Source organism: Pinus tabuliformis, chromosome 4_2, assembly GCF_031772625.1.
Source record: "Pinus tabuliformis cultivar Carrire ecotype Pingquan chromosome 4_2, CPIR1, whole genome shotgun sequence".
Classification (NCBI taxonomy): Eukaryota; Viridiplantae; Streptophyta; class Pinopsida; order Pinales; family Pinaceae; genus Pinus; species Pinus tabuliformis.
The window spans coordinates 268,446,624-269,023,339 of record NC_142304.1 but is presented as its reverse complement, the minus strand read 5'-3'; the positions used below and the strand labels follow the sequence as shown (position 1 = coordinate 269,023,339).

The window sequence follows — 576,716 nt, the reverse complement described above, 5'->3', positions numbered from 1 at the left end:
TTGTTGCCTTGAACCAACGATATTTATCAGTCGCCATTAATCCTGAGACCAACTCCTCTGCATGATCGTGGTCCTTGCTGTCAACTCATCCATCTACCTATACCTTTGTACTATCATATCAAAGACACAACATATCATAACTCATACAAGAGGGATGTTACGATATCACTTAGTTCTGATATCCTCAGCCCCTTGGTGCTTAGCTCCCTGAGCGTTTACTATCTCATATGACCAGGAACTTGACCATCGACTTAATGCCATATCAGAGTCCCCCTTTATATCGTAACTTTTGTGAAGTTCCGATTGTGTCTTAGCTCCTTCTGCTTAACCATCACCGCATTTCTCATCATAGGACCGCTGCCTATGACCGCTAGTGTAGCACATAGGTGGCAAGCTTTCAAACTCCTTCTGAGGGCCAATATTCTTTTGCTTCTACTATCTGCCCTTATTTCTTTTGGATTCACATGACCAAGTTCTGACCCAATATCGAAAGTCCCCTTTATCAGATCTTTTCCAAACTCCAAAGTTACGAGATATTCATCCTCCAAAATGTCGACATATGATATTACATAAGCACTCCACATGGCGAATCCTTAGTGGTGACACATGTCACTCGGTTCTAGCCCATTAGACTACCCAATAAGGTTGAATATGCCTACCAAATTTCATGTCATACTGTCACATAATGCTGATGTTAGTGCCACTATAGCTTATCATATCCAATCTCATGCTACCATGTGTCCCGCTAGAGGAGAGAGAAGAGGGTCTGTCAACCTTTAGTTTTGCAACAAACTCCTTTGTTAATTTTCTCTAGCATTCCTTGGCGCTTTTAGCACTGTCAGCACTATCGAATATCTTAACTTCTAAAGGTTCCTCTCTTAAGAAGTTCTGATATTTCGATACTTGATATGCCCTGCTTCGAGGTCCTGATATTCTCCAATCTCTGATATTCTGATATGACCTGCTCTGAGATACTGATATGTTGATATGCTTCTGATATCCTGATGTCTGATATGTTTCTTGCTCTGTCATCTCATATGCTCTGACCTCTGATGTTTCGATGCACTAATATGCTGACCTCCAACATTCCTATCCTCGATGTTCTGGTATCCAGATATCTGATATGCCAATGCACCAATACGCTGACCTTTGATATAGCCTGCTCAAGAGTTTCTATATCGGGTCCTGACATGCTCAGACCTCTGATATAGTGATGAGCTGATATGCTGACCTCCAATATTCCAATGCACCGATCTGATGACCTCTGACATTTTGATCTTTAATCCTCGTCAAGGCATCAAGTCCCTTGATTTCGACAGACCATATCTTTTGATCCAGGAGTCCATTTTTGGACTTCCACACACTGTTGGAAATCTCTTTCAGAGCACTTTCCAATGAAAAGGGCCCGATATAGGATTTAAGCCCAATATGCCACCTACAAAATTGCTGCAAAATCTCTACCACTATTTTTCTCCTTGACTCTCTTTCATGTGCCTGAAATCCTGAACTCCCATTCACCAAAGTCAATTCTCCAATAAGCCTACTACTATGATGAGTCTTGACATGAAGCCTGCAGCTCCCATGGGATTCCATTTAGACCATTACTATAGTCATAATTTTATGGCTTCTTCAGTAAGCCTTCTACTGTGATGATTTTCTACAAAGCACTTCAACAACCATGGGGTTCCATCCTGACCAACACAGTAGTCATCATTTTATGGATTTTCCAATAAGCTTGATGTTATGATGATTCTCTACATGAAGCCTGCAGCTATCATGGGATTCCATCATGACCATCATTGCCAACATCTTCTATGACAAGTATCCATGCTAGTCTGGTTGACATCAATGCCAACGCTCCTGCCAACAGTTAGGCAATGCCAATTGCCCAAAACATCTTTGCAAAATGACTGTTGACATCAATGCCAATGCACTTGCATATATCTTCACCAGGCCACTAACCATCCAAACAATGCTAATTGTCCAACAATCTGTTGTGATTTGTTTTAACCATGAACTTGCCCCCTACCAAGTACTAGTTGACTTTCATCAAGTCATGCATAATGGGAAGCATCTAGTTTTCCAATATGGAGTAGAGTCTTTCCTAATCCTTTAGTTTTGGACTTTTGAACACAATCAAATTTCTATTCTACATCATTACAACTCCTATCCCTTCACCTGAAGGCTTGAAGCATTGCACTCCAATACAAAGGGTTGGCTGAAGTTGGGAAGGGCCAATACCAGGCATGAGCTCATCACCTCCTTGAACTTATTAAATTCTTTATCTTTATCCACTTGAATGCCCCCTTCTTGAGTCAAATTAGATAGTGGTGTGCCTAATTAAGATAATCTATTGACAAAAAATATGAAATAGTTGCAAATCCCAAATAATCCTTCTAACATTCTCAAGTTCTGAGGTGTGGGCCAATCCAGTATCACCTAAGCATTCTCGTGATGCACTTGTACTCCTTACACACTTATTATATGTCCCAAATAAATAATCTCTTTCATCCCAAATTCACACTTTGATTCATTGGCATAAAGTGATTGATCCTTCATAATGCTTAAAATCTCATCCAAATGTCCCAAGTGTTCCCTCCATGTTTTGTTGTATATGATAAGATCATCGAAGAACACTAGTAAGAATTTCCTCAACTGTTTGTTGAATATGTGGTTCATACAGGACTGGAAAGTGGCTAGTGCATCAACTATTCCAAATGGCATGATCAAGAATTCAAAATGCCCATAGTGGCGCCTTTAATTTTTCTTATGCACATCCTTCTCTCAGACACGAATTTAATGATATCTTGACTGTAGATCAATCTTTGAGAAATATACCACTCCATGCAATTCGCCAAATAGTTCATCAATCTAGAGAATAGGGTACCTTTTCTTGATAGTGTTTTTGTTAAGTGCTCGATAGTCAATGCACATCCTCCATGTGCCATCCTTCTTCTTCACCAAAACAACTGATGAAGCAAATGGGCTTGAGCTGGGCATAATGTGGCCCATAACTAGAATTTCTTTGATGGCCTTTTCTATCTTGTACTTAAACTTCTTTGGGTGCCTGTAAGGTGTGGTGATTATAGGTTTGGCCCCTTCTTCAAGCCCTATGGTGTGCCCAAAACCTTTGTTAGGAGGTCTCCTAGGGGAATCTCGCCACACTTGGTCATGCCTATTTAATAATAGCTGAATGTATGCCTGGAACTGCTGGCTACTATCTGACATCTTCTGGATTGTAATCATACATTCTATCACATACACTACATCTCCATGCCTAAATATGACCTCCATCCTTTTATCTGAGATGGTTCGAGGGAAACAATTAGACTTACCTCTCAATACTACTTTGCTATCATTCAATACCTTGAATTCCATCTCCATTTCCTAATAGTTTATTGAGAACCTCCCCAATGAGCGCAGGCACTAAACCCCCAACACAACATTGGCATTTGCGAGTTCCATCACTTAAAATAATTGGTGAATATGTAGTTACCTAGTGTTACACTCAAACATGGGATCACCTTCATGGAAGCTAGGCTATACCCATCATCTACCATCATGTCAAAGCCTTTGAATTTATCTACGAGAATACCCCTTCTTGCTACCAAAGATGCATCGATGAAATCGTGCATAACTCCACCATTAACCATAGTCATGATTCGTTGTCCCTTTATGACACCTTTGAAGTCTAAAGGTGTAATATTTGGGGGTTCTTGAAAAAGTAGCGATAATACCACCCTTGATTTTTGGATGGGGCTTGCCATCTTCTTTAGCCTCCTTAAGGGGCTACTCTTATTTAGAGCTACTAAGCTCATTGCTTGGTTCTAGTGTTGGACCTTCTTCATCGTTGTTGTCAGACACTACTTCAATATAGTGGATTTTCCCTTTTCCCAAGCATCAATGATCATGCTCCCATGGTTTTTCATAGGTGAAACACATATTCCTTCTCATTTTTCTTCGAGTTTCATCATTTAACTTTTCCTTTTTGGTCTAATCTTTCTAAAATGGCTTCTTATTTTTTTCCTTCAAAGGGATTAGTGTTTTGGATGGGAATTTTACCTTTGGTGTTGGATCATTCATATCTCGTGTCTCAGTGATAGTGTCATGTAACATAGTAGGCATGAAAGCCTTGACCCAATCATGTAGTGGTTCAACTACACCTTCTATAAAGAGCATGACCAACCTCAGCTCATAAATGTCTATTACCATGGCCACTAAATGTTGGAATTCTAAAATGTAGGACTTTGGTGTCTTGGTTTGCTTGAGTTATGCTATCTCTCTAAAGTGTATATCAATATCCTTTCGGTCGAAATGATCTATTAGTATTTGAATGAATTCCACGTAAGAGGTTATGCTAGAGCTCCTCAAGGCGACCAATCCATGGTACCAACATTCATGTGCTTCCCCTTCCAAATGCAACATGGAAAATTTGATAGAATCCACTTCTAGCATGGGATTAAGTTGGAAGTAGGTGTCTAGATTTTGTAGCCAAATCCTTATTGAGCACTTGGATGATCAATTGAAAGAGGGAATGGATGGCTTCCCCACCTTGCACATTAGATCATGATTTCGTTGTGCCTTTGGCTTGATTATGTACTTGATGCTACTAAATTCATGGAAAGTCATGGTTGCTCACACATCTTCCCCTAGCATTGCATACTCCCAAAAATATTATGTAAAGTTTTCATTCTACTTTATTTCTCCTTAGGTCGTTGCTCCCTCGACCATCTAGATATTAGGGAAGTATAGGTCTATGGTTCCTTCAATTGGTTTCCCTTGAGGTAGCTTGATTAAAGATATTGAATGAGAGAGGATTATGGGTATTTCTCCCCTCTAAAAAATTGTTGTTACCCACATTAGGTCCATTAGCAACATTATTACCTGTGATGTTTAGCTTTCCCATGACTTGGGCAAAGAACTAAGCCATTTGTTGTTGTCCTTGGGTTATCTGTTGCTACCCTTCTGCTATAGTTGGGCAATTCGCTGCTCTTCTTGGACTATCTTCTCTTGTCCCCTCTTTAGTTCATTCATGATGCCAAAGGGGTTTTCTTGTTCTTCCCTGTCCTCCATGGTGGAATCATGGGTAACCCTTTTCCTCCTAATTTTAATGTTTTCTCTATCTTCTAGAAATAAAAAATGCTCATATGCTCATAGGTTGGCTTGATTCACAAATCTGATACCACCGTAATATCGTTAAAGAATTTTTTCCCATAGGGTTATAATAACACAAGATAATTTACACTGATTTCACAATATTTCTTTTAATTTCAGACATAGATGATAAATAATACACAATAATGTAATCAAACAATAGATTTCACAATGTGCTAATAGCTCACATCATTTTTCAATTTTACAACTTCTCCTAGTTCTATTACACCAACATACCTGGTTGTATAACATCCATACTAGTGGCAGTTCCTCTACTATAATCACTTGAAATTTATATATGATTACAACCACAGTCAAGCATTCCTAGCAACCAATCTGACTCATTAACCAACTTAAAAAATTGTTTGTATCCTCGTTGTCTTAGGAGACAACTTGACAATAACCTTTACTATGAATTTTGTTGCCCTATCAATGTCATCACAGACCCTCCTGTGGTCTATGGATGCCTTGGTAGATGTGTAGGGCCCTTTGCTGCAAGTTTATGTTGTTACTTGGCACTACCCAACATTACCTAGGTCTCTGCTGCCTCCAAGTCCCCACTCTAATGCACCTCATTTCAAAGGAAACATTTGAGCAGACCTTTGCTAACCTCGCTATACAAGATTGGTCTCTTCACTAGCCTAAAGGTATTGTTCGGGCCTTAAAAGAATGCCACTATCACACTTTCCATAAAAGTTTTGTGTAGCCACAAATCAATGTTAGAAGGGGGCCATTGTCTCAATAGGACCTTGGGATATGAGAAAATACTTCAATATATACTCAGGAATTAGAGCACAACCCTAATTTGGACCTCAAGAATTGTTTTGCTGCCACAATTAAATCTTCAAAACCCAACGTTGACATAAACAAACCCTAGAGGGATCCTTGCTACTCCAAAAATTGCCTTAGATATTAGTCACATAAATCAGATAATGTCTTTTCAAGCCAGTGACCCACATAATTCTCCCTTGCTTGCAAAAAACTAGATGAAAAATGCCTCAAAAAATTATGCCAAATAGTTGAGAAAAAAAGATAAGGGATTGACTAGGGTGGAATCTTTCACCATCGAAACCAATCAAAAGAAAAAAAAGATCTTAAAACCCTCAGAACCTCCACTCACAAAATAGAAATATCCAATCAACCATAATGAAAATAATGATTCTCCTCTCTCTTATTTATAGACTCCCAAGACCTTTGAAGATTTGTCTCTATCCATTTCGAGCCCCAGTGAAGATGGGTAACAATCCTTTGCTAGCAGCATAACAAAAACCTTCAATTCTAGTTCATGCGTGCTTGAGGAAAGCACTAAACCAATCACCCATTCATAGCATGATGAAAGTGAGGGTAACACATCGAGGTCTGTATTGAGTAGGGATTGTGATAAAAAATTCCCGTCTTCGCATCCAATAGATGGTGATAAGCCCGTCAAGCAATATCGTTACTCAAAGCTGAGACCATATGCTAAAGCCTCAGTTTTGCCTTCCACTCATTTACCCTCGCTATGGAGAAATCACGAGTGTAGGGTAGAACCATGGAAACCCTCAGCACGATAAGTCATTTATCGAACCTTAACTGGCACGTACCATGAATTCATGTTGGTAACTCCGCAAATTGAGGATTCAATACGTATAATCAAGCAATAATGTCGGTCGTGGGCCATATGTATTACAATTCTCTGGTGAGTATAGTGTTCTTCGCTTGGAAATTGGGAGGGTATTCTCTGAATTTCCTATAGTTGAGCCACTCACGTCCAATATGACATCAAATGCAAAGCACGCAAGTGAAATCTTGGAAACTTTTTGGTCACTTTGGAAGGATTTTGATACCAAGGAAATACATAGCAATTTGGGTTCTAAAGAAATGATAACAAGTTTTCTAGCAGAGTTAGGGCAATCCTCAAACAATATATTAAGTGGGTATGATGTTGAAAATATGACTTTAGAGCAAGTTAGAACTCCGCGGCAGGGTTGGTGCATATGTAGGCTAAAAAAAACAATGAAAAGTAAAAAATAGGTATATTTCATAGTACTCATAGTACATAGCAAAAACAAGTTTTAATTATTTTTTTGGACTTTTTGGTTGTATATATAGTTTGAGTGGGCTTAATGGTTAAGAGCATGTGTTTCCTCCTAACAGGTCACATGTTCAAAACCAGAGGGGGTAGAGTATGTATGCCTTCATAGACTTAGCAGTGAAATCACTGCGTGGAGGTGGGTCCCTTGTCCGACAAACAAGGGGGTCTCATACACCAATTTGTTGTTTGGCTTGGCCATGACCTTAAAATTGGATAATAATAATAATAATTGTAGAAAAAATGATAACAATGTTTATGGCGCAAGAGAGAAATATCATAAACAAGAAACACCTTAGGGAAAAAACAATGGATCATCCTCTCCTCGATTCCAGCACAGTCCACAAACCACAATTAAGTTAACATGATGTTGCAGGGGTCCTGAAGAGGTTTATGTTATAATAATTATATCAGTCCCATTAGCTCATGGATAGGCATATCTTGTTGAGGTCCGGATCATTGTCTGAATGTCCAAAATAATTCCATGGTCAACCCTGTCATCACTCAATATATTATGAAAGTGTAAAGCTCCAAGCACCTAGGTTGCTATAATTGTAAGTTAATAGAGTGTAAAGGTAATTTAGAAAGTAGATTCCAACAAAATAGATTTAAAAGTTGAAAGGGAAATGAAAGGATGGTTGGCTAGATATTAATGTCTAGTCAAATGGAGAATGGAGTCACAACAATGGCACAAGTGAAAGAAAGAGGTAATATGGCATGAGAAGTCCAAGCCAACATTACTCTTTCCTCGCTGCACTGTATTGCAGAAATAAACATATTTTTTGCATTTGTAGAAGACATTTAATATTGAAGAACATTATAATTACTAGGAGTTAGGAGTTATATATGTATGTATTCAGTCCAAAGTAGAAACAAAAACTCAATAGTTGCAAAATTTCAATAGTAGTCTAACATAAAAGGAAAAAGTATACCTGATGAGGCTGATCAATAGGTATATTATAAGGGTCATGATGCCATCATCCAACTTTACAACTATCTCTTTCTCACATTTATTTATCATTTTTGTTATATTATGCTTAGTGAGAAGGGTGAAAGATCTTTGTTATATCATGTGGCCTAATATGGTTTAATTGTAGGAAATAGAGCATTTTTTAGACGATCTTTGATCAGGTGCTCAGTATTTAGCTCAAAAATAAAAGTTCTAATATTGGCTTGAAAACTATACAACTGCGTCCGTCTCGTCAAGAAGATTATAACGCAATTCGTTTCACTATAAACGGAGTCCGGACAACGAAGAAAAGACCTGTTGTTCGTTTTCCTAAACAATTAAAAACATTGCAGAATATGACAGAATGATGACATGGCAGTCCAGTCAGCAAGGGGAATATTCTTCAATTTTCGCCCAATGGGGTTGTGACAAGTGTCACCTCCGGATTCGCCAATTTGGTTATGTGACTATGAAATTGCTTAATTATCCTAAGTTGGAATTTGAATTTGTTTTTATTTAAATATTATTATATATTATATATCATTATTATTTATATTATATAGCTTTTGACCATATATATATATATTAAACATTACAAAGTTTGCATATACATAAATGGTTCATTTAAATGTTTTATCATATTGTCCAAAGTCCAATGGCGCGAACATATGGTGGGCAAAATATATATGGGATGGGCAGAGGTGGGTTTGAATTTGTGACCTCCCACTCCCAAACTCCATGCCATACCAACGCAACACCGGTGGCTACATTGAAAACCAATGCCATGATTTTGTATTTAATGCATACAACACCGACGATAGGGGAAGGAGGGGAGCCAGCCATGCAGGACAGCGCCCACCACATCCAACCACGCGCCCGAACCAAGGGCTAGGGCCAGCGCTAAGCGCGCCCTTAATCTCACTTAATGAATAATTAGACTTGTTTCACATTAATTAACTGGAGATTAATTTGGCAGCGATTTCGGTGGAGCACCAAATTCGACGGAACTGCCAATTTTGGCAGTGCTAATTGGAGTCTCCTCCAGATTTAGCGGGTTTCCTAGGGAAAAATTAAATGAAGCATATCTTGCTCAATTTTCGACCAATTTTGGAAAATGAATAGTCAATTTTGGATGATTTCGACCTTCTGAAGACATTGGTACATGTTTCAGAGGCAATAGAAGACTTCTATAGGTGATTTTTCCACAGGGAAGTTTAGGGAAGCCTAGAGCCACTAGGGAAGGGGGTCATACCCAGAGCAGCCAGAGTCAGTTTTCAGAGATCCAATAGTCATTTTTTCCTAATTTGGAAATTTTGAACACATTGGTAGGTATCAGGAGCCATAGATCTTTGTAAATAACATTTTTGCCACATTGAGCTAATATAGAGGCCCAAGCCATGGAAGCTGGACTAAGGAGATGTAGCCCAAGAGGGGTGAACTCCTTCATCAAAACACTGTGTTAATGTGTCTCTTAGATGGTTTGCTGCACTGTACATGTTTTTTGTTCACTATTAGTTTTTGAAGCTATTTTTCTCATGAATGTTATGTTTAACTTAAGGAAATTTACCTATTTGTAAGCACGAACAATTAAGGAAACCTCAGCATAAAAAGCAAGAAGCAAGCACATGTTTATAAATCTGTAATTGTTATTAGCACAACAAAACTAATCATACAAAAACAGATCAAGTTGGTATCAAATCACAAGGTTGAACTTCTTGATTTCTTGAGTTTGTGCAATTAGGTTTTTAATGGTTGCAAAATTGTGATGCTTACAAAATTAAAGTTGCGGAAAGGAGAAGGGAAGCTATTAGTTGCAACTCCTAAGGTAATGCCCAGAAGAAGGAGAGCCACAAGGCCACAATCTCCACCACCCAAAGTTCCAATTCCAGCTGCACTTGAAACTCCTCAAGTTTTTTCTTCAACTAAGATTGAAGAGGTACAATCAATACAAATTTCTGAGCCTGAATCCATAGCCATTATGTCTGGAAAAAGAGAGCCTGAAGGTCCCTCTTCAGAAGAGGAACATTTCAAAAAAGATTTCTATACTTTGACTGAAATGGTTAAAGTCCTCTATGAAGAGAGGAACACTAGAATGGTTGGAGAGAGTTCTACACCTCCACATGGAGAAGGAAGCTTAGAGGACAAAAAAGATGAGAAGAAGGATTCCAAAAGGAATGGTGGAAATCCACCTCCATCTCCACCATCCTCATCATCTCCATCATCTCACACAACATCATATTCCACTACCACCACTAAAACTTCCCATACTCATTCAAAAACCCCAAAAGGAAAAACTCCATTACTGAAATTGGACATAAAATTCAAACTTCCTATGTACAATGGAGAGGTGAATGTAGAAAAGTTGGATAACTAGATTCGACAGTTGGAGGTATACTGTAGAATTCAGAACCTTCAAGAAGACACCATAAAGATCCAGTTGGCTTCATTGAGGCTAGAAGGTGCTGCACTAGTTTGGTGGGAAGCAAAGACTCAAGAGGAAATGAGAATCCATGGTAAGATATCTATCACTTAGGTTGAATTTTTTTCTACAATTAAAAGACAATTTTATCCTTTAGCCATTATGCAAAAAGCCATTATGAGTTGGCGAAATTTTAGGCAGCTTAAAGGACAAACAACCCAAGATTATACACAAGAGTTTAGGAAAAGGGCTTTGTTATTAGGAGTGAATTTGAATTCCCAAGATACACTGCTGAAATATATTGGGGGTTTACATTCCTATCTTAAACACACTATTCTTATGTTCAATCCAACTAATTTGGATGAAGTATGTGTGCAAGCCATGCATCTTGAATCTAGAGGAAAGAACACTTATGAAGAGAGTAGTAATAAAAAACCACCTAAGGGTAAGGAGAAAAAGAAAGAAGGGAAATGGAAGGGAAAGGAGAATGCAAATGTGAAGAAAGAAGGGGAGAAAATCACATGCAAACACTGTTCCAAAGAGGGGCATGATGAAGCCCACTATTAGAAATTGCATCCAAAAATGAGACCAAATAAGTTCAATAATAAAGGGAAACAGAAAACCACTACTATCAATTAAGAAGGTTTCGTTTCTGAATTAGGGGATGAAAATAAATCACTGTCATGGGAATCAAAGGAAAACAAGATATTGCAAGCACTAGTTCACAAAACTGTAACACTACTACTACTCTAGATGAAAAGAGACAAATTGAGTTATTTCATGTTAGGGTCATATCTAAACACACCAAGATTGACACACTCTTCGATAGTGAGTCACAAGCGAATCTAATCTCTGAAGACTTAGTCAACAAATTGAATCTTGAAACTGTAGCTCACCATAAACCATACCCTTTTGGATGGATAACAAGAGGCACCAGTTTACAGGTTACAAGAAAATGTTTGTTTAAGTTTGCAATCACTGCAAATTTTGTTGACGAAGTAGAGTTATATGTGGTACCGCTTGATATTTCAGGTGTGGTGTTGGGGAGTCCATATTTATATGACCGGAAAGCAGTCTTCTACCGCCATGAAAACAAGTATCACTTGTTCAAGCATGGTGTGGAGTATATAGTGAGAGCCCATCGTAAAAAGCTGATCATTTTTTTCGTTAATGCAGGGGAGGCAAAAAGACTAGTGAATTCAAGTAAAAGTTTAGTACTTCTCATGTTCAAGCCAAATGATGATGTTGTTTATGAAAATGCTGTTGCATGTAATGCAAGTTTCAATTCTGATTTGGTTGTTTCAGTTCATTAGAGTGATGAAGTATTTCAGGTTGTGAAAGAATCATCTTTCAAGGAGAAAGAAACTTCACATGAAATATATTTGCAGTAAGACGTTTCTCTTTGTGATGTTAGCATGCAAGGGTTGACAAAATTGCAAAGTGTGGAGACACCAATGCAATGCAAAAATTTGTTGAATAATGGGCTCATTCAATCATCCTTACACCATATTGTGCACCGATGGTTTTGGTGCCAAAGAGGAATGGTAAGTATTTCAAGAATGAAGACAAAAAGAGTAGTTTTCGCCAAAGCAAAGTTGTAAAAATAGGTTAGTGCAAGAATATACATAACACCAAACAAGAATGGTTTGTATGGCTTTTAATGTTGTATGTTCTTTGCAACACTTCTATCACATACATATATTTGAATTATGGCAAAAAAAAGTCATTTCTTGAAGAAATTGTCCACTTGGGTGACATAAACATGTTTAGAAAGTTTTCTTGTGCACATGTCATCTATGAAGGAAATTTGTTTGATGTTTTGAATATATCAAAGTACAAGTTGGGTTTCACTTCTTTAATGCATTTGGGACTTGATATTGGAGGAGGTAAATTGAAGGCAAGCCTCTCCAAGTTGGATGCCATTGTTTATTGGTTAACACCCAAGATTTTCATTTTGATAGGAGGTTTGTTGGGAGCAGCCCAATGTTGGAGGAGAGTTGTTGTTGACATTTCTTCTTTGAAGCTCCTTGGCATGCATTGTCATGTGTGTGAAAATTCTTCCAGTGAGGAGGCAAACAACAAGAGGCATGTGTTTCTTCAAACCAAAAGATTAGTTCAATTCTTTTTTATGCTCTTTCAAACTTGAAAGGTTCATTTGAGTTTCAGGTTTATGCAAGCAAATTCACCATCTTATTTCATTCACAAGATTTCAATGGTGTAAAGATTAAGTTGTAGCAATCCATGCACTTTCATTGGATGGATACTTTTCAAAAATTTCACTTGGTTCGAAGGTACAAAAGAGGTATAAGCAGCAAGTTCATTGTTATGCCTTTTAGGCCTATTGGTTATGTAACTATTGTATTCAAGCATCATTATGTTTTACATGAAAGTTATGTTCATAAAATTTCATACTTTCAAGATGTACAATCAGGCTTGAGTCAAGAAAACCAAGTAGTGAAATTTGTCATCCATTTGCATTATATTTTTTTATGTCATCTTGGTAAGAAGGATGTTGCTTTTGATGGTGACATGGACAAAAACCATGAGTTTCTATGAACGATTGAAAATGGTGCAACAAACAGTGCAAGATCAGCTTGAAAAGGGAAAAGACAAGTACATGTATTATGTCAATCATAGGTTTCAAGTCGATGGTGCAAGCTGGTGTCAATTTTGCAAAAAGAGGCTTCAAGTTGTTGAACAAGGAGATAATGTTCAAATTTCACATTCTGAATGCATTCCTATAGAATTTCAGAACCAGTGTCAACAAGACGCCATCTGTGATAGAAGAACAGGGTCTTCAAGGCAAGTGAATGTTGATTTCCTTAGAGAGGAGCTCAATGAAACAAATTCATCAAACTCCAATTGGGTCGAGCTTGGAAAGGTGAGGGGACTATACCCTCATCTACTTGTCATATAATAGTATCTTTTGGGGTCCAAAAGGCTTCTAGTGGGGAGGAATGATCAAGTGCTCAGTGTTTAAATCAAAAATTAAAGTTCTCAGATTGGCTCAGAAACTATCAAATGCGTTCGTCTCGTCAAGACGATCGCAACACAATTTGTTTCACTGAAAACAAAGTCTGGATGAAGGAGAAAAGGCCTACTGTTCATTTTCCTAAACAACTAAAAAAATTGCAGAATAGGATAGAATGATGACATGGTAGTCTAGTCAGCAAGGGGAAACTTCATCAGTTTTTCCTAATGGGGTTGTGATTAATTGATTCATTTAAATGTTTTATTGTATAGTCCAAAGTCCAATGGCATGAACATATGGTGGGCAAAATATATATGGGATGGGCGAAGGTGGGTTTGAACTCGTGACCTCCCCATCCCAAACTCCATGCCATACCAATGGACCACCGACGGCTACGTTGAAAACCAATGCCACGATTTTGTATTTAATGCATACAGCGCCGACAGCGGGGGAAGGAGGGGAGCCAGCCCTGCAAGCCATCCCCCACCCCATGCAACCATGCGCCTGAACCAAGGGTTCGGGCCAGCACTAAGCGCACCCTTAATCCCGCTTAACGAATAATTAAACCCATTTTACATTAATTAAATGGAAATTAAGTTGGTGACGATTTCGGCGGGGCACCAAATTCGTCGGAATTGCCAGTCTTGGCATTGCTAACTGGAGTCTCCTCCAGATTTAGCGGGGTTTCGTAGGGAAAACTTAAATGAAGCATATCTTGCTCAATTTTTGACCAATTTTGGAAAATGAATAGTCAATTTTGGATGATTTCAACCTTATGAAGACATTGGTACATGTTTTAGAGGAAATAGAAGACTTCTACATGTGATTTTTCCACAGGGAAGTTTAGGGAAGCCTAGAGCCACTAGGGAAGGGGGTCATACCCAGAGAAACCAAAGTCAGTTTTAAGAGATCCAATAGTAATTTTTGGCTAATTTGGACATTTTGAACACATTGGTGCAGGTATCAGGAGCCATAGAGCTTTGTAAACATCATTTTTTCCACATTGAGCTAATATAGAGGCCCAAGCCATGGAAGCTGGACCAAGGAGATGTAGCCCAGGAGGGGTGAACTCCTTCATCAAAACATTGTGTTAATGTGTCTCTTTGATGGTTTGCTGCACTATACATGTTTTCTATTCATTATTAGTTTTTGAAGCTATTTTTCTCATGAATGTCTTGTTTAACTTAAGGAAATTTACCTGTTTGTAAGCATCAACAACTAAGGAAACCTCAACACAAAAAGCAAGAAGCAAGCACATGTTTATAAATCTGTAATTATTATTAGCACAACAAAACTAATCATACAAAAACATATCAATTTCTATTCAGGGGCTCGGAGTAGACGACAAGGAGAGATTCTAGGGGGTTTTCCACCTCTTTAACTCCTTCAATCAACCCAAGATCACAACACTCTCTCTCATCAGCTCGAGGTCATTGGCATCCAAGCAAGTGCAGTTAATGAGGAACAAGATCCACCATTCTTAGGTTGTGGGAGACAAATATTCCTATTTTCTAGGGAGCTTCTAGTAGCTACCCTCTTGTATAAATAAACATGTAAAAGAGCTCATTAGGATTCAAGTTTTGTTTTCATCTAGGTAGCTATTGAGCTCAAGTACTTGGCACAATTAATTTTGACTGTTATGTGATGTATTGGACATTGATGGAATGATAATGAGAAGTTGTTTATTGGTTCATTACTGAGTTAGTTCCAGAGAGTTGAGGCTCTTGGGTTTGGGCCCAACCCCAATGGCTTAGGTCCCTCTTCTAAATTTGCATCTCTTTTTAGTTCAGAGTGCTTATTAGTTTCTTGCATTTCATTAGAGAATAATCCATTAAAAATCTGTGATTGCAACCTCTACCTCATGTCTCTCATGGGAGCATGAATAGAAGGATTTACAACCACAATCCAAAAAAAATATGTTTATGATTTCATAGAAGAAGATTGATGTTGGTTACCTTGTTTTCATGTGCTTGATGTAGCTTATGAGTTGATTTATTGATTGGATCAGAGTTTTTCCATAGATTAGATAGCATTTAAATTCAACTGATCTTTTCCACTATTAGTTGTTTCATTTTGTCAATGATAAATGGGTACATGCATGTGATGATTGCAGGGTTGTTTGGATCTGTAGGAAAGGGCACCTTCATCACCTCCATCTTGGAATTCCTCACCTTCTCTTATGAATCCCAAATTCTATCTTAAACATTCTGTTCATGAGATCATTTTCCTAGACCACTGTGAGCATCTCTCTTAATGCAAAACATGCCCTCAAAATGTTATGAGATTGGTTAGGGGCTTTGGTCACCATTCACTTATTTACCTCAAATTCCATCCACCTTTCCATACCATGAATCCATCATTTCCACCTCCTAAACCTTCTCGGCAGCCTTCCTATAGCAATACAGGGCACTTGTAGTAGTCTCTTGTAGCACACCTATGGCAGCCAGTTTCTTCACCACTTTTTACCTTTTCTACAATTTGGACTTAATTTAGAAGGATATTGACCCCCAGCTATGACTCCATGATCAAGGGCAGTTCCTAGGCCACTCCAAACCCTTATTTTTATTTACTGCAAAATAAAATAGTGATAGTTCCCTTATCACAGATTTGGTACAAATAGAAAATTGATTGATATGAAAGTGGGAGCTAGATAGATGATACATAAAATCTTGAGCTATGAGTTGATAAGTTATCTTCTTGTTTGCAAGTAGATTTGATCCCTAGATGATTGATTTCAAGATAATGTAGTTTCCTTTATGTAAGTAGTGTAACTCTTGTCTTTTCATTAATTGATTCAATAACATTTTCAAGTTGAAGTTAATAGGATTTACCTTTCCATTGTTAGAGGTAGCTACTAAATTTCACCTTCATTAGCTAGTTTTCATTCCAATTCAATAGGAGGAATGGTCTTGGAGCACTATTGATCAAATGTCCTAGTTGAGGGTGGCATGAGTGGAATCCCATATAATGTGCATAAATCACTATCACCTTGAAGTTTGTATGAACTCTAGGTTGATAAATAGAGTTGAGGAGCCCTTGGGAGTTGCAACACTCTTGGTGCAATACCAGGGATCGCCACTTTTTGGCGCCATTGACAGGGAGGAGTCTAGGTAGATGTTATTTTTTCTTAAGCATTGTTTTCTATTTTTCATACAGATTGGAAAAAATAACATAAAAGAAAAAGAGAAAAAAATTATTTCATGCCTCGTAGGAGTAGAGATACTCAAGGAAAATTCTTACCAAACACCCCCACACCCTCAGGCAGTCAACCTTAACTCTTCTTCGGTGATTGTCAGCTTCCTTCTCTAACTACAGGGGAGTTAAAAGACCCTCTAGGTGAGCAACCTGAAATATTTGAAGAACCTATTGGGGAAGAAGAAGAATCCACTTCACCTACCCAACCTATGGCTGAAAACAAGAACAATGAGGTTTTCCCTATAAGAGAGACTAATGGAGAGGTTAAAATGAAGAATATAAGCCTTACTTCCCTTACACACTTTCATGGATTAACCTTTGAGGATCCTAATACCTTCATGTTTGAGTTTATTGTTGTCTATAGGACCTATGACTATGCCTCTAATGACCAAAAGCTAAATTTATTCCACTCTACTCTTAAGGATGCAGCCTTGTGCTAGTTTATGTGTCTTTCTAGGGTTAGCATCACTACTTGGCCTTAAATGCAACAAGGATTTAATGACAATTACATGGACTACTGTAGGTCCAAATAAACCAAGGAATAAATATTTAGAATGACTCTTGGACTTGATGAATCCCTAGAAGACTATGAGGAGATATTTCAACTCAGTTATAGGAGGGCCAGATGCACCCTTGATCTTGAATCACTCAAACTAGTTCTTCTCTGAGGGATCAGGGAAGACATGTTGGAGACCCTCAACATGTTGTTTGGGGGATATATTTATCAGTTATCCTATGATGACATTAAAACTGTGTTCAAGAATCACTTTAAGGATGTTAGAAAGAAGGGTAGGGCTAGTCAAGGCTTGGCCAATTCCTCTCCTTCTACAACATCCATCAAGAATGAGATTGGGAACATGTTGGAGGACTTTAAAAGTGAAATGTTGCATACCTTTTATTTGAAAATGGATACCATGTAGATCAAGAGGAAATAAGAGGAAGAACAGAGAGGCCTAGCTATTTTCTTCCCTAAATGCACTAGAAGGCACCCCAAAAATGAATGCCCATTAAATATCATAGAGTTCTTCTCAGTTTGTGAGGAAAACCATGCCATAGATAAATGCCCTTCTTTGCCTAGGTTAAAAGTTGTATACCAAGGGGCAGAAGGTGGGGCTGAGTAGCTCTGCTTTATAAATCAAAGGAGGCCTCAAGGACTGCAGCCATACCAACAGGGCATGCAAGGTGTATCTTACCCTTATTACCATCCCAACCAGAATGCACCCTTGCCACCCTGGTACTCTTCCACTCATCCATCATGGTCCACACCTCCTTCTTAGCCATATGCTCCTCAGCCTCCTCAATGGAACAACCCATCACAAGGGTGGAGGACTTAAATCAACCAACCTCCTACTTTACTGCCTCCACCTCAACCTCAACCACAACTCACTCATCTTGCTCCACCCAAGCAACCTCAAATGTCTGCTCAACCCAATCCAAACCTGAATAAAAGGTAAACACAACATGTCTACAATGGAGATACACCTTACTCTGCCTATGCTATGTAGATCCAAGAGATCAACCTTAGGTCTAGAATATTGCTTCCAGATAACCATCCACCATCTCCACCTGAAGAACTTGAAGAGGAAAAGGAAGAGAATACCCCTCAAGTAAATGCACCTTGTTTTCCTGAGAGATTGATCCACCCTAGCCAGCACACCCCATAAGAGATTGAACTTTTGGGAGAATTGAAGAATCTGTGTGTTAAAATACCCCTTCTCCAGGCTATTAAGGGTGTTCCCATCTATAATAATATTATGAAGGAGAATTTTCTCAAAATCTCTAGGAGAAGAAAAAGAGACACCCCCACCATCAATGTTATTGGTTAATTATCTGATTTGATGTTGGGGCGAGTGATTTGTCCAAAATATTTATACCCTGGAAGTCCAGTATAGATGTGCACATCGACAACATCATTGTACCTCATACCTTGATTGATCTTGGGGCTGCCATCAATGTGATGGCTAAAGAAACCATGATAAAGCTAAACCTCCAAGGAGCTTTGATAAAGACCACTACAGTGCTGAAACTTGCAAATATATCTACAATAGATCCCAAGGGAGTTGTTGAGGATGTCATGGTATCCATTGAATCTTGGGAGTATCCTACTGACTTCTTAGTTCTCCAACCCAAAACCAAGTTCAATGGTTATCCTCTCATCTTGGGAAGGCCATGGTTAGCCACTGTTGATGCTTACATTAGTTGCAGGGCTAGGAACATGACCATTAAGAATGGACATTTGTCTAAACAATTGGTATTGTATACTCCTGCTCAACCATCCATTGAGCATGACTTACCCTTGTGGCTAGAAGAGGAGGAGGAAGATGAAGTGTATCATACAACATCCTACCTAATCTATACCCTAGATTTTTTTATAGGAGGGGGGAAACCAGATGAATATGACCTCATTGACAAGATCATTTATATACAACCTCCCATTACCATGCCTCTTGATGAGCTAGTGAAAGAATTTGAGAGTAGTCTTTGGACTAAATTATGCTCAGTTGACCCAAGTCCTACCCATGCCAAAGTTGTAGAATTTGACCCATCTAGGACCTTGAAGATTAACCCCTTTCTCAGTGAACCAAGAAGAGAAATTGTGCAAGATGTTGAGATAGCACTTAGATGCCTTTGCTTGGAACTATAAAAAAATGAAAGGGGTTTATCCCTTAGTTTTTACTCATCACATCTACATCAAGGAGGGATGTAAACCTGTGCACCAACCTCAAAGGAGAATGAACCCAGCCCTTGAGGACATAGTAAAGGAAGAGTTACAAAAGTTGTTGGATGCAGGGTTCATATACCCCATCTCAGATAGTAAGTGGGGGTCCCCTATAGTATTAATCCAAAATAAGAATGGGAAGTGGAGTATCTGTGTGGATTACAGAGAATTTAACAAGCCCACAAAGAAATACCATTTCCCTTTGCCTTTCATTGATCAAGTTTTATATGGTCTTGCAGGGAAGAAGTTCTTCTCTTTCCTGGATGGATTCAGTGGTTACAATCAGATCTAGATCAGCCCTGAGGATCAAGGCAAGACTACATTCATGTCTTTGGGGTAAATTTTCTTATAGGGTCCTCCCATTCAGTCTATGCAATGCCCCTACTACTTTTCAAAGGGTAGTTCTGAGCATATTTGTTGAGCTTGTCCATGACTCTGTGGAGATATACATGGATGATTTCACTCCCTATGGGTGTGACTTCCTGGAGGCTCTCTCCAATCTGGGTAAAGTCTTGAGAAAATTCATTTAAATTAACCTCTCGCTTAGTCCTGAGAAATGTGAATTATTAATAAATGCAGGGACTATTCTCGGCCATTTAATATCTCAGGATGGGACACAAGTGGACCCAAACAATATTGTCATCATAAAAAGGGTCCCTACTCCTCAAAAGCAGAGGGATGCTAGCAGTTTCTTGGGCTTAGCTGGCTATTATAAGATATTTATCAAGGATTTTAGTAAAGTGGCTTCACCATTGCTTGGATTGTTGGCCAAGGACTCATAATTCTATTGGATAAGTAGCTGCCAAGAGGCCCTTGAGATATTAAAAGAGAAATTGACCACTTCACCCATACTTAGGGGTACCAATTGGGCTTTGCCTTTCCATAACCATACTGATGCATCAAACAAAGCTGTGGGGGCAGCCTTGGGGAAAATAGATGATAAGTTACCCTATGCCATTTATTTCATTAGTAAAAATCCATCTAAGGTTGAATTGAACTACACTGCCACTGAAAAAGATCTCTTAGCTATTGTACACTCAAACAAATTTAGGCACTGCATCACTGGATACCAAACTTTTGTGTATACTGATCATGCATCTATTAAATATTTGATGAATAAGACAGATGTGAATGCTAGAATCATTAGATGGTTGTTATTGTTACAACAATTTGATTTGACTATCATGGAAAAACGAGGAAAATAAAATGTAGTTGCAAATTTTTTGTCTAGACTTACTTTTCCTGCAGGTGATGAAGGGATGGTCGATGATCAACTTCCAGATGAGCACCTATTTTCTATCTCAATGCTCTCTCCCTAGTTTGTTGACATAGCCAACTACCTAGTTACTGGGAGATTTCCTCCAAATCTATCATCCAAGGAGAAGAGTAGAATTGTAAGGAAAAGTGCCCCTTTCACTTGGATTGGGGGAAATATTTTCAAGTTGGGACCATATCATATTTTAAGGAGATGTATCAAGGAAGAGGAATTCTTTGACATCCTCTCAGCCTACCATGATGGGCCCTGTGGGGGTCATTTTTCTTCCAAGAGAAAAACTTTCAAAGCTTTACAAGCTGGCTACTATTGGCCCACTCTCCACCAAGATGCAAGAAGGTATACCAATAGATGTGATTAGTGCCAAAGGATGGGGAAACCCATACACAAGGATGAAATGCCTCTACAACTTCAAGTGGCCTTAGAGCCATTTGACAAGTGGGGCATGGATTTCATTGGGCCAATTGATGCACCATAAGGGTAGAGAAAGTATATCATTGCATGCACTAATTACTTGACAAAGTGGGTTGAGACAAAGGATGTCAAAGAAACAACAAAGGAGAAAGTGGATGAGTTCTTAAGGGAAAACATTTTCTACAAATTTGGGTACCCAAGGGAGATAGTCACCGATTAGGGAGTTCAATTCACATCACATCTGATTGAGAATCTCCTAAGGCAACATAATATCAAACACATAACATCTATTGCCTATCACTCTTAGGAAAATGGGAAAGTATAGGTTACAAATAAGTAATTGGAGAGTATCCTCACCAAGGTTGTAAGCAACAACAAGAGAGATTGGGCAGACATATTAGTGGAGGCCACTTTGGTCTATAACACCACTTGGAAGACAACTAATGGGTTCACTCCATATGATCTAGTTTATGGGAAGAAAGCTCTGCTTTCTATTGAGTTTGAGTATAATACTTTGAGAATGACAACCCAATTAGACTTATATGTCACCAAATCACAACAAGAGAGGTTTCTCCAATTGAATGGCTTGGATGAGTTCAGAATGCAAGCCCTCCTCCACACTGAAGTTATACAATTGAAAAGGAAGGTCTGGCATGATAATAATATCAAGGAAAATGTTTTTCAAGAAGGGGATTAGGCATTATTATATGATTCTAGGTTCAAAATTTTTAAAGGAAAACCGATGAAAAGATGGTTAGGCCCATACCTAATAGAAAAATGTCATGACAATGAATTTGTTCAAATCAAGACCATTGATGAGGAAGGGATCCCCTTGCTTATCAATGGTTACAGGCTAAAGTTATACAAGAAACCTATGTCTAAGGCAAAATTCATTAGTACAATCAGTAGAAAAGCCAATGTGATTGGGAGTGTCATAGCTCCCAGTCTACAACACTCTTAGATATTTTTTGTTAAAAAGAAAAAAAAAGGAAAAGGGCTTGGATGAAAACCTTTATGAGGCATTTGAGGCCAACTCTTGGGTTGAAAACCTCTTTGAGGCAACCCATGAGCAGAAAAAAAGAGAAAAAATAATAAAGATCCCTAGGTGAAAACCTATCTTGAGGCACCTAGGGCAGACATACAAGTTGAAAACCTCCTCTAAGGTAGCCTGTGTGTCTCAAGAAAAAAGAGAGAAAAAAAAAGAGACACAAGAAAATGATTTTTACCATGTCTGTTGACCTTTTTGTCATTTTGCAGGATTATATACAAGGGAAAATTCCATGGCTACAGGGCCAAAAGTCTCAATATTTCTTTCATTATTCCATCCATACACTTCCTATCCATCATCTCCACTCATGTGATCACCTCTCTCCACCATCCCATTAGCCCAAAAATTCAAGTTTCACCCCCTCTTTAGATTGTTATAGGAAGGACCTGTAATTGCTATAGGAAGGTCCTGTAGTGCTACAAGAGGGTTCTGAAAAGATACAGGAGGGAGATCCAAGGACAAGGACAACCCAATAGGGACCCTATGACCTTGAAAATGATAAATAAGGTTACCCCATCATGGTCCATCATCCATCTATCACTCATCCACCTCATTTCATAAAAAAAACCACTCAATTCCTCCACTCTGTCTTACCCCTGTTAAAGTTTTTGAAAACACACAGAAGCCATTATCTTCATTTCTACAAGTCTACTCCTCCCTCATGGTCCTAGAATTTTCCCCAAGACTTGTTACAACTTCTCTCATCACCTCCATGAATATTGGAGACCCCAAAGGAAAAGGAAAGGACTGCCAAGGAGAAAACCTCCTCATGTAGTAGCCTATGCACACATCACAAAAAACAATGAACTTGGTTTCTCTCATAAGTAGGGGGTGATGGAAAATTATGAGACCACTCTGCAATAGTCATAACACTACCAGGAGGACTCTCCACCAACAGTAGCAATTTGAACATCAACAAGGTACCTACACACACAAAAAACACAACAATCAAGTATCATGAGGAGATATGAAGAAATACATAGGAAATAAGCCAATAATCCAACTCCCTTGATGGTAGTGATATGGTCCAGCTCCAGCATGCAAATACCTGCAACAGTTCGATCATGAGGTAGGCACAGGTATGGAAAATCTTACCTCCTCCATATGTGTGAATAACAAAAATGTCGAGAGGGGATGTTTCAATAAGCTGGATGTGGCCAGATAACTTGGCCACCCTAGGCTAGTAAACTGAAAGTGATGGTAAGCACTCATGCAATGTGGAAATGTCACATCAACCAAGTTGGGTTCACAAATAGTGGGTGGTGATTACGAGAAAAGAAAAATAATTACTCAGAGTGGGGACAACGGTCCAAAAGAGGAAACCTCGTGTGACTTCTAGGTCACCACAACGCTCCAAGCCTAAACCAAAAATGGCATATTATGTACTTGGGATCGAGTTATTTTGTATAATCGATAATTTCAAAAAAATTTAGGGAGAGGACAAGCTCAGGGCGCCATCAAGGAGTTTTAAAACCCCGTTCTGCAATTGCTATAGGAAGGAGCTATAAGCAAGCCTGCAATTGCTATAGGAGGGTCGAGAGACTGCTACAGGAAGGTTGAGAATGTGGAGGAAAGCCACAGAGGTTCGAATTGATCTCTGAATTACCACAATCATCCCATACTACTTGAAAAAAGGTAAGTGCCACCATCTCTTTCATCCATCCATTAGGTTGCATACAAATTTCACTTCAAATTCTACAAGTAGTGGCAGTCTAATTATGAAATTAAAATGTCTTTTTGAGTAGTAGAGTAATGGGAATGTAGGCAGTTGTCATTAACAAGGATTTTTTAACTCAGTGCTGCCACTAAATTACACACTAAAGCTATAGAATAAGTGTATCTCTCTCACTTAATTAAGAACATAGAGAATAGATCTGGGGAGGGTTTAACAAAAGGGAGCCCTTAGATACCAAGATAATCCACCTAGACCTTCCTGTGGTAGACATTTTAGAAGACACCAGTGGTTAGGATTCTTCGAGTTATTGAAAGGGTGTGATGATGACCTTGCCTTTTAATTTTCCATGGCTTCGAATTCACAAACATAGGACTGTGCCACCACTGTGGTGAGGGGGTTGGCTATCTCTCTTAATACTGAAATAATTAGCAGATTAACAACCCTACCTCTAGGAGTCAAGTGGAGCAAAGATGTTAAAATTGGAAACTAGGGACAAACTTCATGTGGGTCATCTTATTCATGGCTGATAATATTTTTATTAGATTCCTCTGGTTGAGAGGTGTAGGATTGATCTAAATATCATCCGATTTTGATAGGTATTTATGGAGATATGAATTTATTTTGATTATGGAATTATTATCAAGCTGACCTACACTCATGTAGGCTTAGAAGCCCAACAGTCGCATCTATTCAAACATCAACAATTGTGTATAAATACAAGAGTATTTTTCCTCATTTTCACTCACTCATCTCATCACATCTCTCTCTCTCTCCTGCACAGAAAAGAGACTCTTCTCTACTGTGCAGAAAAGAGACTCTCTCACACATGTTGAAGGAAGCTGCTGAAACTGAAGTTGCAACTGTAGATCCAAGATTTGACCAACATGGAACATCAAACCTCCTCTTCTGAACTATGATGTAGGTTCATTTGGACCTCCTTTGAAGGCCGCAAATTTTGGTGGTGGAATCAAGTCGATCTGACGGTTGGTTTGTGAGATATCGACTGCCCTAGTTTGAAGGAAGCTGCTGAAACTGAAGCTGCAACTGCAGATCCAAAATTTGACTAGCATGGACCATCAACCCTCTTCTTCTGAACTGTGTTTTAGGTTCATCTATACCTCCTCTAAAGGCCTCAACTTTTGGTGGTGGAATCAAGCCGATATGACAGTTGGTTTGTGAGATATCGATTGCCCTAGTTTTGATGATGAAACCGCTAATGCTGATGTTGTTGATCTAGGGTTTGCTACTGCTGATATAAATAAGATTTATTGTACTATTTATATCTTCTAAATTATTGAGGATAAAAGAATATTTGATCAAAGGGTTTCCCCACACATTGTGGGGTTTGTCCCTAGCTAGCCGCCACATCTTGTGTCTCTTGTCTTGGCTTGTTTTTTGTTGATCGTTTAATGTTCTATCTGCACTTTACTTATGCACATGTGATTGCTAATCTATGAATAATAATAAGTAAGAAAAGTAAATTTCTCTAAGCATAGAACATACCATAACTTGACATGGTATCAGAGCTGAGGTGAAGACAAAGCCCGAGCAAGAGCAAGAGCAATCACCGAATAGAAGATTGGCAAGGCTATCCTAAAAGAACTATGGGGTCCTCATCAATCTTTCCTGCAGAGGACAAGCTCCATGAGAAAGCTGACTATCACAGATGGAAGATGTATATTTATCTAACCTTAGAAGATCAAGGAGTGTTGGACCATGTGAGGGGCAATATTGTTGAGCCTCCATCAAATGCATCCATTGCTACCAGGAACAAATGGAAAATCAGAGAAGTCAACGCAAAGAAGATCATCCGAGACTCTATTGACAAGTGCTTGGTGGCCTACATCTGGACACCTCCAAGGAAATCTACGATAGACTGGTGAGTTTATTTAAAGTTAATGATGCAAATCAAGTCTTGTTTCTTAGAAATAAGCTGAAGGAAATTAAGAAGGGAAAAGATGAGAGTATGCAAGCATACTTCTTTAGAATCACCGAGATCAGGAATGGTCTCCTATCTATTGGGGAGACTATTTTTGATAGGGAAAGGGCACTCATGACTCTTGGAGGATTACCATCTGAATGGTACGTGTTTAGGACTACTCTTCTAAATAATAATGTAATCCCTAGTTTTGAGGAATTAATGGCTAGATGCATTTAAGAAGGAAAGGACAATGTTACATTTGTGATAAAGTAGGTCACTATGTAAGGGAGAGCCCTGATAGAAAGGACTCACACCAGGACGATGATCAAAATCCCTCTCATGGTATTCAAAGGAATGGCAAATCTAATAGCAGAGGTAAAAGGAGTGTTGGAAATCAAGGAAGAGGACAACCATTCAAGAAGGCTAGAAATTAGGATGTATTATATGTAGAGGCTTGCTTTAAGAGGGAGACTACTATACTCCTAAACAGAATGGCATAGAAAAAGTTTCTGATGACCCATCTAAACATAATTTTATTGGGAAGTTTGGATCTAAGGGTGGAAGGAAAGGCGGATGCCTTGGTTACAATAAGTTCAGCCATTATGAGAATGAGTGTCCAAATGGCAGGGACACATCACTTGATGATCATTCCTGGGACATATTCAAAAGAATGACAGGTAATTTAGTTCATTAAGGAAAATTGGTCGACTCTTCAAAGAAAAAAAGGAACCCCAAGTATGAAGAATCAAATATTGTTTCTGATAAGATAAAGAAGTGTTATCTTGTAGAATCTAGCATATTGATTGTAGTGCTTTAAGGCACTTCATCGGATAGAAGGGTGCACTCTCTAAATTGGTAGAGATGGAAACAATCGTGGATTTACTTGGAGCCGATGCCACCTATCTCGAAAAGGGAATGGAAGTCAAAGGTTTTATGGTGGCATTCGTCAATGGAAAGGTACGTGTTTGAAAATTGAATTTTCGAAGATATTTTTGAGTTTAGGGTTGTAGGAAGTCCACTGGGGACCATGTCCATTAACACATAACATTGGAGGTCTATGAGTCAGATGGTGACAAGGAAGCCTGAATTCAAAAGGAGCATGAAAGTACATGTCTGAAATGTACCGAAGGAAAATCTTAGAAGGGGACCATTTCCCTCAGGTAGCAAGGCCACAGGTTTGGAACAACCCGTGGAGTTTGAGATTCATGAACAAGAATCCCATGTATACAGGTGGAAGAAAGCCCCTTATGGCTTGAAGCAAAACACCCTTGGCATAGTATGAGAGGATTGATAGCTATTTGATGAAGCTAAGATTCACTAGGAGTGAAACCGATCCAAACCATTACCCGAAGGTTGTGGATGATAGACCTCTCATACCGGCACCTTATGTGGGCGAACTATTTTTGACAAGTGCAAACCCTCTCATTTTCAGAAGTAAGAGGGAGTTGGATTCCAGACATATGTTTTATAGTTAGCATGGTGAGATCATATTTGGTTGAGTCTCACTGGATTGGTGCCAAGAATCTTCTGAGATATATTTGGGGCACAATCTATCATGGATTGAGATACACTACCAGAAATATAAAAATTGCATGATTATTCGAATGCTGACTGGGCAGGCAGTGTGAAGGATCACTAGAGAACTTCTTAGTGATGGTTCTCTTTAGATTCTTCTTCGATATCATGGGTGAGTAGGAAGCATAAATCAGTTGTTATAAGTAACACAGAGACCGAATACATAACTACGAGTATGACCTCGTATGAAGTTGCCTGGTTGTGGAAACTCTTCAATGAGCACACATGATGAATACCACTGTGATTCTCTGTGACAACCAGAGATGGGATTCGAGTATTAAGGAATCCCGTATTCAATGATTGCTGCAGCAGATAGACATCAGATACTACCTTATATGGGATATGGTAAGTCGATGAGCAAGGAGGCTCCATCGCACTGAGATGATATACAGGTCGCTACACTTTGTCAGAGCCCCGAGGAAAGATCATATTTGTGATTTTCTTGAACGACTTGGAGTCGTTGAGAGACTCTTGTAAAAGGGTCCTGCATGTTGCATACATTAAGCTCTGGGAGCTCTGGGGGCTTGCAGTTCTTACTAGAGCAACATACGACCACAGGGTGACTCACCCTCCCCTAGTGGTGCATACTGTGGACAGGATGATTCGCTCTCCTGTGGACAAGATGATTCACTCTCTTGTGGGACAAGATAATTCACTCTCTTGTGAGACAGGATGATTCGCTCTCCTGTGGACAGGATGATTCACTCTCCTGTGGACAAGATGCTTCGCTCTCTTGTGGGACAAGATGACTCACTCTCTTGTGAGGAAGGATGATTTGCTCTCTTGTGGACAGGATGATTCACTCTCCTGTGGACAAGATGATTCACTCTCTTGCGGGACAAGATGATTCACTCTCTTGTGAGACAGGATGATTCGCTCTCCTATGGACAGGATGATTTGCTCTCCTATGGACAAGATGATTCGCTCTCTTGTGGGACAAGATGATTTGCTCTCTTGTGGGACACGATGATTTTCTCTCCTATGTAGTAGGATGATTGGTTCTCCTATGAGGTCTGGATGATGTGTTCTCCATGACGATTATGTAGCAGGATGATTAGTTCTCCTGTGAGGTCTGGATGATGTTTTCTCCATGACGATTATGTAGCAGGATGATTAGTTCTCTTGTGAGGTCTGGTTGATGTGTTCTCCATGACGATTATGTAGTAGGATGATTAGTTCTCCTATGAGGCCTGGATGATGTGTTCTCCATGGCGATTGTGTAGCAGCATGATTAGTTCTCCTGTGAGGATGGGATTGATTAAGTTCTTCTGTCAAGGCATCCTATCCATGCAGTCAGGGACTCATGGGAAGTACCTCTGATCTGATCAATGAGCAGGGAAATGAAGTTAGGGACCATAGTAGTATCGATGGACGCATCACTGTATCTACTGTACTCCCTACACTAGGATGACCTTCATTGATATGTGATCAATGATACTGGTCTGGGACCAGTGGTAGGAGTGGTACCTACTATGACGCTGACTTCGAGTCGGTTAAGACTGGTCTGGGACCAGTGGTACGCACTCTAAGAATGACTTTGAATCAGTGCAGTACTGGTTTGGGACCAGTGAGAGTGATACATATTGTTAGCGCTTGGAATTCACCTAGGCTGAGATAGACAAACTCTCAAGGCTACATCAAACCATTTCACCTCGTAGCTAGCCCTACGAGGTATGAGAAGGCTCTCTCGGGTCAGATTTGATAGATCTTTCAATAGGATTAGGCTGACCAATTAAGAATAAAGATTTTAGGCTAGTAAATTGATAAGGGGTTTGATTTGATGATTTGTGGGGGTTTGGTGGCAATTGGTGGAAGTGCAATTCAAAGTGCGGGGATTGAGCACAGTTTTCACAGGGGGATCTAAGGGGCAAGGTAGGAATGAGTGCTGATGTCTTAATCTGAGATGGATGATCAGAGATGATAGAGGAGAAGCTAAAGAGGGAAAACACACAATTCAAATCCTCTCTAGACAGTAGAAAACATTAAAATTGAACAAACTAAAAAGCTGAGCATGTCAAAACATGAGTTCAAACTTTACCACTTCATCTGTCCAATTTAGAAGCATAAGAGAGATGTGAAACACATAAACAAACTTACAAGAACATGTAGAGAACACACCATCAACAATCAGATCCACAAGAATCCTCAAAGATGTCTGTAAAACCCTGGCTTTCCTTGCCTTCAATTGCAGAAATAGATGCACAATATACAATAAAGCTTCCTTACACAAGAGTCCAACCATGAAAATGAGAAGGAGAGAGCATAATATAGACCATCTAGACCATCTAACTCCTTTCCCCACCTCTAGGGGTCGATCTCAGCTTCCTAGGAGCAGTTTGAACTAATTCTAAACTAAGAACTAGAAAATAGGCAGCCAAACAACTTGCCTCTATTACTTAGCTAACTCATCCATGCATTAATTTTTCACTTTTTACATCATGGAAGCTTCTAGAAGGGTAAAGAGAGATAAAATCTATCAAAGTGCCATGAAAATATTACATTTATCCATCATCTACAAGTAAAAATAGTCAACCATAGTCAAAACAGTGTTTTTTGACCAAAAATGTGAATTCTGGCAAATCTGGAAGTTCTGGTCGCGCCCCTTCACAGCTGTTTTTGAGTGGGTTTCACTGGTCCAAATCAGGTGCAAGATGGCTCATTGGAAAGCTTGGCCTGTCTACTTTCCATCCCAAGTGGAATTTCTGAATTTAGTGTTGATTTGACCCCTAAAAAACCATTTCTCCCAAGGTCACTTTCTGCAACTCAAAAAGTGGGCAGAAAGTCATTTTTTTGATGTATTTTGAGCTTTTGGAGGCTCAAAACTCAAAACCAGGCTTCTCCCAAGCATTGGTAATTTTTATTTTTGCATGCCCTTTCCAAAAATGCCAAGTTTTCAAAATTCCGAGCAGTCCTCCAAAATGGTCTCACCCGGGGTGAGACCAAACCGTGGGCAAAACCTGTAATTTTACCAAAAATTTGCAAAATGCTCCAAAATTCTCAAAATTTTCAGATTTTGATGCTAGATCAAGGCTAATGAGTACCATGATGAGTGAGGGATGCCTCAGCCAAGATACGGGGATTTGTCCTTTTCTTTTTCCTCATGAGAGCCTCGTTCAACCGCCGTTGAAGGATCTTCAACCCAATAATGTGTTTTCATGTTGCGTAGCAGCTCTTTGTCATGATTTGCCTTCTCTAAAAGCCTCTGCTGTGTCTCAACCTCCGTGGAAGAAGACCGGTCATCACTTGCTCATTAGTCTCATTGGTTGACCTGATGTTATTGAGCAAGGTGGAATCAACAAGTCAAAATGACCGCTGCCCTGCCTGCAAAATGCTGTGAAGTATGTTGTTTTCAAGGGGAAACATCATGAGGGACATGTTAGGGGAGGGAATTTACATATAGGAAAGGGAAAAATATATATAAGCAGGGAATTTTGAAGGAAAACATCACATAATGCTAAACATGTCATTCCATCTCTCACCATTTGCAAATCAATACTTTATTTAGGGAAACTGTGTTATGATCACCAAGGGAAAGGACAATATAAATTTTCATGATGGAGGGAATGAGAGCATTGATCATAGGGATATAAGGGAACATCAATAATGAACAATCAATAGGCTGCTCTTTTAATTTTGTCTTTGAATGTACTTTACTCTGTTTTTCCAACATTTTAAAATGACTTTGGATGCTAAGGGAAAAAGAGGTTTTGCTTGTATTGATCATAGGGGAGGGGAAGGGTTTATATGACAGATTTTGAAAGGGAAAAGAGATGAATGGCATGAAAGGGATTTAGGGAGATAGATGGAGAAAGGAAATTAGATTTTGGGACTAGGAAATACATTAACAATCCTTTGCCAACCATACTCTATAACAGCAGGTCTTTAAACAATACTTGCAGCTTCATGAATGCTTTTTGTCATAGGGGAAATAAAGCTTCATTTACATGTTGACAAAAGGGAAGAGGGATTTCAATTGCACTGGGATTTTTAGGGAAAGGATAAGCAATTGAATTAGGGTTTTAATGAAGGGAAGGGTAGGAAAACAGAGTTTGAGGTTAGGGAAATATACCATGTTCTTATGCAAACCTTACCACAGCAAAATGTTCATTTTGACAACATGTACAGCTGTATATTGTTAACTTTGTCATGACAGCCACCTAGTTACCTTGCCTCTGATTTTTACACAGCAATATGTCTCTTTTTCTCTTGTCTTGTCTAGGCTATGCATAGTGATATTACTCTGTTTTTTGTGATATTCATATGCGTGCATTTGCCATCATATTCCTTTTTCATTTTGTTGTGTTTTCTATACATAAATTTGCTGTGTGACAAAGTGTTAGGGTTTGAGTAGGATGCATGGGAGAAATTAGGATTTGAAATAGGGTTTAGGAGGGGTTAGGGTTTTTAGGAAATTGGGATGGGGTCTAGCATTAATTTGCAAATGAGATCAATGAAAATGACACTCTAACACATGTGAATTTATAATGGGAAACTAATGGAAGGGAATAAAGGAAAAATTACCTTGAAAAACAAACAATACAACCTAACATAAGCTTGCAAAGACATCAAGTCACTTAACCTATTTTTCATTAATTTCTTGCATGATAAAATGACCATAACCCTCCTTATTCATCCATGGCATGATTATAAACATCATAAGGGAAGCATACCTTGAAGAAATCCGAGCAAATTTGAAAGAAAATTGAAGTTTGGGTGAGTTTTTGTGAAGGCAGACCAAATGGTCGCGCACCACCCTGGAATGGTCGCGCACCATTGGAATGGTCGCGCCCGTGTATTTTAACACAGCGCACTGCCCTCCGTTTGGTCGCGCACCACCCAGGTGGTCGCGCACCTCCCCAGAATGGTCGCGCACCACTCCAAGCCCTGAAACTGCAGAAACGTTGCTAAAATCGCCTTTCAATCTCTCTTACTCGTATTCTCTTGCCTTTAAATGCATTATGATGACCTCCAAGGAGGGAATTTACCTTTATAAGCTCATATTTAAACAAATTTAACTCAAAAACTCACTTTATAATGTCTTGACTTTTGCATTTCTCTTTAACACTGTTTTAGAGTCTTTTTGTCCTGAAATGAGCCTTTTGACGCGTTTGACTCCGTTCTTTTTGCAGGTTGACCATCTGATGGACTGTGGCGAAGGAACCAGGGCTGTTGCCGGCACTTTTGCAAACTTTTGAAAATTTCTTTATTTTTACAAATTTGACATGACCTTGGACTTAAAAAATTTTAAATCCAAGGCATAAAATGAGCTGTAGCTGATGAAAATAATAATGAAACATATGTACATACCTCCTTCTGGCTTGCTGGGCACTCACTGAACTTGAACTCATGACCTTGCAGTGATTTTGACTCAGAATCCTAGACCTAAGACCTGGGACCTCAAGACAAAAATAAAAACAAACATGACTCAATTTCATTGTGGTATGACCTGATCCAGCAAAGCCAAGAAGGGAACAAAGACCAGCTCCTCCATTCAGTGTTATGGCATGCCTAGCGGGATGCAAGACTGACACCGATGAGACACCTATAAATGCATATGCAAAGAGTTATTGATCACTGATGGAGGGCTCAAGACCGACACTAACATTGGCTCCAATGGGGATGGCAGCTCCTTGGAGGTGCCAAGAACCTCAGACCTCTTGGGAGAGCAGACCAGTGCTTTATTCATTGGGCAATGGAGTCATAAACTCAAGCTGAAATGCATGACTGAAAACTGACACAAACTAACTTAACAACAAGACTAAAAATTGACTCATAAAGGACTCATGACTCAACTAAAAACTGACTCGATACTTAAACACAATCGACAAACTGAAAATGATGCTCAAAGTGGAGCTTATTCAACACAACCTACCCTAACAGCTTCATTCATCAGCGGATCAAGTGAAATGAAACAACCAGTGCAACCAAGTAAGTATCTCGTCTGCTGTTTGAAACCTCCACACATGTTTGTTTATGAGCAACAAGAGAGAACTACTGAAAGGCAACTCTGATGGCAACTGAGAAACAGATCCGTTGAATGATATGAACTCTCTATCCGCCTCCAAAAACACTGCATAAGGATCTTGAAATTCAAGCTCACTGGAACTTAGCTCATCCAATGGATTACTTCTCTTTTCCTCATACCATGCATGCAAACTTTGATCTGAGCCTTGTGACAAGACCCCTGCTGAAAATGACGAAGAAACTGGCTGCCGGATCAAATTCATATCAGCACATTTTTCAAGCTCACACATAGTAAATGGAGAAAGACTTTGACTGCAAAACTCATCCAAAACATCAGCTATTGGATCATGAAAAACTTGAAAAGACTGCTGCAACCCATTTTCTATTGGTTCCAATGTGACTACCTGATTTCCTACATGCTGCTCATTCTGTTCTTTAGGGACAATATGAAAATTCTGCCTTATAAACTGAAATGCTTCGAAACAAAAGGGTAAAGAATCTTCCTGCATCATCACATCATGTATTTCATCTTCCACAACTTCATCTATAATCTGACCTTCATCCTCAACATTAAGACTGAGTGACTGTTGATTTGTTATAGGCTTTTCATTTGAAGATGTACTATGCAATCGATCCTTCAAAAACTGAAATGATTCAAAACAGAATGGCACGGAGTCACCTTGAATCATTAAATCATCTGCAATTTGACAATCAATGGCTTTCGGGGGTTGCAAATCTGAATATGAGAAGTCTTGAACAAAGTTTTCATCGCGCTCAAGAGGATCCAAATCAAGACTGGTCAACAACGGATTTGTGATTGCATGGAAGTTGTCTCTGATGAACTGACATGAATCAAAACAAAAAGGCAAAGATCCTTCACTTACTTCAAAATTTGCTGCACTTTCCTCGTCACTGTCATAGCTGATATATGATGGCTGATCATTGTATTCGAGCTGCTGAAAATGAACTTCTTCCTCCCACAAACGAGCTGTTGATTTGTCTGCAAGATTAGCTTCTGTTTGGAGAACATAATCATCATCATACTGATCATACTGAGGCAAATCATCGGTATAAAACACGTCATCAAGCATACATGTCATATCAACAGTTCTTTCTTCTCCAAGATGATCTACAAAACAATCACTATAAGTGCTATGACAACTAGGATGGGAAACAAAATGTTTTGGATCAGCAACTTGTTCTTCTTCAATCAGCGAGCCATGAAAATTATAATCATTCCTTGTGTTGATTCTTTGCATCATCTCCTCCACTGCACTTACCAAAACGTCAAGCTTTACCTCTAGAGATTCGGCTGGATCTATGCTTTTCATCTCTTCTTCTTTCATCCTTGCCCGTCGGATCAGCAGATGCGCTTCTACACTTACTGCACAATTTTGCATCTCGTGAAGTGTTGCAATATCCTTTTCCCTCAGCTGAAACTCCATCTTCGGATCAAAGGCACCCGGATAGTGCAAGAGAGTAGATCTAGGAGTAGGCCTTATATCAGCTGGCATTGAATAATAAACTTGATTAAATCTGGCCGAAAACTGTTGTACTGTCTCCCCTGGCAATCTTTTGAGCTGGTTATACTCTTCTACAATCAAGAAAAGGTTTCGCCCAATCATCCACCTATCGAGAAAAACTTTGACGAACTGCTGGAAATCTGAGATGCTTGCATCAGGCAGGGTTTTGAACCAACTCTTAACTTCAGCTTGCAAAGAAAGAGCAAAAAGCCTCATACTAACATCTTCATCATCAACTTCAAAAAGGTCAAGAAATAACTCAAAATTCTGCACATGTTGCTCAGCGTTGACATTCTTACATTCATCGTCAAACCTCGGCAAGTATAGATCATAATTTTTGGGGAAAGGATGAAGAAAAGAAGGTAAAACAAGAGGCTTATACCGATCTGGAATTCTACAAGGTATAGGGGTATTTACAGCAGATATAAAATCGATCTTGGTCTCTTGGGGCTCATCAATTTGAAGATGATCATTACAAAATTCGGAAAAAGGATCTTGATCAAGCTCAAAGGTATGCAAATCTTTAGTATTCACAATCTTCGAAGGAAAAGAATTAACTGTAGGTCGAGGATCTCTTCTCAAATACAATATACTTTGCAAAGCCTTCTTGACATTCGTGGGAAAAGAGAAGAAATAATTTATGACAAAGAACAAAATGTCTTGGATGAAATTCCAACTTGAGTACCTGATCTTGCCATATTCTCCTTTCATGTTTCTGCTGGTCGGGATCATCCTCCAGTGGAGTCTTTGGATCTGATCTCGAAAATATTTTAGAGTCGCCAAGTGAATGATTTCAGCCTTTCAAGTGTCTGATCGTTGTTCACCATCAACAATCAGATCTGAACTTGATACATGTACTGGGGTAAAGTGTCAATGAAGCGCTATGTTCACAAATCCCACGGAGATAGACTGAAGCAGCGTTTATCTACTTGCGCTGATGTAAAACAAGAGCGTTTTCGAAGGCTCCTGGCGTAACTTCAGGCTCCGTCTAAGACTTATGAAATAACACGACAATGAGCAAACGATTAATATGTTCTCCCCAGTATGGTCGCCAATATGTTAGCGCTTGGAATTCACCTAGGCTGAGATAGACAAACTCTCAAGGCTACATCAAACCATTTCACCTCGTAGCTAGCCCTACAAGGTATGAGAAGGCTCTCTCGGGTCAGATTTGATAGATCTTTCAATAGGATTAGGCTGACCAATTAAGAATAAAGATTTTAGGCTAGTAAATTGATAAGGGGTTTGATTTGATGATTTGTGGGGGTTTTGGTGGCAATTGGTGGAAGTGCAATTCAAAGTGCGGGGATTGAGCACAGTTTTCACAGGGGGATCTAAGGGGCAAGGTAGGAATGAGTGCTGATGTCTTAATCTGAGATGGATGATCAGAGATGATAGAGGAGAAGCTAAAGAGGGCAAACACACAATTCGAATCCTCTCTAGACAGTAGAAAACATTAAAATTGAACAAACTAAAAAGCTGAGCATGTCAAAACATGAGTTCAAACTTTACCACTTCATCTGTCCAATTTAGAAGCATAAGAGAGATGTGAAACACATAAACAAACTTACAAGAACATGTAGAGAACACACCATCAACAATCAGATCCACAAGAATCCTCAAAGATGTCTGTAAAACCCTGGCTTTCCTTGCCTTCAATTGCAGAAATAGATGCACAATATACAATAAAGCTTCCTTACACAAGAGTCCAACCATGAAAATGAGAAGGAGAGAGCATAATATAGACCATCTAGACCATCTAACTCCTTTCCCCACCTCTAGGGGTCGAGCTCAGCTTCCTAGGAGCAGTTTGAACTAATTCTAAACTAAGAACTAGAAAATAGGCAGCCAAACAACTTGCCTCTATTACTTAGCTAACTCATCCATGCATTAATTTTTCACTTTTTACATCATGGAAGCTTCTAGAAGGGTAAAGAGAGATAAAATCTATCAAAGTGCCATGAAAATATTACATTTATCCATCATCTACAAGTAAAAATAGTCAACCATAGTCAAAACAGTGTTTTTTGACCAAAAATGTGAATTCTGGCAAATCTGGAAGTTCTGGTCGCGCCCCTGGAAGTTCTGGTCGCGCCCCTTCACAGCTGTTTTTGAGTGGGTTCCACTGGTCCAAATCAGGTGCAAGATGGTTCATTGGAAAGCTTGGCCTGTCTACTTTCCATCCCAAGTGGAATTTCTGAATTTGGTGTTGATTTGACCCCTAAAAAACCATTTCTCCCAAGGTCACTTTCTGCAACTCAAAAAGTGGGCAGAAAGTCATTTTTTTGATGTATTTTGAGCTTTTGGAGGCTCAAAACTCAAAACCAGGCTTCTCCCAAGCATTGATAATTTTTATTTTTGCATGCCCTTTCCAAAAATGCCAAGTTTTCAAAATTCCGAGCAGTCCTCCAAAATGGTCTCACCCGGGGTGAGACCAAACCGTGGGCAAAACCTGTAATTTTACCAAAAATTTGCAAAATGCTCCAAAATTCTCAAAATTTTCAGATTTTGATGCTAGATCAAGGCTAATGAGTACCATGATGAGTGAGGGATGCCTCAGCCAAGATACGGGGATTTGTCCTTTTCTTTTTCCTCATGAGAGCCTCGTTCAACCGCCGTTGAAGGATCTTCAACCCAATAATGTGTTTTCATGTTGCGTAGCAGCTCTTTGTCATGATTTGCCTTCTCTAAAAGCCTCTGCTGTGTCTCAACCTCCGTGGAAGAAGACCGGTCATCACTTGCTCATTAGTCTCATTGGTTGACCTGATGTTATTGAGCAAGGTGGAATCAACAAGTCAAAATGACCGCTGCCCTGCCTGCAAAATGCTGTGAAGTATGTTGTTTTCAAGGGGAAACATCATGAGGGACATGTTAGGGGAGGGAATTTACATATAGGAAAGGGAAAAATATATATAAGCAGGGAATTTTGAAGGAAAACATCACATAATGCTAAACATGTCATTCCATCTCTCACCATTTGCAAATCAATACTTTATTTAGGGAAACTGTGTTATGATCACCAAGGGAAAGGACAATATAAATTTTCATGATGGAGGGAATGAGAGCATTGATCATAGGGATATAAGGGAACATCAATAATGAACAATCAATAGGCTGCTCTTTTAATTTTGTCTTTGAATGTACTTTACTCTGTTTTTCCAACATTTTAAAATGACTTTGGATGCTAAGGGAAAAAGAGGTTTTGCTTGTATTGATCATAGGGGAGGGGAAGGGTTTATATGACAGATTTTGAAAGGGAAAAGAGATGAATGGCATGAAAGGAATTTAGGGAGATAGATGGAGAAAGGAAATTAGATTTTGGGACTAGGAAATACATTTACAATCCTTTGCCAACCATACTCTATAACAGCAGGTCTTTAAACAATACTTGCAGCTTCATGAATGCTTTTTGTCATAGGGGAAATAAAGCTTCATTTACATGTTGACAAAAGGGAAGAGGGATTTCAATTGCACTGGGATTTTTAGGGAAAGGATAAGCAATTGAATTAGGGTTTTAATGAAGGGAAGGGTAGGAAAACAGAGTTTGAGGTTAGGGAAATATACCATGTTCTTATGCAAACCTTACCACAGCAAAATGTTCATTTTGACAACATGTACAGCTGTATATTGTTAACTTTGTCATGACAGCCACCTAGTTACCTTGCCTCTGATTTTTACACAGCAATATGTCTCTTTTTCTCTTGTCTTGTCTAGGCTATGCATAGTGATATTACTCTGTTTTTTGTGATATTCATATGCGTGCATTTGCCATCATATTCCTTTTTCATTTTGTTGTGTTTTCTATACATAAATTTGTTGTGTGACAAAGTGTTAGGGTTTGAGTAGGATGCATGGGAGAAATTAGGATTTGAAATAGGGTTTAGGAGGGGTTAGGGTTTTTAGGAAATTGGGATGGGGTCTAGCATTAATTTGCAAATGAGATCAATGAAAATGACACTCTAACACATGTGAATTTATAATGGGAAACTAATGGAAGGGAATAAAGGAAAAATTACCTTGAAAAACAAACAATACAACCTAACATAAGCTTGCAAAGACATCAAGTCACTTAACCTATTTTTCATTAATTTCTTGCATGATAAAATGACCATAACCCTCCTTATTCATCCATGGCATGATTATAAACATCATAAGGGAAGCATACCTTGAAGAAATCCGAGCAAATTTGAAAGAAAATTGAAGTTTGGGTGAGTTTTTGTGAAGGCAGACCAAATGGTCGCGCACCACCCTGGAATGGTCGCGCACCATTGGAATGGTCGCGCCCGTGTATTTTAACACAGCGCACTGCCCTCCGTTTGGTCGCGCACCACCCAGGTGGTCGCGCACCTCCCCAGAATGGTCGCGCACCACTCCAAGCCCTGAAACTGCAGAAACGTTGCTAAAATCGCCTTTCAATCTCTCTTACTCGTATTCTCTTGCCTTTAAATGCATTATGATGACCTCCAAGGAGGGAATTTACCTTTATAAGCTCATATTTAAACAAATTTAACTCAAAAACTCACTTTATAATGTCTTGACTTTTGCATTTCTCTTTAACACTGTTTTAGAGTCTTTTTGTCCTGAAATGAGCCTTTTGACGCGTTTGACTCCGTTCTTTTTGCAGGTTGACCATCTGATGGACTGTGGCGAAGGAACCAGGGCTGTTGCCGGCACTTTTGCAAACTTTTGAAAATTTCTTTATTTTTACAAATTTGACATGACCTTGGACTTAAAAAATTTTAAATCCAAGGCATAAAATGAGCTGTAGCTGATGAAAATAATAATGAAACATATGTACATACCTCCTTCTGGCTTGCTGGGCACTCACTGAACTTGAACTCATGACCTTGCAGTGATTTTGACTCAGAATCCTAGACCTAAGACCTGGGACCTCAAGACAAAAATAAAAACAAACATGACTCAATTTCATTGTGGTATGACCTGATCCAGCAAAGCCAAGAAGGGAACAAAGACCAGCTCCTCCATTCAGTGTTATGGCATGCCTAGCGGGATGCAAGACTGACACCGATGAGACACCTATAAATGCATATGCAAAGAGTTATTGATCACTGATGGAGGGCTCAAGACCGACACTAACATTGGCTCCAATGGGGATGGCAGCTCCTTGGAGGTGCCAAGAACCTCAGACCTCTTGGGAGAGCAGACCAGTGCTTTATTCATTGGGCAATGGAGTCATAAACTCAAGCTGAAATGCATGACTGAAAACTGACACAAACTAACTTAACAACAAGACTAAAAATTGACTCATAAAGGACTCATGACTCAACTAAAAACTGACTCGATACTTAAACACAATCGACAAACTGAAAATGATGCTCAAAGTGGAGCTTATTCAACACAACCTACCCTAACAGCTTCATTCATCAGCGGATCAAGTGAAATGAAACAACCAGTGCAACCAAGTAAGTATCTCGTCTGCTGTTTGAAACCTCCACACATGTTTGTTTATGAGCAACAAGAGAGAACTACTGAAAGGCAACTCTGATGGCAACTGAGAAACAGATCCGTTGAATGATATGAACTCTCTATCCGCCTCCAAAAACACTGCATAAGGATCTTGAAATTCAAGCTCACTGGAACTTAGCTCATCCAATGGATTACTTCTCTTTTCCTCATACCATGCATGCAAACTTTGATCTGAGCCTTGTGACAAGACCCCTGCTGAAAATGACGAAGAAACTGGCTGCTGGATCAAATTCATATCAGCACATTTTTCAAGCTCACACATAGTAAATGGAGAAAGACTTTGACTGCAAAACTCATCCAAAACATCAGCTATTGGATCATGAAAAACTTGAAAAGACTGCTGCAACCCATTTTCTATTGGTTCCAATGTGACTACCTGATTTCCTACATGCTGCTCATTCTGTTCTTTAGGGACAATATGAAAATTCTGCCTTATAAACTGAAATGCTTCGAAACAAAAGGGTAAAGAATCTTCCTGCATCATCACATCATGTATTTCATCTTCCACAACTTCATCTATAATCTGACCTTCATCCTCAACATTAAGACTGAGTGACTGTTGATTTGTTATAGGCTTTTCATTTGAAGATGTACTATGCAATCGATCCTTCAAAAACTGAAATGATTCAAAACAGAATGGCACGGAGTCACCTTGAATCATTAAATCATCTGCAATTTGACAATCAATGGCTTTCGGGGGTTGCAAATCTGAATATGAGAAGTCTTGAACAAAGTTTTCATCGCGCTCAAGAGGATCCAAATCAAGACTGGTCAACAACGGATTTGTGATTGCATGGAAGTTGTCTCTGATGAACTGACATGAATCAAAACAAAAAGGCAAAGATCCTTCACTTACTTCAAAATTTGCTGCACTTTCCTCGTCACTGTCATAGCTGATATATGATGGCTGATCATTGTATTCGAGCTGCTGAAAATGAACTTCTTCCTCCCACAAACGAGCTGCTGATTTGTCTGCAAGATTAGCTTCTGTTTGGAGAACATAATCATCATCATACTGATCATACTGAGGCAAATCATCGGTATAAAACACGTCATCAAGCATACATGTCATATCAACAGTTCTTTCTTCTCCAAGATGATCTACAAAACAATCACTATAAGTGCTATGACAACTAGGATGGGAAACAAAATGTTTTGGATCAGCAACTTGTTCTTCTTCAATCAGCGAGCCATGAAAATTATAATCATTCCTTGTGTTGATTCTTTGCATCATCTCCTCCACTGCACTTACCAAAACGTCAAGCTTTACCTCTAGAGATTCGGCTGGATCTATGCTTTTCATCTCTTCTTCTTTCATCCTTGCCCGTCGGATCAGCAGATGCGCTTCTACACTTACTGCACAATTTTGCATCTCGTGAAGTGTTGCAATATCCTTTTCCCTCAGCTGAAACTCCATCTTCGGATCAAAGGCACCCGGATAGTGCAAGAGAGTAGATCTAGGAGTAGGCCTTATATCAGCTGGCATTGAATAATAAACTTGATTAAATCTGGCCGAAAACTGTTGTACTGTCTCCCCTGGCAATCTTTTGAGCTGGTTATACTCTTCTACAATCAAGAAAAGGTTTCGCCCAATCATCCACCTATCGAGAAAAACTTTGACGAACTGCTGGAAATCTGAGATGCTTGCATCAGGCAGGGTTTTGAACCAACTCTTAACTTCAGCTTGCAAAGAAAGAGCAAAAAGCCTCATACTAACATCTTCATCATCAACTTCAAAAAGGTCAAGAAATAACTCAAAATTCTGCACATGTTGCTCAGCGTTGACATTCTTACATTCATCGTCAAACCTCGGCAAGTATAGATCATAATTTTTGGGGAAAGGATGAAGAAAAGAAGGTAAAACAAGAGGCTTATACCGATCTGGAATTCTACAAGGTATAGGGGTATTTACAGCAGATATAAAATCGATCTTGGTCTCTTGGGGCTCATCAATTTGAAGATGATCATTACAAAATTCGGAAAAAGGATCTTGATCAAGCTCAAAGGTATGCAAATCTTTAGTATTCACAATCTTCGAAGGAAAAGAATTAACTGTAGGTCGAGGATCTCTTCTCAAATACATTATACTTTGCAAAGCCTTCTTGACATTCGTGGGAAAAGAGAAGAAATAATTTATGACAAAGAACAAAATGTCTTGGATGAAATTCCAACTTGAGTACCTGATCTTGCCATATTCTCCTTTCATGTTTCTGCTGGTCGGGATCATCCTCCAGTGGAGTCTTTGGATCTGATCTCGAAAATATTTTAGAGTCGCCAAGTGAATGATTTCAGCCTTTCAAGTGTCTGATCGTTGTTCACCATCAACAATCAGATCTGAACTTGATACATGTACTGGGGTAAAGTGTCAATGAAGCGCTATGTTCACAAATCCCACGGAGATAGACTGAAGCAGCGTTTATCTACTTGCGCTGATGTAAAACAAGAGCGTTTTCGAAGGCTCCTAGCGTAACTTCAGGCTCCGTCTAAGACTTATGAAATAACACGACAATGAGCAAACGATTAATATGTTCTCCCCAGTATGGTCGCCAATATGTTAGCGCTTGGAATTCACCTAGGCTGAGATAGACAAACTCTCAAGGCTACATCAAACCATTTCACCTCGTAGCTAGCCCTACGAGGTATGAGAAGGCTCTCTCGGGTCAGATTTGATAGATCTTTCAATAGGATTAGGCTGACCAATTAAGAATAAAGATTTTAGGCTAGTAAATTGATAAGGGGTTTGATTTGATGATTTGTGGGGGTTTTGGTGGCAATTGGTGGAAGTGCAATTCAAAGTGCGGGGATTGAGCACAGTTTTCACAGGGGGATCTAAGGGGCAAGGTAGGAATGAGTGCTGATGTCTTAATCTGAGATGGATGATCAGAGATGATAGAGGAGAAGCTAAAGAGGGCAAACACACAATTCGAATCCTCTCTAGACAGTAGAAAACATTAAAATTGAACAAACTAAAAAGCTGAGCATGTCAAAACATGAGTTCAAACTTTACCACTTCATCTGTCCAATTTAGAAGCATAAGAGAGATGTGAAACACATAAACAAACTTACAAGAACATGTAGAGAACACACCATCAACAATCAGATCCACAAGAATCCTCAAAGATGTCTGTAAAACCCTGGCTTTCCTTGCCTTCAATTGCAGAAATAGATGCACAATATACAATAAAGCTTCCTTACACAAGAGTCCAACCATGAAAATGAGAAGGAGAGAGCATAATATAGACCATCTAGACCATCTAACTCCTTTCCCCACCTCTAGGGGTCGAGCTCAGCTTCCTAGGAGCAGTTTGAACTAATTCTAAACTAAGAACTAGAAAATAGGCAGCCAAACAACTTGCCTCTATTACTTAGCTAACTCATCCATGCATTAATTTTTCACTTTTTACATCATGGAAGCTTCTAGAAGGGTAAAGAGAGATAAAATCTATCAAAGTGCCATGAAAATATTACATTTATCCATCATCTACAAGTAAAAATAGTCAACCATAGTCAAAACAGTGTTTTTTGACCAAAAATGTGAATTCTGGCAAATCTGGAAGTTCTGGTCGCGCCCCTGGAAGTTCTGGTCGCGCCCCTTCACAGCTGTTTTTGAGTGGGTTCCACTGGTCCAAATCAGGTGCAAGATGGCTCATTGGAAAGCTTGGCCTGTCTACTTTCCATCCCAAGTGGAATTTCTGAATTTGGTGTTGATTTGACCCCTAAAAAACCATTTCTCCCAAGGTCACTTTCTGCAACTCAAAAAGTGGGCAGAAAGTCATTTTTTTGATGTATTTTGAGCTTTTGGAGGCTCAAAACTCAAAACCAGGCTTCTCCCAAGCATTGATAATTTTTATTTTTGCATGCCCTTTCCAAAAATGCCAAGTTTTCAAAATTCCGAGCAGTCCTCCAAAATGGTCTCACCCGGGGTGAGACCAAACCGTGGGCAAAACCTGTAATTTTACCAAAAATTTGCAAAATGCTCCAAAATTCTCAAAATTTTCAGATTTTGATGCTAGATCAAGGCTAATGAGTACCATGATGAGTGAGGGATGCCTCAGCCAAGATACGGGGATTTGTCCTTTTCTTTTTCCTCATGAGAGCCTCGTTCAACCGCCGTTGAAGGATCTTCAACCCAATAATGTGTTTTCATGTTGCGTAGCAGCTCTTTGTCATGATTTGCCTTCTCTAAAAGCCTCTGCTGTGTCTCAACCTCCGTGGAAGAAGACCGGTCATCACTTGCTCATTAGTCTCATTGGTTGACCTGATGTTATTGAGCAAGGTGGAATCAACAAGTCAAAATGACCGCTGCCCTGCCTGCAAAATGCTGTGAAGTATGTTGTTTTCAAGGGGAAACATCATGAGGGACATGTTAGGGGAGGGAATTTACATATAGGAAAGGGAAAAATATATATAAGCAGGTAATTTTGAAGGAAAACATCACATAATGCTAAACATGTCATTCCATCTCTCACCATTTGCAAATCAATACTTTATTTAGGGAAACTGTGTTATGATCACCAAGGGAAAGGACAATATAAATTTTCATGATGGAGGGAATGAGAGCATTGATCATAGGGATATAAGGGAACATCAATAATGAACAATCAATAGGCTGCTCTTTTAATTTTGTCTTTGAATGTACTTTACTCTGTTTTTCCAACATTTTAAAATGACTTTGGATGCTAAGGGAAAAAGAGGTTTTGCTTGTATTGATCATAGGGGAGGGGAAGGGTTTATATGACAGATTTTGAAAGGGAAAAGAGATGAATGGCATGAAAGGGATTTAGGGAGATAGATGGAGAAAGGAAATTAGATTTTGGGACTAGGAAATACATTAACAATCCTTTGCCAACCATACTCTATAACAGCAGGTCTTTAAACAATACTTGCAGCTTCATGAATGCTTTTTGTCATAGGGGAAATAAAGCTTCATTTACATGTTGACAAAAGGGAAGAGGGATTTCAATTGCACTGGGATTTTTAGGGAAAGGATAAGCAATTGAATTAGGGTTTTAATGAAGGGAAGGGTAGGAAAACAGAGTTTGAGGTTAGGGAAATATACCATGTTCTTATGCAAACCTTACCACAACAAAATGTTCATTTTGACAACATGTACAGCTGTATATTGTTAACTTTGTCATGACAGCCACCTAGTTACCTTGCCTCTGATTTTTACACAGCAATATGTCTCTTTTTCTCTTGTCTTGTCTAGGCTATGCATAGTGATATTACTCTGTTTTTTGTGATATTCATATGCGTGCATTTGCCATCATATTCCTTTTTCATTTTGTTGTGTTTTCTATACATAAATTTGCTGTGTGACAAAGTGTTAGGGTTTGAGTAGGATGCATGGGAGAAATTAGGATTTGAAATAGGGTTTAGGAGGGGTTAGGGTTTTTAGGAAATTGGGATGGGGTCTAGCATTAATTTGCAAATGAGATCAATGAAAATGACACTCTAACACATGTGAATTTATAATGGGAAACTAATGGAAGGGAATAAAGGAAAAATTACCTTGAAAAACAAACAATACAACCTAACATAAGCTTGCAAAGACATCAAGTCACTTAACCTATTTTTCATTAATTTCTTGCATGATAAAATGACCATAACCCTCCTTATTCATCCATGGCATGATTATAAACATCATAAGGGAAGCATACCTTGAAGAAATCCGAGCAAATTTGAAAGAAAATTGAAGTTTGGGTGAGTTTTTGTGAAGGCAGACCAAATGGTCGCGCACCACCCTGGAATGGTCGCGCACCATTGGAATGGTCACGCCCGTGTATTTTAACACAGCGCACTGCCCTCCGTTTGGTCGCGCACCACCCAGGTGGTCGCGCACCTCCCCAGAATGGTCGCGCACCACTCCAAGCCCTGAAACTGCAGAAACGTTGCTAAAATCGCCTTTCAATCTCTCTTACTCGTATTCTCTTGCCTTTAAATGCATTATGATGACCTCCAAGGAGGGAATTTACCTTTATAAGCTCATATTTAAACAAATTTAACTCAAAAACTCACTTTATAATGTCTTGACTTTTGCATTTCTCTTTAACACTGTTTTAGAGTCTTTTTGTCCTGAAATGAGCCTTTTGACGCGTTTGACTCCGTTCTTTTTGCAGGTTGACCATCTGATGGACTGTGGCGAAGGAACCAGGGCTGTTGCCGGCACTTTTGCAAACTTTTGAAAATTTCTTTATTTTTACAAATTTGACATGACCTTGGACTTAAAAAATTTTAAATCCAAGGCATAAAATGAGCTGTAGCTGATGAAAATAATAATGAAACATATGTACATACCTCCTTCTGGCTTGCTGGGCACTCACTGAACTTGAACTCATGACCTTGCAGTGATTTTGACTCAGAATCCTAGACCTAAGACCTGGGACCTCAAGACAAAAATAAAAACAAACATGACTCAATTTCATTGTGGTATGACCTGATCCAGCAAAGCCAAGAAGGGAACAAAGACCAGCTCCTCCATTCAGTGTTATGGCATGCCTAGCGGGATGCAAGACTGACACCGATGAGACACCTATAAATGCATATGCAAAGAGTTATTGATCACTGATGGAGGGCTCAAGACCGACACTAACATTGGCTCCAATGGGGATGGCAGCTCCTTGGAGGTGCCAAGAACCTCAGACCTCTTGGGAGAGCAGACCAGTGCTTTATTCATTGGGCAATGGAGTCATAAACTCAAGCTGAAATGCATGACTGAAAACTGACACAAACTAACTTAACAACAAGACTAAAAATTGACTCATAAAGGACTCATGACTCAACTAAAAACTGACTCGATACTTAAACACAATCGACAAACTGAAAATGATGCTCAAAGTGGAGCTTATTCAACACAACCTACCCTAACAGCTTCATTCATCAGCGGATCAAGTGAAATGAAACAACCAGTGCAACCAAGTAAGTATCTCGTCTGCTGTTTGAAACCTCCACACATGTTTGTTTATGAGCAACAAGAGAGAACTACTGAAAGGCAACTCTGATGGCAACTGAGAAACAGATCCGTTGAATGATATGAACTCTCTATCCGCCTCCAAAAACACTGCATAAGGATCTTGAAATTCAAGCTCACTGGAACTTAGCTCATCCAATGGATTACTTCTCTTTTCCTCATACCATGCATGCAAACTTTGATCTGAGCCTTGTGACAAGACCCCTGCTGAAAATGACGAAGAAACTGGCTGCCGGATCAAATTCATATCAGCACATTTTTCAAGCTCACACATAGTAAATGGAGAAAGACTTTGACTGCAAAACTCATCCAAAACATCAGCTATTGGATCATGAAAAACTTGAAAAGACTGCTGCAACCCATTTTCTATTGGTTCCAATGTGACTACCTGATTTCCTACATGCTGCTCATTCTGTTCTTTAGGGACAATATGAAAATTCTGCCTTATAAACTGAAATGCTTCGAAACAAAAGGGTAAAGAATCTTCCTGCATCATCACATCATGTATTTCATCTTCCACAACTTCATCTATAATCTGACCTTCATCCTCAACATTAAGACTGAGTGACTGTTGATTTGTTATAGGCTTTTCATTTGAAGATGTACTATGCAATCGATCCTTCAAAAACTGAAATGATTCAAAACAGAATGGCACGGAGTCACCTTGAATCATTAAATCATCTGCAATTTGACAATCAATGGCTTTCGGGGGTTGCAAATCTGAATATGAGAAGTCTTGAACAAAGTTTTCATCGCGCTCAAGAGGATCCAAATCAAGACTGGTCAACAACGGATTTGTGATTGCATGGAAGTTGTCTCTGATGAACTGACATGAATCAAAACAAAAAGGCAAAGATCCTTCACTTACTTCAAAATTTGCTGCACTTTCCTCGTCACTGTCATAGCTGATATATGATGGCTGATCATTGTATTCGAGCTACTGAAAATGAACTTCTTCCTCCCACAAACGAGCTGCTGATTTGTCTGCAAGATTAGCTTCTGTTTGGAGAACATAATCATCATCATACTGATCATACTGAGGCAAATCATCGGTATAAAACACGTCATCAAGCATACATGTCATATCAACAGTTCTTTCTTCTCCAAGATGATCTACAAAACAATCACTATAAGTGCTATGACAACTAGGATGGGAAACAAAATGTTTTGGATCAGCAACTTGTTCTTCTTCAATCAGCGAGCCATGAAAATTATAATCATTCCTTGTGTTGATTCTTTGCATCATCTCCTCCACTGCACTTACCAAAACGTCAAGCTTTACCTCTAGAGATTCGGCTGGATCTATGCTTTTCATCTCTTCTTCTTTCATCCTTGCCCGTCGGATCAGCAGATGCGCTTCTACACTTACTGCACAATTTTGCATCTCGTGAAGTGTTGCAATATCCTTTTCCCTCAGCTGAAACTCCATCTTCGGATCAAAGGCACCCGGATAGTGCAAGAGAGTAGATCTAGGAGTAGGCCTTATATCAGCTGGCATTGAATAATCAACTTGATTAAATTTGGCCGAAAACTGTTGTACTGTCTCCCCTGGCAATCTTTTGAGCTGGTTATACTCTTCTACAATCAAGAAAAGGTTTCGCCCAATCATCCACCTATCGAGAAAAACTTTGACGAACTGCTGGAAATCTGAGATGCTTGCATCAGGCAGGGTTTTGAACCAACTCTTAACTTCAGCTTGCAAAGAAAGAGCAAAAAGCCTCATACTAACATCTTCATCATCAACTTCAAAAAGGTCAAGAAATAACTCAAAATTCTGCACATGTTGCTCAGCGTTGACATTCTTACATTCATCGTCAAACCTCGGCAAGTATAGATCATAATTTTTGGGGAAAGGATGAAGAAAAGAAGGTAAAACAAGAGGCTTATACCGATCTGGAATTCTACAAGGTATAGGGGTATTTACAGCAGATATAAAATCGATCTTGGTCTCTTGGGGCTCATCAATTTGAAGATGATCATTACAAAATTCGGAAAAAGGATCTTGATCAAGCTCAAAGGTATGCAAATCTTTAGTATTCACAATCTTCGAAGGAAAAGAATTAACTGTAGGTCGAGGATCTCTTCTCAAATACATTATACTTTGCAAAGCCTTCTTGACATTCGTGGGAAAAGAGAAGAAATAATTTATGACAAAGAACAAAATGTCTTGGATGAAATTCCAACTTGAGTACCTGATCTTGCCATATTCTCCTTTCATGTTTCTGCTGGTCGGGATCATCCTCCAGTGGAGTCTTTGGATCTGATCTCGAAAATATTTTAGAGTCGCCAAGTGAATGATTTCAGCCTTTCAAGTGTCTGATCGTTGTTCACCATCAACAATCAGATCTGAACTTGATACATGTACTGGGGTAAAGTGTCAATGAAGCGCTATGTTCACAAATCCCACGGAGATAGACTGAAGCAGCGTTTATCTACTTGCGCTGATGTAAAACAAGAGCGTTTTCGAAGGCTCCTGGCGTAACTTCAGGCTCCGTCTAAGACTTATGAAATAACACGACAATGAGCAAACGATTAATATGTTCTCCCCAGTATGGTCGCCAATATGTTAGCGCTTGGAATTCACCTAGGCTGAGATAGACAAACTCTCAAGGCTACATCAAACCATTTCACCTCGTAGCTAGCCCTACGAGGTATGAGAAGGCTCTCTCGGGTCAGATTTGATAGATCTTTCAATAGGATTAGGCTGACCAATTAAGAATAAAGATTTTAGGCTAGTAAATTGATAAGGGGTTTGATTTGATGATTTGTGGGGGTTTTGGTGGCAATTGGTGGAAGTGCAATTCAAAGTGCGGGGATTGAGCACAGTTTTCACAGGGGGATCTAAGGGGCAAGGTAGGAATGAGTGCTGATGTCTTAATCTGAGATGGATGATCAGAGATGATAGAGGAGAAGCTAAAGAGGGCAAACACACAATTCGAATCCTCTCTAGACAGTAGAAAACATTAAAATTGAACAAACTAAAAAGCTGAGCATGTCAAAACATGAGTTCAAACTTTACCACTTCATCTGTCCAATTTAGAAGCATAAGAGAGATGTGAAACACATAAACAAACTTACAAGAACATGTAGAGAACACACCATCAACAATCAGATCCACAAGAATCCTCAAAGATGTCTGTAAAACCCTGGCTTTCCTTGCCTTCAATTGCAGAAATAGATGCACAATATACAATAAAGCTTCCTTACACAAGAGTCCAACCATGAAAATGAGAAGGAGAGAGCATAATATAGACCATCTAGACCATCTAACTCCTTTCCCCACCTCTAGGGGTCGAGCTCAGCTTCCTAGGAGCAGTTTGAACTAATTCTAAACTAAGAACTAGAAAATAGGCAGCCAAACAACTTGCCTCTATTACTTAGCTAACTCATCCATGCATTAATTTTTCACTTTTTACATCATGGAAGCTTCTAGAAGGGTAAAGAGAGATAAAATCTATCAAAGTGCCATGAAAATATTACATTTATCCATCATCTACAAGTAAAAATAGTCAACCATAGTCAAAACAGTGTTTTTTGACCAAAAATGTGAATTCTGGCAAATCTGGAAGTTCTGGTCGCGCCCCTGGAAGTTCTGGTCGCGCCCCTTCACAGCTGTTTTTGAGTGGGTTCCACTGGTCCAAATCAGGTGCAAGATGGCTCATTGGAAAGCTTGGCCTGTCTACTTTCCATCCCAAGTGGAATTTCTGAATTTGGTGTTGATTTGACCCCTAAAAAACCATTTCTCCCAAGGTCACTTTCTGCAACTCAAAAAGTGGGCAGAAAGTCATTTTTTTGATGTATTTTGAGCTTTTGGAGGCTCAAAACTCAAAACCAGGCTTCTCCCAAGCATTGATAATTTTTATTTTTGCATGCCCTTTCCAAAAATGCCAAGTTTTCAAAATTCCGAGCAGTCCTCCAAAATGGTCTCACCCGGGGTGAGACCAAACCGTGGGCAAAACCTGTAATTTTACCAAAAATTTGCAAAATGCTCCAAAATTCTCAAAATTTTCAGATTTTGATGCTAGATCAAGGCTAATGAGTACCATGATGAGTGAGGGATGCCTCAGCCAAGATACGGGGATTTGTCCTTTTCTTTTTCCTCATGAGAGCCTCGTTCAACCGCCGTTGAAGGATCTTCAACCCAATAATGTGTTTTCATGTTGCGTAGCAGCTCTTTGTCATGATTTGCCTTCTCTAAAAGCCTCTGCTGTGTCTCAACCTCCGTGGAAGAAGACCGGTCATCACCTTGCTCATTAGTCTCATTGGTTGACCTGATGTTATTGAGCAAGGTGGAATCAACACGTCAAAATGACCGCTGCCCTGCCTGCAAAATGCTGTGAAGTATGTTGTTTTCAAGGGGAAACATCATGAGGGACATGTTAGGGGAGGGAATTTACATATAGGAAAGGGAAAAATATATATAAGCAAGGAATTTTGAAGGAAAACATCACATAATGCTAAACATGTCATTCCATCTCTCACCATTTGCAAATCAATACTTTATTTAGGGAAACTGTGTTATGATCACCAAGGGAAAGGACAATATAAATTTTCATGATGGAGGGAATGAGAGCATTGATCATAGGGATATAAGGGAACATCAATAATGAACAATCAACAGGCTGCTCTTTTATTTTTGTCTTTGAATGTACTTTACTCTGTTTTTCCAACATTTTAAAATGACTTTGGATGCTAAGGGAAAAAGAGGTTTTGCTTGTATTGATCATAGGGGAGGGGAAGGGTTTATATGACAGATTTTGAAAGGGAAAAGAGATGAATGGCATGAAAGGGATTTAGGGAGATAGATGGAGAAAGGAAATTAGATTTTGGGACTAGGAAATACATTAACAATCCTTTGCCAACCATACTCTATAACAGTAGGTCTTTAAACAATACTTGCAGCTTCATGAATGCTTTTTGTCATAGGGGAAATAAAGCTTCATTTACATGTTGACAAAAGGGAAGAGGGATTTCAATTGCACTGGGATTTTTAGGGAAAGGATAAGCAATTGAATTAGGGTTTTAATGAGAGGAAGGGTAGGAAAACAGAGTTTGAGGTTAGGGAAATATACCATGTTCTTATGCAAACCTTACCACAACAAAATGTTCATTTTGACAACATGTACAGCTGTATATTGTTAACTTTGTCATGACAGCCACCTAGTTACCTTGCCTCTGATTTTTACACAGCAATATGTCTCTTTTGCTCTTGTCTTGTCTAGGCTATGCATAGTGATATTACTCTGTTTTTTGTGATATTCATATGCGTGCATTTGCCATCATATTCCTTTTTCATTTTGCTGTGTTTTCTATACATAAATTTGCTGTGTGACAAAGTGTTAGGGTTTGAGTAGGATGCATGGGAGAAATTAGGATTTGAAATAGGGTTTAGGAGGGGTTAGGGTTTTTAGGAAATTGGGATGGGGTCTAGCATTAATTTGCAAATGAGATCAATGAAAATGACACTCTAACACATGTGAATTTATAATGGGAAACTAATGGAAGGGAATAAAGGAAAAATTACCTTGAAAAACAAACAATACAACCTAACATAAGCTTGCAAAGACATCAAGTCACTTAACCTATTTTTCATTAATTTCTTGCATGATAAAATGACCATAACCCTCCTTATTCATCCATGGCATGATTATAAACATCATAAGGGAAGCATACCTTGAAGAAATCCGAGCAAATTTGAAAGAAAATTGAAGTTTGGGTGAGTTTTTGTGAAGGCAGACCAAATGGTCGCGCACCACCCTGGAATGGTCGCGCACCATTGGAATGGTCGCACCCGTGTATTTTAACATAGCGCACTGCCCTCCGTTTGGTCGCGCACCACCCAGGTGGTCGCGCACCTCCCCAGAATGGTCGCACACCACTCCAAGCCCTGAAACTGCAGAAATTTTGCTAAAATCGCCTTTCAATCTCTCTTACTCGTATTCTCTTGCCTTTAAATGCATTATGATGACCTCCAAGGAGGGAATTTACCTTTATAAGCTCATATTTAAACAAATTTAACTCAAAAACTCACTTTATAATGTCTTGACTTTTGCATTTCTCTTTAACACTGTTTTAGAGTCTTTTTGTCCTGAAATGAGCCTTTTGACGCGTTTGACTCCGTTCTTTTTGCAGGTTGACCATCTGATGGACTGTGGCGAAGGAACCAAGGCTGTTGCCGGCACTTTTGCAAACTTTTGAAAATTTCTTTATTTTTACAAATTTGACATGACCTTGGACTTAAAATTTTTTAAATCCAAGGCATAAAATGAGCTGTAGCTGATGAAAATAATAATGAAACATATGTACATACCTCCTTCTGGCTTGCTGGGCACTCACTGAACTTGAACTCATGACCTTGCAGTGATTTTGACTCAGAATCCTAGACCTAAGACCTGGGACCTCAAGACAAAAATAAAAACAAACATGACTCAATTTCATTGTGGTATGACCTGATCCAGCAAAGCCAAGAAGGGAACAAAGACCAGCTCCTCCATTCAGTGTTATGGCATGCCTAGCGGGATGCAAGACTGACACTGATGAGACACCTATAAATGCATATGCAAAGAGTTATTGATCACTGATGGAGGGCTCAAGACCGACACTAACACATACTATGACGCTGACTTCGGGTCGGTTGAGACTGGTCTGGGACCAGTGGTACACTCTCTGAGACTATGATACTGGTTTGGGACCAGTGGTATGAGTGGTACCTACTATGACGCTGACTTTGGGTCGGTTGAGACTGGTCTGGGACCAGTGGTACGCATTCTGAGACTGACTTTGAGTTAGTGGAGGATGATACTGGTCTAGGACCAGTGGTAGGAGTTGTACTCACTATGACGCTGACTTCGAGTCAGTTGAGACTGGTCTGGGACCAGTGGTACATACTCTGAGACTGACTTTGAGTCAATATGCTACATCCTTGATCATTTCTTCTTCTTCATAATTCGGACAAAAGTAGAGCAGAACAGCACAAAGTAGAGTAGAGCAATATAGATCAATTCAGGGCACAACAAGACAAAGAAAAATAGGTAGAATAAAGCAGAGCAGGGCAAGGGTCAGGCTATACAGGGCAGTGCATTTGATGGATGAATAGTAGCGACCGACAGACAGATTGCAAATGAAGTTCTCCGTAGTTGAGAGGGAGTGTTAAAATTGGAAACTAGGGCCAAACTTCATGTGGTTCATCTTATTCATGGCTAATAATATTTTTATTAGATTCCTCTCATCGAGAGGTGTAGAATTGATCTAAATATCATCCGATTTCGATAACTATTTATGGAGATATGAATTTATTTTGATTATGGAATTATTATCAAGCCGACCTACACTCATGTAGGCTTAGAAGCCCAACAGTTACATCTATTCAAACATCAACAGTTGTGTATAAATACAGGAGGATTTTTCCTCATTTGCACTCAATTATCTCATCACATCTCTCTCTCTCTCCTACGCAGAAAAGAGGCTCTTCTCTACTGCGCAGAAAAGAGACTCTCTCTCACACATGTTGAAGGAAGCTGCTGAAACTGAAGCTGCAACTGCAGATCCAAACTTTGACCAGCATGGACCATCAAACCTCCTCTTCTGAACTGCGCTATAGGTTCATCTGGACCTCCTCTGAATGCTGCAACTTTTGGTGGTGGAATCAAGTCGATCCAACGGTCAGTTTGCGAGATATCGACTGCCCTAGTTTGAAGGAAGCTGCTGAAACTGAAGCTGCAACTGCAGATCCAAACTTTGACCAGCGTGGACCATCAAACCTCCTCTTCTAAACTATGTTGTAGGTTCATCTGGACCTCCTCTGAAGGCTGCAACTTTTGGTGGTGGAATCAAGCCGATCCGATGGTCGGTTTGCGAGATATTGACTGCCCTAGTTTTGATGATGAAGTCGCTAATGCTAATGCTGTTGATCTAGGGTTTGCTACTACTGATATAAATCAGATTTATTGTACTATTTCTCTCTGCTGAATTATTTTAAAAGAATATTTGATCAAAGGGTTTCCCCACACATTGTAGGGTTTGTCCCTGGTTAGCCGCCACATCTTGTGTCCCTTGTCTTGGCTTGTTTTCTGTTGATCGTTTACTGTTCTATTTGAACTTTACTTATGCACATGTGATTGCTAATCTATGAATAATAATAAGTAAGAAAAGTAAATTTCTCTAAGCATAGAACATACCATGATTTAACAAAAGAAGACAAAGCCACTAGTGTCATTGCTAAAAAGAATTTCTTCACTGCCAATGAAAATCCTATTGAGGAAAAGAATGGAGTTAGGAGGGAAATCCTACCTTATCCTTGGGATGAGGTGGCCTACCATTTTCTGAAATACATATCTTGTGAGAAAAAATGAGTGTGGTATATGCTTACAACTTTAGATTACTTCATGAGCTTAAGTTCTAGGCAAAATTTCCTCTTGCTCAAAGACTTAGTGTGTCATACTTCCTCCTGCAGTCCATCAGGGACATGATTCAAAAAGTGAGAGAGGGAAAACACCAAAACCTAGGCCATCATGGCCTCATTAAACGGATAGTGGCGGATGCCTCGAGAAATTTGAGAATCCCTGTCTTGTGGTCCAAATTCATAGACATGGATAGAGAAATATTCATTGAGACACAAACCCTCACACCAGGTGAGACCCAGGCCTCTAGTGATGGGGGTAGAGAGGGAAAAATAGAGGAAGAAGAAGAAGGGGCAAGGACAGAAGAGGAATTAGCAACAAGGTCAGAATAAAAGGAAAGAGAAACATAAGCAGAAAGGATAGTAGAAGAAGCAAAGATGAAAACAGAGGAGGAAGAAGAACCAAAGGTAGAGGTAGGAGGAGAACAAGATCAAAAACAAGAGAAGGGGAAACAAGAAAAATAGATTCCTAAGAAGACTACTGAGCGTATATTAACAGAGATACCCTCAAAACAAACAAGTTTGTGTCCAGGAGCCACTGAACAGGAGGTAGCTACAACTTTAGCTACCTTAAGCACCCCAACCAAACCTAAAAAGAAGAGACAAAGGAAATCCTCCCTATATTTTAATACCAGGAAAAGCACCAATATCAAGCAAGGTAGGCCACAAAATCCCACAAAGGTCCCCATCACAGTTGAGGAGTCCCCAAGAAAGAAAGAGGAGGTAGGGCCAATTAAAGAAAAAATCGAAGAGGTCACCTCTCCAAAACCCACAACAAAGACTCTTATAGCATATTTAAGGAGGCCCACCACCAGATCAACCTCATTCAAACAACCCAAGACAACAAAAACCATCCAACAAGAAGAAAAAGGGAAGATAAAGGAGGGGTATGGAATGCTACAGGAGGAACAAAATGTTCTACAGGAGGGGCAGAATGAGCTACAAGAGGGGAAGAATGTGCTACTAGTGGGGAAAAATGTGACACAATAGCTACAGGAGCTAGCAGCCACCCCAAACACATTTGAGAAGGAATTCCCAAAGCTTTAGGAGCTTAGTCCACAACCTATCCTAAGATCCTACTACAAATTCATTGAAGGAGGGAGGATTATTCCCCAAAAATTTGTAGTTCCACTTTTCTATGAACTAGAAAAAAAAATAGGAAGAACCCACAGGTGGATGCAAATTGTTAAGTCTAAGAAGGTGTTGACACGACGAATGTTTCTTGTGCCAACAAAGGGAACCAACTCGATCGCAGACCCCAATTAGATCCGCTTTTGTTTGGAGTGGCTAGTTCCAATGAGTTTTAAAGGATCTCGTAAACTGTTATAGGTGTTGAAAGATTGCTTCTTGGAGGAAGACTTCAATTAAATCAACAAAAGAAACAACTAACCTATATGTATCAAGTCCTATCTACATTCATTCTACCTACTTATTCTAGTTCTAACTATTCTAATCTATCCTGCAGGAGCATAACAAAAAAGAGATTAGACATCATATATATATTCCAAGTCCAAATGAATCAATTATTGGTTCACAGATGAACAAGGCTGTATTAAATCTTAATTGCAATCTAATTACTCATACAAGAATACACATTCCTTTCCATACAAATAAAACTTGCAACTGGTGTTTGACAAGATTTCAAATCAGCAACCACTCATGAATTAACCATGGTAACAAATTATATTTGAATAATCAAGACTAGTCACGAACTGTTTGTTCTCACTGTGCACAAAAACAAAACATATATATCCTCATGCTAGTCACAATGCTTTGATTCCAAACATAAAAGAAAAGGGAAAATGAATCTGAAAAAAAGGCTTCTTCTTGAATGAAACAATCTTCTTTATTAGCACAATAAAATTGACCCCTCTTCTACCAAAAAAAAGTCCTCCTCCCATCTCTAGAGGTAATATTTATGCAGAAAAGACTGACCCTCCATCTTCCCCCCAACTTTCCACCTTCCTCCCCTTTTCAATATACAAATCAAAATATACAGACGTAGAACGGTCGGTGAAACCACTGACACGTCGAGGTCACATTTGCTGGAGCATTCTATTTCCTGGGGGGAATGAATGGATGCCGATGGAAAAGAGAATGACTACGTATCACCTCTTCATGATGAAATTCGGGACAACATCACTTTAAAAATACACAGGTAACGCATGGAAACCTGACCGTGAATGCCTAAGGCCAGATCTTAAATAGAGTACACCTGCATATATATATTCTTCAGATCCACTCATGCATCTTTTACCCGGAGCCATTCTTGAGGCTTACACATCCGCTCTTCAACCTCGCTTGCCTTCTCTTGGTCCTCGCCTGTAGAAATAATCAACATCATCTATGCTTATGAAAATATGATATAAATGCCTAAAAACACTAATCTTGCCCTCAATAAAGCTTTTATAAAATCAAGAGGAACAAGTGTGAAAGAATCAGCCCCTGGTTCAGCCAAGGTTGCGATGCGATCAAGTCACAATCACACATCGCAGTGGGCAGTCACATGCAACATCACCCCTGGTCCCACCGATTGCGATTTGCGATTGGGGAGTGAACAAGCAATTGCGATAAGAGATGTAATGGCGGACCCGAAAGGAAATGGATGTGGTTAATTGCATTTGAAGTCCGGAAAGTCATCGCTTATCGGATGCAAAAGAGGAATGCATAGTGTAACTGCGGAAATTGAGAGATTGCGATAGCGATAAAGGCAAGCATCGAGAAATGTATAAAGACTGGAAAAGCGCGGAGAAGGTAAGTTAAATATGCTTGCAAAGTATTTCTATTACAAAAGCATTATAATAGAAATAAAGGTGCGATAGAAGGTTTATGAGGATTGAAAAAGTCTCGATGAAAGATATGAATGAAGGGCTAGACTGGGTTATAAATGAATCATGCCACAGAGATTTATTTAGGGGGGGTCTTAACCATTAAGAGTTGAAGATTTGACTCAGCAGAGAGTTAAAATCCCTGGGACAAAAATAGATCATTCGAAGAGTTATCATTCAGAGAAATGAAAGATCAAACTTCTAGGGGACCCATTCAAATTTGCCACCAGAGCAGGTTTTAATAGGGTGGTGGTTGTGGCCGCAACAAACTCTAAAAGTGTTGTTCCCTGGAGGGAACAACAGCTGTTCCCTGGAGGGAACAGGAAAAAACACTCTAAAAAGGTGATGTTCCCTTTAGGGAACAACAACTGTTCCTTGGAGGGAACAACAGCTGTTCCATGGAGGGAACAACAGTTGTTCCCTTCAGGGAACAGCAAAAACACTCGGAAAAATGGATAGTGGTTGTGGCCACAACAAAACGGTGAACTGCTGGGTGAACCAATTATCTCTGTTACCAAATAAACTTTGATCCGTAGAACATCAGGGTGTTAAGGTAAACTCGAAATGTAAACTGCATAAATGGACAGGCATGGGTTACACTTTAGCATTAATCGCTTTAGGTGGGATAAAGACAAATAGCTTCTACTTACTGATAGGGTTTGACAGGCATTCTCCAATGGTCATATTATGGGATTTATTGACCATCCTTTACCTGTTTTCTACTTTCAAAATCCTTTCGGGGCCATCACTGGTTCATCAATACCTATTTAGGTGTGTACCTCAGCTCTTTATCACGCATCAAGCTTGATGAATATATGTAGATATGGTCATCCGCACTTTATGTAAAAAATTTGTAGTGCTATACTTTCGTATGATCGAATGGGGCGCAGTCATGGAACATGGCATATTTTTAAACCGCTTAAGCAAGGTTGGGCTTGCTGTGTCAACTGGTACTCTGAGTCCAACAACAGTCGCTACTCCAACCAACTTCTCAAACAATCTGTCCTTCCAGATTGGCACAAGGAATCGACATTTCATTTTCTTTTAAATAAGTCCTTCCAGTTTCGGGCACAAGGACTAGAGCACAATTAAATTTGCCACAGGATATACGATAACGAGCTTAGCCCATGAAAGGAGGTTTACTTGTAGATGATAGATATTGGAAATTTTAGTGTGGTGGGCAGAACCAATGGAGAATAACTGCAAACCTTGTAGGCAAGTATAGGCTAGGTCTGGGTGGGATTTTAAAAATGTAGCGTTCCGCCATGCCAGTCCAATCGTGGTTACACATTTTTTCATTTTATAAGGATGTCCCTGCATGCTTCGGGTGTCCAGGTTATCAACAGAGCCTACCTAGTTCCCAACAAGTGCCAATGAGTGGCTTCAATTAGAATTTTACCCTTGATTTTTCCAGTTCTCAGAGGCTCTTCAAAGGTTCGTTTGTCTTTCAAAGTAATAATGAATTTAGGATCTACAGACTCATCAACAGGCTAGTGAGGGAAGCAAAATGTTGAAGATGATGAATGAGGGCAATCAGAAGAGAGTTATAAAAGGTGAAAACGAAATCGAAAGACCAAAATCAAATGGCTGAAAGAGACTGAAGTTCAAAACAAAAGGAAGATAAAACTTTTGCGTAAAACAAAATGGAAAAAGGAAAGAAAAATATAACTAAGCTAACAAAAAATAAAATAAATCCTAACCTACTCAGGAGGTAACCACCATGTGGTGGCTACTGGAAGTATCTCTTAAGATGTTGGCCATTAACAGGGAGTTTTTCGGTTTCTCCCTGTAAAGTTTTTAATCTGTAGGTTCCTTGGGGGTAATAGTTTGATGCATATCTTATGCAAATTGATTTATCGATAGCAAATTCAGTCAATTTTAGTGATGAAAAATAAGAAGCATTATCAAATATGAGAGCGTCAGGGATGCCAAACTTGTTGATAATAAATTTCTCAATAAAAGATATTACCTCGTCTTCGTTAACCTTCCGAAGCGGGATGGCTTTGGTCCATCTAGTGAAGTAGTCGGTTGCCGTGAGTATATACTTATGCTGCTGTGAAGAGTTCAGAGTGATCTCACCTATGACATCTAGGCCCCATTGCTAGAACAGGCGATAAATCATAACGGGCCTGAGGGGAACGACTGGCTTTCTTTCTTGCCATGCGGCAATTTGACACACCTTGCACTTCCAAGCATAGGCATGCAAGTCTCTAAACACTGTAGGCTAATAATACCCAGTTCTTAATATTTTGTGAGCAGTGGTCTCACCGCCATATTGACTACCTGCTGGGCCGTCGTGCATTTCTTTCAAGACATGATCAATGTCATCCTCGCTCCCATTCATAAGCTTGTCATGCTCTTTTTTATCAATGAATGCATTTTTGAATGTCTTTTCGCAATGCAGGAACTCAAGGATTTGCTCATCACCTTCGAACACCTGCCAATTTGAGATGTTATCAGGTACAGATGGTCTGAGAATCAATTCAACATAATATTTATTATTGTTTAATCTAAGATCAGGCAAAAGTTTTGCAGCCATACCAGCCATCAGATCAGCATCTTGGTTTTTCCATCAAGGTATGTGTGTGATATTAAAAGAATCAAAACTGTCAATTAAGCTCCATACCTCATGTTAGTATCTTACCAGGTGTGGTGAATTGCAATGTATCCTTTTCCTTACCTGGTCCACAATTATCTGTGAGTCACCAAAAACTTTAAGATTTCTCACCTTCATATCAATGGCTTTCTTCAAGCCCTGTAGCAAGCCTTCGTATTCTGCCGTGTTGTTGGTGCACATGAACTCCAACCGTCTAGCCATCAAATGCTGGTTACCCTGCAGGTCAATGAGAATGCTCCCAGCACCTGCACCTTCTAGGCAGTTAGATCCATCAAAATAGAGTGTCCAAAACATAGAATCTGATGTTACATCAAATGAACTGCCTTCTACAAAATTGGCCCCATCATCTACCATATTACAGGGTAGCTCATCAGTCGGACTACGGGGAAGAGCTTCCAATCATGTGTTTATTGCAGTTTCTTCAACTGTCTCTGCATGGAATTCTCCAAAACAAGTTTCCATGGCATAGACGTCGAAACTATAATTTCCAAGGATAGAGTTGGTAAACATTACAGGTTCATTGGGGTTGTTTAGTTCTGTCACTACATACTTCATGTATCTTTCTCGATCAACTCTCAGCATATCACCTTTTCCCTTCTGAGGCAATAAGAGATGGAACCAATCAGTTGAGAAATACCCATTCAGATTTACTAACCTGTCCCTACTAAGAAGCATTCCATATGCCTCGGGTATGTCGACTACCACTATGTCAATGACTTGTGTGTACTGTGGTTTGGCAGCCATCCGAATCAACACATCTTTCAATTCTCCAATTACTTTCACATTCATTCTATCCAATTGCATAATTCAAGTTCCAGTTTTCTCGGGCATTGCATGAAGTCTTTTAGCAATAGCATAAGGCATAACAGTGGATAAGGCACTAGAATCTACCAGGAAATTGTGTACGTTCATGTTGAAGATTTCAAATGTGATAAGGAAAGGTGGAGTCATGGATTTTGATTTCCTTCCTATCATGGCTACACTGACATCTTGAGGCATTCGATTCATTTTTGATAGAGTGGCTTCCATGGCTGATGGCGTTTGGGATGTACTAGAGGTACTAATGGGTCTAGACACTGAAGTTTTGGTTTGACTACTTGGATTGGTGGGAGATTTACAATTCTGTTCATTCATAGATTTCAAAGTCAAATCTCTCTACTGCGTTAACTTTAACAAATCGAAGTATGTGATATTAGCTCGAGATTTCTTAAGATTGTCTACAATATTGTAATCAATGTTATAAACAAGGTAGGGTAGAGTAAACATACTGGTTTTGCCGTTCTTAGGTGGGAGTTTACCATTTTGAGTCACCTTCGTTGCATTATCTTTCTTTGGATAGTTCATGACTGGAATGCCCTTGGAATCACCACTAGGTTTATTCTTCTCAATAGGAAACTTGGGAGCAGATGCCTTCGAAGGGCGAACATCTTTCTTTGTCTGGTCTACAGGCTTCATCTCGTCCGCAAGTGGCCCTTTACTTCCTATGTGGATTTCATTAAGGTGGATTTCTGCTGTACTATCTTCTTCATCGTCATCATTCCCATTTGTATAGAAATCCCATAGTACATTGATTTGATATTCCTCGTCCAAGGGCTCTTCTACTTGGTACTCTTCCTCATCTTCTTGTTCTGGCTACAGCTCTACTATAGGTTCTTCTTTGGTAAGAAGCGATCTGATAAGAGCCAGCTCTTCCATATTTAAATTCCCTTCATTGGGTGGAGCAGGAAACACAAGTTGACCATGACCACCTTCTGTCTTCTTCCAATAGAAAGGTTTGAATGGTTTTCTATTGTTATAATCTCCTTCATTCCCACTTGTACTCTCTCTAGAATTCCTTTTCATATCGATGAATTTGTTTGTCAATTTCTTAATGATCCGATGCAAACCTTGAACATTTGTGGTGTCCTTTTCTTTGATCTCAGCCACTTTGTTATCACTCCCATTATTCTTCTTGGATGATTGAGAGGCTTTCTTTCCTTCGGTCATATGATGACATGTTGTGAGATTGATAATTTCATTCTTGACTTTTACTGCTTCATCGATAGCACCCTGTAAGGTTTTTGCTTTACTCCTTTTGACCCACATCATAGTAGGGACAGGGAGAGTAGTGATGTAGAATTCCATGAGCACCTCCTCAACAGGTCTAGCTTTAGTCGAGATTTTGTTGCACAAAGTGTTGAACCGAATGTTAAAATCCTTGACCTTTTCTTTGGTTTTCATTTTTAAACGAGATAGTTCTAAAACTAAGGCCGTAGGTGTTTTGTCATCGCTAAACATTTCTAAGAAGGCCTTCTGAAAGGCACCCCATGAGGTGATCGATCTTATTCTCAAGCTGAAGTACCATGTGGAAGTCGTACCAATCAGAGTAAAAGAGTAAAAGGGAACAAGCGACATACCACATCTTCATCAACTATCCCCAACATGCGCATGGCTAGGAAGAAAGAGTGAGTATGGTTATCAACAGTGTCTCCCCACTCAGGGTCGAATTTAGGAAATACTCTTTCTGCGTTCTTAGGTAAGGCATGTTGCTGTCCAGTTACCACTACGGCATCCTGTGCAAGCTAGGGAGGGAGTGCTCCCAGAGGAGGTGGGGGTTGATTCCCACCTGGAGGAGGTAGTAGGGGCAGATTCCCACTTGGAGAGGGCGGTGGAGGTGGATTCCCACCTGGAGGGGGAACGTTAGCCATATTATGGATAGGGAGGTTCTGGTTGAAGGTTTATTTGAGGCATTTTTTGTTAGGATTTTCCAAATCAGGCCAAGGATTACGTTTAGAGGGGGGATCCTTAGGAATTTCCTCCCAAGGAGTGTCGATACTTTGCAAAGACTCTAGCACAATATCTTCAAGAGAAGGGGCTGCAGATGTCTCTTCGCTTATGGGAAAGACCCTTGGCTTTCTTTTAGTTGTCAGAGGTAAAGAGTGAAAGATGGGGAGCTGAGAGAGGGAACGGGCGTAAGCACGAGTAAGTACTCTGACTGGTTGTTCCTGAGTGACAGGATACTCCCACAGTCTCTCTTCCTTGGGTGACCCAAACACGGGACTTAGAGAGACCTCTGCTTCTTCGAAATGAGGCTCTTCCAAATGGGCGAAATGATCTTTTTAACCTTTATGATCCTTACATTAACATTTTCGAATCCATGTGTGACATTTATAGATGAAATCATGAAAAGCTGTGGACGGCGGTTTAGGCCCTCCTTCTAGTGCCAATTTGTTGACACAACGAATGTTCGTTGTGCCAACAAAGGGAACCAACCCAATCGCAGACCCCAATTAGATCCTCTTTCATTTGGAGTGGCTAGTTCCAACGGGTTTTAAAGGATCCCGTAAACTGTTATAGGTGTTGAAAGGTTGCTTCTTGGAGGAAGACTTCAATGAAATCAACAAAAGAAACAACTAACCTATATGTATCAAGTCCTATCTACACTAATTCTACCTACTTATGCTAGTTCTAACTATTCTAATCTATCCTGCAGGAGCATACCAAAAAAGAGATTAAACATCATATATATATTCCAAGTCCAAATGAATCAATTACTGGTTCATAGATGAACAAGGCTGTATTAAATCTTAATTAAAATCTAATTACTCATACAAGAATACACATTCCTTTCCATACAAATAAACTTGCAACTGATGTTTAACAAGGTTTCAAATCAACAACTGCTCATGAATTAACCATGGTAACAAATTATATTTAAATAACCAAGACTAGTCACAAAATGTATGTTCTCACTGTGCACAAAAGCAAAACATATATATCCTCATCCCAGTCACAACACCCTGATTCCAAACATAAAAGAAAAGGGAAAATGAATCTGAAAAAAGGCTTCTTCTTGACCGAAATAGTCTTCTTTATTAGCACAATAAAATCGACCCCTCTTCTGCCAAAAAAAATTCCTCCTCCCATCTCTAGAGGTAATATTTATGCAGAAAAGACTAAACCTCCGTCTTCCCCCCGAATTTCCACCACATTTGCCTTTTCAATATACAAATCAAAATATACAGATGTAGAATGGTCGGTGAAACCGCTGACACATCGAGGTCACATTTTCTAGATAATTCTATTTCCTGGGGGGAATGAATGGATGCCAATGGAAAGGAGAATGACTACGTGTCACCTCTTCATGATGAAACCTCAGAAAACATCACTTTCGGAATACACAGGTAACACATGGAAACCCAACCATGAATGCCTAAGGCCGGATCTTAAATAGAGTACACCTGCATATATATATTATTTGGATCCGCTCATGCATCTTTTACTTGGAGCCATTCTTGAGGCTTACGCATCCGCTCTTCGACCTCGCTTGCCTTCTCTTGGTCCTCGCCTGTAGAAATAATCAACATCAGCTATGCTTATGAAAATATGATAGAAATGCCTAAAAACACAAATCTTGCCCTCAATAAAGCTTTTATAAAATCAAGAGGAACAAGTGTGAAAGAATCGGCCCATGGTTCAGCCAAGGTTGCGATGCGATCAAGTTGCAATCACACATCGTAGTGAGCAGTCACATGCAACATCACCCCTGGTCCCGCCGATTGCGATTTGCGATTGGAGAGTGGACAAGCGATTGCGATAAGCGATGTAACGGCGGAACCGAAAGGATATGGACGTGGTTAATTGCATTGGAAGTCTGGAAGTTCATCGCTTATCAGATGCAAAAGAGGAATGTGCACTGTAACCACAGAAATTGAGAGATTGCGATAGCGATAAAGGCAAGCATCGAGAAATGTATAAAGACTGAAAAAACATGGAGAAGGCAAGTTAAATACACTTGCAAAGTATTTCTATTACAAAAGCCTTATAATAGAAATAAAGGCGTGATAGAAGGTTTATGAGGATTGAAAAATTCCTGATGAAAGATATGAATGAAGGGCTAGATTGGGTTATAAATGAATCACGCCACAAAGATTTATTCAAGGGGGGTCTTAACCATTAAGAGTTGAAGATTTGACTTGGCAGAGAGTTAAAATACCTGGGATAAAAATAGATCATTCGGAGAGTTATCATTCGGAGAAATGAAAGATCAAACGTCTAGGGGACCCATTCAAATTTGCCACTAGAGCAGGTTTTAATAGGGTGGTGGTTGTGGCCGCAACAAACTCTAAAAGTGTTGTTCCCTATAGGGAACAGCCAAAAACACTCCAAAAAGGTGTTGTTCCCTTGAGGGAACAACAACTATTCCTTTTAGGGAACAGTAACTGTTCCCTAAAGGGAACAACAACTGTTCCCTTTAGGGAACACTAGCTGTTCCCTGGAGGGAACAACAAAAACACTCACAAAAATGGATAGTGGTTATGGCCACAACAGAAGGGAGAGGATGTGGGCCTCATGGAAGAGAAGGTCCTTGAAATGAGAAAATAATTAAGTGAGCTAAGAATGAGGGAGTCCACAATGAAGGAGCAACTACAGGAAGAAAATATGTGGTTGAAATAGAAGTTTCAGGAGAAATAAACCCAACTTGCCACCATGGAAAGCCTCTCGATGGAGGAATTACAATGTAGAAAACCACCCAAGTCGTATGCACTCTTTCTCAAGGAACAATGGCTGTAATTCCAAATCAAAACCTTAGCACAACATGGATCTACGCCCTTTCAGGATTACAAATAGTTAATTGAATTATGCAACCAAGCTAGCATGGAGGACAAAGAAAAATTGGTTGTGTTTTACATACACAACCTCACTTTGGCTAACATGAATATTTGGGATCCCAATGCAAGATTGGGTGATACACAGTTGATGGCCTTAGCATCCTGGATGACTCATGAGGAGGAAATAGTTGAGGAAGTGAAGAGAGACACAACAATGGAGGAAAATGAACCATTATATATCAAGGTGAAGTTAGTGAGCCCAATGGTTGCCATTAGCAATCATATCATTATCTCTAATGATGTTTACTTAGAACCTAAATACCTTGCCAACCAGGAACAAGCCATCTTAGATTTTGAAGACACATTCAGGTTGTTGCAAACAGAAAGCCTGCAAGCCTGTAAGTCTGCCAAAGGAGATGGCATGCCTTATCCCATAGCCTCTAGATCAGGGAATATCACTTTCTTGAAAGGCTAAGGAATGCCTTGGATATGACACCCTTGTACAAGAGGATCATGCAAAGATTAAAAGTTAAGTGGATATGACTCAAGCTCAGTCCACCCTTTCTATTAGGCCTATAAGAAGGAAGAGATGAAGCATAAGAGAAGAAGGAGTGGACAGAAATAGAAAAGAATGCAAGTTTCTATCCCCAAGAAGGAAAACCATCTAAGGAACCATGGGATCTTAGGGAGGCCAACAAGGCCATGAAAGAGATGCACATAGATGAATGAGTTTCTCAGAGGATGAGCAACAATTTCAGTAAGGGGTGATGATGAGGCTCATCAATAGGTATATTATAAGGGTCATGATGCCATCCTCCAACTTTAGAACTATCTCTTTCTCACATTTATTTACAATTTTTGTTATATTATGCTTAGAGAGAAGAGTAAAAGATGTTTTCTATGTCATGTGGCCTAATATGGTTTAATTACAGGAAATGGAGCATTTTTTAGATGATTTCTATGTAGGGGCTCAGAGTAGACAACAAGGAGAGATTCTAGGGGGTTGTCCACCTCTTTAACTCCTTCAATCAACCCAAGATCACAACACTCTCTCTCATCAACTCGAGGTAATTGGCAACCAAGGAAGACGAGGTCATTGGCAGCTAAGGAAGTGCAGTTAATGAGGAACAAGATCCACCATTATCGAGTTGTGGAAGACAAATATTCCTATTTTCTAGGGAGATGCTAGTAGCTACCCTCTTGTATAAATAAACATGTAAAAGAGCTCATTAGGATTCAAGTTTTGTTTTCAACTAGGTAGCTATTGAGCTCAAGTACTTGGCACTATTATTTTTTACTGCTATTTGATGTATTAGACATTGATGTAATGATAATGAGAAGTTTCTTATTGGTTCATTACTGAGTTAGTTCCAGAGGGTTGAGGCTCTTGGGTTTGGGCCCAACCCTAGTGGCTTAGGTCCCTCTTGTGTATTTGTATCTCTTTTTAGTTCAAAGTGCTTATTAGTTTCTTGCATTTCATTAGAGAATAATCCATCAAGAATCAGTGACTGCTCCTCTCTCTCATGGGAGCATGAATAGAAGGATTTACAACCACAGTCTAGAATTATTATGTTTATGATTTATTGGAAGAATATTGATGGTGGTTACCTTGTTTGCATGTGCTTGTTGTAGCTTAGGAGTTGATTTTTTTATTAGATCATAGTTTTGGCATAGATTAGATAACATTTAAATTCAACTCATCTTTTCGACTATTAGTTGCTTCATTTTCTTAATGATAAATGGATACATGCATGTGATGGTTGTAGGGTAGTTTGGATCTGCAGGTAAGGGCACCTTCACCACCTTCATCTTGGACTTCCTCACTATCTCTTATGAATCCCAAACTCTGTCCTAAAAGTTTTGTTCATGAGATCACTTTCCTAGACGACCATGAGCATCTCTCTTAGTGCAAAACAAGCCTTCAAAAGGTTTTGAGCTTGGCTAGGGACTTTGGTCACCTTCATTCATTTACTTCAACCTCCATCCACCTTTCCATACCCTAAATCCATCATTTCCACCTACTAAACCTTCTCAGTAGCCTTCCTGTAGCATTACAAGCCCTCCTGTAGCTATACAAGGCACCTGTAGTGTTGAAAATAGCAACAAAAAATGTTAAAAATAGCATCAAGAAAAAATTTAATTTAATTTGTAATTTTGTTCTCATAGTAGCTTGTAGCAGTTAACTAAGTTAAGTTGACTTAGTTGGTTCAGTAAATTCGAGTTGGAAGTCTATCTAGAGACATGTAGAGTGATCCCTAAATTTTAGGGGCCCAGGTTGAGTTATTATTGAGTTGTAATTACTTAATTCAGTTTAACTGAGTTAAATTCAGTTAAACTAGTTCTAATTGTTGGAGGAACTAGTGAGTGGTCAAGTGAATTAAATTGGATTTAATTAACATGTAGTGATAAATCAGATAACTAATAAATCACTCAAAATAGCTCATGCATATCAGTTCATATGAAGACCCAGTTGAGATTAGAGTTTAGGGACAATGTACTATCAGTTGTAAATTCATCTAAATTAAACAGGTGATGCATGCAATCAGTAGAAGGCCTATGGATGGATTGCGTAGTTATGAGTGAGGAATTTCCCAATTAAATATGGGCTAATTCCCTTGGAAACTACACAAGGAAGTAGGAGCTTGGCAGGCAACATATTTGGCTAAGTATTGGCTTGAGATGGTTTGTGAAGTAGTGAGTGAGATTGTACTTGTGCAGAGATTGTTCGGGTTGAACAAAAATTGTATTTTCTTCTCATATCTTTTGGTTAATGCAATATACAGATAGTGGTTTTTAGCTGAGGCTCTCCCCATAAAATTATTGTGTTATGTGCAATTGAAATTCTTCCTTTTCTGCTTTATGGTTTCATCAATCAATTTTTGTTTCCGCTGATGAGTAGATTAGATTCATGTCTTTTGTTTTAGCATATGATATAAGCAATTTGAATCTACCTAGTATTGAAGCTGAAGGATAATGTGAGTTTGTTGTTCAGGTGAAATTGAATTTGTAGTTTCATACTTCAAAGTCAGCAGGATGTTGTTCTACGGTTTGAGACTTAAGTATGCCTTGGAGGACAGTTCGAATTACATAACTTGGAAGGATAGGATGGAGGCAATGTTGGAAGACAACGACCTGAAGGAGTTCATAGAGCATGATATCCCAAAGCCTCCAAAATTTGATGCTAAAGATATGGCTGAATGGAGAAAGTGTGTGGCAAAGGCGAGAAGGATTATCCTAGAAGGAGTTTGAGATCATATTGTCTCGAATCTCCATGGTAAGGAAACTCCATTTTCAATGTGGAAGGCATTGACAGACCTGTTTCAAAATATCAGTGACCATAAGAAGTTGGCACTGAAGGAAAAGCTCAAAAAGATCAAGATGGAGAAGGGTGACTCAATTTCGAAGTACTTGACCAAGTTCACCCAATGTCGGGATGAGCTTGGAAGTGTTGGTGTTACTATTGCAGAATACAATTTGGTGAGCCTAGAATTTCTAGGACTTCCCAAGCGCTGGCATAGCTATAGGGACTAAGTTAATGGGAGGGGGAAGCTACCAAAGTGGGATCGATTGTGGTCTGACTTGGTGCAAGAAGAGATTTGGTGGAACACCAGAGATGGGACCTCATCCAAAGAAATGGAAGAGGAATTTCCATTAGTCAGCAAATAAAAGAAATCCAAGGGAAAAAAGGTCTCAAGGCAAGGAGGGCGACAAGAATAAGGACTTGTCGAACATTAAGTGTTTTCACTATCACAAGTTCGAGCACTATGCCACAAAATACCCACAGAAGAAAGCAAGTAAGAAGGAGCCTGCAGTAGCAGCAGTGGGTGAAGCTCTAGCTTCACAATTTGAACTTGATTTCACTCTCATTGCATGCATGGAAAACACCATAATGGGAAGCATGTGGTAGCTTGACAGCGGTGCCTCATTCCATATGACGGGGAATAGAGATCTCTTCAGTGACTTGGAGGAGAAAGACCTCAAACAAAACATAGAGTCTAGAGATGATGGGAGGTACAACGCAATCGACGTCGGTACAGTTACATTTTAGAGGGATTCTGGCTCCCCTCTTAGACTCACAAATGTGATATATGTTCCAGGACTAAAGAAGAATCTTGTTTCTATTGCGGTATTGGAAGACCGTGGCTATGATGTGATTTTTAATAAAGGAAAGGATTTCCTTAGACACATCGCCATAGGACAAGTGAAACAGATCGGTGTACGAGTCAAGAACCTATATGCACTTGAGGTAAAAGATGCATGCAAAGCCTTGAGGAGTAAGGGAAAATTTAGAGACTTGGTGGTTGAGAGGGAGCACAAATTACCTCTCAACATGCAACCTCAAAAGAAACTTCACTAAGTTGTGGAGAAACCACAATTGGAGAAGTAGAGAGGAGATTGAGTGGAGACATCCACTCAAGTATAGACCTCCAGTAGGGGAAAATTTCGAGCCAAGTGGGCATAAGGAGCACATGCAACCATATCTCTGGGTGAGAGGAGGGCAATGTGAAGCAATAGTCCCAAGAGTTTCAAAAATTGGGCAGGATCCATTGAGGTGTGTTTGTCTCATGGATCATTACCTTCATAGAAAATTTTAGGGGCGAATGTTCGCCCTTTGGCGAAATTAAGGAGTTTTAAATTTTTAGTGGGTGAATATTTTGTATCATAGTACATTTTTACAAATCACCTCAAATAGCCCATCTTATTTTAAGGGAGAGGGTAAAAAAGGTAAATTTAGCCCTTGAAATTACGAGTTACAACCTTCCATTCGCCCATTTTCAAGAATAGGTTTTATTTAAGTGAATCCTATGGGCCAAAGGCCCAAATACCATATTTATAAAAGAGGTATGGTAAATTAATAAAAATATAAATAAATGAGAGGTATGGTAAATAAATAAAACATTTTTTATATTTACTCCATAAGTCACCTTATATACATGCAAGGGTGTAAACAAATAAAAATATAAGTAAAGCGGAGGTATGGTAAATAAATAAAACGTCTTTTTATACTTACTCAAAAGGTATGGTAAATAAATAAAAATATAAATAAACTAGATGCATGCTAAATAAATAAAACCTCTTTTTATATTTAGTCCATAACCTTCGTTCTATTTATGAAGGCTCAAGAAAGAGGTTTTATTTAAGTAAATAATATGGGCCAAATACCATATTTGTAAAAGAGGTATGGTAAATTAATAAAAATATAAATAAACGAGAGGTATGGTAAACATATAAAACATTTTTTATATTTACTCCATAAGTCACCTTATATTTACGAACACTCAAAAAATGCGTTATATTTCGCTGAAACCTATGGGCAAAATACTATGGGACAAATACCATGGACTAGATTGTTATTAATACCATGCAAAAAAACATTATTAACCCTAATATTAGTATTAATAAAAATAAAAATGGCACATGGTATTGACCCATGGTATTCACCTGGAATGTAGCCTATTTAAATGGGGGAATTAAACCAGCATAGATCCATCTTTACTCTGGATCTACTAACCCTCGAGAGGTATCAAATATCGTGATATGAAAACTAGCATAGAGTGAAAAAATATTTGATCCGATCAAGAGTAAAAATGGATGTTGTAATTTAATGTATGTTAAACATTTTAGCTTGGTTAAAATAAAAATCAACTATTAATTTTATTAATTTTTATAAATTACTAATAGTAATTTTTAAGCTCCAGGTTTATGATAACCCATGGTATTGACCCATGGTAATACCATGGTATTCATGTGAGCATAGACTATTTAAAGGGGAAATTCTATCATCTTAGATCCATCTTAATTCTGGGTCTACCAAGTGCTCAGAGGGATAAATAGATTTCATCCCCCTAAGAGTGGTAGATGTGGAGTTAAGATGGATATAGGTTGGTTTTTATGATAACGAAGATATTAAATAGACTTAGGAATTATATTGTAAAAACATCTTAAGGTGAATGGTTAAAGCATAGATGTTGGACAAGTATATTTGTATACTTTTAAACTGAAACAAATCCAAGGCTAAAAGGAATGGATTGATTGCACTAGTCATCCTTCTATAACTTTCCAACATATACTGGAGTAAACAGATTGTAATTTGGGTAATTTTTCTAATTGCAAACAGGAACATACTTGTGTATTGGCAGGGTGGTTACCAGATTGTAATTTGGGTAATTTTTCTAATTGCAAACAGGAACATACTTGTGTATTGGCGGGGTGGTTACCAGGTCCCTAGAAGTGATGAATTTGAATTTTTCTTGGTTTTATATATAGTATTAGGTATTTTCTCATGCTTTCTGTGAATGGCACAGGTGAATTTTATCCTACACCCACTAGGTTATCGATATGTAATTTTGGTAATTTTGATTTCAAAAGATATTTTAAAGAAATTCAGTGATTTCATTTGTGTATTCAATAAACACAAGATTTTATAATTGAGTAAAATATTTGCCATGCCTAGTGAGAGATTCGCCAAAAAATTATATATACATATCATATTATTGATAAAATCGCCTTCCATTTTTCCTATATACCATGGAGATTCGCCCATTTATTATACATGTAAATTTAGGGGGGGTTCTTAAAATTTTCCCTGATTACCTTACTACAGGGGCCCACAATATTCAGTAGCAAGAGGATTAGTGTCAGTTAGAAACTGAGTGCAAAGAAGAGTTGACAATAGAGCGGGAGGCTCAGGAGCAGAGTCAGCAACAACACAATTTTCCCCAGAACCAAAGAGGGTGCACTGGGCAGTGGCCAAGCATGTTCTAAGATATATACGAGGAACAGTCGAGCATGGAATGATGTACACCCAAGGCAATGACATTAGGTTGAGTGGGTTCACTGATGCAGATTGGGCTAGAAGTTCAGTAGATCGAAAAAGTACCACTGGGTACTATTTCAAAATTGGATCGGGAATGACCTCCTGGTGTAGTAGGAAACATAAATCCGTAGCTATGAGCTCAACTGAAGATGAACATATGGCAGCTAGCACAATTTCGTGTGAAGCCATATGGCTTAGGAAACTGCTTGTGAATATATTTAAGAGAAGGATGGAAGCGACCAATATTTTGTGTGATAATTAGAGTTGCATCAAGCTCTCTGAGAATCCAGTTTTTCATGATTGGTCAAAGCACATTTACATCAGGTGTCACTTTATCAAAGACTGTGTCCAATGAGGGGTAGTACAATTGAGGTACACCTTGACAGGAGAACAAGTGGCGGAAATTCTCACCAAGGCTCTAGGAAGAACAAAGTTTTTTTATTTCAAGGAGAAGATGAGGATGGTTAAGAATCCGTTTTAGTAGCAAAAGTGGATAGTATAGGGAGTTGCAATGCAGCAGTTAGCAGTGGCAGTGCTATGGGCAACATGATGCAACATATTCAGAGGGAGCTACAGTACAGATGTAGCAGTGTCATGGGCAGAAGTATAGGTTGTAGCAACACAGTAGATGAGGGGCAACAGGCCAAGCATTAGTAGCACAAAGTACTAATGACGTGGATCAATGTGATGCTTCTATTGGGAAGCATTGTTAGAGGACATTCCTTGCTAAGAGAGAGTGTTGATTTTGGGTAGCATCGGATGTGATCTAGATCTGAAATTTTGTGGAGGGGATAGAATACATGAGATCTCCAAGACCCAGAAATAGTTTGGAGAAATTCCACCCGGATAATGAGTTATTAAAATAATTAATATTTTTAATGGGATCCTAAGTCTAAACTTAGGAGAATAAAAATATTAATGGGTATTAACAAAGGTATGGGTGAGAATCTTCTAAGAGACAGGGATCAAGTCTGTTTTAATCTTAGCTTTTGATTAGGGACTTAATCTCGGTCGTTGATTCATCAACAGGAAAAGCATAAGAGAAGACTTGAGAGTCATTTGGAGACACACCAGGAAAATACTCAGTAACTTGAGGGAAATCGATTCTTAAGGAGAAGAAGTTTGATTTCAGAGGGAGAGTTGGCAGGTGAAGGAAGAGGAGAGAATCAACATTAGTCAGAGACTAAAGAGGAGGTGACGTAGAGCATCATAGAGACAACGCAAAGGGAAGATCAGAGAGACAGCGCAGCTGGAGACGCAGTCCTCACGCAGGCCTCACACATAAGTGACGCAAAGAAGGACAAAGGTTCTCCGAGGTGTCAGAACTTCTCCAAGTAGAGGAGGAAAATTGTCTCAGGGGTTTCTCTCAAAAGTGTCTCAATATTCTGTAGAATCGTTCGTTGTAAAGATATTGTTGTTGAAAATTAATAAATAAACCCTCATTTGTTGCATCATTTTTCTCGCATTGGGTTTTTCTGGGGACAATTCTCCAAAAATAAATGTGTTGATGTGATTGATTCTTGTGTTTTTATATCACTATTATTTTCTCTATGCTATTATGTGATAACTACAGTAGAATTTATTTTAATGTTTACTGGAGGGTTTTGTAAATAACTTATTGTGGAAGATAAGTAGGAGAAATAAATCAATTACTGCAGTAGAATTTTGTGGTAGAAATTTTCACATGGTATTAGATCTGAGATCGGGCAACAGGATTAGAGAATCTGCTATGAATCAAGAGAATAATGACAGGGTAGCAACTCAAAAGGACTCACGCAATTCTCCAAGGAAAGAGGAAAGCATGAAGAACATGGATCACGACTATTTTATGTTAGCTTCCAGACTGGAAGAAGAAGTCGCTTGCTTAGTAAAATTTGCCTCCTCTAAGGTTTGGTATATTTGTAGTGGAGCTTCTGTGCACATGACAAGAATACAAGAATGTTTTTCGAATTATTCCGAAGAACAGATGAACTTCCAAATCACCATGGGAAATAAGTCAAAATGTACCCCCATAGGAAGAGACATTGTAGTCTTTCAAATAAAAGCAGGGGATCGGCTTCGAGCAACCAATGTGCAGCCTGTGCCAGGATTGGGGATGAAATTACTCTTTGTATCTCAACTACAAAACAAGGGCTATGATTTTTCTTCATTGGGAATAAGGTATATGTCAAACACCCGAGTTGGAAAAAGAAGGCTCAAATTGGAATCAGAAGTAACAGGTTGTATAAGTTACAGCTAGAATCTCCAATGGCACTGATAGGCAGGAATGGGGAAAAATATTTGAATGAATTATGGCACAGGAGGATGAGACACTTACAACATGGGGCTCTAAGAATTCTCAAAAGAAACATCACAGTTGTTCCAAAGTTAAGTACCAAACGAGACGTGTATGCCGAGGGTGTGCATTGGGCAAGTACGCAAAAGCGGCTTATTCTAGAAGTAACAATAGGGCTAAGAGTGTTCTAGGATTGATACACTCAGATATCTACAGACCCATGTCCACAAAAGCTCTTAATGGCGTCGAATACTTCGTCACCTTCATTGATGACCATTCCAGAAAGGCTTAGATCTACTTTCTAAAAACCAAGGATGAGGTTTTTGGTCTATTCAAAGAGTTCAAGGCTCTAGTTTAGAATCTGACAGGAAAGAGGATAAAAGTATTGCGCTCAAACAATGGTGGAGAATACATTGACAAATACTTCACTGATTTTTGCGCAAAAGGAAGGCATCATAAGAGAATGGACAACTCCCTATAATCCAGAGCATAATGGAGTAGAAAGAAAGAATAACAGGACTATTGTTGACGCAACGAAGGCGATGTTGTATGATCAGGATATGCCCAAATTCCTATGGGTAGAAGCATGCAGCATGAAAATTTGTGTCTAGAATAGGAATCCTCACAGGGCATTAGGTAAGATTACTCTGGAGAGTGTCTTCACCGGTAAGAAGCATGAGGTGAGTCATTTTAGGATATTTGGGATTTTGGCATACTGCCATATACCTGAAGAAAAGAGGAAGAAATTGGATCAAGCTGCAGAAAAAGGATATCTTGTGGGATATAGTGAGAATGCTAAGGCATATAAAGTCTATATTACAGGGAATAGGAAGATTGTAATTTGACGGGATGTAAAGTTCATGGAGGACAAAGCTTTCAGGAAATCCTGAGAAATGCCTTCTGAAGAGAAATCAAAGGATGATCCATTGGTCTAGCCACTTCGACCAACAAAAACGAGCACCAATATTTCTCCTAAAGACAAAACTCCAGAGGTACCACAATAGGTGGAGTCTTAGGAAGAGGAGGAGTAGATATATCTACCCACTACCAGTGGAAGAACGAGCTGGGAACTTCGACATATACTACGAGATGCAGAGGATTTCGTTGGTGCACCTAAGAATGAGAAGAGGGAGTGTAGACAACCAAATACATACCAAGCCTTGGTGGCTCAGGTTGGAGAACCCTCTAGTTTTCAGGAGGTCGTTCAACATCAAGTATGGGTAGATGCTATGGTAGAGGAATACAATTCCATAATTGTCAATGATGTCTGGGAAGTGGTACCTAGGCCTCGAGACACGTCAATTGTAGGTTTGAGATGGGTCTACAAATTCAAATATGTTGCAGATGGTAGTGTGGAAAAATACAAAGCCAGGCTTGTGGCTAAGGGGTATGCTCAGAAGGAAGGGATAAACTACAAAGAAATCTTTGCCCCAGTAGCCAGGTATACTTCTATTAGATCCATGATATTCCTTGCAACACATATGGGCTAGGAGATTCACCAGATGGATGTCAAGACTGAGTTCTTGAACGAGGTGTAGAAGAAGAAGTATACATTGAACAACTAGAGGGTTTTGAGACACATGAGAAGAAATCTCATGTATGCAGGTTGAAGAAAGCCTTGTACGGGCTTAAACAGGCGCCTAGAGCATGGTACAGTCGAATCGATGGTTACTTGAAGAAGATGGGATTCGTCAGGAGTGATGCAGATCCTAACCTCTACTATTTGGTTATAGAAAATGAGCCTCTAATCCCAGTGTTATATGTGGATGATGTTTTTCTGACAAGCTCATTCAGGCTCATCAAAGATTGCAAGGAAAACCTTGCTACAGAATTCGACATGAAGGATTTGGGACAAATGCATTATTTCCTAGGGTTGGAAGTTTGGCAGCAAAAGGGTGGGATTTTCCTTGGACAAGGGAGACACGCTATAGAGATTTTGAAAAGGTTTAGAATGTAGGACTGTAGATCTATGGATACTCCAATGATTACCAACTGGAAGAATATTGATGCATTTGAAGATAAAGAAGTCGATCCCACCTTGTACAAGCAGCTCATAAGGCCCCTGATGTATCTAGTCAATATCAAGCCAGACATTTGTTACGCTGTCAACACCCTCAGTCAGTTCATGGTGGAACCAAAGAGGTCACACTGGGCAGCAACCAGGCACGTTCTTAGATATATACAAGGAACACTTGAGCATGGACTAATGTACACCCAAGGCAATGACATCAGGATGAGTGGGTTCATTGATGCAAATTGGGCTGGAAGTTCAGTAGATCGGAAAACTAACACCAGGTATTGTTTCAACATTGGATCGATAATGACCTCACGGTGTAGTTGGAAACAAAAATCTGTAGCTCTGAGCTCAGCTGAAGCTAAATATATGGCAGCTAGCACAGCTTCATGTGAAACCATATGGCTTAGGAAATTGCTTGTGAATCTATTCAGGAGAAGGATGGAAGTGACCAATATTTTGTGTGATAATCAAAGTTGCAACAAGCTCTTTGAGAATCCAGTTTTTCATGGTCAGTCAAAGCACATTGACATCAGGTGTCACTTTATCATAGACTGTGTTCAATGAGGGGAAGTACAGTTGAGGTACACCACGATAGTATAACATGTGGTAGACATTCTCACCGAGGCTCTAGGAAGAACAAAGTTTATTTATTTAAGGGAGAAGATGGGGATGGTTAAGAATCCATTTCAGTAGAAGAAGTGGATAATATAGGGAATTGTAGTGCAATAGTTAGCACTGGTAGTGCTATGGGAAGCATGATGCAACATATTCAGAGGGAGTTGCAATACAGATGTAGTAGTGACAATTGCAGTGTCATGGGAAACAGTACAAGTTGCAATAGCGGAGTAGATGAGGGAAGTAGGCCAAGCATCAACAACGCAGAGGACCAATGTCATGGATCAGTGTGATGCTTCTACTGGGAAGCATTGTTAGAGCACATTCCTCGCTAAGGGGGAGTGTTGATTTTGGGTAGCATCAGATATGATCTAGCTTAGAAAGTTTGTGGAGTGTCTAGAATACATGATATCTCCAAAACCCAGAAATCGTTTGGAGACATTCCACTCGGACAATGAGTTATTAAAATAATTAATATTTTTAATGGGGTTCCTAAGTTTAAACTTAAGAAAATAAAAATATTAATGGGTATTAATAAATATATGGGTGCGAAGCTTCTAAGAGATGAGGAACGAGTCTATTTTAATCTTAGCCACTAATTAGGGACTTAATCTCGACCGTTGATTCATTAACAAGAAAAGTATAAGAGAAGACTTGAGAGTCATTTCGAGACACACCACGAAAATACTCAGTAACTTGAGGGAAATCGATTCTCAAGGAGAAGAAGTTGGATTTCAAAGGGAGAGTTGCAGGGTGAAGGAAGAGGAGAGAATCAACATCAGTCAGATATTGATGAGGAGGTGACGCAAAGCATCCTAGAGACAACACAGAGGGAAGATCAGAGAGACAACATAGCTGGAGACGCAGTCCTCATGCAGAAGTGATGCAGAGAAGGACAGAGGGTCTTTGGGGTGTCAGAACTTCTCTAGGTAGAGGAGGAAAATTGTCTCAAGTGTCTCTCAGAAGTGTCTCAATATTCCGTAGAATCTTTCCTTGTAAAGAGATTGTTATTGAAGATTAATAAATTAACCCTCATCTGCTGCACCGATTTTCCCACATTGGGTTTTTCTAGGGACAATTGTCCAAAAATCACTGTGTTGGTGCGATTGATTCTTGTTCTTGTATATCACTGTTATTTTCTCTATTCTATTATGTGATAACTACAATAGAATTTATTTTAATGTTTACTGAAGGGTTTTGTAAATAACTTATTGTGGAAGATAAGTAGGATAAATAAATTAGTTACTGCAGGAGAATTTCGTGTTAGAAATTTTCACAGTTACTACATTTGTCCTCCAAACACTCTACTACATCATCTGACACTAATTCCATCTCTCTACTCCTGAATCTTGGGCTCCCGTAGCAAGGAATTGATCCAAGAGGTGGACTCCTCAAGGATCCTGCCCACATGTAGTCCTCTTGACTACAAGTTAATATTGCCCCATCTCCCTCCTGGAGATACATGGGCACTTAAGGAAACATCATCCTTGTCAATCTTTGCTGAAGTAGCCTTAGGATCATGTTTCTCATCCTTGTCCTTTTTCTTCAAAGGACTCTGGGATGCATAGTGGCCCATCTCACCACAACTGAAACATTTCACCTTTGAAATTTCCTTCTTTTGCTTCGGCTTTTGTTGTCCCTTTGATGCTAGAGCTGCATTATCCTCCTCCTCTTTCGTCTTTGTGCCACTCCCACTACTGCCATTGAGGTTTACCTTCACTAGGTCCCTCCTTAACTCTTCATGTTGAAGAGCTGCCCACATCTCCTCCCATGAAGGTAGTTTTTCTTTTCCCAATATGCTTTGGACGAAAACTTGCCATTCAACTGAGACTCCATTCTGGGCTATCTTCACCATCGCGGTTGGCTGAGGAGTGGACCCCACTGTAGCAAGCTGGTCTCTAGTGTCTTGAAGACACTGAAGATAGAGGTTCACCCCTTCTTCTTTCTTCATCAAAGTCACTGCAACTTCTGCTTCAAATACATCTTCCGCTATTTGGAAGAGCCTCCATACAGAGAAGACAAGGCTTCCCACATATCTCGGGATGTATCCTTCCTTGAAAGTGTGAGATCACATGATCTTGAACTCCATCAAGAATGAGCTTCTTTGCCTTCCCCTGCTTGGCTTTGTACTTCTTCTTTTGATCGTTGTCAGTAGGAAAAACTACAACACTTTTGACGTAGGCCTCTAGATCACATTCCTATAAAACAACTAAGATTCTAGTCTTCCATATGACATAGTTGGAAGCTCCTTCCAACCTTTCCTAATCTTTGAACCCGTGTGATGCCATCTCACCCAACTATTGAACTGAATCCTCTAGTCACTACTTAGCATTGCTTAGCAAGTGAGAAATTCGAACTTTCTAGCGGAAATTTCTCTGAGGAGAAAATTCCCCTTCTACGTGTCTTCATTATATTCTAGCAGATTTCAACCCCGGCAGAAACTGCGCCCTTCAAACACTGCATTGAGGCTCTATGTCACTCCCTCTGCCTCTGCAAATTCATGAACTGGAAATCATACCTCTCTGTCGTCTCACTCAGAGAGAGATTTCCTTGGATATACTTCCGGGCAAGGACTGCACAATCCCTTCAAGGGGATTTGAATTGCTACCAAGTGCAGCTTTTGACCTCACTGCTCAGTACTTGATCTGATCTTCCTGTTTCAAAATCAATACTCTGATACCATGTGAAAATTCCTAGACTCTGGGAACCCCTACTGCAACAAATCTGAATCTACTTCACCTACTTGATTTTTAATATACATTTACCAAGTTATTCTTCTGAATACTGAAGCAAATTACTTCTGCAGCCTACACTAATTAAATATTTGATCTCATGAAATAGAAAACAGAGCAAAGAACAAGATACATAGGACAAACTTATTTTTGGACACAATAGTCCACAGAAAAACCCAATGCGGGAAAACTGGTGCAACAATTCTGAGGGTTTATTATTATGCAGGAGAAATATCTGAATACAAATCTGGGATGCTCATCTAACAATCCTTTACAAAGAAAATACTAGCAAAAATATGAGTGAGTTTTACCTCACTTCACCAGGTAGAATTTTAGCTGATCCGACACAACACTGGCTAACCTAACTATTTCTGTTTTGGCTCTGTGTCAGTCTTGTGTCACCTTCTTTGTCCTTTGCATCAACTCTCCTAGCTGTTCTAGTAGTTCTGGCAGTTCCCAACAGTTTTGTCTGTCCTGACAGTTCTGGATTCTGCGTGACAGGGATCTTTTCTGCGTTAGCTTTCCTGGCTACTGCGTTTCCTCTACGTCAGCTCTCCCAGCTATTTCGATAATTCCTGACAGTTCTGACAGTTTTGGATTTTGCGTGACAAGCAACTTTTCTGCGTCAGCTCTCCCGGCTTCTGCACTGCATCTCTGCAAGCTCTCTCAGCCTCTCTATCAGTATTCTCTGGAAAGTCCTTTCGGATTCTCATTTCTCCTCAGCTACAAGATCCCCCCAATCGATTTTCCTCCTAAGAACTTCTCACCTCAGAAAATCGATTTCCTCAATCTCTCTGTGTGTGTTTCCAAATGAACCCCAAGCCTCCATTTTATACTTTTCCTATTGAGTCTTCAACGACCTAGATCAAGTCTCTAATCAATGGCTAAGATTAAAACATGACTTGGTCTACCTTTTAGATCATTCTCACCATATTTTGATTAATACCCATTAGTATTTTAATTTCCCTAAGTTTAGACTTAGGAACTCCATTAAAAATATTAATTATTTTAATAAAATACAATCCAAGTGGAATTTCACCAAACAATTTTTGGGTTCTTTAGAACTCATGTGCCTTAGCCTCTCCACTAATTTTCAATAATAGATCACTTCCGATGCTACCAAAAACTAACACTGGTAAGGAGAGTGGGCCCAATTCCTTGATCAGGTCTGTGGCAAGATCGAGATCTATAAAATACTCAAAAAACAAGCAATTGTATTAATCAAAATATCATTACAGAGGTCTACTGTTGCAGCTCAAAAATATCATATATCTCCTAGTGGTGGATTTCCCAGCCCCGTAATCACCACTTATACATTTCATTAATCAACTGACAATGCCTAAGATTACGGCAGTTGTCTACCTGCAAATACATAGAAATTTCTTGAGATACAACAAACGTCAAAGATAGCACTTATGTTGGTTGATAGGTTGATCCACCATTGCAGTTCATATCCAAAGATAGTGTTGCTAGCTCAATAGCCATGATACGCTGAATCATGCCTTTAATCAACATTCCTCCAAATCTGCACGAAAACTTAAGTTAGCAAGTTTCTTTAAGCAATAATCCCCTATGACTATGCTTCAATGATTAACAATTCACAAATACATGATAGCAGGTGTACCCTCATTGTTAGAATGAAAATCGACCAACAAGGGCATGAAATGAGTACAGGAAAGGGATAAAAAGGTGGGTAAAAAGTGGGCAAAATTAGCAACCAACATCTCCCCCCAACTAGCCTTTTTGCATGTCCTCATGCAGCTCATCTCCTGCGCAGATCTGTGTTAGAGCCACTGTGGTCAGCATGGAGCTATGCAAGGTCATACTTCGTAGCCATTTCTATTCTGGGAACCTTGTATCCATCTATGTGAAGGACTTCCTTCCACCAATCCTTGTGTACCATGTAAGCTGGTGTGTACTGCTCAAATGGAAACCAAACAATGGGAAAATAAAATCACAAACCCATCCATCGATTCCCATAGGTTTGAATACATGTGATATATCGTTGTATTATGTCCAAATCCTGAACAAAATTAGGGGCCCAAAAATATTTGTGTATCCTCGTTGCAGTTGCCGACAACACCCATCGTTTTTGACATCCGACCCAGGCCTCCTCCTGACAAGTAAAAATTTACTTTGTACACATGTCAAAACACTACTTATGCGTTGCCAACATCTAACCCTTCCGTCCTTCTATTCCCAAGAAGGCACGATGTTTGTTAAAAATATTCACAACCTGAGAATTCTCTGCCTAGACTACAAGTGGTCTATTCACTTGGTTCTTTTTAAACGTGTCGAAGGCTTTCTTCCACTTAACCCTATTAAGCGTGAAGGAGGTGAAGGCTCTCAACTGAATATCCCCCACATATGGCACTGGATTGAATGATTGATCGGTCCCCATAAAATAATCATGCATGTAGAGTTCGCACATCAAGTGTTGGTTTAGAATATTGTGACCCTTCAGATCCGTAGAAACTGTATCAGATCTTCGATTTCGTGACTTATCTCCTGATGGATGCTCTCCAAATAGAAGAACATGTATTGTTCATGGAGGAACAGAGCATAACTATGAGCAGGAGGTTGACATGCCATTACCTGCTGTGCTAGAGCGAACATTTCATCTTTGTGAACCTTCAGTAGCTGCACTTGTTCTTCTAGTTCCTCAATTATTTTCTTCTGTTTTTCCTGTTGCTTCTTTGCTTTATCCATTTGAGTCATGTAATCAGTCACTACTCTCACATCTTGTTCTCGAATTCCTCTCACTCCTTCCCGGTGGGATTCCAAAGAGATAGACCCTCGTTGAAGGCGAGATGCAGTAGCCTGCCATTTCTGAATTTCAGTGGTGAATAAAAATTCCCACGACTCAAACAGATGCGACAATGGTTCAGTTTGTACTACTGCTGAAGTGGTTTCGGCTCCAAGATTCGCAACAACCCGACCGACATTCTTCTTATGCTTCTTCACCTATCTTCATAAGTGTAACACCTGCTTCCTTAACTTAATAATCTCCAATTTTAATTGCATATTTTCTTTAATTTGTGATCGATACCTTTCTTGGATGGGGCCCTTCTTTTTGTGCAATGTTCAATAAATTATTTCTTGATAACGACCTCCTCCACTGGTCTCACGGTTGTGTTAGATTTAGTGGGTTAATGTTAGGAAACTCATCCACCGGTTCCATGTTTCACCCTTATTTCCTCTCTTTTCCCCTCAACTCGGGGGGCGGCTCCAACATCTTCCTCTGCATGTCTTGAAACCTCTGCATTTTCCCTGAATGACTCTGGAGCCACTGTAGGCCCTTTCGGAGCAGTATTTTCAACTCCTTTTCCCTATGGCTTCTCTAGCTACTTTGTTGCTCGGTTATCCTTCTCCATTTTCTAACAAATTGGTTATGTTCCTTGCAGGTTGATAGCAACAACAACATTTTCTTCTAACAACTCTATGTGGATAGCAACAGCCACAATTTCTTCAATTTTCCCCTCGGTCGACACTATTTCTTGTGTAACAGTGTCAACCACCAGTCCTTCGATTTGTCCAATTTGCCCACTAGTCAATATTGGTTCTTGTGTGACAGTGTCGACAATGGTGCCTCTAGATGTCCCTACAAATTTTAGTATCGGGAGAGAGATATTTTCTTTTACCGAGCTTCTAGGGGTGCAAAAATTCCTTGCCCCTCTTGGCAGGGAGGCATAAATTAGAGAACGAGGGATATCCTCCTTGATTTCCATCCTTTCTGCACCTGCTGATTTTTTTCCTTCTCCTTCCCTTGGCTTTTCTGCACTTTCCTTCTCCTTTTCCTGTGCTAACTGCTTTTCTGTTTCGGTCACTTACTCGGCAAGCGATGCTAGTTCTTGTGTAACAACATCAACCCCAGCTTCCACTTCTTCCACTAGTTTCTCCATCAATTTGGCAGGCGATGCTGGTTCTTATGTAACCACATCACCTGCAATTTCTTCTACAGTTGGCAATTCTTCCGTTAGCTTAGTGGTTGACGATGGTTCTTATGCAAAAACATCGACTGCACTTCCTTCCACTTCCATTGCTCCTATTTCCAATTTGGTAGTCGACGCTAGTTCCTGTGTAGCAACGTCGTCTGCACCCCCTTCTACCTTCATTTCTTCTTCTTCCAGGTTAGTAGTTTATGCTTGTTCTTGTGTAACAGTATCGTCTACGACCCCTTTCTCTATTGGCGATTGTGTTGTAGCCTGCTCTGTCGCCAATGCTTCCAATTTCTCAGCAATTGACGTTGGTTCTTTTGTAACAGCGTCATCTACGGCTTCTTTTTCTGCCACTAATCCCTCTTCCTCTCTTGTCGGCATCATGGCTGCAAGTTCCTCTTCTGCCAATTTAGTGAATTGTGGCCAAGCCATGGAAGTTTGTGATAGGGCATGCATCACTAGCAGCCTGACAAGCTCGTGGTTTGTGAGGATTGTCAAAGGTTTCTGTTACCGACGAGCAGACCATGCCATTAACTGAAGATATTCCATAAGAAATGTGGCATATCCAGAGAATGCACACGACGGAACTGAAGGCATGCAAGAAGTTTGAAATGGTATTTGAACAGGGTAGCAAGCCACCCTTCACAAGTGATGTATCGCACCACAAAATACATGACCTCGGCCCATGGATGTGGCAAAGACTTTTGATTGTATCCCCTTCCCTTTTGAACCACGGTCTCTCCTGCCTGCAAGAATAATTCCGAAAATTATGGTAGAGGCGATTTCTAGGCGAACCATTTTCTCCCACCTTACGGCAATCCGCTAACAGTCGAAATAACTTCCTTTGTGATAAGAATGTCCAACCCATGAACTCTGGAATAGTTCCTGTCCAAGTTCAAAGTGAATTCGACTATAATGACTTCATCGAATCCCTGCAACCTCTCAAAATAAGTATTCCACCTCGCATTTTGAAAAACCTACCATACGTTAGGGTGACGTCAGACCTGTGATGTGTCTTCAGGTTCATGCCTAATAGCTTGCCCACCCATTTTTCAAATTGCGGAGTAGAAGCACTCAGAGTAGTAGCAAAACCATTGAGGAGATTGTTAGCTAGTAAAGTTCCGATGACAGGGATTGTGGTTGCAAGGGATGCAGTGAAAGGGAAATCTGGGCAAATATTATGGAAAAATCCATTGTGGATTATGGTAAATAATGGAAATTATTACAATGCGTTGGAAATGACCATAATTCAATACAATCATACATAGTTCAAGTTCCAATGCATATGGATAATTGCACAAGGTATGGTGGGTGTTGGCCCTCAATTTTAGTCATTTTTGCCTATCCTAAATCCATTCATTTACGACCATATTCCATCTTATTTCACTTACATATGCTTCATTTTAGTCCTATTTTGCATATTTAGGTAACTAAATTAAGTTTTTCAATTTTTTGAACTTTTTTGTAAAATTGGGTTTTAAGAGTAAATTTTGACTGCATTAAAAATTCTCGTAATAGCTCCATTAAAGTCATATGTGCATGACACCTAGGGAGATCTGAGCGCATATATGGAAATCTTGGGAACCACGAATGAAGGAACACCTGTTGGTTCGGTCAAACTGAAAAAACACAGGCCCGGTCAATGCTAATCAAACTTGACCTGTCATTCAGAAATCCGTAGTAAAAAGGGGCATATTTCTTATTTTGTGGTATTTTCCTAATTTTGTGAACCAAACTTGATGAGTTCGACCTATATGGATGGATTAGGGTAGATAAGGATGTTATAGCAAATTTTGTTTATGATTTGCCTATTTAAACACAATTTATGAACCATTCAATGTGTGTAATTTTGTATTGAGACAATTGGAGACTTTTGAGATAATTTAGAGAATCAGTTCTATTGTTATATTGTTGTTCATGCTATGAGTGTTTTATCAAGTTAGTTGTAGTTGAAGAGTTCTTTAGGTGTACAAGACAAGGTTGGAGGGCCCCCATACCAAGCTAAGTACACTTTGGTTAAATTTTGTATAAATTAGCATAGTTTTGATTCAATACTTCTTGTTTCAGTTTTATGATTCAGTTGCTTTGATTTATGTATGATTTCTGGATGATTTTGGTTTAAGATCTATTTTTCATACGAAAGGACAACCAAGAATTTAAGTTAAATTCTCTTTCTATTAAATTATGAATCACAACTAAAAATCATCCTTTTGCATTTCTTGAATTGTTTTTTGAATTCCAGTTTATGATTTGATGCAATGGTGATGTTGTTGGAGTAGAACTGTGAGGAAGGATAACCAAGACCTCCTAAGTTAGGAGCCTCTTCTCTTGCTATCTACACATCACAAACTGTTGCTGTTTAGTTTTTCTTCTTGGGGACAGTACTGTGAGGAAGGACAATCAGGACCTTGTAAGTTAGGAGCCTCTTCTTTTGCTTACTGCATCTTGAATCAGAGACTTTTTAGTTTCTTTAAACTTATAAATTATTTGTAATATTCGTTTCCTTTAACTTTTGTGTCTTTTCTTTTGAAACTGATTTTACCTGAAATCCATATATTTTGAACATGCTTCCAAGTCTACAAACCCGGAGTGACAAGTAAAACACCTGTGTTAGTTTTTTTAGTAAATTGACTTGACATTTTTGGTGTCATTGTTGGGGAAACATATTCAGATTTAATAAAAATAGGAAGATCATTTAGAAAACATGAAAAAGAACATAAAAGGGACATTAAAAAATTAATTAGGATTTTTCGTTATAGTCATTTATGCCTAGACAACGAGATGAAAAGGATAGATACACAAAACAAGACCCCCCAACTACTAAACCATTGGTAGAAGCAAGACTACCTCCATTTGAATTAACTACACCAATTGTTGGAAAACCAATTTTGGAAGAGTTAAAGACAAACAACGTTCAGGACAAATGTTAACTATTGTTGAAATACAAACTTTGTTAGCTTATGATGTGAAGAGAAAACAAAAACAAATAGGAACATCTTCCATAGGAAAGCAAAGGGAGACAAGAAAACCAATTGATCAGCCTATTCTTGAACAATTAGATCAACTTATCCTTGAACAACTGGATCAACCTATTTTTGAAACTATTTATGAACAAACAAAACAAGTTGAATCTCAATTTGTTACTAAAACATTTGAAACTGCTGAAAAAGATATGGCAGAAGAAGGGAAAGGATCTAACATCCCAATACTCACTCCAAAACAAAGGGTACAATATGAAAAACAACAAAAAGAATGGCAAAGAGGAAGGGAAGAAGAAACAAGAAGAGAAGCAGAAAGGAAAAGAGAAGAAGATGCCGAAAGAGAATATGATCATAAAAGAAGACAAGATGTAGAAATAGAGAAAGATGAAGAAGCTACTTTTGGATTCCCAATTCTAGATACTAGGGCAATTCTTGGAGAAGAGGTAAAAATGAAGAATATTCCACCTTCAGTTTTACTAAATTTTTATGAAATGTCTTCTGAAAATCCTGATTCATTCATGTTTGAATTTGACATCTTATGTCGTACTTATGGTTATACTGATGATAAACATAAGATTCATCTTTTTCCTGCTACTCTTAAAGCAATTGCATTAAAATGGTTTATGGGATTAGGAAAACACACTATAACTTCTTGGGAAGACATGAGGAAATTTTTTCTTAAGAAATATCAACCCTATTGTAGGCCTAGAGATTCAAAAGAAGATATTTTTAGGATGTCTCAACAAGAAGATGAGAGTTTGGAAGAATACTTAGAACGATTTCTTTACAATTTACAAAAATCCAAACAACATTCTCTAAAACCTGATACCATTAGAACAATTTTTCTCAAAGGAATACAAGATGAGAAACTTGATATTCTCAATGTGTTGGGTAAAGGAGATATTTCATACTTACCATTCGCTGAAATTGTTGAATTATGTCAAAAGTATTCTAGAGGTAGAGCCAAAACAAGAAAAATAAATATAACTTCAAGAGCTTCTAAATCAACAATAGGAGAAGTAACAAGAGCATAAATATGGAGTTTGTTAGAAAACTTTAAAACTGATCTTTTGAGCACCTTAGGAACACAGGTTGATGTATTGAAAGCAATGAAGAAACAATAAGAAGAAGAACAAATACATATACAGCTTGAGTGGGCCTAATGGTTAAGAGCATGAGTTTCCTCCTAATAGTTTACAGGTTCAAAACCAGAGGGGGGTAGAGTATGTATGCCTTCGTAGATTTAGTAGTCAAATCGTTGCGCGGAGGTGGGTCGCTTGTCCCACAAACAAGGGGGTCTCATACACCAATTTGGTGTTTGGCTTGGTTATGACCTTAAAAATGGATATTATTATTATTATTATTACCAATCTTTTGTCCTAAGTATAGGAAGACGCATCCTTTACTAGAATTTCCTTTGGATAATATACATGTTTGTGGACTTTATACAAAAAATCATGTTACAGAAGATTGTCCAACATTAAAAGAGTTTCAAGCAGCCCAATTAGAATAAACTCAAGTATTTTATTATATGGCACCAAGAAGAGCTTGGCAACCGCGTTTTGTAGGTAAATATCAACATTTTCCTCATCAAATTCCCCAGAATTTTCAGTGTCAAAATTCATGGAACACTCCTATTCCATGGTAGGTTTGGCCTCCTTAGTGAAACCAAAATCAACCTTCACAAAGTTGGCGAGGATATTCTTATAGAGCCTAACCTCCCCAATAATTTTACCCTAAATAGCCATATCAACAACAATATCAACAACCATATCCTCAACAATCATTTCCATATCAGCAATTCCAATAATCCCCTCAATCAAATCCATTTACACAATAATCAGTGCCTGCACTAACTCAACCTCAGCAGCTTCATCGGCCTTCTAACCAACCACCACCCAGACCAACTCAATTACCAGCTCAGCCAGTAGAAAATCCGAGTAATAGAGTGGAAAGGCTAGCCTATAATGTGGAAGAAACAACATTATTTCCTACATATTCTATTCTTCCTATTCAAGATATCCACTTGAGGTTTGGGAAAGTTCTACATAAAAATTCTCCACCAATTATAGAAGAACAAATTGAAGACGAAGAACAATTTGAAAAATCTAATCCAAGGAGTCAAATTCAGAAAAGTAAAACTATTATGACTTAAACACCACCTTTTCCAGAAAGGTTAGTGGATTGGAAAACTTCAATTTCTCTGCATGAATTTGATATTATAGATGAATTAAAGAATTCTTATGTCAAAAATCATTTTTTGCAAGCTATCAAAGACATTTCAATCTATTAAAAAACAATAAAGGAATTATGTATTAAGAAAACTGGTATAAAGAAAAGAGATCCACCCACAATCCAAGTCATTGGAAAATTAACTAGTTTCATGTCTGCAAAAACAACAATTGAAAAGTATATTGATCCTAGGATACCTATGGTTGCCATTTCAATTAATAAATTTTCAGTTCCTAAAACTTTAATTGATCTAGGCGCTGCTATAAATGTCATGACAACAAGAAACTATGAAGTATTTAAAATTGCCAAATATCTGACCTACTACTACAATTTTAGAACTAGTAGATAGATCTAAAGTTGTATCGTAAGGAATAATTGAAGACATCATTCCTTGGATTCATGGGAGTACCTTGTAGACTTTCTGATCTTGCAACCAAAAACAAATCTAGCAGACCATTCTTTAATTCTTGGTGGACCATGGTTAGCCACAACAGATGCCTTCATTGGATGTAGATCAGGAAGTATGATCATAGCACATGGAGATGAAAGGAAACATATCACACTTTATCCTCTTACTCAATCTCCTTCTTTACTATCATGGCCTGATGACCAACAGGAAGAAACTCTACCTGTTTTAAGCATTAATCAAGTCTCTAATTTTAGAGAAGAAGAAGAAAATGAGGATTTAATAGACCTTTTTATCTCAACACCTAATATTTCTGAGCAGCTATGAATAACACAATATGAAGTTGCAAATCATATTCTAGATCAATGTTTTTAGGAAAATTGTATTATTCAATCATTGCAGAATTCATTTGATTTTTTTTTCCTATCAACTCAATTACCAATTCTCAAAGCAAAATCATTGAAATCAATTTTGGAAAGAATTTAAATATTGCTAATAATCTAATCATTACAAGAACAACATGTAATTGCATTGTTACAGAAATATTCAAAAGATTTTGTCTGAGACTATACACATATGCAAAGAATCCATCCAAAAACATGTATCCATCACATTTACACAAATGAAACAATTAAACCAGTAAGACAACCACAAAAAAGAATGAATTTAATGATGAAGGAGATAGTGAAAGAAGAATTGCATAAACTATTACAGGTAGGATTTATCTACCCTATCTCTAATAGTCAATGGGTTTCTCCCCTAGTTGTGGTACCAAAGAAAAATGGCAAATGAAAAATATGTGTAGACTATAGGGAAATGAATAAGACAACATTGAAAGATCATTTCCCACTACCATTAATTGATCAAGTACTAGACTCATTAGCAGGGAAAAAGTTCTTTTCTTTTTTTGATGGATTTAGTGGTTATAACCAGATCAAAATAGCATTGGAGGATCAGGATAAAACTACATTTACTTTTCCATGGGGTACATATGCTTACAATGTTTTACCTTTTTTATTATGAAATACACTTGCTACAATTCAAAGAGCATTCCTAGCTATCTTCGTATATCTTATACATGAATGTGTTGAAGTCTACATGGATGATTTTACTGTTTATGAAAGTACATTTGATTATTATTTAAACAACCTTGAAAAAGTTCTAAAGAGATGCATAGAGACAAACTTATCCCTCAGCCATGAGAAATGTTTTATGATGTTAACTGAGGGGATATTATTGGGACACCACATTTCCTCTTCTGGAATTAAGGTAGATCCAACAAAGATACAAGTCATTGTAAACTTAATGCCACCAAAAACATAGAAAGAAATAATAAGTTTCTTGGGATATGAAGGCTACTACAGAAGATTCATTGAAAACTTTATTAAATAGGTTTACCCTTGTTCAAATTACTTGCAAAAAACATTGAGTTTTAATGGACTACAAATTGTCAAAATGCATTTGAAAAACTGAAAGAAAGATTGTTTATAGTATCCATTCTCAGAGAACCAAATTGGTCATTGCCATTCCACATATCCACTGATGCACTAGACACAGCTATAGAAGCATCTCTAAGACAAAAAGAAAATCAATTTAACTATGCCATTTATTTCATAAGCAAAAATTTAACACTGACAGAATTAAACTATACAGTAACTGAAAGAGAAATGCTAGCTGTTGTGAATGCAGTCAATAAATTTAGGCATTATATAACATGTTATCAAGTATTTATTCATACAGATCATTCAACCATTAAATATTTAATGAAAAACAATTACCAATGGCAGAATTACTAGATGGTTGTTACTAATGCAAGAATTCAATATCACTATTTAGATCGACCAAGAAAAGATAATCAAGTAACAGATTTTCTGTCAAGACTTAATTCTCCTGATTATATTATCCCTGTTTCAAACAACTTTCCTGATGAGAATCTATTTTCTATAGTATTAGATGAAATGCCATTGAAACCACAAGTACTTATAGAACCATTTGAACAATGGGTTCTTGACTTTGTGGGACCTATTTACCCACCTTCAAATGGAAAGAAGTACATCTTAGTGTGTATAGACTATGTTACAAAACAGGCAGAAACAAAAGCAGTGGCACGAGCAACAGAAGAAATAGTGGTTGCATTCCTCTTTGAAGAAATATTTGTAAGATTTGGAGTTCTAAGACAGGGTGTTACAGACCAGGGAAAATAGTTCACTTCTAAACTTGTCCGAGATCTTATAGAAAAATACAAAATCAAGCATAGAAAGTCTACTCCATATCATCTACAAGCAAATGGACAAGTGGAATCTACTAATAAGGTTCTAGAAAACATCATGAAAAAGACAGCGCAAATGAACAGAAAAGATTGGTCAGACAAATTAAAAGATGCATTATTGGCATACAGAATTACATGGAAAAATACTGCCGGATTCAATCCATATTAACTAATATTTGGTAAAGAAGTTCTGTTACCAATCAAATTTCAAATTCATACATTCAAACTTGTAGCGGAATTGGGATTGGACTTGTCAGAAGCTCAACAACAGAGACTTATGTAGCTAAATGAACTAGACGAGATCAGACAATAAGGAGTTGAGCATACATCACTAGTACAAATGTAGAGAATCAAATGGCATGACAGATTTATCAAAAACAATTTTTTCATAAGGGAGACTGGGCACTTCTTTTCGACTCCAAGTATAAAGATTTTAAAGCTAAGTTTATTACTCATTGACTTGGGCCATATGAAATAGAAGAAATATTTGACAATGGAGTAGTCAAGATTAAGATAGTTGACGAAGCAGCGATTTCATTTCTAGTTAATGGTCATAGCCTAAGTGTTTATAACAAACCTATCAATAAAGAAGATTTTCTGAATAGATCAGCATAAAACAATATGGAAGTATTGGAACAACATAGTGATATGCCTTCCCTACTTCCAAAATAAATAAATAAAGTTAAAAATTAATAAAGGAGTTTGGTTGTGAAAATACAGAATACTGGCACAATACAAACTCGAATTCATATCGGTAAACCAACTTGTTTGGCCAATATGAATTCTCTTTTATGTTTTTCAAATTTCATACTGCAGAATCAACTTCGAAAATTCAAAGACTTTAGGAGACTAGCAAGGGAGAAGATTCATAATAAACCAACAAACTATGCAACTAGTTTGCAGAATGGACCTGAGACATCATAATCAATATACATTAGTAAGGGACTTGAATAAGATCAATGTCATATATTATTGCATAAAGGACCTAATTAATCATCTTAAATCAACATCAGAGGGAGCTTAGAAGCAACTACAAGCATATACAATCCAGTAAAAATCATTCAACAAAATTCATTTTGAAGTCAAAGTATTGTCATCATTAGCACAAGGTCAAGTATTGACAAAAGAGCTAAGGTCACCATCAACACAAGAAAAGCATTGACAATGAGCTATCAAGTAAAAGGAAAGTACTGTAAGTTTAAAGTATTCTTAATGCCTTTGATTTTGAAAATTTTTCTAAGATTGATAACCTAGTTTAAACTTGAATATGCAATACTCCTAGCCATGTATATATCATCTTACATTATCCTACATTGTATACATTCATTTATCTCATCATCAACCACATCACTTGCAATTTTGAACCAAACTTTTTGGCCACATCTCCTTTTTGAAAAAAAATGTTGCTCATGGAAAAATTGTCTACACAACAAGAAGGATTAGTTTATGTGCTTACAAAACAAGAATAGAGAGGGTTAGTATCATTACAAATATACTTAATCTTTCAAAAATAATTTGATTTGAAATGAACCAAAATTATGGTCATTTCAATACAAATATCAATACATAAGTATATGATGAAAATGGACAAATATGCAATGATAAAAGAATGAATACGCAACAAGCAAACAAGTATGTTGGATATAAGCAAACATAGTGCATGTAATGCAAAAATCATAAGCTAAAGTCTTAATGGTAATGAGTATTAAAAACTCTAATATACAAACAGTCACAAACTATGATGCAACATAAAACAATTATTGAAGGAATGTACAAAGGATAGCACGGTCATAAGTAAATGAACCATGATGCATTAAGTAACACAAGTGGCAGCCAAAATTGAAAAATGAAAGGTCAACTAGTCAAATCAAGCAGCAAGCAAACAATCAAAAACGTTTTCAAAGGATTGAACAATGTCTGCGTATGATTTCCTTCATCATCATAGCTAAACCCAACTCAGAATTGAGGACAATACTGCGTATTCATCCATAGCTCAAGATAACGAAAATAACACTGATTGAAAGATAAATACACAGAGAGAAAAACACAAAAAGTGAAGGGATTGGATGGGAGAGAAGAACCCTGCGCAGTGGAGGAATTGTGTAAAAAAATTGCATGGAATTTCAAGGAGGGATTGGAGGAACTCCGCGGAGAATAAGGAGAAGAATTTTTAAAGAAGGAGAGAGCAACCGATATTTCCTCTGTGCTGAGCTAACGTTTCTCTCCAACAAATTCCGGAAATCACACAGTGATCAGGTATGAGTCAATTCTAGGGTCTCCTCAACAGCTATAAGATTTCGAAAAAAGGGTTTAACTTAGGATTTTGTTTAGATGTGTCATAATGTGAGAGAAACAAGACTCCAATTATGGATTTGCAATGCTCTGTCACCTTAAACATACTCTGCCACCTGCAGAATCCACGATTTTTCGAGATGCTAGAGAAGAGTTTAATTAAAATTGTATGTTTACACAGGATGACAAAACCATTAACAAGAAAATTTCTACAAGTTATCTACAAGTCACTTGTAGTTCAGGTATCAAAACAATGATTTCTTCATTCAATTTTTGTCAAAAATTTTGCACATAAAAATGCAGTGAGCATTATTTCAAATACATAGTATGTAGTTTTTGAAACAAAGAGGGTTTTTCATTAATTTTTATGAGCAAATTTTGCAAACAAAGAGATACTTAAATACAATTTGCAAAATAGTGAGAGATTTTTCTTACAGTGGAGATTTTTGTTTTGGATCTTTTACACATTAAGAGTTTTTATTCACTTTACAAACAGAGGAGTTTGTTTGGATACCATTTGCAGTAAAGGACAGGGAAATTGAAGACTTATCGGCAGAGGAAGTAATCTCATCTTTTTTCAAAGCTACAAAGATCTAGTAAGTACATTTACCATGATTTTTATTCAAGGATTGCATGAATAAGAAGGTTAAATTTATATATTTTGCTTGCTATATTCTTGATGAGGTTATTTACTGGACAAGGCTATATTAATTGGTACACAGAGAAGATCAAAATGGCAACCAAAATTGAACCTAAAGACTTCAAAATAGAAAATTGAAGGATACAGTGGAGAAATTATACCAAGCAGGGTTAATAGAGTTTTTTAAGAAGTTAAATGGTCACAATGATAAAATCACACAAGAGTTCATAAAGCATTTTGAACATGGACAAACTAGAGTTGGTGAACTCTATACCATTGAATCCAACTTTTTTTCTTAGGCATTAAACCTTCCTTTGATAGGAAAAAAGTATCACAAGGGTCTACATTTTAAGGAGAAGGGATGGACATTTTTCCTAGAGAAACCAAGGAAGGGATCCTTTTACGGAACAAAGGAGATTCAAAGAGATTGATTGAGAGAACCATGGTCAGAATTAGTTTTGATTATCTTGAAGTATTTCACTTGTGATAATTGGTACAGTGTGGTATATCTCTATCATATTAAATTGCTTCAACATATAAAAGGAGATTGTAAAATCAGCTTACCTTACTTCTTTTCAAAGAGCTTAACTAAAATGATAGATAATGTTAAAAACAAAACAGAAGCTAAAGAAGCCAATATCTATCATTGTGGGCTAATCAAAATACTTTTTGAGTATCAGGCAAGTAACAAAATGATACTTTGGAAGGAGTGTTTGGTTGCACATCATTTTGAAGAACAAACAACAGGAAATGAGGAGAAGTTTGAACAATTACATGTCACAAGAAGTATTATGATTTCTCCTTTGTATCCTAGGAAGATATTGAAGAAAAGTAAGATGATAATATGATAGATAAAGAAAAATATTTTTTGTCCATTCCTAGGAGGTTTAGAAGAAAATCACAAGAAGAACCAAGCAATGAAAGAAAAGATTCAGAAATTGAAATTATTGAAATTGAACCTCCACAGACATCAAAGCAAATTTATGAGATTATACAGAGATTAGAGGAGGAAGCTCGAGAAGAGCCCATAGAGAAAGACCCCCATTTTGAGGATGTTTGGATAGGAGCCACTTCATCTCATTCATATGCCAAAGAGGCAAGAGAAGAATCTAAAGAATTGCACAATGAAGAATATCTTAAGAAAATAACAGAGTTGACAAGTGAGATGAAAGAAAACAAGATCATGGAAAGACAATTGAAAAAAAAACAAAATGTACAAAAAAAACAACAACATAGCCAAGGAGAACAAGAAACTAAGCAAACAGATTAAAAATCTTGAAACTCAGAATATGTTCATCTCCAAATAAGCCTACAAATGGCTAAAGGAGAAATAATTATGGCAGTACAAATATGAGAAACAAAAAAGTAAAAACTGCCATCTACAAAACAGAGGAACATGAGGGTATTTATATTCTCCTTCAGGCTGCATAAGAAGAAGCTAAAAGTTCATGAATAGCAGGGGCATCATCACTTAGGAGATCCGAACGGAGGAAACAAGCATGAGGACATACTTGAACATCAACAAGGGGGAGATGTTGGCCCTCAATTTTGGTCATTTTTGTCTATCCTAAATCCATTCATTTACCACCATATTCCATCTTATTTCACTTACATATACTTCATTTTAGTTCTATTTTGCATATTTAGGAAACTAAATTAAGTTTTTCAATTTTTAAAGTTTTTTGTAAAAATTGGGTCTTGAGTAAATTTGGGTTGCATTAAAAATTCTTGTAATAGCTCCATTAAATTCATATGTGCAGGACACATGGGGGAGATCTGAACGCATATTTGGAAAGCTTGGGAGCCACAGATTAAGGAACACTTATTGGTTCGATCAAACTGAACATACACAGGCCCGATCAATGCTGGTCAATCTTGACCTGTCATTCATAAATCCCTAGTAAAAAGGGGCAGATTTCTTATTTTGTGGGATTTTCCTAATTTTGTGAACCAGACTTGATGAGTTCGACCTGTATGGATGGATTATGATAGATAAGGCTGTTAGAGCCATTATAGCAAAGTTTGTTTATGATTTTCCTATTTAAACACAATTTATGAACCATTCAAAGTGTGTAATTTTGTATTGAGACTATTGGAGACTTTTGAGATAATTTGAAGAATTAGTTCTATTGTTCTATTGCTGTTCATGTTGTGAGTGTTTTATCAAGTTAGCTATAGTTGAAGAGTTCTTCAGGTGTACAAGGCAAGGTTGGAGGGCCCCCATACCAAGCTAAATACACTTTGGTTAAATTTTGTATAAATAAGCATAGTTTTGATTCAATATTTCTTGTTTTAGTTTTATGATTTAGTTGCTTTGATTTCCGTATGATTTCTGGATGATTTTGGTTTAAGATCTAATTTGCATACAAAAGGACAACCAAGGATTTAAGTTAAATTCTCTTTCTATTAAATTATGAATCACAACTAAAAATCATCCTTTTGCATTTCTTGAATTCCAGTTTATGATTTGATGCATTGGTAATGTTGTTGGAGTAGAACTGTGAGAAAGGACAACCAAGACCCCCTAAGTTAGGAGCCTCTTCTCTTGCTACCTACACATCACAAACTGTTGCTTTTTAGTTTCTCTTCTTGGGGACAGTACTGTGAGGAAGGACAACCGAGACCTCCTAAGTTAGGAGCTTCTTCCTTTGCTTATTGCATCTTGAATCAGAGAATTTTTAATTTCTTTAAACTTAGAACTTATTTGTAATAGGAATTTCCTTTAATTTTTGAGCTTTGTCTTCTGAAATTGATTTTACCTGAAATCCATATATTTTGGACATGCTTCCAAGTCTACAAACCCCGATTGACAAGTAAAACACCTGCGTTAGTTTACTTAGTAAATTGACCTGATAGTGGGAATGGAAATGTTAATGTGGAATGTAAGAGTTCGCGCGAGGTTCAACAACAATAATGATGGATCATTATTGTTGTTAAATATGACATGTTTAACATTAATATAGTACCTCCCCACTAATGGATGACCGTCCACGATCATGTCTAGTCATGTCATAGGTGAAATGTCAATCAAATCCACAAAGTCAGTTGGGGACATACCTGGTGACTTACCTTGATGGAGTAACCGCACCAAAGGAGTAACAACACCAGTGTACTTAGATGAAAATCGCGATGAATGGTGTAATAGCACCGAAGAAGTAATAACACTAGTCTACTTAGACGAAATCGCGACAAACATAGTAACAACACCGGAGGAGTAACAACACCAGCAAAGTACCTACAAGAAAAATAATGATATAGTAACAACATTTTATTATATATATGTAATTTTTTTATTTATTTTTAAGAAAGGGGTGCAGAAGAAGAATTCTCTACACTAACAATTTCAAAACAGAATTATTAGAGAGATGTTTAATAAATGAGTCTTTGGAAACTGGACGATGATACAATTTGAGGCGATGTCCATTTACAATTAGGGGAGTATGTGCCTCATCGATTGTTACGAGTCTAACAGTCTCGTTATCAAACATTGTGTCAACTTCATATGGTCCCATCCATCTAGAGCAGAGTTTTCCTTTAAAATCTTTGAACCAAGAGTCATAGAGAAACGCCCAATCTCCTCTTTGAAACACCTTTTTCTTGATAAATTTATCATGCCATTTAGTTCGTTGTTGCTGAATTGTAGTAGTGTTCTGGATAACTACCAAATGAATTTCATCCAACTCATTTAATTGTTCCAGTCGTTGTTTTTAAGTTTCTAAAAGATCCAAACCTACTTCAAGGGTTGTCCTGAGCGTCTTAATTTCAAATTCCACTAGAAACAAAAGGAATTTCCCATAGACAAGCTCGTATGGTGAAAATCCTGTTGTGTTCTACCATGTTGTTATATATGCCCAAAGTGCCTCATGAAGCTTTTCAGCCCAGTTTTGGCGATGGTTTGCTACAATATTCATAAGGATATTCTCCATCACTTTATTTGTACTCTCGACCTGACCATTCGTCTGAGGATGATATGGAGATGTCACTCTGTGTTTGATTCCATACTTCTTCCTAAGTCTTGCTATCAGATGTTGTGTGAATTGCGCCCCTCCATCTGAAACTATCTCTCTAGGAGCACCGTACCGAGCGAAAATTTCTTCGAATAAGAAATCTGAGACAACTTGTTCTATTGCTTTCACAACAACCTTGGCCTCTACCCACTTTGTCACATAATCTGTGCAGACTAGAATGTGGACTTTCTGATGTGAGGATGGATTGAATGGCCCAACGAAATCAATAGCCCATTTCTCAAAGGGCTCAAGAACTAGTTGAGGCTGTAACGACATCTCATCTAATTGACTAGCTTGTCCCATCTAGTGGCAGCTATCGCACCCTCGGACATACTTCCTTGAATCACGAAAAATAGAGGGCCAATAGTACCCCATCTATAACACCTTATGACCTGTCCTCTTATCTGCAAAATGCCCTCCATAGGGGCCATCATGAGCAGCTTTCAGGACATCATAGATGTCATCTTCACCTATGTAGCGTCAAATTTGTTGATCAGGTCTTGTATAAAAGAGGTATCCCTCTATCCACGAATAATGGGCACTATGATGGATAATCCTTTGCTGCTCTTTGTATGGTAAGTGTTGAGGTACTTTTCTTGTAGCAAGATAGTTAGAAATATCTGCATACCACGAAGTGTGAGTAGAAATTGCAAAAAGATGTTCATCTGGAAAACTATCCTCTACAGGTGCACCTTCATCACTAGTATCCAGCCTAGACAGGAAATCTGCAACTACATTATCTTTCCCTGGCTTATCTACAATGGTAATATCAAATTCTTGAATTAATAATAACCATCTCGTAATAAAACCAAGAGTTATCGGTTTATTTATCAGATACCTGATGGTTGTATGATCAGTGTGCACGAAAGTGGGATACCCTGTAATGTAATGCCGAAACTTATTAATAGCATAAATAACAACCAAAAACTCTTTTTTAGTTACTATATAGTTCAGTTCAGCAGGAATCAAATTCTTGCTGACGTAATAAATCGCATATGGTTTCTTGTCCTCCTGTTGTCCCAAGACTGCCCCTACTGTTGTGTAAGAAGCATCTGTAGAGATATGAAACGGAAGTTTCCGTTCATGACCTCGTAATATCGGAGCTTTACAAACTAGTTCTTTGATTTTCACAAAGGTTGTTTCACATTCACCTGTCCACACAAACTCTACATCTTTAGGTAACAATTGAAAAAGTGGAAATGTTATCTTAGAAATATTTTCTATAAAATGTCTATAATAGCCAACATAACCGATGAAACTGTGTACCTTTGTCGATGTCTTAGGTGTAGGAAAATTTAACATTACCTCTACCTTGGCAGGATCAACCTGAATTCCTGCAACTGAAAGCAATAGTCCCAAAAATATTCCTTCCTTCATCATTATATGTCATTTTATTGTACTAAGAGAAATATGTGTTTGCTTACATATTTTAAGTACTTTCTCTAAGTTTTCTAAACCTTCTTCAAAGTAATCCCCATATGGGGTGAAGTCATCCATGTAGATTTCAACATTATCATTGAGTAGATTAGAAAAAATCCCCAATATTGCCCATTGGAAGGTAGTAGGTACATTACAAAGACCAAATAGGAGGACTCACTATGCAAAGGTTCCCCAAGGGCATGTGAAGGTAGTTTTATCTTGATCCTCATGAGCTATTTGGATTTGGTTGTACCCATTAAATCCATCCAGAAAGGAGAACTTCTTTTCGGCTAATGTATCAAGGACCTGGTCAATAAAAGGTAAGGGAAAATGATCCTTCTAAGTTGCTTTATTTAATTCCCTGTAATCAACACAAATCCACCACTTGCCATTCTTTTTTGGAACAATGACTAGTGGGGATACCCATTGACTGTCCGAGATTGGGTAAATAAATCCCACATCCAATAGTTTCTGTAATTTGTCTTTGACAATGTTCTTTAAAGCAAGATTCATTCTTCTTTGTGGTTGCCTAACATGTCGACATTCTTCTTTAATGTATATGTGATGAGTACATAAATCAACAAGGATCTCTTCCATGTCTGTATATTCCCAAGCGAAGGCTTCTTTATTTTCTCGAAGGAATTTTAGTAACCATTCAGACTGGGAAGGTGAAAGGTCAGGATTAACGTTTAATGTCATCCCCGGTTCAATTTCTATAGAAAAAACTGTTATGAGGTACAATTATGAGAACACTTTCAACTTCGGTCTCTGCTTCAATGGCTTCCTGAACATTGCAACTCAACAGATTCTAATAACTGGAGGGTACAATCAAAGACGGAGTTGGCGCTGATGATAAAAGTACTAATGGCATCATCTTTTGTTTCATCCTTAAAACAAAGGGCCTCACCAATAGTAAGAATTGGTATGATTTCTTCATTTTCAAGTTCGAGTCCTTTTGCAGGTGGAGGTTTTTGTGTTAAAGTAAACCCTAGTTTATCTGATAAACTTGGTTCTGCAGGGGGGTAAAGGATAAGATTCTTTGTAACTTCCCCATTGGATATTACCATATTTTCTGAGCAACACCCAATGTAAGCATCTGCAGTCGCAAGCCAAAGCCTTCCTAAAATCAAAGGACGTCCACCCACTGGGGATTGGGTATGTAATACCAAAAGATCAACAGGGTACTGCCATGAGTCTACTGAAATAGTTATATCTTCAAATTTCCCTACCGGTCTTACAGTAAACCGATCTGCCAATTATAGGACGGTGGGAGTTGGTTTAAGGTTTCACAGACCCAAGGTAATCACAGTTGCAAAAGTTATAACATTTATTTTTGCCCCCAAGTCTACCAGCACATTTGGGATATCAACCCCATTAATTTGTACTGTAAGATCAGGTTCTCTAGATCTCTGTACTTAATAGGTATAAACTTCCCCAACATTATATATGATAAATTTCCCATAACATGAATAGTGATTGGATCATTTGGTTTTCTTCCAGGTTTCCTAGAGCGATATTCTTTGATTGTTTTGGCATAAATCGGTATGTCCTTCATAGCCTGCAGTAACGAGATTTTCACAAACAAATTTTGCAGTGCCCCTAAAAAGTCAAATTTAGGACGAGGACTCTGTTTTCTCAAGGATAGTCTCTCAGGATAAGGTGGACCAATCTGACATCCTCTAGTAACAATTATTTGAGAAGGTGTTGACTCGTCCCTGGTTGTTCCTGCAGAATTCCTAGGTTCTGGTTTTGAGACTTCATCATCAGTATGTTCAACAATTATTGGTGAAGTCTGAGTATTTACCACCTGACCGGATCAGAGATTTAATTCATTACATTCTGTAGTGGCAATACTATATGCAGGAAGGTTGAGTGTCTCAACTTGTTGAGCCCCCTATTGTTTGGATTTGGGTTGGATTGAACAAGCAGTTGTGGATGAAGAGGAGGATTACTGGTGGAGGCATTAGAGGGCAGTTGTAACTGTTGTTGTAGCATAAGCTGGGAGAATTGTCCTGAAGGAGGAGGAGGTCCACACCAATTCTGGGACCATGAAGGAGTTGGACCAGACTGAGGGAACCATGGTTTCCAAGGCATTAGATATTGACAATACTATGACCATGAAGGTGAAAAAGGTACAGACTGAGGCCCAAAATTCAAATTATTAAAATACTGAGAAGGGTCTTGAGGCATACCTTGATTCATGTTCTGTGGCCATGGTTGCCATGGTTTCCTTGATCCCATGAAGTACAGTTGATCTACTTCTTCATTTGCTCCCTGAAAAACTACCTTCAACCCAAGAAGAGATGGACAGGTGCTAGTGGAATGGCTCTGTTCACATATCACACATGTCTCGACAGTATTCAATGGACATTCCTTTAGCGGGTGCTTCTTTTTGCATTGAGGGCATAAAATAGACATGGCCTTCTTTGCTTCCATCTGCTTTTGTTTCGCTTGTAAAATGTCTAGCTGTGAGGATAGTGTGCTCAAGATATCAGTCCTCAAGTTGTCCAGCAAGTTTCCAATTTCTGCTTTCGTAACTCCACCGTTGGATGTCTTGAGGGTTCAGATCCCCTGCCTATGCCTCGCAGCTCCACGTGAACACTTAATGCACAATTCACAGATGGTGTCAAAATATTCCTTTGATATGTCTCCCTTTCCTACTACGTTCAAAAGTTCCAAAGATTCCTCCCTTAGTGCTCGGAGAAAAATTATTTTCAAGATGTCCTTATCCAGATCACTATGGCCTGATCTCTGGAAACTATATTGGAAATGTTCCACAAAGTCCTCCATGTTCTCATCCTCTTTCTGCATAATCTTAAAGATTTCTTCCTTAACATCTCGGGATTTGTAGTAGTCTTGATACTTTTCGAGGAAAATTGTCTTCATATCATCCCATGTAGTAATAGATTTCCCTCCTAAACCCATGAACCATCTCAAAGTTGTTCCCTTCAAAGTGGCGGGGAATATCTTCAATTTTTGTGCATCAAAAATATAGTCATACCCTCGACAAACAACGTCGAATTCAAATAGGAATGTGTCTGGATCTTCAGAAGAAAGACCATGAAAGTTAGGTAATGTTGTCAGAGGAATAGGCTTCATAGGTGCATCACCCCTGATATCTCCAATCAGGAACTCGATTAAAAAGTTGCAGGGGCCATGATTATCTTCCAATATTCACTTGGAATCTCAACAGGTTCTGATCGTTCTATAATGTATGGTTGAGTCTGTTTAATAACACTCCCTCAATCAAATGGTGCAGTGAATTCCCCTCAAGTATTCTTCTTCTGAACTCATAGTGTTCAATTCTCTTGATCCTATGCTTGCTACTTCTTCTTCCCTGAATTGTGCTTCTGTTATTGGGGGACATTATGGTTGCGAAACTAATTGCCCTTCAGATCTCATATGAGATCTTACCCTAACAACAACTTGCGATGATGCTCCTAATTCAGCTCTTCAAACTATTTCTTGGATATGGGTATTTCTGCGTAGATCTTTCCTTCCTCTTCTTGGGGGTCTTCCTCTGCCCCTTTTATTTGTATCTATGTTCATGCAATCAGAAAATAAAAGGAAAAAAGTCAAGCAAATAGAGAGCTTAGAACCTAGAATAGGGTGAAAACTTCCCTCCCCGAGATGAGAGAGTGGCCCCTAAAAAGAAAGCAAACCAACCACAACATTCTAAGCTTAGGACCTAAAACAGGGTGAAAAAAAACTTCCCTTCCCAATATGAGAAAGCAGTTCATATGAGAGAAACAAACAATCTAATGCTCAAGACCTAGAGTAGGGTGAAAAGATTCCCTCCCCAAGACGAGAAAGTGGTCTTATGGTCAATAATGGTCGTATTTTTGCGCCTTCGATAGCCTCTCTGGCAACGATGCCAAAATGTTGGTGTTCAAATATGAATCATGCAATTCACCCAATCCCATATTAATTGTCAACCCGGGGCTCGGCTGCTTATTTCAAGGCTATCATGCAAGGTATATGCAGGCCACAGTTTCCTTATCCAGCGTTGAACATTTAATCATAACAATGTGTAACAATAAGTTATAATTGTAACAATAAATAAGAGTAACAACAAGTTAAGACTCACATCAACACACTGAAATCATTACATAGCAAAGAGACAACACAACAGAAAATAAACCTACGCACACATCTAATCCAACAGTTCCTGGTCAGGAGAGTGGGCCCAACTCCTTGATCAAGGCTATGGCAAGATCGAGATCTATAAAATACTCAAAAGATCAACAATTATATTAATCAAAATATCATTAAAAAGGTCTTTTGTTACAACTCAAAAATATCGTATATCTCCTAACAGTGGCTTTCCTAGCCCCATAATCACTACTTATACATTTCATTAATCAACTGACAGTGCCTAAAATTATGGCAACTATCTACCTGCAAATACATAACGATGTCTTCAGATACAACAGAATTCAAAGATAGTACTTATGTTGGTCGATAGGTTGATCCACCGTTGCAGCTAATATCCAAAGATAGCGTTGTCCGCTCAGTAGTCATCATACATTGAATCATGCCTTTAATCATCATTTCTCCAAATTTGCACGAAAACTTAAGTTAGCAAGTCGCTTTAGGGAATAATCCTCTATGACTACGCTTCAATGATTAACAATTCACAAAGACATGATAGTAAGTGTACCTTCGTTGTTTAGAATGCAAATCGACCAACAAAGGCATGAAATGTGTATAGGAAAGGGATAAAAAGGTGGGTAAAAAGTGGGCAAAATTAACAACCAACAGATACCATACAAGAGAGTCCCAAATCTCTTCTGCAAGGCTTCTAAGTAACAATCAGACTTAGGAAGAAATTGAAAAGCTTACAAAGGGCCTTTTAGTAATGGAAAAGAAAACCAAGTTGCTAAAGGAGGTTATATTATAAGACAATGAGTTTGAAACTTTGAGAGTCAAGTGTGCAAGGACAACTAGCAATCTTGTTAGTATGGAAAACCAATTAGAGTTGTTAATGGGGCAACAATAGAACTCCACTTTTGAGTTGTGGAGCAATCCTCTTCAGTAATACATCGACAAGGCTTGCATCGCCAAATGCCCATATGGGAAATTTTCTAACCCTCATAAGGATAAAGGGATGACACGTAAGATCAGGACCAAAGACGGAGCAAGAATCAATCTTGTAGGTGGTTCTACGCAGGCCAACATACCGGGCTACCGGATCAAGGGATAGAACTTTAACAAAGCAACATCCCACTTATAATCAGAGTAGTGCAAAATTAGTATGATGGTCCTCTTCAAAGATTGTTAATAACTAGTGGAAGAGACATTCTCTAACAAATCATGGACCACAAAGGTGTTAGGATTACAGTTGACATCTCCCATGACAGATCTCCAAGGCAGTTAGACTAGAGGAAGATCATGAGTTTGTACTCTACCAAGTGGGGGATTTATGGGAGAAAATTTCCAACCAAGACTACAACGCAGAAGGAACTTTTCAGTATTGGGGATGCTAGAGTCACTATTTGGCAGCGGGATCCAAGTGGAACATCCGATGATATGGCAGGGTGTGACCATGCAAGAAAGCAAAACCAGGAGTTAGAAGAAGGTGTCATGGCAAAGACTCTCCCCAAGGTACTAGTAACATATAATTTTGTTGGGTGGATGTCCGACTTGTTAAGGGGATGCTCCAAGCTTCTATAAGTTGTAGTTGGTGGAAGCATTAGCATTAGAACTCAAACTTCCTAATAGAAAACTTCTAGTCGGCACCTTTGTCAAATTCGAGCAACGGAAGCTCAAAGGAGGTACATTTAGCGAATCATTAGTAGGTCTACAAGTAGTGCATGGAAACAAAGATGATGATCAAGTGCCTGAGCTTATGCATTTCCTTACAATTCCTTGGGAGTATAAGGTTACATCATACGAAAACCAACACAATGACATTTTGGTATCATTTTGTCAAGGGTGCAATAGGCAAACTAGCATGGGAAAATTATTTCAAAGTTGCTCCGGCCTTTGTTAAAAGACTAGTAGCAATAGTTTGGCTCAAAGATATATACTCAAGGAAACTATGTGATATAGAGAGAGGAAGCTATTGATAGCTTAGAGGTGTTGTCAAGCAATAAGCATGGGACATGGAAGGGCAAACATTGGAGATTAAGCCAACGGGGATTGAGCTTCTAAAATAGGATGACTCTTGGGGAAATCACCTAGTAGTAGACAAGACATGGAATCATCTCTTGTATCATTACATTAGTAGGTGGGTAAGATCTTTTTCCATGGTCTCATCTCCTCACTGTAACCCCAAGATAGCCAAGGCACAATAGTTGGGTCAACAAGATCCAATCGTGGATGGAAAAAAGGAAGAAATTGTGGGCCACAATGATGCCTTGGGGATCAAGGAACATGCTAGAAGCCCTCTTGGGATAACGAAAGATGGAGCATGTGACAACATGAAGTAGCATGTAAGTCCTCTAGATGGTTATCTAGCTAGTACCTTATGCCCACATGACTTCACACTTGCTAATAATCCATTATGGAGTGGCATGATATGACATTTCACAAGAGGTCTTCCAATTGTAGCTAAGGAATCAAAGTTTCCATGTCTAATTCTTCTTGAAGGATGCACAAAGTACGTTGGAGTGGGAAATCATGCGCAGCTATGCTCCTCACCCTTATCAGGAATTTTTATGTCACATGGCCTACATCTTTGTGATATTGTAGAAGATGTCAGTGATGTGGAGTGTAACAACCTTAAGGTGATACAACATATACACGCTAAAGCATTCCACATACTTGTTTGGAATCCAAGAATTTATGTGTTGGATATATTGCTTCACCTTGGATCAGACTTGACAAGAGTTATCGAGCTCCATAGTGTCCTATTAATGCAACAAGAGTTAAGCAATGCCTTCATCAAAGTTAGTTGGGATCCAGATTTTGGACTTGGCATTCAAAGTCTAGATGTTATGCAACTCATTGAGGATCCAGAGTTATATGTTAGAATTGCTTGGGGAGAAGCAATCTTGAGAAGGGAGGACTATGATGTTACTTTTCGAGGAGGATCTATGAATGGTGCTAGAGTTATATTGCTTGGGGACAAGCAAAAAGGCCCTAATAATTTAATTATCTAATGTCACTTCTAAAGTGATATTGAGTAATTAGATTATTAAGAGACTTCAATTAATTAAGAAATAAACCTTATAAAAAGTAACTTTAATAAAAGAAGAAAAAAGACCCATGGTATTTTGGCAACCATCACAATAAAGAAGGCAGGGGATCATTTGGAGGACATGATGATTGGAATATTGTGAATCAGATTCAGAGCTCTAGTAGCTTACCTTGTGAGGAAAAACCCTTGTAGAATTCCCACTTTTAGTGTTGAAACATACACTCTAGTTGGTGGTGATTAGTTTCGATGGTGAAACATCCACTTAACTCATCAAGAGTTAGAACCACTTTCTGTTCCTCGTTGGCGCTTAATGAGGAAGGAGAGTTGAGAATCACCAAAAACCAAGATTCGAGAGATCAATGTACTTGTAGCAATTCAGGATAATATGGCAAGAGCAATTACGTTACATATGTCAAGTTAATTGGGAACAACGAAACATCTTTAAAGGAGGCTGAGTTATTTGTGCAAGGATAATATTACAAAATCTGGAAGCCGAAGGCTGAGAATTTCTAGAGAATTTATCTTCCATGTTTTCCTTCAATTATTATTGTAATTTCCTCCTGGAATTTATTAATAAAATTATTAGGGTTTTGCAATAATTCTTCTTTACAATTTATGTGACTTGGGTTGCATTTTTCATTGATATTCCTAGCAAAAAATTATGGTGTAACTTCTAAAATTAGTTTCCTAGAGAAATTAGATAAATAAATAAAAGAGATATTACATACTAACACAATCACATAAATTAAATGGGTGGTAAAAACCAATAAAAATCAATTTATGGTAGACTCAAAACACACACTTCATGATACATCTCACATTGTCAATATTGAACAAATCATAAAAATCAACTAACTTATAATTTCATTCTAAATTATTGTTATTATTTTTATTATAAAAAAAAAATTAATAATAAAACATATATATTTAAAAGAATATGTAACAAGATTCTTGACCATGGAGATTCACCCCACTTTATCATGGAGATTATTAACCTATAAAAATGATTTGTTACAATATCATGTGCCAATACCACAATGCTTAAAAACACATAATTCATTTCATATGAAACTTGTTCATGTGACATTTTTTTAAATTAATAAATTTAATTAAAAAGGTAGAAAGGGCATACCTACTTTTGAAAGAAATTTCAACCTTTGATTAATGACTACTATTAAAAATATTCTAAAATTTTTTGTGAAATTTAAATCTATACTATCCACCTAATAATTATTGATAATTAAATTAAAATTCTAGCAACCCTATTCCAAAATAAACACGTTTATTGGTATAATTAGTCTATATTCACAATCTTCTAACTCTCTTCAATAATATATACAAGGTAGCTCACTGTATTAATGTAAATCATCCTACTATAAATATTGTAGCATGGCTTGCATTTTTTACGGTATGGCCCCAACTAAACGAAGAGTACAACATAGAGGTACGTTTGCCACTTAATGTTTCATATTATTATTGAATGTGCATGGTATAAATGTTGTAGCATGGCTTCCATTTATAAAATAGTGTCTACATTTAAGAAGACACTATGGTCTTCAGCATAGAAATATATTTGTCACTGAATGCTTGACATTGTTATTGAATGTGTATGATACAAACTATTATTAATGCATTGTCTGGCTGCTATTTAGTGTATAATACTGCTACTGTTTAATATATAGCACACTTGATGGGCTGTAATATGGTTGTCATTAAGGCTGCCATGTAATGTCCGACAAATTTCATTCGTAATAGGGTTTTAAGGCCTAACACAAGTGAACTGTTTTAAAGTAATATCGTTATGATATAAAATATTTTTTTGGGGGGAGGGGGCAGGATCTGCATCGATGACGTATCCAATGTGCGGATCCTTCAGCATTTTCAAAGTATCAAATCTAGGTCCATGTCTGATCCACAGAAACATAGATCATCGATTCTGGGGTGCTGGATCGGACGACATGGAAAAAAATGCAGATTCGAATCATGTAAAATTTTAAACAGTGGATATTTTTCGACATTTGGTCGTTTACCCATGCCTTGATGGTGGGGTGCCGCCCACACAAGACTGTGCAGGGGATATTTAAACTCCAAAACTAAGTGCACACAGAATATAAATGAAATGCATAATAGAATCAGTTAGCTTATACACATGTTCTTGATAATGAATAATCACTTCTCAGATATCAGTCATAACTCGTCAAAGGCATACTCATCCGTGAAATTAGTTTTCAAGCATTCTACATCCCAAAAGTATGGAAATTTCAATCGTGCTGCTGTATGTGGGGTAAACCAATCATTGTAGATGAACCTGCATGCAAATGTTATCATGAATTAGTAAGTGCATATGAAAGTCCATTAACATCACGATATTGTCAAGCAATCAAAATCTAGTTACCAAGAAACGGCATAATTACATCTGCTTCAGCATCCACTCAATGCATTGTAAAATACCTCGTTGGTCAATAAGGCCATTCATTGTTACCTGCATGACAGGAGCAGGCCTCCTAAGCCACAAAGAGAACATAGGATCTAGAAATGTGAAGTTATGTTTGAGCCCCAAGTCTTACCATCTTAAAATCAAATAAAACGCTAAGTCATTTATTCGTACCAGTGTTATGAAGGAAAGAATACATGTTGGCATTAGCAATCACATCGACAACCAACTTGGCGGCCAAATATATTGGCAATGGATGTTTGAAAATTCTTGCAAATAGATGGGCAAAGAATCACTTAGGGGTAGAAAAATTGTACAATTAACTAGATTTTAAAGATGAAGAATGTTTGTACTAGAAATCTCCTTACAGCCTAGGGAAAAGAATGAAAAAAGACAATGCATGTTTGAAAATGGTTGCAAATATTTGGGCAAAGAATTTCATTGGTGGTAAAAAAAAATGATTGAGTGTTTGTACTAGAAAATCTCCTTACAGCCTGGGGAAAAGGATGAAAAGAGACAGTAGAAAATCCCTCCCTTGTGGCCATTGGGTCCAAAAGCATCCAAAGTGTTAGTTCCCTAGATGAATTGAAAGGTTTTGGAAAACGAAATTTCACTAGTTGTTGCAATTATTCTGACAAAATTTTAAATTACAAGGCCTAACTTTTCATAGAGATCAATTTCAACGCAGAGTAGGGCCAAGGGCGATGAACTTCATCATATTACTAAGTTTCATAAATTGGACATTTAATGAAATTTGTATCTATAACCTCCATATCACTTGTAAACATGATTGAATGACTCACTTCCTAATAATGTGATACTGCAATCTTCTAACTTGAAAATTTCTTCCCCGAGACCCCATTTATTCGCAATTGCAATTAAGTTCTTTGCCTTTAAACAAAGATATGTGGTTTGAGTATATATCCACATTGTATCATCCAAGCAAATTGTGTAACTCATTTTTGATGACTTGGCATAAAAATCGATTTGATATTGTGGCTTGAAATAACTGGAGGGAGTTACATGGTATTTCATGTAGAAAAAAAAGGGACTATTAAAAGGTTCCCTAGGAAGTAGACTACTGACCTAGAGCAAAGAGTAAGTTTACTAATCTTGGTAAGGCAAGCATGTTTCTAGGTCTTATGGAGAACAAAACACCACTTTATTTGATGATATAGTAATCAAAACCAGTGGGATTTCGTTCACAGCAGTTTCGGGAATTTTGGTCCAGTTCAGCACCAACAGGATCCATGTGTCACTCATGCCGAAAACACAAACTGGCCTACATGCTACTCATGCCAAAAAAACACACATGCCAGTATGCCTCTCATGCCAAAATAACACACAAATTAATATTATGATCTCAACAGATTTTAATATTAATGCACACAAATTGACCTTGTTCCACTGATCCCAAAAAACACAAATTAATGTTAAAAAGCCAAATATTTTTAATATTAATTCTTAAAGTTAATGGAAGTATAATATAAGTAAAGGTTAAAGGTAAATGTCAACACTAACTTAAATTTTACATTAAATGAAAAAATGTGATCCCCATTTCAAGATGTTTGGTGCTTAAATCAAATCCGTTGGACCTCACATGGAGAAGATACAAATTTGGATGCATTTTATATTTCAACACACTATTGTATTTCTATTATTTCTGAATATATGCAAAATTGGGTCCCATACCCTTTCCTCCACCCCTTTAGATAGGCACTGTCTAAAGTCTAAGATTGAAACCAGGAAGGGGTTCGTTCCTCAATGGTAGCAACTGATTGAAAGTTGAGACATAATGATCCAAAATGGATCTACAAACTTACCGTATGACTTTATTGGGTCTTTCTAATGAGGAAGATAGAATTTGGGACCTCGAAAGGTTGGCTTGGGACAAATCATAACAATTACATGCCAGGCCAACGAATAACTCCTGAATTGAATGGTTTTGTATTGATGTGAACATACTTATATAACTGTACAAAAGCAACCCTCGGTTTCATCTTCCAAGGTCGGTTCTTATTCTAACTGTTCATATTTCCCCTATCTACATAATTACAAAATATTCACCAAACCCCCAAGGATCAAGTGTCTAACATTCCCCCCTTAATCCAAAGGAGCATTGGTGAGCCCAAGTATCATTTTGAGTTTTTTCAACTTTTTTCTTCCAAGTGCTTTGGTGAACATGTCTACAATTTGCTCATTTGTGGAACAATGTCTTAGATGAACAGTCTTCACCTCTACATGATATCAAATCAAATGATACTATGTGTTGATATGTTAGGTTTGATCATGAAATTTGGGAATTCTTGCCAACTTTGTTGTAGAAGTATTACCAATTGGAAGGTGTAATGTTCCAAACTAGGCAAAAAAGTGCTATGCAAAGAAAATAATAAAAGCAACACCATAGAACCCTCAAACCTTCACAGGGCCGCAATAACCCTAACTTGTACTGCAAGAAATATGATCCATGCTTTCCATTGCACTAGTTACAGAAGTCGGAGATAACGTGGTAGGAACAAGGTGGCGGGTCGGGGTCAGGACAGCGACATTTTGATCTAGGGTTTGAGTCAGGGTTGGAAGTTGGTGACCATGGCGGGTCATGGAGGAGGGAGTTCTGCTCCCTCCTACAATCACATAGTCGTGAACAAAAACAAGGAAACTGATCTGCATCACTTCAAGAAACCAACAGAGGGGATTACTGAGGACACTAACACGGAAAAAATTAAAACTCACGAACAAAGAGCAAATCATGAGGAAGATAGCAGGGAGAAGAGGAAAGAGGGCAGCAGTCAGAAAGATGCACCTTTGAGGGCGACAGGTGGCTGCAAACCCAAGTCGACTATCACTCCCCGAGTCATTTAAGTGACCCAGCACTACAGATGCACAGATATCACATGGCGGAACATGCAATCATATGCAAATTTATGGGGACCTGGCCAACGAAGCAAGCCTTACATGCATGGATAAGGTACCACTGGAAACCGAAAAGAGAAATAAACCTTCGCCTTGGATCCAAGGGTTTCTTCACTGTGGTGTTCACGAGTTTAGAAGATAAAGACAGAGTGTTCGAGGGAGGACCCTATTTTTATGCTGCTGCAGGCCTATACATGAGACCTTGGGTGATGAACTTTGTCCCAGAACGAGAAACGTTCACTTCAGTACCGGTATGGATAAGACTTTACTCCCTTCCTTTAGATTATTGGCTGTCGGAGTCTCTAAAGGCTATTGGCAATAAACTAGGGCATTTTATAAAGATATCAAATGCAACATTAAGAGGCAAATACACTTCCTTCGCCCGGATCTATGTGGAAATGGACCTATCTGGGGCACTCCCAGACGAGATCATTTTAGAAGTTTATGATGAGGAATGGGTGCAGGCGGTGGACTATGAGCATGTCCCATTTAGGTGCCGCAAGTGCCATGAACATGGGCACCTATACAGAGACTGCCCATTAAACAAACTGGAAAGCAACAAAAAAACCACCACAAGCAAAGATCCCGAGGGTTTCACTAAGGTGGGGGGTAAGGGGAAAGGAGGAAAGCGGCACCAAAAGAAAGTCAACGAGGACGGACCACTGAGCCATAATAGTTTCAAAATCTTAGAAGAAGAAATTGGAAACAATGGGGAAAACCAGAAATTGGAGACTAAGACCAATGAGAAGGATAGGGATACCAGCATGGAGGACATACCAGAAAATAGCCAGCAACAGGATGATCTACCAAGCAGTGTGGAGCTCAGCAGGGACCATGAGATGACCCCAAGTGAGGCGGGAATAGAGGATCATGAACTACAGGAGATTCTTGAGAAGGAAAACTTGGATCTAGAAAAGTTTCTGGAGCAGGGCATTACCAAAGGAGTTGACTCCCTGCCAAAAGAGGAGTTTGATAGGATTCAACAACTCTTCCTATGGAGATCCCAATCGAAAAGCTCTGGAGTCAAAAGAAACCATGAAAGCCAAGAAAATAGAGGGGTGAAGACAATGGAGGATACACTGGGGCACTCTTCCAAGAACCCAGGTAGGAAAAGAGGAAGGAAAAGACAAAATGAGCCGCTGATAGAATGTGGAAAACTCATGATCAACTTAGGTAAGATGAAAGATCTCACCAGTTACTCTTTTACAAACCTTTCTTAATGAAGTTCACAACCTAGAATATTAGGGGCCTAGGAAGTAAAAGGAAACAAAGAAATCTTAGCAGTAGAATAAAAGAAGGAAAATCAGACATGGTTTTCATTCAAGAAACAAAATGTTCGATGGATAAAATCAGAGAAATACATAGCAAATGGTTGAGCAGGTATGAGTATCTAGAGGTTAAGGCAGACAACTCGGCAAGAGGAACTATCTTTCGCTGGTAATACAACCTATGGGTGATAAGGAGAGTTACATGATTACAAATGTCTATGGTCCTCAAAAACTAGAAGACAAAATCAAGCTTCTCACTTCCCTTGAGGAGCTAAAAGAGAGATATCCTGATATACCCTGGATTCTGGTAGGGGATTTCAATATGATCAAATCTCTTACAGAGAAAAAAGGGGGTACTAGAACACTAGGAAGAGACTCCATTGCCTTCGAAAACTTCATAAATAACATGAGATTAGTGGATGCTGAAACAATAAATGGCACCTTTACTTGGAACAACAAGAGAGGAGGGGCTTCTCAAGTTGCCTCCAAACTAGATAGATTCATGATCTCAGAGGACCTATTTCTCACAGGCCCTGACATGTCAGCTTCAATCCTTCCTTTTGGAGGCTCAAACCACTGGCCAGTCCAGCTTGAAGCCACTTTTATGGGCACATCGAGGAACAGACCTTTCAGGTTTAAAAATGTCTGGCTCTCTCACCCTGACTTCACCAGTAATATTGATAAATGGTGGATGGAAGAGTTGCCCTTTCAAGGCACCAAAATGTTCATGCTACAACAAAGACTTAAACACATCAAAGTTAAACTCAAAGATTGGAACAAAAAACAGTTTAGCAACATTTTCGAAGCTAGGGATTAATCAACGTATGATCACAGAGGGCTTTAATGAGGAAAGGAAATCTCAAGCAGATATTCTTCAGAAGGAATGGGATGATAGGTGCAGGCAAGAGGAGATTTTCTGGAGACAGAAATCGAGAGTACAGTGGATTAAATAAGGGGAAAGAAACACAAAGTTTTTTCACAAGTCAACTTTGAGTCACAGGTCACACAACAAAATTCTAAAACTCAAAGATTCTCAAGGGAAAGAGCTTGTCACCCACAAAGAAATGGAATCTGTCCTAGTACAACACTTCCTCAGCATTGCAAAGGAGCCTCTCTTAGACAGGTCACAGTTCATTAACAAATTCACAAGGTATATTCCCAAGCTTGTCACAAGGGAAGACAATCATAATCTCAATAGGCCAGTATCTGAAGATGAGATCAGGGAAGTTATCAACGAGATGCAAAATGGGAAAGCTCTTGGCCCAGATGGTTTCAATGTGGACTTTTTCAAAGCATGCTGGAAAACAATCAAACAAGACATCCTTGAGGTGGTGGAAGACTCAAGAAGATCCAGATTGGTCCTGAAGGCTCTCAATGCCTCTTTTATAGCTTTGATTCCAAAGCAGGAGAAAGCCATCACACCAGACAGATTCAAACCCATAGCTTTATGTAATGTGGTGTACAAAATTATTTCAAAAGTAATTGCTAACAGACTCAAGCCCCTTCTTCCAGCTCTCATATCAGAGGAGCAAACTGGTTATGTGGAAGGAAGACAGATTCTCAATAATATCATACAAGCTCATGAGATGGTACACTCTCTGAAAAGCAACAAGCAAGCTGGTATGATCATACAGCTTGACCTAGCGAAAGCTTATGACAAGCTAAGCTGGTCTTACATCAGGGCAGTGTTGAAAGCTTATGGTTTTGACCACAATTGGATCAGATGGGTTATGGCCCTTGTATCCACAGCCAGTTTCTCAATCCTGCTTAATGGCTCGCCCTCAAGAACCTTCATGCCTTCTAGGGGACTAAGACAAGGAGATCTGATCTCCCCCTTCCTCTTTGTGCTCATGATGGAAGGGCTAGGCAGAGCGATAAAAATGGCAAGTGCTGAGGGAAGAATCAAGGGTTTGAAACTCACCACAGATGGAGTGACCTCAACACACCAACAATTTGTAGATGACACTATGCTGCAAGGCATTCCCACAGTCAAGGAAGCCAAATCTTTCAAACAAATCTTGAATGACTTTGCTATGGCCGCTGGTACAGAGGTAAGCCTTAACAAATCAAAAGTTTTCTTTTTTAACATTGACATTGCTATTCAGAGAAATCTTACCAGAATTCTAGGGTTGCAAAGGGATCAGCTACCCTCTAATTACTTGGGAGTGCCCCTCATAGACAAACCTCTAAGCAAGGGAGTGTGGGAGCCGGTCATTAACAAACTTCAGGATAAGGTCAGGAAATGGACATGCAGATCTTTAAATTTAGTAGGGCGCCTTGTGCTCACAAAAGCTATCCTGCAGGCCATACCTATTTTCATAATGTTCGCTCTTCCTGTTCCTAAAGGAGTTTTACAATAGATCGGAACATTCAAAGAGATTTTCTCTTGGACAATGGGGAAGAGAAAAAGAAGTGGGCTTTGGTAGCTTGGGAAGAGCTATGCAAACCTAAGGCCCATGGAGGTTTGGGGCTTCATGACCCCAAAACCCTCAGCAGAGTTTCGGGTGCAAAGCTTTGGTGGAGGTGGCTCAAGGAATCGACAACCCCATGGGCCAAGCTTTGGAAACAGAAATATGCAAGAAATTGGCAAGAAACGGATCATATTCGAATGTCTGGGCTTATCAAGGGCTCCCACATTTGGAATCTTGCTTGGGAAAATAGAGGCATTGTCCAGCAGCATAGCTTCTGGGAGATCCGAGATGGGAACCTAGCAAGATTCTGGGAGGACAACTGGCAACAAGAACCAAACCTGTTTAGGGAAGAACTAACTGATCTCAAGAATGACACTGACAACAAAGGTTTATGCATGGTCAGTGACTTTTGGGAGCAGGTAAGGAACAACGACAAATGGAGAATATGGAAGGATCTAGGCTACAGGGAAGAGAGCCCTTTGAAAGCACAGGCAAACTCTCTTGCTATGGACTTGGAACAAAGGAAGATTTTGGTTTCATCCTCGCCTGACCAACTAAGATGGGGAAGAAACACAAAAGGTAACTTTAACCTAAAAGAAGCCAAACAAATAGCCCTAGGGTTCGATCATCAAAACCCTGATAAGGCATGGAAGAACCTCTGGCAGCACCCACATTGGATGAAGATAAAGTTGTTCATGTGGTTAGTTCAACAAAAGAAAATTCTAACTTGGGAAAATCTTCTGAAGAAAGGCTTTGTTGGCCCATCCAAATGCTATATGTGTGGCACACAAGAGGAGACGATGGAACACTTACTCAACCTTTTCCCCTTCACCTCAACATTGTGGGATTGGGTGGCCTCAGTCTTCAGGCAAACTAACAAGGATGGCCTTAGTATCACCAATACTTTGAGGAATTGGAGAAAGAACTTCTCAAGCAATGAAATCATCAATAATGCTTGGACTCTGGCTCCAGGCTTCTTAATGTAGGACGTCTGGAAAGAACGCAATGGTAGGATTTTCATGGCAAAACAGGCTCAACCTAGAACACTATTGCACAGATATTAAGACAACTCGAAACTATTGGTGCCTTGTTAGGGAGACCTCCTGAGAACCCGACTTTGCCCCAGGACACTTGTATACTGCTGTAGTCAGGTCTCCATTCGATAGTTCCCTAGAGCACACACAAGGATGTCAGCTGAATAAACGTTGGTAAAGACTTTTGGCAACCTCCTTCTCATGGTTTCTTGAAAATTAACATAGATGGAGCCTCTAAAGGAAACCCAAGGAAGGCAGGTTTTGGTGGGGTCATCAGAGATGAGCAGGGGTGCATAAAGGACATCTTTTATAGTAATCTGGGAACTGCCACAAATAACATGGCGGAGCTCATGGCCTTAGAGCAGTGCCTAGAAATACTAATTGAGTCAAATTCTCATAATGTCATCATCGAAGCAGACTCGGAATTGGTTATTAATGCGGCCAAGAAGATTTGCAATGGGAAAGCACTTGGAAAAGTACCAAAAGATTGGAGACTTTGGCAGGTCTTTCAGCGTATTCATTCCCACCTACAAACCCTAAGAACAGCCAGCTTCGTTCATGTGCAGAGAAAAGCCAATATGCTAGCTGACCGTCTGGCGAATGAAGGAGTGATTTGCAAAGAAATTTACAGCAGGTATGCATGGGACTCGATACCCTCGGGGAAATTACATGAGGATTGTCAAAGACAGGTGAACAAAGACATGGAAAACTTCCAAACTATCAGGACTGAACAAGAAGGAAGACCAGTGGAAGCAGGAGAAAGTGGAAGTGTAAGTCCTTTTAACCGTTAAATTCAAAAAAAGAAGAAAAGGAAAAAAGGGAGAAGATAAATGCTGAAAACAGAGCTTTCCACAGGGGAGAAGCACTGGGTAAACAATAGGTTTCTTCGTGGGTCATCGGCCATAGATCTTGACAGCCTGAGTAATCTAATGGCCATCGGGTGAAAAAACAATCGAGGGTTAACCACCAAAGCGGACCCGATGCTCTTTAGTCTAACGGTTTATAATCCTCATCAGGTTCGAAAAGGAAATTATAGACCATGCAGGTTTCCGCTCCGAAATCATGAAGGACCATCAGATCAATCGCCAAGCTCCACAAGTAATCAGAGCTTAAGTTTCAAAACAGACCCGAACTTTCATAAACCAATGGCTCACAATCATTTAGGGTCCGTGAACAGGATAAAAGGGGTGCATGTTGTCGAGATGAGAGTGTTGATGATCGTCAGATCTCATGAAATCTTAGATGGTTCCGGGTTAGTTTCGGGTTATGTATTTGGTTACCCTTCATAGGGTGAGCCTTATTGATCCTTACTTTGTAAAGCCATGTAACATATGTAATCTTTCTTGCAGTTAATAGAAGGCTCCACTCTTATTTGACCAAAAAATATAAAAGCAACACCATAAAATTGAAACATTCAATGCACACCCATAAAAAGTCCAAGAATATCCAACAACTGAGCCATTTTATTATAATCTGGGAGAAAAGTACAATAATGTGGAAGTGGTGCACTTGGGCTTGCCTCAATGGCAAGCATGATCAAACCCAGATGGTAATATGTCAAGCCCAGATGGCACAGTAACTGCTGCAATGATGCCCTGCGCTGTCCGCTGCAAGGATGCTGCTGGAAACCCCACCTCCAGTGCTTAGAAAATTATGAAAAATTAACCTCGGCCTCTCCACCAAATACCCAGAATAACCCACGAAGGAATTTGCCAAATGTTGACCTCAGATTTTTGGCCCAAATTCCCCTTAACCCCTCTAGTTGTTGGCTTTAGTTGGGATCCTTGTTTGACCCCTTAGATTTGCCCAGAAAATTCTATAAAATTAGGAGTGTGATCCTTGCCCAAAACCCAGAAAACCCAAAAAGGGTTTCCCTTGGTTCAAACCTTAAAAAATTGACCCTTCATAGCTTGGCCCTCCGATTTCGAATTTTGTTGTTGTGACTGATCCTGTCAAACTCTGCTCTCCCAACTCCAACAATCCTCCCCAAATGGCCCTCCAAGTGATCTCCTACTTCTCTCGGCCAGTTCCAGCTCTACAATTCCTTCCTCCAACTCCCATGCGAGCCCAGTGATGGTTCTTTGCACAGGCCCAGGTGACTATAAATCAAACTGCTCCAATGCAGCAACCTCCTGCTCCAAAACTCTCCCGGAAGGTTGATCCTCCATTGTAGCTTCAATGCCAAAACTACCCCGACAGTTGTTGCCCGGATGAACCCACAAGCAACACTTGCGTGTTCCCCTCCTGCGTCCTCAACAAACATGTACTAGCTGAGACAAATGCTGAATGATATCACTGTGAAACTCCATCGGCTCTCCTCCAAGGTAGTACAAATTGCCTTCCCAGGGTGGCACTCGAAGTCCACCGAAGTAAGGGTTGAGATTTCTGCTCGAAGACACTCATGTGCTAAACAACATAGTAACCCGGCTAAGAAGCTTGAGCAACTAAGGTTGAGTTCAATATGTCAAAAGATAAGATGCTGAAATGAGGAGAGTTGCCTTCCTTATATAGATTTTGTGGAGCACTTTTCCCTCCATTTTTCCTCCATCATGGGTCCCTCACTTAACCATCAACTTTCCCTCCATGCAAATTGAACTAGGGAATGTGTATTCTCCTAGTGTGGGTGGTCCCCACGTACAAATTAACCACATTGAAATAACTTCTACTAAGTCTAGCCTCCTAATAAAATTGAATGGGCCCCATCACATCCAAAATCGGCCCCAAAATGTAGAAGTTAATCCTGTACCAAAATAATTTTGGAAGGGACATTACAGTCCTCCCCTTCCAAATGTTGCTTGTCCCCAAGCAACTTCAATGCTGGATGCTCAAGTATGTGCTCGCCCTCCCAAGTAGCATCCTCATCCGGCAAGCTCCTCCAATGCACCAAAAATCGCTTGTCCTCAAGCAATGCCTGAGCAAGCATCCTCTCTAACTGCTGCTCCCCACTGTCACTACAAAATGTGCCAGGGTCCTAGATGTGCCACTGGATTGTGCCTGACCTCTGCACTGTCCTAATATGAAAGAATCCTTCAATACCAGGATCCCAAGCAATCCTGTCCAACATGAAGCTCCCCTCGCTCCACTCACTATCCTGCTCAGTGAAAGTACCAGAAGTCCCCTGCTCCATCAGTGACTCGCTAAAGCCCAATGGAAGATCTGTATGATCTCCCCCTGCAGTAGTTGGCACATCCCTAAAGGTTATTGAGTTGTGAAGAGTTGTGATGCCCCAGTTCCCTGCTAGTCCCAGAGTGGTGCCACCATGTTGACGTTGCGCTACTCTGACTATGTCATACTCCCCATCGTGCGCAGTTAGTATCCTCCTCTCCTGGAACTCAATGGTGGAATACTGAAAGAGGCGAGACACATCCTGCCTGGGCATCTCCATGGCACCAAGGCCTACCCATCCAAATCTAACTTCGAACCTGTGCAGCAACAAAGAATGCTTGCCTCCACATATGATGAAACCCTCTGTGAACCCCCTTGTGTCATCCCAAGAGCAAACTATATCACTCTTTGCCACGACTCCGCTCATCACGAGTGATCTGTCGATAAACTGAATCCCTGCATCCCATAGCCAGACCTGTTGCAGCATAGCCCTGTCAACCGATGGAATCCCTCTGGCCCTCATCTCTAGTCCCTGCATGTGATGACTATATAGGCTCCATATATCGTGGGCTAATCTGATGCATGCTAATCTACCATGTGCCTGCCATTGTGTAGTACCGATGATTGATGGAAGCCATGTGTGCCAAAGAGCTACCCCCTGAATGCAATGAAAAGATGGGTATCTGATACTTGTAATCAACTCAGTGTATGTGGATACCTCTTGTCCCTGCCAACCATCTCCCTTGTGTCTGCCATCGGCCCTCTCGATAATGTGCCAATATAAGGTCTGAAGCCCGAACACATAATGGAAAACTACCTCAGTCGTACCCGCTGTCCTCTGCTCGTGCTTGGTCCCGACATGCCCTAAGAAAAGAGTGACACATGTCTCCCTTAGGACTAGCTCCCTAGATGTAGGCTCAGTGATGAATGATATGCCACCCCTACAGATGATCACCTCATTCCCTAACCTGTGGCTGTCAATTGACGCACCAATGCAATGCCACTGCTGAAAAGTCTCCCCCCTAGTGCGCTGAGTGTCACCCAAATATTTCGAGTGAGCTCCTCGTCCCCGGCTGCTCATGCCTAGAGTGCAGAAAGTCAATAGCAAAATCGACTGTGCCCGAGAGGGATGTAGAAGAGGGTCAAGCATGAGTCCTTGTGGATACCATCAAGTATCGCTCATCTGTGTCCCCATCAATCCTGGGTGAACTACGCCCAAAGGTATGCTTGGTGTTTCCGTCCAAGGGTCTTCCTGCAGGCAACACTCCAAGGCTTCACTATGTAGTACTATACACCCCTGCATACCACCGATCATCCCAGTACTCCTGGACATGCCACTATACACCGCTGGATGCCATCAGCTACGGCTATGCCATCCTGTACCGTCTTGTGTCCCGCCTGTGTCACTGTAGCTGTCACTCCCTGCATGTACTCAATGCGATGTGAGGCACTCCCACTCCACAGTGCAGTCACCCCCACGCGTCTCCATGCCCATTTGCAGACCACTGCTCCACGCTAGATGCTCCTACCCATCCCTAAATGAGATGGCCTAAAGTTGTGTCCATATGTGTCAGCCCGCATCCAACCTAGATCATCACCTCCACGGTCGCATCACCATGCTCTTCGATGAGGGGACCTCCCCTCCAAGTCCTCCCTAAGGGATCCAAGAAGTGAACCTCCCCAAGTGTTAGCAACGATGCCACCACTGCTCTGCTCCTTTGTGTCTCACACAAATGCGAAGAATCCCAAGCTCCATACAAGGCACACTCCAGTAGCCTGCCAATGCCACCTTCTGCAACAAACTCCTGCCAGAGTATGTTGATCATCCTGAGACCCCATGTACAATTGTCATACCAAGACAACCCAAGGAGTCTACCCAAAAACTGGTTGGCCATTGGTGCTAACCGAAACTCTCCTAATAGAGGTGCAAGCTCGATTTCCAGGTCAACTACACCCTCTAGGTCGTAGTCAACCGGTATACCTGGGAAATGATAGGTGGTCCCTCCCGAATCCCAATGCCAGTTGGGGTTTCTAGCATCCCCAGTGCCTGGAACTCCTGCCGAGCTCCACCTGGGTCCACTACCATCTCCATAGTCCACTCCATCGGGTACCAACTCAAAATCTCTCGCCACCCAACCTCAAGAGAGAATTGGAATGCATGAACTCCCGCACATAAAGCAACCCCAACATGCGGGTGCTCCACCCTGTGCAACTTAGGTCGTCTCACATCGCTATCCTGGTCAATACATATAATCTGACTAGGTGGTTCTGTCTCCCTCTGTCATATGGGCCAAGGTAACCTAACAGTGTTGCCAGCCTTGTCTATGTATGCCTGAAGAGGGTTGCTCTCACGCTCCAACGTGCACTCTAGCTGCACTAGTAGGGAATCCAATTGCTCCCCAACATGAGTCAATTTGGTCATGGAATCAACACATACTGCTCTCATGCTCTCCAGCTCCTCATTCTGCTGCATAATCGCCTCTTGCACTAAAGTGGCCTTCCTTTTTAATGCTATAAGGTCGGCCTGAAACTGATGGAACTGTCGTGGGCATCTATCACCTGCAAACTCGGTCACGACTCCAGATACCTCAACAACTATTGGCATCTTGTCCATTGGTGGCTCCTCCTCAATAAATGGCTCTATGTGTGTAGGCTCTATTTTCTCCACCAAGGTGTCAACTGGGGCTATCAAAGAGGTCTCTAATAAAGGTGACTCTTATACCACACCAGGTATATCGATGTGCTCCTCACCATCCTGTGGGCTCTCAGCATCATGCTCAACCTCCTCCTCAAGCTCCTGATATCTAAAGCTAGGTCACCACCAACAAAAGCACCCCCTGATCTCATCCTCTAACTATCTTTGTCCTTCTTGCTCCTTTTCAGGAGATTTGGTGCCCTGATCTGGTCGACTTTCCCCACATGATGTAGATGGTTGCACCCCCACAGCCTGCTCACCTCTAACGTCTTTGTTGTAAGGGTGAGGACGGGTTTGGTCTGTCCCCCTCCTCAATTGGGCCAATTGCTCATCGCCCCAATGAATTCTTCCCCAAAATTTATGCATACTAGATTTCCCTTGAGCCATGGGTTTGTCTCCGGTTTCACCCGTCACTGTGCACTCATACCCAAAGCTTCCATGATCTTCTGGCTAGTTTCCCACAATTGGGCCAAGATCATGCTTTGATACCACTGTAATGTTCCAAACTAGGAAAAATAGTGTTATGAAAGAAAATAATAAAAACAACACCATAAAATTGAAACATTCAATCCACACCCATAAAAAGTCCAAGAATACCCAATAGATGAGCCACTTTATTATAATATGGGAGAAAATTACGAAAAATTAACCCCGACCTCTCCACCAAATACCTAGACTAATCCACGAAGGAATTGGCCAAATGTTGACCTCAGAATTTTGGCCCAAATTCTCCTTAGCTCCTCTAGTTGCTGGTTGAGTTGGGATCCCTGTTTGACCCCTTAGATCTGCCCAGAAAATTCTATAAAATTAGGAGTGTGATCCTTGCCCAAAACCCATAAGAACCTAGAAAGGGTTTCCCTTGGTTCCAACCTTCAAAATTAACCCTTCACAACTTAGGCCTCCAATTTCGAATTCTATTGCTGTCACTGATCTTGTCAATCTCTGCTCTCCCAACTCCAACAATCCTCCTCAAATGGCCCTACAAGTGATCTCCTACTTCTCCTGGCCAGTTCCAGCTCTACAATTCCTTCCTCCAACTCCCACGTGAGCCTAGTGATGTCTCTTTGCACAGGCCTAGGTGACTGTAAAAATAACTGCTCCCAGAGGGCCCCATCACCTCCAAAATCGGCCCCAAAATGTAGAAGTTAATCTTGTACCAAAATAATTTAGGAAGGGACACTACAGAAGGGGAGTAGAGTTCACTTGTTTCACCTACAAGTCTTCAAGAATTTTCCTGAGCCACACAATCTCCTTTGTTGCTTCTGCAACTGCCATATATTCTGTCTCTGTTGTGGAATTTGCTGAAATTGACTATTTGCACGACCTATAGTAGACAGATCCTGATCCAAGACTCATAAGATAACCTGAAGTAGACATTCCATTCTCTGTTTTAATCAAAGTCTGAATCAGAATATCCAATCAAGTTGAAGTTATTCACTTGTCAATATTTGAGTCAAAAGTCTCGAGTTCCTTTCAATTACTTTAAAACTCTTTGCGGAAGACTAATGTCCTTCAAGTTCACAAGGATTTTGCATAAACATGGAAAGAATTATGATAGAAAATGAAATATTTGGTTTGGTATTGGAGAGGTAGGTAAGACTTCCTACAAGCTATTTGTACTTGGTTGCATCCTCAAACTCATTCCCTTCTTTTGAAGTGATTTTCAAATTTTGTTCCATTGAAGTAGATAAAGGATTGCATTCAACCATGCCAAGCCTACTTAAAAATTCCCCAATGTACTTATTTTGAGAGAGGAGTATATACTTCGGATGTTGGCTCACTTCAATGCCCAAGTAGTAGTCAAGATGTCTCAAATCTGTCATCTCAAAGTTCTTCCTCAATTCTTTCTTTATGGATGCAATATAGCTTTCATTGTTACATATCATCAACAAATCTTCTACATATACCACAAGATAGACAACAATTTTGCCAATTTGCTTGACAAACAAAGTTGCATCATCAAGATTAAAGTGTTTGAAATTTAATTTGAAAAGCCGCTGAATCAACTTTTCATACTAGGCTCTCGGTGCTTGTTTTAGGCCATGTAAATATTTGATGAGTTTGCATACTTTCAATTCTTTTCCCTTCACAACAGAACCTTCTTGCTGAGACATGAAGACATTTTCTTTCAAGTCTCCATTTAAGAAAGCAGTCTTCACATCCATTTGATGAACTTTCCATCCATTATGAGATGCAGAGGCACATAGAGTCCAGATGGCCCATTTTGTTGTGGGGGCAAAAGTCTCCTCATAATCAATGCCTTATTTTTGTGCAAAACCTTTTGCTACGAGCCTTGCTTTGTGCTTGTCAAGTGATCCATCTAATTTGTACTTGTGCTTGTAGAACCACTTACAGTCAATTGGTTTGGTTCTAGATGGAGGGTCCACTAACTTTCATGTTCCATTATTTATGAGAGCACCATACAACCTTTGCGTTGCTTCCTTCCATTCATCATGAGAAGCAACTTCTTTAAAGGAAGTTGGTACATCCCTCATCATTATTATCCTTGAGCCCATGGCATTTAGCTTTGAGACCCCTATGTCCTTATCCATCTCATCAGTACTTAGATGATCCCTATCAATTAAACGATGTACCTTGGACCCGTCTTTCCCCTTAGGGGTTGTAAACACTTAATAGGGTTTTTTATTAGCCACTCCTACATAGGGAGGTAACACCATTACAAGCTTAAAACCCCAAATTTGGATGGGAAGCCCACTATGAAGTCTCAATGTGCCCTTGATTGACAAGCTTGGTTCACCTAGATGCACTAATGAATTAATGTACCTGATGGTGAGGAATCCCATTGGATCTTACATGTAATTGGCAGATGGTTTCATCCTGGGTTGGGCAACTTAATTGGGGCCCAAGCGCACTAGAGGATCATATTGACACTCCTAGGGGATGCGTTGAGAGCCATGGGACTTTATCATGTTTTAGAGCATCATTTCATGCCATGAGCACCTTCAACACCCTCAATAGTATGCTCATTGCCCCATATTATTCGCGAGATGATGCACTTGGACCAGTGTGCCCTGGCCGACTTAGCATATTATGATAGTTGATCCAAGGCCTAGAGGAGGTTTGTCTCACCCTTGAGACATGGGAGGGAAAGCACCATTGTCAAAGAACCATGAGACCAACATTTGTGCACCAAACCCAACTTGGGGCCCCACGTGATGATTTGCATGGAAAATTAGGGGCCATCCCCTAATTGGTGATTTATGGAGCCCTCTCTCCTCTAATTTTGGCATCTATAGGACTCAACATGGTCCCCCAACAACCCTACATCAACATGACGTTGTCAACACGGCTAACATTTGGAAGGCTAATCTATTATTTGAAAAAGCAACTTGGTCGACTTGTGACCAAGGAATGTTCTTGCACATTATTTTAAAATTTTGGGGGCATTCCAGGCTAAATCAACTTAGTTAGACTCATATAAATAGAACTCACTCTCATTTGTGAGAGATCATGATCACACTTGATTAGTTCTATTGTAAAATAACTCACACTTTCTCTTTGGAGCTATTGGAGACTCTTTTGATGCATTTTAATTTGTGGAAGATGATTCGCTTTTCTTCTTTGGAGCTTCTTCTTGAATGATGGATGGATATATTGCGTGTCTCTTTGTAAGTGGTTAATGTTGATGGAATTTTTCTTCGAAAGTTGTTTAATGTATTGAATTGTTACTCTAGAATATGCACATTTGTGCCCTAATTGTTGAAGATTAAATTTGGAAAGACTTTCTAGTAGAGTATTGCATATGTTATCAAATGCAAGGCATATAATAAATGTTCCTAGTGAATAAATGTGTTTGAATTCTTCATGAAACTCCATTATATCTTGAAGAGGGTAAATGTTTGAAATTGGTACTCAGGGCGTTGATTTCGAACCTCCCTAGAGGGTATTTTATCTTATCTTAAGCATCTCAAGTCTCCATTGCCCAAAGGACTAGGAACTAGTCCAAGGATTCGAGGGTCCAAACATCAAGCTCAAGGTCTAGGCTACCTATGCTCCAAGTTTGGTGGGCATCTACCCAAGTTACAACCATAAAATCTCGTTCCCTAGGTGCTACTCCAAGAGGAAAACCTAGGTCTTTCTCTCTCACCTTGGGTACTTCTTTGAGGGTTGTATGAGCTTAGTATTCATTGGAATAAATCATATAAGCCATTTATTCTCTCGGGCCTTGACCTTGTGAATACCTATTACCATAAAAAAACATCGAAACCCTAAGTCTTGTGCCTTCTTTATTTAAGGCTTTTCTTAGAGATCTATTTGCTTCCTTGAAGCCTTGTACCTTTATTGAGTCTCTTTGAATGGGCTCTAGCTTCATCACCTTGTACCTTTAACCCTAGAATATCTATTATAGGTGATCAAAATGATACTAAGACTCCTCCCATCAGTGAAAGTCCATAAAGAGCAGGGGGCATTGACTGTGGTGACAGTGAATCATTGTCCCATTGTTATCACTTGGTCTAGCTCTTTGTCCTATAAGGTTTCCCTTTTTAGGGCCTGCTAGATTGTGTGGTAACAAGCTCCATGAATGCCCCCACATCATTAAGGAACCCATGCATGTCCCAACCTTTGGTGGGTGATGAATTGCCCCACCTTAAGGAGGTAATGACTGCTTTACATCATACACAACATGCTCCGATGTTCTGGATCCCGAGTAGTAATAGAAAGAAAACTCAAGAAAAGGCAAGAGGCAAATAAAGGAGGGTGGAAAAACAAAGGTCAGGGTAACACATGTATCCACGATTGCTCCCTCCTACATCTATATACCCAATATGTGGACGTCCCTCCTCATTTCTATGCTTGAGCCCATGGTATTTGGCCTTGAGACCCCCCTGTCCCCATCCATTCATCATCATTCCCATGAGACTTATCAATTCAAAGATGTACCAGGGACCTGTATTTCCCCATCGGGGTTAGGAATACCTAATAGGGTTTTTTATTAATCACTCCTACCTAGGGAGGTAACACTACAAGCTCAAAGCCCCAACTTTGTAAGGGAAGCCCCATATGAAGTCTCAATTTTGCCTTGATTAACAAGCTTGGTTCACTTAAATGCATTAATGAATTATTATGCCTAATGGCGAGGATGCAGCACTAGACACTCTATGTAATTGCCAGGTGGTTTCATCATGGGTTGGGTAACTTAATTGTTGTAATGTCCCAAATGGGAATTTGAACAGTAGATACTAGAAATAAACTTGAACAACAAAATAAACTTAAATAGACACACAGCTAGCAAATAATACACAAATAGATGTCGCTAAAATCACTGAGCCATTTTATTAATCCACTGAAAGAGTGCATCAACATGAAGGAATAGTGGAACCTGAGCTTGCCAAGCAAGTAGAGCAAAACCCATAAAAAGATCTCTAACCCAACTGATGAATGGCTCTGGCAATGATGTAGATGGCTCGGTGAGAAGACTACTGCAAACCGGCTATGGCAAAACTGCTCTCTCCAAACTCCATTGAAGCACTGTGAGATTTCTGAGTGAAATCTCCTCAAGAGTGTTGGGTTTTCGTCCAACACCCACTAGCACACCCGAGGGTTTCTGTCCTGGGGCTACCAATGAAGTAGAGAACCAGGTTCTCAACTTCATACAAGAAGTAATATCAAATCCAAATGTCCTCTAATGGCCTCCTCAATCTCTTTTATAAATTTGATGGACCCCTATATAACCTCCAGTTTTATTATTATTTTAATCATGGAGCACTTTTCCCTCTTTTATTTCAATTAAAATATTCCTTTTAATGTGGGAAAAGGGTAAATTGGCCACCATGCCTTTTCAGGTCATTGAAAATCACTTCTAACCATCCCATCCTGTAGATATTCTCATTCCGATTCCAACGAGCTATTACACTAAGGTGTCCTAGCAAGTATTCCTCTCGAAATTCCACCTTGAGCACAATTAATTGAGTCAGGCCCATTAATAACTCTGTTTTTTTAAAGTTGTTGGAATGCCACGGAACGAGAGGAAAATTGTGTGGATTATAGAATATACCAAGTGAATGCCATCAGACCTCATAAAAACTCCTCAAAACCCCTCTAAAAATCCCTGGGCCCGTAGAGGATGCCAACCTGCACTTGTGACTTGTCTTCCCCCAACTCTGAAAGTCCATCCTATCCATGCCATAAGGAATACTAGAAAAAAGGAACATTACAAATCCTCCCGCCCCAAGATTGCTTGCCCTCAAGCAATCTGAACCTGTGGACCAGTCTGGTGGCCCAATGTAACTGAGACCCAATGCCCAGATCCCATACAAACCACTAAGTGATGGTATGCCTCTATGTCAACCCACCATGAATGGGCCCCTCAATGCACGGTTCCCAAACCAATCTCTGATTGAACGTGTCATCAACCAATCCTCCTAGATGCTAATGCCACCAAGAACAAGTGTCAATGCTCCATGGCCCCTGTTGTGCTATAACTCCAACCATGAGTGTTTCTCCATCCACCGCATACCAACTCATCACCTCTCTCCAATCCAACCCTTGGCATAGACCAAGGTCAACCTCACCATGCTGATGTTGTGCTGAAATACTAATGAGTGACCAACCTACATCCTGCTGCTAGGTGGAGCATGTAGTTTCCCTCACATCTAAGGGCTCCTGCAGTGCAATGCTCCTGACTAAAAATGATACTCCATCAATAGGGTACCAGCTCATGATCTCTCACCAGTCCAATGCACGAACACTTGTGTAAAAAACAAGTCTACTAGGTTGATATGGGTCCCTGCTCAACAAGATTTGTCTAAGGAAACTTTCCCCTCACTCTATAATAGCAAAAAGTGGGAAAGATGTGCTACACACCCTGTCTATGTACTCCTGGAGAGGACTGCTCCATGAAAGTACTACAACTCTACCAACTTCCTATGCAAGTCCCTGCACCTCATCAGTGGGTCAGCCTAGAGATGGATGCACCATCTCAAAAAGATCCACCCTCATCTGGTTGGAAACTCCACTCTCCTCTAATCTACCAACCTCCTGTAAAACTATTCTATTTTTTGTCAGACCCTCGCACCTCCTGAGGACATGTGTCTGCAGATACTACCATCCTGCTAGCTATCTGTACATCTGCCTACTCCTCATCAATGGTTGACCCCAAGGGTGGCTGTCCATCCTCCTCCATCACAGGCTCAATATGAACCTCCAACTGGCTCTCCCCAAAAGGCTCATCATGCATAATGTGTGCATCCTCCTCCTTAGCTGACTCATGCTCCACCATATGTTGCTCATGCTGACTCATCACTGGTGACTCATCATCCTGAATGTCCCTCATAAGGTCCACTGACTGCTCATCATATAAATCTGGCTTGTTGTCAACAACTCTACATGACTCATGCTCCTCAGAGGCATCCTCGTATGAACCCATGGACTCATCCAAAGAAGAAGAATCCTCACCCTGAGAGTCAGAAGGAATCTCCTCCTGCTCTACCTCTATCATCTCCTCAATGTCACTCAAGCATGAGTGATTAGGTCCCCAAGGTCCCTTGCAAATGAAGCAAAGACCCTTCCTCCTTAGCTCATTCTTGCAGCATGATCCACCAAACCTGAGTAGCTCCTCCCTAGTCAACTACCTCGTGAACAACCCAATGTTTTGCTCAACCAACCTTTCAACTAGTTCATAAGCAACAGGTGAAACCAACTGTTCTCTCCTCCAAATGGACAAAACTATGGCCAGAAACTCCCTGCAAATGGCATCACGATCTCCCATAACTTAAGACAAAATGGACAACATGTTTGCTTTGACCGTGTCAGGGTGATGTTTCTTAATGTTAAAGAAATATTGGAACAACTGATGGATCAATTCATCACACCCCAAATCAAGCATGATGTCATAAGATCTAACCAGGGCCATGGCTTTTAGAATCTCAAGCTTCTTCCCAAAAGTAGGACCCTCGTTGTTATCCAAATCCCGAAGGGTCTCTATTATCAGTTTGAAGACTTTCCTCATTATGTTATCACTATAAAGAGGTATACGCGTGGTCAACCTCATAATGTCACTGAGACAGGATGCAACTGGAAGTCTGGCCCCTTTACCAAGTTCTCCCAAGAACTTGTGTTATATGAGAGCAAGCATAGTTGTTTTTAGAGCCCAAATTAGTTTCTTCCCTTCCGACTGGTTCACTTTGGAAAGGAGTGCATCTAGTTTGAAAAGGGCTTTCCATGTGACCCTCATGTGCTTCAAATTTTTCCCAAGTGCAAATATTTTGTGTCCCATCTTCGGTTCCTTCTACAAATCCCTTGGTTGTTCCTTTTGAAGAATGGCATAGACCTCTCTTGAGAAAGGTCTGTTGTTCAATTTTGGTTTCTGATCTATATTGCAGCCCCTGGAATTATTGCTTTGTTGGTTCTTGAGGTGTTTTAAGAACTCCATACAACAACTCTACTAGCAACATATAACAGCTATAGACTCTTGAGCATTAATGTTTTTTGCTAACCTCAAGCCTGGTCACAATATAACCACTCACAACATGTAGCAGCGATATTTCCCCTATGCAACTCTGCCTACTGTACTATACCCTCAAGATCAAAATAGACATACTAACAACAGCAACACTTCACTGTTTAGACCAATGTTGCACGAAGCGGGAGCGAAGTGGAAGCGCGGAGCGCGGAAGCGTCATTTTCCAAAAATCTAGGAAGCGAAGCGTCCGCGGAAGCGTCTGCTATATATATATATTTTTTTTTATATTTTTTTGCATTTATACTCAAAACAAACATCCCAAATACCAAATTAATTGTAGAAGACATGAAAACATGCATATTTTTGCATAAATCAAGATAGATATGGCATCCATGATTCCATTGTAGTTACTAGTATGTACAACAATCATCTATATTCTAGCTATTACAAACATACATCATGAAAACCGACCAACGTAAATGCAGTAAGCATCAGAATCCCCTGGCCCTGCCTTTTGCTCTTTGGCACTTCTTGATTTCCTTGCACGCCCTTTGCGCAACATGATTATTCACTCACCATAATATCTTACAACAGTGACATGTTTTTTTGGACGCATTTTCTCAAGATCCGATAGTAATAATCAGCATATTGAGGACAGTTAAGTTCTATCTGTTTAAATGCCACCAGACAGATTGGTGATGAGCAACATTACATCATATTTAATATCATGTGGATCGCAATAGACGGTACTTACTGAACATCTTCCTCGCAAGTTGCAAGTATATATTCAATTGATTTAATAAACTGATATCTTATTCTATATGTAGGTAACGACGAAATTAGCACACTGCTGTATTTTTCAATTTAAAACAACCGGTAACCTGTTATGCCGCTCTTTCTTATGGCCTCCTCTCCTATCATCACTCGTCATTGTTACGAATGAAAGCAGAGTGACTTTCGACGCAAGTGTTGGGATTTTAATTATTTTTTTCTGTGAATGATCTCATCGCTGAGACGGGGCTCAACCTCTCTCGTTCGTTTCTGGATAACGTGTTAGGTAAGCATTTCAAATAATCATATTGTAACTTGCCTCGAGGGACTCTACGCGGCGTTCAACCGTTTATTTCTGACAATGAAATGCCTAGCAAATATTAGATGAAGCTGTAGGTAATGATTTTGCTTCTCAAAAACCAGGAATCGCTCAAAAAATGCGGAATCGCGCTTCGGGAAAAACGGAATCGCGCTTCCTTTGGCGCTTCCGGAACGCTTCCGTACGGGACGCGATTCCGGCCTAGGATCCGGGGGGGGCGCTTCCTGCAACACTGGTTTAGACACCTCGACCTCTTCCAAGAAAATTGTTAGACACTACTTTAGAAATACCTCTGCCCTTCTATGAATTTTGAGTTGTCTTGGTTCAGTTTTTGTGAGATTTTGTCATTCCAACATATTCCAGCACTGTTATATACTCAGGAATAGCTTTCAATATATCCTTTACGACTCAACAACAGACTTCATAGCATGAGAAGTTACAGGGCCTTTTGGTGTAGCAATATGTCACTGGAATGTACTATGTACTAGCTGAACAAAGACTCCTGAGAAAAGTTTTGGGAGATAAATTCCATCTTCTGTGGAATTCTGCAAGTAGTGGGTATATAGTCTATTGTGGGTGTATTCTTGTTTATTTATTTATCATGACACAAACCCTACTTACAACTAGTTCATGCATTTAACACAAACTGGAAATGATCAGTCTTCACACAATCAGATACTAAGAAATATAAGGCAGTGGTAGAACCTGCGAAAAAAAGATGTAATATCAGCATTTGTCATCCTGAACATGTGTGACCAGTGGGCTCTGCTACAGAAATTCACGCCCTTAATTTAGCTTCCCACAAAATTTTGCACTTCAACTTGCCTCAGGAACTCGATCTGGATATTGGAGTAATTCAGATCCTTAATGAATCAACTTAACTGTGAGAGAAGAAATTTGGACTCCAATATTCCCAATACCGCCAAGTTAGGCTTTTGTCCTCTTGATAAATTTGGTCACTTCGTATGATCTCAGCCTGTAAATTCTCGGTGGAGTTCTCTGCTACAGTGCTCTCAGTAGCCATATAATTTTAATGCAGTCTCCAAGATCAGCTTCCATGTTAAAATTGCAATTTTGTGCTCTTCTGCTACAGGCAACCCAAAAATAACCTTCAGAAATGGCAGTGTAGTCTCCCACAAAATTAGCACGGCCTCTATGGAAGAGGGTAACTCGGCTTAGAGGATAGATAGGTGACAAACATCCTGATTCACGTTCCTGCAGTGCGATCTTAAAGGCAATAGAACCAATATTAAATACCAGGCCCTTGTAAATGACAACTCGGCCTATAGGAGACATGTTAGAAAATCAGAAGGGCAGAAAGATTTTCTTATTCTTGATAATTACTTGTGATGTTTCTTATTATTACGATTCTTTATATCTTCTTTCCTTTAGTTCATCAAGCAATTACCAAAGCAGCAGCACATAAAACAATAGACACGAGATGTAGGCACTATGCCAGGGAAAAACCCCCCTTGAGGGGAAAACCTAGTCAAGAAATTCTTCCTTTCAATAGTATTCTTTGAGACTCTTCACCCTAGACCGAGACAAGACCTTTCCTCCACACCAAGTCAGCCTCCCAGAATTTTGACCTCTTTCCAGCAGCTTCGACTAGGCAGCAGCTTCCGGCAACTGGCAGCTTCCGACAAAAGACAAACTTAGAAGACATCGATCTCCCAATCCAGAGCATGAAATAGAGAGAGAGAGGCACCAAAATTTCGATTTTTCCTTTCTCCTTAGACTTCCCCAAACTCGCATTCACTTCGGCTTCCCGGCAACAGACTTCGCACCTTTTCCCAGCTACAAGAGAACTTCGCACTTTTTCCCAGCTACAAGAGATATCGAACTTGTGTGAGAGAATGATGCTCCAAATGAATTCGATGAGCTTGTATTTATAGGCTCCATGTGAGGTTGAATAGGGTCCTTAGGCCGACTTGATCTTCTTCTAGGCTGACATGGTGTGGAGGATACATAAATCATATTTGACTCAATACTTAACCTTTTTACATGATTCAAAAGCCCAAGAAGGGTCTCTTTAAAAGTACAATAACTCTATTGACTCAAAATAAATCATAGAAGTCCTCAATGGGGACTTTGACCTAAAACAAGGTGAACCAAGCATGAAAGTCGTGCTTTAATAAGTCACAATAATAATAATAGTTCTTTTCTTTATTCTTTTGACAAGTACATTATATGATGACTCAAGTACATTAATGAACACCGAACATAGTTACAGTTTCCAACACTCCCTCTTAATTAGGGAGGTATTCATAATGTACAAATACAATGGAAGATCTCAAACTATATGAACCATGAAAAACATTAGGCATGGACTAGATTCTTGACCAGGGCAATCTATCCAAGTGGTCTTTCAACAATTTAGGCATCGCAATGCCACGGACTAGATTCCTGACCAAGGCAATCTATCCATGTGGTCTCTCAACAATTTAGGCACCGTAATGCCACAGACTAGATTCCTGACCAGGGCAATCTATCCAAGTGGGAATAAGGTGGACTCAAGCTTTCAGCCCCTCTAGGTACCATCAGGCTTACTTGCTAACCACCAACCCAAAAATCTAGGTGTGTATCCAAAACAAAGCTCAATAACCAACACCACCTTTCCAACTTCAGGACCCAAACATCAACACAAAGTGTCGGCTAGATGTCTTCCCAGGCAATGCTTCACTCACAAAGCCTTAACACCCTTTGATCCAGCGGATCAAGGATGACCAATCTCTCCCACTCAAACTAATTGGTAACCAGCATGCCATCAAAACCTTCGAGAGATTCACCTGTACAAACACAACCCCAATCAATAATATACTTTCACATGTACATAATCAAATACAAACCTCCGAGGTTGTTCTAGATGTTGCTCCTCAACTCAGTAGGACTATCAATCGAATCTTTGACAAAAGATTCCTTAATTATATGCTTTCCTACTTCTCATGTAACATATCCTCTGAACTTCATTCTTCAATTAACACCAAGCTATGCCCTCCCTCTCAACCAGGAAGCACCTCTTCATCTAGACTCCCTCTTAATCTTAGGGAGATCTCTTCTATTCAGGCTTCCTCAGGGCAATCAACTTCTTCTTTTCTTCGTCATCGGAGAATCTTTCACGACTTCCGACCATTTCATCAGAGTTATTATCATCCTCTTCATGCTTGTCACATCGAGCATCTTCACCAAGTTGAAGATTGTGTACTTGCACAACTTAGATAGCAAGTACAACCAAATCTATAGAAGCATGAAATTAGTCATATTAGAACCACAGAAGCATTTCAATTTTATACATACCTAGACTTAATTACAAACAAGAGACATATACTCTTCAACAACTTGCTAGGGACTTTGTCATAAACCCTAGACTATTTCATAACAACTTTTCATTCCATCTAGGGTTTCAATGTTTCTTCCAAAGGTATGACATACCTTACTACAACATGTAGCAAACCCTAAAAACAATTCAAAAGCATCCAACAACCTTTCAAGATTCATATGTTAGACTTCTCACTAGGGTTTCATGCAAATCCTAGATTTCATACAAAGGAATCAATCAAAACCAATCACAGCTTAGTCATTAACATGACCAGCTTCCACTAGGGTTATTTGCAAACCCTAGATTTCCGATCAATCATCAAATCCAATCAAAACTCAGATTTCAACAATCTTACACAAATCTCAAATGATCATATTGTCATCATACATTAGAGACTTTTACTTCGACTAAGGTTCAACTCCAAAACCCTAGAATTCCACTTCACAATCTCAACAAATATTAAATAAATAGATCTCAAATTGTTATATCACACATGCTAGACAATTTAACTACTACTAGGGGTTAGTTGCAAAACCCTAGATTTCCAAATATCATCATCCTAGAATCTCAAACAAGGACTTCCATTAAATCGTAAGACTTATGACCATCAATGCCTAGGTCAACACACATATCTAGGAATTCATACATATCATACATTAGCATATCAAATGTTCGACAACATTAATATATCCGACCTAGACCAAGCTAGGGTTTCAACCAAAAAGACATATCTATACATGCCTAGATTTCATCATCATGCAAATACATTTCATATCATGTGTTAGTCAAACCCAACTTCACAAAAATATCAAATAAGAGTTAGACATACAAACTTGATTAGACTAGGGTTTGATCAGACAAACACACCCATACCAAGGAAATCATTTCTAAGACATTGAAAGGGTCTTGCTCACACATTCCACCAAACCCTAATGAGTTAGGGTTTCAATGTAGAAACATAGAAAACCCAACATTACCAAAACTTCAAAGGTTCAAGATTTTAGACCTTATCATTCAACCCTAACAAGTTAGGTTTTCCTGATCATACCAAAATCCCAAACATGACATCATCAAACTTCAAATAGCATTTCACAATATCCCTAAGCAGTTTAGGTTTTCAGACATTCACATTAGCATACCCTTTGGTTAGGGTTTTCCAGAACTTGTCTAGGGTTCTACAAAATCAGTTAAGAATATGAGTGGGGTGGGTAGATTTATCAAGAGATGAATCACCCAAAACAAGAATCATTATGATTCAATATAGCTAGACATAACAATGTTAGTAATAGATTGTCAAATGAATAATCCTTTCAATATAAAGAAAACAATGTATTTAAGACATGCCTTTGTTCCTTGACCAACCTTGTCTTGAGAGGTCCTCCTTCATACTTCTTGTAGATGTTTTCCTAATCAAGACAATAGAGGGAGAATGGTGATTAGTATTAATATAATCAAAACTTAGACAAGTGCATGAAACCAAAAACTGAAAAGAGAAGAGATACTTATCTTTGGGAGTTGTTGGGGGCTCCCTCCAAAGCTTGAGGGATACCTACAAACTTATAAAAACAATAAAAGTGTCTTTTCTAAAATATGTTAGAAACCTATAAACTCTAAAACATATAAAATAAGATATCTAAAGCTACAAGCAAAAGACTTAGTGGTGCAAGTCCCTAATATAAGATTCTTCGGGCTTGGCTTTCTTTGAGTCTCTTTCCTCAGCAAAGTTAGCATGATCTCTATCTCCCTTCTTATTCTTTGGATTGTCAAGACAGTCACTCTTGCAGTGACCCCTCTTATGACATTGATAACATTCTATCTTGGACATGTCAACTTTCTTCCTTGGTCTTTTCGATTTCTTTCCATTATGTTGAGCAATGTAGGCATTTGATATCCTTCACGATTCGAAACTAATGAGATCCTTAATTCTTCCTGACTGCAGGCAGTCCACAGTTCTTCAAAGGTGGGAGCTTCCTTCCAACTGTTAAGACCTGTAGCAAATGCACCCGAAGAGGATGACAATCCGAATAGAGCAGTGATCACGAGTTCTTTGTCTGGAAGCATTTCATCAATGGCCAAGAGATCATCCTTGATACTAGCTATTTTCACAAACAAGAATGCCACAATGTCTTCTTTAGTCATCTTTGTGGTCCTTAGCTCATTCTTCAGACTTGCTACTTGACCAATGTTCTTAATAGTAAACAACTTTGACAAGGCTTCATACATTTCTTGAGCATGATTGATGTTAGCTATGAATGGGACAAGTTTGTCCTTTATTTCTTCTACCATCAGAGTCATGGCCACCAATTCTAATTCCTTGTATTTCACTTTGTTAGCATCACTAGAATCCTATGTAGGCTTCTTTACTTTTCCTTTGACCAAGTCCAGTACCTTGTTCTTTTTCAAGGATTAGGCTAATCCTCTTCTTCCAGGACCTGTAGTTAGAGGCCCCTTCAAGTTTGTTCTCTCCTTTGATTGTGTTAGACATCTTCCTTCAATATAGTAGACTCCTTCCCTGAAATAGTCCTTTTGAATGGTTCCTTGATCAAGTGCTTGAGACTTCCTTTTACTTCCTTCTTCACCAAAGCTCTGATACCATGTTAGAAAATCAGAAAGGCAAAAAGATTTTCTTATTCTTGATAATTACTTGTGATGTTTCTTATTATTACAATTCTTTATATCTTCTTTCATTTAGTTCATGAAGACTTTACCAAAGCAACAACACATAAAACAATAGACACTAGATGTAGGCACTATGCCAGGGAAAACCCCCCTTGAAGGGAAAACCTAGTCCAGAAATTCTTCCTTTCAATAGTCTTCTTTGAGACTCTTCACCCTAGACCAAGAGAAGACCTTTCCTCCACACTAAGTCAGCCTCCCGTAATTTCAACCTCTTTCCAGCAACTTCGACTAGGCAATAGTTTCCGGCAACAGACAAACTTGGAAGACTTCGATCTCCCAATCCAGAGCACGAAACAGAGACAGAGAGGCACCAAATTTTCAATTTTTCGTTTCTCCTTAGACTTCCCCAAACTTGCATTCACTTCGGCTTCCATGCAACAAACTTCGCACCTTTCCCCAGCTACAAGATAACTTTGCACTTTTTCCCAGCTACAAGAGATATCGAACTTGTGTGAGAGTGATTCTCCAAATGAATTCAATGAGTTTGTATTTATAGGCTCCATGTGAGGTCGAACAGGGTCCTTAGGCTGACTTTATCTTCTTCTAGGCCAACATGGTGTGGAGGATACATAAATCATATTTGACTCAATACTTAACCCTTTTACATGATTCAAAAGCCCAAGAAGGGTCTCTTTAAAAGTACAATAACTCTATTGACTCAAAATAAATCCTAGAAGTCCTCAATGGGGACTTTGACCTAAAACAAGCTGGCCTAAGCATGAAACCCATGCTTTAATAAGTCACAATAATAATAATAAAAATTCTTTTCTTTATTCTTTTGATAAGTACAGTATATGATGACTCAAGTACATTAATGAAGACTGAACATAGTTACATTTTCCAACAAGACAAAGACTCTCGGTCTCAATTATTAAACATTTGGCCAGTCAATAAGGAAGGCACTCGAAGTGCCAACAAGATAGGGCTCTTAGCTTTCAAACTGGAACGATCTCGGTCCTTAATGAACTCGATTCTTTTGTTAAATTGCTATTCAGCTTGTCAAAAATGCGCTCACGGTCTTCCAACCCAAAACTCAGTCCACAGATCAAAACAACAAATCAACCGCTTCTTGACGACTCCTCCTGCAATCAATCGTAGCCTGGTCTTGTAACGACCTTCTTGAATATTCTTAGGCACCTACGAAAATAAATATTGGACGACCCTCCTTAAAACTTTAATTATTTAACTTTCCGCTTCAGAAATAATACATAAGGCTCAAAATGATAATAATTTGGTCCTTTGAATATACTATTGATACAAATATTAATTCAGCGTTTTTATAGCTCAGAAGTTTCTGGATCAATAAAACCCTTATTCCGCTGAAAAAGACGTGTGGCCTTCTAAAACTCTTGCATTTTCTCCCACCTTCCTTAAATCGTTGCTCGGCCTGCCAAATTCGGCCTCTATGTGAAATATTAAAATTGCAACAGAGGGATTCTTATTCGTACGATTTGTTCTCCGCACTTAAAAAAACAATAAAAGATTTAATGCGACCCCTCTTAAAACTCGGATTTAATGAATAATTGGCCAAGTGAATAATTCGGCCCAAAAAATATTTGATCACCTCATGAAATTAAATGAACCTTGGCCTCTCTTTAAAATAATGTGCCACGGCTCATAAAAGTTTATCTAAGATATGCTATGACCCCACTAAAATAGACCTTCGACGATCCATAATTATGACCCTTAGGCTAGCAGAAACACCAGTTCTAATACCACTGTAATGTCCCAAATGGGAATTTGAACAGTAGATATCAGAAATAAACTTGAACAGCAAAATAAACATAAATAGACACACAGCCAGCAAATAATACACAAATAGATGCTGATAAAATCACTGAGCCATTTTATTAATCCACTGAAAGAGTACATCAACATGAAGGAATAGTGGAACCTGAAAAAGATCTCTGACCCAACTGATGAATGGCTTTGGCAATGATGTAGATGGCTCAGTGAGAAGACTGCTACAAACCAGCTACGACAAAATTTCTCTCTCCAAACACCATTGAAGCACTGTGAGATTTCTAAGTGAAATCTCCTCAAGAGTGTTGGGTTTTTGTCCAACACCCACTAGCACACCCAAGGGTTTTTGTCCTGGGGCTACCAATGAAGTAGAGAACCGGGTTCTCAACCTCTCATACAAGAAGTAATATCAAATCCAAGATGTCCTCTAATGGCCTCCTCCTCTTTTATAAATCTGATGGACCCCTCTAGAACCTCCAATTTTATTATTATTTTAATCATGGAGCACTTTTCCCTCTTTTATTTCAATTAAAATATTCTTTTTAATGTGGGAAAAGGGTAAATTGGCCACCATGCTTCCTTAGGTCACTGAAAATCACTTCTAACCATCTCGTCCTGTAGATCTTCTCGTTCCGGTTCCAACGAGCTATTACACTAAGGTGTTTTGCCAAGTATTCCTCTCGAAATGCCACCTTAAGCGTAATTAATTGAGTCAGGCCCATTAATAACTCTATTTTTTGAAAGTTGTTGGAATGCCACGGAATGAAAGGCAAACTGTGTGGATGATGGAATATACCAAGCGAATGCCATCAGACCTCATAAAAACTCCTCAAAACCCCTCCAAAAGCCCCTGGGCCCGCTGAGGATGCCAACCTGCACCTGTGACCTGTTTGCCCCCAACTCTGAAAGTCCATCCTATCCATGCCATAAGGAATACCAGAAAAAGGAACATTACAATTGTCGCCCAAGTCCACCATAGGATCATATTGACGCCACCCCTCGCTCCCCCCCGGGTGAAGCGTTGAGAGCCATGGGACTCCCATCATGTGCAAAACATCATTTCATGCCATGGGCACCTTCAACACCCTTAATAGTCTGCTCATTGCCCCACATTATTCATGAGATGATGCACTTGGACCAGTGTGCCCCAACCAACTTAGCATTTACCATATGGTGTAGCAGTTGATCCAAGACCCAGAGGAGGTTGGTCTCACCTTTTGAAACATGGGAGGGCAAGCAACAATGTTAGAGTCCTCTGTATTGGAGCATTACAGGCTATTCTATCATCAGGAGACCCATGAGACTAGTTTTTGTGCCCCAAACACAAATTGGGGCCCCACATGATGACTTACATGGAGAGTTAGGGGCCATCCCCTAGTTCGAGATTTATGGATCCCTCTCACACATTTTGGCACAAAGAGGACTCAATGTTGCCTTCCAACGACCCTACATCAACATGATGTCATCATTTCGTCTTGCGTTTGGATGGCTAATTCATATTTTTGTAAACCTACTTGGTCGACTTATGACAAGGGATGTATCTTGCCTATTTTTATAGTGTTGAGGGGCTTCTAGGCTAAAATTACATTTGATAGATCATGCATAAATAAATGAGAGTTGATTTGAGCAACTCATCATCATCACACTTGGATTAGATCTCTTGAGGAGAACTCGTACTTGTTTCTTTGGCTATTGTAGAATATTTTAGAATGTATTTTGACATTTGGAGCTAATTCACATTTCTTCTTTGGAGCTATTTCTTGGATCTTGGATGGATATATTGCATGTCATCTTGTAAGTGCTTAATGTTGATGGAATTTTTCTCTTGAATTTGTTTAATGTATGGAATTGCTCTTTCTAGAATGTGTTAATTGTGCCCTAATTATTGAAAACTAATTTGGGAAGGCTTTCTAGTTAAGTATTACATATTTTATTCAATGTATGGCACGTAATTAATGTTCCTAGTGGAGGAAATTTGAACTCTCCATGAAATTTCATTATCTTTGAAGTGGGTAAATGCTTAAATGTGGTACCTAGGACATCATTTTTAAGCCTCCTTAGAGACAATTTAGCTCATCTTAAACATCCTAAGACTCCATATGCCCAAAGGACAAGGCACTGATCCAAGTCCCTGGTGGTCATCTCTACTTTTCATCCATAATTTTTCCACTTAAAATTTGGTCCTTTAAGGCTAGGGCAAAAATCTAGGGCTTGCAACAACATTTAGGGAGGAGAATTTTTGGAAATTCGAGAGTCTAAACATCAAGCTTATGGTCTAGGCTACCTATGTTCCAAGTTTGGTGGGCATCCACTCAATTTCATCCATAAAATCTCTTGCCCTAGGTGTTGCTCCAAGAGGGAAACCCTAGTTTCTTCTCCCTCAACTTGGGGACTTCTTTGAAGGTTGTATGAGCTTAGTACTTGTTGAAGTATATCTCAATAAGCCTTTTCTCTCGGGCCTTGACCTTGTGAATACCTATTACCATTGAAACCCCTCAAAACCCTAGGTCTTATGCCTTCTTTTCTAGGGAATTTCTTAGAGAGCAATTTGCTTCTTTGAACACTTCATGCCCTATACCTAGAATATCAATTAAAGGTGATTATCATCTTACCGGGACTCTTCTCATTGGTAAAAGTCTGTAAAGAGCAAGGAACCTTGGCTATGGTGACAATGGGCCATTGTCCCATTGTTAGCACTTAGTCAAGCTTTTGTCCTATAGGTTTTCCCTCTCTAGTAGCACTTAGTCTAGCTTTTGTCCTATAGGTTTTCCCTCTTTAGTAGCACCTAGACTAGCTTTTGTCCTATAGGTTTCCCTCTCTAGGACCTGCTAGATTTTGTGGTAACAAGGAGCAAAGAAAAGAGAGGGAAGAACCAAAGCCCACAAAAAGTAAACAAGGGGAACTCTAATTGAAACTATTTTTAGTAGTCATTTAAAGTGCAAGTGAAGGTCAAGATAAAGCCCAACAAAGCTGAGACAGATACAGTTAAACTAAATCACTAGATACAATAGTTAGAAGTCTATCTCAATTTGCATAATGTACAAGAGGCACAAATATTTGCTAAACTCAAGCTAAAAGTCACATAGACTTGATAGGAAAGCTACAACGAGGCCCTTAGATTGGGGGAAGGTATACTAGTAACTAAGTGGGAGATATTCAAAAGGCCTCTTCAAGTCCTAGTTTTACCTTATTAGGTATGAATAAGACAAGAGGATTTAGTGGAAGTACTATCAACAACAACGACAAAGTGTACAAGTGTACATTGCAAAGTTTAGAAAAATATCCATTCAATTGAGGATAAATCCCTAGAACATTGACATGGCCATCAAGTCCATAGGTGACTTTCACAGTGACATAACACAACAAGTTGTGTTATGCATGCCTAAGTTCATAGATGAGACTTGTATGCGAGCCTAATGCATTAATTTTACAGGGAAAGTGAGTAAACAAATGTTTGAAGTAGCGAGACTAGCATGGAACTTCTAGTAAATGAAATGTTGAAATTTCTAAGTCTGACACATTCGAAATTCCTACTGCATTATCTGGTTTATTTCACCTACTTGTTTATTCCATTAACAAGTTATTTATATATATAAATACTAAAAATAAACACAAATGCAGCCATAACTCATATATAGATCAGCAACCGAAATACTAGACAAACACACAAGGGACATTGTTATTTTTGGACAATCATCCATGGAAAAACCCAATGTGTGTAAACCGGTGTAGCAGTTAAGATGGTTTTATTATTATGCAGATTTCTTGAGCACAACTATGGTGCCAAACTGGCTCACCCAATAGAGATTTTTACACGACAGTAATACCTCTTCTTAGAGACAGATATTCAATAAGTTTGCCCCACGAAAATCCTTTCGGCGCTTCTCCAAGGCTCTACATCAACCCTGCTAGCCTCAATGTAGCTCTAGAACCCTCTGCGTCAACCTTCTGCCTCTTTGCATCAACTCTCTGGCCTTCTACGTCACCCACGTAAGCCCCTCAGCCTCTGCGCAGTCTCTAGTTGCCTTTGCATGGCTCTTGCTGCCTCTGTGTAGCTCTGGTTGCCTCTGCGTCAACCTCTTCAGTCACTGCATTGGCCCTCTGGCACTATCTCTGCCTCTCTGCTATGTACTCACTGCCCCTCGCTGCAATAGATCACTTGTTTTAATTTTCTCCGTAGACCCCATTCCAGAAAATCGAACTGACGGATCAATCTTGGTGTATCTCCAACTAACCCTCAAGCCTTCTCTTATACTTTTTTTGTTGAGTCTTCAACAGTCGAGATTAAGTCTCTAATCAACAGCTAAGACTAGATTTGGCTTGATCCATGTCATTTATAACATTCTCACCCAATTTTATATTAATACCCATTAATATTTTAATTTTCCTAAGTTTAGACTTAGAAACTGCATTAAAAATATTAATTATTTTAATATCTCTCTAATCAGGTGGAATTTCCCCAAACCATTTCTAGGTCTTGGAGATCTCATGTGCTTTAGCCTCTCCACCAATTTTCATGGCTAGAGCACATTTGATGCTACCAAAAATCAACATGAAATAAGAAAAAGGGTAAGGGGAGTAAAAACTAAGACCATCACCATTGTACATATATGTAAGGACCCTAACAATCACCATGAACATTGCAACATTAGTGGTGACATTGAAAAAAATGTTGGAAACTTCATCTAGAGTTGAATTTCAATAACTGCAAGTAAGAGGAACCCAAGAAGAAGAATCTTCTAGTGAAAGTAGGAAAGAAGATAGAAAGCAACATGAATGTGGATGAGAAATTGTTATATAATAGTGGAGAAGGACGTGAACCTGAGTAGCATCCATAACAAAGAAGATGAGGAGACAACGAAGTTGTTCTATATTAAGATTGAAATTGAGGAAAAGGTTGATGCGATATTTGTTAGAAAACAAGGTATATCCACACATGTCAAACAATTTAAGACAAACACTCACACATAGATCAAAGATTGGAACACCAAGGTTTATGTGGTTAAAAGCCTCAAAGAGGAAGTGCACAATGCTTAGGCATAATGCAAAAGATATTTATATGAACATCTCTCAAAATTTATCATAAACAAATGACCTCCTAGCTCTCCAAAATAGATGATCATGCATCAATTAGGGTTTATGTCATAGATCGTTACTAATATCGAGGAGATTAGCGAACTGTTGGATCACTCGTGTAAAACATGAATGTGACTGTCATATTAATAACTTAGAAAAGCACACTACAGAAACACACTTTAATCCAACACTACATTAGACCAAGTTGAACTTAAACTAGCTCATAGTGTCAAAATATCCTAACATCTCACCTTAAGAACAACTTGGAATATGATTGACGTATTCATAGATTAAAATAATGAGAAGGAAGGGGGCATTAGATCCTATCCTCCCTAAATGACAACTTCCCAAACTCCTAACATAGACTAGCTTTAAGAACTTTGCTTTTTGTGAGAGGCTTCATGAAAATTTGGGCAACTTGATCATCTGTACAACAACATAGCACTTCAAAGGTGTGCTCCTTAAGAAGCTTGCAAATCAAGTGCATGTCTAACTTAATGTGTTTTTGATGATGATGTTGAATTGTCTCCTTGATGCACTAAATGGCTCTCTCAATGTCCCACTAGATAGAAGTTGGCTATTGCTGCTAGATGCTAAACTTCAAAAAGTTTTGTGTCATAATTTACTTACTTCTTCAATTGTGTCATCAACTATGGTATAGGCATCCCAAGGTCAATGTTCTCCTCACTAAGTGGTCAATGTCCTAGGTCAAAGAGGTGAGTATAGTCATCAAGTGGGGTTGGATATCATCTCTTAAGTATTGGGGAAGAATCAAGCAATCCTTCGAGGGATGGCAACTGTACTTAGAAGTAATATCTAACAACACACGTAGAATAAAATGGGATTTCTTGCCCCTCCTTCCAACGAGGGTACCCATAACAAAAATTTTGATGAATAAAGCAAGTTTTAATGTGGCATAGCCTTCCTTTATGATCTGGTTGCATTCTAATTTTGGGCACTTTCTCGTTTCCCAAGGAAGTTCACATTGTTTGAGGCATTTCATGTGTATTTAGGATCTCCCAAGGAATTTTTGGGGTTGTTCATGGACACTTGTACCTCTCTAATGTATACAGACATGGAAAAACCTTGAAGGTTAATCCTATTTTCACTTTATGAGCTAATTGTACTTTTTTTGAGGGCCAATTTATACACATGGTCGTTGTGGGATTTTATTGCAGTGTTTGGTGACTTGGAAGGGTGATGTGGATGATGTACCACACTCTTGATACCCTTGGAATGATATGGGTATGGCTTGGATAAAGCATCTCAGAGAATAGTGAGCTAGAATGAGGATCAGTCTCTTTATAATTTTCCGTCACTTAATTGATTTGGGGTTTTATGAAAAGGTCACTTGCATACATCACGAAGGTTCCTTGACCCAAGCTATGACCTTGGGTCCTCATTTCGTAAATTTGTTGGAGGCCTTGGATCATTATACCACTTGATCTTTTGAGTTGTTAGTATGATGCTGCCCCCTTGATGTTGTATTGGCACACTTTCTTGAGCTCGTTGCACTAAAAGAAGGAGAATGTTGGAGCCCTTTGACTTGGGAAGATACTTCACCATGCGTTGAGGATGGACCATGGACCATCTACATCAATTTTAAACCATTTTGGAGGCTAGGCATTGGCATATTGGACCATTTGTCTCTTCTTGGGTGGATCTGTTGAGAAATCTAGGGTAGCATTTAGATTATGATTCTTTAAAAGATTTCTCATAACTTGACAAGTTCTTGTGATGTCTTTTAGTTTTTATTCATTATATTAGTATTCTTTCCATCGTCAAGACAAATGCCAAAACAAATGAAGATTACAAACACAAGAAAAAGAACACAAGATGTAGACACTTAGCCAGGGCAAAACCCCTATGAAGGGAAAAACCTAGTCAAACTCTTCCACTAGTAGATATAAATTAGATTGAGACAATCCAAGACTTTAGACCAAAACAAAGACTTACTCCCTCCACCAATTCAGCCTTTCAACCTAAGCCACCTGACACGGGGATTCGAGATTCATAGGATTCGGGATTCGTGGTGTCGGATTCGGACATGTTGACCCCCCAGAACAGGACATGTAGGATTCGTTATATATTATTTTATATATATATATATATATATATATATATATATATTTATATTTTAAATATATATATTAAAAATTAGATATTTCTCACACAAGTTTTAATTAATGATACAAATTTATTGATTTCAAATATAGATCTTCATCTATAGCTATTAGCATGCATAGTACATACAAAATTCAAATACATGTCAATCTATTATCTATTTCTTATGCTTGGCCCTCTTGCCACCACGAGAAATGTCTAATTTTTTAGTCTTGTTGGAAAATCAGGATCTTTGTCATTAATATCACCCTCTAAGCATTAATATCCAAAGGTATCTTTGTCATTACCTCTGTATCTATATAGGGATCTTTGTCATTAATATCACCCTTTAAGCATTAACATAAGATAGAACAAGCATAACATGTCAAGTCAAGATTTTGTTTGAGTGATGCGTACATTTTTAGGAGGGTCATGATATAGGAGTTCGACAACCAATGTTACTAACATCAAGGTACATAGAGGGATTGGTGCTCTTGATTAAATACGAGTTCCATACCCTAATACATTACAAAATTCAATGGAAACATTGCAATCCCCCAATCCTAAAATCCTGAAAAACTGATAAGTCTGCTGGATTTTGAATGAAATCTAAAATTCTACTTTCTCCATATGAAATCCAATGAGGCCGGAACCACTCTCAAACACCTGAGTCAATTCATGGTAATGTTGAAAATTTAAGTAAAAGTGACATCCTCCTTAATCTTCATTTTAAAAATTTAACATTACAATGAATAGCATATCAATGCTAGGTCCTAGACTTGATCATTAAGCTACCAAAACGCTTGCCAAATGAAAATATGTGTGGCTGTAATGACCAAATGCGGCCTTTTCATACCCGCGCATGTCACTTTTGCCGCCTAACGAGTCCTAGAAAACAGGACACGATTTCCAAAATCATGACACGCAGTCAGATTTGACGTGTCAAAAAAGGACACGACATGTCATGGTTTTTGGACACGAATCTCGAGAGAATCGTGTCGGACACGATGGATTTAGGATTCATGGGGCCTATAGGACGAATCTGGTTTCATAGCTTTCAACAAATGTCAAACTTATCTCTTGCTGATCTATTCTGATTTTCAGCCCTCAAATACAAGTCTACAACTTTTTCAGTCCTTCAACATAGCATAATTTTCATCCTTTTGCACACGTGAGAGATAGAATAAGGTCTCTTTTTCTTCGTTGTAGTTTCCCTTCTTTCCTAGAATTTTTCGTACTCCTTTAATACCTTCTGCAACTTCAAATCGAAAGACTTGATGATGATTCTTCAATAGGTCGAGCTACACTCTAATTTATAGTGGTCGTGACATTCTTTATGAGGCCGACTTGATGAAAGGCAGGCCAACTAGAAGGAGATGGAGTCGACTTGGTGGAGGAGACTATTTTGACACAAAACAAATTTTCTTCTTTGGCATAAGGAACTCATGAAGGGTCTTTTACATAATGATTTTGATTTTGACTCAATACAAAAATCCTAGAGCACACAATGGGTGCTTTGACCTATTGACCATTGACCCAATCATGAAACCCATGCTTTCATAAGTCAATTTCTTTTTACAATAAAATTTATTTTTCCTTCTTTTGAAAAATATATTATATCATGACTCACACAATTATTGAGACCGACACTAGTTACATTCTTCAACACTCCCTCTTAACTAGGGAGGTATTCATAATTACATATGGAAGATCTCAAAATGATATGTTCTACGAAGAGTCTTAGCACACACAGTGCTACAGATTAGACACTTGACCAAGGTATCTAACCAAGTGGGACTAAGGTGTGTTCCAAGCTTCAGCCACTCTAGGTACCATCAGGCTTTAGCTCTAACACCAACCCAGGGATCTAGGTGTGTATCTAATGTCAAAGCTCCAAGACCAATGCCACCCTCCCTACTTCAGGATCTAGACATTATCACAAGCCGGCCAGATGTCCTCCCAAGCATCTTGTCATCCCAAGATGCTTCATCTCTCCTTATCAACTAAATCAAATATATCTACCGGTCTAAGCATGCTTTAAAACGTTCAACCTTCTTATGGAGAGATCCTGCACAATCACAACCCCAATCAATAATAAACTTTCAATATATGTATACATGTTTTTAGCACAAACCTTTAGGGTCCTTTAATCATTTTGATAATGCTTAAATCGTCATCATATTATCCAAATATATCTCGTCAGAAGCTTCCTTCTCCAATTTTCCAACAACACCAAACTTAGCCTCAACACTTTTCAACACATCCAATTCGTTTACAACTTCATGGATACAACTCATGATCATCTGTAGCGCTTTAGCTATTCCCTGATCTCAAACATCCTAATGACCTACACATCATGTTTCCAACTATGAAACCAGATTCATCCCCCAGACCCTACGTGTCCCGAATCCGACGAATCGGACATGATTCGGGCGGATTTGTGTTCGAAAATTGGGACATATCATGTCCGATTGGGACACTTCAAATCTGGAAAGTGTCCCGATTTTCGGACACGAATCCGGAAATCAAGAACCCGCGCGGCGTTATGAAGGCTTATTTCCCCATTCTATTTGCACATTCACTTGTTTAGTTTGTTGTGGGTGTTTGGGAGCAAGGAGAAAAGGGTGTGGGAGCATTTTCAAGGATATTCAAGCAATAGGTAAGTGTTAGAGCCTGTCAGATTTGATGATGGTGATACTATAGAGGGGTCATCCTCCACACCAGCAGATGCAGAGATGACTTTGGATACAGAGGAGGAGGATGCAGCAGAGGAGAGCAGTGGTGACCATGATGATGAGGACAATGATGTTGATTTTGATGATGACTATGAGGATTGATGACTCATGAGTCATGAGCTACCTATTGCCTTGAGGCTTGTAGACTTGTAGACTTGTAGTTGTAGTTGTTTTGTATTTTCTATTTCTATTTGCCATTAGCATTGCACTACCTATGTAAACAGTAACACATTTTGATTTTGATGACTTGTTGAGAAAACTACAATATCTTTATCTTACTATCTTGTCTTTCTCCTATTGGATCATTGATGAATTGAATATGTATTAAAAATTTATAATTTATCATTTATCATTTATGTCACAATTGTATTTGTAATTTTGTATGCATAATGTTACTTTGTAAAACTTACATCTAGATGAAGATCTACATTTGAATCAATGAATTTGTATCATGAATGAGAATTTGTGTAAGAAATATCTAATTTTTAACATATATAACGTATCTGAACGTGTCTTGTTCCAGGGGGTCAACGTGTCTGTATCTGACACTCGAATCCCCATATCAGGTGACTTCGGTTTTCATCTATGGAGGACTTTTACTTTTCTTCAAACAAACTCCCTCTCAACTAGGGAGATATATATATTTTCTTTATCTAAGCTTTTACTAGGGACAAATTCATTAACTTTAGCCACAAATTTTCTTTCTTTTCGCATCATCATATCATCAGAGAACTTCAACCCTCTGGAACTTCATTCCTTCTATTCTTACTTGGCAACAAGGTCATCAACAATGTATGTTTCAATGTCACCAAGATTCTTATAGCTTCCTCCTTCCATCATGCTCATCGTTATTATTAAGTTATCTTTAATTATGACGTAGGTAAACATCTTCAACGTCTTGCAGATCATGTACCTGCAAATCTTCAACAAGTACAAATATACAGGAGCACGAAGCTAATTTTATAGAAACATCAAAGCAATCAAGCTTTAGATATCTAAAACTTAAACCTAGTTAGGTTCACAATTAACAAGAATTACATCTCTTATATCTTAGACTTCAACAATTTTGTTAGGGTTTGGCACAAACCCTAGACTCCATCATCAAGACTTAAAGCCTTAGATATCAACTACTCCAATCATTGCATTTTAAATATTATACCCTAGAATTTCATGTCAAACACTACTAGGTTTTGTCACCAACCCTAGACTTCATTAATAAAACTAAATCAAGTTAGCATTCTAACATTTCCTATCTAGAGTTTCATTGTTATTTTCTTATATCTTGCTAAGGGTACATCAAACTCCAAAAATACAACAATTTTGATCAGGCTAGGGTTTCAATCCTACAGAATCACATACACCTAGGGTTTCATTCCTAGGACCTTTCATTAATTGATTCAAGGGTTTAGTCATAAACCCTAATTTACCAAACCCTAAAGATCTAAGGTTTCATAGACATCAACAACAAACCCTGAAAGGCTAGGGTTTAATAACATCAACAAACCCTAAACATCAAGAGAGTAGGATTTCATATCTATCAACGAACCTTAAGTAGATTAGGGTTTCATTATTATTGTCAACATACCCTAAGTATCAAAACGTTAGGGTTTCACCAAAATAAACAAACGGTAAGAGATAGTATGACAAGGGTAGATTTAATCTAGTGATTAATCACCCTAACAAGAATCTTTATGATTCAAAACCCTAAACATAAGAAAGTTAGTAATACAAGGCAAATTTCAAAATGATTGTACCTTTTAATGAAGAATTTTAGCTACGAATCTTTATACATACCTTGAGATTCTTCTTATACAAACCTTGTAGGGTTACCTTATTGAAGTATTCCTTTCTGCAACAAAGCTTCTTATAAGTCACCTTTTGAAGACTCCCTCTAAATCTAGCCATAATATTTACACCTGCAAGTTTAGCCCTTCCAAAGAAGATACAAGAGAAGAACAATAAAGATAAAGCTCAACATAATACTTATCCTTTTGAAAGAAGGTGGAAGCTTCTTTTGAAGAATTCCTTTCTTACAAACGATTAATATCTCTACCTGCAATATTTAATTTGACAAGTACTACCCAAAAGTACAAAAGTATGACAACAAACTCCAAACTCTAAGTTATCTTACAAGTTGTTAATTCTAGGGTTTCAAATTCAATCTTATACTTTACAAGGGTTTCCAACTTTTCCTAGACTAACTACAAACCCTAGAGATGAATAAGCTAGAGAACAATTAAAATAAGGTTTCTTAACTAGGGTTTACAGAACTTGGATGTCAACATCAATCAACATTACAAACCCTAGAACTAAAGAGATTTTAAAATCCTAAGAATTAGACAATTGTATGAATAAAAACAATTATACTTGCCTGAAGGACTTCTTACCTTGGTCCTTCATGATCATAATACGTTTGCTTCAATTGTTTCTTCAAGATGCTAAGAATACTTCAAAGATGTTGAGATTCAGGACTTCTCATGATGTCAAGAGCTAATTGTATATTTTGGATTTTTTGAGATTTCTAAACCTTCAGTCCTCTAGCTAGGGCTACTTCAATCACTGGAATAGATTTTTTTAAAACATTAAAGTTCTTTTGATCACTATGGAGGCTTGGTCTTTCCTTAAATATATGCATAGGCCATCATTCTTCTCTTCATGGATCTCGACTTCTTTCGAAGATTTGAAATTTTGAAGTAGGTCCTTTAAATAGGTCTTAACATTTTTGATACAATTTGGTCCTTTATCTTTGTTAACTGATAGGACAAGATGTTTCACTTTTGCAATATTGTCACCTTTATAGCTTATGTTAATTATGAATTCAGATTTCTTATATTCTTCATAATTTCGGTTTTTCAGGATCTTTGCAATTCGGATTCCTTGGAAGAGATGACAGACAAGGCATAGAGAGATCTTTTTGGTGCCTTTGCTCTTGTCTAGGTCTGCGGACTAAATATTGGTGTGTCTTTCTACAATATAAGAATTTGGAACTTTGATTGAGATTTCAAACCTTATGACTTAGGTATAGGACTTTGATCTTCTTTACAGGCTTCTCGGTCTTATCAAGGCTGGATACCTAGCCTTTTAGATCTCTGGAATAGAGCTTCTAGGCTTCTCAAAACCTCTCATTCTCCTAGTTCAGGCCTGCTTCCTAGTCACTGTGGTATGGGCTTACAAATGTGCCCAAAATTTCCTTCTTCTTTCGTCTAGGAGCTCGGTCCTAGGTAACTAACTTATCTCTCTTATCTTGAAGCCTTCTACTGTTGTAGTGACCTTCTAACTGCCCTTATGCCAATGAACCAAGCTCTGATACCATGTTGAGAAATCTAGGGAAGCATTTAGATTAGGATTCTTCAAATGATTTCTCTTAACTTGACAAGTTCTTGTGATGTCTTTTAGTTTTTCTTCATTATATTAGTATTATTTCCATCATCAAGACAAATGCCAAAACAAATGAAGATTACAAACACAAGAAAAAGAACACAAGATGTAGGCACTCAGCCAAGGCAAAACCCCGATGAATGGGAAAACCCAGTCAAACTCTTCCACTAGTAGATATAAATCAGATTGAGACAATCCAAGACTTTAGACCAAAACATAGACTTACTCCCTCCACCGAGTCAGTCGTTCAACGAACATCAAACTTATCTCTTACTGATCTATTCTGATATTCGGCCCTCAAATATAGGTCTGCAACTTTTTTGGTCCTTCAACAAAGCATAATTTTCGTCCTTTTGCACACGTGAGAGACAGAATAGGGTCTCTTTTTCTTCGGTGTAGTTTCCCTTCTTTCATAGATATTTTCGTACTCCTTTAATGCCTTTTGCAAATTCAAATCAAAAGACTTGACGATGATTCTTCAATAGGTCGAGTTACACTCTAATTTATAGCGGTTGTGACCAGTGTTTGCAATATCTGCGATATATCATCAATATTCGGAAATATCACGATATTTTCGGGGAGCCAAAATATCCCCGATAAAATATCGCGATATTTTCGCTCCCCAAAAATATAGCGATATTTCTGAGATATCTTGTAAAAATATCGCGCAATGATAGGAAACATCAACAATCCGGCTGGGTCATGCCTAGAAAAGGGAAATTCGATTTTTTTTTTGCTCATTTCAATTTTCTGAGTGTTGGAGAAGGAAGGGGAGAACGTTGTGGTAGTTGTCAAAGAGGAATTCAGGGTCGAAGAGCCATTATCACCACCAACTACGAATTTTTTATCCATCAAAGATTGAAGAATAGTGAGACAAACTTCATTTCTTCCATTAACAAGTATGTTCTTAAAAACCCCTATGTTAATGATTTTTTCATAGGTTTAGGGTTATTCTTGCTTCTTTGCCTACCAACATTTTGCTTCTTCTTTTTTTCCATTTGCCATGATTTTCATGCCCATGAGCCAATGCAACGGTTTTCTCCATATTTGGACAGCAAGCTTCATTTTTTTTCAACTTTCTTATGCACCCTCTTATTGACATTTTTCATTCACATTGAAAATAATGTAATAATTCTTTTTTTTAAATGAGGTGGTTATTACTTATTATTTTTTGTGTTGGAGGGTTTAATGCCAATTTTTTTTTTGTGCCCTAGGTTTGAATTAGTTCACTACAAATATGCCAAAAGCCTTAGACCCATTTTGGGAGTACGGGGAGCCTGATGGTGGGACAAATCGGGCATATCTATCATGCAAATTGTGTGGGACCAAGATGTCATGAGGGGTTACGCAATTGAAATACCATGTGGATACTCCCTGAACATGATGTAATGCCTTGTACGTTTCTAGTGCAGAGGTTATACAAAAAGCTCTTGAAGCAATTGATGAAAAAGACAAAAAAATAGTTGTTAGGGAGAGGGCACTGATCTCAAATAAATAGCTACTAGTTTTATTTGTTTTGCTACATATAAGTTTATAACTCATGATGATGAGATACTTCCATATATGTGATGTTATTTTGTATTGGTTCTCCACATTTGAGTCTTTTATTGGACAATTATCAGGGATTAGTAAGATTTGGTATCGCCTTTGATTTATCATTTTTATTTTACATCCACTACATCATATATATCAGTGCTTTCTTCATACTTATGTGCCAATGTGTTTATTTCATGTTGTTATTGCTTTATATGCTTAAAAATATGAAGAAAAAAAAGAATATATTATGCATTTTTTATGTTTGCCAATATTTTCGTCAATATTGCCGATAAGATGTCTTCTGGACCCTCACCGATATTTTGTCGATACCGATATTATCAACACTGGTTGTGACATCCTTTATGAGGCCAACTTGATGAAAGGCAGGCCGACTTGGTGGAGGAGACTATTTTGACACAAAACAAATTTTCTTCTTTGACATAAGGATCTCATGAAGGGTCTTTTATATAATGATTTTGACTTTGACTCAATACAAAAATCCTAAAGTACACAATGGGTGCTTTGACCTATTGACCATTGAACCAAGCATGAAAGCCATGATTTAATAAGTCAATTTCCTTTTACAATAAAAATTATTTTTCCTTCTTTTAACAAATATATTACATCATGACTCAAATACAATTATGAAGACCGACACTAGTTACATTCTTCAATAGGATCGACCCATCTTATGAGGGAATTTATTGAACTCGTGCCTTTACCACGTTATTTTTATGTTGTGATAGTTGAGTTTATTTTAAGCATTAGTTCAATTTCGTTTTCTTAGGCTAGCTCTAAAGAATTAAATCAACCAATGATATTTTAAAGGAAGTTAGATCTCACTCTATAAACAGAGGAGAGCTTCCTCATTTGTACTAATGGTTGGATTGTGAGACCACTCTTCTCCTTGGACTTGATGAAAATATCTTTGAGGAAGCATTTTTGTTAGGGGCTTATGTAAGTTGTGAATGTTTACTTGGAACTTGTTTGTTTTTAGTTATTTCTTCTACATCATTAAATAAATTATTGTGATTGTTCAAGACTACCATAAGGCTACAAAAATTGTTCCATTTTAGGGGAAACTTTTTATCTTGGAGTGAGGATGTCTAAAGGCTCTTCTCACATGCTCTCCTTTGTTGGTTTGGGTTATGTTTAATCCTCCTTGCTACATCATACTCCAAAGTCCCTTAGTAAGGGTTTTTCACTCTATTTCATGCCATAGTCGATTTAATGGTTGGCGGCTTTTCCCTTGGAGAGATCCCTTCTAGTGGGGCCATGAATTCATAATTTTCTTTGACTAAGCAAGGAGTTAATGCTATTATCTCCTAACCTCTTGCCCTAACCCACAAGCCCAACTTAAGCAGGTTTTCTTCTTAATCTCATCTTACCATTTGATTCCTCTTAACTCCATAACCCTAATAGGATATTGGCACAAATCTTTTTATCCCTCCATCACCTTTCTACCCCATTTTACAAAAAGCCCTAAAACGCCTCCAAAAAATATGTTTCACTACGGCTACTATTGACATCGCCTTGTGCCTAATTGACTATGTTGATTTGGGGTAGCATCGGATGTGCTCTAGCCATGAAAATTGGTCGAGAGGCTAAAGCACATGAGATCTCCAAGACCCAAAAATGGTTTGAGCAGATTCTAACCGGTTTGGGAGATATTAAAATAATTAATATTTTTAAGGCGTTCCTAAGTCTAAACTTGGGAAAAATAAAATATTAATAGGTATTAATATAAAATTGGGTTAGAATGTTCTAAAGGATAAGGATCAAGCCAAATCTAATCTTAGTCGTTGACTAGAGATTTAATCTCGGTCGTTGAAGAACCAACGAGAAAAGTATAAGAGGAGGCTTGAGGGTCAGTTGGAAGGCACACCCGAGTGATCAGTCATTCAATTTGCTAGAGTAGGGTTGCTAAGCAAAGTCAAATTAGTAATCAGCAGCGAGGGGCACTGAGTACTGGATAGAGAGGCAGAGATAGTACCAAGAGACTGGCGCAGAGGCAGAGAACGAGAAGCAGCAGCCAGAGCAGGCCATGCAGAGACAACGCAAAGGCCAGAGAGACTGCGTCATCCACATTGAGCCAGCAGGAGTGACGCAGAGGGTCCCAGAGGCTGCGCAGTGCCTCAAAACGCTGACATAGAGGGTTCTGAGGCTGACGCAGAGAAGCAAGAGGCTGACGCAGTGCTTCAAAGTTGTTGGAGAGGGTTTCGTGGGACAGGTTTTCTAAATACTTGTTTCCGAATAGAGAGGTATTACTACCGGTTGTTTTTCTATGTCAGGTGAGCCATTTTGGCACCCAATTGTACTCAAGGAAATACTGCATAATAATAAACCCTCAGAATAGCTGCACCAGTTTTCCTGCATTGGGTTTTTTCGGGGACATTTGTCCAAAAATAACGGTGTCACTTGTGTGTTTGTTTTCTTTCAGTTGTTGATCTGTAGATGTTGAGACTGTATTGTGTTTATTTCGTTATTTATATGTTTTAAATAACTTGTTTGAATTTAACAAGTAGAAGAAATAAACCAAAAGAATACAGATTAAATTTCTAACGGGTAATACTTAGAAATTTCAACATGGTATCAGAGTGTGGTTGCAGATCACAGGAGAGTTGAAGGCATCAGCTAAGCAGAGCATTTGCAGCAGAATCAGTTGTCCCGAGTGACAGAAGTTGATCCTTGCAGAAAGTGACAGAGGAAGGATTGACGCAGAGGGACTGCGTCATCAGTCCGGGCCAGAGAGGGGCCAGCGCACAAGCTAAGGAGGGCGGAAACAAGCTCACACAGAGCCACATAGAGACCAGGAGGGTTGACGCAGTTGGCTGAGGGAGTTGTTTTGCTAGTGTCGGTATTGCGCAAAGCCTAGAGGCTCAGTGCTTTAGTTGCTAGGGCATAGGAAGCCGTGGGCAATTTGTGGGAGCGAAGCTGGTGGGGTATGGTGGTCATAACAGTACCTAACAGGGCAAAACCAAGGTAGAGGGAGTTGCTACCAAGGCGGATTTCTAGCCAAGGAATTCGGATCAATGTTGTAGTTGTACAAACGATCAGAGAGGGGCAACTTGACGATTGGCAGAAGGATTTCCAGGAGAGAAATCAGGACTTAGAGGGAGTCTAGGAGAGAACTTCCACACAGGAAGTAGAGAGACTTAGTAGGAGTTGAACAGAGAACTCCCAGACAGGAAGTAGACTTAGCAAGAGTCAAACAGAAAACTTCCAGGCGGGAAGTAGAGAGACTCGGAGGAGTCGACAGAGAAGAGTAGAGAGATGGCCGTGAATGGGCTAAGGGATCAAGACAGGCTGGACGAAGCATCCAACTTTGTGGTTTGGAAGGCCAGGATCCTGTCCATTCTAGACAGACATCGCATCAAGGCCTTCGCCTTAAGAACAGTGGTGATCCCAGTTGACCCGGCTGAAAATGAGAAGTACGAGGCAATGGCCAAGGCGAAGTGCATCATCCTTGATGGGGTCAAGGATCATGTGGTCCAACATATTGCCGAGAAGAGCACGGCAAATGAAATGTGGGAAGCCCTGAAGAAATTGTACCAGCATACTTCCGTGCAAAAGAAGATGTTACTTGAGAATCAGCTGCGGTCATACTAGATGCAGAAGGGGGAGCAAATAGATCACTTCCTCGATCGGTTGAAGGAGATCCGGGACCAGCTGACTTCCATAGGGGCCACGCCAGATGAGGAGATGTTGGTGAGGACCGCACTTAACGCAGTCACCAAGGAGTGGGAGACATTTGTCCAAAGCATACTGGGCAGGGCGGATCTTCCAAATTGGGAAGAATTGTGGGTAGCTGTTCGCCAAGAGGAGACCAGGCAGTTGAGCAAGGTGGGAAGCAGCAGCAAAGGAGTCAGGATCAAGAAGGAAGAGGAAAAGGATGCAGCTCTGGCATCTGCGGGAAAGCAGGAGAAGAGGAAGAAGAAGGACCTCTCCAAGGTCCAGTGCTTCCACTGTGGGGAACTGGGTCACTATGCGAACTAGTGTCCAGACTCCAAGGAAGAAGAACAAGGGAGAGGCATCTGACTCTAAGGCAACGCCAGCGAAGGCAAAGAAGGAGGTTGAGGAGGATGACGATTGTGCCATGAGTGCTCATGTGCCTCTAGAGAAAAGGTGGGGAGACATCGAGCTGTAGTCAAGAAACTAGAGACGATGAGGGGTAGGACCCTTGAGGTACCCAACCTCTTGGATTATACCTTGCTACAGGAGCCCCGAAGAGAGAGTAGTAGGACTAGCAGATGTCGGTAGAGACGGATGCGGATGAAGCAGCAGAGAGTGCTACAGTGCAGCAGTCACCGGGCAACGTAAGGCTAGCAGGCTGCAGCAGTGCAAGAGGCACGAAGAGTGTTGCACTAGTGTAGGATGGCACAAAGAGGTGTGCAACGGTGCGAGATGCAGGGAGTTGCTACAGCAGTGCAGAGGTTAGTAGAGGGAGCACTTGTTAGCGGCAGAGAGAGCTTTAGCATCGGGAGTGTTTCTAGCCTAATTGAGATGGCAGTAGTTGAGTGGATCAGTTACTTACTTCTCAATAACTGAGTTGCAGTGCAGTAGCAGTTAGTAGTAGCATGATGAGAGGGGGTTGTAGTGCAGATGCAGTATTGGGAGTATGGACTGGCAGCAGCACGGATGCAGAGGGAGTTTTCGTACGGATGCAGTAGTGGCAGTGGTAGGGCCATGGGCAGGAGCACAGGATGCAACAGTGCAGAGGATGTTGGGCAGGGAGGCCTACCATCAACAAAGGTGCCAGTACCGTATAATCAGAGTAATGCTCAGTGTGGAGTATTACTAGAGCACAATCCTCGCTAAGAGAGAGTGTTGATTTGGGGTAGCATCAAATGTGCTCTAGCCATGAAAATTGGTGGAAAGGGTAAAGCACATGAGATCTCCAAGACCTAGAAATGGTTTGGGCAGATTCTAACCGATTTGGGAGATATTAAAATAAGTAATATTTTTAATGTTGTTCCTAAGTCTAAACTTAGGAAAAATAAAATATTAATGGGTATTAATATAAAATTGGGTTAGAATGTTCCAAAGGATAAGGATCAAGCCAAATCTAATCTTAGCCGTTGATTAGAGATTTAATCTCGGTCGTTGAAGGACCAACGATAAAAGTATAAGAGGAGGCTTGAAGGTCAGTTGGAAGACACACTAGAGTGATCAGTCATTAGATTTGCTAGAGCAGGGTTGCTAAGCAAAGTTGAATCAATGATCAACAACGAGGGGCAGTGAGTACTGGACAGAGAGGCAGGGATAGTACCAAGAGGCCAGCGTAGAGGCAAAGAGCGAGAAGCAGCAGCCAGAGCAAGCCACACAGAGCCCAGTAGAGACAACGGAGAGGCCAGAGGGACTACGTCATCCACGTTGAGCCAGCAAGAGTGACGCAGAGGGTCCCAGACGCTACACAGTGCCTCAAAACACTGACGTGGAGGGTTCTGAGGCTAACGCAATGCTTCAGAGTTGCTGGCGAGGGTTTCGTTGGACAGGTTCTCTGAATACCTGTTTTCGAATAGAGAGGTATTACTGCCGGTTGTTTTTCTCTGTTGAGTGAGCTAGTTTGGCACCCAATTGTACTCAAGGAAATGCTGCATAATAATAAACCCTCAAAATAGTTGCACCGATTTTCTTGCATTGGGTTTTTCCAGGGACATTTGTCCAAAAATAACGGTGTCACTTGTGTGCTTGTTTTCTTTCAGCTGTTGATCTGTAGATGTTGAGACTGTATTGTGTTTATTTCATTATTTATATGTTTTAAATAACTTGATCGAATTTAACAAGTAGAATAAATAAACCAGAAGATTACAGATTAAATTTCTAATTAGGAATACTTAGAAATTTCAACAGACTATGCCTTAGTGATCCTAATAGGGAAATGATGATTTTGGGTAGCATCGGATGTGCTCTAGCCATGAAAATTGGTGGAGAGGCTAAAATACATGAGATCTCCAACACTCATAAATGGTTTTGATAGATTGTACCCAGTTTGGGAGATATTAAAATAATTAATATTTTTAATGGAGTTCCTAAGTCTAAACTTAGGAAAAATAAAATATTAATGGATATTAATATAAAACTGGGTTAGAAGGTTCCAAAAGTCATAGATCAAGCCAAATCTAATCTTAGCCATTGATTGGAGATTTAATCTCGGTCTTTGAAGGACCAACGAGAAAAGTATAAAAAGAGGTTTGAGGGACAATTGGAGAACACACCAGAGTGATCAGTCATTCATTTTGCTAGAGCAAAGTTGCTAAGCAAAAGTGAATAAGTGATCAGTAGCGAGGGGCAGTGAGTACTGGACAAAGAGGCAGAGACAGTACTGAGAGACCAACGTAGAAGCAGGGAGAGCGAGAGCAACAACCAATTCAGGCCACGCAAAGCCCAGCAGACAGCGCAGAGGCCAGAGGGACTGCATCATCCACGCAGACTCTGCTAGAGTGATGCAGAGGGTCACAAATGCTGCGCAGTGCCTCAGAGGGCTGACGCAGAGGGTCCTGGGGCTGATGCAGGTCAGTGGGAGGCTGATGTAGAGGCCAAAAGGGCCAGCTCTGAGCTTCAATTTTGTCGGAGAGGGTTTCGTGGGATAGGTTTTCTGAATATATGTTTATGAATATAGAGGTATTGTTGTCGTGTACTTTTCTCTACCGAGTGAGCTGGTTAGGCACCCAGTTGTACTCAAGGAAATATTGCATAATAATAAACCCTCATAATAACTGCACCAGTTTTCCCTCATTGGGTTTTTCCAGGGACATTTGTCCAAAAATAATAGTGTCACTTGCGTGCTTGTTTTCTTTCAGTTGATGATCTGTAGATGTTGTGACTATATTGTGTTTATTTCGGTATTTAAATGTTTTAAATAACTTGTTCAGAATTTACAAGTAGAAGAAATAAACCAGCAGAATACAGATTAATTTTCTAACGGATAGACTTAGAAAATTCAACATGGTATCGGAGCGTGGTTGCAGATCATAGGAAAGCTGAAGGCATCAACTGAGTAGAGCATTTGCAACAAAATCAGCTATCTCGAGTGATAGTAGTTGATCCTTGCAGAAGTGACAGAGGAAGGGTTGACGCAGAGGGACTGTGTCATCAGTCTAGGCCTGAGAGAGGCCAGCGCAGAGGCTAAGGAGGGCAGAAACAGGCTCACGCAGAGGCCAGGAGGGCTGATGCAGTTGGCTGAGGGAGTTGTTTTGCCGGTGTCGGGATTGCATAGGGCCAAGAGGCTCAATCCTTCAGTTGCTGGGGCGAAGGAAGCTGTGGGCAGTTTGCGGGAGCAAAGCTGGTGGAGTATTGTGGTTAGAACAGTACCTAACAGGGCAAGACCAAGGTAGAGGAAGTTGTTGCTGTGACGGATTTCTAGCTAACGAATCTGGATCAATGTTGCGAGTGCACAGAGGATCGGAGAGGGGCAACTTAATGGTTGACAGAAGGATTTCAAGGAGGGAAATCAGGATTCAGAGGGAGTCCAGAAGAGAACTTCCAGACGGAAAGTAGAGAGACTCAGAGGAGTCGAACTGAGAACTTCCAGACGAGAAGTAGAGAGACTCAACAGGAGTCGAACCAAGAACTTCCAGGCGAGAAGTAGAGAGTCTCGGAGGAGTCAACAAAGAAGAGTCGATAGATGGCCGTGAATGGGCTGAGAGATCAGGACAGGCTGGATGGAGCGTCCAACTTTGTGGTTTGGAAGGCCAGGATCTTGTCCATTCTAGACAGATATCATATCAAGGGCTTCGCCTTGAGACTAATGGCTATCCGAGTTGACCCGGTAGTTAATGAAAGGTACGAGGAGGCAATGGCTAAGGCAAAGTGCATCATCCTTGATGGGGTCAAGGATCATGTGGTCCCACATATTGTCAAGAAGGAAACGACAAAGGAGATGTGGGACACTTTGAAGACATTGTACTAACATACTTCCGTGTAGAGGAAGAAGCTCCTGGAGAATCAGCTAAGGTCAAACCAGATGCATAAGGGAGAGTAGATAGATGCAATGTTGCACGAAGCGGGAGCAAAGCGGAAGCGCGGAGCGCGGAAGCGTCATTTTCCAAAAATCTAGGAAGCGAAGCGTCCGCGGAAGCGTCTGCTATATATATATATTTTTTTATATTTTTTGCATTTATACTCAAAACAAACATCCCAAATACCAAATTAATTGTAGAAGACATGAAAACATGCATATTTTTGCATAAATCAAGATAGATATGGCATCCATGATTCCATTGTAGTTACTAGTATGTACAACAATCATCTATATTCTAGCTATTACAAACATACATCAAATTTTTAAGCATATTATAAAACATAAAACATAGAGCATATTATGATTTATCTAGCAAGTGAGCAACTGTAGGCCTCTGTGCATTAAAATTGATAAATTTCTTGCTTAAATTGTAGTTAGTAAATTTTAGAACAAATTCGAAATTTAATTTGGATATTATATTCTGTTTTGGGCATTACATGAATTTAGCAATTCAATTGTAAAATTAAATGGGAAAATTTTGATTTAAGCATTACATAATATCATCGAAACTCTGAAGTGCCTTGATCGAATTTCTATGTATGTGATGCAAAGTCCTTATCCTTGTAATATCATTGTTATGCGTCAAGACTTTGACAGTGAAACCTTCTCACCGAACCCTTATCATTGAGACTGTGTTAGGTACCAAGATCTTCTTATTGTGATGAAAACTTTCTCACTGTTGTGATACCAAATTTGTATCACTGTAGTTATACCAAAATCTATTGATGACTGTTCTTACTGTTGAGCCACCAAGACTGTGGTAGCACAAAACCTTTAATCTGCATTACCTTACTGTGGTACCCAAATTTTATTTCAGAGATAATTCGAGTTTCTGTGACTGCATCACTGCACTGAAGTGTGATCACTGTAATATCACCGAAGTGTGATCACTGTAATAGCATCGAAATCAAGGTAGCATCGAAACTGTGATAGGAATAACAAGGTAGCATCGAAACTGTGAAAGGAATAACATTGAGTCACTGTAATACATAACAGAACTGTCTCCATTGCAATCCGCATTCTCAAAAACCAGGAAGCGCATTAAAATTTTGGAATCGCGCTTCGGAAAAAATGGAATCGCGCTTCCTAGGGCGCTTCCGGAACACTTCCGTACGGGACGCGATTCCGGCCTAGGATCCGGGGGGGGGGGGGGGTGCTTCCTGCAACACTGGATAGATGTCTTCCTCGGTCGGTTGAACGAGATCCGTGACCAACTGACTTCCATTGAGGCCACGCCAAATCAGGAATTGATGGTGAGGACCGAACTTAACACAGTCTCCAAGGAGTGGGAGACATTTGTCCAGAGCATACTAGGCAAGGCAAGTCTTCCAGTTTGGGAAGAACTGTGGGCGGCTCTTCGTAAAGAAGAGATCAGACGGCTGACCAAGACGGGGAGTAGCAACAGAGGGGTCAGGATCAAGAAGGAAGAGGAAGAGGACGCGGCTCTAGCGGAAGAGGAAGAGGACGCGGCTCTAGCATGTGTGGGAAAGCAGGAGAAGAGGAAGAAGAAGGACCTCACCAAGGTTAAGTGCTTTCATTGTGGGGAACTGGGTCACTATGCGAACTAGTGTCCGAGGAAGAAAAGTAAGGGAGAGGCTTCTGACTCGAAGACAGCGCCAACGAAGGCGGAGAAAGAAATCGAGGAGGATGACTATTGTGCCATGAGTGCTCATGTGCCACTTGAGAAGAAGTGGGGAGACATCGAGCTGTAGTCAGGAGGACTACAAGCGCTGATTGGCAGGATCCTTGAGGTACCCAACCTCCTGGATTATACCTTGCTACGAGAGCCCAGAAGAGAGAATAGTAGGACTGGCAGATGTCAGTAGAAACGGATGCAGATGGAGCGGCAGAGAATGCTATAGTGCAGGAGTCCCAAGGCAGCGAGAGGCTAGCAGGTTGCAACAGTGCGAGAGGCACGGGAGTGTTGCAACGGTGCAGGATGGCACAGAGAGGTGTGCAACAGTGCGAGATGCAGCAGCGCAGAGGTTAGTAGAGGGAGCACTTGTTAGCTGCAGAGGAAGCTTCAACATCGGGAGTGTTTCTAGCCTGACAGGGATGTCAGAAGTTGCGTGGATTAGTTACTTACTTCTCAGTAACTGAGTTGCAGTGCAGTAGCACGATGCAGCATCATGAGAGGGGGGTGCAGTGTTAGGAGGATGGACTAGCAACAGCACGGATGCAGAGGGAGCTGTCGTACGGATGCAACAGTGGTAGTCGCAGGGCCATGGGCAGCAATACAAGATGCAACAGTGCAAAGGATGTTGGGCGGGGAGGCCTAGCATCAACACAAGGACCAGTGTCTTATAATCAAAGTGATGCTCAGTGAGGAGTATTACTAGAGCACAATCCTCACTAAGAGGGAGTGTTGATTTGGGGTATCATCGGTTGTGCTCTAGGCATGAAAATTGGTGGAGAGGCTAAAGAACATGCGATCTCCAAGACCCAGAAATGGTTTGGACAGATTGTACCTGATTTGGGAGATATTAAAATAATTATTATTTTTAATGGAGTTCCTAAGTCTAAACTTAAAAAAAAATAAAAAATTAATGGGTATTAATATAAAACTGGGTTAAAAGGTTCTGAAAGTCATGGATCAAGCCAAATCTAATCTTAGCCGTTGATTAGAGATTTAATCTCAGTCGTTGAAGGACCAACGAGAAAAGTATAAGAAGAGGCTTGAGGGTCAGTTGGAGAACACATCAGAGTGATCAGTCATTCATTTTGCTAGAGCAGGGTTGCTAAGCAAAAGTGAATCAGTGATCAGCAGCGAGGGGTAGCGAGTACTGAACAGAGAGGCAGAGACAGTACTCAGAGACTAGCACAGAATCAAGGAGAGCGAGAGCAGCAGCCAGTTCATGCCACGTAGAGCCTAGCAGAGACAACGCAGAGGCCAGAGGGACTGCGTCATCCACGCAAAGGCTGCTGGAGTGACGCAGAGGGTCCCAGAGGTTGCGCAATGCCTTAAAGGGCTGACGCAGAGGGTCCTGGAGTTGACGGAGGTCAAGAGGAGGCTGACACAAAGGCGAAAAGGGTCAGTGTTGAGCTTCAGTTGTGCCAGAGAGGGTTTTGTGGGACAGGTTTCCTAAATACTTGTTTCCGAATATAGAGGTATTGTTGCTGTGTATTTTTCTTTGTCAAGTGAGCCGGTTAGGCACCCAGTTGTACTCAAGGAATTACAGGATAATAATAAACCCTCAGAATAGCTACACCGGTTTTCCCGCATTGGATTTTTCCAGGGACATTTGTCCAAAAATAAAAGTGTCACTTGTGTGTTTGTTTTCTTTCAAACTTCAGTTGATGATCTGTAGATGTTGTGACTATATTGTGTTTATTTCAGAATTTAAATGTTTTAAATAAATTGTTCAGAATTTACAAGTAGAAGAAATAAACCAGCAGAATACAGATTAATTTTCTAACAGATAGACTTAGAAAATTCAACAGGAATCCCCCCTTAAGTCGCAGGAGAGTAGGCCTATAGTGGGAGGACAAGTTGTTGAGGTGACAATATGTGACCTTCCTAAAGGTTCTTGTTGGATTGTGCATTGCGGATTGGGGCTTTTATCATGCACGTACAATTTGGGCAGTAACATTTTTTGGTGCCATTGCCAATGATAAAGCCCATATCTCGAGAAAACAACATTTGTGAGTGTTACTGAAGATCTTTTTACATGGTGGCTCCATGAAGGGACAAAACCCTTCTTTCTTATATTTTTGAAGACATTTTTAGGGGTAGAGGTGAGCACCTCCATCAACCGTGAAGGATTTTGAAGCAAGCTCATCATGCCAACTCCACCATGGCATTTTTATAACGTTTGATCAACATATATTGTGGCTTATATTTTTCAGTGTTACTTTGACAATTTTCAAGTAAAAGACAATGGAGATTCCTCCATGGGTAGCACAATGGTATGCTCTAGGTGATTTCTCGAAAATCCAAGGTTTTCCTCATGAGCATTCGATAGTGGATTTGAATGGAATTCTAAGATTCCACGGATATGGTGATTCAGTTATAGAGCATATTTTCTGTATTTTTTTAGTTCAGCGAGAAGAACAACTTTTTTCATGAAAACATCATGATGAAATTTTTTGCAATAACTCTGAAAGGATGTGCAAGGGATTGGTTTGGCAGCTTGGCAGAGAAGCGTTTGCTTCTTTTATGGATTTTCTAGAAGCATTTTGTGAACATTGGAGCTTTTATAATGATGAGCAGTGGATGCCCATTATCCAAGAAGTGAAGGATTTGTATGCAACACAAAATTTCATTGAAGAGGGTCCAGGACCACCACTCCAACAAGGTGAAGCCAGTTCTCAAGAAGAGGTTTCTAGCCCCAAGTTTGGCAGGGAAGCAACCAATGAAGAAGGAAATTACATGGTTATTTCTAAAGGTGACAATGCTTCCCAAAACTTAGAAGTCAACACTGAGGAAACCATCCTTGGATTCAAATGTAAGCACTTTTTTGAGTTTGAAGATGGTAAGCCAGCCATTAAAAATGAGGAAGATAGCCCATATTTGAAAGAAGAATACAACCCTATTCTTCCTCCAGAATCTTTGCCAAATGAAGAGAACAACAATCCCACTTCTACTATCATAGGGTTTCATGAAACCATTGCAACAATCCTTCTTGAAGGCAACGATTACGATATAGATTCCATGAAGAAATCAAACAACAGCTTGTGATATTCCCACTTACCAATATTGCTAAGGGGAAATATCGATTTTTCCAATTTTGTCATATTTTGCACTTACACTTAGGAAAAGTGGGTTGTGAGACCCTACTTTATTTTTTGGAGTTAAGGCAAGGGCCCAACTTAGGAGAAAAGCGAAATTCAAATGGTTAGTGGATGGTGGGGACCACCCCAAGGAGGAAATACGGCCCGCTCTTGGAAATATGCATTCTTAGAGGGAAAAGATAAGGGATTCAATGGTTGGGCCCCACATGGGCAATTGGGAGTCACAATGAAAAAATAGGAGGAGGTACTCATTTTGGGCATGTTTGATCATTTGAACACTCACCTTGACTAGCACGCTTGAGGTGGAAGCCAAGTCTACATGCGCTGTTGAGCACAAGAGATTTTCAAGCGAGAATATCACCCTTGCTTCAGTAGACCTCAAGTGCTAGCCCTAGGAGGGAGTATGCATCAGCTTAAGAACAATCCGGGAGCATTTCAGTGTGTTTTTGGAGTAGGTTCAGCTGAGACTGTGTGGGCCTGCACAATCCTACTTCATGCCACGCGTGGAACACAAGGATGACAAGGAATTTGGGGTTGAGTTTGGGAGAGAAGCCCGGGAGGGAGTTTTGCTTAATATCTCAACCATTTTGGGGGCATTTAACAACAGTATTTACAGGTGGTTCAAAATACCCAACAATTGGAGGAGCTAGGGGAAATTGGGCCGAAATTCCGAGGTCAACATTTGGCCAATTCCTTCGTGGGTTTTTGTGGGTTATTGGAGGAGAGACCAGGGTTAATTTCCCAGAATTTTCTGAGCATTGGAGGAGGCCCTAGCAGCCATTTCTTGCAGCTAGTAGTGCAGTTTCCTGGGAAGATTAGCGCAAAGCCATAGAGGGATCAGCCAACAGCACTTGGGGACTTGCTTTCATCACTTGGGCTTTGCTAGCTTGCCTTGAGCAAGCCCGGGTGCACACTTTCCAAACACCAAATTGTAACCCGATGATTTTATAATAAAATGGCTCAGAGTAGCGCAGTTTTTGGCTTAATTCATGGTGTCTAATCTGTGTGCAAATTTCATGTGTGTTTTTGCTATGTTTGCTTTGTTTATCATTATATATTTCCAATAGGAATATTACTATGGTATCAGAGCTCATAGTCTTAGCTCAACATGTGGGAGCAGTATCATTTTATGACACCAAAAGATTAGCAGAACATGACTTACTAGAGGCAGATGTACAAGAGCAGAGAAAGACAAATGCAAATTACCCCAGATCCAGTGATAGTCGAACCGGAGGTTAAAAGTCCAAACATGGGGGTAATGACGGCGACAAAAGGAGTAAAGAGGAGGAGTTTGCCCAACACTGTCTAAAGGTCATTCAGGATTTGTCTAAGGGTATTGAGGAGCTGAGGCAACAAACTTGCAGCAACAACAACGACAAAGGGATTTAAGGGGAATTCCAATTTGGTGAGGGCTTTGGCACTTCGCATCACCATGGGGCTCATGGCCCCAACATACCACTCATTCCCAGTACACCACCTAGGTCCACTATCCCCACGTTTTTAGCATCCGGCGCTGGAGGGCCGTAAGGGCAAGAGGAGACGCCCATGGGGGACTATTTTGTGGAGTATCAGTCCTATGGGCCCGAATTTAGAGAGGCTATTACCTTCCAAGGATTTTGCCAGTTTAAGGGTAACAACAGGGGGAAAGGGCAAGGCAGAGGAAGCTACGCACATGTTATTGATTTGTAGTGCACCATGGGGAGATTGTTCCTCCCAACTTTTGATGGTTCATCCAAGAGCTCAGCGAAAGCATGGGTTGAGAAGTTAGATGTCTACTTCCAACTCAATCATATGACAAAGGGAGAGACAATTAAAATCACCACATTGCATTTAGAAGGGGAAGCCCACGACTAGTGGTTCCATGGGCTAACCACGATGGGGCATGTAGGAGTTACAGCCTATGAGGATTTCACTAGGAGGGTGTTGGAGCGTTTTGAGAGGAGAGACCCGAAGGAGCACTTTGGGGAGTTGACAAGGCTCAAGCAGAAGGGGAGTGTTGAGGCATACATCTCCGAGTTTCTGAGATTTTCAGTGATGGTGCTCAATCTATCAAAGGCCGCGAGGGTTTTCATGTTTGTAGAGGGGCTAGCAGAGCCACCGAGGAGATTGGTGAAGTCCAACAGCCCGACCACCTTGCAGGACACAGTTGGGAGAGCGCGAGACTTGCAGGATGCTCTACCCAGGGCCAGAGTGCAGGTACCAACCAGACAGGGGTTCTAGTAGAGGGGGAGAGACACTAGGGCTCCACCACCGAGAGCCAAGCAGGGGCATGGACAGTTGGATGAGGAGACCCGAAGAGAACTCCAGAGGAGAAAGCTATGCTTCACTTTTCAGGAACCGTGGGCACCAGGCCATAGATGCATAGCAGGTAAGGCCCAATACATTGAGATCTACTCTAACAGTGACCAGGAGGATGATGTAGAGTTAGAGGTAGGTGGAGATGACAGCGTGGCACACATGGAGAGGGGACCACCACCACCGGGGGGAGCCCCCTTTGCACCAATAGGATGGGTCATTGCATCCTTATGTGGGGTACCTAAGTTTTTGACATTGAGGATTAGAGGCACAGTGCAGGGGAAACATGTCTCAGTTTTGGTACACAGTGAGGCCAACCACAACTTCATCGATGCACAGAAGGTGCAGAGGAGAGGCATCACGATAGAGGAGTTTGAGGGTTTCTCAATCCTTGTGTCGAGGAACAGGACCATGCAGTGTACACGATATGTTCCCGCTCTGACAATGACCATGGGGAAATACTAAGTCACAGATCATTTCTTCATGGTGGATGTACCAAACACCAATGTGGTGATGGGTATCCAATGGCTCTATTCTCTTGGACGAGTCACTACTGACTGGAGGAAGTTGGAGATGGAGTTTACAGGGACGGATGGAAACTTGGTTGGCCTTAGGGGCATGCACTCTTACCCTCTAGAGACTGTCTCAGCACACAAGATGGAGGTTGATCTGAGGAATGGCGACATTGAGTGGGTGGTGTAGTTGAGGATTTCTGAGGCTATGGGTCAGCCCAAACCACCACACCCTGACGTACAGGCCATCTTAGACCGGTACCGGGTAGTGTATGGAGACATGCCACCAAGGCAACCACTTGACTAGGGATTTGAGCACACGATTGAGTTAGCGTCGAGGGTACAAGTCGTGATTACCACCCCGTGCAGACATCCCAAGGCTTACAAGGATGAGATTGAACGGGCCATTCATGAGCCACTGGAACTTAAGCATATTAGGCCTAGCTCTAGCCCTTTTGCTTCATCAGTTGTCCTGGTGAAGAAGAAGGACGGGACATTAAACGTGCATAGATTACCGACCCCTCAACAAGAAGACCCTGAAGAACCGCTACCCCATCCCACTAATAGATGAGCTGATGGATGAGCTGAGAGGGGCCAAGTTCTTCTCCAAGATAGACTTGCATTCGAGGTACCACCAGATCAGAGTGAGGGACCAGGACGTCCCCAAGACGGCTTTCAGGTGTCACTATGGGCACTTCGAGTTCTTGGTTATGCCCTTTGGGCTAACCAACGCACCTGCCACTTTCCAGTCCTGCATGAACCACGTATTTCGTGGGCAGTTGCGGAAATTCGTATTGGTGTTTTTCGATGATATTTTGATCTATAGCAGGACCTGGGAGGAGCACTTGCAACACTTGGAGATGGTGTTGCATATTCTGGAGGAGCAACAATTTTACACCAAGTTGTCCAAGTGTGAGTTCGGATTGATAGAGATGCTCTATCTAGGGCATATCATTGGGGAGGATGGCATGAGAGTGCATGAGGAGAAGATAAGGGCCATTCGAGACTACCCCGTACCCTAGAATGTGACAGAGTTGAGGGGTTTTGTGGGTATATGTACCTGCTACAAAAATTTCGTGAAGGGCTTCTCCCAGTTGGCAACTCCCCTCACCAATTTGAAAAAGAAGGGGGCATTTGAGTGGATAGATGGAGCACAGGAGGCCTTTGAGCGCCTCAAACAGGTTATGAGCAATTGCCTAGTGTTGGCACTTCCAGATTTCGCACAACCCTTTGTACTTGAGTGCGATGCATCAGGGGAGGGCGTAGGAGCGGTCTTGATGCAGGGGGGGCACCTGATAGCTTTTGAGAGTCGAAAGCTACTTCCCCACGAGAGGTTATACTCCATATACGACAAAGAGATGCTAGCCATCATGCATGCGCTAGCAAAGTTTAAACAGTACTTGGTGGGTAACAAGTTTTGGGTGAAGATAGACCACAATAGCCTCAGATTCTTTTTGGAGCAGAAACAACTGCAGGAGAGGCAACAGAAGTGGGTGAGCAAGCTGCAGGCATACAACTTTGACATTGAGTATGTCAAGGGTAGGCACAATGTGGTAGTTGATGTGTTGTCTAGGAGGTCGGCCACAATTTCATTGATGAGCATTGCGCCAAATTACAAGGCGCAGTTGCTAGTGGAGTATTCCAAGGAACAATTTGCATGTGAGGTCCTTAATGGGGCAGTGATGGATGACCGATACAGGGTGATGAACGAGGTGATTTACTATCGAGACTGGATTTATTTAGTGCCCAACTCCTAGTTGAGGGAGAAGATCATGCAAGCTACCCATGACTCACTGTTAGCAGGGCATCAGGGGTTCACCAAGACATACAAGACTATTAGGTAGCGCTTTGCATGGAGGTTGTTGAGAAAGCCAAAGCATGGCAGTTAAACGATTTCTCTTATTATGACATTATCTTGTGATGTTTTCATTATTATTATTACTTCTTTCGATTTATCTTTTCTTATCATCAAGACTAATGTCAGGCAACAAATAGAAGAGGATACAAGATGTAGGCACGCAGCCAAGGAAAAACCCTACCACTCTAGGGGAAAACCAAGTCAAAATTCTTCCTTCAGTAGATTCAAGATGAGACGACCAAGACCCTTACAACCTAGGCTAGAGACTCCCTCCATCAAGTCATCCTTGATTATTCTTTTGAGTAGTGACTTCCTTTCACTGCATTTGCATTGAATACTTGTCACTGTGTTAGCACCAAAACCTTATCATTGTTAATTGCACCGAGATCTCATCATTGTAGTTGCACAGAGAAGTCATCACCATAATGCACCGAGACCTCATCATGATTCCATCACTATAAAAGTTTTGAGATCTTCATCACTGTAATTACACCAAGACCTATAATAACATTGAGACTGTAATGGCACCAAAGTCCTTTACTAAGATTTCACCAAGACTATGGCACTGTGGTGAGACTTCATCACTGTGTTTGCACTGAAATATGATAGCACTGAAACTGCAATAGCATCGAGACTGTACTAGCACTGAAACTGTGATGACTGTAATAGCCCAAAACTGTGATGACTGTAATAGCCCGAAACTGTGGTCACTGTAATAGCCTCAAACTGTGGTAGCACCGAAACTATCCACTGTGATTTTCGAACATGTCTTAGTGAGGTTATTTCTGTAATTAACCCGAGCTTCTCTAGTTGGATTGATGCGAATACCTTAGGCTTGTATATATAGTTGTTTCCCAGAGTAAATAAGCCGACATGACTTCGTTGAAGGGTTGTATCTCCATATACGTTGAGGCCGACTTGAGTTCATTTAAATGTAGCCGACTTGATGATGATCTATTTGAAGCTAACAGAAAGGAGATTTGATGGAAGAGTCTTTGACCAATCAACAAAATGACTTTGACTCAAATAAAAATCCTAAAGCCTACAATGGAGGCTTGACCTATGGCAATTGACCCAAGCATGAAACTCGTGCTTTAACAAATCAATTCAATAATAATAAAAGTTATTTTTTCTTTTCTTCTGACAAATATATTACATTTTGACTCAAGTATAATTTATGAAGACCGAACCTAGTTACATTCTTCAACACTCCCTCTTAACTAGGGAGGTATTCATATTTACATATAATCAAAGAGGTAATGGAAGATCTCAAAACACATCATCTACGAATAAGTTTAGGCACCACAATGCCATGGACTAGATTCCTGACTATGGCAATCTAGCCAAGGTCTCTCAACAATTTAGGCACTACAATGCCATGGGCTAGATTCCTGATCAGGGAAATCTATCTGGGTGGGACTAAGATGGACTCAAGCTTTCAGCCTCTCTAGGTACCATTAGGCTTACTTACTAACCATCAACCCAGGGATCTAGGTGTGTATCTGAGGTCAGACCTCTATGACCAACACCACCCTCCCAACTTCAGGACCTAGACATCAACACAAAGTGTCGGTCAGATGTCCTCCCAGGCAATGCTTCACTCACAAAGCCTTAACACTCATTGATCCAGCAGATCAAGGAAAACAAATCTATCCTAATCACACTGATCGGTAACCAGCATGCTATCAAAAATTCGAGAGCTTTACCTGTACCAACACAACCCCAACCATTAATATACTTTCACATTTACATAATTAAGTACAAACCTGCGAAATCTTTCAAACAACTAGATGTTGCTTCTCAACTTTTCACAGTAGGACTAACAACCAAATCTTTGACAGACGACTCCTCAATCATACACTTTCCTTTCCTACTTCTCATGCAACAACATATCCTTCAAAATGCATTCTCCAATCAAAACTATGTTATGCCCTCACTCTCAGCCAGGGAGATTTCTGCTATCCATGCTCCCTCTTAATCTCAGGGAGATCTCTTCTATCCAGGGTCCCTCTTAACCCAGGGAGATCAGCGTCTTCTAATTGGAGAATCTTTCATGGCTTCCACCCTTATCAGAGTCATTCATATATCATGCTTATCACATCAACTTTACTTATGATCATCTTCAACATCTTGAAGATGATGTACCTGCACAACTTAGATAGCAAGTACAACCAAAACTATAGAAGCATGAAGTTAGCCATATCAAAATCTTACAATAACAAAAGCATTAGACTTTACAAACATAATCAGCGAGAGACTATATTTCAACTTTTTGCCTAGGTTTAGTTAAACCCTAAATCATATCAACAACTCAAAATATTGATCTAGGGTTTCAATATTCTTTCAACGATATGACAAGTTCTTTCATATAGCAAACCCTAGAAACAATTCAAACAAGTAATGTGTCTATCAATTATCAGAATTCAGATGTTAGACTCCTCACTAGGATTTCATACATATCCTAGATTTCATACAATAGATTCAACAATCAAAGGATATCACAACGTAATCAACATCATCACTAGCATCTACTAGGGTTTGATGTAAACCCTAGATCTCCATCTACAAATTCTCAGCAATCATTATATGGATTCACAATTTTCATATTGCATATACTAGAGAATCTAACTACTACTAGGGTTTAGCTGCAAAACTCTAGATTTCCCAAACAACATCATCCTAGAACATCAAACTTTGACTAGGGCGTAACTCCAAACCCTAGGACTAATGGCCATTAATAATTAGGTTAACACATGCATATCTAGGACTTCATTATCAAGTATAAGCACATCATATGTCAGGCAATATTGATTCATTAGACATATAACAACCTAGACCAGACTAGGGTTTCAACCAAATGGACATATAAACACCTAGGGTTTCATTTCTAGGAGCTTACTTTAAATACATAACAAGGGTTTTGCTTATAGGCCCAACCAAACCCTAAATATCTAGGGTTTCATAACATAGAAAAGTAACCCTACTATACCAACACTTCAAATGTCTGGGATTTCAGACAACACCATTAAACCCTAACAAGTTAGGGTTTTCATGATCGCACCAAAACCCCAAACATGACATTAAAATTAAAACTTCAAATAGAATTTCCCAATAACCCTAAGAAGGTTAGGTTTTCATACATTATCATAAGCATACCCTTAAGTTAGGGTTTTCCAAAGAACTGTCTAGGCTTCTATAAGAGCAATCAAGAATGTAAGGAGGGTAGATTTATAAAATGAAGAATCACCCTAAACAAAAATCTTTATGATTCAAGACAACTAGACATAACGATGTTAGTAATGTAGTCCAAACTTCAAAAATAAGATGAACGTACTTTTAAGAGAATCTTGTAAGGTGTATAGTCTAAGACATACCTGGAGATGTTCCTTGGCAAACCTTGTAAGGATTCCTTGAAGTGTTCTCTTTGTATTAAGTCATCATCTTTTATACATGTAGTACATACTTACAAGCAAAACATGTGATACCAAAAACATGATTTAATTTCTCAAGTTAGATCTTCTACATAATCATGGAGGATGGAATCATATGATATCGAAGATCAAGTTATTCATTCTTTCAATCAACATTAGGACTTTTGTTTGACATCCTAGATTACATGCAAACCCTAGAAGATAAGGATGTATGTTATCTAGGGATTACAATTTTTATCCTAGTCTAGCTATAAACAAGGATCATATGAACCATTTAAGATTACATACTTTGAAAATTTAAAAGCTTATGAACATACGTACCTTGAATTTGCACACCTTTGATTTCATTAGACTTGTGACAATACTTACTTGATTTCCTAGAGCTGGTACCTTGTACTTGAGCTCGTACAAGATTTGTATTTTCTTCTTCAGTTCTTAGTCCTTCTTGCAATCATAGATACCTCAAATCGTTTTTAAGTCTCCATAGGTAGTTGTACCATTAAAATTGGCAACTAGAGCAAAACTTCATGTAGGTCATCTTATTCATGGCTGATAATATTTTTATTAGATTCCTCTCATTGAAAGGTGTAGGATTGATATAAATATCATCCGATTCCGATAAGTATTCATGGAGATATGAATTTATTTTGATTATGGAATTATTATCAAGCTGACCTACAACTCATGTAGGCTCAGAAGCCCAACAGTCGCATCTATTCAAACACCAACATTGTGTATAAATACAGGAGGACTTTTCCTCATTTGGACTCACTCAACTCATCACATCTCTCTCTCTCTACTGCGCAAAAAAGAGTCTCTTCTCTACTGCGCTAAAAAGGGTCTCTCCCTCACACATGTGAAGCCAGAAGATGCCAAAACTGAAGCTGCAACTGCAGAAGTAAAGTTTGACCTACGTGGACTAGAAGATCTCCTCATTTGAACTGCGTTGTAGGTTCATCTGAACCTCCTCTAGAAGCCGCAACTTTTGGTGGTGGAATCAAGTCAATCCGATGGACAGTTTGCAAGATATCGATTGCCCTAGTTTGAAGCCGGACGCTGCCGAAACTGAAGCTACAACTGCAGAAGTAAAGATTGACTTGCATGGACTAGAAGATTTCCTCATCTGAACTGCATTGTAGGTTCATCTGAACCTCCTCTGAAAGCCGCAACTTTTGGTGGTGGAATCAAGTCAATCTGACGAACGGTTTGCACGATATCAACTACCCTAGTTTGATGCCGGAAGCTGCGGAAACTGACGCTGCAACTGCAGAATTAAAGTTTGACCTGCGTGGACTAGAAGATCTCCTCATCTAAACTGCACTATAGGTTCATCTGAACCTCCTCTGGAAGCCGCAACTTTTGGTGGTGGAATCAAGCCAATCCGATGGTCGATTTGTGAGATATCGTCTGCCCTAGTTTGATGATGAAGTTGCTAACGCTGATGTTGCTGATCTATGGTTTTCTCTACTGATATGAATCAGATTTATTGTACTATTTCTCTCTGCTGAATTATTGAAGATAAAAGAAGATTTGATCAAGGGGTTTCCCCACACATTGTGGGGTTTGTCCTTGGCTAGTCTCCACATCTTGTGTCTCTTGTCTTGGCTTGTTTTCTGTCGATCGTTTAATGTTCTATCTGCACTTTACTTTATGTACATGTGATTGCTAATCTGTGGAATATAATTAAGAAAATAAGTAAACCGTTATAAGCATAGAACATACCATAACTTAACATGGTATCAGAGCTGAGGTGAAGACAAAGCCCGAGCAAGAGCAAGAGCAATCACCGAAGAGAAGATTGGCAAGGCTATCCTAAAAGAACGATGGGGTCCTCAACACTCTTTCCTGCCGAAGACAAGCTCCGTGAGAAAGCTTACTATCATGGATGGAAGTTGTCTATCGATCTAACCCTAGAAGATCAAGGAGTGTTGGACCATGTGAGAGGCAATATTGTTGAGCCTCCATCAAATGCATCCGCTGCTGCCAGGAACAAATGGAAAACCGGAGAAGTCAAAACGAAGAAGATCATCCGAGACTCTATTGACAAGCGCTTGGTGGCCTACATCTCTGAACTAGACACCTCCAAGGAAATCTACGATAGTCTGGTGAGTTTATTTAAAGTTAATGATGCAAATCAAGTTTTGTTTCTTAGAAATAAGCTAAGGGAAATCAAGAAGGGTAAAGATGATAGTATGCAAGCATACTTCTTAAGAATCACCAAGATCAAGAACGATCTCCTATCTATTGGGGAGACTATTACTGATAGAGAAATGGCACTCACAACTCTTGGAGGACTACCATTCGAATGGTACGTGTTCAGGACTACTCTTCTGAACAATAATGTAATTCCTGGTTTTGAGGAATTAATGGCTAGATGCATTCAAGAAGAAACAAGGGTAGAAGAGCAAGAAATGCCCATGCCTAAAGGTCCTCCTGCTGCCTTTTCTTCTCATGCTAAGAAAATAAATAATTCCGGGACTAAATCAAAAGGAAAAGCTGGACCTAAGGATGGAAGAAAAGGACGATGTTACATCTGTGATAAAGTAGGTCACTATGCAAGGGAGTGGCCTAATAGAAAAGACTCACACCAGGACGATGATCAAAATCCCTCTGATGGCAATCAAAGGAATAACAAATTCAATAGCAAAGGTAAAAGGAGAGCTGGGAATCAAGGAAGAGGACAACCATTCAAGAAGGCTAGAAATTCCAGCATGTATTAAATGCACCTGACCTCAAAACGAGCCTGGTGTCCATCTCAGCAATGGAAGACAAAGGCTACAAGGTAACCTTCAGCAATGGCAAGGTACGTATATGGAAAAATAATGTTAAAGATGCCTTTACTCTTGGGTTTCATGTTGATTCATTATATCACGTTGATGGAAGTCCGCTAGGTATCATATCTTATGACACATCTCTTCAATCCGAACTTTGGCATCGGAGGTTTGCCCACCTTCATTATAAAGCTCTACCCGATGTAAGACAAATGGTGACAGGGATGCCCGAATTCCGAGTAGAGAAAGAACGTGTATGTCCAAGATGTGCCAAAGGAAAGCTCAAAAGGGGACCATTCCCCTCAAGCCAAAGCAAAACCTCCGATATATTACTGTTGGTTCACTCAAGCATATCTTAGGCTGGCATTAAGAGGGAGACTACTACACCACATACTCCTGAGCAGAATGGTGTGGCGGAAAGAAAGAACCGTACGATTGTGGAAGATGTCTATGGGTAGATGATGTAACAATGCCTGATGTGGAGGAACCCATGGATCTTATTTATCCACCTGAGCCTCCCTCTTCTAGGAAGAGGCCTTCATGGCTTAGGGGGATACTTGATGATGCTGAAGGACATGCTGCACCCCGAGGAACCTCCGGCGAAAGTAAGAAACCAAACAGGTATCAGGGATACCTGAGCATCATGAGCACGATCATACAAAATGAGCCTCCATCATTCTCAGATGTCGTCAAGCATCAAGTATAGAAGGATGCTATGACAAAAGAATATGAGTCTATTATGGAGAATGATGTCTGGGAAGTAGTTCCCAGACCCCAGGACAAGACAATTGTCACTTCTAAATGGCTTTACAAGATAAAGCATGCAGCAGATGAAAGTATGGAAAAGTATAAGGCTCGTTTTGTTGCTCGTGGTTTCTCCCAGAAGGAAGGTATAGACTATGATGTGATATTTGCACCTGTTGCCAGATATATGACCATCTGCTCGATCATAGCCCTTGCGGCTTCACAAGGATGGAACCTACATCAGATGGATGTCAAGACCGTGTTCTTGCACGGTTCGATCAAAGAAGAGGTCTACGTGGAGCAACCCGAAGGATTTGAGATTTATGATCAAAAATCTCATGTATGCAGGTTGAAGAAGGCTCTCTATGGGCTGAAGCAAGCACGTCGAGCATGGTATGAGAGGATCAATAGCTACTTGATGAAGCTGGGATTCACTAGGAGTGAAGTCGATCCTAACCTTTACTTTAAGGTTGAAGATGACAAGCCTCTCATACTGGTGTTGTATGTGGATGACCTCTTTCTAACAAGTGCATACCCTCTCATTCACAAATGTAAGAGGGAGTTGGCTTCTGAATTTGAAATGAAGGACCAGGGACTTGAAGTGTGGCAGAAGCCAAGGGAAATTTTCCTATCTCAAGGAAAATATGTGGTAAAGATATTGGAAAGATTCGATATGATGGACTGCAAGCCTGTGACTACCTCAAGGATCTTAACTTTTAGAAGTTATATGGTAGTGATGTCGGACCAGTTTTGGGAAATGCCTCTGAGTTTCATAAATTCATTCGCATTGATGTTCTTGGTGAACCTCCGTCCGAACATATGTTTTGCAATTAGCATTGTGAGCTCATATTTGGTTGAGCCTCACTGGATTGATGCCAAGAATCTTCTGATATATCTTCGTGGCACAATTACTAATGGGTTAAGATACACTGTTGGAGATGTGAGACTACTTGGATATACTGATGCTGATTGAGCAGGCAGTGTGGTGGACCGTAAGAGCACTTCCGGGTGCTGTTTCACCTTGGGATCTGCTTCGATATCCTGGATGAGCAGAAAGCAGAAGTTGGTGGCTTTGAGCACCACCGAAGCAAAATATATTGCTGCTAGCATGGCCTCCTGTGAGGTAGTCTGGTTGTGAAAGCTCTTCAATGAGATGTTTGGATTTACATTGGATACCACTGTGATTCTCTGTAACAACCAGAGGTGGGATTCGATTATTGAGGAATCCCATATTCATTGATTGCTCCAGTAGATAGACATCATCTGGGATATGGTAAGTCGATGAGCAAGGAGGCTCCATCGCATTAAGATGATGTACAGGCAGATACACCTTGTCAAAGCCCTGAGGAAAGATCTAATCTGTGATTTTCCCAAACGACTTGGAGTCATCAAGAAACCCTTGTACAAGGGTCCTGCATGTTGCACACATTGAGCTCTGGGAGCTCTGAGGGCTTACAGTTCTTACTGGAGCAACATATGACCACAAGGTGACTCACCCTCCCCTGGTGGTGTGCACTGGAACAAGATGATTCGCTCTCTTGTGGGACAAGATGATTCGCTCTCTTGTGGAACAGGATGATTCGCTCTCCTATGTAGCAGGATGATTAGTTCTCCTGTGAGGCCTAGATTGATGTGTTCTCCATGGCGATTGTAGCAGTATTGATGTGTTCTCCTGTGAGGCCTAGATTGATGTGTTCTCCTGTGAGGCCTAGATTGATGTGTTCTCCATGGCGATTGTAGCAGGATTGATGTATTCTCCTATGAGGCCTGAATTGATGTGTTCTCCATGGCAATTGTAGCAGGATTGATGTGTTCTCCTGTGAGGCTTGGATAGATGTGTTCTCCATGGCGATTGTAGCAAGATTGATGTGTTCTCCTGTGAGGACAGGATTGATTAGTTCTCCTATCGAGGCATCCTACCCATGCATTCTGGGACTCATGGGAAGTACCTCTCATCTGATCAATGAGTAGGGAAATGAAGTTAGGGACCATAGTAGCACCGATGGACGCATCGTTGTATCTACTGTACTCCCTACACTAGGATGACCTCCATTGATCTGGGATCACTGATACTGGTCTGGGACCAGTGGTAGGAGTTGTACCATACTATGACACTAACTTCGGGTCGGTTGAGAGTCGAGACTCGTCTGGGACCAGTGATACATACTTTGAGACTGACTTCGCGTCATTGCAGTACTAGTCTGGGACCAGTGAGAGTGGTACAGACTATGATGCTAACTTCAAGTCGGTTGAGACTAGTCTGGGACCAGTGGTACACTCTCTGAGACTGGGATACTGGTCTGGGACCAGTGGTAGAAGTGGTACATACTATGAAGCTGACTTCGGGTCGGTTGAGACTGGTCTGGGACCAGTGGTACACACTCTGAGACTGAGTTTGAGTCAGTATGATACATCCTCGATCATTTCTTCTTCTTCATAATTCGGACAAAAGCAGAGCATAACAGAACAAGCAAAGCAGCGCATAATAGAGCAAAGTCGTACAGATCAGTACAGGGCATAACAAGACAAAGCAGAACAGGCAAAACAGAGCAGAGCAGGGCAAGGGTCGGGCTGTACAGGGCAGTGCATTTGATGGATGAATAGTAACGACCGATAGACAGATTACAGATGAAGTTCTCCCTAGTTGAGAGGGAGTGTTAAAATTGGCAACTAGAGCAAAACTTCATGTGGGTCATCTTATTCATGGCTGATAATATTTTTATTAGATTCCTCTCGTCGAGAGGTGTAGGATTGATATAAATATCATCCGATTCTGATAAGTATTCATGGAGATATGAATTTATTTTGATTATGGAATTATTATCACGCTGACCTACAACTCGTGTAGGCTCAGAAGCCCAACAGTCGCATCTATTCAAACACCAACGTTGTGTATAAATACAGGAGGACTTTTCCTCATTTGGACTCACTCAACTCATCACATCTCTCTCTCTCTACTGCGCAAAAAAGAGTCTCTTCTCTACTATGCAGAAAAGGGTCTCTCCCTCACACGTGAAGCCGGAAGCTACCGAAACTGAAGCTGCAACTGCAGAAGTAAAGTTTGACCTGCGTGGACTAGAAGATCTCCTCATCTGAACTGCATTGTGGGTTCATCTGAACCTCCTCTAGAAGTCGCAACTTTTGGTGGTGGAATCAAGTCAATCCAATGGACGGTTTGCAAGATATCGACTGCCCTAGTTTGAAGCCGGACGCTGCCGAAACTGAAGCTGCAACTGCAGAAGTAAAGATTGACCTGCGTGGACTAGAAGATCTCCTCATCTGAACTGTGTTGTAGGTTCATCTGAACCTCCTCTGAAAGCTGCAACTTTTGGTGGTGGAATCAAGTCAATCCAACAGACGGTTTGCAAGATATCGACTGCCCTAGTTTGAAGCCGGAAGCTGCCAAAACTGAAGCTGCAACTGCAGAAGTAAAGTTTGACTTGCGTGGACTAGAAGATCTCCTCATCTAAACTGCGTTGTAGGTTCATCTGAACCTCCTCTGGAAGCCGCAACTTTTGGTGGTGGAATCAAGCCGATCCGACGGTCGATTTGTGAGATATCGTCTACCCTAGTTTGATGATGAAGCCGCTAATGTTGATGTTACTGATCTAGGGTTTTCTACTACTGATATGAATCAGATTTATTGTACTATTTCTCTCTGCTGAATTATTGAAGATAAAAGAAGATTTGATCAAGGGGTTTCCCCACACATTGTGGGGTTTGTCCCTGGCTAGCCGCCACATCTTGTGTCTCTTGTCTTGGCTTGTTTTCTGTCGATCGTTTAATGTTCTATCTGCACTTTACTTTATGTACATGTGATTGCTAATCTGTGGAATATAATTAGGAAAAGAAGTAAACTGTTATAAGCATAGAACATACCATAACTTAACATGTACTGAGTTCCCTTTCATCAATGAGTTGAATGTACTTCTTTACTACTTTGACCTTATCATTGCATCAACACTTAGTGCTTCAACTATAAACAATTCATTGAGCCTGAAATCTCCTTTATGACTGTGACAGTGATTAACACCGAACTTCACACTGAAAATGCTTCATAAGATCATTTCTGAAATTGATCCGAGCTTGTCTCACTATGGTAGATCGAAATCTTATCACTGTGACATCTGAATTGCCTTCTGAGATTATGTATCGAACTTACACCTGTAATTTGCACTTGCCTCTTTCACGAGTTCTTCACTCTGAAACAGATTTGAACTTTACTTGTTGCTTGTGACTTATGTTATTGTCCTGTAGAGCAAAGTTATATCCTTGAACTTGTAGCCTTCCTTCTATAGACCCATTGTGAAATGATTCGAACTATTTCACTCCTTCACTGTCATATCTGAACTGTATACTAAGATTTGCATATGAGCGCAGTCCTTCTTGATCATTAATACAAATGCAAACAAAACCTTCCATTGAGAATACTTCAAAGATGTGTAAGTGGTCTTCAAACTACCTTTGATCATGACCTTAGCTCTGATACCATGTTGAGAAATCCAAACTGTGGTAGTTAAACGATTTCTCTTATTATGACATTATCTTGTGATGTTTTCGTTATTATTATTAGTTCTTTCGATATATCTTTTCTTATCATCAAGAATAATGCCAAGCAACAAATAGAAAGGGATACAAGATGTAGGGATGCAGCAGAAGTAAAACCCCACTCTAGGGGAAAAACTAGTCAAAATTCTTCCTTCAGTAGATTCAAGATGAGATGACTAAGACCCTTACAACCTAGACTAGAGACTCCCTCCATCAAGTCATCCTTGATTGTTCTTCTAAGTAGTGACTTCCTTTCATTGTGTTTGCATTGAATATTTGTCATTGTGTTAGCACCAAAACCTTATCATTGTTAATTGCACCGAGATCTCATCATTGTAATTACATTGAGATCTCATCACTGTAGTTGCACTGAGACCTCATCACTGTAATGCACCAAGACCTCATCACTATAATGCATCAAGACCTCATCACGATTTCATCACTGTAAAAGTACTGAGATTTTCATCACCGTAATTACACTGAGACCTGTGATAACATTGAGACTGTAATGGCACTGAAGTCCTTTACTGAGATTTCACCGAGACTGTGGCACTGTGGTGAGACTTCATCATTGTGTTTGCACCGAAATATGATAGCACTGAAACTATGATAGCACCGAGACTGTAATGGCACCAAAACTATGGTCATTGTAGTAGCCCAAAACTGTGGTCACTGCAATAGCACGAAACTGAGGTAGCATCGAAACTATCTACTGTGATTTCCAAACCTGCCTTAGCGACATTATCTCTATAATTAACCCAAGCTTCTGTGGTTGGATTGATGTGAATACCTTAGGCTTGTATATATAGTTGTTTCCCATAATAAATAAGCCGGCATGACTTCATTGAAGGGTTGTGTCTCCATATATGTTAAGGCCGACTTGAGTTCAATTAAATGTAGACAACCTCATGATGATCTATTTGAAGCCGATGAAAAGGAGACTTGATGGAGGAGTCTTTGACCAATCAACAAAATGACTTTGACTCAAATAAACAATCCCAAAGCCTACAATGGAGATTTGACCTATGACAATTGACCCAAGCATGAAACCCATGCTTTAACAAGTTAAGTCAATAATAATAAAATTCTTTTTGCTTTTCTTTTGACAAATATATTACATTTTGACTCAAGTTCAATTTATGAAGACCAAACCTAGTTACATTCTTCAACAGAGGGGCCTTAAGGATGATGTTCTAAGGCACATTCGGGAGTGCGATACGTGCCAAAGGAACTAGGGTGAAAAGACACACCCTGTTGGGTTGTTAGAGCCTCTTCCCATCCCTGAGGGGAAATGGGAGAGCATCTTGATGGATTCTATCACTGGGTTGCCTACAGTGCAAGGCAAGGACTGCATATACGTGGTGGTAGACAAATTGACGAAATTCGCCCACTTACGTTATTTCAGCCTGGTCATCGGCCTCAAAGGTGGTTGAACTATCTTTCAACGAGGTGTTTCGGCTTCATGGTCTTCCGAAGGCTATTGTCAATGACTGGCACAACAGGTTCATGGGGGGATTTTGGTAGGAGTTTTTTTGACTAGTGGGCACGGAGCTCACCACAAGTACTAGTTATCACCCCCAGACTAATGGGCAGACGGAGATTGTAAACAAGTGGCTGGAGGGCTATCTACGCAACTATGTGACGGGCCAGCAACATGCATGGATACAGTGGTTGCATTTGGGTGAGTACTGCTACAACACAACGTACCACATGTCCATAGGTATGTCCCCATTCAGAGCTTTGTACAATTATGATGCATTATCTTTCGTTGATGTGATGTTTGGAGACAACAAGGCCCCAAGGGCCAAGGATTGGATTCAGGAGAGCCAAGATATTTTGTGGGCTCTCAAAGATAACCTACAGACTGCATAGAACTAGTAAAAGCTCTACGCTAATACGCTGAGTAGAAAGGCAGTTTGAGGTTGGGGATTTGGTCTTCCTAAGACTTCAGTCATACAGACAATCCACGCTCAAACAGAAGGGGGACAAGAAGCTCAAGCCCCGCTTTTATGGGTCGTACAGACTCACCACGAGAGTTGGGAGGTGGCATATGAGCTGGAGCTACCCTCAAGGAGTCGAGTTCACAACATTTTCCATGTGTCTTGCCTGAAAAAGGCATTGGGGCAACAGGTGACAATAGCTACAGAGTTACTGCCCATGGATGATGAAGGGCATTTTGGAATCCCGTGAGAGACACTTGCGGAACAAGGCCATCAGGGGGTTTTTTAATCAAATGGAGGAATCTGCCCGATGAGGATGCTACTTGGGAGGGAGAGCGGATACTCCAGCATCCATCATTACATTTGCTTAAGGACAAGCAACATTTTGGTAGGGATGACTGTGATATTCCCACCTAGCAATATTGCTAAGGGGAAATATCAATTTTACCAATTTTGTGATATTTTGCACTTACACTTAGGAAAAGTGGGTTGTGGGACCCCACTTCAATTTTTGAAGCTAAGGCAAGGGCCCAACTTAGGAGAAAAGGGAAATTCAAATGTTTAGTGGATGGTGGGGACCACCCCAGGGAGGAAATAAGACCCACTCCTGGAAATACACAGTCCTTGGAGGGGTTAGATGAGGATTCGATGGTTGGGCCCTGTTACCCACCATTTTGTGGGCAATATCCCTAGGAGAATTGTTTTTCTCCAAGATGGGCCCTAGTCAGCAGCCACCAGCCCCTTGCAGCCACCAGCTAACTCATTGTGCCATTTTCTCCGCCACCTAAGCCAAACATGTCGTCCCTCGCCCATCTGCCATGATCGTATGTTTGAAGGTGGGCCTCTTGAATCTAAAGGTATGCCTTGTCATTTGGAAATTGAGTATTGTAGTTTGCTTATCATGGACACTTTTGGGCATGGATTAATGGGGGGATTCGGTGGAAAGAATGGACTAGGTTTGTGCTTTTGTCCCCTAGACCCCTTTTAGGAATTAACCTTGGATTCTAGTCTCGTGGGATCTCTTCTACTGACCATTGGTTCCAGGGATGATATTTCACAATAAACCCCGATTTTGGCTGCATGGTCCCGCTCCCTTATCTGCTTATATTACCCTCTTTCCATTCATTATTAGCCCATTCATCACTTCTCCCACCTGGTCCACATTCCTCCATTGGGTCCACATAGGGTTAGCTTGCCCCTTCCTCTTGCCCACACCTTGGGTCATGGCCTAGAATGAAGCCCAGAGGTTGATGCAGCTAAAAAGAAAGATAAAAGCATATATGGCCACACTCAACAAGAAAATGTACCAAAAAATGTAAAAGATGGTCGGGACAAATATATTTAGCACATGGGTAAAAACCAATACATGAGCTCTACCCCATCATCATGGCCATCACCCTGGTTCCTACAGGTTCTATGAGCATTCTTCATCATATAGAAACCCATGATTCTGTTGGAAAATCAAAGTAATTATATTAGGGTTTGATTCTCCTTTCTTGATAATTACTTGTGAGTGTGTTGGCTTCTTTTACTTCTTTATTCTCTTATCTTTCATTAAGCAATTACCATATTATGTGTGTATGAAGATCACAAAACAAGAGACATAAGATATAGGCGCATGCCATCGCAAAACCCCCTCGAGGGGAAAACCCAGTCAAGATAATTCTTCCTTTCAATAGTATTCTTTGAGACTGTCCACCCTATACCAAGACCAAACTTTCCCTCCACACCAAGTCAGCCTCCCAGATCTTCGACCCCTTCCAGCAACTTCAACTAGGCAGCAGCTTTCGACAATAGGCAACTTCTGGCAACAGCAAAACTTAGGAACTTTCGATCTCCCAATCCAGACCACGAAACAGAGAGAAGCACCATAATTTTGATTTTTCCTTTGTCCTTAGACTTCCCCAAACTCACATTCATTCCGGCTTCTTGACAATAGACTTCGCACTCTTACCCAGCTACAAGAGGACTTCTCACTTTTTCCCAGCTACAAGAGATTTCGAACTTGTGTGAGAATGATGCTCCAAATGAATTCGATGAGCTTGCTTTTATAGGCTCCATGTCAAGTCGAATTGGGTCCTTTGGCTGACTTGATCTTCTTCTAGGTCGACATCGTGTGGAGGTTACATAAATCATATTTGACTCAACACTTAACCTTTTTACATGATTCAAAAGCCCAATAAGGGTCTCTTTAAAATTACTATGACTCTATTGACTCAGAATAAATCCTAGATGCCCTCAATGGGGACTTTGACCTAAAACATGGTGACCCAAGCATGAAACACATGCTTTAATAAGTCACAATAATAATAATAATAATAATTCTTTTCTTTATTCTTCTGAAAAGTACATTACATGATGACTCAAGTACATTAATGAAGACTAAACATAGTTACATTTTCCAACAGATTGTCCCAACCCCTAGTGGGCGATGAACCACCCCACCTTAAAAGGGGGAATTCACTGCTACATCTTATACATCATGGTCTAACCCCTTGAGCCCCGAGTAGTTAATCAAAGAAAATCATAAAAAGGAAAAAGGCATATAAAGAAGGGTGGAAAAATCAAGGTCAAGGCACCTCATGTACCACAATTGCTCCCTCCTACACATTATAAACCCAAGTGTGGGGTTCCCTCTTATTAGCTACCCTTGTACCCTAGCATGTGACCGAGGGCTGCCCTTTCATTCCCTACTTCATTCACCTATTTGTCACATGCCACCACCTTTTGAAGGATGCACCTTGACTATATTATCCCCTCTAGAAGTAGAAACCACCTAATAGGATTACTGGTTAACCCCATTTAGAATTTAGGAGACATTGGCACATCCCAAAGCCCATTATGGAAGGGCGGGCCATTATGAAGTCCCCACTTGTGGTCCATGATAAGGTAAGCTCATTTACTTGATTTCTCTAATGACTTGTTGTACTGGAAGACTAGGGAACACATTGGATCTTATGCAAGATTGCATATGGTTTCATCTTGGGTTTGGTCTCCCTATACGAGTCCTCATCCTCCAAAGAGCTACATTGGCACACGTAGGGTGAGCGTTGAGAGCCATGGGGCTCCATAGCAACAGATTGCACTCCATGGATCCCCACAACCATTCAGAGATTGCTCATGGTTCACTTATTTGACGAAGAGGATGCACCTAATCCATCATGCCCAGCTGGCCCCAGATCTACACCATATACTTGGCAGATAATCCAAGACTTGCACGATGATGTGGCATCACCTACACCATCATCCTAGCCCTTGCAGGCGATCTACAAACATCTTCGATTTGTTTGGAGACCCATGAGGACACTTGTGTGCCCCCACATGTCATTTGGAGCACCACAGGTTATAAAAAGGGGTCAACTCCTTGTCCACTGCTTTTGAGGGTCATATTCTTCATTGTGGCACCCATGAACTTCATTAGGCCTCTTAGAGGGCCCTACGACATGCATATAGATTATTATTTGACCTCTTGAGAGGCTTACTTTTTCATTTATGAGATAGTTTGGTGGCCTTGTCACCAAAAGTTAAATTATTAGAACATTATTTTATTTTTGGGGCTTATGTAGGCCAAGGAGGCTAATTTGAACTCCTAAGTTAAGTATAAATACAAGTGACATAAGCTCATTTGCTCATCATCACTTTGGTTTGGATCACTTCTTTCTCTTGAGATTTTCGCACTTTTTCTAGAGAATGAATTGGAGCTTTATGGATGAGTTTTGATGTGTGGATATTGGTCTATCTTCTCTTGGAGCTTCTCTCTTGTCAATTGTGAATGGTTGGATATACTCTGTTACAAGTACATGCTTTTTAATGTTATTCTTGTTTACTTTTGTCATATACGTTGCACTGGGATTTTTGTTGTTCTAGAGTTAATTGTTGCATGCATTTACTACTTAAAGTTGTGGAATTTGGCTCCATTATAGCATCTCTCAATGTATGGTCCATGTAATATGAGCGAAATCTCCAGGGGGTAATTCTATCAAAGAATTTGACCTTGATAAGCCATTTTCTTTGCACATCGAAGCATAAAAGCTACAAGGTTGCTTCTTCTTGACCTAGAAGGCTAACGAAGTGACCTTGAGGCCTCCTTGACTGGGAACCAAGAAATCCTACTCATATTCATCATAGACTCCATTCTCCCAAAGATTAAGGCACTGATCTACCAAGGGTGGTCACTAAAAATCATATTCTTTCACCTCCTTCCAGGTCTAGCCAAGTTGGGGTACCTAGGGCATCAATTTCCTGACAAGCTAGCCCTCCAAAAAGTTTGATCTCCTACGGTCTCCTGCGTTGGTCTTTCCTCAAGCTCTCCTCCAACTTTGAAGCCATTCCGGCGGTGGAGTTGGGACAAAAGCCAAGCACTAGGGAGAAAAGCCAAGCACTAACTTCGGGATCAAAACTTGCCCTGCCATCCCCAAGGCTAGTACCTCATAGGGTCAAAACAACATCTTCAAGTGAAAATTATTTCTTTGATCCTTTCCCCACCTTGTCTAGGGTAAGAACATCATTGGTTGCCATGCTCATTCCTCCTATCCTAGACCAAGTCCACTTGGTCTCGTGTGATCCCATTCCTTTTGAAAAGACAATTTCTCAAGAACCATCTGGGATACCAATCACAATAAGGATTTTAGGATTAGGAAGTTCTTTCATAAGTCATATCCCATAAACCTAACCCTTAAATCCTCCTTTCCTTTCCCTAGAAGACATTGTACCTTGCTTAGAAAGCAAGCAAGCCTTATCTTTCTAACTCTTCCAGGAAAGGGATTATTAGGGTCACTCCACATCATTTCATTGACTTATCCTTCATCGATGACTCCATAATATACTGGGTCTCCTCCCATCGGTGAAAGTCCATAAATAGAAGGGAGCCTTAGCTGAGGTGACAATGGGCTAAGTCTCCATTTGTTGCCCTTGGCCTAGCATTTGCCCTTTAGGGATCCCCTTTAGGTCCCTTGCTAGTTTGAGCGGTAACAGGCCCCACATGGGCAATTGGGAGGCACAATGAAAAAATAGGAGGAGGCACTCATTTTGGGCATCTTTGATCATTTGAACACTCACCTTGACTAGCACGCTTGAGCTGAAAGCCAAGTTTGCATGTGTTGTTGAGCACGAGATTTTCAAGCAAGAATCTCACACTTGCTTTGGTGGACCTCGAGTACCAACCCTAAGAGGGAGTATCAATCAGCTTCAGATCGATCTGGGAGCATTTCAGCGTGTTCTTGGAGCAGGTTCAACTAAGACTGCGTGGGCCTACACAATCCTACTTCGTGACACGTGTGACACAAGGAGGGGGAATTTGGGGTTGAGTCTGGGAGAGAAGCTCAGGAGGGAGTTTTGCTTAATATCTCAGCCATTTTGGGGGCATTTAACAGCAGTATTTACATGTGGTTCGAAATACCCAGCAGCTAGAGGAGCTAGGGGAAATTGGGCCGAAATACCAAGGTCAACATTTGGCCACTTCCTTCGTGGGTTTTTGTGGGTTATTGAAGGAGAGCCTAAGGCTAATTTCCCGGAATTTTCTGAGCACCAGAGGAAGCCCTAGCAGCCATTTCTTGCAGCTACCAGCACAGTTTCCTCAGAAGATCAGCACATAGCCATAGAGGGGTCAGCCAGCAGCACTTGGGGACTTTCTTTCATCACTTGGGCTTTGCTAGCTTGCCTTGAGAAAGCCCAGGTGCACACTTTCCAAACACCAAATTGCAACCCCATGATTTTATAATAAAATGGCTCAAAGCAATGCAGTTTTTGGCTTAATTCATTATGTCTGATCTGTGTGCAAATTTCATGTGTGTTTTTTTCTATGTTTGCCTTGTTTATCATTGTATATTTCAGTTACGAATATTACACAATTATTGGCATACAAAACAGGATATGAATGACATAAATGAAGAAAACCCTATTTCATCAAATCAGACTATGGAACATGGGCAATCTATTGATGTTAACAATGAGATAGTACCATGTTCAGTGCATAAACTTGATGAAGGAAAACAATTTAGGGGTGGCAATATCTGAGCTACAAAAAAGAAACAGGATAGCAAAGTCAAAATGACAAGATTCGCTGCTCCAGAGCTTGTGCATGATGAGATTGTTGTCATGGAATTTAACAGCAGCAGATCCTATGCCTTATAGTTTGAGAAGGATCCCATCTACAATGGTGATTGTGACCTCTGCAAAGAATAGCAAAGAATTGACCTCACATCAAATCTGACCCATGAGATACTTGACATCCGAGTTTCTAATTAAAGGGGGTCCCATCTGCCTACCGGAGTCGATACCTTTATCTCTGCAAGTGACAAAATCAGAGAGCTGCAATGTGAAGACGCTAATTGTAGCACCTGCCTTCAACTATGATGAAGTCATCCAAGGTCAACACTCCTCATTAAGTGGTCAACATCCTAGGTCAACCACTTGTCATTTAAGTCATCGAGGATACATGTCTTGACTAAGCAAAAGAAAATCAATGCAAAGACAAACATTATGTGTTTTAAAGACAATAAAGGACATTTTGATTAAAAAAATGAAAATTTAATTGAAAATTATATTAATGTTTAAGACCGAGCTAAAATAGGTCGATACAAGTAGAGTACAGTGGCAACTAATAATCATAAAAATAGTGTCAAAAGAGGGTGTGGTCTAAATATTCAAGATATGGATCCATATATAATTAAAATGGATCAAATCATGACAATACATATACATATATATATATATATATATATATACACATATATATATATATATAACCAAAATCGAATATCTAGACATTTGTGTTCCCCGTCTTCCAAAAAGCAAAAGGGAAGAATCCCTCGCAAAATTCAGTATAACAATAATTATAAATCGAGAAAAGATAAAATGAAAGGAAAAACAATTAGCTGATAATAAGAGAATATCAATCATGTTGGTCTGCCTACTAAGGGCAAGAGAACAAAAGGCATTTAAATAACCAAAGTCAAAGTCTCTAACTCACACTTTAATAGGAGGACGAGATATTATGACCAAAACTTGCAGGTCTTCATCTGGATTTGAATTCCATACCTGCCATTCATACATAAATGGATCTTTTTCAAAATAAAATAGCACAAGTATATTAGAAACAGAATTAAAATGAAAGACATAAGGAAGTTTAAATACATAAAATGTGTCCACTAGCTTAAATAATATGGAACTTTCAAATTAAAAATTCCATTACAAGACCTACAAAGGTTTAGACAATATCAGCACCCAAGTCACATGGATAGTTTTGGGTATTCTTGTCATTCTTTTATAAGGAAATAATAAAGGAAAGTTTGTAAATGTTTTAGTAGCATGAGCTAGATGGAGCTTAATGTCAAAATTGTAAAATGACAAATCAATAAGAAAAAATTGAAGGTTTAGAATATGGTTATGAGAATTTTGATAGTAATACAGCATGGTAAGCTTTGCATAAAGAAGAAATATTTTATGCAATTTGTTACTCGAGAGATTTCAAACAAAAAATTGCATAGGAATTTATCATTGTAACAATGCCAAAATCATGACGGAACTTCCTTATGGAATGAAAAGTTTAACAAGAACATTTCACTCAGTGACTATGTTACATATCCAAATAGGTATGTTCCCACGATGTTGAAAAATGCTTCCCTGCTGGGAAAAGGTAAACCATAGTGAGTTATGTGATATGCTTTAAGATTACATATTGATTAGAAATTGATTAACTAACATGTTGAGAGGACATTACTTTGAATTGCTAATTACAAGAAATAAATTTAACTAGAATGTGAGGTCTCACAACCAAGGAATATTTTAGGGGCTAAATTCTGCATGCTTTTTCTTTTTGAAAAATAGATTCGTTGATTTCTAATTTATTTTTAAATTGATTCGTCCAAATTGTATAGGATAAAAGTTTTTTACTCTAAAGATTGCCAGATATTTTTGGAAACTATATAAAATCCTTACAAATTTGAATATTTTAACAAAAATGTCACTAAACATTTTATGGTTGGCATTTCAAGTGTTGGCAAGGTTTGCCAAGGTTTCTACACTTTAAGATAAGCATGGATCCTTAAAATTTTCCCTGTTCACAATATATTACAAACTCAATGAAATGAAGGATAAACTCAGCTAGGAGTTCTACAAATATTTTCAAACAAGTGTATCTTTTCAGAGTATGCCAATAAAGTAAAGATTAACCATAGTATCTTAATGGTTACACATGAGTTTCCAAATGTAACATTTAGGATGCATCCATTACTTTGTGCCTGGCATTAATAAATTACTCTATCACCACTTTATCTTTCTCTAAGAGAAGGCATTGATCTTCTCCACATGGCTTTCCAATGTTAAAATGAACAAAAGATAGCATAAAGCAATGAAATGATTAAAATATTACATTTTGAGATTGAAGATCACATGGATATTTTACATTAAGCATATATAAAGTTATAAACTCGAAACTATGAGCTACACTCAGAATATGGTATCATGTTTGCATCACCTAAGTGAACAAACGCTACAATATAATTGTATCTAATACAAAACTTTTGCATGATTGTGTGAGTCCTAAAGTAATTAGACTTGAACTTTGCCTCAGCATTGGCAAGCCCTTTACCTTGGATTTGAATAAGGACTGTCCTCAATTGGAAGTCAATTCAACAAGATGTAAAAATAAATAAAAGTTGCAATATATAAGCTTGACTTATTAGGGTTTTGTAATGTTCCTTTTTACGAGAATTGGAAATAGAGAATAAATAGCCTAGACATTCCCATAGGCTACATATTAAAAAGAAATGATGTAATATTTGGGAATTAATTAAAAAATGACTAGAGAAGATGTTATTATAAGTCACTTTAATAAAAGAAGAAAAAGATCCATGGTATTCAGATATTTCTGTTTTGTGAGTCGAGGCTGTGAGGGTTTTAAGACCCCTTTTTCCTTGATTGGTTTCGGTGGTGAGAGATTCCACCCTAGCCAATCCCATCCCCTTCTCTAATCTGTTTGGCAAACTTTCTGAGACATTTTTCATCTCGTTTTGGCAAGCAAGGAGATTTCTCTAGGTTAATTGGCTTAAGGAGACATTCTGTGACATCTTCATCCATTCTGAGGCTTTTGTGGCTAAGAGCTAGGGCAGCGCAGCAGTCTGAGGCTTCTATCCAAGGCAGCGAGGCAGTCTGAGGCTTCTATCCAAGGCAGCGAGGCAGTCTAAGGCTAAAACCTAGGGCGGCAAAGCAATCTGGGTTTTCTGGAGCAGCGAATGAGCAACAAAACTCTATATGGGCCAGCAAATGCCTTCTAGAGCCTCATGGAGGCCACCCTAGGGCAGCTAGCCCTCATCTGATGAGAGGATAGAGCATTATGTTCTGTAGTGTTAAGTTCTCGCTGAGGCAATACTAGGGAAACAAAGCCCTCGTCTTGATAACAGGTGGCTATTATGTGGTAGCACAGGCTTGAGGCCCAAATTAGGGTTGTAGACCAACTCCAGAAAGCAGCAAACCACTGCCTAAGTCCCTGTTGAGACAGTGACATCTCACTGAGAATTGGACAGCAACTTTAGTGTCTAATCCTAAGCAGCGAGGTACTATAGACATTGCTCAAGCAGCAGAGCATAACCCTAGGCTAGCAGAGGTATGTTATAAGTTCTCCTTGGCAGTGAACTGGATTTTCGGAGGTTGGGGAGGCCCTGGTTGGCACCAACAACAGCCTCAAGACGAGTTCAGGCAGCAGCAAGGGTCTGGAATAGCAGCAGAGGGCACAATCAAGGATCACCATAGCATCCATAGCAGTGTTGCAAACATCTCAATAACATCCTGATTTTATCTCGAAATCACGATTTTTTGGCCTAGCCGATATTTGCCAATTTTTACCAATATTTTGATGGTATCTTGATTTTGCCGATGTTTGCCGATTTTTACCGATATTTTCCCGATTTTTATGATTTTTTGGTTTTCCAGACCGTTGTCAATTTTATCCCAATGCCGATGTTCACAACATTGATCCATAGATCACGGAGGGTCTGTAAGTAAATTACCATAACAAATCAGTGCCATCGAAGGCAGTAGGAGGTACAAGTACTGAAGATAGAGGCAAGGTCAGAGTTAGGTTATTAGAGCAATAGGGTTTGGTTAATGTGATAACCCTTGTGTATTTCAACTGCTTTTGGAGGACTGTGGATCTAAAGTTCTAAACTAATTATTGTACTATTGAATAGGTTTCATGGGAATGAACTGTTGCATACATAATTATTGTACTATTGAATAGGATTCATGGGAATGAACTGTTGCATACATAATTATTGTATCTTATTGCATTTCGATAGAGCCTCTGATTGTCAAATTGAAGTATATTTTGAGGCTAGTTGGAATACAAAACTTCTTGTGTGTTTTTTTGCTAACCTTAAGGGCAATTTTACCCTAAGGGATATTACATCCCAATCACTCGTATCATCTTCAATCTAGAATTGTTGAACTCAACTCCGATGAAGATATACCTAAAAAACCTGCTGATATTTGGATGTTGAATAATTCACCTGGAATTGAACAGTTACCATGTATGAACATTCCCTTTCTGTTTATTAGCATCCGAATAGTTGATTCAATTGATTTGAGGAGACTAGCTGCTATGCTAGAATTCCCAAATGTTGATTGATTTTTATGACAGATAGGAATTCCCAAATCTTGAATCCTGACTATCATTGATATCTGATATCCCCCCTGTCAAGTGCAATGTGAAAAGTTTGTGTTGAAATATATATTCCAACAACCTAGGAAAATGAATTCCTTATGATTTCCTTACTGGAAAATTAATTTCGTTTGAATTCTTCAACTCATATAATAAAATACACTTGCTGGAAATTTAACTAGAAATAAAAAATTCAGTAGAAGCTACAGGAAACCAATCTTCAAAATACACAAAATATTTTTCCTTTCAAATATCATATTTTCATTAAAATTACTCTAATCTTACAAGGGCTCCCAAACTGGGAAAATAGCTCACTTTGAAAACATGAAAAAATTTACAATAAAACGTGGTTGTTCTGGTGCATCGTACCACCTATATGGCCCTATCAAAACTTCTTGTAAAAGCCCTCTTACTACTGCAGAAATCTATCCCAAAAAATTGTATGACTGCCCTTCTCTTTTGTTGGCTTGTATGGCCTCTTGAAGTTGCCTCTGCACCTGTTGTGTATAGCCCCTTCAGTTTCTGAGAGCTAACTTATTCTCCTTTTGCTGCTCATATTTTTTCCTCTTTTCTCCTTTCGACTTCCACATTGAGTGTAAATCCTTTATCACTCTCTCACTTATATTTTTCTAACACTTTTTGTGCATCACACTCTGTCTTTTCCTTTCACTTTGTCTTTCTTTTATAACATTGAGTTGATGACCAAGTCTCCATAACCCTAATCTCTCAATGAAATCGATGGTTGAGATTAAATCCAATCGACAATGGAGATTACTTCTAAAGCACTAAAGTAATTACATTACGTTTTATTAGACATTAATCAACTCACTAATAGAGGGATCTTCACTTTAATAATTAAATTTAATTAAAGTGAATTACAAAATAGAAAGGATCTTCTTGGACGACTCTTACATGTCCAAAACTAGAATTGTGTGGAAGTTCATGTCCAATGCTTGTTGGAAATATTACAAATACTGAGAAGGGTGGGCGAATTAGTATTGGACACTTTTGACAATTGTTTAAAACTTCAAAGACAACATGCAAATAATACTTATCAACAACACATTAATTTATGCACGAAACTTATCTTAAATAGTTTCAATGTTTACAAGTACCAACTTAAAGGAGGCAACAACCCCCTACTTTACCAGCACCTATTGGAAGGAGGCACCAACCCCCTAATTTACAGGCTTCAACTTGAAGGAAGCTACAACTCCCTTGCCTTGCTCCACCCTACCACCCTTGCTTTAATAAAGAGAAATAAGGACTCTCGTACCAGGGATATTGGCCCTCTCACATACACTACACAAGAGAAAAGCAACAGTAGCACCTGTTGTCCAAGATGCAAGTCTGTAACAGCCTTCTAACTAGAACCGGAAACCTTCAAAGAGTGTGCAGAACCCTTTTTAAAAATGCGCCAAAAAGAACTGAAAAAAATGTGCTTAAACCCTTTAAAAATGTGCCAAAATCCCTTCCATAGATAACCTCCCCAATTCGACCTCTCCTCACTTTTGGTTCATGAGATATTAACCCAGAAACCCTTCTTTTCTTTGCTTGTTTAAACAAAACCGAATTTTCCTTGAGCAAATTGCTAAAATGCCTCATCCTCATGCCTATATTGTTGATTTGGAGTAGCATCGGATGTGCTCTAGCCACGAAAATTGGTGGACAGACTAAGGCACATGAGATCTCCAATACCCAGAAAGGGTTTGGGCAGATTCCAAACAGTTTGGGAGATATTAAATAATTAATATTTTTAATGGACTCCCTAAGTCTAAACTTAGGAAAAATAAAATATTAATGTGAATTAATATAAAACTGTGTTAAAATGGTCCAAAAGTCATGGATCAAGCCAGATCTAATCTTAGCTGTTGATTAGAGACTTAATCTCGGCCGTTGATTTGTCAATGAGAAAAGTATAAGAAGAGGCTTGAGGGTCACTTTGAGAACACACCAAGATATCAAGATTTCGACTTTTTGGGGCTGGGTTTGCTGAGAAAGTTGAGAGAGTGATCAGAGTTGCAGCTGAGAGGCAGTGAATACAGAAGCAGAGAGGCAGAGATAGCACCAGGAGGATTAGCGTAGTAGTCGAAGAGAGGGGCGCAGAAGCAGCCAAGGGTTCACGCAGAGCTAGCCAGGGCTCACGCAGAGCCAGCCAGGAGCTGCACAGTGCCTCAGAGGGCCAGCGTGGCTGACGCAGAGAGCCAAAGGGATGACGCAGTGCCTCCAGAGGCTGACGCAGGCCAATCCAAAGTGACATTGGGCTAACACTAGGCCAAAGAGAGCCTGACGCAGTCCCTAGAGGCTGACACTAGGGTTTCGTGGGGCAAATTGGAGCTATGGAGTGTAGGAAGTTACAGGGTAAGTTCCTCAGATAGAACACCAAAGGACACCGCTCACAAACAGATCACAGATCAATACACCAGTATTTTGACGTGGTTAAAACCCTCAAAGAGGGAAACAGTCCACGGCCTGAGCCAACGCAGCCACTTCAGGAAATTTATTAATAGAAGAATGAAAATTTACATATGCTTCTCTCATAGACGGATTACCCTACAAATGACCCTCCATGCTCTTTAAATAGAGATCATGGACCAATCGGGTGTTAAGCCACAGATCAAGTGTCGGTAATACCGAGGATAGAATGAACCGTCGGATCACTACATATCGTGACCGTCGGATTGTAAGTTACAAAATGTACATAGTAAAGAAACACACTTTACCTAACTCTATACTAGACCAAGTTGTACTTAACTATTTCCCTAACTCTATACTAGACCAAGTTGTACTTAACTATTTCCTATGTGTCGGAATATCCTAACATGCCCCCTTAAGAACAACTTGGGATAGGATTGAAGGATTTACAAATATGACACAATAGGAGAAGGAAGGAGGCACTAGAGCCTATCCCCCCTTACTGAAAACTTCCTGAACTCCAACCATAAATCAAAGTTTAGTGAACTTCGCCTCTGTAAGAGCCTTTGTAAAGATGTCTGCAACTTGATTATCTGTTGAACAATATTGCACTTCAAGAACATGGTCGTGAATGAGCTTTCCGATGAAGTGCATGTGCAGTTCAATCAGTGTTTTAAAAACCGTTTTCAAAAACCGGTTACCGGTCAAACCGGCCGGTTAGCAAGGCTGCCGGTCCGAACCGGCCAAAAAACCCGGTTTGATAGGGCATTTCACCTTTTTTCAGCCCTAACCGGTGAAAACCGGCCGGTTTAGGACGGAACGGTTCTGTCCTAAACCAGCCGGTTTTTGGCACGCCCACCGTAAAGTTAAAAAATCATATTTTTCACTTTGTTTCAGGGGTTTTGGGGGGAAACTAAGGGTGTTTCAACCCTAACAATGTTAGCAATTAATGGTAATGTTAAATTCTTAAAGTAAAAGTGACATTTCCTTTAATTTTCATTTTCATCCTTTTACTTAAATTTTTAACATTACCATGAAATGACTCAGGATGTTTGAGAGTGGTTTCAACCTCATTGGATTTCATATGGAGAAACTAGAATTTTAGATTTCACTCAAAATTCAGCAGACTTAATGGTTTTCAGGATTTCATGGTTTGGGGCTAAACAATAAATGCAATCGGAGCTCCAAATGATGAGCAAAACTCCTGATCTAGATGCCATTGTGTTGGACGATATTGATCCAACATCAGAATGGGTGGAGGAGACTGAAGAACCTGTGTTTGAGGCTGATTTTGATATCGACGTGGCTTTAGCGGGGGATGATGCAGATTATGTGGTGGCATTAGAACTAGGATCAATAGCTGCATCAAGGAAAGGCAAACAACCAATGGAAGGCACTAGTCATGCAGGTCGACAAACTCGTGCTTCCATTAGATCCACTTCTATTGTCATTGGTGGCATTGATACTGAGGTTGCAGATCAGGCTGAGGCATCCTCAAACTCTGAACTAGATGATGTCTATGTAGCTCCTGATGATGATCCTGTGTCTAGTAGTGGTGATGAACTTGATGATTGATCATGTGTACACTGTAGACTTGTAGTAGGTCAATGGCCTCATAGCTTGCAGCATTGTTTTTGGACTTTATAGGCCATTTAGAGCCTCATTTCTTATGTATTTTGCTATTTTTTCGATGATATGTATTGTATTCGGTGCCATTTTGATATATTCACCTTTACATGGTATATAAATGAGAAAACTTTGCATATTTTGTCTCTATTGGCTTGGAATCATGGTTTTACATCTTAAAAATAGTTTTGTTTCATTAAAATTAATTATTTAATGTATTTTTTTAAAACCGGTTCGTTTAGACCAAACCAGTCCCGGTTAGACTGGTTCCGGTCGGTAAACCAGTTCATTAGGTGGACCGATCCGGTCACCGGTTCCGGTTTTAAAAACATTGAGTTCAATGTGTTTGCTGCGCTGATGTTGGACTGGATCTTTGCATAGCTGAATGGCACTTTGATTATCACACCAAAGTGTAGTCGGATGCTGTTGCTGAAAGCCAAACTCTGACAGGATCTGACGAAGCCACAAGGCTTCCTTACTAGCTTCTACGGCACCACGATATTCTGCTTCTGCTGAAGAAAGAGAAATGGTACCTTGTTTCTTGCAAGCCCATGTAATAGGTCCTGAACCAAGAGTGAACACATAACCTGCAGTAGACTTCCGATCATCAGGGTCACCAGCCCAATCGGAATCAGTGAAACCAACCAATAGAGGAGATGCTTCGGCACTGTAATGAATCCCAAACTGAACTGTACCTCGAACATAACGAAGTATTCTTTTAGCTGCTTTCCAATGACTTTCATGTGGGTTTTGCATAAACCGAGCAACAAGGCCAACAGCAAAGGAAAGGTCAAGACGAGTATGGGTTAGATACAAAAGTTTTCCTACAAGTTGACGGTATAAGGTAGCATCAACTTCAGGAGAAGTACAAGTGACTGAAAGTTTGACTCCAGACTGAAAGGGAGAAGGGGTTGGCTTACAGTCTTCCATGTGAAAGTGGCGTAGACTATCACAGGCATACTTGGACCAAGAAAGGGAAATACCTTCCTTGGATTGCAAGACTTGAAGACCGAGAAAATAATGTAAGTGTCCTAAGTCTGTCATTTCAAACTTCCTTTTAAGGCTAGACTTCACATGGTTTATAAGGTTGGGATCACTACCAGTCAGGATAAGATCATCAACATAAAGAACAAGAATGATAAGAGACTTGCCCACTTTCTTGGTGTAGACAGTATTGTCAGAATGACACCTAGAGAAGCCAGATTCTACAAGAAAGTTATCCATTTTGGCATACCAAGCTCGAGGAGCTTGCTTGAGACCATAAAGGGATTTCTTAAGCCGACATACAAGGCTGGAGTCTGTTTGTATAAAGCCAATAGGTTGTTCCATATAGATTTCTTCATGCAATTCCCCATGCAAGAAGGCGGATTTAACATCCATCTGATGGACTTCCCATTTGAAAGAAGCAGCAAGGGAAAGAACAAGGCGGATAGAGTTCATTTTGGCAACAGGGGAGAAGGTTTCAGTGTAGTCAATGCCTTCAACTTGTGAAAAACCCTTAGCAACAAGACGAGCTTTATGTTTATCAACTTTCCCATCTGGTCCATACTTGTTTCTGTAAACCCATTTGCATCTAACAAGTTTTCGTCCCTTTGGAAGAGGAACAAGATCCCATGTATCATTTGCCAATAATGAATGATATTCTTCATTCATAGTTGCTTCCCAATCTGGATGGCCTGAAGCTTCTGCAAAGGTGTCAGGATCATAATTCACTGAAGCTTGAGCCAGTAAAGAGGAGGATCTCTCGAACTGAGAACGTGTACGTCGTTGATCTGTAGGATCACCGGCAAGATCACCTGCTGCATCCCGAGTAGCACGGACCCATTTTGGAAGCTGAGGAGCTGAAGGAGGATCCTGAGAAGGTGGGGGAGGATTTTCATCCTCGCTTTCATCATCTGAAGAAGAAATATTTTCAAAAGTAGAAGAGATAGGGAGAGGTGGCACATCCGCCGAACTAGGCTCACAGGCCGATATATTTTCATCAAACTTTACATCTCTTCTAATGATAACATTTTTGGACTTAATTGGAATAAGTCTATATCCTTTGACATCTTCAAAATATCCAACAAAAATACATTTTTCACTCTTTGGTTCTAAAGCTTTATGTTTCTCATCTGGAATATGGGCCCATGCTTCACTTCCAAAAACACGAAAGTGACTTACATTTGGTTTGTTTGAGCTCCATGCTTCTTCTGGAGTGATATTCTTTAAAACCTTAGTAGGAGTGCGATTTATTATGTAATTTGCACAGTTAATTGCTTCTGCCCAATAATTAAGACTAAGTCCTTTAGATTGAAGCATACAATTAGCCATTTCCTTTAAGGTGCGATTTTTCCTTTCAGCTACACCATTTTGTAGTGGAGTATATGGAACAGTATGTTGCATTTGAATTCCATTCTCAGTGCAAAAGTTGATGAATGTGTTTTTAACATATTCTCCACCATTATCAGATCTTAACTTAAGAATTTGATGTCCAGATTGTTTTTCAACAAAGGCCTTAAAGGCCAAGAACATGTTAAATACTTCACTCTTGAGTTTTAAGAAGTATACCCAAGTGCGTCTGGAGAAATCATCAATGAAAGTTAAGAAATACTTGTAGCCAGAGAATGAAGCAACTGGAAGTGGACCACATAAATCACTATGCACGAGCTATAAAGGGGTTGAGGCATGCCAAGAGGCACGTTTTTCAAAACTGTCCCGATGATGTTTTCCGAGTACACATCCGGAACAAACACCATCTCTGCAAGATACCATTGGAAGACCTGTCACCATATTTTCTTTACATAGATTCTGAAGAGAGCGATAGTTTAAGTGACCAAATCGCTCATGCCAAAGTTTGCTCACTTCATCATTATGAGCAACAAATACTGAGGGAAGATTTGATGACCCAAAGTTGTGAAACTTATACAACCTTGTAGAATCATCAGCAATGCCAGTAGCTAAAATCTGTCTAGGATCTCTTAGGTCCTTAATTACAACATCGTGAGATGAAAATTCAACGATTTTACCTTCACCTGAATGGGTTGTCTGATATACAGATAGAAGGTTGCAGGGTAAGGTTGGAACACATTATACATCATTATACTGACCATTGTCTAGATGAACAGTTCCAGTCCCTACAACACTAAGAGATCTATCATCACCAACATATATATTTTTGGTGTTACAATCATTTAAAGAAGAAAACATGGCTTTGTTTTTGGCCATGTGATAAGAAGCTCCAGAATCAATGAGCCACTCATGAGAATGAGAAGAAGAAGATACATTTAGTGCATAGCCAGACCGAGATGCTTGACAACCACATGAAGAAAGTGCCATTCCTGAAGATGAAGTTGAAGTTGAAGATTGCTCCAAATGGATGTTATGCTTCTTCATTGCTGCTTCCAAGGCTTCCATCTTCTTAAAGCATTTGGATTCTAAGTGGCCATCTCGATTACAAAAGTTGCAATGTCTATCAGTCTTCTTCCCTTTTTTTTATTTGTCTTATCATTTTGTTGAAATGATTTTTCATTGTGAGGCTGAAATTGCTTAGGAGCCTTGTTTGGTTTAGGACCATTCTTTTTAGGATACAACTTTTTAGGATTCTTTGGATTTAGTTGCTGCTAGGCGGCTAACGCTTTCTTAGAAGAGTTTCCAAGATGAAGAAGACCAAGGTGTAATAGTTTTTCTTGTTCTCTTATTAAAGAATCACAAAAGGAATCAAAGGAAGGGGGCTTGAAGGTTTGTCCTTGAGAAATGAAGGCTTCTCTTGTAGAATGGAAGGTGGAAACAAACACAGAATAGGCTGGTCCCAACTTAGTAAGAATGGAGTAGATAAGGCTACTATCTTCTTTCTTAACCTTAACACCTTCCAAGAGAAGTCTAAGGGTCTTGAACTTGGACAAAAAACCTTCAATGCAAGAAAAATTATTGGGGTCCAATGTAAGCGATTCATTTTCAAGTTGATGGGCTTTAAGTTCATTTTTAATTCCAAAGACTTTAGTAATTTGTTGCAGTGTTTCATCAGGAGTATCAAGTTCTACAATATGGAATCTAAGATCTGGAGAAATAGACATCCCTATCAACCCACGTGCTTGGTCTTGCCTATTTTCCCATTTAGCTGCCTTATCTTCATCTTTCGGTTTGGTCTCTTGGCCTGTGGCTATTCTGTAAAGACCTTTACTTCTAAGTAAATCCACAATGTAGGACCACCATTGGAAGTAGTTAGTGCTATCAAGAATGACTTGGCATGGACTTTCCATTTTTAACAGAAACTGAAGCTGTAGATGCTGAAACTAAGTGTACTAATGGAAAGATCTCGAAAAATTAGGCCGTTTCAAAAAAAACGGTTCTGAAAACGGTTTCCGAATGAAGAAGCTATGGCTTTTTGAAAAAAAATTGACGAAGTCGCCGACGAAGTGCGGAAATGAAAAAATCCGCCCCCACAAAATGGAGACTTGAACCCAAGACCTCTACTCTCATAAATTAGCTTTGCACAAAGTGAGCTATACAAAAATTTTGAGAGAGAGAGAGGGGGGGTTGCGTGCTTGCTTTGAGAAAGCTCTTTTTCCCTACAAAACAAAAAACACAAAACCCAACACAGACATACAAAAAAAAAACGAACCTTGCGGCTCGAAGTTAGCTTTAGCCGGAAACTAAATATTTTCAAAAACGAACCTTGCGGCTCAAAGTTAGCTTTAGCCGGAAACTAAATATTTTCCTCAATGTTTCTGATTTTCCGAGATCACACTAAGGCGCAGCGGAAAAGAGCATACGCATGAGAAAAATCCTTCCTTTCTGTTTCTGATTTGCCCAGATCGCACAGAGTCACAGGGCAAAGAGCATACGCAGAAATGAAAGGTATAGATCCGGTAATAAAAAAAGCTAAATAAACCGAAACCGAAATAAACAGAGAGAAAATAATTGTAAACTGCAAATAAACACTGTATACCTCCAGATCTTAAAAATGACGCAGCTAGGGCTACCGGAAACCTTTTCGCGTGAAACAAAAGGGGTTCCTCACTGGAACAGATGCTCCCAACACAACAGAGCAGTCCTCTCGGCCCGAAAGCAGTCAGAAACAGTAGATCTAGGAAACGGCAGTCGGATGCAGTTCTACCGGCTTCAGATTTGGATCACCAACGGACGCGGCCCTCAAATAGCTCTGATACCATGTAGGAATTTACAGGGTAAGTTCCTCAGACAGAACACCAAAGGACACCGCTCACAAACAGATCACAGATCAATACACCAGTATTTTGACGTGGTTAAAACCCTCAAAGAGGGAAACAGTCCACGGCCTGAGCCAACGCGGCCACTTTAGGCAATTTATTAATAAAAGAATGAAAATTTACATATGCTTTTCTCATAGACGGATTACCCTACAAATGACCCTCCATGCTCTTTAAATAGAGATCATGGACCAATCGGGTGTTAGGCCACGGATCAAGTGTCGGTAATACAGAGGAGAGAATGAACCGTCGGATCACTACATATCTGACCGTCGGGTTGTAAGTTACAAAATGTACATAGTAAAGAAACACACTTTACCTAACTCTATACCTAACTCTATACTAGACCAAGTTGTACTTAACTATTTCCTATGTGTCGGAATATCCTAACATGGAACTGTCAGAGTGTTTATCTGGGGTTCAGCCAGAATATCTGCTTCTGAGTAGAGAGGTACTACTGCCGAGATTTTTCTCTGTTGGGTGAGCCAGATTTGGCACCTAGATTGTATTCTGAAACTGCTTAATAAATCAAACCCTCAAATAGTTGCAATGGTTTTCCCGCATTGAGTTTTTCTGCGGACATTAGTCCAAAAACAACGGTGTCACTTGTGTGCTTGTTTCTGTTTCCTTCAGTTGATGATCTGCAATGTGTTGAGCATGTACTTGTATTTATTTCCAGTATTTACATGGTAAATAACTTGTTAATTAACAGAACAAGTAGGTAGGAATAAATCAGAAAGTACATGAAGGGTTTCTAACGGATTAGACTTAAAAATTCCAACATGGTATCAGAGCGTGGTTGCAAATCACAAGAAAACTGAGGACATCATCCGAGCATAGCAACAGCAGCAAAAAACAAATCTCCCGAGTGATAGAAGTTGTTCCTAGCAGAGTAGCAGCAAGGAAGGGTTGACACAGTGCCTACGTCATCAAGATTGAGCCAGGAAGAGGTAGCGCAGAGGTTGAGGGAGGCAAAGATAGGCTCACGCAGAGGATAGGAGGGTTGATGCAGATGGCTAAGGAAGCTAATTTGCCGATGTCGGGATTACGCAAAGCCTTGGAGCTCTAACCTTCGTTTCACTGGGGTTTAGGACGCTGTGGGTAAGTTGCAGAGTGGAGCTAGTGCGGTACTGTAGTCAGAACAGTACCTAACAGGGCAAGGCCAAGGAGGAGGGAGTTACTACCGAGGATTTCTAGCTAAGAAATCTGGATCAGTGGTGCAGCTACACTAGCAATCGGAGTGGGGGCATCTCAACATTAGCAGAAGGGTTTCTAGGAGGGAAATCAAAACTCAGAGGGAGTCACACCAATAACTTCCAGGAGGGCAGTAGAGGAGAAGCAAGATGGCAGTGAACGGGGTAAGAGACCAGGAAAAACTGGACTGAGCCTCAAACTTCGTAATCTGGAAGGCCAAAATCCTATCCATTCTAGACAAAAATCATGTCAAGCACTTCGCCTTGAGGATGATAACTATCCCAGTTGACCCAATTGATAACGACAAGTACGAGGAGACAATGGCAAGGGCCAAGAGCATCATTCTTGACGGGGTCAAGGACCATGTAGCACCACATATTGCTGAAAAGGAAATGACAAATGACATGTGGGAAGCCCTAAAGAAATTGTACCAGCATACTTCTGTGCAGAAAAGGATTTTACTAGAAAATCAGCTACGGTCATACCAGATGTAGAAGGGAGAACAGATCGACCCCTTCCTCGGTCGATTGAAGGAGATCCGAGATCAGCTGATTTCCATAGGGGCCTCGTCAGATCAAGAATTAATGGTGAGAACAGCCCTAAACGCAGTCTTATAAGACTTGGAGGTGTTTTTCCAGAGCATACTGGGAAGGGAAACCCTTCCAAATTGGGAGGAAATGTGGGCTGCTCTTCGCCAAGAAGAGATCATAAGACTGAGCAAGGCAAGAAGCAGCGGCAAGGGGATCAGAATCAAGAAGGAGGAGGAGGTGGATGTTGCCCTAGCATTTGAGGGAAAGCAAGAGAAACGGAAGAAGAACCTCTCCAAGGTCAAATGCTTCCGCTGTGGGGAGTTGGGTCATTATGTGACCCAGTGTCCAAGGAAGAAGAGTAAGGGAGAGGCCTTCGAGACCAAGGTAGCGCCAGCAAGGGCAGAGAAGGAAGTGGAGACAGACAATGACTGTGCCATGAGTGCACACTCACCACTTGAGCAGAAGTGGGGAGACATCGAGCTGTAGTTAGGTGGACTACAGGCGATGAGGGGCAGGATCTTCGAGGTACCTAGCCTCTTGGATTAGACGGAGTAGCAGTACTGGTGATGTCAGTAGAGACAGATGCGGATGGAGCAATAGAGGGAGCTACAGTGCAGGATTCTCATGACAGCGCGAGGCTAGCAGGCTGCAACAGTGCCAGAGGCATAAGAGTGTTGCACCAGTGCAGGATGGCACAGAGAGGTGTACAACGGTGCGATATGCATGGAGTTGTTGCAGCAACATAGAGGTCAGAGAGGGAGCACTTGTCAGTGATAGAGAGAGCTTCAGCATCAGGAGTGTTTCTAGCCTGACGAAGATGTCAGAGTTGGGAGATCAGTTACTTACTTCTTAGTAACTAAGTTGCACTGCAGCAGTCAGCAGTGGTAGTGCTATGGACAGCACGATGCAGCATGATGAGAGGGGTTGCAATGCAGACGCAACAGTGGCAATGGCAGGGACATAGGTAGCAGCACGGATGCAAAGGGAGTTGCAATACGGATGCAGCAATCGCAGTGGCAAGGCCATGGATAGCAATACAGGATGCAGCAGTGCAAATGATGAGTAGCAGGCCTAGCATCAGCATAGGGACCGATGCCGAATGATCAGGGTGATACTCAGTGAGTAGTATTACTAAAGCACAGTCCTCGCTAAGAGGGAGTGTTGATTTGGGGTAGCATCGGATGTACTCTAGCCACAAAAATTGGTGGAGAGGCTAAGGTACATGAGACCTCCAATACCCAAAAAGGGTTTGGGAAGATTCTAAACAGTTTGGGAGATATTAAAATAATTAATATTTTTAATGGAATCCCTAAGTCTAAACTTAGGGAAAATAAAATATTAATGTGAATTAATATAAAACTGTGTTAGAATGGTCCAAAAGTCATGGATCAAGATCTAATCTTAGTCGTTGATTACAGACTTAATATCGACCGTTGATTTGTCAACGAAAAAAGTATAAGAGAAGGCTTGAGGGTCACTTGGAGAACACACCAAGAGATCAAGATTTCGACTTTCTGGGACTGGGTTTGCTGAGAAAGTTGAGAGAGTGATCAAAGTTGCAGCTAAGGGGCAGTGAATACAGAAGCAGAGAAGCAGAGATAGAACCAGCAGGATCAGCGCAGTAGCTGGAGAGAGGGACGTAGAAGCAGCCAAGGGTTCACACAGAAGCAGCCAGGGTTCACGCAGAGGCAGCCAAAAGCTGCACATTGCCTCAGAGGGCCACCGTGGGTGGCGCAACAAAGGGCTAATGCAGTGCCTCCAGAGGTTGACGCAGGCCAAGCCAAAGTGGCGTTGGGCTAACACTGGGCCAGAGAGAGGCTGACGCAATCCCTAGAGGCTGACGTTGGGGTTTCGTGGGGCAAATTGGAGTTGTGGAGCTGTCGGAGTGTTTATCCGAGGTTTCAACCAGAATATCTACTTCCGAGTAGAGAGGTACTACTGCCGAGATTTTTCTCTGTCGGGTGAGTCGGATTTGGCATCCAAATTGTATTCTGAAACTGCTTAATAAATCAAACCCTCAAATAGCTGCACCGGTTTTCCCGCATTGGGTTTTTCCGGGAACATTAGTCCAAAAACAACGGTGTCACTTGTGTGCTTGTTTCTGTTTCCTTAAGTTGATGCTCTGTAATGTGTTGAGCATGTACTTGTATTTATTTCCAGTATTTACATGGTAAATAACTTGTCAATTAACATAACAAGTAGGTAGGAATAAATCAGAAAGTACATGAATGGTCTCTAACGAGTTAGACTTAGAAATTCCAACATATATATAGTGCTCTTCGGAGTCGAAACCGTCACTGTGGGGCCAACTTGTCAAAGGTAGTATTATTAATAAACTTCAAAAATTCATATCTCCTCAACCATGAGGAGTTAGAGGGAGTGTCATATACCATTGGAAGCGTCTCAGAATAAACTTTCCAACCATCTATGTTATGCTTGTGAAATTTCCTTGAATACACCAACTAGAGTTTATTCTTCTAACTGTTAGCAGATTATTTGTTTATGACAAATAACGAATAAATCATTGATGCATTCTTCACAATTAAAAATGTTACAGAAGTAAAACAGGAACTGACAAATAGATGCACACACAATAAAAATGAAACCAATATTTTTCGACTAAATGTCCTCGGAAAAACCCCGAAGGGAAAACCGGTCCAGTAGAGGGGAGTTTATTTTATTATGCAGCAATTTGGAAATAATTACAATTTCGATGCCCAGTTGGCTATCCTCCAGAAATATAGTGGAAAAATCATCTAGAGATACCAAAACTACTCTGCTAATAAACTCGGACTCCTCTGGCTTGCTTGAACCCCACACCGACAATTCGCACTGCTGCTTCTAGATCAACTCGCACTGCTTGGAAACTAGCTCTAACTAAGCCATCCTGCCTCCCTCTATCATTGGAAACCACTCGCTCTGCCTTCCGAAATTAGATCCGGCCTTTAGTTGTTCATCTGTGGCTCTTCCAGCAACTCGCACTAGGATTTCTGCCTATTCACATTGCTTGTATGACCTCCTCTGCAGATGTATTCAGCGTCCCTTTTCCTGCCACTCCGGCACTAGAAAATCACCTGGAATATCTATGGAATTCTTCTCCCAAATTATTTGTTGCTCCCTCTGTCTGATGCTCTCCCTTTGGCTCAAATTGCACCCTCACTGAAGCTGTGAACTGGGTAGCTCGATCTGCCACAATGATCATTCTGATGACTCTAATCTATCTTATGTTTTCTCCAACCCCTTCAACCTACTCTTATAATCTCTCATTAGAGTCTCAACGACCACAATTTAATCTCCATCAATGGATAAGATCAATTAGACTTCATCAATAGAAGTCTTTAGAGCAATCTCGAACATCCTTAATTATTTATCTTTAATTTACCATTTTTCCTAAGTTAGACTTAGGAAATAATTTAATTATGGAAAATTAATTTAATTAAGGTGTTTACCAAGCTTATCTCGCGAAACCTTTTCTGGGTTTTGGAGATCTAGTGTTCCCTAGCCTCTTAGTATCATCTGAGACTAGAACACTTGTCTGATGTTACCACTGTTATATTATGCAACTAGGGTCAAATTCCACTTTGGATAGCTCAAGTAATGGAGATAATTATTGCATTGAATTCCTCTTTTCGAGAGGACCAAAATATACCTAAAGATCACTCAAATCGAACAAGGAGAAGTGTGTTTTAATTAAAGCCCACACATGTGCAAACTATCAAGGTCGGCTACACCATCATGTAGGTTCATGAAGGCCAAAAGTCATGTCTTTTCACCCACATGGATTCATATAAATACAAGAGACCTCAAACCTCATTTGGCACTTCATCGCCACACAACACATCTTCCCTCTCCTCTTCCTATTGGTTCATACATCTCAGAAGTGGAAGATTTCTCTCACACTTGCAAAGGACAAGTGGTTGTTTCTGATAGGGCTGAATTACAGGGTTGTTTCAGGACATTGACCAGCGTTGACTTGGGCATAATTGGCATGTTTTGATTGCATTTTTGGGTGAAACTTTTATGTTCTAACAGGCCGTAGATATTGATCCTAAATTCAAGATAATCTGTGCTCCTTGACCGAAGCCCTAATTGCAAAGTTTGATCGCAGGCTCCATCTCCATGTTGACCACGTTTGACTACATCAAATTGATTTGTTTTGGGCTCATTTCAATCTGCTAAGGAGGTCGCATTATTTTCTCCAACACCAAGCTCCTTGAAGACCATCTTGATTGTTGTCATATCTCTCGTTAGGGTACACTTTGACAATAGTTGACTGTTGTTGACTTGAGCAGATTTCAGGAAGATCAAATTTGACTATAGTTGACTCCAGCTTTCTCTCTTGGATAGTGACTTGGCATATTAACATTATAGGATATTGATTTTGGATATTTGGCTAGTCAAAGGTTGACTTTGACTCTTGGATGAAGTACTCTCTCTGCTGAACATTTGAAGACAATCTAATAGAAGAAGATTTGTAAGGGTTTTCCCACTTTGTGGCATTTTTCCCTGGTCTTTGACCAATTATTGTGTCTCTTATCTCTTGGTTGTCTTTCATTGTGCATTTGTTTAATTGCTCTATCTACTATTCCTCTACTGTCAAAATGATAAACTTCCTTTGACTTTTATATGCAAAGACCCTCAAGACCCCTCACCACGACATTCAAGGTAATTTTTCAAGGTTACAACTAGGGCTTGAGTTTTCTCACAATCTGACTGTGGGAATTGTCTCAAATTTAGAGGAGAGCTAGAAGAAACACCAACACAGAAGGTTGTCCAAGTGGTTTTGCAATAACTCTTCTCTAATACAATTCGCAACAAGCCCTAGTAGGTCGACTAGATTTAGGGCCAAAATTTAGAAATGGGAAAAAAAGGAAAGAAAAAAAGGGTGATCACCAAATTGGCTTGTATTAGTTCCTTGTCCTTGGGCTATGGATTCTATGTGATTCAAAATTTGGCTTGAATTTTCTTCAAGGAGGCTAGAAAATTATGCCCTGGCAAGCACTCTCTAGCATTTACCCACCTAAGATTTATGGATTTTCATGGAAAGAAAACAAGTTCTACTCCACTAGGAACATTTATCTACTTGTTATCAATGAGTAACATGTACAAATTTGCAATTTAACAATCCTTTACGATGATATTTAATAATTAGGGCACAAGAGAAAGAGCAAGTTACAAAATTTCCACATTAGACATTTTTGACGTAAAAATCCTTAACATGATTACTTATAAGACAACGAGAGATATATCTGTTAAATTATGGTATGTTCTATGCTTAGAGCAGTTTACTTATCTTTCTTTTTATTATCCACAGATTAGCAATCACATGTACATTAAGTAAAGTGCAGATAGAACATTTAAACGATCAACAGAAAACAAGCCAAAACAAGAGACACAAGATGTGGCGGCTAGCCAGGGACAAACCCCAATATAGGGAAACCCTTTGATCAAATCTTCTTTTATCTTCAATAATTCAGCAGAGAGAAATAGTACAAAAGTCTGATTTACATCAGCAGCATCAGCCCTAAACTAGGGTAGTCAATATCTGCCAAACAGATGGTCGGATCACCTTGATTCCTTCATCAAAAAATGTGGCCTTCCAAAGAGAGTCAACTTCACTTATTGCGCAGTCCGGAGAGAGAATGTTGGTCAACGCTGGTCAAAGTTCCGATCTGCAGTTGCAGCCCTAAAATCTGCATCCCTTTTCCACACATGTGAGAGAGTCTTTTTTGCGCAAGAGAGAGAAGAGACTCTTTTACTGCGTAGGAGAGAGAGAGATGTGATGAGAAGTGTGTCCAAATGAGGAGGAGACATCCTGTATTTATATGCAAAACGTTGATGATGAATAGATGTGTCTGTTGGGCTTCTGAGCCTACATAAGTTACTGGCCGACTTGGACAATTAGGCCATAATCTAAATAAATTCATATCTCCATAAATACTTATCGAAATCGAATGATCTTTAGATCAATCCTACACCTCTCGACGAAAGGAATCCAAGACAAATATAATTAGCCATGAATAAGGCGACCCACATGAAGCTTGTGTAATATTCTGTTCATAGGGAATAGTTGTTTAAATTATTACCAAATGTAAGAACTGTGAATAATTTAAACAACTATTCCCTATGAACAAAATATGAAATAACAGAATATTACAGCCATTGCAGAGACAGTAAAGGCTTCTAAAATTAAACATCATGATCCTGTGATAAAAATTCCTGAATTTTATAAATTTAACTGACAGAACCAATGAGAGTACTTACCTGTAATCCTACGGTCGATGATGCCTCAAACTACTCCTGCTTCGGTTACCAAAAGACCGAAACCACCCAGCCAAACTGAGCAGAACCTCGCTACTCAGTCCAGTAAACTTCTCAGTTGAAGCAGACTGTTCCCCCGTGCCCAGAAACCTCAGAACAAGCAAGGCCCAACTGTTCCTGATGATAAACAAACTCTCTGTGTATAAACTTTCCTCCTGTTTTTCTCCCCCCTGCCTCCAACCGTCCCTTCCTTCTTATAAGTTTCCATTTACCGACATCCTCCATCACCGTGTCCAAAGTATGATACGTGTTGATTTTTATAAACAAAATATGATTTTATTTTATTTGAATATCTTAATTTGAAATAAAGTTTATTTATTTATTTTAATGATTTAATTTTAATTTATTTAACTTATATTTTTTTAATTTAATTAATTTTATTTGATTTCATAAATTTTAATTTACTATAAGTGGGTCATTACAGCTTGGCCCTATTTGCCAACTTTAACACTCCCTCTCAACTACGGAGAACTTCATCTACAATCTGTCGGACTGTCACTGCTGTCCATCCATCAAATGCACTGTCCATTATGGCTTGACCCTTCTTACTCTGCTCTGCTTTGCTTTGCTTTTCTTTTCTTTGCTCTGCTTGGCTCTGCTCTGCTTTGCTCAAATTATGAAGAAGAAGAAATGATCGCGGATGTATCATACCATCCTCCACTGACCTGAAGTCAGTCTCAAAGTGTGTACCACTCTCACTGGTCCCAAACTAGTATCATTGATCCCAGATCAATGAAGGTCATCCTAGCATAGGGAGTACGGTAGATACAACGATGCGTCCATTGGTACTACTATGGTCCCTATCCTCATTTCCCTGCTCATTGATCAGATGAGAGGTACTTCCCATGAGTCCCAGACTGCATGGGTAGGATGCCTCGACAGGCAAACTAATCATCCTGTCCACAAGAGAGCGAATCATCCTGTCCAGTGGATGCCACGGAGAACTAATCATCCTGGCCCATAGGAGAACGAATCATCATGTTCCACAATCGCCATGGAGAACACATCATCCAGGCCCACAGGAGAACTAATCATCCTGTTCCATAGTCGCCACGAGGTGTCACAGGGGAAGGTTGAACCTTTTACCTTGTACAAAGTGCACCAACAGGGGATGGTGAGTCACCCTGTGGTCATATGTCGCTCCAAGAAGTACCCCGTGCCCCCTGGAGCTCCCAGAGCTCAATACATCATACTTGACCCTCATCAGAGGGTCTCTGAACGACACCAAGTCGTTCTCGGAAAGTCAGGAATTTGATCTTTCTTAGAGGCTTTGTTAGAATGTTGGCAGCCTATTCATCTGTACCGATATGTTGGAGCCATATTGCTCATCTCTGCACCATATCTCGAATATAGTGGTACCTGATATTGATATGCTTGGAGTGATCATGAAATACGGAATTTTCTGATAAACGGATCTCGCTTTGGTTGTCACATAGAATCACGGTGGTATCCAATGTAAATCCAAACAGCTCACAGAAGAGCTTTCACAACCAAACTGCCTCGCAGGAGGCCATGCTAGCAGCAATGTATTCTACCTTGGCGGTGCTCAGAGCCAACGACTTCTGCTCCCTGTTCATCCAGGATATCGAAGCAGATCCCAAAGAGAAACAACACCAGGATGTGCTCTTCCGATCCTCCACATTGCCTGCCCAATCAGCATCAGTATACCCAAGTAGGCTGACATTTCCGGCAGTGTATCTTAATCCATGAGTGATTGTGCCACGAAGATATCTCAGCAGATTCTTGGCACCAATCCAATGTGAGTGACGAGGCTCAACCATATGTTGGCTCAAAGTGTTGACTGCAAAGCATATATCCGGACAGGAGTTCACCAAGAACATCAATGCTCCGACGAGCTATCGATACTCAGTAGCATTTCATAAAATGGGTCCGGCAGCACTACCGCTTAACTTCTTAAAGTTAAGCTCCATCGGGGTAGTTATGGTCTTGCAGTCCACCATGCCGAATCTTTCCAGTATCTTCACCACATACTTTCCTTGAGATAGGAAAATCTCCCCTGGTTTCTGCCAGACTTCGAGTCCTAGGAAATAATGCATGAGTCCTAGATCTTTCATCTCGAATTCAGAAGCCAGCTCCCTCTTACATTTGTGAATGAGAGGGTCTGCACCTGTTAGGAAGAGGTCGTCAACATAAAGCACCAGTATGAGAGGCTTGTCATCTATAACCTTAAAGTAAAGGTTAGGGTCAGCTTCACTCCTAGTGAAACCCAGCATCATCAAGTAACTATCAATCCTCTCATACCATGCTCAGGGTGCTTGCTTTAGCCCATAGAGGGCCTTCTTCAACCTGCACACATGAGATTCTCAATCATAAATCTCAAATCCTTTGGGTTGCTCCACACAGACCTCCTCTTTGATCGAACCATTGTAAGAATGCATTCTTGGCATCCATCTGATGTAGGTTCCATCCTTGCGAAGCAACAAGGGCTATGATCGAGCGGATAGTGGTATATCGAGCAACAGGTGCAAATATCTCGTCATAGTCTATACCTTCCTTCTGGGAGAAGCATCGAGCGACAAAACGAGCCTTATACTTTTCTGTACTTCCATCAGCTACATGCTTTATCTTGTAAAGCCATTTAGAAGTGACAACTGTCTTGTCCTGGGGTCTGGGGACCACATCCCACACATCGTTCTTCATAATAGACTCATATTCTTCGGTCATAGCATCCTTCCATAGTTGATGCTTGACGGCATCTATGAATGATGAAGGCTCATTTTGGATAATCATGCTCATGATAGTCAGGTATCCCTAATACCTGTTCGGCTTCTTACTTTCACGAAAGGTTCCACGGGGAGCTGTGTGTCCTTCAGCATCATCAAGTGTCCCCCTAAGCCATGAAGGACTCTTCCTTGAAGAGGAAGGCTCAGGTGGTGGAAGATCAATAGGATCCATAGGTTCTTCCACATCGGGCATTGTCTCATCTTCCTTTTCCTTCGGTTCCCCGGTGTCAGCTTCTTTAGAGCTCCTCACAGTAGAAAGACCGTTCACCTTGCTGAGAGCCATATCTTCGTCAAAGGTGACATCATGACTAATCACGACTTCCCTTTGACTGGCTACATAGATTCTATAGCCCTTAGTATTTTCGCTATAGCCCACAAAGATTCCTTTCTTTCCAGATGCACCCAATTTGTTCCTTTTCTCTTTCGGCACATGAAAATATATAGGGCTTCCAAAAATTCTAAAATGAGATACGTCAGGTTTCTTACCGGTGAACATTTCTTCGAGAGTCTTGGAACCCAATGCTTGATGAGGGCATCGGTTTTGTACATATACGGCGGTGTTTGCAGCTTCGGCCCATAGAAACTTCGGAAGTCTTTGATCATGGAGCATAGCACAGACAACTTCCATAATCGTACAGTTCTTCCTTTCCGCCACACCATTCTGCTCAAGAGTATAAGGTGTAGTGGTCTCCCTCTTAATGCCAGCCTCTTTGCAAAAGTCATGAAACTCATTGGATTCATACTCAGTCCCATTGTCAGTCCTTAGGATCTTGATCTTCTTTTCGGTTTGATTCTCGATCAAGGCTTTGAAGTGTCGAAACCAAGAGAACACTTCATCCTTCTTTTTCAAGAAGTATATCCAAGTCTTGCGAGAATAGTCATCTGTAAAAGTGAGCTAATATGAATATCCTCCCAAGGAATTCACAGGCATCATACCGGATATGTCTGAGTAAACTAACTGCAATATATCGGAGGTCTTGCTTTGGCTTGAGGGGGACGTTCCCCTTTTTAACTTTCCTTTGGCACATCTGGGGCATACACCTTCTTGCTCTAATCTGAACTCGGGCATCCCAATCACCATTTTTCTCACATCAGGTAGAGCTTTATAATGAAGGTGAGCAAACCTCCGATGCCATAGTTCGGACTGAAGAGATGTGTCACAAGACATGACACCTAGCGGACTTCCACTGACCTGATATAATGAAGCAACTCGAAACCCAAGAGTGAAGGCATCTTTAATATTGTTTTTCCATACATGTACTTTGCCATCGTTGAAAGCCACCTTGTAGCCTTTGTCTTCCATTATGGACACCAGGTTCTTTTTGAGATCAGGCACATATAATACATCCTGTAGGTCGATTGTATTACCTTGATTCAATTTAAGAGAGACATTGCTTATACCTTTCACGGGATATTTCATATTATCTCCAAGGACAATTTCCAGGTTGGTTTCTTTCTCTATCAGATTATGGAGAACTTCTTTGTAACCAATGAAGTGCCTTGAGACACCACTATCAATAAGCCAATTTCCCGGCAAGTCTAGAGGAGCAGAGGTAGATAGAGCAGCTAGTAGATAATATTCATCCTGCTTATTGTCAACAGTGTTAGATTCATACCTAGAATTTCTTGCCTTCTTGAATGGTTGTCTTCTTCCTTGATTTCCAACACTTCTTCTACCTCGGCCATTTGACCTGCCATTACTTTGATTGCCTTGAAAGGGATTTTGATCATCATCCTCGTGTGAGTTCCTTTTATCAGGACATTCCCTTGCATAATGACCTAGTTTATTGCAATGGTAACATCATCCTTTTCCACCCTTTGGTCCAGTCTTCCTTTTGGATTTAGCCTCGGAATTGTTTCTTCTTTTAGCATGAGAAGAAAAGGCAGCAAGATGACCTTTAAGTGTGGGCATTTCCTGTTCTTCCATTCTTGCTTCTTCTTGAATGCATCTAGCCATTAATTCCTCAAATCCAGGAATTACATTATTGTTGAGGAGAGTAGTCCTAAATATATACCATTCAGATGGTAGTCCTCCAAGAGTTGTGAGTGCCATTTCCCTGTCAAGGATTACTTCCCCAATAGATAGGATATCGTTCTTTATCTCGGTGATTCTTAAGAAATATGTTTGCATATTTTCATCTTTTCCCTTCTCAATTTCCTTCAGCTTATTTCTAAGAAATAGAACTTGATTTGCATCACTAACTTTAAATAAAATCACCAATCTATCGTAGATTTCCTTGGAGGTGTTTAGCTCAGAAACATAGGCCACCAAGCACTTGTCGATAGAGTCCCAGATGATCTTCTTTACTTTGACTTCTCCCTTGGTCCATTTGTTCCTGGCAGCAGCAGATGCATTTGATGGAGGCTCGACAACTCCGCCTCTCACATGGTCCAGCACTTCTTGTTCTTCTAATGTTAGATCGAGAGACATCTTCCATCCGTGGTAGTCAGACTTCTCACGGAGCTTGTCTTCAGCAGGGAAGTGTGATGAGGACCCCATGAATTCTTTTAGATAGCCTTGCCAACCTTCTCTTCGGTGATTGCTCTTGCTCTTGCTTGGGCTTTGTCTTCACCTCAGCTCTGATACCATGTTAAATTATGGTATGTTCTATGCTTAGAGCAGTTTACTTATCTTTCTTTTTATTATCCACAGATTAGCAATCACATGTACATTAAGTAAAGTGCAGATAGAACATTTAAACGATCAACAGAAAACAAGCCAAGACAAGAGACACAAGATGTGGTGGCCAGCCAGGGAAAAACCCCAATATGGGGAAACCCTTTGATCAAATCTTCTTTTATCTTCAATAATTCAGCAGAGAGAAATAGTACAAAAGTTTGATTTACATCAGCAGCATCAGCGGTGTTAGCCATAAACTAGGGCAGTCAATATCTGCCAAATCGGTGGTCGTATCACCTTGATTCCTTCACCAAAAAATGCGGCCTTCCAAAGAGAGTCAGCTTCACCTACTGCACAGTCCAAAGAGAGAGAATGCTGGTCAACGCTGGTCAAAGTTCCAATCTGCAGTTGCAGCCCTAAAATCTGCGTCCTTTCCACACGTGTGAGAGATAAGAGTCTTTTCTGTGCAGGAGAGAGAGAGATGTGATGAGAAGTGTGTCCAAATGTGTTAAAATTGGCAACTAGGGCCAAACTCCATGAGGATCACCTTATTCATGGCTGATAATATTTTATCTAGATTCCTCTCATCGAGAGGTGTAGGATTGATCTAAAGATCATCTGATTCCGATAAGTATTTATGGAGATATGAATTTATTTTGATTATGGACAAATTGTCAAAGTCGCCCAACAACTTATGTAGGCTCAGAAGCCCAACAGACACATCTATTTATCATCAACGTTTGCATATAAATACAGGATGTCTCCTCCTCATTTGGACACACACTTCTCATCCATCTCTCTCTCTTCTACGCAGAAAAGAGTCTCTCTCTCTCTCCTACGCAAATAGGTCTCTCTCTCACACATGGGAAGGAAGGACGTAGTTTTCTAAGGGTTTACAAAACTGCAGATTGGAACTTTGACTAGCGTTGACCAACATTCTCTCTCTCTTGACTACGCAGTAGGTGAAGCTGACTCTCCTTGGAAATCCGCAATTTTTGGCACAGGAATCGAGGTGATCTGACCTTCGGTTTGGAAGATATTGACTACCCTAGTTTAGGGCTGATGCCAATGATGCTGATGCCGGTAATGCCGATGATGCTGATGCCAGTGATGCCGGTGATGCCGATGATGCTAATGTCGGTGATGCGGATGATGCCAATGATGCTGATGCCGGTGATGTCGGTGATGCCGATGATGTTGATGTTGGTGATGCCAATGATGCTGATGCCGGTGATGCCGATGATGCTGATGTCGGTGATGTCACTGATGCCGATGACGCTGATGCCAGTGACACCGATGATGCTGATGCCGGTGATACCAATGATGCTAATGCCGGTGATGCCGATGATGTTGATGTCGGTGATCCCGCTGATCTAGGGTTTGTTGTTGCTGATATAAATCAGACTTTTGTACTATTTCTCTCTGCTGAATTATTGAAGATAAAAGAAGATTTGATCAAAGGGTTTCCCCATATTGGGGTTTGTCCCTGGCTAGCCGCCACATCTTGTGTCTCTTGTCTTGGCTTGTTTTCTGTTGATCGTTTAATGTTCTATCTGCACTTTACTTATGTACATGTGATTGCTAATCTGTGGATAATAATAAGAAAGATAAGTAAACTGCTCTAAGCATAGAACATACCATAATTTAACATGGTATCAGAGCTAAGGTGAAGACAAAGCCCAAGCAAGAGCAAGAGCAATCACCGAAGAGAAGGTTGGCAAGGCTATCTAAAAAGAACTATGAGGTCCTCAACGCTCTCCCCCCCCCCCCGAACACAAACTTCGTGAGAAGTTTGACTATCACAGATGGAAGATGTCTCTCGATCTAACTTTAGAAGATCAGGAAGTGTTGGACCATGTAAGAGGCAATATTATTGAGCCTCCATCAAATGCATCCACTGCTGCCAAGAACAAATGGAAATCCGGAGAAGTCAAAGCAAAGAAGATCATCCGAGACTCTATCGACAAGCGCTTGGTGGCCTATGTTTCTAGCCTGAACACCTCCAAGGAAATCTCCGATAGACTAGTGAGTTTATTTAATGGCAAAATTCATTCAAGAAGAAGCAAGGATGGAAGAACAGGAAATGCCCACACTTAAAGGTCATCCTGCTGCCTTTTCTTCTCATGCTAAAAGAAGAAACAATTCTGAGGCTAAATCCAAAGGAAAGACTGGACCAAAGGGTGGAAGAAAAGGACGATGTTACCATTGCAATAAACTAGGTCATTATGCAAGGGAGTGTCCTGATAAAAGGAACTCACACCGGGATGATGATCAAAATCCCTCTCAAGGCAATCAAAGAAATGGCAGGTCAAATAGTCGAGGTAAAAGGAGTGTTGGAAATCAAGGAAGAGGACAACCATTCAAGAAGGCAAGAAATTCCAAGTATGAATCTAACACTGTTGACAATAAGCAGGATGAATATTATCTACCAGCTACTCTATCTACCTCTGCTCGTCTGGACTCGTTGGGAAATTGGCTTATTGATAGTGGTGCCTCGAGGTACCTCACTGGTTACAAAGAAGCTCTACATAACCTGATAGAGAAAGAAACCAACCTAGAAATTGTCCTTGGAGATAATATGAAATATCCCGTGAAAGGTGTAGGCAATGTCTCTCTTAAATTGAATCAAGTTAATATAATCCACCTACAGGATGTAGTATATGTACCTGATCTCAAAAAGAATCGGGTGTCAATTTCGGCAATGGAAGACAAAGGCTACAAGGTGTCTTTCAGCGATGGCAAGAGGTTGGCATTAAGAGGGAGACTACTACACCATACACTCCTGAACAGAATGGTGTGGTGGAAAGGAAGAACCGTACGATTATGGAAGCTGTTCGTGCTATGCTTCATGATCAAAGACTTCCGAAGTTTCTATGGGCCGAAGCTGCAAACACCGCCGTATATATACAAAACCGATGCCCCCATCAAGCATTGGGTTCCTAAACTCTTGAAGAAATGTTCACCGGTAAGAAACCTGATATATCTCATTTTAGAATTTTTGGAAGCCCTGTATATTTTCATGTGCTGAAAGAGAAAAGGAATAAATTGGGTGCATCTGGAAAGAAAGGAATCTTCGTGGGCTATAGTGAAAATACTAAGGGCTATAGAATCTATGTAGCCAATCAAAGGAAAGTCGTGATTAGTCATGATGTCACCTTTGATGAAGATATGGCTCTCAGCAAGGTGAACAATCTTCCTACAGTGAGGAGCTCTCAAGAAGCTGTCACCAGGGAACCGAAAGAAAAAGAGTATGACGAGATATTTGCACCTATTGCCAGATATACCACCATCCGCTCGATCATAGCCCTTGCGGCTTCACAAGGATGGAAACTACATCAGATGGATGTTAAGACCGCATTCTTGCATGGTTCGATCAAAGAAGAGGTCTACGTGGAGCAACCCGAAGGATTTGAGATTTATGATCAAAAATCTCATGTGTGCAGGTTGAAGAAGGCCCTCTATGGGCTGAAGTAAGCACCCCGAGCATGGTATGAGAGGATCGATAGCTACTTGATGAAGTTGGGATTCACTAGGAGTGAAGCTAATCCCAACCTTTACTTTAAGGTTGAAGATGACAAACCTCTCATACTGGTGCTGTATGTTGACGACCTATTTTTAACAGGTGCAGACCCTCTCATTCACAAATGTAAGAGGGAGTTGGCTTCTGAATTTGAAATGAAAGACCTAGGACTGATGCACTATTTCCTAGGACTTGAAGTTTGGTACAAGCCAGGGGAAATTTTCCTATCTCAAGGAAAATATGTGGTGATGATACTGGAAAGATTCGGTATGGTGGACTACAAACCTGTAACTTCCCCGATGGAGCTTGACTTCAAAAAGTTAAGCAGTAGTGCATCTGGACCTATTTTACGAAATGCCACCGAGTATCGTCAACTCATCGGAGCATTAATGTTCTTAGTGAACTCCCGTCCAGATATATGCTTTGCAGTCAACACGTTGAGTCAACATATGGTTGAACCTCACCACATACATTGGATTGGTGCCAAGAATCTGTTGAGAAATCTTCGTGGCACAATTACTTATGGGTTAAGATACACTACTGGAGATGTGAGACTACTTGGGTATACTGATGCTGATAGGGCAGGCAGTGTGGTGAACCGAAAGAGAACTTCCGAGTACTGTCTCTCTTTTGGATCTGCTTCGATATCCTGAATGACCAGGAAGCAGAAATCGGTGGATTTGAGCACCACCGAGGCAGAGTATATTGCTGCTAGCATGATCGCCTGTGAGGCAGTCTGGTTGCAAAAGCTCTTCAGTGAGCTATTTGGATTTACATTGGATACCATCGTGATTCTATGTGACAACCAGAGCAGAATCCATTTATCAGAAAATCACGTATTTCATGATCGCTCCAAGCATATCAATATCAAGTACCACTATATTCAAGATATGGTGCAGCGGGGAGCTATAAGGCTCCAACATATCAGTACATATGAACAGGTCGCCAACATTCTGACAAAGCCCCTAGGAAAGGTCAAATTCCTAAATTTCCGAGAACGACTTGGTGTCATTCAGAGACCCTCTCATGAGGGTCAAGTATGATGTACTGAGCTCTGGGAGCTCCAGGGGGGGCGCGAGGTACTTCTTGAAATGACATATGACCACAGGGTGACTCATCATCCCTTGTTGGTGCACTTTGTACAGGATAAAAGGTTCAACCTTCCCCTGTGACACCCCATGGCGACTATGGAATAGGATGATTAGTTCTCCTGTGGGCCAAGATGATTCGTTCTCCGTGGCGACTATGGAACAGGATGATTAGTTCTCTTGTAGGCTAGGATGATTCGTTCTTAGTGGCGGCTATATGGAACAGGATGATTAGTTCTCTTGTCGGCCTGGATTATGTGTTCTCCATGGCGATTGTGGACAAGATGATTCGCTCTCCTGTGGGCCTGGATGATGTGTTCTCCATGGCGATTGTGGACAAGATGATTCGCTCTCCTGTGGACAGGATGATTCGCTCTCCTGTGGACAAGATGATTCGTTCTCTTGTGGGACAGGATGATTCGCTCTCTTGTGGGACAGGATGATTCGCTCTCCTGTGGACAGGATGATTCGCTCTCTTGTGGGACAGGATGATTCGCTCTCCTGTGGACAGGATGATTAGTTCTCCTGTCGAGGCATCCTACCCATGCAGTCTGGGACTCATGGGAAGTACCTCTCATCTGATCAATGAGCAAGGAAATGAGGATAGGGGCCATAGTAGTACCGATCAACGCATCGTTGTATCTATCGTACTCCCTATGCTAGGATGACCTTCATTGATCTGGGATCAATGATACTAGTCTGGGACTAGTGAGAGTGGTACCCACTATGACACTGACTTCAGGTCAGTAGAGGACTGGTCTGGGACCAGTGGTACACACTCTGAGACTGACTTCGAGTCAATGGAGGATGGTATGATACATCCTCGATCACTTCTTCTTCTTCTTCTTCATAGTTCGAGCAGAGCAGAACAGAGCAGAGCATAGCAAGGCAGAGTAGAGCATAGCAAGGCAGAGCAGAGCAGGGGTCAAGCTGTTCAGGGCAGTGCATTTGATGGATGAATAGTAGCAACGGTCAGACGAATTGCAGATGGAGTTCTCCCTAGTTGAGAGGGAGTGTTAAAATTGGCAACTAGGGCCAAACTCCATGAGGATCACCTTATTCATGGCTGATAATATTTTATCTAGATTCCTCTCGTTGAGAGGTGTAAAATTGATCTAAAGATCATCCGATTCCGATAAGTATTTATGGAGATATGAATTTATTTTGATTATGAACAAATTGTCAAAGTCGGCCAGCAACTTAGGTAGGCTCAAAAGCCCAACAAACACATCTATTCATCATCAACGTTTGCATATAAATACAGGATGTCTCCTCCTCATTTGGACACACACTTCTCATCCATCTCTCTCTCTCTTCTGTGCAGAAAAGAGTCTCTCTCTCTCCTGCGCAGATAGGTCTCTCTCTCACACGTGGAAAGGAAGGACACAGTTTTCCAAGGGTTTACAAAACTGCAGATTGGAACCTTGACCAGCGTTGACCAGCATTCTCTCTCTCTTCACTGCGCAATAGGTGAAGCTGACTCTCCTTGGAAATCTGCAATTTTTGGCACAGGAATCGAGGTGATCTGACCTTCGATTTGGAAGATATTGATTGCCCTAGTTTAGGGTTGATGTCGCTGATGCCAATGATGCTGATGTTGGTGATGCCGATGATGTTGATGCTGGTGATGCCGATGATGCTGATATTGGTGATGCCGGTGATGCTGATGCCAGTGATGCTGGTGATGCTGATGCCAATGATGCCGGTGATGCTGATGCCAATGATGCCGTTGATGCCGGTGATGTTGATGCCGGTGATGCCGGTGATGTTGATGCCGGTGATGCCGATGATGCTGATGTCGGTGACGCCGCTGATGCCGATGCCGCTGATGCCGATGCCGCTGATGCCGATGCCGCTGATGCCGATGATGCCGCTGATGCCAGTGACGCCGATGATCCTGATGCCGCTGATGCCGATGATGCCGCTGATGCCAGTGACGCCGATGATCCTGATGCCGGTGATGCCGATGATGCTGATGCCGATGATGCCATTGATGTCGACGATGCTGATGCTGGTGATGCCGCTGATGCCGATGACGCCAATGATGCTGATGCCGGTGATGCCGATGATGCTGATGTCGGTGATGCCGATGATGCTGATGTCGGTGATGCTGATGCCGATGATGCCGACGATGTTGATGCCGTTGATGCCAGTGACGCCGATGATCCTGATGCCGGTGATGCCAATGATGTTGATGCTGATGATGCCGATGATGTTGATGCCAGTGATGCCGATGATGCTGATGTCGGTGATGCCGCTGATGCTGATGTCGCTGATCTAGGGTTTGTTGCTATTGATATAAATTAGAATTTTGTACTATTTCTCCCTGCTGAATTATTGAAGATAAAATAAGATTTGATCAAAGGGTTTCTCCATATTGGGGTTTGTCCCTAGCTAGCCGCCACATCTTGTGTCTCTTGTCTTGGCTTGTTTTCTGTTGATGGTTTAATGTTCTATCTGCACTTTACTTATGTACATGTGATTGCTAATCTATGGATAATAATAAGAAAGATAAGTAAACTGCTCTAAGCATAGAACATACCATAATTTAACAAAATGAGGAGGACACATCCTATATTTATATGCAAAATGTTGATGATGAATAGATGTGTCTATTGGGCTTCTGAGCCTACAAAAGTTGCTGGCCGACTTGGACAATTAGTCCATAATCTAAATAAATTCATATCTCCATAAATATTTATCGGAATCAGATGATCTTTAGACCAATCCTACACCTCTCGACGAGAAGAATCCAAGAAAAATATAATCAGCCATGAATAAGGTGACCCACATGAAGTTTGGCCCTAGTTGCCAATTTTAACAATATCCAATCCAAGATCAAGAAAATGGTTAAAAGAGAGCATGAAATTTCAGCTCCAAAAATATCAAAATGCATCAAGAGATCTCAAATAGACAAACAAGAAGTGTGAAATTCTCAAGAAGAGATATACAAGTCCCAGTGATGATCAAATACAAATGAGGCTCTCCTTTATTTATATGAACCTCTACAAGTTTGAATTAGTCTAATGAGCCCCTAAATTTACTTTAATGATCAAAATAACAATAACTTTGATGACAAGCCCACCAAAGAGTTCAAATGTGTTAAATAAGCCTTCCTATTAAGGCCGAAATGATAAATAATGGTGCAAAGGGTCATTGGAAGGCCAAGATGAGTCCTCAATGTGCCATGATGAAGCAGAGGGCTCCATAAATGATGATCAATGGGGTGGCCCCTTGATTTCCATGCAAAATATCCTATGGTGCTCCCAAGTGGTCGTGGGGCACAAGCAATGGCCTCATGGGCTCCAAATGGCTCGACAACATGTCGATGCTCTATCAGTGAGGGATAGAAGATGACACATGCACTGTTTTAAAAAATAGCCAACTCGGAACCGACTCGACCGAGTTGGTCCGAGCCAGGCCTAGGAAATTCAACTTGGCTAAGTAACCGGTTCAGTCGGCCGGGTTAATACCGAGTAACAACTCGGCCGGCTCGGCCGAGTCCGTATCAACCCGGCCTGGTTTCATACAGCGGCTCGGTCACTTAAAAAAAAACGTGTTATTTTTATTTTTTTATTATTTGCTGAGTGTGGGGGACTCCAAAGGAATTTAGTTTTTGTTTTGTTGGTATTTGGAGTCCATTCCCCTCTCCCAAACCCTATTTAACCCACTCAACCCCTCTCATTCTCTCACAACCATCTCATGCATTTGAGTGAGAATTTCAGTGAGAGTTTGTGAGTTGTTGAGTTTGTTTTTGGAGCAGCAGTGATGAGTCTTGGGTAAGCATTGCAGCTGGAGTGAGGAGCTTCTTGGGCAGCCATTTGGAGCAGCGTTGAGGAGTTGGTTTCTTAGAGCAAGCTTGAGGAGGTAGTTTGTGCCTGGAGGTATTTTCTTTCACTTGTAAAAATCTGTTTTTTTCTTATTAAATTTTATGTGCAAATCTAGAAATCCTAAAGAGTGTTTTTCGTGAAAGAAATGAACATCGAATCAATTTTTTTTTTTTTCATTTTCAGATTGTTTGCTTTCATTTCCAAGTCAAAAAATGGCACCTAGAGTGAAAGATGCTGCTTGGGCATATGTTGAAATGGTTGAAAGTCAAATGCATTGCAAATTTTGCCATAGGAAAATTAAGGAAGGTCATGGGGGCATTAATAGACTAAAACAACACTTGGCGAGGATTAGAAGCCAAATTACTCCATGTACCTCACCAGAAATTGGGGAGATTAGGAAGGAATTGTTAGCCAGCTTTGAAAAGTTTAAAGAAGATAAGGCTAGGCAAAAAGAGTTAAAGGTTGAAATTGGGAAGAAGAGGAATATACAAAAAATGATGGCTACCAACCCCCATTTTGATTTTGAGGGTTCTTCCTCTATCCCTTGTACTGATGCATCCAACCCCTTCCAATATGTTCCTTCCTCTTTTGAGTCAATTCAAGAAAAAGGAAAGGGTAGAATGAAAAAGGGTGATATGAATATCAAAAGTTATTTCACTCCCTTCTCTCCATCAGATGCACATGGTCCTCAAGCTAGTACAAATCAAATGCAACCCACTTTAGATGACCATTGGAAGAAAGAATTGAGGGAGACTGCTTGTGATTACATAGCTTCCCCTTCAATGCTTCCCGTTCACCATATTATGAGCTTATGTTTGATGCCATACATGCTGCTGGAAAAGGCTTCAAAGGCCCTACTATGCATGAGCTAAGGGGGTATCGTTTGCAGAAAGAAATTTCATCCATTAATGACTATTTGAAATATTTCAAGGACTCATGTGCAAGAACAGGATGTACCATCATGACAGATGGATGGACTGATCAAAGAAACCGTACCATCATAAACTTTCTCATCTTCTGCCCACGCGGAACCATGTTTTTAAAATCAGTTGATGCATCTGATAAGGTAAAAGATGGGCAATTGTTGTTTCAGCTATTGGATGAGGTTGTTGAGGAGGTGGGGGTGGCTAATGTTGTTTAAGTCATCACAGATAATTCCTCTAACTATGTTATCGCTGGTAAATTGTTAGAGGAAAAACACAAGACCATCTTTTGAACCCCATGTGTTGCACATTGCATAGACCTCATGCTTGAGGATATTGGAAAATTAGATTGGGTCAAAAACACTGTAGATCATGCCAAAAGCATAACAAAATTTATCTACAATCATTCATGGATTTTGAGCCTCATGAGGAAACACACTAGGGGCAGGGATATTATTAGGCTTGCCATCACTAGATTTGCTACTCATTTTTTGACATTGCAATCTATGCTTTCCCAACATAGAAACTTGCAAAAGTTGTTTTCTAGTGATGAATGGAATCAAAGCCAGTGGTCTCACAAACTGGAAGGCAAAGAATTGAAAAATAAAGTTAATGAAGAAATATTTTGGAGAAAGGCAGCAGAGATTGTGAAGCTTGCTGAGCCACTGGTTAAGGTGTTGCAGTTGGTGGATGGGGAAAGATTGGCTATGGGCTTCATTTATGAGGCCATGGATCAAGCAAAGGAGCAAATAAAGAGGGCATACAAGGATAAAGTGGCTAAGTATGGGCCCATTTGGGCAATCATTGATGAAAGATGGAACAATCAACTCCATCGCCCTATACATGCAGCTGGGTATCTTTTGAACCCATGATATCATTATAAAGCTAAGGAGATAGGAGCTTTGAGGGGGAGGTTAGAGATGGATTGATTGACTGCATTGGTCGCATGATCCCATTGGAGTCTAATCAGCTGGAGATACACCGACAGGTCACGACCTTCACCAATGCCTCGGGTACCTTTGGGAAGAACCTAGCAAAGATTGCAAGAAAAGCAGATGAGCCAGGGAAACAAAAATTTCAATTTTCAAATTCTTAATAGTTTTTTTAAATTTTGTTAAATCATTTATAATTTGAAAGTTGGATATAATTTGTATTTTTGTTGAGCTAACTCATTACACTCCTATGTTTTTTGCAGCACAATGGTGGGAGGCTTTTGGTAGCCATTGTCATGAATTACAGAAGTTTGCAATTCGTATTTTGAGTCAAACTTGCAGTGCTACTGGGTGTGAGCGCAATTGGTCTGTCTTTGAGAGGATTCACACAAAGAAGAGAAACCGTTTGGATAAAAAACGGTTAAATGATCTAGTCTATGTCCAATACAACCTTCGGCTCAGACGCAACCAATTGTTGAACAAAAGACCTAATTCAGATCCCATTGTGTTGGAAGACATTGATCCAACATCAGATTGGGTAGTGGAGAGTCATCCAGCAAAGTTTGATTCTGATGAGGATCTTGATTTGGATTTACAGGGGGAGGCATCACTCGAACATGATGTTCAGTTGAATGCAGATCCTGATCCACTTGTACCAACCTCAGCCTCACAGCGAGCAAGTCCTCCAGTTGCAGGCGCTTCCTCTGCTCAGCCACGACAGAAGCGCAACCGCATATCTCGTCTATCTCAGCTTGCATCTGCTGCACAGCCTGCTAGTGCTACCACTTCTACAGTTGCAGTTGGAGATGATGATGAGGAGGAGCCATGGGGCCCCCTGTCTGACTCTGATGATGATCCAAAGATTGATCCACATGATCTTGGCTCCTCTAGCAGTAGCTACTAGCTAGTAGTACTGGTCACAGTTTACTTTTGTTGTAGAGGCCATTTCTAGCCTCCTTGGTTATGTGTTTTTGTTTTGAATCTTTGATCATGTATGTATTGGACAGTGCACTGGGTGCCATTTTGATATAATGGATATATTCATGAGCCTACTTTGATCATATGTTGTCTTCCATCTATATTCTAATGCTGTGTGTTTGGAAACATGAATGAAAATCTTTAAAATTATGTTTTTTTATAAAAAAATAAATATTTAATGTATTTTTTACAACAACCAAGTCATTGAAATCGAGCCAGCCGAGTCGATACCGAGTCGGAGTCGAAGTCGAAGTCAACCCTCGACCGAGTCGGTGTCGGAGTCGGAGTTTTAAAACAGTGGACACATGCCCTCCCATGTTTCTTCGGAAAAGACAAAACCTCATTTGTGCTCCGAATCAACTTCGAAGTGTCAAGTGTCAATGTGTGGTCGACTAGGCAACGTGGTCCAAGTGCGTCATCATCCTTGGATGACTAGGGCTCGACCAAGCAATGTGTGGTACTAAAGAGGCCCATGGTGTGGAAATCAATGCTCTGCTATGGTGGAGGTCCATGGCTCTCAACGCTCACCCTACAAGTGCCATTATGACCCTCTGGAGGGCTTAAACCCCGTATAGGGAGACCAAGTCCAAGATGAAGACCCACCTGCAATCCTGTATAAGATCCAATGCATCTCCTCACCTTCCAGTACAACTAATCATTAGTGCAATTGAGTAAATAAGCTTGCTAATTAAGGGCAAAAGTGGACACTTCATAGTGGCATGCCCTTCCAAATGGGCTTTAAAATGTACAGGTGTTACCTTGCTCGACAAGAGAGGTTAATAAAGGACCCTATTAGGTGGTTTCAACCTCTAAGGGAGAGACAGGTCCATGGTACATCCATCAAATGGCAGGTGTCATGTGAAATAATGATGGAACGAAGTGGGGGCAAGAGGGAAGGCTCCAAGCCACATGCCATGGTACAAGGGTAGCTATGATGAGGGAAGCCCACACCTTGGGTGTATGAATGTAGGAGGGAGAAATCGTGGTACATGAGTTACCCTGACCTTTGTTTTTCCACCCTTCTTCATATGCCTTTTTCCTTTTATTGATTTTTCTTACTTTTACTGCTCGAAGCTTCAGGGAATGAGAGCATGATATGTATGATGTAGCAGTAATCACCCCCTTAAGGTTGGGTAGTTCATCACCCACCTGGGGTTGGGACAATCACAGGTTCTTTAATGATGCAGGGGGGTGCTCATAGGGTCCTTAGGAACCAGGGTGATGGCCATAGTGATAAGGGGTAGAGCTCATGTTTGACTTTTGCCCACGTGCTAAATTTTTATGTCCCAACCATCTTTTGCATTTTGTGGTACATTTCCTATTGTAGGTAGCCAAATTTTGCTTTTATCTTTCCTTCTAGTTGCATCAACCTCCGAGGCATCTTTCCAAGCCCGACCCAAAGTGTGGACAAGGGGAGTGGGAGGCTAACACCTTCTGGACCCAATGGACAAATGTGGACCCAGATGGGGAAAATGTAAAAAGTGCTAGTAATAAGCGGAGGGGAGTGAAATATATGGTATCGAGAAACGTGACCATGCAACCAAAATTAGGGTATCCCATGTAATGCCACTCCTAAAGCTAGTAGCCAATAGAGGAGATCCCACAAGACTAGGATACAAAATTAACCCCCATGTTGAGGTAAGGGAATAAGAGTATAGTCAAAGCCCATTCTTTTCGCCGAATCCCCCCACTGGTCGATGTTCAAATGTGCCCAAGAAAAGCAAGCATAAACACCAAATTACACAATTAAAAATCATGCCTTCAGGGTTGGAAGGCTGACCTTCAAGCATACGATCATAACAAATGAGCGAGGGCACAATGGTTGGCTCAGGTGGCAGAGAATAGTGGCACATCGAGCTATCTGGTGGCTACAAGGGGCTACTAGCTATCAGCCAAAGACAAATCTAGGAGAAAATTTCTCCTATAGGGGTCACTCGCTGGTGGTGAGTAACAAAACTCACAATTGCAATCTTCACCAAAATAAATTACATTGCGGAAAATAAACTAGAAGCTGAGAAAATAATGCTCACACACAATAAAATTGACACAATAATTTTTGGACTAATAGTCCCTAGAAAAACACCAAACTGAAAACCGATGCAGCAGATGATGGTTTTTTTTATTATTATGTAGCAGCAAAAATATGAGTACAATAACTTAGATGCCCAACTGGAAATCCTCTAGAAATTATTTGTTCAAAATGATTTGGAGAGATTTTCTCCCTCCCTTTGGCCTGCTCGAACTCTCTCACTAGCAACTCACTTTGCCAGAATTCGCACTGCCAGGCTCCAGATGAGTCGTCCTGCCTCCATTTGCCTCTAGAATGAAGTTACTCTGCCTTCTAGACAATCTTCCGGTCTCCGGCAACTAAATTGACCTCCTTTCCAACACTTTGCACTGGGTTCTGACTCACTCACACTAGCTCTGCGACCCTCTCTGTAGAAATATTTGGCCTCGTCTCTCCTGCTAAACTGGCACTGGATAGACACTGGAAACTCTCCAGATCTCTCTATTGTTGCTCCCTCAATCAATGATGCTCCTCCATTGGCTCGAATTCCTCCGTCACTAAATCACTGTGAACTGGGAAATTATTAAAATTGGCAACTAGGGCCAAATTCCACCTTGGGACAATTCATTTAATGGAGATGATGATTACATTGGATTCCTCTTTTCGAGAGGTCCAAGATTGATATAAATATCATCTCATTCGGAAGCGAAGAAATATGATTTTGAATTTAGGCCCACACATGTGCAAATAGATCATGTCGGCTTCATCATTACGTAGGCTCAAGAAGCCCAATGAATGTGTCTCTTTACCCACAACGAAGTGTATAAATACAAGAGACCACACACCTCATTTGGTCATCCATCACACACACATTCTTCTCTCTCTCTTCATCAAATTGGTTCGTACAGCTTGGGCAGTCTCTCTCTCTCTCTCACACGTGCGGCTAGGGGGACAAAATTTCTGGGCAGAAATTACATGCCGAATTTCAAATAGTTTGACCAGCGTGTAGACAAAATGAATGATTATTTAGATTTGCAAGAAATTGATGATGATGATGTGAAGTTGAGACTATTTGCCCAAGGTATCACAAGAGAAGGTAAGAAATGGTTTAAAGCATTGTCAGCTGCCTCCATCCCAGATCTCACTCAATTTCACCAAACTTTCCTTAGAAGATGGGAAGTAAAGAAGAATCTTCTCCAAATCTTGGCTGGATATGAGAGTATAAAGAGAGCCCCTAGTGAAACAGTCCAAGACTATTGCACTAGATTTAATAACATTTACAATTCTATCCCAACTTCAATACAACCCCCACAAGGACTAGCTTTGATCAAATTTCCAGATGGATTTGATCCAGACATGTCTTACCAACTTAGAGAGATAACCCCCCCAACTTTGACGAAATGCAGAGAAATGCAGTTAGTGTAGAAGCCAATCTGTTCGCAAAGAGAGCTAGACTAAAAGCTGAGAGGAGAGTCACTATTAAGGAAGAACCTTCTTCTTCCTCATCAGATGCTAAGTTGAATACATTAGTTAAAACAATGGAGAAAATGATGGAAAGGATAAGTTTAATTGATAGGACTCCTCCAAGAGAAAATCAAAATTGCCCTCTGTTGACCACTACGTGTCAACTACCCATAGCAGTACACCCCCTTATTTGCAAAAGGGATAGTGCTTGATTGATGTGTCCGTGCCATTCGACAGTCATCGTCGACTTGATCATATTATGTTGTAAACCCAGTCTACAATGTATGAATTGTAAATAATCTTAGCAGATATGAGTCATGTATGTAAATTGCCTAGGTGGACCTAATTTTCTAGTGATAATCTACGTTCCGGAAGGTTTTTTGTCTCACCGATCCATGATCGGCAAAGTTTTCCTTCAGCCTAACCCCAAAGCCGGAATGGATTTTGTCATTAGAATCTTAGGAGAATCCTAGTGTGTTAATCTGCTAGATTATAGTTGTGTCGCAGAACTGGGTGGTTTATGAGGGTCTATGTCAAATGGGTTCTCCCCCTTGAGATGTAAAGTTGTAAAAGTCATGATGTAAAGTGTCTTGAGGGTTAGAAAATGTTTTAATCCCCTCATAAGTCCTAAGTCCTAGGTCCTAGGTGATTTTTCCAAAGGCTAAGTTCGAGGATCCATTTAAAAATAAATTAAAAATCAAAAAAATTAAAAAATTAAAAAAATAACTGAAAAATAAAAATTTAAAAAAAATAATAATAATAAAAATAATAAATAATAAAATTTATAAAAAAAAAATAATAATAATAATAAATAAATAAAAATTTAAATAAAAATAATAAAATAAAGAAAAAACCTAAAAATAATAAAATAATAATATTTTTGAGTAAATAAATGCAGAATTTCAATTTTTAATGCATTAAAAAATTCGACGGATGAGATTAAGAGATGTCTTGATCCTCATTGACGGTCAAGATCATTTTGACGTGGATCACTCGAACTAGCCATTGGGAATTTTTTCTTTAAATAGGGTGCTAGGGGTCATTTGAGATCAGAAGGGATCTGTGAGTCTTGTGCTGAAGAAGCTCTCTTGTAAACTTTTTCTAGTGCTAATAAAAAAAGACTTTAGGGTTGAAATCTTGCTGGTGTTACTCTCTGGAAGCGCTATGAGCTATTTTATTTTCTGCATATTTTAATTTTCAGCCATTAGTAACAGCTTATTGAAGAGTATTGTTGAGCATAGGTATCTTGTTCACTTGCTAGGGTTTGAATGGTATTAGGTTTTCTGAAGTAATGGCAGGTATCTCCATTGTTGTTGAGATCTAGTATTGTTTTTTCTCTCTTTATTGACGGTTGAAATGAGCTGTGCAGGAAACCCTTATTGAAGAAGACCAGTGGGCGTTTGGGGAAGTTCTCGGCTGAACCAGCCAACTCCCGCAAGCATTTTCTTGCAGAGCCCAGCTAGTTTTGATCCTGGGTTAATCATTTAGTTTGTTTTCTGATTTGCATGAGAGATTTCTGAAGTATTTCATAATAAATCTGGAATCTTGATAATATTACTGCTGATAACTGATAAATCTGGCTGTTGTAAGAGCTATAATTTTTTGAAATTTTGGACCAGTTTGTAGGGTTTCATTTTTGTAATCTTTGCATATACTTTCCAGATTTTTGGGTTTTCCATTTGCAGGTTGCAGATCTGGAATTCTATCGCGAGGGTTTCATCTGCAAAAAATCTGAAGATAAGTGGCTCAAGTAATTTCATCATGGCTCCTGGAAAGTATCTTCTTGAATTGGGAGCTGCCTGGTGGGATTTGCAAAGAATACCCGCAGTCTTTTATCAGTCTTCACGCAGCTGTACTCGTCCATCCTCATCATAGCAAATCATATTTTCCCATCGATTTCTCATGCGCTGCCCACGCTATTTATCCCACGTTCAATTTTCAATCCTCTCACTGTAAATCTCCTGCGTATTCATTTCCAACCTATGGCAGCCCCATTCACTTGCACGTTGCCTGCTCATCCACATATCCTCCTTCAGCCGCGCCAAGTTTCCTCACGTTATTCCTTTCCCTTCGCTGTTACAACCAACCTATACACGCAACTATCTCCCTCAGCTCTCCACGCACCTGCAAACCTGCGTGACCCTTTTTCACTGCTGCCACATCCATCCTGTCCGCTGCCAAAAGCCTATAAATCAAAACACATACACGGGCCAGGTAACGCATTTTTGTGGTATTACGGCTGGGCTGTATGTGCGTAAATCTCCTCATCGCTGGCAGTGAAACCCGTGGCCCCTGCGTTGACTTTATTTTGCGCTCTACGCACCTGCATTCACGCACTGCAAACCTCCCTTGCTGCAATAACCATTTCGCAGTCCTTTTCTCACCGTTACACTATCTCCACGCTACTTAATCTCTCACTGTTTGCATACCTCCTCTCCACGCCGCCGTCCAGGTTTCCGTCAGCCTGATCTTTTTCCCCGCAGCTACAGGCTCCTCACCGCTCTTGCCAATAAGCCTTCACCTGCAAATCGTGGCTCCAGCTCCATTCTTTTTCGCAGTTGATCCCCGCGTGCAAACCTACAGTCATATTAACCAAACGAAATTCGATTTTTTGGTCTTGACGTGAGTCGCGTAAGTTCTAGGTTTAGAGTCAAGCGTTAGTTTAGTTCACATTATTTAGATTTTAGTTTAATGCTTTAAGTTAGTTCACATTTTTTAGATTTTGATTTAATACTTTAGTTTAGTTCATTTTTTTTTTATTTAGATTTTATATTTTTGGGCTTTGAGTTAGTATTATTCTAAATAGATTTAAAGCTTTTATTAATTTAGATTTAAATTTTTATAGTTTAGTCTTAGATTAGATTGAATTTTTTTTTTTTTTAGTTTTAAGTTTAAAGTTTAAAAAAAAAAAAAGGAAAGAAGAACGATTTCATTCATAAAATTTCTTTAGGCTTTAGACTTAGTTTTGATTTTTATAGTTTTAGTTTTAGTTTAGATTTTAATTTTAAGTTTTGTTTTAAAATTATAAAAATAAAAAAATCATAAAAAAATATAAAATATAAAATTTGATAAAAGGTTTCCTTTTTAGTTTAGTTCATTTTTTGGATTTAAAGTTTCATTTTCATTTAAAAATATATATATATATATATATATATATATATATATATATTTGGAAGCCTTTTGCCAATTTCAGTCTTGGCTCGGAAATTTCTTAGGTTTCATCTTTTATGCCGAGGCTAAAAATTTTGACGTGGGAATTAGTGTTTAATATGATTCAATGTTCATCTGAGGATTAACTGCGTAAATGTGGTCTCTGGTTAATATTTTACGTGATTGTTCAAAGCACTTTATCTTTCGAAATTTTAAATTGCTGGAGTATCATTAAGCCGTTAAGCATTTTCTCGCATTTGATAAAAGTTAATTCTCGCTCGGGTTGTTTGATAAATGATTGCTCTACATGGTTTACATTTCTGCAACATTTAGTAAGTAATCATTTTAACATTAATCATTTAAACATTAACTCCATAAGGCACTGGTCTATTAATTTAATAAAATCTATTTAGTGCTTGTTCCTTCGTGTCTCCCAGCCCAACTGGTTCACAGTGGGTCATCCTTTTTCTATAGGGTCTACCCCCCTTAGCCGCGGGAGACAGGCTTAAACGGAGAGATCGGGGATCAGAGTGACAGCCCCCGGTCTAAGCGTTGTCGTGACAATCCGTGCGACAACATTTTTTGGCACCATTGCCGGGGAAAGAGTTCTTCTGTTCCTGGCGTTTCAACGACATTCATATTCTCATTTCTCATCATTCTTTCTCATCTCGTGTTTGAGCTGGCAGATTCAACATTGTTGGCATCATTTGGATCTCTTTCATCACCTTATCTTTCGTCATATCAGCAACTTCTCTTCGATTTGTTTCTTGTTTGGGTGGCGACTCCATTTTCTTATTTTTCCCAGACAAGAAGCCTCCCTCATATCTACTTGTTGGTTGCTTTTTGGATCTTAGAATTAGATTCATTGTTCAAGTGGCGACTCCACTTCTTTCATCTCTTAATTTTCTTGAGCAGAAATCTCTTTCTATCATCCATTTGATCCCATATTATTCATCATGGATTATTCATTTAAACCATGTCATTTTACTAATAATCTCCATGATTTTCCGAAAGAGGCCATTTCTAAATTATTTTTGTTCTCAGGTGGTGATTCGGTCGCTGTTAGACAGCATTTAAACAGGTTTACTTGTGTAATGATCATATATTGTAGACTTCTCAATATAATCATGAAGATGTCAAGATGTGTCTATTTGTCCATTCTTTAAAGGGTGATGCTTTGAACTGGTTTAATAGTTGTCCTGAAGATTCCTTCATTTCTTTGGAAGACATTGTCGATGCTTTTAAAGATAGATATGGTGATCCAGATAGCTCGCCTTGTGCCCCTAAAATCATGCAACAGAATGAAAGTAATCTTATAAAAGGTTTAGCTGTCGAAGAAAGATTTCAAGACAATGCTTCATATCAGAATTTGCCATCCACTTGTACCATTGCAGATCATAGTGGAAAAGTAGAAACAAATTGTAAAAACAGTGTTACCAATGAAAAGGAAGATCATAAGCAAATTATACAAGATCTAATGTTGTTGGTAAAAAATATGGAGATCAATCAAACTAATTACGCCAATGATGTAAGAATTTTATGCACCCACCTGGAGAAGCGTAATAGGGAGATAGAAGTCATGCAAAATCAGCATACTAAGGAAATTGAGGCCATGAAGACTAATCATGACACAGAAATTAGTTTTATGCAAAGCAGGTTATCAGGCTTAGAGGAAAAAATGACGACCATGCAAGCAAATCATAAGGAAGAGATAAACTCTATGCAACATTGCTTAATGACCATAAAGGAAAAAGACGATAAAGTAATAAAAGATATGGAAGCTAATCAGATATGTCTTCAGAAAAAGTTATTGACCATAGAAGAAGATTATGCCAGGGAAATCAATGCTATGAAAGTTGAACATTCTAGCTAGATAAATGCCATTACAATACAGGTACATAAATTTCAACAGCGGATTAAGGATGAGAGAAACCAGGAAACATCAATAGGTCAGGAGCCTTCTCATTTGCTGCAACAAGCTCCATCTTATTATGAGGAGGTCATTGGTTCGATTGAAAGGTGGTTAATCGAAGGTGATCCAAATAAACTTAAAAACGATAAAGATCGGATGCAAGATGAACAAAGACATGTCACACATATCTTACAAACTTCATCTAAGAGCTTTGAAGCAGAAAGCTCCACGTCATCAATAATACAGCCTACCAGGAAGAAAAAGCGCAAGAGGAAGAAAATGAGAAGAAGATTTGATGCATCAGACGGCCGCGAGAAGCTTGATTTTCGGATAGGGAAAAGTCCTACCATATGCAGAATTGGACATGGCACATCCGACAAGCAACCGACAGATTTGCCTGAAAGCAGGCAAATGCTTAGTATACACTATATTGAACACATCTGATGCCAGGGGCATCCGCTGTATTTCTAACCCTACTCCTTGTTTTTTCAGCATTTTCATTTCTGTTTTAGGATTAGATTTATTTTTCTAGATAGTTAATAAATGAAGAGCTTATATCTTTCATGTGCTTAATGTTATATGATGATTTTTGGACGGACGCTACTTATATTTTGTTGTGTGTTGCATGGATGCAGATTCTGGATTCTCACATTCCTACAATGCAGCAACGTGTCCCCAAGTGGAGCCAGATGTTGACCACTAAGTGTCAACTACCCATAGCAATACACCCCCTTTTTCGCAAAAGGGATAGTGCTTGATTGACGTGTCCATGCCATTCGACAGTCATCATCAACTTGATCATATTATGTTGTAAACCCAGTCTGCAATGTATGAATTGTAAATAATCTTAGCAGATATGAGTCATGTATGTAAATTGCCTAGGTGGACCTAATTTTCTAGTGATAATCTACGTTCCGGAAGGTTTTTTGTCTCACCGATCCATGATCGGTATAGTTTTCCTTCAGCCTAACCCCAAAGCCGGAATGGATTTTGTCATTAGAATCTTAGGAGAATCATAGTGTGTTAATCTGCTAGATTATAGTTGTGTCGCAGAACTAGGTGGTTTATGAGGGTCTATGTCAAATGGGCCCCTTGAGATGTAAAGTTGTAAAAGTCATAATGTAAAGTGTCTTGAGGGTTAGAAAATGTTTTAATCCCCTCGTAAGTCCTAAGTCCTAGGTCCTAGATGATTTTTCCAAAGGCTAAGTTCGAGGATCCATTTAAAAATAAATTAAAAATCAAAAAAATAAAAAAATAACTGAAGAATAAAAATTTTAAAAAAAATAATAAAAATAAAAAATAAGAAAATTTATAAAAAATAATAATAATAATAATAATAAATAAATAAAAATAATAAAATAAAGAAAAAACCTAAAAATAATAAAAGAAAGATATTTTCGAGTAAATAAATGCAGAATTTCAATTTTTAATGCATTAAAAAATTCGACGGATGAGATTAAGAGATGTCTTGATCCTCATTGACGGTCGAGATCATTTTGACGTGGATCACTCGAACTAGCCGTTGGGAATTTTTCCTTTAAATAGGGTGCTAGGGGTCATTTGAGATCAGAAGGGATCTGTGAGTCTTGTGCTGAAGAAGCTCTCTTGTAAACTTTTTCTGGTGCTAATAAAGAAAGACTTTGGGGTTGAAATCTTGCTGGTGTTACTCTCTGGAAGTGCTGTGAGCTATTTTATTTTCTGCATATTTTAATTTTCAGCCATTAGTAACAGCTTATTGAAGAGTATTGTTGAGCACAGGTATCTTGTTCACTTGCTAGGGTTTGAATGGTATTAGGTTTTCTGAAATAATGGCAGGTATCTCCATTGCTGTTGAGATCTAGTATTGTTTTTTCTCTCTTTATTGACGGTTGAAATACGCTGTGCAGGAAACCCTTATTGAAGAAGACCAGTGGGCGTTTGGGGAAGTTCTCAGCTGAACCAACCAACTCCCGCAAGCATTTCTTGCAGAGCCCAGCTAGTTTTGATCCTGGGTTAATCATTTAGTTTGTTTTCTGATTTGCATGAGAGATTTCTGAAGAATTTCATAATAAATCTGGAATCTTGATAATATTACTGCTGATAACTGATAAATCTGGCTGTTGTAGGAGCTATAATTTTTTGAAATTTTGGACCAGTTTGTAGGGTTTCATTTTTTTAATCTTTGAATATACTTTCCAGATTTTTGGGTTTTCCATTTGCAGGTTGCAGATCTGGAATTCTATCGCGAGGGTTTCATCTGCAAAAAATCTGAAGATAAGTGGCTCAAGTAATTTCATCATGGCTCCTAAAAAATATCTTCTTGAATTGTGAGCTGCCTAGTGGGATTTGCAAAGAATACCCGCAGCCTTTTATCAGTCTTCACGCAGCTGTACTCGTCCATCCTCATCATAGCAAATCATATTTTCCCATCGATTTCTCATGCGCTGCCCACGCTATTTATCCCACGTTCAATTTTCAATCCTCTCACTGTAAATCTCCTGCGTATTCATTTCCAGCCTACGGCAGCCCCATTCACTTGCACGTTGCCTGCTCATCCACATATCCTGCTTCAGCTGCGCCAAGTTTCCTCACGTCATTCCTTTCCCTTCGCTGTTACAACCAACCTATACACGCAACTATCTCCCTCAGCTCTCCATGCACCTGCAAACCTGCGTGACCCTTTTTCGCTGCTGCCACATCCATCCTGTCCACTGCCAAAAGCCTGTAAATCAAAACGCATACACGGGGCACGTAACGCATTTTTGTGGTATTACAGCTGGGCTGTATGTGTGTAAATCTCCTCATCGCTGGCATTGAAACCCGTGGCCCCTGCGTTGACTTTCTTTTGGGCTCTACGCACCTGCATTCACGCACTACAAACCTCCCTCGCTGCAATAACCATTTCGCAGTCCTTTTCTCACCATTACACTATCTCCACGCTGCTTAATCTCTCGCTGTTTGCATACCTCCTCTCCACGCCACCGTCCAGGTTTCCGTCAGCCTGATCTTTTTTCCCCGCAGCTGCAGGCTCCTCACCGCTCTTGCCAATAAGCCTTCACCTGCAAATCGTGGCTCCAGCTCCATTCTTTTTCGCAGTTGATCCCCGCGTGCAAACCTGCAGTCATATTAACCAAACGAAATTCGATTTTTTGGTCTTGACGTGAGTCGCGTAAGTTCTAGGTTTAGAGTCAAGCGTTAGTTTAGTTCACATTATTTAGATTTTAATTTAATGCTTTAAGTTAGTTCACATTTTTTTAGATTTTGATTTAATACTTTAGTTTAGTTCATTTTTTTTTATTTAGATTTTATATTTTTGGGCTTTGAGTTAGTATTATTCTACATAGATTTAAAGCTTTTATTAATTTAGATTTAAATTTTTATAGTTTAGTCTTAGATTAGATTGAATTTTTTTTTTTTTTTTTAGTTTTAAGTTTAAAGTTTTAAAAAAAAGAAAAAAAAAGGAAAGAAAAACGATTTCATTCATAAAATTTCTTTAGGCTTTAGACTTAGTTTTGATTTTTATATTTTTAGTTTTAGTTTAGATTTTAATTTTAAGTTTTGTTTTAAAATTATAAAAATAAAAAAAATCAGAAAAAAAAAAAAATATATATATATATAAAATATAAAATTTGATAAAGGGTTTCCTTTTTAGTTTAGTTCATTTTTTGGATTTAAAGTTTCATTTTCATTTAAAAAAAAATATGAAAAAAAAAAAAATTGGAAGCTTTTTGCCAATTTCAGTCTTGGCTCGGAAATTTCTTAGGTTTCATCTTTTATGCTGAGGCTAAAAATTTTGACGTGGGAATTAGTGTTTAATATGATTCAATGTTCATCTGAGGATTAACTGCGTAAATGTGGTCTCTGGTTAATATTTTACGTGATTGTTCAAAGCACTTTATCTTTCGAAATTTTAAATTGCTGGAGTATCATTATGTCGTTAAGCATTTTCTCGCATTTGATAAAAGTTAATTCTCGCTCGGGTTGTTTGATAAATGATTGCTCTACATGGTTTACATTTCTGCAACATTTAGTAAGTAATCATTTAAACATTAACTCCATAAGGCACTGGTCTATTAATTTAATAAAATCTATTTAGTGCTTGTTCCTTCGTGTCTCCCAGCCCAATTGGTTCACAGTTGGTCATCCTTTTTCTATAGGGTCTACCCCCCTTAGCCGCGGGAGACAAGCTTAAACGAAGAGATTGGAGATCAGAGTGAGAGCCCCCGGTCTGAGCGTTGTCGTGACAATTCGTGCAACAACACCCTCCAATTAGAAATCCTGGTTTTAGGAGAAACCCACCTCAAATCAAACAGAGAGAACAGAGAGGCCAAACTAATCAGCAGCAAATTAGACCTCCTTTCCAAGAGAATTATGCAGATGAAGAATCTGAGCTACCAGAGGATCATGAAGAAAATCAAATAAACTTATTTGAGGAAAGTGAAATTGACCACATTTTCTTAACTAAAGAGGAGCAAGATCTATTCTTGCTATCGCAACCAGAAATCCTCCCTTTAGAGTCAAATGATTATAAACAAGGATACCAAAATGCTATCATGGAGGTGCATAGACAGTACAATTTGAGAAGTAAAAAGGTTGTTGAAAATCCTCCCAAGAAAATTCAAAATGACACCCCTTCTACTAGCCAATCAAAAGATGATTCTCAAAAGGAGACTTCTAAAAAACAGGATCTAAATATCAAAGAGATAGATAAACCTCAGACATCTTTCAGCATTGAAAATGAATTGGCCAAGGTGAAAATTTATATTCCTCTCATAGAATTAATCAACAAAAATGCATATAGACCTCAAGTCATGAAGGCTCTAAAGATAGGGGAAGGGACAGACACAGTCAACTTAACTGATGACCAACCTGAGTTGTTGTTTGGACCTGAAGTTGAAGGGAAATCTCAGGATGGTAGTGTTCCACCTTTCTATATCAGTTTGAACATTCATGACAAAATTTTGCACAATGCTATGCTTGATTCTGGTGCTTCACACAATATTATGCCTAGAAACATCATGGAAAAGCTAGGATTAGACATAACAAGACCCTACAAAGATTTATATTCTTTTAACTCAAGCAAAGTGGGATGCTTAGGTCTCATCAAAGATTTATGTGTCACACTGGTCCAAATACCAGCAAAGATCTTGGTAATGGATACTGAAGTGGCAGACATACCTCCCAAGTATGGAATGTTGCTATCAACATCATGGGGAGCAAAGTTACCGGGTACTTTGTAGATGGACATGACCTATGCTACCATTCTCGTTTTTTCTCAGCAGAGAAAGTTATACAAGGAAACTATAACGACCTATCTATAAATATAGAGAATGCAAGAATAATAGCAGGCATACGATGCATGCATATGATAGCTACATATGCATGCGTCGCATACTCCGCACTAGTATTTATATACTAAATTAACTATAAGTACTAAATACCATGACACTTCTTCGAATAAAGGTTCTACTCATCCATCAACACCCATATTGCTTAATGTATGGGTAAATATTAAAAGAGGACTATATAAATTATATATTCCAGATTATTAATAAAATGAAAATTATATTAATAAATTAATAAAATAATTTTAAAATATATATAAGAAATTAATTAAAAAGGGGTACTAAGTATAAAGTTATAATGTTTATATTAAAAGAGTACTTTAATAAAACATAATGTGATTTATTAAATCATAAAACATATATACGTGACCTTTAAAAGAGATAAGGGTGATTTATTAAATCATAAAACATATATACGTGACCTTTAAAAGAGATAAGGGAGATAATACGTGACAAAGGAGCGTGTCACCAGCAAACTAAGCGGTGGGCTGCTGATGGAAGAGCGGCCACCGCCAAGCAACCGGATAAAAACCACGGAACAGAGATTTAGAAGGGGAACAGAGGGAAGAAAATCGGAAGGAGGAGGAACATTATCTACGGGAAATCATCCACAGGAAGAGTCTGAATTGTTCTAAGGTTCTGGGCACGGGGGAACAGTGAGCTTCAACTAAGAAGCTCACTGGATTGAATAGCCAGGTTTTGCTTAGTTTGGCTGGGTGGATTCGGTTTTTTGGTAACCGAAATAGGGAGCTAGAGGCATCATCAATGGCAAGGGCACAGGTAGGTACCTTCAACAGTTCTGTAAGATTTCAGGAAAAATAATTACAGGTTCAGGTTAAAATCTCTTTACTATTTTACATATGTTTTTTTTTGGTCTTTATAGAAACATTAATGAAATATATGGTGAGTAGTCAAGACAAACCAAATAATTACCCCTTGTACTCTGTGCATTCAGATATGGACTCTTTTATTTTGTATAATGATGAATGTGTAGAGGAGGAAGTATCACACTTGGAAGCTGAATTGAGTAAGACAGAGGATATAAAATTAGATACTGAGAAACAAGATGAGGAGGGAGAAGCCCTTTGGAATATGGATTTTGATGGGGCTATGAGCAAGGAAGGAGCAGGGGCAGGTGTTTTCATCTCAAACACACAAACAAATATAGCAAAGGGACATGCTTACAAGCTTAATTTCCAATGTACAAATAATATAGTTGAATATGAAGCATTGATTTTGGGACTGCAAATTTTGAAGAGGTTGGGAGCTAAAAGAATTTTTGTACACGGGGATTCTGAACTCATCATTAACCAAATTAAATGTGAGTACTCGGCTAAACACCCTAGACTAAGAGCTTACAAAAATGTAGTCCTAGATTTTCTGCAATGTTTTCCTAAATATCAATTGTCTGTTATCCCTAGAGGGCAAAATATCTTAGCTGATGCTTTGACTACTTTAGTCAGTGCTTGCAAAATGTCATTCCATCCCAACAAAAAATATGAGGTGGAAGTGAAACACAGGCCAACTGTTCCAGATAATGTGAGATATTGGCAGGTTTTTGGTAGTAATAAAAAAGTAGAAAAAATTTTACAATTGAAAGATGAATTTAAGTATGTACATATGGATACAAATAATGATGTAGATGAAAATAAAAAGCAAATAGTGTTAAATGAAATCGATGACAATCCAGAAGAACTAGAGGTTCTGCAATTAAAAGACAATGTGCTGCCAAGAGGATTAGTGCCATTGGAAGAGCTTTTGATTTTAACAATGTAGCCAAAAATCCAAAAATAGAACCTGTAGGAGTTGAGGTAGAGGACTGTAATATAGGTACTGAAGAAAGTCCTAAAATTATAAAGTTGTCCAAATCCTTGCCTCCTAAAGAAAATCATAAATACATTGAGCTATTAAAAGAATTTTCTGATGTGTTTGCTTGGAGCTATGAAGATCTGAAATCTTATGATACCAGTATCATACAACATACCATTCCCATCAGGGAAGATCAAAAACCCTTCAAACAGAAATTGAGGAGAGTAAATCCAATCCTTTTACCTTTCATAGAAAAACAAGTCGAAAAACCCTTTGATGCAAAAATCATTGTACCCCTAAGATTTTCAAAATGGGTCTCTAATCTAGTACCAATAAGAAAGAAAACAGGAGAAATAAGGCTTTGTGTAGATTTTAGGAATCTAAACAAAGTTTCTCTCAAGGACAACTACCCTCTACCCAAAATGGATCATATCTTATAGAAAGTAGTTGGTTCCAGCAGAATTTCTTTGTTGGATGGTTTCTCAGGTTACAACCATAGTCTGATTCATCCCAATGATCAACATAAAATAGCTTTTACTACACCTTGGGGAACCTTTATATATGTAAAAATGCCCTTTGGCCTTATGAATGCAGGGGTCACTTTTCAGAGAGCAATGGACATTGCATTTGCTGATGAGAAAGATAGGTTCATTGTGATTTACCTGGATGATCTTACTGTCTTTTCAAAAATAGAGGGAAGAACACCTATTACACTTGAGAAAGGTTTTTGAAAAATGTAGGAAATATGGTATCTCCTTGAACCACAAGAAAACTCTTTTTAATTTGGAGGAAGGAAAACTTCTAGGTCATATTATCTCAAAAGAAGGTATTAGAATAGATTCTAATAGAGTCGAAGCCATACTGAAAATTGACCCTCACAGGAACAAGAAAGAAATTCAATCCTTCATTGGTAGGATAAATTTCCTCAGAATATTTATTCCAAACCTGACCGAGATCTTGGGAGCCATTACAAACATGCTAAAGAAAGATATTGAAATAAAATGGAATAGTGAAGCCAAAAAATCTTTTAGTTAAGTAAAGTTAGCTTGAACAATTGATCCTGTTTTAATTAGCCCTACCTTGACAAAGGATTTCATGATTTTTTCTTTTTCTTCTAAACATACTATTGCAGCAGTTTTGTTGCAGAAAAAGAGTGAAGGACATGAACAACCTATAGCTTTATTTAGCAGAGCTTTAAGGGATGTTTCATTATAGTATAATATCATGGAGAAACTAGCATTTGCTTTAGTGAAGGCACTGAAAGAGTTTAGAGTTTACATTTTGCATTCCCATATTAATGCATTTGTCCCAAGTGTTGTAGTAAAATATATCCTTACACAAACTAATCCATATGGGAAAAGAGGCAAATGGATTGTCGTTATTCTAGAATATGACATTGAAATAAGACCTACTAAACTCATCAAAGGTCAAGGATTGGCTAAGCTAATGGCTGAGTCCAATTTCCATGCACTAGACAAATTTTATAGCTGCACTTGATGAACAGGAAGAGTTGGCGACTCCACAGGTATCAGAAGCCTTTGCTACCTCTCCTTGGTATGCAGATATTATCTTTGTGTTACAAAATTTACAAGCTCCTCCTAGTTTAACAAAAACAAAAGCTAGATTTCTCAAGTTAAAAGCTATGAAATTCTACATTTTAGATCAAAATGTGTATTGGAAAGATGTTGGGGGTATTTTGCTAAATTGTTTATTGAAGGATGAAGCAAACAAGGCTATAGAAGAATTTCATCAAGGAGACTGTGGAGGACATTTGTACTGGAAAACCATAGCTAACAAAATCCTGAGAGCTGGTTTTTACTGGCCTACCTTGTTTGCAGATGTTCATAAGAAAGTTACAACATGCCACCAGTGCCAAATTTTTGAAGGCAAGAGAAAATTGTTGCCTCTACCTTTGAAGCCCATTTCAGTTGAGGTTCCTTTTCAACAATGGGGTCTGGATTTTATTGGGGAGATCCATCCAAGCTCTTCAACCCAACATAAATGGATTTTGACAACCACTGACTACTTCACCAAGTGGATTGAGGCTATTCCAACCAGACAAGCTACAAATACTGTAATCATTTAGTTTTTAGAAGGTAATATTCTTGACAGATTTGGATGTCCACATAAAATCATTACTGACAATGTTGTTGCTTTCAAGTCGAAGAGGATGATTGATTTTTGCAACAAGTATCACATTAAGTGAGGACACTCTACTGCTTATTACCCACAAGGGAATGGATTAGCTAAGTCTTCTAATAAGAGTTTAGTCAACATTATTAAGAAGCTGTTGTAGGGACATTGAATCAACTTGACTCATAGGTATCCACATATTTTTTCTGCGGGCTAGGGTTCGACTGCTAGGGTTTTGACCACAACTCAGACGGCGCAGTCTGCACAGATCAGGTTACCATCACGGGCCTGACCTCTAGCTCTGATTCGACTAAGCAATTCAGGGTTCTATCGCAGGACAATGGACTCACCCCAGGGGGGGCGTCAACGCCCTCCCCCAAAGCAAACACCTCGCAGCAAGGACCTGAACGGACGATTGTGTTTGGCTCTGTTGATGAGGAAGTGATCAACAAGGAGAACCTGCAACAATACGGGCACAATGAGACAGGCAGTCAGGGAGACAAGACTGGCGTCACGCCCGGAAGAAAGGACAAACCAGAGGAAGTTTCGAAGGTCTCTTCCACTACATGCAAACCAATAGCTACCGAACGGCCCAGAATAGAGCTGTCGGGACAGAAGATTGATGAACGAATCCAATACATGAGGGATCATGCCCTCATCGAGAAATTTATAGGGTTCTGGCCGACAGAAAAAGCCCTATATGGTTGGATTGCAGCGAAGTGGAAACCCAAAGGAGATGTGACTCTGCAGCTAGGACCGAAAGGATTCTTTACTGCGATTTTCTTTTGCCTTGAGGACAAATAGAGAATCCTGGGTGAAGGGCCTTACTTTTTCAACTCAGCTGGTCTGTATTTAAGGGAATGGATAGCAAGATTTAATCCGGACAAGGAAGACCTCACCTGGGCGCTAGTCTAGATCAGAATGTACTCACTTCCAAATGAATACTGGAATGAAGATATTCTCAAAGACATTGGAAATGGATTAGGGGAATACATAAAAGCAGCAGAAGAAACAAAAATGCGTAGATACACTTCCTATGCTCGCATCTGCGTCTTTATGCGCCTGGACAAAGCCCTGCCAGAATCGGTAAGTCTCTCTCACCGTGACAATGAATGGATTCAACCCTTGGATTATGAACATGTCCCTTTTCGATGCCGAAAATGCCACGCTCTCGGGCATCTATTCAGGGACTGTCCCCTAAATGCCAAAGCTAATGCTCCTGAACCCTCTGACTCCTTGACCCATGATGGCTTCACCAAAGCTCCTAGCCGCAAGCGAGCGCACAAAAAACCTTCAACCGGGAAAAAGCCCCAGCAAGACAACGCCCCCAGCCCTGCTTTGAGGAATAGCTTTGAAATTCTAGCTCAGACCTCGGAAGAGCAAATCCCGTTCTCCAAGCCCAGCTCCGCACCCCCTTCCTCCTCCTCCCAGCCTCCTCTTTCAGCCTCCCCCTCTGATCATCAAACCCCCAAAGTTACACTGGCGAACCCCAAGGAAGGTCGAAAGGAACCGGCAGAAAAAGACAATGAAATGGACGTAGATGGAACTCCAGACCCCCTCCAAAGCTTAGATATTTCCACTGAAGGAAATAGCCAGGTGCAACAGATGGATGAAGAACCAGAAAGTATAGATCTGCACGGACTAGACATTTTAGAACTAGAAGTAGCATGCAAAAAGAAGGCTTTCGACAGTATCCCAGAGCTTCAGCTCAACAAACTGGAAGTGGTCATCTCAAGGGCTTATCAGCAGCAACAGCTAGGCATCCAGCCAGGAAGTCTATGGGATGGAGGCCTTCCCCCAAAAGACTCCAAAAAGAGGGGAAGAAAAACTGATCTCCAGCGAACAATAGCGGTAGGGAAAATCCTGGTGGACTCAGGCAGGTATGCTAAATTGACGAAGTACTATAAACCCTCTACTAATAGTGAATCATGAAGCTCATCTCATGGAACCTAAGGGGGCTCAACAGCCCAGGAAAACTTAGAATGCTAAAAAACATGATAAAAATGGAAAAGCCGCAACTATGCTTTCTCCAGGAAACCAAGTGTAACAGCTCTACACTAGGCAGTATCCTCTCTAAAGCATGGCCAGGCTGTCAATCGGTGGCAGTGGATGCATCTGGAGCATCAGGGGGGCTTGCCATTGCATGGAATACACAAGCGCTTACTCTCTCTGATTTCCACGCCTCTCACCACCTCATCCAGGCTGCCTTCCACATTTTAGGCACCAATATTCATGGAAACCTCTCAAATGTCTATTTCCCACAGGAAGCAGGAAACAAAATAGCTCTTCTCAACACCATAGAAGCTCTGAATAACAATAGGAGGCATCCTCTTTGGATTATTGGAGGGGATTTCAACATGATCACTAAGTTGGAGGAAAAGATTGGGGGAAGAAACAGATTGGAACAGGAAAACACCCATTTCAAAGACTTCATCCAGAACACCTCTCTTATAGATTTACATTTTTGCAATGGCATTTTCACCTGGAGCAATCGAAGAGCAGGAAAGCATCAAATCGCTTCCAAACTGGATCGTTTCCTCATATCAGATAATTCGGTTCACTTAGGAGGAGACATCACAGCTGCCATTCTTCCCCACTCAGGCTTGGATCACTGGCCAATTGCCCTCCAGTGGCAACGACCAGGCAACTCCATCAGAAGACCCTTTCGCTTCGAAGAGTTCTGGCTCACTCATCCATCTTTCAAAGACTTTGTAAAAACAACTTGGACAACCTTCACTCTGCCTGAAGGCTCCAAGATGTTCCAGTTCCAACAGAAACTCAAATATTTAAAAAACCATCTAAAGCGGTGGAACAGTGAGACCTTTGGAGACATCTTCAAGGCGCAACATAACTTAAATAAGGAAATGGCGGAACTCCAACAAAAAATAAGCACAGAGGGTCACACTGAGGGGACCCTGGAGCAGGAGCAGCGCATCCACAACCAGCTAGAGGAGAGGAGAAAGCAGGAGGAGATATATTGGAAGCAAAAGTCCAGGATCAGATGGCTGAAAGAGGGCGAACGAAACACCAAATTCTTCCACCGAACCACGGTTCAACGAAGAATGCACAATAACATCCCTTTCATTCAAAAACAAGGAGGGGCAAAAGCATAACAGCATGAGGAAATTGAGGAGGAGTTCCTTCATCACTTCAAGCAAGTTCATCTAGAGCCCGATGCAGACAGGCGACCTGCTATAGATAGAATTACACATAATGTGCCAAAGTTAATCACGGAGGAACATAATGAACTTCTCCTCCGCCCTATTCTTACTCAGGAGGTGGATACGGCCATGTCACAGCTCAAGGAAGGAAAAGCCCCTGGCCCGGACGGCTTCACCACAACTTTCTTTCACGCTTTCTGGGAGCTGATAAAAGTGGAGGTATGGCAAGTTGTAGAGGAATCGAGAGCTCTGCATTGGCTGCTTCCCTCACTCAATTCAACTTTCATTGCCCTTATACCAAAAGAGGCGGATTCAATCACCCCGGACAAATTCAGGCCGATTGCTCTTTGCAATGTCATATACAAAGTCATCTCCAAAGTAATCGCCAACAGGTTAAAGCCCCTCTTGCCACTGCTCATCTCTCCGGAACAATCTGGATATGTGGAGGGGAGACAGATAATGGATGGCATTATCCTCTCGCATGAGATCATACACTCCCTCAAGCAGTCCAAACAGGCAGGTATGATTCTAAAACTTGATCTTTCTAAGGCTTTTGATAAGCTCAGTTGGACCTACATACAGCAAATGCTAATTGCCTTTGGATTCTGCCCCATGTGGATCCGATGGATCATGAGTCTCATTTCCTCCTCTTTCTTCTCCATTCTCGTGAACGGGATCCCTTCACGCCCCTTCAAACCATCCCGTGGAATCAGGCAAGGTGATCCCCTCTCCCCCTTCCTCTTTGTTTTAATGGCTGAAGGCTTAGGTCGTCACATTAAACAAGCCCTCCTCTCTCAGCAGCTCAAAGGTCTCTCCATTCACCACTCCCCAGCTATATCCCATCAGCAGTTTGTTGATGACACCATGCTCTTTGGCTACCCTTCTGTCCAGGAAGCCTCCTGCTTTAAAGCCCTGCTCAATGACTTCTCTGAAGCCTCCGGAACTAGCATCAATAGCTCCAAATCGCAGATCTTTTTCTTTCACACCCCTTCTGTCGTTAAGACTGCTGTTGCTCGAATCTTGGGTTTCCCCATTGCATCTCTCCCCTCTCATTACCTTGGAGCCCCCCTTTCTGCCTCAGCCATCAAGCACTCCTCCTGGCGTTCTCTCATTGAGAAGCTCGAATCCCGTCTCAACCTCTGGACGCACAGAGCTCTAAACTTGGCCAGTCGTGTAGTGCTCATAAAGTCAGTTCTTCAGGCAATGCCGCTATACTTATTCTCAATCCTAGCGGCACCAAAATGGGTTCTAAAAAGAATTAGGGCTCTTCAGCGAGGTTTCCTATGGGGAAACACGGCAACAAATCGCAAATGGGCCCTGGTAAAATGGACCATTGTTTGCACGCCCAAAGAAAAAGGGGGCATTGGCCTCAGAGACCCTGCGCATAGCAACACCATCATGAGCGCAAAAATCTGGTGGCAATGGCTCTCTAACCCAGAAAAACCTTGGGCCACAATCTGGACAGCCAAATACGCCAATCACAGACCCCAGGAGGAGCTCATCAGGTTCACTCCCAATGACAAAGGCTCGCTAATTTGGAATGCGGCCAAACAACACTTCCAGTTGATACAGCAGCATAGTTTCTGGGAAGTAAGAAATGGCAGAACTGCACGATTCTGGACAGATGCTTGGAACCAAATGCCACAGCTCAGCCGTATTCTTAATCCACCTCCGAACTTCATTGGGGAGGAGCAGCAGCAAGATAAGATTCGGCATTATTGGACTCAGGAGACAGAGCAAGGCTTCAGGAAATGGAAACAGGGTAACCAGTTAATCACAATTGAAAATCACCAAATCGTTGAGGAGCTGGAAAGGGAGCTGTGCAAAAGAAGCATTAGACTTAACGAAGGCAGAGACATTCTACGATGGGGGTACTGGCCTAAAGGAGCCTTCACCACATCTGAGGCCTACAAAATCATATGCAATAACCCTGCTACCCCTGACCCAAAATCTGGGGGTTAGGATCATGGCCCAAAGTCTCCTACTTCCTTTGGTTGGTGGGACATCAGAGAATCCTCACATGGGATAAACTCAGGCGCAGAAATTTTCATGGCCCCTCCATCTGTTTTAATTGCAATTCCCATGAGGAAACTCTCCAACACCTCCTGGACTCCTGCCCCTTAGCCAATCAACTATGGGAAAAGGCTAGCTTCAGATGTCAAAGAAGATGCAGACTTGAGGGCGACATCACCAACTCTTTACGTCATTGGCAACAGAATCCTTACAAAAGTGAAATTCTCAACCATTTATGGAACATAATCCCCGGGTTCCTCCTATGGAGCATATGGAAGGAAAGGAACAAACGCATATTCAAAGATCAACGATCTTCGATAGATAGTATCTGGAGTACGCTTTGTGGGAATCTCAAAGAGACGTTGTTGCTCCGCTCATGGACTGAGAAGGACTTTCCGACTCTAGACAATGAGAAAGCCATTTTAGAAAACTGGCAAATGCATCTTCCTCAGGGACTTCACAATAACAACCCTTCTAATGGCAGCAACCTTAAAAAAGTCTCCTGGACTGCCCCCCCAAAGCATACCTTCAAGCTCAACTTTGATGGTGCCTCAAAAGGAAATCCTGGAATTGCAGGCTTTGGCGGAATTTTAAGGAATCACGAAGGCACACCCCTACTGCTCTACTTTGGGAACATTGGATGGGATACCAATAACTCGGCTGAGTTAGAGGGACTCTGGCAAGGACTCCTTCTCGCATGGAAACACAACTTCCAACCCTTGGAAGTGGAAGGAGACTCCCAGATTCTTATAAATATGGCCAAGCATCTCCTAAATGGATCTCATGCAAGGAAAATAGCTACCAGTTGGAGGCTCGAAGCGAGATTGGAAGCCATAGAACAAGCGCTCCACAGCAACAGGGCCATCACCTTTAATCACATAAAAAGGGAAGGCAACAAGGTCGCTGACCTCCTGGCCAATATAGGGGTGGAAAATGAGAATACTCTACTCACAGGAAAACTGGATATCATATCAAATCATGATCAGGCACAGGAATGCACTCGTCTGGTCCAAAGAGATGTGGCTCCCCCGAATGCGGGTGATAGCTTGGATGGGACGCGCGTTTAAATGTGGCCACATGCCAGCCATGCGCCATCGCAAGGGAAACACATGGGCACAGGCCTGTCTTTGGCCGCACGGGAATGAAATGTTTGTTATTCTCCAGAAGTGCTTAAATGCTCTGTCCGACACTTCAGCTCGCATGGAGGTCGCAGTAATGGCGGACGCGTTTCGAGGTGGAGGCGGCTATGTCAAAAGCAGTGGTGGGTTAGATCTCACTACGCCGGTTCATGGTATGTTCATGGTTCTTCCCCAGGGTATGTCTATGCAACCCCTGGAGCTTCTCGCAGCTCCAAGAGGCTATCTTTCCGTCTGGGCCAATTCACCGTCGGTTTGTGGTATCCCCTGGTCTGGTTTGATCCTCAATTACGCGCTGTGTATTTTCCATTTGGACCCTGCAATTATGGTCAGGCCTCGACAACGTATGCTCAGCCGTCGCGGCACCTCCCGTGGGGGGTCTTCACGCCCTCCTGCAGATGCTTCCTATCCCCATTGCTGCCATTGCAATTGTCATCGTTCCCTTGATGCCAACCCCCTTCAGTCCAGTCAATTCCTGGACTCAAGCGCTCCTGATTCTGCTTCCACGCCCGCCTTCGGCTCTGCCATTTTCAATTTCAATAGTTCTTTGAACTGCCCCCGGATCAGTGCCCATGTCTCGGTTCTCTTCATCGAAGCCTCCCAGGACGGCAGCGACTCTCAAGATGATCGGGGGAAGCAGCCAGCTGATGGCTCAGAGACAGTCATGAAAACGCCTGCGGCTACACCAGAGGATGTCTCAAATCGCCCTCTGGCTCAGAAGGAGATGATCAGCAAAGGCGAAGACGTCAACATGGAAACTGCTCCCACTGCAGCGGAGGTGGAGGAATACGGGTGGTGCCGGGTGGTTGAGGAGGAACCGGACGAATAGCGGCGCCATCGTTCCAGGTCTCTGCGGCACTTCTGTTCAGCCTTTCGGCCTCTCCCGCTGCTTTGATTATTTTTTGGTCTTAAGTTTTTGTTATGTCGGCAAACTGTCTTTGTGTGGGTCTTGGGTACCGGGTTCTTGTTCTATGGTTGGGATGTGTCTGTTTTCCCCTGCGCGGGATTATTTTGATGTTCTGTTGGCGCCCCTGCGAGGGCTAGTTTATTTTTGGTCTGGTTAAGTCCTCGGACACTGCAGTCTCAGTTGTTCCAAGTTGTGATTACAGGCAACTGGTTCTTTCTGTCTTGAAATGATGTAACTGAATTCTGTTTATGTATATAATAGATTAGTTTTAACTAGGAGAAAAAAAAAAAAAAAGAAGCTGTTGTAGGAAAATAAAAAATCCTGGCACAAGAAGTTGGTTAATGCTTTGTGGGATGACAGAATTAGCACAAAGAAGTCTATTGGAATGTCTCATTTCCAATTAGTATATGGAGTGGATGCAATTTTTCCTACTTCCTTGGGAATCCCTGTGCTAAAATTATTGCAGGAATCACAAGTCAAGCCAAATGATATACAAAGAAAGATAAATCAAACAATACAGTTGCAGCAAACTAGGGAGGAAGTCTACAGCAAAACTCAAATAATTCAAGACAAAATCAAAAAGACCCGTAACAGAAGAACCAAAGCAGATGACTTCCAACTAGATGACCTTGTGTTGAGATGGGACTCAAGAAATGAAGAAAAAGGTAAGCATGGGAAATTTGATAGTTTGTGGAGAGGACCCTATAAAATTGAAGCTTTCTGAGGCAACAATGCAAAGATTTCACTGCAGAAGCACTACCAGGAGACCTGTCAATGGCAGACTACTCAAGCACTATTTTCTTCCAGAATATACAAGTTTCTCATTCAAGTCATTGTAAATATCATTTTACTATTTTAATGCAAGAGTGGGTGGCTAACATTAGGAATTGAAGCCCGAAGAGAAGGCCCTAAGCTTCTGGTGAGTTGTTGCCAGTATTTACAATAACAGCAGTTAATCAGTTCAGCTACAGAATTAGGACAAAATGCCAAATGGATAAAGGCTATTGATCTATAGTGTTCTTGACACCTCAGAAGAAGGATGCCATCCCCATTGGAGCAACTGTTAAGGTCCTATAATTTATAGGATCAATTGATGATTATCTGTTGTTTTTATATATGAAATATTGTAAATAATGTTTCATTCTGCAAATTATTTCCAAGAAAAAAGAAAAAGAAAAAAATAAAAGGGGATACAAAAAAAACATATATATATATATATATATATATATATATATATATATATAGATATATATATGTAAAAATAAATAAATAAATAAAATATATATATATATATATGAAAAAATGAAAATAGCCCCAATAAGTGAGCCAGTTCAAATGCCACTTCATTTCAAAAAATAAAAATATATGATGAAATACCTTTAGAAAAATCAAAAAAATAATGTGCAGCTAGTTTAAATGCCACATTAGAGTTAAATAAGTATGTTTAATTGTTTAATCACACCATTTAAGCGCGATTAGATTAGGTGAATAAAGTATGTTTAGTTATAATTAATTTTTGGATCACATAGTGTAATCGTGGTCAGATTAGTTTAAAAAAGTTAGTTTAATTAGTGTAATCGCATTGTATAATCGCGATTATAATAGTTTTATTAAATTTTGTTTGACACGACACATTTTTCATTTATAATAAAATTTGCATAGCAACGAGCGGCCGTGATCTCACCCACCCAGATCAACAGTGAGTGATGACTTCGGACCCCTCCCCTCCGACAACCAAGGGGGGGTCCGAAAAGATGTTTCCCCACATACAGCTTATGAGATGTGTCGCACCCAGGCCCATTTCGAACCCCCCCCCCCCCCCCCCCCCGAAATCCACTTTCCCTATTCCCGCCTATTATGACCGTTGACCCTGCGCTCCCTCACTCCACTCCTCTTCTGCCAAGTGGTGCCTCCCATCCCCACTCCACTCCAATACAATTCTGCCACATGGCACTCCCCATCCACTCCACTCCAATGTGCTCCCGCCACATGGCACGTCTGCACTCGTCATGTAACTGTTTCAGCCCAGATTAACAGACTCGCTCCATTAAACGATTTAATCCCAATGGTAAACGAGTTTGTTTACAAATAAAGCCTAAACTCGTTCTCTTGGCCCTCCCCTTTGCTATTCCAAGACACCAACAGACCAGAACCTGTTACAACGCCTAGTCAGCTATCAAACTCCTATGGCACCTAGTCAGCAAACAAACTGTCGCTGCAGCAGGTCACCCAGCCACCAATCTTCATCCAGCCGATTCTCGGGTAATTCCAAATTTCCAGTTCTTTCCTTTCCAACATGGCTCTTAAAGGAAAATCTAAATCTACAGAAGAAAACCCCCTTCTACCCCCTGTAATTGACTTGGACCATCAACCCCTGGTAGATCAAGAATATAAAATCCTTGAAACCAGTTGTGAGTTCGACCTCTACGAACTTCACAACTAGTTAAAACAAAAATTCATAGATATTAGTGATGAATTGGGTTTGTGGGACTCCTTCCTACCCCAATTCATTTTTCCTCAAACCTACCATTTTCCTGAATTTGTTTCATGGTGCCACTTCCGGTACATTCCAAGTCAGAGGGCAATTGTAGCCCAAAATAATGATGTTCTTTTCACAATTACCCCTGATTCCATTAGCCAAATGCTTCAGATTCAAAATTATGCCTCTCTGAAACCTTTTTTAGTAGATTCCCTCATGGAATTCTACAAGAACCTCACTTTCCCTCACAGAGCAAAGATCTTTGAAATATTTCTCGCTAATGATGCTCAATTGCTTAAGAAAAATCCCCCTTATTCATCCTCCATGTTCCCTGAAATGACAAAGCAAATAATTTCCATAGTTTCTTGCTTACTGGGCTATCAATCCAATCAGTGGGTTGATGAGGCCATCATAGGATTTTTATCAGTCTTCTCAATAGGTGAAAAACCCTCAATCATCTTCAACTACAGTGAGTTTCTAGCAGATGCCATCCATGAACAGTTCCTAAAGTTTTCTACAGAGGGAACCTTTAAGTATGCTTCAATTCTAGTCTATTTGTTTTTATTCCATCAGGCAGACAAATTTCAGTTTCCCTTACAAAAATTGGATGAGCAAGGAAATGCCTAATCTGTAATTCATTGGACTTCCTTGGTAAGGAAGCATTCCAATGAATTTACCTTCAGTGAGTATGTTGACCAATTTTTGTATATAGTATCTTTCCTATTGAATAGTGATGTTGAACCAAGGATAGGACCTGAGACAAAAAGATTTCTACACCTTAGTGAGCAAACCAAGACAGGTGACTAGTACCTGTACCAGAATTACACTGAAATCAAATGTATGGGTGTGAATTGCCTCCATACAGGTTGCCCAAGTTTGTCCCCATGAGAATTTTTTCACTGGAATATATTAGATAGATGATTAACATGGATGAGCTACACTTTGTGGTAGTGAAGAAGAAATCTCAATTCAAGATTAAAACACAGGATGGGCCTTTTATTTGCAATGCCAAGACAACAGCCAGAGAAGCAGATATTCTCTTCATGCAAATGAATTTCAAATTCAGCTTTACCTAGTCAAATGACCCCTTGGGAATAATTTCAAAACTAAGACTAGAACAGAAGACTACTCCCTACACTCACACTCCCAAGCCAGAGATTGAAAAATACATGAACCAGGATCAATGGCAGGAAAACACTTTACAGGAGGCAGAAGAATAGGTACTCTCAACAACATCACAGACTCCAACACCACAAGAGAAGCAAGACAAGAGGCCAAGAGAAGATCTTTCCCCTTCAGTCACAGAAATCCAAGGAAAGGAATTCAAAATTTACAAGAAGAGACAAAAAGTCAATCCAACAGGAGAATTTTTGGAGGAAAATGTACAGTCCACCATTGTTTTGACAGGCCCCCATACTTCTACCAGGAATGAAGATATTTTTGTAGGATCTCCATCCTCTTCAGCCTCCCAAGAGCCACTGGATACCTCTCAGTCAAGGGAATTGGTTCATGACCAAATTGAACCAAATATATTTTCCAAGTATAAAGAAATTAAAAAGAAGAATGAGATGCTAAAAGCTACAACTTATTCATAGTTTTGGAAACAGACAACATCCTCACAGCATAGGCTTCTCTCTGCCTTTGACACAGAGGAAGGAAAGATGCAGATAGCCTTCCTCCAGGCTGAGGTTCCTTTCCCCAAAACTCCAGATGATTACAAAAAATCCATCTTTTCCTTCAATGTTGATCAAATCCATCCAATTGATCAGATGGACTTGCACAAGCAAACAGGGGAGATGCTATATTCGACCTTGAAAAATTCAGCAATGGCAGCTTCTAGGCTGCAAGATTCGGTCAATAACATTCAGTCCCAACTCAAACTAGAAAAAATATCTTCCTTAGCTAAAGACACAAAAATCAAGTCTTTAGAGGATCTAGTAATAAAACTGGGATATGATCCCAGCAATGTGAAAGTTGCAGAGGAGATTATTAGAAGAAAGAATGTTGACATTGCAGCTCTAAAGAAACAACTCAAGCTTCCATCCACTGAAGACCCACAGACAAAAGAAGTTGGACAGCTAGAGAAAGAAAAAGAAGACATGTTCAGGATTATTATTGAACAGAATGGGCAGATCAAGGAGATGGAAACTGAGATGGAGAAACTGCTTAAGGAAAGAGAACAGTCAACACAGCTGGCAACCATTCCAATCACAATAGTTCCTATTGCATCTACATCGACAGCAGGAGCATCAACTTCAACAACCATCACAGTAGAAGGACAGTCTACAGACTCATCAGGAGAACTAGTCAAAGCTATGGAGGACTTGTCTATCAGAGGGCAGGAGATTGAAAAGTTGAAAGCTCAGATAAAAAATCTCCAAGAACAGAAATTAAAGATTGATAATGTGTACATAGCAGAGCTTCAAAAGACTCATAGGTTAACCTAGAGAATTGAACAGTTAGAGAATGAATTTGCCACGGTTCAGACAATTACATAGGCAAAGGAGAACAAATGAAGCTATGAATGAAATTTGGCCTTCCATTGAAATAATTTTTGAGCAGGAGGAATTAGTGCAGAGATCAAAAGAAGTTATTGAAGGAATAAAAGAAAGTTTGGGACAGAAACCAGGTGAAGCCACTGCCCTAATAAGGATTCTAAATTCAAAGACAAAGGAGGAACTAGAGGAATTTGAGATTGCAGACAGGACAGAAACAATCCTTGAGGTGAGAAGAGTCCTTACAAAAAGGAACTTGATGCTACAGTTGGAGAACAAATGCCATAACTTGGAGGCTAGCATTCAGAAGTTTCACAGAAAATTCAATGTACTGAATCAAAAAGGGTTGCCAGGTTTGAAAGGAATTGGAGATATGTTATCAGCAGAAGTTGTATACCATAGCCAAAGATAAGTCAAGGTTTTCCACCATCAAGGGAACCATCACAGGAAAAGCTTTCATGGAGGGTTTGAAATTTGATTTACTTATCAAACATGAGATAAAACATTTGTTTGTAATTAAGCCCACCTTCTAGAAATATATCAAGGTAGATGAAACCTATAGGAAGCTAATTAAATTTTCCACCCCAGATGAAGACAGATGGGATCAACTATGCCAACTACTGGAGTAAAACAAGTGTTCATCTTCAACAGCAAAGAAGCAATTTTTCAGGCCACTTCAGCACTAGAATCCTCGAAGATAGTGCCAAAGAGCTACAACGGTTTTATTTGCCTATATTTCTGTACTATTTTTGTAAACAATGTTTTAGGATATTTTGTAAAAATCTTGATTTTTCAAATCAAGATATTTTGATAAGTTTTGTATAAATACTTCATAATTCGAAGTACAAAGGGTTGGAACTTGTACCAAGAAAGCAGATCTTTGATGTAAAGTTGTGTATTGAGTTGAAGTGATCATTTCATTAATATAAAAAGGCGTTCCAGGATTCATGTGTCAAGGAAATTAGTGATGTTTTTCCTCGTGTAATTGTTACTTCTCTGTTTTTTCTGTATGTTTTTCCTATTTGTATTGTTTAAAGAAAATTAAGGGTTGAACTTGTTTAATTACACTCTGCTCTGGCTTATAAACAATATCTGTGTTTTCAAACTGAGATTAAATATAGAATTCATTCTAAAATGCTCTATGTTTAATTGAATCTAAATCTTTTCCTCCCTTTCATTCCACCAAAGCTCCAAAGATCCAATAGCCTGCTACCTTGCCCTGTTACATCTGTTCTAGCATTCATGTATCTAATCACCTTAAGACTTTTTGACTCCATTGCCCAATGGCCTTTCCTTGCAATTTCAACCAAACATTTGAAAAACCAAACTTTGAACCTAATAACTAGCATAAAATCTCAAAACAACAAATCTAAATCTAATAGAGAGATCCCTCTCTGAGTTTAGAAGGGCTAGCTTCTAAGCTTACAAGTGGTTTTGTGGTTACCTCTGGATTTCTTTTACAGCCTTAGGAAATTATGAAGTGATAACAAACCGTTGGCCTGTCTGACTACAGAGTTGACCGCAGGTTGACCAAGTTTGACTAGAGCTTTTGCCACTGTTTTTGGTTGACTTTGACCATTGTTGGAAGCCAAGTTTGACTACCTTTGACCGAGCTTCAAAGGAGGTGTTTGACTGTCATTTTGACCAGCGTTGACTTTTTGGTTAGGGCTTAAGTTTGATTGCAGAATTTGACAGGGTTGATTTTACTTTTTATTACTCAAGTCTATTTGACGTTTGTACTCTCTCTCTGCTGGACTATTGAATAATAATAAGAAGAATTGATCAAAGGGTTTTCCCCACATTGGGGTTTTTCCCTGGCATCCACCAAATCTGGTGTCCTCTTGTCTTCGCTCGTCTTCTGCATTTGGTTTTATGTTCTATCTGCATTTACTATCAATGTGATTAATGGTTAATGTGATTGCTACTAGAAATCATTTGAAATTGTTATTGGGCTGCTCAAGGAACATTGAAGTAAATTGTGCTAAGCATAGAACATACCATTGTTAACTAAATTTAACAGGAATTCACATTGCTTGGATAATTCGCTCTCCCTCTTGTGTCAACTATGTCTCTCTCCATCCCATCAACTTTCTCTTATAATCTCTCATTGGAGCTTCAACAACCATGATAAAATCCTCATCAATGAATATGATCATCTTAGACTCAGCCCATGTGAGTCTCTAGAGCATTCTCGTTCTTCCTTAATTACTTCCCATTAATTAACCAGTTATCGTAAGTTAGACTTAGGAAAAATTTAAATGATGGCTAATTAATCTAATTAAGGTGTTTCACAAGGTTATCTCGCGAAACCTTTTCTGAGTTTTGAAGATCTCGTGTTCCTTAGCCTCTTAGACACAAATCAAGACTAGAACACCTGTCCAATGCTACAAAATCTAACATTTGGCACAATTTTTTAAGTTCTTTTTGGTGTGTTGCTACAAAATCTAGAAGGCCTTGGAGAGGGGTACCCTACAAGGCTATCACTAGACTAAGTGACAACAATGGGCTAATGGCCCACTATCACCACAACCAAAATCCCCTACTCTTTATGGATTTTCACCAATGGGAGGAGTCTCAATATAAGGTCGCCTATAAGAGATATTCTAGGTATAAAGGTATTAGGATGACTAAGAGGCTTCTATGTTGATTTTTAATGGGCCCTAGATCTGGCCTATGAGTACATATTAGCACATAAACAACCCCAATAGAAAAGTACATTGCACAGTGGAAATATAACAACAGTGAAATCAATTAAGTACACAAATTTATATGGGCCAAATCTCGACCTTTATTAGTCCATTAATAAAAAATCATTAGGGCTCCCATCCCATGGATCATGGCCCTTCAAATCTCTTATACAACTAGTATACTTAGTATACAAGACTAGGGCTTGAGATTTGACCCTAGAGATCCTCAATCTACCCAATACAAATACAAAGACAAATGTTGACCTGTTGATGGCAGTCCTTTGACCTTAACCCTTTCAGTCCTCTTGTCCAATGTTCTTCCTGGTTGTACTTTGCCTCTTAGATCACATTAAGAACAACTCCTTTTGTCCTCGGTCTACATGTTGCTCACAAAGGGTTTATCCTTCAATCCTCTGTATTAACCTAGCCTACTGAACACCTGTTGTTAGGTTTTTCCTTTCACTTAACAAGATTCACTTGTAGCCCTTCCTTGTTATTCAACTTCAATCACCTACAACAACCTCCTTTTCAATCGATCTGAGCATTTCAACTACCCTTATTCTTGAATGTGCTTCTAAAACAACATTCTTGTAGTCCAAACAGAGGTACGACCTTCTTTGAACAACTTACGGATGGGCCTAAACAAGCTACTAACCTTTTGTTCAGTGTTCTCAGTAGTGCTACATCCCACGACCTCCTGCCTCTAGCCTTCTATGGCCCTAACCACGCCACTTGGTGCTTTGGGCTAGCCTCCAAAGCATCCTACAGTCCACGACTAACCTTCACACAAGCCCTAAGGCTCTCAACCTAGAGTTCTAGTCGTTAACCAGTCTGCGAATGGCTCTATTAGCCTGTTGTGGCCCTAACTAGGCCTCCTTACCAGTGTTGTGAAAATCGCGATAATATCGCAATATTATCGTTTTATCGCGATTTTTTCCCAAATTATCACCGAGGGTCGGGGTAGTGTGGTTTTGTAAGGGATGCTAAATGTTCGAAATGCAATTTTTTTTGAAAGAAACAAATAATTTTTGAGAGTGGTTCCAGCCTCATTGGATTTCATATGGAGAAAGTAGAATTTTAGATTTCATTCAAAATCCAACAGACTTATCAGTTTTTCAGGATTTCAGGATTGGGAGATTGTAATGTTTCCAGGTGACACCACCTGCCTGAGCTACCCCTGCCACCAGTAGAGGACGTGGTCTACCTCCTATAGCTCCTACTTCTAGTTCTTCATCTTCTAGAGCACAACAAACTCCACTACCAACTCCACCAGCACCAGCATCTACATCTAGAGGGAAAGGGAAAGCTGTGGCATTTTCTCGCAAGAGGGGCAGAGGAAATCAATAAGATTAGAATTTAGTTATTTTCTTCATTTTATTGTATATGACATTATGACATGATGAGATACATTAATATATTTTTTGTTGATATATTGAGGCTGAGTTGGGACTCAGGAGCCAGGACTTACTATTCAGGACATGATTCAATGTTATGTGTGATTCTAGCACTAGAAATGATATTAAACATCTTATATATTAGTTCTTTTATCATATTTATGTGTCAATGTATTTATTTTATGTTATAGATGGTTTAGATATTAAAAAAATTGAAAAAAAATGAAAAATAATGAATATTTTTGTACCAAATGATTTTTTCCCGATTATTTCCCAATAATTACGATTTTTTCCGATTTTTTCCTTGCGCCGATATTATCCCGATAACGATTAATGCAACATTGCTCCTTACTACAACGACTTGTCTAACTAGCTTCACCACCTAATCTAGGCCTAAACAGACCTCGGATGTCTGTCTACGGGTAGTCTCTTTTGGTTGTGGCCTATTATCACAAACCAACCTCAAACAGACTTCAACTGACCCTCGGTCAATCCCAGATCTCTCGGCCTCTCCTTGCTAGATTTTGACCTCTTGCTGAATCGATCGTCTAACAAAACTTGGCTCCTTCTTGAACAGAACAACTTGCTATGGCTTATGCTCTAAAATTGTCTATGGCTCCTTTACATGCCTAGGCTAAGTCCTTCTAGCCTTCTCCACACAAATGAAATCCTTCTCATTGATGTGTTTTGGGCCTCTCTTTTGGCTCTTTATTTCTACTTTTGTTTTAGGTTATTTAGGAAACCCTAGGTCCTTTAGGGTTTTGGCCACTCAACCCCTCAACAATAAATTAGAATAAATAATTAGTTAACTTGGGTCTCAAGCCCACTACTTCGGGTCAAAACCCCAACCACTTAGGTAACTTGCGCAACCATTTCCTTTTTGTTGGGTTTTTTGTACTTGGAAATACCTTCCGAGCTACCCAAATACCAACATTCTAAGGGAAAGGGTCAACTTAAGTACAAGGCTCCAATCACCAAATGAAGGCAATTTGCTTTCCTTAGAAAGCCTAAATTTGAATGACACAAGACCTAGAGCTTGATCAGTAGGTTGAGAGTTAGGATGGCCAAAGGTCAAGGTATGGAGAAAGAGTTTCCCCCAATGTATTTCAACAAGGATATGGCACATGCAACCCTCAATAAACCCACAAGTTGAAGCTAAAACCAAATTAGGGTTTTAACCTAGGGCAAGGAAATTTATTGAAATAATGAGTGATTTTGTGGCAATCACCCTACCCCTAATATTTAGACTTTCCAAGAGCCAAAATTTTCCTTCCTAACCAATTCACACTAGGCTCTATGTGGCCGCTCGGCCTTAAGAGGGCCAAATTAGGTAAAGAGAAAGAAAGAGAATTTTATGGATAAATTTTGATTTAATCACCAACAAACGATGGCCAGTGCCTAGCCCTGGGGATGATGGAGTCTACTGGCTCTTTAAGTTAAATAAAACCTGTTAAATTTCCAAATACTAACCAAATTTATTTTCACTACAATTAATTTTATTCCCAACAATTTATTTATTTAGCAAAATAAATTTTGAATTAATGAAAAATAAAATCACTGGTATTTTTCAAATTTTAGAAATGAACAGATGCAACGAAATTTAAATCAGAGAGAAAAATCACACATTGTAAAAATAATTCACCCACAACTATTCTTCGCCATCTATTTTACTAGAAAATTTAGGTTTTTGACCCACAAATATACAAGGAAAAATACTATTATTGTAACCTGTAAGTTCGCCCCCATAGGATGAATTCAAACCAAGTATTTCAGTAGCCTAGAGAAATTCATCCCAATCAATCAATTTGCATATCGACTTGTGCCCTCCCCACGAGCTATCATTGCGCCTCAGGAAAACTCGACTTCCCAACAATTCATTTCTCTTCATATAAATTGACCTCCCTCCAACAACTCAACCCTACAATCTCCTCAACTCGGCCTCTTGGATTCACCCTCAATTCTCCCGTACTTCTCCTCCTCTATGCTCCAGTCCACTGAGCCACTCACATTAGAGAAAATCACTCTCTCTATGAAGACTCGCTCTCTTGAGTTATTGTGTTGTCTTCACCTCTTCACTAGTCTTCCTTTACAATGTTCATTAAGTCCAAATCCCTAACCCTAATCTCTCTTCTAGAACATCTTGGAGATCAATGGTTGAGATTATTTCTAAGTCACTTAAATAATTAAATTATTTATCCTTAGAAAATGACTTAATAAATTACAATAATTAATTGATTTTAATTATTGTACTTCTCCTAAGTTAGACTTAGGAAAGAAGACATAAATCACTTCACATGCAAGCACCTAAAGAGGCAATAAATCATCTTCCACATGCTAAGACGCCAAGCCTATGCAGAATACCCTCTGAAGATATCACTAGCTTCAACAAAACCTGCAAAGGAGTAAGGATATTTTGAAGCCATAGCATCAAAACCCTAACTATTACCTCCATGGGGAATTGAAATTCACTTGGGAGAGCTAATGCAAGATCACCAAGGAGATTGTCAATCACATATCATACTACTAGTAATGCATGCAATAATATGATCTAGCTTTCATCAAATTGATATTCATCAAAATTAGGGCACCAAATTTAACCCAGATTACCAATTTATTCCATACATTAGGCATAAAATCGGAATTCTTCAATAAAAGAGCACTTACAAGATAATATGCAATGGACAATCCAATCATCAATCCAAGATAACTTCTCCGAAGATGAGACAATAGCTCCAAGAAAAAATTTGCTTCATCGATCACATCTATTCAATAGGAAAAATGGTCGATATACTCAAGAAGAGAGGTCGAGTTCACATGTGATGATGATGATAAGTAATATGCCCTCTCCTCTATTTCTATGAGGAACAAATTCTGATTGTCCTAAAGGCCCTAAGACAAGTAAAATTACAATGATGCATTGGGTTAAAGGCCAACCCACTAGCTTAGACAAAAATAAAGTGATTAGCTCACACATGTGAGCCGTAAGGCCTAGAATGACTTATGTCATCCATGTGTAACGTTCCATTTGGCATGCGTTGAGGCTCTAAGGTGCCAGGAGTGGTGCAAAAGCCTCTAAAAATCATGATGTGAGGGTTGTCCCTCAAATCTTTGTCAAAATCCCTCTGTGGATCCCAAAATCCAATTTGGGGCACCTGAAGGTGGTCTCTTCGGTCTCCAACTACTCCAAAATGTCCATCTACGCTCCAACATTGAAGGCTTTCTAAGCGCTACTAGCCCTCCCATGTCTGAGAAGGTGAGACCATCCTCATAAGGGCTCTGGATCAATTGTCATCTCTCAGAGAATGCTAAGGCCAGCCTAGGGGTATGTTGATCCGAGTACATCATCCTGAAAAATCTTCAAATATAGTACAAAGTGCCAGAACGTCCTGGGTGCAAAAGGTGTTCAGGGATACATGTGATGTGTTGCTACTTCTTGGAGACCTAAGGCTCTCAATGCTTCACCTATGGGTGCCAATATACTTCTCAAATGGCTTGGGTACCTCTCGGCATAGTTTTAAAAACCGAAACCGGTGACCGGAGCTGTCTACCTAATCAACCAGGTTTCAAACTGAGACTGGTCAGATCAAAATGAACCGATTTAAAAAAATAATAATAATAATAATAATAAATAATAAATAATAAAAAATCCATGAAATAATTAATTTTTAATGAAAAAAATGGTTTTTAAGATTTAAAACCATGATTCCAAACCAATAGAGACAAAATATGCAAAGTTTGCTCATCTATATCCCATATAAAGGTGAATATATCAAAATGGCACCAAGTGCAATACATATCATCAACAAAATACATAAGCTATGAGGCTCTAAATGGCCTATAATGTCCAAAAACAATGCTACAAGCTATGGGGCCATTGGCCTACTACAAGACTATAAGTCTACTGGTACATATCATTGAACAACACGATCATTCCTCATCATGATCAAAATCATCACCACTACTAGACACAAGATCATCAACAGGAGCTAAATAAACATCATCTGGATCAAAGTCTAAGGATGCCTCAGGTTCATCTGCAACGTTTGTAGTAGCACTGCCACCAATAACAATAGAAGTGGCCCTAATGGACGCATGAGTTGGTCGATGTGCACGACTAGTGCCTTCCATTGGTTGTTTTCCTTTGCTTGATGCGACTACTAATTCTGGTTCTGATGGTGCTGCAACTACCAAATCTGCTTCATCCCCCCGTAACGCCATGTCAATATCAAAATCAACATCAAACTCAGGATCTTCAGTCTCCTCCACCCATTCTGATGTTGGATCAATATTGTCCAACACAATGGGATCTAGATCATGTCTTATGTTCATCATTTGGTTGTGCCTTAGTCGAAGGTTGTATTGCACGAAGAAAAGATCATTTAACCATTTTTGTTCCAAAGGGTTTCTCTTCTTCGTGTGTATGTACTCAAAAATAGACCAATTGCGCTCACAACCTAAAGCACTACAAGTTTGGCTAAGGACTCTAACTGCAAACTTTTGCAATTGAGAACATTAGCCACCAAAGGACTCCCACCATTGTGCTGCAAAGAAAAAGGCATTAATTAGTAACTTAGTTCATTTCATTACTTATTTACAAGTATTTACAGACAATTTGAATTGTAAATTTCTAAACAATAGAACTTTAAAAGAAAAACAAATTGGAATTTCTTACCTAGTCGATCCACATCTCTTGCCATCTTTGCCAAGTTTTTGCCAAAGGTCCCTCGTGCCATACTAAAAAGTGTAAGTTGTCTATGTATTTCCAACTGGTCTACATGGTTAGGTACTATTGTCACTCAGATTGTACAAGCACTGCGACAACTACTTAGGTCGGGGACTATCTATGATATTCCCACTTAGCATTTTGCTAAGTGAAATATCAATTTTGGTCATTCTTGCTATAATGCACGGTTGCACTTCGGAAATGTGGGTTTAGAGGTCCCACATGATTTTTGGCTTAGAGCACACCCAAACATTAGAGTTGGAGGAAATATTGCGGCCTTAGTGGAGCGTGGGGGCCACCTCATGGGAATTACGGCCCACATGAGGAATAAGCTCCCATTGGAGTAGAATTGGTGTGGGGAATTTGAGTTGGGCCCACATGGGTATTTTGGAGGCTCCTTGACAAAAAGGGGAAGAGACACTCAATTCTCCATTCATTCATCATTTGCAAAACTGTCTTTTGACAATAGCACGCTTGAGATGAAGCCAAGTCTGCAAATCTTGTTTACCACACGAGTGTCTCCGAGCGAAGATCTCAACCCTTGCTTCAGTGGACTTCGAGTGCCATCCCAAGGAGGGAGTCCTACGCTTTTTAGTTTGTACCAGCAACAAGGAGTCCGATTTCAGTGAGAGGTTCAACTACAGTAGCGCAGGGATTGCCCAGTTCATGGTGGAGATACTCCAGGAGGTGGAGGAGCGAAGGGTGGTTGAGGTTGAAACCTGGGGAGAAGATCCAGGTAATAATTTAGTGGGGATTGCAGCTATTTTGGAGGCCATTTGCAGCAAGATTTACAGGTGAGTCAAATCACCCAACAGTTGAACCGTTGAGGGAAATCAGGGCCGAATTTTCGAGGTCAACCATTGGCCAAATCCTTCGTGGGTTATTTTGGGTATTTGGTGGAGAGGTCGAAATTAATTTCCCAAAATTTTATGAGCACCGAAGAGGGCCCTAGCAGCAGCTCTACTCAACCAACAGCGTATTTCAAGGCATTTTCAGCACAGAGCTAGAGCAGTGCGGCAACAGATTGGAGAGGGGTGACTTATCTATTGTTTGGGGCTTTGTTGGCTTGCCTTGAGCAAGCCCTCGTGCACTCTTTCCAGCACCATATTATGCACCCTTGTTTATCAATAAAATGGCTCAGCAGCGTAGTTTTTGGTGCAATTTCTTGATCTAATTGTGTTCTTATTGTTTTATGGGTTTTTGTGTCTATGCATGCTTTGTTATTTACTGTGAATTCCCTAGGAATGTTACACTGGTATCAGAGCTCATAGACTTGGCTCAGCCTACAGGAGCAACGTAGTCTATGACACCAGAGGATAGGCAAAACGTGACATACCAAAGGCAAAGGTATAGGAGCAGAGAAAGGCAGTTGCAGATTACCCCAGATCCTATGACAACTGAACCGAAGGTTGTAGAAACAAACATGGGGGACAATGAGGGAGATAAAAGAAGCAAGGATGAGGATTTTGTTCACCTTTTGTTGAAAGCGGTGCAGGATTTGTCCAAAACATTGAAGAAATGGGCTAGCAAAATAGCAACGACAACAAGGGTAAGGGAGTCCAAGGGCATTTCCAATTGCGGGAAGGAACTGGCACTTCGCAACACCACGCATCCCTTAATCCCAACATGCCACTTATTCCAAACATACCCCCTAGGTCCACCATTCCCACGTTCCTAACATCTGGAGCTAATGGGCAACTAAAGCAGGAGGATATGCCTTATGGGGACTATTTCTTGGAGTATCAATCCTATGGACCTGATTTTAGGAAAGCCATCACTTTCAGGGATTTCTGCCAGTTGAAGGGCAACAAAAGGCCCAAGGGATAGAGTGGAGAGGCTACACACAGGGGCCAGACTTGCAACACACTATGGGGAGGTTGTTTCTCACAACTTTCGATGGCTCTTCCTAGAGCTCAACCAAAACATGGGTTGAAAAGTTGGATGTCTATTTCCAGTTGAATCAAATGACGGAGGGAGAGGCAATCAAGATTGCCACGTTGCATCTGGAGGGGGAAGCTCATGACTGGTGGTTCCATGGGCTGACCACGTTGGGACATGCAGGAGTGACTACTTATGATGATTTCACCAGGAGGGTGTTGGAGCGGTTTGAGAGGAAAGATCTTGAGGAGTACTTTGGGGAGCTGACAAGGCTCAAGCAGACCGAGAGTGCTGAGGCATATATTTCGGAGTTTTTGAGGTTGTCTGTGATGGTGCTGGATTTTTCGGAGACTAGGAGGATCTACATGTTTGTGGAGGGGCTAGCAGAGCCATTACGGGGATTAGTGAGGTCCAATAGGCCCACTACGTTACAGGACACAGTAGGGAGAGCCTGAGACCTACAGGATGCCCTACCTAGGGCTCGAGCACCACTACCCCCCAGACAAGGTTTCCAGCAGAGGGGAAGAGACATCAGGGCTCCGCCATCGAGAGCCAATCAGGGGTGTGGACAGCTAGACAAGGAGACTCGAGAGACCTCCGAAGCAGGAAGTTGTGTTTCACCTGTCAAGAGTCGTGGGCACCAGGCCACAGATGTGCAGCGGGCAAGGCCCATTACATCGAGGTCTTTTCTGACAGTGATACAAAGTATGAGACATATTTTGAGATGGGTGGACATGATAGCGCAGCACCTTGGGAGGGAGAGCCACCACCACCGGTAGGGGGAGTTTCCTTTACACCTTCCAGAGGAGTCCTTGCATAACTGCGTGGGGTACCCAAGGTTTTGACCCTAAGGATCAAAGGCACTATTCAAGGGCAGTGTGTTTCAGTTCTGGTGGACAGTGGGGCTACCCACAATTTCATAGATGCCCAATTTGTTCAAACGAGGGGCATCACAACTGAGGAGTTTGAGGGATTCTCAGTTCTTGTGCCTGGGGACAAGACCATGTAGTGCACACGCTACGTTCTAGCCTTGATACTGACCATGGGGACGTATCAGACACTAACATGGTGTTGGGGGTCTAGTGGCTCTATTCACTTGGCAAAGTCACGACAAATTGGAGGAAGTTAGAGATGAGGTTTGTAGGACCGGATGGCAAGCCAATGTTGCTACGAGGAATGCACTCCTACCCACCATAGACTGTTTCGGCCTAAAGGATGGAGGTTGATTTGAGACATGGGGACATTGAGTGGGTTGTGGAGTTGAGGATCTCATACGCTGGGGGCAAGCCAATCCACCACATTCAGAGATACAGGGCATTCTGGACAGGTACCCAGAAGTGTTTGGAGACATAGCACCGGGTCAACCACTTGACCAGGGTCTGAACATACTATTGAGCTGGAGTCAGGGGTACAGGTCGTGATCACCACTCCTTATCGACATCCCAAGGCATATCAGGATGAGATAGAGAGAGCTATCCACAAGTTATTGGCACTTCGGCTCATTAGGGAAAGCTCCAACACTTGTGCTTCATCAGTTGTTCTAGTGAAGAAGAAGGATGGTCCTTGTGCATGTGCGTAGATTACCGAGCCCTAACAAAAATAAACTGAAGAACTGCTACCCCATTCCGCGTATAGATGAGCTGATGGATGAATTGAGGGGGTCTAAGTTCTTTTCGAAGATTGATTTGCGGTCAGGGTACCATCAGATCCGAGTGAGGGACCAGGATGTCCAAAAGACAACATTCTGGTGCCATTATGGGCACTTCAAGATCTTGGTTATGCCCTTCGGGCTGACCAACGCACCAGCTACTTTCCACTCATGCATGAACCACGTATTTCGTGGGTAGTTGAGGAAGTTCGTGCTAGTGTTCTTCGATGACATATTGATCTATAGACGGACATGGGAGGAGCACTTGCAGCACGTTGAGAAAGTGCAGCGTATTCTAGACGAGCATCAGTTTTATGCTAAATTGTCCAAGTGTGAGTTTGGGTTGACCAAGATGCTCTATCTAGGGCACATCATCGAGGTAGACGGTGTGAGAGTCCATGAAGAGAAGATCCGAGCTATACGGGATTGGCACAAGCCCTGGAATGTGATAGAGATGAGGGGATTCGTGGGCATCTACACTTATTCAAGGAAGTTCGTGAAGGGCTTCTCTCAGCTAGTAGCACCCTTCACTGACTTGACAGAGAAAGGGCATTTGATTCGACCACTACAACACGAGATTTTCAGCGCCTCACACATGTCATGAGTAGTTGTCCGGCGTTGGCACTCTTCGACTTCATCCAGCGCTTCGTGCTGGATTGCGATGCATCTGGAGTGGGTGTAGGGGCCGTGTTGATGCAACGAGGGCACCCCATAGTTTTTGAGACTCGAAATCTACTGCCCCATGAGTTACTGTACTCCATATATGACAAGAAGATGTTGGCCATCATGCATGCGTTAGCTAATTTCAGACAGTATTTGGTGGGGAATAGGTTCAGAGTCAAAACAGACAACAACAGCCTCAGGTTTTTCTTAGAGCAGAAAGAGTTGCAGGAGAGGTAGCAAAAGTGGGCGAGCAAGCTCTGTTAAAATTGGTAACTAGGGTCAAACTCCATGTGGGTCATCTTATTTATGGCAGCTGATATTTTTCCTAGATTCCTCTTGTCGAGAGGTGTGGGGTTGATCTAAAGATCATCCAATTCCAACAAGTATTTATGGAGATATGAATTTATTTGTCTTTACTTGACAAATTGTCAAGGTCGGCCAGCAGCTAAATGTGTGGCACACATGCCCAGCAAATCATATAAGTACAAGGGAGGTTGATTCATTATCAACTCATCTCATCTCACTCATTATTCTCTCTCTCCTTAGCTTTGAGTTACACAAGGAGCAGCTCACAGGTGGGAAGAAGGAGGATGCAGAAGGGCAAGGAAGACATAGAAAGAAGGACATAGAAGCTGCTGAAGGTCTCTTTGACCAGCGTTGACCTTAGAAGAGTGTGGCTTTGGTGTGGCTGCCTCTCCTAGGAAGCCCGCAGATTTTGGCACGCAAACTAAGGCAATCTAACCTTTGGTTTGACCAGCGTTGACCGCCCTAGTTTGGGGCAGCAGGTTGACTTCAATTAACAGCAGTTCGACTTTGTTTTTGGGGTTGTTTATGCGCTGCTTCTTCAGGCTGTTCAAGCACTAGTTGACCAGGAAATTGACCAAGCATATTGGAGGTCAATTTCATCTCATTTGACTAAGTTTGACTTTGTTGAGCTAAGGTTTGCTGTTGTTGATATAAAATTACAGAATTCTGATTTTGTATTATTTCTCTCTACCGAACTATTGAAGATAAAAGAAGATTTGATCAAAGGGTTTCCCCACATTGGGGTTTGTCCCTGGCTAGCCGCCACATCTTCTGTCTCTTGTCTTGGCTTGTTTTATGTCGATCGTTTAATGTTCTATCTGCACTTTACTTAATGTATATGTGATTGCTAATCAGTGGCTAATAAGAAGAAAAGAAGTAAACTGCTCTAAGCATAGAACATACCATAATTTAACATGGCATCAGAGTTGAGGTGAAGACAAAGCCCAAGCAAGAGCAAGACCAAGAGTGATCACTGAAGGTTGGCAATGCTATCCTAAAAACTTCATGGGGTCTTCAACACTCTTCCCCGCCGAAAACAAGCTCCGTGAGAAGTTTGACTATCACGGATGGAAGATGTCTCTTGATCTGACTTTAGAATATCAGGAACTGTTGGACCATGTGAGGCAATATTGTTGCGCCTCCATCAAATGCATCCGCTGCTGCCAGAAGCAAGTGGACCAAGGGAGAAATCAAAGCAAAGAAGATCATCCAGGACTCTATCAACAAGCGCCTGGTGGCATATGTTTCCGAGCTGACCACCTCCAAGGAAATCTACGATACACTGGTGAATTTATTTAAAGTTAATGATGCAAAACAAGTTTTGTTCTTTAGAAATAAGCTGAAGGAAATTAAGAAGGGCAAAGATGAGGATATGCAAACATATTTCTTAAGGATCACCGAGATGAAGAATGATCTCCTATCTATTGGGGAAGTAGTTCCTGATAGGGAAATGACTATCACAACTCTTGGAGGACTGCCAACTGAATGGTATATATTCAACACTACTCTTCTCAACAATAATGTCATCCCAGGTTTTGAGGAATTGATGGCTAGATGTATTCAAGAAGAAACAAGGATGTAAAAGCAAGAAATGCCCGCACTTAAAGGCAATCCCTCTGCCTTTTCTTCTCATGCTAAAAGAAGAAACAATTCTGGGGCTAAATCCAAAGGAAAGGCTGGACCGAAGGGTGGAAGAAAAGGACGATGTTACAATTGCAACAAAATGGGCCACTATGCGAGGGAGTGCCCTAATAAAAGGGACTCACACCATGACGATGACCAAAATCACTCTCAAGGCAATCAAAGGAATGGCAGGTCAAATGGCAAAGGTAAAACAAATGCCGAAAATCAAGGAAAAGGACAACCCTTCAAGAAGGCAAGAAAGTCCAAGTATGAATCTAACATTGTTAACAATAAGCAAGATGAATATTGTCTACCAGCGGCCCTCTCTACTACTACTCCCTCGGACTCGCTGGGAAATTGGCTTATTGATAGTGGTGCCTCAAGGCACTTCACTGGTTACAAAGAAGCTCTCTCTAATTTGATAGAGAAGGAGACCAACCTAGAAATTGTTCTTGGGGACAACGCAAAATATCCCGTGAAAGGCGTAGGGAATGTCACTCTTAAATTGAATCAGGGTAATACAATTCATTTGCAAGAAGTCCTATATGTACCTGATCTCAAAAAGAACCTAGTGTCCGTTTCGGCAATGGAAGACAAAGGCTACAAGGTGACCATCATCGATGGCAAGGTACGTGTATAGAAAAAGAATTTTAAAGAATCTTTCACTCTTGGGTTTCGAGCTATGTTGCCAGGAAACGTGGGTTCGGGGACGGGAACGGGGGCGGGGACGGGGACGGCATTTTTGGAAACAGGGTGCGTGGGTTTGTCGAGTAATATAATAATATTAAATTTTAATAATTAAATTTTATAAATTATAAATTTATAATTTATAATTAATAATATATATGAAATTTGAATTTGTATATTTTTTCAACTTTAAATAAGAAAACGTTAATGATAATCATTTAAACATGCACATCATTGAACATTCAACATTGACATTGAAATTTCAAAATTTATCACCAAAAAACTGTTCATTGTTTACATATTAACATGAATCATGATATGGGACAGACTTTGTCACACACAGCTGACTGAGATACACTAGCCAAGTTTCCTACAAACTCAGGAGTACGCTCAAAAATCCTAGAGTATTCTGAGTTCTCAAAGACTCAACATTTTAAACTTTATTTTATTGGGCTGCCTTGTGTGTTTGGTGGGACAGTAGTGAAATATCTGCTGTCAGCAGCCATAATTTATACTTTAATGTAGCCACAAGCCTTAAAAAAAACCACAGAATTTATATGTTAATGTAATGATTCAATTTTTCAAAAATTAAAATATATATACTATGAACTGTTTTACTTTTTCCTGAACAAATTCTGAACCATTTAATTGGATTTTGTTGATCCATGGTGAAATTACATTGCAAGGGCAAGCAACACCATTGTTAGAGGGTAGATAATGAACTGGCTTGAATGTTGTGTAGATGATTGAGTTGAAATACATTCTTACTGAACGATTTATATTGTAAAGAATAGCACAGAGCTATATTCAGTGTATGAATGCATTTATGTAATGCCATTCATTAATGCAAAAAATGATGAAGATTTTCTGCGCTTTATTAATCTAATTGCAATATTTCAGGTTAAAAGAACTGAAACTATACTTCTCATATTATAGTATATAGTATAAAAAATTAAAAATTTAACAAGTCTGGGTTGAGTAGAGGTAAGTTTGTGGCATTTTCATCTCTATTTAGGGCTTCGGTTGGGTACAGGAGTCTGCATAGGGAGGCCGAGGTCTGTTCCTTAGTGAACAGTGAGCTGTTTTGTGTAAACAGTGGCATGAATCAAGCCCTACAGCTCAGCGTTTGACAACAACAAGGAGGAGGGACTATGCCGCAGCTGTAGGAGGCAAATTGAGTGTATAAAAGTGGACTGACAGTTGTGGCTCATGTTGCAGACAGTCCGAAACAGCAAGAAATTGTGACATTCATTCCGGCAAGCCTTTAAAAGAACCCAAAGAACCCAACTCGAAGAACCCGAAGAACCCAAGAATCCAAGAACCCATTAAAGGAAAAGAACCCAATTTTTTTTTTAAGAACCCGGTTCTTCATGGAAGAACCCGGTTCTTCTGGGTTCTTCTGGGAAGAACCCGTACCCGAATCCGGTACTTGGGTGCGGGAACCCGGGACGGGTTCGAGAACCCCACCCCCGGGTGCGGGAACCCGTGCAACATAGGTTTCGAGTCAATTCATTATATTAGGTCGGAGGAAGTCCATTGGGTATCATGTCTTGTGACACATCACTTCAGTCCGAACTATGGCATCGAAGGTTTGCTCACCTTCATTATAAAGCTCTATCCAATGCAAGACAAATGGTGACAGGGATGCCTGAGTTCCAAGTAGAGCAAGAAGGTATATGTCCTGGATGTGACGAAGGGAAGCTCAAAAGGGGACCATTCCCCTCAAGCCAAAGCAAGACCTCTGATATATTGCAGTTGGTTCACTCAGACATATCTGGTACGATCCCTGTGAACTCCTTGGGAGGATATTTATATTATATCACTTTTACAAATGATTATTCTCGCAAGACTTGGATATACTTCTTGAAAAGGAAGGATGAAGTGTTCACTTGGTTTCGTCACTTCAAAGCCTTGATCAAGAACCAAATCGAAAAGAAGATCAAGATCTTAAGGACTGATAATGGGGCTGAGGATGAATCCAATGAGTTCCATGACTTCTACAAAGAGGTTGGCATTAAGAGGGAGACTACAACACCATATACTCCTGAGCAGAATGGTGTGGCGGAAAGAAAGAATCGTACGATTGTGGAAGCTGACCGTGCTATGCTCCATGATCAAAGACTTCCAAAGTTTCTATGGGCCGAAGATGCGAATACCATCGTATATGTGCACAATCAATGCCCTCATCAAGCATTGGGTTCCAAGACTCCCAAAGAGATGTTCACTAGTAAGAAACCTGACGTATCTCATTTTAGAATTTTTGGAAGTCATGTATATTTTCATGTACCAAAGGAGAAAAGGAATAAAATGGGTGCATCTGGAAAGAAAGGAATCTTCGTGGGCCATAGAGAAAATACTAAGGGCTATAGAATCTATGTGCCTAGTCAAAGGGAAATCGAGATTAGCCATGATGTCACCTTTGACTAAGATATGGCTCTTAGCAAAGTTGACAATCTTCCCACTCAAGGTGATCTAAAGAAGCTGACACCAGGGAACCAAAGGAAAAGGAAGATGAGACGATACTCGATGTGGAAGAACCTATGGATCCTATTGATCCCCCTCCGCAAGAGCCTTCTTCTTCGAGGAAAAGGCCTTCATGGCGTAGGGGGACACTTGATGATGCTGAAGGACACATTGCACCGAGAGGGACCTTCCGAGAAAGTAAGAAGCTGGCCAGGTATCAGCGATACTTGACCATCATGAGCATGATCATCCAAAATGAACCTTCATCATTTGCAGAAGTTGTCAGCATCAAGTATGGAAGGATGTTATGACTGAGGAACATGAGTCCATCATGAAAACGATGTCTAGGATGTGGTCCCCAAACCCGAGGACAAAGCAGTTGTCACTTCGAGATGGCTTTACAAGATAAAGCATGCAGTTGATGGAAGTGTTGAAAAGTATAAGACTCGTTTTGTCGCTCATGGCTTCTCTCAAAAGGAAGGAATAGACTATGAGGAGATATTTTCACTTGTTGCTCGATATAGCACCATCCACTCGATCATAGCCCTTGCTGCTTCGCAAGGATGGAACCTACATCAGATGGATGTCAAGACCGCGTTCTTGCATGGTTCGATCAAAGAGGAAGTCTATGTGGAACAACCCAAAGGATTTGAGTTTCAAGATCGGGAATCTCACAAGTGCAAGTTGAAGAAAGCCCTCTATGGGCTGAAGTAGGGACCCCGAGCGTGGTATGAGAGGATTGATAGCTACCTGATGAAGAAGGGATTCACTAGGAGTGAAGCCAACCCTAACCTTTACTTTAAGGTTGAAGATGACAAACCTCTCATACTGATGTTGTACGTTGACGACCTCTTTCTAACAGGTGCAGACCCTCACATTCACAAATGTAAGAGGGAGTTGGCTTCTGAGTTTGAGATGAAGGACTTAGGATTGATGCACTATTTCCTAGGACTGGAAGTCTGGCAGAAACCAGGGGAGATTTTCCTATCTCAAGGAAAATATGTGGTGAAGATATTGGAAAGGTTCAGTATGGTGGACTGCAAGCCCATGACTACCCCGATGGAGCTTGACTTCAAGAAGTTAAGCAGTAGTGTTGCCGAACCTATTTTACAAAATGCTACCGAGTATCGTCAACTCATCGGAGCATTGATGTTCTTGGTGAACTCCCATCCAGATATATGTTTTGCAGTCAACACGTTGAGTCAACATATGGTTGAGCCTCACCACACACATTAGATTGGTGCCAAGAATCTGTTGAGATATCTTCGTGGCATAATCACACTTTGTTTGAGATACACTGCCGGAGATGTGCGACTACATGGATATACCGATGCTAATTGGGCAGGCAGTGTGGTGGAAAAAAGGCGGGCGAGGAAAACCACTAATCTCGCATGCTTTTTGAGTGTTAAGTGTTGGATGAGCTAAGCGTGCGATATGGAATTTTAACCGTTCATTTATTTCTACGAATCTCAAGGCAAATAAAAATGAAGGGGGTTTAATTCTTAGTGCGGGGTGGGCCATTGGTTGACTTTGCAGGGGGAAGAGGTAGTATAGGCTTGCGGGGAGAAATTAATATAAAGTCCAAAACTTTATATTAATAGGGTTTTGTGAAGTAAGGGGTAAAAAGAGGGATTCTATATATATATATATATATATATACATACTTTATGGGATTTATCCCACATTCACAAGGGAACATTCTTCATGATGGTTTATATAAGCCCATAGTTACATTGTGTTTTGACAAAATAAGCCCAAGGCTACCCATTTGTGCTTGGTGTTAGGTGTGCTAGGCTTAGGTATTGTGAATGCAGGTCGCATGGAGATGGAGCGGGAGCTAAGCTTTCAGGCTTATCTTTTATGCAAATTTCAATAAAATCCAAGGCTTTAAAACTAGAAGCTCTGCAATATATAACCTTTTTTCACACAAACCTATTCTTAATGATTTGAAAACAGGTATTCGACTTATGCTAGGGTAATATTCAGATGAATTAACAAGGAAAGTGGGTGATAAAGCAGGAAGCTGAGTAAAGGATGATGGAAAATGGAGAGGAAGCGGGGCGAGTCAACAAGCCAAAAGCTTCATCATGAGAGCAACAAATAATATCTGAATCATCAAATTTCCTATAATTATAGGACCATAACATCAACTCTAGCTTGGGGATGGCAGTCTCCTTGGAAGTACCAAGAACCGCAGATCTCTGAGTTTATAGATCAGTGCTTTCTCCATTGGGTTGTTCGCAAATCTGCAACCTACTCTACCAACTCTCGAATTTAAATAAAAACCACTCTGCATACTAAACATTGAACTACACACTGAACTGAAAGTTGAGAAGCAAACTGAATTTGAAACTAAAAAAAGGCTCAGAGTCCTGAGCTTATTTGCACCCTGCTACCTACCCTATATTGTTGAAAATCAGGCTGACTTAAATAATACAGAAATGCCAATGAAGCCAGTCAAGCAACTACAGAAACAAATGGATTGCTTGACTGATTGTCAATAAACTCAGAAGTATAATTTGATCATGTGTCCACATAATCAAAGTTGTGATATATAATGGCAATTGCTGATGTATTTGGTCCTTATAGAGAAAACATGTTTGAAAACTTGAGCTGAAAAGAACCTCCATGTAATCTACTATAGGATCAACAAAAGCATAATGTATGATATTTGCTTCTAGGCCTTTAATGACTAATTGATCAGTTGTATCCTCAATATTAAACCCTGAAACTACTTCTTCAGTCTTGTACTTGAAAGCATAATCATCCTCAATCTGCTAGTCAAAAGGTAGTACAATTTCCTCTTGCTTTGGAGAAGGAAGATTTTCCAAGAATTCTTTAGGATCTCGGAAATTATATCACTGAATTTGAGAATGCAAAAGTTTAATGCCATTTTCATATTTTTCAGCAACTAACTCAAGAACACATATTTTAACTTCAGGAGAAAATTTTCTTGAATTGAAAATAAGAAACACAACTCCTAAAAAATCTTCATCAAGCTAAAATTCTGATAACCCATCCCTGAATTCATTTAAATTTTCATGAAATGAAAGGTTTTCCACAAACCCTGTCATCCTGTATCACCATTAATGCTTTGGAATATGGATTCTTTGGTTATGGAATCGCTCTGAACTTTGAAGCTCTGGATCTTGAACAATGGAGTCGCCAGGTGAAAGGTACAACCTTCTGGTGTCTAATCGTTGTTCACCATCAACAATCAAATCTGAACTTTGATGCACTTTTCTGAGGAAGATAAAACATTTTTTCCCCAGTATGGTCGCCACTATGTTATCACCATGTAATTTGAAGGTTGTAGGACAAATCACAAGAATGTAACATCAAACCAACTTCGGGATGGGAATCTAGCCCTTCCAATCCCAGAGAGGGCTCTCTCTATAAAATTTATCTTTGTTGCTTGAAAATCTTAGACTAGTTATGATTGTACTTGGGTTTTGGGTTTTGATTTGAGTTTTGGAAGATTAATTGTATTCAATTTAATTAGCATCTATTGGACAATGGAGTCAAAAGGTAAATTGGATGGTTGCATCAATTTTTCACAGAGTAAACTCAGGGCAAGTTAGGAATATTTACTGGATCTTTCAGAATAATAAGTGGATGATGGCAGAACAATGAAAACCTTCAGCAAAACTAAAGATAAATTAAGAATTCTTTAGTGTGGCATTCAATGAATCAGGCAGAACTAAAGAGCAGTCAAGAATTCTTTAGTGTGGCCTTCAGTAGAAAACATACAGATTGCAAAAGAAGCCAGAATAAGGTACTCAAAAGTAAATCCTATTCATCACATTTCTGTTTTGCAATTGGAATTTAGATGATTACAGTGAAGAGATGACAGTGAAACACTTTAACATAAGAAAAACATCACCAGTATTTAAGCCACAAGAATCCTATGAATGGTTTGCTTAATATTGATGCTCCAGTTCTTTAAAAAAACTTACAATGCTCCAACAGATCACTAATATTTCTGATCTCAAACAATCCACCTCTAATACTTCAAAAGCAGAAGTATTTATACAAAATTTACAAACTGTTTACAATAAATGTTGTCTCTAACAGACAGGACATTTTTAGACTATAGATGAACTAAAAAGCTCTAACTGTTGCAGATTAATAATTCTGGTGGAATGTGCTGTGCAAATGCTATTGCTGTGGAAGTGGGAGCAGGTAAGATGTGGACCCAAATTTGTGGCTGTGCTGGCAAATGAACTAGCAGATGCAGATGTATCTCCCTTTTTCTTAGTAATTCACTCAACTGCTTGTTGATCCTCTGACTTGATAATCTGAGACTTCCCTCACTGATGGTTGATCCTGTGACTGCCCTGCTATTTTATCATCCATTAGTGTCACAAAATATTTTGGAAAATATATAATAATATATATATATTTGAATAATATTTCCAAAATATTTTAAATTAAATTTCTACAAAACCATGTGTTGTTTCCAATCTGTGGTTTTGTTTTCTCTTTCCATGAATTCACAAAACCATGTGTAGTTTTGTTTCTATTACTCCTTCCTCTATAAATTCATTTTATCTGTATGTAAATTCCTTTTACCCTTGTAGAATACCTGGATGGTTTTACAAAACCATGTGTTGATTTGTATGGTTGGAAGAGTATTCTCACTTTACTCTTTTACTTTCACCTGCAACATGATTTTACACTTGTAAATTGATTTCACCATGCCTATAAATTGATTTCACCTTAATCTTCTACCATGAAATGCATTTACATGAATGCTATCTTTGCTCTCCTGTACATTAATTTCATATGAAATTTTCCCTTTTATTTCCTCTGATAAATTCATGGCATCCGTGAATTTTATTTCATGTGTCGTTGTAAAACCATTTTACCTTTGAATCTCATTCCACAACCTTAGTCTCATATTGCCTGTAGCTATATAATTTTACCTCAAGTATGGTTTCACCCGTAGCTCTGAAATATTACCGCATTCTCATATCTCTGTATTTCACTTGAAATTAATCCACCCAATATTCCCATAATATATATAAGATTCAAAACAAAAACAGTTAATGGTTTATCGCACCAATTTCAAGTGGTAGGTGGTATTATTTTGGAGGACGCAATACAACGTGGGGCTACCACGTAGCAAAAAGGCGGGTTGGGAAAACCACTAATCTCATGTGCTTTTTGAGTGTTAAGTGTTGGATGAGTTGAGTGTGCGATATGGAATTTTAACCGTTCATTTATTTCTACGAATCTCGAGGCAAATAAAAATGAAGGGGGTTTAATTCTTAGTGCGGGGTGGGCCATTGGTTGACTTTGCAAGGGGAAGAGATAGTATAGGATTGCAAGGAGAAATTAATATAAAGTCCAAAACTTTATATTAATAGGGTTTTGTGAAGTAAGGGGTAAAAAGAGGGATTCTATATATATATATATATATATATATATATATACTTTATGGGATTTATCCCACATTCACAAGGGAACATTCTTCATGATGGTTTATATAAGCCCATAGTTACATTGTGTTTTGACAAAATAAGCCCAAGGCTACCCACTTGTGCTTGGTGTTAGGTGTGCTAGGCTTAGGTATTGTGAATGCAGGTCGCATGGAGATGGAGCGGGAGCTAAGCTTTCGGGCTTATTTTTTATGCAAATTTCAATAAAATCCAAGGCTTTAAAACCAAAAGCTCTGCAATATATAACCTTTTTGTCACACAAACCTATTCTTAATGATTTGAAAGCAGGTATTCGGCTTATGTTGGGGTAATATTCAGATGAATTAACAAGGAAAGTGGGTGATAAAGCAGGAAGCTGAGTAAAGGATGATGAAAAATGGAGAGGAAGCGGGGCGAGTCAGCAAGCCAAAAGCTTCATCATGAGAGCAACAAATAATATTTGAATCATCAGATTTCCTATAATTATAGGACCCTAACAAGTCTCACAATGAAAAGTCAACTCAATAAAATGATAAGGCAACTAAAAAAAAAGTGAAGAAGACTGATACACATTGCAACTTTTGTAATAGTGATGGCCACTTAGAATCCAAAAGCTTTAAGAAGATGGAAGCCTTGGAAGCAACAATGAAGAAGCATAACATCAATTTGGAGCACTCTTCAACTTCAACCTCATCTTCAAGAATAACACTTTCTGCATGTGGTTCTCAAGCATCTCGATCTATTTATGCACTAAATGTATCTTCTTCTACTCATTCTCATGAGTAGCTCATTGATTCCAGAGCTTCTTATCACATGGCCAGAAACAAAGCCATGTTTTCTTCTTTAAATGATTGTAACACCAAAAATATATATGTTGGTGATGATAGATCTCTTAGCATTGTAGGGACTGGAACTATTCATCTAGACAATGGTCAATTTAATGATGTAATATGTGTTCCTACCTTTTCTTGCAACCTTCTATCTGTATATCAGATCACTCATTCAGGGGAAGGTAAAACTGTTGAATTTTAACCTCATGATGTTGTAATTAAGGACCTAAGAGATCCTAGACAGATTTTAGCTACTAGCATTGTTGATGATTCTACAAGGTTGTATAAGTTTAACTACTTCGGGTCATCAACTCTTCCCTCAGTATTTGTTGTTCATAATGATGAAGTGAGCAAACTTTGGCATGAGCGATTTGGTCACTTACACTATCGCTCCCTTCAAAATCTATGTAAGGAAAATATGGTGACAGGTCTTCCTATGGTATCTTACAGAGATGGTGTTTGTTCGGGATGTGTACTCGAAAAACATCATCGGGATAGTTTTGAAAAATGTGCCTCTTGGCATGCCTCAGCGCCTTTACAGCTTGTGCATAGTGATTTATGTGGTCCACTTCCAGTTGTTTCAATCTCTGGCTACAAGTATTTCTTAACTTTCATTGATGATTTCCCCAGACGCACTTGGGTATACTTCTTAAAACTCAAGAGTGAAGTCTTTAACATGTTCTTGGCCTTTAAGGCCTTTGTTGAGAAACAATATGGACATCAAATTCTTAAGCTAAGATCTGATAATGGCAGAGAATATGTTAACAACAAATTCATTAACTTTTGCACTGAGTATGGAATTCAATTGCAACATATTGTTCCATATATTCCACACCAAAATGTTGTAGTTGAAGGGAAGAATCACACCTTAAAGAAAATGGTTAATTGTATGCTTCAATCTAAAGAACTTAGTCTTAATTTTTGGGCAGAAGAAATTCACTGTGCAAATTACATAGTAAATTGCACTCCTACTAAGGTTTTAAAGAATATCACTCCAGAAGAAGCATGGAGCTCAATTAAACCAGATGTAAGTCACTTTCGTGTTTTTGGAAGTGAAGCATGGGCCCTGTTGTCGCGCAGATTGGCACGACAACGCTCGGACCGGGGGCTGTCACTCTGATCCCCGATCCCTCCGTTTAAGCCCGTCTCCCGCGGCTAAGGGGGGTAGACCCTGCGAGATAGTGAAGACCAACTGCCAAACAGTTGGGTGGGAGACACGATACACGATATGATAAGCACTAGATGGATTTAGAGATTTAATAGACCAGTGCCTTGTGGAGTCAATTTCTAAATGATTACTTTTTAAATGATAAGAAAACATGGACCATGAACAGCAACCATCTATCATCAGCTAAATCATGTGATCAAAACGATATCCGGCAACTGAAAGCTTTGAAGAGATAAATGCCTTAAACCACCATGAGCATCATAAATCATTAACCAGACATTGGATTTCGTGTTTCGACTTGAAAATTTCAGATCTCAGCATGAAGATATAACGTGAAAGCTCCTGAGACTTGCAAAAAATAATTTCCCACAAATTTTTTATTTTTTAACATTTTTTAAATCCCTTTTTTTTTTTTTAATTTTTTTTTTTTCCATGTTATAAAAAATTAAAAAATCCTAAAAGGTTAAAATTCTAAAACTAAATTCTAATTATTAAAAATAAAACTAAAAAAATATATTTTTTCATTTTTCATTTTTTATTCAAAAAAATCAAAAAATTAAAATTAAAATCTAATTAAAGCTAAATCTAAAAAAAATCTAAGATCTAACTAACATTAAAAAACTAACACATGAAATAAAATTAACTAAACAAAAACTAAAATACAAAACACATTTTTTATGATTTTTTAAAACAACGAATCTATATAAAAAATAAAAAAAGAACTTTAAACTAAACTAAAACAATAAATTGAAATTTAAGCTAAACATAAACGCATTTTCTTTTTATTTGATTTTTTATTTTTTTTGAATTTATATGTAATGAAACTATAACTAAAAAAAGAATTAACAACTAAAAATAAACTACGGAACTATCCTAAACTAAATTAAAAATAAAATGAAATCTAATGAAACTATGCTAAACTACGTCTGTCCCTTTTTTATGTTTTTCCTTTTTTATTTATTAATGAAACTAAATCTAAAATTTAAAATCATACAATGCCATACCAATGTAATAAAGTGAAAACTAAAAATTTAAAAAAAAGGAAAACTACGTTAACCTACCACTAAGCCGCATGACAAATAGAACAGCAAAAATCGATGGAATCGAATGCATCAGCCTCAAAATTTTAGTGGCAGGTTCCAGTTTTTGACGGTGAGGGTTAGAGGATGCGACGGCAAATACGCAGACATACATATATCGTAAAACCCAGAAATGCTGAAACGATGATACACAGTCACCGGAGGAAGGAAATGCATGACCCGGCTTCGAACTTAAACAAAATTTTTACAGGACGGCGGCAAATGGAGATCGATTTGAGATTTACTGAGATACACAGATTTGCTGAAGATGAAAAACCGTAGAAATTACCTGGCTCGCCGCGCGTGAATGGGATTATACGTCGACGAGTGCTGGAGCTGCTGTTTTTCTGTGTGAAGGAAAGCCGGGCACGATTCCGCTTGTTAAACCGAGGAATTTCAACAGCGATTGCAGGCCCACGAAAAGTTTTGCAATGGCAGCCACACGCTACGACCTCCAACAATGCCACTGATCGACAGAATCTTAAGACTCAGTGACTAAATGCATAATCACGTTTACGCATGGGATTTTACAGTGTGCTTTGCTTGAAGCCTGACGTGGCATTTAAAGGGAAACACGCTGAGCGATCATCTAAGATTTACGCTGATGGATCGATTCTGAGAATACGCTGATGGATGCACACGCATTTATCTCTTATGCCTGTGTACACATGCACTACCGCTTTAGACCGATGAACTGCCTTCACAGACTTTAGATGTATCAGTTTTCGACAAATGAAGAGCTCAAGAAAATTTTCAGTTTCATTTTGCTCCAAAAAAGCTGAGAAATTTATCAAAACCCTAAAAAAAAAAAAATTTGAACAAAAATATGAAACCCTAGGACAGCTTAAAAATTTACAGATTTGGCCCCTGAAATGCCAGATTTAACAATAATTGCAGTAATGTTCTTGAAATATCAGAAGTAAATTCACTGTGAACTTCACTGTAAATCAGAAAAAAAAACTTCTCAATGTAAAACATGCAATAAACTTTAACAGATTAACCCGGGGCACAATCAGCTGGGCTCTGCACAGAACAGCCTGTGGGAGTCGGCTGGTTCAGCCCAGAACTTCCCCAAACGCCCACAAAAACCTTCACCCTAAAGTTTCCTGCACACCTCAAGCAAGCATCAGCAAACAAGGGCAAGAGATGCTGCTAGATTTCAAAAGAAAATGGAGATACCTGCCATTTTCCAGAAACCCTACAGCATTCAGACCCTAGCACGTGAGCAAGATACCTGTGCTCACAATGCTCTGAAAAAAAAAATCAGCTATTTTCACTGTTGAAAAACTGAAATATGCAGAAATTCAAACACCTCACAGCAGTTCCAGAGAGTAACACCAGCCAGTTTGAAACCCCAAAGTCTTTTTATTAACCAGAAATCAGTTTACAAGAGAGCTTTCAGTACAGACTCACAGGTCAGATGATCTGAAATGACCCCCTAAGACCCTATATAAAGGAAATGATCCCAACGGCTAGTTTTGGGTGATCCATGTTGAAGCGATCTCGACCGTCGATGAGAGTTAAGACATCCCTTAATCTCATCCGTCGATTTTATTTAAAAAAGCTATTTTGCATGCATTCACAAAAATATTATTATTTTATTGCTTAGGGTTTTTGCTTTATGTTTTTTAATTTTTTATTATTTTTTTAATTTTATTATTTTTATTCATTTTTTAAATTTTTAATTCATTTTAAGATGGATCATCAAACTAAGCCGTTGGAAACATCACCTAGGACCTAGGACCTAGGACTCATGAGGGGATTTACAACATTCTCAACCCTCAAAACACATTTCATCATGATTTTTACAATTTACATCTCAAAGGGATGAAACCACCTAGCACAGACCCTCATAGAACACCCAGTTCTGCGACACAACTATAATCTAGCAGATTAACATGCTAGGATTCTCCTAAAGTCCTAATAACAAAATGCATCCCGGCTTTGGGGTCGGGTTTGAAGGAAAACTCTGCCGATCCATGGATCGGTGAGACTAAAAACCTCCCGGGACGCAGATCATCATCAGAAAGTTAGGTCCACCTAGGCAACTTTACATACATGACTCTGATCTGCTTAGATTATTTACAACTTATACATGCAGACTGGGTTTACAACAAAAATGATCAAGCTGCTGATGATGGCAGGATGGCACGGACATGCTGATCAGGTGCTGCTTCTTTCTGTCAAGAAAAATGGGGTGCACTGCATGGGTAGTTGACCAGTAGAGGTCAACATCTGGCTCTACTTGGGGACACGTTGCTGCTTGCAGGAATGTGAGAATCCAGAATCTGCATCCATACAACACAAAAATAAGTAGCGTCCATCCCAAAAATCAGCATATACATTAAGCACAGGAAAAAAAAGCTCTTCATTTATTAACTATCTAATAACATGAAAAGTAAATCTAATCTTAAAACAGAAATGAAATGCTGAAGGACAAGGAGTAGAGTTAGAAATACAATACAAAAATGCCTCACGGCATCAGATGTGTTCAATATAGTGCATACTGAGCATTTGCCTGCTTTCAGGCAAATCTGTCGGCTGCTTGTCGGATGTGCCATGTCCAATTTTGCATATGGTAGGACTCCTTCCTATCCGAAAATCAAGCTACTCACGGCCGTCTGATGCATCAAATCTTCGTCTAATCTTCTTCCTCTTGCGCTTCTTCTTTCTGGCAGGATGAATTACTGATGATCTGGAACTTTCTGTTTCGAAACTATCAGATGAAGTGTGTAAGATATGCATACTAAGTCTTTTTGTGTCTTGCATCTGATTTTTATCGTTTTTAGGCTTATCTGGATCACCTTCAATTATCCACCTAATGACCTCCTCATAGTAAAATGGAACTTGTTGCGGCAAATGAGAAGGCTCCTGGTTTCTCTTATCATCTGACCATTGTTGAATCTTTTGAACTTGTATTCTAATGGCATCCATCTGACTAGAGCATTCATCCCTTATAGCACTGATTTGTATGGCATGGTGTTCTTGCATGTGTTTTATCATTTTATCATTCTTTTCCTCTATGTCCATCAAGCAATGTTGCATGAAATTTATTTCTTCTTTATGTTTCGCTTGCATGTCAGCCAACTGATTGTTATGATTGAATGTCATAGAGTCAATTTCCCTATCATGATCAGTTTTCATGGTCACCATATTTTCCTCTAAGACTGACATCTTGTTTTGCATGCTTCTAATTTCTGTTTCATACTTAATTTTCATGGCCTCAATTTCCTTAGCACGCTGATTTTGCGTGACCTCCAACTCCTTATTACGTTTTTCAAGGTGGGTGCCTAAAGTTTTAACATCATTGATAAGACTAGTTTGATTGCTTTCCATGTTTCTTACCAGCATTATTAGATCTTGTATAATTTGCTTTTGTTCTTCCCTTTCACTATTATTTGTCCCTGATTTTTCACTATCATGAACTTGATCTACAATATTTCCGGTGGATGACACATTCTGATCCTGAGAACTTTCTTCAACAGCTTGACCTTTAATATGATTATTTTCTTCTTTTTGCACAGTTTTAGAGGTAGAAGGCAAGCTGTTTGGACTATCATATCTATCTTTAAAAGCATTGAGAATGTCTTGTAAAGAAGTGAAAAAATCATTAGGAAAATTATTAAACCAATTCAAGGCATCACCCTCTAAAGAACGGATAAATAGACGCATCTTGAAATCTTCATTATTATATTGAGGAAATCTACAGTATAAGATCATTACACAAGTAAACATGTTTAAATGCCTTTTAACAGCGACCGAATCATCACTCGAGAACTTAAGTAATTTACCAATGGCCTCTTTCGGAAGATCATGGAGATTATCAGTAAAATGACATGGCTTACATGAATAATCCATGATGAACAGTAAGGGATCAAATGGATGATAGAAAGAGATTTCTGCTCAAGAAAATTAAGAGATGAGAGAAGTGGAGTCGCCACTTGAACAATAAATCTGATTCTAGGATCCAAAAGTAACCACAAGCAGATATGAGGAAAGCTTCTTGTCTGGGAAAAATGAGAAAAATGGAGTCGCCACCCGGACAAGAAACAAAACCGAAGAGATGCTGCTGATACTTTTGGATCCTAGAATAAGATTTATTGTTCAAGTGGCGACTCCACTTCTCTCATCTCTTAATTTTCTTGAGCAGAAATCTCTTTCTATCATCCATTTGATCCCTTACTGTTCATCATGGATTATTCATGTAAGCCATGTCATTTTACTGATAATCTCCATGATCTTCCGAAAGAGGCCATTGGTAAATTACTTAAGTTCTCGAGTGATGATTCGGTCGCTGTTAAAAGGCATTTAAACATGTTTACTTGTGTAATGATCTTATACTGTAGATTTCCTCAATATAATAATGAAGATTTCAAGATGCGTCTATTTATCCGTTCTTTAGAGGGTGATGCCTTGAATTGGTTTAATAATTTTCCTAATGATTTTTTCACTTCTTTACAAGACATTCTCGATGCTTTTAAAGATAGATATGATAGTCCAAACAGCTTGCCTTCTACCTCTAAAACTGTGCAAAAAGAAGAAAGTAATCATATTAAAGGTCAAGCTGTTGAAGAAAGTTCTCAGGATCAGAATGTGTCATCCACCGGAAATATTGTAGATCAAGTTCATGATAGTGAAAAATCAGGGACAAATAATAGTGAAAGGGAAGAACAAAAGCAAATTATACAAGATCTAATAATGCTGGTAAGAAACATGGAAAGCAATCAAACTAGTCTTATCAATGATGTTAAAACTTTAGGCACCCACCTTGAAAAACGTAATAAGGAGTTGGAGGTCACGCAAAATCAGCATGCTAAGGAAATTGAGGCCATGAAAATTAAGTATGAAACAGAAATTAGAAGCATGCAAAACAAGATGTCAGTCTTAGAGGAAAATATGGTGACCATGAAAACTGATCATGATAGGGAAATTGACTCTATGACATTCAATCATAACAATCAGTTGGCTGACATGCAAGCGAAACATAAAGAAGAAATAAATTTCATGCAACATTGCTTGATGGACATAGAGGAAAAGAATGATAAAATGATAAAACACATGCAAGAACACCATGCCATACAAATCAGTGCTATAAGGGATGAATGCTCTAGTCAGATGGATGCCATTAGAATACAAGTTCAAAAGATTCAACAATGGTCAGATGATAAGAGAAACCAGGAGCCTTCTCATTTGCCGCAACAAGTTCCATTTTACTATGAGGAGGTCATTAGGTGGATAATTGAAGGTGATCCAGATAAGCCTAAAAACGATAAAAATCAGATGCAAGACACAAAAAGACTTAGTATGCATATCTTACACACTTCATCTGATAGTTTCGAAACAGAAAGTTCCAGATCATCAGTAATTCATCCTGCCAGAAAGAAGAAGCGCAAGAGGAAGAAGATTAGACGAAGATTTGATGCATCAGACGGCCGTGAGCAGCTTGATTTTCGGATAGGAAGGAGTCCTACCATATGCAAAATTGGACATGGCACATCCGACAAGCAGCCGACAGATTTGCCTGAAAGCAGGCAAATGCTCAATATGCACTATATTGAACACATCTGATGCCGTGAGGCATTTTTGTATTGTATTTCTAACTCTACTCCTTGTCCTTCAGCATTTCATTTCTGTTTTAAGATTAGATTTACTTTTCATGTTATTAGATAGTTAATAAATGAAGAGCTTTTTTTTCCTGTGCTTAATGTATATGCTGATTTTTGGGATGGACGCTACTTATTTTTGTGTTGTATGGATGCAGATTCTGGATTCTCACATTCCTGCAAGCAGCAACGTGTCCCCAAGTAGAGCCAGATGTTGACCTCTACTGGTCAATTACCCATGCAGTGCACCCCATTTTTCTTGACAGAAAGAAGCAGCACCTGATCAGCATGTCCGTGCCATCTTACCATCATCAGCAGCTTGATCATTTTTGTTGTAAACCCAGTCTGCATGTATAAGTTGTAAATAATCTAAGCAGATCAGAGTCATGTATGTAAAGTTGCCTAGGTGGACCTAACTTTCTGATGATGATCTGCATCCCGGGAGGTTTTTAGTCTCACCGATCCATGGATCGGCAGAGTTTTCCTTCAAACCCGACCCCAAAGCCGGGATGCATTTTGTTATTAGGACTTTAGGAGAATCCTAGCATGTTAATCTGCTAGATTATAGTTGTGTCGCAGAACTGGGTGTTCTATGAGGGTCTGTGCTAGGTGGTTTCATCCCTTTGAGATGTAAATTGTAAAAATCATGATGAAATGTGTTTTGAGGATTGAGAATGTTGTAAATCCCCTCATGAGTCCTAGGTCCTAGGTCCTAGGTGATGTTTCCAACGGCTTAGTTTGATGATCCATCTTAAAATGAATTAAAAATTTAAAAAATGAATAAAAATAATAAAATTAAAAAAATAATAAAAAATTAAAAAACATAAAGCAAAAACCCTAAGCAATAAAATAATAATATTTTTGTGAATGCATGCAAAAATAGCTTTTTTAAATAAAATCGACGGATGAGATTAAGGGATGTCTTAACTCTCATCGACGGTCGAGATCGCTTCAACATGGATCACCCAAAACTAGCCGTTGGGATCATTTCCTTTATATAGGGTCTTAGGGGGTCATTTCAGATCATCTGACCTGTGAGTCTGTACTGAAAGCTCTCTTGTAAACTGATTTCTGGTTAATAAAAAGACTTTGGGGTTTCAAACTGGCTGGTGTTACTCTCTGGAACTGCTGTGAGGTGTTTGAATTTCTGCATATTTCAGTTTTTCAACAGTGAAAATAGCTGATTTTTTTTTTCAGAGCATTGTGAGCACAGGTATCTTGCTCACGTGCTAGGGTCTGAATGCTGTAGGGTTTCTGGAAAATGGCAGGTATCTCCATTTTCTTTTGAAATCTAGCAGCATCTCTTGCCCTTGTTTGCTGATGCTTGCTTGAGGTGTGCAGGAAACTTTAGGGTGAAGGTTTTTGTGGGCGTTTGGGGAAGTTCTGGGCTGAACCAGCCGACTCCCACAGGCTGTTCTGTGCAGAGCCCAGCTGATTGTGCCCCGGGTTAATCTGTTAAAGTTTATTGCATGTTTTACATTGAGAAGTTTTTTTTTCTGATTTACAGTGAAGTTCACAGTGAATTTACTTCTGATATTTCAAGAACATTACTGTCATTATGGTTAAATCTGGCTGTTCCAGAGCTTTAAAATTTTGATTTGAGGTTAGTTTTGAAGGGTCTCACTTTAACTCTCGCATATATCGTTGTGTGGCTGTAGCAGGGGTTAAACACTGAATTTTGAAGGGGACAACACCAGTAAACCACACTACGGATATCATACAAGGAGCTGGTCATTGTATTGAAGTCTACTGCGCTGTCTTGAATGCCAGGTTCCATCGTTTCTTTACTGCTGTAGCCTCTGTCAATGAATATAGAATGATTGTGTGAGTTCCAGCTTGATGTTAATGCATTATATTTCCATTGCCGCCATTATCTGTGCATATGTAGGCATCAAAATCCTGTGCATGCCATCAAAACGCCTTCCTGTCAGCTGTGTGATCTTTCTTTTTTGTCCCAGCATAGTGATTTCGTCCCCATCGTTTCAGATTTCACGCCATTTCTCTCTGTTGGGCATTGCTGCCATCTTCACAAACTAAAATCGACCTTTCTTTCAATCGCCGTCGGTGTCTATCAGTGTTAGCGTATCCCTCTGCATAGTCTGTTGGTTAAGCTTGTCGTGTGGGCATAGCCGCTCTCCAGCATCGGTTCAAAAACAAAAAGAAAAGCCGCTCACGTGCCTGCAATCCCTTTTCGATGTTGTCGCGCAAACTGGCACGACAACGCTCAGACCGGGGGCTGTCACTCTGATCCCCGGTCTCTCCGTTTAAGCCTGTCTCCCACGGCTAAGGGGGGTAGACCCTGAGGAAAGATAAAGGCCAACTGCCACAACAGTTGGGCCAGGAGACGAAAAGCACTAAAATGACTTGACGAATTGAGCAGACCAGTGCCTTTAAAGATCTAAATGATCACTAGCTAGATGATCGAAGAACATGAACCACGACCAGCAATCATCAGGAAAAGAGAGCAATGCTTTAAATATTCAGTAAACCACAAAGCTCTTCAAATAACGGTATCCAGCAAACTAAGAGAAATGAATCGTTTTAAGCAACAGTGAAACCAGATATCAACTTTATGCTCAGATCTCAGCACGAAAGATATATAATGTCAAGCAACTGAAGGTGATAAAGGCAAAATAATTTTCCAAATTTTTTTTTTTTTTTTTTTTTTTTTTTTTTTTATAAAACAACGAACCTATAAAAAAGAAAAAGAACTTTAATCTAAACTAAAACAAAAATCTAATACAATGCCTAATCTAAACAATTAAACATTTTTTTTTTTTTTTTTTTTTTTTTTTTTTTAATTTTTACCCACATAAAAATGAAACTATAAAAAAAAGGATTAAAATCTAACAAATTAAAATAAGTAACTAAAATGAAACCTAAACTATATGAAATAAACTCTAACAAATCTAAAGCAAACTAAAGTCTTTAAAATCTAATTACCAACAAACTATACGCTAAATAAAACCTACGCTAACCTAAACTATGTAAAACAAAATTTACAAACGCATGCCTATGATATCAAAAACCACACATCGAAATTGAGAGAGGGTCTCACGAAAACGGCTGCGGGTAGACTGGCGATGATGGAAACAGCAGAAACGCTGAGGGCGTGAACCAGAATTGTGACCCCAGCAAACAAATCGTAACCCAGGCAAACACGCTTAAATGAAGACAGGCCGCAAAGGAAATTTTCAGTTTATCTGTGCAGGTCGAATGAAGCGAGGCTCGATGGAGGTGCTACCACATGCGTGAGGGGATACCTGGGCCAGCTACAGCAAACTAAAGAAATCGAAAAGGGATTGCAGGCACGTGAGCGGCTTTTCTTTTTGTTTTTGAACCGATGCTGGAGAGCGGCTATGCCCACACGACAAGCTTAACCAACAGACTATGCAGAGGGATACGCTAACACTGATAGACACCGACGGCGATTGAAAGAAAGGTCGATTTCAGTTTGTGAAGATGGCAGCAATGCCCAACAGAGAGAAATGGCGTGAAATCTGAAACGATGGGGACGAAATCACTATGCTGGGACAAAAAAGAAAGATCACACAGCTGACAGGAAGGCGTTTTGATGGCATGCACAGGATTTTGATGCCTACATATGCACAGATAATGGCGGCAATGGAAATATAATGCATTAACATCAAGCTGGAACTCACACAATCATTCTATATTCATTGACAGAGGCTACAGCAGTAAAGAAACGATGGAACCTGGCATTCAAGACAGCGCAGTAGACTTCAATACAATGACCAGCTCCTTGTATGATATCCGTAGTGTGGTTTACTGGTGTTGTCCCCTTCAAAATTCAGTGTTTAACCCCTGCTACAGCCACACAACGATATATGCGAGAGTTAAAGTGAGACCCTTCAAAACTAACCTCAAATCAAAATTTTAAAGCTCTGGAACAGCCAGATTTAACCATAATGACAGTAATGTTCTTGAAATATCAGAAGTAAATTCACTGTGAACTTCACTGTAAATCAGAAAAAAAAACTTCTCAATGTAAAACATGCAATAAACTTTAACAGATTAACCCGGGGCACAATCAGCTGGGCTCTGCACAGAACAGCCTGTGGGAGTCGGCTGGTTCAGCCCAGAACTTCCCCAAACGCCCACAAAAACCTTCACCCTAAAGTTTCCTGCACACCTCAAGCAAGCATCAGCAAACAAGGGCAAGAGATGCTGCTAGATTTCAAAAGAAAATGGAGATACCTGCCATTTTCCAGAAACCCTACAGCATTCAGACCCTAGCACGTGAGCAAGATACCTGTGCTCACAATGCTCTGAAAAAAAAAATCAGCTATTTTCACTGTTGAAAAACTGAAATATGCAGAAATTCAAACACCTCACAGCAGTTCCAGAGAGTAACACCAGCCAGTTTGAAACCCCAAAGTCTTTTTATTAACCAGAAATCAGTTTACAAGAGAGCTTTCAGTACAGACTCACAGGTCAGATGATCTGAAATGACCCCCTAAGACCCTATATAAAGGAAATGATCCCAACGGCTAGTTTTGGGTGATCCATGTTGAAGCGATCTCGACCGTCGATGAGAGTTAAGACATCCCTTAATCTCATCCGTCGATTTTATTTAAAAAAGCTATTTTTGCATGCATTCACAAAAATATTATTATTTTATTGCTTAGGGTTTTTGCTTTATGTTTTTTAATTTTTTATTATTTTTTTAATTTTATTATTTTTATTCATTTTTTAAATTTTTAATTCATTTTAAGATGGATCATCAAACTAAGCCGTTGGAAACATCACCTAGGACCTAGGACCTAGGACTCATGAGGGGATTTACAACATTCTCAACCCTCAAAACACATTTCATCATGATTTTTACAATTTACATCTCAAAGGGATGAAACCACCTAGCACAGACCCTCATAGAACACCCAGTTCTGCGACACAACTATAATCTAGCAGATTAACATGCTAGGATTCTCCTAAAGTCCTAATAACAAAATGCATCCCGACTTTGGGGTCGGGTTTGAAGGAAAACTCTGCCGATCCATGGATCGGTGAGACTAAAAACCTCCCGGGACGCAGATCATCATCAGAAAGTTAGGTCCACCTAGGCAACTTTACATACATGACTCTGATCTGCTTAGATTATTTACAACTTGTACATGCAGACTGGGTTTACAACAAAAATGATCAAGCTGCTGATGATGGCAGGATGGCACGGACATGCTGATCAGGTGCTGCTTCTTTCTGTCAAGAAAAATGGGGTGCACTGCATGGGTAGTTGACCAGTAGAGGTCAACAGGCCCATCTTCCAAATGAAAAACATAAAGCCTTAGAACCTAAGAGTGAAAAATGTATTTTTGTTGGATATTTTGAAGATGTCAAAGGATATAGACTTCTTCAACCTAAATCCAAAAATGTTATCATTAGAAGAGATGTAAAGTTTGCTGAAAATATATCGTCCTACGAGCCTAGTTCGGTGAATGTGCCACCTCTCTCTATCCCTTCTACTTCTGAAAATATTCCTTCTTCAAATGATGACAACGATGATGACAATCCCCGACCACCTTCTCGGGATCCTCCTTCAGCTCCTCAGCTTCCAAAATGGGTCAGCACTACTCAGGATGCAGCAGGTGATCCTACAGACCAACATCGTACATGTTCTCAGTTTGATAGAGCCTCTTCTTTGCTGGCTCAAATTTCAGCGAATTAGGATCCTGACACCTTTGCAGAAGCTTCAGGCCATCCAAATTCGGACGCAACTATGAATCAAAAATATCGTTCATTACTGGAAAATGATACATGGGACCTTGTTCCTCTTCCAAAGGGATGAAAACTTGTTAGGAAAATGGGTTTACAGAACCAAGTTTGCACCAAATGGAAAAGTTGATAAACATAAAGCTTGTCTTGTTGCTAAGGGTTTCCACAAGTTGAAGGCATTGACTATACTGAAACATTCTCCCTTGTTGCCAAAATGAACTCTATTCGCCTTGTTCTTTCCCTTGTTGCCTCTTTCAAATGGGAAGTCCATCAAATGGATGTTAAATCCGCCTTCTTGCATGGGGACTTGCATGAAGAAATCTATATGGAACAACCTCCTGGCTTTATACAAACAAACTCCAGCCTTGTATGTCGGCTTAAGAAATCCCTTTATGGTCTCAAGCAAACCCCTCCGGATTGGTATGCCAAAATGGATAGCTTTCTTTTAGATATTGCCTTTTCTAGGTGTCATTCTGACAATACTGTCTACACCAAGAAAGTGGGTATGTCTCTTATCATTCATGTTCTTTATGTTGATGATAATATCCTTACTGGTAGTGATCTCAACCTTATAAACCATGTGAAGTCCAGCCTTAAAAATCAGTTTGAAATGACAGACTTAGGACACTTGCATTATTTTCTTGGTCTTCAAGTCTTGCAATCCAAAGAAGGTATTTCCCCTTCCCAGTGCAAGTATGCCAGTGATCTTCTACGCCACTTTCACATGGAAGGTTGTAAGCCATCCCCTTCTCCCTTTCAGTCTGGAGCCAAACTTTCAGTCACTTGTACTTCCCCTGAAGTTGATGCTACTTTATACCGTCAGCTTGTTGGAAAACTTTCGTATCTGACCCATACCCATATTGACTTTTCCTTTGTTGTTGGAGTTTTTGCTCAGTTTATGCAAAACCCACATGAAAGTCATTAGAAAGGACCTAAAAGAATACTTCGTTATGTTCGAGGTACAGTTCAGTTTGGGATTCATTACAGTGCTAAAGCATCTCCTCTATTGGTTGGTTTCACTGATTCTGATTGGGTTAGTGACCTAGATGATCAAAAGTCTACTGCATGTTATGTCTTCACTCTTGGTTCTGGACCTATTACATTGGCTTGCAAGAAACAAAATTCCATTTCTCTTTCTTTAGCAGAAGCAGAGTATCGTGGCGCCATTGAAGCTAGTAAGGAAGCCATGTGGCTTCGTCAGATCCTGTTAGAATTTGCTTTTCAGCAACAGCATCTGACTACACTTTGGTGTGATAATCAAAGTGTCAATCAACTATGCAAAGATCCAATCCAACATCAAAGCAGCAAACACATTGAACTACACATGCACTTCATTAGAAAGATCATTCATGACCATGTTCTTGAAGTGCAATATTGTTCCACCGATGATCAAGTTGCAGACATCTTTACAAAGGCTCTCACAGAGGCGAAGTTTACTAAATTTCGATTTATGGTTGGAGTTCAGGAAGTTGTCACTAAGGGGGGATAGACTCTAATGCCTCCTTCCATCTCCTATTGTGTCATCTTTGTACATCCTTCAATCCTATCCCAAGTTCTTCTTAAGGGGGGATGTTAGGATATTCCAACACATAGGAATTAATTAAGTATAACTTAGTCTAGTGTATAGTTAGGTAAAGTGTGTTTCTTTAGTATGTACCTTTTGTAACTTACAATCCGATGGTCATGATATGTTCTAAACATGAAGTGATCCGACGGTTCATTATCTCCTCGGTATTACCAACACTTGATCTATGGCTTAACACCCGATTGGTCCATGATCTCTATTTAAAGAGCATGGAGGGTCATTTGTCTGGTGACCGTTCATGAGAGAAGCTTATGTAAATTTTCTTTCTTTTGCATTAATAAATTGCCTGAAGTGGCCGCGTTGGCTCAAGCCGTGGATTGTTTCCCTCTTTGAGCGTTTTAACCACATCAAGAATACTGGTGTACTGATCTGTAATTTGCTTGTGAGCGGTGTCCTTTGGTGTTCTATCTAAGGAACTTACCCTGTATATTCCTACATTTGGTAGACGCTCGACAATGGAAGATACAAAGAAGGCCCACTAAGCGATGGTGGAAGAGGTGGGTTGCGAGGGCAATAATTCAGATGAATCAATAGATCATTTCCTACAGTTGTGTGGCTGGTACCAACTTCGACTTCGGCTTTGTTGTTGTCAGTGTTGATTTCTGGTAGTATCGGATGTGCTCTAAGTCTCAAATTTTGTGGGGAGGCTTACACATGCATTCTCCAATACCCAAAAATCGTTTTGGGAATTCAACCTAGAAACAGTTTTATTAAAATAATTAATTATTTTTAATGGGACCCTAAGTCTAAACTTAGGAAATTAAAATAATTAATGGGTATTAATCTAAACTATGGGTGAAACTTCTAGAAGAAGGCGAAGATCAAGTCAATATGATCTTAGTCATTGATTAGAATCTAATCTGGGTCATTGATTAATCAATGAGAGGATTATAAGAGGAGACTTGATGGGCACTTGGAGAACACACCAAAGGCAAATACTCAGTTACCCAAGTAAGATCGATTTTCTCACTAGTCGAAGTTCGACAAGAGAAAATCGAATCAGAGGGAGAGTTGCAAGTGAGAAAGGGAGAGAGGGCATCAGCATCCTTCAAGAGTGCAAGACAGCGAGAAGCAGAGTAGGAATAGTTTGACGCAAAAAGAGGCAGGTTCACACAGGGACTGTGTGGGCAGCTAGACATTGGGCCAATGTGGGAAAATTGACGCAGAGGGACGCAAAATAATTTAGGAGGTATGCTTCCCCTAAATCAGAAATTTGTCAGGAAGCGTCTGTAAATTTTCTCACTCATCTTTTGTTGGTTGTAATTGTACAAGAGATTTTGCTGCAGAATAATAAAAAAACTCTCATCTGTTCCACTGGTTTTCCCACAATGGGTTTTTTCGAGGACGATTGTCCAAAAATAACTATGTCATTGTGATTGTATTTGTGCCAGTTAGTATTCTTCCATTTACTTTCTACTATATTTTAATTGTGAAGGCTGCAGTAGAATATATTTCGATATTTGCCATAAGAAGACTATGAATAACTTATTTCTGAGATAATAAGTAGAAGAAATAATATTAATCACTGCAGTAAGATTTCTATTTAGAAATTTTCATAATCAGATGGTGGTAGTCGCAAGCCTTTTTTTTATAATATATATATATTTTCAAATAATAATTTTCTTTATATTTTGTTTTTTATATAATTTATTTTTTAATATATGTTTTATTTTAACTTCTTTCTTCTTTCTTTCTTTCTTTGTATTTTTTTTTGAATCATTCCCTTTTTTTTTCAAATTTTTTTTCAATGGCCATAGGCCTGACGACGAATCCAATGGAATGGAGAATCTCCAACTATGTAGCGAATGCTTGAATTGTAACAACAACAAATTTGATGAAGTTGATGGCCAAAGGTTGGATCAGATGTGGCTCTGATACCCATGTAACAATCAAAAGTCGTATACACAATGAAAATATTTAAAATACTTTGTAGACAAAGACATCCATCATAGGATAGTAATTGTAAATTGTATATTCTATAAAAAAATTGATATAGGATGACTACAAATGAGAATGAGCTCCCTGTATATATAAACAGGTAAGTACTCTTTCACGAACAGGGATGTCTCTAAGACATGCCTTTTCATTATTAACTAACTAACCATTAGTTAATTTATTTATTATTTATTATTATATTTATATTATTATGATTATTATCTATTTTTACATAATTTATGTTCATAACAAACACTTAGAATTTTAATACCGACAAGAAAGATAATATGAGACCACTATTCACCAAGGTTCTTATGTCAATTTGAATGATGGAAACAATTATACTTCAAAGACAATAGATGTGACTTAGATCTTTCAACATCCATTGAACTCTTAGATTATTTCACTTAGGCAACCAAGATCATTAGATTACGTGCTTTAGGGAGTGAGCTTAGTGTAAAGTTAATGAATCTTATGTTGATTTTGGGTAGCATCGGATGTGCTCTAGCTCTGAAATTTGGTGGAGGGGCTAGAACACATGAGATCTCCAGAACCTAGAAATCGTTTAAAGAAATTCCACCCTGATGAGGAGTTATTAAAATTATTAATATTTTTAATGAGTTCCTAACTCTAAACTTAGGAAAATAAAATTATTAATGTGTATTAATAAGAATATGGGTGAGAAGGTTCTAAGTGACGAGGATCAAGCCTATTTTAATCTTAGTCGTTGCTTAGAGATTAGATCACGGGTTGATTCATCAACAGGGAAAGTATAAGAGGAGACTTGACACCAAGAGATCAAAGAGTTCGATTTTTTTGGGGCATGGTTCGCTAAGAAAATCGAGCTAGTGGTTTGAGTTGCAATGAGGGGCAGTGAGGCAAGGGAACTTCAGTTTGAGGCCGAAGAATACATAGAAGAGAGGCAAAGCGGCGTCGGGACAGACAGCGCAGTCTCAGAGAGGGTGACGCAGAGGCCATAGGGGCTGACGCAAGTGACGCAGAAGCCGTAAAGGGCTGACGCAAGCCCTTAGAGGTAGCGTTGGGGATATTCTATGGGGCAGAGAGGGAGCAGTTTAGCAAATCGACTTTCTGAGCAAGGGAGGCTCACTGTGGGTGTGACACAACTCCTAGAGGAGGTGACGCAGTTCCAGCACAGAGCTTGGTGCAGCCATCACTGCCCAGCACTAGGAATAGTAGTTGTCATCTGTGGGGTTTGATCATCCAGTTGTTGGATTGTCAAAATATATGTCTCTTGACAGAGGTACTTCTGCCAGGTTTATTCTCTGTTGGGTGAGCTGGATTTGGCACCCTAGTTGTATTCAGAAATCTACTTAATAATACAAACCCTCTATATGTTGCATCGGTTTTCCTGAATTGGGTTTTTCCGGGGACGATTGGTCAAAAATAACAGTGTCCCGTGTGTGATTGTCTCGGTTTATTTCAGTTCATGATCTGTATGTATGTGTAGGCTGCAATAGTGTTTTCATCGTTGTTTAAGTAATTAAATAACTTGTTGAATGTAAAGAACAAGTAGGATATGATAAACCAGTGATTGCAGTAGGATTTATGATGTATAGATTCAGAAATTCTCACATGGTATAAGAGGGTTGCAGATCATAGGAGACTGAAGACACCAACCGAGAAATCTAGAGAATTTGTTGCAGAAGCAATTGTCCCGAGTGACAACGTTGTTTCAGAGGCAAAGGAGCAGTTGCAAGAGTGACGTAGAGCCAGAGGAGTGACGCAGAGGCTCACGCAGTGCCTGCGTCAGCGTTTCAAGCCTGCAGAGGGTGACGCAGAGCTAGAGAGGAGCCCACACAGTGACTGTGTTAGCTCTCTGGGCTAGCACAGAGCCTGAAAGGTTCGAATCAGCTAGTTGCTAGGGTTGGAGGAGCAGAGAAAATTCGATTTGAGGAGCTGGTGCGACATTGTTTCTATTGGTGCAGAACAATGTCTGTGGAGACAGAGCCGAGGTAGAGGGAGTCAGTACCTTGACAGATTTCTAGCCAAAGAAATCTAGATCTGGGTTGCGGCAACAAAGGAGGATTAGAGAGGAAGTGATTCGACAATTGGCGGGAGGATTTCCGTGAAGGAAATCAAGACTCAGAGGGAGTCTAGAGGAACTTGTTCCTTAAAGGGTTTCGTGCGCCAAAGAAATCCAAATCCAAGTCTTACTAGATTGATCGCAGGAGAGGAAGAAGAGAACCAGTCCTATTTTTGGGCAGAGATGACAATGAATGGGTTGAGGGATCAGGACAGATTGGTTGGAGCATCCAATTTTGTCATCTGGAAGGCCAAGATCCTGGCAATCCTAGACAAACATCGCATCAAGGACTATGCCTTGAAGGTAGTTGTTGAGTCGGTCGATGTTGATCCGTTGAAGAAGTATGAGGAGGCCCAGGCTAAGGCCAAGTGCATGATCCTAGACAGGGTCAAAGATCATGTAGTACCACACATTGCTAAAAAGAAAACAACAAGGGAGATGTGGGAGGCGCTTACCACCTTGTATCAAGGCTCTTCTGTCCAACGGAAGATGTTATTAGAAAATCAGCTGAGACAGTACCAGATGCAAAAGGGAGAAGAGATCAATCCTTTCTTCTCAGGTTGCAAGGGATTCGCGACCAGTTGACTTCCGTGGGGTCTACACCAGATCCTGAGTTCATGGTCAGGACTACCGTGAATGCAATCATCAGGGACTGAGAGACCTTTGTCCAAAGTATCTTGGGCAGAGCGACTCTCCCCAGTTGGGAGGAGATGTGGGCAACTCTTCGACAAGAAGAGCTCAGGAGGATGACCAAGACAGGGAGTAGCGGCAAGGGAGCCCAAGTCAAGAAGGAGGAGGAGGAGGATGCAACTCTTGCATCGTCGAGATAGCAAGTGCAGCAAAAGAGGAAGAAGAAGGACATCACCAAGGTCAGATGTTTCAACTGTGGGGAACTGGGACATTATGCCACTCAGTGCCCCCAAAAGAAGGGCAACGGGGAAGCTTCTAAATCGAAGGCTGCTCTAGCGAAAGCGGACAAGGAAGGCGAGATGACAATTATGCCATGAGTGTTCATGCGCCTCTGGAGATGAGGTGGGGCGACATCAAGTTGTAGTTGGGACGACTACATGAGGGGCAGGATCCTTGAGGTGCCCAAACTCTTGGATCACATACGGCTACGAGAGCCCATAACGATAGTAGTAAAATGACAAGTGTCGGTTGGAGCAAGGTGTGATGGAGCGACAGTGGCAGAGCTAGAATGCCAAAGTTTGAGCCAGCCTACTGGATGTTGTAGCAGTGCGAGAGGCACGGAGCAGTTTGCAGCAGCACAATGGCAGCAAAGGGTCAGCACAGATTAGCAACAGAGATAGCTTCAGGATCACGAGGCATCCATACTGACTAGGATCTCAATGTTTGGGTGAGTTTTCAGTTGCTTACTTCTTAGCAACTGAGTTGCAGTGCAACAGTTAGCAGTGGCAATACTATGGCAGCATGAGGGGATTTTTTGAGAGGGAGCTGCAGTACAGATGAAGCAAAGGAAGTGGCAGAGTAATGGGCAGCAGTACAGGAAGCAGCGGTGCAGTGGATGAAGGGCAACAGGCCAAGCATCAGCAGTACAAAGGACCAATGCAGTGGATCAATGTAATGCTTCTATGGAGAAATATTGTTAGAGCACATTCCTCGCTAACAGGGAGTGTTGATTTTGGGTAGCATTCGATGTGCTCTAGCTCCGAAATTTGATGGAGGGGCTAGAACACATGAGATCTCTAGAACCCAAAAAACGTTTGGAGAAATTCCACCCGGATGAGGAGTTATTAAAATAATTAATATTTTTAATGAGTACCTGAGTCTAAACTTAGGAAAATAAAAATATTAATGTGTATTAATAAGAATATGGATGAGAAGGTTCTAAGTGATGAGGATCAAGCTTGTTTTAATATTAGTCGTTGATTAGACATTAGATCACACTCGTTGATTAATCAACAGGAAAAGTATAAGAAGAGGCTTGAGGGTCAGTTGGAGAGACACCAAGAGATCAAAGAGTTCGATTTTTCTGGGGTGTGGTTTGCTGAGAAAACCGAGCTAGTGGTCTAAGTTGTAGTGAGGGGCAATTCTACAAGGGAACTTTAGTCCGAGGCCAAAGAATACATAGCAGAGAGGCAGAGCAGCGACAAGAGAGACAACGCAGTCTCAGAGAGGGTGACGCAGAGGCCGTAGGGACTGATGCACGTGGCGCAGAAGCCGTAAGGGGCTGACGCAGGCCCTTAGAGGCAGCGTTGGGGAGATTATGTGGGGCAGAGAGGAAGTAGTTCAGCAAATCAACTTTCTAAGCAAGGGAGGCTCACTGTGGGGGTGACAGCTCCTAGAGGAGGTGATGCAGCTCCAGCGCAGAGCTTGGAGAAGCCATCGCTACCCAGCAGTGGGAACAACAGTTGTCATCTGTGGTGTTTGATCATCCAGTTGCTAGATTGTCAAAATATCTGTCTCCGAATAGAGGTACTTCTGCCAGGTTTATTCTCTGTTGGGCGAGCCGGATTTGGCACCCTACTTGTAGTCAGAAATCTACTTAATAATACAAATCCTCTATATATTGCATCGGTTTTCCCAAATTGAGTTTTTCCGGGGACGATTGTCCAAAAAGAACAGTGTCCCTTGTGTGATTGTTTCAGTTTATTTCAGTTCATGATCTGTATGTATGTGTAGGTTGCAATAGTGTTTTCATTGTTCTTTAAGCAATTAAATAGCTTGAATGTAAAGAACAAGTAGGAGATGATAAATCAGTGATTGCAGTAGGATTTCTGATGTGCACATTCAGAAATTATCACATCTTAGAGATTATGATCAAGCTTACAAGAGACAAGCAAATGTTAGATTCCAAATAACCAATGCTAGCAACCTTCTTCACAATGGCACTTAAAACCATGAAACAAGAAATCAATTAGAGTGTAAAGCACTGATGCAACTTCCAATGTTATGACTGTAATGTCCCAAATGAAAAATAGTTGGAACAAACACTCCACATACAATTAACATTCACTTAACAGAAGATTGTCGCGTAAAATTTAACATCATAGAACATGCAAATAATGATAATGAGCGAAAGGAGATCTCAACTTTATTATATTAACCAAAAATAGGAGTACATAACAATATGAAATAGCTAGAAATAGCTGAGAAACTCGAACAACTACTGCAAACTAGATCTGGCCTCAAAATGTGTCTGCTATAGCACTGGATCTGGCCTCTCAAAATGAAACTGCAACCAATAAGAACTCCTGTGAATTCTGAATGGATTCACCAAGGGGAGATGTGTAGGAATTTACAGGGTAAGTTCCTCAGACAGAACACCAAAGGACACCGCTCACAACCAGATCGCAGATCAATACACCAGTATTTTTGACGTGGTTAAAACCCTCAAAGAGGGAAACAGTCCACGGCCTGAGCCAACGCGGCCACTTCAGGCAATTTATTAATAAAAGAATGAAAATTTACATAAGCTTCTCTCATAGACAGATTACCCTACAAATGACCCTCCATGCGCTTTAAATAGAAATCATGGACCAATTGGGTGTCAAGCCACGGATCAAGTGTCGGTAATACCGAGGAGAGAATGAACCGTCGGATAACTACATATCGTGACCGTCAGATTGTAAGTTACAAAATGTACAAGGTAAAGAAACACACTTTACCTAACTCTATACCTAACTCTATACTAGACCAAGTTGTACTTAACTATTTCCTATGTGTCGGAATATCCTAACATCCCCCCTTAAGAACAACTTGGGATAGGATTGAAGGATTTACAAATATGACACAATAGGAAAAGGAAGGAGGCACTAGAGCCTATCCCCCCTTAGTGACAACTTCCTGAACTCCAACCATAAATCGAAGTTTAGTGAACTTCGCCTCTGTGAGAGCCTTTGTAAAGATGTCTGCAACTTGATCATCTATTGAACAATATTGCACTTCAAGAACATGGTCATGAATGAGCTTTCTGATGAAGTGCATGTGTAGTTCAATGTGTTTGCTACGCTAATGTTGGACTCGATCTTTGCATAGTTGAATGGCACTTTGATTATCACACCAAAGTGTAGTCGGATGCTGCTGCTGAAAGCCAAACTCTGATAGGATCTGACGAAGCCACAAGGCTTCCTTACTAGCTTCTACGGCACCACGATACTCTGCTTCTGCTGATGAAAGAGAAATGGCACCTTGTTTCTTGCAAGCCCATGTAATAGGTCCTGAACCAAGAGTGAACACATAACCGGCAGTAGACTTCTGATCATCAGGGTCACCAGCCCAATCGGAATCAGTGAAACCAACCAATAGAGGAGATGCTTCGACACTGTAATGAATCCCAAACTAAACTGTACCTCGAACATAACGAAGTATTCTTTTAGCTGCTTTCCAATGACTTTCACGTGGGTTTTGCATAAACCGAGCAACAAGGCCAACAGCAAAGGAAAGGTCAGGACGAGTATGGGTTAGATACAAAAGTTTTCCTACAAGTTGACGGTATAAGGTAGCATCAACTTCAGGAGAAGTACAAGTGACTGAAAGTTTGACTCCAGACTGAAAGGGAGAAGGGGCTGGCTTACAGTCTTCCATGTGAAAGTGGCGTAGAATATCACAGGCATACTTGGACTGAGAAAGGGAAATACCTTCCTTGGATTGCAAGACTTGAAGACCGAGAAAATAATGTAAGTGTCCTAAGTCTATCATTTCAAACTTCCTTTTAAGGCTAGACTTCACATGGTTTATAAGGTTGGGATCACTACCAGTCAGGATAAGATCATCAACATAAAGAACAAGAATGATAAGAGACTTGCCCACTTTTTTGGTGTAGACAGTATTGTCAGAATGACACCTAGAGAAGCCAGATTCTAAAAGAAAGTTATCCATCTTGGCATACCAAGCTCGAGGAGCTTGCTTGAGACCATAAAGGGATTTCTTAAGCCGACATACAAGGCTGGAGTCTGTTTGTATAAAGCCAATAGGTTGTTCCATATATATTTCTTCATGCAAGTCCCCATTCAAGAAGGCAGATTTAACATCCATCTAATGGACTTCCCATTTGAACAACGCAGCAAGGGAAAGAACAAGGCGGATAGAGTTCATTTTGGCAACAGGGGAGAAGGTTTCAGTGTAGTCAATGCCTTCAACCTGTGAAAAACCTTTAGCAACAAGACGAGCTTTATGTTTATCAACTTTCCCATCCGGTCCATACTTGGTTTTGTAAACCCATTTGCATCGAACAAGTTTTCGTCCCTTTGGTAGAGGAACAAGATCCCATGTATCATTTGCCAATAATGAATGATATTCTTCATTCATAGTTGCTTCCCAATCTGGATGGCCTGAAGCTTCTGCAAAGGTGTCAGGATCATAATTTACTGGAGCTTGAGCCAGTAAAGAAGAGGCTCTGTCAAACTGAGAACGTGTGCGTCGCTGATCTGTAGGATCATTGGCAAGATCACCTGCTGCATCTCGAGTAGCACGAACCCATTTTGGAAGGTGAGGAGCTGAAGGAGGATGCTGAGATGGTGGGGGAGGATTGTCATCCTCACTTTCATCATCTGAAGAAGAAATGTTTTCAAAAGTAGAAGAGATAGGGAGAGGTGGCACATCTGCCGGACTAGGCTCGCAGGCCGATATATTTTCATCAAATTTTACATCTCTTCTAATGATAACATTTTTGGACTTAAATAGAATAAGTCTATAGCCTTTGACATCTTCAGAATATCCAACAAAAGTACATTTTTCACTCTTAGGTTCTAAAGCTTTATGCTTTTCATCTGGAATATGGGCCCACGCTTCACTTCCAAAAACACGAAAGCGACTTACATCTGGTTTGATTGAGCTCCATGCTTCTTCTAGAGTGATATTCTTTAAAGCCTTAGTAGGAGTGCGATTTATTATGTAATTTGCACAGTTAATTGCTTCTGCCCAAAAACTAAGACCAAGTCCTTTAGATTGTAGCATACAATTAGCCATTTCCTTTAAGGTGCGATTCTTCCTTTCAGCTACACCATTTTGTTGTGGAGTATATGGAACAGTATGTTGCATTTGAATTCCATTCTCAGTGCAAAAGTTGATGAATGTGTTTTTAACATATTCTCCGCCATTATCAGATCTTAGCTTAAGAATTTGATATCCAGATTGTTTTTCAACAAAGGCCTTGAAAGCCAAAAATGTGTTAAATACTTCACTCTTGAGTTTTAAGAAGTATACCCAAGTGCGTCTGGAGAAATCATCAATGAAACTTAAGAAATACTTGCAGCCAGAGAATGAAACAACTGGATGTGGACCACATAAATCACTATGCACAAGTTGTAAAGGGGCTGAGGCGTGCCAAGAGGCACGTTTTTCAAAACTGTCCCGATGATGTTTTCCGAGTACACATCCGGAACAAACACCATCTCTGCAAGATACCATAGGAAGACCTGTCACCATATTTTCTTTACATAGATGCTGAAGGGAACGATAGTTTAAGTGACCAAATCGCTCATGCCAAAGTTTGCTCACTTCATCGTTATGAGCAACAAATACTGAGGGAAGATTTGATGACCCAAAGTTGTGAAACTTATACAACCTTGTAGAATCATCAGCAATGCCAGTAGCTAAAATCTGTTTAGGATCTTTTACATCCTTGATTACAACATCATGAGGTGAAAATTCAACGATTTTACCTTCACCTGAATGAGTTATCTGATATACAGATAGAAGGTTGCAGGATAAGGTTGGAACACATAATACATCATTAAACTGACCATTGTCTAGATGAACAGTTCCAGTCCCTACAACACTAAGAGATCTATCATCACCAACATATATATTTTTGGTGTTACAATCATATAAAGAAGAAAACATGGCTTTGTTTTTGGCCATGTGATAAGAAGCTCCAGAATCTGTTCCTTGAGAAATGAAGGCTTCTCTTGTAGAATGGAAGGTGGAAACAAACACAGAGTAGGCTGGTCCCAACTTAGTAAGAATGGAATAGATAAGGTTACTATCTTCTTTCTTAACCTTAACACCTTCCAAGAGATATCTAAGGGTCTTGAACTTGGACAAGAAATCTTCAATGCAAGAAAAATTATTAGGGTCCAATGTAAGCAACTCATTTTCAAGTTGATGGGCTCTAAGTTCATTTTTAATCCCAAAAACTTTATTGATTTGTTTCATTGCTTCATCAGGAGTATCAAGTTCTGCAATATGGAATCTAAGATCTGAAGAAATAGACATCCCTATCAATCCGCGTGCTTGATCTTGCCTATTTTCCCATTTAGCAGCCTTATCTTCATCCTTCGGTTTCTTTTCTTGGCCTGAGGCTATTCTGTAGAGACCTTTACTTCTAAGTAAATCCTCAATGTAGGACAACCATTGGAAGTAGTTGGTGCTGTCAAGGGTAACTTGGTATTGACTTTCCATTTCAACGGAAACTGAAGCTAAAGATGCTGAAACTAAGTGTTCCAATGGATAGATCTCGAAAAATTAGGGTAGTTTAAAAAAAACGGCTCTGAAAACGGCTTCCGGATGAAGAAGTTATGGCTTTTTGAAAAAAGTTGATGAAGTCGCCGACGAAGTGCGGGAATGTGCGGAAATGAAAAATCCACCCTCACAAAAAGGAGATTTGAACCCAAGACCTCTACTCTCTTAAAATAGCTTTGAACCAATTGAGCTATACAAAAAAATTGAGAGAGAGAGAGAGGGGGGGAGGGTTGATGCTTTGGGTTGCGTGGTTGCTTTGAGAAAGCTCTTTTTCCCTACAAAACAAAAAACACAAAACCCAACACGGACATGCAAAGAAAACGAACCTTACGGCTCGAAGTTAGCTTTAGCCGAAAAACTAAATATTTTCAAAAATGAACCTTGCAGCTCAAAATTAGCTTTAGCCGGAAACTAAATATTTTCCTCAATGTTTCTGATTTTCCGAGATCACACTAAGGCGAAGGGAAAAGAGCATATGCATGAGAAAAATCCTTCATTTCTATTTCTGATTTGCCCAGATCGCACAGAGTCGCAGGGCAAAGAGCATACGCAGAAATGAAAGGTATAGATCCGGTAATAAAAAAGGCTAAATAAACCGAAACCGAAATAAACAAAGAGAAAATAACTGTAAACTGCAAATAAACACTGTATACCTCCAGATCTTAAAAATGACGCAGTTAGGGCTACCGGAAACCTTTTCGCATGAAACGAAAGGGGTTCCTCACTGGAACAGATGCTCCCAACACAACAGAGCAGTCCTCTCGGCCCAAAAGTAGTCAGAAACAGTAGATCTAGGAAACGGCAGTCGGATGCAGTTCTACCGGCTTCAGATTTGGATCACCAACGAACGCGGCCCTCAAATAGCTCTGATACCATGTAGGAATTTACAAGGTAAGTTCCTCAGACAGAACACCAAAGGACACCGCTCACAACCAGATCGCAGATCAATACACCAGTATTTTTGACGTGGTTAAAACCCTCAAAGAGGGAAACAGTCCACGGCCTGAGCCAACGCGGCCACTTCAGGCAATTTATTAATAAAAGAATGAAAATTTACATAAGCTTCTCTCATAGACGGATTACCCTACAAATGACCCTCCATGCACTTTAAATAGAAATCATGGACCAATCGGGTGTCAAGCCACGGATCAAGTGTCGGTAATACCGAGGAGAGAATGAACCGTCGGATCACTACATATCGTGACCGTCGGATTGTAAGTTACAAAATGTACAAGGTAAAGAAACACACTTTACCTAACTCTATACTAGACCAAGTTGTACTTAACTATTTCCTATGTGTCGGAGTGTTCGCCTAATCTCTCTAAATCACTCGAGGGTTTCTGTCCTGGGGCTACTGCTGAAGTAGAGAACCGGGTTCTCAAACCTCTCCACAAAAGAAATCACCAATCCAAGATGTCTCCAAATGACCTCCCCCTCCACTTTTATAGATTTTATGGATAGATCTCCAAGCCTCTAGAAGCATATTATTGTATTATTTTATTATTATTCTAGAAGCTCCTCCATTGACTTTATCTTAAGTGACCTTTTAATTTTATTTTATTTCACTTAAGTCACGTTTGGCCCATTTTCTCCAATTAATTATTTTTCCTTAATTACATGACTAATTAAAGTCACTTTTAACTAAGGAAAATGGTAAATCGCCCACCATACTCCCTTCGACCACTGAAATCACTTCTCAGTATCCCATCCTGTAGGTCTCCTTGTTCCAGTTCCAATGAGCTATTACGCTGAGGTTTTCCATTAATTAATCTCCCCGGAATGCCACCTCGAGCATAATTAATTAAGTTATGCCCAATAATAACCACGTTTTTATGGGAATTATCAAAAAGTAACAGAACCAAAAACAAGATGTGCAGAACTGCTCATAATGACGAATATGCCAAGCAAATGCCATCGGACCCCATAAAAACTCCCCAAAACTCCATCGAGACCCCTGATAACATAAACCCGCTCCACTGACCTGGCCATCCCCTACCCTGGAAATACACCCCGGTTGTATTATGGAGAAAAATAAAAATGGGGACATTACAGTCCTCCCGCCCCAAGATTGCTTGCCCTCAAGCAATCCAAATCTGTGGCCCAACGCAACTGAGACCCAATGCCCAGATCCCATACGAACCATTGGGTGATGCCCTGCTCCTATGTCAACCCACCATGAACGGACCCCTCAATGCCTGGATCCCAGACTAATCTCTGACTGAACCTGTCATCAACAAATCCTCCTGGATCCCAATGCCACCAAGAACAAGTATCAAGGCTCCAAGGCTCCTGTTGTGCTATAACTCCAACCACGAATGTTGCTCCATCCACTGCATACCAACTCATCACCTCTCTCCAATCCAACCCTTGGCATAAACCAAGGTCAATCTCATCATATTGATGTTGCGTTGAAATATTGATGAGTGGCCAACCTACATCCTGTTGCCAACTGAAGCATGTAATATCCCTCACCTCTAAGGGCTCCTGCAGTACACTGCTCCTGACTAAAAATCATACTTCATCAATAGGGTACTAACTCATGATCTCTCGCCAATCCAATGCATGGACACCTATGCAAGGAACAAGTCTACTGGGCTGATATGGGTCCCTGCACAACGGATGATGATGTATTCGGTCAATCAACCAGATCTGTCTAAGGAAACTTGCCCCTCTCACTATAATAGGCAAAAGTGGGCAAGATGTGCTACAAGCCCTGCTTATGTACTCTTGGCGAGGCATGCCCTCTGAAAGTACTACAGCTCTACCAGTTGCCTGTGCAAGTACCTGCACCTCATCAGAGGGTCGGCCCAAATATGGATGCATCACCATCTCTAAAAGATCCACCCTCATCTGGCTGAAAACTCCAGGCTCATCCAGTCTACCAACCTACTACAAAACTATCCTGTCAGACCCTCGCTCCTCTTGAAGACATATGTCTGCAAATACTACCACCCTACTAGCTGTATGTACATCCGTCTGCTCCACCGCAATGGTTGGCCCCAAGGGTGTCTACTCATCCTCCATCATGGGCTCAACATGAGCCACTAGTTGACTATCTAAAAGTGGCCCATCCCGCACACAGTGTGTATCAACTATATCATGCTCCTTTATGTGCTCTCTATGTTGAATCATCAGTCGCTCATCTGCTCCCAAATCTCCTTCCCTCACAGGAATAATCGGCTGCTCATCATACTCCTCTATCACACATGGATGCATATCTAGGCTACTATCATCAACTCTACATGACTGCTCGTGCTCCTCAGAGGTATCATCCTATGAACCCATGAACTTGTCCAAAGAAGAGTCCTCACCCTAAAATTCAGAAGGAATCTCCTCTTGCTCTACTTCTGTCATCTCCTCAGCGTCACTCAAGCATGAGTGGCCAGGTCCCTTGCAGACAAATCAAAGTCCCTTCCTCCTCATCTCATTCTTGTTGCATGATCCCCCAAACCTGAATAGCTCCTCCCTGGTCAACTATCTCCTGAACAACCCAATGTTCTGCTCAACTAACCTTTCAGCTAGCTCATAAGCAGCAGATGAGACCTGCTGCTCTCTCCTCCAGACAAACAACAATCGGGACGACAACTCTCAACAAATGGCATCACTACCCTCTCATACATGATGAGAAGATGGACTGCATGTGTGTTATGACTGAGTCAAGATGATGCTTCCTAATGCTGAAGAAGCATTGGAACATGTGTAGGATCAAACCATCACACTCTAGATCAAACATGATTTCATAAGTCCTAGTCATAGCCATAATTTCCAAAATCTCAAGCTTCTTCCCAAAGGTAGAACCTGCACTGTTGTCCAAGTCCTGAAAAGTATCTACTATCAACTTGAAAACTCTCTTCATAACATCATCATTGTAAGGAGATATAGGGGCAGCTAGTCTCATGATGTTACTAAGACAAGACGCAACTGGAAATCTAACCCCTTCACAAGGTTCCTCCAAGAACTTGTGTTGTATGAGAGCAAGCACCGCTGGTTTTAGAGCCCAAATTAATTTCTTCCCTTCTAACTAGCTCACTTTGGAATGGAGGGCATCTAGTTCATCAATTTTGAAGAGAATTGTCCATGCGACCCTCATGTGCTTCAAATCTATCCCAAGTGCAAGGATCTTGTGTCCAATCATTGGCTCCTTCTGTAAATCTCTTGGCTGCTCATGGGTAAGAATGCCATGGATCTCTTTTGAGAAAGGTCTATGTTGACGGTGCTGGACCCGCCAACATTCAAGGGATCTCCCTGGTATGAAGTCTCAACTAGACCTCACATCGTTTGGTGTAGGAGTCCCATCCAGTATGATGGCCCGGTTTCCATTATCTTAAAGGTTTGCCTTAGCTCTTGCTTGTCAGCACATGAGAGTCGTCTACTTTGTCTTCGAACAGCGAAGTTCGTGTGCCTGGTGAGTGCTTAGTGTTACTTGTGTCAAAGTTCTTTCACTGCAGAGGGAGAGGGTGGAAGTGAGTCTCAGGTTGAAAGGGAATAGTCCCAACTCTGCTAGAGACACACAATAAACATTCACAGCTTCCAGGGGAGTAGTCCACACGAATGCGACAGTCACAAACACAAGGTGAATAGATAGCACGTACAACACCCAGCGGAATAGTCCACACGAGTGCGATGGGCATTATAACAAGTTTACAAGAATGAATCTGTCGAGTGTCCAATAGAATAGTCCACACGAGCGAGACAACGTTAACAACTGATACAACACATTTCCAATAGCATGTGTACTAAAACAACCAAATAGTTCAACTATCTTAATATAGATTAAAGCAACATGCATTACAAGCGTCCAAAGAATATTCTTACAAACGAATACAATAAATATGTGAAAATGTGTTGGCTTGTTAACAGGTTTCTGAATTAAGCGAAAGTTCCAAGACACATCCGTACACCATTACATCACTAACCCCGATAACGGGGCATTGGAGCCACTGTTCACTCCTCAAATAAAAGATTACAGACTCTCAAGGCTATGTGGGAGGAGCCAAGGTGAAAATTCTTTTGCATGTACAAATGAGGGATATATATAGCCAAGGGTGAAACTGACCCTTGTGACTATTCGACTTCCCTCATGACTGTTTGACTCACATGACTTTTCAACTTTACATGTGGGTCTCTTGAACTTCCATGTTACATTACATTGATTACAACAGTATGGCCCACAATAGTGATGTGGCCGAGATGACTCATGACATGACTCGACACGACAAAGCTGGTATGTTCATGCTGGTGGTGGTGTCCATGTCGAGTTGCAGTGTTGCTAAGTGATGAATGTGCTCTTGGTGTATCATAGCTTCACCTCTGCATGGCAAGGTGTGCGGAGTCTTTGATGGTCTTAGTGTTCACTTGATGTTGCACATGCATGTCTCTCCTTCACTTGTACTTGGCATGCTTCATGTGTTCATCTGTTCGCAAACAAGTCTCTTAGCATGCGCTCCTTGTTCATCCCGTTCATCGCCGCGTCATGTCTCATCCATGTACCTGTATCTGCAATCACTCATGACGAGACGACATCAAATCCAAAAATATCCTAGTCTACCATGATGCATCATCTTTTGTTTTCAGGTGCAGGTGACTAAGAGAGAGGACAAGGCTTTGAAACTGCGCAGAGCACATTTCAGGCTGGGATGCGGGCTCTAGGGCACTGTCAAGGAAAATTGCGCAGAGGTCACTGGGAGGCTGAAATGGGCAGTCTAAATCAACAGTGACCATCTGCGGGATCTGGCTCAGCTGAAGGGCAGAACTGTGCAAATTTTCTAGGGAGGTAGTGCAGGCAGCAAGGAGGACACTGGCAGTGAAAATTGCACGGATTCTCCGGGGAGGCTGGCAGCGGGATGCAGGAGCTTGCTGGCCAAAACTACGCAGAACTGGGAGGTTGGCCTGCAGGACATCTCTACGCAGTTTCTGGGTTGGGCGGGGTGCTAGGAAGTTGGAGGACAGCCCAAGAAAACTATGTAGTTTTCAAGATGAACAACAGGCCAGCTAACAGGATGACTAGCTGACAGAACTAAGCAAATTTCAAGGACAGTGGAGTGGCAAGTGTCTGTCCTTCATGTCTGCACAATTTCTTCAGTCAACGAAGGTGGGCATGCTGGCATCTTCTACGCAATTTCTTGGAGTGAAGACCGGGGTTACTACCCCATCAAACTCCCCAGTTGACCAGCGAGAAGCTTGATAGATTTGCTTGCGGGTAGCGCAAATTGAGATGGCTTGCTGAGAAACTTCTACGTTTTCTGGGTGACAGTCAGACGGGTTGATTCCAGGATTGTGCAGTGTAGACTGCCTGGGAGGCAGCCTCAAGCTCTGCACAATTCTGGGCAGAGTACATGACCACTGAGGGTTGAGACTACGCAATGCAGCTCAGCGTAGGTCTGGCTGTTGGAGGGTGAACCGATCGACAAAGTTTCATCAAAATGACTAAGTGAGTGAGCGAGTGAACTTGTGCATGCACGACCTTGCGAACACACACTCAACACGACTTGACAACAAGACACCTCGAACCAACAAGACAACATGCTCAGTGTCACTGACTAACGGGTGCGGGTGACAACTGCGACACTTGAGATAGATCGTTGAGCGACCATGACGACACTTGTGCGACATGCATACAACTTTGTGTGTGAGTGCAACAAATGCTTACATAGCGAATACAACTCAAACACAACCTTCAACATCACTAGAACGAGGTCACAAGCATGACATAGCAATCAACATGCCGAAGACGACAGTTGGTCAAACAAGTGAAAGGAAGCAAGACATGTAGAGGAAACACATGAGATGACTTTTCGTGTTTGTGCGCGCGCATGTTACTGAGGACAAGATGATATGACAATGACAAGCAGTCCTACAAACTCAACTAACAGGTGTACTTCGAAAGGTGTTCTTTACATACCATACTTGCCCTCAAGATGATCATGCATCCGACGGAGTTTGCATGCGGTCTTGATCTTTTCCATTACTTGGTTTCTTGGTCCTTCTCTTCAACTCCTTGGGAGTGATCTCAAGATGTCATCTTTTCCTGTAGTCACTGAGTGATGGATCAGTGCGGTTTCAGAGGGAAGTTATTGCTATCGAGATACGGCCATGGGAGGCCCATCTACGCAGTTTCTGCATGCAAGATCGACAGGACAACTTGGACAACACTGCACAGTGAAACATATGTAAACATTGATAAGACTTGACTGTGATTGCACACAGACACTTAGTGACACAACGTGGACCATCCAGAATGCATAAGACATACTTTGCTTGATGCAACAACCTTCGTGACAAGAGTGCGTGAAGTGACAGTGAAACATGTCTATGTGATGACGACCACTCATACGCACACAATTCCCTTGAAGCAAAACAACATTCCCTTTGCATGAAAAACAACAACCCCTATGCCCAAAGATGACACATGATGCGTAAAGATGAGAACACAGATAACTCTTAAGATCAAGGAGGGGAGCTTGAAATCATCATCTTACCAGCAAGTGACCAAGGATGATCGATCGCAGGATCCAAGGTAGGCTCCAAAATTTGGATGTGAGCCAAGATTTTGGAGGGTGTTGTAGCTACTACAAAAGTATATTGGTCAAATTTTTTTTGGTCTATGGCAGCCCATGGAGGCATTACTTTGTTGGTTCATGAGGTGTTTCAAAACCTCCATCATTTCACAACATATACAAGGTTATGGAATATAACAATTCTACACATCAACTCCGATTAACACAGGGCAACAGTGCATACATCACTCATACGACAGCTATAACACCACGCTTAGGTTTCTGCATCATATAAACTAGTAGCCACTCTACAATGGTTACTAAGGCATCACCAACACAATGTATCAAGCCACTCCTAGTAAGTGTCACCATGCACTCAGCAGTTTATAATGACGCAAACTTTTAAAGTCTCGAAAACATCAGCAGTAAATAACCCCACTTGCCCTTTAAATTTGAGTTTAGTAGAATTTTGAGTGAAAAGTGTGGAGGGTTTTCTGTAGCAGTGACTTGACGTTTGAATGTGTACATCAAGTGGACATTGTAAATACTCTGGATATTACAAATCCCATGCCCAGAAATACGAGCAACACTATAATGACTCACAGTAGAGAATATAGACCCAGAAATGCCTCATATTTACTTCAAGTAATCATAATACATTAGTCGTCAACCACAATTTTATTAAGTGAGAACTACAGCATATAATGGGATAGGTGCACCTGGAGTGTAACTTAGCAAGTTGTCCCTCCTTTTCGTTCACTGCTCCAACCTCGATATTACCCAGCAGCATATATATCCGTTAAGGAAAAATCGTGAGGCCTCTATTTGTTTTTCTGCTTTCTTGTTCCAATGAATAGAACTTCCTTGTTTTATAGCACCCAAAACTGTCAAAGATCCGATTTGTTTGCTGCCCACCTAATGCCACAGACACACACAACTTCTTCTAGTCGATTCACGACCCTTCTCACAATTTGTTTGTGCACCTAATTTCACACAACTAATTGTGGTTCCTGCGATTAGTTGGGGTACGTGCTATTACACCACTTCAACCACACATTGCCAATTACACATTGACACCCACATGAGTGCCTTCCAAATTTAATCATGCTCTAAATAGATCATCGTATCCTCAAGTCGCATACATACACACCCTGCCTCTGCGCTCACATCTTTCTGCCACACCACCAAAACTATGTCGGTTGCTTCCAATTCGTCGACGGTTCTGTCAGAGTAGCACCATGTGGCCCGCACCATAAATCATAAACACTAGATGTGGTCTGTGGACACTTTGTCTTCATACCATGATGTCATTGCCGGAATTGACACAATCTAGCACTAAAAATAAATTTGGCTTGATATTTTATTTTCAACCTTTTAATAAACTCGGCTCCTTTCAATAGCGAATGACACAGTCACAGAACTCGCATCTCCAGACCAGTGATAATCAATCTCCATTATTATGTATCTTCGCCTACTCTAGTCTAAATTCTTTGACGTGCAACTAGAATTTGCGCCATGGTCTCTATTTTCAAGTCGCGACCGCATCAAATTTCCCATTATGGCCCCAGTCAATGGTCCCCTGCACAACCGTCTCACTATTCCTATAATTTTATTGGCTCAGAATACTCTTCACCTGTGGCTCCTTGGTAGGTCATCTTATCAGCTTGAATGGTTTCACGACCATAGGAAATAATTTTCCCTTGAACAATTTACTCTGACCCACAGTTGGCCACATCTTCAATAAAATTAGCGCTTTTAGGCTTCCTCCTGCAGTAATGTCTCGACCATACCAGGGTTTGAGTAGCCAACACTCACGGCCTTAATAAAATAAACATTAACATGCGGCCCCAAAATTGGTTTGGCTTTATAGAATTAACCTTGGCCAAAACCAACCTCCAATCAATTAAACTTTAATTAAAATCGATCACGGCTCTTTTGCTACAGGAAATTCAGCTCAACAAAATTTCAGCGACTCTCGGAAATGACTTCCAATATGCAAATGATTTTAAATTTGCCCGACCCACGGCTAGTCACACCTTCCATGAAATTAACGCCTTCGGCGCTTCTAATACAACTGCAACTTTGGCCACCATATGAATTTGTCATATAATCAATTTGTCCAAGCATTAATATTCACCCGACAATTTCACTAAAATTTTGCGGTAAATTTGTCGAGTTCTTTTTAACAAATTCTTATTTTATTGCAAGAACTAAGTTTTCAACTTCTCCAAAGAAACCCTACAACAATAGTGTCTGCAACTGGAAATTGAAAAACCCGCAGGCTGAGCCAAGACCAAGGCTCTGATACCACTGTAATGTCCCAAATGAAAAAAAAGTTGGAACAAACACTCCACATACAATTACCATTCACTTAACAGAAGATCCCATGTAAAATTTAACATCATAGAACATGCAAATAAAGATAATGAGCAGAAGGAAATCTCAACTTTATTATATTAACCAAAAATAGGACTACATAACAACATGAAATAGCTAGAAATAGCTGAGAAACTCGAACAAACACTGCAAACTAGATCCAGCCTGAAAATGGTCTCTATAGCACTAGACCTAGCCTCTCAAAATGAAACTGCAATGAATAAGAACTCATGTGAATTCTGAATGAATTCACCAAGGGGAGATGGGTGCTCGCCCAATCTCTCTAAATCACCTGAGGGTTTCTGTCCTTGGGTTACTGCTGAAGTAGAGAACCAGGTTCTCAAACCTCTCCACAAAAGAAATCACCAATCCAAGATGTCTCCAAATGACCTCCCCCTCCTCTTTTATAGATCTGATGGATTTATCTCCAAGCCTCTAGAAGCATCTTATTTTATTATTTTATTATTATTCTAGAAGCTCCTCCATTGACTTTATCTTAAGTGATCTTTTAATTTTATTTTATTTCATTTAAGTCACTTTTGGCCCATTTTTTCCAATTAATTATTTTTCCTTAATTAAATGACTAATTAAAGTCATTTTTAACTAAGGAAAATGGTAAATCGTCCACCATACTCTCTTAAACCACTGGAAATCAGTTCTCAGCATCCCATCTTGTAGATCATCTCGTTCCAGTTCCAACAAGCTATTACACTGAAGTGTTCCATCAATTAATCTCCCTGAAATGCCACCTCGAGCATAATTCATTAAGTTATGCCCAATAATAACCCCATTTTTACGGGAATTATCAGAAAGTAACGAAACCAAAAACAAGATGTGTGGAATTGCTCATGATGATGAATATGCCAAACGAATGGCATTGGACCCCATAAAAACTCCTCAAAACTCCATCAGAACCTCTGATGACATAAACCTGCTCCACTGACCTAGCCATCCCCTGCCTTGGAAATCCACCCTGGCTATACTATGGAGAAAAATAAAAATGGGGACATTACAATGACAACAGTGTTCAACTTATGTTTTAGAGCTCATTTAAATCTAATATGGGATGATAGATGCAAACAAAGCAATCTACCACCAAAAAACAACTTTGCCAAGACCAATTCAGGAATGAATTAAGCTCTCTTGCAATGTTTATAACCATTGTTATGATTTCATACTTTAGCAAGCTTGTGATAGTCAATCAATTCATAAAAGAAGTCAAGTTATGAGTGCTTAACTTATGCAATAAATTTGTCAATGCTTTAGGCAACTTATGTTTGGTTATTATAGCACTTAAATGAAGATTCTTGCCACTGTTAGGAATAGATCAGAATGTTGTAGCAAAAAATGGTGAGGGAAATAGAGTCTAGAGACCAAACCTTTGAGGCCCAAGGCCTAGAAGTAGCTTGCCCAACTTGTCCAATGGCTTGGGTACCTATAATCACCCAAATTTGTACCAAATACTTCTGCAAAACACACCAATGCTCAGTCCCAAAAATCAAATGCTAATTTACATAGGCAAATGAGGGAAAGAGAAGGCAAGAGGCAAGGAAAGAGGCCTTACAGGCCTGCGATAAGGCAAGGAAGCCCAAATTAGGGTTGCGTCTAGGGGTTTAGGGGCTGCCAAGTCCACGACAAGCCTAAAGAAGGATGCCAAGGCTTGCGGAAGGGGTCACAAGGGCAAGTTGAGGCTTCAAAAGGCTTACGTCTATGCTGCAAGGGAGGCCGAGGCCTTAGAGGCTCACGGTCAAGGCTACAAAGGCCAAAAAACAACCATGGCAAGTAGAGAAAGGCTGACAACTTAGGGAAAGAGGGCTAGACGGCTAGGTTTAAGGGCCACACTAGGCCAAGAGGCCTCAACAAATTTTAAAGCCCTCGAAACAATTAATCTTCGCTTTAGATTTTCAATATTGGCCCAAATCACTGCAAAATCCTCAATAGTTGGTCGTGCAAAATTTTAGAGAGTAGATCTTACCCTCAAGGGCCTAGATCTGGCTCTAATCCAACAAATTTTCTTGAATATCACCTGCAAAAATAAATTTACAAGTGCGCAAAACTCTAATATATGCAAAAAAAAATCAACATCCTAAAACCCCAACTACAAAACAATAATTTGCAAATTATACAAATGTACAATGCTTGAAAGATTTTGAGGAATAATTTTTCAAATAAAATATGACAATGGTTAGACATATTTCGAAAAATAAATGTTTAACAAAAGCCTTAGCGAAGTAGGAATATTATATAAAATATTCGAAGTCCAAACAAGGTCAGTTTGTGCCCACAGTCTGTGAACTTGGAGCCCAAGGGCCGAAGAACTTGCAATCTCTATATATTTTCTCAAGAAAAATCTTTCAAACATACAATAAATCGCATCACCAAAGATAAGCCCAAAACTTACCAGTAGAATGTTCCTATCATCTACAAATGAAATAACAATTCAAATAATATTAAAGCACAATATAGCGATGCACATACCCAACACATACCACATATCAATGAGACAAAGACACCTTGAACTATACCCCAAAGTCTTTTATTATGATATTCAAATGTTCCCACCAGAACAATGGTTTCACAACAGCATTTACAAAATTACATCTGAGCTAAGATCATCATAAGATGAAAACAGAAGCAAAAAACCTTCTATTTATAGAGAAATTCTTCCAAGTGGAAAATAACGGCTAGTTGGCTTGATCATCCTCAAAATAATCTCGACCGTTGATAAATCCTTGATCAATTTTTTATCTCTGTCGTCAAAAATATTTATTTTCAAAGAATTTTCCAATTTCTCATTAAAACCATTTTTTATTAGCTCACAAATAATTATTTTGAGTTAATTTCCTCAAAAATTTGACTTTGACTTAACCACCAAGGTCCAAGGGTCCAAATTTTCTTAACATTTCCAATATTTCCCTGGGGGACCTCCTAAAATTAACTTCTTTTAGACCCACGAATTTTTCCACTTGAAGAATTTAATTCCTCTGACATTTTAATTTTTTACTCTAATTAACTAATTTTATGGCTTAGGATTTAATTTTACTTTTGCCAGAAAAATTAATTAATTGACACTTGAGGGGATTAATTATTTTTTCAACTCTCAAATATTTTAGCCATGGTGACTAAATATGAGGGACCATGTACTAAAATAAATTTTCCATAAAATTTTACAAATTCAACCCTCAAAGGGGGATACCCATTCATTATAGACCCTAAAAATATTTACCCAATTCTGTGACACAATATGATTTAGTAGACCAAGTGATCTGTAATAAAATAATTTAGCCAATTAGCTTAAATTATTCCCAAATCACTTTTACAATAGACTCAACTAAAACACTAGGACTCACCTAAGACTTTGACGATAAATTCCACCCTAGCTTTGGGGTGAGGCTGGAGGGAAAAACTCTGCCGCTCATCCATGTTTAGAAACACAAATAATTAGTGAGATGAAAAACCTCCTAAGATGAAATTCGTTGTTGAAATTTGGTACCGGAGGACAGGTGGTTCCCTTAGGCTTTGATCTTTGGCCTAGGGAAAAGTGTCCAAAAGAATTTAATTTTTCTCCTAAAGTGACTTTATAATTTTATAAAGTTAAATCTAATTTAAAAGTGACTTTAAGTGATAAAGTTACTAAGTCTAATTTTAAAGTAACTTTTATAAAGTAAATGAAAAATTAGAAAGGAAAAGTGACTTTGGAAATAAATGACTCAGTGGGTCTTTATTAAAATGGGGTGAATTAAAAAATTAGAAAGTGAGATTTAAATGAGCATTTAATCTCAGCCATTGATCTAAATCTATTTCAGCCATTGGATTTAGAAATCACCCAAAAGTCACTTGGATCACCCAAAAGTCACTTGGAGTTATATTAAAGGAGGAAAAGGAGGAAAAGGTCATTTCTTCTTTCATGAGCAAATTGGGAGAAGGAGAGCAAGAGAGCAAGAGAGATTTCTGAGCAGGGAGGAGAAGGAGACAGCAGCTTGGCACACATTCCAAGGCAGCAGTTGAGCAGATTTGTACAGCTGATTCAGCACATAGTGAAAGGCAGATTTTTGCACAAAAATCGAGGAGCAGTTTGCTGATTTTTCTGCACACAAAACGGAGGCCGTACAACATTTATTGTTGTCCTGTTTGCTGTAATTTCCAGATTGCTGTGAGGCACGGGAAAGGAGATAAGTTGTAAATTTGCTTGCTGATTTTTTGCTGAATAATTCTCACTGTAAAAAGGCAATTTTCAGAAATAAAGAAGAGCTCTCACACTGGTTTTCCCCAAGAGTTGGAGGGGGTTTTTTCAGGGTCAAGTTGACCAAAAATATCAGTGTTTTAATGTGTTTTAATGGCTGTTTTTGATTGCTGATTTTTAATTCTGCAATTTCCAGCATTCTGAAAAAATTTCCAGAATTTGTGTTTTCAGCAATATTTATTTTTTTCAGTCTGTTAAATGTATGGTTATGGGAATGGGCATTTAACTACATGGGAGAAATAAGGAGAAACTGAAAACCGGGGTGGGAAAACAGAAATTTCTACATGGTATCAGAGCTTGAGTGTTGAAGGGCAGTTTGGGACAACAAAAGGAAAACTTACAGTTGCTGATTTTTCACGCAGAAAATTCCAGCAAGCTGATTTTTTCATAAACAGCGGTTTTATCTTTACTACAACAGTGCTATTTTTCAGTTTTAGAACAGCAGGATGTCATTGGGATTGAGGGTGGAGGATAGGTTGGATGGGCATACAAATTACAGTGTTTGGAAGGAGAGAATGCAGAGTATCTTTGAGGAGGCAGAAGTCTGGGATATCATGGTGCATACCGCACAGAACCCTGTTGTTGTGCCCACTGATGTTACTCAGTTGGCTGAGTATAAAAAGAAGAACAATAAGGGTAAGAGGCTGATTCTAGACGGAATCAAAGACCATTGCATTCCTCATGTGAGAGGAAAGAGCAATGCCCACGAGATGTGGACAGCATTGTCCAATCTCTACCAGAGTACCAATGAGAACCGGAAGATGGTCCTGAAGGAGAAGCTGAAGAACATTAAGATGGGTAATGATAGTGCAGCTGGATATCTCACAAAGATTACTAATGTGAGAGATGAGTTGGCAGCGATTGGAGAGGCCATTCCACCCACTGAGTTGGTGCGGATTGCAATGAATGGCCTCCCCCGTTCATGGTTGAACTTTGCTGATGGGGTTTGTGCACGTGAGACCCTTCTCACATGGGAGAGGTTTTGGGATGATTGCATTCAGACAGAGATCAGGAAAGGTCAGCTTGGGGCAGCCAAGCCAGTTGAGCAGGATGAGGATGTAGCACTGGTGACAGGAGGCAAGAAAGGCAAAGGGAAGAAGCAGGCTTCCACAAGCAGTGGTGGGGGCAAAGGCAAAGGTAAAGGTAAACAGGGGAACACACAGAAGGACTATTCCAAGGTGAAGTGTTGGAATTGTCAGAAGATGGGACACTATGCAATTGTGTGTCCGGAGAAGAAGAAGAAGAAGGGGAAGAACCAGGACGTGGCAGCTTCAGCAGAGATTGAGGACTTTGCTGATCGTTTTGACCGAGAGTTTGCGTTCACTACGTGTGAGTCCTCTAGTGCAGGATCACCTGCCACACAGGTTCAGAGGGAGCATGCTTTTCCCTCGATTAGCGGAGCATCTTCAGGTATCTGGTATGTGGACAGTAGGGCTTCACATCATATGACAGGAGTCCGTGAGTACTTCTCAGAGCTTTCAGAGAGTGGCACTGATATTGAGGTAGTACTCGGTGATGACAGAGTTGTTAGAGCAGTCGGGGTGGGGACAGTGACATTTCAGAGGGAGTCCAAACCTCCCTTGAAGGTGTCAGAGGTTCTTTATGTGCCAGGGATGAGAAAGAACCTCATATCCGTCTCAGCTTTGGAGGACAGAGGATATGAGGTACTGTTCAGGGGAGGACAGGTGTTGATGTGTCCCAGGGGCACTCCAGCTGATTCAGCTAGAGTGATAGGTGTACGCCATGCAAAGGTGTACAAGTTTGCATTCCAGCCCCTTTTGGTATTGAGCAGTAGTACCGACAGCAGAGCTAGCAGTTCTGAGCTATGTGAGATTTGGCACCGCAGGATGGGACATATGTATCATGGAGCCTTGAGGACATTGCGGGAGATCACTACAGGTGTGCCAGATTTCAGTACTGATCACTTTGATACTTGCAGAGGTTGTGCGATGGGCAAATTTGCCAAATCCCCTTTTCCCAGCAGTGACAGCAAAGCGACGGGGATACTTGATTTGATTCATTCCGATGTGAGCGGTCGGATGTCTCATGTTTCCTTGAGTGGATATGAGTACTATGTTTTATTCATTGATGATCACTCCAGGAGGACCTGGATTTATTTTTTGAAGACCAAGAGTGAGGTCTTCAAGTGGTTTCAGGAGTTCAGAGCTCTTGTGGAGACTCAGACAAGTCGAAAGATCAAGTCCTTGAGGTCGGACAATGGAGGAGAGTACACCCTTGGAGAGTTTGTTGACTATTGTGCGGAGGCAGGCATTAGGAGGGAGTTCACTGTTCCTTACAACCCCCAGCAAAACGAGGTTGCGGAGAGGAAGAACAGATCCATCATAGGGGCTGCCAAAGCCATGTTACATGATCAGGGGTTGCCATTGTTCTTGTGGGCAGAGGCCTGCAACACAGCTGTTTACTTGCAGAACAGGAGTCCGCATCGTGCCTTGGGGCACATGACTCCGGAGGAGGCTTTCTCTGGGAAGAAGCCTGATATTGGTCATCTTCATATCTTTGGATGCATTACATACTCCCATATACCCAAGGAGAAGAGGACCAAACTAGAGCCCACCGCAGAGAAGGGTATCTTTGTGGGCTACAGTGAGACCTCAAAGGCCTTTCGGATTTACATTCCTGCACAGAGGAGAGTTGTTGTCAGACGGGATGTGAAGTTCGAGGAGGACAGGGCCTTTAGGAGGTCACGGGAGTTAGAGTATCTGGATCAGCCAGACCCTCAGCAGCAGTTGAGTCAGTCGCAGGGATCCAGTGGGCAGGGATCAGGAGGATCCGGAGGTACATCTATGAGGATGTCAGGTCCATCAGTGAGCAGTGGCTCGCCGAGCCAGAGGGGTGGTGCTCCGGGCAGCATGCAAAGCAGTTCACTAGGGAGTCCACTGATGGACAATTCACACGATACCTCAGCTTCTACAGGTTCAAGTGCAGGCAGGAGGACAGCAGACAGACAGTCAGGAGTTCAGGCTCCTGATGGTGATGAGGAGGAGGCGTTTCATTCTCCTATGGGAGAAGCATGCTCAGGGAAGAGGAAGCCCAAGTGGCTTCAGGACACCTTGAGAGATGCCACATCTGTTGCTGAGCCGAAGAGGCCGGTCAGAGAGAGTAGACCACCTGAGAGGTTTTGTAGTTATATGGCGATGGTTACCAGCATCCTTGACTCTGAGCCTTCTAGCTATGAGGAGGCAGCTAGCCAGCAGGTCTGGAGAGAGGCCATGCAGGAGGAGTATTCTTCTATCATGAAGAATGATGTTTGGGAGGTGGTGCCGAGGCCTGAGGGCAAATCCGTGGTTACTTCCAGATGGCTTTACAAGGTAAAGCATGCTGCAGATGGCAGCATTGAGAAATTCAAAGCGAGGTTTGTGGCTAGAGGGTTCTCCCAGGTAGAGGGAGTTGATTATGAGGAGACCTTCGCTCCCGTGGCTCGATATACTTCGATCCGCTCCATTATATCGATAGCAGCAGAGATGGGTTGGAAGATCCACCAAATGGATGTGAAGACCGCATTTCTCAATGGCTTCATACAGGAGGAGGTGTACATTGAGCAGCCACAGGGCTTTGAGGTGCATGGGAAGGAGTCCCATGTGTGCAGATTGAAGAAGGCCCTTTATGGCCTGAAGCAAGCTCCCAGAGCTTGGTACACCAGGATAGATGCATACTTGCAGGGGATGGGTTTCACAAAGAGTGAGGCAGATCCGAACCTTTACTTTATTGTGATTGGTGAGGAGCCTCTCATTCTGGTGCTGTATGTGGATGACTTGATCATTACAGGTGCAGAGAGACTCATAGAGCACTGCAAGAGAGATCTTGCGGCGAAGTTTGAGATGAAGTACATCGGCTTGATGCATTACTTTTTGGGTTTGGAGGTGTGGCAGGAGGAGGGGCATTTCTTCCTGGGGCAAGGGAAGTATATTGTGGACATCCTTAGCAGATTCCACATGGAGGATTGTAGACCCATGTCGACACCGATGATCACCAACTGGAAGAAGCTTCATGCTTCGGATTCCGAGTTGGTGGATCCCACATTGTACAGGCAGCTGATTGGTTCCTTGATGTATTTGGTCAACACTAGACCAGATATCTGTTTTGCAGTCAACACGATGAGTCAGTTTATGTGTGAGCCTAGGAAGGTTCACTGGGTGGCTGCAAAACACATTTTGCGGTACTTGCAAGGGACAGTGGATTATGGTGTGGACTACAGGCAGGGAGATGGAGTGAGATTGGCAGGATACACTGATTCTGATTGGGCAGGTTGTGCTTCTGATAGGAAGAGCACTTCAGGGCGCTGTTTTGGGTTGGGTTCAGCAGTAGTGTCATGGTTCAGCCGGAAGCAGCAGTCAGTAGCACTGAGTTCAGCGGAAGCAGAGTATATGGCAGCCAGTCTAGCTAGTTGTGAGGCTATCTGGCTTCGCAAGATGTTGTTTGGCTTATTTGGTCAGCCGTTGAGACCTTCAGTGATTTACTGTGATAATCAGAGTTGCATTAAACTCACGGAGAATCCAGTATTTCATGACAGGTCAAAGCATATCGGGATCATATATCATTTCATCAGAGACTATGTTCAGAAGGGAGTTGTGAAGCTTGAGTATATTTCCACTGATGAGCAGGTTGCAGATATTCTTACCAAAGCCTTACCACGGGGCAAGCATGTCTACTTCAGAGACAAGATGGGTGTGGTGAGGAACACCTTCCTCGGTAAGAGGGAGTGTTGAAATTTGGTACCGGAGGACAGGTGGTTCCCTTAGGCTTTGATCTTTGGCCTAGGGAAAAGTGTCCAAAAGAATTTAATTTTTCTCCTAAAGTGACTTTATAATTTTATAAAGTTAAATCTAATTTAAACGTGACTTTAAGTGATAAAGTTACTAAGTCTAATTTTAAAGTAACTTTTATAAAGTAAATGAAAAATTAGAAAGGAAAAGTGACTTTGGAAATAAATGACTAAGTGGGTCTTTATTAAAGTGGGGTGAATTAAAAAAATAGAAAGTGAGATTTAAATGAGCATTTAATCTCAGCCATTGATCTAAATCTATTTCAGCCATTGGATTTAGAGATCACCCAAAAGTCACTTGGATCACCCAAAAGTCACTTGGAGTTATATTAAAGGAGGAAAAGGAGGAAAAGGTCATTTCTTCTTTCATGAGCAAATTGGGAGAAGGAGAGCAAGAGAGATTTCTGAGCAGGGAGGAGAAGGAGACAGCAGCTTGGCACACATTCCAAGGCAGCAGTTGAGCAGATTTGTACAGCTGATTCAGCACATAGTGAAAGGCAGATTTTTGCACAAAAATCGAGGAGCAGTTTGCTGATTTTTCTGCACACAAAACGGAGGCCGTACAGCATTTATTGCTGTCCTGTTTGCTGTAATTTCCAGATTGCTGTGAGGCACGGGAAAGGAGATAAGTTGTAAATTTGCTTGCTGATTTTTTGCTGAATAATTCTTACTGTAAAAAGGCAATTTTCAGAAATAAAGAAGAGCTCTCAAACTGGTTTTCCCCAAGAGTTGTAGGGGGTTTTTCCAGGGTCAAGTTGACCAAAAATATCAGTGTTTTAATGTGTTTTAATGGCTGTTTTTTATTGCTGATTTTTAATTCTGCAATTTCCAGCATTCTGAAAAAATTTCCAGAATTTGTGTTTTCAGCAATATTTATTTTTTTCAGTCTGTTAAATGTATGGTTATGGGAATGGGCATTTAACTACATGGGAGAAATAAGGAAAAACTGAAAACCGGGGTGGGAAAACAGAAATTTCTACATTCGTCACCAAAATAATAGGCTTACCTGGGTTATTACATAAATACACAATCTTACTAGCATCATTTACATTAGAAATTTGTGAAATGGGTTTACAATTACATGAGTATTGTTGGCTGATGATTCTGAACTTTGAAAAAATTCCTTCAAGCTTCTAGATCTCGCTTCCTTGGAATGTCGAAAAAATGCGTGCAATAGGGACCACGCGTTCCAACCAATAATACAATCCATTTTTGACCTCCCCAACTTGCAGATCTCCTAGCTGAACTTTATAATGATACTTTGGGTTCATACAATACCTAGTTGCATGTATAGGACGAAGGAGTTGATTGTTCCATATGTTATCAACAATCTCCAATATACTCCCATATTTAGCTAACGTATCCTCGTAAGTTGCCCATATTTGCTCCTTTATCTGATCCATAGCCTCATAATTGTAGCCTGTTACCCACCATTTTGTGGGTGATATCCCTAAGAGAATTTTTTGTCTCCAAGATGGTCCTCAGCTAGCAGCCTCTTGCAGCCACCAACTAGCTCATTGTGCCATTTCTCCGCCACCTAAGCCAGCCATGTGGTCCCTAACCCATCTTCCATGATCGTGTGTTTGAAGGTGGGCCTCCCATACCTAAATCTATGCCTTGTCATTTGGTAATTAAGTATTGTAGTTTGTTTATCATGGACACTTTTGGGCATGGATTAATGGGGGGATTCAGCTAAAAGAATGTGTTAGGTACGTGCTTTTGTCCCCTATACCCCTTTTTGGATATTAACCTTGGATTCTAGTCCTGTGGGATCTCTTTAACTAACCATTTGGCTCTAGGGATGGTATTTCATGGGAAAGCTCAATTTTGGTTGCGTGGTCCCACTCCCTTATCTGCTTATATTACCCTCCTTCCATTCATTATTACCCCATTCATCATTTCTCCCAACTGGGTCCACATAGGGCTAGTTTTCCCATTCCCCTTGCCCACACCTTGGGTCGGGCCTGGAATGATGCCCCAAAGGTTGATGCAGCGGAAAAGAAAAGCAAAAGCATAATAGACCACATTCAACAAGAAAATGTACCGCAAAATGCAAAAGTTGGTCGAGACAAACACATTTAGCATGTAGGCAAAAAGCCAATACATGAGCTCTACCGCATCATCATGGCCATCACCTTATTTCCTATAGGCCCTAGATGGGCCTCTTTTATCATTTAAGAACCCATGATTGTCCCAACCCCTGGTGGGCAATGAACCGCCCTACCTTAAAGAGAGTATCCACTGCTATCTCTCACACAACATGCTCTTACCCCTTGAGCCTCGAGCAGTTAAATATAGAAAAATCATAAAAAGAAAAAAGGCATATAAATATGGGTGGAAAAATCCAGGTCATGGCACCTCATGTACCACGATCTCTCCCTCTTATACATTATATACCCAAGTGTGGGCTTCCCTTTTATTAGCTACCCTTGTACCCCAGCATGTGGCCCAAGGCTGCCCCTTCTCATCCCCTACTCCATTCACCTCTTTATCACATACAACCACCTTTAAAGGCTACACCTTAGACATATTATCCCCTTTAGAAGTAAAAACCACCTAATAGGATACTTGGTTAACCCCATTTGGAGTTTGGAGACATTGACACATGTCAAAATCCATTATCGAAAGGCAGGTCATTATGAAGTCCCCACCTGTGGTCCATGGTTTGTAAGCTCTTTTACTCAATTTCTCTCATGACTTGTTGTACTAGAAGGCTAGGAATAGCATTAGATCTTATGCAAGATTGCAAGTGGTCTCCATCATGGGTTTGGACTCTCTATACGGAGTCCTAACCCTCCAAAGGGCTACATTGGCACATGTAGGGTCTGTGTTGAGAGCCATGGGTCTCCACAGTAGTAGACAACACTCCATGGATCCCCAAAGATGTTTAGATATTGGCTTGAGATCCATCTATTAGACGAGGAAGATACACCTAGTTCACCTTTGCCCAGCTAGCCCCACAGATGTACCATGGACTTAGCAATTGACCTAGAACTTGTAGGATGATATGGCATCACCCACACCATCATCGGAGCCCTTACAGATGGTTACAGGCATCTTCGACTCATTGGAAGACCCATTAGGTTATTATTGTGCCCCCACACCCACTGGGAACACCACACGTTTACTGTTTGGAGAACAAGGGGCCACCCCCTTGTCCATCACTTTTGAGGCTCCTATTCTTCATTATGGCCCCTATGGACCTCATCAAGCCTCTTGGAGGGCCCTACGACATGTATTATTTATCATTTGACCTCTTAAGAGGCTTATTATTTCATTTATGAACTAGTTTGGTGGGCTTGTCACCAAAAGTTAGGATATTAACACATTTTTTATTTTTGGGGCTTATGTAGGCCTAAGAAACTAATTCGAACTCTTAATTAGTGTATAAAGACAAGAGAGATGAGTTCATTTTCTGTTGATCACATTGGATTGGATCTCTCTTCTCTTTAGAGAATTTCGCACTTTTTCTGGCATGAAGAATTGGAGCATGGATGAATTTTGATGTTTGGATTGGAGTATTTTATCTTGGAGCTTCCTTATTGTCAAATTGTTGATGGTTGGATATGTTCTATTACATGTAAGTAAACTCTTTTAATGCTATTCTTGTTTTACTTTTGTCATATGCATTGAATGGGATTTTCGCTATAATAGGGCTAATTGTTGCATTGCATAATTGCAAATTTGTGGAATTATTGTTTCTATATAGCATCTCTCAATGTTTGGGCCATGTATGTGAATGAAATCTCCTAAGGATAATTCCATGGTGAATTTATCTTAATAAGCCATCTCTTTTGCCAAGCGAAATATAAAACCTTTGAGGTCTCTTCCTCTTGCCCTAAAGGCTATGTGAAGTAGTCATTAAGGCCTCCTCAACCGAAATACAAGTTCCTTTATCATTATTCTCCTAGACTCCATTCTCCCCAGGGGATTAAGGCACTGGTCCTCCAATAGGTGATCACTCAAAGAATACTTTTCTTCACCTTTCCCTCTCTCTTCTAGGTCTAGCCAAGTTGGACCACCTAGGGCATCATTTTCTCGACAAAATAGCCCAAGAAAAAGTTCGATCTCCTAGCCTCTACTGTGTTGGTGTGTCCTCAAGGCCTCCTCCAATTTTGAAGCCATTCTGACGGTTGAGTTGTAAGATAACCCAAGCCCTAGCTCCGAGATCAAACTTTTCCCTGGTGTTACCTAGACTAGTGCCTCATAGGATTAATTTGACACCTTTAAGTAGAAATTTTTGCTTTGACCCTTTCCCCTTCCTTGTCTGGGTTAAGAACATCACTAGTTTCTAGATTCTCCCCCCTTAACCTAGGCTGGGTCCACTTGGTCTCGTGCGATCCCACACTTTTGAAAAGTCAAATCTTCAAGAACAACTCGAGAAGTCAAGTCCAATAAGTATTTTAGGATTGGGAAACTCCTTTACAAAGCATATTCCTCTAACCTAACCCTTAAATCCTCACCTCCTTATCCTAGAAACCATTGTACCTTGCTGAACAATCAAGTAAGCTCTATTCTTAACCCCCTTCTAGGAAAAGGATCATTAAGGTCACTTCATATCCATTGGTTGATTCATCCTTTACAAGTGACTTTCTATATACCGGGTATCCTCCCATCGGTGAAAATCCTTAGAGTACGAAGTCGTAGATGAGGTAACAGTGGGCTAAGCCTCCATCTTTACCCTTTGATCTAGCAATTGTCCCTTTAGGAGTCCCTTTTATGCCCCTTGCTAGTTTGAGCGGTAACAATTTTGCGTCATTGCTAGGGAGGAAGAAGGTCTACCTCCCTAGTGAATCATTGAGGAATTGATTCATTGACGACATCTATAAAGCATTCCTCTGGTGACTCCACTCATTGTCCAAACCCCTAGTTTACTTGAAGGCAACAACATTCCTCCTTTACCTAAGGTTGCTGCAAAAAGGGGAGAGCGAACTCCATCACTTGTTGGAATCGTCGTCTTCCCTGAATTTGAGAAAGTCAGTGATCCATCTCCAAAGATTCCATCTAGTTCTAACACTGACCCAAAACAAGATCAACCCAAGATGACCAAGAGTGAAAGACACTTGGTTAGTGTCTTTGCCCCTTTGAAATTGAGTGATGATCCCAAACCACTACTTGAAAAATATAACCGATGGTTACCCAAGTTCAAAGGGGATGCTACTTGGATTGCCCATGGTTTTATTGAGGAATTCTATTGGCAAATGTCCCCTAGAATGATCTTTGATGAAGATAGGCTCATGATGCTTTTTGCTCTATCACTTGAGGGACAAGCAAGAAACTGGTACCTTAGCCTTCCCCCGACATGCATAGAAGACTTTGATGACTTTGAAGACCTATTCATGAAGAGGTGGTCATGTAATTCCCAAGGGACCTTTAACATTGAAAAGTTCTACCAAATAACCAAGGGAAGGGAGGATGTACGAGAATTCATTCAAAAATTTGATAGGGTAGTCAAAGATATACCTGATCATTTGAAGCCATCAGAAGCCAACATTCTTGATAAATTCATAAAAGCGATGGGTGATCACTTAACCTACGTGTTAAGGGATAAGAAACTTTCCACTTTGGATAAAGCAAAAGCGATAGCAATAGCAATGGAAGTTGAAAAAAACATACGAATCTCAAATGTAGATATAACTTACCACCCTAGAGCTAGAGCTAAGATCAAAAAGGAGAAATCCAAAGATCAACATGAAGAAACTCTCCTTGCCATCCTCAAGAGAATAGACAAGTTCACCGAAGTAGCCAACACACATGAATGATTTATCATGAACAAAATCACCGCTTTGGAAAGGGCCCAAAAATCTAACTATATTCCAAAACGAAAACCCTTTCCCAAGAAGCAAAGTGAAGAAGATAGGCCAACCTCTTCTCAATTCCCAAAGACTTTGGCTCCAACCAATGTTGTTGAGCCAGACCCATCGTCTAAGGATGAGAAAAGTTAAGAGGAAGAGAGTGAGGATGAACAAATTAATGAGCAGGCTAACCTTGTGGAATCTGACATCTTCAACATTTTGCTAGGAGGGTCATATACACATCCTCCTATTAGTGAGGTCACCCTTAAAGAGGAAAAGGAAGAAACTATTCTTAACTCTGTAAGCAAGGAAGGCTCAAAGGGGTCCAATATTCACGTAAGTAAAATAACAAAGACCCTGCAACCTCTAAGGAACCATCTAAAGAAGACTTATTGCCTAAGCAAGCTCCTCCCAAAGAACCTCTCCCTGAAATTCCTCCCAAGAAGGATCCCAACCAAAGCCAATCCATAAAATGATCCTTCGAGGAAGGAAAACATTAAGAAGAAAGAAAAGGGAAAGAGGTTAAACTTGACATTGACATAGGAGTTGTCGTAGGAAGAATGACCATACTTGTTCCTTTAATAGAGATTGCTAAACGTCCAGAGCAACAACAACAAATCAAGGAGTCCCTAGGAATTTAGGAAGAAGAATTACAAAACATTCATATTCCCGACCGAAACCCTGGGTACGAACCATTCATGCTCACTTTGGCTATCAATCACCTCTTCCTACACAATTGTATGTTAGACTCAGGAGCTTCCGCAAACATCATGCCCTTAAAAGTTATGAAGCAATTGGGTCTCAGCATCACTCAACAGTACAAGAAGGTGTGTGGTTTTAACTCCAAGCCTACGGAAGTAGAAGGTCTCATCAAGGACCTTAAGGTTTCTTTGGCTAGGAATCCCGACATATCCCTCCTCATGGATGTTGTTGTCATTGATATTCCTGATGTGTGGGGGATGCTATTATCTAGGAAATGGGGGCCTACCGTTTGGGGTCATGTTCAAATGGACTTATCATATGCTACCATTTCACAATCTAATGGAACCCCTTTTATCCTTTATATGGAACCCACCTACCTATCTCACGTCATCAAGCCTGGACCATAGTATGAAACTGAGAAACCTTCTCCCATTCTCCTAGCTTAAGAAGTTCATATCCTCAAGCAACCATTCTCTAAATCAAGCAAACACTGGAAGCCTAAAAAGTAATATAAGGTCGGGGACTTGGTCTTGGTTGATAGAGGCCCAATGCTTATCATGTTAATTTTAGGTATGTTCTATGCTAGAGCAATTTATTTCAATTTTCACAGTTAGCTCAAAATCTTTTCCAAGTTAGCAATCACATCAGCATTTAAGTAAACTGCAGATAGAACATAAATATAAATCAGAGAAGACAAGCCAAGACAAAGAGGACACAAGATGTGGCGCTAGCCAAGGACAAACCCCACAATGTGGGGAAACCCTTGATCAATTCTTCTTTTATGTCCTTCAAAGTTCAGCAAAGAAATTGAGAGAGATAGTACATTTACAACAGAAGTCAACACTTTGACTTATCTAGATCTGAGCATAGATCATCTCCTATAACGATGAGCTCAGTTGAAGACATTCTGCTTCAACCGATTCTCCAAGGTGACGGCTTCACCTATCGTAGTGCTGCCTTTTGTCCATTTGCTGCACATAACTGTGTGACACCATGTTGTATTTTCACATGTGTTGAACCTTGATGACTGAGCTACTCCTGCTCTCATCATCACGCTGCTCATTATTTATCATGCCCGCTGTCTCATTCATCATCATGCTACCCTTGCTAATGTGCATCATTCATGCATCATCATTCTACCCATTACAGAGATGGTCTCTACATATTCTTCAAGCCTTGCAACTGCACCTACTATAGATTATGTAGCATCATGATATGAGACCGTTCATTCTTGTCATTCTTTATCACTATGTCGAGGTCATGAAAGTGCGTTTCTGTGGGATCACTGGAATCCTTCTCATCATAATTATGACGGGACTATGACTGTATCTAGTGAGTAGGCCGAGATAAAGAGTATCACTAGACACTTGTCTTCACAAGTATGCCTAAGACTGTTATGTCTTCATGACAACGTATCTCCATGACTGTGTATGAGGTGTCTTCATGACAATGTATGACCAGCATATAAATGTTTCCATGGTTGCGTATGAATGTCTTTATTGACTGCGTGTAACTTCGGTTCCTCTTCATGACAGCAGATAACTGTGGCTACTTGTCTTTACAGCGGTTCCATATACCCTGCGGCTTCATATACCTTGGCTCTCTGCGGCCCACTGATCTGCGGCTCCTTAACCCTACTGCGGCCCACTGATCTGCGGCTCCTTAACCTCCATTGACGGCGGCTTATTGCGACTGCTCTTCCTCTTATTACTACGGTTGACTGCGGACGTTTCTTTATTACGCGGTTACCATCTATGCCTGCGGGATTATGACTGCAGCTTGACTATGGCCTCTTTATTACTGCGGCTGACTTTCACTGTATATAAGGAGTCTACAAGACTGCATATGAATGTCTCCATCTTTGACTGCGTAAGGGCTTCTTAAACAGCGTGTTAGGGTATCACTTTGACAGCAGATTAAGGCTCCTTGTCGTGCGTATTAGTGTCTCAAAGACCAGCGTGTGTCCTGTCTTTATGACCTGTGGCTAGGGCATCATACACTAGTGTATACTCTCAGCGTTTCTCCTTCTCCAAAAACCCAAAGACATGAAGAGGAGATCACATGAAGAGTGTTGTGTACAAATGACTTCAAATCCTCTTCTATTTATACTAAAACATAGATGATGAATAGACATGTCTATTGGGCTTCTGAGCCTACTCAAGTTGCTGGCCGACTTGACAATTTATTTTATAACATAAATAAATTCATAACTTCATAAATACTTATTAGAATCAAATGATCTTTAGATCAATCCTACACCTCTCGATGAGAGGGATCCAATAAAAATATCAGCTACCATAAATAAGATGACCCACATGGAGTTTTGCCCTAGTTGCCAGTTTTAACACTCCCTCTCAACTAGGGAGAACTCCATCCACTGATCCATATATCTGACTGTACTATCTTTGCCATCAGTGCCCTGCACTACTCTGCTCTGCTCAGCCCTGCCTAGCTCTACTCTACTCTGCTCAGCCCTGCATAGCTCTACTTTGCTCAACTCAGGTCTGTTCAGCTTTGCTCTGCTCTGCTCAGCTCAGCTCTGCGCTATTCAGCTCTCCTCTACTCAGCTCAGCTTAGCTCAGCTCCGCTTTGCTTAGATTTGCTCAGCTATGCTCTGCTCTGCTCAGCTCTGCTGAACCATGAAGAAGAAGAATTGATCGAGAATGTCTCATACCATTCTCCACTGACCCGAAGTCAGTCTCAGAGTGCGTACCACTGGTCCCAGACCAGTCTCAACTGACCCAAAGTCAGCGTCATAGTGGGTACCACTCCTACTACTGGTCCCAGACCAGTATCATCAGTCTCAGAGAGTGTACCACTGGTCCCAGACTAGTCTCAACCGACCCGAAGTCAGTGTCATAGTATGTACCACTCTCACTGGTCCCAGACCAGTCCTCCACTGACCTGAAGTCAGTCTCAGAGTATGTACCACTGGTCCCAAACCAGTCTCAACCGACCCGAAGTCAGCGTCATAGTGGGTACAACTCCTACAACTAGTCCCAGACTAGTATCATTGATCCCAGATCAATGAAGGTCATCCTAGCATAGGGAGTATGGTAGATACAACGATGCGTCCATCGGTACTACTATGGTCCCTATCCTCGTTTCCCTACGCATTGATAAGATGAGAGGTACTTCCCATGAGTCCCAAACTACATGGGTAGGATGCCTCGACAAGAGAACCAGTCATCCTGTCCACAGGAGAGCGAACCGTCCTGTCCATTGGATGCCACGGAGAACTAATAATCCTGGCCCACAGGAAAGCGAATCATCCTATTCCACAATCACCATGGAGAACACATCATCCAGGCCTCACAGGAGAACTAATCATCCTGCTACACAATCGTCATGGAGAACACATCATCCAGACCTCACAGGAGAACTAATCATCCTGCTACACAAGAGAGCAAATCATCTTGTCCACAGGAGAGCGAATCATCCTGTCCAGTGTGCACTACCAGGGGAGGGTGAGTCACCCTGTGGTCGTATGTTGCTCCAGTAAGAACCGCAAGCCCCTAGAGCTCAATGTATACAACATGCAGGACCCTTTTACAAGGGTCTCTCGACAACTCCAAGTCATTCAAGAAAGTCACAGATTTGACCTTTTCCCGGGGCTTTGACAAAATGTCTGTGACCTGTACATCAGTCTCAATGCGATGGAGCCTCCTCGCTCATCGACTTACCATATCCCAAATAAGGCAGTATCTGATGTCTATCTGCTGGAGCAATCATCGAATACGAGATTCCTTAATAATCGAATCCCACCTCTGGTTGTCACAGAGAATCACAGTGGTATTCATCATGTGTACAAACAGCTCACTTAAGAGCTTCAGCAGCCATGCAGCTTCACACGAGATCATACTCATAGCTATGTATTCGATCTCGGTGGTGCTTATAGCAACTGACTTCTGCTTCCTGCTCATCCATGATATCGAAGCAGAATCCAAAAAGAACCCACACTGGGAACTGCTCTAGTGATCCTCCACACTGCCTGCCCACTCAGCATTCGAATAATCATGCAGTTTCATATTTCCGGTAGTGTATCTCAATCCATGAGAGATTGTGCCCCGAAGATATCTCAGAAGATTCTTGGCACCAATCCAGTGAGGCTCAACCAAATATGAGCTCACCATGCTAACTACAAAACATATGTCCAGACGGAAGTTCACTAAGAACATCAACACGAATGAGTTTATGAAACTCAGAGGCATTTCCCAAATCTGGTCCGACATCACTACCATATAACTTCTGAAAGTTAAGATTCCCGAGGTAGTCACAGACTTGCAATTTATTATTCCACATCTGGAATCCAACTCCCTCTTACTTCTGCAAATGAGAGGGTCTGCACCTGTCAGAAATAGGTCGTTCTCATAACGTGCTGGTATGAGAGGTCTATCATCCACAACCTTCGGACTGTTTGGATCGGTTTCACTCCTAGTGAATCTCAGCTTCATCAGACAGCTATTGATCCTCTCATACTACGCCCGGGGTGTTTTGCTTCAAGCCATAGAGGGATTTCTTCCACCTACATACGTGAGATTCCTAATTATCAATCTCAAACCCCTTGGGTTGTTCCACACCTGTGGACCTGCCCATCGATGAGTGCCACCCTGTAACCTTCGACTTCCATTGCTGAAATGGAAACCAGGTTCTTCTTGCGATCAAGTACATAAAAGAGATTTTGTAAATGAATCGAGTTACCCTCATCCAATTGAGGGGTAACATTCCCTACACCCTTTCCGGGATAGGTGGCATCGGCTCCAAGTATAATCCCACGATTGTTTCTATCTCTACCAAATTAGAGAGTGCACCCTACTATCCGATGAAGTGCCTTGAAGCACTACAATCAATAAGCCAGATTCCCAAAGAATCTGAAGGAGAGGGCCAATACAAGATAATGCTACTTTATCTTATCAGAAACAACATTAGATTCTTCATACCTGGGGTTCCTTGCTTCCTTTGAAGAGTCGGCCATTTCCTTGATGACCTGCATTACCTATCATTCCATCCCTGGAGTGATTGTTATCTTTATCAAGTGATGTGTCCCTTCCATTCGGACACTCCTTCGCATAATGGCCGAACTTATTGCAACCAAGGCATCCGCCTTTCCTTCCACCCTTAGATCCGAACTTCCCAATGAAGTGATCTTTAGGTAGGCCATCAGAAACTTCCGTTGCGCCATTCTGATAATATTTTCTGCTTCGACTTCACCCTTGGTGAATTAGAAGAGGGATGAGGAACCCATTGATCCTTTTGTCCTGTCCCAACTGTCTTCGGTGATTGCTCTTTCACTCTTGCTTGGGCATTGTCTTCACCTCAACTCGATACCATGTTAATTTTAGGTATGTTCTATGCTAGAGCAATTTATTTCAATTTTCACAGTTAGCTCAAAATCTTTTCCAGGTTAGCAATCACATCAGCATTTAAGTAAACTGCAGATAGAACATAAATATAAATCGTAGAAGACAAGCCAAGACAAAGAGGACACAAGATGTGGTGCTAGCCAAGGACAAACCCCACAATGTGGGGAAACCCTTGATCAATTCTTCTTTTATGTTCTTCAAAATTCAGCAGAGAAAGTGAGAGAGATAGTACATTTACAACAGAAGTCAACACTTTGACTTATCTAGATCTGAGCATAGATCATCTCCTATAACAATGAGATCAGTTGAAGACATTCTGCTTGAACTGATTCTCCAAGGTGACGGCTTCACCTATCGTAGTGTTGCCTTTCGTCCATTTGCTGCACATAACTGTGTGACACCATGCTGTACTGTCACATGTGTTGAACCTTGATGACTGAGCTGCTCCTGCTCTCATCATCATGCTGCTCATTATTTATCATGCCCGCTGTCTCATTCATCATCATGCTGCCCTTGCTAATGTGCATCATTCATGCATCATCATGCTACCCATTACAGAGATGGTCTCTACATATTCTTCAAGCCTTGCAACTGCACCTGTTGTAGATTATGTAGCATCATGATATGAGACCGTTCATTCTTGTCATTCTTTGTTATCACTATGCCGAGGTCATGAAAGTGCGTTTCTATGGGATCACTGGAATTTCCTTATCATAATTATGACAGGACTATGACTATATCTAGTGAGTAGGCCGAGACAAAGAGTATCACTAGACGCTTGTCTTCACAAGTATGCCTGAGACTGTTATATCTTCATGACAGCGTATCTCCATGACTGTGTATGAGGTGTCTTCATGACAATGTATGACCAGCATATAAATGTTTCCATGGCTACGTATGAATGTCTTTATTGACTGCGTGTAACTTCGGTTCCTCTTCATGATAGCAAATAACTGTGGCTACTTGTCTTTACAGCAATTCCATATACCCTGCAACTTCATATACCTTGGCTCTCTGCGGCCCACTAATCTGCGGCTCCTTAACCTCCATTGACGGCGGCTTACTGCGGCTGCTCTTCCTCTTATGATTGTGGCTGACTGCGGCCTTTTCTTTATTACATGGCTACCATCTATGCCTGCGGGATTATGATTGCGGCTTGACTGCGGCCTCTTTATTACTGCGGCTAACTTTCACTATGTATAAGGAGTCTACAAGACTGCATATGAATGTCTCCATATTTGACTGCGTAAGGACTTCTTAGACAGCGTGTTAGGGTATCACTTTGACAGCAAATTAAGGCTCCTTGCTATGCGTATTAGTGTCTCAAAGACTAGCGTATGTCCTGTCTTTATGACCTATGGCTAGGGCATGTTTGTACTGCGGCTAGGGCATCATACACTAACGTATACTCTCAGCGTTTCTCCTTCTCCAAAAACCCAAAGACATGGAGAGGAGATCACATGAAGAGTGTTGTGTACAAATGACTTCAAATCCTCTTCTATTTACACTTAAACATAGATGATGAATAGACATGTCTATTGGGCTTCTGAGCCTACTCAAGTTGTTGGCCGACTTGACAATTTATTTTATAACATAAATAAATTCATAACTTCATAAATACTTATCGGAATCGGATGATCTTTAGATCAATCCTACACCTCTCGATGAGAGGGATCCAATATCAGCGGCCATAAATAAGATGACCCACATGGTGTTTGGCCCTATTTGCCAATTTTAACATATCAAGATTCATGGAAAAGTTGGGGAGGATTATTATTACATTGCCAAACTCAACGACGAACTTTGGCCCGAGCCAGTGAAATTAAGTCGTATCACCCCTTTCAATGAGACTTGATATTGTATCATATGCATGGTAGAGTAGGATGCATTGCATGTCGATTTTGCATTAGAACTAACATCATATGATATTTCTCATAGTAGAGTAGGAGCATCTAAATTAAAATTTGCATATTTTATTTTTCTATTGATTTTGTGGCCTAACATTAAGCATGTGCAATCAAGAGACACTGCGAAACTATGCTGCCCTATGTTCTTCATCTAGTATATGTGCAGGTAACAGGTCTACGATAACCAAGAGATTGTTGGAGTTCTTGTGACCTCTGGTTCGAGTAGCTTCATCCACATCTTCAAGAGATCACATCGCAGTTGGAGCCAGATGTTACCCACCATTTTGTGGGTGATATCCCTATGAGAATTTATTTTCTCCAAGATGGTCCTCAACCGATAGCCCCTTGTAGCCACCAACTAGCTCATTGTGCCATTTCTCCGCCACCTGAGCCAGCCATGTGGTCCCTCACCCATCTACCATGATCGTATGTTTGAAGGTGGGCCTCCCGAACCTAAAGGTATGCCTTGTCATTTGGTAATTGAGTATTGTAGTTTGCTTATCATGGACACTTCTAGGCATGGATTAATGGGGGGATTCGGCGAAAAGAATGGGTTAGGTCTGTGATCTTGTCCCCTAGACCCCTTTCAGATATTAACCTTGGATTCTAGTCCAGTGGGATCTCTTTTACTGACTATTTGGTTTTAGGGATGGTATTTCACGAGAAACATTGATTTTGGTTGCGTGGTCCTGCTCCCTCATCCGTGTATATTACCCCCTTTTCCACTCGTCATTTCTCTCCCCTGGGTCCACATTCCTCCATTGGGTCCACATAGGGCTAGTTTTCCCCTTCCCCTTGCCCACATCTTGGGTCAGACCTAGAATGATGCCCCGGAGGTTGATGCAGCTGAAAAGAAAAGCAAAAGCATAATTGGCCACATTCAACAAGAAAATGTACCACAAAATGCAAAAGATGGTCGGGACAAACACATTTAGCACATGGGCAAAAGCCAATACATGAGCTCTACCCCATCATCATGGCCATCACACTGGTTCCTATAGGCCCTAGATGAGCCTCCTTTATCATTTAGGAACCCATGATTATCCCAAACCGTAGTGGGCAATGAACCGCCCTACCTTAAAGGAGGTATCCACTGTTATCTCTCACACATCATGCTCTTACCCCTTGAGCCACGAACAATTAATGAAATAAAAATCATAAAAAAACAAAAGGCATATAAAGGAAGGTGGAAAAATCAAGTCCAGGGCACCTCATGTACCACAATTTCTCCCTCTTATACATTATATACCCAAGTGTGGGCTTTCCTTTTATTAGCTACCCTTGTACCCTAGCATGTGGCCCAAGGCTGCCCCTTCTCATCCCCTACTCCATTCACCTCTTTATCGCATACCACCACCTTTAAACAATGTACCTTGGACATATTATCCCCTTTAGAAGTAGAAACCACCTAATAGGATACTTGGTTAACCCCATTTGGAGTTTGGAGACATTAGCACATGTCAAAGCCCATTATGGAAGGGCAGGCCATTATGAAGTCCCCACCTGTGGTCAATGGTTTGTAAGCTCTTTTACTAGATTTCTTTGATGACTTGTTGTACTGGAAGGCTAGGGGACAGATTAGATCTTATGCAGGATTGCAAGTGGTCTCCATCTTGGGTTTGGTCTCCCTATACGGGGTCCTAACCCTCCAAAGGGATACATTCGCACATGTAGGGTGTGTGTTGAGAGCCATGGGCCTTAACAGTAGTAGACAGCACTCCATGGATCCCCAGCGATGTTCAGATATTGGCTTGAGATCCATCTACTAGACGAGGAAGATGCACCTAGTTCACCTTTGCTCAACCAGCCCCACAGATGAACCATGCACTAGGCAGCTAACCCAAGACTTGTAGGATAATATGGCATCACCCACACCATCATCGGAGCCCTTAGAGATGGTCTACAGGCATCTTCGACTCATTTGGAGACCCATGGGGTTATTGTTGTGTCCCCACACCCACTAGGCGCACCACAGGTTTATTGTTTAGAGAACAAGGGACCACCCCCTTGTCCATCACTTTTGAGGCTCATATGCTTCATTATGGCCCCTATGGACCTCATCAGGCCTCTTGGAGGGCCCTACGACATGTATTGTTTATCATTTGACCTCTTAAGAGGCTTATTATTTCATTTATCACCTAGTTTGGTGGGTTTGACACCAAAAATTATGTTATTAGCACATTATTTTATTTTTGGGGCTTATGTAGGCCTAAGAGACTAATTCGAACTCCTAATTAGTGTATAAATACAAGCGAGATGAGTTCATTTTCTGTTGATCAATTTGGATTGGATCTCACTTCTCTTTAGAGAATTTCACACTTTTCTGGCATGAAGAATTGGAGCAAGGATCAATTTTGATGTTTGGATTGGAGTATTTTATCTTGGAGCTTCTTTATTATCAAATTGTTGATGGTTGGATATGTTATATTACATGTAAGTAAACACTTTTAATGCTATTCTTGTTTTACTTTTGTCATATGCATTGAATGGGATTTTCGCTATAATAGGGCTAATTGTTGCATTTGCATAGTTGCAAATTTGTGGAATTATTGTTTCTATCAATGTTTTTAAAACCGGAACCGATGACCGAACCGGTCCACCTAATGAACTGGTTTACCGACCGGAACCGATCTAACTGGGATTGATTTGGTCTAAACGAACTGGTTTTAAAAAAATACAATAAATAATTAATTTTTAATGAAACAAAACTTTTTTTAAGATGTAAAACCATGATTCCAAGCCAATAGAGACAAAATATGAAAAGTTTGCCCATTTATATACCATGTAAAGGTGAATATATCAAAATGGCACCGAGTGCAATACATATCATCGACAAAATAGCAAAATACATAAGAAATGAGGCTCTAAATGGCCTATAAAGTCCAAAAACAATGCTGCAAGCTATGAGGCCATTGGCCTACAGTCTACTACAAGTCTACAGTGTACACATGATCAATCATCAAGTTCATCAGCACTACTAGACACAGGATCATCATCAGGAGCTACATAGACATCATCTGGTTCAGAGTCTAAGGATGCCTCAGCCTGATCTGCAACCTCAGTATCAGTGCCACCAATGACAATAGAAGTGGACCTGATGGAAGCACGAGTTTGTCGACCTGCACAACTAGTGCCTTCCATTGGTTCTTTGCCTTTCCTTGATGCCGCTACTGATCCTGGTTCTGATGCCGCCACATAATCTGCTTCATCCCCCGCTAAAGCCATGTCGATATCAAAATCAGCCTCAAACACAAGATCTTCAGTCTCCTCCACCCATTCTGATGTTGGATCAATATCGTCCAACACAATGGGATCTAGATCAGGTGTTTTGCTCATCATTTGGTTCCTCCTCAGTCGAAGGTTGTATTGCACGAAAACAAGATCATTTAACCATTTTTGTTCCAAACGGTTTCTCTTCTTCGTGTGTATGCACTCAAAAACAGACCAATTGCGCTCACAACCTGAAGCACTGCAAGTTTGACTGAGGACTCTAATTGAAAACCTTTGCAATTGAGGACACTGGCCACCAAATGACTCCCACCAATGTGCTGCAAAGAAAAAGACATTAATTAGTAACTTAGTTTATAATTTGAATTGTAAAGAACGTAAACAATTTTAACTTGAAAAGAAAAACAAATTGGAAATTGGAATTGCTTACCTGGTTGGTCCACATCTCTTGCCATCTTTGCCAAAACTACCACCTGCCATATTGAAAACAGTAAGCTGTCTATGTATTTCCAACTGGTCTGCATGGCTAGGGACCATGCGCTCCAAGCAATCAATCAATCCAGCTCTGACCTCCCCATCATGCAGATCTCCTAGCCGATTTTTATAGTGATACTTTGGGTTCAAAAAATACCCCGCTGCATGTAGAGGATGATGGAGCTGATTGTTCCATCTGTTATCAATGATCTCCCATATACGACCATATTTAGCTAACCTGTCCTTGTAAGTTGCCCGTATCTGCTCCTTTGCCTGATCCATAGCCTCATAAATGTAGCCCCTGGCCAATCTTTCCCCATCCACCAACCTTAGCACCTTAACAAGGGGCTCGGTAATTTTCACAAGCTCTAGAGACCTTTTCCAAAAATAAGTGTCTAACACTTTCTTTTTGGTGTCTTTTCCATCTGGTCTACGAGCCCACGGAGATTCAGACCATTCTTCAAAGGAAAACATTTTCTACAAGTTTTTATGTTGACCATTGAGACATTGCAACGTGAGGGAGTTGCAAATCTCGTAATTACAGGCCTAACAAACTCTTTGCCCCCAGTGTGTTTCCTCATTAGGCTCAATACCCATGAGTGGTTGTAAATGTATTTTGTAATGCACTTGGCATGCTCTATAGTGTTTTTTACCCACTCCACTTTGCCTATATCCTCAAGCATGAGGTCTATGCAATGTGCAGCACATGGAGTCCAAAATATGGTCTTATATTTGGTTTCAAGCATCTTTCCAGCAAGAACATAGTTTGAGGCATTATCAATAATGACCTGCACAGCATGCTGCTCCCCAACTTCCTTAATAAGGTGAGCGAGCAACATTAAATAGGATATTTGCATCATACCACCATCTACCAATATATTGAAAAGAAGATTCTTTGCATTGTTTTTTCCAATGCTCATCCAAAGTGGGTTGATGACTTGGCTAGGAGGAAGTGGGATTAGCAGAGGCAGTGGTGGTAGAGGATGAGAAATAACTTTGGATGTTCGGCCTCTTTGTTCCTTTAGATTATTGGCCTTGATGATAAGACCCAAGAGTAGAAGAAACATAGTGAAAGGGGTCATTAGTGGAAGGGATAGAAGAGGAGTCTTGAATCTCAAAATCATCATATCCACAGTCCTTCATGGCTTGTAAAATTTCCTTCATCCTTGCAATTTTTTCATGGATAGCCTTCTCCCTAGCCTTATTCTCCTCAAACTTCTCAAACTTGGCAAGGTATTCTGCCCTAACAGGACCTATCACTTCCTTTGGTGCATCATATGGCTTTACTTGGCCTCTTATCCCCGCCAAGTGTTGTTTCAACCTGAGAATACCCCCTCCTCCAATAGATTTATTGCAAAATTTGCATATCATTTTTCAATCAATCACATCACAATGAGCCCATGCAGTGTCCTTGCCTTTTGGAGGCATGGTGGCTAGAAATATTTGAAATTTGCAAAGAAATCTGCTAATTAAAAAAAAAAAAAAAAAAAAATTGCAGCTAAGAAAAATGGAAAACCTAAGATAAATTTGGGAGAAAAATGGGGCATATTTAGCTTACAAAATTTGATAGCAACGAACTAGAGCTCTGATAACATTGTAGCATAGAACACATTAAAAAAAAAAAACACATGGACAACAGTGAAATATGGATTTTTTCAAGTGGAAATCCTTACCTAGAAATGCAAACTAGCTTCCTTAGCCTTCTCATGAAGATGCCAAGTCCACTAACATCTCCAAACTATCTCCAAAATAGCTCCAAGTCCAACTCTAAGCCTCCAAGATGACTACTCCACCAAAAACTCAACACTCTCCAAGCTCCCAATGAAACTCACAAAAACTCCAAATGGGATGTTTGTGTTTTTTCTTAGGGCTATATGTGAAAATTTGGTGACCCTGAATCCTACTGCAGCAACTAATAATGTTTCTTCTATTTGTTAAATTAATCAACCAATTCATTTGCAGTTTCCTACGGCAAATATCGAAACATATACACTACAGCCTTCACAAAATAAATATTGTGGAAGAAATAAAAACACTAGAAGAATAGATGTACACACACAATAAAACACCGTTATTTTTAGACCAACGTCCCCGGAAAACCGAGGGTTTTATTATTCTACAGTAGTAAATCTGTGTACAAATCTATGGATGCTCAAATCTAGCAATCCATACAGAAAAAATGACTGATAGAAGTCTAGTGAGAAAAATCTCACTTCCACCGGTGATTCGATAATGACCTTAGCTCAAGATAAGCTACTCCTTGCTACCTTTCCGCTGCCTCTGTGTAACCCTACGTAGATTTGCGTCACCCAGCTCGGACCAGCGTCTCTCTCACTCTATTGATCAGTTGTTTCTCTGGAAACTCGATCTTCTTGGCATCCAAGCTCCCACTCCGGCTCCTACCACTGAATCTCGACTTCTCCTCAGCGAAATATGGATCTCCCTTTGAAGCTTTGCGCTGCTTCTCTACACTACGTCAGCCTCTCTGTGGAGTACGTTGTCTCTCTGTTATGCACTCACTGAACTGGAAAAACTTCCTTCCGGCTTTACTATCCCTGCCCCTCTCTCACTGCTTCGAAACTACTAAATCACCTCTGACAACACACAACTGCTACTCTGGAGTTTGATTTCCCAGCAATATCGAATTCCTGGTGGCTCCAAGTGTGTTCTCCAACCCCCATCGAATTTCTTCTTATAATCTCTCGTTGAGGCTTCAACGGCCAAGATTAAAACATAATCGATGGCTAAGATTAACTAGAACTCGATCCATGTCTTCTTCTAGAAGATTTCATCATGACTTAATTAATTAGTTTTCCTACATTTAGACTTCGGCACCATTAAAAAAAATATATATATATATATATATGTATTTTAATTAAGTCTGCGCTAGGTGGAATTTCAAAAAACGAATTCTGGGTTTTGGAGAATACATGTATTCTAGCCTCTCCACCAAATTTCGTGGCTAGAACCAAACGATGCTACAAAAGTCAACACTATATTGTTCTTTGCTTTGATAATTGCATTTCTTCATTTACACATTAAATTCACCCCATAACGTCATAACATTATTCAGCAACATATGCAACTATGTAGAAAGAACAATATCATCATCATCAATGCAGTGGAACATAAAGGAACAATAGAAGAAAAGCATTCAAACATAGAGACACCAGGATTGGTCGGAGACCAGGGCAAAACCCACTATGGGGAAAACCCTTTCAAATTCTTCTTATTAGATTTTCATTGAAAGATTCAACAAAAGAAAGTACAGTGATCCATATTTTCATCCATAGAACTATCCATAAAAAATCAACTAAACAACATCCATGAAATGAACCCAACCATGCTCATACTCAAAACCCTGATTCAGAACCTATAATGAAATGTCATTGTTTTTGGTCAACTAACGAACACTGCAGTCAACGAGCAAAAACTTCAGACAATTGGAATTTCAACCTTCAGGTCCCAATCACATGGAGGAGGAGTCATGCATGCGACTAAGAGGTTCTAGTTGCTCCCTTGAGCCTATAAGCCTGCAACTACAGCCGAAAGTATCCTTTGTCAAGCCAGCAACTGTAATCCAGAACCCTAGTTTCCAGTCCCATGGGGAATGAGTTATGCGTGCGACTGAGAGGCTTCAGTCGCACGGATGAGCCTGCCAATGAGCGACTGCAGTCGAGATCTCTGTGTCATGCATGCAACTGAGCCCCAACACCCCAAAATAGAGATGCGAGCTTTCGACCCTGCAATTTCACCTTCGTACGAACTCATTCCTCTACGAATCTACCTCAGACTTGTGTGAGCCAAAAACAAGAAGGAGAATAGAAGAATGTCTCATGTTGTTATTCAAATTAGGGTGAGATCACTTGTATTTATAGCCTTCCAAGGGTATCCAATTCGCTTTAGGGTTGACCTGATCAAATATGCACATGTGGGCTTATAATTCAAAAATACACTTTCCCTTGTCCAAATTTGATGATCTTTAGGTCGATTTTAGTCCTCTCGAAAAGAGGAATTCAATGCAATCATCATCTCCATCAAATGATTTGTTCAAAGTGGAATTTGGCCCTAGTTGCCAATTTTAACACTCCCTCTCAACTAGGGAGAATTCCACCTACATCATGTCATGTGTATCCTATCATCAAATCATATCCAATCTCAAGTATCTCATCATCACGTATCGTCATTGTTCATCTCGATTCATCTCTTGTTTATTCTTGTTTATCTCTTGATTGTCCCTGCTCATATGCTAAACATTCTCGAATCTAAAAGAAGAAGAATTTGACATCAGAAGGGGAGCCTAAGTTATCACTCTCTACTCATCGGGGAGACAATGCTACCTCCCAGAATCACTTCCAGCGGGGAGCCCAATGCTACCACCCAGGAAACCTCAGCGAGCAGCAAAATCTATGAACCACATCAACATCGGAAAGCACATCTCAAAATCGCATCGCGGAGCACATCTCAACATGGAATCTCATGGGGGAGCTAAACATCTACAACCCCATATCGAGCAATAGGTGATATACGGGAGCACATCTCAACCCATCCTATTGCCTACCGATCTTACCAACAATGACCCTTAAGAGTCATGTGGTAGAACACCTGCATCATAATCCAAGGTTGGGCTAGATACCCGACTTACCAAAAGGTAAGGATCACATGCCCCAAGCCTCCTCAACCTGTTGGCTAGACGGGGAGGGACAATCCCAACAAGCTTGGCTTGTGGGTATCATGCCAACTAGGGTATACTCTGCAAAGACCAAGATAGGGGAGCGTTAATTTTAGTTAACAATGGTATGTTCTATGCTTGGCACAATTACTTCAATGTTCCTTTAGCAGCCCAATTTCCAATTTAGATTTCCAGTAGCAATCACATTAACCATTAATCACATTGACAGTAAAAGTGGATAGAACATGAAACAAAATACAGAAGGCAAGCCAAGACAAGAGGACACCAGATTTGGCAGATGCCAGGGAAAAACCCCAATGCGGGGGAAACTCCTTGATCAACTCTTCTCATTATTATATCAAAATGTTCAGTAGAGAGAGAGAATACAATAGTCAAAATTGACTTGCCAAATTCAAGTCAAAACAGCGCTCTCAAAATTTGTGACTTTTTGCAGTAGTCAACAACCCTAACTAGAAAGTCCATGCTGGTCAAAGCAACAATATAATGTCTTCAAAATAGCTCGGTCTTCCCTAGTCAAACTCGGCCTGATCAGAAGGTCAAATTTACTGTTTTACGAAACGGCCGAGTTGAAACCGAAACGGCCGTTTCGGACCGTTTCAATAGCCAGCTCAATGACCCGGCCCATGACCCGGCTCGGCTGACCGAGTCAGCTATGACTCGGCCGAGTCATCCAATGACTCGGCCGAGTCATAGTTGACTCGGTCAACCCGGCCGGGTCCGTATTGACTCGGCCGAGTCATGGAAAGGACGGCTGGGCAGCGGTTTTTATAAAAAAAATTCATTTTTTTGCTGATATTTGGTAAAGTTAAGTAGGGTTTGTGGATTCCAAAGGGTAATGGAATATTGTTAAATGCTTTTGGGGTCCATTTCCCCCTCCCAAACTCTATTTAAGACAGCCAAATGCTCTCATTTCACTCACAGCAGTCTTATGCATTTGAGTGAGAGTCTTCTTTGAGAGTTAGTGAGCAGTTCTTGAGCTTGTTTTGGAGCAGCAGTGAGGAGTCTTGGAGGAGCATTGTAGCTGGAGTGAGGAGCTTCTTGGGCAGCCATTTGGAGCAGCATTGAGGAGCTGATTCTTGGAGCAAGCTTGAGGAGGCAGTTTGTGCCTGGAGGTATTTTTTTCCACCTCTATAAATCTGTTTTTACTTAGTAAATTTTAGGTGCATATCAAGATAGCTTAGAGAGTGTTTTTAGTCAAATAAATGAACATTGAATCAATTTTTATTTTTTTTTTTTCATTTTCAGATTGTTTTCCTAGTCAAAAAATGGCACCTAGAGCAAAAGATCCTGCTTGGGCATATGTTGAAATGGTTGATAGTGAGATGTGTTGCAAGTTTTGCCATAGGAAAATTAAGTCAGGTCCTGGGGGGATTCATAGGCTGAAACAACACTTGGCAGGGATTAAAGGCAATATTACTCCATGTCCCTCTGATCAAATTGGGGAGATTAGAAAGAATTTGTTGGAAAGCTTTGAAAAATTTAAAGAAGAAAAGACTAGGCAAAAAGAGATACAGGCTGAAATTGGGAGGAAGAGGGAGATACAAAGAATGATGGCTGCCAACCCCCACTATGAGTTTGAGGGTTCTTCCTCTATCCCTCAAACTGATGCATCAAACCCTTTCCGTTATGTTCCTCCCTCTTTTGCTTCTGTTCAAGATAAGGGAAAGGGTAGAATGAAGGGTGATGGGACTATCAAAAGTTTTTTCACTCACTCAGGCTCCTCTCCATCAGATGCACATGGTCCTGAAGTTAGTATTAGTAAAGGTCTTGCTCAGCCCACTTTAGATGACCATTGGAAGAAAGAATTGAGGGACACTGCTTGTGACTACATAGCTAGATGGTGGTATGATGCTGATATCCCCTTTAATGCTGCTCGTTCACCATATTATGAGCCAATGTTTGAGGCCATACATGCTGCTGGAAAAGGCTTCAAAGGCCCTACTATGCAAGAGCTAAGGGGGTTTCGTTTGCAGAAAGAAATTAAATCAATTAATGAGTATTTGCAAGATTTCAAGGAATCATGGGCAAGAACAGGGTGTACCATCATGTCAGATGGATGGACTGATCAAAGAAACCGTACCATCATAAACTTTCTTGTCTTCTGCCCACAGGGAACCATGTTTTTAAAATCAGTTGATGCATCTGATAAGGTAAAAGATGGCCACTTGTTGTTTCAGCTATTGGATGTGGGGGTGGCTAATGTTGTTCAAATCATCACAGACAATGCCTCTAACTATGTTCTTGCTGGTAGACTGTTAGAGGAAAAACACAAGACCATCTTTTGGACCCCATGCGCTGCACATTGCATAGACCTCATGCTTGAGGATATTGGAAAATTAGATTGGGTCAGAAACACTGTAGATAATGCCAAAAGCATAACAAAATTTATCTACAATCATACACTGGTTTTGAGTCTCATGAGGAAACACACTGGAGGCAAGGATATTATTAGGCCTGCCATCACTAGATTTGCTACACATTTTTTGACATTGCAATCTATGCTTTCCCAACATAGAAACTTGCAAAAGATGTTTTCCAGTGATGATTGGAATCAAAGCAGTTGGTCTAACAAACCAGAAGGCAGAGAATTGAAAAGGAAAGTCCATGATGAAACTTTTTGGAGAAAGGCAGCAGAGATTGTGAAGCTTGCTGAGCCACTAGTTAAGGTGTTGCGGTTGGTGGATGGGGAAAGGTTGGCTATGGGCTTCATTTATGAGGCTATGGATCAAGCAAAGGAGCAAATAAAGACAGCATACAAGGATAGAGTGGCAAAGTATGGGCCCATTTGGGCAATCATTGATGAAAGATGGAACAATCAACTCCATCGCCCTATACATGCAGCTGGGTATTTTTTGAACCCACGGTATCATTATAAAGCTAAGGAGTCAAGAGCTTTGAGGGGGGAGGTCAGAGATGGACTGGTTGATTGCATTGAGCGCATGGTCCCATCGGAGTCTGATCAGCTGCTGATACATCAGCAGGTCACATCCTTCAGCAATGCAACAGGTACCTTTGGGAAGAACCTAGCAAAGATTGCAAGAGAAGCAGATGAGCCAGGTAAACAAAAATTTCAATTTTCAATTTCTTAATGGTTTTACTTTTTTTATTAAAGTTTGTTAAATCATTTATAATTTGAAAGTTAGATATAATTTGTAATTTTGTTGAGCTTCAGCCTTCATCTAACTCATAATTCATTACACTCCTATGTTTTTTGCAGCACAATGGTGGGAGGCCTTTGGTGGCCAGTGCCCTGAATTGCAAAGGTTTGCAATTCGTATTTTGAGTCAAACTTGCAGTGCATCTGGGTGTGAGCGCAATTGGTCTGTCTTTGAGAGGATTCACACAAAGAAGAGAAACCGTTTGGAGCAAAAACGGTTGAATGATCTAGTTTTTGTCCAATACAACCTTCGGCTCAGACGGAACCAATTGCTGAACAAAAGACCTGATTCAGATCCCATTGTGTTGGAAGACATTGATCCAACATCAGATTGGGTAGTGGAGAGTCGTCTACCAGAGTTTGATCCTGATGAGGATCTTGAGATTGATCAACTTGGTGTTGAACATGCACTGCAGCCTGTTCAGTTGAATGCAGATCCCGATCCACCAGCCTCAGTCTCACAGCCAACTAGTAGGACTCCAGTTGTAGGTGCTTCGCCTTCCTCTGCTCAGCCACGACAGAAGCGCAGCCGCATTTGTACTCTATCTCAGCTTGCATCTGCTGCACAGCCTAGTGGTACTGGCACCACTTCTACAGTTGCAGTTGGAGACGATGATGATGAGGAGGAGCCATGGGGCCCCTTGTCTGACTCTGATGATGATGATCCAGAGATTGGTCGAGATGATCTTGGCTCCTCTGGCAGTAGCTACTAGCCTCCTTGGTTATTTGTATTTTGTTTTGACTCTTGAGTCTTTGATCATGTATGACAGACTACAGTTGACTATGTATTTACTATTGCCATTGGGTACCACCGTACCATTTTGATATAATGGATTGGTTCATGAGCCTACTTTGATCATATGTTGTCTTCCATGTATATTATAATGTTGTGTGTTTGGAAACTTGAATGAAAATCTTTAAAATTATGTTTAAAATATTTAAAATTATGTTATTTTATAAAAAAAAAAAATATTTAATGTATTTTTTACAACGACCGAGTCATTGAAATCGAGCCGGCCGAGTCCGAGTCCGAGTCTGAGTTGTAAAACATTGGTCAAATTCAACCCAAAACAATCCAATCAAAGTCATGTCCCTTCTCAAATACATTTGTAACAGGAAGAGAAACCAGCATTTTCGACTTAGGGACATAGGAGGAAATTTGACTTTATTTGGCTGCTAGTGGAATGTGGGGGCCACCCACATGTGAATTCGGAATGGGCCATTCGAATGGCTTGGAGGGAAGTCGAATAGCTGGATGGAGGCACCCACATGAGGCAAGGAAGGCACAAGGAGTTAAAAGGAGGAAGAAGCTCTCATTTGGATTTCATTCATACACCTTGCAATCAAAATTACTTGATTGTTCGCTTTGCTGTTTAGTTGAGTCAACCAGTTGTTTAGCCACGAATCTCTCAAGTGGGAGATTCAACCTTTTCCTTCGGGGAACCTTCCATCCCTGCCCTAGGGAGGCAGTTCCATAATCATTTCAAGAGATCCGGGAGTGTGTTACAGCACTACCATTCAACCACAAACAGGGAGTGTATTTCTGGCTAGCTGGAGAATATGCAGGAGGAGTTGGAGCTATCATTGATTAGACATTTGCCGAGAGAGTTAGAGGATTGGGAGAGCAGCAATAGGCCAGCATTCCTTGTGAGTTTTGGAGCCAGCAGAGCCAGTATCCCAGCAGTTCGAATTACTGGGCTTGGGGACAGCGCAGAGGGCTAGTCCAGCATTTTCATGGAGCTTAGGAGCAGGTGCCATAGGCCGGAAGCCCATCCGAGAAGTCAAGGGATTGATAGTAGGGGTCAACAGCACTTTGGGACCATTTCTGGGAGGATTTACAAGCAAATTCCAGCAGGCCGAGTTTTGCAATTGCAGCTAAAGTCAGGCTCCAAGGGGGTTGAATTTCATAATTCTAAACCAGCCAAAGTCCTTTGTGGGTTTTTTTGGGTTTAGGCAAAGGAGTCTAGGGTTATAAGCTTAAAAAAATTTGGGCACATGAATTAGATTTTTCAGCGATTCGAATCTAACAGAAAGGTAGTTTTCTAGGCAGCGCAGTGCAGATTGGTGCAGCAGTTGGAGCAGTCATCGAATCAACCATTTTCTCACCTGGGTTTGGTCATGCTTGTCCATTGAGACAAGCCCAGGTGCACCATTCTATTATCCATTGTATTTTGCCCTCAAAGAAGTAATAAAATGGCTCAACAGTTCTTTATTTGCAACATTTCCATGGGTGTTTAATGTGTATTTCGTTTTTATATTTTGCTGCACAGATTATTTGTTTTATATCACTTGTATTCCTATTTAGGAACATTACAGTGGTATCAGAGCCTAGTTCTTGGCTCATCTGTGGCGATTTGTCACCTATGAGAGAAGGGGAACAACAAAACATCACATACTGAAGGCAGAGGTACCGGAGCAGAGAAAGAGAACTGCAGATTACTATAGACACGGAGGACAGAGGGAAAGCAGTGGTAGAAGAGGAGGACATGGTGTAACCCAAGACTAGGGAAGAGATGACTTTCAACAGCCTCCTGAGAACCCTGAATGACTTAGCCAAGGGTCAGAAAGATATGTTGGAAGAGATAAAACTGCAGAACTAAGAGAGGACCATTCCTAGAGGGTTTATGTTTGGGGAAACTTCTGGAGCCTCTCAACCATTTGATCATCCCTCACCAGCAGCGCAGCACCCATCAGCTAGTGGACTAACTTGTGCCACACTACCTTCTATTGTACCAGTGGCAGAAATTGAACATGCAAGGGGTGCAGACCCCATCCAGATGGGAGACTATTTCAAAGAGTGGTAGTCTATGGATGCAGACTTTAGGAAAGCACTCTCCTTCAGAGATTTTTGCAAGCTCAAGTAGAGTGAGAAGAACAAGGGTTATGTAGGACACAGAACCCATAACTGAGCTGCAAAGGACCATTGGGAGGATGTACTTCCCTACTTTCGATGGCACTGCCAACTGCACAGCTATGGCTTGGGTTGAGAAGATGGACACCTACTTCCAACTCAACCAGATGACATAACAGGAAGCCATCAACATGTGCACGCTGCACATGGAGGGGCAGGGCAATCCCATGACTGGTGGTTTCATGGCTTGGCCACCCTAGGGCATACCCATGTGACTTCTTATGAGGACTTCACCAAGACGGTGGTGGAGCATTTTGACCAGAGAGATCTAGAGGCCCATTTTAGAGAGCTAACCCAACTGTGCCAAACAAGCAACCCAGAGCAGTACATCTCAGAGTTTCTGCGAGTATCAGTGATGGTTCCGGATCTATCAAAGGCTAGGAGGGTGTACACCTTCATTGAGGGCTTACTTGAGCCCCTGCATGGACTGGTGAAGTCACGCAAACCCTCCACGCTGCAGGAGGCAATTTTGTGCACCAGAGATCTACAAGGGGCCATCCCCAAGACTAGAGCATCTTTTCCTGCACAGACCCCTTTTCCACAAAAGGGGCATGAGACTAGACCTCCACCTTAGAGGACCACACAGGGGCAAGGGAAGCTAGATGACGAGATACGAAAGGAACTCAGGAGGAGGAAGTTGTGCTTCACATGCAGGGAGCCCTGGGCACTAGGCCATCGGTGCACTGCCGATAGAGCACACTATATTGAGGTTTTTCTGACAGTGACCAGGAGGACGAGGTGGAGCAGGAGTGTGGTGTGGGAGAGCGTGAGAGTCCGACAAATAGAGGGCCACCACCACCACCTCCAAAGGGAAGGGCATTCCATGCCTCATCTGAGGGAGTCCTTGCTTCCTTATACGGGATTCCTAAATTTTTGACATTGAGGATCAGAGGCATCGTACAAGGGCAGAGGGTGTCAGTCCTAGTTGACAGTGGGGCCACCCACAATTTCATAGATGCCCAGTTGGTTCAGAGGAGGGGCCTCACCACGGCTGAGTTTGAGGGCTTTTCAGTCCTAGTACCAGGAGACCATACCATACAGTGGACTCGTTATGTTCCTGCCCTGACAGTAGTTATGGGGAACTACTCAATGACAGACCATTTCTTTGTGGTCGATGTGCCAGACACCAACATGGTGATGGGTGTCCAGTGGTTGTATTCCCTTGGGCGAGTCACAACAGATTGGAGGAAGCCAGAAATGGAATTTAATGGGTCGGATGGCAAATTGGTAGTTCTGAGAGGCATGCAGTCTTATCCACCTCAGACAGTGTCGGCCCACAGGACAGAGGCAGATCTGCGACATGGGGACATTGCATGGGCAGTAGAGCTGAGGATTTCAGAGGTTGGGGGACAGGCTCAGCCACCACCACCAGACATACAGGCTTTGTTGGACAGATACGCAGTTGTGTTTGGGGACATTCCACCAGGGCAACCACCAGACAGGGGATTTAAGCACACTATTGAGTTGGAGCCAGGTGTGCAGGCAGTGATCACCACCCCTTATAGGCATCCCAAGGCCTATAAGGATGAGATAGAGAAGGTCATTCAGGAGCTGTTAACATTGGGCCATATCAGGCCAAGTTCCAGTCCCTTCGCTTCTTCAATAGTACTAGGGAAGAAGAAGGATTGAACCCTTCGTATGTGCATTGACTATCGGGCCCTCAACCTGAAGACATTGAAGAACCGGTACCCCATTCCCCGCATAGGTGAGCTGATGGATGAGCTTAGAGGAGCCAAGTACTTCTCTAAGATTGATCTGCGTCCAGGGTACCACCAAATCAGGGTTAGGGATTAGGATATCCCTAACACAGCTTTCTAGTGCCACTATGGGCACTTCGAGTTCCTGGTCATGCCATTTAGGTTGACCAACGCACCGGCCACTTTCCATTCATGCACGAACCATCTCTTCGGGTGACAGTTGAGGACGGTCATGCTCGTTTTCTTCGATGACATTCTGATTTACAACCGGACATGGGAGGAGCATCTCCAACACTTGGAGGAGGTACTACGCATCCTGGAGGAGCAACAGTTTTATGCCAAGCTATCCAAGTGCGAGTTTGGCTTGACAGAGATGCTCTACCTAGGGCATATCATCGGTGTTGATGGGGTGAAGGTCCATGAGGAGAAGATACGAGCCATCCAGGATTGGCCAATACCCCGAGATGTGACTGCGCTGAGGGGTTTCTTGGGCATTTGCACCTACTACAAGAAGTTTGTCAAGGGGTTCTCACAGCTGGCAGCACCCTTGACCGATTTGACCAAGAGAGGGGCTTTCACATGGACTGATGGAGCAGAGGTTGCCTTCGATCGCTTCAAGGAGGTGATGAGCAGTTGCCTGATCTTGGCACTTCCAAATTTTTCCTAGCCCTTCACCGTGGAGTGTGATGCATTCAGGGTGGGAGTTGGAGCAGCTTTTTCAGAGGATGGGCATCCCATTACTTTCAAGAGTCGAAAGCTCCTACCACATGAGTTGTCATATTCCATATATGACAAAGAGATGTTAGCCATCATGCATGCATTGTCCAAATTTCAACAGTACTTGGTGGGCAACAGGTTTCGGGTGAAGACTGATCACAACAGTCTTCATCACTTCATTGGGTGGCAGAGCCTCAATGACAGGCAGCAAAGATGGGTCAGCAAGGTGCAGAATTATGACTTTGACATAGAGTATGTGCAGGGAAAGCACAATGTGGTGGCCGATGCTCAATCTCGAAGACCAGCTGGTTTATCCCCCATGAGCATTTGCCATCATTAGAAGGCTCAGCTATTGGTGGAGTACTCCAAGGTCAAGAGGGCATGCGAGGTCTTGGAGAGTGCCCATGCAGATGAGCGTTATTGAGTGATGGATGACATCATCTATTACAAGGGGAGCATTTTCCTAGTAACCAACTCGCAGTTGAGAGAGAGGGTGCTCCAGGCAACACATGACTCACCATTATCCAGGCACCAAGGGTTCCGGAAAACATATATAACAGTTAGGGAGAGATTCACATGGAAGGGCCTCAAGGGGGATGTGTTGAAGCATGTACAAGAGTGTGAGGCATGTGAGAGGAACAAGAGGTAGTTGATACACCCTGCAAGATTGCTACAGCCACTTCCCATCCCCAAGGGGAAATGGGAAAGTATCTCTATGGATTTCATCACAGGGCTACCCACAATGCAGGGGAAGGACTGCATCTACGTAGTGGTTGATAGGTTAACCAAAAGAGCCCACTTTTTTGCCATCCCCACCAGATACACAGCTGCACAGGTTGCAAAATTGTTCTTTCGGGAGATTTTCATGTTGCACGGGCTCCCCAAGAACATTGTGAGTGACAGGGACAGCAAGTTCATGGGAGGCTTTTGGCAGGAACTTTTTAGATTGGTTGGGACCGAGCTCACTCCTAGCAGCAGCTATCATCCTCAAAGAGATGGCCAGACCAAGAGGGTTAATCAGTCGCTGGAGGATACCTGAGGAACTACGTGACCGATCAGCAGAGAGCTTAGATTCGATGGTTACATCTGGGCGAGTACTGCTACAACACCACCCACCACATGTCCATTGGTATGACTCCTTTTCGTGCTTTATATGGATATGATGCATTATCTTTTGCTGACATTGTTTTTGGAGACAGTCGGGCCCCAAAGGCCAAAGATTGGGTCCAAGAGAGCCAAGACATCCTCAAGGCTCTCAAGGATAACTTGGTGACAACCCAAAATCAGCAGAAGGTGTACGCAGACCGGCACAGGACAGAGAGGCATTTCGAGGAGGGGGACTTGGTGTACCTCTAGCTATAGCCTTACAGGCAGTCCACGCTGAAGCAGAAGGGGGTCGAGAAGCTACAGCCCCGCTTCTATGGGCCCTACCGGGTGATTAGACGAGTTGGGGAGGTGGCCTATGAGCTAGAGCTGCCTCTGGGGAGCAGGATCCACAATGTATTTCATGTCTCATGCCTTAAAAAGGTGTTGGGACAACAAGTGACAGCAGCAGCAGATTTACCCCCACTGGATGATGAGGGCCACTTGGTTTTGGAACCTGAGGCCATCTTGGAGAGCAAGGAAAGGAAACTGAGGAGCAGGACCATCAGGGAGTTCTTGGTGCGTTGGAAGAACTTGCCAGATGAGGATGCCACCTGGGAGGGTGAGCATATTTTGGAGCACCCAACTTTGAGGTTGCTTGAGGGCAAGCAACATTTGGGAGGGGAGGATTGTCATGTCCCTTCTCAAATACATTTGTAACAGGGTGTTGCTACACAATTTTGCACAATTTTGGCTAAGGAAGAGAACCCATCATTTTCGACTTAGGGACTTAGGAGGAAATTCGACTTTATTTGGCTGCTAGTGGAATGTGGGGGCCACCCACATGTGAATTCGGACTGGGCCATTCAAATGGCTTGGAGGGAAGTCGAATAGCTAGATAGAGGGGGCCACATGAGGCAAGGAAGGCCCAAGGAGTTAAAAGGAGGAAGAAGCTCTCATTTGGATTTCATTCTTACACCTTGCAATCGAAATTACTTGATTGTTCGCTCTGTTGTTTCGCTAAGTCAACCGACTGTTTAGCCATGAATCTCTCAGGCGAGAGATTCAACCTTTCCTTCGGGGGACCTTCCGTGCCTGCCCTAGGGAGGCAGTTCCATAATCATTTCAAGAGATCCGGGAATGTGTCACAGCAATCCCATTCATCCACAAACAGGGAGTGTGTATTTTTGGCTAGCTAGAGAATATGCATGAGGAGTTGGAGCTATCATTGATCAGACATTTGTCAGGAGAGTTAGGAGATTTGGATAGCAGCAATAGGCCAGCATTCCATGGGAGATTTGGAGCCAGCAGAGCCAACATCCCAGCAGTTCAAATTCCTGGGCTTCGGAACAATGCAGAGGGCCAGTCCAACGTTTTCTTGGAAGCATAGGAGCAGGTGCCATAGGCCGGAAGCCCATCCAGGAAGTCAGGGGATTGATAGTAGGGGTCTGCCTAGCACTTTGGGACCATTTCCGGGAGGATTTACAGGCAGATTCCAGTAGGCTGAGTTTTGTAGTTGCAGCTGAAGTCGGGTTCCAAGGGGGTTGAATTTCAGAAGTCTAAACCAGCCAAATTCCTTCGTGGGTTTTTCTGGGTTTAGGCCAAGGAGTCCGAGGTTAAAAGCTTATAATTTTCTGGGCATAAGAAGTGGACTTTTCAGCCATTCGAACCTAGCAGAAAGGCAGTTTTTTGGGCAGTGCAGTGCAGATTGGTGCAACAGTTGGAGCAGTCATCGGATCAGCCATTTTCTCACCTAGGTTTGGTCATGCTTGTCCATTGAGACAAGCCCAGATGCACCATTCTATTATCCATTGTATTTTTCCCTCAAAGAAGTAATAGAATGGCTCAACAGTTCCTTTTTCGCAGCATTTCCATGGGTGTTAGATGTGTATATCTTTTTTATATTTTGATGCACAGATTATTTGCTTTATATCACTTGTATTCCTATTTAGGAACATTACAATCAAACTCATTCAAAGGAGAGAAAATTGTTGTAATTTTATGCGGCCAACCTGCAATTTTGTCTGCGGTCAAATTTCTCAGAAAACCTTGGTTTCTATGCCAAAAGATGTGGCTTGCTGAGACAGAAATATCCCCAAAAGATCGAAATCAAATGATGCCCAGAAGGTGTTGGTCAACGCTGGTCAAACTGCAGTCAACTCTGTAATTTCGGCCCTGTAATTTAGCTTCTGAAATTCGTCCTTCTTGATCCACACGTGTGAGAGAGAAGAATGTCCAACGTAGTACGAACCAATGAGAGGAGGAGAGAGAATGTGTGAATGGTGAAGATGCCAAATGAGGTGAGAGGTCACTTGTATTTGTAGAATTCATTGTGGGTGAAGAGACACGTCCATTGGGCTTCTTGAGCCTACATGATGATGTGGTCAACTTGAACAATTTTTTCACATATGTGGGCATAAATTCAAAATCACACTTCTACTTGTCCAAATGAGATGATCTTTATATCAATTTTGGTCCTCTCGAAAAGAGGAATTTAATGCAATCATCACCTCCATCAAAGGAGTTGTCCCAAGGTGGAATTTGGACCTATTTGACAATTTTAACAGGGAGCAACATCTCCAACCCTATGGGTAACAGATAAGGATGATATCTTATTGTCCAGAGATTCCTCAACCCCAAGAGCCCTCCATCTAAATTCCACACCCTGGGAGCTCAAATAGGGGGGAAGAGTTGGTTCAATGTCCTCAATCAATGATGCTTTCTGTAGATCAACAACATATCATCGTGCTTGTATCTGGTAATCATCATGTCTCAGTAGCAGTTGTACCCTGTTCATACAGGACATCAAATCAAATATCATATTAGAACAATATATATATATATATATCACAAAAAAGGATACCATAGTCATCCTCCCTCTCACGGAGGTGCCCGCCACAAGCCTAAGCTTGTCTCTTACAACAACATTGTCTCAGTATATGAAGGTATCACAGTCCCAGCGATATACGAGATTCTTTGCCAATCGGACCATCCATGTCATATATAGAACCTGCTCAAACATCTCTCCGAAGAGCTTCTTTATCCTACCTCATAACCAGCCATGCTAGAAACATCGTACTCAACCTCGGTCGTGCTTAAAGCTATGGACTCTTCATCCAAATTAACATGGCAGATCTCATACGAGGAAGCGCCCAAATGTGTTTGTCAATAACGATCCCAAATATCATCAATACATCCATGCAATCACATATCATAGAATAAATATCTCATATCAAAAAATGATCCACCCATGCAGATATTTCGAAGGGTGCTCGATGGCAACTCAATGTGTGTGAAGTGGCTCAATTATGAATTCACTTAGGTTCTATGCACAACATGTATATATACAAATGAGCGTTCAAACGGAACATCAATGCTTCAATCAATTGTCGGTTGCCAAGTCAAGTTCAACATTATCTCTTCATAATTTCTTGAAATTCAATTGGTGTGTTCAAGGATTTGCATTTCCGATTTCCAAAAAATTCTTCAACAACTTCCCGATATAGATTTTCTTTTCCAAACTTCAGAAAGTAATTCATCATGCCATGACTCTTCATTTTAGGCTTCAAAAGCCAACTCCCTCTTACTTTGATCATCAGAGGCTCATTACCTATCAAGAGTAGACCATCAACATGTAAAACCCAAAATCAAAATCCTACCTTCTACCATTTTTGAAGTAGGGGTTTGGATTGACACATCTTCTTGACTTCACCAAGTAACTGTCAATGCAGACACATCAGGCTCAGGGAGCTTGCTTCATACAATGCTTTCTGCAAACATAACACTTTACCAAACCAATATGCTCAGCCTTACATAAATCAATAATGTGCAATCAAATCAAATAAGTCAGTTTATCAAAACTTTAGATGCCAAATCAAAAACTAATATCAAACTCATCAATATCACTATATCAAATTGTTTAGACCCGGTGACAGCTAGAGCTCATATCCAAATATCATGTTATGACTTCATCTATTATCGTGCCAACAAATTGTCATATACCAATCAATATCAAACCAAACTTCATCAAGTCATCCTCATGATCATAATATAAATCATTTCTGTCACTAGATGCAAATGCATACACCAAGGATAAGTCATGCAAGTTCCATCCATTTATTGTGAGATTACTTCATACTGAATCACAATTGTTTATACTTCAACCAATGTGTCAAAGATAATGATGTCAACACAGAATATCTATTGAATACCAATATAAGTCACTGAAAGTCACTATGCCCATATAGCATTGTTATCAAGGAAAATCATCAGTCGTCAAATCAAATCATTAGTCATCAGGTCAAAACCCAAATTTGCTATCACAGTGAGATCTATAGCCCAAAACATATCTCAACATCAAGTCAAAGTTCTAAATCATTATCAAGCATCATGTCAAAACTCCAAACACTGCTTATCTATATCAATTAGCCAAATCTAGTCAAACCCTTGCAACTGCTATCAAACACTATCATACACAAGCATCAATGATCAAATCATGACATATTGATATGCATATCCCGGTCACCTGCAAACACAAGTTTAGTCAACACATTCACATTCAAACTTCCCTACTCATAGAAATTTTTGTTGTCTGCTCCATGTCTATAGGATTGTCATCCTCCTGGTGCATTCCTGATTTTATGTATAAGGCTTTAGTTTTATGATCTACAGGCATAACCACACGCACAGGCCTTCTTTCGTGCTATTGAGAGGCTACAGTCGCACCCTTAGGCTTGCTTTCATGCGGTTGAGGCTTAGAGTAAGGAAAACTTTGTTTCTTAGACCAAAACTTTGCTGCAGACCAACAATATCAGATATTTGTCTATTCATGTCCATAAATCTTACTTCAACAATAAAGAATCTTTTGTACATATAATGCAAATGATAGTAGGTGTAGGGATCTTATGGAGACTTTCTCCCTCTTAATGAGTAACCCCTTCAACCAATATTATTCAAGTCACCAACCTATCCATCATGGTCATAACATGTTATCATCAGCTACTTCATCATCATATATAAACATGGCATCAAACTTTCATCAAGAGTTAGAGTCTTATGATTAGGGCAGCAGACAGGTGTAACATCATACTTCAAAGATCATGAACACAATAGTACTTACATTAAGTCAGGTCATTCAATTTTACCATATGCCATAATTACCAAGCTCATCAAAACTCAACCACGGTCAACAAAAGATCATAAATATCAATCTTATTGTTATACTTCTATCGTCATGGTTACCATGCTTATCACAAACATTATCAATAGTATCAAGTTACCATCTATTAGAATCAAGGAGCTAGCCTTCTTTATGGGATCAAGATATCCAAAATGATAGAAAACATTAAGTATATCAATATATCAAAGATCAATATTAAGTAGCTTCATAGAATCAAGAAGTTCATTATGTCTAAAAGGTAAGATACTTGTTCACTACCAAGTGCATCATTTCATCATAGGTATCATGAATCAAACTTCCTTTCATATGCATACATGAGCCATTTGTGAAGGAGACATTCTCATCATACCTTAGGGCTTACCTTGCCATCCAATATTACAATTGAAACATAACATTGAAACAATATACCATACATACCTTGTAATATTCAGATACTTGTGCACCTTCTTATTTGTCATAGGCAGTTGTATCATTTTGACAACTTTTCATAAAGTGCCTCTTTCACTTTTCCAACGCTAGTTCTTCTCTTCCTGCACTAGCCATGATCCTCAAAAGGATCCACTTATCACAACCCATCGGGAGGTTAGAAGCATCCAAATACTCAAATATTCATGCAAGAAGTATAAGTAATAATCAAAACAATAATTAGATCCATAAGTCAAAACAAAATTAAAGACATAAAGGAGCACCATATATCGAAAAGTACTTATCTTCAATGAGAGGTGATCATCTCCCTCTTGAAACAGCCTTTAAGAGCCATCACTGTCCATTGTCCATATAACAATGTTGCCTTCAATATTTCAACCAACTTGATCAACAACCAGGCCTAATAGAGACCATCCCATCTAGGGCTTCATCAAATCTAGCACAAGTACTTGAACATCTTCCCATTGATCATGCTAGGGTCTCTAGATTTCATATCTCAAATCTTTGCCATAAACCCGGGTTTCTCTCAAACCCTAACCTCATACTATCCATCAAACCCTAATAACCAAATTGCCTGGGGTTTCATTCAAACCCTAGAATTCTTTTAGGTCTCCTCCATCCTCTCTTGCTTCCATCAATGGTGTCATCATAGGGGTGATCTTCATAACTTTTCTTCAGCCCAACTTTGATTCCATGTTAATTTTTCTTAAGGCTATATTGTTCTTTGCTTTGATAATTGCATTTCTTCATTTACACATTAAATTCACCACATAACATCATAACATTATTCAGATTTACATCATTATTCAGCAACATATGCAACTACGTAGAAAGAAAAATATCATCATCATCACTGCAGTGGAACATAAAGGAATAATAGAAGAAAATCATTCACACATAGGGACACCAGGATTGGTCAGAGACCAGGGCAAAACACACTATGGGGAAAACCCTTTCAAATTCTTCTTATTAGATTGTCATTGAATGATTATGAACCCAACAATGCTCATACTCAAAAACCCTGATTCAGAAGCCTATAATGAACTGTCACAGTCTGCAGTCAACTGCCAAACATTGCGGTCAATGAGTGGAAACTTCGAACAACTGAAATTTCAACCTTTAGGTCCCAATCGCATGGATGAGGAGTCTTGTGTGTGACTGAGAGGTTTTAGCCACTCCCTTGAGCTTGTAAGCCAGCGACTGCAACCCAAAGAATCCTTTCCCAAGCCAGCGACTGTAATCCAGAACCCTAGTTTCCAGTCGCATGGAGAATGAATTGTGCATGCAACTGAGAGGCTTCAATCGCACGGATGAGCCTACCAACAAGCGACTGCAGTCGATATCTCTATGTGTTAGGCCTGCGACTGAGGCCCAAAACCCTAAAACAGAGATGTGAGCTTCGAACCCTGCAATTTCACCTTTGTGGGAACCCATTCCTCCACGGATCTGCCTTAGACCTATGCGAGCCAAAAACAAAAAGGAGAATAGAAGAATGTCTCATGTTGTTATTCAAATGAGGTTGAGGTCACTTGTATTTATAGCCTTCCAAGGGTATCCAATTCGCTTTAGGGTTGACCTGATCAAATATGCACATGTGGGCTTATAATTCAAAAATACACTTTCCCTTGTCCAAATTTTATGATCTCTAGTCGATTTTGGTCCTCTCGAAAAGAGAAATTCAATGCAATCATCATCTCCATCAAATGAGTTGTCCAAAGTGGAATTTGGCCCTAGTTGCCAATTTTAACAATCTGAGACAAATGAGGGGACACCGCCTTTTATTGGCTTGGAGGCGGTGTTTTTGGAGGTAAACAACCCGTAGTTTCCCTCCAGACCACCTTAGAAGCCGCAAAAAAACTTCCCGGTGGGTCCACGACCGATGTGGCAATGAACCAGCCGATTTATAACGGAAGTTTATCTGTAGCATTGGTGCTTGCTCCTGACTCCTTTTGAAAATCAATGGTACCTTGGAGTACACATCGTTTTGTTTCCCATCCTAATATGGAAGTCCATCTGCTCCTCCTTATAGCTAGAGAAATATTCTCTAACCCCTATCATATGAGTCAATGCTCCACTGTCTATATACCAGACACCCTGTGAAGTTGATTCTAACAAGCAAGCAAATTTGTCCTCCAACCTGGAAGACAAATTTGAAGCCTCCTAAATGTCAATTCTGTCCATGGTCATAGAAAAGACAATTTGTGTGTTATTCCTCTTTTACCCAACGCTAATTTTTCCACTGCAAAACGTTATGCGTCCAACCAGAAGTCTGCTCAGCGAAAATCTGAGCTATTGTTGCTCCCTCTAACTGCTAGAATCACTAAATCTGGAAAGTCGAATTTTTCTGCCAACCTACATTGAAAAATCGAACTCCTGCCCAGCAATTCGAACTGCTTGTCTGAGCACTATGCAACCTCTAAGAATTTCGCCATGTTGCTCCCTCTAAACAACAAAATTCTCCCCTTCGCTTCTAAGCTTCTCAGCTGATCACTTAAGCTCTGATACCATGTGAAAATTTCATGTATTGCAGTAACTGGAAAATATTCTCCTAACTGTAAATTTAATTTTGCAGTTTATTTGCTATGACAAATAATGAATAGAATCACAACTGCAATTTTCACCATAAAAAATATTGCGGAAAATAAAATACTGAAAACTGAGAAATTCTAACAAACACACAAGAATTGTGACACCATTATTTTTGGACAATTGTCCCCAGAAAAACCCAATGTGAGAAAACTGATGTAGCAGTTGAGGGTTTTATTATTTATGCAGCTACAGAAATTCTGAGTACAATAAAATGACACCAAACTGGCGTTTATATCTGAGAAAAATACTAGCAAAAATATCTAACGAAATTTACCCTCCTCCTCAAGCAATCCAGCAATAGAGCCTCAAAACTAGCTTTGGAACCCTCTGTGTCAGCCTTCTACGCTAATTTTGCGCAAGCCCTACTCGTACTGCACTGAAAGTCTGAAACTGCCTCTGATGTGACGTCTAGACTGTTGCTGCCACTAGAAGTGATTCTTTCGGCCTCCTGGAAATTTTCCCAGCCTCTGGAAGTTTAATCAACCCTCCTTCTCGCTGAATCAAACTACCTAACTTGAGGCACTGCACAGTGCCAACGCTGCCTCCTGAGGAATATTTTCAGCCTTCTCTTCTGACTCTTTCGGAACTGGGGACTGCAGAAATCTGCTACTTTGTCCCTCTACCACCTGCAACTTGACCTCTGACTCTATTTCTCCTGCCGAATCAGTTGCACTAGAAAATTGAACTATTTAGATCACTGAGTATCTACACTAGTGTGTTCTCCATCTACCTATCGACGACTTCTTATAATCCTCTATTGGAGCACCAACAACCAAGATTAGAACTTAATCAAGGGCCCAGATTAATTTCCTGTCAATCCATGTGAGTTTCTAGAGAATTTTCACCTTGACTTAATTAATTCTGAATAATTAACCAGTTTTGCTAAGTTTAGACTTGGGAAACATTAAAAAATAGGTTAATAATCTAATTAAGTCATCTCTTGGTGGAATTTCCAGAAACGATTTCTGGGTTATGAAGATATCATGTATTCTAGCCTCTCCACCAAGTTTCGTGACTAGAACACATCTGATGTTACAGAAACTAACACATAGATGACATGCATTAAGGAATCATCTGCATATATCCATGAATATTACAACTTTAAAAGTATCCAATGATTTCAATCCATGAGAAATTAATAATGCTAACCTTTGCATTGTAAGAAGACAATTATGCAAATCTGGATCCGTGGCAAAATTGTGATGGGGAATATTGTTGTGTGTAGACCTCTTCTATCAATATTATTGCCAGCAGGACAAAATTTCCATGCCACCAAAAAACCTGGTCATAATCAAGAAGGCTGATCTGAAGCAATGATTGGTGATTTATAACGATATTTTTCTTTTGTTGGGTTCTCAAATCATTGTTTGCTAAGGCACCTTGTATGTAAAATGGATACAAAAAGTGAAATGCTGAAGAGTTTTTGCTACGGCACTGGTGGAGGTTGAGGAAGATTGAACTGCTTCCAACGAGATGCACATATTGTTCATCATATTACAAGCAATCTGCAGCTATTTCTCCTCTAGATCTTACACAGAAAAACAACATTCTTCCTCTGGATCTTGTCATGGGGGATTTTAAAAACAGATCATTCTACAAATCTAGAAATGAAAAAGAAAGAAATTGCAGATGTAATTTTTGATCTCATGACCAATTGAACCAACCAGATCCAAAATGAATATTTTTACATATCTGTCACTTCATTCTCTCTTTCACACACAAGATCTACAGAACTATGTTCCAAGATACACACTAAAACAATGCCCAATTAAATCAGCATGGAATCAAGATAACTATGACCTTGTTTTTCATGTGTTGTCTTCATCTAATTGCAGATTCCTTTTGCTTGGGACAAATCTTTTCATCGTGAACCAACAAGAGATCTCTACTCACACCTCATGTTCCATGGATTGCTACCATGAAGCAACTACCAGGCCCCTTAACACTCACAAAGGCTCTGATAGAGCAAGAGATCTCTACTCACACCTCATGTTCCATGGATTGCTACCATGAAGCAACTACCAGGCCCCTTAACACTCACGAAGGCTCTGATAGAGCAAAAGCAAGCAAAATAAGAAAACTTGGCGGAAAAAGCTTTAATCCATTCTCTACACATTGTACTACTCTCATGATGCAAATTATAATACATGAACTTTTACATCTAGATCTTATTAAAAACTCATCACTGGATAATGAGAACACCTCATCAATAGATAAGGTTCACAACTCATATCAATGCAGTCTCGAACATTGTGATTGTCTAGGGACCCACAGCCTAACAGCCTATGTGATGTTATAGGGTATCTTTCTATAGTGTTAATCCCTGTGTTGGGATTTCACTCTACATTAATAGTCCACTTACGATTCTTCTTCTTATATATACTAATTCTAACGCACTACCCTTGTCAAGCCAATCTACTATTTACATTACATTTTACCACTTATATAGCCCCCATTAGGATCATAACAGTAACTAACATGTCACTCCTAATCATGAAAAAATAATATCCAGACATTAAGTCTCGACTTACCCCCATAAAGCATCTTACTTCTATATATTGACCAACTTGAGAAGAGAAGTTTTATGCTCTACATTTTTGGTTTTGTTTTAAACTTTTATGTACTTGAATCTAGCACACAGTGTTTTAACTTTTTACCATTCTCCACCGTTGTTTGTTGCCTTAGACTATATCATGGATGAACATGTGCACTCTGCTTAAAGATCCTTTGGATGGAAATAAATTGCAATAACTCATGTGCCTCCTAGTTACTTAAACTTCTACAAATTTACAGAAGTAAATCACATTTATGTCAGACACTTAAAGAACACTTAGAATACATAATAAATCACCTGGTGTGCAGCATTCACAGGGATAGTGAATGTACTATTAGTGAATACTGCAAATTCTTGAGGCTCTCCAGGATATTTCTTGTGTGAATCTGCAGCCAAAAGAAGTGTTCCCCTCCCTTTCATCACCAGGAAAACCTCTTCGCATGAGTGTCTGTGTATTGGAGTTCGAGATCCTGGCACAAATGTTTGAATCCAAATTTCTACCTGCAACAGACAATCTGTTAAATTGAAGAATTGAACAAACTCCATTAAAGCAATGGTCAAGAAATCGGCAAATACTAAAAGGAGCGAAGAAGAAAGAGATGACTTTCTCAAACTAGGAGTGTAGAACAGCAAGAGCAGAATGAAAGCTACAACATATAAACCCTGGCCCTCTTCAACAAGCCTTTCTTTTTTGGAATAAATCATAAACAAAAGAATCGATACACACAATGGTAATTCGACTACTTGGATGGCAAAGGTGTATAGAATGAGTAATCAGCATGCACACTGGTAACTTGACAACTTGGTTGACATATTGCAGTTGAATGTCAATACAATGGCATTCTGTTATTTCTTCTGTAAAAACTAGGTCATATCTTATACTACCATGTCAAGGAGAGACGACACCTCTCATTGAGCCCAGCATTCATTCCTAGCTCTTACACTCAAGAAGCAGCCATACTTTGCCTCATTTCCCAGACATAAATCACTAATAATCCCTTTTAATAATCTAGGAACACAAGGGATGTTGATGTTTTGGGTAGCATCAAGAGTATTCTCACGTGTGGGGCAAGTGGCCTAAGTGATGGGGCTTTGCACCTATAGACCCATAGTATTCTGATGACCCATGGTATTGTACCCTTCGAAAAAGTATAAGTACAAGGGTGAGTGATTCATTCTTGTTGTTGGAAAGAGCACATCTTATGGAGGAGAAGGCCAAGTAGGCCTTAGACCTATGGAGGGCCGAGAAGGCCTGTGGTGGTTCAAAAAAAAGCATCTTGTAGGGCCTGTAGTGGTCCACAAGAAAGCTTCTTGTGTAGGAGAAGCCCAAATAGGCCTCAGACCTGTGGAGGGCCGAGAGGGCTTGTGGAGGTCAGCAAGAGAGAATCTTGTGGAGAAGGCCAAGTAGGCCTTAGACCTATGGAAGGCCAAGAACGATTGTAGTCCTAAACTTAGATCCTTTTTGGGGCTGAATGCACTAATTTCTCCAAGAGGTAGGAGAAGTCAATCTAGCACAATCTTTTTTCCCTTGGCTTTAAGGGGAGGAAAAAAATTAAAAAAATGAAAGAATAAGAGCATCTGTGATCGGCAAGAAAGTATCCTGTGGAGGAGAAGGTCGATAGGGCCGAGTTGGGCTGAGCAGGCCTGTTGACAGTGGAGGGGGAAAAGAGGGCCAAGAAGGGCTATTGACAACTGAGAATTCCGAGAGGACAAAGAGGATCAAGAGGGCATGTTAACAACAAGAGGGCCATGAGGGCCTACTAACAACTGAGAAGGCCAAATGGACTAAGAGAGCCGAGAGGGCCTGTTGATAGCCAAGAGGGCTTGCTGACAACCAAGAGGACTAAGAGGGTCTGCTGACAGCAAGAGGGCTGAGAGGACTTGTTGACAGCAAAGAGGGTCGAGAGGGCATGCTGTTCCCAAAGAGGGTTGAGAGGGAGATGTGTAGAGACACAAGACATTGGGAGAGAGATTCTCTCAACAAGACATTGGGAGAGATATTCTCTCAAGTCAGCAAGAGATCTACATGAGAAATATTGCAGGTTTGTTGTAAGTGAGATACTTAGTTGTGTCGAGTCTGAGGAAGGAGCACAAAACAGCAAAAGGGGATCCAAATAAACTAAATCAAGGATGGATCTAGGGCTTGATCAGTTGGATCAAAGATCCAAGGTAATTTTTGTATATGTAGTTTACTACAGGGCCATTATACCAATAAGGGGACCTAAATAGGTTCTAAGAAGAATTTAATGAAGAACTGTTGATTGGGAAAAAATTGTGTGTAATATGTTACTGTGCATGATCTGATTTCTAGTTTTATAGGTTCTGCTATGCAAAATTTGTTTCCGATTAGACATGTGTGTTTCAGTTCATTAGCTACTTTACATAGCTATTAGGAAGTTGTTACCAGATCGTGTGTGTGTGTGCACTGAATCTAGTGCCCAAAATTCTAACAAGTTATTAGAGCATGGTCTTTGAGAAAGGTAGTTGGATCTGAGATTTCCACAGGTGATAGCTCCGAGAGAGAGTTGTAGGAATTGTTGCAGGTCGTAGCATTGTTTTGAAAAACCATGCCAAAATAGTTGGCTAAGTATGGAAAATTGCTTGTATGGGTCGCGAAGGCTAGGATCAGTAAGGCTAGTGAGACATGGAGCAGATCATTTACACAAGGAGTTGTGGGCAATTGCAACCTGGTGCATAGACATAGAGAAATGGATGAGATATCCATTCATCAAATGTGTCAGGATATTGAGAGGAGATAGCTCAAGAGAATGAGAGATTCATTATGTTCTAGGTGTGAAGGTCTTGTGAAGAGATCCAAGCTTGGAGGAGCTAAGTAAGGGCCATATATGTTTATGTGATAGGAGAGGAGCTGAGAAGGCCTGTGATCTGGAGTCAGAGGGAGTCAAACTTCAAAGGGAGTGAGCAAGCTCAAAGGAAATCGGAAAATCAAAGGAAGAAGAGCTTCAAGTTTAGGAATTCATGGTACAAGATGGTTGTGCAATATGCTTAGGACCGAGATGCTTCTAGGAGCAAGTTGTCTTTGAAAAAGGATCCCTCTCATACAATAAGAATTGGTTCTATGTCATAAGGAGCAGTTGTGGTAGTGGATCAAGGCTGAAAATGTGTTCCGGGTTTGAAGGCAAAGCCACTACCAGGTGGTGTTGTGACAATAGATCCCTCATTAAGAGGGAGTGTTTGTTGGAAACATTAAGAGGGGGGTGAATCAACATTTCACTTTTTTCTTAAAATATAGTATCAAAAGCATTGACCAAAAACATCTAATAAAAGAACACAAGATATATATACACAACTTATTTATATTACATGAGAAGCTACAACTTCTGGATCTACTGACTACTACTGGAAGGGCTACAACCCCAAGTTTACAAGCTCCCACTGGAAGGAGGCGACAACCTCTTGAAGGAAGCTACAAATTCCTTCCCTATCACCACCCTACCACCCTATAGAATAAAAGACAAAAGTAAAACTCTTGGGCTCCCGTGCTAGGGAAAATGGCCCCATTGCGATAACATTCAAACAACTTCAGTATTGCCCCTTTGTCATCCCTGTTGTCGCTCAGATTGTACAAGCACTGCAACAATGACTTTGGTCGGGCGTTGTCACTCTAATCCCCGACCTCTTCGTTCGAGTTGTCTCCCAACAACAGGCTATGGGGGGTAGTCCCTATGGAAATGTGAAGATGAAGGACAAGCTGGCAATTAACAAGTTTGGGAGACATGATTGAGTGGCCTAGCTACTTGGTTAATTTAAGCAAGATTTAAGGATTCGATTAAATTCAAATGTGAGACCAGTGCATTATGGAGTCAATTTCTTGCTTATTATCTAATATCAATTAGAGACCAAGTAACCAAATGGACAATCACTGCTTAGATGCTTCACTAACCTATATGCTCTGCAAATCCTAAGACCTAGGTGTGATGCAAGAATCTTGATTACTTTTAGTTATATGGCTATTCTCAGTATGACCTCCTTCTTAACTATTTTGGAACTAGTCTTTAGAGTAGGTTGGGGAATGGAAACCAACGGGAAGCGAGCAAAGGCTTGATTAACAATACCTCACCCTAAATTCCAACCACCCAATGCCTCTAGCGCTACAGAGACTGTGGCTCTGACGACTGCAAGGTCACAGTGTTAACCACTAGAAAGGTGTTGAATCCCTCAAGCTAATTTGAGAAAGGGTGTCCCTAAATGTCTATAAACCAAGCTTATGCTTGGAGGTAAATTATTAGTGTAACTAGACTTCGAATGTTTGTGCAAGGTATATGAATGACGTGATTCAAGTACTTTAGTTACGATTAATCTTCAATGACCAGAGTACTTAAAAACAAATTGAAAGACAATCTTATTACCAAGAATGTACCAGTTATCAAGTGCCAATGTTAAACAATAGATGCTAGCAAGTTTAGAACAAGTATCCAATGATGACAATTACTTGTGATAATTTAAAATCTTCAAGATATTTAAACAAAGTGAATGCCAATGATGATCTTATGCCAATATTAAGAGATGCTCACATAGGATGATTTACCAAAATATAACCAATAATTCTTGGATATGCCTGTGCTAAAGGTAGACAATAAAATTATCAAAGCCTCTTAAGATATGATGGCAAGACAAGACTATGTGTTTAGCAATTAGAGCAATTATCCAATGATTCCTTTTGAGATTAGCAATGTTCCCTTAGACAATTAGATGCTCAATACAGTAATACCAATTAGATGCCAATATACTTAAGAAAGATGTGTAAGTGCTTATTGAGTGATTTTAGTGCTAAGTTAATGATCTTTGAGCTAACACAAGACAAGTAAATGTTAGATTCCAATAGCATAAATATTCTCCACAATGAACTAATTAGAGCATGAAACCATGAAAACCACTTATGTAACTTATAGTTCACTATTAAAATAGATTTAGGACAGCAGTAAGTAAATCACTCTAGATCCAATAAATAACAAGCATGTAAGAACCAAATATGAGCAATGAAACACCTAATGACTTGCCAAGCGAATATATGAGATAACCAACCTTCTTATGATGAATTATTCAGTATTATACAAGATCTAGAAGCACTTATGACAGCAGTAAGAAAAGTGTGAGATTAGTGAGCTATCAACGTAATAATTTGTGACCCCAAATACCAAACAATTTCTAGATGCCAAAACTGAAATTTTGAGTTAACAAGCACCTCTTGTGATGTAGCTTCAGATTATATCAGACCTGATCAGACTTTTATGCACAGATATCAGTCATGAAATCAGTTAGAATTATGCCCAAGAAACAATGTCCAAATCACCAAATGACTAGTAAATTTTTGCTATGAATTTCTTAGAGCATTTAAGCAATTTATATGTGATTTTATGCCACTTAAGTATGTTCTTACCACTGTTATGATTGTATTCAAAGAGCTGTAGCAAACAGCGATAGAGAATGAGGGTTTAGAGATCAAACCCTAGGCTCAAGGCCTTGAAGATTGCTTGCCCAAATTCCCAAAATTTTCCAATGGATGGACCACCTGAAATCACAAGATTTTTGCCAATTTCTCTCGCAAAACTCGCCAATATTCAGTCCAGAAAACTACGTGACCAACAAGGGATGGAGGAGAGAAAAACTAGGGCCAAGAATGGCTAACGCTACGCCCTAGAGAGCTAGCCTTGAGGAGAGGAAGGCCTTAGAGGCCTAGCAGCTAGGATAGCAAGACTAATAGGCCTGTCATTAGGCAATGGAGGACCCACTAGGGGTTGTCGTAGGCCCCACAAGGGCTATTGCCTAGGGAGAAGAGGCCTCGAATGCCTGCCGCAAGCCCTTAGGGGCTGCAGCTTGGAGGAAGGAGCAGAAATAAGGTAGAAGGGAGGAGAAAAGGGAGGGTCAAGAGGGAATGAGGGCTAAGGAGGGAATGCGGAAGGATAAGGAGGAGGACGGAGGGTTGAGCGAGGGGGAGAGACGCGGAGCCGAGGAGGATGGAGAGGGTCGAGGGCAAGGGAAGGCCCTCTAAGGCTTGTGGCAAGGCCTAGAGGAAGGTTGAGAGCCTTAGGGCTTAGGGCCAGCCCAAGGAAGGCCGAAAAGGGTAATGCATGGAGCTTAGAGGCTAACGTTGAGTGCTTGGAGGAGAATTTCGGGCCTAGGAGCCCTAAAAAATTGAAACCCTTGCTCCAATAAATTTATTTTGCTTCAACTCTTCAATTTCTGCAAAATTATTCAGTAGCTAGCCCTGCAAAAAAATTTAGAGCCTAGATATTACCCTCAGGGGCCTAGATCTAGCTCTAATCCAGCTCTTTTTCTTTGATCTCACCTACACAAATAAATTTACAATAACCCCAAACCCCAATATATACAAAAAAGTCAAAAAATCTCAAAACCCCAGCTGCAAAACAAGGGTTAGAAAATAAAATAATTTACAAGTATATTATACAAATTATATTTAGAAAATATACAAGTGTACAATGCTTAGAGAAATTTTGAAAAAAAAAAAAATTCTAGATTTTTTTACGATGGCTAGATCTATTTCGAAAGATAAATACCAAACAAAAACCTTAGCGAAGTTAAAAAAACCATAAAAAATATTCAGGATCCAAACATAGTCAGCATGTGCCCACAGTTTGTGAACTTGGAGCCCAAGGGTTGGGGAACTTGCAAACACTATATAATTTCTCAAGAATAAACCGTTAGAACAACAATGAATCGGATCACCTAAGATAAGCCCAAAACTTATCAATAGAATGTTCCTATCATCTATAATGAAATAACGATTTAATAAAAATTTAAAGCACAATATAAGAATGCACGTACCCAACACATACCACAAATCAATAGATCAAAGACACCATGAACTACACCCCAAAGTCTTTTATTATGATTATTCAAAAGGTTCCCAACGGGACAGTGACTTTACATCAACTTTACAGAGTTACATTGGCCAAACATCAGATGGCTCCAAACACAAATGACCTCTAATTTATAGATAAATCCTCCAAGTGGAAAATAACAGCTAGTTGGCTTGATCCATGTTAAAAAATCTCGGTTGTTGATAAATCTTTGATGATCTTTGAATCCTTATCGTTGAAATAATTACTTTTGAAAGATTGTCAAATTTCTCATTAAATCCATTTTTTATTAGCTCAAAAATAATTATTTTGAGCTAATTTCGTAAAAAATTTGACTTTGACTTGACCACCAAGGCCCAAGGATCCAATTTTACTTGAAATTTCCAATATTCCCTTCGTGGGGAAGCTCCAAAAATTAATTTCTTTAAGAACCACGAATTTTTCTATTTGGAGAATTTAATTTCTCTAGCATTTTATTTTTTTTACTCAAATTAATTAATTTTTTGGCTTAGGATTAATTTTATTTTTGCCAGACGAATTAATTAATTGGCATATGAGGGGATTAATTATTTTTTCCACCCTCAAATATTTTAGCCATGGTGTCTAAATATGAGGGACCATGCACTAAAATATTTTATACATAAGATTTTACAAGATCAACCCTCAAAGGGGGAACATCCGTTCATTATAGACTCTGAAATAATTTGCCAAATTTTGCGACACAATATGATCTAATAGACCAAATGACTTGTAATAAAATAACTTAGTCAATTAGCTTAAATTATTTCCAAACTACTTTTACAGAAGACTCGACTAAAACACTAGGACTCACCTAAGACTTTGACAATAAATTCCACCCAAGCTTTGGGGTGAGGCTGAAGGGAAAATCTTTGTCGATCATCCCTGTTTAGAAACCCAAATGAATCAGTGAAAAAACCTACTAGGATGAAATTCATCGCCAAAATAATAGGCTTACCTAGGTTATTACATACATACACGGTCTTACTAGCATCATTTACATTACAAATTTTGTAGATTGCGTTCACAATGACTCAAAAACCGATGGTTGATGATCCTTGATTCTTTGAAAATTTTGGTACATCTACTTCCTTAGAATTTGGACACAATGTGTGCAACATTTGACTCTATATGGGGACAATTGCTTCCATGAAGTAACATGAGAATCCCAGAATCATGCATCCAAGAAAATAGAATTCCATCAAAGAGATCCATTCAAAATCGAAATCATCATGCAAATATAGTACATCTGCTGGAATAGAAAAATCTACTCTAACAACTTGAAATGAAAAAACATATAACTCAAATGCGTAAAAGAAAACTAACTAATGACATTAATAAAAAGAAGCAGGGTTAGAGATACTATACAAAAGATGCCCCATGGCATCAGATGTCATCCTTGTAGTATAGTTTGAGCATCTGCCCATTTGTCAGTAACTCTACAGGATCGCCTTCCAAAGTATTCAGATAGAAAGAATTTGCTCCAGCAATTCCTCTGATGATATCTGGCCCAAGCCATAGGCTGTCAAACTTCCCATGATTGTCAGGCTTCTCATTTCTGTGATCCCACAATAATACCATATCGCCAATCTGTAGAGACTTGTTCTGTGATGACTTGTCGAACCCTTCTTTGTTCCTGGCCTGGCTCTGACATATGTTATCAAAAGTATTCCTGCGGGCTTCATCAAGTTCCATAATCTGATCAATTATTTTCTATACCGCATCTTTGTCCTCTATGAAATGTTGGAGGAGCTAATAAGCTGGAAGTTTGAGATGAACATGTAGGGTCACCTCCAAACCATAAACAAGCTCAAAATGGCGTTTTCCAATAGCTCTTTTCTTTGTGATCTTGTCTGCCCACAATGCATACATGATCTTACTGTCCCACAATCGCTTATTATCCCCCACGATTTTCTTAATGATGGCGATCAATTTTTTGTTACTTGATTCAGCAAGACCGTTTCCTTGGGGATAATAATTTGGAGAATGAGATAGAATAATTCCATACTTGAAGCAAAAAGAAAAAAACTCGGAAGAGTTGAAATCTTTGACATTGTCAGTCGTAATTTTCGCTGAAACACCAAATCTAGTGATAATATGATTCTCAAGAAAGTCTATGACAACCTTCTCAATGGCATGCTTTGTTGGAATGGCTTCAACCCACTTCGAAAAGTAATATGTTGTAGTCAAAATCCATGAATAACCATTACTAGAATTTTGGCTAAATTTACCAATGAAATCCAACCCCCATTGTTGAAAATCAGCTTCTACTACAGTCAGTTGAAGAAGCAAGGCCGCTAATTTTTGCTTTCCTGTGAAAAATTGGCATTCCTGACAAATTTATGCACATCTGAGAAAATGGTGGGCCAATAATATCCCGAATGCAAAATCTTGTGGGTCGTGGTCTTTGTTGCAAAATGGCCCCCACAAAATCCTGCATTGAACTCAGTGATAAGTTTCTTAGCTTTATCCTCATCAATGCATCTGAGAATTATCCCATCCGGATTTCTCCATCGAAGGCCATCCTTCAAAATACAATATTTAGATGCCTTTAATCTGAGAGCCCTCTTATGGGCTACCAAGTGAATGGGACATGTCAAAGTTGTCAAATAATAAATGATGTCCTTATACCACTCGATCCTTTCCAATTTCTGAAGCTCGTGGGAGATAGCAAGCTCAACTATTTCATTCTAGCAAACCATCTCTAAAGCTTTCTCATTACTTTATGTTAACACTTAAGCTAATCCTTGACCTTTGACAAGCTTGGTTGGTCTAATCTCAAGATCATATTCCTGAATTTTAGTTACCCATCTAGCACGAGTCCTTAAGCGGTCGATTAGAGTCAATATATCCTTAATGGAAGAATGCGGAACAAAGGCAATAATCTTGGAATAACCCACATATGTTATGAGATGTTTAAGGGACTTGATCAATGCATAAGCTTGTTTTTCCATGATGTTGTAATTAAATTCTGAGTTCTGCAAGGATTTGCTCATCAAAGTTATTGGTTGCTCATGACCCTCATTGTTTTTCTGTAATAGGACACCTGTGATAGTATCTTCGGATGCAAATAAAAAAACCATAAAGTCCTTTGAATAATTCGAGCTGACTAGGACAAGAGCTATAGCTATAGCATTTTTAATATCCTAAAATCCCTTTTTACCTTCATCTTTCCAAACAAAGTTTGCATCCTTTTTCAGCAAACACTGGATAGGTTTAGCAATTTCTGCATAGTTTGGAATGAATATCCTTAGAAAGTTCGTTTTTCCTAGGAAAGGTTGAAGGGATTTAAGATTATGTGGCAAAGGGATCTGTTGAATAGCTTCAACCCTTTCACGGTCAATTTTGATACCATCTTTAGAAATAATGTGCCCAAGTAATTTTCCTTCGGTAACCCCAAACACATATTTAGCGAAATTCAAAGATATGCCGAACTCTTGACATTTGTCAAAAACCTTCCTAAGATGGTTGATATGAGCCTTGCCATCTTTGGAGAAAACCGTGAGGTCATCCTGGTAAATCTCAATGATTTTGCCAATTAAACCCTTGAAGGCATAGTCCATATCCCTATGAAAAGTAGCCCCTACATTTGTTAACCCAAAAGAGATTATGAGATATTCAAAAGTACCCAAAGACATGGTGAAGGTGGTCTTATGACGATCTTCTTCTTTAACCCAAACTTGATTATAACCAGAAAAAACATCTAATAATGACATCATACCAGACCCGGTTATTCTTTGCAACATATTTTCCATGTTAGGCAAAGGATAATTATCCTGTTTACAAGTCAAGTTAAGATTTCGAAAATCGACACATAGCCTGATAGTACCATTCTTCTTCCTAACAATCACCAAGTTTGAACACTAGGAAGAATGTCGAGTTTGTCTAATAATACTAGCAGCAAGCATTTTCTGTAATTCTTTTTGAACAAGGGGGGCCAACTTAGAATTTATTTGCATAAGTTTTTGCTTAAATGGTTTAGCATCTTCGTCTTTCAACGGAATTGTATGTTCAATGACATATTTTTTGTAACCTTTGAGCTCATCATAGGAAAAGGCCAAGACATCACGATACTCAATAAGCAAATCAATCAAATTTTCCTTCTCTTCCTCAAAACTCCCTTTACCAATTTTAACCATCTTTGCGTTCTCAGGAAAAACCAATGTTTACTTCACTGAATTCACTAGGATCATCAGCGCTTTTGGTGGCATCATTTCTATCAAAAATTTGTTCCATGGCCACCATATTTCCAAAAGTGGGATTTATCACATCTTTACCTTTAGAATTAGACCCTTCTTCCCTTAAGCAAGCTTGGAAATTTTCAAACTCATCCAAGTGATTAAGAAAGCGAACAATTTGTTTCTCATAATCAAATACTTGTCAATGTTAAACATTATCCGGGACTGAAGGTCTGAAAACAACTTCTACCTTGGCCTTATCTTTTATTGAATTATCAAATATATAGAAGGTAGAAGCAGCCATAACAAGCTCATCAGCTTGACCATTTTCTTCTCTAGGAATGACATGCATACCAAATGCATCAAATAATTCAATAGCATCCTATACGATGTTTCTATACTTCTTAAGTCTATCACTTTTGCATGAGAATATACCCTTGACCTGCTTGATGATGAGATCAAAATCTCCTTTTACACTTAATGACTTTATTTTGAGGTCTCTGGCTATTTCAAGACCCTTTAACAAGGCTTCATACCCAACTATAATGTTAGTTGCCTCGAACTCTAACCGGAAAGCAAACTTAAATACATGCCCCGAAGGCGAGGTTAAAACAATTCCGGCTTATTTGCCCGGTTTTGAGCAAGCACCGTCAAAACTCATGTGCCATATCTGCTCCTTAGATTCTTCTTTACTATCTGGCAAAATCATAGGATCAGAAAGGACAGCATAATTCCCAATGCTAGATTGCATTACAATGGGTTCTTCCATAGGGTTCCTGGGAGGAGAACCTTTTCTGAAACTTCCTCTTTTTTGACACAATCACTATATGGGACAGAAGGTGAAACATCCTGGTGCTCAACCTTAGGAACTTTTTCTTGAGGGGTTTTGACATCCTCTATGATCATAGCTTTCTGATTCAAACTCTTGATCATCTCACTGTTAAGCACCGATATTTTTGCATGGTTGATCCATTCCCCTAGATCAAGATTTGAATTATTTGTTGAAATATCATGAACCAATTCTTCTATGTCTTGCGCAGATTGATCTTCAAGCCAATCCTCACTCTCATTCTTGAGATTTCTCAAGTTAAGAGTTTCAACACTACGGTTATTTTCCACAACTTCCATCCAATCCCCTAAAGGCAAATGAAACTCTTTTCCGAACATATTGATATGATTCGTAGCAATGGTAGTCTTAGTATTTAAGATGTTCTTTGTGATAGCAAAAGACTCTTCATCGTGGAAAAAAGGAGTGGGTCAATATATTGGCAGATTCCAAGGGATCTGGAGGTCTCTGCTCATCAGGAGGACTTCCTTTTGGCCATGGATTGTTGTTGCCATTGCTATTATTATTATATATGGGCTGCATATTTTGCATCTACATCATCCTAGATTGATTATCACTTATCTGTCTAACATGCTTAGTATTCATTTCCTTGATTATTCGAGTTAATTCTTTAACTAACTCAGGCTCTTCTTCCTTAATTTCTTTCCCATTAGACTTGACTAGACCTCTTTCAAAACCTGGGATCTCTAACTTACCTGAAGCTTTCTTGCCCTTTTCTAATTCTTCAGTTGTACTCTAGGCAACGGCTAAAGTAGCAAGCTTGGCACGTCTAATCTCATATTGAGTATCACCATCGAAGGCTTCAAGATAATGTTCTAACGCCTTCTTATCAAGAGGCTTGTAGTCTTGAGTCATATCCTTTAGAATACAATTAAATCTTTGATTGAATTCCTCAACCGTTTCATTTTCCTTCTTCCTAATAGTATTAAGCTCTTTGACCAAGTACTTTCCTTCTCTTTTATCCCCAAATTTACCTTTAAATGCATCAGTGAGGGCTCTTAAACAATCAAAGGCATTATTTGCTTTGTCATGAAACCAGTCAAGTGCATTACCTTCCAACGACAAAATAAACAATCTCATTCTAACATCCTCATGGTTATAAGCAGCGATATGAGCATATCTTTGAACAAATGTGTTGAACTTCTTTAAATGAGCTTCGGCATTGATGGTATTATTCCCCTGGAAGGTTGGAAGCTTGTGCATAGTAGATCCATCTAGAAGATTGTGCGAATATCCTTGAACATTAGTAAAGTTGCAAGGCCTGTAATAATCAGCCATGAAGTCTTTATTTAAAGAATTAACAAAAAGAAAATGGATATCAAGGAGGTCTTCCTATCCGTATTAAATTCTCTCTAGAATGTAATTTGTTTAATCAAGCTCTTAGAAACTTCTCAGGATCGAGAGCGGGGTTAACTAAGCTACTAGGATTCCTTCTAGAGTAAGCTCTTGTGAAAGGATGAATAAGTGGAGTAACCACCCAAACAAGAAACCAACCTAAATGTATAGGTGCTAAAGGTGCGGATAAACAAGATGAAAGGATTAGTGAGACCAAAAAGGATAAGGTGATGAAAAAATGAAGAATGGTGAAAGGAAGGAGCTAGAAAATGTTGTGGTGTTTCCAGCTAAGATGAATGGATTAGAAGATTATGAATATTAGGAAAAATGTCGTTGAAGCATCGAGAATGAGATAAACTCCTCCCCGGCAACAGCACCAGAAAATGTTGTCGCTTAGATTGTATTGGCATACGACAACGAATCAAGTCGGGGGCTGTCACTCTAATCCCCGACCTCTCTGTTCTAGCTGTCTCCCAACAGTAGGCTATGGGGGGTAGTCCCATGGAAATGTGAAAATGAAGGACAAGTTGGCAATTAACAGTCTGAGAAACACGATTGAGTGGCTTAGCTACTTGGTTAATTTAAGCAAGATTTAAGGATTAGATTAAACTCAAATGTGAGACCAGTACCTTATGGAGTCAATTTCTCGCTGATTATCAATTAGAGACCAAGTAACTGGATGGACAATCGCTGCTTAGATGCTTCACTAACCTATATGCTCTGCAAATCTTAAGACCTAGGTGTGATGCAAGAATCTTGGTTACTTTTATTTATATGCCTATTCTAAGTATGACATCCCTCTTAACTGTTTTGGAACCAATCTTTAGAGTAGGTTGTGGGGTGGAAGCCAACGGGAAGTAAGCAAAGGTTTGATTAACGATACCTCCCCCTGTGTTCGAACCACCCGATGCCTCCAGCACTGCGGAGATCGTGGCTCTGACAACTGCAAGGTCACTGTGTTAACCACTAGAAAGGTGTTGAATCCCTTAAGCTAATTTGAGAAAGGGTGGCCCTAAATGTTTATCAACCAAACTTATACTCGGAGGCAAATTATTAGTGGAACTAGACTTAGAATGCTTGTGCAAGGTGTATGAGCGAGTCTTGAGTAGAGATTGCTTATGTGATTCAAGTACTTTAGTTACGATTAATCTTCAATGACCAGATTATTTAACAATAAATGGAAAGACAGTCTTATTACCAAGAATGTGCCAATGTTAAACAATAAATGATAGCAAGTTTAGAACACATCTCCAATGATGACAATTACTTGCGATAATTTAAAATCTTCAAGATATTTAAACAAAGTAAATGCCAATGATGATCTTATGCCAATATTAAGAGATCCTCACATAGGATGATTTACCAAAATATAACCAATAATTCTTGGATATGCCGATGCTAAAGATAGACAGTAAAATTATCAAAGCCTCTTAAGATATGAAGGCAATACAAGACCATGTGTTGTGAAAATTTCTGCATAGAAATCCAACTGCGGTGACTGATATTATTCCTTCTACTTATTAATTCAGAAAATAGTTATTCACAATGTTTCTACAGCAAATAATGAAATAAATTCTACTGCGGAAAGTAAATGCAAGGAAAAATACTAACACAAGTATAATCACAATGATAGTTATTTTTGGACACTTGTCCTCGAAAAAACCCAATGTGGGAAAACCAATGCAGAAGATGAAGGTTTCTTTATTGTGTTGGTCAATAATTGTCATTAATGAAATATAACTCTCTTGATGCACATTGATTTTATGACATATGATGTCATGGTTGGAAGTCACCAAGGATCACATTGAAAACTTGGAGTCATGTTGACATGACACACTATGATGAGGATTGTTTGCACAAAAAATTCATGCACAGTCAACAAAACAATTAAATTTGGACATCTTAAAGTCATCCTCTCAAAATGAGCCATAGACCATCTGAAAGAGGATTGTTTCCCCTTTCCAACACGCCCTCACACACCTCCAAACTCTTGGTGGTTAGAGAGAAATCGATTTTTAAAGACAAAATTGAATTATTTATTTATGGAGTCGACCTGTACTTAGTCTCTCATGTCGGCCTGCCTATAGGAGACATGTCTTTTCGCATTGGCACCAAAACACTATATATATATGGGTGCTTAGACATCATTTTTCTCATCAAGAATTCAGTGAAAAAATACAGTGAAAGATAACTACAATTCACAACTCATGAACTTAGAGGAATAAAGGCCAGGAGACTCATAAGTTAAGGAAAATTTGTGATTGGGTTAGAAAAAGACGAGTTTACTTGATATCTGAAGCAGCTCGTACAGGCAGCCACACTCAGCAACACATAACTCAGATCAAGGTGCAGTTTTTTATGGCTCAGACCTTCTGCGAAAAGCTCGGACTAAACCACAGTAATTCTCACCACAGGCAGCAACAAAATTCTTTTTTCGAACCTTTGATTGTGCAGAGAACTTCAAACTTGTAACAGTATCTCATTATAGTGACACTTCAGACTGTGGGGTGTTCTCAGACAAGTGTTGTCTATTACATCCTTTGTGAACTGGGCAGCATTGTATCTTCAACCGAGGGTGCAGGTATATCCTCTTGAACTAGGCAATGTGTTCAAACTATAAAATCTTTCGAATGTTGATTTGGGGTAGCATCGGATGTGCTCTAACTACGAAATTTGGTGGAGAGGTTGGGGCACATGAGATCTCCAATACCCAGAAAGGTTTTGGGCAGATTCTAAACAGTTTGAGAAATATTAAAATAATTAATATTTTTAATGGAGTCCCTAAGTCTAAACTTAGGGAAATTAAAATATTAATGTGGATTAATATAAAATTGTGTTAGAATGGTCCAAAAGACATGGATCAAGCCAGATCTGATCTTAGCCGTTGATTAGGGACTTAATCTCGGCCGTTGATATGTCAACGAGAAACGTATAAGAGGAGGCTTGAGGGTCACTAGGAGAGTACGCCAGATGATCAGTCATTCTATTCTCTAGAGCAGGGTTTGCTAAGAGAGATAGAATCAGTGATCGGAGTTGCAACTGAGGGGCAGTGAGTACAGAGAGATAGAGAGGCAAAGATAGTGTCAGGAGATCAGCACAAGAGCTAGAGAGAGTGACGCAGTAGCAGCCAGGGCTCACGCAGGGCCACGCAAAGGCATCCAGGAGTTGCACAGTGCTTTAGAGAGGCCAATGTAGCTGACGCAGAGGGCCAGAAGGTTGACGCAAGGCCTCCTGAGGCTAATGCAGGCCTGTTCAGGGTGACGCAGGGCCAGCGCTGGGCAGAGAGAGGCTAATGTAGTCCAGAGAGGCTGACGTTGGGGTTTCTGGGGCAGATTGGAGTTGAGGAGTTGCCGGAGGGTTTATCCGAGGTTTCAGCCGAGACATTTGTCTCAGACTGAAAGGTACTACTGCCAAGGGCATTCTCTGTTGGGCAAGCCAGATTTGGCACCGAGATTGTACTCTGAAATTGATTAATAAGAAAACCCTCAAATAGTTGCATCGATTTTCCCACATTGGGTTTTTCCAGGGACATTGGTCCAAAAATAACGGTGTCATTTTGTGTGCTTGTATTTGTTTCCTTCAGTTGATGATCTGTAATATGTTGAGCATGCACTAGTGTTTATTTTCAGTGTTTACATTGTAAATAACTTGTTAAGTAACGGAACAAGTAGGTAGGAATAAATTAGTAAAGTGCATGGAGGGTTTCTAGCTAGTAGACTTAGAACCTTCAACATTGAAGACCGGAACTGTGGCATGTATTCGAGACCTTGATCTCTGGGATAAACTTTGGACAATAGCAAACTCCTCCACCTTAGTAAGCAACAAGCAGTAGCACAAGTAGTGATGGATTAAGTGAAGTAAAGCAAGTGGACAAATGAAGTTGACATTGAAGATTGAAATTGGCAACACTGTAAGGTGATCTCATTGATGGCAATCAAGTAAGTACATTTTGCATTCTTCAATTAAAAGAAGGCAAGACAGCAGGATTAGTGTCCCTGGAGCTGGTGCTCCTAAACGCAAGGTTGGATCCTTGGATAAGATAGGGTCGAAGCCCTAGAGGTCGGAGCCTCATCAAGTCCAAGTTGGTGCTTGGAAAACATTCATCATTTATTGTTTTCAATCTTTTCTATACTTAATAAAATCATTATTATACATTTCTCTTATTAAATTGTGAAGAATCTAACTAATAAAAATAACAATTGAAAAGAAATATTGATTCACCCCCCTCTCAGTATTTCCAACAATTGGTATTAGAGCCAACTTCTTCATTATCAACCTAACAGTTGGAAGAAGGATTCACAGGTCACAATGAAGAATCAGGAAATGACAGGAAAGATTCCCCTGTTTGATGGTACAAACTTTGGTTTTTGGAAGAAAAGGATGTCCTACTATTTAATGTCCCTTGGACCTGAAGTATGGCAATCTATTTTGGATGAATACAAAGCTCCTCCCACTCTTCCGACTGATCAAGATGGAAGGAAAACTTACATTGCAAATGCCAAAGCATTAAATTCCATAATTAGTGGAATCACTTACTCTGAATTCACAAAAGTAATGGGTTGTGATTCTGCAAAACAAATGTGGGACAAGCTCATTGCTTTATATGACAGGGACTCCAAAGTTAAGAAGGCAAACCTCCAAACTCATAGAAGGCAATTTGAGAGTCTTAAAATGGATGACGAAGAAGATATTGCATCATTCTTTCTCCAAGTAGCTGAAGTTGTCAACTCACTTAAAGGCTTAGAAGAAAATATTGAAGAAAGCACAATTGTTCAAAAGGTCTTGAGATCTCTCCCAGATAGATTTGACTCCAAGGTAAGTGCCATAGAAGAAATGAAGGATTTGGATACTTTAAAAATGGATGAACTTCATGGAATTCTCATTGCTTATGAAATGAGAAAAGGGATCCCAAATTCCAAGGAAATAGCAATCAAATATTCAAAATCAAAAAAGAAGGGGAAGAATTGGAATACCAGCAGTGATGACTCCGATACTGAATCTGAACTTGCACAGTTTGTATGAAAGCTAAGAAAAGGATCCAAGCTAAAAGGTAAGTATCCTCTCATTTGTTTTAAATGTGGAAGGATAGGTCACTATGCTGCAAAATGTCCTCATAAATATGATAGTGATAATGAGGAGGAATATAAAATGGGGGTGTTCAAAAAGAAAAGTTTTAACAAGAAGAATTTCTTCTCCAAACAAGATGATTCTAATGAAGATGAATTCATGATCACGAAGAAGAAATCAACTAAAAATATCACTTTTCACAAAAGAAATGATGATGAGTCAGATGAGGAAAATGACTATGCTGGAAGAAAAGAAGTATTATTCATGGCATTTACAAATGATGATGACTCCGAACAAGAAGGCGAAGGAAATATGGACGAGTTACTAATGAGTGCCATTGAAGAAAATGAGAAATTACGAAAGAATATTATTTCTCTCAAAGTAGAAAAGGAGGAAGCAAAAAGGAGGGAAGATTTCTTGAACAATAAACTAAAAGAGAAAGAAGAGATTTGCAAAAAACATGAAACTGAAATTGTTTCACTAAGAAAAGAATTGGATCAAGTTAAAAGGAGTTGGCAAAGCTCTCAAACACTTGATAACATCCTTAATGCTCAAAGACCTCAATATGACAAATCTGGGATTGGCTTCAAAGGAGAATCATCAAGTACAAAGGAGAATGTGAATAAGGAAATCCAAAGAAGCTATGCTGACATTCTTTCCAATCATCCAAAAGAAGAGAAGTCATCTCATCAAGAACAAAAGTTCACCTTTATCAATCCAAGGAATGAAGGAAGGACAACTCCAAGGAAGAATTCTACCTCAAGTCAAGGCTATTCTAACAAGTACCAAACAATCTTTCTTGGTTATTGTTTTTATTGTAAAAACTTTGGTCATCAAGCCAAGCATTGCAAGGCTCGTAAAGATAATGCTTCAAGAAATAAGAATCAACAAAGCAAGCCACTTGGCCTCAAAGAACAAGGACAAATCAAGACTTACAACTATTTTGATCCTTTGGCTAAGTATGATCCAAGTTGCTCATTATGTAATGATTATGGTCATGATGAACAAAATTGTCCATTCAAAAAGGAAGATCTACAAAAGGATGAACCCACTATCAATAAATGTGGGCTAGCCCTATGTGCTCATAGTGATGAAAATCAATGGTTCGTAGACAGTGGATGTTCAAGACACATGTCAGGTGACCGAAAGAAATTTACCTCCTTAATCAAGAAAGATGGAAATGTGTCTTTTGGAAGTGGATCGGCCAAGATAGCTGGAAAAGGAACTGTTTCTCTCATCAATGGTAAAGGAAAAGCCCAAAATGCATTGTTGGTGGAAGGACGCAAACACAATATCTTGAGTGTGAGCGAACTTTGTGATAAAGGACACAAGGTTATCTTTAGTACGAAAGATTGTGAGATAAGGAGCTCCTCTTCAAGTGAACTTATAACTAAAGGAATAAGAACACCAGATAATGTATACATTTTGAACAAAATTCAAGAAGATAAATGTTATGTAAGTCGAGCAGATGAAAGTTGGCTATGGAACAAACGATTGGGACATATAAGCTTTGATAACTTGATCAATATCAGCAAAACAAATGCAGTGAGGGACATTCCAAAAATTATCAATCCGGAACAAGTTGTTTGTGGACCATGTCAACATGGAAATAAAACAAGAACCAGTTTCAAGACTAAGGAGTTCTCTACATCAAAACCTTTGGAGATCATACATGCAGATTTATGTGGACCAACCAGAACTGCAGCTCTACAAGGCGAAAGGTATTTTGCTTTATTTTTTGATGACTATACTAGAATGATGTGGGTATACTTTATAAAATTCAAATCCGAAGCTTTTGAATGTTTCAAAAATCTTAAAGCTCTAGTAAAAAATGAGAAAGAATCAAAAATTAAATGCCTTAGAACAGATAGAGGAGGAGAATTTACTTCAAAAGAATTTGATGAATTTTGTAAAGTACATGGAATCAAGAGAGAGCTCTCTGTTGCTAGAACTCCCAAACAAAATGGAGTAGTAGAAAGAAGAAACCGAACTATACAAGAGATGGCAAGAACAATTCTGCTAGCAATTGATTTGCAACCCAAGTTTTGGAAAGAAGCAGTCGGGACAGCAGTTTATACCTTGAATCAAACTCAACTAAGACCAAATAACAACAAGACACCGTACGAACTATGGAAAGGGAAACCTGCTTCGGTAAAGTACTTTAGAATCTTTGGAAACAAATGTTTTATGAAGATCAATGATGACTCACTAGGAAAATTTGATTCTCGGGTTGATGAAGGAATACTTCTTGGATATTCTACAAGAAGCAAAGCTTACAAATGCTACAATAATCGACTACGAAAAGTAGTAGAAAGCATTGATGTAAAAATTGACGAAGCCCTTCCAGAAAAAGAAAGTGAAATCCATGAAGAAGATCCTATCCTTGAAGAATTCGAAGAAGAAGAGTTAGCAAAAGAAGAAAAAGATCAAGAAAAGAAAAAAGAACTATCTCAAACTCCTTCAAAAGTGAAACTCCTCCAAAAACATCATTCGGAAGAGCAGCTTATTGGCAATGTAGATTAGGGAATACAAACCCGAAGAAGGATGACAAGTACACCAAGGAAAGATGATGTTTCTCTCCTATCTATGATAGAACCATAAACTTTTACTCAAGCAAGTAAGGATCCTCATTGGGTGGAAGCCATGGAAGAAGAAATGTCTCAAATTGAGAAGAATGAGACATGGGAGCTAGTACCTCATCCAAAGGATAAAAATATAATTGGAACCAAGTGGGTGTTCAAAAACAAAATGAATGAAGATGGACAAATCATCAGAAATAAGGCAAGGCTTGTTTGTAAAGGTTATTCACAAATTGAAGGAATCGACTTTGAAGAAACCTTTGCACTGGTAGCTTGTATGGAAGCTATAAGGATGTTCTTGGCATTTGCTTGCTCAAAAGGATTCAAAGTCTATCAAATGGACATAAATCAACATTTCTGAATGGGGAACTCAAGGAAGAAGTCTACATGGAGCAACCAGAAGGGTTTGATCTAGCAGAAGGAAAAGACTTTGTATGTAAGTTGAAAAAGGCATTATATGGGTTGAAACAAGCTCCTAGAGCTTGGTACGCAAGATTGGATCACTATCTACAACAACAAGGCTTCAAAAAGGGGGTGGCAGGAAGTAATCTCTACATGAAGATGGACGAGGATAAATTATTAGTCACTCTTGTCTATGTTGATGATCTGATTTTTGCTAGCAATGATGATGAGATGAGCCATGAGTTTGCTCAAAATATGTCAAAAGAGTTCGAAATGTCGATGATTGGTGAGTTATCTTACTTCCTTAGACTACAAGTATCTCAAACCACAGCAGGCATGTTCATATCCCAAGAAAAATATCTTAAAGACATGCTTAAAAGATATGGGATGGAAGACTGTGCACCTATGAGCACACCGATGACCACAGATTGCAAATTGAGCAAAGATGATGAATCCCCCTCGATAGATGCAACTCTTTACAAGTCAATAATTGGAGCTCTCCTATACTTAACTACTACAAGACCCGACATTATGCAAGCAATAGGAATGGTGGGAAGATTTCAATCAGCTCCTAAACAATCCCATTTGTTGGTTGTGAAAAGAATTCTCAGATACTTGAAAGGAACTCCTGACTTTGGTCTTTGGTATCCCAAAAGCACAACTCTTACAGTGACAGCTTACACCGATGTTGATTGGGCTGGAAGCGTGGATGATCGAAAAAGTACCAGCAGAAATGCATTCTTCATGGGAGATTGTCTAGTATCTTGGCTCAGCAAAAAGAAATCATCTATATCTCTTTCCACAGTTGAAGTCGAATATATAGTTGTTGCAAATTGTTGTACACAGATACTATGGATGAAGGAAGCTTTGAAGGATGTCAACATAGAAACTAAACAACCAATCACCATCTATTGTGACAACACTAGTGCCATCAGTCTCTCAAAGAATCCAGTCATGCACTCAAAGACCAAACATATTCCAATCAAATATCACTTTCTCCGTGAACAGGTCGTTGAACAAAACATCAAGTTGGAGTACATCAATACAAAAGAACAAATTGCAGATATCTTCACAAAGCCTCTTCCACGAGAAGCATTTGAACACCTTCACCAAAAGATGGGGGTTATTGCTCTTGCATCACATTAAATAATCATCTTCACAAGAGTAGGACAGCATGTCAGGGGGAGCAGCATGACAAAGAAATCAGTTTGATAGGGAGATTACTTGGCCACCCCATTTGCCATTGATGTCAAAGGGGGAGAGGATGTCCAAATATTTCCATCAATGACAAAGGGGGAGACTGTTGGTCAATAATTGTCATTAATGAAATATAACTCTCTTGATGGACATTGATTTGATGAACTCTCTTGATGGACATTGATTTGATGACATATGATGTCATGGTTGGAAGTCACCAAGGATCACATGGAAAACTTGGAGTCATGATGAGGACTGTTTGCACAAAAATTCATGCACAGTCAACAAAACAATTAAATCTGGACACCTTGAAGGCATCCTCTCAAAATGAACTATAGACCATCTGAAAGAGGATTGTTTCCCCTTTCCAACAAGCCCTCACACGCCTCCAAACTCTTGGTGGTTAGAGAGAAATCGATTTTTAAAGACAAAATAGAATTATTTATTTATGGAGCCGACCTGTACTTAGTCTCTCATGTCGGCCTGCCTATAGGAGACATGTCTTTTCGCATTGGCACCAAAATCACTATATATATGGGTGCTCGGACATCATTTTTCTCATCAAGAATTCAGTGAAAAAATACAATGAAAGATAACTACAGTTCACAACTCGTGAACTTGGAGGAATAAAGGACAGGAGACTCAGAAGTTAAGGAAAATTTGTGATTGGCTTAGAAAAAGACGAGTTTACTTGATATCTGAAGCAGCGCATACAAGCAGCCACACGCAACAACACATAACTCAGATCAAGGTGTACTTTTTATATGGCTCGAACCTTCTGCAAAAAGCTCAGACTAAACCACAGTGACTCTCACAGCAGGCAACAACAAAATTCTTTTTTCGGACTTGTGATTGTGCAGAGAACTTCATACCTATAACAGTATCTCATTACAGTGACACTTCAGATTGTGGGGTGTTCTCAGAAAAGTGTTGTCTATTACATCCTTTGTGAACTGAGAAGCAATGTATCTTCAACTGAGGGTGCAGGTATATCCTCTTGAACTGGGCAGTGTGTTCGAACTATAAAATGTTTTGAAGACCAGCATTGTGGCATGCATTCAAGACCTTGATCTCTGGGATAAACTTTGGACAATATCACTCCTCCACCTCAATAAGCAGCAAGCAGTGGCACAAGTAGTGATGGATTAAGTGAAGTAAAGCAAGTGGACAAATGAAGTTGACATTGAAGATTGAAATTGACAACACCGTAAGGTGATCTCATTGATGGCAGTCAAGTAAGTACATTTTGCATTCTTCAATTAAAAGAAGACAAGACAGCAGGATTGGTGTCCTTGGAGTTGGTGCTCCTAAACGCAAGGTTGGAGCCTTGGATAAGATAGGGTCGAAGCCCTAGAGGTCGGAGCCTCATCAAGTCCAAGTTGGTGCTTGGAAAACATTCATCATTTATTGTATTCAATCTTTTCTATACTTAATAAAATCATTATTATACATTTCTCTGATTAAATTGTGAAGAATCTAACTGGTAAAAATAACAATTGAAAAGAAATACTGATTCACCCCCCTCTCAGTATTTCCAACATATTGTTCTTCAGCAAAATCTCATGTACAAGATACAACCAGTAGAATAGAAGAGGAATTTCTGTGAGAAATTTTACAGACAATTTTCTCACACTTCACAGTGAAATTCTGACTCTGGATAGGGCCTGTTGCCCTCACTACGTCACCTTTTGCGCAGTGACTGCGCAGTCCCAGCGTCACTGCCTCTGCGTTGTCCCTCCTCTGCTCTGCTTCTTCTCTCTACTTCCTGCACTCCCAACTATTGTTGATGCCCTCTCTCTCCAACCTACAACTCTCCCTCTGATTCGATTTTCTCTTGCCGAACTTCAGCCAGTGAGAAAATCGATCTGCTTGGGCAACTGAGTATCTGCCTGGTCTGTTTTCCAAATGCCCATCGAAGTCCTTCTTATAATCTTCTAGTTGAGTAATCAACGACCCAGATTAGATTCTAATCAATGGCTTAGATCATATTGACTCGATCTTTGTCTTCTTCTAGAAGATTCACACCTAGTTTCATTAATACCCTTTAATTATTTTAATTTCCTAAGTTTAGACTTAGGCACCCATTAAAAATAATTAATTATTTTAATAAAACTGTCTCTAGGTGGAATTTCCCAAAATGATTTCTAGGTATTCTAGAATACATGTGTCCTAACATCCCTGCAAATTTTAAGGCTTAGAGCACATCCTATGCTACCAAAAATCAACACTCCCTCTTAGCAAGGAATGTGCTCTAGTAATGCAACCTGCTGAAGCATCACCCTAACTCTGTAACATCTCCCTCTGCGCTACTGATGTCTGAGATCACTACCCACCAACTACTATGAAAATGTTGCATCTGAACTGTTGTTGACCCTGCATACTGCTGCCAACTGCATCTGTACTACAACTCCCTCTCATCTGTTGCTACTGCAACTGAGTAACCATCTATTTCTGCTATTGAAATAGTTCTCTACCATACCCATCTGCTCCCTAAACTGGATGAACTTAGCTCCTCCTAGAGATTTTGTGAGTATGCCTGTTACCTGATTTCCTGTGGGGACATACTACAGCTGTACTGCCCCATGCTGAACACAGTCTCTGATAAAGTGACATCTGATATCAATGTGTTTCGACCGATCATGAAATACTGGATTCTCGGAGAGTTTGATACAACTCTAATTATCGTAGTAGACACTGGTCGCATCCATCCTCTTTCTGAACAGACTCACAAGCAGTTTTCTAAGCCATATGGCTTCGCACATAGTTGTGTTGGCCGCCATATATTCTGCTTCTACTGAGCTTAGAGCTACCGACTTCTGCTTCCTGCTGCACCAAAAGATCATTCCTAATCGAACACTAAAGCAATACCCAGAAGTACTTTTCCGGTCTACTGAACTACCTACCCAATCTACATCTATGAATCCACTCAATTTGACGTCATCTCCTCAGGTATTTCAACCCATATTCGACTATCCCACACAAATATCTAAGAATGTGCCTAACTGTTGCATAATGTGCCCTTTTCGGTTCCACCATGAACTGACTAAGGGTGTTGACAGCGAAACAAATGTCTAGCCTGGTATTGACCAGATACATGAGTGACCCAGTGAGTGGTCTGTACAAGGTGGGGTCCACTTCCTTGTCTCCTGATGCGTCTATTTTCTTTCATTTGGTGATCATAGATGTTTCCATGGGTCGACAATCCTACATTTTGAATCTCTTCAGAATCTCTGTAGCATATCTTCCTTGCCCGAGGAAGATCTCCCCATTCTTCTGCCAAACTTCCAACCCTAGAAAATAATGCATCAACCCCATATCCTTCATGTCAAATTTTGCTTCAAGATTCTTCTTACAATCCTTTATGAGCCTAGATGACCCTATTAGAAATAAGTCATCTACATATAATACCAGAATAAGTGGCTCATTTTCCACCATTAGATAGTAGAGATTGGGGTCAACATCACTCTTGATGAATCCCAACTACTGCAAGTAACTACCAATCCGACCATACCACGCTTTGGGTGCATGCTTGAGTTCATATAGGGCTTTCTTTAACTTGCATACATGAGTTCTCTTTTTATGAGTTTCGAAGCCTTCAGACTATTCAATATACACCTTCTCTTCGATCACCCCGTTCAAGAATGATGTCTTGACATTCATCTGGCAAATCTCCCATCCAATCTGAGCTACTAGGAATATAACAAATCTGATAGAGGTATATCTAACTATAGGGGCAAATGTCTCCTCATAGTCTATTCCTTCCTTTTGTGCGTACCCCTTTGCTACGAACCTAGCATTATACTTCTCTACATTGTCATCTGCAGCGTACTTGATCTTGTAGATCCACCTTGATCCTACAATGGATCTATCCACTGGTCTAGCTACCACTTCCCAGACATCATTCGTCATGATAGAACTATATTCTTCTATCATGGCATCCACCCATACTTGGTGTTGTATAGCTTCCTGAAAACTGGAAGGTTCTTCAACCTGTGCTACCAAGGCTTGGTATCTGTCAGGCTGTCTACGCTGCCTTTTGTCGGTTCTGGGAGCTCCAACAAACTCCTCTGCATCCCTTAGTGTCTGTCGTACTTCCCTATTGGTTCTACCACTGGTGGTAGGAGGCTCAATCAATTCTTCCTCCTGTTGTTCCATCTATTGAGAACTACCAGGATCTCCTACTCCTGAGGAAATACTAGTAATGGTCACCATGCTCGATCCTGGTGTCTGTCCTCCTGCTTGTCCTCCTTGTTGCCCCTGCTATTGTTGGACTAATGGAACATCCATTGACTGATCTTTTGTTGGCATCTCTCGAGATTTCATGAGGGCTCTATCCTCCATGAACTTTGCATCCCGTCTTACTACAATCTTCCTGTTGCTAGGAATATAGATTTTGTATGCCTTCAAGGTCTGGCTAAATCCTACGAGGTACCCCTTTTCTACAATCTAATCTAGTTTACTACGCTTCTCATCTGAAATGTGACAATATGCCACGCTTCAGGCGTTTTCTTCCCCAATGCTCTGTGAGGAGTTCTATTCTGAATATACAACTTTGTGTTGCATGACTCTTCCCATAAGAATCTAGGCAAGTCCTGGTCATACAACATAGCCTTTTCCGCCTCAACAATAGTTCTATTCTTTCACTCTGTTACTCCATTCTGCTATGGATTATATGGAGTTGTCCATTCTCTTTTAATGCCCTCCTTTGTGCAAAAATTTGTGAAGTCTTTGTCCATATACTCTCCACCATTATCTAAATGCAATACCTTTATCTTTTTCCCAGTCATGTTCTCTACGAGAGCCTTAAACTCTCTGAACTGATCAAAAACCTCATCCTTGGTCTTTAAGAAATAGATCCAGGTTTTTCTAGAGTGATCATCAATAAAAGTGACTAAATATTCGCCACCACTAAGAGCTCTCATGGACATTGGGCCACAAATATCTAAGTGTATCAATCCTAATATGCCTTTTGCTCTGTTGTTACTTCTGGAAAAAGCTTCCTTAGCATACTTCCCTAGTACGCATCCTCTGCATACATCATCATGCTCAGTACTGAGAATGGAACTCCTGTAACAGTCTCTCTGAGCATCCACAGTGCTCCATCGTGTAAGTGTCCCATTCGCCTGTGCCACAGTTCATTCAATTCCTTTTCACCATTATGATTGTTGCCTATCAGTGCCATTGGAGACTCGAGCTGCAATCTATATAGTCTGTTGCTTCAAGCTCCAATTTGTCTCATCTTCTTCCAACTTGGATGTTTGACGTATACTTTCCTTCCAATGAACTATACATTGTATCCCATGTCCTATAACTGGGGCACTGAAATCAAATTCACTCCTAAACCGAACACATGAAGAACATTAGTGGCTCGAATGTTGGTTCCTGCTTCCGTCTGAAATGTTGTGGTGCCTCTCCCTACTGGAGTACACTTTGTTCTGTTTCCCATAGTGATCTGGAAGTCCATTTGCTCTTCTTGATAGCTCAAGAAGTATTCTCGTACTCCAATCATGTGAGTTGAAGCCATGTTATCAATATACCAAACATATACTGACACTGAACTTGACAAGCATGCGAATTCTTCTTCCAATTTGGAAGATAATTCAGAGACATCTTGATTTTCCATCCTTATTTGTGTTATTTTTCCTATCAATTGTGAAAATTCCTAGACTCGAAGGAACACCTACTGCAACAAATCTGAATCTACTTCACCTACTTGATTTTTAATGTACATTAACCAAGTTATTCTTTTGAATACTTAAGCAAATTACTTTTGTAGCCTACACTAATTAAATATTTGATCTCATGAAACAGAAAACAGAGCAAAGAACAAGATACATAGAACACACTTATTTTTGGTGCCCGAAAAAACCCAATGTGGGAAAATTAGTGTAGCAGTTCTGAGGGTTTATTATTATGTAGGAGAAATATCTAGATACAACTCTAGGATGCTCATCTAGCAATCCTTTACAGAGAAAATATTGGCGGAAAATCTGAGTGAGTTTTACCTCACTTCACCTAGCAGAATTCCAGTTGATCAGGCACAAGACTAGCTAACCCCGACTATTTCTGTGTTGGCTCTACGTCAACCCTGCATCACCTTCTTTGCCCTCTGCATCAACTCTCCCGGCTGTTCCGGCAGTTCTCGGCAGTTCTGGATTCTGCGTGACAAGCAGCTTTTCTACGTCAACTCTCTTGGCTATTGCGCTGCCTCTGCGTCAGCTCTCCCGGCTGTTCCGACAATTCTGGCAATTTCAGTGGTTCCGGCAGTTCTGGATTTTGCGTGACAGGAAGCTTTTCTTTGTCAACTCTCTCGGCTAATGCACTACCTCTCTGCAAGCTCTCTCTATCTCTCTGTTTTGTATTTTCCGGAAGTCCTTCTCCCGGATTCTCTCTGCCCCTCAGCTACAAGATCTCCCCAATCAATTTTCCTCTTGAGAACTTCTCACCTCAAAACATCGATTTCATCAATCTCTCTATGTGTATTCCAAATGAACCCCAAGCCTCCATTTTATACTTTTCCTGTCGAATCTTCAACGATCGAGATTAGGTCTATAATCAACGGCTAAGATTAAAAAATGACTTGATCCGCCTTCTAGATCATTCTCACCCATATTTTGATTAATATCCATTAATATTTTAATTTTCCTAAGTTTAGACTTAGGAACCCCATTAAAATATAATTATTTTAAAAATTTAATAAAATACAATCTAGGTGGAATTTCACCAAATGGTTTATGGGTTCTTTAGATCTCATGTGCCTTAGCCTCTCCACCAATTTTCAAGGCTAGAGCACTTCCGATGCTACCAAAAACTAACACTTCCTCTTAGCGAGGAAAGTGCTCTAGCAACAATGTCCACCTGCATGCTGCTTTGTTTCTGAAGCACCTCCTTTCTGCACTATTGTTGCCACCAACACTATGCTACTATTGCTACTGTACTGTTGCTACTATACTACTGCCCATGACACTGCCACTGCTGCATCTATATTATAGTTCCCTCTCAAACGCTGCATCTGCTATGCTACTAGCACTACCACTGCTAACACTGCATTCGTACTACAACTCAGTTGTTGAGAGAAGAAACTAAACAACATCCAAAAATTAGTTGAACTTAACTGTGTTCAGCATAATACAATGAATGTTGGAATCTAACTGCTATTGATTCTGACCCTCTCACTCTTCTGCGTTGTTGCTGACTCCTGCACTGTGCCAACTGCACTGTTGCCAACCTTGCTCTGCGCTGATCAGACTCTGGTCCCAAGCTACTGAATCTGTCCTCCAAACATTCCACTGCATTATCTGACAATAAGTCCATCTCGCTATTGTTGAATCTTGGGCTCCCATGGCAAGGAATTGATCCAACAGGTGGACTCCTCAATGATCCTGCCCACATGTAGTCCTCCCCACTACAGCGCAATATCACCACATCTCCCTCCTGGAGACACATGGGCACTCATGGCAAACTCATCCTCGTCAATCTTTGTTGAAGCAGCCTTAGGATCATGTTTCTCATCCTTATCCTTCTTCTTCAAAGGACATTGGGATGCATAGTGGCCCATCTCGCCACAACTGAAACATTTCACCTTCGAAATGTCCTCCTTTCACTTCGGCTTCTGCTATCCCTTTGATGCTAGCGCTGCTTTCTCCTCCTCCTCCTTCGTCTTTGTGCCACTCCCACTGCTGCCACTGAGGTTGACCTTCACTAGGTCCCTCCTTAACTCCTCCTGTTGAAGAGCCACCCACATCTCCTCCCATGAAGGCAATTTTTCTCTGCCCAACATGCTTTGGACGAAAACTTGCCATTCATCCGAGACTCCATTCAAGGCTATCCTCACCATCGCGGTTCGCTGAGGAGTGGACCCTACTGTAGCAAGTTGGTCTCTAGAGTCCTTAAGACGTTGAAGATAGAGGTTGACCCCTTCTCCTTTCTGCATCAAAGTATGTTGCAACTTCTGCTCTAAATACATCTTCCATTGTTCGGAAGAGCCTTCATACAGAGAAGACAAGGATTCCCACATCTCTCGGGCTGTATCCTTGCCCTGCAAGTGTGAGACCACATGATCTCAAACTCCATCAAGAATGAGCCTCTTTGCCTTCCCCTGCTCGGCCTTGTACTTCTTCTTTTGATCGTTGTTAGCAGGAACAACTACAACACTATTGACGTAGGCCTCGAGATCATATTCCTCTAGAACAGCTAAGATTTTGGTCTTCCATATGACATAGTTGGAAGCTCCTTCTAACCTATCCTGATCTATGAGCCCATGTGATGCCATCTCACCCAACTGTCAAACTAACTCCTCTAGTGACTGCTTACCACTGCTCAGCTGTTCAGCGAGTGAGAAATTCGAACTTTTTGGCAGAAAGTTCTCTAAGGAGAAAATTCCCTTTCTACGTGTCTTCGCTCTTTTCCAGCAGATTTCTGCCCCGGCAGAAACTGCACCCTTCAAGCCCTGCGCTGAGGCTCTGCGTCACTCCCTCTGCCTCTGCAAACTCACAAACTAGAAATCGTACCTCTATCGTCTCACTCAAAGAGAGATTTCCTCATATCTGCTTCTCGGCAAGGACTGCGCAATCCCTTCAAGGGGATTCGAATTGTTGCCAAGTGCATCTTTCAGCCTCATTGTTCAGCACTGGACCTGCTCTTCCTGTTTCAAAATCAATCCTCCGATACCATGTGAAATTCCTAGACTCGAAGGAACCCATACTGCAACAAATCTGAATCTACTTCACCTACTTGATTTTTAATATACATTAACCAAGTTATTCTTCTGAATACTGAAGCAAATTACTTCTGCAGCCTACACTAATTAAATATTTGATCTCATGAAACAAAAAACAGAGCAAAGAACAAGATACATAGGACACACTTATTTTTGGACACAATAGTCCCCGGAAAAACCCAATGCAGGAAAACCAATGCAGTAGTTCTGAGGGTTTATTATTATGCAGGAGAAGTATCTGAATACAACTCTAGGATGTTCATCTAGAAATCCTTTACAGAGAAAATACTGGCGGAAAATATGAGTGAGTTTTACCTCACTTCACATGACATAATTCTGGTTGATCCAGCACAAGACTAGCTAACCCCGGTTATTTCTGCATTGGCTCTACGTTAGCCCTGCATCACCTTCTCTGCCCTCTGCGTCAACTCTCTCAGTTGTTCCGACAGTTCTCGGCAGTTCTAGCAGTTCTTGGCAGTTCCAACAGTTCTCGGCAGTTATGGCAGTGCTAGATTCTGCGTGACATGCAACTTTTCTACGTCAGCGCTCTCGGCTACTGCACTGCCTCTGCGTCAACTCTCTCGACTGTTCCGACAGTTCTAGATTTTGTGTGACAGGCATCTTTTTTGCGTTAGCTCTCCCCGCTACTGCGCTACCTCTCTACAAGCTCTCTCCGCCTCTCTATTCTGTATTTTCCAGAAATTCCTCCCAGATTCTCTATGCCCCTCAGCTGCAAGATCTCCCCAATCGATTTTCCTTCCAAAAAATTCCAACCTCAAAAAATTGATTTCCTCAATCTCTCTATATGTCTTTCCAAATGAACCCCAAGCCTCCATTTTATACTTTTCCTGTTGAGTCTTCAACGGCCAAGATTAAGTCTCTAATCAACGGCTAAGATTAAAACATGACTTGATCTGCCTTCTAGATCATTCTCGTCCATATTTTGATTAATCTGAGGCATCTTCGGCTTGCTCTGAGGCCCCTCTTCTCAGATAAACTTCTGTCTTATCTGAGTTTGTCTAAGGTTAATTTCAGCGTTCTGTTTGAGGCATTCTAGAGGCAAAAGTCTGAGTTTGAGTTTGAGACAATCTAAGGCATAAAATCCAAAATTCCTGAAGCAAAGCTTGAGGCTGCACCTGAGGCAATTTTCGTTGTCCAATCCCCCCACCAATCCATGCCCAAAAGTGCCCATGAAAAGTAAACAAAATTACTCAACCAAACCAATGAAAATTCATACCATTCAAGTCGAGAGGCCCACCTTCAAACATACATTCATAATAGATGGGCGAGGGACCACATCGTTGGCTCAAGTGGCGGAGAAAATGGCACATCGAGCTATCTGGGAGTCACAAGGTGCTACTAGCAACCAGCTGAAGACCATCTAGGAGAAAAAAATTCTCCTATATACACTACCCATAGGTGGTCGGTAACCAGGCCTAGATCTAGCTCTAATCCAACTCTTCTCCAATGATCTCACCTACACAAATAAATTTACAATAACCCAAAACCCCAATATATACAAAAAAATAAAATTCTCAAAACCCTAGAAAAAACCCAATTGCAAAACAAGGGTTAGAAAATAAAATAATTTACAAGTATATTATACAAATTATATTTAGAAAATATACAAGTGTACAATGCTTAGACAAATTTTGAGAAATAAATTTTTGTAGATTTTTTTATGATGGCTAGATGTATTTCGAAAGATAATGCCAAACCAGCTTTAGTGAAGTAAGAAAACCATAAAAAATATTCAAGATCCAAACATAGTCAACGTGTTCTCACAGTTTGTGAACTTGGAGCCCAAAGGTTGGGGAACCTGCAAACACTATATAATTTCTAAAGAATAAACCATTAGAGCAACAATGAATCGGATCACCTAAGATAAGCCCAAAACTTATCAATAGAATGCTCCTATCATCTACAATGAAACAACAACTTAATAAGAATTTAAAGCACAAGATAGGAATGCGCGTATCTAGCACATACCACAAATTAGTAGATCAAAGACACCATGAACTGCAGCCCAAAGTCTTTTATTATGATTATTCAAAAGGTTCCCAGCAGAACAATAGCTTTGCATCAACGTTACAAAGTTATATTAGCCAAACATCAGATAGTTTGAGACACAAATGACCTCTAATTTATAGATAAATCTTCGAAGTGGAAAATAACAACTAGTTGGCTTGATCCCCGTCAAAATAATCTCAGTTGTTGATAAATCTTTGATGATATTTTAATCCTTATCGTTGAAAAAAATATTTTTGAGGAATTTTCGAATTTCTCATTAAACCCATTTTTTATTAGCTCAAAAATAATTATTTTGAGCTAATTTCGTCAAAAAATTGACTTTGACTTGACCAACAAGGCCCAAGGGTCCAATTTTTCTTGAAATGTCTAATATTCCCTTGGTGGGGGGCATCCAAAAATTAATTTCTTTAAGACCCACGAATTTTTCCACTTGGAGAATTTAATTTCTCTAACATTTTAATTTTTTGATTCAAATTAATTAATTTTTTGGCTTAGAATTAATTTTATTTTTGCTAAAAAAATTAATTAATTGACACATAAGGGGATTAATATTTTTTTCCACCCTTAAATATTTTAGCCATGGTGTCCAAGTATGAGGGACCATGCACTAAAATATTTTATACATAAGATTTTACAAGATCAACCCTCAAAGGGAGAACACCCATTCGTTATAGACCCTCAAATAATTTACCCAATTCTGCGACACAATATGATCTAATAAATCAAGTGACTTGTAATAAAATAATTTAGACAGTTAGCTTAAATTATTCCCAAATCACTTTTACAAAAGACTCAACTAAAACATGAGGACTCACCTAAGACTTTGACGATAAATTCCATCCTAGCTTTGAGGTGAGGCTAGAGGGAAAAACTTTTTCGACCATCCGTGTTTAGAAACACAGATGACTTGGTGAAACAAAAAGCCTCCTAAAATGAAATTCATCGCCAAAATAATAGGCTTAGCTAAGTTGTTACATACATACACGGTCTTACTAGCATCATTTACATTACAATTTTTGCATAATGGATTCACAATGACTCAAAAATTGATCATTGATGACCTTTGATTCTTTGAAAAATTTGGTACATCTGCTTCCTTCGAATTTTGACAAAATGTGTGCAACAATGCCCAATATCAATTTGTAGACAGTTCAACAATAAACTTCATACCTAAGATCATCAGTACAAGTGCCCTTACTCAGCCTTTGATTTTGCCTTACAAATTCTTCAAGGTTTGCTCCAAAACTTTGTCAAAGCCTGCTCCACAACTTCATCAAAGGGTTGCTTCAAGGTTTTTGCTTTAAGACTTCTACAAGTATCAAGACATGCACCAATTTTTGCTCCAACCTTCTACAGAACTTATATTAAGGTATGCTACAAAGACTAATTCAAGATCTGCTCAAAGGATATGATTTGCCCTCCCTTAAACTTCCTTCCAATGCAACTTGAACAAGCTCAAAACAAGGTTCAATTTGTCTTTGGATAATGAACCTTTTCTCCTTGTAATAGATCTTAGAAAGCACAAAAGGTACACTTACAATCTTAGAACACCACCTCAAACCAGGTTGATCAACTTCAAGATGTGGGTTTGAACAACTTCTGAAATGTCCTCAGAGAAGGTCGAGATTAATCTCAAGAAGAGGCCTTAGATAGACCGAAAATTGCCTCAGGTGGAGCTTCAAGTTTTGCTTCATAAATTTTGGATTTTATCCGTTAGATTGTCTCAAACGCAAACTCAGACTTCTGCCTCCAGAATGCCTCAAACAGAAGGTTGAAATTAACCTCAGACAAACTCAGATAGGACCGAAGTTTATCTCAGAAGACGGGCCTCAGAGCAAGACGAAGATGCCTCAGAATTGATGCTGGACAGCGAAATTTTTCTCAAAAGACCACACAAAATATTCGATCCTTTAGCCATGAACTGTGCTCTTCAAATCACAACATTTCTCCGCAGACTTCTTCAGTGAATTCTGAGATTATTTTATGATAGACATATGCCCAAATTCCCTTAAGTAATATGATCAGTAAGCCTTGTATCCACAGAAAAGAAACACTTAAAACTTTGTTCCTTTAACCTTAGTCTATGCTTTTCATGTCCTTAAATTCTTCCTTCTATTTGCTTCGGTTCTGCTCCTCAGATCTTCCTTTGTGATTCACGAATTGATTGCTTTGAATGTCCACGGTTAGGACATATTTATACACATTGAAGGGGCCTATTACGGGGTCGACCTGATCCTTTAACAGACCAATCTTTTACTGGAGCCAACCTGAATTTATGCACAACCAAATGAATTCATGAATTCAAATTTATGGGCTGACTTTAACAAAGAGGCTTAGGCCACTTTAAAAATATTTGTTTTTCTTCATAATATCTTCTTTTAAGGCAAATCTGGACTCATGCATATAGGTTAACTTAAATTATAATTTTTACCTACTTCTAGGGGTTGTCATGAAGTGTTAAGGTCATAAACATTTGGGGCAAAGGGGTTAGTGCTAAAGTTTAAACCCATCCTTGGGGGCATCAAACTTCAAATATCAATCTCTCTTCAACCAGGAGGACCCACAAGGCATGCCACCTATCAAACAAAATGGCAAGACAAAGGCTACCAATCTAGAGGCCCTTGCATCCGAATTTACTAATTTGTGCACGCAAATCATCGAACCAATGTTGGCCCATCCACCTTTTGGCATCAATGACAATTAACTCCAACAGTGTTGATGTTTTGGGTAGCAACAGGAGTATTCTCATGCGTGGGGAAAAGGGCTAAGTGATTGGGCTTTACACCCATTGACCCATGGTATTTTGATGACCCATGGTATTCGGATGACCCATGATATTGCACACTTTGTTAAAGTATAAGTACAAGAGTGAGTGATTCATTCTTGTTGTTGACAAGAGAGCATCTTGTGGAGGAAAAGGTTGAACAGGTCTTAGATCTGTGGAAGGTCGAGAGACCCTGTGAAGGGTCGAGAGGGCTTGTGGTAGTCAGCAAGAGAGCACCTTGTGGAGGAGATGGTCGAGTAGGCCTCAGACCTGTGGAGTGTTGAGAGGGCCTATGGAGGTTGGGAAGAGAGCATCTTGTGGAGGAGAAATCCAAGTAGGGCTCAGACCTGAGAAGGACCGAGAGGACCTGTGGTGGTCGACAGGAGAGCATATTGTAGAGGAGAACGCTGAAAAGGCCAAGTTGGGCCAAGAAGGCCTATTAACAGTCGAGAGGGCATAAAGGACCAAGAAGGCCTATTGACATCTAAGAGGGCTGAGAGGGCCTGTCGACAACCAAGAGATCTGAGAGGGTCTGATGACAACAAAGAGGTCCAAGAGGGCTTCTTGACAACCAAAAAGACTGAGAGCACTGAGTGTTGAAATTTCTAAGTCTGACACGTCAGAAATCCGTACTGCATTATCTGGTTTATTTCACCTACTTGTTTATTCCATTAACAAGTTATTTATACATATAAATAGTGAAAATAAACACAAATGCAGCCTTAAGTCATATACAGATCATCAACTTAAATTCTAGACAAACACACAAGGGACACCGTTATTTTTTGACAATCGTTCCCGGAAAAACCCAATGCGAGAAAACTGGTAAAGCAGTTCTGAGGATTTTATCATTATGCAGATTTCTTGAGTACAACTAGGGTGCCAAAATGGCTCACCCAATAGAGATTGTTACACAGTAGTACTACCGCTTCTCGAAGATAGATATTCAGCCTCTCAGCTCTAGTCTACCCCACGAAAATCCTTTTGGCGCTTCTCCTAGGCTCTGCGTCAGCCCTGCTAGCCTCAGCGTAGCACCTAAACCCTCTGCGTCAGTCTACTACCTCTTTGCGTCAGTTCTCTGGCCTTCTGCGTCAACCACGCAAGCCCCTCAGCCTCTGCATAGTCTTTGGCTGACTCTACGTGGCTCCTGCTGCCTCTGCGTCAGCCTCTTTAGTGATTGCCTTAACCCTCAGGCATTATCTCTGCCTCTCTGCTATGTATTCACTGCCCATCACTATAATAAATCACTTGTTCGAATTTTCTCAGCAAGCCCCGCTCCAGAAAATCGAATTAACTGATCAATCTTGGTGTATCTCCAACTGACCCTCAAGCCTCCTCTTATACTTTTCCTGTTGAGTCTTCAACAGCTGAGATTAAGTCCCTATTCAAAAGCTAAGATTAGATTTGGCTTGATCCATGTCATTTAGAACATTTTCACCCAGTTTTATATTAATACCCATTAATATTTTAATTTTCCTAAGTTTAGACTTGGGAACCCCATTAAAAATATTTATTATTTTAATATCTCTCCAACCGGGTGGAATTTCCCCAAACCCTTTCTGGGTCTTGAAGATCTCAAGCGCTTTAGCCTCTCCACCAATTTTCATGGCTAGAGCACATCTGATGCTACCATAAATCAACACTCCCTCTTAACGAGGATTGTGCTCTAGTAAAGCTCCACCACTAAACATAACATTGATCCTTTCGCACCGGTACCAATGTTGATGCTTGGCCTGTTGCCCAACATCCACTGCACTACTGCTTCCTGTACTGTTGCCCATGGCTCTAACACTACCACTACTACATCTGTACTGCAGCTCCTTCTCAACATGCTGCCCATAGCACAGCCACTACTAACTGCGCATTGCAACTCAGTTACCGAGATGTAACTGTCCTACCCAATTCTAACATCCTTGTCAGTCTAGAAGCCTCCTGATGCTGAAGCTACCTCTGTTGTTATCCTGTGCTCCCTCTGTTGCCACTGCGTCGCTGCAACCACCTCTGTACATCTCGCACTGTTGCAACCCCTCTGTGCCTCTCGCACTGCTACAAACACCTTTGCGCTTCTTGCATTGCTGCAACCCCCACTGCGTCGCTACAAACCTTTGTACTCTAGCACTACCTCGTCGCTCCATCGCATCTTGCTTCTACCAACATGCGTCATCCTGCTACTATCATTCAGGGCTCCTGTAGCTGGACATGATCCAAGAGTTTGGGCACCTCAAGGATCCTGCCCATCATCTTCTATAGGCCTCCCGACTATAGCTCAATGTCTCCCCACCTCTTCTCTAGAGGTGCATAAGCACTCATGGCACAATCGGCATCAGTCTTGACTTCTTCCTCCGCCTTAGCCGGAGTTGCCTTGGAGTCAGAAGCCTCTCCCTTATTCTTCTTCCTGGGACACTGGGTTGCATAATGACCTAGCTCCCCACAGTGGAAGCACTTCACTTTGGAGATATCCTTCTTCTTCCTCTTCCCCTGCTATCCTGCAGATGCCAAAGCCGCATCCTCCTCCTCTTTCTTGATTCGACCTCCTTTGTTGCTACTCCCCGCCTTGGTCAACTGTCTGATCTCTTCTTGGCGAAGAGCTGCCCACATCTCTTCCCATTCTGGAAGAGTAGCTATGCCCAAAATGCCTTGGACAAATGTCTCCCACTCCTCGAAGACTGCATTTAGGGCAATCCTCACCATGAACTCCTGATCCAACATGGCCCCTATGGAAGTAAGTTAGTCCCGAATCTCCTGCAATCTGAGGAGGTATAGATCTATCTGCTTCCCCTTCTGCATCTTATACGACCGCAACTGATTCTCTAATAGCATCTTCCGCTGGACAGAAGTGCCCTTATACAAAGTCGTCAAAGTATCCCACATCTCCTTTGTCGTGTTCTTTTCCGCAATATGTGTACGACATGATCCTTGACCCCATCAAGGATTATGCACTTTGCCCTTTCCATTGCATCTTCATTCTTCTCATTATCAGCTGGGTCTACTGGGATAGTCACAGTTCTCAAGGCGAAGCCCTTGATGTGATGTCTATCCAAGACTGACAGGATCTTGGCCTTCCAGATGACAAAGTTGGAAGCCCCATCCAACCTATCCTGATCCCTCAGTTTATTCACTGCCATCTCCGCTCCTCTTCTGAACTCCCTCTGAGTTTCAACTTCCCTCCTGGGATTCTCCCTCTAAGTCCTGATTGCTCTGCTAAAAATCTTCCTGCCAACTGTCAAACCGCTCCTCTCCAATCCTCTTTGCAACTGCAAATCAGATCTGGATTTCTTGGCTAGAAATTCGTCAAGGTGGCGACTCCCTCTACCTCGGTTTTGTCCCGTTAGGTACTGTTCTACACCGACAGAAACAGAACCCCACCAAAGTCTCAATCCACAATCTGCCCACAGTTCCCTAGGCCCTTGCAACTAAAGAAAATGAGCCTTCTGGCTCTGTGCAATCCCGGCAAGGCTGAATCACTCCTCTAGCCAACTGCGTCAAGCCAACCTCGCTGAGTAGGATGACGTGAATCTTCGTGAGCCTCTTCTGCCTCTACGTTGGCCCTCTCTCTGGCTTGAAATGATGACACAAGCCCTCTGCATCACTCCTTCTCTGCTGCCTTCTGCGTAGGAGCAGCTCTGTCTCTTGGGACAGTTGCAAATTTCCAATATCGCTGATGCCTTCGTTCCTCCTATGATCTGCAACGCTCTGATACCATGTTGAAATTTCCAAGTCTGACACATTAGAAATCCCTACTGCATTATTTGGTTTATTTCACCTACTTGTTTAATCCATTAACAAGTTATTTATACATATAAATACTGAAAATAAACACAAATGCAGCCTTAACTCATATACAGATCAGCGACTGAAATACTAGACAAACACACAAGGGACACCGTTATTTTTGGACAATCGTCCACGAAAAAACCCAATGCGGGAAAATCAGTGCAGCAATTCTGAGGATTTTATTATTCTGCAGATTTCTTAAGTACAACTAGGGTGTCGAAATGGCTCACCCAACATAGATTGTTAAACGACAGTAATACCTCTTCTCGGAGACAAATATTCAGCCTCTCAGCTTTGTGAAAATTCTATCACTGCAGCAACTGATTTACTTTTCCTACTTATTTTACAATAAGTTATTCATGAAATTACTTCAATAAACATTAAAATAAATATTGCTGCAGATATCACATGTAATACAGAAACAAACATATGCACAAGAATCAACACATTGACACAATTATTTTGGACTAATGTACCCTGAAAAACCCAATGTGGGAAAACCGGTGCAGCAAGGGAGGATTTTATTATTCAGCAACTTTCTAGTACAACAGGGTGCCAAACTAGCTGACCCACTGATAGAGAAATTTTCCATTACTTCTTTTGAATCCAGCGTCAGCCCTACTGACCTCTACGTGACCTGAAACCCTCTGCGTCAGCCTGTTGAGACTCTGCGCAGCCTCACTGGCCTTCTGCGTCACTCCTGCAGCCTCTGCGTGGATGACGCAGGCCTTGCTGGTTCTGCATAGTCTCTACTGCTTCTGCGTGGCTCCCTCTGGCCCTGCGTCTGCCTTTTCTGCCTCTGAGTTGATCTCCTGTCTCTCTGTTCCATACTTGCTACCTCCTGACTGCTCTCCAGACCACTGGTTCAATTTCTGAACTAACCCCGCTCCACAAATTGAACTCACTGGTCTCCCTCAGTGTATTCTCCAAGTGACCCTCAAGTCTCCTCTTATACTTTTCTCGTTGACAAATCAACGGCCGAGATTAAGTCCCTAATCAAGGGCTAAAATTAGATCTGGCTTGATCCATGACTTTTGGACCATTCTAACACAATGTTATATTAATACACATTAATATTTTATTTTCCCTAAGTTTAGACTTAGGAACTCCATTAAAAATATTAATTATTTTAATATCTCCCAAACTGTTTAGAATCTGCGCAAACCCTTTCTGGGTATTGGAGATCTCATGTGCCTTAGCCTCTTCGCCAATTTTCGTGGCTAGAGCACATCCGATGCTACCCCAAATCAACACTCCCTCTTAGCGAGGATTGTTCTCTAGTAATACTCCTCACTGAGTATCACTCTGATCATCTGGCATTGGTCCCTATACTGATGCTGAGCCTCCCTGCCCAACATCCTCTGCACTGCTACATCCTGTACTGCTGCCCATGACTCTGCTACTGCCACTGCTGCATCTCTACGATAACTCCCTCTGCATCCATGCTGCTGCTGGTCCTTTCTCCCAACACTGCAACTCCCTCTGCATCTATGCTGATGCTGGTCCGTTCTCCCAACACTGCATCTGCACTGCAACTCCCTCTTCATTCGTGCTATTAACACACTACTTCTGAAAGGGGTTCTTTACCATCCCCATCTTTTCCCTGAAGTAGTCAAATTTTGACTTTCCAAGAGCCTTGGTGAGGATTTTTGGCACTTGTTCTCTTGTAGGAGTGTAGCTCAACTGTACAACTCCTCGTTCGACACAGTCTCTGACAAAGTGACACCAGATATCAATATGCTTCGACTTATCATGAATACTGGATTCTCAGAGACTTTGATGCAACTCTAATTATCACACATGATCCTAGTAGCCTCCATATTTCTTCTGAATAGGTTCACCAGCAGTTTTCTAAGTCATATGGCCTCACACGAAGCTGTTCTTGTTACCATATATTCTTCGTCAGATGAGCTCAGAGCCACAGACTTCTATTTCCTACTGCACCAGGAGGTCATTCCTAATCCAATGTTGAAACAGTACCTAGAGGTACCTTTCCAATCCACTGAACTTCCTACCCAATCTACATCAATAAATCCACTCAACCTGATATCCTTCCCCTTGGTGTATAAGAGCCCATAATCAATTGTTCCCTGTAAATACCTGAGAACGTGTTTGGCTGCTGCCCAGTGTGCCCTCTTTGGTTCCACCATGTACCGACTGAGGGTGTTGACAGCATAGCAAATATCTGGCCTAATATTGACTAGATACATCAAGGACCCTATGAGTTGCCGGTATAGGGTGGGATCGACATCCTTGTCTTCTGATGCATCAATCTTCTTCCAACTGGTGATCATTGGCGTAGCCATAGGTCTACAATCTCCCATCCCGAACCTTTTTGGGATTTCTGTAGCATACCTCCCTTGCCCAAGGAAGATTTCTCCTTTCTACTGCCAAACTTCCAACCCTAAGAAGTAGTGCATTCGACCCAGATCCTTCATATCGAACTCTGTGGCTAGATTCTTCTTGCAGTCCTCAATGAGTATGGATGATCCTGTCAGAAAGAGATCATCCACATATAATACTAAGATAAGTGGCTCGTTCTCTACGACCAGATAGTAGAGATTTGGATCCGTGTCACTGTTGACAAACCCCATCTTCTGCAAGTAGCCATCTATTCGACCATACCATGCTCTCGATGCCTACTTCAGCCCATACAAGGCTTTCCTCAGTCTGCACACATGAGACTTCTTCTCATGAGTTTCAAAGCCCTCTGGTTGTTCAATGTATACCTCTTCTTCTATTACCCCGTTCAGAAATGTCATCTTGACATCCATCTGATGGATCTCCCATCCCATCTGGGCTGCAAGAGATATCACAGTCCTAATAGATGTATACCTGGCTACCGGGGCGAAGGTTTCCTCATAGTCAATCCCTTCCTTTTGAGCATACCCCTTAGCCACAAACCTGGCCTTGTATTTCTCAACACTGTCGTCCGCAGCATATTTGATCTTGTAGATCCATCTTGAACCTACCACAGATTTGTCTTGAGGCCTTGACACCACCTCCCAGACATCGTTCACCATTATGGAGTTATACTCCTCTACCATCACATCTAGCCAGACCTAATGCTGAGCTGCCTCCTTGAAACTGGCAGGCTCTCCATCCTGAGCTACTAACGCCTAATATCTATCTAGCTGTTTTCGCTCCCTCTTACTGTTCCTTGGCTCACCGATGAAGTTCTCTGCATCACGCAGAATCTAACGAAGTTCCTTGCTAGTTCTTCCTCTGCCAGCAGGTGCTTCTATTCGCTCCTCCTCCTCATCCTGAGAATCTTCCTGACCTGAGGAAGAATTATTCACTTCTGTTGGTTGAAGAGGCATGACCAACGGATCCTCTTTCGACTACTCCTCAGAAGGCATTTCGCAAGATCTTCTAAAAGCTCTGTCCTCCATGAACTTTACATCTCGTCGTACTACTACCTTCCTGCTCCCTGGAAGATAGATTCTGTATGCCTTAGTGTTCTCGCTATATCCCACTAGATATCCCTTTTCTACAGTCTGATCTAGCTTCTTCCTCTTTTCTTCGAGTATGCGGCAATATGCTAAACTCTCAAATATCCTGAAATGACTGACTTCAAGCATCTTCCTAGTGAAGACATTCTCTTGAGTAATCTTTCCCAATGCCTGATGAGGAGTCCTGTTCTGAACGTAGACAGTTGTGTTGCATGCTTCCGCCCACAGGAATTTTGGCATATCCTGATCATACAGCATGGCCCTAGCTGCTTCTAGAATAGTCCTATTTTTGCTTTCTGCCACCCCATTCTACTCTGGATTGTAGGGAGTTGTCCACTCTCTTCTGATGCCCTCCTTAGCGCAATAATCAATGAAGTCCTTATCGACATACTCTCCACTATTATCTGAGAGCAAAAAAATTATTTTCTTCCCAATCAAATTCTCCACCAGAGCCTTGAACTCCTTGAATCAACAGAAAACCTCATCCTTGGTTTTCAGAAAATAAATCCAAGTTTTCCTCGAGTGGTCATCAATGAAGGTAAGGAAATACTCGGCACCACTGAGAGATTTGACGGACATAGGTCCGCAGATATCTGAGTGTATCAATCCTAGTACACTCTTGGCCCTGTGTTTGCTCCTAGGAAATGTCGCCTTGGCATACTTTCCTAGAGCGCATCCCCTGCATACATCATCTTGTTTCGTACTCAAATCCGGAACTCCTGTTACAGTGCTCCTGAGAATTCTCAGAGCTCCATGGTGCAAGTGACCCATCCTTCTATGCCATAGTTCGTTCAAGTCCTTGTCCCCATGACTGCCTATTAGTGCCATTGGTGATTCTAGTTGTAATCTATACAACCGATTACTTTTGATCCCGATCTGCACTTTCTTTTTCCAGCTCGGGTGTTTGATGTATACCTTTTCCTTGATGAAGTAGACGTCATAGCCCTTGCCTTGTAGTTGTGAAACAGAAAGTAAGTTCATCCCAAATCCTGGTACATGCAGCACATTTGTGGCACGGAACCGCTCTCCCGATTCTGTCTGAAAAACTATGGTTCCCTTCCCTTCTGGAGTACACTTTGCCTTGTTCCCCATGGTGATCTGAAAGTTCATCTTCTCTTCTCGATATTCTGAGAAACACTTCCTGATTGCCGTCATATGCTACAAGGCTCCACTGTCTATATACCATACTTTTGATGATGCAGCACTAGCCATGCACACCACTTCTTCTTCCAGCCTGGAAGCCAACATAGAGAAATCGAAATCTCTCTCTCTTGTGCAATCTTCTGAAAATCTGTGTGAGTCCCCTGAGGTGGATGCATGTGCATCATGCTCTCGACCCATAATTGATTTTCCTTTTCTCTCTATGATTACTTGCTCTGATACCATGTGAAAATTCTATCACTGCAACAACTGATTTACTTTTCCTACTTATTTTACAATAAGTTATTCATGAAATTACTTCAATAAACATTAAAATAAATATTGCTGCAGATATCACACTGTAATACAGAAACAAACATATGCACAAGAATCAACATATTGACACAGTTATTTTGGACTAATGTCCCTAGAAAAACCCAATGTGGGAAAACTAGTGCAGCAAGGGAGGATTTTATTATTCAGTGATTTTCTAGTACAATAGGGTGCCAAACTGGCTTACCCACAGATAGACAAATTTTCCAGCACTTCTTCTAAACCCAGCGTCAGCCCTACTGACCTCTGCATGACCTGAAACCCTCTGTGTCAGCCTGTTGAGACTCTGCGCAGCCTCTCTGGCCTTCTGCATCACTCCTGCAGCCTCTGCGTGGATGACGCAGGCCCTGCTGGCTCTGCACAGTCTTTGCTGCTTCTGCGTGGCTCCCTTTGGCCCTGTGTCTACCCTTTCCTACCTCTGTGCTGATCTCTCGTCTCTCTGTTCCGTACTTGCTGCCTTCTGACTGCTCTCTAGACCACTGGTTCAATTTCTCAGCTAACCCCGCTCCAGAAATTGAACTCACTGGTCTCCCTCAGTGTATTCTCCAAGTGACCCTCAAGCCTCCTCTTATACTTTTCTCGTTGACAAATCAACGGCCAAGATTAAGTCCCTAATCAATGGCTAAGATTTGATCTGACTTTGGACCATTCTAACACAGTTTTATATTAATACACATTAATATTTTATTTTAAAAATATTAATTATTTTAACATCTCCCAAACTGTTTAGAATCTGCCCAAACCCTTTCTGGGTATTGGAGATCTCATGTGCCTTAGCCTCTCCACCAATTTTCGTGGCTAGAGCACATCCAATGCTACCCCAAATCAACAAGCTCTAGTCTGCCCCACGAAGATCCTTTCGGCGCTTCCCCTAGGCTCTACGTCAGCCCTGCTAGCCTCAACGTAGCTCCTGAATCCTCTACATCAGTTCTTTGGCCTTCTGCATTACCCACACAGGCTCCTCAGCCTCTGCAAAGTCTTTCGCTGCCTCTGTGTGGCTTTTGCTGCCTCTGCGTCAGCCTCTTTAGTCACTACGCTAACCCTCAGGCACTATCTCTACCTCTCTGCTATGTACTCACTGCCCCTCGCTACAACAGATCACTTGTTCGAATTTTCTTAGCAAGCCCCGCTCCAAAAAATCGAACTGACTGATCAATCTTGGTGTATCTCCAACTAACCTTCAAGCCTCCTCTTATACTTTTCCTGTTGAGTCTTCAACGACCGAGATTAAGTCCCTAATCAACAACTAAGATTGGATTTGGCTTGATTCATGTCATTTAGAACATTCTCACCAAGTTTTATATTAATACCCATTAATATTTTAATTTTCCTAAGTTTAGGCTTGGGAACCCTATCAAAAATATTAATTATTTTAACATCTCTCCAACTTGGTGGAATTTCCTCAAACCATTTTTGGGTCTTGGAGATCTCATGTGCTTTAGCCTCTCCACCAATTTTCATGGCTAGAGCACATCCGATGCTACCACAAATCAACACTGAGAGGGCCTATTAACAGCAAGAGCAGAGAGATGGTCTGTTGACAACCAAGAGGGCCAAGAGGGCTTGTTGAGAGCTAAGAGGACCGAGAAGGTCTGATGACAGCAAGAGGGATGAGAGGGCATGTTGACAACAAAAGGAATAAGAGACCTTGTTGATGAAGAGAACCTGTTGTTGGCAAAGAGGGTCAAGAGGGCTTATTGACAGCAAAGAGGGCCAAGAGGGTCTTGTTATCACCTGCTCCCTACACCTACCTACAAGTTAGTGAGAAAAGCCTTCAACCCCACAAGGTGTGGTTGGTGGCAGGGAACTCAGAGAAGGGGTTGTCAAACTAATCCCGACACTCTCCATTTGAGCTATCTCCTAGGTTAAGAGGGGTGGTCCCTAATGAAAAGTTAAGTTAAAAGATGTGAGTTTCTAGGAGAGTGTTATACTGAAAATGGATTACATTTAAGGATTTATGAGCAAATATGATGTGATCAACTTGAAATAACAATGTCAATCACTAACATGAGAAAAACCATAAAACCAGTGCCTTATAAGGAATTTGCTCAACAATTTAAAGATATATTTGCTCAAAGTAAAATACAATGCTCTCAAAAGAGAAAGCAAAGCAACCCTGAAATGTCAACAATAATTGTTAGCACAAGATATGTAAGATACAAAATGCTTTTGAGATAATCAACTTTATGATTCGAAACATGTGAAACATATCTTGCCAAATCCCAAAAATTAGTAATTCACTTGGAAATGTAAAAGAAAGTAAGTGTTAAATCAATGCATCAATATGCAGTTAGACCTGAAGCATGAAAAGAAAGCACTTGTTTGAAAGGATTACAATACTTGGTTTTGGAATAGACTTTGCATATGAAAACTCAAACTATCAATAGACAAGTAAATGTAATGGAAAGTGCTCTTGGTTAATTTTATTAATTATATCTACAACAAGATTATAATTTAACACTTCAATCCTCAGACATCACCCTCGCCCAAATATATGGATCTCACAGTGAGGAGTCAGTCGAGGAGTAAAGGATCTCTAAGATGTCTACTTCAACTAGCTTATGTTGGAGGTAAAATTTTAATGAGGTTTGGGGCCTTCCTATATTAAAGTGCCTATATGAAGTGCAAATTGTGTTAATTGCCCAAATTAAATTAATGCTACATGCAAATGCTTCAAAGAAAAATAGTTTGCAAAACTTGAGATGCTAGAATGTAAATAAGCTCATATGTGTTTGCACCATTAAATGGAAAATAAACAAGTAAAATGGAATAGATTGCTTTAAGCTACAATTTTTTCAATTGTTATTCTAATGTTGATTGGGTTCGCAGTGTGGTGGATCGCAAGAGCACTTCTGGATGATGTTTTTCTTTGAGTTCTGCTTCGATATCCTGGATCCGCCGGAAGCAGAAATCAGTTGCCTTGAACACCGCCGAGGCCGAATACATAGCTACTAGTATGGCCTCCTGTGAAGTTGTCTGATTGAGGAAGCTCTTCAGTGAGTTGGTTGGACATGTGTTGGATACCACTGTGATCCTCTGCGACAACCAAAGTGGGATACGATTATCAGGGAATTTTGTGTTTCATGATCGCTCCAAGCATATAAATATCAGGTACCACTTTATCCGAGATATGATACAATGAGGAGCAATAAGACTCCATCACATTGGGACTGATGAATAGGTTGTCGATATTCTGACAAAGCCCCTGGGGAAGGTCAAGTTCTTGGCCTTCCAAGAACGACATGGAGTCGTGGAAAGACGATCTTATGAGGGTCCTGTATGAGATGGATGTTGAGCTCTGGAAGCTCCAAGGGGCTTGGGGTACCTCTTGGAGCGATGAGCAACCATAGGGTGAGTGGTTCAGCCTTCCCCTACAATACCCCTTGGTGACATGTAGGTAGGATGAGTGGTTCATCATTCTCCTGCTGAGACATCCTACCCATGCAGTCTGGGACTCATGGGAAGTACCTTTCATCTGGCCAATGAGTAGGGAAATGAGGATAGGGACCATAGTACTACCGATGGATGCATCGTGTACTACCGTACTCCCTATGCTAGGATGACCGATATTGATCTGGGATCAATTGGAACTGACTTCGGGTCAGTAAGAGTGGTATGAGACACTCTCTTTTGATTGGCACTGACTTCGAGTCAAAGAGTGGTATGACACCCTCCTTTGATTGGGACTTACTTTGGGTCAGTAGAGAATTGTATGGTACATTCTCAATCACTTCTTCTTCTTCATAGTTCAACAGAGCAAAGCAGTGCATTGATGGCAGAGATAGTACAGATTGGCAGATGGATTAGCCAATGGAGTTCTCCCTAGTTGAGAGGGGCTGTTAAAATTGGCAACTAGGGCCAAACTCCACATGGGTCATCTTATTTATGAAAGCTGATATTTTTCTTGGATTCCTCTCTCCAAGAGGTGTAGGATTGATCTAAAGATCATCTTATTCTGACATGTACAAATGAATTTATGAATTTATTTTGAGTATTGTCAAATTGTCGAGGTCGGCAGACTTATGTAGGCTCAGAAGCCTAACAGTCACGTCCATTCATCCTAAACGTTGCATATAAATAGAAGGTGACTTAGCCCCATTTGGACACACTCATCTTCACACTTCTCTCTCTCTCTCTCTCCTCATTGATTGGGTACAGATTTCTGGGCCTCTCTCTCTCCACACGTCCGAAATTTCAAGAGGCCCAAATTTCAAGAGAATGAAGTTTCCGAAGGTTGAAATTTCAGGAGACTGAATTTCTGGACAGTTTGATCAAGCATTCACCAGCATGCGTTGACCTCATTTGACTGCGTTTTTGTGAGGGCTATCTCTGTTTGGGTAAGCCGCATTTCTGGGCACAGAAAATCGAGGCTAAACGTTGATTATTGACCAGCGTTGACTGCAGCTAGGGCTGACCGCAGGTGGGCTATTTGACCAGAGTTTGACTGGGCTAAATTTGACTATTTTGAAGGTTGTTTTATCTTGTTATTTGGAGGCCAAAGTTGACTGAAGTTGACCGATTTGCTAAGGGTCAAATCTGCCCTGTTGACCAAAGTTGACTTTTCTGGTTAGGGCTCTTTTGTTGTTGTTATAAATTATCAGATTTTTAAATTTTACTATCTCTCTCTACTGAAAAATTGAAGACTAAAAGAACATTTGATCAAGGGTTTCCCCACAAAGGGGTTTGTCCCTCATTGGTGCCACATCTCATGTCCTCTTGTCTTTGGCTTGTCTTCCACTGTTTATGTTTATGTTTTATCTGCATTTTACTATCATGTTGATGTGATTGCTAATCTAAATAATGATACTGGGGTAACAAAGAAATTGAAGTAAAATTGCTCTAAAGCATAGATGTTAAGTTTAGGTATGTTCTATGCTTAGAGCAATTTATTTCAATTTTTATAGTTAGCTCAATATCTTTTCCAGATTAGCAATCACATCAGCATTAAAGTAAACTGCAGACAGAACATAAACATAAATTGCAGAAGACAAGAGGACACAAGGTGTGGCGCTAGCCAGGGACAAACCCCAATGTGGGGAAACCCTTGAACACTGTTGAACTGATATTTGTCTGTGTTTGTGACAGCCCTGGTTAGGGCACGTGTTGCAGCCCTAAACCCTTATGACAGCCCACAAACCAACCCAGCATTCCTAGTGAAGCCTCCTCTATGTCCACATTGCCTTCTGAGGAGCTAGTACACCTTAACAGCCCTCTACGCAGCTCTTTCTGTGTGCTAAGGCCTGCGGCCTAGCACTGTCATGAGACAGTCCCTACGCATGCCCAAACACACCTTCTTCTTCAGCGTTTTGTCCCTCTAGCTCTTCGGCCTTCACTACCTAGCAACTCGACCCTTGAACAGCAACTCGGACTTGTCTTGATAGCCCTCAAACAGTCCTAGGACAGTCCGCAAATCAACCCAGCAAATTGTCCTCTTCTTGATCCTCTCTTGCTGCGGCTAGGGCATCTTCATACCACCCTTAGGTAGGGCAGCATAGGGCTTCCTCTAGCTGCAGATTAGGGCCTTCCCTTTGCTGCGGATTAGGGCTCCCTTTAGCTGCAGATTAGGGCTCTTCTAGCTGCGGATTAGGGCCTCTTAGATCTGCGGCCAGATCTCCTACAAGTCTGCGGCTAGGGCTCTCCTAGATGACCCTTCTTTGGGTTACATAGAAGGCACATCCTCTAGACCTCCTCTTCCACCAAAAACCCAAAACAAGCGGAGAGTGAGATCACAAGAGATGAGTCTAAATGACTTGAAGTCCTCTTTTATTTATACTAAAACGTTGAGCACAAGTGGGGTTTATTTGGTTGTTGGCCGACCTTGACGAATTGTCCCATAACACTAATAAATTCATATCTCCATGAATACTTATCGGAATCGGATGATCTTTAGATCAATCCTACACCTCTCGATGAGAGGGATCCAAGAAAAATATCAGCTACCATAAATAAGATGACCCACATGGAGTTTGGCCCTAGTTGCCAATTTTAACACTCCCTCTCAACTAGGGAGAACTCCATCCGTTGATCCATATGTCCGACTGTACTATCTCTGCCATCAATGCCCTGCACTACTGAGCTCTGCTTAGTTCTGCTCTGTTCTGCTGAGCTCTACTCAGTTCTGCTTTGCTCTGCTGAACCATGAAGAAGAATAATTGATCGAGAATGTCTCATACCATTCTCTACTGACCCGAAGTCAGTTTCATCTTACTGACCCGAAGTCAATTTTATTGATCCCAGATCAATATCACAAGAGAGTGTCTCAAACCACTCATACTGATCCCAGATCAGTTTCGTTGATCCCAGATCAATGGAGGTCATCCTAGCATAGGGAGTACGGTAGATACAACGATGCGTCCATCGATAGTACTATTGTGGTCCCTAACCCCATTTCCCTGCTCATTGATCAGATGAGAGGTACTTCCCATGAGTCCTAGAGTGCATGGGTAGGATGCCTCGACAAGAGAACTAATAATCCTGTCCACAGTCGCCACGGGAGAATTCATCATCCCGGCCCACAGGAGAACTAATCATCCTGTTCCATAGTTGCCACGGGAGAACTAATCATCCCAGCACAGGAGAACTAATCATCTTGTTCCATAGTTGCCACGGGAGAATTAATCATCCCGGCCCACAGGAGAACTAATCATCCTATTTCATAGTTGCCACGAGGTATCACAGGGAAAGGTTGAACCTGTCATCGACGTACCATATCCCATATAAGGTAGTATCTGATGTCTATCTACTGGAGCAATCATCGAATACGGGATTCCTCAATAATTGAATCCCCCTAGTTGTCACAAAGAATCACAGTGGTATTCATCATGTGTACAAACAACTCACTGATGAGCTTCCACAACCAGGCAACTTCACACAAGATCATACTCGTAGCTATGTATTCGGTCTCGGCGGTGCTTATAGCAACCGACTTTTGCTTCCTGCTCATCCATGATATCGAAGCAGAATCCAGAGAGAACCAACACTGAGAAGTGCTCTAGCGATCCTCCACACTGCCTGCCCAGTCAGCATTCGAATAATCATGCAGCTTCATATTTCCGGCAATGTATCTCAATCCATGAGAGATTGTGCCCTGAAGATATCTCAGAAGATTCTTGGCACCAATCTAGTGAGGCTCAACCAAATATGAGCTCACCATGCTAACTGCAAAGCATATATATGGACAGAAGTTCACCAAGAACATCAATGCAAATGAGTTTATGAAACTCAGAGGCATTTCCCAAATCTGGTCCGGCATCACCACCATATAACTTCTAAAAGTTAAGATCCTCGAGGTAGTCACAGGCTTGCAGTTTACCATTCCATATTTGGAATCCATACATGTTGTTATACATACTGCCTCCACTATGCTGCAAGCTTTACAGTTGTACATATACATGCTATTATACACACTGCTTCCACTATGCCAAAGTTGTACCTATACATGCTGTTGTACATACTGCTTCCACTGCAACAGTTGTACCTATATATGTTGTTGTACATATTGCTTCTATCCCATAGTATGTCCAGCGTATCATACCCAAACATGGCCCTGCTGTCACCTATAGCAGCAGCAACTAGGTGACCTTTCAGGACAGCAACCAACTGTAGTATTGATCCTAAACTAGGATCCAACACCCTTGCAAAACACTGTTGAACTGATATTTGTCTGCGTTTGTGACAGCCCTAGTTAGGGCACGTGTTGCAGCCCTAAACCCTTATGACAGTCCACAAACCAACCCTCAAAGGTTTGCAGCATTCCTAGTGAAGCCTCCTCTTTGTCCACGCTGCCTTCTGAGGGGCTAGTCCACCTTAACAGCCCTCTACGCAGCTCTTTCTATGTGCTAAGGCCTGTGGCCTAGCACTGTCATGAGACAGTCCCTACGCATGCCAAAACACACCTTCTTCTTCAGCGTTTTGTCCCTATAGCTCTTCGGCCTTCACTACCCAGCAACCCGGCCCTTGAACAGCAACTCGGACTTGTCTTGAAAACCATCAAACAGTCCTAGGACAGTCCGCAAATCAACCCAGCGAACTGTCCTCTTCTTGATCCTCTCTTGTTGCGGCTAGGGCATCTTCATACCACCCTTAGGTAGGGCAGCATAGGGCTTCCTCTAGTTGTGGATTAGGGCCTTCCCTTTGTTGCGAATTAGGGCCTCTTAGATCTGCGGCCAGATCTCCTACAAGTCTGCGGCTAGGGCTCTCCTAGATGACCCTTCTTTGGGCTGCGTAGAAGGCATCTCCTCTAGACCTCCTCTTCCACCAAAAACCCAAAACAAGTGGAGAGTGAGATCACAAGAGATGAGTCTAAATGACTTGAAGTCCTCCTTTATTTATACTAAAACATTGAGCACAAGTGGGGTTTATTTGGTTGCTGGTCGACCTTGACGAATTGTCCCATAACACTAATAAATTCATATCTCCATGAATACTTATCGGAATCGGATGATCTTTAGATCAATCCTACACCTCTCAATGAGAGGGATCCAAGAAAAATATCAGCTGCCATAAATAAGATGACCCACATGGAGTTTGGCCCTAGTTGCCAATTTTAACAATAGAACATATCATTGTTGCCTAAGATTAACAACCACTGTATCATATCTCCTATAAATTCAAAGATCAAAAGAAATTTGGAAAAGTAGTTCAAGTTTGTGGCATAAAATTTCTAACGAGTATCAACATAATTCTGGAGCATACATCATCTATCATACACAAGACTTAATGATGCAAGACATGCAATGCGAATCTCTGAAGGACTGTTCTTCGATTAATACAAAAACGTTATGTGACACTTATATGAGGTATCAACAAATTTTGGAGGATTCAAGGTATCAATGACAACACGACAAACTATATCTAAGACTATATAAGGGAGCTCGACTCATTCGAGAGACTATCCATTTTTTACGTCCAACAAGACCATTATCTCCTTAATCAATGCAAATATGTGGCATTATGGTTATATACCTAAGAGACGAAGGATAGAAGTGTGTTGTGATCTGAAGTTAAAAGAAACCAAAATCATGTGGATCATCGCTGAGGCATATAAATGTACAAATGATGCAAAGCAAGTCCTATCTGTCACATAAAGGACTGAGCCTCTGTATATCTTTATGCAAAAATGAATCAAAAGGTTTGTGATCTACTCTATACTACAAGGCCGAAGGACTAAGATACATAATCTATAGAAGAGACCGAAATCATGTTGAAAAATCAATATGTTGTAGATTAGGGTGATTACTCTAAACTTGATAATTACTTGCGAATGTTTGTTGGCTTTTAATTCTTTTATTATGTTCTCTTCATTAAGAAATTATCAAAATAAACAAAATATGAAGATAACAGGGAACAAAGAACACAAAGAAATAGGCTCCAAGCCAAGGCAAAACCCCACACAAGGGAAAACCCAAGAAAATCCTCCTTATAGAATCAAATCAAAGTGAGATATCCAAGACCCAAGACCAAAACCAAAACTACCACAAAGACCCAAGTCAACCCTCCAAGTTATCGTCATCAAATCAAAGTCAACAAAAGTCAACACTGGTCAATTCTATGAATTCTGGTCCATCCCTAAAAATTCGGCCTCCCTGAAATCTCGAGCCCTAAAATTTCGGCCATATAACAACCTCAGAAAGCCATAGAAGAAACTCCAACGTGTGAACAGAAATTAGGGCAGAAATCAATTCATTTTTCTCTTCTCCTTTGACCACCGTCATTCTAGTTAGATTTCGTTGATTTTTTCTTCTTTCTCTCTCACTGAAATCAAGTGATTGCCAAAATGTAGAGCACAATTGCCAATATATAGTTGTTCGACCATATGAAGAGACACAACTTATGGGTTGACCGACTTGGTCTTGTGGTGACAAAATTGACTTTTTGACTCACATAAAAATGATTTTTCTTTTTCTTACAAATAGTCCAATTGGGACTTTGACTCAAATATACTCAATAAACCATATAAGCATGAAGATCATGCTTTGACTAATAAAAATAATAATAATAAAATTTCTTATTTTGGCTTTTACATGAAATATATATTGATATAAGTACAAAAATAAGTATGAAGACCGAACCTAGTTACATTTTTCAACACTCCCTCTTAACTAGGGAGGTATTCATAATGACTCAACAGGATACTAGGATACTCTCAAATTGAAATATTCTCATAAGAAGAGTTCGGATTGATAAGCATCATCATAACCAGCATTGTCAATTACAAAATAGCAAGGCCTTGACTGACAAGCTCTATCTCTCCACTAGATCAAAGCATAATGTTGGGAGGCATATATTTGGACACCACCACCGCCTCTCAAGGCACATACCCCATTTGAATGTTCACCAGGTATGTCCTTATAGGACTATTCTTATCTTGGATATCACCCCATCCTCAAAGAATATCGGTCCTCGGGACTACTCTTATCTTGGATTCCCAATCCTCAAAGAGTATCGGTCCTCGAGACTACTCCTATCTTGGATACCATTCCTCAAGGAGTATCGGTCCCAGATGCTTATCCAATCCTCCATTCTCCCTACCAGTGCCTTCACTAGGCTTATGGTTGTTAGTCTTGGCCATAGTGCATGACACATGGAGAATACGGTGTCCACCATCACTCCCTCTCAACCAGGGAGGTAATCCTCACTCCCTCTCAAACAAGGAGAAACAACCACAAGCCTAAGCTTGTCTCAAAAATAATCATCAAAGCATCGGCTACATGTTCTTCTGTGGAGATCTATTGTAGTTGTTGGGCTCCTTATCTGCATCACATCATAACGAGCTTTGACCTTCTTGGATCTTTGTCAATCCTCACGTAGCTTCAACATGTCATCAAGTAGTTCTTCAAACACCTTATGGAGCCAAACTTCTTCACAGCTAATTGTGCCAGCCTTCACATCTTCTTCCTTTGTAACAAAATTTTGCTAGCACGCTTTTTCAAGAAATTATATCACCTTCCAATCATCAATAGTATCTCTATTAGCATCAGTATTTTCAATCAATGTGTTCCTGGATCGAACTAATCAACTGTTGATACAACGATATTAGAACTCTTAAACTTTCTGTCAAAGGATCTTGTCATTGATCTGTCATCTTCTCTTTTTGATCATAAACTTCTTCAGATTTTTTGTTAGTTTTTGTAGCATCAGTTATGTTCTAGCCACGAAATTTGGTGGAATTTGGAAAGACTAGAATACATTAATTCTCCAAAACCCAAAAATCGTTTCTAGAAATTCCACCTAGAGACAGCTTAATTAAAATAATTAATATTTTTTTAATCGTACCTAAGTCTAAACTTAGGAAAACTGATTAATTAAAGGGTATTAATTAAGTCATGGTGAGAATCTTCTAGAAGAAAACATGGATCGAGTTCTAGTTAATCTTAGCTATCGATTATGTTTTAATCTTGGCCATTGATGTCTCAACAAAAGATTATAAGAAAAAACTCGATGGGGGTTGGAGAACACACTTGGAGCCACCAGAAATTCGATTTTGCTGGGAAATCGAATTCCAGAGTAGCAGTTGTGTGTTGTCGGAGGTGATTCAGTAAGATCGAAGCAGTGAGAGAGGGGCAGGGATAGTAAGGCCAGAGGGAGATTTTCCAGTCCGGTGAGTGCATAGCAGAGAGACAGTGAGTTCCACAGAGAGGCAGCACAGAGCGGAGAGGCAGCGCAGTGCTTCAGAGGGGAAGTAGTACTTTGTTGGGTGGAAGCAGTGATTTAGTGCCAGAAGCCGGAGTGGGAGCCCGGAGGCCAAAAGAATCGATCTTCCAAACAACAGTTGATCGGTTAGCGAGAGAGACGCTGGTCCGAGTTGTGTGACACAGAACTGCGTAGGTTGATGCAGGGACTATGCAGAGGCAAGAGATGTAATATCCCCAATTTTGATTTTCAGCATTAAAGATGAGTTTGGGGATAGGACGCAATTCCAGCATCGGGACTTAGGAGGAAAAGAGAATATTGCGGCTCTTTTTAGCGGAAAGTGGGGACCAGAAGAAAGATAAATTCGACCCAAGGAGGGAACTTGAACTCTTGGAAGAGATAGGAAAGAGAAGGGAGTGCGAATTAGGAAGAGAGAGAGAGAGTGGGGACCACAAGGAGAGAAGGAGCCACAAATTATAAATAAAGCAAGAGGCACTCATTTTGGGCATTCATTCATCTATTCAGAAATATTGTCTTTGACATAGCACGAATGAGTTGAAGCCAAGTCTGCAAGTGTTGTCTACCACACGAGTGTTTCCGAGTGGAGATCTCAACCCTTGCTTCGGTGGACTTTGAGTGTCAACCCAAGGAGAGAGTTTCATCCAGTTCTAGTTGTTCTAGTAGTGGGAGTGCGATTTTGTGGGGAGGAGACACTAGCAGTGGCGCAGGGACTGCGCAGTGCTTGGAGGAGACACACTTGGGGGTTGCGGAGTGAAGAGAATTTGGGTGAGGTGGAGTCCAGGGAAATGTTGTGGGGGATTTTCCAACATTTTCGCAGAGGAGCAAACACAGCATCTACTACAGGTTACATCTTTTACTTGTGGAGGAGGGCCAAGCATTTGGGGTCAATTTTGGAGCGTCAAAACTAGGACAAAGCCTTTTTGTGTTTTTCTAGGTTTTTGACAAGGACCCCAAAAATAATTTGGCAGAATTTTATGGGCGAGTTTGAGGGGTCCAACAGGGGTCCCAATTCAGCCAGTAGCTAAAGGAGCTAGAGGAAATAGGGCCGAATTTCCGAAGTCAAGCATTGGCCAATTCCTTCGTGGGTTATTCTGGGTATTTGGTGGAGAGGCCAAGATTAATTTCCCAAAATTTTCTCAGCACCAAAAAAGGCCCTAGCAGCGGATCCATTCAGCCAGCAATGTATTTCTAGCATCTTCAGCACAGAGCTTGAGAAACATTGCCGCATTTTGGTGGAGGGTGTCTTATTTGTCATTTGGAGCTTTGCTAGCTTGCCTTGAGCAAGCCCATGTGCTTTCCTTCTGTTAAGTTATGGTATGTTCTATGCTTATAACAATTTACTTCTTTTTCTTATTATATTCCACACATTAGCAATCGCATGTACATAAATTAAATTGCAAATAGAACATTAAACGATTGACAGAAAACAAGCCAAGACAAGAGACACAAGATGTGGCGGCTAGCCAAGGAAAAACCCCACAATGTGTGGGGAAACCCTTTGATCAAATATTCTTTTATCTTCAATAATTCAGCAGAAAGAAAAAGTACAATAAATCTGATTTATATCAGCAGTAGCAAACCCTAGATCAGCAGCATCAACATTAGCGCTTCATCATCAAAACTAAGGCAGTTGATATCTCACAAACCGACCATCAAATCGGCTTGATTCCACTACCAAAAGTTGCAACCTTCAAAGGAGGTTCAGATGAACCTACAGCGCAGTTCAGATGAGGAGATCTTCTGGTCCACGCAGGTCAATCTTCACTTCTGCAGTTGCAACTTCAGTTTCAGCAGCTTCCTTCAAACTAGGGCAGTCGATATCTCGCAAACCGTCCGTCAAATCGACTTGATTCCACCACCAAAAGTTGCAGCCTTCAGAGGAGGTTCAGATGAACCTACAGCGCAGTTCAGAAGAGGAGGTTTGATGGTCCACGCTGGTCAAAATTTGGATCTGCAGTTGCAGCTTCAGTTTCAACAGCTTCCTTCCACATGTGTGAGAGAGAGACTCTTTTCTGCGCAGTAGAGAAGACCCTCTTTTCTGCGCAAGAGAGAGAGAGAGATGTGATGAGATGAGTGAGTGCAAATGAGGAAAAGTCCTCCTGTATTTATACACAACATTGATGTTTGAATAGATGCGACTGTTGGGCTTCTGAGCCTACATGAGTTGTAGGTCAGCTTGATAATAATTCCATAATCAAAATAAATTCATATCTCCATAAATACTTATCGGAATCGGATGATCTTTAGATCAATCCTACACCTCTTGACGAGAGGAATCTAATAAAATTAGCCATGAATAAGATGACCCACATGATGTTTGGCCCTAGTTGCCAATTTAACACCTTCTAGCACCTTATTGTACACCCATCTTTATTAATAAAAAGAGCTCAGCAACGCAGTTTTTGGTGCAATTTTATGGTCTGAATGTGTGTTCACTGTTTATGGTGTTTTTGTCTATGTTTGCTTTGCATATTTACTGTTAATTTTCCTTACGGATACTACAGTCGTATCAGAGCCATAATCTTGGCTCAGCCTGTGAGAAAGATTAGAATCAAACATCATGGCGGTAACCTTAAATGAGGTGATTAGGATGTAACAAATGATGATTGAGGAGAGGGAGAAGTTGATTCATTCCACAGTTGGGAATCCAAACATGATTGCAACTGATGTGGAGTCATTGGGAGCAAACTAGAGGGCATACCAATCCCATTGTCGGGGACCAATTTATTGGACTTTGGCTTTATGACATTCGACATTCATCTCATTCATTTTTCTCATCCTTTCATCTCTCGCCAGGATAAGTTCCTTGTCCTTGGTTCCTTTTATTGACTTTCTGCCTTGCATTTGGATTATTTGAAGTTAGATTTTTGTCTAAGTGGTGACTCCACTTCCTTCATCTTCTACAAGAGTGTGTACTAGAAGACATCCAAGTAGCTTGTTTAATCCTGCTCCTGATCCTGAAAGATCTCTCAGACTACGATTACACAAGCTCTCTTCTCGTACCCTTCTTGTTAATCTCAGATAAGAAGCTCTCTTTGATATCCATTTGTTTTTTCCTAACCCGGTTGAGCACGACATCATGGACGTGTTCGCCCCTTGTAACTTTACTAACATTCAAGGTTATCCCAATGATCTTCCATACAATGGGATGGATAAATTGCCTTCTTTTCAGGGCAATAATGAAATTAGTGTTAATGTTCATCTAAAGTCTTTTGGTCCTTGGATAGGTAAGTATGCGAGTGTTGTTGATTATAATCATGAAGATGTAAAAATGAGCCTTTTGTTCTTACCTTGGAGGGATATGCTTTGGACTGGTTTACGGAAAAGCCTAATAATTCATTTGATTCTTTGCAATTGATTATTAATGCCTTTAAAGAAAAGTATGGAGATAAGAGAGAAGAGAGGCATCTCGTAAACGCTATCAGTGTCATTAAAAAGAGAGAAAATGAGACTGTAGAAGAATTTAGTAAGAGGTTTAATGATATTATTAAGGAATTACATCAAGATTATAAACCTCCTGATAAATTTCTTTTGGATTTTTACATCAATACTTTTAATCCTAATACATCTTATGAATTGAGACGAGCTAAGAATCGTGATTATAATGTTGCTCAGACTTTAGCAGTGGAGCTTGAAAAAGATAAGAAGGAATCTGGGAAGTCTGAAATCCCAAGTTTTGATAGGGCTTCAACAAAATTGAAAGAAACTAAAGGAAAAGAGGTTAAAGAATCTAATGACAACCCTATTCAAAAATTAATGCAAAAAATTGAAAGCATGGAGCTTAACCAAGCGAAATTAATCTCTAATCATGCTAAGGAAATAAGTACTTGCAGTCTAAGTTGGTTCAAATGGAAAGGGCTCAAACGCAAAATTTCCAGCCTAGGAATAATAATAATAATCGAAGTAATAATACTTGGCAGAAAAAAGGCCAATCTAGTGAGCAGAGACCGCCTAATCCGCTTGAATCTACTAATCTGGTCGATGAAGCTCCGCCTTATTGTAGGGCTTGTGATGCACTTCTTGAGGAGGCTACTTACCCCACGGTTAAAAAAATTATGCATAGTGAAATGTTTGGCGCAAGTAATCAAATAAATGTTGTTGGTAAAGAATTTTCTTTGTCTATGGAAGATTGGATGGAGGTTAAGGAAAATAGTCAAGATGTTAGGCCTTCCACATCGTCCTTTAGTATAAATAATTTTGATCATGAAAAGGATGTGATGATTAAATTATTTGGTGAAAAGCCTTCTCCAGAGCAAGTCTTAGAAATTGCTAAAGATAAGGGTTTAACTTATCAAAGAAGGGATAAGGATCAAAGTGGAAATCAAATCCCCCCTCAAAGTTTTAACCCTGGTTCAAACTCTGGATTAGATGTTGATTTGGGAAGTTGGTTTAATAATGCAAAAATTTGGGTTCTTGTCACCGAGATTTTGAAGATTCCTTCCCAAAGAGCTAAGTTATTAAAAGTTATTGAAGCTCCTCAAGTGAATGTTTCTCAACAGAAGGCGCTTGAGATTGTCTATCAAGATGCCCCTATATATTTGCAAAGTTTGGATTCAGATAATAAGGATCATCAGCTATTCTTCATTACTTTGATGGCTAATGGATATAAATTAAATAATTGTATGTTGGATTCTGGTGCATCAGCTTGTGTCATGACCAAGAGGGTCATGGAACAGCTTAATTTAAGAGTTTCTAGGCCTTACTACAATACATGTGCCAAGGATTCTAATAATATTGAAGTTCATGGGTTGATTAAGGATTTACAAGTTCATTTATTAGTTTACCCTGACATTATGATTGTTATGGACATTGTTGTTGTTGATGTCCCTGATGCTTAGGGTATGCTATTATCTAGAAAATGGGCCTCTGATCTAGGAGGAAGTATTCAGATGAATTGGTCATATGCTACAATACCTTCTCCTAGAGGTGATGGGTTTGTAAGACTTAATAGAGAGCCCGAGAGAAGATTCCATGTTGGAGATCCTAAGAGACCATAATGAGATAATTAAAGAACAATTTGACTTTGGGAATTATGCTATTTTGTCTAATTCCATAGTTATTCCCGATGATAAGGTTGATGAAAAGATTGGGGATCTCAAGTATAAAGTATGGTACATGTATTTTGATGGTGCATCATCTAGGCATGGTAAAGGTGTTGGAATAGTTTTAAAGTCTCTCCAAGGTCATGTTTCCAAATTTGCCTATAGATTGGAATTTGAAGCAACCAATAATGTTGCTGAATATGAAGCTTTGTTGTTGGGTTTTGAGTTGGCAAAGGCTTTAAGAGTTAAGTTGCTTAGTATCAAGGGAGATTCTAACTTAATTATCATGCAAATTAAAAATAAATTTACATGTAAAAATCAAAGGTTAAGGGATTATCGAAATGTTGTATGGGATACTATGGAATACTTCGATGCCCTTGACCTTGAAAGTGTCCCAAAAGAGCAGAATAGTTTGGCGGATGAGCTTGCCGTAGCTGCTTCTACTTTGCAATTATCTGATGAGTTGATCAAAGATAAGATAAAAATGGAAGTTATTTTTAGACCTTTTGTTCCAGATAATTCAGAGCATTGGCAAATTTTTGATGATGAGAAACAAGTGATTCGTTTTCTTGATAATTTGGATGAGTTTGAAAATTTTCGGATAGATTCTAGGGAGAATGGATCTAATGATCATGAAGATATTATAAATCCTACTCCTAGGAATGTTGTTGCTTTAGAGCAACACATTGATCGGAATGATGCCACAAAGATGAAAGAGGAAAATAAAATGGATCCAGGTGAATTCATCGAAGTAAACATTGGTACCTCTAGTGATCCCAAGATTGTCAAAATTGGTAAGGGTACTAATGACGAAGAAATGAAAAAGATAACCAATTTACTTCGTGAATATCAAGATGTTTTAGCATTTTCTTATGATGTATTAAAATGTTATAGGGAAGATGTCATGGAGCACAATACCCCTTGGAAAGATGAAAATGCTAAACCCTTTTGTCAAAAGCTTAAGCAAATAAATCCTAAGTTAGCCCCTTTAGTTCAAAAAGAGCTTTCAAAGATGCTTGCAGCAGGAATTATTGCTCAAACTAGGCATTCAACATGGTGTTCCAACCTGGTGATTGTTAGGAAAAGGAATGGTACAATTAGACTTTGTGTCGATTTCAGAAACCTTAATCTAGCATGTAAGAAGGATAATTACCCTTTGCCAAACATGGAGACTATGTTGCAAAGAGTAACTGATTTTGGAATGATGTCATTGCTAAATGGTTTTTCTGGATATAATCAAGTATGGGTTAAGAAAGAGGATCATCACAAAACTACATTCACCACACCATGGGGTACTTTCGAATATATTAGAATGTCGTTTGGATTAACCAATGTTGGGGCTACTTTTCAAGGGGCTATGGATTATGCCTTTAAGGGATTAATTGGAAAAATTATCAAAATTTATCAGGATGATCTTATTGTTTTTTCTAAGGATGGTATTAGTCATATAGGTCATCTTAGGCAAGTTTTTTATAAATGTAGAGAATATGGGATTTCTTTAAATCCGGCTAAGTCTATTTGTGGAGTAACTAAACGAAAGTTACTTGGTTACATCATTTATAAACATAGAATCAAGATTGATCCTGAAAGAGCTGAGGCAATCCAAAAGATTCCTCTCCGTCATAATCTGAAACCCCTTCAGTTTTTTCTAGGAAAAACAAATTTTCTTGGAAGATTTATTCCAAATTGCGCAGAAGTAGCTAAGCCTATTCAAAGTCTTCTAAAGAAGAATGTAATTTTTTATGGAAAGATGACAAAAAGGCTTTTCAAGAAATCAAGGGTCTTATTGTCAAAGCCCCTGTTTTAGTTAGTCCTGCTTATTCGAAGGATTTCATGATTTTCTTTTTTGCTTCTAAAGATACCATTGATGATCTCTTATTACAGAAAAATAAGGATGGTCATGAGAACCCTATTGCTTTCATGAGTAGAGCACTTCAAAATTATGAATTAAATTACACTACCATGGAAAAGCAAGCCTCTGCCTTAATTAAATCTCTTGAGCATTTCAGAAATCATTGCTTTTGTCCCACATTCTACAGTTAAAGATATATTAACTCAAACTGATTGCTTAGGGACTCGTGCTAGGTGGGTTACTAAAATCCAAGAATATGACTTAGAGATTAGACCCACCAAGTTAGTCAAGGGTCAAGGCTTGGCTGAAATGATGACCGAAGGTAATGAGAAAGCTCTTGGTTTGAATTGTCTTAATGATTCATCTTCGCCTGAGCTGCGGAGATTAGGAGAGCATGAGTGGTACAAGGATATTATTTATTACTTGTCCAATCTTACATGTCCTGACCATTTAGTTGCTCATAAGAGAAGGGCTCTTAGATTAAAAGACACTAAGTATTGCCTCATGAAAAATGGCCTTGGATGGAGAAACCTTGACGACATAGTACTTAAGTGTGTTGATGAAATTGAGTCCAAGAACTTAATTTCTGAGTTTCATTTGGAATTTTGTGGTGGTCATTATGCTGCTAGAACTACTTCTCACAAAATTCTGAGAGTTGGTTATTATTGGCCTTCCATTTTTTCTAATGTGCATAAGTTTGTTAGAAGTTGTCAAGCCTGCCAACTGTTCACTGGGAAACAGAAGCTTGTTGCCCTGCCCTTACAACCTGTGGTTGTGGAGGCACCTTTTCAGCATTGGGGTCTGGACTTCATTGGGAAGTTTCATGAAAATTCTAGCAATGGTTACTCATGGATTTTAACTGCAACTGATTATTTCACTAAATGGGTAGAAGCCATCCCTGCTAAGAATGCCACTGAAAAGGTCATTATGGACTTCATTGAAAATAATATCATTACTAGATTTGGTGTCCCTACCAAGATCACTACTGATAATGCCAAGGCTTTTAGTTCTTCAGAGTTTTCATCTTTTTGTTTCAAGTATGGCATTGTCTTATCTCATTCATCTAATTACTATCCTCAGGGTAATGGCCTTGCTGAATCAAGTAATAAAAATCTTATAACCATTATCAAGAAGCTAGTAAGAGATAATAAGTAATCTCGGGACAGTGAAATCAAGTAATGCTTTATGGGCAGATAGGATTACTAAAAAGAAAGCTACTGGTAAAAGTCCTCTTGAATTAGTTTATGGCTTGAATGTAACTTTATCTGTGCACCTTAAATTGCCAGCTTATCAACTCCTTCAGCGTTTTTCTACTGATAAAGATGTTCAAAATAGAATTGATCAGATTGTGGAGTTGGATGAAACTCGTAGGAAAGCTTTTGATAATATGTGTAAAAGTCAGTCTAACATTAAGAAAAGCTTTGATAAATCATCTCGATCTAGATCTTTGTAGGTTGGAGATATGGTACTTCTTTGGAATCGCAAGAATAAAAAACCAAGAAAACATCAGAAGTTTGACAGTTTGTGGTTGGGACCATACATTATCCGAGACATTGCTGGGCCAAATTCATTCCACTTGAGCAGATTGGATGGCGAACCACTTGACTTACCTGCAAATGGCCAAATACTCAAGCTATTCTTCAAAGATGACATCTGATGCCATGGGGCATCCTTTGTATTGTATTTCTAACCCTACACCTTGTCATTTCAGCATTTCATTTTTGTTTTAGGATTAGATTTACTTTTCATGTTAATAAAATTATTAATGAGCTTTTATTTCATGTGCTTAATGTTATATGATGATATTTGGATGGATGCTACTTATGTAATCTTGTGTGTTGCTTGGATGCAGATTTTGGATTCTTGCATTCCTTTGATGAAGCAAAGTGTCCCCAAGTAGAGCAAGATGTTGACCACTCTGTATCAAAGACCCCATAGCAGTACACCCTTTTTTTCGCAAAAAGGATCTATCATGTTCGGATATTCGCACCTTTCAGATTTCATCATCAGCCGACAGTTTTGTTAAAGATGTAAACCCATTCTGCATGGTTATAATGTAAATGATCTTAGTAACACCATTATGTATGTAACAACTTAGGTAAGCATAGTATTTTTATGACGATTTCTACCTTAGGAGGTTTTTTATCTCACTGACTCATCTGTGTCTCTAGACACAAATGATCCGCAGAGTTTTCCCCTCCAACCTCACCACAAAGCTAGGGTGGATTTTGTCGACAAGATATTAGGTGATTCATAGTGTTGTTTATTGAGTCTTTGTAAAAGTAATTTGGGAATAATCCTAGCTAGTTGGCTATATTATTTTATTACAGATTACTTAGTCTACTAAATCATATTTTGTGTGGCAGAAATGGTAAATGTTGAGAGTCTATAACAAACGGATGTTCCCCCGTCATGTATTAAATTGTAAAATCTTCATGTAAAAAACATTTAGTGCATGATCTCTCATAGTTAGACACCATGGCTAAATATTATAGGGTATTATTAATCCCTTCATCAGTCAATTAATTAAATTTTCTAGCAAAATTAAAATTAATCCTAAGCCAAAAATTTAATTAATTTTGTGTCCTAGGTAAAATTAATTTCTCCAAAGGTGAAATTCGTGGGTTTTAAAGAAGTTAATTTTTGGAGGTCCCCGACCAAGGGAATATTGAGGAAATCAAGAAATTTTGGACCCTTGGGCCTTGGTGGTTAAGTCAAAGTCAAATTTTTGAGGAAATTAACTCAAAATAATTAATTTTGAGTTAATTAAAAATCAATTAAATGATAAATTCGATTTTTCTTCAAAAATTAAATAATTTCGATGGTGATGATTAAAGATTAATTAAATCTTTATGAACAGTTGAGATTAATTTGACAGGGATCAAGCCAACTAGCCTTTGGAGATTTTACCTAAAAATTAGAGGTCAGTGTCAGTCTGTCTTTTCATCCAATCTTCGAATCGTGTACTAAGCCCTCAAGCTCTCTTGTACACTTTTTTTGAATCAATGCAAAAGTCTTTGCGGTTTCAACGTGTTGTGGTGTTCTTCTTCATGAATTTGTGGTAACATTGTTTTAATTTCTGCTTAATGTTATGTAAAAACTATCAATCAATAGCTCTTTTAGAACCAGCCTAGATCCATCTTAACCGGATCTATCAAGTGTCGAGAGGGATCCAATCTCACAAGGTGAAAACCTCTTTTTTGAGTGCAAAACTTGAGGAAAGGTTTGCACCTCGAGATATTTGATCTCTCTCGGAGCTTGATAGATCCGGGTTAAGATGGATCTAGGTTGGTTATATATTACTATATAATATCTATATTCATATCTATGTTTCTCTTTCTTATGCCCTCTCTCTATCTTCATAATTTCATCATTGTTATATTTCTCTACTTGGTTTGATGGTTGATCTAGTGTCTGCAAGAGATCTTTCAGGTATTTAGTTGAGCGTTTGGGGATAGTTCTCGGTTTGACCAACCAACTCTTAGTGTATATAGAGCCTACTTCATCTAAACTCTGGGACTTATCTTAAGATTAAATTTTTTCTTTCTTCTGCAAGGTGTTTTTGGGCTAGAACCTCTCTAAAATTATTCAAAATTTATTTTTAAATATTTTGTGGAAAATTGATAGATCTGGCTATTGAGAGCTTTAGATTATCAGATCTAGGAGCGGAGTTGGACTCATACTCCTCAAATCTAATAGATTTACCATCTTTGTGCATAGATCTGTAATTTTTTTAGTTTTCTGACTTGGATTTCTAGGGTTTCATTTATTTTTGTATATCTGAGTTCTCGGTGTTTTGTTTTCATTTTTGCAAGTGCAGATCTGAAGGAAAAATTTTATTTGAAACCAAATCTAGACCCTAGAAGGTAAGATTGTTAATTTTAGGTATGTTCTATGCTTAGAGCAATTTATTTCAATTTTCACAGTTAACTCAATATCTTTTCCAAATTAGCAATCACATCAGCATTAAAGTAAACTGCAGATAGAACATAAACATAAATCGCAGAAGACAAGCCAAGATAAGAGGACACAAGATGTGGCGCTAGCCAGGGACAAACCCTAATGTGGGGAAACCCTTGATCAATTCTTCTTATATGTTCTTCAATAGTTCAGCAGAGAGAGAGAGATAGTGCATACACATCAGAAGTCAACACTTTGACTTGACTAGATAAGAGCAGAGATCTTCACCATGAAGATGACACAACGCAGTTATACACCTGACACCAAGGACTGCAGCTCGGAGAGCAGCGTTCAATCTTCAATTGATTTGCAGCATAAGATCCTTCAAGATGAGACCCTTACATCATCATGCTCCTCCTTGTCAGTTGAACCAACCCATGACACTAGCTTTGTCCATCTTATATTACAGCAGCATCAAACAGTCCTCTAATAGCTTCAGCAGCATGACAGCTCCATATATATTATGCTAATGATCTGAGCACTCAAATGCTCATACGAAATATTCACTGTGGTGTTATGACCTATGGCCTAACACACAGCCTTCCTCTGCCGCTCACAAGGATGTCTGTACCTTCATATGGTCAGCTCTTCAATCTGCCTTCTATTAATGACGAAATTCCACCAATGTCACTGAACATAGGCCTATATTAATCTGCCCTCTAACAATCCCCTTTCCTGCTCCAAAGGTTTCCAGCCAAGGTCTTCAACAAAGTGATTTCTCTCATAGAATTTACCGTTCATAACCTTCATCAAGTTCACACCCCTTTCTCCATCCAAGTGACTATACTATTATCAACACGGCCCTAACATATGTTGCCTTGCTAGATAGACTTCAACGTATACCCTTCAGCACTCTTCTCCATGTCATACAAACCACTTTCAACCCTTCCTCATCCGCCTGAAGCTTGACGCTGTTGCTGTCCAAATTTGAAGTCTGATAGTTGTGCTAAGACTCCTCCATGGTTGCAGTTGGGGCATGCTTGAATAGTCTTCTTTTGACTGCATTAAGGGCTCCTCTTTCCAGCGTATAGGAATCCTCCTCTTGCTGCATAGAACCCTCATTGACTGCGGATTATATCACCTTTGAGGACTGCGGTTAGGGCAGCATAGAGGCCTCTTGAGATTGCGTATTAGAGGACTGCGTCTAGGGAGATAAGGCCTCCTATTTCCAGCGTATAAGAGTCTTCTTAAATTGCGGATGTAGGGCAACATCTAGTGCGGAATAAGGCCAGCAGTTAGGGCGTATATGGACTGTGATTAGGGCACGAACAGAACTGCGGCTAGGGCTCTTTTGAACAGCGTATAGGTCTCTCCTTAGGGTTGCGTATAGGAGCCTTTTAGTACAGCGGATAGGGTCTCTTTCTAGACCAACAATTAGATCTTTCCTTGTTGCGTTATGTAGGCTTCCTTCACCATTCTAGATCTCCCTTCCTTTCTGCATCTAGGGCTTCTTCATTAGGGCAGTGTAGATCTCTATTACGGCAACGTAGATCCCTATTAGGGCAATGTAGACCCTTTCTCCATCAGGGCAGCATTATCCCTTAGGATCTCTCCTCCTACTAAAACCCAAAGACAAGTAGAGAGGAAGAGATCCCAAGTGAGTGTGTAGAAATGACTTGAAGGCCACCTCTATTTACACTAAAACATTGAGCACAAGTGGGATTTGTTTGGTTGTTGGCTGACCTTGAGGAATTGTCTCATAACACAAATAAATTCATATCTCCATGAATACTTATCGGAATCGGATGATCTTTAGATCAATCCTACACCTCTCGATGAAAGGCATCCAAGATAAATATTAGCTGCTATTAATAAGATCACCCACATGGAGTTTGGCCCTAGTTGCCAATTTTAACACTCCCTCTCAACTAGGGAGAACTCCATCCGCTGATCCATATGTCTGATTGTACTATTTCTGCCATCAGTGCCTTGCACTGCTCTACTCTGCTCTGCTGAGCTCTGCTCTGTTGAACCATGAAGAAGAAGAATTGATCGAGAATGTCTCATACCATTCTCTACTGACCTGAAGTCACTTTCATATGAGGAGAGTGTGTCATACCACTCTTACTGACCCGAAGTCAGTTTCATTGAGCCCATATCAATATCACAAAAGAGTGTCTCAAACCACTTATACTGATCCCAAATCAATAGAAGTCATCCTAGCATAGAGAGTACGGTAGATACAACGATGCATCCATCGATAGTACTACTATGGTCCCTAACCCCATTTCCCTGCTCATTGATCAGATGAGAGGTACTTTCCATGAGTCCCAGACTGCATGGGTAGGATGCCTCGACAAGAGAACTAATCATCCTGTCCCACAGGAGAACTAATCATCCTATTCCAAAGTCGCCAATGGGGTATCACAGGGGAAGGCTAAGACATTCACCCTATACACACTGCACCATTAGAGGAGGGTAAGTCGCCCTATGGTCGTGTGTTGCTCCAGTAAGTACCCCAAGCCCCCTAGAGCCCCCAGAGCTCAATGCATGCAACATGCAGGACCCTTTTCTCAACGACTCCAAGTCGTATGGGAAAGTCACAGGTTTGACCTTTCCCCGGGGCTTTGACAAAATGTCTGCGACTTGTACATTAGTCTCAATGTGATGGAGCCTCCTCGCTCATCAACTTACCATATCCCAGATAAGGTAGTATCTGATGTCTATCTGCTGGAGCAATCATTGAATACGAGATTCCTCAACAATCGAATCCCCCCTAGTTGTCACAAAGGAAACAGCTCGTTGAAGAGCTTCCACAACCAGGGAGCTTCACACGAAATCATACTCGTAGCTATGTATTCGGTTTCAGCGGTGCTCGAAACAATCGTCTTCTGCTTCCTGCTTATCCTAGATATCGCAGCAAAACCCAAAGAGAACCAACACTCATAAGTGCACTTGCGATCCTCCACACTACCTGCCTAGTCAGCATTAGAATAATCATGCAGCTTCATATTTCCGACAATGTATCTCAATTCATGAGAGATTGTGCCCCGAAGATATCTCAGAAGATTCTTGGCACCAATCCAGTGAGGCTCAACCATATATGAGCTACAAAACATATGTCCGGACGGAAGTTCACCAAGAACATCAACGCGAATGAGTTTATGAAAACCAGAGGCATTTCCCAAATCTAGTCCGGCATCACTACCATATAAATTCTGAGAGTTAAGATCCTCAAGGTAGTTGCGGGCTTGCAGTTTAACTTCCACATTTGGAATCCAACTCCCTCTTACTTCTGCAAATGAAAGGGTCTGCACCTATTAGAAATAGGTCATCCTCAGAAGGTGCCAGTATGAGAGGTCTATCATCCGCAACCTTCAAGCAATGGTTTGGATTGGCTTCACACCTAGGGAATCTCAGCTTCATCTGACAGCTATCAATCCTCTCATACTATGCGTGGGGTGTTTTGCTTCAAGCCATAGAGGGCTTTCTTCCACCTACATACATGAGATTCTCGTTGAATCTCAAACCTCTCGGGTTGTTCCAAACTTGTGGACCTGCTACATGAGGGGAATGGTCCCCTTGTAAGATTTTCCTTTGGTACATCTCAGACATGTACCTTCATGCTCTTTTGAATTCAGGCATACCAGTCACCATCTGACTCACATCGGGTAGGGCCCCACAATAAGTAGACTTCTAGTGCTATAGATGAGATGTGTCAACTCACATGGTCCCCGATGGACCATCTTGCAACTTGATACAAATTGCCAACCCTGAACCCATGAGTAAAAGCATCTTTGAAATTTTCATTTTCAAACACATACCTTTCCATCGATGAATGCCACCCTGTAACCTTTGACTTCCATTACCGAAATGGACACTAGGTTCTTCTTGCAATCAAGTACATAAAAGAGATTTACCTTCATTCAATTGAGGGGTAACATTTCCTACACCCTTTCCGGGATAGGTGGCATCGACTCCAGGTATAATCCCACGATTGTTTCCATCTCTATCAAATTAGAGAGAGCACCCTTCTATCTGATGGAGTGCCTTGAAGCACTACAATCAATAAGCCAAATTCCCAAAGAATTTGAATGAGAGGGCCAATACAAGATAACACTTCTTTATCTTATCATAAACAACATTTGATTCTTCATACCTAGGGTTCCTTGCTTTCTCTGAAGAGTCGGTTGTTTCCTTGATGGCCTGCATTACCTGTCATTCCTTTGATCATTGAAGATGTCCCTGGAATGATTGTTATCATCATCAAGTGATGTGTCCTTACTCCTTCGCATAATGGCCGAACTTATTGCAAGCAAGGCATCTGCCTTTCCTTTCACCCTGAGATCTGGACTTCCCATTGAAGTGATCTGTAGGTAGGCCATCAGAAGCTTCCGCTGCGCCATTCTAATAATATACTCTGCTTCAACTTCACCCTTGGTGAATTTGAAGAGGGATGAGGAATCCATTTATCCTTTTGTCCTTTCCCAACTGTCTTCGGTGATTGCTCTTTCACTCTTGCTTGGCCATTATCTTCACCTCAACTCTGATTCCATGTTAATTTTAGGTATGTTCTATGCTTAAAGCAATTTATTTCAATTTTCACAGTTAGCTCAATATCTTTTCTAGATTAGCAATCACATCAGCATTAAAGTAAACTGCAGATAGAACATAAACATAAATCACAGAAGACAAGAGGACACAAGATGTGGCGCTAGCCAGGAACAAGCCCCAATGTGGGGAAACCCTTGATCAATTCTTTTTATATGTTCTTCAATAGTTCAGCAGAGAGAGAGAGATAGTACATATACATCAGAAGTCAACACTTTGACTTGACTTGATAAGAGCAGAGATCTTCACCATGAAGATGACACACTGCAGTTATACACCTGACACTAAGGACTGTAGCTCAGAGAGCATCCTTCAATCTTCAACTGATTTGCAGCATAAGGTCCTTCAAGGTGAGACCTTTACATCATCATGCTGCTCCTTGTCAGTTGAACCAACCCATGACACTAGCTCTGTCCATCTTATATTACAGTAGCATCAAATAGTCCTCTAATAGCTTCAACGGCATGACAGCTCCATATATATTATGCTAATGACCTAAGCACTCAAATACTCATACGAAATATTCACAGTGGTGTTATGGCCTGCGGCCTAACACACTGTCTTCCTCTGCTACTCACAAGGAAGTTTGTACCTTCATACGGTCAGCTCTTCAATCTGCCTTCTATTAATGACGAAGTTCCACCAATGTCACTGAACATAGGCCTATATTAACCTGCCCTCTAACAGTCCCCTCTGCTGCTCCAAAGGTTTCCAACCAAGGTCTTCAACACAGTGATTTCTCTCATAGAATTTACTGTTCATAACCTTCATCAAGTTCACACCCCTTTCTCCATCCAAGTGACTGTACTATTATCAACACAGTCCTAACATATGTTGCCTTGCTGGACAAACTTCAACGTATACCCTTCAGCACTCTTCTCCATGTCATACAAACCACTTTCAGACCTTCCTCATCTGCCTGAAGCTTGACGTTGTTGCTATCCAAATCTGAGGTGTGATAGTTGTGGTAAGACTCCTCCATGGCTGCGGCTGGGGCATGCTTGAATAGTCTTCTTTTGACTGCGTTAAGGGCTCCTCTTTCCAGCGTATAGGAATCCTCCTCTTGCTGCATAGAACCCTCATTGACTGTGGATTATATCACCTTTGAGGACTGTGGTTAGGGCAGCATAGAGGCCTCTTGAGATTACGTATTAGAGGACTGCGCCTAGGGAGATAAGGCCTCCTATTTCTAGCATATAAGAGTCTTCTTAAATTGCGATGTAGGGCAACATCTAGTGCGAAATAAGGCCAACAGTTAGGGCATATATGGATTGTGATTAGGGCACGAACATAACTGTGGCTAGGGCTCTTTTGAACAGTGTATAGGTCTCTCCTTAGGCCTGCGTATAGGAGCTTTTTAGTACAGCAAATAGGGTCTATTTCTAGACCAACAATTAGATCTTTTGAACAGTGTATAGGTCTCTCCTTAGGCCTGCGTATAGGAGCTTTTTAGTACAGCGAATAAGGTCTCTTTCTAGACCAACAATTAGATCTTTCCTTGTTGTGTTATGTAGGCTTCCTTCACCATTCTAGATCTCCCTTCCTTTCTGCGTCTAGGGCTTCTTCATTAGGGCAACGTAGATCTCCATTAAGGCAGCGTAGATCTCTATTAGAGTAGCGTAGATCTCTATTAGGGCAGCGTAGATCCTTTCTCCATAAGGTAGCATTATCCCTTAGGATCTCTCCTCCTACTAAAACCCAAAGACAAGCAGAGAGGAAGAGATCCCAAGTGAGTGTGTAGAAATGACTTGAAGGCCACCTTTATTTATACTAAAACGTTGAGCACAAGTGGGGTTTGTTTGGTTGTTGGCCGACCTTGAGGAATTGTCCCATAACACAAATAAATTCATATCTCCATGAATACTTATCATAATCGGATGATCTTTAGATCAATCCTACACATCTCGATGAGAGGCATCCAAGAAAAATATTAGCTGCTATTAATAATATGACCCACATGGAGTTTGGCCCTAGTTGCCAATTTTAACAAAGATCTAGGCCCAATATCATTTTGCAGGGACATTATTCAAAAAACAATTACAGTCTGAAGGGTTTCAAATTTTCTGAGGCTTTCATAAGTTTTGTGAGAGGAAATCTGAAGCAGAAATATATCATTTTAAACTAGGATTTTCTAGAAAAATTTGAAAGGGTTTTTTGGCTATCATTTGCTACCTCGAACCCCTTCAAAAAGTCACTCCTCTCTGCTGCATTTTTGCCTCTCTTTTCTGCTGCATTTTTCTCCTCTCTGGAAAAATCCGAAATTGTTTTTGTTTCCTTCTTTTGTTGCTACGTTTTCTCCTTTCTAGAAAATTTTCGATTTTTTTTCTCCCTGCATTTTGGGTTTCCATTCCCTTTCTCTGCTCATACAACATCCTCCCCGTTGGCTGCTTGAGCTCCCTCATCTGCGGCCCATTTGTTGTTATTCCTCCCTCTGCTTCGACCTGCAACAAGTTCCCTCGTCATCCCTTGTCGTCAATCGCTATCATCTCCAACCTGCGAAAGGGCCTCTCTCCCGCAATCTCTTTCATTTCCTCCCTCACTCGTCGAATCTCTTCCTTTGCGTCCTCCTTGCTGCGCTAGCTCTCCCTCTTCCACTACCATCGTCGCCTGCATTTTCTCCCCTTGTTGTCGTCCCTCTTCCCTCTTGTCGTCGACCTACTCCCTCACTACCGTCAAACTTGCAAAACGCTCTCTATTCTTTTTTCATTGGACTTCCTTTGTTTTGTTTCTTTTTCTATGTTTTGATATGAGTTAGGGTTAGATTCTTTTATATAATTCAATTTTTTTTAGGTTGCTTTCATTTTAATTTTTATTTTATTTTATTAAAAAGAAAGAAGACTAAAAACAATTTTGATTTTAATTTTTTTTCATTTAGAAATCGAATTTCATTTTTTAATTTTTGTTTTTCCTCTTTGGTTTGATTTTTTTTTATGTTTTTTTTTCACTTGACAAAAAAAATTTCTATTTCCATTTTTATTAATGTGGCTTCTCTAGAAAATTAAATCAAAAGAGAACTTGTGCTTTCACATTAAAATTTAAATTTTTTGTGGCCTTTGGCCCATTAAAAATTTAACTTATTAAAGCCTTTTGATTTTTTATTTTTTGTCACATTAAAAAACTTAATTGATCATTTGCCACATTAAAATTTTCTCATAAAGTTTAGCACATTAAAAATCGCCTAAGGAATAGTCATTAAAACTGAACAGGTCCGAGATAACCCCGCACGTGCTCTGCTCCCGCCTTAACAAATTCAATCTCTGAGCGGGACTTTTTCCTTCAGCCCCGAGGCCTCCTGCTCCTGGGGCTAGCTGCCCTCCACTGGTACGCGATGGAACATGCATAGCTTCCTCCTGAGGGTGCATCGATTCCTGTCTCATCTGTCGAAGCTTCAACTCAGCTAGGAGAAAATGCGGAAGCCTTTGCCTCTCTACTCTCCTCCCTAGGACCATCTCATCCCAGACTGTCCATATCAAAGTTTGTTAAGAAGATCGATGAAATACCTGAAATAATTCTTCCTCCCTCCCTTCCTCGCCGTGCAGCTTTGTCCCTCTCTGAACGAGGTTTGGTGGGTCAGTTTACTGGTCTCTGGCCCTCTCCCCGTTCGGTCCTCAAATGGGTAGAAAGAAATTGGGCCTCATCTATCATGGGGAAAATCTCCATCAGATTTTGTGGAAGAGGTTATTTTACCTTCCACTTTGAAACGAAAGAGGACAAAGATTTAATCTTCAGAAACGGGCCATATTTCATGGATTCAAGAGGGATTTATCTCAACAGATGGACTCTGGACTTCGATCCAAAGTTGGACGTGCCAAATGTAGTGCCAGTATGGGTGAGGCTTCCCCATCTTCCTCTACATTGCTAGGGAGATGAATCTGTTAAAGCAATAGGAAATGCAGTGGGGAAATATATCGACAAAAGTGAGCCAAAGGAAAACATGCATGCCTGTGCGAGAATATGTGTAGAAGTAGATCTGGGGAAAGGACTTCTAGAAGCAGTCAAGATCAAAGTGGATAGTTGGGTTCACATTCAATAGCTAGACTATGAAGAAATACCGTTCAAATGCAAGGTATGTCATCAATATGGTCATTTTTCCAAATAGATGTACTAAAGATCAGGAAACAGAAGAAATAGAAAACCAGGAACCAAAATGGGAGCAGGTCAAGAAGAAAAAGTCAGCAACCAAACCCAAACCCTCATCCCATCCTTCTTCTGTCTCCTCCCTTCCATCCTTGATCCTCCCGCAACCCCCTCCCTCCTCCTCAGCACCTTTGCCTTCTCATAAAGATCCATCCTCTCCCTCCTCATCTCTTCCCCCTTTTTCTATCACCCCCCTTCTTCGGATCTTTTGGCTTCTAATCCCTTTAGCTCTCTTGGGGACCCAGATATTCCCTCCTCTCCTCCCACCTCCACCCCTCTCCTCCCCTTCCCCTCCAATCCTTCCCCCACCTCTCCCATCTTCTCCCATAGCCCTTCCCATTCCTCCTTCGACCAAATAATCACTCAAACCATCTCCAAATATCTCCTTTCCTCCCTCGACCACCCTAAACGGGCAGGCAAAAAATCCAAGCGAGAAATCAGAGATGAAGCAGTGGCAAAGGATATGGCTCTGGGCACCCAACAACCATTGGACACCTTTCTAGGAAAAAACAAGGAGAAACTCACTCAACCCATCAGAGGGAAAGGTCCCTCTACCCTCAACTCCAAGTGATAATGAATATAGTCTCCTGGAACTGTAGAGGAATGGGAAGTATGCCAAAAATCAAGGCAATGAAAGACTTAATAGCGTCAGAGAAGCCTGATATTTTTATGATCCAGGAGACAAAGATAAATGAAAAGGAAATGGAAAGAATGACTCAAAAAATGAAAAACTACCAAGGAACATCAATCCCAGCAATAGGAGCTTCAGGAGGGATTTGTACATTATGGAAAACAGAGAAGTGGGAGCCGATTCAGACACAAAAAGAGCTGCATTGGATGAAAATAGAACTGAAAAACAAAAGACAAAAGAGATATACTGCATTGTTAACATTTATGCCCCAAATCACTACAGGGATAAGGAAGTCTGTTGGGACACCTTAAAAAATCATCTATTGCAGGTCCAAAACAAAGGCATAATAATAGGAGGGGATCTTAATTTGGTTCTGAATCCAGAGGAGAAGTTTGGTGGGAAATATAATGTTGATCCGTCAAGGGAAATGTTAGAATCTATCATGGAAAACTGCAGATTAGTGGACACGCCTCCTAGCAATGGGAAGTATACATGGAGTAACAAAAGAATTGGTAAAAATAATATAAAGGAAAGGTTGGACAGATTCCTAATCCAAGACACAATAGCCACCTCCTTCAGTGAAATAAAGTCCAAAATCATTCATAACATAGCATCGGATCACAAACTGGTGGCACTCTCACTTGGGTTATTAGAGAACTTTGGCCCTGTTCCTTTCAGATTCAGTTCCATTTGGAATGATGATGAAGAAGTTAAAAAAATCATTGGAGATGTTTGGGCAAATCAAATCATTGGCTCTCCTAATTATGTCTGGGAAACTAAACTTAAATCATTGAGGAAAGAGCTGAAACAGTGGGCAAGGAGCAAACAAATAGAAATACAAAAAAGAAAGCAAGAATTAACAGAAAAAATAGAGAGAATCCAAGTCGAAAAAGAGAAGCAAGTGGAAATGCAGGAGAGTCTATGTCAGGAAAAACAAGCGTATTGGGAATTGTATAGGCAAAACAAAGTGGAAGAAGAAGAGTGGAGACTAAAGTCCAGAAGCTTATGGCTTAAAGCAGGTGATAAGAATACAACCTTCTTCCATAATACTACCAGGATCAAGAGAATGCAAAACCACATTGACAGAATTATGGATAATGAGGGACAAGAAGTGAGAGAACAAGAGGAAATAAAGGAGGCATTCAGATATTACAAAAATTTGTTATCATCCTCAACAGCGAATAGTGAGTATGAAGAATTTCTACAGCATACCCCAAAAAAAATCAGCGATGGAGAAAACAGTGAATTAACAAAAAAATTTGAAGAAAAATAAGTGGTTGTTGTTATATGGGATCTTCATCCAGACAAGGCTCCAGGCCCGGATGGGTTCCCTATCTCCTTCTATAAAAATAATTGGAGTACCATAAAAAAAGACTTGATAAGAATGATGAGAAATGTTTTTGGGAAATTCAAGATAGGAGGATTCACAAATTCCTCCTTCATTGCTCTAATTCCAAAAGAACCGAATGCAAACACTTTTAGCAGGTTCAGGCCAATCTCCCTATGTAACTCCTCCTACAAAATTATTACAAAGATTCTAGCAAATAGAATAAAAGCAGTGCTCCCAGAAATTATCTCAGAAAATCAAGGAGGATTCGTTCCAAAAAGACAAATTCTTGACAATATCCTAATTGTCCAAGAAGATCTGCACTCTAGCCTTCTTAAAAAGGAAAAAGGTATGATTATAAAGCTTGATATGGCAAATGCCTTTGATAGGGTCAATCTGGACTTCCTTGTGGTGGTCCTTCAGCGATTTGGTTTCTCAAAAAAGGCAATAGATATAATTAAGGCCTGTATAGTAGGCCCCTGGATTTCTCCATTGATCAATGGAAGAACAAGTGAATATTTCAAAAGTTCAAGAGGTCTTCATTAGGGCTGCCCCTATCTCCTTTCCTATATCTTATAATGGCGGACTCTCTGAGCTGAAACCTTGAGAAATGCAGACAAGAGCGGTCTATCACAAGTCTCTCAATCTCTCATGTAGTAAAAAGCATAAATCATTCTCTATTCGCAAATGACACCTTGGTCATGGGAGGGGCCTCCTGTATAATGGCAAGAAGAATCAAAAAGGTGTTGAACAATTTTATGGATGTCTCTGGCAAACATCTAAATAATCAAAAATGTAGAATCTTTGGATGGAACTCTCCTCTGCGCGATCTACAAAAAATCTCAGAAATTCTGGAAATTCCCTTACAAGAAAAATGGAGCCACTTTCATTATCTAGGCCTCCCTATCTCCAAAGAAAATCTGAAGACTGAGATATGGAATAAGTACATAGAAAAAATATAAAAAAAAGGTGCAAAACTGGGGACTGAACTAGCTAAACATAGCAGGAAGAGTGGTCTTAATCAAAGCATTAGTCACAGCGCTCCCAATTTATCAGTACACAGCAATACTAGCTCCGGCAAGCATACACAAACAAATTGAGCTAGTAATTAGGGGGTTCCTATGGCAAGGAGGTAAAGTAGAAACAAAGAAGCACAATCTAGTGAAATGGGATGAAGTAACGCAACCCTATGAGAAAGGCGGCTTGGCAATAAGACTTCCTGGGATAATGAATCTGGCACTGGGGGAAAAAATCACTTGGAGATTTATAACTAGAGAGAATTGTTGGTGGAAGAAAATCTTGGAAGCAAAATATATGAACCATAATAGAATCTTATTATTAGAAAAAGGTTTCCCTATAAGGCCGTGTTCCCAGATCTGGAGTTTGATTAAAAAGACCCTTCCCCTAATCAAAGAAAACTCCTCTAAGATCCCTGGGAATGGTAGACTCATCAAAATCTGGAAGGACAGAATAATGGGAAATCAGCCTATAGCTTTCCAAGAAAATCTTCAAGACCTAAGAAGGTGGATGAATTCAAAAGGCATCAGTACACTGGAAGACATCTCTATTTGGAGAGATGGAGATTGGGAGGACTGGAGAGTCGACAATCTCCCCCAAGGCCTTGCCCCTTAGTGGAGATCTCTAATCTCGCATCTTAAAGGGGCTGCCCCATTAAGCCTAGTCTCAAAGGACTCTTTGCATTGGGATCCTGATGGGGGAGTTTTTTCAGTCAAATCTAAATATGCCTCCCTTCATCAACAAGAAAATAGTGATTGGGATCACTGGAGGGAGGCATGGAAAATAGAATCCCTGCCAAAAATCAAAGTCTTCATGTGGACACTCCTCAAAGGCAAGATCCTTACTGTTGACAACCTTAAAAAGAAAGGCTATGAAGGCCCTTCATGTTGTGCAATGTGTCAGAAAAGTGAAGAAAACATCCAACACCTCTTCGTGGGATGTCCCTTTGCTCGAGACAATTGGCAAGAGCTCGTAAGACCTCTGAGGGTAAGTATTCAGCTTTCGCTGCCTCTGCAATTGCTCCTAACAAATTGGAAAAAAAAGTATCCTTATACTTTCAAAAGCAAAGAAACAATCAAAAGATATTCACTGAGCTTGCCCTCATTTATGTGCTAGCAAATCTAGTTAGCAAGAAACCAGAGGATGTTCAAAGATCGCATTACAAGCAACAGAATAGTACTAGCTAAAACTTAGAGCATGACATTCGAGTTCCTAAATTCCAAAGGAGCTAAAACTATAGATATCAAACATATGCAGCATGAGGAAAGAATCTGGATAGAATTCACGATGAGCAAGTAGCAAAAAGCAAACACCAGCAAATCAACCATCAGTAGATCTGCTATTAGCACTCAGAGTTGGAAAATCAGAATTAAAAAAGAGGATTTTAAAGCATGGGTGGAGAAATTAAATAGGCCCTGCTTATTGTTTGATGGAGCTTCTAAGTCTAATCCAGGTAAGGCTGGAGCTGGAGGTCTCATCTTCGATCCAGGAGGAATAAATCCCATCACTTATGAATGGGGATTAGGAGAATTATCCAACAACAAGGCAAAAGCATACAGCCTCCTCTTGGGAACGGAATATTAAGGCAACGAGGTATGAAAAACCCAGTCATAATGGGGGATTCGGCAATAATTATTCAATCGATGGTGGAGAGAAGAAGCCTCAAGAACTGGATTTTGAGCCAAATAATCAAAAGGGTGGAAAAAAATCTTCAGTATCTTGGAGAAGTCACCTTCAATCATATCCTAAGAGAAAATAATGGTACAGATGATACGCAGGCCAATTTGGCGGTCAATCGTCCTATGGGAGAATCCAGAATTGATAATGAAACTGCTCAAAAATCCATCCCATAGGACTTCAAGCTGTCAAGTGCAGAGAACTGCACTCAAGCCGAGGACATCAAGGTGGGCATCAGTCGCCTCAATACAAAAATCTAGAACTCAAAAGCTTAATAGAATCAGGAAAATCACAATGTACAGACAGCATTGTCAGACTTTGTCAATCAAGCGAGTCTCATCCACGCAGGCTCCCTGTGAAATGAACAATTTATCTATCATGCAGAGGCCCTCTGCGCAGCTATATAATCTTTCTCTCTCAGTGCTTGTTCCCATCTCTTCACTGCGCTTTCTCTCTGTCTTTCTCCTGTTCCCGAGCTTAGTCCCGTCAAGTCCCAGATGCAGCTTTCAAATTCCCTGCATCTGTCTTTGCGCCCCTTGGGTGATCGAGATTATCTCTCTGATTTAGTCTGGCCCCTTCCTTTCACGCATCTCTGGTGGTATAGGTTTCTCCCCTCCACGCTGAGCTTGCAGTTTCTGCCTATTCTCCCCCTCGCACAGCTCTGGTGGTTCGTGCTTCTCCCCTTCGCGCAATTCTAGTGGCTTCTTTCCCTGCTTCAGCTCTTGGCTTATTGGATCGGATGCCTTCACCTCTCTGGGCGCTCATATGTCTTTGCTCTCCTTATCTCCCCGCCTAATCACAGAAGAAGCTCTCTTTCTCCCTGTATCTGTCTCTGCGCTCCTTTGGTCTTGTTTTTCCTCTCTATCTTAGTCTTGCCCCTCCCCTTCGCACTGATCTGGTGGTTTTCATTTCTCCCCTTCGTGCAGCTCTGGTGGTATCTGCCTCTCCTCGTCGCGCAGCTCTGGAGGCCTATGCCTCCCCTCGCGCTATCCTGGTGGCTCGTGCTTCTTCCCTTAGAGTTGCTTATTTCTAGTCTCGACTCTTGGTTTAGAATTATTGGTGGCCTGTCTTGTGGGAAAATCAACATCTATTCTTCTCCCTGTTGGAAAGATCGCCTTCATCCCTCAGGAAAAATGGAATGGAATCCTCTGGAAAATGTTTCTAAGTGCGAGAGTTGCGTTGTGTGCAGAGCCAATAAATTCATGATCGAACAGATAAGAGAAACGATAAAGGACTATAAATTTGAAGCAAAATCTGAGAAATCTTTCCTGAAGAGACAGTTGGAAGAGCAGAGGAAGGAAATTGCAGAACTAAAGCACAAATGCAAGCATATGGAAGAAACGATCAACTATTTGAAGAGTTTACTAGTTAACCAGATGGGAGAGAATTCTAACTATCAAAGCAGTAAGAATCGCCTTCCGTCTCATTATGAATCTTTAGTCAACAAAAATTAGTCTCCTCATTTTTGTCCTTCTTCTATCTACAAAGCTCTTCCTCCAATAGTCTATTATGTTATGTAAATGTATAATCCTATTGAATCAGTTCGTAGGTATTTATAAGGATAGTGCAATCGATACTTTAGAATAAAAAATGGAAGGGCTTGGAAGATAGGGAATGCTTGCCCACTAGTTTTCTTCTGGGTCGTCCCTCTCCATATGGCATTGATGTAATGGGGGCTTGCCTCCGCTTTTCTTTTTTTGGAATAGAAACCCAGTAACTGACTCCGTTAAAAAATATTGCCTAAGGAATAATTAAATTTTTAATCTAAAGTTCCTTCTTGGGTTTTTATTTGTGTTAGGGATTTTTTGGACTTTAAAATTTAAGGGGAAACTTTTGTGGTATTAAAATTTTTAATTTCTCTATAGTCAAACGCGTCTAAATAATTTATTTATTTTTTCATCTCTAGAGATTGACTATAGAAAAGCGACATGTTTTTTCTAGAATTGGGTCATTTAAGAAAAATCATTTTAATTCTGAAATTATGAATTGCTTTTGAATTTCATGGTTCTTCATGGTATTTAAATCTTTCGAAATTTAATTGCTAGAATATTTTGCATGCTAAGGTTTTGAGCATTTTCTTATTTTTTGAACATCTATTTAGATTGCTCGTCATTTAAAATAGCTCTAAGCGTGATTTCATTGCTTGAATTACTTGATGTTTATCGCATGTTAAATATTTTGCGAATTTTTCAAGTAATTATTGAAGTACTCTGTCATGGATAAATTGCATATCTTTGGTTTCATAAGCTTAGTATTTTTTGGGAATTTGATATTAAATTGTGAAGAAGCTTTTGCTCTCTTTGAGCTATAATTGTATTAAAAAGATTTGAAGTAAACTTGTGGTTTAATTGTGATATTTTAAGAGGTTTATCTTTCAGTCTTTGTCTAGTAAAGTGAACATTTCATTTTGGTGATTAAAGGCTTTGATAGATTGTAGCATAAACGCTTCTAATCCTTGAATCTAGCTTCATCTCATCTTCTAATCATCTTGTGCATTTGCATATTAAGTTAGTTCTGCATAATTAAAATTTACTTCCAAGCATAAGCTTGGTCGATAGAGAGATAGGTACCCATCCATCTTTGCTTGAGAAGCCTACTTTTAATAGTACTTAAAACGGTGACCTTGCAGTCGTCAGAGCCACAGCTCTCTGCAGCACCGAAAGCACCGGGTATGTTAGATTTTCAAGAGAGGTATCATTAATCACACCTTAGTGTGCTTCACCTTATCTTCTCTCTACCAATTACTACGAAATCAGGCTCAATATAGAAAGGATTGAAGGGTTTAAACTTAGATAGGCATTTAACTAAAATTAACCAAGATTTTTGCATCTCACATTAGTTTTAGGATCTACATTTCATATAAGATAGTCACTCATCCAAGCAGCAGTTGCAAATCAATTACTTGGTCCTAAATTTCCTAGCAAGATTGTTGACTCCATAAGGCACTAGTATCAATCGTTTAAATCTAATCAAATCCTATAAGTCTTGCTAAATCTTAATCAAGTACTTGGTCACTTCACTGTGTCTCCCAAACTGGTTGGTTCCCAACTAGTTCTCCTTCATTCCATTTCTGTAGGGTCTACCCCCCTTAGCCTGTTGTAGGGAGACAGCTTAAACGAAGAGACTGGGGATTAGAGTCACAACCCCCAATTTGAGCCGTTGTCGCGGTGCCTAGATATTCTGTGTGACAACATGTCCCAAATCCAGTTGTAGATGCCACGTCATTTCCATGGTTGTCAAGTAAGCAACATGGTGCCTCTCTCCAACATTAGGGCACCATCAGGGACAACAAGCCCTCCTCAATCATCCTAAGAATGACCATCCTCATCTGGGCCCTAGATCATGGCACGCTCATCAAATAGTGACAAGGCCAGCATGGGGGCATGCCGTGCCCACTGGTACATCATCATGAATCCTCCATGCTAAGTAAAAGAAGCTCAGTGTTCAAGCTCCTAGGGGTACTCTGGGATGTATATCAGTTGCTCGAGTCATCAAAATGCCCAACACTATGCCAAAAAGGCCAACACTACATTTGCTAAGTCATTATGTTGTCTGGAATGTAATGTATGGCCTAGGCATCATTTGGAATAGGGTGCCCTTAAGGCCTCTACTAGTTTGGACCACCTAGAAAAACCAACTCAAACCCAAGTGAACGCAACCACTCATTAGACACTAAGGTCATAAATGCAACTAAGTGGAACATACTTAAGTGTTAAGCGCATGTTAATACTTCAAATAAGGATCACCTTCAAATATCTAACTAGACCAAGTCTTGTAAAGATGTTCCCTACCATTGTAGGGGTGGGTAAGTAGTCAACCTATTATGTGCTTCTATATTCGCTGACAGGCAAGCCTATAGATCAAGGGAAGAAGCAGGTTCCTAAGACTCAGATGAAGTCAAGTTCAAGAGGAAGTATGCAAGTTCAGAGGGAGAATCTGCAACCCAAGAGGAGCACATGGTCAGTGGGGAGTAAGGAGACTTTTGTTGGCCAAATGGAAATGTGAAATGGCCTGAAGTCATTTCAGGAGAAGAACAAGCAGGAAGCTTCTACTGGCAAGGGCACTATCGAGGATAGTGTGGTTCATTCTACAGGGTATGCTACAGTGGTGAATGTGTTAAAATTGGCAACTAGGGCCAAACTCCATGTGGGTCATCTTATTTATGGCAGCTGATATTTTTCTTGGATCCCTCTCATCGAGAGGTGTAGGATTGATCTAAAGATCATCCAATTCCGATAAGTATTCATGGAGTTACGAATTTATTTGTGTTATAAGATAATTCGTCAAGGTCGGCCAGCAACTAAATAACACCCACATGTGCTCAACGTTTTAGTATAAAAAGAGGTGGCTTGCTAGTCATTTGTACGCTCTTCTTGTGATCTCTTCCTCTCCAATTGTCTTTGGGTTTTCGTGGGAGGATAGATCCTAAGAGATATGCTGCCCTAAGAAGAGCTGCCCTAGATGTTGCCATAGGGAAGAAGGATCTATGCAGCTCCTAGAAGATAATGCCCTAGTTGTATGTGCCCTAGATCTAGTACGTTGTCATGGTGAAGCTACCTAAGACAAAGTTATGTTGAAGCTGCCCAAGTGACAAGCAGATTTGGAGGGCTGTTCGAGCACTGTTGAGAGGAGTTTCGGGCTGCCCAAGTGCCCTAACCAGAACAGTTAGGAACAGCAAAGTGACAAGCACATTTGGAGGGTTGTTCGAGGACTGTTGAAAGGAGTTAAGAGCTGCCCAAGTGCCCTAACCAAAACAGTTAGGAACAGCAAAGTGACAAGCATATTTGGAGGGCTATTCGAGGACTGTTGAGAGGAGTTTAGGGCTGCCCAAGTGCCCTAACCAGAACAATTAGGAACAGCAAAGTGACAGGCAGATTTGGAGGGTTGTTCGAGGATTGTTGAGAGGAGTTTAGGGCTGCCCAAGTGCCCTAACCAGAACAGTTAGGAACAGCAAAGTGACAAGCAGATTTGGAGGGTTGTTCGAGGACTGTTGAGAGGAGTTTAGGGCTGCCCAAGTGCCCTAACCAAAACAGTTAGGAACAGCAAAGTGACAAGCAGATTTGGAGCAGTGTTAGAGGTGCGTTGGGTCAAGGATATTGACCAGATTTGGATCAGATTCAGAGCAGCCTGTGGGAGCCACGTGTTGGGTTAACATGGAGTGTTGAATACCCCAAAGGAGTGCAGCATGATGTGATGGATGCAGCAGTATGGTATATTGCAGCAGCATGGTGCAGTAAGGTGCATGGAACAACATGTTTAGATGCAGCAGTTGGACAGCAGCAAGCAATGCAAGGGACAACAAGCTAATACATGGGACAGCTGCAAGCATGGTGACACATGAGACAGCTGCAAGCATAGTGAAACATGGGACAGCTGCAAGCATGGTGAAGCATGGACAGCAGCAAGAAGCTTGGGACAGCTGCAAGCATGGTGAAGCATGGACAGCAGCAGCATGGTAAAGCATGGACAGCAGCAAGCACAGTGCTGCAAGTACATTGGGACAGCAGTATAGTACTTGGTGCAGCAAGGACACAAAGCAGCAATGGTGCAGCAAGCACATGGGTGACAGCATGGTGCAATCGTGGCACTAGGTACAGCAATGCTAAACACTGGGACAACAACAGCATGAGGTCCAGCATTTTGATGATGGGTGCAGCACGGTGAGGTGCAACATGATGACGAGATGTAGCACAATAAAAGGTGAAGGAGTCACCTTAGAGAATCAGTTGAAGCAGCATGTCTTCAATTGATCTCACGTATCATCTTCCTAGAGATGATCTATGCTCTTATCTAGATAAGTCAAAATGTTGACTTCTGTTGTAAATGTACCATCTCTCTCTCTCTCTCCGCTGAACTATTGAAGAACATATAAGAAGAATTGATCAAGGGTTTCCCCACATTGGGGTTTGTCCCTGGCTAGTGCCACATTTTGTGTCCTCTTGTCTTGGCTTGTCTTCTGCGATTTATATTTATATTCTATCTGCAGCTTACTTTAATGCTGATGTGATTGCTAATCTGGAAAAGATATTGAACTAACTATGAAAATTGAAATAAATTGCTCTAGCATAGAACATACCTAAAATTAACAGAATGGCAGGGATTGAGCTAGTGTTGTTGACGATGATGAGACACTTCCGAGCAATGGAAGTACCACCCTTGCTAAGGAGTGTTGAAATGTGTAGCTTGGGAGGTACTCTCACAACCCCTGGGGTACTGGGTTTGTGAGGAGTTGACCCACAAAAATTGAGCTTTGCGGACAGTGTACCTGTTGATTTGGGGTAACATCGGATGTGTTGTAGCCATGAAAATTGGTGGAGAGGCTAAAGCACATGAGATCTCCAAGACCCAAAAATGATTTGGGCAGATTATACCCGATTAAGGAGATATTAAAATAATTAATATTTTTAATGGAGTTCCTAAGTCTAAACTTTGGCAAAATAAAATATTAATAGGTATTAATATAAAACTGGGTTAGAAGGTTCTAAATGACATGGATCAAGCCAAATGTAATCTTAGCCATTGATTTGAGATGTAATCTCGGTCGTTGAAGGACCAACAGGAAAAGTATAAGAGAAGGCTTAAGGGTCAGTTGGAGAATACACCAGAGTGATCAGTCATTCGATTTTCTAAAGCGGGGTTTGCCAAGAGAAATCAAATCAGTGATCAAAGTTGCAGCGAGGGGCAGTGACTATGAGGCAGAGAGGCAGAGATAGTGTCGGAAGTCCAACGCAGAGGCAGAGAGGCAGACGTTGAGCCAGAGGGAGCCACACAGAGGCGAGAGAGACTACTCAAAGGCCAGAAGGGCCTGCGTCATCCACGCAGAGGGCCATAGAGGTTGCGCAGAGCCTCATAGGGTTGATGTAGAGGGTTTCGGGCTGACGTAGAGGCCAGGAGGGCTGACGCTAAGCTTGAAATTGTGTTGGAGAGGGTTTCGTGGGGCAAACTTTCTGAATATCTGCTTCCGAATAGAGAGGTATTACTGTCAGGTTCTTTTCTCTGTCAGGTGAGCCAGTGTGGCACCCAGTTGTACTCAGAAAGACTGCATAATAATATAACCCTCAGAATCGCTGCATTGGTTTTCCCAAGTTGGGTTTTTCCGAGGACGATTGTCCAAAAATAACGATGTCACTTGTGTGTTTGTTCATTTCTTTCAGTTGTTGATCTGTAAATGGTTAAGATTGTATTGTGTTTATTTCATTATTTATGTGATTAAATAACTTGTTAGTAATTAAACAAGTAGGCGAAATAAACCAGAGAATACAGATAAAATTTCTAACGAATAATACATAGAAATTTCAACATGGTATCAAAGGGTTGCAGATCACAAGAGAGTTGAAGGCACCAGCTGAATCAGAGCAATTGCAGCAGAAACAGTGGTCTCGAGTGACAGAAGTTGTTCCTAGCAGAAAGCAGCAGAGAAGGGTTGACGCAAAGGGACTGCGTCATCAGTTCGAGCCAAAGGGAGGTCAGCGCAGAGGCTGAGGAGGGCAGAAGAGGCTCATGAAGAGCCACACAGAGACTAGGAGGGTTGACGCAATTGGCTAGTGGAGCAATTCAACCAATGTCGAGATTGCGCAGAGCCTAGAGGCTCAGTCCTTCAGTTGCTGGGGCATAGGAAGCTGTGAGCAGATTGCGGGGAGTGAAGCTCGTGGGGTGTTATTGTTGTCGAGATAGAACAGTACCTAACGGGGCAAAACCAAGGTAGAGGGACTCGCTACCTAGGCAGATTTCTAGCCAAGAAATCCGGATCAATGTTGCAGGTGCATAGGAGATCGGAGAGGTGCGACTCGACGGTTGGCAGGCGGGTTTCTTGGTGGGAAATCGAGACTCAGAGGGAGTCTAGCATAGAACTTCCAGGACAGAAGTAGCGACTCATATGTGATTTGAGGTAGCATCGGATGTGCTCTAGCCACGAAAATTGGTGGAGACGCTAAAGCACATGAGCTCTCCAATACCCAGAAAGGGTTTGGGCAGATTCTAAACAGTTTGGGAGATATTAAAATAATTAATATTTTTAATGGAGTCCCTAAGTCTAAACTTAGGGAAAATAAAATATTAATGTGAATTAATATAAAACTGTGTTAGAATGGTCCAAAAGTCATGGATCAAGCAAGATCTAATATTAGCCATTGATTAGGTACTTAATCTCAGCCGTTGATTTGTCAACGAGAAAAGTATAAGAGGAGGCTTGAGGGTCACTTGGAGAACACACCAAGAGATCAAGATTTCAACTTTTTGGGGTTGGGTTTGCTGAGAAAGTTGAGAGAGTGATCAGAGTTGCAGCTGAGGGGTAGTGAATACAGAAGCAAAGAGGCAAAGATAGCACCAGGAGGATCAGCGTAGTAGCCGGAGAGAGGGGCGCAGAAGCAACCAAGGGTTCACGCAGAGCCAGCCAGGGGTTGCGCAGTGCCTCAGAGGGCCAGTGTGGGTGATGCAAAGGGCCAGAGGGTTGACGCAAGCCAAGCCAGAGTGACGTTGGGCTAACACTGGGCCAGAGAGAGGCTAACGCAGTCCCTAGAGGCTGGCACTAGGGTTTCTTGGGGCAGATTGGAGCTATGGAGCTGTCGGAGTGTTTATCCGGGATTTCAGCCGGAATATCTGCTTCCGAGTAGAGAGGTACTACTACCAAGATTTTTCTCTGTTGGGTGAGCCGGATTTGGCACCCAAATTATATTCTGAAACTGCTTAATAAATCAAACCCTCAGATAGTTTCACCGGTTTTCCCGCATTAGGTTTTTCCGAGGACATTAGTCCAAAAACAACGGTGTCACTTGTGTGCTTGTTTCTATTTCATTCAGTTGATGATTTGTAATGTGTTGAGCGTGCATTTGTATTTATTTCCAGTATTTACATGGTAAATACTTGTTAATTAACAGAACAAGTAGGTAGGAATAAATTAGTAAAGTGCATGAAGGGTTTCTAACGTGTCAGACTTAGAAATTCCAAAATCAGATGGAGCCGAAGAGAGAATTTCCAGGAGGGAAGTATAGACTCGGAGGAGTCGAAAGGAAGAGCAGAGAGATGGCCATGAATGGATTGAGGGATCAGGACAGGCTGGACGGGGCGTCCAACTTTGTCATCTAGAAGGCCAGGATCCTGTCCATTCTAGATAGACATCGCATCAAGGCCTTCGCCTTGAGAACCGTGGCTATCCCAGTTGACCCAGTTGAAAATGAAAGGTATGAGGATGCGATGGCCAAGGCGAAATGCATAATCCTTGATGGGGTCAAGGATCATGTGGTCCAACATATTGCCGAGAAGGAGACGACAAAGGAAATGTGGGACACCTTGAAGACATTGTATCAGCACACTTCCATGCAGAGGAAGATGTTACTGGAGAATCAGCTACGGTCATACCAGATGCAGAAGGGGGAGCAGAAATATCACTTTCTCGGCAGACTGAAGGAGATCCAGGACAAACTGACTTCCATAGCGGTTGCACAGGATCAGGAGTTGATGGTGAGGACCGCCCTAAATGCAGTCTCTGAAGAGTGGGAGACATTCGTCCAAAGCATTTTGGGCAGAGCGAATCTTCCAGATTGGGAAGAATTGTGGGCAACTCTTCGCCAAGAAGAGATCATACGGCTGACCACGGCGAGATGTAGCAGCAAAGAAGTCCGGGTCAAGAAAGAGGAGGAAGAAGATGCAGCTCTAGAATCTGTGGGGAAGCAAGAGAAGAGGAAGAAAAAGGACCTCTCCAAGGTAGAATGCTTCAATTGTGGGGAACTGGGACATTATGCGAACCAGTGCCCGAGGAAGAAGAATAAGGGAGAGGTGTCCGACTCCAAGGCAACACCAACAAAGGCGGAAAAAAAGGTAGAGGAGGATGATGATTGTTCCATGAGTGCTCATGTACCTCTAAAGAAGAGGTGGGGAGACATCGAGCTATAGTCAAGAAAACTACAAGCGATGAGGGGCAAAATCCTTGAGGAACCCAAACTCTTGGATTAAACCTGGCTATGGGAGCCCTGAAGTAAGAGTAGCAAGATGACAGATGTCAGTAGAAACGAATGTGGATGAAGCAGCAGAGAGTACTAGAAGTGCGATAGTCCCATGCAACGCAGAGGGGGTTGCAGCAGTGCAAGAGGCACATAGGAGATTGCAGCAGTGGAGCATGGCACAGAGAGATTTGCATCGGTGCGAGAGGCACAGAGTTGTTGCAACAGCGCAGACGCAGTAGAGGGAGCATAGATAGCGGTAGAGAGAGCTTCAACATCGGGAGTGTTTCTAACCTGACAGGGATGTCAGTACTTGGGTGGATCAATTACTTACTTCTTAGTAACTGAGTTGCTGTGCAGTAGTAGTAAGCAGTAGCACGATGCAGCATGATGAGAGGGGGTTGCAGTGCAGATGCAGTGTTGGGAGAAAGGACCAGTAGCAGCACGGATGCAGAGGGAGTTGTCGTACGAATGTAGCAGTGGCAGTGGCAGAGCCATGGGCAGTAGTACAAGATGCAGCAATGCAGAGAATGTTGGTTATGGAGGCCTAGCATCAACGCAGGTACCGATGTCGTATAATCAGGGTGATGGTCAGTGTGGAGTATTACTAGAGCACAGTCCTCGCTAAGAGGAAGTGTTGATTCGGAGTAGCATCGGATGTACTCTAGCCATGAAAATTGGTGGAGAGGCTAAAGCGCATGAGATCTCCAAGACCCGGAAATGGTTTGGGCAAATTCTACCCGGTTAAGGAGATATTAAAATAATTAATATTTTTAATGGAGTTCCTAAGTCTAAACTTAGGAAAAATAAAATATTAATGGGTATTAATATAAAACTGGGTTAGAAGGTTCTAAATGACATGGATCAAGCCAAATCTAATCTTAGCCATTGATTAGAGATGTAATCTCGACCGTTGAAGGACCAACAAGAAAAGTATAAGAGGAGACTTGAAGGTCAGTTGGAGAATACACCAGAGTGATCAATCATTCGATTTTCTAGAGCAGGGTTTGTTAAGAGAAATCGAATCAGTGATCAGAGTTGCAACGAGGGACGGTGAGTACAAGGCAGAGAGGCAGAGATACTGCCGGAAATCCACCGCAGAGGCAGAAAAGCAGACGCTGAGACAGAGGGAGCCACGCAGAGGTAGAAGAGACTGTGCAGAAGCCAGAAGGGCCTGTGTCATCCACGCAGAGGCTACAGGAGTGACGCAGAGGGCCATAGAGGCTGCGCAGAGCCTCAGAGGGCTGACGCAGAGGGTTTCGAGCTGACGCAAAGGCCAGGAGGGCTGACGCTGAGCTTCAGATTGTGCTGGAGAGGGTTTCGTGGGGCAGACTTTCCGAATATCTGCTTCTGAATAGAGAGGTATTATTGTCGGATTATTTTCTCTGTCAAGTGAGCTAGTTTGGCACCCAATTGTACTCAAAAAGACTGCATAATAATATAACCCTCAGAATTGTTGCACCGGTTTTCCCAAGTTGGGTTTTTCCGGGGACGATTGTCCAAAAATAACGGTGTCACTTGTGTGTTTGTTCATTTCTTTCAGTTGTTGATCTATAGATGGTTGAGACTATATTGTGTTTATTTCAGTATTTATGTGATTAAATAACTTGTTAGTAATTAAACAAGTAGGTGAAATAAAACAAAGAATACCGATAAAATTTCTAATGGGTAATACTTAGAAATTTCAACAATACCCAATTGATGAGTTTTGTATCCAAAGTTGTGGAAGCGAGACCTATTGAGAAATCTAAAGGGCAATAGTTAGGAAGATTTCTCTATTATTGATAACTGCTTGTGATGTCATTTTACTTTTACTTACTTATTAGCTTCTTCTCTTATTATTATGTTTGTTCTTATCATCAAACAACTACCAAAACAAGAAGAACAACAGTACACAAGAACACAGGATATAGGTTGCACGCCAGGGCCAAAACCTCTCCACTAGAGAGGAAATCCTGTAAATCTCCTCTTCTTATAGATTCTTCAATTGACGAATTCCAAGACATTTAGACCATGACCAAAACCCTTCCAAGACCAAGCTTGACCATCTTGATGATGTGCTTCCTTTGTCCAAGTCAAACCCAGTCAAATCTCTTCATGCAGCACAACTTCGACCCCCAGCGACAGAATTTCGGCCTCTACTACAGGTCTGTGTTGATTTGTGGTAGTATCGGATGTGCTCTAGCCATGAAAATTGGTGGAGAGGCTAAAGCACATGAGATCTCCAAGACCCATAAATGATTAGGGGAAATTCCACCTGGTTAGAGAGATATTAAAATAATTAATATTTTTAATGGGGTTCCCAAGTCTAAACTTAGAAAAATTAAAATATTAATGGGTATTAATATAAAACTGGGTGAAAAGGTTCTAAATGACATGGATCAAGCCAAATCTAATCTTAACCGTTGATTAGAGACTTAATCTCGGATGTTGAAGACTCAACAGGAAGAGTATAAGAGGAGACTTGAGGGTCAGTTGGAGATACACCAAGATTGATCAGTCAGTTCGATTTTCTGGAGTGGGGCTTGCTAAGAAAACTCGAACAAGTGATCTATTGCAGCAACGGGCAGTGCGTACATAATAGAGAGGCAAAGATAGTGCCAGGGGGTCAGCGAAATGATTGAAGAGGCTACGCAGAGGCAGCAGGAGCCACGCAAAGGCAGCTAGAGACTTCACAGAGGCTGAGGGGCCTGTGTGGGTGACGCGGAAGGCCAGAGAGTTGACGTAGAGAGGCAGAACGCTAACGCAGAGGGTTCTAGAGCTACGCTTAGGCTAGCAGGGCTGACGCAGAGCCTTGGAGAAGCGCCGGAAGGATTTTCGTGGGGCAGACTTGTTGAATATCTGTCTCCGAAAACAGGGATTATTGTCGTGTAAAAATCTTTGTTGGGTGAGCCAGTTTGGCACCCTAGTCGTACTCAAGAAATCTGCATAATAATAAAACCCTCAAAACTGCTGCACCGGTTTTCCCGCATTGGGTTTTTTCGAGGACGATTGTCCAAAAGTAATGGTGTCCCTTGTGTGTTTGTCTAGTATTTTAGTTATTGATCTGTATATAAGTTAAGGCTGCATTTCTGTTTATTTTCAGTAATTATATCTATAAATAACTTGTTAATGGAATAAACAAGTAGGTGAAATAAACCAGATAATGCAGTAGGAATTTCTGACATGTCAGACTTAGAAATTTCAACATGGTATCAAAGCATTGTAGATCATAGGAGGACTGACGGCACTAGCAGATATCGGAAATTTGCAGTAGTAGCAGCTGTCCGGAGAGACAAAGTTGCTCCTAAACAGAAGGCAGCAGAGGAGTGACACAGAGGACCTGTGTCATCATTTCGAGCCAGAGAGAGGGCCATCGCAGAGCCAGAGAGAGGTAGAAGAGGGTCACGAAGAGCCACGTCATCCTACTCAGCTAGGTAGGCTTGACGCAGTTGGCCAGAGGAGTGATTTAGCTTTTACCAGGATTGCGCAGAGCTGGAAGGCTTAGTTTCTTCAGTTGTCGGGGCCTAGAGAGCTGTGGGCAGATTGTGGATTGGGAAGCTGGTGGGGTGTTGTTTCTATCGAAGCAGAACAATACCTAATGGGACAGAACCAAGGTAGAGGGAGTCGCTACCTTGACGGATTTCTAGATAAGAAATCCAGATCTGAGTTGCAGTTGCAAAGAGGATTGGAGAGGAGCGGTTCAACAGTTGGCAGGAAGAATTCCAGCAGGGAAATCAGGACTTAGAGAGAGATTTCCAGGAGGGAAGTCGAATCTCAGAGGGAATCCAGAAGAGGAGCGAAGATGGCAATGAACAGACTAAAGGATCAGGACAGGTTGGAAGGGGCCTCCAACTTTGTCATCTGGAAGGCCAGGATCCTGTCAGTCCTGGATAGACATTGCATCAAGGGCTTCGCCTTGAGAACTGTGGCTATCCCAGTAGACCCATTTGATAATGAGAAGTATGAGGATGCAATGGCAAAGGCAAAGTGCATAATCCTTGATGGGGCCAAGGATCATGTCATACCACATATTGCCGAAAAGAACACAGCAAAGGAGATGTGTGATACTTTGATGACTTTTTATCCGGGCACTTCCATGCAGAGGAAGATGCTATTAGAGAATTAGTTGCGGTCATATCAAATGCAGAAGGGGGAGCAGATAGATCTATACCTCCTCAGATTGCAAGAGATTCGGGACCAACTTACTTCCATAGGGGCCACGCCGGATTAGGAGTTCATGGTGAGGACCGCCCTGAATGGAGTCTCCAAGGAGTGGAAGACATTTCTCCAAGGCATTTTGGGCAGAGCTACTCTTCTAGAATGGGAAGAGATGTGGGCAGCTCTTCGCCAAGAAGAGATCAGACGGTTGACCAAGGCAGGGAGTAGCAGCAAAGGAGGTCGAATCAAGAAAGAGGAGGAGGATGCGGCTCTGGCATCTATGAGACAGTAGGGGAAGAGGAAGAAGAAGGACATCTCCAAAGTAAAGTGCTTCCATTGTGGGGAGCTAGGTCATTATGCAACCCAGTGTCCCAGGAAGAAGAATAAGGGAGAGGCTTCTGACTCCAAGGCAGCTCCAGCTAAGGCGGAGAAAGAAGTCAAGATTGATAACGATTGTGCCATGAGTGCTCATGCACCTCTAGAGAAGAGATGGGGAGACATCGAGTGGTAGTCAGGAGGACTACAGAAGATGAGGGGCAGGATCCTTGAGGTGCCCAAACTCTTGGATCATATCCGGCTACGGGAGCCCTTAACGACAGTAGCAAGATGACGGATGTTGGGTGGAGCAAGATGCGATGGAGCGACAAGGCAGTGCTAGAGTGCAGGGTTCTGTAGCAGCGCAATGCGGGTTGCAACAGTGCGAGAGGCACAGAGGTGTTTGGAGCAGCGCAGAGGCAGCAGAGGAAGCACAGGATAGCAGTAGAGGTAGCTTCAACATCAAGAGGCTTCCGGACCGACAAGGATGTCAGGACTTGGGTAGATCAATTACTTACTTCTCGGTAACTGAGTTGCAGTGCAGCAGTTAGCAGTGGCAGTGTTATGGGCAGCATGGGTAGCATGTTGAGAGGGAGCTACAGTACAGATGTAGCAGTGGCAATGGCGGAGCCATGGGCAGCAGTATAGGAAGCAGCAGTGCAGTGGATGTTGGGCAGTAGGCCAAGCTTCAGCACAGGTACCGGTACAGAAGGATCAGTGTGATGTTCAGTAGTGGAACAATTTATAGAGCACATTCCTCGCTAAGAGGGAGTGTTTATTTGTGTTCGCATCGGATGTGCTCTGGCCATGAAAATTGGTGGAGAGGCTAAAGCACATGAGATCTCCAACACCCAGAAATGGTTTGGGAAAATTCCACCCGATTAGAGAGATATTAAAATAATTAATATTTTTTAATGGGGTTTCTAAGTCTAAACTTAGGAAAATTAAAATATTAATGGGTATTAATAAAAAACTGGGTGAGAAGGTTCTAAATGACATGGATCAAGCCAAATCTAATCTCACCCGTTGATTAGACTTAATCTCGGACGTTGAAGACTCAACAAGAAAAATAAAAGAGGAGGCTTGAGGGTCAGTTGGAGATACACCAAGATTGACCAGTCAGTTCAATTTTTTAGAGCGGGGCTTGCTGAGAAAACTCGAACAAGTGATCTGTTGCAGCGAAGGGCAATGAGTACATAGCAAAGAGGCTAAGATAGTGTTAGAGGGTCAGCGCAGTGATTGAAGAGGCTACGCAGAGGCAGCAAGAGCCACGCAGAGGCAGCTATAGAATGCGCAGTGGTTGAGGGGCCTTCGTGGGTGACGCAGAAGGCCAGAGAGTTGGCATAGAGAGGCAAAAGGCTAATGCACAAGGTCTGAGAGCTTCGCTGAGGCTAACAAGGCTGATGCAAAGCCTTGGAGAAGCGCCAGAAGGATTTCCGTGGGGCAGACTTGTTGAATATCTGTCTCCGAAAAGAGGTATTACTATCGTGTAAAAATCTCTGTTGGGTGAGCCAGTTTGACACCCTAGTTGTACTTAAGAAATTTGCATAATAATAAAACCCTCAGAACTGTTGCACCAGTTTTCCCGCATTGGGTTTTTCCAGGGAAGATTGTCCAAAAATAACGTTGTCCCTTGTGTGTTTGTCTAGTATTTCAGCTGTTGATCTGTATATGATTTAAGGTTGCATTTGTGTTTATTTTCAGTATTTTTATGTATAAATAACTTGTTAATGGAATAAACAAGTAGGTGAAATAAACCAGATAATGCAGTAGGAATTTCTGACATGTCAGACTTATAAATTTCAACAGTCTGAATTATTCAGCCCCTGCAACTGCTACTAGTACTACATCCACACGTTACAGCGAAATTTAGCCTTCCAAGGCCTCCTAGCAACTTCGCTTGGCTTGCTTCCTTGTCTAGGGCTAGTAGGTTACATATTAGGCTCCTCTTCCAGCAACTTGAGAATTTCAACCTTGAAGCAATAAACCCTAGCCTTCCTTCTTCACACATGTGAGATAGATAGAGAGAGAGATAGCCCAAAACATTTCTTCCTTCGTCCTTCTCCTCCTTCGCTAGCCTTCTTCTGCTTCTCCTTCGCTTAGATGATGAGAAGTGAATGTGTGTTCAAAGGAGGTCGAGTTCCCTCCTTTATATAGGCTTCTAAGGTGGACGAGGCTCCTCAAAATAGGCCAACTTCTTAACACGCTGACTTGGTCTTGGAGGGTATTTTGACACTTTTAAAATACAAAAATAATTATTTTTACAAATTACAATGTGCCCGATGGGGTCTTCAACTTATGACAATGACTCTTTTGACTTCTTGACCTAGGACAAACCCTAGAATCACTGAATGGGTGCTTGACCTCTAAAATAAAATACCTTGGGTATGAAACCCATGCTCCAAAATAGCAATAATAATTTTTCTTTCATTTTACAATATTGAAAAATCAAAAGTACATTTCATATTTATGAAGACCGAACCTAGTTACACATTTTTTCAACACTCCCTCTTAACTAGGGAGGTATTCACAGATAGTAAATGGACATTCTCAATCTCAAGAGATCCCATAAGAAGAGTCGAATTGGTAACCCATCTATTTAGCATCATAACAACCAGCATTGTCACAAAGCAAGGCCTTGACTAACAGCTCTATCTCTCCACAAGATCAGAGCACAATGCTGGCAAGACCAATGATTTATAGACACCATAATCATTGTCTCTCAAGGCACATACCCCACCCGGTTGTTCATAGAGTATGTCCTTCTAGGACTATTCTTATCTTGGATAGCCAATCCTCAAAGAATATTGGTCCTCTACGACTACTCTTATATTGGATGCCCTACCTCATCCTCAAAGACTATGGGATGCCAGATGCTTACCCAATCCTCCATTCTTTCTTCCCAAGCAAAGACAAGAATGATGTGCCTATCTCTCCCTCTCAACTAGGGAGGATATATCAACCAAACATAGCTTGTCTCTCAAATACACAAGCTTCTTATTAGGAAGAGATTTTGTCAATATATCAGTTGTCTGCTCATCAGTGGAGATATACCATAGCTGCAACATACCATCCTGCACCAACTTTTGAATGTAGTGATACTTGTTATTTATATGCTTTTTCTTTCCATGAAACATTGGGTCTTCAGAAAAGCTTATACAATTGGTGTTATCACAATGTATCATTCTACAGTACATTGGTCCTTCAAACAAGTAGGACAGCAGCTTCCTCAACTAGATAGCTTCTCTGCTTACTTCACAAGCTGCAATATATTCGGCCTTAGCACTACTCAAAGCAATTGATTCTTGCTTTCTGCTCATCCATGAGACCATGGTGGATCCCAAACTAAAACATCCTCTTGTAGTGCTTCTTCTATCCTGCTCGCTGCTTCCCTAGTTAGAATTTGTATATCCAATCAAGTGGACATCATTCCTCTTATCATATCTCAAGCAGTAGTGGATTGTTCCTTGAAAATATGTCAATATATGCTTGGGCTCCACTTGGAACTGACTGAGAATATTCACTACAAAACATATGTTTGGTCGAGTATTTACCAAGTACATCAACGAGCCAATCAATTATCTATACCTAGTAGGATCCATTGGGCTTGATTCAAAACTTCTTAACCTTTTCAAGTTCGTGATCATGGGGGTTGTCATAGGTTTGCAATCCATCATGTCAAACCTCTTTAGCATCTCAATCACATACTTTCCTTGACCTAGATAAATCTCATCAAGTTCCTGCCAAACTTTCAGTCCCAAATAATAATGCATCAGCACCAGATCCTTCATGTCGAATTTCGTTGCTAGTTGCTTCTTGCGTTCTTGAATTTGACCTTCCACACCTGTCATGAGAAGATAATCCCCATATAGAAGAATGATTAGAGACTCATTCTTCACAACTTTGATATAGAAATCGGATCAGCAGAACTCTTTGTGAAGCCTAATCTTTGTAGTTATGCATCCATCCTTGCATACCATGCCCTTGGTGCTTGCTTAAGGCCATATAATGCCTTCTTCAACCTGCAAACATAAGTCTCTCTATCTTTGACTTCAAATCCCAAGGGTTGACTTCTCATAAATGCAATCTTGACATCCATTTAATGAATGTACCATCCATCGACGCTGCGAGAGAGACCAATGAATGTATAGTTGTATACCTTGTTGTGGGAGCAAATGTCTCTTCATAATCGATGCCTTATTTTTGAGAGAAGCCCCTAGCCACAAATATTGCCTTATATTTATCAATACTTCCATTTGTTGCAAGTTTAATCTTGTAGAGCCATTTCGAAGTTACCATTGATTTGTCTTCAGGCCTAGGTACGATCGCCCAAACCCCATTCTTCAATACTGATTGATACTCTTCATTCATCGCATCTTTCCATTCTTGATGATTGATAGCCTCTTCAAAGGTGGATAGTTCTCCTTCTATTAGCTTTGTCATATAGGTTGCATTACCCAGAATATCTTTTGGGTTTCTTTCTTTCTCTGAATGTGCCTTGGCTGCGCCATGTCCCTCTACATCTAATAGAGTGGATTTCAACCAGTTAGGTCTCTTTCTTGTTTTAGGGATGACCACAGGTTGCACAAGTTCACTAGGACCTTCATCTTCATGATTTGATTCTTCTTCCTCCCTAGTACCTACCTCTTTAAATATAGGAAGTTCTTCATCATCATAATCCATCGGGAGATCCTTTGATTTCTTGAATGCAATACTTTCATCAAATATCACATCTCTGTGAAATATCCAAACTGGAACCTTATTGCAGCAAATCAAAATTATTCTCCTAATTGTTAACTTTATTTAACAATTAATTTGTTGTTTACTACGACAAATATTGAATAAATCACATTGCAACCTTCACAAATAAAATATTGTGAAAGAAAATAAAACGCTGGAAGCTGAGAAATGTTAGCACACACACATAAAATTAACACAATTATTTTTGGACAAAAGTCCCCGAAAAAAACACAACTTGGGAAAACCAGTGCAACAACTGAGGGTTTTATTATTATACAACAATGAGAAATTCTAAGTACAATTGGATGTCGAAATCTGGCAATCCTACAAAGAAAAATACTGGCAAAAGTCTAGTGAGGAATTTTCCTCACCCCACAGACAAACTCCTGGCACAAGTTGTCTTCAGAAATTCGACCATCTGACCCTCTACGCTACTCTGCACAGCTTGCTTGTTAAAATTGGCAACTAGGGTCAAACTACATGTGGGTCGTCTTATTTATGGCAGCTGATATTTTTCTTGGATCCCTCTCATCGAGAGGTGTAGGATTGATCTAAAGATCATCCGATTTGATAAGTATTCATGGAATTATGAATTTATTTGTGTTATAAGATGCTTCGTCAAGGTTGGCCAGCAACCAAGTAAACCCCACATGTGCTCAACGTTTTAGTATAAAAGGAGATGACTTGAGAGTCATTTCACACACACACTTCTATCTTGATTTCTCTCCACTTGCCTTGTGTTTTAGTGGAAGAGAAATCTAGGAGTGGAAGCCCTAGATGTTGGAGGAAAAGAGGTTGCCCTAGCCGCAGCTAAGAAGGCAGCCCTAACGCTATCAAAGAAGGCATCCCTAACTCTATCAAAGAAGGAGCCCTAACCTATACGCTCGTCAAGAAATAGCCCTATACGTTGATCCATACATAGACGCAGTCAAGGAAGATAATAGCATGCCCTAGCCGCAACATTAGAAGCCTACCCTAGACAGCGTGGAAGGGCTGTATGGACAGCGTATCTCTTAGGTAAGTTTAAGGGCTAAACGCAGTTGGTTTAAGGCCTATTTCAGGGTGAAGGAGGGCCGAGTTCCCTTGCCGGAAGAGCCACGGTCATAGGACTAATTTGAGGGCAGTCTTACCTTGCAAATCAGGCCGCAAACTATAGGTGAGTTTCATGATTGTTTTGTGCATGATTTTGGGGCGTATATCTCTATTTATAGGGCCGCAGTGAAGGATTGCTACAGCAGCAATTGGGAGATGAAGTTTAGGTGGCCGAGAGGCCTAGAAAGGACCTCCTAACCAGGCCGCAGTCATCTCTAAGGACAGCGAGGCAAAACAGGGGTATTCTCCCTATACGTTAGGCTGGTTGGTGTGCCCTAACCAAACTGTTACATGCACAAAACCCTAGGCAGAAATCAGCAATAGCATGCAACAAAATTGAGGGTTGTTTGTGGACTGATAGATAGATGCAAGGCGACTAGTACACCAGTGCTAGTAAATAGGACAATTGGGCTACATGGTGCTGCTAACTAGTGCAGCAAAGTAAATAGGACAGCTGGGCTACATGGTGCTGCTAAGATGTTGGGATAGCACAAAGATGGGACAGCAATGTTCAACGGGACAACAGCATGATGAGACAAAACAATGATGGGACAACAATGACATTGTGCAACAGTGGCACAATGGGACAGCGAGCATGGACAGCATGGATAGCAGTGGCAAGCATGGTGCTGCAAGCACATGAGACATGTTGTATGACAACATGGTTCAACAATGACACATGGGACAACAGTGCAGCATAAGGTGCAGCAGTATGATGTGTACAACATGGTCATGAGGTCCAACATTATGATGATGGGTGCAGCATGGTGCAGCACGGTGGGGTGCAGCATGATGACAAGATGCAGCACAATGATAGGTGAAGGAGCCACCTTGGAGAATCAGTTGAAGCAGCATGTCTTCAACTGATCTCATGTATCATCTTCTTAGAGATGATCTATGCTCTTATCTAGATAAGTCAAAGTGTTGACTTCTGTTGTAAATGTACTATCTCTCTCTCTCTCTCTGCTGAACTATTGAAGAACATTTAAGAAGAATTGATCAAGGGTTTCCCCACATTGGGGTTTGTCCCTGGCTAGCGCCACATCTTGTGTCCTCTTGTCTTGGCTTGTCTTTCGCGATCTATATTTATGTTCTATCTGCAATTTACTTTAATGCTGATGTGATTGCTAATCTAGAAAAGATATTGAGCTAACTGTGAAAATTGAAATAAATTGCTCTAAGCATAGAACATACCTAAATTTTACATGGTATCGAAGCTGAGGTGAAGACAAAGCCCAAGCAAGAGTGAAAGAGCAATCACCAAAGACAGTTGGGAAAGGACAAAAGGCTCAATGGGTCCCTCATCCCTCTTCAAATTCACCAAGGGTGAAATCGTAGTAGGGAACATTATCTGAATGGCGCAGCAGAAGCTTTTGATGGCCTACCTAAAGATCACTTCAATGGGAAGTACGGATCTAAGGGTGGAAAGAAAGACAGATGCCTTGTTTGTAATAAGTTCAGCCATTATGCGAAGGAGTGTCTGAATGGCAGGGACACATCTCTTGATGAAGATAACAATCATTCCAAGGACATCTTCAATGATCGAAGGAATGACAGGTAATGCAGGACATCAAGGAAACAATCAAATCTTCAAAGAAAGAAAGGAACCCCGGGTATGAAGAATCAAATGTTGTTTCTGATAAGATAAAGATGTGTTATCTTGTATTGGCCCTCTCCTTCAGATTATGTGGGAATCTGGCCTATTGATTGTAGTGCTTCAAGGCACTTCATCGGATAGAAGGGTGATCTCTCTAATTTAGTAGAGATGGAAACAATCGTGGGATTATACTTGGAGTCGATGCCACCTATCCCGGAAAGGGTGTAGGGAATGTTACCCCTCAATTGAATGAGGGTAACTCGATTCATTTACCAAATCTCTTTTATGTACCTGATCACAAGAAGTACCTAGTGTCCATTTCGGCAATGGAAGTCAAAGGTTTCAGGGTGGCATTCATCGATGGAAAGGTACGTGTTTGAAAATAGAATTTTCAAAGATGCTCTTTCTCTTGGGTTCAAAGTTGGCAATTTGTATCAAGTTGCAGGATGGTCCCTTGGGGATCATGTCAATTGACATATCTCATCTATAACACCGGAGGTCTACTTATGGGACCCTACCCGATGTGATTCAGATGGTGACAAGGATGCCTGAATTCAAGAAGAGCATGAAGGTACATGTCTGAGATGTACCAGAGGAAAATCTTACAAGGGGACCATTCCCCTCATGTAGCAGGTCCACTGGTTTGGAACAACCCGAGGGGTTTGAGATTCATGATCGGGAATCTCATGTATGCAAGTGGAAGAAAGCCCTCTATGGCTTGAGGCAAAACACCCCAAGCTTAGTATGAGAGGATTGATAGCAGTCTCATGAAGCTGAGATTCACTAGGAGTGAAGCCGATCCAAACCATTGCTTGAAGGTTGTGGATGATAGACCTCTCATACTAGCACCTTATGAGGACGACCTCTTTCTGACAGGTGCAGACCCTCTCATTTGCAAAAGTAAGGGAGTTGGATTCCGGATTTGGAATGGTAAACTACAAGCCCGTGACTACCTCGATGGAGCTTAACTTTCAGAAGTTATGTGATAGTGATGCTGTACCAAATTTGGGAAATGCCTCTGAGTTTCATAAACTCATTCGCCTTGACGTTCTTGGTGAACTTTCGTCCAGATAAATGCTTTGTAGTTAGCATGTTGGGTTCATATTTGGTTGAGCCTCACTGGATTGGTGCCAAGAATCTTCTGAAATATCTTTGGGGCACAATCTCTCATGGATTGAGATACACTGTCGGAAATGTGAAGCTGCATAATTATTTGAATGTTGACTGGGCAGACAGTGTGGAGGATCGCAAGAGCACTTCTGAGTACTGGTTCTCTTTGGGTTCTGCTTCGACATCCTGGATGAGCGAGAAGCAGAAGAAGGTTGTTTTGAGCACCGCTGAAACCGAATACATAGCTACGAGTATGATCTTGTGTGAAGCTGCCTGGTTGTGGAAGCTCTTCAGTGAGTTGTTTGTACACATGATGGATACCACCGTGATCTTCTGTGTCAACCAGGGGGGATTTGATTGTTGAGGAATCTCGTATTCTATGATTGATCCAGCATATAGACATTAGATACTACCTTATTTGGGATATCGTACGTTGATGAGCGAGGAGGCTCCATCGCATTGAGACTGATGTACAAGTCGCAGACATTCTGTCGAAGCCCCAGGGAAAGGTCAAATTTGTGACTTCCTAAACGACTTGCAGTCGCTAAGAGACCCTCTTATGAGGGTCTTGACTCCTGCATGATGCATGCATTGAGCTCTGGGAGCTCCGAGGGGCTTGGGGTACTTCTTGGAGCAACAAGTGACCATAGGGCGACTCACCCTCCCCTAATGGTGCGTTGTGTATAGGGTGAATGGCTCAGCATTCCCGTGTGGTACCCCGTGGCGACTTAGGGATAGGATGAGTGGTTCTCCTGTCGAGGCATCCTACCCATGCAGTCTGGGACTCATAGGAAGTACCTCTCATCTGGCCAATGAGCAGGGAAATGGAGTTAGGGACCATAGTAGTACTATCAATGGACGCATCGTTGTATCTACCGTACTCCCTATGCTAGGATGACCTCCATCGATCTGGGATCAGTATGAGTGGTTTGAGAGACTCTCTTGTGATATTGATCAGGGATCAATGAAACTGACTTCGGGTCAGTAAGAGTGGTATGATACACTCTCTTCATATGGAACTGGCTTCGGGTCAGTAGAGAATGGTATGAGACATTCTCAACCAATTCTTCTTCTTCATGGTTCAGCAGAACAGAGCTCAATAGAGCAGAGAAGAGCAAAGCAGTGCAAGGCACTAGTGGCAGAGATAGTTCAATCGGACAAATGGATCAGCGAGCGGAGTTCTCCCTAGTTGAGAGGGAGTGTTAAAATTGGCAACTAGGGCCAAACTCCATGTGGGTCATCTTATTTTTGGCAGTTGATGTTTTTCTTGGATCCCTCTCATCGAGAGGTGTAGGATTGATCTAAATATCATCCAATTCCGATAAGTATTCATAGAGTTATGAATTTATTTGTGTTATAAGACAATTCGTCAACGTCGTCCAGCAATCAAATAAACCCCACATGTGCTCAACATTTTAGTATAAAAGGAGATGACTTGAGAGTCATTTCACACACACACTTCTATCTTGATTTCTCTCCACTTGTCATGGGTTTTAGTGGAAGAGAGATCTAGGAGTGGAAGCCCTAGATGTTAGAGGAAAAGAGGTTGCCCTAGCCGTAGGTAAGAAGGCAGCCCTAACGCTATCAAAGGAGGCAACCCTAACGCTATCAAAGAAGGAGCCCTAACCTATACGCTCGTCAAGAAATAGCTCTACACGCTGATCCATACATAGACGCAGTCAAGGAAGATAATAGCATGCCATAGCCACAACATTAGAAGGCTACCCTAGACAACGTGGAAGGGTTGTATGGACAGCGTATCTCTAAGGTAAGTTTAAGGGCTAAACGCAGTTGGTTTAAGGCCTGTTTCAGGGTGAAGGAGAGCCGAGTTCCCTTGCCGGAAGAGCCTCAGTCATAGGACTAATTTGAGGGCAGTCTTACCTTGCAAATCAGGCCGCAGACTATAGGTGAGTTTCATGATTGTTTTGTGCATGATTTTGGGGCATATATCTCTGTTTATAGGGCCGCAGTGAGGGACTGCTACAGCAACAGTTGGGAGATGAAGTTTAGGTGGCCGAGAGGCCTAGAAAGGACCTCCTAACCAGGCCGCAGTCATCTCTAAGGATAGCTAGTCAAAACAAGGGTATTCTCCCTATACGTTAGGCTTGTTGGTGTGCCCTAACCAAATTGTTACATGCACAGAACCCTAGGGAGAAATCAGCAGTAGCATGCAACAGAATTGAGGGTTGTTTGTGGACTGATAGATAGATGCAAGGCGACTAGTACAGCAGTGCTAGTAAATATGACAGTTGGGCTACATGGTGCTGCCAACTAGTGCAGCAAAGTAAATAGGACAACTTGGCTACATGGTGCTGCTAAGATGTTGGGACAGCACAAAGATGGGACAACAATGATATTGTATAGCAATGTTCAATGGGACAACAGCATGATGAGACTAAACAATGATGGGACTGTTGTCGCGCAGATTGACACGACAACGCTCAGACCGGGGGCTGTCACTCTGAATCCCGATCCCTCCGTTTAAGCCTGTCTCCCGCGGCTAAGGGGGGTAGTCCCTGTGAGATGATGAGGCCAACTGTCGACCAGTTGGCTGGGAGACACGAGATACGATTAAGATAAGCACTAAAAAGATTTAATTAATTTAGCAGACCAGTGCCTTAAAAGATTATTATTACAATGATTACTTGTTAAATGATATAGAAACATAAACCGTGAACAGCAATCATTTGTCATCAAAAGGTATCAGCTAAATCACAATGCTCTTAGAATGACCAAAACGATATCCAGCAACTGAAAATTTTGAAAAGATGAATGCTTTAAACCACCACGAATCATAAACCATTAACCAGATATCAATTTCCCATCTCGACTTGAAAATTCAGCATGAAAGATATAACATGATAGACAACTGAAACTGGATCCGAAAATAGAAAATTTTCCAATTTTTTTTTTTTTTTTTTTATGAAAAATCTAAAAATTATGAAACTCTAATTAAAACAAAAATGAAAACGCAGTCCAACTAAAAATTCATAAATAAATCCTTCTTTATATTTTTTTATATTTTTTTTGTTTATTTTTATTTTATTTTTCATATTACAAAAAAAAAACTTAAATCTAAAATTTAAGTTTAAAAAAAATCTAAACTAAACTAAAACATAAATCAAAATCTAGTTAAAACATTATAATCTAAAATCTAACTATAAAATAAAACTAACGCTGACACATTAAAAATTAATTAAAACAAAACTAAATAAAACAAAATAAAATCTAATTAAAACAAAAATCTAAAACATAAAGCTAAATCTAAACATTAATTGAAATATAAAACAAACTATATGAAATTTACATCTAAATCTATCGAAGACAGAAATAAAACTACGCTGTTAAAATAAAAGAAATCAAAACGCATTCAAAATCGGGAATGAGAGCCAACGATACCAAGAAACCCTAGCCGCTTACGATTTGACCAGACGATGAATCGAATCACCGAAAGTTAACCTGCGGAGAGCAATCTGCTACGCACTAAAGCATACTTTGATATGCTTTCGCCTTAAACTCATGAATATACCAAAACGAAATTTTTTTTACTGCGCATACTATACCACTGCGCGTTTAAGCAGGATCGACTTCGATGCAAGAACACGTAAAAATCTCAGTGCGATATCAGGTGGTTTGCAGTCGGTTCTCTGTGGACAGATTTCGACCTGAGATCTTCTGGTTATTTCCACACAGGATATTCGTTCCGTTGGGAACTCATGCAGGCAGAATAAAACTCGAATTTCCTTTTGTTATTCACGAATTGCACTTTGACGTCGGAAAGCTGCTTTCGGATCGATTCTTTGATGTGCAGTTGAACTGAGCGTGATTTTTCTGTTGATCTGAACAATCCTGAGCCGGATAGTGACGTAACTTCCTCCTTGCAACCAAGCGAGTTCAATGGCAGAATGCTGATATACAGCTCGATGGTAATGCTGTATAATGGATAGCAGCATTGGATGGTGTTTAAAAAAGGAATGACGTGACCAGCCTCAGATGTAAATGATGAGAGCACGCCCATAAACCTTCGACCAGAGATAGCTGATGGCGGCCAGGGAAAAATCGATCCTGACCCGTGGTATGACGGTTGGCTAGCCTTTGCACTGTGCTGCAGGCTTTCAGAGGTTCATGTCATTATCTTTTGGCAACCTGAAAAGAACAAGCTCACTAAAAGCCCTAATCAAATATTCAGAAGAAACCCCAATGAAAACTGCAAAAATAAATTTGTACACAAAACCGAAATCAAAACCCTAATAAAAAAATTTGAAACCCTAGAACAGCTGATTAATGTACAGGTTTTTGGCCCTTTCACAGCCAGATTCAGCAATAAGAACAGAAATATTTTAAAGAAATAAAGATTTCAGATTTTCACTGTGAAGAACTTCAGAAAATCTCTCATGTAAATTAGAAAAATAAACCGAATGATAGACCCAGGATCAAATCCAACTGGGCTCAGCAAAAAATGCTTGCGGGAGTTGGCTGGTTCAGCCAAGAACTTCCCCGAACGCCCACAAATTTCCTTCAGAAAGGGTTTTCTGCACAGCTCAGAACAACCATCAGTAAAGAGGGCAAAAATGCTGCTAGATCTCAGAAAGTAATGGAGATACCTGCCATTACTTCAGAAACCCTAACAACACTCAAACCCTAGCAAGTGAACAAGATACCTGTGCTCACAATACTCTACAAAAAGCTATTATTAACGGCTGAAAATAACATATGCAGAAAATTAAACAATCTCACAGCATTTCAAGAGAGTAACACCAGCAAGATATGGACCCCAAAGTCTTCTTTTATTAACCAGAAACAGATTTACAAGAGAGCTTCTTCAGTCTTAGACTCACAGATCAGATATCTCTGAACTGACCCCTAGCACCCTATTTAAAGGAAATGATCCCAACGGCTAGTTCGAGTGATCCATGTCGAAATGATCTCGACCGTCGATGAAGATCAAGACATCTCTTAATCTCATCCGTCGATTTATTAAAAAATAATATTTTGCATGCATTCACTTAAAATATTATTACTTTAGGGTTTTTGCCCTATTTTATGATTTTTTATTATTTTATTATTTTTTTATTCATTTTTTTAATTTCTTAATTCATTTTAAAATGGATCACCGAACTAAGCCTTTGGAAACATCACCTAGGACCTAGGACTTAGGACTCATGAGGGGATTTACAACATTTTTCAACCCTCAAGACACATTTCATGATGACTTTTACAAATTTACATCTTAAGGGGGAAAACCCCTTTAACATGGACCCTCACAAATCACCCAGTTCTGCGACACAACTATAATCTAGCAGATCAACACACTAGGATTCTCCTAAAATTCCAATGACAAAATCCATCCCGGCTTTGGGGTCAGGTTTGAAGGAAAACTCTGCCGATCCATGGATCAGTGAGACGAAAAACCTTCCGGGACGTAGATTACCATTAGAAAGTTAGGTCCACCTAGGCAATTCACATACACGACTCATGTCTGCTAAGATTATTTACAATTCATACATGCAGTAACTGGGTTTACAATCAAAATGATTAAGCTGCTGATGACTGCAGGATGGCACGGACACGCTGATCAGGTGCTACCCCTTTCTGCCAAGAAAAGAGGGTGTACTGCATGGGTAGTTGACCGGTACTAGTCAACATCTCGCTCTACTTGGGGACACTTTGCTGCTTGCAGGAATGTGAGAATCCAGAATCTGCATCCATACAACACAAAAATAAGTAGCGTCCATCCAAAAATCAGCATATACATTAAGCACAGGAAAGAAAAAAGCTCTTCATTTATTAACTATCTAAAGCAGAAATGAAAATGCGGAAAAACAAGGAGTAGGGTTAGAAATACGATACAAAAGATGCCCCATGGCATCAGATGTGTTCAATAAAGTGCATACTGAGCATTTGCCTGCTTTTAGGCAAATCTGTTGGCTGCTTGTCGGATGTGCCATGTCCAATTTTGCATATGGTAGGACTTTTTCCTATCCGAAAATCAAGCTGCTCGCGACCATCTGATGCGTCAAATCTTCTTCTTATTTTCTTTCTCTTACGCTTTTTCTTTCTGGCTGGTTGTATGACTGATGACATAGAACTTTCTGTTTCAAAGCTATCAAATGAAGTATGTAAGATATGCGTGCTATGTCTTTCTTCATCTTGCATCTGATCTTTATCATTCTTAAATATATCCGGATCACCCTCAATTAACCATCTTTCAATCGAATCAATGACCTCCTCATAATAAGATGGAACTTGTTGCAACAAATGAGAAGGCTCCTGATCTGTTGATGTTTGCTGGTTTCTCTCATCTTCCAATTGCTGAAACCTTTGAACCTGTATTCTAATGGCATCCATCTGTCTAGAGTGTTCAACCTTTATATCACCGATTTGTCTGGCATGATGTTCTTCCATGTCTTTTATCACTTTATTGTTCTTTTCCTTTATGTCCATCAAGTAATGCTGCATGAAATTTATTTCTTCTTTATGATTCGCTTGCATGTCAGCCAACTGATTATTATGATTGAACATCATGATAGTCATTTCCTCATCCATAGTTAATAACTTGTTTTGCGTAGAGTCAATTTCCTTATCATGATCAGCTTTCATGGTCACCATATTTTCCTCTAAGACTGACATCTTGCTATGCATGTTTCCAATTTTTGTTTCATATTTAGTTTTCATGGCCTCAATTTCTTTAGCATGCTGATTTTGCGTGACCTCAATCTCCCTATTACGTTTTTCCAGGTGGGTGCATAAAGTTTTCACATCATTGACATAATTAGTTTGATTGATTTCCATATTTTTTACCAGCATCATTAGATCTCGTAAAATTTGTTTTTGCTCTTCCCTTTCATTGTCATCTGTCCCTGATTTTTCACTATCATGAACTTGGTCTGCGATATTTCCGGTGGATGACACATTCTGATCTTGAAAACTTTCTTCAACAGCTGGATTTTTTATAAGATTACTTTCTTTCTTTTGCACAATTTTAGAGGTAGAAGGCAAGCTGTTTGAACTATCATATCTATCTTTAAAAGCATTGAAAATGTCTTGTAAAGAAGTGAAAAAATCATTAGGAAAATTATTAAACCAATTCAAGGCATCACCCTCTAAAGAATGGACAAATAGACGCATCTTGAAATCTTCATAATTATATTGAGGAAATCTACAATATAAGATCATTACACAAGTAAACATGTTTAAATGCCTTCTAACAGCGACCGAATCACCACCCGAGAACTTAAATAATTTAGAAATGGCCTCTTTCGGAAGATCATGGAGATTATCAGTAAAATGACATGGTTTAAATGAATAATCCATGATGAACAATAAGGGATCAAATGGATGATAGAAAAAGATTTCTGCTCAAGAAAATTAAGAGATGAAAGAAGTGGAGTCGCCACTTGAACAATGAATCTGATTCTAGGATCCAAAAAGTAACCACAAGCAGATATGAGGAAAGCTTCTTGTCTGGGAAAAATGAGAAAGTGGAGTTGCCACCCAAACAAGACACAAACCGAAGAGATGCTACTGATATGGCAAAAAATAAAGCAATAAAAGATCCAAATGATAACCCAAAAGGTTGAATTTGCCAGCTCAAAATGAGAGATGAGAAAGATGAGAAGGTGAATGTCGATGAAACTCCAGGAACAGAAAAACTCTGTCCCCGGCAACGGCGCCAAAAAATGTTGTCGCGCAGATTGACACGACAACGCTCAAACCGGGGGCTGTCACTCTGAACCCCGATCCCTCCGTTTAAGCCTGTCTCCCGCGGCTAAGGGGGGTAGTCCCTGTGAGATGATGAGGCCAACTGTCGACCAGTTGGCTGGGAGACACGAGATATGATTAAGATAAGCACTAAAAGGATTTAATTAATTTAGCAGACCAGTGCCTTAAAAGATTATTATTACAATGATTACTTGTTAAATGATATAGAAACATAAACCGTGAACACCAATCATTTGTCATCAAAAGGTATCAGCTAAATCACAATGCTCTTAGAATGACCAAAACGATATCCAGCAACTGAAAATTTTGAAAAGATGAATGCTTTAAACCACCACGAATCATAAACCATTAACCAGATATCAATTTCACATCTCGACTTGAAAATTCAGCATGAAAGATATAACATGATAGACAACTGAAACTGGATCCGAAAAAAGAAAATTTTCCAATTTTTTTTTTTTTTTTTTTTTTTTTTTTTTTTTTTTTTTTTTTTATTATGAAAAGTCTAAAAATTATGAAACTCTAATTAAAACAAAAATGAAAACGCAGTCCAACTAAAAATTCATAAATACATCCTTTTATATATTTTTTTATATTTTTTTTTTTATTTTTATTTTTTTTTCATATTACAAAAAAAAAACTTAAATCTAAAATTTAAGTTTAAAAAAAATCTAAACTAAACTAAAACATAAATCAAAATCTAGTTAAAACATTATAATCTAAAATCTAACTATAAAATAAAACTAACGCTGACACATTAAAAATTAATTAAAACAAAATAAAATCTAATTAAAACAAAAATCTAAAACATAAAGCTAAATCTAAACATTAATTGAAATATAAAACAAACTATATGAAATTTACATCTAAATCTATCGAAGACAGAAATAAAATTATGCTGTTAAAATAAAAGAAATCAAAACGCATTCAAAATCGGGAATGAGAGCCAACGATACCGAGAAACCCTAGCCGCTTACGATTTGACCAGACGATGAATCGAATCACCGAAAGTTAACCTGCGGAGAGCAATCTGCTACGCACTGAAGCATACTTTGATATGCTTTCGCCTTAAACTCATGAATATACCAAAACGAAATTTTTTTTACTGCGCATACTATACCACTGCGCGTTTAAGCAGGATCGACTTCGATGCAAGAACACGTAAAAATCTCAGTGCGATATCAGGTGGTTTGCAGTCGGTTCTCTGTGGACAGATTTCGACCTGAGATCTTCTGGTTATTTCCACACAGGATATACGTTCCGTTGGGAACTCATGCAGGCAGAATAAAACTCGAATTTCCTTTTTGTTATTCACGAATTGCACTTTGACGGCGGAAAGCTGCTTTCGGATCGATTCTTTGATGTGCAGTTGAACTGAGCGTGATTTTCCTGCTGATCTGAACAATCCTGAGCCGGATAGTGACGTAACTTCCTCCTTGCAACCACGCGAGTTCAATGGCAGAATGCTGATATACAGTTCGATGGTAATGCTGTACAATGGATAGCAGCGTTGGATGGTGTTTAAAAAAGGAACGACGTGACCAGCCTCAGATGTAAACGATGAGAGCACGCCCATAAACCTTCGACCAGAGATAGCTGATGGCGGCCAGGGAAAAATCGATCCTGACCCGTGGTATGACGGTTGGCTGGCCTTTGCACTGTGCTGCAGGCTTTCACAGGTTCATGTCATTATCTTTTGGCAACCTGAAAAGAACAAGCTCACTGAAAGCCCTAATCAAATATTCAGAAGAAACCCTAATGAAAACTGCAAAAATAAATTTGTACACAAAACCGAAATCAAAACCCTAATAAAAAAATTTGAAACCCTAGAACAGCTGATTAATGTACAGGTTTTTGGCCCTTTCACAGCCAGATTCAGCAATAAGAACAGAAATATTTTAAAGAAATAAAGATTTCAGATTTTCACTGTGAAGAACTTCAGAAAATCTCTCATGTAAATTAGAAAAATAAACCGAATGATAGACCCAGGATCAAATCCAACTGGGCTCAGCAAAAAATGCTTGCGGGAGTTGGCTGGTTCAGCCGAGAACTTCCCCGAACGCCCACAAATTTCCTTCAGAAAGGGTTTTCTGCACAGCTCAGAACAACCATCAGTAAAGAGGGCAAAAATTCTGCTAGATCTCAGAAAGTAATGGAGATACCTGTCATTACTTCAGAACCCCTAACAACACTCAAACCCTAGCAAGTGAACAAGATACCTGTGCTCACAATACTCTACAAAAAGCTATTATTAACGGCTGAAAATAACATATGCAGAAAATTAAACAATCTCACAGCATTTCAAGAGAGTAACACCAGCAAGATATGGACCCCAAAGTCTTCTTTTATTAACCAGAAACAGATTTACAAGAGAGCTTCTTCAGTCTTAGACTCACAGATCAGATATCTCTGAACTGACCCCTAGCACCCTATTTAAAGGAAATGATCCCAACGACTAGTTCGAGTGATCCATGTCGAAATGATCTCGACCGTCGATGAAGATCAAGACATCTCTTAATCTCATCCGTCGATTTATTAAAAAATAATATTTTGCATGCATTCACTTAAAATATTATTATTTTATTATTTTAGGGTTTTTGCTCTATTTTATGATTTTTTATTATTTTTTTATTTTTTTATTCATTTTTTTAATTTCTTAATTCATTTTAAAATGGATCACCGAACTAAGCCTTTGGAAACATCACCTAGGACCTAGGACTTAGGACTCATGAGGGGATTTACAACATTTTTCGACCCTCAAGACACATTTCATGATGACTTTTACAAATTTACATCTTAAGGGGGAAAACCCCTTTAACATAGACCCTCACAAATCACCCAGTTCTGCGACACAACTATAATCTAGCAGATCAACACACTAGGATTCTCCTAAAATTCCAATGACAAAATCCATCCCGGCTTTGGGGTCAGGTTTGAAGGAAAACTCTGCCGATCCATGGATCGGTGAGACGAAAAACCTTCCGGGACGTAGATTACCATTAGAAAGTTAGGTCCACCTAGGCAATTCACATACACGACTCATGTCTGCTAAGATTATTTACAATTCATACATGCAGACTGGGTTTACAATCAAAATGATTAAGCTGCTGATGACTGCAGGATGGCACGGACACGCTGATCAGGTGCTACCCCTTTCTGCCAAGAAAAGAGGGTGTACTGCATGGGTAGTTGACCGGTACTGGTCAACAGGGACAACAATGACTTTGTGTAGCAATGGCACAATGGGACAGCAATGACATTGTGCAGCAGTGGCACAATGGGACAGCAAGCATGGACAGCATGGATAGCAATGGCAAGCATGGTGTTGCAAGCACATGAGACATGTTGTATGACAACATGGTTCAACAATGACACATGGGACAGCAGTGCAGCATAAGGTGCAACAGTATGATGTGTACAACATGGTCACGAGGTCCAGCATTATGATGATGGGTGCAGCATGGTGCAGCACGGTGGGGTGCAGCATGATGACGAGATGCAGCACAATGATAGGTGAAGGAGTCACCTTGGAGAATCAATTGACGCAACATGTCTTCAACTGATCTCATGTATCATCTTCTTAAAGATGATCTATGCTCTTATCTAGATAGGTCAAAGTGTTGACTTTTGTTGTAAATGTACTATCTCTCTCTCTCTGTGCTGAACTATTGAAGAACATATAAGAAGAATAGATCAAGGGTTTCCCCACATTGGGGTTTGCCCCTGGCTAGCACCACATCTTGTGTCCTCTTGTCTTGGCTGATCTTCTGCGATCTATGTTTATGTGCAATTTACTTTAATGCTAATGTGATTGCTAATCTGGAAAAGATATTGAGCTAACTGTGAAAATTGAAATAAATTGCTCTAAGCATAGAACATACCTAAATTTTACACTGCTAGACATCTAGCCTCATAATGGTCTCTAATGCAGTCATTATGCCTTTTGCTGACTGGAAAGATTCTTCTTCGACACCCTAGGACTCCTTCTCGGCCTCTGGAACTAAAGACGACTCTCCCTCTCAGCAAATCGATCTTGCCTCTACATGTTGTTGCGTTGCCCCAGCATCAGCCTCTCTGTGGCTCTTATGCCTCTCTGCAAATGCACTCGCTGGATCTGGAATGCCTCCTCCAGCCCCACTGTCTCACACTACTTTGATCTCTAGCTCTCTCTCCGGCAACTCACTGTTGCTACTCTGGAAATCGATCTGCTCAGAAATCGAACTACTAAAGTGTCTTCTCCATCCCCACATCGACCTTCTCTTATAATCCTCTGTTGGAGCACTAACAGCTAAGATTAAAACTTAATCAATGGCTATGATCATCTCTGGATCGATCTGTGTGAGTTTCTTGATGATTCTCGCCTTGACTTAATTAATACTGATTAATTAACCATATTCCCTAAGTTTAGACTTAGGAAATATTTAAAAACTAGTTAATAATCTAATTAAGTCATTTATAGGCGGAATTTCCAGAAACGATTTATGGGTTTGGAGATCTCATGTATTCTAGCCTCTCCAAAAAATTTCAAGGCTAGAACACATCCAATGCTACAAAAACTAACACTCCCTCTTAGCGAGGAATGTGTTCTAGTGCTGCACAACCTGCCACAACACCCTGTCTCTCCATCATCTCCTGTCACGCTGCTGATGTCTGGCCATATTGTGCAACTCTGATATACGTTGCATCTGTGTTGCTGCTGACACTGCCATACTGTTGCCAACACTGCATCTGCATTGCAACTCCCTCTCATCTGTTGTTGCTACAACTAAAAAGCATCCAAAATACTAAATCAACTATGATCAGTATGATGCATTTGTCTCCCGAGTCTCTGACTGTTACTAACGTCTGCACTGTCACTGAAGAATCTCTATTGCTACTAACACTGCACTGTGCCAATTGCACTGTTGTCGACTCTGCACTGCGCTCCCCATCATCTGACTGCTACTAGTCTCTACAATTGTCACTCGGTCTCTAACTGCAACAATTGTCACTGATCCATCCTGCGACTGAATATTGTGGGCCCTATAGCCAGGGAATGATCCATGAGGTGGACTCCTCAAGGATCCTACCCATCTGTAGCGCTCAAGGGCTACAGCACCAAGTCACCCCACCTCACTCTTAGAGGTATATCAGCGAACATAGCGAAGTCTTCCTCCAATCTGGAGGAAAGCCTATCGATCTCTGTTGAAGTTGCTTGTTGGTCCTGCTTCTCCTCCTTGTCCTTCTTCCTGAGAGGACACTGGGTACTATAGTGACCGAGCTCACCACACCTAAAGCACTTGACCTTTGATAGGTCCTTCTTCTTCTTCCTCTGCTCCCCCTGCCCCTAACTGGGACCCTTAGATGCGAGGGCCACATTCTCCTCCTCCTTCACCTGCTTTTGTCCGCTGCTACTGCCACTGATGGAGCTCTTTAGAAGAGCTCGCCTCAATTCCTCCTACTGCAAGTCAGCCCACATCCTGTCCCACTCTGGTAACTTGTCTCTGCCCAATATGCTTTGGACAAAGACCTGTCATCCTTGGAGACATTGTTGAGTGCCAATCTCACTAGCTCTGTGGGTTGAGGCGCTACCCCAACAGCTGACAATTGGTCTTGAACCTACTGAATCCTAATGAGGAAGAAGTCTATGCCTTCCCCCTTCTGCATTCGGATGAGCCTCAACTTCTCCTCGAGGTACATCTTTCGTTGCTCGGAAGTACCTTGATATAGCGTGGCGAGAGCATCCCACATCTTCTTGGCAATATCTTTCCCAGCTATATGCGAGACTATATGATCCCAGACTCCATCTAGGATCAACCGCTTCGCCCGTGCCATCTCCTTTCTGTACTCTTTCAGTTGATCTGCATCCTGAGGAACTGCTACCACTGCATCAATATAGGCTTTCAGGCCATATTCATCTAGAAGGAAGGACATCCTTGCCTTCCAAATGATGTAGTTGGAAGCTCCATCCAACCTGTCCTGATCACAAAGCCCAACAATGGCCATCTCAACGAACTGTCAAAAACTTCCTCTTTCCTTCTGCTCAGTTGTTGCTCTGCTATTCGCACTCCCTTCTGGAGTGAGAAGACCTACTCACAACGAATGTCGATCTACAAGGAAAAATAGAACTTCTTGAGACTAGAAGTTCCCTGAGGAAAATTTTCCCTTTATGTGTGCTCTTCTCTCTTCCAACCCAACGTTGGCTCTACTATAGCGAACTGCTGCAAAAACCACTGCATCCAGCTAGAGATTTGCCCAACGAAAGATTTGGTCTGCTCTCTTTGCCTCTAGAATCAATCGATCTGGTAAGATCGAATTTTTCTACCCCTTACTCAGAAAAATCAAACCTCCACAAGTAACTCGACCTCCTGGCAAAAAAATTGTGCTGCGCTTGGGAATTTAGGCCTGCTACCCACACTAAGCAACGAAATTCCTTATTTTCGCTTTTGAGCTCTCCTGTTGATCAACTGCGCTCTGATACCATGTGAAAATTCCAAACTGGAACCCTATTGCAGAAACTGGAAATTATTTTCAAAAGTGTTAATTTTATTTAACAATTTATTTGTTGTTTGCTATGGCAAATATTGAATAAATCACACTACAACCTTCACAGATAAAATACTGCAGAAGAAAATAAAACACTTGAAGCTAAGAAATGCTAGCACACATAAAATTAACACAATTATTTTTGGGCAAAAGTCCCCAGAAAAACCAAACTTGAGAAAACCAGTGCAGCAGCTGAGAGTTTTATTATTATGCAACAGTGAGAAATTTTGAGTACAACTGGATGTCGAAATCTAGCAATCCTATAGAGAAAAATACTGGAAAAAATCTAGTGAGGAATTTTCCTCACCCCACAGGCAAACTCTTGGCACGACTTACCTTCAGAAATTTGTCCCTCTGACCCTCTACGCTGCTCTGCACAGCCTGCTAGACGTCTAGTCTCAGACTGGTCTCTGATAAAGTCATTTTGCCTTCTGCTAACTGGAAAGATGCTTTTTCGAAACTCTAAGACTCCTTCTCGGCCTCTAGAACTAAAGACGTCTCTCCCTCTCAGCAAATCGATCTTGCCTCTAGAGGATGCTGCGCTGCCCTAGTGTTAGCCTCTCTGAGGCTCTTCCGCCTCTTTGCAAATTCACTTGCTGGATCTGGAATGCCTCCTCCAGCCTCATTGTCTCTGCCCCTCTCACACTACTTCGATCTCTAGCTCTCTCTCCGACAATTGAATGCTGCTACTCTGGGAAATCGATTTGCTTAGAAATCGAACTGTTGAAGTGTCTTCTCCATCCCCACATCGACCTTCTCTTATAATCCTCTGTTGGAGAACCAACGACCAAGATTAAAACTTAATCAATGGCTAGGATCATCTCTGGATCGATCTGTGTGAGTTTCTAGATGATTCTCGCCTTGACTTAATTAATACTAATTAATTAATCATATTCTCTAAGTTTAGACTTGGGAAATATTTGAAAATTGGCTAATAATCTAATTAAGTCATTTCTAGGCGGAATTTCCAGAAACGATTTATGGGTTTGGAGATCTCATGTATTCTAGCCTCTCCACAAAATTCCAAGGCTAGAACACATCCGATACTACAAAAACTAACAATCTCGACTAACTTATATTCGGTGTCCTTCTTTTATGTAGATCCTATATGCCTTTGAAGTATTATCGTAGCCAACAAATGTTCCTTTCATGCCTGAAGGATCCAATTTATTTCTCTTGTTCTTCTGTATATGAATATAGACAGGACAGCCAAAAATTCGGAGATGGTCCACACTTGGTTTCTTCCCAGTGAATGCTTCTTCAGGAGTCATGTTCTCTAGTGACCTATGGGGACTTGATTTTGAATGTATACAGTAGTATTAGTTGCTTTACCCCACATAAATTTTGGTAAATCTTGATCATGTAACATGGCTTTTACACTTTTTTGAATGGATCGATTCTTTCATTCTAAACTCCATTTTGTCCAGGATTGTATGGGATCATCAGCTCCCTCTTAATCCCAGACTCCTTACAGAACGCTATGATTTCCTTTGAAGTATATTCTCCTCCATTATCAAACCTTAATATCTTGATTCTCCTTTCTGTAAGATTCTCCACTTCAGCGTTGCATTCTTGAAATTTGGCAAATACTTCATCCTTGGATTTCATCAAATAAACCCATGTTTTACTTGAATGGTCATCAATGAATGTTACATAATATAGATGACCTCCAAGAGACTTTGGAGACATAAGGCCACAGACATTGGAAGGAATGAGCTCCAAAATTTCTTTTGACCTTGAAGCATTGCTTCCAAATGGTCTCTTGGTATTTTTACCCAATGCAAATTACTTGCATACTCCTTCATGATCCTCCATGAGTTCGGGGATGCCATTTACCATTGAATTTAGAGTTGGTAAGATTTTGTAGTGAAGGTGACCAAATCTTCCATGCCAAAGTTCACATGGGCTAACTTCAATGTGAACCAAAGCTTGAGCGAGGGGAGTTAGCAATCTGTAGATTCTTCCTTCACAAATCCCAATCATCTTTGCATTTTCGATGCTAGAGTTTTTATCCCATATTACAACCTTTCCATCTATGAAAGCAATTCTATCTCCCTTATCTTCTAGACATGAAATGGAAAGTAGATTCTTATGCAAACCTAGAACAAATAGGATGTTGTTGAGATGAATATTTCCTCCATTCTCCAGCTCTAGTGAGGTTGATCCAATTCCTCTCACAGGATAGCTCTTCTTGTCACCAAGCTCAACAGAGTAAGAAGATTTTCCTCTTGACAATGTTTTTAGTTGCTTGTGCTCACCAGTCATATGTCTTGATGCTCCACTATCAATCACCCAAATATTTTCATCTTCAAATGTGCCAGTAAGTGCTGAGAATAGTCCTTTGTCCTTTGTAGATGTCTTGGTCATATCCTTCTTGAGAGAAAATAGGAGATCCCATAACTCTTTGATGCCCTTCTTGAGATGACTTGCTACCCCTATACACGTCTTCAAGAACTTAAAATTGGGTGATTTCTCTATTCTTGATAACTGCTTATGATGTATTTTTACTTTTTCTTACTTATTAGCTTCTTCTCTTATTATTATGTTTGTTCTTATCATCAAACAACTAACAAAATAAGAAGAACAATAGTACATAAGAAAACAGGATATAAGTTGCACGCTTGGGCCAAAACCTCTCCACTTGAGAGGAAAACATGTAAATATCTTCTCTTCTTATAGATTCTTCAATTGACGAATTCCAAGACCTCTAAACCAAGCCCAATACCCTTCCAAGACCAAGTCTGACCATCTTGATGATGTGCTTCCTTTGTCCAAGTCAAACCTAGTCAAATCTCTTCTAGCAGCACAACTTCGACCCCAGCTACAAAACTTTGGCCTCTATTGAAAGTCTGAAATTTTCGACCCCTACAATTGCTACTACATCCACAAGTGAGAGAAATTTAGCCTTCCAAGGCCTCCCAACAACTTCGCTTAACTTGCTTCCTTGTCTAGGACTAGTAGGTGACCTATTAGGCTCCTATTCCAGCAAGTTGAAAATTTCGACCTTGAAGCAGTGAACCTTAGCCTTCCTTCTTCGCACACGTGAGATATATAGAGAGAGAAATAACCCAAAACACTTCTTCCTTCGTCCTTCTCATCCTTTGCTAGCCCTCTTCTGCTTCTCCTTCGCTTAGATGATGAGAAGTGAATGTATGTTCAGAGGAGGTTGAGTTCCCTCCTTTATATAGGATTCTAAGGTGGACGAGGCTCCTCAAAATAGGCTAACTTCTTAGCTACCAAGCCGACTTGGTCTTGGAGGGTATTTTGACACTTTCAAAATACAAAAATAATTCTTTTTACAAATTACAATGTGCCTGATAGGGTATTCAACTTATGACAATGACTCTTTTGACTTCTTGAACTACGACAAACCCTAGAAGCACTCAATGGGTGCTTGACCTCTAAAATAAAAGACTTGAGCTTGAAACCCATGCTCCAAAATAGCAATAATAATTTTTCTTTCATTTTACAATATTCAAGAATCAAAAGTACATTTCATATTTATGAAGACCTAACCTAGTTACACATTTTTTCAACAAGACCAAGGTGAAAAAATGGTTGTTTAATCATTGAAAGCATGAGGGGCATCCTTGAACAGCTAAGGGGCACATAGGGCATCAATGATGTGGCGAAAAAAAAATGAAAATGAATTTATTTCTTAAGTAGTGGGGTTTTTATGTGTAGTTTCTTGTCGAATTAGCCTACAAAACATGACCATTGGGGTTTAATGTGTAGTGGGGTTTTTATGTGTAGGCTCATGTCGGGTTGTACTATAAGACATGATCATCGGGGTTTAATGTGCACCCCTAAGATCACTGTAAGAAGAAGAGGATTCAAGTTCAATTGGCACAACCACAAGTGCAATTCATCAAGAGTAGATTTCACAAGAAGACCGTAGACTCGAAGGCACTGAGTTAGCAAGGAGTGAAGGACGAAGTTTTGGTTTCTTGTCTTATATTCTGGCTGGCCGAGTTTGAGGAGGTTTGTTCGTTGTAAGTTCTAGGCATAATTCTATTATATTTTCTATGGTAACCACTATGATAGGGGCGAGTTAATATCTATGCTTAAAGGAGGGTCGAGACCCCTTGCTGGTGTTGGAAACAAGGCCGAGTGAGGGCGAGTTCCCTCAAGAAGTAGCATAGAAGTTTCATGGGTCTGTGTGGGAGGTATCACAAGTTTAAGTGACTGAGGTGGCCACTAGTCCGAGGTGGCCGCAGGGTTTGAGGTGGCCGCAAAGGAGTGCTATCTAGGTCGAGAATCTCTGTCAAGTTTTATGCCCAGGAGCGAGGAGCTTTAGGAGCTATGCCGAGTTCCTAAAGAGGTATGGTTGTGATCTTATGTTTGATGAATTGTTGTTGTGGAAAGGTCTGTCCAATAGGGTATTTGGGCAGCATGTTTGTAATCCTTAAGGACTGTGGTTTGGTGTGTCAAATCAGTGTTGAGTGAGCTGGTTGTTGTGCCCTAGATCAGTGATATTTAGTGGTATAAATGGGTTTTGTGTGGTCTGATTTCTAAAGCCCTAGGTACAATGAGTTTGGTGTGGCAAACTATTGTTGTGAGGGATGCTCTTTGGAGCCCTAAGTTCAATCATCTAAGGCGCAGCGAGAGGACTAATAGAGGGTAGACTTTGAAGACAGTAAGAGCAAGAATTCTTGGAGTAGTAAGAGGGTTGCTAGATGGCAGTTTTGTTCAACCTAAGTTCAATGTCATTGGCGCAACAGTGCCATTAATAGAGGCAGATTGGTCAATTGAATATGCAAGCAATTATGGAGCAGCAAAAGTACTTGTGAGCAACAGTATAGGTGGCAAAGGACCTGCCAGGTGTTCAAGGAACGTGGATTGAAAGGGATGGTGTGAACATTCCTTCGGCAAGTAAGTCAAGTGTGTTTTGTTCAAGAGTAAATTGATTGTCATAATTTGTTGACATCAAGCCCTAGTTTTCCTTGTATCAAGGCTAATTGTAAGGGCCATGATCCCTGGTATGGGAGCCCTATGTTTGTTGTATTGAAGTTGTAATATAACAAGTTTTGGGTTGAAAAATTCTCTTGTGTACTACATTGATTCACTATTGTACATTTTTCGCTATGCAAAGTGCTTGTGTTGCAGCATTTTAGTGTGTTTGTGATCATGTTTTAGACATAGACCTGATTCTAAAGTGCCAAGGAAAAATCAACATGGTATCAAAGCTACTTTGAAGAGACAACTGAATCTAAGTGTGCACAATGTACAGCATAAGAGGGAGTTGGTTTCCTTGTTGTTGAAGGACTAGCAACATGGCGAAGTTGGTCACGAGTCTGAGGTACGAAGATAGATTGGATGGCTTGTCCAACTATAGTCCTTGGAAGGAAAGGATCAAGCTTGTCTTGTTGGTGAACAAGATTTGGGAGTTTGCCAACAAGGAGATTAAGAAACCGACATACACTAAGGAGTTGGAAGTTTTTGAAGACTTGGATGTGAAGGCTAAGCTTATCATCCTAAATGGCGTCAAAGATCACTTGATACCTCATCTGACTGGGAAGAATATTGTCGATGTGGAAAGCTCTTCAGGATTTGTTCCAGAATAAGAATGAGAATCAGTTGTTGGTATTGAGAGAGAAGTTGAAGAACACCAAGATGTTGGATGGTGAAGGTGTGGCTCCGTATCTGATGAGACTTTCTCAAGTTTGAGATGAGCTTGCTACCATCGGTGAAAATGTTCCAGAGTCTGAGCTGGTGAGGACTGCTTTGAAGGGCTTTACCGAGGAATGGAAGTCGTTTATCAAAGGGATCGTTGCTCGAGAAAAGCTGCCAGATTGGAACAAGTTATGGGATGACTTCATCTAGGAAGAACTACAAGATGAGGAGCTTCACTAGAAGAAGAAGTCTTCTAATAATAATGTGGCTCTTGTAGGGAAGATGAAGAACAAGGCAAAGGAGAACTGAGCAAGCTGAAGTGTTATACATGTCGCGAATATGGTCATTATGCGAGCAAGTGTCTGCACAAGAAGGGAGAAAATGAGAAGAGAAAGGTGAGGGAGGTAGGTGGGAGTGCTACATCTTCTGGTGAGTTGGATGACTTCTCAAGGAGTTTCGAGGAGGACTTTGCTCTAGTTTCTCATCTCTCTAAGGGTGCCATCGACAAGGCTGCATGGTACGTGGATGGCGAAGCATCGAAGCAAATGATAGGCTCGCATCAAGTTTTTGAGACTCTAATTGAATGGGACTCGAAGTTGCACATTGAGGTTGGCAACAAGAGTCAGAAAGTTGTTAGAGAATCAGGTGTTGTGCCATTCAGGATGGAGTCAAGTGGGCTTTTATGAGTTCAAGATGAATTGTGGATACCAGAGCTCAAGTACAGCATGTTATCTGTCTCAGTGATCGAAGCGTAGGGGTTTGAGGTGATTTTCTAGGATGGGAAAGCAAACCTCAAGCCTAGAGGCTCTAACTCTACTAGAGCTATCATTGGAGTTAGGGAGCATGGTCTATATCGGCTGACAAGCAAGCCTATAGATGAAGGGAAGAAGTCGGTTCCTGAGACTAGGAGGGAGTCAAGTCCAAGCGGGAGTATGCAGGTTCAAAGGGAGAATCCACAACCCAAGAAGAACGCCAGATCGGTAGGGAGTAAGGAGACTTCTACTGGCAAGAAGGAACCATAGAATGGCCTGAAGGCATTTCAGGAGAAGAAGCGGGAAGCTTCTAATAGCAAGGACACTACCGAGGATAGTGTGATTCATTCTACAAGGTATGTTGCAGTGGTGAACGCCAGAGATTGGGCTAGCCGTTGGTGTCAATGATGCTGACGAGATACTTCTAAGCAATGGAAGTACCTCCCTCACTAAGAGGGAGTGTTGAAATGTGTAGCTTGGGAGGTTCTCCCACAGCCCCTAAGGTACTGGGTTTGTGAGGAGTTTACCCACAAAAATGGACCTTTGTGGGAAGTGTACCCAAGTGATGGGTTTTGTACCCAAAGTTGTGGGCGTGATACCAAGGTGATAAATGGTTGTTTAATCATTAAAAGCATGAGGGGCATCCTTGAAGGGCTAAGGGGCACCTAGGGACTCAATGATGTGGAGAAAAACAAATGAAACAGAATCTATTTCTTAAGATAGTGGGGTTTTTATGTGTAGGCTCATGTCGGCTTGGCCTACAAGACATAACCCTTGGGGTTTAATGTGCACCCCTAAGATCACTATAAGAAGAAGAGGATTCAAGTTCATTTGGCACATCCACAAGTGCAATTCATCAAGAGTAGACTTCACAAGAAGACCATAGACTTGAAGGAGCCAAATTAGAAAGGAGAGAAGATCGAGTTTTGGTTTCTCGTGTTATGTTCTAGTTGGCCGAGTTTGAGGAGGTTTGTTCGTGGTAAGTTCCGGGTGTAATTATATTATATGTTTTGTGGTAACTACTGTGACAGGGGCGAGTTAATATCTATGCTTAAAGGAGGGTCGAGACCCCTTGTTGGTGCCGGAAACAAGGCCTAGTGAGGGTCGAGTTCACTCGAGAGGCAGCGTAGTAGTTTCATGGATCTGTGTGGGAAGTATCACAATTTTAAGTGACTGAAGTGGCCACTAGTCCGAGGTGGTCGTAGGGTTTGAGGCGGTCGCAGAGGAGTGTTATCTAGGCCGAGAATCTCTGTCAAGCTTGATGCCCAAGAGAGAGGAGCTTGAGGAGTTATGCCAAGTTCCTAAAGAGGTGTGATTGTAGTCTTATGTGTAATGAATTGTCAGCGTGGAAAGGTTTGTCCAATAACGTGTTTGGGCAGCATGTTTGTAAGCCTTAAGGACTATGGTTTGGTGTGTCAAATCAATGTTGAGTGAGTTTGTTTTTGTGCCCTAGATCAGTCATCTTTAGTGGTGTAAAGGGGTTGTGTGAGCTGATTTGTAAAGCCCCAAGTATAGTGAGTTTGATGTGGCAAACTATTGTTATGAGGATTGCTCTTTGGAGCCCTAAGTTCAGTCATCTAAGGCATAGCTAGAGGACTAATAGAGAGAATACTTTGAAGACCCTAAGAGCAGGCATTCTTGGAGTAGCAAGAGGGTTGCTAGAGGGCAGTTTTGTTAAGCCTAAGTTCAGTTTCATTGGAGCAGTAGTGCCATTGATAGAGGCAGATTGGTCAACTAAAGATGCAAGCAATTCTGGAGCAGCAGAAGTACTTTTGAGCAGTAAAATAGGTGGCAAAGGACCTGCCAGGAGTTCAAGGTACGTGGACTAAAAGGGTTGGTGTGATGTAATATTCCTAGGGAATTTTTACAGTAAATAACAAAGCAAACATAGACTTAAAACCAGAGTTGCAAGAAGCGCCCCCCCCCCCCGGATCCGAGGCCGGAATCGCGCCCCGTACGGAAGCGTTCAGGAAGCGACAGGCGAAGCGCGATTCCAATTTTGGCGAAGCGCGGTTCCGGTTTTTTTTTGCGCTTCCTGGTTTTTCGGAAGCGTGGGCCCCGAAGCGCGCTTCGGGCCTCCGAAGCGCCACGCTTCGGGCCCGGAAGCGTACGCTTCACGATGCGCTTCCGAGCGCTTCCTCCATAATCCGCGCGGGCTGGAAAATACGCATCTTTTTTTTAATTTTTTTTTGAAGTTAACTTAACTTAAGAGTGAGGGGGTGGGTTAGGGTGAGTTTAGGGTGAGTTTAGGGTGAGGAATGAAAAGAATAAAGCCCCCATTCATTCCTCATTTTCTCACTTTGAGTTTATGAGAGTTGGAGAAGAGAAGAGAGGAGAGGAGAAGAGAAGAGAGGAAAGGAGAGGAGAAGAGAGGAGAGCTTGGAGGAGTGAAGAAGAAGGAGCTAGGAGAAGGAGGAGGAGCTTGGAGCAAGAGCTTGGAGGACTTCATCTACAAGAGCTAAAGAGGTAAGTTCAAACCCCAAACTCCCTTGTTTTTTTGAAAAAAAAATTGTATTTTTCTCCTCCCTCTCCTACTCTTTCCCATTGTTTCTACTTGCTCCTTTATTTACAGGTTGTCCACCACCTATATCCATATTCCAAGATGGTGTTCTTTTGGCTTCTATGTATCATTCCACTCTTGGTTTTAATGATGGCAAGGGTGAGGAATAGAAGGGAAGAGGAAGGGGATGAACTTGGTCCTAATAGTAGTGACCCAATGTATGATGAGGAGGAAGGGTTTGAAGAGGAAGGGGATGAACTTGAAGGGGACACTGAAGCACAAGATGGGAAAGGTACATCAACACCCTTGTGGAACTATGTGACCAAACTTGATGGGGGAAAGGGTGGTGGATCTTACAAATTTGTGTGCCCTCATGGTTGTCATGGAGGAAAACCATATTGTGGTTCATATACCCGTCTGAGGAGGCATCTTTGTGGGGTGCTGGACAGTGATGAAAAAAAGGGTTCTGTGGGGGTACAAATTTGCCCAAACATTTCAACTGAAGAAAGAAGAAAATACATCCAAATAGAGATGGCTGCACAACAAAAAAACAAGAAACAAAAAACTCATTCTGAATCAAGTGCAACCTCTAAATTTGGTAGTTGCCCATCTCCTCATGGTACTTCTGCAACCTCTGGAGGTAGAAGAACAATAGGGGATTTCCTTAATGTTGCTGGGAGGGATGATGTGGATGGAAAGATAGTCCGTTTTCTTTGTGCTTGCGGTGTACCATTCAATGTGCTTCGCTCTCCCTATTGGCATGACATGGTAAAGGCCATCAATGAAGCCCCAAAAGGATACAAGGCCCCCAACTATGAGAAAGCTAGAACAGTGTTATTAGAAAGAGAAAAAGCTAAGGTTCAAAGAGCTTTGACACGTTTTACACATGAGTGGGTGGATTCTGGGGTATCCATTGTATCAGATGGGTGGACAAATATTAGAAACCAACATTTGATAAATGTTCTTGGTGTTTCTTCTAGTGGTGCAGTATTTATTGCATGTCATGACTCCTCCTCCATCAGTGCAACTGCACAAAACATTGCAGATCTCCTATTGAAATCAATCAAAGATGTTGGTCCGAATAATGTGGTTCAAGTGATCACAGATAATGCAGCAAATTGTAAGGCAGCAGGAAAAATTATTGAGCGTACTCATCCACACATCTTTTGGTCTGGGTGCCTGGTTCACACATTGAACCTTTTGATGCATGATATTGTGAAACACAAAGATTGTGGGTGGATTGCTGAGGTTTACAGGAAAGGGAAGCAGCTCATTAAATTCATCACAGGGCATACAAGGGTAAACTACTTCTATGGCACTTACTCCAAGTTGCAATTGCTTAAAATTGCAAAGACAAGATTTGCTAGTTATTACCTCACCTTTAGGCGGCTAGTGAGGGTGAGACAAGCTTTAACTAATCTGGTGTGTGCTGAAACATGGGATGAAATTAACACTGACACAGATGGTGCTAATGTAGTCAAGGACACTGTTCTTGACAGTTACTTTTGGTCACAGGTTAGATATGTTTTGCAATTCACCAAACCAATTTATTACATGATCAAGTTTGCAGATTCAGATCGACCAGTAATTGGGGAGGTGTATGAGCAAATGGATAGCATGTTGGGGCAGATTAAAGACATTGTTGAGCCTAGAGATACCACCTTGTACAATTATATTCGTGTAGAGGTGCAAAACCGATGGGAAATGCTAAATATTCCATTGCATGCATTAGCATATGTTTTGACACCTAAATACTATCATCCATCATGGCTTTCAACACCAGCACCTGGGGGGGGAAGCAGGAAAAAACCACACCAAGATAGAGAGGTTCACGAAAAATATATGGCTGCATTGAGTAGATTAATCCCTGATGATGAGGAGGCTGCATTGGTACGGAGACAGGTGAGCAACTATACGCTCAACACTGGTCCATTTGGGAGCATGCATGCAATTCAAGATCGAGAGACTTTTTCTGCTCTTGAGTGGTGGAACATGCATGGAGGGGGTACTCCACTTCTACAGAGTTTGGCATTGCGGGTGCTATCACAGGTGGTAAACACTTCTTCTGCAGAGAGGTGTTGGAGCTCTTATTCTTTCATCCACAGTGTTAAAAGGAACAGGTTGAATTTAGACCGGGCAGAGAGCTTGGTTTATGTTCATTACAACTTGCGATTGTTGTCCCATTACTGTGAAGATGCAAAGTCTAATAAAGACTTGTTGATTTGGGACAAGAATCCAAAGGAGCCCAATTTGGAGGATGGAGTGTTGCGACTAGAGCAATTAGAGGATGCTCTTATCCAGGTATGTCCATTGTGGTATGAATTTTCCAATTTTCCCTTATAAAGCATTTCTCTAATTCATGTTTTTAATTTTTTTGTTAACTAGTGTTTTTTTTTTTTGCATGAATTTTTTGAGCGATTCTAGGATGATGATGACCGTGTTGATATGCCACCACCCCCACCCCCATCTGGTCCCTTGGTTCCTAGGTTCCATGGTTCAACACCAACAGCAGGGGGTTCTTCTTCATCAGTTTCAGTGCCACGACTTACACAGAGACCATCTTCTTCATTGCCACCACGTGGAGGCCCGCCATCACGTTCTATTCGTGGTGGAAGGAGGAGAGATTAGTAGATATATTCACAATCTACTTCTTTTTGTCATAGATTACTCATTAGACTTGTAGACTTGTGAATTTGAATTTTGAACCTTTTTGGCTTGGCGGTGACCAAGTGACATATTTTGTAAACATTATTATTTGAATTTTGGACATGACAAATGTTGACAGTTGCTCACTTGCTAGATAAATCATAATATGCTCTATGTTTTATGTTTTATAATATGCTTAAATGTTTTATGTTTTATAATATGCTTAAAAATTTGATGTATGTTTGTAATAGCTAGAATATAGATGATTGTTGTACATACTAGTAACTACAATGGAATCATGGATGCCATATCTATCTTGATTTATGCAAAAATATGCATGTTTTCATGTCTTCTACAATTAATTTGGTATTTGGGATGTTTGTTTTGAGTATAAATGCAAAAAAATATAAAAATATATATATATATAGCAGACGCTTCCGCGGACGCTTCGCTTCCTAGATTTTTGGAAAATGACGCTTCCGCGCTCCCGCTTCGTGCAAGATTGCTTAAAACCACGAAAATCAAACACGAGTCAGAAAATGAAATTTCACCAAACTTTGCATTGCTGAGCCATTTCATTATAATAAGAAGAGGGTACAATGAGGTGTTGGAAAGAGTGCACCTGGGCTTGCTCAAGGCAAACTAGCTAAGCCCAAATGAACAATAAGAAATCCCTCTCAAATCTGTTGTTGCTCTCTCCTGGCTCTATGCTGAAACTACCCAAAAAATATGTTGCTGGTTGCAAAGAACTGTTGCTAGGGCCTCCTCAGGTGCTCAGAAAATTTTGGGAAATTAACCCCGAGCTCCCCACCAATAACCCACAAAAACCCACCAAGGAATTGGCCAAATGTTGACCTTGGAATTTCGGCCCAATTTTCCCCTAGCTACTAGCTAAGTTGGGACCCCTGTTTGACCCCTCAAATTTGCCCAGAAATTCTGCCAAATTAATCTTGGCCTCTCGTCAATAAACCCAAAAAAACCAGAAAGGGTTTGTCCTAGTTTTGACGCTCCAAAATTGACCCACAAACGCTTGGCCCTCCTCCACAAGTAGAAGATGTAACCTATAGCAAATGTTGTGTTTGCTGCTCTGCCAAAATGCTAGAAAAGACCACACAACACTTCTTCGAACTCCACCTCAAGTTTCAGCCCCCTAACTCCCTTCACTCCTCAACCTCCAAGCGTGCCTCCTCCAAGAACTGTGCAGTCCCTGTGTTGTTGCTACCAATCCTCTCCACAAACTTGCACTCCTTACTGCTAGTATGAACTGGTATAGGTAGGACTCCCTCCTTGGGCTGGCACTCGAAGTCCACCGAAGCAAGGGTTGAGATCTCCGCTCGGAGACACTCGTGTGCTAAACAGCACTGCAGACTTGGCTTCAGCTCAAGCGTGCTATGTCAAAGACACAATTTCTGAATAGATGAATGAATGACCAAAATGAGTGCCTCTTGCTCTATTTATCAAAGAGCCTCCAAGATGCCCATGTGGGCCCAACTCGAATTTCCCCACCAACTTCGCTCCAATGAGAGCGTCTTCCACATGTGGGTCATAATTCTCCATGGGGTGGCCCCCACGCTCCACTAGAGCCGCAATATTTCCCTTCCTTCCTAATGTTTGGGTCCCCACTTAATCCTAAAATTCATGTGGGACCTCTGAACCCACATCTCCTAAGTGCAAAAGATTAAATAAGACAAAATTGGGCAAGATTGATACTTCCCATAGCAATATTGCTAAGTGGGAATATCACATGTGAATGTTCCTTCAACAAGTAAGTCAACTGTGTCTTGTTCAAGGGTAGATTTATTGTCATAATTTGTTGACATCAAGCCCTAGTTTTCCTTATATCAAGACTAATTGCAAGAGCCATGATCCCTGGTACGGGAGCCTATGTTTGTTGTATTAAAGTTGTGATATAACAAGTTTTGGGTTGAAAAATTCTCTTACGTACTACGTTGATTCACTACTATACATTTTCCGTTGTGCAAAGTGCTTGTGTTGTGGCATTTTAGTGTTTGTGAACGTGTTTTAGACATAGCCCTGATTCTGAAGTGCCAAGGAAAAATCAACACGGTGCCAATTGTTGAGAAATCAATGCTAGTAGAATTAGGGTTAGATTTCTCTTTCTTGATAATTACTTGTGAATTATGTTGGCTTCATTTACTTCTTTGTTATATTAGCTTTCATCAAGCAATTACTAAATTATGTGTGCATGAAGATCACGAAAACACAAGACACAAGATGTAGGCACTCTGCCAGGGGAAAACCCAGTCAACAATTCTTCCTTCAATAGTTTCTCGAGATAATCCAAGACTCTTGACCTAGACAAAGATTTCCTCCACACCAAGTTAGCCCTCAATCCTTCTTGTAGATGATAACCCTTCAATAGTGACTTCGACCTAGCAGCATCAACTTGTAGCAGCAGCTTCGACCTAGCAACTGGTAGCAGCAACAACAACAACAACTTCAACTAGACAACGAAAAACTTTGATCTCCCTAGATACTCCTCCTGAGTGAGAGATAGATGGCCCAAAATTTCGATCTTGATGACTTCTTCTTAACTCCAAAATTCCGCCCTCTTTTACAACCCCTTTCCAACTCTTCTTCAACTTTGCATTTCTCAGCTTCCAGCTTCAGGATATCGAAACTATGAGAGAGAGAGTGAATTGCTCCAAATGAATTCGAACTGCCTTGTAGCCTTCCAATGACATCGAATTATCCTTATTGAGGCCAACTTGGTCTTCTTGAGGCCGACTTGGTGTGGAGGAGACTAAATTCATTTTTTACTTAAAAATAATTCTTTTTACCTAATTCGAAAGCCCAAGAAGGGTGTCTTTTAATGGACAATGACTCTAATGAATCAGAATAAAGCCATAAGTCCTCAATGGGGACATTGACCTAAAACAAGATGACCCATGCATGAAACCCATGCTTTAATAAGTCATAATAATAATAATAATAATATTTTCTTCATTCTTTTGATAAGTACATTTCATTGAAACTCAAATACATGTATGAATACCAAACCTAGTTACATATTTCAACACTCCCTCTTAACTAGGGAGGTATTCATAAGAAAGATCTCAGAACACATGAACCATGAAAAATTTAGGCACCGCAATGCCATGGATTAGATTCCTGACCAGGGCAATCTATCCAAGGTCCTCTAACAGTTTAGGCACTGCAATGCCATGGACTAAATTCCTGACCAGGGCAATCTATCCAAGGTGGCACTAAGATGGAAAAAAGCTTTCAACTTCTCTAGGTACCATCAGGCTTACTTACTAACCATCAACCCAAGGATCTAGGTGCGTATCTGAGGTCAAAGCTCCATGACCAATGCCACCCTCCCTACTTCGGAAACTAGACATCAACACAAAGTGTCGGCCAGATGTCCTCCCAAGCAATGTGTCTTACACACAAAGCCTCAACACTCTCGATTATTCCAATCGATAACAAATCTCTCTCGTGTAACTTGCATGCTATCAAATCTCAAAGAGATTTAACTGTACAAACACAATCCTAATTAGTAGTAAACTTTCAAATGTAAGTAAGTAAACACAAACCTTCAGGGTCTTTCAGGCAACTAGATGTTGCTTCTCAATTTATCACAGTAGGACTTTTAAACGAATCTTGGCAGAAGATTCCTTGATTATACATCTTCCTTTCCTACTTTACATGCAGCAACATATTCTACAAACAAATCCTGCTTTTCTTATCTCAACAGCTCCTCAAAATGCATTCTCCAATTTTCTTCTTTCAAGGTGTCCATCATGACTATAATATGCCCTCCCTCTTAACTAGGGACTTGTTTCCATGAAGACGAGTGATGTGTCATTCTCTCACTCATGACCTTCACTAAGACTTACGGTTGTTAGTCCTGGTCTAGTGCATGACACATGAAGTAGAGAACCATATCCATCACTCCCTCTTAACCAGGGAGGATCTAATCATTCCTATACAAGGAATATACCCAAGCTCCCTCTTAACCTAGGGAGATCAACTTATTTTCTACGACATAGGAGAATCTTTCATGGCTTCCATCCTTCTTATCAGAGTTATCATGACCATCATCATCCATATAACTTTCTTCATCATGCTTATCATATCAACTTTACTTACGAACATCTTCACCATCTTGAAGATTATGTACCTGCACAACTTAGATAGCAAGTACAACCAAATCTATAGAAGCATGAAGTTAACCTCATCAAAATCATACAATAATGGAAGCATTAGACTTTATAAATATAATCAGCAAGAAACTTTACTTCTATACTTCAACCTCTTGCCCAAGTTTTGTTACAAACCCTAAATCACATCAACAACTCAAGATATCAATCTCATTATATGAAGGGCTTCAATATTTCTTTCAGAGATATGACAAACTCTTTTATAACATATAACAAACCCTCGAATCAATTCAAACAAGTATAATTTTAACAAATCATCTAATAACTTTCAGAATTCATATGTTAGACTTCCTACTAAGATTTTATGCAAACCCTAGATTTCAAACATGAGTCATTAAGCTTCAACAATCAAAACCAATCGCAGCTCAATTTCAGATTTCAACAATCTTTCATAAATCTCAGATTGTCACATTAGCCATCACATATTAGAAAATTGAGCTTCTACTAAGGTTTAGTTACAAAACCCTAGAATTCACAAACACTATCATCCTAGAGAATCAAATTTCGACTAGGGCTTTGTTCCAAACCCTAAGACTTATGACCATCAACAATTAGGTCAACACATATATCTAGGATTCCATAAGCATATCATAATAAGTGTTAGTCAAACCCAATAACACAAATATCAATATATTAAAGTTAGACATATAACAAACTTGATCAAACTAGGGTTTCAATCGGACAAACACACATATACCTAAGATATTATACAGGACTTGCTTATACACCCTACCAAATACTAATGATCTAGGGTTTCAAAACATAACACAGTGAACCCTAATTTATCGATACTTCAAAGTTTTGGGATTTCAGACATCACCATACAACCCTAAAAAGTTAAGGTTTTCATAGCCATACCAAAAACCTCAAACATGACATCATCAACGCATCAAACATTTTCTTTAGACTTCATCAATAACCCTAAGTAGGCTAGGGTTTCATACATTATCATCGACATACCCTTAAGTTAGGGTTTTACAAAGAACCTTTTTAGGGTTCCACAAGAATAATCAAGGAGATGAGGGTAGATTTATCTAATGATGAATCACCCAATCAAGAATCTTTAAGATTCAAGAGAGTTAGACACAATAATGTTAGTAATGTTGAAATGAATATACCTTTATCATGAAGAGAGAAAAACTTGTAATGTAAAGCATACCTTTTGTTTCTTAACAAACTTTGCAATTCTAATGCTTTGTCTTGTGAGGTTTTCTCCCATAATCCTTGAGTATTAATGTTGAATTTAGGTAAGTTCTATGCTTAGAGCAATTTATTTCAATTTTAACAGTTTCCTCAATATTTTTTCCAGATTAGCAATCACATCAGCATAATAGTAAATTGCAAATAGAACATAAACATAAATCGCAGAAGACAAGCCAAGACAAGAGGACACAAGATGTGGCGCTAGCCAAGGACAAACCCCAATGTGGGGAAACCCTTGATCAATTCTTCTTACATGTTCTTCAATAGTTCAGCACAGAGAGAGAGAGAGATAGTACATATGCAACAGAAGTCAACACTTTGACTTATCTAAATAACAGCATAGATCATCTCTAAGAAGATGATACATGAGGTAGCTGAACTCAATTGAAGACACGCTGCTTCAACTGATTCTCCAAGGTGACTCCATCGCCTTGTTGCACCTATCATTGTGTTGCTCCTCATCATCATGTTGCACCCCATTGTGCTGCATCGTGTTGCACCCATCACACTATGTTGCATCTCATCATGCTTCACTAATCATGACCGTACCCATCACTGTACTGCATCATGTACCATTGTTGTCCCATGTGCCATTGCTGCACCATGTTGCCATACTGTTATCCCATGTGCCATTGTTGCACCGTGCTTGCCACTGTTGTCCCATGTGCCATTGCTGCACCATGCTTGCCACTGTTGTCCCATGTGGCATGTTGCAACATGCTACCACACTGCTGCATGTGCTTGTTGCACCATGCTTACCACTGTGGTCCCATGTGGCATGTTGTACCATGTTGCCATACTGCTGTCCCAATGTGCTTGTTGCACCATGCTGCCACACTGTTGCATGTGCTTGTTGCACCATGCTTGCCAATGTTGTCCCTTGTGGCGTCTTGTACCATGTTGTCATACTGTTGTCCCAATGTGCTCGCTACATCATGTTGCCACACAGCTGCATGTGCTTGTTGCACCATGCTTGCCACTGCTGTCCCCTAAAGGTTCTGTCCACCTCAACGCAGCCCTAGACTACCTCCAACTGTTTGCTATGGCCTGCGGCCTAGCAACAGTTTGTTGTAGATTTCGGCCTCCTCCAAATGTGCCCAAACAGCCAGCGTTTTGTTCCTCCTTTACTCGGCCTAGCAGCTTGCCCTAGAACTCGACCTCCTGTAGCAGAATTCCTCGGCCCTCCTTTAGTAATCTGGTCACTAGAACTGGCCTGTGACTAGGGCATCATAGGCCTGCCGCTAGGGCAGGATAGACCTGCGTATGAGGCGGCATGTAGGCCTCCTTCACCATGTCATATCTCCATCTTGTTAAGGCCTCCTCCATAGTTGCGTTAAAACTTCTTCCATGACTGCGTTAGAGGTAAGGGCTCCTTTAGGTCAGCGTATAGGTTCCTACCATAGTTGTGATTTGATCTCCATTAGAGCAGCGTAGAGGCTTCTCCTTTTTACTGCGTCAAGGTCTCATGCCAGGACTCCTTACCTTTTGCGTTTAGGGCTTCCTCTCCTAGATTTCTCTTCCACTAAAACCCAAAGCAAGTGGAGAGAAATCAAGAGTGAAGTGTGTGTAAAATGACTCTCAAGTCATCTCTTTTTATACTAAAACAATGAGCACATGTGGGGGTTATAAGGTTGTTGGTTGACCTTGATGAATTGTCTTGTAACACAAATAAATTCATATCTTTATGAATACTTATCGGAATCGGATGATCTTTAGATCAATCATACACCTCTCGATGAGAGGGATCCAAGAAAAATATCAGCTGCCATAAATAAGATGACCCACATGGAGTTTGGCCCTAGTTGACAATTTTAACAATTCAGCAAGCTTTTCCTAAAGAAAATATGAATAGAAATGTGATTAGTATTTAATACAAACAAACTTAGATAAGTAAGGAAAACTAAAAAATGAAAAAGGTAATAAGATACTTATCTTTGGAAGTTGGTAAGGGCTCCCTCCAAGCTTGAGGAATACTTAGAGTAGAAGGATATGCAAGGGATGGAGTTCCTAGCAAATAGGTATTTTACTTCGGGTCCTTCCATCATGTTCTTCTTTGGTGAAACTTCTTTGGCAAAGTTTGCTTGATTCATGTCCCTTCTTTCTTGGCCCTTTAGACTTCTTGATTTCTTTGTAGACTTCTTCACTTTTCCTTTTACTAGATCCAAGAATTTATTCTTTTTGAGGATGAGATCTATCCTCTTCTTCCAAGCATTGTAATTAGATGCTCCTAATTTGTTCTCTCCCTTTATTGTGTTAGACAATGTCCTTGAAGATAGTAAGCTTCTTTCCTTATAAGGTCTCCTTATATGATCCTTTAATCAACTTCTTGAGGTTCCTTAGATTCCTTTCAATAGATCCTTAAACTGTCTTTTTCCTCCTCCTTCATCTTAGCTCCATTCTCCAACTTCAATGATGTTGATCCCAGGTCTTTAATAGCATAGCTTTTGTTGTCTCCCAATTCCACTGTATGAGAAGATGATTCATTTGATAGAGTGTGAATTTGTTTACTCTTCCCTGTCATATGCCTAGATGCTTCACTATCAATAATCCATGCATTATCATCATTAAGTGAACCTGTAAGTGCAGCCAAGAACCCTTGACTTTTGACTTTGTTGAATAAGTAGTAGAAGATCTTCTTGATACAGCTTCCTGCATTATTGAATCCCATTCTTATCATAGACGGAGTAATCATTTTTCCTTCAAACCAACGAAGAGATCTTCAATCTTCTTTGACCTTAGCTCTGATACCATGTTGAGAAATCAATGTTAGTAGAATTACGGTTAGATTTCTCTTTCTTGATAATTACTTGTGAATTATGTTAGCTTCTTTTACGTCTTTGTTATATTAACTTTCATCAAGCAATTACCAAATTATGTGTGCATGAAGATCACAAAAACACAAGACACAAGATGTAGGCACTCTGTCAAGGCAAAACCCCTATCCAAGGGAAAACCCAGTCAACAATTCTTCCTTTAACAGTTTCTTGAGATAATCCAAGACTCTTGACCTAGACAAAGACTTCCTCCACGCCAAGTTAGCCCTCAATCCTTCTTGCAGATGATAACCCTTCAATAGAAACTTTGACCTAGCAGCGTCAACTTGTAGTAGCAGCTTCAACCCAGCAACCAGTAGCAGTAGGAGCAGCAGTAGCTTCGACTAGACAAAGAAAAACTTCAAATTCCCTATATACTCCTCCTGAGTGAGAGATCGATGGCCCAAAATTTCGATCTTGATGACTTCTTCTTGCCTCCAAAATTTCGCACTCTTTTACAACCCCTTTCCAACTCTTCTTCAACTTCGCATTTCCCAGCTTCCAGCTTCAGGATATCGAACTCTGAAAGAGAGAGAGTGAATTGCTCCAAATGAATTTGAACTGCCTTGTATATATAGCCTTCTAGTGAGGTTGAATTATCCTTCTTGAGGCCGACTTGGTGTGGAGGAGACTAAATTCATCTTTAACTCAAAAATAATTCTTTTTACATAATTCAAAAGCCCAAGAAGGGTCTCTTTTAATGGATAATGACTCTAATGACTCAGAATAAATCCTAGAAATCCTCAATGGGGACTTTGACCGAAAACAAGATGACCCAAGCATGAAACCCATGCTTTAATAAGTCATAATAATAATAATAACATTTTCTTCATTCTTTTGATAAGTACATTTCATTGTGACTCAAATACATTTATGCACGCAGAACCTAGTTACATATTTCAACACCAATCCCAATGACCAATGACAATCAACCCAATGAATGGGGATAAATAACAAGGAATGTTGGATAGTAGTAAGTATGGATTATCCTAGCCACACTATATGAATCAATTTCCCCTAGTAGTGCCCTTCCTAAACCATAAGGCCTTAGAGGAGATCCCACTGGACTAGAGTCAAAGGCTAACCTCCCAAGTGAAGTGTGGGAACAAGGATACAATTAGGAGTGGTCACTCATCCAGTTTGCCCTATGATTCATATTATGCCTGAAACATTAAATGAAATCACAAGTGCTAAAATGGTTAAAGTACCTATTGATAGATGACCCATCTTTCCTTCAAGAAGAATGCTAAATGGGAGAGAGCACTGACCAAAGCAATAGGTAGAGAACTCTAGCATAAAACTATTTGAAGACCATCATAGGGCTGTTGGCTGGCTGGCTATCAAATGAGGAAAAAGGAATTCTCCTATTAATTACCCACTTCTGGTAGGTAACAAGTCCCAAATGTGCCCCACCAATAACATAAAAAAATGAACAAAATAAATAAAATAGAATGCATCAAAATCCCAAAAACGGATATTTGTTTTTAACTTTTTATCAAACAAAATACATGTATATATATTCAGCCCAATGTTGCACGACTTGTACTCGTGTAAGACTTGTCTAGCTATTGACTCGGCGACCCGTATAAGACTCCATTAAAAAAAAAAAAAAAAAAAAAAAAGGTAAATTTTATGCACAAAAAAGAAAAATAAAAAAAAAAAATCAAATTTTGAGAGTCTCCACCCCACGAGCCTTATGCGGGTCATATGCGGTTCTTCACGGGTTCAATGAGGGTAGCCGAGTTTTATGCAGGTTTTGGCGGGTATGGGTAGAAACCGCGGGTTCTATGCAAGTGACCAGTCTCACTAAAAAACCTGTCACTTGCGGGTCTTATAAGAATCGCGCTACACTGATTCAGCCTCTAAATACAATACAAATTCCTCACTCCTTCTGCACTATTTCTATAGCATCTTTGTGCAATTGGTTGATGAGAAGAAATTGTGTATCTACATGGGTTGTCAGCCATTCTGTAAAAAGAATTCACAAAAAGAAGCGTTTTCTTAAATTTTCAAAGGTTTGTGTCTTCTGAGCTCTGCAGTGCAGGGAGATTTGGGGGGCAGATTTAAGAGGATTTCTTGAATCTGCAGTTTTTTAATCAGTTTCTTCTCTATTCTTGAATTATAATGAATAAAGGCAAATAGTTTCTTCTGAAATATGTATTGTGAACCAATGACAAATCAAGGAACCCTTACATGCACACACACAGTTGTTTCCCCATTTCCTAGACTTTAGAAAGTGGCATTTCCTATACCTGGTATTCATTTCAGCAACAATACCTTAGCATAAAATCTATGAATATACACTGAGTAATCATTAGATGATTACACTCATAAAGTGGCCACTCAAATAAAAGGACCCTGCAAAAGCACCAGAAAATAGATTTCCACACCAAAAATTAGAAAAAAATGACCTTTTTTTTAGTTCTCAAAAGAGAATAGAGTCTAGAGTCCAGAGTCCAGATACATCGTGCCTCCTGACAGCGGATCACATATTTTATATGATGCAATTCATCTTAAGACTTCACCATGAATTAAGGCAATAAGCAGTAGGATTATAGCCAACATTAAGGTCTACAACAGTAAGTACAGAAATCCTTCCTTCAACAGAAATATTTCAACATGCATAGTAGATTTAAATTTTAAAAGCTACCAATTTAGGTCATCTATAAAACCCTAGTTCCAAAAAACTATAAGCTTCAGATAATACTTCCAGTTCTTACCTCTTTCATTCCATGTAATGCAGCACCTGCAACTGTCATATGCATGAATCCTTCTCTTCCATAGCTATCTTGAGGAATATCACTCAGATTCCTGACACGTGGTATGTCTGTGAGGAGCAACAAAGATGAAACAATGAAACCTACTGTAGTAAACCTATAAATCTGTTAATATCACTCAAATTTCTGACCAATGGTACATCTGATAAGAACAATAGCAGTCACCAGAAGAAAATAACAACAGACTCATTCTCAAGAAAAGAAAAGATACAGAACAATTTATATACCAAATCATTTTAAATCTTGATGATTCCACCAACTGCACTGAGACTAGTTCATGAGAACTTATCACAAGAGACAGTTACCTTCTATCAGATGCAACTGTACAAAATATAGCAAACCTAAGTGCTAAGAATCATCATTCATCACTTTCCAGGTATAAGACCAGATTTATAAGATTTTAATGTGCAGCATGAGCCACCCATGAACACAATTGCAGACCACAGAGCTAACACATTCCATGCCAGTCTTCATTCATATTCCCTTCTTGATTTTCAATGATGGAAACATCTTCCTCATGAGTTGTAATCATAGATTTTTGTTTTTCTATTAATTTCAAGAGGGCATTGCTTTATTCTATCTTTTTACTTATTTCAGCTCCCAACTCTAATGAAGGATTCCTCTGAAAAATAAGGAACAGACCATCCATTTCTCCTTTTCTGTCATGGGAAAGCTCAATCCAATCATCCAAGTGCCCAACCCTATCTTTTCTATGATCTTCTTTATTAGTTTGACCTTCAATATGTTGATAAGGCAACCCTTGCTCTTCAAGGGGGTCACGAGAAAATTCTTTGTTTCCACTTCTTTCAAATTATTCAGTTTCCATGGCAATGTAGAGTGTTTCTTCAATTTCATGATCCTTAAAGGTCTTAACAACTTTATTCTTTCCATCTCCTTGGAAGGTCACCACAGTCTTTAAAAACATCCTCAAAATCTTGATGGCTATGACCCCAACATTTGAACATTGAATAAGATTCTATGCAATTGATCATAGGAAGATATTCTCTTGGGAGCACTAATATGTTTTAGATTGGTTTGATCCTTCCATTCTAAAGAAAATGCAAAGAGCTTGATAATGACATCCTCATGAGATACATCAAGGTCTAGCACATATTCCAAGAATGAAGCAATATGTTAAATGGCATCAGATTTGATTCCATTAAACTTTGGAAGGTTGTCTACCCATTTTGGAGGATACTTATGGGGAAATCCTATCAATTCCATCTAGATCAAAACAAAGGAAAGGTTCACTAAAATCCCAAAGTTGTCATATCTTACCACTTCAACCCAAAAGAAGTCATGAACAGTGAAATGCCAACATAGATGCTTGCTTCTCCTTACAAGCATCCAAAGTTCAAACTATAAAATCTCCTAGGGAATTGTGCTTCTTCCCTTCAATGGAGTTCTTAGGTGAGTTAACTTATAAAAACCCTCAAACCTCACTCGGTGAATTTTATTGAAGCAAAACTTTGAATAAATTGGGGAATTTACTTTATCCCCAACAACGGTGCCAGAACGTTATCTCCCAGACACTCCCTAGGGGTAAAGCCCAACCTCACTCAAGGGGAAGCCTAAGGAAACTATCAAGCGAATCATCACTTGTCACCTATGTGATTCACTCCACTCTTTAGGCTAGGTAAACCAAACCAAGGGAGCAATCCCTGAACTAATCCTATGTTTATTGTCAGTATAGGGGAGGAATGCAACATAGGATTAGTGTACTAAACCAACTCACTTAAGGGGTGCTAGTCCTAAGTCTTGCGGGGAAGAAAAAAAAATTCAAAGGTGTGGCCCAGAACCAATAGTTCTTATAATGTTGAAATGATGTCAGTTTAAGTGTTGGTGCTTATCAAAAGTCGATGCTTGAGAAATTACACAATGATAATTAGGATCATCATCCACTAATACTTCTAAAATTCAACACAGTCCATAGAACCATTGATCATCATGAAAGGACAATGAGGCTTACTGAACATGAAAATAATCTTTAGAACTTGGCTCAATAATCATGTATCAAATGACCAAATTGCCAACTCAAATAATGTAATTATTTAGAAATGGGACCATCAAAGTATGTTCAATGAAAATAACAAATTCGAGTGGCAAAATTAGGTGTATTAGTGTTGCATAATTGATTACCATCCAACTTATAATATTGATCTCACACCATATGCTTATCCCAATGCTCAACAAAATTATGAAATAGTTCTGAACATGCCACACTCATATTAGCCCACAGAAAATAGATTTCTAGAAAAATTACTTTAATATGATGTTCTGTGTTAGGCAATGAGTGTTTATTCGACTATTAAACTCATAAACATTTGAAGGCTTACCAAAAATTATCACAATATGTTTAGGATATGATCACGAAAAATGCTCATGAGCCCCAAAAGATAGCTACGTGACGTAATTCAAAGAAAGTAAACACACAGTGCGAATTTATGAATGTAGAAACATTGGAATTAGAACATCTAAAACAGATTTATCCCTTCAAAATTCAGTGTGCCATATCACCATCAAATTGCAAATTAAAACAAATGCATGTGGATCAGTATCATCAAATATTAAACTTAACAAATGTAAATTCAATGTTGTCAAATGTTTAGTTAAGTGACTGTTGCCACAAAATCTAGCAGACTTTGGAGAGGGAAACCCTACAAGGCATAAACTAGACCAAGAGACAACAATGGGGTGATGACCCACTGTCACCATAGCCAAAACCCCTGACTCTTTACAAATTTTCACTGATCGGAGGAGTCCCAATATATGAGAAGGTCACCTAATGGATATTTTAAGGTTAAGATATAAGGTGAAACAATAGGGCTTTCTACAAGAAAGGCTCAACTTAGGTTCAAGGCTCCAATCGGAGGCAATTCGCTTTCTTCGTAGAGGCCTATTTGATGAGGTACAAGACCTAGGGTTTGATTGATGGGTTGAGTGTTGGAGTAACCAAAGGTCAAGGTTGATGAAACCTTCAAGAAGCCTCCAAGTTGAAGGAAGACAAAACTAAGGTTTCCCTCTCAGGGCAAACAACTAGGGCAAGAGAATTTATGGATGGAATTGAAGTGGATGCCCACCAAAAGGATAGATTTTGTGGCAAATATTGTCCTCTTGATGTTTAGGCTCTCCAATCTCCAAAAATCACCTTGCCTAGAGATTCGCACCAAGTCCTAGTTTGCTACCTTGGCCTTAAAGGAGTTGAAATTCAAAGGAGAGAGAAAATGGATAAGAGAGGTAAATGATCACCAACCAATTGGACTAGTCCCTTGTCCCTTGGGAGAATGGAGACTAGGATGAAATAGATTAGCCAGTAAGTTTCCAAGAAGGCCAAAATTTGATGCCCTAGCAACAAGATTTCAAGCATTTACCTATGCAATGGAGAAATGGATTGTCATGGGAGAGCTACTAGGAGTTCACCACTAGGATAATTCATCACATGTTATGTATGAGTAATGCATGCAACATGTATATAGATAGCATTTAATTTATATTCAACAAATTAGGGCTCAATTTAGCATAACCTAAAATCAATTATTCCATACAACAGACATAGAGAAATAAATATCCAACAATTAGGTACAACTCACAAGATGACATGCAAGATTTCCATCCATTAGACCAAAGAATAGCTCCGAAGATAATCAGGATCAGCTCCAAATATCAAATGCATCCACAACTTCCAAATTCTCCACAAGGGTACAAGTCCAAATTCAGCAAACTGGGCCGAAAATCCAAAGAGGTGTGATGAGAGATCACAATGACAAGTTTCTAATCTTATATGAGGCATACGATTGCCTATTTAGCCTACAAGGCCCCCTAAACATAAAAAACAATGTGTTAGGTCACAATTCGACCTAGCAGCCTTTGACAAATTAAATGAAACTCCATATGTGCAAGCCGAAATGTTGACATCATGCTAGCGTAGGCTTGCTTAGGGCAAGCATTGAGGGAAATAGATGCCTTAGCAAGTGTAGAGGCTCTCTAAAATCATGGTCTAGGGGTTGGCCCTTAGATCTCTGTCATAAACATCATGTGGACCCCAGTTTTGGGTTTGGGGCACAAAATGGGTCTCAAGGGTCTCCCTGTGGTCAATACCCCTGCCTTTGTTCCAAAGTTGAGGGCACTGAAGATGGTGCTAGGCCTACCATGTCTCAAGGTATGAGAGAACCTCATTTGGGCCCGAGATCAACTGCCTACCTCTGTGATCACTACTAAGTTAGTTGGGGCATGTTGGTCTGGGTGATCATCCCATAAAAGTAAATGATATAGGGCAAAATCCAGGAGCGTTGTGGGTGCTAAAGGTGCCCATGGATACGAGTGATGCTCTACAATTGTCCAAAGACCCATCACTCTCAACCCCTCACCTATGGGTGTCAATACATTCCTCTGGAGAACCTGGACCCCAATAAAGTTGCTAGGTCTGTAAATGGAGCCACCTGTCAATTACAAATAATATCCAATGCTACAACTTTCACCATTAGGTACATTTAATCATTATTGCATCCAAGTGAACCAAGCTTGAAAGAAATGGGAAAATTAACACTTCATACAAGGCTTCTTTTCCAAAATTGTGGTCTTAGTCACGTAACGGTGTTATCTCCCTAGCAATGGGTGGTTAATAGACGACTCTATTAGGTGTTCTCGACCCCCAAGGGCAAGTGACATGTCCTTGGTCCACCCTTCAATCGATAGGTGCCATGTGAATAAGATGGAAAGGAGGAGGAAAGACTTCATGGCCTAGTGCCATAGTCAAAGGGGATGGCTATTGTTGATCAGTGGTTGTCATTGATGTCAATCCAAGCAGCACTAGGGGCTACCCCGATCTTGCATGGGAATTTTGACTTGACAACTTACTCTATTCTGATTCAAGGATCTTCTAGAGGGATTCTACTCGTCGAGATGTTTCCGTTGATATATGGCACGCAAAGTAATTCTTCACAGTTTGAAAGATATTCATGTTTGAATTTAGTAACCTTAGTTAGTGGGCTAAAACCCTATGGGGTTGTGGCATGGCATTCATAATTGGTTGTGGTCACTAAATAGTCAATAATTAATAATAATTATAATAAAATGCTCCTAAAATCCCTCCAACGTTCACTAGTTGAGGACCCTCTCAACTTGGTGGGCTCCAGTATTGTAGCAATAATGCTACAACTCCTGGAGCTTCCTATCTCTAATTTTATCAACCCGGTAGTTCGTAACAAACTTGGAAGCGACGGTGCTGTATGCACAAGTACTAGCTCTTGTCGCAGCTGTCACTTGGTCAGCTGGCACAAGTCCGCTAGGGGCTCAAGCCAACTTCTATGAGCTCTTAGAAGAAGCTTTTTAACTGATGGATGAAAGCTAACTCAAAGGAAGCTAATCTACTTGCGAAAAGAAACTGAAAGCCAAAAAGAAACACAAACCCTAGCAAACCCTAATTCTACCAACTAGTCCTACTGATGCAAAAATGAGAATGCAAACTATGAGAAGAGATGCCATTACTTCTAGGAAGGTAAAATGCATGTGTCTAAGTTATCACTATCTGAAGAAAACATCTTTTTGTATTTTTGATTAAGTTATTAGAATTATCATGCATGCGCTTCTAACTAGCTTTTCACTGTGCAGGGATGGATCAAGGGATGAAATGCTTTGGGAAAGGTTGGGATGGTACAGAGAGGGTCTAAGGGATACCTGACATTCTCTCTGAGAGTTTCACAAAGTCTGGATGACATGCAACCGTGTTTATGAACTTCTACAGGAAGTCTGCAGGGGTTTCTACAGGAAGTTCTGTGATTCTTCTACAGGATGTTTCGAAATGGGATTTTTGAGGATGGGTGATTGATGGAAGATGCATGGATGGTTATGGAGGTAGGATGGGGGTCTGAAGTGACTCAGGAACTGATGGATGGAGTGGTGAGATGATATGTGGAAGGCTGATTTGGCTCTAAGGTAATTGAGACAACAATGGAGAAGAAGGTAGGGTTACGTGGGCAAGAGGATGGGTGTGAAGCGAGAAGCCTAGATATGGGATGAATCAGGTGGCTCTGATGAAGCTTGACCATGTGAGTGAGTGATAGGGATGCCCTGCACAATGCACATTCAACCGAATCAATGAATTCTTGCAAACAAACTAAGTCTTAGCTAACTTGATCTAACTGTCAATGAAATGAATAAACAGCAGCCTTGTTCGGAAAGAGAACCATGTACATCACGTGAGCAAGAACATTCCGAACGATCTAAATGCATGACAAACTCCTACCAATCGATTCCAAACATAAAAAGCTACTTTAACCAACAAAAACGACCAAAATAACAAAGAAAGATCTAAAGAGCAGATTTTATTTTAAGAACGCAGCAAACACACATAAAGATAAACAAGGGAGGTACTGGGCGCTTGAGATGGGCCCAACCCCAAGAGCTACAGCCTCCCAAGAGAGATTTAGAGCTGGTGCAAAGCTGGATTCATCTTTATTAATCAAGAATGAAGAGTTACATCAAAACTGTCCACAAGGAGAGCTTGAGAATGAGCTGAAAGCAAAGCTAATCTATTGCATACAAATCGAATTACAAAATGACTACAACAAGGCTATGAAATGACTAACTACTAGCTACTATCTACTGGCTAACTAGCTAACATCCACTGGCTACACTGGCTAACCAAATTGACTAACTGGCTAACCAAAATGAGGCCCTAAGCCTTCTTATTTATACAATTTGAGGACCCAACAGTCCTCCTAAAATTTAGGGACTTGGCTGCCCAAGACTTGTAGTTAACAGCAGTCCTACTTGACTTGCTTGGCTGCCCTTGTGCTCATTGATTTGGTGGCCTTTGAACTCCGAGTTGATGGTGGAGAATTCGAGGTAAGGGCCCATAAATGAGGGGGACACCTTCCTACAAATCCTCTAGCTTGTTCTCCCACGAATTTGGCTGCCAAGTGCTCATTAAGACCTTCAATTTTGTCTCCAAGTGGACCAAAAAGGCAACACAAAGCACCCATTAGACTTGTTGGCATAATGACTAACCAAATTCACTCTATTAACATAAAAATAATCAAAAACATGCAATAAACCAATGAGAATGGTGGATTAAGTCAACTTAGGAGGTTGAATGAGCCCAAATAATTGTCCATTTTTGGGGCTCATCACAACTCAAGACATTCATGTAAATAATGACCCTCATATCCTCCTCTACTAGGGATTTTGTGGCTTTAAACAGGTCATTGTGGCATTTTCGCTCTAACTTTTTTCTGTGAAGCTTCAAAAGCTGAAATTAAAACCCATTTGAGCCAAAATCATGATGAACCTCGTGACCAAATTTCAAATCTTGTTTCGCTATATTTTCAGAGATATGATCTGAGGAAGTTAGGGTTTTTGCAGGCTCCCGAATTCCATGTCAAACAGGTGACGTTGGGAAAATCGTCATAACTTTCTCTTTGAGCATCAAATTCAAATTTCGTAAATAGTCACAAAAAGAAGACGAACTGTAGTTTGTTGAGTAGCGTTTTCAGGGCCAAAAGTCGCAACAGTGACACGTGGCACTTCGTACAAGTTCGCTCTACTGAACCAGTCTATAATTAGGTCATCATGAGAGATTGGGCATAACTCTTCCTTGAAGAATCCAATCTTGATCAGACCTGTGGGGTTGGAAAGAGGACTCAAAGGGCTACCACAGAATGAAATTTCAGACCCTGGAGATCCGAAATTACATAGATACAACAGATTCAATATCGAACTCCTAGAAGGCAAGAAAAAGCATGCATTCAAGGATCACTACAGTAAGGACCACACATCAACAGTCAAGGGTAAGTCTCCTATAGCAAGGTATGTATGGTTAGTGTTTACATTTAAAATATGAGTATCATCTCTTACATATGTTTTTGCAAGACAACGTAAGTACATACAGGGTCTCGGTTATATCTCTATGTCTCTATATGTAACAGTTAGTTTTGATACCACATTTCGAATGTCCTATTCTTGATACTACACATTTGATGCTACATATTCTTGATGCTACACCAAGTCTGCTAAATCTATATGATGCTGTAAGTTCATGTTATTTGTCTTGTCATAGTTGATAGAATGGCCTTTGTTGTTTTACTTAGAACTTGGTCCATCACAAGTCTAGGGTCTGTCATCAGTTTTTATTGTATATATCTTTAGGTCAGTTTTGGATATAGTCTTGCATAGAGTCCAGACCTATATCAAGAGTGGGAGTCTTTGTCTACTGCTACAACAAGTCAACAACAAAAGTGACAAGCACACTTCAGGTACACATTGTAATTTTAATTTGTATATATTCATTGTTATGCACTTACATGTGTTTTGCAGGCAGAGGTAAGTTGAAGGGTATTTTGTTTTGTTTTGGGATTGGTTTTGTTGGGCAAATTTTGCATGCAGGTAGAAGAAGATTCAAGTACAACTTCAAGCAAGAGTTCAAGAGAAGAAGTATCAAATCAAAGGAAGCATTGCAACGGGACATCTTTGAAGACATGACAGCCATCTGTATATTGTGAAGAAGTGTCAAGGCCAAGAGTCATCATTGTAAAGTTGTAAAAGAGTCATTTGTCAAAGTGTCATCATTGGAAGAGTCATTATTGTAAGAGTCAATTTTCCTAGAGTCAAAAAGGCATTATTGGGAGGTATAGGAGTCTCTGTTCGGATGATGTCATGGTTGGGTTGCAGGTCATAGTGTGATTGGGGGTTTAGTCAAAATCATTGTAAATCATATTGTATCATGGATCGTTGTCCCTAGTACGGGAATCCACACTCTTGTCTCATTTCAGTCATTATAGTGTGGCAGGGAGGTGTTCCGCTGGTAAATGAAGTCGCCTACAAGTTGGAGCTTGTGTACACTTCAAGGTGGTAGGTTGGTCTAGGATGTTGGGGCATCCATTCAGTTGACTACTAAAGAAACCAGGGCATTGGGGCGTCCTTCCAGTGGGCGCTGGAGAAGAATGTTTTTCTAGAATTCTGGGAAGTTGTTGCTTTCATTTCAATTGGGGCTGAAGATTAAAGAATTTATTAGAAAAGCGTTCAGTGGTTTTTGACCCGGAGGGGGTTTTCCACCTAAAATTCTTGTGTCTATTGTGTTCCTTTATTTACTGTTATTAATGTATAAACATTAATAATTATTGAAGATTAACTAATGCTCTGAAAATATTTAAAAGTTCTAATTGCTAAGGAATATTGATTCACCCCCCCTCTCAGTATTTGCAACAATTCGTTCCAAAGCTTGGTTCCTTCAGTAACAGCTTAACCGCTGAAAGTCAGTTTTCAGAGCATAGAGATGGGAAAGTCAAAGAAGCAGGTTACAAGGATGAAGAAAGTGAGTATTGTGTAGCAACCCCTGATTTTGATGCAGATAATTACTGGATATGGGAATCCAGGATTGAAGTACATTTGCAGGGACATGGAGTATGGGATCAATTGTTTCTGGAGACACATCTACCAACGAAGCTAAAAGGTACAATTCAAAGGCCATGAATGTAATTTTGAATGTTTTGCTAAATTCTATGAAAACAAAAGTTGGTCAATGTTCAACAGTTAAAGCTCTTTGGGAAAAGCTTCATAATTTCTATTCAACAAAGCAATCAGGTCAAGATGTTATTGAAAATTCGGATCCTTCTGATTATGATGAAGAAATGGGAGAAATGAGTAAAACAGAGTTTCAAAATCAAGTGATCAAGGTGATAAAGGAACTCAAAAGTCAAAAGGAAAAGACAAGACTTTTGGAAGCAAAATTGAAGACAGCAAAAGAACTCATCAAAGAAAATGAAGAGTCTCAGAAGATGATTAGTAGTCTTAGAACTCAATTGAAAGAAATCAAGAATACAACAACACGAGACCTCAACAGAGAAGTCCAACATAAGCAACAAGAACTCGACACAGCATTTGCAGAGATTGGCAGGATAACACAACAGATGCAGGAAGCAGAAATTGAAAGGAAGGAATATGATCAAAGATACATATCCATTGTTGACCAAAAGCAAAAGGAATTAGAAACATCTTCAGTAGAAATAAGCAGGCTTAGGATTGAAAATGAGAAGCAAAAGGAACAGATACAGGTTCTCAACAGAGAAGTAGAGAAGACCACTCTTCTCAAGCTACAGGTTGAGGAGGCAGAAAAAAGAAGGAAGATCTTGAAAAGATGGTTTCAAGAAGATCTTGCTCAAAAGCAAGAAGAACTTGATGCAACCCGTGATGAGATCAACAAACTCAAGGGATCGCAAAAAGAACACTTACAAGATAAGACAGATGAAGAAGCAAAAATGAAGGCAATTAAAGATGGTAAAGCTCCAGTTGATGAAGGTACAAGCTCCACATCTTCGCAAGATGATTCTAAGAAGGAAGTTGATCAAAGTGAAAAGCCAAAGAAGAATGTTGCAACTCCAAAGAACAAGAACAAAGGACCACAACAAACTACAACACCGCCTCCAAAGAAGAATGAAAAATATTCCAGGTATGTTCGTTTATTTAATGGTTATTGTTTTTCATGCGCTAACTATGGACATATGGCCAAGGATTGTAAAGTTATTGACAGGTACAACTATCAAGGACCATCGCATCCAAATGAACCATTCAGGTACGCACATTTATTTAATAGTTATTGCTTTTTATGTGCTAACTATGAACATATGGCTAGGGATTGTGAAGTTTTTGACAATACAATCATTATCTGCCAAACCCTAGAAGCAAGTTTGTAGGATCACGAGATAGGTTCCACGATGATTTTGTCAGAAGAGAATACATGCTAGATGGGCCAAACATTGAATGTTTCAAATGCCATAACTATGGCCATAGCGCTCGCAGTTGCAAATATCAGATGGAATCACCTATGGACAACATTGAATGCTTCAAGTGAACTATGGGCACATGGCTCGAGATTACAGGAATAAGAAGGTCTGGAAAAGGAAACAGGTATAGGGAGACAAAGTAGATAACAAGGTTTCAACAGTTATGCTTTCAGGATTTGTAAAAGCAAAATGTCATGAAGAATTAGCAGTTGCTTCAGACAATGACTCAAGTCAAGATGGCCCATCAGGTGACTCAATAATTTGAACAATCTGACTTATTGAATCCTTAATGTTTATCGAGGAGGAGTCTATGCAACAGTATATGGCACAAGTCTACGATTGACAGGAAGGTAGTTTGAACAAGATGGCAGTTTCATTTCAAGTTCAGGGGGAGCAAAACAATTGAAGGATTATAGGTTACTAGGAACAAGAGAAGATTAGTCTACAAAGGATATGCACAGGTTGAAGGAATCAATTTTGAAGAAACATTTGCTCTCGTTGCCAGAATGGAAGCTATCAGGATGTTTCTCGCTTATGCTTGCTCGAGAAAAATAAAGGTCTACCAAATGGATGTTAAGTTAGCTTTTTCTAAATGGTATGCTCGCCTTGATGGATGTCTACATCAACAGGGATTCAAGAAAGGAAGTGCTAACAACAATCTTTATGTGAAAGTGGATCGAGATAACCTAACAATTATCGAAGTATATGTGGATGATATAATCTTTGGAAGCATTGATGACAGATTAAGTAAAGACTTTGCCACAAAAATGCAAAGTGAGTTTGAAATGTCTATGATTGGCGAACTGAAATACTTTTTAGGGCTTTAGATTTCTCAGCAGGATAAAGGAATATTCATATATCAAACCAAGTACATCAAAGAAATGCTCAAGAAATTCTAGATGGAAGATTGCAAGCCAGTCCGTACCCCCATGGTAACATGTGTGACAGCCTCTCGGCCTGATGTGATGTAGGCAATTGGACAAGTAGCAAGATTCCAAGTAGCACCAAAAGAATCTCATATTATTGTCGTCAAAAGAATTCTTCAGTATCTTAAGGGCACAACAGAATATGGTCTATGGTATCCCAAAGGAAATGATCTGGTCATCCAAGCTTATACAGATGCAAATTCGGCAGCAAGTGTTGATGATCGTAAGAGTACCAGTGGAGCAGCTTTCTAATAGGTGGTTGTCTTGTTTCATGGTTAAGTAAAAAGCAGTCTTCAACCTCGTTAACCACAGCAGAAGAAGAATATGTCGCTGCAGCAGCTTGTTGTACTCAAGTTCTTTGGATGAAGCAGACTTTGCAAGATCTTCAAGTCAAATTCGATGAGCCTATTTCCATCTTTTGCGATAACACCGGCGCCATCAGTATCTCCAAGAATCCTATGATGCATTCCAGAACGAAGCACATTCCCATTAAATATCATTTTGTTAGAGAGCAAGTCGCTGAAAAGAATACCAAGCTTGAATATGTTGGCACAAAGGAACAAATTGCTGACACCTTTACCAAACCATTACCTCGTGAAGCATTTGAGTATCTTCGCCAAAAGCTTGGGATTCTCCCAAGTTTTCATTAAACTCTCTCTTATCTACTCGAGTAGAAAGGGGAGTGGGGGTGTGTACAGGTCTACAGGATGGTTGTTTGTCAGGGGGAGTTACCCTTTTCCATTGATGACAAAAGGGGAGAGAAGACAGTAGGAAGAGGTGTCATGATCGCAGGGGGAGTACTTGTGTTGCCATCAATGCCAAAGGGAGAGATTGTTGATCAGTGGTTGTCATTGATGTCAACCCAAGCAGCACCGAGGACTACCCTGATCTTGCATGGGCATTTTGACTTGACAACTTACTCTATTCTAAGTCAAGGATCTTCTAGATGGATTCTACTCATCAAGATGTTTCCGTTGATATATGGCATGCCAAGTAATTCTTCACGGTTTCAGAGATATTCATGTTTGAAGTTAATAACCCCAGTTAGTGAGCTAAAACCCTATGGGGTTGTGGCATGGCACTCATAATTGGTTGTGGTCATTCAATATTCAATAAATAAAAAATAAATAAAATTGCTCCTAAAATCCCTCCAACGTTCACTTGTTGAGGACACTCTCAACTCAAGACATTCATATAAATAATGACCCTCATATCCTCCTCTAGTATGGATTTTGTGGCTTCAAACCAGTCATCATGGCATTTTCGCTCTAACTTTTTTCCTGCGAAGCTTCGGAAGCTGAAATTAAATCCCATTTGAGCCAAAATTTTGATGAACTTCGTGACCAAATTTCATATCTTGGTTCGCTATATTTTCGGAGATATGATCTGAGGAAGTTAGGGTTTTTGCAGGCTCCTGAATTCCATGTCAAACAGGTGACGTTGGGAAAATCGTCATAACTTTCTCTCTGAGCATTAGATTCAAATTTCGTAAATAGTCACAGAAAGAGAATGGATTGTAGTTTGTTGAGTAGCATTTTCAGGGCCGAAGGTCACAACAGTGACACGTGGCACTTCATACAAGTTCGCTCTACTGAACCAGTCTATAATCAGGTCATCGTGGGAGATTGGGCATAACTCTTTCTTGAAGAATCCAATCTTGATCAAGCCTATGGGGTTGGAAAGAGGACTCAGAGGGCTACTACATGATGAAATTTCAGACCCTAGAGATTCGAAATTACATAGATATAACAGATTCAATATTGAGCTCCTAGAAGGCAAGAAAAATCATGCATTCAAGGATCACTACAGTAAGGACCACATATCAACAGTCAAGGGTAAGTCTCCTACAGCAAGGTATGTATGATTAGTGTTTACATTTGAAATATGAGTATCATCTCTAACATATGTTTTTGCAGGACAACGTAAGTACATACAGTATCTCAGTTATATCTCTATGTCTCTATGTGTCACAGTTAGTTTTGATACCACATTTCGGATGTCCTATTCTTGATACTACACATTTGATGCTACATATTCTTGATGTTACAACAAGTCTACTAAATCTATATGATGTTGTTAGTTCATGTTACTTGTCTTGTCGTAGTTGATAGAATGGTCTCTGTTGTTTTACTTAGAACTTGGTCCATCACAAGTCTAGGGTCTGTCATCAGTTTTTATTGTATATATCTTTAGGTCAATTTTGGATATAGTCTTGCATAGAGTCCAAACCTATATCAAGAGTGGGAGTCTTTGTCTACTGCTGCAACAAGTCAACAACAAAAGAGACAAGCACACTTCAGGTACACATTGTAATTTTAATTTGTATTTATTCATTATTATGCACTTACATGTGTTTTGCAGGCAGAGGTAAGTTGAAGGGTATTTTGTTTTGTAATGGGCTTGGTTTCGCGGGGCAAATATTGCATGTAGGTAGAAGAAGATTCAAGTACAACTTCAAGCAAGAGTTCAAAAGCAGAAGTATCAAATCAAAGGAAGCATTGCAGCGGGACATCCTTTGAAAACATGACAGCCATCCATATATTGTGAAGAAGTGTCAAGGCCAAGAGTCATCATTGTAAAGTTGTAAAAGAGTCATTTGTAATAGTGTCATCATTGGAAGAGTCATTAGTTTAAAAGAGTCAATCTACCTAGAGTCGAAAAGGCATTATTGGGAGGTATAGGAGTCTCTGTTGGGATGATGTCATGGTTGGGTTGCAAGTCATAGTGTGATTGGGTGTTCGGTCAAAATCATTGTAAATCATATTGTATCGTGGATCATTGTCCTTGGTACGGGAATCCACGCTCTTGTCTCATTTCAGTCATTATAGGGTGGCAAGAAGGTGCTAGGTTGGTGCATGAAGTCACCTACAGGTTGGAACCTGTGAACATTTTAGGGTGGTAGGTTGGTCTAGGACATTGAGGCATCCATTCAGTTGACTACTAAAGAAACCAGCGTGTTGGGGCGTCCTTCCAATGGGAGCTGGAGAAGAATGTCTTTCTAGAATTCTAGGAAGTTGTGGCTTTCATTTCAGTTGGCACTGGAGATTAAAGAATTTATTAGGAAAGCGTTCGGTGGTTTTTGACCCGGAGGGGGGTTTTCCACCTAAAATTCTTATGTCCACTGTGTTCTTTTATTTACTGTTATTACTGCATAAACATTAATAATTAATGAAGATTAACTAATGCTTTGATTTAAAAGTGCTAATTGCTAAGGAACACTGATTCACCCCCCCCCAGTATTTCCAACAGTTATGATGGGATACCTCATCCTAGGTGTATAGATGTGAGAAGGGATCAATCATGGATGCATGAGATACCAACTCAGTCTTTGTTTTTCCACCCCTCTTATGCCTTTTGCTTTTTCTTGATTCTTCTTTGTATTACTCCTCGTAGCTCAAGGAATGACAGCTTGCTTTATATGATGTATAGTAGTTATTTACCCCCTTTAGAATGTCACAACTCATTTCCCACCAGGGATTGGGACGTGCAAGGGTTCCTTTTCATTAATATTACAGGGCAACATTAGCCTAGGAACTAGGTGATGGCCATAACAAGTGAGAAAGGGCACATGCTTGGCTTTTGCCCACATGCTAATTTGAATGTCTTAGCCATCTTTTGCGTTTTGATTTTTCTTATGTTTTTCTTGTGGTCATCCTATGCATTTTCTGTTTATTTTAGCTGCATCAACCTCCCAAGGTATATTTCCACGCCCTACCCATGTATGAGGATTTGTGGGTACCAAATCCCAATGAACCAATGGTCAGTTGAACCTTAAGAATGGAGGTGGAAAAGGGGTGTAATGTAAAATGGAAAGTGGTAAGTATGGAATAGGGAGAGATGGAACTACACTATCTCAATTATGGCTTCTCAAGTAGTGCCCCTCCCACACCCATTGGGCCATTAAGGGAGGTCCCACTAGACTAGAATTGAAAATTAACACCCCATTTAAGGTGAGGGAATAAGATCATGGCCAAGACTCTTCTTTCTTCCAAGTTACCCCATAATCCATGTCAAAATGCCTGACAAACAAGCATAAGCACCCGCTTGAAAAATGAATAAAGTACCTTTTAATTAGAAGCCCACCTTCCAACATGTGCTCTTGGAAAATGGGCAAGGAAACATATGACTGATGCAAGTGGCAAAGATATGAATGGCATGTCATCATCAGCTACTAGTGGTTCTTAGGAGTTGTTGCCTACCGACTGGAAGAGATAAATATGAGAAAAGTTTCTCCTAGGGATCACCCACTTTTGGTGGATAACAGTGACCAATTAAGATTGTTGCACTTTAATGTGAGGATAGTTGTTAGATTACACCAGCAAACCAAACAAATTTTGTTATACCCAAAGGCTCATTTTATGCACCAACTCAAATAGGTTCTAGGTTGTTGCCTCCTTTTTGAGCTCGACCAACTGCCATCCCACATCCCAACTAGCTCCTCCGGCCATCATCCCACATTGTTCTCCCTACGTCGATCCACATCATTCTCCTTGGGTCAGCGCTTGTTGTCCCCTCTCTGTCAGCCTGCATCACTCCCTACATTGTCTATTTTTCTCATGAGGAGTATTGGCATAGACACATCTCGTCCAAGCTTGGCCAAGCTCCCGCATCGACCGAGCCTTGAATCAACCCGCAACCAACCACCCTCACGCCAAGCCTCGTCCCTGAGTTGGACCTCATTGTCTTGTCCCGCTCCAACCAAACCCTGCAACTAGCTACCCGACTTTGCTCTGGATCAACAACCATCCCAACCAACTCGACCAATCGCCATCCCAACCAACTCAACCAGCTACCATCCCAACTCGGTCATCGCTATTGCAACTCATCCCCGACCCAGTTCAAACTTGATCTAGCTACCGTCGCTTTTCTCTGCGATGGGTCTCTACACGAAACTCTAGTGATGGATTTCTCTTCTACTCCTCCTTTCTCTTCTTCTCCCTTCCCTCACCCCCTATGCATCACCCCTCTACTCACAATTTCCCCCAAACCCCCCTCCTCTCAAAATCCCCTTCTCCTAGTCCTTCCATTCCTTCCACACCCTCAACTCCATCTTCCACCCTCCCCTCCAATTCACCTTCTCAACGAACTGAAAGTAACATGCATACTAGTCCGAAATGTAACTTGCAATGCAATAACAAGAGAGGTCTGGCATTATCTACCCCCACAGTTAACACCCAGTCGACTAATTCTTCTATAGTCATCGCCCAATTTTTCAAGTTTGTTACATTGTTTGTGCAGTTACAGTTAATATTTAGGGCTAGGTTTTTCTCTGTTGTAAATAATTGCAATTTTAAACTTTTTCAACATTTTTATATAACATTCACCCCATAACATCATATCATCATTAGCAATTATGTAGAGACAACAATAACATCAACAATGCAACGGAACAATAAAGAAAAGTAGAAAAAAAGTATGCACAATAGAGACACCATGATTTAGGTCAGAGACCAAATCAAAACCCACGAGGGGGAAAACCCAACTAGATTCTTCTTCTTAGATATTCATCAAATGTTCAGCTGAGATACAATGTACAATACCATGAGACGTAAGTCTTTCATCATCAATCACACTAGGCCACCTATGACCAATCCAGCAGCAAACAAGAATATTAGTGAGGCATGCACAGGCCTCCTTATCACACTGTCACAAGAGCATAGTATACATCTTTGTCACTGTCATACATCACTGTTGTTGTCATAGAGGTTCTGCCACCACTATCATATCATCCTTGTAGCGACAAACCATACATCACTATTATAATACTACCATCCAAAGCTTACTTCCATGTTAAGGTCACTACATCAAGGTCCCTGTCAAGATCATTGTCATATAGATTTAGGTCACTGATGTAGGGTTATTGCCAAACATCACAGTATCATCAAAAGTACTATAATCATTGTCAAATCAAGGTTATTGTCATGTCAAGGTTACCGCCATATCAATATAACTGCTACCGCTCATAAGCATAGGTATGACTTTCACACATCACTATCATGTATCATAGGTCACTATCTTCCAAGATCAATGCCATAAAAGATTACTATCATATAGATCTTAGTCATGTCTCCAAGTCACTGTTATATAAATCATAGTCATTCCTCCAAGTCCAAGTCATTGTTATATATAAATCGTGATCATCCCTCCAAGTCCAAGTCAATATTACATAAATCGTGATCATTCCTCCAAGTCCAAGTCACTGTGATATAAATCGTGGTCATTCCTCCATGTCCAAGTCAGATAGATGTAAGCCGCTTGTGAAGAGAAGAGAATACAATGCGAACCATAAGACAAGCCACAGAGAAATATAAGTGAGCCACAGAAATAGAGTGCAATCCACGGTAAATAACAAATGTGAGCGATTGAAATTATATACGAGCCATAGAAAAATATAATGCGAGCTACAGCAAAAGCGAGCCACAGTAATGATGAGCAAGCTACACAAAGATTAATTTTGAGGGAGGATAGAGGGCTGAAGAGGGAGGATGGAGGGCTGAGCGAGGGGAGGAAAGGGTAGTGGAGGAGGAAAAGGAAGGTTGAGGGCAAGGGAAGGCCCTCTAGGGCCTGCAGCAAGGGCTAGAGGGAAGGCTGAGAGCCCTAGGGCTTACTGCCAGCCTTAGGGAGGCTGAAAAGGGTAACGTAGAGGGCCAAAGGGGGGCGTTGAGGATGTGGAGGAGAAAACTAGGGCTAGGAGCCCTAAAAACTTGAAACCCTTGCCTCCAAAATTATTTTTGCTTCAGCTCTTCAATTTTGTGAAAAATCTTTTGTCACTGCCCCTGCAAAAATTTCTAGAGGCTAGATCTTACCCTCAAGGGCCTAGATCTAGCTCTATTATGGCTTTCTCCACTTGATCTCACCTACACAAATAGATTTACAAATACCCAAAACCCCAATATATACAAAAAATCTAAAATCCAAAAACCCCAATTAGCAAAATAATATACAAAATTATTTTACAAATCTATTTACAAAATTTACAAATGTACAAGGGTTTTGAAATAAATTTTGAAAAATAATTTTTATGGAGATTTTTCCTTGATCAATGGCTAAAAACACTTTATAAAATTAATGCACACTACAGCCTTAGCGAAATTTAAACCAACCACATAAATATTTGGAATCCAAACAAAGTCGGTTCATGCCCACAGTTTGTGAACTTGGAGACCAAGCACTAGAGAACCTGCAAACACTATATATATTTCTCAAGAAAAAAATTTAGACAATATGGCGAATCAAATCATCTAAGATAAACCCAAAATCTATCAATAGAATGACTTATCCCCATCTAATGAAAAAAACAAATTTTAGCATTTACCAGCACAATATAGGAAACCCTGTACCCAGCACATACCACAAATAAACGAACACTGAACACCCCAAAGTCTTTATTATGATTCAAATAAATGTTCCCAGTGGGACAATAGTGTTACATCAATGCTTCAGCAACAATTTCTTAGCCAGAAATCAAATGGATTTGACATACAAATGACTCTCCATATATAGATAAATCCTCCAAGTGGAAAATAACAGCTAGTTGGTTTGATCCTCGTCAAAATAATCTTGGTCATTGATAAATCCTCGATGATCTTTTAATCTTAGCTGTTGAATTTTTTTTTTTGAGGAATTTTCGAATTTCTCATTTAATTCCATTTTTATTAGCTCAAAATTGATTATTTTAAGCTAATTTCCTCAAAACTTTGACTTTGACATTACCACCAAGGTCCAAGAGTCCAACTTTTCTTAAAATATCCAATATTCCCTTCGTGGAGGACCTCCAAAAATTAATTATTTTAATACCCACGAAATTTTTCATTTGAAGAATTTAATTTCTCTAGACATTTTAATTTTGACTCTAATTTATTAAATTTTTAGCTTAGGATTTTAATTTAATTTTGCCAGAAAATTTAATTAATTGACACTTGAGGGGATTAATTATTTTTTCCACCCTCTAATATTTTAGCAATGGTGTCTAAGTATAAAGGACCATGCACTAAATTATCTTTTATATAAGATTTTTACAATTCAACCCTCAAAGGGGAATCCCTGTTCGGCTTAGACCCTCAAATTACATACCAAATTCTGCGACACAATATGATCTAGTAGACCAAATGATTTGTGATAAAATAATTTAGCCGATTAGCTTAAATTATTCCCAAATCACTTTTACATAAGACTCGACTAGAACACTAGGACTCACTTAAGACTTCGACGACAAATTCCACCCTAGCTTTGAGTGGAGGTTGGAAAGAAAAACGTTGCCGACCATCCGTGTTTAGAAACACAGATGAGTCAGTGAAACGAAAAGCCTCCTAGGATGAAATCATCGCCAAAATAATAGGTTCACCTAGGTTGTTACATACATTCATGGTCTTACTATCATCGTTTACATTAAAATTTTACAGAATGGGTTTTACAATAACTGAATGTTGATGGTTGATGATCTCGATCCTTTGAAGAAAAATATTGTACATCTGCTTCCTCATAACTTTGACAAAATGAGTGCAACAAGTCTCATCTCGGATGTCTCATCATTGTTGCATCATGTCTCATTTCATCTCGTCTCATAAAAAAAGAATAATCCACAACCGATAGTAAGGGAGATTGATTTACCACAAGGGTAAATATCCTTCAAACCCTACTAGTCTCATGACCTTCATCTCAATTGCATTAACAAGACAACCGTCTCATCACATCTCGTCTCAACTTGTCTCCTCTGATCATCAGTTGAACAATGATGTCTCGATCTAAAGAAGAAGAAAAATCATAGGGGAGATCAATCTACCACCCTATATCTAATGACAATAGGCATGATACCACTTACCATGAGAGGTAAGGACCAGACACATCCCAAGTCTCCTCACCCATTGGCCAGATGGGTGGCAATCCCAACAAGCCCAACTTGTGGATAGGATGCATTAGGGTATACTCGTAACTCAACAGTAGGGGAGATACCAGTTACCACAAATAAGGATCAGACACATCCTATTGTCCATGAGTTCCCTCAACCCCAAGAGCTCTTCGGGTCCATTCCCACCCTGGAGTTCAATAAGGGGGGAAAAGCATAGCTCAGGATTCTCGATCAGCAGTGAATACTTCCTAGAAGGGTCACATCCATCAGTACAAGCTACTCTCTGAAGAATATGAATGGCTTGAAGAGAACGTCAGCAAGTTTCTTATCAGTTGAAGCCTCATTGCCTCAATTCCATAACAAATCATCGTCAGAGCCTCACTGCTCCCTCTATGTTGGAGCCTCATTACTCCCTTTGTGCACCATATCCCGAATATAGTGATATCTAATCTCAAATGCTTTGACCTGTCATGGAGCACAGGATTCTCTGAAAGTCAAATCCCGCTCGCATTGTCGTAATATATCACAGTCGTGTCCACCACATGCTCAAACAACTCACCAAAGAGCTTTCTCAACCACACTACCTCAAAGCTAGCCATGTTAGCAGCAATGTACTCTGCCTCTGCTGTACTCAAAGCAACATATTTTTGTTTCTGACTCATCCAAGAAATTATGGCATACCCCAAGCCAAAAATAGCACCCATATGTGTTTTTCCTGTCAACAACATTTCCAACCTAGTCGGCATCGGTATATCCATGAAGTCTGAGAGTGTATCTCAATTCATGATAAATAGTTTCATGTATATATCTCATCACATGTTTGGCAATAACCCAATATACATGTCCAGGCTCTATCTGGCTCAGAGTGCAAGGATCCATCTGACTGCATGCTCATCATGGGATCCATCAAACCTGAATCTGACGAGGAGTCTCTCTCTACAGTTTCAATATAATCTATCACACCAAGTCTCTGACAGCATACTTCCCTTGACAAGGAAGTCATCATCTCTTAGTTACACTTCTAATCTCAAGTAGTTGATCATTAGGGCTCAGAGGTCAACTCCCACTGGCACTGCATATGGAAATGATTTGGTCTTGTCAGAAATAAATTATTAGCTTATAAAACCAAATATCAAAGACATACCTTCAACCATGAAGAAACGTCGGGGTCTGCATCAAATGTCCATTAATCCTAGCATACCAAGTCGAGGGGAGTTGCCAGAGTCCATATGGGGCTTTCTTCAATCTGCAATCATGAGTCTCTTATTCATACACCTCAAAAGCCTGAGGTAACTCCAAGTATGCTTCTTCCTTAAGTATCATGGAGGAGGCCAACTTCACATACATCTGATAATAGTGCATCTGGCAACAAGAGTTAGGATCTCATCATTGTCTTCAATGCCATATCATTGTTGAATTCATTGACACTGCTATATCTTTGTGATCTAGAATGGTCCTTGCATGAAGGACATATTGCACACAGCATCTCCTTATCTCAGAACAACTCATTTGACTGTTACATGATAGTCTACTCCCTCTGAATGGGAAACATTTTCAATCATAGATATCAACATGGGAGACTAGGATTCTTCCTTCTAAGTCTGCGCTCTTGTCTACTTTCAAGCACCACTCTTAATCATGGGATGGCTCAACACCCTTCTCAATCTCGATATTGAGGCCTAGGTCCTTACATCCATCCGATGTACCTGATGACCCTAGAACAAGAGCAAGAGCAAAAATAGAAAAATAAATAAACATAATGAAAGTGTACCTCATGTTAAGGCAGGATTGTCTTTCTTCTCTAGATATGAGAGTGTCTTCTTCATTATCCTGCACTAGCTAACTCTTCTTGCATCAATCTGCATCCTGATGATCCTCAAGATGGATCACATCCTCACCAAGAAGTTAGAAGCATTCAAATACTCATGCAGGAAGAATAAACAATAGTCTAAAATGATAAATCTAAACAAGGACAGTGTCATAAAGAAATAACTTAAGTCTTGAAAGTACTTATCTTCAATAAGGATTGTAGGAAGCTGTCAACCCCTCTTGATCTTGCCTCCATGAATCACCATTGTCCATCACCCATATCACAATGTCTTCTCCAGAAGAAAAAATGCTTCGTCTTGAACACCACCTGTATCCTTGATCTCTTTCATTAGCAGCCAATCCCAACTTATCAATGTACAAGATGATCACTAGATTTGTATCATACTATCTCCTATTGGGTAGTGTTGAAGGAAATGTAACTAGGCTCAGTCTTAATAAATGTACTTTCGATATTTGTACTTATTCAAGAAAAGAAATATTATTTTTACAATATATGTCAATGAGTTTCTTTCTCATTGAAATAGGTCTAGCACATATTAAGTGCTATAGGTGAGTCAAATAGTCGAAAGGAAATGTTGAATGCCTTAAGGGCATGTTACACCATGTATGATTATGCATTAGGGTCAAGAGAATACCTCCAAGCAAAGGCAAGTCTTCTCCTAGCAAAGACACCATCAAAAGAAGCAATGGAACCATTAAAAGCACCTAACGCAGCAAAGGAAAACAAGTCGGCCTCAAAGCAGCAAGTCAGCCTACAAGTCGGCCTAAAGGAGGGACAGTCCTCTATATATAGAGGTTGTCCACTCCTTTAAAGAGAAGGCATTCATAACCTCTAAAATCAGTGAAGGTGGAAGGCAAGCAAAGGGTAATAAGAAGACACGTAAAGGGTCTCCAAGGCAACGAAGAAAGGAGGAAGTAAAAACCGAAGTCTTAAGAGGGTTGTTACAGTCACACATGTGAAGAAAGGAAACCCTACCTGCGGTCGAAACAGCACCACTATAACAGTCATATAATTTTGTTGGTTGGGTTGGATCATTATGCCTATAAGGTCTCTCTCTCAAGCGTGGAAGAAGGCTATACAAGCGAAGCTAGAAGGAGAAGTCTAACATAATTCTTGTGAGGGTATTCCCTCACACATGCGAAGAACTAGGGCTACATTACTGCTGCTCTAAAGTCTGCAATATTTGTGAAAGAGAAGAAGGCTCGGTTGGGAGGCAACAAGATCATCTCCTTAAGTTTGAAAGGCTCCATCACTAGCAAGGGAAGAAAAGATCAAGGGTCACTCTAAAGTATACAATCAAAGGTCTCTACAGTTGCCAGAAGAAGTGCCGAAGGAAGAAAGACTAAGTGCTAGAAGGAGGAGGACGAAGTGTTGCAAGAAGAAGTAATCTTGAAAGGACTTGACTTGTGCTTGGAGGATATTCTTGTCAAGGGTCTAGGGTTTGGCATTGGTCAATAAGAAGCTTCAATAAGAGAAACTTACTAAAGGGTTTTCCTCTAAAGAGAAGAGAGGTTTTGGCCCTGGCAAAGAGCCAACATCTTGTGTTCTTGTTCTATGTTTTGATAGCAGTTTGATGAAGCACACACACATGCATTAATAAGAAAAGAAGAAGATAAAGCTAACAAGAAAAGTAAAAAGACATCACAAATTGTTATCTAGTCCCAAAGAATCACTCTACACCTAATTGCCCTAGATTCTTCAACATGGTATCAGAGCTAAGGTGACACATCAAGGAAAGGGCAACTCAAGAACACTCATCAAGGAAAGGCATCTACAAGGTTGAAGCATCAAGCCAAATCTACTCAAAGAAAAGAAGGCCTACCATCTATCATTCATCAAGGAAGACTACATAGCAAGAAGAAGAGCCTTACATAAAGGCACCTACAAAGAAGAGCAAATCAAAGAGGGACCTACATCATCTACAAGTTACCAAGCAAAATCTCATCATCAAGCAAGTCCACTTGGAGAAGGTTGTTGAAGAATCTAGGGTGAATTAGGTGTAGAGTGATTATTCGTTACTTGATAACAATTTGTGGAGTCTTTTTACTTTTTCTTGTTAGCTTAATCTTCTTATTATTATTATTAATGCATGTGTGTGTATTTCATCAAACTACTACCAAAACATAAGAACAAGAACACAAGATGTTGGTTCTCTGCCATGACCAAAACCTCTCTTCTCTTGAGAGGAAAACCCTTTCATGAATTTCTCCTATTGAAGCTTCTATTGATCAATACCAAACCCTAGACCCTTGATAAGAAGATCCTCCAAGCACAAGTTAAGTCCTTCCTCTTTCCAGCACTTTATTTCCCCAACACTGTCCTTCTCCTTTCGGCACATTGTCTTCCTTCTTCTGGCACTTTGTTCTTCTTTCAACTTGTTGTCGCTCCCAGAGACAGCCTTGGATTGCTTACAAGACCAGTGCCTGGGTACATCTAAATCGGTGTGCCTCAAATGATTCTCAAGCAGGAGGAGACATCACCCGTATTCTATACATATATATCAAAGAGTTGGTTCTTTCATCCAAAGATACAAGCCATATGTTTCAGCATTTCTACACACACATAGTTCCCAGAAATATAACAGAAATAGTGGAGGCCAAGCACTTCAAAGATTTACAGTTTTAATAAGCTTTATAAGATAAATGAGAGAAGTAAAAAAAAAAGGACAACTCAAAATATAGAGCTTAGAGTACCAAGAATTCTATGTAGGAATTTACAAGTTAAGTTCCTTAGATAGAACACCAAGGGACACCGCTCACAAACAGATCACAGATCAGTACACCAATATTCTTGACGTGGTTAAAACCCTCAAAGAGGGAAACAATCCATGGCCTGAGCCAACGCGGCCACTTCAGGCAATTTATTAATGTAAAAGAAAGAAAATTTACATAAGCTTCTCTCATGAACGGTCACCTTACAAATGACCCTCCATACTCTTTAAACAGAGATCATGGACCATTGAGGTGTTAAGCCATGGATCAAGTGTCAGTAATATCGAGGAGAGAATGAACCATCGAATCACTTCATGTCTAGAACATATCGTGACCGTCGGATTGTAAGTTACAAAAGTACAAAGTAAAGAAACACACTTTACCTAACTCTACACTAGACCAAGTTATACTTAACTATTTCCTATGTGTCGGAATATCCTAACATCCCCCCTTAAGAACAACATGGGATAGGATTGAAGGATGTACAAATATGACACAATAGGAGAAGGAAGGAGGCATTAGAGCCTATCCCCCCTTAGTGACAACTTCCTAAACTCCAACCATAAATTGAAGTTTAGTAAACTTCGCCTCTGTGAGAGCCTTTGTAAAGATGTCTGCAACTTGATCATCGGTTGAACAATATTGCACTTCAAGAACATGGTCATGAATGAGCTTTCTGATGAAGTGCATGTGTAGTTCAATGTGTTTGTTGCGTTGATGTTGGACTGGATCTTTGCATAGTTGAATGGCACTTTGATTATCACACCAAAGTGTAGTCGGATGTTGCTGCTAAAAGCCAAACTCTGACAGGATCTGACGAAGCCACAGGGCTTCCTTACTAGCTTCTACGGTGCCACGATACTCTGCTTCTGCTAAAGAAAGAGAAATGGCACTTTGTTTCTTGCAAGCCCATGTAATAGGTCCAGAACCAAGAGTGAACATATAACCTATAGTAGACTTCTGATCATCAGGGTCACCAGCCCAATCAAAATCAGTGAAACCAACCAATAGAGGAGATGCTTTTGCACTGTAATGAATCCTAAACTGAACTGTACCTCGAACATAACGAAGTATTCTTTTAGCTGCTTTCCAATGACTTTCATGTGGGTTTTGCATAAACCAAGCAATAAGGCCAACAGCAAAGGAAAGGTCAGTACGGGTATGGGTCAGATACAAAAGTTTTCCTACAAGCTGACGGTATAAGGTAGCATCAACTTTAGGGGAAGTACAAGTGACTAAAAGTTTGGCTCGTGACTGAAGTTTGGCTCCAGACTGAAAGGGAGAAGGGGCTGGCTTACAGTCTTCCATGTGACAGTGGCGTAGAAGATCACAGGCATACTTGGACTAGGATAGGGAAATACCTTCCTTGGATTGCGAGACTTGAAGACCAAGAAAATAATGCAAGTGTCCTAAGTCTATCATTTCAAACTGATTTTTAAAGCTGGACTTCACATGGTTTATAAGGTTGGGATCACTACCAGTAAGGATAAGATCATCAACATAAAGAACAAGAATGATAAGAGACTTACCCACTTTCTTGGTGTAGACAGTATTGTCAAAATGACACCTAGAAAAGCCAGTATCTAAAAGAAAGCTATCCATTTTGGCATACCAAGCCCGAGGGGCTTGCTTGAGACCATAAAGGGATTTCTTAAGCCGACATACAACGTTGGAGTCTGTTTGTATAAAGCCAGGATGTTGTTCCATAAAGATTTCTTCATGCAAGTCCCCATGCAAGAAGGCAGATTTAACATCCATCTTATGGACTTCACATTTGAAAAAGGTAGCAAGGGAAAGAACAAGGCGGATAGAGTTCATTTTGGCAACAAGGGAGAAGGTTTCAGTATAGTCAATGCCTTCAACTTGTGAAAAACCCTTAGCAACAAGACGAGCTTTATGTTTATCAATTTTTCCATCTGGTCCAAACTTGGTTCTGTAAACCCATTTGCATCTAACAAGTTTTCATCCCTTTGAAAGAGGAACAAGATCCCATGTATCATTTGCCAATAATGAACAATATTCTTCATTCATAGTTGCGTCCCAATCTGGATGGCCTGAAGCTTCTGCAAAGGTTTCAGGATCATAATTTGTTGAAGCTTGAGCCAGTAAAGAAGAGGCGCTATCAAACTAAGAACGCGTACGTTGCTGATCTGTAGGATCACTTGCAAGAACACTTGCTACATCTCGAGTAGCACAGACCCATTTTGGAAGCTGAGGAGCTAAAAGATGATCCAGAGAAGGTGGAGGAGGATTGTCATCCTCGCTGTCATCATCTGAAGAAGAAATATTTTCAGAAGTAGAAGGGATAGAGAGAGGTGACACATCCGCCGAACTAGGCTCGTAGGTTGATATATTTTCAGCAAACTTTACATCTCTTCTAATGATAACATTTTTTTATTTAGGTGGAAGAAGTCTATATCAATGTTTTAAAACTCTGACTCGGTCGAGGGTCGACTCCGACTCGGCCGAGGGTCGACTCCGACTCCAACTCGGCCGAGGGTCGACTCCGACTCCGTATCGACTCGGCCAACTTGATTTCAGTGACTCGGTCGTTGTAAAAAATACATTAAATATTTATTTTTTATAAAAACACATAATTTTAAAGATTTTAATTCATGTTTCCAAACACACAGCATTAGAATATAGATAGAAGACAACATATGATCAAAGTAGGCTCATGAATATATCCATTATATCAAAATGGCACCCAGTGCATTGTCCAATACATACACGATGATGATATAGAGATCAAAACAAAAACACATAACCAAGGAGGCTATAAATGGCCTCTACAACAAAAGTTTGTGACCAGTACTATTGGCTACTGCTAGAGTTGCCAACATCATCTGGCTCAGTGTTACTTGGGAGCGGGAGCGAAAGCGGGGAGCGAGAGCGAAAACGGGAGCGGGAGCGACATTTTCAGAAGCTCCCGATTTGGAAGCGAAACCCGGAGGAGTTTGACAACCAATGTCACTAACATCAAGGTACATAGAGGGATTGGTGCTCTTGATTAAATACGAGTTCCTTACCCTAATACATGACAAAATTCAATGGAAACATTGCAATCCCCCAACCCTGAAATCCTGAAAAAACTTATAAGTCTGCTGGATTTTGAATGAAATCTAAAATTCTACTTTCTCCATATGAAATCCAATGAGGCCGACACCACTCTCAAACATCCTGAGTCATTTCATGGTAATGTTAAAAATTTAAGTAAAAGGATGAAAATGAAGACTAAGGAGAATGTCACTTTTACTTTAAGAATTTAACATTACCATGAAATTTGAATAGCATATCAATACTAGGAGAGGGGAATGGACCCCAAAGACCAAAAAACCAATTAATAAAACCATTTGCAGTCCCCCACACTCAAAAAAAACATAAAAAAAAAAATCAAAAAAATTGCATTTTTGGGGGTTCACTGGCCGCTTTCCTTGACCCGGCTGGGTTGATACGGACTCGGCCGAGCCGACCGAGTTAATACCGAGCCGGCCAAGTCATGCAATGACTCGGCCGGCTCGGTATTAACTCGGCCGGCCGAACCGGTTCAACCACTGAGTTGAAATTTTTTTGGCCGACTCGGACCAACTCGGTCGAGTCGGTTCCAAGCCGGCCGGGTTTAAAAACACTGGTCTATATCCTTTGACATCTTCAGAATATCCAACAAAAATACATTTTTCACTCTTAAGTTCTAAGGCTTTATGTTTCTCATCTAGAATATGGGCCCATGCTTCACTTCCAAAAACACGAAAGTGACTTACATCTGGTTAAATTGAGCTCCATGCTTCTTCTAGGGTGATATTCTTTAAAACATTAGTAGGAGTGCGATTTACTATGTAATTTGCACAGTTAATTGCTTCTGCCCAAAAATTAAGACTAAGTCCTTCAGATTGAAGCATACAATTAGCCATTTCCTTTAAGGTGCGATTCTTCCTTTCAGCTACACCATTTTGTTGTGGAGTATATGGAACTGTATGTTGCATTTGAATTCCATGCTCAGTGCCAAAGTTGATGAATTTGTTGTTAACATATTCTACACCATTATCAGATCTTAGCTTAAGAATTTGATGTCCAGATTGTTTCTCAACAAAGGCCTTAAAGGCAAAGAACCTGTTAAATACTTCACTCTTCAGTTTTAAGAAGTATACCCAAGTGCGTCTAGAGAAATCATCAATGAAAGTTAAGAAATACTTGTAGCCAGAGAATGAAACAACTGGAAATGGACCACATAAATCACTATGCACAAGCTATAAAGGGGTTGAGGCATGCCAAGAGGCACGTTTTTCAAAACTATCCCGATGATGTTTTCCGAGTACACATCTGGAACAAACACCATCTCTGCAAGATACCATAGGAAGACCTGTCACCATATTTTCTTTACATAGATTTTGAAGGGAGCGATAGTTTAAGTGACCAAATCGCTCATGCCAAAGTTTGCTCACTTCATCATTATGAGCAACAAATACCGAGGGAAGAGTTGATGACCCAAAGTTGTTAAACTTTTACAGCCTTGTAGAATCATCAGCAATTCCAGTAGCTAAAATCTGTCTAGGATCTCTTAGATCCTTAATTACAACATCGTGAGGTGAAAATTCAACGATTTTACCTTCACCTGAATGAGTTATCTGATATACAGATAGAAGGTTGCAGGATAAGGTTGGAACACATAATACATCATTAAATTTACCATTGTCTAGCTGAATAGTTCTAGTCCCTACAACACTAAGAGATCTATCATCACCAACATATATATTTTTGGTGTTACAATTATTTAAAGAAGAGAACATGGCTTTGTTTTTGGCCATGTGATAAGAAGCTCCAGAATCAATGAGCCACTCATGAGAATGAGAAGAAAAGATACATTTAGTGCATAACCAGACCAAGATGCTTGACAACCACATGCAAAAAGTGTTATTCCTGAAGATGAAGTAGAATTTGAAGAATGCTCCAAATAGATGTTATACTTCTTCATTGTTGCTTCCAAGGCTTCCATCTTCTTAAAGCATTTGGATTCAAAGTGGCCATCTCGAATACAAAAGTTGCAATTTCTATCAGTCTTCTTCCCTTTGTTTTTATTTGCCTTATCATTTTGTTGAATTGATTTTTCATTTTGTTGAGACTGAAAGTGCTTAAGACCCTTGTTTGGTTTAGAACCATTCTTTTTAGGATACCGCTTTTTAGGATTCTTTGAATTTGGTTGTTGCTAGGCTGCTAAGGCTTTCTTAGAAGAGTTTCCAGTATTAAGAAGACCAAGATGTAAGAGTTTTTCTTTTTCTCTTATTAAAGAATCACAAAAGATATCAAAAGAGGGGGACTTGTAGGCTTGTCCTTGAAAAATAAAGGCTTCTCTAGTAGAATGGAAGGTGGAAACAAACACAAAGTAGGTTGATCCTAACTTAGTAAGAATGGAATAGATAAGGCTACCATCTTCTTTCTTAACCTTAACACCTTCCAAGAGAAGTCTAAGGGTCTTGAACTTGGACAAAAAATCTTCAATGGAAGAAAAATTATTGGGGTCCAACGTAAGCAACTCATTTTCGAGTTGATGGGCTCTAATTTCATTTTTAATTCCAAAAACTTTATTGAGTTGTTTCATTGCTTCATCAGAGGTATCAAATTCTGCAATATGGAATCTAAGGTCTGGATAAATAGACATCCCTATCAACCCACGTGCTTGATCTTTCTTATTTTCCCATTTGACTGTCTTATCTTCATCTTTAGGTTTAGATTCTTGGCCTGAGGCTATTCTATAAAGACCTTTACTTCTAAGTAAATCCTCCATGTAGGACACCCATTGGAAGTAGTTGGTGCTGTCAAGAATAACTTGGCATGAACTTTCCATTTTAACAGAAACTGAAGTTGTAGATGCTGAAACTAAGTGTTCCAATGAAAAGATCTCGAAAAATTAGGCCGATTAAAAAAAAACGGCTCTGAAAACAATTTCCGGATGAAAAAGTTATGGCTTTTTGAAGAAAAGTTGTTGAAGATGCTGACGAAGTACATGAATGTGCGGAAATGAATGATAATGTTATTATTTTTTTAAATCCCCCCTCTTTCCAAACTTAATCTAATTAGCTCACTTTAAAAAAAAAATTATGTGACCCACTTTTATAAATAAGTGAAAGTCACTTTTACAATGGTACTTTATAAGCTACCCACTAAATTGTAACTTAAATAAAAGACAAAGAGACTTTAGAATTATAAGTGACTCACTTTTTATAATGGGTGAGAACACTTTTACATAAAGTAACTTTAAAACATAAGTTACCTGTGCTTTTTGAAAAAGTAACTAAACAAAAAAAAAGACTTGAACCCAAGACCTCTATTCTCATAAAGTAACTTTGGACCAAGTGGGCTAGTTTAAAAGGTTAGAAATTTTTGGAAAAGAGGAAGGGGGTTTTTTTTGGTTTTTAGTCACTGAATCTTTGGAGTGCATGCTTACTTGAGAAAGCTCTTTTTGCCTACAAAACAAAAAACCACACAACCCAAAACGGACATGCAAAAAAAACCAAACCTTACGGCTTAAAGTTAGATTTCGCCGGAAACTAAATATTTTCCTCAATGTTTCTGATTTTCCGAGATCACACTAAGACGCGGCAGAAAAGAGCATACGCATGAGAAAAATCCTTCATTTTTGTTTCTGGTTTGCCCAGATCGCACAAAGTCGCGGGGCAAAGAGAATACGCAGAAATGAAAGGTATATATCCGATAATAAAAAAACAGAAAGATAAATAAACCGAAATAAACAGAGAGAAATAAAACTACAAATAAAGACGGTATACCTCCAGATCTTAAAAATGATGTAGCTAGGGTTACCGGAAACCTTTTCGCATGAAACAAAAGGGGTTCCTCACTGGAACATATGCTCCTAACATAATAGAGCAGTCCTCTCGGCCCGAAAGCGGTCAAAAACAGTAGATCTAGGAAACGACAATCGGATGCAGTTGTACCGGCTTCGAATTTGGATCACCAACGGATCGGCCCTCAAATAGCTCTAATACCATGTAGGAATTTACAGGATAAGTTCCTTAAATAGAACACCAAGGGACATCGCTCACAAACAGATCACAGATCAATACACCAGTATTATTGACGTGGTTAAAACCCTCAAAGAGGGAAACAGTCCACAGCCTGAGCCAACATGGCCACTTTAGGCAATTTATTAATGTAAAAGAAAGAAAATTTACATAAGCTTCTCTCATGAACGGTCACCTTACAAATGACCCTCCATGCTCTTTAAATAGAGATCATGGACCAATCGGGTGTTAAGCCATGGATCAAGTGTTGGTAATACCGAGAAGAGAATGAACCGTCGGATCACTTCATGTCTAGAACATATCGTGACCATCGGATTGTAAGCTACAAAAGTACATAGTAAAGAAACACACTTTACCTAACTCTACACTAGACCAAGTTATGCTTAATTATTTCCTATGTGCCGGAATATCCTAACATTCTATGTATATAATATAGAGTCTGAAACCATAAGATTTACTATAACTACTGAGTTAGGAAGATTTAATGGAAAGAAAAGAAGCTAATTGATCTGCTTCACGCAATACAGCTTGAAAATATGATTTCGACCCCTCACACAGGCATATGCATTAACACTTTAACGCAAATGAATCTGTAGACAAGTCTGAAATATCAGAGTATATATTATTGCATGAATTCAAAAGAGGAAAACATGCAAGATGCATGAAACAGGGAAACAACACACTGTAATACTTCAGAGGAGGAGTCACCACCAATCCTGTAATATTTGCAAGATCTATGTGACTAAGTGATACAGTTTTCACAAAAATAACAGACTTTCTTTTCAAATTTCGAAACTCCTTTTCAGTGCTGCACCCCCCTATTTATAAGGAGAGGGGGTGCTTTTAATCATGGTTCAATACATAAAATCCTGGCTCGAGTTCAGCTGTCAAGTCAGCGTGCTCTCTCGACTAGAGGAGGTTCTGTATCCAAAAATATTAAGAACAATAATAATGGCCTCACGGACAAAGGCAAATCACAGAATTGCGGAACAAGCGAGACATTAATGCAAAATCTTTTGTCATTCCATCTTTAAGACCTTCGGCGCTGACCTTGAGAACGGGTTACAAAGAGCCATTTATGGGGGTGCCCATACTTGGTTTTGAATGCTCCCTCTCCTGATTCACTGCTACAACTGCCTCTGGGACCGACTCTGTCATTTTCGCCATAAAAACCTTCTGAGCATGATTAGCACCCTGATCTGGCCTCTGGAACAGGTGAAAGGGCACAGGCGTTTTACCTCTGGAACAAGCGAAAGGGCACCTTTGGGTTTCCCCCTTAGCTCCGCTTTATTACAACCCCTTTTGTAGTGCTCCGCATATGACCGGGGGCTGGGACCAAGGGCTTTGTGCTTCAGTGCTAAGGCTCTCAATAGCTGCGCAGGGGGCCTCTTCCTTTATAACTTGAAAATACCTTCAATCGCCCCTTACACCACATTGGCTGATTTCCCGGACGCGAAATCCATAAAAATTGCAAGACATAACATATCGCATCTAGGGCCTCTTTCCTGATCGCAGTCGGGGAGGTGTATTGGCGGTGGAAAGAGTTTTCATTTCGCGCAATCACCGATCACCGATACCCTGGGGTGATGTCATCATTGCCACGCATCACTTTGTGAGTGGTGAGACGTGGCACCCAAAAACGACCCCATAAGACCCCTGAAAATGCCAAAAATGAGTGCCACGTGTCCACCCGCCACGTTAGCATCCGTACTGCCACATCATTGTTGACGTCAACTGCCCTGTCAGCTCTGAAGACTAATCGCATGCCACCACGTGGCCCCCTGGAAGAGAGAGAAAAAGGCCTACCCAACCCTGTTTTGCAAGCCATTCCTTTGTTAATGAATTTCGTCCTTCCCCAGCGATACAACACTCTATTGCAAATCGGCCCCCGCACGATCTTTGGAGTTCAGAACACCGCCAATCTACCAATCATCGAACACCGATACCGTCATACTGCCACGTGGAGAAGAGAGAAGGGGAGCGGCCCGCTCCTGTTTTGTTGCACTTTTCCTTTGTAAACAGTTTTCTTGGCCCCCCGGCGATGTTACACAAAAAGTCGCAAATCGACCCCCGCAAGGTCTTTGAAGTTTTTAGATTACGGGACTGCTGTGATGCAGGATGCGGGATGCGGGGTTATGCCACATGGAGGAGAGAGAAGGGGGTCGCCCACCCCCAGTGGTGCGACAATATATCGCAAATCAGACCCCCCGCTTGTTTTGCAAAATGCCTTAAATGATGGACTGTTGGATCTGCGAGATGCGATATCGGTGGTCGGGACTGCGATAGGCCTATATTCTTAGTTGTGTGCCCCAAGGATTCTACCAATGGCTGATTGCGATAAATGCTCCGCCTAGACCCACCAACTGCTGATATGTGATATCAGCGATCGGCGGATCGTTGTTTCTCGTTCTGTCAGTGCTCCATACCTGTCTGAACGCCAATATGCGATATGTGATGAGCCTCCTGGGTCCCGATTGCGATTTTTTCTCCATACTTAGCCATTTTCCTCAATCAGCTGGGCTTTTCAGGGGCAATCTTCTACAGGCTCTAACTTTTGATCCGGGAACCCTTTTTTGGACTTCTATATACCACCGGAAAGCTTTTTCCGAGCATTATGCAATGGAGAGGATCTCATCAAGCTCTAATAACTTTTGTGGCTCAAGAAATGGCTTCAACTTCACTGTTCTCATGCATCCTGGACCACTGATCATTTGCAAAGCAATGAGTGAGCAGTGAATGACAACACAACTGTTGATAGACCTTGTTGCACTTACTCTAGAAGAGACACCTTTTGAAGAACCCCTTTTCTTGTGATGATCCCTTCCTTCATCTTGACCAAATGAGCAACTTATTCAAGGTGTAGGTGCAGACTTGATGTGATTGTCCTACAACCCTAAATTCTCGCATGTGTGGTGGTTTACTTGTTGTTGTGGCCTCTTTCCTTCTTCGCTTGAGTGCCCTTCCTCTTCGCTTGATTGGGAGGCCTTATAGGCCTTGTTTACTAGCCCAAAACAAAGAGATATGTCACTATGGGTTTCTATTGTTATGACCGCAGGCAGACGCTTCCTTTGTCACATGTGTGGCTATGTTAACCCTAGAAAAACAGTCCCTTCCACCTCGACTTCTTTCTCTCTTCTTTCCCTGCCCTAGAATACCTCTTCTTCGTCCTTTTCTTAGCCTCTTTTCTGCGCTAATTTCATAGGAGAGTGAGTGCGATTTGGTGGAGTGGACAGCCTTTATATATAGAGGATTGTCCCTCCTTTTAAGCCTACTTGAGGACAGTTTGCAGGCCGAGTTGTTGTGCTTGCTTCGGATGGCTTCTTTAGTGGGTGTAACATGCTTGAAGGATCTTCTTTGATGGTGCCTTTGCATAGGAGGGGACTTGACTTTGCTTGGAGGTATTCTCTTGACCCTAATACATGGTGTAACATGCCCTTAAGGCCTTCAACATTTCCTTTTGACTATTTGACTCACTTATAGCACTTAACATGTTCTAGACCTATTTCAATGAGCAAGAAACTCATTGATATATATTATAAAAATAATATTTCTTTCTTGAATAAGTACAAATATCAAAAGTACATCTATGAAGACCGAACCTAGTTACATTTCCTTCAACACTCCCTCTTAACTAGTGAGGTATTCATACAATATTGCAAGGTGATTGGTTATGTTTTAATCTTGAAGAATTCACATAAGAGAAACCGGATTTGCAATCCATTTGTTATAACATCGTATCGATCAGCATTGTCATTGAAGTGTAAAAACTTCTGGATAACAGAAATATATATAAAAATATTTTTATTAATAAATGAATAGACAGATGATGATGATTTACACTGGGTTGCCTGGCTTATATACCGCCATGGGCACCCTTTGGGAAAGGGCATGATCTTATGATCGTGCCCTTTCATCTAACTAAACCTAAAATTAAACAATAACCTAAAATTAACTAATTTTTTACATAACATTGCCTTCCTCTCGAAAGAATGCTTTGTCCTCAAAGCATAAGTAACGACGGATGTTGTTGAAGAATGATTCATTCTCCCAGAAAGCGTCTTCTTCGGGTAAGTCCTTCCACTTGATCAGATATTCTAAGATGATCAAGGTCGCACATTTTAAAAGGTCTTGGATTAATCTCTCAAGTTTCGTTTTTTGGTGATGTGGATATCGGTATGGCTTGATGTTAACAGGGTCTGATCTTGCCTTGACTTCTATTGTATGCTCAATTTCCCTATTAGGCGGCATCTTCATAGGTAGGTCTTGAAATACTTTTTCATGCTTCCGAATCAAATCTTGTATCTCTGGTGATTCTTCTCTGGTCATATTTGCAGCTAACATCTCTAATTGGTGACATTGTACTACATAAGCAGGTGCTCCATTTCGACTCAGCTTCATCATCTGGGATGATGATGTAACTTGATTTTCTGGTGCTTGGAATCCGTGTAGCTTGTACTTCTGACCTCCCCATTTGAATTTTATAAATTGTACTTGATGGTTGGCGGCATAAGTACCTAAAGTTCGTAACCATTGGATACCTAAGACTACATCTACTCCTCCTAACGGTACCGTGAAGAACGGAGACTCTAATTTAAAGTCTTGAATCTGCAAATTAACTTTATGGCATTTCCCTACCTTTTCAATCTTCTTACCATTAGCTATCATCACTTTCATGTTTGGTAAGGGAAATGAAAAGATATTGAGTTTCTTGGCCACATTCGTATCTAGAAAATTGTGTGTGCTTCCAGAGTCGATGAGAACCACTACGTTGTTCTTCTTTATGTCTCCTTTTAACTTCAAGGTCTGAGGTTGTGATATACCTGTCATGGCTGATAATGACACTTGCGGAGTACTTCCGTCATCTAGTTCTGAGAATTCTGGGGCATCTTCTGTGTCTTCTACGTCATAATCTTCACTGTTTGAATCATTGGTTGCTTCACAATTATATAGGTTCTTTGGTTCTTTTCTTTTAGCACATCTATGTTTGGGGTCCCACTTCTCACCACAGCGTTTACATTTACCCTCTTTTATCCTTTGCATTTCCACATTAGATTTTTCATCTTCACGACGATGTGGTGGAACATATCTTGTATTATTTGAGTCCACATACTGGGGTATCCTTCGTCTTGCATAAGCTTTTTCCGCTGTTGACCAAAATATTGGTTCGGATTTCTTTTCGGCTGTTTTTGCTTTTCGTCTTGCTTCTTCTATAGATGTAATATCATGCATCTCAAGTTCTGCTTGTAAATGGGTTTTGAGTCCTGAGATGTATGACTGAATTAGACGAGATTCTGATAACCCAGGTACTCGTGTTACTAAGGTCTCCCATTCTTGAGTGTATTCATCCACACTTCCTTTTTGTCGTAATTTGATGAGTTTTGAAAATAACTCTTCTTCCTTCACACCTTGGAATCTTTTGAAGAATGCATCTTTAAATCTCCTCCAGCTAATGACGTGTGTTGTCTTTTTCCACCACATATACCAGTTATATGCTTCTCCCTCCATTTTCATGGATGCATGTCTGAGCTTTTCGTCATCGTCAGTGATGTCATATATCTCAAAGTATTCTTCTGCTTTATTTATCCATGCCACATTGTTTTTTTCGTTCCCATCGAATTTAGGCATCTCAACCTTTACCCTCTTCTGGTATGTGGCTAATGGTTGAGCAAAAAGAGGGTGTTGATTAGTAAGGGTATCCCAAAGTTGCTTGTTTGTAAAGGCAGTGTTACTTGCTTCTTGGTGGTGTGTCGCTGATTTTTTTGGGGATTCAACCTTGTCATGAGAGTCTGTGGACTTAGTTGACTCTGACGAGATGTGTTCTTGATTCTCTTCACCTTCTTTTAATAGCTCTTCGGGTGTACAATTCGACTTTTTACACAGACTTTTCAGCATTGTTAAGACTTCTCTAAAGTTTACTCCTGTTTGGACATGTTGACTTTCCATCTTTATCTCTATTCGATTTGTCGTATCTTCAAGATTTTTGATTTTGTCTGCTTGCTCCCCAAGCTTGCTCTCGACGTCATTTAATCTCTTACTGACCTCGTCGTGGTTGTTATTTATCTTTTGCTCTGCATCCAACAACCTTTTCTGGAAATCCGCCATTGTTATTGTCGACATTGAGCGGGTCTACGGAGGCGTGTATTTATTTGCCAGCTAAAATATTTTTCCTTCCCTTTTTTTTTTTTTTAAATAATTAAATTAAATTAATTTAATAATTTAATTTAATTACTTATTATATATATATATATATTTTAAATTAATTTAAAAATTTAATTTAATTAATATATATTTTTTTTTAATTATAAATTATAATAATTATAATTTATAATTATTAATTATTATATATATATATATAAAATTTAAAGTTATAAATTATATAACTTTTAATTAAATTATATATATAATATATATAATTAAAATATGATATATATATATAACTAAATCACGTTATAACGTTTCAACGTTTCAGATCTCTTGAACAGTCTTTATATATATATATATTAACTTTTGAACCGTTCAAAAAAATCGAAATCGAATATTACCGTAACACACGTCGATTTAACAAACCCTTTTGACTATTCAAAAAATCGAATATTACCGTACACAGCAGGCACGTTGATTTAACAACCCTTTTGATTTTTTAAAAAAATTTGTATCGACTTACCACTGTAACACAGAGCTAGCAGTCGATTTAACAGAAGTTAAAAAAAAATTGTATCGACTTACCACCGTAACACAGAGTTGGCAGTCGATTTAACGGAAGTCGTAACCAGCAAGCGGGAACAGGTATGGACGGTGTGCAGAGGACTGCGGACACACGGACGACGGGGAAAATTACTGTGGACGAGAGGAAAGGGCATGGGACGGCAGAGACGAAGGGGAAATAATACTGTAGACGATGAATGGGACGGAAGCACAACGCAGGGAGGGACTTGCGTCAGTGGTTGCAGTATGACCGATGAGAGAAATACAGCAAACAGGTAAATCGGTGATTGCGTCAGTTGAATGATCCAGTGAGCAACAGCGTAGTGTGGAGGATGTGAAACCCGCTCTGATACCAATGAAGTGTAAAAACTTCTGGATAACAGAAATATATATAAAAATATTTTATTAATAAATGAATAGACAGATGATGATGATTTACACTGGGTTGCCTGGCTTATATACCGCCATGGGCACCCTTTGGGAAAGGGCATGATCTTATGATCGTGCCCTTTCATCTAACTAAACCTAAAATTAAACAATAACCTAAAATTAACTAATTTTTTACATAACAGTCATAGTGCAAGGCCTTGACTAACACCTCCATCTCTTGATGAGATCATGAGCTACAATGTTGGCAAGACCAATGATTTATATACACCTTCATCATTGTCTCTCAAGGTACATACCCACCTGGGTGTTCTCTGAGTACTATTCTTGTCTTGGGTTCCCAGCCCTCAAAGAATATCGGTCCTCTTGCCTACTCTTGTCTTGGATGCCCTACACATCCTCAAAGAGTATCGGATACCAGATGATTACCTAATCCTCTCATTCTTTCTTCCCAAGTGAAGACAAGAATCTTGTGTCTATCTTGTGTCTACATTCCCATTCATGGCCTTCATATAGACTTACGGCTATTAGTCCTGGTCTAGTCCATGACCCATGAAATGGAAAAACACAATTGTCATTCTTTTGTAATCAGGGGTGATCCAAAACTCCCTCTTGATCAGGGACCTATTAGAGCTCCCTCTTAACTAGGGACTCTTTCATTCATCAGCCACTCCTCCTTCATGGGTCCTTCAACTACTTGCTCTCCTTCCTTTCTTTGATGTCATGAAGTCTTTGTTCGAACTTCTTCTAGGTAGGGCACCATCCATTGATCACTTTCCTTCCTGGTTTGTCATGTCATTGCTTCCTTCGTGGAAAGTGTCTTTCTTGCCATACATCAAGTTTTCTTGTCATCTAGTTACTCCTTTGTCATTTGTCCATGCTTCGAAATACTCTTCTCATGGATGCTTCGTTGTACTTGCTTGTTTACATGCTTTGACCTAGTAGCCTATCATGACTTCATCCTGATATTGCTTTCAACATTTCTTTTTCTTTTGCTGGATGGTTTCTTCATCACGACATCTTTGTAGAGTAGAATCAGTTATCTACATCTTTCATATCTCCAAGGCCTTCATAGGTGTCAAGGGTCCTTCCTTCCTTTATCAGAGTTGTCCTGCCTTCTTTCGGGAGATATCTTCAGAGTATCTTGTCAGATAGTGATTCTCGGTGATCATGGTGTTCTTCACATGCTTGATCTCTTTCTTCATTTGCTTCTTCTTAGATAGATAGGTCAACCATCTTATGCTTCTTGTGAGAGCATTTCTTTATTGCTTGCTTCCTGGACTAGTCAACATTTCTTCTTACTTCGTAGTCAACAATCTTATACTCCTTATGTGAGCATATTCTTTTGTTGACCTTCATTGTATTGTAGTACATGCCTTCGAGCATGTTCTTGGTGAAAGAGATTCTTTCATACTTGATCATGTTATAGAATTATTCCCATGACTCAATAATATACAAATGATAACATGACTAAAATTTGATGCATACATACCTCATCTTGATTCTCCTTTGATCATCTTAGCTTCATTTGGTTGTCCTTGGTGTGGCCCTTCTTGCTTCATCTTAGCTTGCCTGCATATCATCCTTTTCTTGAATCCCATGAATGGGATTCCTGATGAGACATCTACTTTGGTTCATGAACCTTCTTTTGAAGATTCCATTATAGGATCTTAAGACCCTTCCCTTGCAAATGTTTCTTTTCTTTTGACGATGGAGGTCTTCTAAGATTCTTAATCATGATCAATTTTCTTTTATCCTGGATGAGGTCCTCTACTAGGTATGCTCCTTCTATATGAATAGCTTGAGCTATATCTACCATGCTCCTATATTCTAGAAGATATTTCTAACTATGCATTTTTATTCTCATTATAAATGCTATATCTTCATGAGTATCTAGAACTATATGTACTTCATGCTTCTAGATTCTAGAAGGTGTTTCTAGCCATGCAATGCTCCTATCCTACTCAAAACTTTGAAAGAAGGCTTGAAGTAAAGAGTTTGACATTGTCATAGTAGAGATCCGGAGGATCTTCCTTCTTTTGCTTCTTTTCTTCTTCTTTCATCTCTTGAGTCATGTGAGCTTCTTCCCTCTTTCTTTTGTTGTTGTTGTCCTTCTTAAGCTTAGGACAATTCCTTTTGTAGTGTCCATATTCTTGACATCCATAGCATTGGATTTTGGACATGTCTTTGTTGTTTGTTCTTCGTGGACCAAATTTTCCCTTTCTCTTGGCCATGGTAGCAAATGCTTGCTCCTTTGATCCCACATCTTCCTTTGCTTTAAGTCTGGTTTCCTTTGTCCTGCATAGAGACCACATTTCACTGAGTGTGGTTGCTTCCTTCTTGGCATATATGCTTGATGTGAAGTTGCCCCAATCCTCAGGTAGAGCATTGAGTACTACAGTTGTCATCTCTCTGTCAGACATGACTTCCCCAAGCTCTTGAAGTTGATCTCTCATTTCAAAGATTTTCATGAAGTAGGGAGCTATTCCTTCCTTTGTTATCTTCATCTTGTACAATTCATTCCTTAGAGATATTACTTCTCTGGTTGTGGATACCGAGAATAGCTCTACTAGCTTATCATAAATTTCTTTTGATGTTTCAAATTTGGAGACATAAGGAATGAGAGAGTCTTTGATTGATTCTATTAGAATCCTTTGTGCTCTTATCTCATCCTTATTGTACTTAGCTAAGGCTTGAGTTTGTTCCTTAGCAGGGATAGTGATATTCCCTTTGATATGGACATTCCTCTATATATAGAGGTTGTCCACTCCTCTAAAGAGAAGGCATTCATAACCTCTTAAATCAGCGAAGGTGGAAGGCAAGTAAAGGGTAATAAGAAGACAAGTAGAGGGTCTCCAAGGCAGTGAAGAAAGGAGAAAGTAAAAACCGAAATCTTAAAGGGTTGTTACAGTCACACTTGTGAAGAAAGGAAGCTCTACCTGCGGTCAAAACAGCACCACTAGAACAGTCATATAATTTCATTGGTTGGGCTAGATCATTAGGCCTATAAGGTCTCTCTCTCAAGCCTTGAAGAAGGCTATACAAGCGAAGCTAGAAGGAGATGTCTAACATAATTCTTGTGAGGGTATTCCCTCACACGTGCAAAGAACTATGGCTGCATTACTGCTGCTCTAAAGTCTGCAATATTTGTGAAAGAGAAGAAAGCTCGGTTGGGAGGCAACAAGATCATCTACTTAAGTTTGAAAGGCTCCATAACTAGCAAGGGAAGAAAAGATCAAGGGTCACTCTAAAGTATACAATCAAAGGTCTCTACAGTTGTCGAAAGAAGTGTCGAAGGAAGAAAGACTAAGTGCTAGAAGGAGGAGGACGAAGTGCTGCAAGAAGAAGTAATATTGAAAGGACTTGACTTGTGCTTGGAGGATATTCTTATCAAGGGTCTAGAGTTTGGCATTGGTCAATAAGAAGCTTCAATAAGTGAAACTTACTAAAGGGTTTTCCTCTCAAGAGGAGAGAGGTTTTGGCCCTGGCAGAGAGCCAACATCTTGTGTTCTTGTTCTATGTTTTGATAGTGGTTTGATGAAGCACACACATACATTAATAAGAAAAAAAGAAGATTAAGCTAACAAGAAAAGTAAAAAGACATCACAAACTGTTATCTAGTCTCGAAGAATCACTCTACACCTAATTGCTCTAGATTCTTCAATGGGTAGGAGACAAGTCCATGTAGGGTTCCCCTAAATATGTCACAGGTACTTGAATAACTTAATGGCTTCTTACTGATCACATCATACTAGGGTTCCAATACTGTAGAACCCAGGCCTTTACCATATCTAGGTCCCTCATAGGGTTTCTCTCAAACCCTAACCTTTATTGTAAGAATAAGGGCTCCCTAGGGTTTTCTTCAAACCCTAGCATTCTTTTAGGTCTTTGCCATCTTCATCCATTTCAATTTGCTTTGATCATGAACTTCATCATAGGTGTCTTTACGAGGGTGATCTCAATGACTTTTCTTCAACCCAGCTCTAAAACTATGTTAATTTTTAGGGCTAAGTTGTTCTCTGTTGTAGATAATTGCAACTTTAAACTTATTGAACATTTTTAAAAAACATTCACCCCATAACATCATATCATCATTAGCAATTATGTAGAGAGAACAATAACATCAACAATGCAGCGGAACAATAAGGACCAATAGAAGAAAAGTATGCACAATAGAGACATCACGATTTAGGTCAAAAGACAAAGACAAAACCCCACAAGGGGGAAACCCAACCAAATCCTTTTTCTTAGATATTCATCAAATGTTCAATTGAGATACAATGTACAATATCATGAGACATAAGTACTTCATCATCAATAACACTAGGCCACCTATGGCCAATCCAACAGCAAACAAAAATATTAGAGAGGCATGCACAGGCATCCATATCACACTGTCACAAGAGCACCGTATACATCTTTGCCACAGTCATACGTCATTGTTGTTGTCATTGAGGTTCTGCCATCACTGTCATATCATCCTCATAGCGACAGACCATACATCACTATCATAATAATGCCATCCAAAAGTTACTGCCATGTTTAAGGTCACTGCATCAAGGTCCCTATCAAGATCACTAACATATAGATCTAGGTCACTGATGTAGGGTTATTGCCAAACATCACACTATCATAAAGAGTATTGTAATCATTGTCATATCAAGGTTATTGTCATGTCAAGGTTATTACCATATCAATATCACTGTTACCACTCATAAGCATGGGTATGACTATCACACATCACCGTCATGTATCATAGGTCACTGTCATCCAAGATCAATGCCATACAAGATTACTATCATGTAGATCTTAGTCATGTCTCCAAGTCAATGTTATATAAATCATAGTCATTCCTCCAAGTCGCTGTTATATAAATCATAGTCATTCCTCCAAGTCCAAGTCAGATAGATGTGAGCCACTTGTGAAGAGAAGAGAATACAATGTGAGTCATAAGACAAGCCACATAAATAGTGTGATCTACAGTAACATTAGAGGAAATTTAATTTTTAAAAGTTAACATTTAATTTCCATGTACATAATGTGTAAGCCAATCAAAATCCTTTAAAATTCAAAAGAGATAGGTGTGTGACTAGGCACTGACAAATTTTTTAATAATATAATTTACCTACCTAAAGCACAAATGGTGCTAAAGTGACCTAGAATTACATTAATAATTAAAAATAAAATTAATATCTTATTCTATAAAAGTTATAATATCGAGAATATTTTTAGGGAAAGGTAAATAATGGGTTGAGTGTGCTTTTAATGATGCGTAACTAATTTAAACTTTAAATTTACTTTTTTAATTTAAATTTTATTAAATCTTGTGTAAATAAATTAATTTAAATATAAAACGTATATATACAGTTATTTTGATAAAAGTGCATTTATTAGGGTAATTTAAATTTTTAATTATATACGGTTATTTTGATAAAAGTGCATTTATTAGGATAATTTAAATTAAATTTAAATCCTTCTATTAAATTTTATTAAATCTTCTAATATATATATATAGATACGGTTATTTATTTTTAATTATGTGTAACTAATTTAAATTTTAAATTTACTTTTCTAATTTAAATTTTATTTAATATTATGCTAATAAATTAATTTAAATATAAAATATATATACAATTATTTTGATAAATGTGACATTTATTTGGGTAATTTTGATAACAGTAAAATAATAAAAATGATATATTAAAGAATTGTCTACATGGCATTATTTTATTAATTTCTTATTTTTTTCTTAGGTGCCTATTTTTGAGTTGAAATTTCCTCTAATGGTAAGAAATGTGAGCCATTGAAATTATATACAAGCCATAGAAGAATATAATGCGAGCTATAGCAAAAGCGAGCCACTATAATGAAGAGTGAGCTACACAGAGATTAGTTTTGTGAGCCACCAAGAATGAGTCATTGTAAATGCAGGCTTTTGAGATTAGTGAGCCACAGAAAGGATTATGTGAGCCTCCGAAACAAAGTGCAGGCCACAGGGATCATAGGTGAGCCAGCAACCACTTGGATATATCAACGAACCATCACAGAGATATGTAATACGAGTTGTCCTTTTTACAACCAAAACCTCAGACCAAAGATGTGTGTTTATCATGTTGCCAATGAGCCTCAGGTATACTCTCTGAGCCACAGAGAAACCGTTGTGATCCACAAATAAATGCGAGTTATGGAGATAACAAAGCAAGCCAGAGAAAGAAGTGCGAGCCACATGAAAATGTCAGCCTCTTTCTTCACCAAAAAATTCAAAACAAGATGAGAGAGATGTGTTGTATGTTGATCAATAAATGGGTCTCTTATTTATACAATGTTAAGATATAACGACTAGCCCTTTCTAGGGCATTCATTAATCAAGCCGACTTGACCTTTTTCCTTACTTAGCCCAATATAAATTAATAAAACTCTTTTAAATGTTTTTTACCAAATTGCTTTGATGATGGCTTGCCCAAGTAAAGTTATCACACCAAAATAAGAGGAGTGTCAAACACATCCACAAATAGTAATATTTCCCTTTAACCACTTAGAATTCTTCCTTGGGGAAAGGTGGGCTTCTTTTGGGGTAGATGGATTCCCATGGGGAAATTCATCCCATAACTACCCCAAATTTCAATAGTTACAAGAAGAAGTGAAGTTCCTATCCTTTAGAGTCTTATAAGTGGAATCAAATAACTTATCTCTCAAGAAAATGCTCCAAGAAAATCAATTTTAGGACACTCTACAGCCACCCAACAATGTCATACATGCATAGATCCTTGATCTCAAAAATAAACACGAAGAAATCCAAAATCAATAGACCACTCTTAAACAAGAAAAATAGACTCATATCAAAACATGGGCACAAGTGGTTAAAGGGAAGGACAAGACCCCCCTCCCTCTTGCAAAGGTTGAGGAAATGGTCCAAGCCAGGTTGAGGAAATGGTCCAAGCCAGGTTGAGGGAAGAGTGCACTAGGAGAGCTAGAGAATTAAACTTAAAGATCAGGGGACTTCCTTTACCCCTTTCTTCCCTGGATCCCCTACAAGCAAGCAACATGTGCCTCCGGGAAAACCTCGAGTTCCCAAACATTACCATCGAGGGGGCTTGGTTTGTTGAGAAATCTATAGGGCAGTAGTTAGGATGATTTCTCTTTTATTGATAATTGCTTGTGATATCTTTTTACTTTCCTTACTTATTAGCTTCTTCTCTTATTATTATGTTTGTTCTTATCATCAAACAGATACCAAAACAAGAAGAACAGTAGTACACAAGAACACAAAATGTAGGTTGCAAGCCAAGGCCAAAACCTCTCCACTTGAGAGGAAAACCTGTAAATTTCTTCTCTTCTTATAGACTCTTCAATTGATGAATTCCAAGACTTCTAGACCAAGACCAATACCTTTCCAAGACCAAGTTTGTCCTTTCTTGATGATGTGCTTCCTTTTGTCCAAGTCAAACCCAGTCAAATCTCTTCCAGCAGCACAACTTCGACCCTAGCTACAGCATTTCGGCCTCTACTACAAGTCTGAAATTATCGACCCCCTGCAGCTTCTACTGCATCCACATGTGTGAGCAAAATTTAGCCTTCCAAGGCTTCCCAGCAACTTGGCTTGACTTGCATCCTTGTCTAGGGCTAGTAGGTGACCTATTAGGCCCTTCTTCCAAAAATTTTGATCCTCTTGCAACAATTAGAGAATTTTGACCTTGAAGCAACAAACCCTAGCTTTCCTTCTTCGCACATGTGAGAGAGAATTAGCCCAGAAACTATGCACACAAGAATGATGTGTCTATCTCTCCCTCTCAACTAGGGAGGATATATCAACCAATCCAAGCTTGTCTCTCAAATATACAAGCTTCTTATTAGGAAGAGATTTTGTCAAGATGTTAGCTACATGTTCATCAATGGAGATATATCGTGCTGCAACACACCATATTGTACCAGCTTTCGAATGTAGTGATACTTGTTGTTCATATGATTTGTCTTTCCATGAAACACTAGGTCATCAGACAACCTTATACAGCTGGTGTTGTCACAATGTATCACTGTAGGGTCCATTGGTCCTTCAAACAAGTTGGACAACAGCTTCCTCAACCAGACAACTTCTTTGCTTACTTCATAGGCTACAATATATTCAGCCTCAGCACTACTCAAATCAATTGATTCTTGCTTTCTACTCATCCAAGAGATCATGGAGGATCCCAAACTGAAACATCCTCCAGTAGTGCTTCTTCCATCCTACTCACTGCCTCCCCAATCAGAATATGTATATCCAATCAAGTGGACATCATTCCTCCTATCATACTTCAAGCAATAGTGGATTGTTCCTTGCAGATATCTCAATATATGCTTGGTTGCTATCCAATGATCATGCTTCGGCTCAACTTGGAACTGACTAAGAACATTCACTGCAAAACATATGTCTAGTCGAGTATTCACCAAGTACATCAGTGAGCCAATCAATTGTCTATACTTGGTCGAATCCACAAGGCTCGATTTGGAACTTCTTAGTCTCTTCAAGTTTGTGATCATGGGAGTTGTCATAGGTTTGGAATCCATCATGTCAAACCTCTTTAGCATCTCGATCACATACTTTCCTTGACCTAGATAAATCTCATCAAGTCCTTGCCAAACTTCTAGTCCCAAATAGTAGTGCATCATCCCTAGATCCTTCATGTCGAATTCTACTCCTAGTTGCTTCTTGCACTCTTGGATTAGCCCTTCCACACTCGTTACGAGAAGATCATCCACATATAGAAGAATGATAAAAGGCTCATTCTTCACAACCTTGATATAGAGATTCGGATCAGCAGAACTCTTTGTGAAGCCCAATATTTGTAGGTATGCATCCATTCGAGCATACCATGCCCTTGGTGCTTGCTTAAGGCCATCTAATGCCTTATTAACCTGCAAACATAAGCCTCTCTCTCTTTGACTTCAAATCCCAAGGGTTGCTCTATATATAATTCATCAATGGTGCCATTCAGAAATGCAGCCTTGACATCCACTTGGTGGATGTTCCATCCCATTGATGTTGCCAAAGAGACCAACGAACGTATAGTGGTATACCTTGTTGTAGGTGCAAATGGCTCTTCATAGTCGATGCATTCTTGTTGAGAGAAGCCTCTAGCCACAACTCTTGCCTTATATTTATCAATACTTCCATCTGTTGCATGTTTAATCTTATTGAGCCATTTGGAAGTTACCACAGATTTGTCTTCAGGCCTAGGCACGATCTCCCAAACTCCATTTTTCATTATCAATTGATACTCTTCATTCATGGCATCCTTCCATTCTTGGTGTGTGACAACTTCTTCAAAGGTGGATGGCTCTACTTCTATTAGTTTCGTCATATAGGTTGCATATCCAAAATATATTTTGGGCTTCTTACTTTCCCTGAATGTGCCTTTGACTGCTCCATGACCTTTTGCATCTAGTAGAGTAGACTTCAACCAGTTAGGTCTCTTTCTAGTTTCGGGGATGACCACCGGTTGCATTGGTTCACTGGGACCTTCATCTTCATGATTTGATTCTTCTTCCTCCCTTGTACCTTCCTCTTCAAATATAGGAAGTTCTTCATCAGAGTCCATCGAGAGTTCCTTTGATTTCTTGAATGCAATACTTTCATCAAATATCACATCTCGACTAACTTCTATTCGGTGTCCTTCTTTTATGTAGATCCTATATGCCTTTGAAGTATTATTGTAGCCAACAAATGTTCCTTTCATGCCTAAAGGATCCAATTTCTTTCTCTTGTCTTTCGATATATGAATATAGACAGGACAACCAAAAATTCGGAGATGGTCCACACTTGGTTTCTTCCCAGTGAATGCTTCTTCGGGAGTCATGTTATCTAGTGACCTATGGGGACTTTGATTTTGTATGTATACAGTTGTCTTAGTAGCTTCACCCCACAGAAATTTCGACAAATCTTGATCATGTAACATGGCTTTTACACTTTCTTCAATGGATCGATTCTTTCGTTCTACAACTCCATTTTGTTCGGGATTATATGGGACTATCAACTCCCTCTTAATCCCAGACTCCTTACAGAAGGCTATAATTTCCTTTGATGTGTATTCTCCTCCATTATCAGACCTTAAAATCTTGATTCTCCTTTCTGTAAGGTTCTCTACTTCAGCTTTGAATTCTTGAAATTTGATGAATACTTCATCCTTGGATTTCATTAAATAAACCCAAGTTTTTCTTGAATGGTCATCAATGAATGTTACATAGTATAGATGACCTCCAAGATATTTTGGGGTCATAGGACCACAGACATCAGAATGAATGAGATCCAAAATTTCTTTTGAGCTTGAAGCACTACTTCCAAATGGTCTCTTCGTGTTTTTACCCAATGCACATCCCTTGCATACTCCTTCATGATCTTCTTTTAGTTCAGGGATGCCATTCACCATTGAATTTAGGGTTGGTAAGATTTTGTAGTGAAGATGACCAAATCTTCTATGCCAAAGTTCACATGGGCTAAATTCAATGTGAACCAAAGCTTGAGCGAGGCGAGTTAACAATCTGTAAAGTCTTCCTTCACGGATCCCAATCATCCTTGCATCTTCTATGCTTGAGTTTTTATCCCATACTACAACCTTTCCATCTATGAAAGCAATTCTATCACCCTTATCTTCTAGACATGAAATGGAAAGTAAATTCTTATGCAAACCTAGAACAAACAGGATATTGTTGAAATGAATATTTCCTCCATTCTCCAGCTCTAGCAAGGTTGATCCAATTCCTCTCACAAGGTAGCTCTTATTGTCAACAAGCTCTACCGAGGAAGAGGACTTTCCTTTTGATAATGTTTTTACTTGCTTGTGTTGACCAATCATATGTCTCAATTCTCCACTATCGATTACCCAAATATTCTCATCTTGAAATGTGCCAATGAGTGCTGAGAATAGTCCTTCGTCCTTTGTAGATCTCTTGGTTACTTCCTTCTTAAAAGAAAATAAGAGATCCCATACTTCTTTGATGCCCTTCTTGAGATGACTTGTCACAATTGTACACTTCTTTAGGAACTTCTTCAATGTAGAAGAGATCTCCAGTATGCCCTTAGCCAACCTTAGCTCCGATCTTCATTATGCCCTTAGCCAACCTTGCCCAATCTATGGGGCAGTAGTTAGGATGATTTCTCTTTTCTTGATAACTGCTTGTGATATATTTTTACTTTTCTTACTTATTAGCTTCTTCTCTTATTATTATGTTTGTTCTTATCATCAAATAGCTACCAAAAGAAGAACAATAATACACAAGAACATTGAATGTAGGCTGCAGGCCAGAGCCAAAACATCTCCACTTGAGAGGAAATCCCGTAAATCTCTTCTCTGCTTGTAGATTCTTCAATTGATGAATTCCAAGACCTCTAAACCAAGACCAATACCCTTCCAAGACCAAGTCTAACATTTCCTGATGATGTACTTCCTTTTGTCCAAGTCAAACTCAGTCAAACCTCTTCTAGCAACACAACTTTGACCCCAGCTACAGAATTTCGGCCTCTACTACAGGTCTGAAATTTTCGGCCCCTGCAACCTCTGTCACATCCACAAGTGTGAGCAAAATTAAGCCTTACAAGGCTTCCCAGCAACTTCGCTTGACTTGCTTCCTTGTCTAGGGCTAGTAGGTGACCTATTAGGCCCTTATTCTAGAAATTTTGATCCTCTTCCAACAATTAGAGAATTTTGACCTTGAAGCAGTAAACCCTAGCTTTTCTTCTTCACACATGTGAGAGAGAATTAGCCCATAAACTATCTTTCTTCGTCCTTTTCGTTCTTCACTAGCCTTCTTGTGCTTCACCTTTGCTTGGATGATGAGATGTGTGAATGTATCCAAAGGAGGTCAAGTTCCTTCCTTTATATAGGCTTCTAAGGTGGACGTGGCTCCTCAAAATAGGTTGACTTCTTAGCTGCCAGGCCGACTTGGTCTTGGAAGGTATTTTGACACTTTTAAATACAAAAATAATTATTTATACAAGTTACGGCATAATTTCCTAAAGAAAATCCCGAATATTTTGAAGAAATATTAAATCTGGATATTACAAAAGGCACTATGAAATTGGTCCTAGGTTTTGATTCCTCCTTAAGGCAAATCTAAGTACCAAGTTCTAGCATTATCTTCTAAAGAGAGGGAAAAGAGTCTCATGACTACATCCTCATCTTGGGTATCTCTTCCACCTAAACACTATTGAAACAGATTGATATGTTGCTTAGTTGTGAGTTGTGACTACATCATTTCCAATGAAATTGGGCAACCATTCTTCATACTTATCAAGCAATTTGTGTGGGTATCATTGAATGGCACTCATGTCAAGGGGCTTGTAGACACTAGCAAGCCATGGCTTTGCCATTGTGACTAAGGTAGAAAAGCTTTTGAAGAGGGATTTTGCTATGGGAGAGCCTTGAGTAATAGAAATATTTAGGACATTCTTCCTTTTAGGAGGAATGACTACTATGCTAGGCCTGCTACTAGAAGCTCCTATACTAGAATAAGACTTAGGAGTAACCAGATGAGAAATTTCAACTTTGGTTTTGGAATGGTCTCATCAAAAAGGATTGAAGCAAAGATTTTGGATCACGAGGAGAAGGGCTCAACTCCTCCCCAACAATGACGCCAAAAATGTAACCACAAAATCTAGCAGCCTAATGCAAAGCCTCACTATACAACCTAGGACTTAGGGCAACAAAGAGGTCAGCCACCACTGTCAACTCATTGGCCTCCCTCCTATTGTTTTTGGTCCAACATTATCCCCACAAGGGAGGATTCCCTAGCAAGGCTTAGAGGCTAGATGAGCTACGGTTTATGAGGAAAATAATTCTCTAAGGGTCTTGCAAACATCATAACCTAGAAAGATATTCAAGAAAGGAAGAGGTATGATAAGAGTTTAATGGTTATGGAAGAAGGTACCAACAAAACCATGGAAGCTAAGATAAGATTTGCAAATGTTCAAATACACTTTCTAGTATCTACCAACCCCAATAAATTAAGAAAGGGATATTATAAGTTAAGGTCTCAATGATAAGCAGATTTACGTCATGCAAAACCATATTACAGCAAGGAAATAACCTATAAAGGATAAGATCAACAAAGGCTTGAAGGCTATCAAAGAGGTGAGCAAGGGATAGGTCAACAAGTAGTTTTTTAATGGCTAAAAATGACCAAAACATCAGCATTAACCTAGAGGTTAGCCATAAATTTTATGGGAAAATATGCAATAAATGATAGATTTGCATTTTAAAAATTAATGAATGCAAATCCTAAATGAAGGACAACAACATATAGGTGCAAAAATGCTCTTAAATGCAGATTTAGACCAAACCCTAGCCCTAGCTACCATGAAAAGAAGAAAATTCAAAGCGATCTACAAAATAAGACTAGCGTCTTCATTCAATTGGGCAATGGAGTCAATTAGGGCAAGGTCAAGATAGAAGGACCTTGGATGAAGAAGGGTGGAATACAATTCGCTTCACTTGAAACCCTAGCAACTTTCTTTCATGAGATTTAAGGTCAAAGAATGCATGAAACAAGTTCCTTTGATGGATTCTTGAATGACAAATTTTGCATAAGCATACAGAAAGAAGAATTCATAAAAGATATTGCACTTTTTAATATGGCACAAGATAAACCCTAATTTCGAAAATTACATGCAAAATGGAAGAAAATAGCATTAAACTTACACTATTGAAGCAAGAATCATTTTATCAATCCATAAGAAAGTCTCTCCATGCAATAAATATCCTCCCCAAGACAATTCACAATCTATTTAACCATTGTGTTCAACAGAACAAGAAGAAACACCATTGCGCACTCATCCAAGATAAGAGAGATGAGTGTGTGTGATAATGATCCAAAGGAAAATGACTCCCTTCTATTTATATGGGGGCAATCAAGTCACTTTTCCTTAACTTACAACAAAAAGCCCTAAAACTTTGCTTATAGTGCTCAACAAGGCTAATAGGTCACAAGCCAACCTAAAGATAGCTTTACAAAGTGATAAATCATATAAAGTGACATGAATTCTCCACGTGTGGAAAAATTAGCTCTCCAACAAGACATCATCATTATTAAGTGGGCATCTCCATCAAGCAAAGTGATAAAGTGGGTCCAAGAGTGCTCCTCACTCTAATGGACATAATCAAAGCACTTGGGTGCATCTCCAAGTAACATCTCCTCAACCAAGATGTCATCATCAAGAAGGCTAGCGTCACATTCCTAGGGCATGCATGGGTGACGTGGCAACCCTAAGACAAAACACTATCCTCAAAAGAGAATGTGTCAGCCTTCCCAAAGAATCTCAAGTGATCGCCATCCTCATTTGGGCTTTGGACAAAGGAAACACCAAACAAGTAGGTATAAGGTCAACCTAGAGGCATCCTGGGTCCTCTAGGCACATCATCAATCAAGTTAATGTCATGGATTCTTGGCTCACAATATTAGCATCTAGAGGTGGAGAAGGGGCCATACAACCATGTGGAGGATCCACAAGGCCCAATGCTCTCTTTAGAGGAGCAATGTTGGAGTTGTAATGTCATATGCTCTCAAAGTTGGAATAGATGTCCTCTACACTGAGTGGGAAAGGTGTTAAGCCAACCCTCAAGGGACATCTAATGTACTTGTGACAAACCACCTGAAACACACCCTCAAGATCAAGTGAGATCGACATCATTAGGGACGGAAAACATTAAAGTATCATAGTGTACCATATTCAATATTAGGGGCACAAAAATATTTCACACAAACCATGCATTCAAATGTCTTTCTAGCTAATGATTTGTAAGTAAGTTACCACACTTGTGTTGGGGATAATTATGGAATTAGCCCCATTGGGTGTTTCCAGCCCCAAGGGGGAGAGATAGTTACTAGGCAGGCCCATCAATCCATATATGCATGTGATAAATGTGGTCATGGAGTGGGAAAGACTTCAAGGAAGATGCCACAGCCATGGTACCAATTGAAGGAGGTCAAACATCTTGAGCGTAATGATGATAAGAGAGAGCAATCATGGAGACATGAGTTACCCATTTCCTCAGTCTGTTTTTTCCACCCCTCTAATGTGCCTTTTACTTCAATGATTGTCTTTTCTTTCTTGCATGGCTTGGGTGACCAGCTTGCTTTATGCTTTTTTCAATACCCTTTAAAGATGCAATGTTTTATCACTCATCGACATTGGGACACCCATAAGTTCCTTTATTTGGATAAAGCATGAAATGCTTAGGAACTGTGTAATAGCTAATGAGAGGGGGAGAGGTCATGCTAAGATTTTGCCCACATGCTTATTATTTGTCCCGACCATCTTTTACATTTTTCATTTTCTTTCATTTGTCGCTTCATATGCTTTTATCTTTCTTTCAGTTGCATCAACCTCTTAGGGAAACATTTTCGAGCACTGACTCATAAATGTGGATAAGGGGTGCTAGTTCCAATGAAAAATGACAGTTAACCCAAAGAATGGAAATGAATACCAGGGATAGATGTAAAATGGAAAATATGGATTACCTTAGGCACATTATATCAATTAGTGCCTCTTATTCGTGCTCCTCCTAAATAGTGGGAAGAAAAAACATTTGTGGAGGTCACACTAGACTAGGGGCAAAGGGATAACCTTCTAGGTGAAGTGTAGGTACAAGGATACAATTAAGAGCAATCAATCATCCAGTTTAACTTGTGATCCATCTTAGTATGCCCTTAACATTAAATGAAAGCACATGATTACATAAATGGTTAGTGTACATTTTGATACATGACCCACCTTCCTTCAAGAAGTATGTTAGCTAGGAGAGAGCACTGATCGAAGCGGTGGAGATCTCTGAAGTAAAGCTATCTGTGGATTATCATAGGGTTGCTAGTTGGTTGGCTAACCAAAGGGGAGAAAGTTTTCCTCCTAAGAGTCACCCACTTTTGGTGGGTAATAGTTATGCCCCCACTAGGGCTGGAATAAACCTTATACAACATTCCAGGTGTGAGGGCTTCATTCCCTCCTTTCTTTGACTAGGTGAACTTATCACACACGTTAAAAATGGGTCATGTGGGCCCAATGCCAGGTGCGTGGTAACATTACTTACAAAAGATTGAGTCAAAGGATCACCTCATCTTCAAATGTGCTACTTATTATGAGATCAATTGTGATTTTGCTAACTTTATTAAGACTCAGGTGGCCCCCTTTCTACTTTTTTTCCATTATCTAGATCATAGATTATTAGCTCTTCATCTAAGGGAGGTTATTGAGTATAGATTGCAAAACCTACATCATCATCCCCTTTGGAGCCTTCCAAGAGGATCACCTCTTTCTTCCCTATTGTTCGACAACTCGAGGAAATGAGAGAGAGACAAAGGTTCAACCCTCTTCAAATATCATATCAATGAAACCTTAGATATGTTCTTGATAACCCCTCTGCAAACTGATCGACCAACTCCTATGAGATCTCTAACAAGATCCCATCCCAAACCTCAAGATAGACTTGATTAGACCAGTAGATATAGCAGTTCTAGAAGGAATTGGAGCCAAAGATAGAGTCCCTTGGCATAGAGTATTGCTTTCCAAGCTCCATCGAGCAACAAGTCATCCATTTAGAGTTTCTTCCACTTGACCTCAATTGTTTTTTTTAACCATGGTGGATTGGTAACTCGTTGGAGTGATCTGGGCTTAGCCCAGGATCAAACCTTTCGGCTGCCACTATACCACCAAGAGTATATCTGATCTGCCTATAAGACAAATATACCAGGAATATATGACTTAGCAAGAACCAAGACATCTTGTATTGACTACGAACATAGTGACTCCCTGGTGCCGCCTATTCCTCTAGCCTCATCACAATAGGCTTAACATGTCATTTTCAAGGAATTGAACTCAAGTGGAGAGGGAGTTAACGACCCATCTTAACCACTCGATCTACCCTTACTTGACTGACCTCAATTGTTAAGAGTGATGGGCCTCCTCGATCTAGGGCTCCCTTTAGGATCCCCCTAGAATCACACGATTAGACCCCTATAGGACCTTCTCAAACAATGTATCAACCCTTCATGGTGACTGAATATCTGAAACAAGAGACTTCCTTTTTTCTCTCTCCTCTTTTGACCTCAATCCTAGTTCTAGTTCTAGTTCCAACATCCTTTGACATTTCTTGATAAGTTTTTCAATATGTTTTCATTATTTTTTTCCCATTTCTTCGATCCTTTGGGATGATACTTCAAATATGTTGTTATATCTTTTTCCCTTGTTTTAGCATAGTTAAAAGAGTTGCTTGTACACTCACACTTTATATTACACCAACTATATTCTTTTAGGCCCAATAACCTACTTTCTTTTTTTCCTCAAACCATTGACCTACTTTTGTGGTCATGTTTTGAAAATTAATAAAATTATCATATCTATCTTAACTTATCACCACACAATGGCCATGCGGCTTCTATGAACTCAATGGCCAATCAATTCCACAAGGTTGCTCTTATCTACATCACTTGAGGCAAATGTAGAACACTAGCAAGATCAATACATTTTGTTTTTGGTGTTCTATGAAGCTCAAGTCCATGTTCCATAAGGCGTGCAACGAACAAAAGAAGTGTTATTGAAGATAAATAGAAAGGTAAAAGGTGCACTTGACCAAAGGGAGAGGGACAAGTACATAGTCACATGACCAAAGTGATATGACTCATAGTATTGAGTAGGAGAGAGCATTTATGTATGACCCTTCTTTCTCCTTTAAGTGCTTAAGACAAAAAAATAACATCTCTCAATCAAATCCTTTTAATAGATAGAGCTAGTGATACATAATGACTTGTTGGCTAGCCCAAGTACTTGGGCATATAAATCAAATAGCATCCCAAGCAATTTGTTGGATTAGTAGCATGACCAATGACAAGAGGAACTAGCTTCGGGGATAATAGGGTGGCAGCCCCTCTCTTTTACCTTCAACATGGTTAGTAAAAAAAGCAATAGTATTCACCCAAATTACTGGAAAGCTTGTTTTTAGGATAAAAGCAACTATTTTAACTTCTTGTAAACACAAAATATCATATTGATGAACAATTTCAGGCACTCTAGACCATAGATTTGCGACAAAAAACACTCAAAGGGCCATTTTCAACATTAAACCAACCATTTTAACTCCTTCCTAACACCAAATATCCAATTTATAAACAATTTCACATACTCTAAAACATGGATTTGTTATCGGTGTCTTTAAGGCCCCAAAAAATCCATAATACTACCTTTACAAACTTTCAACATAGAAACCCATTGTCTCCTCATCTCCCCAACACCCAAGGGTGCTAAAGGCATTTGGAGAGGTCACATTCTATAACTGGGGAGAGAAACAATCATTTCGGGTTTTGGTTTTCAATTTTTAAGAGTCTGCCGCATTGAGAGCAAAATTAGAGTAAAGTGTAGGACCAGAGATCATGTCCCACCCCCTAGAGAAGAGATGGACTTAGAGGCCCAAACAAGGTCTTTGCCCGTAATTGGGCTAGTAGGTTTATTTGGAGTCGACCAACGCTAGATGCCAAAGCTAATTAAGCTTTTTTCCATTTTTTACAACCCTCACCGAACCTTCATTGCCTATCAAGGGTGAGGTTGTTAAACCTTGACATTGCACATTCTTAGTCGCTTGAGTTCCTGGATTTTCCATCTTGGCCCTTAGAGGCCAGTACTTAGTTTTGTGGTATAGGCTAGATGTCAATATATACGATTGGTTGGAGAATAACTATGCACACCTCTCCTCCCCTCCCTGCCAAGAAAAAAAGTACACAAAATCCTTTATGTATTTAAACAAATTGACTCTCTAGTAAAATCTCTTCTAAAGCTATGAATTGAAGTTTGTCATAGGATTGTGGCGTATATACTATAAATTTTCTAGTTGTTGCAAAAATGCATTCTAGGAAATCCCAAAACTTCATGGGTAACCTTGGCAACTCTACCTAGTATTTACCATGTACAACTAGGCAGCTTCATACACACAACTTTTCATGCCATTTAGCAATGACAACCAGGGAATTCCAACACATCCATGGGCCCCAAGGAAACACTTCTTGGCAATGACTTTAGTCATTAAATGAAAACTGAAAAAAACTTTGGTCAGTCTAAGGATGGCTATGCAAATCTAGCCATAGGTTTCCAAGACATCCTTAATACAAGTCTTAATCACAGCCTCGGGTGTGATATAGTCAACAAAATACACTAACATGGTATACTGCTTCAAATTATCACAAACAACAGCATATTCATAATCTGCAATATCAAATTATCAATAGGTAATTCATTAGGTGGGATTTCATTAACTCATGGACAACCTTCCAATATAAATTCTCATGGAGCCTTTGGCAGCATCATGCATGATAATAGTTTCTTGTACCCTATCTCTCCTTGTGAGATAACCAAAATGGAAATATCAGAATATGAAGCAGCCATCATAATGTGCCCCCTTCCCCACCTTAACACCCCCACCACATGCCCTTCCAAGATGAACTTTCATGGAGCCTTTGGAAGCATCATGCACGATAATAGTTTCTTGCACACTATCTCTCCTTGAGAGATAACCAAAATGGCATCAGACCATGGAGCAGCCATCATAATGTGCCCCCCTCCCCACCTTAACACTCCCCTACGCCCACCACATGCCTTATGCCAGACTAGGAGAATTGCTAGTTCCACCAACATGATGGCTGTGCTATCTAAACTCAGTAGACACGAGGAGACAGCCAAAATAATCGGCCTTAACAGCAAATAGGGCACGCTAAAAACCTATGACATCAGAAAATACAAACCCTAGCAGAGTTTCATTTCTATGAAAAGACCAGCCTCAAAGGTGATAAAACATTGATAACCTTCATATTTCCTTTCCATCTTCTCTTTTTGTGCGATATAAATGAACCTTATCGATTCTACACAGGCGTGGATGATGCTGTCCACCATTTCTGCAATTTGACTGAGCATTGCATGCCTACAGTTCAAAATGCATTTTAGCTGAAGAGCCTTCTATTTCATCAAGTGGCAAGCAAAAGCAACCAAGTTTCAAGTAAAGTAGTTGCGTTTATGATATTGTTCAAGTTTTCCCAATTTCACTGAGCAAGCTTGCAATTCAAAATGCTCCGTCGTTCACATAGGCTAGCTAAAGGGATTTCCATGTCAATAAGAAACCATTTCATCATATGTAACTCAATCTATTTTATAGGTGCTTCCAGACAACACTTGCAAGGGCTACCTTCCACCATGGGATATTACAATGAAGCGGATATGTCCCCCAATTTACTGATGTTAGCCAGCAATAGGACCTTTTTGTATTTCAAACTCAATGAAACCAAACCTTTACTGGTAGCCCTAATAAAACTAAATTTTATTTGGCAGCAAAAATCTAATTGGTTTAACAATGGGCTACTTCGTCAGACTCATTAAATTGAGATAAAATTTGTCTTATTTACTTGTTGCGTTGCATTTTGCCGTCAATTAGCTGGGGTAAGATGTAACTGGTTTATCAAAGGGCTACTTCCTCAAATTCGTTAAATTTAGATAAAATTTTCTTCTTTGCTGGTCGCTTTGCCATTTGCCATCAAGCAGCTGGTGTAACATCTCCGATGAAAGATTAGTGCAATTTTCGCATGAAATTAAATTAAATAACCAAAAGAAAAGTAAATTAATCATTGGTCTAGCGCGGGAAATTTCATCTGCCTCTGCAAAGTGGCCCCAAGTCAAATTAAACCTGATAAAAGAAATCAATAAATTTTCCTCCTGTTGAAATAGCCCCTCGCGGTCATCTATTCGGAGAGAGGGATATGTGCAAAGTAGCCCAAACTAGCATAAAATTCAATCAACATCTCAGAACATAAATGCAGTTTAGGATACTTGAATCGTAGAACACCAGGAATTCCATTCAAAAGAAGGCAGTATAGGTGTGACCAACCTTTTGCAGAGCAATCCAAAGCTTCGGAAGTTTGAATTGACGCGAGCAACGACATATTGCATAGTAGCAACAGCAAAATGTAGAGCGTTGCCATCTTCCATCAATAATACCGACTTCATTTCGTTTAAGATATTCATAGTCCCCATATGGATATTCGCATGTCATGCCACTTAGAGGATACTTCTACACTTTTCTATACTATGTCCGTCAAACAATCAAAATTCCATTTTCACGATGTTATAGTTTTCGTTTTGCCATGCTAATATTTCATTTTTTAAATCGGATCATGCTATTATAACCTTTACATATTTTTTCAGGAAGGGCGGGCCCGCTGAAGAAGTTATATGTTGACATTATTTACAATCTGTATATTGAAATTCTTTACAAATATTGTGTCACGCTGACAGCAATCAAGATAGTCAAACATGTGATACAATCAACATAGGCAAACATATGATGCGAGCCGCGCATTGCATGTACGTGCGAGTCGAACCCAGGTGGGGAGGGCAATATTGCTCCGTCCCAACCACCCGGGACACATCGCGGGTACTTACATATTATAGCTAATCAGTATTATGTTTACATATTTTTAATGTATTTAATAAGATTGTTTCTATCCGCTTAGATTTATTTTAATTCGGGTTCAAAGAGATTATATATTTGAGTAACGGAAAAAAAATTAGCATAAAATTTGAAGAAAAGTTCGCACTTTTAAAAATTTGATTTTTTAAGAAGTTTGATAATTTTAACAATTCCCATGTTAATATGGATTTAAGTTGGTTTAATTATTTATAATTATTAATTTTATTTTTATGTATGATTGAGTCAAAATGTTTTAATTAATAATTTTACTTCTTTTAATTTTTATGTAATTTGACCAGTAAAAATGTTTAGATAACATAATGTAGTAGGACATTACAACATCTTTTCCATAAAAAAATAAAAGATTATTAATATTTTGATTGTGAAATGAAACATGATTTTTGAGCATGTGGTATTGATGAGCCATGATATAGTAAGAAAGCTTACTTACAAGTTATTAATATCCATGGTAAAGTTGGAGTAAATATTCATAGTTAAAAATCTTGGTATATTGAAAGCGTTAAGTTTTTATGTGCTTTTTAATCAAATTTAAATATGGTTACAAAATTATTATTTTAATTTATATGGTAAAATGGATCTTAATTTATATGTTAATGTGATAGAGGGTTTAGATATATCTCAAAAGTAATTATAATTTTTTTAGATTTAATTAAAAATGTTATAAAATAAAATTCAAATGAAATATTTATAAAATCCCCCAATGGGGGTGATTGGATAGTTGTACAAGTGGCACTAGAGCGGCCCTCGGGACCTACTTCAGCTCCACACGCTTCATAACTTCACACTCATACAAACTTAGTGCATTCAATACACAGGTACATGGGAGGCTCCTATCATGATTATAAATGTAGGCTGGTCGCCGAGAAAGTTTAGTATGGAAACCTGGGAAATGAGTTTGGTAAGCAAGGAGTGTGGTTCTGTATCCATGATAGCTCCCCGTGGTTTCGACCTTGGCTAAGAGGTGTTGTGGGGAATCAAGGCCCTATGGTGTGGTCTAGGGTTCATTGCTTGCTTTGCCCTTAGGACTCGGGGACGCGAACAGGCACGGAGCTGAGCCACCACCAAGCTCTGGCCTATCGTTGGTTCGAGAATAAGGAATTTGTCTCGTCAGGCCTTCTTGCCTACATGTGGGATAAGGAGTGTGAGTCTCTTCGTCTCTCTGTATGGTGGTTAGTCTAGAAATCCGCTCATCTGGTGGTGCTGAGGCGATAATTAGTGGGTTCTGAGTGGTCGCTCTCTAGAATTGTTTGGTGTAAGGTTGCCCTCGGGGTGATTGGTGTGTCTACTATGTGCAACTATGGATTGAATTGCGCCTGGGGTGTCTACGGCAGAAGAGGTGAAGGCCATCTGGTGTGGACCGCGGCTTGTTTGTCTTGTTCTTGTCAAAGGGTGGTGAGCAGTGTGTGGGTTAAGGAGTTTGAGCCTCCTAGTTCTATAGGGTGGTTTGCTCATAACCTTGCCCATCTGGTGGTGCTCGGGTGTGAATTTATGGGATTTGTGTGCCTATCCTCTGGAATTATGTGGTGTAAAGCCAACCTCGGTGTGGCTGGGGCACATATTGTTTGCCTTTACGGGTTGAAGTGTGTTTGGGGTGGTTGCGGCGGTGGGGGTGCAGGCCACCCGGT

The 576,716-nt window shown here is 40.2% G+C and overlaps 2 protein-coding genes across 11 annotated transcripts; one reads left to right on the top strand and one right to left on the bottom strand.

Moving 5' to 3' along the window:
- Positions 1-110,262: 110,262 nt before the first annotated feature.
- On the bottom strand, positions 110,263-574,643 carry ABP1 (endoplasmic reticulum auxin binding protein 1). 10 transcript variants are annotated; one of them, XM_089428517.1, is made up of 6 exons: positions 574,489-574,643; positions 514,321-514,427; positions 374,481-374,684; positions 194,308-194,375; positions 110,939-111,047; positions 110,263-110,851 (listed from the first exon to the last, which is right to left on the bottom strand). In XM_089428517.1, exons 1-5 carry the CDS (start codon positions 574,580-574,582, stop codon positions 110,954-110,956), a joined length of 567 nt encoding a protein of 188 aa, XP_089284643.1. In that variant the 5' UTR covers positions 574,583-574,643; the 3' UTR covers positions 110,263-110,851; positions 110,939-110,953. The 10 variants fall into 10 exon arrangements, 8 of the variants coding, with proteins under 8 accessions (XP_089284643.1, XP_089284639.1, XP_089284642.1 ...); XM_089428513.1 differs by having other exon boundaries at positions 110,958-111,047; XM_089428516.1 differs by having other exon boundaries at positions 110,995-111,047.
- On the top strand, positions 272,685-358,749 carry LOC149169014 (uncharacterized). The gene is made up of 4 exons (XM_089428056.1): positions 272,685-273,038; positions 356,048-356,927; positions 357,088-357,482; positions 358,594-358,749. The coding sequence occupies exons 1-4, from the start codon at positions 272,685-272,687 to the stop codon at positions 358,747-358,749; spliced, it is 1,785 nt and encodes a 594-aa protein (XP_089284182.1).
- Positions 574,644-576,716: the final 2,073 nt, after the last annotated feature.

Bases quoted from the DNA above. Each gene is read 5' to 3' on its own strand.
- LOC149169014 (XM_089428056.1), top strand. From the start codon at position 272,685: ATGACGGAGGGAGAGGCAATCAAGATTGCCACGTTGCATCTGGAGGGG. The intron at 273,039-356,047 runs GTAGGGAGAGCC...TTGTTGTTTCAG, and splicing joins CCACTACGTTACAGGACACA to CTATTGGATGTGGGGGTGGC. The intron at 357,483-358,593 runs GTCTCACAGCCA...GAGAATATGCAG, and splicing joins ATCCCGATCCACCAGCCTCA to GAGGAGTTGGAGCTATCATT.
- ABP1 (XM_089428513.1), bottom strand. From the start codon at position 574,582: ATGGCAACGCTCTACATTTTGCTGTTGCTACTATGCAATATGTCGTTG. The intron at 514,428-574,488 runs GTTGGTCACACC...TGCTCCTCACAG, and splicing joins TTTGGATTGCTCTGCAAAAG to ACATACCACGTGTCAGGAAT. The intron at 110,852-110,957 runs GTAATTATGCCG...ATTTGCATGCAG, and splicing joins GAGTGGATGCTGAAGCAGAT to GTTCATCTACAATGATTGGT.